The sequence below is a fragment of the Puma concolor genome, chromosome B1 (genome assembly GCF_028749965.1).
Source record: "Puma concolor isolate L17-30 chromosome B1, mPumCon1.1.hap2, whole genome shotgun sequence".
NCBI lineage: Eukaryota > Metazoa > Chordata > Mammalia > Carnivora > Felidae > Puma > Puma concolor.
The window spans coordinates 105,180,989-105,757,704 of NC_141670.1; the positions used below are offsets into that span (position 1 = coordinate 105,180,989).

The 576,716-nt window shown below is 37.4% G+C and overlaps 6 protein-coding genes and 5 long non-coding RNA genes across 38 annotated transcripts in view; 6 read left to right on the top strand and 5 right to left on the bottom strand.

Moving 5' to 3' along the window:
• Window positions 1-11,128: 11,128 nt before the first annotated feature.
• On the bottom strand, window positions 11,129-49,417 carry LOC112859082 (uncharacterized). Its single transcript, XR_003223420.2, has 4 exons — window positions 48,130-49,417; window positions 46,979-47,038; window positions 27,190-27,273; window positions 11,129-11,394 (listed from the first exon to the last, which is right to left on the bottom strand). It is a non-coding gene; the product is annotated as an uncharacterized LOC112859082 (long non-coding RNA).
• Window positions 49,418-49,513: 96 nt separating this feature from the next.
• Window positions 49,514-57,194, top strand: MAD2L1 (mitotic arrest deficient 2 like 1). Its single transcript, XM_025922050.2, has 5 exons — window positions 49,514-49,714; window positions 50,629-50,775; window positions 54,181-54,301; window positions 55,584-55,687; window positions 56,349-57,194. The coding sequence occupies exons 1-5, from the start codon at window positions 49,642-49,644 to the stop codon at window positions 56,519-56,521; spliced, it is 618 nt and encodes a 205-aa protein (XP_025777835.1). The 5' UTR covers window positions 49,514-49,641; the 3' UTR covers window positions 56,522-57,194.
• An 8,784-nt stretch (window positions 57,195-65,978) lies between these two features.
• On the top strand, window positions 65,979-93,104 carry LOC112858810 (rho GTPase-activating protein 20-like). The gene is made up of 14 exons (XM_086704307.1): window positions 65,979-66,269; window positions 67,181-67,348; window positions 68,954-69,103; window positions 71,539-71,580; window positions 72,432-72,516; window positions 76,680-76,757; window positions 79,228-79,294; window positions 81,865-82,053; window positions 85,219-85,394; window positions 86,965-87,126; window positions 89,040-89,149; window positions 89,675-89,864; window positions 91,312-91,423; window positions 92,675-93,104. Exons 1-14 carry the CDS (start codon window positions 66,205-66,207, stop codon window positions 92,818-92,820), a joined length of 1,740 nt encoding a protein of 579 aa, XP_086560433.1. The 5' UTR covers window positions 65,979-66,204; the 3' UTR covers window positions 92,821-93,104.
• On the bottom strand, window positions 69,934-304,951 carry LOC112858613 (uncharacterized). 14 transcript variants are annotated; one of them, XR_015250260.1, is made up of 7 exons: window positions 304,742-304,951; window positions 302,401-302,492; window positions 282,186-282,313; window positions 275,517-275,692; window positions 235,731-235,876; window positions 73,282-73,499; window positions 69,934-70,183 (listed from the first exon to the last, which is right to left on the bottom strand). It is a non-coding gene; the product is annotated as an uncharacterized LOC112858613 (long non-coding RNA). The 14 variants fall into 14 exon arrangements; XR_015250261.1 differs by lacking the exons at window positions 69,934-70,183; window positions 73,282-73,499 and adding exons at window positions 106,487-106,900; window positions 107,116-107,266; XR_015250258.1 differs by lacking the exons at window positions 69,934-70,183; window positions 73,282-73,499 and adding exons at window positions 277,091-277,228; window positions 281,365-281,437 and having other exon boundaries at window positions 235,539-235,876.
• Window positions 304,952-351,458: 46,507 nt separating this feature from the next.
• On the top strand, window positions 351,459-493,038 carry PDE5A (phosphodiesterase 5A). Of its 5 annotated transcripts, none has more exons than XM_025922013.2 (21): window positions 351,461-351,936; window positions 372,091-372,679; window positions 383,428-383,517; window positions 408,791-408,862; window positions 410,502-410,591; window positions 412,934-413,071; window positions 415,300-415,367; window positions 422,706-422,814; window positions 423,775-423,862; window positions 433,981-434,156; window positions 437,504-437,563; window positions 456,575-456,721; window positions 461,751-461,876; window positions 463,443-463,537; window positions 471,354-471,441; window positions 475,906-476,006; window positions 477,671-477,748; window positions 479,822-479,885; window positions 485,196-485,270; window positions 486,685-486,768; window positions 488,380-493,038. In XM_025922013.2, the coding sequence occupies exons 1-21, from the start codon at window positions 351,815-351,817 to the stop codon at window positions 488,515-488,517; spliced, it is 2,598 nt and encodes an 865-aa protein (XP_025777798.2). In that variant the 5' UTR covers window positions 351,461-351,814; the 3' UTR covers window positions 488,518-493,038. The 5 variants fall into 5 exon arrangements, with proteins under 5 accessions (XP_086560441.1, XP_025777798.2, XP_086560440.1 ...); XM_086704314.1 differs by having other exon boundaries at window positions 351,464-351,624; XM_086704313.1 differs by lacking the exon at window positions 351,461-351,936 and adding an exon at window positions 352,381-352,515.
• LOC147581789 (uncharacterized) lies at window positions 429,933-442,346 on the bottom strand. The gene is made up of 6 exons (XR_015250276.1): window positions 441,564-442,346; window positions 439,861-440,095; window positions 438,642-438,719; window positions 437,301-437,350; window positions 434,396-434,486; window positions 429,933-434,301 (listed from the first exon to the last, which is right to left on the bottom strand). It is a non-coding gene; the product is annotated as an uncharacterized LOC147581789 (long non-coding RNA).
• Window positions 446,545-552,060, bottom strand: LOC147581790 (uncharacterized). Of its 9 annotated transcripts, XR_015250270.1 has the most exons (9): window positions 551,881-552,060; window positions 544,548-544,688; window positions 502,937-503,099; window positions 497,356-497,434; window positions 481,810-481,949; window positions 470,035-470,131; window positions 452,196-452,820; window positions 451,939-452,031; window positions 446,545-451,724 (listed from the first exon to the last, which is right to left on the bottom strand). It is a non-coding gene; the product is annotated as an uncharacterized LOC147581790 (long non-coding RNA). The 9 variants fall into 9 exon arrangements; XR_015250272.1 differs by lacking the exon at window positions 451,939-452,031 and having other exon boundaries at window positions 452,694-452,820; window positions 551,881-552,054; XR_015250269.1 differs by having other exon boundaries at window positions 446,545-452,031; window positions 452,694-452,820; window positions 551,881-552,054.
• FABP2 (fatty acid binding protein 2) lies at window positions 522,849-526,405 on the top strand. The gene is made up of 4 exons (XM_025922028.2): window positions 522,849-523,089; window positions 524,286-524,458; window positions 525,867-525,974; window positions 526,355-526,405. Exons 1-4 carry the CDS (start codon window positions 523,023-523,025, stop codon window positions 526,403-526,405), a joined length of 399 nt encoding a protein of 132 aa, XP_025777813.1. The 5' UTR covers window positions 522,849-523,022.
• Window positions 549,075-551,487, top strand: LOC147581791 (uncharacterized). The gene is made up of 3 exons (XR_015250266.1): window positions 549,075-549,189; window positions 549,598-549,727; window positions 550,970-551,487. It is a non-coding gene; the product is annotated as an uncharacterized LOC147581791 (long non-coding RNA).
• A 44-nt stretch (window positions 552,061-552,104) lies between the features above and the next one.
• Window positions 552,105-555,240, top strand: ARLN (allregulin). Of its 2 annotated transcripts, none has more exons than XM_025921347.2 (2): window positions 552,105-552,438; window positions 553,856-555,240. In XM_025921347.2, coding segments are annotated over exons 1-2 (207 nt in total). In that variant the 5' UTR covers window positions 552,105-552,232; the 3' UTR covers window positions 553,857-555,240. The 2 variants fall into 2 exon arrangements, with proteins under 2 accessions (XP_025777132.1, XP_025777133.1); XM_025921348.2 differs by having other exon boundaries at window positions 553,876-555,240.
• A 1,113-nt stretch (window positions 555,241-556,353) lies between these two features.
• USP53 (ubiquitin specific peptidase 53) overlaps window positions 556,354-576,716 on the bottom strand; it is a 66,528-nt gene continuing 46,165 nt past the window's right edge. For both annotated transcript variants that reach the window (XM_086704309.1, XM_025921972.2), the window contains 7 exons: window positions 576,636-576,716; window positions 575,404-575,556; window positions 573,776-573,922; window positions 571,439-572,177; window positions 570,059-570,135; window positions 561,835-561,931; window positions 556,354-559,871 (listed from right to left, as the gene is read on the bottom strand). The exon at window positions 576,636-576,716 is cut by the window's right edge and continues 82 nt beyond it. In XM_086704309.1, coding sequence (XP_086560435.1) covers window positions 558,884-559,871; window positions 561,835-561,931; window positions 570,059-570,135; window positions 571,439-572,177; window positions 573,776-573,922; window positions 575,404-575,556; window positions 576,636-576,716 — 2,282 coding nt within the window. In that variant the 3' untranslated portion in view covers window positions 556,354-558,883. The remainder of the gene's footprint in view (window positions 559,872-561,834; window positions 561,932-570,058; window positions 570,136-571,438; window positions 572,178-573,775; window positions 573,923-575,403; window positions 575,557-576,635) is intronic.

The following is a 576,716-nucleotide window of genomic DNA, read 5'->3' on the forward strand; positions in this document are numbered from 1 at the left end:
TCAAATTATCCTTAAGCATTCACCTACTGGTAGATACTTAGGTCATTTGCATGTCTTGGCTATCACAGATAATGCTGCAATAAACATAGGCATGTATATATCTTTTTAAATAGTGTTTTCCTTTTCTTTGGGTAAATACCAAGTGGTAGAATTATTGAATTATAGGGTATTTCTATTTTTAGGGTTTTTTAAAATTTTTTTAGTGTTTATTTATTTTTGAGAGAGAGCGAGAGGGAGACACAGAATCTGCAGGAGGCTCCAGGCCCTGAGCTGTCAGCACAGAGCCCAACGTGGGGCTCGAACCACAAGCCACAAGATCATGACCTGAGCCGAAGTCAGATGCTTAACTGACTGAGCCACCCAGGAGCCCCTATTTTTAGTTTTTTGAGGACCCTCCATACTGTTTTCCACAGTGACTGCACCAATTTACACTCCCATCAACAATGCATGAGGGTTCCCTTTCCTCCACATCCTCACCAATATTTGTCATTTCTTATCTTTCTGCTTTTAGCCATTCTGATAAGTGTAGGGTGATATCTCACTGTAGTTTTGATTTGCATTTCCCGGATAAGTGATGCTGAGCTTCTTTTCATGTTTCTGTGGGCCATCTGTATGTCTTCAAATATCTTCCTCCATTCAGTAGTTTGCTTTTTTGTTTTGTTGATGGTTTTCTTAGCTGTGCAAAAGCTTTTTATTTTGGTGTAGACCCAGTAGTTTATTTTTGCTTGTATTTCCCTTGCCTCAGGAGACATAACCATAAATCTGTTTCTAAGGCTGATATTCAAGGGATTACTGCCTATGTTTTCTTTTAGGGGTTTTCTGGTTTCAAGTCTCACATTTAGATCTTTACTCCATTTTGAGTTTACTGTTGTGTGGCATGTAAGAAATTGGTCCAGTTTCTCTCTTCTGCCATGTCACTTTCCAGTTTTCCCAACACCATTTATTGAAAAGACTGTCTTTTCCCCCATTGTATATTTGTGCCTGCTTTATCATAGATTAATTGAACATATAAGCATGGGTTTATTTCTGGGCTTTTTCTGAAAAGCCCACAGGATGAAAGCCTTCGTTGATATTCTTCTCTTAAAAATAGTTTAGATTTATAAATCAAGATCAAATTCATGGAACTAAATAAATCCATATTGAAAAATCTCTTAATTTTTTAAGTGCTATATTACCCTAGCCAGTTTTGCCACATAACAAATATTCCAAAATCTCAGTAGCTTCCTAAATAAACATTTATTTCTTGCTCATTTTACATGTCAATGACTAGGGTTAACTGTTGGTTCTGTTTGTCTCTGCTCCATGTGTGTCCCTATTCCTGCAGCCAGTCTAAAGAAGCAGCACTTTATGAAACAATTTCATATATACTTGCAGAAGAGAGAAATAAAAGGCCTGCCTAACTTAAGCAACACAGTTGCACTTAAAGCTTCAGTTTCTATGTGGCAAACATCATATTACATTGGACAAAGTAAGCAACATGGCCAAGACCAAAGAACACGGGGAAAGGATGTACACTCCTCCCACAAGAGCAAGCAAGTCACACAGTAATGACAATGATATATAATCCTCTTTCTTGGAAGGAGGGAGTAATTGTGAATATGATCTATCTCAGTTCACCTTCTTGGTCAAGATACTCACTTTCTACACTTCGGCATACAAAATTCACTCACACCTATAAGGAAGGCATCCTAAAAGCTTCAGCAAATCAAAACATCTGTCCTGAAGTTCATGATTCTTGTTTTTTTTTTTTTTTTAAGTTTATTTATTTTGAGAGAGAGTGAGAGTGAATGGGGGAACGGCAGAGAGAGAGGGAGAGAGAGAATCCCAAGCAGGCTCCATGCTGTCAGCACAGAGCCAGATGGGGTGCTTGATCTCACGACGCTGAGATGACGACCTGAGCTGATATCAAGAGTGGGACACTTGACTGACTGAGCCACTCCGGCGCCCTGTTGAAATTCATGATTCTATTTACAGCAAGTCGAAATAGCTCCTCTTGATTTGGACACATATGAACTAAGTAGACAAATTATCTTCTCCACATGCACTCAGCATACAATGGTGGAAGAGAGGCAAGATAAACACATAAGCATTCCCATTTGAAGGATGGAAAAGTGGAGAACACACAGCCCTCGCTGGCCCATAAAAGCTCTGAAATCCCACTGGGCAAACAAAAGGGCATTGGGGATAGGGAAAACTATTTTAAGAAAGTCTTTGATTAGGAGTCAATAACCTGAGATTACCTCCTCAGAGAATTGTTTCCAGGGCAGTTGATGCCAACTTCTTCGTTCCTTTTCCTTTACCCTCCTGACCACATGTGAATAGAAATTTGGAAAATACGCCCTCCTTAGAGCTGAGCAGCAATTTTGGCCCACTTCCTGCCCAGAGAGAGCTGGGAGTCCACATGTCATTTTAAGCTATAAAAAAACCCATACATCTGCCATCTCAGGCTGGCAATAATTTTGGCATTAAAACTTTTTTAACATTTTATCTAGATCTATATATCTATATCTTTATTTTGTTTGTTCTATTGTATTCCATGTACTAATAGACACACTCATCTTTAAAAAAATAAAATCTGTTTCTCTCTCTAAACTTAAATATAGGTATTTGAGCTTATCACGCTTCATGAGATCACTCTTCTGTTTTCTTTTTTTTTTTTTTTTTTTTTTTTTTTTTTTGAGCCATTTTGTCCAATTGAAAGGATTTACTGAGGGACACCTTAATCCAATCAGGTTTTGTGCACAAGCCAGTAATTTGGTCTTTGTCCCTAAACTGAGTCCTAATCTGCATCTTAATTGGCCTTGGTGGCTCACAGAATTTATCTTTTAACCAGTCAGAGATGAGAAACAGTTTGATTTTCTAACCCTTAGGTCCTGGACTTTCTCAGCTCTTTAGTTTCCTTTCATCTTTTATGTGAAACAAGTCACTTATGCTTGAGCTCATTCTCCTCCTTGCATTACTTTATCAAATGCAGCTTCTAACAACCAATTCACATTAGTAACATTTCAAATCCTCTTTACAGAAAGCTTTAAGTACATTATTATGTAAGTGTATGCCTTCCAAGTTATCTCAGGTAACAGTCTGACCAAATGTTTTGCTACTGCATAAAATGTGTCACCAATTTTTCAGCCTCCAGCAAGTTTCCCAACTGCTAGCTGTCTGGGCCTAAAATCAATGCCACATATTTTAAGTTTGCATTATGGTAACACTCCACCTCTAAGTATCAAATTCTGTACTTTTCAACTTTGCTGTCTAACAGCTGTAAAAATCTCATAGGCCTTCAAAAATAAGCATTTCATTCTTATAAATGTTTCATATAGGCAGCTAGTAGACAGATGTACCTACATTGGCTCTGTTTGGCTCAGCTGTATGGATCTTATTCATAGACACAGGCTGAGATTGAAACCCTTATGTGGTGCAGCATACCATTTGGGGGGCTGAGAAGAAAAGCAAGAGGCTGAGCCAATTCTTAGAATTTCCTTTAGGGTCACCTGGGTGGCTCAGTTGGTTAAGCATCCAATTTCAGCTCAGGTCATGATCTCATGGTTCATGGGTTCAAGCCCCTCATTGGGCTCTGTGCTGACAGCTCAGAGCCTGGAGGCTGTGTTGGATTCTGTGTCTCCCTCTCTCTCTGCCCCTCCCCTACTCACATTCTGTCTGTCTCAATCAAAAATAAATAAACATTATTAAAAAAATAAAAAGAATTTCCTTTAAAGCTTCTAACTGGATGTAACGTAGTCACATTTGTTCATATCCCAGTGGCCAGAAAAAATTACACTGTTAAGTCCAAAATCATATGGCAAAGGAGCGAACATATATACTCCTCACAACAAAAAGCAGGCAAGTCCCGTGGCAATGAGCTGGGAGGTATAAACCACTTATAAGGAGCAGGCACCATGTACAATTGTAATACAGTAATACAACCTACGAAATGCATATTTAGCAACTTCTTCAGATGATTCCAATGATTTTTTTTTCTTTGATGCAAGCATCCTCGATAAAAACAGTTTAAAAAAAAAAAAAATACACGCATGCCACTTTCCCAGAAAAGCAAATTGTTTATGGAGCCTCTTAAATAGCCTATGTTTTCAAAAATGGTAGTGAGTCTTGTTTTAAGTTTCTATCATTAGTAGGCACTGTTGAGGAGTTTATTTCTCTGTGTAATAAAACCTCCTTTTTCGTTATCTCCATCAGGTCAGGTCAGCATAGCTGAGACTGTAATTACTCCTATTTGCAATGATCTCTGGCACACATCTGGAAGACTAGGGCCACCCAGCAGGAAATAAAAAGGAGTTCAGCGGTCATATCTTGTCATTGCTGTTCATTCATGTCTTTGCAACTATTGCTGACATTATCAACATGGGCACTGCAGTAAGACATGCCAAGACCTCTGAGGCCAGCCAGTGGCTGGGATAAAACAGACATTCTAGAACTATCTGTTGAATGCTATTAAATTATCTAACATTACCAGAGTATGGGATCAAATCTTTAACTGGTCCCCACCATAATGCCAATCTGGTGATTTGAGTATATAAGCAACATAGTTCTATCATGGCCCTCATCCCCTTCAGTCCCAAACCATTGTCTAAAACTCTAATTATATTTGATATTGTTTATTTTAAAAAGTAATTCACTTTAATATATAATTGATTTCACCTTTTTTTTTTTAAAGTTTATTTTGAGAGAGAAAGCACAAGTAGGGGATGAGCAGAGAGAGGGAGAAAGCAGGCTCCACACTGTCAGCATGGAGCCCAAGGTGGGGCTCAAACCCATGAACTGTGAGATCATGATCTGAATAGAAGTCAGATGCTTAGCTGACTGAGCCACCCAGGCACCCCTCATTTCATCCTTTTAAAAGATGTTTTATTTTATTTTACTATTTTTTCATGTTTATTTCTTTTTTAGAGAGAGAGAACACACGCGTGCACACGTGCACGCAGGCAGGACAGGGGCAGAGAGAAAGGGAGACACGGAATCTGAAGCAGCCTCTGGATCTGAGCTGTCAGCACAGAGCCCGATGTGGGGCTCGAACCCACGAACTGTTGAGATCATGACCTAAGCCAAAGTCGGATGCCTAACCGACTGAGCCACCCAAGTGCCCCAAAAGATGTTTGATTTTAAAGGAAGAAATCTTTTTATTCAAATATGTTTTCCTGGTAAAGGAAATATTTTGGAGAGAGAGAGAGCTGCTTTTCCCTCCCCAGCTTCAGAGTTCTGTCCCATCGACTTGTTCACGGTACAGGATGTTTGTTTCTGTCTCGACAATGTACATGAAGTTCTTCTGTGTAGAGCATTCTCCTCCACACACCACACTTCCTCAAGTAGTTAATTCCTAGTTATTTTAGAAAGCAAAGTCAAGAGAAGATTTTCATGACGGCTGGATCAGTTTATGACCATCTGATGTAAACTTTGACAGAAACATGTACTTCTTTTTCATAACCCTGAACATACTTGAAAATTTTAAATTATCTCTGTAATTGGTTAGTGATTGATTATCTCTCCAAGTAGAGTTTTAGCTCCATAAGAGTAGAGTCCATACCTAACTTCTTCACAACTGTATGCCCAATGGTTATTCTACCTGTTACACATTACATGTATCACAAATATTTGATGAATGTATGACTATATGAAGAAATAAATGGGGATTTGGGACTCTTGTTACATAATTCCTCTATTTAAAGAGAGCAGCAACTTTCTATATAGTGTCCTGAAGTGAAGCTCCAAAGAGCTTTCTTACTTCCCTTCTGAATGTGGTGGTCTCTTCCTGTCAGTCTACTTTCTTTAAATACCCTTTATTTTCTGAACTTTTAGCACTTCATGACCGCCCATGACCAAATACATCCTTAGAAATTCCTCCAGTTACATGACTTTAAGTTACATTGTGTGTTTGTGCATGTGGGTGAGTTTGCACGCACATGTGTGCGTGTGTGTATGTGTGTGTGTGATTTAGGAACTATGTCTTGCTTAATCAGGACATGATAATGTTAACAGAAACAAATAAATACAAGGGTAATTGTGTTTTTTTAAGGTTTGCAATCTGGGAGGTATTGAAAATGATGTCATTCCCTAATGACCTCATTCATGATGGAATTGTGAAGTGGGTTATGACAATGAAAGCATTACTGGGAGAGTTTCCAAATCCATCTGGCAAGCACAGAACATATATTTTTGAAAACGATTGCTCAGTTTCTAAATGTAATATGCTAGGATTCAATGTCAAATGAGTGGGAAAGTAAACATAAAAGACAGCAAACATAAATCATTAATATAGACCAAAAGCAAGAGAATATTTTATATTTTGTAACTTGGTTATCAAGGCTTTCATATATGAATATCATGAACACACATTTACACGGCACTTCTGAATTATGCTTCAGGAACTCAAATTATTCTACTCTGTCTAATAACTTTTTAACAGATTTTTCCCCCCAGGAAATGTATTTTTTAAATCAGGTTTTGTAAAGTATAAATTATATACAGTAAAATTCACCAATTTTAAATGTTTAACTTAATGACTTATAGTTTTGACATATTTTTTATTCCAACTAAAATTTCAAATTTCATGGAAAAGAAAAATGTATATTATACAACGTCATTCTATTTAAAATTATTTAAGATGTGTGTATACATTTTTATTTCACCTTACTCTGAACATAAATGTTACATTTTCAAATAAAACTAAGAGTGTTAAGTCTCTCATATCAAAAATTCCTTTTTAAAGTGAATTTTCAAAACCACATAGGTCTTTTCCCTATTAAGAGGTTTCCCTATTACCTCAGAGAAATAGTCAAAAGATAAGATACATGGAGGAGGTAGGAAAGCAAAAAGAAAAAAAAATTGTTTTTCATTAAAAAAATAAATAAAATGTAGCTTCTGTATTTAATTTCTAAATACTGAATGTGATATTATTCATTATTCATCATGAAATCATTAGTTTTCATATCATCTTGAAAATCAATTGTATATACTAACTCCAAGTCACCTAGGACATCTTCAACCGATTTATCAGACTTGACCCCTTACCCACTAGCTTGCTCAGGCACGGGTCAGACCCGACCTAGCCTGCCATGCCCAGCAGACAACCAACACTCAAAGGGTCTTTCCAAAGCCCTTCTCCACTGACTATGAAGGGGCAAACACCTCCATCCTGCCCACCGTAGGTTAGGAGAGTTACAGCACCCAAATACTCCCCTCTCAAAATCTTCCTCTTAATCTTTAATTCTCATAAACCTTTTATCTCAGTGCCTCAGACAAAATTTCAATCGAATTTTAGTTGTTTTTGCATACTGCTACAGCTGAGCATCTTACTAAAGACTTGACTAATACCTCCTAAGGACTCAACCAAAACCTTTTTTTCCCACTGCTGTAAAAGAAATCTTACCTGACTATTCTTGAGAAGTTCAGGGTAAATTATTAATGGTGGTTAACTCTAGGAGGTGGGAATGGAGAGGATCAGAGAATCTTCACTTCTTTACTATAAAGTAATATACATATTTTTGTATTTTTTAAATTTGCCTCCAGAAGCACATCTTACTTCTCTAGTATAAAACATGTTGGAGACTTGAAAGACAAGTAAAACATAATAAATGTTTTACATAATAAAATGTTCACAAATAAGGGGTACCTGGGTGGCTCAGTCAGTTAAGCATCTGACTCTTGATTCAGCTCAGGTCATGATCTCATGGTTTGTGTGTTCCAGCCCTGCATCAGGTTCTGTGCTGACAGCATGGAGCCTGCTTGGGATTCTCTCTCTCTTCCTCTCTCTCTCTCTGCCCCTACCCTGCTCATACTCTCTCTCTCTCTCAAAATAAATAAAGAAACTTAAAAAAAAGTTTGCAAATAAAACAATAAAGGAGAAAGTAAAATTTTTCTTGCAAGTAAAGCATGGAATAGGGATAGAAGAAATAAAAGGGATAACTTTTGCTAATAAAAAGGTGGAATTTTTGTATTTTGAGAGTCATTTTGATGTGGCTTCACCAAAACTACCTGATGAAATGTTCCTCAGTCAAAATAACTGCATCAATATGAATGTTAAAAGTGGTTACATCAGAGTGGTCTGCTTCCCTCACTGTGGAAGCATCTCCCATGAACAAAAGTCATTGGTAAGGCAGCAAACCCTCGGACAAGTTTCTCAGAGCCATCCTTGCCTACTTTTAGCCTGCTTCTTTTAATACACATGGATGCCCACTCAGTTTTCTGATGCAGATTTCACTTATCTCCCTGGGATTTGTTCTTGTCTGGTACCTGGCTCCTCTATCTGATAACAAATTTTGCCTGACCCTGGAACAAAAAATCCAGAATGTTGCTTCTATATGTAAGTGCCTCTTATTGCTCTTATTGGTCATTCCAAACAGTCTCTTGAATCTTGAAATGTGAGCCTCCCTACCTACTTCTTTTATTGTCCATACATGGCCCCAGACTCCTTTTCTAAAACTGTTATATCAGTCTTCATCCCAGCTTTTTTCTACCTAAGCAAGGGCACCTAGATGCTATGCATATTCCAGTGTCTTCTTCATAATGTTAACAGGGACATTGTATGATGTGGTCACCAGGCATTGAAATGATATTGCCCATCATTGTTGTCTCCTGAAGATTTACTGCCGTTACACAGATATTGTCATGGCCCTGGCCACCAGTGAAGACATTTCAGATTAGGTGTCAAATATAAAGTGAGTCCCACTGAAAAGGACTTTAAAATATCCCTCCCACCACCATGACTCAGATACATATTTAGCCTGACAGAGACCCACAACCTTCAGAGACAGTAAGCTACTGTGCTCAAGTGAAAGACCAAAACCTCTCCTACCTAAACCATTCCAGAATTACACATAAAAAGAACAACCAGATTTACAAAGGATATTAGAAGAAAACAGCACCTTGCTAGAAACCGTTGATGAGATTCAGGGCTTAAAGCGTGTGCTTTCTTAAGCAAAGCAGGTCAAATGTATACAAAAAGATAACTGGTGGTGCTCGATAACTTGAGACTTTATTGAGAATGTCTGAACCCATGCTCTGAGAACTCCCCTTAGGCAACTACATAAATGTATATACCAACTCTGCTATCTTAGCCAAAGTGCCGGAAACTAGAAATAACCCACCTCCTATTACATTTCATGAAGAATTAAGATTTTTTTAGGGGTGCCTAAGTGGCTCAGTTGGTTGAATGTCAGACTTTGGCCCAGGTCATGATTTCATGGTTCTGAGTTCCAGCCCCACATTGGCTTGTTGCCAATGTCAGCCTATCAGCACAGAGCCCCCTTTAGGACCTTGTTCCCTGCCCTCCCTCCCCCACCCACCCTCCCCTGCTTACACACTGTCAAAAATAAATAAAACATATAAAAAAAAGTATTAAGATTCTTTTAGAGAAAACAATCAAGTGGGCAGGAAAACAAGTTTCATTTGATATGGCAGTCACAAGTTGTGTTTTTACACTGTGATGTGAAAAGATAGATTTGGTGAGTCTTCAGTTAAATTAGATTAGAATTTTCATCTCATCTACACTTATTTCAATGTAATTGCTACCAAAGGCAGTTAGTACAGATACAAGTATGCACGCCACCCATCAGACTTCTCCTTGAGTGCCCAAAGTACCTTACTGCTCCAATAGAACTGAAGAATTAAAAAAAAATTCGTCTTCACCCCAGTGTAGGAGTGAGGGGAGACAAATAAAACTAAAGATCTTTATGGAGCTCAGTTAATAGAAACCATCCAGTAGAATCCTGAATATGCTCCTTATTTCACAGGCATTTAAGGTATATCCAAAATGTTTAACCTGGCATCTTAAGAAATCCTACTGCTTCCATGCTCTGGAAAATATCAGAGCCAGGACTCTTCACCTCCATCCCTGGCAATTCCTTCAGCCTGCCATGCCAGAGGAAGAGAGACACGGTTGACTAGCCTAGTAGCATGACAGTTTATCTCAAGGCTATCAGACATTTTCATGTAATAAAAATGCCAAACAATTTAGGAGCATCTGCTTTGGTATCAACTCTTAGATCTTTATTGAATCACACTAAATATATAAATATAAGTATAAATATTTAACACACATAATTACCATAATCTCCAGGGATATTTGGCTAGTCGATTTAATTTCCTACCTTTACAGCCTACTCTGTTTATTTGAAAATGTTCTGGATTCGTAGCGGGACACACACAAACCCCAAGAACATGTATTTGTTTGGTGTGAGTTGGGATGTTTGATTTCCCCTCTGAAAGATCCACAGCAGCATGAGGAAATAAACGTAGGCTTGCGGAGACCCACTGGGGACTTTTTTTCTGTTTGGTCAGTCATTTCTCTTGTTGGCATATGCCACTACATGTGTGAATTTATTGCTTTGTTGTTGTTGTTGTTTTCTTTTCTCTGGATATCCTCATTACATGAGAAAATGTAATAAAAACCTGTGTTTTCCTGAGAATAGTCCTATCCTTCACTTTCAACAGCACCTGAGGGCTCTTCAAACATTCTAAAGGAAAACTTATAGCCCGACAGATTTCTGAGCTCACACATCCCCACAACACATAGTGGCCACAGAAGACAAATATTTCTTGGTATGAATTACATCCAACAATTCATTTACAACAGCATGCCTAATGAGGCAAAACAGTCAACACGGACAAAGAAAACCCCATGCCACAAGGTGCCAGAAACATGGTTCTACATAAGTAATTCTCCTTTATAATCCACTGACAATATGTAAGTAACCTCCTCAATCACCACACAAACAAAACTGAAACATTAAATTCTAGAAATTGCATAAAAATGAAAAAATTATAATATTATAACTTAACAGGAATTGATAACCAAAAGGAGGAGCTAAAAAGAATGTTCCATATTCAATTATTTTTTCAGTTAGCAAGAACTGAAAATAGCCTATATAATGACTGGATATTTAAAAAGACTCTCTTTGAAATGATGATCAGTCAATTCTTTCTTGATTTGAACTACAGGTTAAATCCATACGAAAGACTGAAGATGAAATAGCGTGTACAGTTTACGTAGTTTAAACATCTGTAACACTACACAAAGGAAAAGGAGAATAAGAAAAAAGTAGCAAGACTAAAGAAGTACTAATAGAAATGAGGCAAAATATTTCACTGTAGTTGACTAAGCTTTTTGGTTTGGGGTTTCAGGCTTTTTAAGGCTAATTTTCAGTAGCAGTCTAAAACATCTGTGTATCACCATTTTCCCAACTCAAAGGGAATCATAAACAAATTGACTGCAACAGTACATTGGGTTGGGCTACCATAACAAAATACCATACACTGGGTGACTTAAACAACAGAAATTTATTTTCTCACGTTTCTGAAGGCTCTGAAGTCCAAAATCAAGATGTGGGCCGATTGGGTTCCTGGTGAGAGATCTCTTCCTGGCTTGCAGATGCTGACTTCTCACTGTCCTCACACAGTAGAGAGAGGGGAGGTAAGCTCTCAGGTGTTTCTTCTTATATGGGTACCAATCCCATCATGAAGTCTTCACCCTCATGAACTCATCTAAACCTAGTTACTTCCCAAATGCCCTATCTTCATATAGCATCATATCAGGGGTTATGACTTCAACATATGAACTGGGGTGAAAGGGGGACACAATTCAGTCTATATGAAGCAGCAACAGTTGCTCTCTTCCCACCACACACACACACACACACACACACACACACACACACACTCACACTACAGGCACAGCTCCAGGAAAAACGACTAGAGTTTATCTTTCCTACCATCATCATCACCCCGCAAGGTGTGTAGGCCCTTATCTTCCTTCTCCTGTCTTTACACGGGTCTTAGGCTGCTGCAACAGTATAAGTTAAGGGGGTTTGTGGAAGATCTTGAGGCACAGATGGGCAACACTCCATCTGGTCAGTCATCAAAAAAGTTCTAAAGATCACGGAGTGAAAAATATATTCACGGGACATAGATTGGAAAAACAGCCAGTCTACTTAGTCCCTGGGCACAAGAAATGGACAGTATTTGGAGGCAAGAGTACAACATAAGGAAATAATCAGAAACACAGGCAAAGAATTATGTACCAGGATGTTCATAGAAGCATTATTTAAAATTGCAGAACAGGAAAAAAAAATTGGACTCAAACCAAATAGCTCAAAATAGGGGATGGTTAAATAAGATGGACTATTAAACAGATATTAAATATTATGTTTTCAAGATAGATTTAATTAAATGGAAAAACACATATGATATACTGTAAAGTTAAAAAACATGCACAGCTATATACATAGTATGTTTTAAATCAGTGTCAAAAGTGCTATATTCAAAATAAACTGAGACTTGTGAAAAATACTTAGGACAATATAAGGTATCCATCATGTTTTAGGCAATGAGAAAAGAAAAGGCAGGAAAAGAAGAACCCTACTTCTTGAGGAAGAGAACAATTGGCTAAGAGACGATAGATTTTTTTTTCTCCAGCAAAGGAAACGAGCTACAAGTTCTAAAAATAGAATATACAGTGAAAACATAAATTTCAACCCAAAGTGGTAAGAAAGGCTAGTCAATAGGCTAGATAAGGGGAAAAATCATATCCGTTTTTGTGTACCATCACATCTATAACACCTGGTACATTGGCACATAGTAGCATCTCAGTTAAAATTGTGACAAAAAATTAAATATAGAAGTGAATACACACTAAGAAATACCCAAAATTGTGGTTATCAGTAGCTGGGGTTTGGGGGAAACACAAAGGTTTTAGTTAAAGGCTGTAAACTTTTCTTACAAGATTAACAAGTTCTGGGACTCTAATGTAGAACATGATGATTATAGCTAATAATACTTTGTATTATTTATATATATTTATATTTATATTATTATAGTTAATTATATACTTTAAAGTTGATGAAAGAGTAGATCTTAAGTGTTCCCACTACAAAAAAGAAATAGTAACTATGTCACAGGACAGAGGTGTTAGCCAATACTATGGTGATAATCATTTTGCAATATATAAGTGTATTAAATCAACACCCTGTATACCTTAAACTTACACAATGTTATAAGTGAACTACATCTCAACTATGTTTAATTTCTTAAATATTTTTTTTTAAAAAAGGATTAAGGAATTTATAAAAAAAATTTCAGGGATATCTCAAGTTGCTCAAAAAATGTACAAGTATGTCTTCAGTATTTGTAGATAAGTTTCAAAAGGTCAACGAATCTCTTGAGTGGTTTCAGAAGAGTGTGTAGAGAAAATTTTCCAATAATTTATCATGGAAATTAAAATTGATGTATTTGATACATTCAATCCTAATGCCTAAGGAGATTTTAGAGCAGGTTGCCACATAGATGATTGGTCAGAAAGGCTTTAGGTGTTTAATGTTAAAATAATTACAAATCCTTTTATCCATATGTGACCAAACAGAATTCAGCCTCCACTGGTAATTGTATTTCATTATTTAGTAAAAAAAGAAAAAAGTAAGAAAAAAATTTTAAAACAAAAAAACAAAAATAGGCAACCACTGAAGATTTTTTTTTTTTAATTTTTTTTTCAACGTTTTATTTATTTTTGGGACAGAGAGAGACAGAGCATGAACGGGGGAGGGGCAGAGAGAGAGGGAGACACAGAATCGGAAACAGGCTCCAGGCTCTGAGCCATCAGCCCAGAGCCTGACGCGGGGCTCGAACTCACGGACCGCGAGATCGTGACCTGGCTGAAGTCGGACGCTCAACCGACTGCGCCACCCAGGCGCCCCATCCACTGAAGATTTTTGAACAGGAACTTCACTTTGAGAAGATTAGTCAGTTCAGTACCTAATACACTGGAAATTGAAGAGACTGGAGGCCTAAAGATCAAGCATATGACAAACTGGAATATTCTAGGCAAAAGCAGTAATAGAACAAGAAATACAAATTAAAGTTAAAAAAGAGGGGATTAAGAGTAGAGATGTAAAGGGAAAAGCAGAGGAACAACTGACCTAGCTGAAGACAGGAAATGGAGAAAATCACAGACAATGCCAAGGTCTCAAAATTTGATGGCTAAGTGAATAGAAAGAAGAATGTAGGGTTTCCTAACATAGAGTGAGGTGATGCTTAAAATTCAGTTATTGATGAGAATACGTTGGAACTGTCAATCAAATAGGGCAGCAAGCTCAGGCACCCGGCCCTCTGGAGGAAAAAAAAAGGGCACATCTGAGAGAGTTCGGCACCTGAGCAGGTGATACCGCTGTCCCCCTCCCCACCCCCCACCCTGCTCCCAACCAAGAGGGAGCCAGGGGCCAGGCGGAGCAGGCCCTCTGCTGTGACTGATGGTGGCAATATGGGTTCATATGTTCTACCAAAGGCAAAAGTCCATTTAGTTTTGAGTGTAGTCCACCTCTCCCAACTGATTCCTCTTTTTCCATTTTTTACTTATGCTAAAAGACCTATCAACAACTAAAGCGGTTTCTCTCTAGAGATTGTTGCATAACACAAAATTTTAGAGATTTTTTTTCAGTATTCTGTATATAAGAATAACAGAAAGATGTGCTGTAGAAATATTTCTATCAGAAATAGTAAAAAAAAAAAATTGGTTTGCCATTTAAATGTATATGCTTCAGTTATTTGGGAAATTTACTGACATGAAACATATCTTGTTTGGGCAATGCTGGGAAAATGAGGTGTTGCTGTCTTGATTTAGCAATATTAAATCACAGATTATATCTAGACAGTGAAGTGATTGAGAAGTAATTTTGGTTTCCTCTTCAGAAAGGGGGATCAGAGAGATTTTTTTTAATAACAATCATCAAGTACAGTAATGGCAAACACTCTGAAAAATATTGAGTGTTGCAAGCAATTTATTATGCCTATGACATTTTTTAAAAGATAATCAGTCAATATTGCAATCTTAAATATAAACTTGCAGAGTGCTAAATCCTCTTCCAAACTAAACTTCAAAACCCTCAAAGATGATTGTCTATAATAAACAAGACAGAGTAGTTTACTTATGGCCCAACGTTAGACTTTGAAGTTCACTTTTAAAGAATGTATTTGGAAACAGTTCTCCAAAAAAATGTTAATTATGAGAATGAAAGGAAATTTAAATCCTTTAAAATTTTATTTTTCAATCTCTCTGAGAAATGCTTCAATGCCTCCTTTGATATGATTCATATCACCCCTTTAAAAGACACAGCAACAATAAAAACTTCTTTAAAATTAGCAACTCAAAAATTCTAACATCTCATAATGTATGTTCACTTCACAATCATAATACCATGATTGTAAGGATGTGCCACAAAGAAAGGAAAAAAATACTGCTATACAAGTTATAAAAGAATGTTTTCTGTAACTCAGAACTTGAACTACATACTTATTGAAAGGGCTTTTTTAAAAATTTTTTTAAATGTTTATTTATTTTTGAGAGAGACAGAGTGTGAGCGGGGGAGAGGCACAGAGAGAGGGAGACATAGAATCCAAAGCAGGTTCCAGGTTCTGAACTGTCAGCACAGAGCCCGATGCGGGGCTCGAACCCATGAACCGCCAGATCATGAACCAGGCCAAAGCTGGATGCTCAACCAACTGAGCCACCCAGGCACCCCTTGAAAGGGCTTTTCAATACTTACTAACCTTAGTAAGTTTAGTTAAGTTTTTTTTTTTTCCTTTCTTGTGTCATTCTTGAGTCTATATAAACAAATATAAACAAAACAAGTTGGTTAGGGTATTCCTAAAGCTTACTCATGTCCTAAGTCCAACATTTCCAAATATTTTCAACTAGACTCATGGGTGACCATGTTTTCCCACATAGTATTATCATCTATGCCATCAAGAGTATTGATGATACAGTACTGTCTCTGCAATTTTATTCCAAGTTGCTGACTTTCATTCCGTAGGTCTTCTTTTTTTTTTTTTTAATGTTTATTATTTTGAGAGAAAGAGAGAGAGAGAGTGCACACACGTATGAGCAGAGGTGGGGCAGATCAAGAGAAAGAGAGCAAAAGAGAATCCCAAGCAGGCTCCACACTGCCAGTGCGGAAACCCATGCGGGGCTTGATCTGACAAACCATAAGATCATGACCCGAGCCAAAATCAAGAGTCTGATGCTCAACTGACTGAACCACCCAAGTCCCCCTATTCTTCCGGTTTTTATGCGTGTGAACAAACAATGACAACTATATCAGAACCACAAGACACAACCTATTTCCAGAAATGTTAAAATGTAAAATGAGATGTAAATGGTAGAATCTTTGAAATATGATGTATCTTAAGAACTAACATATACTAAAGAAATTTGGTTTTCAGATCTAAGCACCCCCCGCCCCCCCACTCCACGGAAGCAGAGTTGACACACTGTTACATTAGTTTCAGGTGACAACATAGTGACTGGACAACTCTATATATTATGCTGTGCTTACCACTCAGCTCTAATTACTTGTAGACTCTTGGAATTTCTGCACTGTTCATCTTAAATTGTAAATCTGACATTTGAAAAGTGTTAACTTCACTTCAAAGGGTTAATTTAGAACTTTAAAAAAGTAAACAGTGGCCTTCCTGCTGCTTCTTTTACTGTAGTAGTGATGTCAGCACCCACAAAGGAGCCAGCACTGACTGGCATCCTTACCAGCTACAGCAAAACCATCTACTTACTGACACCTTAGGAGCTATTAAATTTACATAGAACTGAACTCATCCTATTCCCATAGCCCCAAGATTAAAAGAAAAAAAAAAATCCTTGCTTCTCAGAGGTTATAAATAAATCTAGGAGAGATGGTGTTTTTGTTGGGGTTGTTTGTTTGCTTGTTTTGAGAAAATATTGTCTTCTTATTTCAAGTTATGGACTGATTCCTGGAAATGAGATTCAAAATTTTTGAGACTACAAACACTGAGTCAAGCAATACTCTTGAAGTAATCACCCTAGCAGTCAGACTAGTATGATACATATGATTAAGGCATTGTGGTGCTGACTTTTGCAAGTTTATACCTAAATCAGAGAAAATCAGCTACAAGATGAATCTAAACAAATAGTATGCCTAAATATGTACACTGAAATTTTAGTTTTTCAGATTTCAAAATTACTCAGGTCAGCTTTGAGTTTTTTTTAACTTACCAAATATCTCATAAAGTAGGAAACACAGAAATGGCAAAAGGTTTTGAGAATTTCAATGTAAAATGTTTTTAAATGCTAGACTCTGATCCATTTGCCACTGGGAAAAATCACATCATTTGCAACTAGATTTTGAATAAGGAAGATTAGGAAAAAAGGAAAGAGCAAACAATACATTTTACTAGGCATTTTTCTTTATGCATATGTTTATTATTTCTTTAAGAAACGTAAGTCTTATCAAACTTTAGTTAAAAGCATGAAAGAAAAGCAACCTAAAATGGGTCAACTGAAAAACACATATAATAACTACAAAACACTAAAAATAAAATTACATTAATGTGTACCTTTAGTTCAAATAAGAAAATAATTTAGCCTGAGATGATATTCAAAGTATATAATAACTGCCGGGCACGGACCCAAATCAATTAGAAAGACACTGTTGTCAACAAGGACAACCATACATCCATCCAATCAACTGGATACCAAGCCAGCAAGTCAGTATGTGGTGTGCTCCACAAATTGTTCAACATCTCAATCTATGAAAAAAATAATGAAACATTTCTATTACTTGTTTTACTTACTAGAAGAGTTCTGTATTTTCTTGTACTAAACAGTTAATGTGGGGGGAAAAAAATCTTGATTTTATTTAGAAAAAAATTGTGCACTTTTTCCATTGATAGGAAAGAGATGATAGAGATATGGAGGCCAGTTACTTGAATTACTAGAGATGACAGAAGGATCTGACGAGGGAGAAAAAAGGAATTCAGAAAACTGACAACAAAGAAGAAAGATGGCCAAGGAGAAATTTCTAGTAGTCAACATGGCCAGAGGACTTTTAAGAACTACTGTCCTGGGGGTGCCTGGTGGCTCAGTTGGTTGAGCTTCTGACGCTTGGTTTCAGCTCAGGTCATGATCTCCTGGTTTGTGAGTTCGAGCCCCATGTAGAGCTCCGCACTGACAGTGCAGAGTCTACTTGGATTCTCTCTCTTTTCCTCTCTTTCTGCCCCTCCCCCCAATACTCTCTCTGTCTTTCTCTCTATCTCTATCTCTCTGTCTCCCCTCTTTGTGTGTGCACACTCACTCTTTCAAAATAAATAAACAAACTTAAAAAAAAAACTACTGGCCTGATTTAATTTGCTTTTTTAATTCTTTCTGTCTTTAATCCTCCTATATTAACCATCAAACCTAAGCCACTTACATATATACTCTTGTTGTACTATAGCTTGAGGAAACTAAAATCCAAGGTTGAGTCCTACACTTAAGAGAGAAGCAGAGTAGAAAAAGGACAGAATCTAAAGAAAATGATAGGAATTGAGAAATATACAAGAGCAGTAATTTAGAGCAGACTAGAAATTATCCCACCCAAACCAAGAATCAGAAGAGATACTGAGCAAGGCAGTATGCCTCTCACAATACTTAAAATGGGAATTCATCTATTACATTTGGATATAGAAAATAAACGTAGGTGATATCAGAAAGCTGGAGTACTTGGGACACCTTTGCTTCACTACATAACATTTTACTATATAATAATGGTTGTCATTAGTTTCTTCTCAGTGTCGAAGAATGTGAAAAACTATTTTAGAATAGGTATATTGGGGCTCCTGGGTGGCTCAGTCAGTTGAGCCTCTGACTCTTGATTTCAGCTCATGATCCCAGGATCAAGCCCCACATTGGGCTCTACACTGACTGTGTAGAGCCTACTTGAGATTATCTCTCTCTCTCCCTCTGCCCCTCTCTTCTGCTCACATTCTCTCTCTCTCTGAAATAAATAAATTAAAAAGTTCAGAATAGGTAGATTTATGAATTACTTGGTATAAATGTTGCTTTTCTTATTTCTATTCTTTCAGAAAAATACACTTCTAAACTATTCATATCTTTGACTCATTGTTTTCCACCATGTTTTATCATTTCACAATATGAAATGTTTCCATCAAAAAAACCTCAAAAAACCCTCCTCTCTCATCCTAAAAAACACAGACAAATAAATCAGTGCTATTCTCACTCAAATGCATGGATAGGGTGTCACATATTTATGGACCATTTGGATGGAAATACAGAAAAAGAACATTCTTAATGTCAGTTAAGCATAATCACTCGTATGGACCATAAATGACACTGAAACCAGTTGCTTTGTCAATGTTTGTGTAGGAGATGTCTTGGAAATCAGCCAACTTTTTAAGGCCCACCTGTGTCAAATCAGACCCTGGGAATTGGTCTAGAGGTAACAATTATGCAATGCAGATAAAATTTTTATTTACTTCTTAGAATTCTATTCTACATCTAAATATCTGACATAAAAAATCCTGGAATACTGCTAGTTAGAATGTTTGAGTGAAGTAAGCAAGTTAAGACGAAAGATTGAAGGAAATTATGAAACTCCACATCAGACGAGGTCTTTGATTTTTGTGAGGTAATATATTTGCCAATAAAATAGCCTGGAATGCAAGAATTAAGTATCATAAAAGAAGAATAGAATAAATGGATCAAAGTTAAAGAACTGAAGAGTCCTTCCTAGGTATAACTTCAATCACTGCTGTTTTAGAGGACAAGCAATAAACTCAAGACAGAAAACAAAGTAGATTTTAGTCTCTATATGGATGTTAACAGCTTGGTATCCATGAAAAAGTGATATATACAAATAGGGAGGTACCTGACTTTCAACTAATCCTAAAACAATTCAATTTAGCAAAACTGTACTGGTAGAGACCATTTTACAATTGATTTTTTGTGTATTGATTTTGTGTCGTATAAGCTTGCAAAATCCACTTACTAGTTTGAATAAGTTTTTGTAGATTCAATTGGATTTTCTATGGAGACAATCTTGCCATTTGTCAATAAAGACAATTTTACCTCTTTCTTCTCATTCTGTAGGCCTCTGGATTTGAGGAGGGTTTTTTTCTCCCTTTATTTGCTGTCTAGAACCTACAATATTGAATATAAGTGGTGAAAGCAGACAACCTTCACTTTTTCCTGATCTTAGAGAAGAAAATACCCAGTCTTTCATCATGGAATATAATTTTAATTATAAGTTTTTTAATAATTCTTTATCAGGTTAAGGAAGTTCTCTTTTATTCCTAGCTTTCTAAAAGATTGGACATTGGATTTTGTCAAATGTTTTTTCTGCATATATTGAGCTTATCTTTGGTTATTACTTTGAGAGATTTTCAAATGTTAAACTAACCTTGCATTCCTGGGTTTATCTTGGTCATGACATAGTATCACTTCTTTATATTGCTGTAATTGATTTTTTTTAAATTTTCTTTGATAGTTTATGTCTTTCAAGAAATTTTTCTACATCAATTAAGTTATCTTAATTATTAACATGAAATTACACATAATATTCCTCTATTATCTTTCTTTATTGAGATAAAAATGACATATAACACTGTATTAGTTTTAGGTTTACAACATGACTTGATATATGCATATATTGTGAAATGACCACCACAATAAGCTTAATTAACATTTATCACCATACCTAGGTACAATTTTTCTCTTGTGATGAGAACTTTTAAGATTTACTCTCAGCAACTTTCAAATAAACAGTATAGTATTATTAACTACAGTCACCATGCTATACATTACATCCCCAGGGCTTATATATCTTATAACTAGTTTATACCTTTTAACCACTTCCAACTATTCCACCCCCCCCCCCCAACATCTGGCAACCACCAATCTTTTCTCTATATTTATGGATTTAGTTTAGGGGTTTTTTTGTTTTGCTTTTTAGATTCCTCATATAAATTAAATCATACAGTGTATGTCTTTCTCTGCCAGTCTTATTTCACTTAGCATAATGCCTTCATGGTCCATCTATGTTGTTGCAAATTACAAGATTTCATTATTTTTTTATGGTTGAGTAATATTCCATTACTACATAATGTATAGTACTACATAATGCTATATATATATATATATATATATATATATATATATATATATATATGCACATACATATAGATACATATACACTACATCTTATTTATTCATCCTTCCATAGACACTTAGGAAGTTTCCATATATTCCATAATGCTACAATGAACACAGGAGTGCATATATCTTTTCAAGTTGGTGTTTTCATCTCTTTTGGATATATACCCAGAGATTAGAACTGCTGGATCATATGGTAGTTCTATTTTCAATATTTTGAGGAACTTCCACACTATTCTCCAAAATGGCTTCACCAATTTACATTCCCACCAACAATGCATGAGGGTTCCCTTTTCTCCACATCCTTGCTAGCATTTGTTATTTCCTGTCTTTTTGATAACAACCATTGTAACAAGTGTGAGGTCACTGTGGTTTTGGTTCACATTTCCCTCATTATTAATGATGTTGAGCACCTTTTCATTACCTGTTGGCCATTTATATGTCTTCTTCCCTATTATCCTTTTAAATATCTGTGAAATCTATAGTGATGTCACTTCTCTTATTCCTGACATTTACAATATGTGTCTCCTCTCTTTTTTTTTTTTTTTCTAACCAGTCTGACTAGACTGCTCCATAGCAGTTTGAAACCTCAATACCACTATCAGATTGGCCTCTCCAGATCTAATGATCTAGCACTGACAGCTGGATTTCCTTGACCTATAACCTCCTTCACCAACCAAACCTAGGGTCCAATGAACGAATGAGTAATAAGCCTGTGGTGATCAGGTAGCCAGATCCTGTTGGCCTAATCCATTAGACTGAGTGTCTGGCTCTATCTCCCTCTCTACTTTCTGTCAGATTAACTGGCCTAGAATTCCAGCCCCACGTTTACCCTATTTCATACCACCCCCCACACAAACTGTAGAATTGGGATGCTATTTTGAACTTCAGCAAGTCACAAGGGTTCTTAGTCCTTTGCCTCAATTATGATAAGCCCTCTTCTTTACCTGATTACTACACTCTGAACTTGTCCGCCTCTGGCAGAGGATATGCCAAATGGGAAGATGTGGAGGCATGCACTCTGATTTTCCTGACTTCCAAAATTGCTATTTAATATTCTTTATTGCTACTCTGATGTAGGACACAAAGGCAGAAGAAAAAAAGTTAAATTTCCTTACAACTGGCAGCCCCTTGACAAGTCCTTGAGGCAGGCAGACTGATTTTCCTTTGAGAGCTCAGCTGCCTCCATGTTGGCACTTTGCTAAGGGCAAAGGGCAATTTTTTTTAATGTTTAATTTATTTTTGAAAAGAGAGCATGAGTGAGGAAGAGACAGAGAGAGAGGGGGGGACAGAAGATCCCAAGCGGGCTATGCTCTGAGAGCAGCAAGCCTGAGGTGGGGCTCGAACTCACAGACTGTGAGATCATGACCTGAGCCTGAGCTGAAGTCAGATGCTCAACCCACTGAGCCACCCAGATGCCCCAAAAGGCAATCCTAACCAGACCCCCCAGGATCCTGTGAGTCTTCTTTAGCATATGAAAATCCCTTTGGAAACTTCCTTTATCTCTACCTCCTCAAGGTACATGTTAGCAATCATCCTACAAACATATTGCCCACTAATAAACATCTGAAGGGACTCATGACTAAGGTTTTACTACAGTACTAAATGACCTTATCTTAACAACAGCTAGCCCCTCAAGTTTCCCCTTGTTTCCAAATTCCTTAGAGACTTACACTATCCCTAACCCACTCCCAACCTGAAAGTACATAATCAGTCACCAGTCACAACCCCAGTACACGCTCTTTCTGCCCACAGGTCATGTCCCCTATGCTTTAATGAAACCTCCTTTTTGCACTGGAGACATCTCAAGAATTCTTTCTTGGCCATGGGCTTTGAACCTCACCTCTCCAAACTGCACTAATTCTCCATATATAATACATAAAATCCATACAATTGTCCATTTACTGATGGAACTTGTATGCTTCCATGGACCAGACAATACATGGGGGTCAGCTTGCCAAAGCTGTTTCTACTGCATTTTCCTCCTTGCCTCACTGCTGTCCCAGGATATGTCATACCTATGCCCATCCAAATTTAATATGGCTATTACCCTGCCATTTAAAAGAACTCTTTATTAGCCTCAATACATACTGAATAAAGTCCAAACAACTTGCTCCAAATTGAAGTTTCTCAACAATCTGGTCTCAAGCTTCTTTTTTCAATTATCTATCACTATCTAACAAAGCTGATCATTGAGCTGCTCCTGAAATATTACTGACTTCTCCGTACCTTTGAGGTTTCAGCTGGCAATTCTTTCTTAAGCAAGCATAACCAACCACCTCCCCTTCTTATATTCAGAGGCAGTGGGAGGTTCAGTTGGTTATAAGCATCTGACTCCAGCTCAGGTCATGGTCTCACAGTTCCTGAGCTTGAGCCCCGATGGGGTGAGCTCAAGCCCCACTTTGGGTGAGCCCTGCTTCTCTCTCTCTCTCACCCTCACTTAACTTGTACCTTCTCTCTCAAAAATAAATAAATAAGTAAATAAATATATAAATAATAACATTATAATCCTATTTCAAGACCCAATTTAAATCCTACCTTCCCTCCAAAGTGATTGACTTAAGGGTATCCTCCTGGTCTGAGGCAACCACAGAATAACAGGTAATAGAAGCTACACTTAAAAGAAAGTTTCCCAAGGGTGTGATCTCAAACATCATAGACTACAAGGCCTCTTGAGAACCAAGTCATAAAGTAAATATCCTTATCCTTTATCCAAGAGGCCTTATAGACTTTTCTCCTTTATCAGACAAGAAATAGCTGTTAGTATGGCCAAAAAGCATTGTTTACATTACCCTAAATTCCCTTTTTTAATTAGTGATGGCAAGATCAGAAGCAGTGCAAATGAAAATGGCATAAAGACACAGCCTGTCACTTTTAGAAGTGTTAATGAATGCCCTGTGGATTTTTTTTTTTTTTTAATTTCATGAGAACAGACAAGGAAATGTCTCCATAAAACTGTCGATTCTCAGGGAAAAGTGTTAATGTTATGTAAATTAAAATTTGAAAGTCTACTTAACTGAAATCAGCAACACCAAGGGCTGGGCATATGGAAAACACAATTCCTCTGTCCAATCTGCTGAGAGCTCTACATTATCTGTAGCTTTGCCATTTTAGGAATTGTTCCCATTTTATGTTACTATGTAAGCAAGGAGATCTAATTGGCTTCAAAGAGATTTTTCCCTGGTTGGGAACTGGTGGGGTGAGGGTGTGTCAGGGAGCAGAAGACAAACCTGATTTCTCTCTGAGAAAATTTCATAAAGGCTAAAGAATTATTGAGAAATGGAAGTAATTACACTGCCCTGCATGCCCAGAAGACACTTTTCATCCACTGTGATTTCTAAATTTTTCCATAAGGTAAATAGAATTTTTGTTAAAGTTTGAAATGAACTTTTGGGGGGCATTTGGTTATCAATATTGAAAGATAAATAGCATTCCTACTCTTTCTTTATTTTATTTAAATGTTAAAAAGGCAGTTATATTCCCATTCTTTTTCTCATTCCTTACCAGCTTCAGGCAAAATGTTACCCTCTGGTAGCACAGTTAAAAGAAATCATGAAATTATTAGTCATAGTGCATATAATATTTATGAATTTTTAGCTTGACATTAGCTAAGAAAAAGTCTGAGGCTTTCCAACCTGGAAAAGATAGATTGCTCTGTTAAGAATTAATAGATACAAATTGTGGGTATATAATTACTTTGGATGACCAGCTACAACAGGGAAGAAAATCTAAGAAGGGTAGGATTATTTTACATAAAGAAATGCAAGATCAGTAGTTTGAGCTAAAACAACAACAACTTTTTTATTTACTTGGAATAATATTTGCTATACAGAGCGATTCACCACTTTTCAGAAGTACACATCACAGTTTAATTTATTCCAGAAATAGCTAGTGAGCAGGTGCCCTTTGTTCAAGGAGCTGTGCAACTTATTGAGAAACAGAGTCACAGCGCTTGACCTCAAAGAGCTCTGTCCAACAACGAAGACGACAATCTAATATCAGCTGCAGTGCAAAATAATACGTGCTGTGATAAAAGCTATTTACAAAATACTATGGAGAAGGGGGAAAGCAAACAGTTGGGAAGCTGTAGTGGTGAATGTAATGGGTGTTTGAAGAAAATTTCATAGAGGAAGTGACCTTTGAGCTACATCGTCCTTGAAAGATGAGAATGATTTCATGAAGCTGAGAAATAAGGAAAGGTCACTCTGGAGACAGTAAGACCAGACTGATGAGAAAAGCCAAAATTACAGAAACCCAAAATAAGCTTGCAGGAACGTTATGTACTCTACTGCTATGATTCTCAAAGTGTGGTCCAGAGACCAGCAGAAAAGCATCCCTGGGAGCTTATTAGAAATGCTGAACCTCAAGCCTCACCCAGATCTCCAGAATCAGGGTCTGCATTTTAACAAGATGCCCTGGAAAGCTGTAGCCACATGAAAATTTGAGAAGCACTGCTCTGGAGCCAAGAGTAACTGGGGGAAGAATGGTGTGAGAAATGAGGATGCAAAGACAAACAATGTCGTTGGTGTGTGCCACGAAGTTTATAGTAATCAGAAGGACTGCAGGAGCATCTTAAGCAAAGGATTGCTATCTTCTGTAACTTATAAAAATATAGTTCCAGTGGCCCCATGGAGATATGTTTGTGTGAAAAGCACGGGACACAGGAAAATCAGTTATGGACTACGACGACATGATACGAATGACAGCTACTACATACTGAGTACTTACTACATGCCAGACATCGTGGTATAAATCTTACATTTTATGCGTTGTTTTAAACTTCCTATAATCCCCATTCTGCAGGTGAGAATAAATATAAGAAAACTTTTTTTAAAAAATTTCCAAAGTCATATGACAAGATGCAGAATTCTAATTTCAGTCTAATATCAAAATTTGAGTTCTGTCTCCAAAATATACCCCAAGTTCATCTACTTCACTTCATCTCCACCCTAGTGTAATAACACCATCTTATGAACTACCTCAATAGTCCATGAGCTTCTGCTTTTGCTTTCTATAATCTCTTTTATGCAGCAGCCTAAATGATCTCTTCTTATTATTTTTTTATTTTTTTAGAGAGGTGCACACGTGTGCAAGTGGGGGGCAGGGGGAACAGAGGGAGAGAGGGAGAGAGGTGGAGAGAGAGAGAGAGAGAGAGAGAGAGAGAGAGAATGAATCAGCTCCTCACTGAGCATGGAGACTGAGGCTCGATCCCACAACCCTGGGATCATGACCAGAGTCGAAGTCAAGAATCAGACCCTTAACTGACTGAGCCACATCCAGGTACCCCAAATGATCTTTTAAAAACAGAAATCCTTTATTTATCATCAGAAACAGAATAAAAGGTCAAATTTTTTAACCAAAACCCACAGGTCCATAACAATTTGGTTCCTGCCTATATCTGAGATCTCATTTTGTGACACAATCCCACATCACTGTACTAATCACACTGTACATTAAATAATATCAAGCTTTATTCCCCTTTCATGATTTTTCCCAGGTCACTCTCATTTCAAGTTTTTTAAATTATTACTTAATACTTTAAAAATACAATCAACTACTCAAAGTAAAAAATGACAACAATGTATTAGGGGCTTAATAACATATGTACAAGTAAAATGTATGACAGCAATAGCACAAAGACAGGGAAGTAATGGAAGGACACAATATCCAAAGTTCTTATTCTATATGTGAGGTATTAGAATATCACTTAGAGGTAGACTGTGAGAGGTTACAGATGTATAATATATACTCTGAAATAACCCCAAAAATAAATAGCAGAGAGTTATAATAAACTGACAAAAGGAAGTAAAATGAAATTCCAATAAATTAAACTATTAGAGTAACAATCTATTAGATTTTTAAAAATGGGGAAAAGGAATTGTATATATCTGATATAACCAATTAATTTTGGAATTTATGATATTAATTTTTTGCTCCTAATAGACTGAATTATATTTACAATAATATAATTTTCTCTTTACCTATTATATTACAATCACTTCAAATGCCACAATCAGTTATTTTAAAATGCAAATTAATACATCTTGTTATGGACCACATTATATTTTAAATTGTAATATTTCTTTCCAAGTATAACCAATGGTTCTTCTTTTTGTCATGATTTTCAAACATTCTTAAACAATTCTTAAATTATCTCTAAAGAAAATGAAAAATATAAGATAGATACGTCAATGCCTCATAAAATAAGAACATTTTCTCCAAGTTATACCTACCTTCCACATAATTTGGAAGGAAGATTCCTTAGTGGCATGAAGAATGCTAACTGGTTGTTCCCATTTCTTTTTCTGGAATTCAAACTGGAGAAAACAAATGAGAGTCAAGTGGCAGGAAATTTGCTTTGACCTTTCTAACTAAACCTTCTGTTACATAAATTTGAACTTTTCCACTGACTGGTAGGTTATATATATATAGAATATCATCAACTGTCATTTCTTTTCAGGGATGAGACTAGATGTGTTCCTGGTACCTTCCTCTGAGGTCTGCTCAATCTACTGAATTAGTTACCTTTATGCTGATTATCCCAGAGTTAAGATTGGGGGAAGGTTGCTGAAATTACCTCTCACATATTGATAGAGAATATATCTATCGGGAGGAGAGCTCCATTTATCTGGGTTTAGGTTGCATGCGGAAATTTATCCATTGTAGGAACCTGACTGTTGTTCCAACCAGATGAAGAGTGACTTACCTGATTGAAAATTTTAGGAGAATGAATTTATTGGTTCAATATAGACCACTCCTCTCTCAGAGGCAACCTGACCTTGGAAAGTATACGTTGGGGTCAACTTTCTGTGATAGACAGTTTTCTGCCATAAGAAGGAGTTTGTGCCTGTCTAAATTAGAGGTGCATATACCTGTTTGGCATAGATTATAAGAAATCCAAATTGTTATTTTACCCAGGTAGAAGTAGTTTAATGAATAAATAACAATTTATGAATGAATAAATAACAATTAGGGAAAGCTTATACTATGAGAAGAATAAATTACATTTTGGGGTTAAGAAAGGTAGAAATACTTCTCAATGAACATATGGAATCCAGAGCCTAAGAGTCAATTTAAAATGCCTATGCTGGAATACTCTGATTCTAAAATTCAGCTTTCTCTTTAATAAAAGTGATATATTAAGTGATTATTTTCTTCTTTCAAAATCCTGCATCTGTCTCTGGATTGGTTCCAGACTTAGGGTAACGACAAAAGAGTAGTACTTATTGATCCAGTAAACCCCAACACCTTGGTAAATGGGCAGGAAACCTTGAGAATTAAGTAAGAGATGGATGAGGGAGGGGGCAAAATTACACCGGAAATCAGTGTTTTGATCAGGGCTGGGATTTAGTGTATTGAGCTAAGTGAGCTTTGGATCCTGGGTGAGACATGGAGTCAGGCAGGTAACTTGAGATTCTTTTGACAGTGCTGGCTGAACTTGCAGGTGTGGCTGAGGCAGGGATTAGATATTTTTAGGCATTGTTGGATGTAATAATATTTGCAGCTTTTATTGTGTCTTTGAGTCAAGACACAATTCAAACTTGCATTTTAAGATCCAAAGGCAGATGTGTGGCATGGTCTTAACATGTGGCTGCTTGCTGGGCCTTCTCTGCTTCTGAGATGTGTGTCACCAGCTCTGGGACCCTCAAGTATATAGTCACTGTTCTTGGGATGAGCACCATATAGTTGCAGAATGTGGGGAGTGGAGGAAGCCCTTTCTAGAGAGAAAAACTGCATCTTTTCACATGGTCCACTCCAGTCAAAGGGTCTCTAGCAGCAGATGCAAATGAATCCCAGAGGGTTCTGTTGCCTACACAGCAAGTAAATGATGAAGGTAAGCAAAACAGAAGAAGTTATGGAGAGTTCTTTGATGATAATTATGACTACTTACAGTGTCAGACTAAAAGGCTGTGTGTGTGTGTGTGTGTGTGTGTGTGTGTAAGTTTACTTATTTTGAGAGAGAAAGAATTAGGAATGGCAGAGAGAGGGGGACAGAAGATCTGACGTGGGCTCTATGCTGACAGCAGGGAGCCCGATGTGGGGCTCAAACTCACAAACCGTGAGATCATGACCTGAGTCGAAGTCAGACACTTAACCCACTGAGCCACTCAGGTGCCCCATTAGACTGAAAGTTTTTAAGAATTGTGTGATTTAGAAAGACTACTTCTGTACTAGTGTGCATGATGTATTGAGGACAAGAAAACTAGATTGTGGAAGGAGTGGAAAGGCCATCACAACAGAGCAGACATAAAACAGCCAAGGTGTGAGCTAGAGTGATGGAAATTGGGATGAAAACCTGCATCCTGAGTGAGAGACCTGATAAGACTCAGTGACAGCAAGGAGGGAGGCAGAACAAAAGTTGGAAGAGCAGTGCTTCCATGATATAAAGAGCAAGCACAAGGGGTCAGTTTGGAAGATGCCATAGACCTATGGGCTTCATAAAGATGGCCATCTGATTGGAAATGTACAGAGAATACCTGGAAACTGCGGAACCATAGTCTAAGGGAGAGACTGGGATTGGAAATTTAGCTATGGAAATCACAGAGGTTATGGCTAATTGAGAGAAAGTATGTAAAAAGAGAAAAACAGTAAAAGACAAGACAGAACTTCCTGCTGGCCTTAAGGAACTAGAAATTAGAACAAAAGGCCATGGAAACCAAGAAACAGACTCTTAACTCTAGAGAACAAACTGATGGTTACCAGAGGGGAGGTGGGTGGGGGGATGGGTGAAATAGGTGTTGGGGATTAAGGAATGCACTTGCTGTGAGGAGCACTGGGTGATGTACGGAAGTGTGGAATCACTATATTGTGCACCTGAAACTAACAATTCACTGTATGTTAACTGACTGGAATTTAAATAAAAACTTTAAAAATTAATAAAATAATAAAATATATGCATAAGGGGGAAAAAGCCATGAAAGAAGACAAGAAAGGAAGAGTCAAAGAGATGAGAAAGAAACAACTAAGATTTGTCACAAAATCCAATTAAGAAGGATGGAGAATCTCAAAATATAAAAGGTTCAGGAAAATATTCTGGAGAATCTAAAGTGCATCAAATGTTCAATGGCATTCATTTAGTCATGTAATCAGCAACTGTTACAGAATTCTTAACGGGTGCCCAACACTGTGCAAGGTCCTGGGCATAAAATAGAAAAGCCTCAAACTCTTCCTTCTTAGATCTTACAGTGTAGTAAAAGAAATGGCTATTAATCAACTTGACTGTATAAATAAATAATTACCAACTGCAATGAGTGCAATGTATGGAAATCCAAGGCTGTAGAAATGAGTGTGCACAACAGGGGAACCTTATCTACTTGGGGAGAGTAAGAAAGATAAAGGATGGTTTCCTAGGATCTTGAATATATTTGATACCCACATGTGCAGGAGTCCTCTGGTACTGCTATTGGGCTTGCAACCAAAGAGTGACATCATTGTTCTCATCATTAAAAAAAAAAAAAAAAAAAGAACATGAAAACATATATACATTTCCTAGTGGAAACAACTAGACCTCCATTTTGAAAGAAAAGCAATAGTAAAGAATTTTTATAATTCATTCATTGTTAAGACATTTTGCACCAATGTTTACAAGGAAAAGACACATCATGAAAAGCAATGTGTGGGAACATTCAAAATTATTTCTTAATAATATGTGACATTGGGGCGCCTGGGTGGCGCAGTCGGTTAAGCGTCCGACTTCAGCCAGGTCACGATCTCGCGGTCCGTGGGTTCGAGCCCCGCGTCAGGCTCTGGGCTGATGGCTCGGAGCCTGGAGCCTGTTTCCGATTCTGTGTCTCCCTCTCTCTCTGCCCCTCCCCCGTTCATGCTCTGTCTCTCTCTGTCCCAAAAAATAAATAAACGTTGAAAAAAAAAAAAAATTTAAATAATATGTGACATATTATATGAGTGCCATAAAAGGAAACGTGTATTTTGGCTTTGATTTCTGCATAAAAATTTACCACTGAAACAGATATTTTCATTTGGAAATCAATATTTTGGTTCTTAGGGCTAAAGCAAAGGCTTTGCTTGGAAATTACTTTTTTTTTTTTTTTATGTTTGTTCATTTTTGAGAGAGAGAGTAGGGGAGGGGCAGACAGAGAGGGATACAGAATCTGAAGCAGGATCTGGGCTCTGAGTTGTAAGCACAGAGCCCAATGCAGGGCTGGAACCCACGAGCCGTGAGATCATGACCTGAGCCGAAGTCAGACGCTTGACTGACTCAGCTGTCTAGGTGCCCTGGAAATTACTTTCTTTTATACTTACTGTGAGGACAGAAATCTAGGAACATAGAGTGCCATGACAACAACCATTGATCAAACACTGATATTCCCATGCAGTTCCTATCTGTTTAATTCATAAAGTTATCTCACAAAATTTGAAAAGCAAAGGCTGTAACACCTCATCCATGCAGTAAAAGTACTGAAAGTTGATTCACCTAAAAATTAAGAAATCAGGTTCAGAAATTTGAGCAGTACTTGTCAGAAAACAACTTTGATGCAAATTATACCATTACCCTCAGAATGTGCTGAAGATTGTGTTCTTAGTATTGCAATATTATAATTTATTTTTTAAAAGCAAAGTTAGACTCCTTTTAGAAACTTTCTTGTGAAACAGATATTAAAAGTTTGTTGATGGAGTTTCAGATTTCACATTGCATGTGATGTTCAACAGACTACTACTTGTTGAGATTTGGTGTAATATTAAAGAAGAATATCAACAATTACCTGCAAAGGTTATTAAAATGTTCCTCTCTTTCCTAACTATACATTTGTAGGAAGCTGAGTTTTCTTCATATACTTCAACCAAAATAGTACATTGTAACAAATTGAATGCAGAAGCAAATAAAAGAATCCAGCAGCCTTCTGCTATGCCATACACAAAAGGCGTTTACAAAAATGGAAAACTGTGGGGCACCTGGGTAGTTCAGTCAGTTAAGCATCTGACTTCAGCTCAGGTCATGATCTGGCAGTTTGTGGGTCTGAGTCCTGCATTGGGCCCCATGCTGACAGCTCACAGTATGGAGTCTGCTTCTGATTCTGTGTCTCCTGCTCTCTGCCTCTCTCTCTCTCTCTCTCTCAAAAATAAACATTAAAAAATATTTTTTTAATAAAAAATTGTGCTGTCCTCAACAGATCTTGTTTTGTATTGGAAAAACTATATTACTTATGTTAATATATAATGGTGATTCATCGTTATTTTTAAATGAATTAATTTCTCAGATTTAACATCTAATGTAATAACCATAGATGTAATATAAAGAAAAGGCCTTTGAGAGTCTTCAATAATTTTTGAGACTACAAAGTTGTGCTGAGATCCTGGATAAATACATGGTTACTATTCGTTATTTGGGATCATTCTTGGGATGCTTTAAACACAACATACTTCTCACAGTTTAGGATGAAACTGTAACTTTCAGTGAGTGGTTTACTTCAACAGCATGGCCAAATTAGTAGTGCCAAGGAAAGGACAGAGGATTTGTCCTTGCAGGTATTTGCCTTTACAGAGATTTCAGAGGACAGGGAAAAATCATTGTCAAACTACACATTACCTATGCTGGGATTGTGAAGTATATGTTGTTTGAAACTGAAAATAGCTATATTTCTTCCTAATTATAAAAAAAATCATTAAAAATGTAAGCCAATTCCATAAAAAAAAAAAAAGAATTTATCCATTCAAATGGATAAAGACAGTGTTAACCCAAAAGACAGTGTTAACATTTTAGTATATTTTCTTTCAGACACGTTTTTCATATTATAGTGTTTGTGTGTGCATGTGAATGTGTGTGTATGTCTAAGGAAGAAATAATCCATGTGCAAACTTAGCTATAAGAGTTCTATGATAAAAAATTTCAGCTTGGAAATCTCTGGATTCTGAAAATCACGGGGGGTTGAGTAAGAAAGCTATCATATAAAGTTAAGTGTTAATTCCACTAAATCAAATGGAAACTGCCTTAAATGCTACAATAATAAAATTAAGTTTTAAAACTAAAATGTAGCTGAGTAACATATCTGGACATTAAACTACTTTCCAATTAGGGGCGCCTGGGTGGCTCAGTCAGCTGAGCATCCAACTTCGGCTCAGGTCATGATCTTACAGTTCGTGGGTTCGAGCCCTGCATCAAGTTCTGTGCTGACAGCTCAGAGCCTGGAGCCTGTTTCAGATTCTGTGTCTCCCTCTTCCTCTGGCCCACCCCCACTCATGCTCTGTCTCAAAAATACATAAACATTAAAAAAAAAAAAAACTTTAGGGATGTTAATATACAGAAGCCATTCTAATCATATTTAAATGCTATTACAAGTTAGAATAAGCACAAGTGAATTGTCACAGTATTATTCTGGTATTTGGTATTATTAAGAATGCATATATTAAAAAAATCTTATCTCACTGGATCTCTACCTTATCTACCAAATTTAGCTTTAAAATCTTACTTAAAAAAGTAATGTAACCCTATACATTCACCGACATTTAAGTCATGTGAAAGGTAGGAAGTAATTAGTATCAAATGTTTCTTAAATTAAAGACCATCTGCTTTTAATTTTTCCTCAGATGTCTTATCCACCTTCACTATGGAAAATATTAACTTTCCACAGATTAAGCATGATTGAAACAATTTCTAAGATGGAGAAAAACTGGTAGAACTGACCATTATACACTAAAGTCGAAATGATAACATCCAAAAATGTGCAGGTGAATGCTTTTTTCTTAACTACCTGGCAAATGTTTCAACCCAAGGACTGCACTCCTAAAAAAGGAAATATTCAAGTGGCCTTCTGAATTATTTTATGTATCACGTTCAGGCGTTACTGATGAGTTCCAGCAATCAGATTTTGAAGAACAATTATCTGAAATAATTTACTGAAGAGATTTTTTGGTTATACCATAGTAAAAAGTATCATTGTATTTCAATATATCTTAGATTAAATGAGTTGTTTTGAGCAAAATAAACTCAATTCATAGTTTTAACTGAATACAAAGTTTATAAATTTTAATTTTAAATGATTTCTTCTTGGGGCGCCTGGGTGGCTTGGTCGGTTAAGCGTCTGACTTCGGCTCAGGTCATGATCTCACGGTCCGTGAGTTCGAGCCCCGCATCGGGCTCTGTGCTGACAGCTCAGAGCCTGGAGCCTGTTTCAGATTCTGTGTCTCCCTCTCTCTCTGCCCCTCCCCTGTTCATGCTCTGTCTCTCTCTGTCTCAAAAATAAATAAACATTAAAAAAAAATTTAAATGATTTCTTCTTGATTTCAAAGTTGTCTTGCACATTGCTCATTTACACATGATATGTATATGAACCGAAAAGGCATCAGACACGAAGAAAGGCATTTACAGACTAATGTAAACAATAAAATCAGAATCATGTTAACTTGCCATTGTATTTTCAGCTTAAAAAATGCTAACTTAATAATTAAATTACTGTCATTAAGGAGCATATTTAATTAATATGAAGAGCACTTACTAAAAACATTCACTTGTTTTAGATGTTATCAAAATCACAGTTTAATCCAAATGGACATAAAAATGTTGGACTTCAAATAATGCCATTTATATGCATGTAGATGTTCTCACAGGCTGTATAAAGTCCCCACCATGTTCATTTTAAGATGGATATATACAGCATTTACTTCAGTTCACAAAGTGTGGGCATAAAACAATCTACAGAAGCTTTTTATAGGGTTTAAAAGAGTTCTAATCACCCATGCCAACTGCACTCCTCTCTCAACACAAAACTGCTTTTGAAACCAAGCATTCATTTGCTAAAACAAGGCAACTGCTGTTAAAGAGATTGATTATCCTGGGGCCTGACCTAATTGGGAGATTAGATATGCTTCTCTACTATGGATGGCATGGTTTATAAAGAAAAAAAATTAGACCCAAAAAAGAGCAAACTTCTTTTGGACTCCAGTGTACTTTTATTTATTTCTAATTTTCTTTAAACAGAAACAAACAATATTGTGAGAATCAGGTTGGTGAAATTAGTGTGTTATGAGTTAAAAATTCATTGAGTCTACCGTGTTGTTTCTTTAGTAACAGGTACACATTCACTTTCACCACAGAAACCAAACATTACCAAAAAATGTCATTTTGGTCATATCCTACTGAGTTAAGATCATTATACAATATAGCACACACACACACGCACACTCACACAAAATCTGGCCTTTTACTGATGCTATCATTTCAGTGTTTTCTATTGCCAGTTAGGTGTCGGTTTTTCCCCCAAACACAGACATCACCTCATTGCTGTGGCTAATTGCATTTTTCTTTCTAGTCTTTGACAACCAGACCTTTGTTAATGCTATTCACCAATATATCAGACTCAGGTCATCCATCCAAAACATTACAAAAGACCCAGATGCTCATGTAAATTGCACTCCCCAAAAGTACTGCCCTCTTCCTCCATGCGGATACAGATCTGTGACCCCCTCCCATTTTTGTACACTCCCTTTGTTTTCACTCAATCTTTCCTGGTTGGAAAAAGTGGTTTTTATAGGCTTTAAGAAACACTATACTTTGTTTACAAAATAAGTCAAATAATCAAGTTAATCCTGAAATTAGATAAATTTTCCATACAAAATTTAAAAAAACGCTTATTTCAGTTGAATTTCAAAATGGGGATTCATTTTCCACAACGAAGACATTTTCTATCCACTTTTTAACCTTTCCTGAGCTCTCAAGATAAAACTAAGTTTGACTGTCCTCTTTCACTGAATAAAAAAGTTTTCACGTAGAAGTGTCCAAGCAGAAGTGCAGGGCTAAATCATTTCCAAAATATCTCTTAATTGAAAAGTCAATCTTATGTACTTGATGCTTTCTTATTGCCTTCAGCATAATTTGCATCAAGCATTAATCACTCAAAATTTCTACTTTCCTAAAGCCTTAAGTAACTCAAAAATAATTTTAAGATACTTAAAAATTACTATAATTCTGCCTTTAAAGGAAGATTATTAGGGATTCAAACGGCATAGGCAACACACTGTGTGTGTGTAGATACATCCATATTTCAGACTCAAGACTTCTTTCCATTCATTTTCCACCTTTTATATATTTTCACCTCATATACTTAAATGCTCACCATGTTTTAGATACGAAGTCACTGGAAGAGAAAGCAGAAACTGGTAATTTATTAAGTAGAAAAACAATGTATCCAGATAGGAACCAACAGCAATATTCAGTATTTTAAGGACAGCATCAAGATGAAGTTAATATATATGATATTCTGACTTTAAAGAGTTTCAATTTGAGTAAAATTGAGTGAAACTTACTAAAATGATAAGAAATCTGCAGGGTTACTAGAGCTACTACTATCCTTACCTTCTACTCACAAATACAACCACACTAAATTTAACATGCTCATCTGTCAGTTATAATACCAAGGGGAAAAAAGGCAGAAATACTTTACAGAATTTATATAATAAAATGACATAAAACATTAGTAACCATTAAACCTTAGCAAATACAATGAAATATGGCAGTAAAATTAGGAACTGAATGACTCAGGAATGACTCAGGAACTGAATAACATCAGTTTATTGGAATCTTCCATGGTAAAGCTGAAATGTGCAGGCCTACTCTTTGAATCAAGTCAGAACTTAGCAGGGCTCACACAAAAAGAGCAGTGGGAGACAAACTAAACAAGGCCAAAAGGAAAGAGTAGGAACTAAGAAGAAGACTGAAAGTTTGGGGGAATTAAAGAACCAGAAATCAAAGTCACCAAAAATAGGGGAAAAGACAGGGGAAACTGATGAATCTAAGAAAATGAGGCAAACCCAGGGATTCTCCTGATAGAGTACTCACTGCAATTTAAACAGTGAAGAAAACAGTCTTGAGTTCTTCTTGCCTAGACTGTTACTATAGCTTTCCAATGTGTATTTCACATCAGCTACCATCATGTTACTAAAACATGACTTTAATTATATTTTCCTCAAAATATAAAACTTCAAAAACTTCCAGTGGCTTTCTCATGTCTCCTGGGGAAAGCCTCAACTTGTCAGCCTGCCACACAAGACTCCCTAGAACCCAGATGTGATTTAAGTACATGAAGACTGCGTCCTGGGTAAAGTGGGCTAGTTTGGGGCTTACACAATTTTGGTCTATTAAGTACTGTGTCTGTAATGTCTACATCCAATGTCTACCTAGATGTCTATATCCAAAAACGTTATTGTCCTACGTTTTCTTTATGACCCACATCAGACTTAATGTTCTGCATTTAACCTTGCCTTACCATCACCTGTCTTTGTCTGATGAAGTTCCAAGTACTCTTCAAGTTCTATGTCCTTCAAGAAATATTCCCATAGTTATCTTTGACTTCATTTTCTATTTACTGCATACATTCACTTGATTTATCTTATACCTCCTTATTTGTAGCTATTTTAGTGTACTGGCTCTGCAACTAGATTTGCCTGGAAAAGACTGTTTTTCCCCGTTGTCTCCGTACAACTCTACATCATGAGGTAAGTAGTACTCAGTAAAGCATCCTTCAAGGAACAAGGCTCTGTACTGTTATTTCTCCTTGGTTGATTTCTCTTTCAATTCCCCATAATGGCTGCTCCAAAAATCTTTCCAACCCTTTTTTCTTGTCTGCTTCTCTTTGCTCTTCCCCACTTCCCTAAATTGCCTCCTCATCTGTTGAGAAACTGAAGGCTATTTCTCACTTCACTTAGTGTTCCATGAAAAATAAGAATTTACTTATACTCTGCCTCTCTTTTCTTGAATATTTTGATTTTGAAAGAGGGAAATGTCTCTTTTAAGGCTTATTCTCCATTTGGGCCCTTGATGCTACCGCTTTCTGTGGTCTCCAATGTCTGGCTCTATTAGTTACACCTTTCCAACTTTCAACTTCAATTTTTATATTTCTCTGGCTCTTCCTTCCTCTTTATTTTATTCCTAAAAATAAAATTCCCCACACCCAGCAATCACTCATATTATTTCCCCACTCTCCAATTTTCTTACCAACAGACCTTTTGCTGCTGTCTCCTTATCCCTTCCAAACTCCTGGTCAAAGACTTCTGTCCCCTACCATGTGACCCAAATTACTTCCTCTTAGTTCAACAAAGATCTTCTAAGTATAAAATCTGATGTTTTCCCAGTCATTATTTGTGGTTTGTGTACTAGACTACTAAAATAGTATTTTTTTCCCCCTAACTCAAATAGGTATCCCAGGTTTTTACAGCATTCATTCCTCTCATGATTTGCCTCCTACTTCTCCACTTCTGAGTTTCTTTCATTGTCTCTTCTTTCTCCACATATCATTTTATTAGTCATTACTCCCAGATCCTTCCCGGAGTCTTTTCTCTTCCTGACGTAAACTCACTTGAAGGAAAACTAATCCAACTGCACAAACCTGGTTATCATCTCCATGTATACACTTCCTCTATGACCTCTAAGATTATTCTTCAGAGATCAACCAAACACATCTGATCACATTTTCAAAATGCCTCTCAGATTTGTCATCTCTTTGCATTCTTACAGTACTGGATATTCTTTCTTGTTTCCTTTTGTCAGGATTATCCAGAGTTGGTAAGCTGAGCAGTGGGCTGGATTTCAATTACCATTCTGTCCCTTGGCCAGAGCATTTATAAAGTGCACAAAATATGAAACTACTTCTATTGTTGTAATCCTAGTCAGGGTACCCATTTTGGCTGCCTACTCTTAATCAGAAGAGCCAGTGCTCTACCCTGGGCCCTACCTCTTGTCTCTCTTCCTCCATTTTTGGCCTCTTTCCTTGCTTCAACCTTTATCTTAAACTGACAGTCTTCCCTCCTACGTTGAGTATCCATTAGGTTTCCAGCCATTCAGTTACATTGTATTCCACTGTTAGATGAATCCTAGGAGTTTCACATCAGGAATGGAGGGAGGGTCAGGACATAAGGACCCACTATGGATTATCTCAAGGTAGATTATCTAAAATATAGCCCGGTCTTTTACACTTTCAGAACTCACATCCTGCTACAGTCCCTGGCAGAAAATAAGTGCTCAATGAATGTTAGCTATTATAATTATCTCTTGCTTGCGCTAATGTCAACAGAGTGTCTGTCTGTCCTCACCTTTTCCTTAAGCTGCATTAACTAAGGGCTTCTTTAGTTATCCTAAACCAAACATGTACCAGACTCAAGAAAGGTGCTTGGGAAAGTGGGGGAAAGCTATCTAAATAATTATAATAATAATCATTAACACTAATTTAACAATAACAATATATTAACCATAAACCAAATTTTTGGTTATATTATCTCATGTAATCTTCCAAAAACTTTATGGAACAAGTATTATTGCTACTTCCAGTTTACAGATGAGGAAAAAAGTCCTTATATAATCCTTCTTAAATTGTCCAGATATTCTGCCTCTAAAATGTTTCTCTAGAACATGAGAGGATGATGACGTCCTTTTCTTGCACACCTGTCTGTGAACTCTGCTTATGGTAGATTGGTTGGAGACTGCTGCTTCCTCAGACAATTCCATGACTCTCCACCTCTATGCTACCAGTAGTAAAGTTTTTTCATGTGATCCAAGGGGACTTTTACCATATAAGAATTTGTTGAAACTCCTTAGAGCGCTTTTATTCTGTGCCTTCAGCAGGTTTAAGTGGAAAATGAATGGTGTTCAAAAGTTTGGGGCACCCCTTCCCAATGAAAATAATGTATTTTCCTCACAGATTTGGTGTGGCAGAAACCAGCATGGAAAATGATAGTTCAAATTTCCACACAAGCAAGTCAGCCATCCAAGCTACATTTATTCCATATCTACCTGGGAGAGAGGGCAAGTCAGGAACACCATCATCCCCAATTCAGGGTGCCTTATCCTTCAACCAATAGGGTTTATGCACACATACTTTTTTTTTCTTTTTTTTTTAATGTTTACTTATTTTGAAAGAGAGAGAGAAAGGAGCACAAGCGCAGGAGAGAAAGAGAGAGAGGGAGACAGAGAATCCCAAGGAGGCTCTGCCCACCAGCTCAATTCATGAACCGTGAGATCATGACCTGAGCCAAAACTAAGAGTTGGACACCTAACTCACAGAGCCACCCAGGCATCCCCCTGCATACATACTTTTAACTGATGATTTCCAGTGGAAAATGTGCACAAAACAATCCGTTGGGGGGCAGGAAGAACTGTTAGAACTTCTATTTACATTGACTTTTTTAATCTAAGAAAATGAGCTGTGGCAAAATGTAGCAAATGGATTGGCACCACTACCTTCACACGGTCTACATATCAGAAAGTCACAGATCACTCACTACGGGTATATCTTGAGGAAATGAAGGCCAACCAGTTCAAATTTAATTGCCCTCCCTATGCGGGTAGCACTCAGTACTGTGCTAACAACAATTTCAGAAAAATTAACACTCAGGATGTTCTTTCGAAGAAAGAGTGACTTTTTTACATGAATAAGCAAATGTTTTTCAAAAGACAGTCACACTGCTGAGAGAGCATGTTTGTATCAATTTTTTTAAAAAATATCTATACAATTGAAAAACTTGGAAACCAATTTTTCTAATCTATTTATAATTTTTCTAAACTACAAATTAGTTCCGAAGGCTATTAAAAGATAGAAACAATTACTTCAATTAGTTCCAAACTAATAGGAAAATGAGTTTTCGTATTTTTAAGAAATGGGTCAAAACTGCTTTAAACCTTTGTTTAGACCCATTTATTAAAATTATAAAAATACAGACAAATTAAAATAAATAGTAAGTCAACAATGAACTTCTTCCATTTGCATCTTCATGTTTTTGTGATATATTCTTTTTTAGCTCTGATGGTCAAAAAGCCAAAAACAACAAGCTCAAAAACAAACAAACAAACAAACAAAACCCCAAGTATTAAAATAAGCCGAACTAAGTATCAGACTATTATTTATTTTTTAATTGTTTTTAATGTTTGTTTATTTTTGAGAGAGAGACAGAGAGCAAGCAAGGGAGGGACAGAGAGAGAGGGAGATAGAATCCAAAGCAGGCTCCAGGCTCTGTGCTGTCAGCACAGAGAGCCTGATGTAGGGCTCGAATTCATGAGCCATGAGATAATGAGCTGAGCTGAAGTCAGATGCTCAACCAACTGAGCCACCCAGGTGCCCCTAAGTATCAGACTTTTAAATCATTCTTTACAAAAAATTAAACTAAATTTTAAAAAAATAATGAGGCGTATTAACCACATAAATTTTAAGTCATTAATACATTTAGTGAAAGTAAAATAATTTATGTTCTAGTGATATAACAAGAATAATTTTATTTTTTTAAGAGAGAGAGAGTGCACGTGTTTAAGTGGGGGAGAGAGATTGAATCTTCAGCAGTCTCCATGCTCAACAAAAAGCCCAACATGGGGCTCAATCTCATGACTGTGAGATCATGACCTGAGCTAAAATCAAGATTCAGACACTTAACCAACTCAGCCGCCCAGAAACCCTACAAAAATCATGTTTAAAAGAAACATTTCTTTATCTCATCTTTCTTAATTTCTAACATCTGTGTATGTTTTAAATATATATATAAATATTTATTATGCTTATATACATAAAATATAAATATAGCTTAGAAAATGTTTATAATTTAGAGATAAATAAACTTATATTGATGAGTATTCATCACTTTTTCGGTTACTGATGCCATACACCATAAACAACAAGATCTTGGAGAAAGAGGAGAGTACATGCACATTTCCAGAGTCCTTCAAATAACCTTGCTTCAAGTTCAGATATACTTGAGGCATTAGGTAACTTCCTACCCTTCCCACACTCCTGATCTTTTTCCTAAAGTGGCAACCATCCTAGGTATAGAAACACATAACTTCGTAAGTCCTTAAGATGTTCAACCATATTACAACGGTATATTTGGCTGCTTTTATGAGTTAAATATTATAATTTCTTATTAACCTAATGGAAACTAAAGATAACTCAAATTTAATAAAACTCTTAATGTAAAATTCCAGAAATAAAAAGGAACATATCTCATTAATAATTCTTTAATTATACAAACTCATAACCACACCTCACTTAAGAATAACAAAATTCTGTGAATACATTTTAAAATATCTACATGCTAGTCTGTTGTTCCTCATACTAGGACTGCAAGAATACTCTTGGAGATACACAAATGAAACTTCAAGTTTCCTTTTATTTTGATATCAATGTAACACAAGCTTAAAAAGGTACATTCTGGGGTGTCTGGGTGGCTCAGTCGGTTGAGCTTCTGACTTCGGCTCAGGTCATGATCTCACAGTTCGTGAGTTCGAACCCCACGTCGGGCTCTGTGCTGACAGCTAGGAGCCTGGAGCCTGCTTTGGATTCTGTGTCTCCCTCTCTCTCTCTGACCCTCTCCCATTCATGCTCTGTCTCTGTCTCAAAAATAAATAAACATTAAAAAAAAAAATTAAAAAAAAAAAAGGTACATTCTGGATCATCCAAAAGACTACACTAAAAAAGATAATTGCCATCTATTTCAGTGTGAAAAGTTAGCACCTTTATTTACAACTATACTGAGACTAAGCAATAATAAAAAGACACCATTTGATTTTTAATCCACTTGGTCTCTAACACTAAACCTGCAACTCTAGAGTTCAGGAAGCTTTTTTGTTGTCAGTTGATGTTAAATAGATTATGTACCTTACTCAAGAATAAAAAACACTGTCATATTCAATTTATAAGTGGGAAATCCCAGCAGAAATAATAGAATTAATGTGCATGACTGATCTGTAACCTGATAAATATGGCTTGACTACTATATTCTTTGAATGAGCTATAAACACAAGATACAAGTCAGGTTATAAGAGAACTGTTCCAATTTAAAAAGCCAGTTTATCTAAATAGAAAAATATAACCAAATTTAAAGTAAGGTGATTTTCATGCTTTCACAAAGCTTTTTCTTCCCATAAATACTTCATAAATTGATATTCATAAATATTTAAGAAAGATCCAAACTTATTGTTTATTTATTTTATTTTGTTTATAGCACTCTTCAAAAAAATATCTTCCATTTAGTTAAGTAACATCGTGGTCTAATTATCAGTTGATAGATTTAGCACAACTAATTCATCTTTATTTACATATTAGACAACAATACAAATAACCCTACATACAGAATATTCAGAAACAACAAACTAAAAATATACAATAGGCATAAAATGTTAAATCAAATTTAATATATAATTATAAAATCATTTAAGAAATTAAATCTATTTTTATTAATTTAATAGCAACCATGGCTTTTTAATTCTTCACAGAGGCTTTGTGTTGGTAGTTTTATATCTGAAATTGTTCTAAGTTGTTTTGAATTTCAATTATTTTTTTTTTAACTTTTTTTTTTTTTTTTTGGGACAGAGAGACAGAGCATGAACGGGGGAGGGGCAGAGAGAGAGGGAGACACAGAATCGGAAACAGGCTCCAGGCTCTGAGCCATCAGCCCAGAGCCTGACGCGGGGCTCGAACTCACGGACCGCGAGATCGTGACCTGGCTGAAGTCGGACGCTTAACCGACTGCGCCAACCAGGCGCCCCTCAATTATATTTTAAAATACACTGTGCTATCAAATCTAACCGATTGCAGAACTCATTCTTCATATATATATTACACACACATATTCTATCAAACAGTCTCTGGGGATTAAATATGAGTAAGATTATCACCTACCTTTCAAATTACACCTTTTGTTACCTAATCATGATTGAGCCATGAAAAGACTTCCAAGTGACTATATGCCATTATCATTAGAGAATTATAATAAAATACCAAACAAAATCATAACAAAACATGGTAATACTTTCTGGTAAAAACTGCTCATAATTTTCATTACAAGAGCTTATGGAATTATTAATATGTTTCAGTAATATTTTTTCCTAACTTTTACTAAAGATAAGATTATAATATTCTATATGTACAACTGGATCATTAAAAATTATAAATTACACCAGTATAGAGATACATATGTTCACTTTATTAAGCCATTGCTTATTAATAAAATGTCATAATTCAAATTGTTGTGCTATCTTTTTGAATATATGAGCCAACAATCAAAGAAAGTCCTTAGGAGGAAAGTATGTGACGAAAATGGGTCTTTATGACAATATCCTTTTTAAAAAAAAAAAAAAAAAAGCCAGTTCTCCAAACTGACATAATTAATAATTATTACCTATGTACACAATAATTTTTTCTCAAAATTTAAAGATTTTTTTTAATGTTTATTTATTTTTGAGCGAGAGAGAGACAGAGCGCAAGTAGGGGAGGGGCAGAGACAGAGAGACACAGAATCCCAAGAAGGCTCCAGGCTCTGAGCTGTCAGCACAGAGTCTGATGCAGAGCTCAAACTCACCCACCTGGGCCAAAGTCCTCTGCTTAACCAACTGAGACACCCAGGTGCCCCAGTTTTCCCCAAAATTTATTAAATGAATTTCTTACTAAAATTATCATAAAGATAAGTATCCCTCACTGTTTTATCAGATTTAGAATAAACTGTTCTATGTCAAGATATTGGCCTCGAGAATAAAATAACACCTAGTGATTTGAAGGAAAACGCTCATAAGTCTGTAAGAATAATGATTCAACTATTTAAAATGTTTTCTTTTCCATGTATAAAAATACACAAGTTAAATGTAAATATGAATAGTGATTTATTACTATTACTGGTTACTATTTATTACTGATACATTAAATGTTTAAAAGAAAGATATGAATTCTATAATATATTATGATTTAACACTTCATTCTGATGTATTCCACATATACAAATACCTTAGAAGCCACTGAATACATTTTTCTTTTATTTTACTTTGAACAGAAGCACAAATTGAAGCATATTTACACTGAATTTTTAAAAGGTATTATTTCATATGCAAACAGTGCCATCTTCTGGTAGCTGAAACTATGTGTATTGACATAAAATTCATTATGGATTGTAATTGCCATTTTCTTGACAAGTTATGTGTATAGCTTATTGAATAAAAACCTTTAATCTAAAATCAGTTGGTTTTTGTAAAAATAACCTTTAAAAACAAGAGTATTAATTAGCATGTCTTCAAACTGATAAAATTTTTAAAAAAGACTAAGAACTCTAGATTCTACCACTAAATCTTCTAACTAGATATTGAATCTTAGACTAACCATGTAGCCACTCAGGACCTCAGTTTCCTCAACTAGTAGATTGTTTAAATCATCAAATTACTTTCAGTTTAAGGTTCCATTTGATTCTAGCTTTAGAAATGTTTATTTCTGGTTTTAGCAGTCTAATACGGACTATAGGCCTGTTTATGACACACTTTTTCATAGGTATCTCTTTTATTAACATGTGTTTGGTTATGCTCTCTGCTTGAATTTTCTTCAGAAATAAATCTTAAGTTATGTTTATACTTCTCACTGTCCAAATAGCTTTCCTCTAAACATCAGAAAGACTTCATTGAATTGTAAATAAAACTAAACTCAGGTAACTGAAAATAAGGGTTTTTTTTTTTAAGTTTATTTATTTTGAGAGAAAGAGAGGGAGCATGTGTGTGCCAGAGAAAGAGAGGGGGCACTAGACAGAGAGTGGGGGAAAGGCAGAGTGAGAGGGTGAGAGAGAATCACAAGTAGTCTCCTTGCTGTCAGCACTGAGCCCTACATAGGGCTGGATCTCATGAACTGTGACATCATGACCTGAGCTGAAATCAAGAGTCAGACACTTAACCAACTGAGCCACCCAGGCACCTCCCAAAAGCAAGTTTTTAAAAAACATTCTGTAAAGATAAGATGGTTTAAATAAAATAGGTCAATATCAAACAAAACACTCAAAAATTAATAGGGGGACTCTTGGGTGGCTCAGTGGGGTAAGTGTCTGACTCTTAGTTTCTGCTCAGGTCATGATCTCACGGTTTTTGGAGTTCCAGCCCCACAGCTGGCTCACACTGAGTGTGGAGCCAGCTTTGGATTCTCTGTCTCCCTCTCTCTCTCCCCCTCCCCCACTTATGCTGTCTGTCTCTCTCAAAATAAACAAACTTTTTTATAAAACTATTTTTATCATTTATTCATTTTTGAGAGACAGAGACAGAATGTGAGCAGGGGAGGAGCAAAGAGAGAGAGGGAGACAGAGAATCCAAAGCCATGGGATCATACCTGTGCCAAAGTTGGACGCCTAACCGACAGAACCACCCAGGCATCCCCAAAATAAATAATTTTTTAAAAAAGTTAAAAAAAATTAATAGGAAATAAATCTCTCCAAAGCTTCTAGAATCTTAAGTGTTATTGTGTTAAATAAATAGAATAGGCTCAGAGTTTGGGCAGCTCTTCCTAATATCTCCATAGATTTGACCAACACTATCCTGTTGGATTTATCTATACTCCCAATTCTTGCCTCCAAATACCTTGCTCTGATATAGATCTTCTTATTCAAACTTTTACACATCCATCTAGTCCAGGGTCTCAACTTCCTAGGCCTGCATTACTAAAATATCCATTGTGGTCTACTGTTTTTCAAAAAGTAACATAAGGATCATTTGGGATGCTGATTAACATATGTCATATCCTACAGCCCATAGAGTAGACTGTCCAAAAGAAATCTAACATGAGTCACACATGTAATTTTAAATGTTCTTGTAGTCAGATTAAAAAGCTAAAATGAAACAAGTGAAATTAATCCAATGCATGTAAAAATATCATTTCAATATGTAATCAATTGAAAAACATAATATTTTACATTCTTTTTCTTTTATACTAAGTCTTTGAAATCAGGTATTTTTATACTTATAGCATATCTCAATTTGGATAAGCACACTTCAAGTGCCTAAGAGCCATCTGTGGCTAGTGGTTATGGTATTGGACTGCATTAGATTTGGAGAAGGTGGAATAAAAGGCAGGAACGTACATATAGCAAAATACCAAAGTGATTCTTTCACACTCTCAAGTATGAGGGCCACCACTCTAGACTGTCCTGTACATAATCCATTCTACAACCACTACTGAAATTTACACCTGAGAAATGCCCCTTCAATTATGTCAGTTCTAAGAAACTACATATCCCTGGTACCTCCAATTTAATCAACTCATGTGGATATTCAAATCTCCCAAAATGTGGCCTCACCTCATTCATCTAATCGGTTCTCCAATTTGAAAATGTCTTGGGCTCTTCCATGAAATTTTCCTAGGGAAATATTAAAATGATCATTCAATCAACAAATATTGATGAAGTACCCATAAAATGTCAACATGGATCCTCCATGGTAAAAGGGAAGATGTTAACACAAATCGTTACATAATTATTACAATTCCACTGTTTTCATTGTAACACTGAAAGCAATGCTCTGAAATAGTGCTAATGAGATGCTAATATAGAGCAGGACCTTATAGAGAGGTCAAAGAAAATTTCTAGAATACAGTTACATTTAAATAAAAAAATAATATAAATATAATTAGAAGTCTGAACAGATAGAAATTTCTAGGCAGAGAAAAGCACATTATCAAAAGCCCTGAGGTGGAAAAGTGACTAACAGAAGAGGCAGATTGGGAAAATAATCTGAAAAGGGGCTGCTGAGTTAGGCAGAAGGCTGATAAGGCCAAATTTATGAGACTTCAATCTGTCCCGTCCCTTCCCTTCCCTTCCCTCCCCTTCCCTTCTTTCTTTCATTTATTTAGAGACAGGGGAGAGAGAGAGAGGTGGTGGGGAGGAGCAGAAGTTAAGGGAGAAGAGAGAATCTTGTGACTGTGAGATCATGACCTGAGCTGAAATCAAGAGTCGGACCAACTACCACAACTGCCACGCGGGTGCCGCCTTTATTTTTTCAACTATGCATTTTTAAACAAAACTAGATTACAAAGTCCTCAAAAAGTACAGACCTGGCCTTTTTTTTTTTTTTGGAAAGAGAGACACAGCGTGAGCCAGGGAAGGGAGAAAAAGCAAGGGAGACAGAGAATCTGAAACAGGCTCCAGGCTGTCAGTGCAGAGCCTGTCTTAGGGCTTGAACCCATGAGCCGCGAGATCATGACTTGAGGCGAAGTAGGACGTTCAAAGAACTGAGCCACCCAGTGCCCCACAGACTTTACCTTCAAAGGTTAATTATTTCTTACATCTCTTCATAGAACACAAAAAACGTATTTAATAAATACTTCTATACATGGAAAACATACATTTTTCTAGCCATTTGAATTCTGGAATCTCCAAAATTATACCAACAATTATTTGCATCTTCAGATAATTTAAAAACTATATCACTATGAAACTGAAGGAAGTCTTACCTGAAGTGCTGAGTATTAATATAAAATTCCTTAGAAAGACAGACAATTTTTATTCGTAGTAAGGTGGGCATCATGCTCTACCAGTCTTATGCCAGAATTCTGACTCTAAGTTCCTGGTGGAAAGAGTGAAAAGTTGGTGATTTAAACACACAGATGAATCCTTAAAAGGGATCTCCATGAAGTCAGAGACTGTAAGTATGAGAAAGCTTATAGAAGAGCTATTTGGCAAAAGCCTCTGGCCAACAACTAGCAAAACAAAGAGAACCTCAGACTAAGAAACACAAGGACATTAATTCTGCTAACAGCCAGGGGCTTGGAAGAGAAACCCAGATCTTCAATGAGATTCCACTTGCAGACGCCTTTACTTCAACAGTGTGAGACCCTTAAGCAGAGCACTCTGCTATACCATACCAACTCCGGACCTACACGACTACGATAACAAATGGGTGATATTTTAAACCATTAATTTGTAGTAATTTGTTACAGAACAATAGAAAAGCAACACACTCAGGCACTTCTCATATAATTAAATAGCAAAGTATGTCTGGAACAAAGTTTTTGAGACTTCATTTTACAAATAATTTTGCTAGCTGCTTCAAGGCGGATAAAATTTTTGCGAAAATTGTTTCACAATTGACACGAACATTAATTATGCACTCTCTGAAATATTTCTCATCCTAATGTAAAGTCATTGAATTTGTGAGTCAAAATTCCCCTGAAGGTTCTTCAGTGTAGATGGGCCTTTTTGGTGCAATGAACTTACTCCTCACCACCTTGCCTGTGGGTGCAAAGTGCGCGGGATGGACGGAGCACAAGCTAGACTGCCAGATGCAGCCTCCAGCCGCTCCTGACCGCCTTACAGTGAGGCCGGGTGGAAGTAGGCTGAGCCCAGGACAGACATAGACACAGGACAAAAAAGGTTGCGGCTCATCCCTTTAACCCTAACCTAATTTCTCGGGAAAAGCCGCTCTCTCATACAGTAATCGTGCTCTCCAAGGCTGTGGCTTGGCTACCGCGCACACGGTTTCTTTACGAACTGCCAAAGCGTCTAGCAAAAGTTTCAAGCGCCCACTAGGGATCACTGGTGCCACTTAAGGTGCAGCTGGCGAACGGTTCATATCGCTTTGAAAATATCTATGAAACTCAGAAAAATTGTGCTCCCTGGCAGGCCTAAGGAGTGGCAACTAAAACCATATCGCCCTCCTCCTTCCTCGACGCAGTCTAGATTCCCACAACTAGAGGAGCCAGACCGGGACGCTCCAGACCCGGACTACCCGGAAATGCGTGACCACGCCTACCTACTGCGCCTGCGCGAGGAAACAGCTCAGGCGAGCGCAGACAGGCCCGACCCCGCCCCGTGGGGCGGGACCTAGAGGTTTGTCACGCCTGCGCAAAGGACCCGACGGCACGCTGCGTCGTTACTTTTGAAACGAGTGGCGGGGAAGTGTTGTGAAAGTCCCTGCTGTAGCTGTCTGCCGGGTGGAAGCGCGGCCCTTCGCTGTAGGCCTGGCAATGGCGCTGCAGCTCTCCCGGGAGCAAGGCATCACCCTGCGCGGCAGCGCCGAAATCGTGGCTGAGTTCTTCTGTAAGTCTTCCTCGCGCAGGCCGGAGGGCGGGAGAACTGAGGCCAGGCCGCCCGGTAGGCCCACGGCTCGGCCACGGAGGCTGGGTAAGCGCGGGGGCGAGGTTGCGGGGGTGCCGAGAGGCCCGGAATTCAAGCCCTCTCTGCCCCAGCCTCCTGCCCGGCTGGAGAATATAGGAGGAGGCGCATGCAGGCGCCGTTTCCGGATGCGTTGCTAATGGAGCTGGAGGCCTAGGTACTGCTGAACCGAGGCCTGTCTCTTGTCGTAGCCCCATCACCTGCCGAATTGCTTTAAACTGCTGATCATATGCACTTCCTCACCTGCCCCTCCCACCCCACCACCACCCAGGTCTCAGCGACTTGAGACGGAACACGACCGGGGTGGAGACCGTGTATGTTTTTAAGAACCCGATCTTCACGCTTTGATTTTGGTGTTGGGGTGATGAACTAGACTTTAGGAGGCTCGCTGTTCTGGACCAGGCCACTTGTACCTTCTGATAGAAACCGGCAGGATTTGTGAGGGGAAAAGGAAAAAGAAAAGAGAGGGTTGCCTGGAGCATTGGACCAGTAAAATCAGTTGCTAACTCAGACGCAAAAGCCGATCTTGACATCCTCTAGCCCGAATTTGGACTTGGATTACAGTGAGCTGAAATTTGACGGTAGTAGATTAATATAGTTTGGCGTTTTTTATTGCCACATAAGTGCAGGTATCGCGTTCTTTTACTTAGAAGCAAGATTTTAAGGATTTTTAATTCCACTTTTTACCTATTCTAATTTCAGCGACACACCCATAAACACGTGTCTAGGCATTTACAGTTTTATACCATTAATGAAATCATAGCCACAGCTAAATATGTTTTATTTTACGGAGTTACAAAGTGATAATAACTTTTCTTTAACATTCCTTTTGTTTTCAGCATTTGGTATCAACAGCATTTTATATCAGCGTGGCATATATCCATCTGAAACCTTTACTAGAGTGCAGAAATATGGACTCACCTTGCTTGTAACAACTGATCCTGAGCTCATAAAATACCTAAATAATGTGGTGGAACAACTAAAAGGTATTTAACTGTTGGAAACAATTTTGAGTTTTGCAGGCCTTCTATGACCCTTCCTTCCGGGCATCTTGGTGGTCGTTTTTTAGCTCTGTATATAAAAGTGTAAAACACTACAATCTCAAATATAATGACTCTCAATTGGAAGAAAGCAAAAATATATAAATTGAAAGAAATTCCACTTTTACCCTACATTTTGAGTGAGTTGAATATTTTGATGTTAGGTATCTGATACAGCTTCACAAAACAATCTCCATCAAGTCCCTTAGAAATGATTTTTGCAGTTCATGTGGCCAGATGGAACAAATTAGAATTTAATGTACTTATGATGGTGTTCATTGTCTGAGAAAAATCCACTGTATTTTTAACACGATATATTTTCTGTAGCTGCCTGGAGTTTAAAGCCATCGTTATGTTAGAATAAAGGAAAATAAAATTAGATCCAACCTGGGAATTAAACTTAAAAAAGTACAACTACTAAGTAATAGGACACCCAGTAGAAGTTTCTTATTTTTACCTATTTCCATTTGTTTTTGTTTTTGTTTTTGTTTTTAAATCCTGGGACGCCTGGGGGGCTCAGTTGGTTGAGCATCCGACTTGGGCTCAGTTCATGATCTCAGGGCTCCTGAGTTTGAGCCCTGCAATGGGCTCTGCTGTCAGCACAGAACCCACTACAGATCCTCTGACTCTTGTCTTTCTCTCTTTCAAAAATAAATAAACATTAAAAAAAAAAAAATCCTGCCTGTAAGTCAGTAAGCCTTTTCTATCTGAACACTCATTGTTTTTCCTTAGCTCAAGAAGTTACTGTATTGGATCACAATACTTATTCTCCATCTATTCCTTTTTTTTTTTTTTTTTTTTTAAATTTTTTTTTTTTTTCAACGTTTATTTATTTTTGGGACAGAGAGAGACAGAGCATGAACGGGGGAGGGGCAGAGAGAGAGGGAGACACAGAATCGGAAACAGGCTCCAGGCTCTGAGCCATCAGCCCAGAGCCTAACGCGGGGCTCGAACTCACGGACCGCGAGATCGTGACCTGGCTGAAGTCGGACGCTTAACCGACTGCGCCACCCAGGCGCCCCTCCTTTTTTTTTTTTATCTTGTTTTTCTCCACTTAGGATTCTCATTTCTATTTTTTCTGTGTTGTAAGATGTTTCTCCCTACCTCCCCATTTGACCTCCCAAAATAATAGTTCCAAAAAACACTGCAGTTAGTCACCTATTTTTTTCTTTTTAATTCATAAGCCATCTATGTTTTTTCAAGTAGCTTTATTTTTAAAATTACATTAATTGTGGGGAGCCTGGGTGGCTCAGTAGGTTAAGTGTCCGACTTCTGCTAAGGTCATGATATCATGGCTTGTAAGTTCAAGCCTGCATCAGGCTCTGTGATGACAGCTCAGAGCCTGGAGCCTGCTTCAGATTCTGTCTTCATCTCTCTGCCCCTCCCCTGCTTGCGCAGTGTTTCTGTTTCTCAAATATAAACAAACATTAAAAATTTTTTAAAAATAGCATTAATTATATTTCTATTGCCTTTAGAACTAAATCATCTGTAATCCTGTATTAGGGCTGCCCTCAGATTATTTAGCCTGAAACCTCTAAGTAAGTATGAATCTATGTCATCTTAATTTGATAGAGAAGCAAGCCTGGCCTAAGCTAATGGTTTTGGGTTTTCTCCTTTAAGATTACACTCATGACATTTCACCTCAGATGTAGGTAGACCTTTCTATTTAACTTTTCCCATTTATTTTAGTTAACATGGAGGAATTGTTCTTAGAGGCAAATTGGTCTATTTGAATCCCATCCCTCTTGCCTTCTTAAGGACTTTACCCTTTTTCTTCTCTGATATTTTTGACTCCTTTGTTTTGAGTTACTTTCATTGGTTTAGTCAGTCTTTAGTTTTAAAAGAAAATAATTCCACCTACTCCACATCTTTAACTTACTAACCAGTCTCCTTTTCAGAACTAAATTGATAAAAAGTTGTTGATATATGCCAAGGGGTCAGCAATGGTCCCAGGCCATATCTAGCAAGTGGCCTATTTTTGTACAGCCTACAAAGAATATTTTCAAATTTGTAAAGGGTTGTTTTTTAAAAGAGTATGCAACAGAGACCTAGGTGGCCCACATGCCCTCGATACTACTAAATTGTTTTGTCTCTTAAAAAACAACAACAAACTGCTGATTCCTGAGTATACTGCCCCAATATCTAAGATTAATTCAGGGCTCATTCTGAGGCCTTCTCATTATAACCTCTCTAGATCTCTGACATACATAGATAGCTTCACTAATCTTTGTGTAGTTGACTCACAAACATACATCTAGCCCAACTCTCCTAACTCTGTGCTCATATATTAAATGAGTCCCTTGATATCTTCATGTGACTATCCCAGTGATATTTCAAACTCAGCATATGAAAAATGGGGCTCCTGGCTGGCTCAGTCAGTGGAGCATGGGACTCTTGATCTTGGGGTTATCTCAGTGAATGTATCAGTAATCCAACTAGTGATAAAAACCAGAAACTTAGGAGGTATCCCTGAGTCTTTCCTCTTCCTTACTCTCAAGTATTCAATAAATCTTAACAACTTTAACCATGAAATCTCTTGAATGTATCTACTGATCCATCTCTACCATTTTATCCTTCTATAAGCCTTCATTACTTCTTACTTGAATTACTAATTAATTTTAGTGACCCTAGATCCCCTCTTTACCTCCAGTCTACTTTCCACCTCACCCCCAGAAGGATAGTTTTGAAATATAAATTTAATTACATCACACCCTCCTTCAAACACAATAATGACTTCCCTCATTCTTGAGATATAACTTCTTTAATTTGGCCCACGTGGCCTTGAATGGTTTGACCCCTATGTGTCCTGCTAAACTTGCCTTCGTTCTCCCCGTAACTGCAGTTGTATTGGCTTTTTTTTAAGTCCTCTAGTCAGATGCTCTTCCCTTTTTAATATTTAAGACCTATACCGTTTTCTGTATATTTTTGCATATTTAATAGTATTTATTCTTAGAACTAAACTCAAATGACAACTCCCTGAATGAACGAAATTTTCCTGTATTCACTCTCTGCATCAAATACCGCACCTTCATAGCATTCATCACAATTATAATCTTACATTTATTGGCGCAGTGGTTAGATTAATCCTCCACTCCTACATTTTACCTTAGATTAGGATGGAAGTACTGCATGTTCACTACTCTGTTCTCAGCACTCAGTACTGTATCTGGTACAAATACGGAGAATTCAAAAACAGGAGCTAGGTTATTGTGGGGCAAGTTTCCTGTACAGGTTGGAGGAGTTCCAAAATACTAGGGGTAGGAATTTGCAGACAATAGGAAGTGAGACCTGAGAAGAGAACTGCTTTGTGATGCAGTGGATCAAAAAAAGATGCCTTGTTATGTATTCCAGATTGGTTATACAAGTGTTCAGTTCAGAAACTGGTGGTAGTCATCTCAAATATTGAGAGTGGTGAGGTCCTTGAAAGGTGGCAATTTGATATTGAGTGTGACAAGACTGCAAAAGATGACAGGTAAGTATGAATTAAATTACTTCCACTTTTATATATTTTTTTGCAAAATTTCTTTTCCTTACTAAAGGAGTTCTAATTATATTGAACTTAGTTTTATATAAGGTAATTTGCTTCTAAGTATGCTTGATTTGACCTAATCCCCTGTGGAAAAGAATAGGGCTCATAAACTGTGCTCACAAAAAAATTGTGCATATCATGGACATAATTGCCTTTAGTCTAAATCCATGAATTACAGACTTTAGTGTTTATGATGCTATATGAGAAGCTACACATGATGGACTAGGTGGGCCATTTAATGAATTGTTTAAAGGTACTTTTAAGACCAGGAAGTATTATCCTAGACTTTTCTCCCAGCTTAACATGCAGCTCTACTGGGGCCCCTGGGTGGCTCAGTCAGTTAAGCATCTGACTCTTGATTTCAGCTCAGGTCATGATCTCATGGTTTGTGAAATCAAACCCCATGTCTGGCTTTGTGCTGACAGTGTGGAGCCTGCTTGCGATTCTCTCTCTCTCTCTCTCTCTCTCTCTCTCTCTCTCTCTCTCTCTCTCTCTCTCTCTCTGTCCCTGCCCCGTTCACGCTGTCTCTCAAAATAAATGAATAAACAAAAAATAAATAAAAGATGCAGCTCTACTGTATTTCATTTAATGCCACAAACTTCCTGCAACACTTCATAAACTGAAGTTTGCGGATCCCCCAAATGGGAAATGCCCATCATTATAGGCTAATTTCTAGCATTGTCTTAAGCATGCTTATCTATAAACTGAGAACTGTTTCTCAGAATGAAATATAGATTGTTTCTGAAACCTTTGGTCTATTTTAGAAAAGTTTTAACTTATACAAATAATTTGATGCCCAATTAACGTCTTTTTGAGGCAGTAGGGAATTAGACATTTAGGCAATACTAAAAATGCCAAAATGATTATACTGATTAAATATTTTAGATACTACTTGTTATCTTTATTTTAGGAAGTACTGAAGTTTTTCTAATTTGAAGCACTTGACAGGTTTTCTAATCATATGCTACTGAATAACTTGATACTAAGATCAGCCCTAAAAACGATTGGGAGGATAAATGAAATAACAGAGATAATACTGTGCCTACTAGGTTAGAGATTCTAAGGATACATATTATACTCCTGTATATTTAAACATTTAAAAAAAAAAAACCTTTTGAATGCATTACTTATTTGATTTGGGAAATATTTAATCAGTTAAATAATCTTACCAATGTTTTAAATAACTTGTTAAAACTTAAATTAATTGATTTGGTTTCTTTGGTAGTGCACCCAGAGAAAAGTCTCAGAAAGCTATCCAAGATGAAATCCGTTCAGTGATCAGACAGATCACAGCTACAGTGACATTTCTGCCACTGTTGGAAGTTTCTTGTAAGTATTATACAAATTTCACATGCTTTTATTAAATTTTTTCTTAATTATCAGTGTCCTGTAATACAAATGAGAAAAATGTTACAAAGCAAAAGTAATGCTATATGCATCTTATTTAGAAGTGCGGTAAAGGAATGAAAGTAGTCTACACTACTCACTCTAAAATATTTTGATGTAATTCCGTTCATTTTTATTTTCTACACATGTCTATGTATATAATGAAGACTTTTAGCTATAATTGTGTCTTTTTTTTTCTAACTTAGTTACTCTTTCATTCATCAAATCTATCCTGCATACCTGCTATCTGCCAGACACTGTTCTGGGCACTGGGATACATCAGTCACAAAACCAAGATGTTACTATCGTTTCTATGGCTTACATTCATGCTACCTCGTGATTAATTCTTTCTGCAAATATTTTTAATGGTTCTCTCATTAAAGGAAAAAAATTCAGTTTTTTTCATAAGATAAAGTAAAAGGAGTACAATATTTTCTGTAAAATTTCCATTGAGGAAAAACAGTTAGCTAACAATTAACTGATTAGAGATCCGACTAAAGTAGCTTTTCTGACACTATAGGTGGTTCAAATGTGAGAGGAACACGGAGAGTAGTTTTACTTTTGAAAAAATAATGGTACTTTAATGATCTTGTCCCCAATTTAGGTTCATTTGATCTACTGATTTATACAGACAAAGACTTGGTTGTACCTGAAAAATGGGAAGAATCGGGACCACAGTTTATTACCAATTCTGAGGAAGTCCGTCTTCGTTCGTTTACTACTACGATCCACAAAGTAAATAGCACAGTGGCCTACAAAATTCCTGTCAATGACTGAGGATAAGGACTGTGATGTACTTGTAATTCTCAGATGTGGTTTTCCTGGAACCGAGTCAACTATAGTTGATCCGTTTTGTTTCATTGGTTAACTTTTAGATGGGGAAAACTTAACATTACGCTTTCACTGAACTGTGCATAATTGTTCCATTTTTTGGTACCTGTATGACTTTATACAGGGTTGACCTACATTATTGCACACTATTCAAAAGGGGACTAGGAGATTACATCAGCATTGTTATGTCAATTCCTTTGAGAGTGGTAACCATAGATGGCAAACTTTTGTTATAAAGCTAAATGCCTTCTTAAATCAGATCTTTTTTGGTCAAGTACCTTGACTCAGAATATAGGTAGGGAGATGTTTAAATATAAAATATAGCAAAATAAGTCTGAATATTCAAAGTCTTTGTTTAGATTCTGAAATTACCCAATAAGAATCTGTAAGTAATTAAATATTGCTCCTATTAGGTCCTTTTGCCATTTATTTCATTTGTATAGTTTCCATATTGAAAACATTTCCAATTATTTGATTTTAATTTATATAACCTGAGCCTACAAAGGTATGAATATTTCTACTTCAAATTCCTATGATACAGAACTCTTAAAAAGTTTTTTTTTTATGGTTTATAAAATCAAGCTTTAAATGATGATGAAATAAATGTGTACGTTTTAAATTTGTCTTAAAATATTTTTATTTTTATATTGGTGTGAGTGCTTAGTCTAACTCTTTACATGTATTAACTTCCACTATTAAGTAAATACACATAGCATCCATTCATTCAAAAATTATGGTATGGACCTGTTAATGTGCCAAGTGGCCAGGATGAATGAAACAATCCTGGATGCTCATTTTCATAACAGTGCTATTCACAGTAACCAAGCAGTGGAAGGAACCCAAATGTCCATCAGATGAATGGGTAAACAAAATGTGATGTATACGTGCAATGAAATAAAATTCAGCTTTAAAAAGGAAGGAGGGGTGCCTGGGTGGGCCTGGCCTGGACTCTGATTCAGTTTTGTTTACCATAGAGGAATGAAAAACAGCATGCTCTAGTAGAGCCTATCAGGGTCTGAAATAGAGCCTCAGAAGGGACTGAACCACATCTGGTCTTCAGGATCCTTCTCCCAGTGTCCCCAGCTGGATAGGGAAATCAAGCTTCCGTGATTACAATGTTTACGATAGAGGTAACAGTCTCCAGTATTAGTTGACTTTTGCTGCTTGGCAAACAACCATAGAATAATGATAAGCACTTTTTCCCCTGTAAGTCTGGGTCATCTGGGGTGCTTATCTTATTCTCAGGCAAATCTGCAGGTCACATGTCTTACTCAACTAGTGAAGGAGCAATGGCTATCCAGGATTCTTCAAGCTTAGCTTCAGAACTTTAACGCTGACATTTTTTCCCACATTCCACTATATGGGCAAGTCTTATGGCTAAGCCAAACTTCAATAGGGCAGGGAAGTATGCTCCCATGGAGTTGGAGAGAAGGGTGTGTGAAAACCTGATGAAAGTGATACTATACAGCAAAGATCAGAATAGCTATAATAATCCTATATTGTAACTCCCGTTTTCCACCAGATGTCACTAATGCTGCAATACTTACTCAAGGTGAATTTCTTTTGACTCTAAAAAACTAGACTATTCAGCTTTTCTTATTGGAAATTAACATTGGGATTTCTGGCTACAAAAATATAAAGACATCAGAGGAAGAAAGCACAGCATCTGTTACTTGTTAGGCACTTTACATGAATTCTTTCATTTAATTTTGACGATTTAGTGCACAAGTAGAATTGTGGGTTTAATGAGCAAGCAAACCACTACCTTTAAGTGGTGGTCTCTTCTGACCATGACCAAGGAAGCTCAGCTGACCCCTCAGCAAGCACATCAAAAGGAGTTCCTTCACCCTTTTCCGAATGGCTCTTACCTTTCATTTATTTATTTTTTAAGTTTATTTATTTTTGAGAGTGCACGAGTGCAGGAAGGGCAGAGAGAAAGGAGACACAGAGAGAGGAGACAATCCCAAGCAGGCTCCGCGTTGTCAGCACAGAGCCTGATGTGGGGCTCGAACCTACTAACTGAGGTCATGTCCTGAGCTGAGGTAACCACCTGAACCACCCAGGTGCCCCAGCTCTTAACCTTTTACATCCCTTTAGCCATTGAGTGTCCAGAACAAATTGGTTTTCATTTGTAAAACTCCATGTTTCATTGGGTGTATTTGTATTTACACTTTCCTCAGATGAGTGACCAATGAATGGTAGGAACCAAAAGATAGAGGGCTTAATCCTCTAACTTAATCTATATAGTTCAAAGAATAAATCAAGTGTGAATTTGCAAGCAGTTGTGAAACAGTTTTCCAGTCAATCAAAAGAATTATTAAGTGACCTCATTTACTCTTTAGGGAATTAATTTTGGGCTAAAGTTGCAAATAATTTCTTATTCCTTTTTCATTAAATATGTGAAATTATAAGTTATTTTGTCCAATGTAACTGATAAAAATTTGTGTTGGCATAACTGTGGAATAGAAATGCTACTAAAGTTCAAACTTTATTAGTTATATGCTCTAAGAACAGATCTTTAAAGATCTTTCCATTCTTCATGAATATGGCTTTTAAAACTAGCAGTATTAACTGATGCTTATTAAAAAAAATCTAGTTGGGAAAGCTACTTAATCTTCATTAGAGTTGACAGTCCTATTCCAATCTGGCAAAAACATTGTAGCCTTAGCAACAAAACTATTAGAAAAGGCCTGGAGAGGAAAATGTCAGGAGTTGACCCTCTGATTACACAAGTCCGTTTATGTTACCATTTCACCTATTTTTTTGCTCTTACTATTTGATCTATTTTTATACTAGAGAAACATAATATAATTTCATTTATTTGTATAAAGTCCATTTTCATCTGCGTTTATCTGCACCATTTTGCTATGCAAGCTTGTTTGCACAAAGGAACTTACATCAGATCAAAATCTTTATTGTTTTGACATTTTATCTGTGCTAAAAAAGGCCTCTGAGTATAAGCACGACCACTTGTGCTCCACTTCCATGCAAGGGAAAGATCTCAAGCCTCTTTAAAAACTATCTAGATATGGACATACCCAGTGGATACCTACATACAGATGGGAATTTCTTTATGGATGGCAGTCTCACTGACCAAGTCTAGGAGTTAATGGTCTTAAAGAGTGAGTCTGTGCTGTCCAAAATATTTAATGTCAAAAATACAGTTCTTGGATAACTGTGTACTTAATCATAAAAATTCTTTTTTTTTTTTTTTAAGTTTATTTATTTATTTTGAGAGATGCAGAGACAGCACGAGTCGGGAAGGGGCAGAGAGAGAGAGAGAAATAGAATCCCAAGCAGGCTCCACGCTGCCAGCACAGAGTCCGACGTGGGGCTTGAGTCCGTGAAGCCATGAGATCATGACCTGAGCCAAAATCGAGTCAGATGCTTAACCAACTGAGGCACCCCGGCACCCCATGTGTACTTAATCATAATAGCCAATACAACTCTGCAAAAACAGAGTCACAGCTTCCAGGACTGGGAAAGGAAATTTGTGGGTAACGATCATCTACTGAGTGGCAAGCACCAATTGGGTGTGTTATACCTGTTCAACCTGGTTCCTTCTAAGTGAATGGGGGTTGGGGGTTGGTGGGGATGAGGGAAACTTGGGCCACAGCCTATCACCTTAGAAACTGGTGATGGGACGTGGGGAGAGCGAGGAAGCAAGGAAAATGATGAAGGCTGAGTCCCCAAATGAGACCTCTGGAGTAAGGAACAGACCCCCCATACCTTAGTTCGGGGCCATGAAGGGACAGAAGGTGGAGAGAGAAGGACTGGATTCAAAACACAAGTTTTACAACTCTGCTGATGCCTGCTGAGTCTCAGAGGATAACCACTAAGGAAACTTTTCATCCCTACCTAGGCAGGTTGAGTAGGACCCAGCTAGGCAGCAGTTGACCAGAATCAAGATTCTAAGAAAATAAAATACCACGATCACAGTAACAGCCAACGAGTCAGGATTACTCTTTGTCAAGAACAGAAGGATAACAAAGTTTAGCAAAACTTTAAGGAGAGTCTAGATATCACAGATTAGTCAAAAGTTAGTATTCCAAAGAGTTGGGCCATTGCAAAGATAGAACACAAGCGCAAACAAACAATATTCCAGAACACTTAAATTTCAGAGCAGAAACTTTTCTGCTTTTACTCCTTCCTGTCTCAGTAGGATCTGACCATCGGTTTAAAGAGAGAGACTGCAGCTGGGAAGGAAATGGTGCCAAGAGCTGCAGCTGCAGAAAGTTGTTGTTTTCTTTTAACTTTCAGAGTGTAAAATTAATGCATATGCGAATTTTAAAAACCAAGCAGTAGACAGTGGTACCATGAAAAGTAAATTCTCTACCTGAACTCGTTCCTCCACTCCCCATTTCCACCCCTCTATTTTTAAGTAGTTTTTGTTCAGCGGGTGGTTATCGCCATTCCTCTGAAACATATGTTGATACTTTCATTTCTTGTTTATCAACTTGAGATAGTATCTACTGAAAGATGAGAAACTTATTTCTTTTATCCATCCACTTCTCAGTTTTCCCAGTTGATACTGTTTTGGTTTTTCTGGTGATCATGTATAATCTTAGAGTATGCTTCAACTCTATATTTTGTTCCATCAATTTTAGGCAGTATATCTTGATCTTTTTGCTATATTGAAGTGAGAAAGATCTGTGACATTTTCTTCCACGTCTCTCTGCTGCCTCAATAGTCAGACTTCCATTTTTTTTTATATTATCAGTGGTAATATTAGTCAGATTCTCTTGTATTGTTGTCTTGTATTGTTGTCTTCCAAGTTTTGTTTATATGTTGATTCTACAAATTAAAACAGCATTTACATTATTCCAATTATTAAATTGCTTCTTACTGAAGAACTGAATAGCTCTACTTATTGACAAAGAAAGGGTAATCTTATGTTATTAAAACTGAAAGATGAATGTTCCAAGTGTCAAGGTCAAATGGCTTCCTTAAACTCCATCTTCAAGACTTCCTATTAAATTTAATTTGGTCAATGATACCTTTAATTTCCAAGAACTCTTTATTTGTTCTTGTTTCATAGCCACCTATTCTTTGGCTTCTTGACTCTGAAGATGTTAGTTTTTTTGTTGTGGGTTGTTGTTTATTGGTTTGTTTGTTTGTTTTCCCTCTGTTCTCTTACCTGTTTTCTTCAGGAGTTAATTGTTAAATCTGTTCCACTTGGACCTTCTCATTTTTGTTGTTGGTTTAATCTAAATTTTCTGGGATTTTTTTTCCCGTATGTGTGAATGATGAAAAAGGTTGGTCAATATTAGTAGCATGATTTTCCACTGTAGTATTTGACTTCTTTCTTGAATGAAATGATGAATGACAGGGTCTATGTACATATGAGCTATTCTAGGGTACTATTTTAGGTACATTTAGATATTTTCTTCATCATGTATTGTTTGAAATTTGGCTTTTAAAAATATTACTTTAAAATATCATATCTTATTTACTAAGTGTTTTGGTGCACCCTCAAATTTTGTGTGCTTGTTTTCACTGTAGTGTCTGCTTTGGGCCAGGGGCCTGAATGGTTACATGTAATTTCCAGATATGGTCAGTAGAGGGCAGCAAAGGGTAGTGGCGTGAGCGCTTTCTGCCAAGGTCTGGGCATCCTTCTTTTCCCTTTCTTTATAGAGGTAAAAGTCAATTCGTGGTAGAAAGTCCAGAGTGCCAGAGTCAGGAGAGAAATTACCTATAGGGATACTGACCCAGGATGGGGATCGAGCTGAGGAGGCACTGGAAAGATTTAGCCACAATTCACAGCTTTGGTATCATAGAGATTAGAACCACTAGACATCTGGAGAACCATTAGAGAGCACTTTCACAGTCCTGATCCTACTCCCAGTCTGTCTAAAGCCCAAGGTCTCTCTCCTTCAAGTAACAGGAATCTCCTATCCACCTTGAAACTGATGAACACTTCCTGTCTGAGAGTTAATACATGCTATGGGCAGTGGTTATGAGTTCACAACTAGCCATTTCAGGGAGGAGAGATTGAATGGGTTAGGGACACTATAAATATGCAAATGTAGGCAGTTGATGAAAACACATATGTGTCAATTAAGTAATTTGAGAGCCAACCTACATCAGATGTGGCTTAAAATATATTTTCTTTCCTCCTCCAGAAGGGAAACATTGTCTAGGCATGGAAAAACGATATGACTTTGAAATTAGACAAACTTGACTCTATGAATTATTAGGTATGTGGTTCTCAGTTACTGAACTTTATTGAGCTTCAGTTTCTTTATCCATAAAAAATGGAAATAATGATTTTTATCTCATAAATCTGCTGCAAGGAAATGAGATGATGTCCGTAAACTGCCTGGCAAAGAACTTGGCAGTGTGTAGTTATTCAATCGATATTAACACCTGGTGTCTCTCCCAGGCTTTGGTAATGGCAAAATACATGGATGGACTAGAGGGAATAATGCTTAGTGAAATAAGTCAGAGAGAGACAGAGAAAGACAAATACCATATGATTTCACTTATACATGGAGTTTAAGGAACAAAACAAATGAATAAAGAAAAAAAGACAAACCAAAACACAGACTCTTAACTATAGAAAACAAACTGATGGGTTACCAGAGGGGTAGGGGGATGGGTGAAATGGATGAAGGAGATTAAGGGTATACTTCTCATGATAAGCACTGAGTAACGTAGAGAATTGTTGAAGCACTATATTGTACGATTCAAACTAGTATAACACTGTATATTAATTTTACTGGAATTGAAATAAAAATAAAATAAAATTTTAAAAGAAAGAAAGTAAATTAAGAAAATAGTCCTGTCTTTGCAAAGTGCTTAGAAATGTAATTATTGGCACAGGGTCACCTTATACTATGTCTTCTATTTGATATTTAAGATGAACAGTTAAGTGTTCGAGGAAATAAATGAAAACAGACCCTATCAATGTTATTCTGTTTAGAGCTCATTCGTCACATTAAAATAAATAACAATGGTATTTTGGAAGAAATTAAGCTTTAGCTATTCCATGTACAGGTAACTATTACGTGACTAAGGAAAACTCCCTCGATCGTTGTAAGAAAAACTTTTCTCGCCTTTGCGCCACTACAAGGGGGAGATGGTATCAGAACACTACATCTGTTTCAATGAGTTCCTAAAATACTGTCACTCACAATCCTGGTTACATAAAAGAATCACTCAAAAAAAGTTTTTAAAAATACAGGTTTCCCAGAGCTGATGTGTCAGAACCTCTGGGGGGGGAAGTGCCTGAAAAGCTCCCTCAAGCGAGTCTAATGCATATCAGAATTGATAAACAGGGACTGGATTCTAGGAGGAGAGAAGTTTTCCTGGTCTTTAAATCTCTAAAATCTCTGAAGGGGAGAAGCAGGAAATGGGACGTAATCTGGGAGTTGGGGAAGGTGCAGAGATAAGTCTGCCTACGTTTCTTACCTTAAATAGATTTTGACAGATGCTCGAGGAAAGGCCAGAAAGTGTTGCCCAATGAGCCTCCATGGGTCTAAATACAGCCAAGCATGCCCAGACTAGCACTTGTTGCCTGTAAAAGTGGTGAGAAGTCTGGATGCCACTATCTACGTGCCAGTTCTCTGCTAGTTTGGTTTTAAGATAAGAGGCCTTACCACAGTCTAAAAGGACCACAAGGACCTGTGCTCTGGCCTTGAGCTACCTCTGCAGGCATGTCTCACTCTCCTGTACCTTCTGCCTATGTCTCCAATCTAGCAAACTCTTTCGTGTCTCTGAAACGCATAGATTTGCATTCTGTCCCTTCAGCTGAAAAACGAACCTTACCCTCCAACATACTTCTCTTGTCTCCTCTTCCCTTCCCCCTTCCTTCCCCTTCCCTGTCCTCTCACTGAGTAATTCCAAATTGTTCTTTAAAGCTCCATTCCAAAGAGCTCTTGCTTGCCCTCTCCACAATCGAAATCAGGTGGGTCGAGTCCCTCTTTTAATTTCTCATTTCACTCTTTTTCTCTGTGGTACTTTCCAGAGTCTGGTGTTACACAGTTATTGTTGGGACTCTGTTTAATTTCTGCTCCCCTGCCCCCTCATTTAAATCCAGGTTTTGTGAAAGTTGGGCCTGGGTCCCTATTGCCCAGACCTATCAAGTGCCTTTCTCCTAGTACAGGTTCAAACACTAGCTGTTGAATGAATGAAGTAAATGAGAGACAGACTATTTTAGGTCATGCTTTTTCCCGCTCCATCGGTGCCAGAAAACTATTTCATTCACTCATTCAATAAAATGTTTGCATTGCTCCAATGTACCAATGCTCGTGAGAAGTAAATGATAAATCAGATATAGACTTTTCCCTTGGGGTCCATAGAGTCTAGTGGGGAATAAAAGACATGTATTCAAATACCTGTTATAAGACCCTGTAAGGGAAACCATAAACTTTGTCAGTAGGATCAAATTGCAGTCTTCCACAGTTGTCAAAGGAAAGAGACTGTCCCTGTGAGAAGACATTGGGGGAGGAGGAGCTTACAGGAAACTGTGTGACCTCCTGAGTCAGCTGGATTTGAATGCCTCATGTTACATCATGGCTGCCTGGATTTAAAGTATCTAACCTGTCTGTGCAGCAGCCTCCTCACCTGTAAAATGGTCAGTTTTCTAGTGGAAAGGGAACACCATCTTTCATAAAATGTTTTTGAAATTTAGAACTACAGGTTCTTATGGCACTCAAGATGTCCAGATGGCAAATACACACATGAAAAGATGTTTAGCATAATTAGCATCATTAGAGAGGGCAGGGGGAGGGGATACAGGGTTCAAAGAACCCGGAGACCTGAGCAGCCCCCAGCAGCTGGGGAGGGGTCTCATGGCAGGTGGAGGTTTGCTATAGCTCTGACTCCAGCAACCAGTTGTAATACCAGTCGTGACGTGGGATGCTTACCCTGTGCCCTGCAGACCTTAGCTGTGCCCTTGAGTACCCCGTTGTCCTAGTGAAGCAGCTGAATTAGTGATAGCCAAAACCTGGAAACGATCCAGAACTCCTTCACCAATTGGCTAAGCAAACTGTGATACATCCATATCATGGCATACTACTAAGAGACACAAAGAAATGAACTATGCCTCCAGCCATCTGGATGAATCTCCAATTACGTTGAATGGAAGGAAGCAAATCTAAAAATGTTACACACTATATGATCCCCATTTTTATAACATTCTTGGACTGGCACAGTTACAGAAATGGAGAACGGATTTGTGATTGCCAGGGATTAAAGAGGTGGTGGGCATGGAAGGAAGTCTGTGTGGCCGTAAAAAGGTGACACGAAGGACCCTTATGGTGATGGAAGTGTTCTGTATCTTGATTGTATCAATGTTAATATCCTAGTTATGATACTGTACTATAGTTTAGAGAGATATTACCATTAGGGGGAAATGAGTAAAAAACTGATGCAATCTCTCTGTATTATTTCTTACAGCTGGATATGAATCCACAGTTAGCTCAAAATAAAAAATCAAAAGGTAGAGGCCAAATCAGGGAAACAAGTGTGTCAGTTTGTCAGTTATGACCAAAGCCTTAGAACCGTGACATCATAATGGCAGTGATCTTGACTACTGTGGAATCCTCAGGCTTCAAGCATTTTACAGTACTCCGCCACGTGCTGTAGACTCACTTCGATTTTCAGTGCCAAGAACTGAAGAAAAATGGATGTTCACGTCAATCAGAAAGCATGCTGAACTTTTAGGTGGCCATTCAAGGCTTCACCTTATAAGGTAGTCTTTTAATATACTATTTTTGATCATCAAAACAGACTGACAGTAACTGGAAGTGTTGTGCTCTTTTGTTTCTTCTAACGCATATGGACTAATTCGTAACTTCACTGATTTCATGAAAAGCTACTCATGTTCATAAGATTCAGTGCTGCTGAGCAGAAGGGAGGCAGCTTTACATTCTGGGGGGAAGACACTTTCTTGGCTCCATGAGAGAAAATTTTCTGGTCTGTGAAATAATCTATCCTATTTATGAAAGAATTTTTGCGTTCTGTACAATTTAGCTGTTTTACCCATGATGACCAGAAAGTCCTGTCAGAGTCATAGCTCAGCCAAGTAGTAGCTAAACTCTTATGTTTAGAAACTTTTTGATGTTTCCATGATTTTTGCTGGTGTTTGAGAATTTCCCCCAAAGTTTGAATGTTGATTAAGATAAGACTGGGGTCAATTTTCCAGGATCTTCAGTTATCTACATTTTATGTTAACATGAAGCCAAGTTGTACCTAATTCTTCACAAACATCATTTTGTTTTATATTAGGCCACAAATTGTCTTGTTTTTTGGTAGTGGTCTACCTTCTTATAATACTCTCTACCTTTGGCCTCTTGGTTCTCCCCTCCCAAATAACAGCTCGTGATTAGCTCTGTGGCTTTCTCCTCCCCACCTCTAAAAGTTGGCATGCCCCAAGGGCTTTGTCCTTGAAACTGTCTCCATCTGTATCAACTCCCCAAGTGATCTTATCTCTTTTGATAGCTTCCTATAACTTGGTGATTCCTGAGTTTGAGCTCTGGAGTCTTGCTTTGGAGGTTGAGACTAATTTTTAGTGTTGTGTGAACCCTGACATTTAGCATAAAACTATATTGTATGTATTTGACTCAGTAACCAGCTGCTCCATGGTGTTTGATGTATTTGCAGGGAAAGCTCTTCTGTTGACATGGACGCCCACAGCGAAAACACTACATCATCTGAGGGTGCCACCCATACCCTGCTTATCCATGGCCCTGTTGAACTCAAGCAAGGCTGGAGGAGGCAGAAACGGCACCTCTTCTTGTTCAATGATTTGTTGCTGATGTCTAATACGGAGTATGTATACTATGCTATACACCTTTCTGATTATCATAAAGTTACATTTCCATTAGCCTTTACTGTAAGAAAACATTGTGTTTTTCTTTTGTTTTTGCAAGTGTTTTGATCCTTCATTCATTCAATTATGGAAGTCTTGTTTTGTACTGTGCTCCTGTAGAGAAGACAGTTGAGAACGTGACAGGTGGTGTCTCTCTTGCCTGGGACCTACAGATAAATGATAAAAATAAGAGGGGGGGGATGTATAGATTGTGATTAGTGCTTCCGGCAGAAGGGTGCCACGTGGAGAAGATGGGAAGGTATTAGTGAGGGGTTGTCTAGGAGGGCCTCTCCAAGATGGCAGCATTTAAACTAGATTAGATGAGAAGCAGTCACATTCCTAGACAAGATGACTGAAACTTCTAGGATGAGGGACTAAGCGGGCCTAAGTGGGTGCCACCTGGTCCCTTGGGGGGAGCGGCTCAGGGAAGGTGGATTTGACTGGAGCCTAAAGTATGGAGCATGAGATCAGATGTATTCAGGGATCCAGTCACACAGGGTCTACACAGGCCATGGCAAAGGGTAGAAATATTATCCCAAAAGATTTTTTGTTTAATGTTTTTATTTACTTTTTGAGAGAGAGAGAGAGAGTACATGCATGTGTGTGGGTGCATGTGTGCGTGTGTGTGTGTGTGCGTGTGTGCATGTGTGAGAGAGAAAGAGCAAGCAGGGGAGGGGCAGAGTGAGAGAAGGGGACAGAGGATCCTATGCAGGCTCTGTGATGACAGTAGAGAGCCCAATGCAGGGCTCGAAGTCACGAACTGCAAGATCATGGCCTGAGCCAAAGTCTGGCACTTAACCATCTGAGCCACCCAGGCACCCTGACAGTATATATTTTTATTTAAGGTTGAAAATAACTTTTAAATATTTCTGATGCAAGCTTATGTTTTGTTTTTGGTTTGTCTCTTGTAGGAAAAAACTGTATAACTATTTTTATCTGGGACGCCTCAGTGGCTCCGTTGGTTAAGCATCCGACTCTTGATTTCAGCTCAGGTCATGATCTCACAGTCATGAGATCAAGCCCTGAGCCAGGCTCTGTGCTGGGCATGGAGCCTCCTTAAGATTCTCTCTTTCCCTCTCCTTCTGCCCCACTTGTGTTTGTGTACTCTCTCTCTCTTTCTCTCAAAAAAAAAAAATAATAATGTATTGTGTATTTTTGTTCAGCCCTCAAATACTTTTTGAAGTAAGCAAGACATAAATGAATAATTAACTGTAACAATAACCATAAAATTATATGTAATAATAAGTCACAAATCTAACAATAATAAATGAATTAAGGGTTTTCTTTAAGTGCTTTAAAATACATACTCTCTACTTAATACTCAACATTCAGAAAAATGGCTAGGGAAAGTGTTTTGAGGGTCTTCCTAGGCCAGACTTTGCTCAACACACGCTTCGTAAAAGCCCATGTAACCATTTGCTGGGCTGTGCACAGAGGGTAGTAGAGATGAGGGAGGCACACCGTGCCCTGGAGCAACGAGCCCTGGTGTCTCACGAGCACAGCTGCCCCCATCACATTTATGAAACAAACTAACAGACGTCTTGTGTGGGTATCTTTCTTTCTAGTTATAAAAACACCTTTAAGATAAAAAATCAAATACCACTGAGCACCATGTGGATAACCAACTGTACGGACAAAGTGGGAGATACCAGCATCAATGCTGAGAGGTCCTTCATCTTGGGCTGGCCCACGGTGAACTTTGTGGCCACCTTCAGGTAAGACTTACAGCTTGGTCTTGTATTTACATGGGTTAGAAAGGAAAACATTTTAACCTGATTGTATATCAAGCCAGTGACTCACTTTTGAACCTCCATCAATGACACTTGTTTGCCTTGTACTTTCTCCAAAAAGGTTTTTATGTGCAAATGTAAGGAATAAGATAACATAGAGTGGGGACTACTGGAGTCACTTCCTTTGGTTTTGATCAGTGGTCTTTCAAGTGTGCTCTAGGAGCCACTTGAGGAGTTGGGTGTTCTGGGTATGTGGAAAGAGAATCAAGAGAGTGTGGTTCTAGGGCCTCACTCCAATATCCTGCCCCCTAATTCCCAGGGAGTTCTCTGTGTTTGTAAATCATAGGAATGTTTCTCTTGAGCAAGTACTATTAAATAGTCCAGTTAAATTTGAAAAATTGCTTTTATATTCCCAAGTTAATCCATTTAAAAATAAGATGTAATTACTACAAATAAATTAATTATGCCATCGAATATGAGATTGCCTGAATTGCCGTGTACAGATTGTCTTAGTTGGTATCTATAGAGAGGTGACAGTCTAAAGCAAAAGTTTGATTTCATGGAGTAGGGATTAGTTGTGCAAGACACATTTTCAGGCTGACATGAGGATGGGGAATGTGGCATCCCGAGAGACATTCCTGGTTTTACAGGGGTCATGCAGCATTTACATCTGTTGTTTGAAACAACCACACCCCAAGTCTCATTCTTGCTTTACACAATGAGTGTTCATCACATGAACACATCACCCTTCTTTCTTCTCCTCGCCCCACTCCACCAAAATCTCACGTGTCATCATAAAGATGAGACAACGAAAATGTTTACAAGTTGTTAATTTATTAAATTCCGTAATGCAGCTGTTGACATAATGAAAAATTTTCAAAACTTACTGGGAAGAAATGTGGATGTATATCATCTCTGCATGTCTTCTTTTCCATGACATATTTCTGAAAAGATTATCAGTTCCTATTGCTTAATGGCCTCTCCATGTTGCAAATGGAAGGAAATAGTTTCAGTTGATAATATATAAAGTCTTTGATTAGGGAATTTCCAAGAAACTTTTTTTTCCTAATGAGAGAGAAAATGCGGAAGCCAGGTTTGCACGTTAGGTTAGTTAAAAAGCTGTATAAATATATATAAGGCATTTATAAGAATGCCTGGCACCTACTGCTTTTGTTACTTGTTATTATTACTGTTCTGCAGATTGGCATACATATTTAGAAGCTATGTCCATGCAGGTTGGGATGCTAAATGGGTGTTCCATTTTTCTGATGAAACAGATCTTGAAAATGGTGATGGAGGGAGTGGGGAGCAGTGTTGCTGGTAGGAGTATAAAATGTGGCAGCCACTGTGGATAGTTTGATGGTTCCTCAATAAGTTAAACAGAATTATCATATGACCCAGCAATGCCACTTCCAGATATATACCCAAGAGCAATTAAAAACATGTTCATACAAAAATTGATACACAAACGTTCATAGCAGCATTGTCGATAATAAGCAAAAAAAAAAAAAAAAAAAAAAGGAAACAACCCAAGTGTGTATCAGCAAATAAACAAAATGTGGCATAAGAGCTGGAGACAGTGGGAAATGGAGAGCGACTACTTAATGGACACTGGGTTTGCTTTTGGGTGATTAAAATGTTCCAGAACTAGATAGTCATGATGGTTGCACAATAGTGAGAAGGTACTAAAGGTCACTAATGTTCAATGTTATGTGTAATTTACCACAAAAAAAAAAAATATGCTAGTAAGTGATAAGTCCACATATGAATAGGGTTTAAAACATTCGCATTTTTTTGCTACTAAATCCTAGGGAAACTTTAGCACAGAAAATAACCTTTAGTAATTTAGCCGTAGATGGACTGATTTTGCTCAGAGGATCATAGTAATGAAGAATAAGTTTTCTAGGAACTAATTTAACATATTACAATATGCTAATATGTATAAAGAAATAAAATATTATGGGTGTTTTTTCCTAAAAAGATATTCTTATTTCTAGGCCAAGATAGTTCCATCCAAATGCCAAATTTCTTAAGTACGATTTAATTTGAATGATAATGTTTCTTTATATTTGAATAGCACTTGCAGGGGCAGGAACACTCTGAGGTAAAATTAACTTTTTCCAGTTCTGGAAACTGAAACTCAGAGTGGGTAAGCAACACGCCCGTGATCGCATAGCTTGCATCACATAGTTACAATTAAGCGTTTAGATTAGAAACCAACCTTTCTTCCCCTTTAGGATCTATTTCCCATTATTGTAATACTGCTCATAAATGAGCAGGGTCCATCAAAAGCTCGATTGTGAGGAGAGTACAACTTACACATGCAACCACATCAATAATAACTGGCTGCTGCTATTTTTGTCTGAATGGTGATCTTAATAGTTTGAGTTTGATTTTTATTCCCATTTCTTAAATTGCAGGTCTTCCGAACTAAAGGAAAAATGGTGCTCTTTCCTTCAAAGGTATTTTGTCAGTATACATATTTTAAATCTTTAACCCGTGATAAAAGAATGCAAATTTCTTCAAAATCATGCCCTCAAACTCTTCTCCTTCTCCTTAGTATTATTAGACTATTCCAAATAATTTCTTATTTAGATTTACCCTGGCTGCCACTGCAGATAATGTGCTCTCATTTCTATGCATATTTTGCTTATTTTTGATGAAGTTCTGGTTATCACTCTCATCTTCCCCTTCTTTCCAACCTAATGATTGGAGCTAGCATTATTCCCAAAATATACATTTCCTTAAGTGCAGATTACTCACTGATTGTCAAAGCAACTGCTAATTCCTGCCCTGGAGCCCAGGAAGGGGCTGGGCCCTCCAGTCTAGGTAGGAAAGCTTTGACCATTGGATCTGCTGCTCAGATCTCACATCATGACAGCGATCTGTTGTTTTCTGAGTCATGTCTCATTTTCCTGAAATATTTTTGCATGTTTTCTTCCAGCCCATAATTTGATTTGGCTATTTATTTATATGCTTTTTTTAAAATGTTTATTTATTTTGAGAGAGAGAGAGAGAGAGAGAGACAGTGAGTGGGGAGGGGCCGAGAGGGAGGGAGAGAGAGCATCCCCTGAGCAGGTTCCATGCTGTCAGCACAGAGCCCAATGCAGGGCTTGATCTTATAAACCATGAGATCATGACCTGAGCCAAAATCAAGAGTCGGATGCTTAACCAACTGAGCCACCCAGGTGCCCCTACATGCTTTTAAAAAATGACACAGTATGTTGAAAATATTAGCAACATAGATTGATTTGAAAGTAAGCTAATAGCTAATTCATCCTACTCAATTTGGGTTATTATTGAATTTGATTAGGTACATCAATCTAGCCAAAGAGAAGGACCAGCCAAAAAGCATTCCCCTCCAAATCTTCACTGGAGACATCGAGAACTGTGGCGGTGTAAGTGTTTTTAAGACTAAAAATTAAATTCCAAGTTCCTGATTCAGACTGAATGAAAGAGATGGAGATGGAGGGGTAGATAGGGAGGGAGGGAAGGAAAAAAAAATGAGGTAGAAAGGAGAAAAGAAAAGAGAGGAAGAGAGAGTATTTAAAAAAGTGCCATGTGGGAAAATGGATTTCCCTGTCTACACGTATGTCTTTGTATACATAAAAAGTGAATCTTAGGTAATATGAAGCAAGAGGAATCCATGCTAGCTACAGTGCATAAGCATGGAAAAATATTGCATGTTAAATGCCCATAATATTTCTCTGAATCCTTCTAATAGCAATTACAGTGGCTTCTAGTAAAGTGATTTTCACACGCAGGTATATCTTACTAGAATTAAAACATTTTGTTCCAATGGTCACTACTTATGTACAGAATGGTTTGGATTGTTTCCACAGTTCTTTTTTCCCCATGATGTTTTATTTGGTATAATTGTAAACTTACAGAAAAGTTGCAAAAATAAAAATAGTACAAAAAACACCCCCTGTACTCTTTACCTGGATTCACCTATCAGTAACACTTTACTCCATTTGCTTTACCATTTCTTTTCTTTCTCTGTCTCTATTATGTGTATGTATACACTTATTTTTGAGGCTCATACAAACACCATGGCCCTTTATCCTTAAACCTAAGTATTTCCTAAGAATAAGGGTATTCTCTTCTATTACCACCCTGTAGTTATCACCTTTAGTAAATGTAACATTGGTATAATGCCTTACCACGCCATTAGTGTTCCCATTTTGTCAGTTGACCTTGATAACGTCTCCTTTCTAGTACAGGATCCACTCAAGAGTCAGGTATTACATTCAGTCGTTATGTCAAATGCAGGGGAGCTTTGAAAGGTCTTTTGTTCCAAGGAATATCAGGATTGACTTGAGCTCAGAGGGATGACACTTTTAAGGGATCAGCAGACTTCTATCTCACTTTTTTTATGCTACTGGAGAAAAAAAAATCAAACCAATTGCCCCAGTTATTTGTATAAAGTTTGATTTCTGAAATTGTAGTGCAGTAGCCAAGACATTTACAATGATATTTTTGGGTATTTTTAAATGACACTTTTTTTTCTGTAACACTTTACAGTAGCTCGAGATCACACAAAATAGTATTTGAAGGTGGAAAAAGACGTAGTTGAAGACAGTTACTTCCTGGCCAAAGGAAAGGCCGTGCAAATATTTTGATCTGTTTCCAGGCACCAGACAGATGCACTGAATGGAGAGGAGAGCAGAGACACAGCAGAGCACATTCTCGTCTCTGCCCGCTTTGATTTCAACTGTGGGAGTGGGTTACACTCAGAATGCTTCATGGAAAATTAGTTTGAAATTTTTAAAAAATCAACTTATGTATAATTTACACAAAAGAAACATTTCTAATGGTCTTCATTCATTCCTAAGATCCAAGTTTCCCCCTAACACAGTTTCATTTCATCCTAGAGAAAGGATCCTCAGCATTTCTTGTTGTGCAGATGTGGTGTAGGCAGATTTCCTTCTTTTATCTGAAAATGGCTTTATTTCACCTTTACTCTTGAGAGATAGATTTGGGGATACAAATTGTTTGCAAATTGTTTCCTTTCAGCCCTTTCAAGGTTTTGCACTCTCTTTTCCTTTCTGTGCTGATGAGTAGTCTGGGGTCATTCAAACACCAATCCTCTGAAGGTGATTTGTCATTTTTCTTTATCCACTTTCAAGATTTTCTCTTTATTTTTGGTTTTTCGTAGTGTGGCTACGAAGTATCAAAGCATGGTTTTCTTGAATCTGTCCTATTTGGCATATTCTGAACTTCTTGAATTTATAAACTTGTCTTTCATCAAACTTGGGGACTTTTAGTCATTATTACCTCAAATATTTTCTTCCCCATTTTCTTTCTTCTCTCCTTCCGAGATTTCAATTATATGTGTATTAGACCCTTTCATACTGTTCACAGGTCCCTCAGACTCTGTTAATTTTTTTCAATCTTTCTTTCCCCTTTTCTTCCTCAGACTGGATAATTTCTATTATCTATTTTCCAAAATCACTGACTGCCATTTGTCGTCCCCATTATATGATGTTCCCTAGCCAGTAAATTTTTTCTTTAATATATTTTTCAGATAAAAAAATTTCTATTTTTAAATATATTCAATTTCTATGCTAAGATGCATCCCTTTTTGTGTATTATGAGCATATTTTCATTTGTATCATTGAGCATTATTGTAATTGCTGTTTTTGCCTAACAATCTGAATATCTAGATCACCTCAGAGTTGGCTTTAGCTCTTGAGAATTGATCACATTTTCCTGGTTTTTCATATGAGAAAAGAAGGCAATATTTCCCTTTCTTTTAAATAATTTCAAAAAACAGTTTATTTCTTTAAAAGTTATTTGTTTATAAAGAGCTCTATCTACTGAAATTTGTGTTTTGGAGAACATATGACATGCAGGAAAATTTACATACATCCTTGGAATTACTATTTTGAACACAGTGTGTTCCTTATGCCTTGAAAACCATTATCTGGCAGACCAAATAAATTAAGGAGTGATATTAGCATTTCAAAAGAGATCTTTTTTTTTTTTTTACATTAAAAAGATTTCATGGGAGACTTTTTAAGTTGTATTGAAAGGTTTTCAGACATCTTAAAAAATAGCAGAACCATTACTTCTAATTAAATCTCAAGCTAAGACCCAGTCAGACTTTTGAATCCTCCTAGATAATTTAGCATAGGAAGCCCCTTACATCCCTGACTTTGAGTGCTCTGATCTCTGCTGCTGGGTTCTAAACATTTTTTTATACTCCTTAAAGCTACAGGTAGTTTGAAATCAATGAATGCTTTTGTTTATAAAAGTCTGATTATCAACTTTCATGGCCATCTGACATATCAAATAATTGCATTCCATTCATAAGAAGAAAAATACAATGAAAGGCCAAGTAATGAATTATGAAAGGGTTTCTTTTAACTCTGTTCTTAGTATTTTTAAGGCCTATGAGTGTCCACTTGTGCTGTTTGCCTTCTTTAAGCACTCTTTATCAAAGGACATAGGCCTCATTGCCTAATAATATTATATATTGTCTTATTGGTTACATATTGTCTTATTTTAAAAAGAATTTTTTTAACATTTATTTATTTATTTATTTATTTATTTATTTATTTATTTGAGAGACAGAGCATGAGCTGGGGAAGGGGACAGAGAGAGAGGGGGAATCACAGATTCCGAAGCAGTCTCCAGGCTCCAAGCTGTCAGCACAGAGCCTGATGCAGGGCTCGAACCCATGAACCATGAGATCATGACCTGATCGGAAGTTGGCCGCCTAACCAACTGAGCCACCCAGGCGCCCCTCATATTGTCTTATTTTAAAATGTCTTTTGGAATTCAGATAGTCTTATAGATAATATCTCAGAATCCCATTAATCCCTTTCAGGTAATTTTCTGTAAACTGTTTTCCTAGTTTTGTAGAGCAGTTTCTCAATGTAAGGTATGGTAGAGAGCTATTATAAATAATAACCCACTCACTGGCAGAGTTGGGAATGGAATGTAAATTTCTAAACTTTTCAATCTCATCTCCTAGACTCCTTGGTTTTATTTGTCTCAACAGATTTCAACAATGAAAACCTTAGGAACTATGATGCCTGACACAAAGAAAGTACTGACCAAATAGTAATTTTTTAAAAATGTCTTTTATAGCTAGTTCTTATTCTGATTTTGCTGAAACTGAGTGTGTAATTGCAAATGAATAAAGCCATACTATATAAAAACACAACTCAGGAAGAGAGAAAAACATCCAGCTCCTCTTTTTTAAACTATCCACTCTGCTCCATTTTGGAACTAGCTTTATGGAGCTGAGGATCAGCCCATGCATCTTCTTGGGATTCTCAGTCTTTTGTTTGTTTGTTTTGTTGCTTAAGCTGCTGTATTTTGTGTGCCACAAATCCGTTAAGAGAAATATATGTTTTACTGCTTCCCACTAGCTTCATGTTATATAAAGAAATGAAAACATAATTAAGAGTGTATGCTCTTCATGTGCTTTATTTTGTCATTACCTGAAAGCAAGCTTTGCCTTTAGAATATGGGTAATAATTTGACAATAATTAGTCACATGGTTTCATTTTTTTTCGATTTATAGCAATTTTTCTTTATTTCTTTTCTATAGTCTGTAACTGTAACAGTGGCAAATTCAGACACAGCGAATGACATTATCAACATGTCACTACCAATGCTAGGAATAACTGTAAGTTGCCTGCAAACTATTTTTAGTTAAAAACCAACCTTGACCTTTGAGATTTGTGTGTGTGTATGTGAGTGTGTGTTGTGCATCTCCCATTATAAAGCAGCTGATTATTAAAGATATCATAGCCATATTTTGCCCCCCACCCCAAATTGAGAAATTGAAGGCAGTGAAGCTATATACATGGGCGCTCTTCTGGTATTTCCATTTTCAATTTTGTGCAAATTCAAAATCAGAGCAAAAAATTGGGCTATAATTTTAGAGTGCTAATAACAACATGCAGTTCACTGTAGACATTCTATACATAGACAGTAAAATATTTCAAAATTTCTAAATATTTCCTTCTCTAGTGGACTCTTCTTTCTGTGTCATCTTTCCTGATTCCTCCCCATCACTATTTACCCTGGTCATCACCCAAGGACTCAATCTCAGTTTAATGAGTCTTAAATTACATGTTTTGCTGTAAATGTTGACATGAAGACCACATGGCTAGAAGCTACATCCCCTTGATATAGGTCCTAAGGATGAGACTGCTAATGCCCCTTCGGAACTGGTAAAGAAGACAAGTTCTGACTGAGACCATGGATCTGGGGGCATCTGTGTACACATCACTTTCATCCAGTTTTGTTTCAGCTCCTTACGTTTTGATGGGGCTAGTATGAGTTGCTGATTTTTTTTTTTTTTTGATGAAAGAAATGGGTACATATATATTTTTTAATTTTTGTAACGTTTATTTTTGAGAGAGAGAGAGAGAGAGAGAGAGAGAACATGAGCAGGGGAGGGGCAGAGAGATGGAGACACAGACTCTGAAGCAGGCTCCAGGCTCTGAGCTGTCAGCACAGAGCTCGACATGGGCTGGAACTCATAAACCACAAGATCATGACCTAAGTTGAAGTGGGATGCTTAACCGACTGAGTCACCCAGGCACCCCAGGGTATATTTGAGGGGATGCTTTGTAAGGGAAAAGAGAGGGTGACAGTCAGGTTGACAAAACTGAGGGAGCACTTATAAAGCACAGCTTCTTATATAAAATCCTCTGTAAGTGTGAAAGTGTCTTGCTATTGTGACATGACATAATTACAAGATTTGTATTGAAATTCTATCTGAACCAATGGTATAATAAAGGCCCTTAAAAATTCAGGGCAACCAGAATTTGGCATAAGAACTCAATTATTTCTGTAAAAACAAAATTTAGTAATACATTTGAAATAAAATTGAATTGATATGTAGTGAGTAAAACACATCTCTACATTGATTTCTAACAATGCTTATGATTGTATATCATACACATCTCTGTATGATATATACACCCTGCATAAGAATTAAATCTTGGAAAGAGAGTGAGTGGTTTTAGAGATGAAGTTGGGAAGACTGATTAATGATATTGTTCATTTTATTTCATGTTTATGATTTTCCTTTGCTTGAAGTGACCCATCTCACTAGACAACAATTTCCATTTTAATGAAGAACTGGGGTTATTTGTCTTATGTATGTCTGATTTAAGGGATTCCAACATAGTGTTTCTGAACCCCACCTTAAGAGAAAAGATTCTTATTAGCTCTTACTTCCTATTTGCAATACAATTTTGAGCTGATTTAGCTGTGTGCGTGTGTGTGTGTGTGTGTGTGTGTGTGTGTGTGTGTGTGCTTGTGATTCTTTCCATACCTCTGACCCTCCTCAAGGCAAGGCCATGATTTTTAATCAGAAGTCAAAGACAAGCATAGTACCTATCATCAACAACTCCATTTCAAACATATTTTACTTTATCCTCCTAGAAGACTCTCTAAAATAGTTCAGCAATCTTTATAATTTAGACTTGTTAGTTTCAAGTGGGATTTCCAATATTATCAGGCAATAATTCTTCACAGAGTGATTGTTTTCTGCATCTGATTTGTTCTCCAGGTTAGAGTTCTTGTCCCTTCTCTCCCTGTAGTGGGGCTTGACTTCACTTCCTATCTCCTCAAAGCTTCTTGGGCATTTGTCTGCTCAGGGCTGTTGAGCTATTATGGCCTTTCAAGTTACTTTGCTCAGGAATCGTCATGGCAGGGTGTGTGGCTCTCTGGACAATATGCTTGTCTGTGCAGGGACATTTGGAGGCAAAAGCCAACACTATCCAAGGAGTCTAGAGACAGCAGAAGGCAGGACTTCTGAGATTAGACTTTTCCTCCTTGGTGAAGGGGCACAACTGTGGTTTCTTATGCCAAGGGCCACCCACGAAGTGAGGGCTGGATTGCACTGTGGTTCTCCAGCCTTTATCAAGAAATGACAAGAATCTGAGAAGGTCTACTGGAGGCTGTGAGGGGAACAAGTTAACAAGTGTTGTTAACTCAAAAATTGCAGCTACCTCCATAGACCAAATAGCATTTATACCGGCCCTAATTCTTTCTTTTTCAAAACATAGAAATGCTAAGAAAATGTGTTCTTCAAGTACTGTGAAAGATTTGTTGTGATGCATAATCTTTTTGTTTCCAAGGGCTCTGAGAAAGACTATCAGCTGTGGGTCAGTTCTGGCAAAGGAGAAGCCCCACAACCACTAATTGGTAAGTGTCAGGGACAATCTAAGATGGGATTGAGTAGGTTCAGAATTGTACCTCTAAGTCTCAAGGTAATGATTGTTCTGTCTTTAGCTTAAATACCCTTAAAAGTGAAAATCACATGCAGTATTCACTCATACATTTATCAAATAATTCCTGGGCACTTACTCTTTAGCAGGCACTGATAACATGTCTTCATTCAGCAGCTTATGGTCTAGTTGGGGAGAGAAATGTAAATTTTTCTTCTCTATCGTTTTTTTACCTGACAAATAGACATGTATTGAAAGTTTTTGTTTATTTTTTATTTACTCACTTATTTACCCACTTACTTAGGTATGAAATCAAAATGGATTGGAATTTCTTTTTCCCATACATTTATTTTTCATATTTCAGTCTTGAATTCCATTTCCTAACTACTAAGTAGCCTCTATTTTGAGAGTCCTCTAAAATCCAGTCATGTCTCTGAATCCAGTTATAAATATGTACCAAACACTTGTCCTGTGCCCATAAGTTTTTCAGCATAATAAAGAAAATGAGATAATCACATTTAAACTCGTCCAGTCTTCACTGACTAAACCACCTGTACTTTGCTGTTTCTCAAGCTTTTTCCAGCATGGTTCTTAAGGTTGTTGATAAACACATTGCACCTCTCCTAAAATAGTGATTAGCATGAGTGATCTAAAAAAGAAAAAAAGAAAAGGAAAAAAAAAAATCTTTGGATTAGCAAATTTACTCAGTGTTTACCAGAAATAGAAAAATTAAAACAAGAAGACAGGATCTGTAGCAGACCTTGAAGTACAGTAATGTATAGTAATAGTGACAATGATTTCTGCTCGAAATCTTAGAGCATTCCCTCTTATATGCATTTTTTATCCTTTTAATAATCCTGTGAGGCTATTACTCTTTTTCAAGTGATCTAAAGAATATCTTCAACTGACCTGGAAATCTAAACAAACAAATTTTTTCTATGAAACATATATTCTCAGAGAATCACCAACCACATAGCTGACTCCACCATTTAATGTTTTTGTGTTAACGTTGACATCTTGCAAAAGTCGTTCAGCAATAAAAGGGGAAAAAATTAAATACTTAAATACATTTATCTTAATAAAGTGCATTGATTTAGATAAAACAATGTAGATGATAACTTTTGAGACTTGGAACAGCTTTACGCATGAAGGCAGCTCTAAGGAATCCGAAGAGCCTGTCATTCATGATGATCCTTTAGCAGCATTTGAAATGTCTTTCTTAACATGCTCTCAATTCTCAGTTGCGGATTAACTGCTGGCTATCTTGGTGATTTGGTTGTACTGCTGTCATAGAAGCTTCTTTTGCCTTAAAGGAGGGAAGTCACTGTGGTTCTCGTGAACCGAGCATTGATGTTTCATCTGTGCCAGATGAAAAGGAGCAGCAAAAGCTCCCCAAGTTACATACAATAATAAACCAGAAATGACAGAAAGAGAACTTTCATTCTATTCTTAAAAACTGAAATCTGTATCACAGCACAGGGTCTTTTGAAAGTTCTATGGAGAGGAAACAATTTAAAACATGAAAGAGCAAAACAAATCACTTGGCAGGCAACTGTTCATGATTTGGGGTGTGGTTTTCCACTTTGTAAACACCATTTTGCACTTTGCTGCTGAGTTTCCAACACAGTACAGCCTTCCCTCTGATCCTTGCTTGCAGGACAGCCCTGGTAGGGAGGGTGGCAGTGGGAGGGAAGCACAAAGCATAAAGGCCACCCATCCCATCCCATCACCCTTGAGTAGCTCTGGCTCTAGAACTGACAAAAGGAAATGAAAAATCTGTTTGACTCATATCATGTGTGAGAGAATAGTGACCATAGCAAGTCTTAATACTGTGGCCAACTGGGGCACCTGGGTAGCTCAGTGGATTAAGTGTCAGACTTCAGCTCAGGTCATGATCTCGTGGTTTATGAGTTCGAGCCCCGCGTCGGGCTCTGTGCTGACAGCTCAGAGCCTGGAGCCTGCTTTGGATTCTGTGTCTCCCTCTCTCTCTACCCCTCCCCCACTCATTCTCTCTCTCTCTCTTTCTCAGGAAATGAATAAATGTTAAAAAAAAATTTTAAATACTATGTTCAATTGTTCAAAAAATATTAATCACCAATTTTTATTAATATATTTACTCATTTCCTTATAAGTTTGTGGGTAAGCATTTCAAAGGATGAATGTAAGACTCAGAGGGGTCAAGTAGTTTGCCTAAGGTGTACAGATCTAGTTAGTGTCAAGGCAGAAACTAGAAGGCCTTAAATATTGTCAGATGGAAACAGCAAAAGCCAACATTGTGCAGAGCAATGCACTGATGAATCTATGTATTCCAAGCAAAGGAACATGATTTAACTTTTCTTTTCTCTTTTTAAAATCTTCTCCTTGAGCACCTGATTTCTGCAGCGTGTCCCCCATAAGAGGGTATATGGTGTATATGGGTATATGGGAGAGGAATCCCCAGGAGAATAGCAGCATATACCAATGTGATGCATACACTCATGTTAAGGTAGGTTTGATGACAGCCATCAGCACCAGCCTGAATTTACATTTAGACTTTTCTCCATTTAGGACATGAACATCCCTATGGAATTAAAATGAGCCATCTTCCATCTACTCCACTGCTGCCACAGGGACCAGAGGCCTCCATCTCTCCTTCCACCCTCCAGGAGCCCCTCCTTCCAAAGGAGGGGTTCCCAGAGATGCAAGGCCAGTTCATCCTGAAGCCCAGGCACCCAGTGCAGAACCAGCAAGGGAGAGGTGAGCCCCTTCCCTTCCTTCAAGTGCCTTCTTTTAGCTCATATCTCCACTCTTGAACACAAATTCATGACACAGAGCTTATTCTCCGTGTGGGGGTGGGGAGGGACAGTATAGGCAAGAACCCAATACCCACCCAGAATCAGGCTTAGAGAAACTCCAAAAGGTCTGAAATCAAGACCTGACTCACTTCTCGGAAGGCCGTTTGTTTTAATTCTTCTAGGTAGACCCTTACTCTTTTCTCTGTATCCCCAGAGCACTTTCCACATACTATTGTGTGTGTACACATCTGTGTGTCTTCTTAGAGCACAAGATTTTTATGGTCTAGAAACATGTTTTCCCTATTCCAGGGTTTTGTCTACTATCTCAGGCCATCACAGGAGGTGTGATGTCTAGTCTATGTGGCTTAAACACACCTGGAACAGAAGAACTTCAGTGGAGTAAAGAGTTACAGAATTGAATTGCATTTATTCTGGGCTTAGGCTGAAGTGGCCTTGGGTTCTAGTTAGAACTGAACTCTTAATTCTACCCCCACTTGCCACATCTGTTTCAGACCCATGTCAAGACTGGAACTAGATGATCTTTATGGTTAGGGCTTTTTAATCTTCTGTCTTACTATTTTTCCCCACCATGCCAATATTCCCTCATTGATATTTCATTCTCTGATGAAAATGTGATATTAACCTGAGAAGCACTGGGGTCAAAAAAGGAAGTATTTTTATTGTTATTATCATTATTCTATAACCTCAAAGTTTCAAAAATTTTATTTTTTAATATTCATACTCTATCTCGATCATTAGGAAGTGCTAACCCAAATCTTGCCAGTACTGTTTGAGAAAGGATAGATTTCTATCGAGTTAGCTTGTTTAATCATTCCCATATTTTTCATGTCTATAGCATATATTTTTATTAGTCACAGAGGCAACATGAACTCTAACACCAAATAATGTACATTACAAAAGGTCCAGCTAAGCCCAAAAATGTCTTTGAGAAAGTATAGGACTTCAGATATACTTGCTTTTTTGTTTTTAAATGTTTGTTTATTTTGAGAGAGAGAGAAAGAGAGAGACAGAGAGTGACATGAATGGGGGAGGGGCAAGGGGAAAGGGGAAGAGAGAATCACAAGCAGGCTCCACGCTGTCAGTGCAGAACCCCACATGGAGCTCAGTCCCATGAACCATGAAATGACCTGAGCCAAAATCAAGAGTCAGATGCTTAGCCACTCAGACTCCCCATGTATTTGCTTTCTGTATATACTCATGGAGTAGCTAGATTTATGGCTTTGTCGTATATGGCTTTATACGACACTCTTCTTAAAAGCATTCTTAATTAAAGCTCAATAATGGAATATATTTGGATAGTTTTCCAAAAAATAAAACTAGGGTAAGAGTAGGGAAACCAGGTTGCATTACAACAACTCAATTTATATATTAACTTGTATCTTAAGCAAACATTTGTACATTTTGATGTACAGGAATCTCCTTCCAGATTTAAGAATGTATTTGCTTTCTTCCTTCACTCCTTTTAAAATGTCAGGGGTATGGACTTCAGGGTGGGAAGAGAGAGCCTTAGTTAGGCAAAGTGGTGGCATTCCTTCATGATTGCATACCTTCTAGAGGTTGCAAAATGAAACCGAGAATGGGAGTGAGGTCTCCTTTGGGGGGAAGAGACTGATATCTAGACTGCCCTAGGCCCTCTCAGCAAGGAAATTACTTTTATTAAGGCTGCCATGAGCCAAGCCTTGTGCTGAGTAGTACATTATATTTAGTTCAATGAGTTGTAGGTAGCATCATTTACGTTAAATTTCAGCAACCCGAAGCTTAAAGATTTTTGAGCAACTTGCCTAAGTGGCAGAACCAGGACACTTCTGGTTCTTAGATCTGGTCTCTTTGATCAAGCACCGTGAGTGTTGCCACCCATGTAAGTGGACATGGTGATGCCCTCACTACATCCCAGAGAAGCCAGTGGATGGGTGTTTAAGGGTATTTGGTGAAATGTTGCTCATCTGTTTATCCAAGTTGTAACTTGACTTTTCTCTGGACTTTTAAAGAGCTCAGTTATTTAAGCAGATTATTTAAACAAATGTTAAGGTACCTTATAAGGAAAACATTGATAGCTGAGCAGTAGAAACTTTGAACTCAGTTTTTCCACTGCTGATCACCTTTTCTTTGTAAAGCTCTTCTTCTGCATGCCTTTGATAGGGAGTGTTGGATAATTAAAAACCATCTCCAGGTAGCTTGGTGGGGTGTCACAAGAAACACAACCACCTGGGGGCGCCTGGGTGGCTCAGTCGACTAAGTGGCTGACTCTTGATTTCGGCTCAGGGTCATGATCTTACAGTTCGGAAGATCGAGCCCCAAGCTGGGCTCTGTGCAGGCAGCGTGGAGCCTGCTTGGAGTTCTTTCTCTTCTCTCTCCCTGCAGCTCCCCCTGCTCACATGCACTTGCATACACACACTCTTTCTCTCTCTCTTTCACAAAATAAATAAACTTGAAAGAAAGAAAGAAACAAACAAACAAACACAGCCACCTGGATAATCTTCCCACATAGCCAGTGTGTAAAGACTACTTCCCATGGACCCCCTCTCCTACCCCCCGCCCCCGCATAAAGCCATCCATGGAGATGGCTCAGCGTAGAGGAGCCTCAGGCTGGCTGAGAAGTGGGGTCAGGCAGATTGTGTCATGAAAGGCAGATCCTTTTGATCAGAGACAGTGGAACATTCAGAAAACCAAAGAGGAAATCTAAGTCTGGGAGAAGACTTACTGTGAAAGCAGATGATTACCAAACTCTGCTTGATTTGAATACTCAATCTTTTTAGCTTTTAAAACTGGATCTGACACTTGAATCCACTGATCATACTTAACAAGAGGACACTAACAACTACAGGCTAAGTGCCCCATGATGCAGTATAATAGGTAGTAAATGGCACCAGAAGTATTGACCCTGAGTCTGATCAAGTCTCCAGTTTTAACTATCAGTTTGCTGGATATGGGGAAGAACACAGTAGCACCATAAGGATGGTATTAGCCAATTTCAGAATGTGGAGAATACTACACAAATGACTCAATTTCCCTCTTCTAGCCATAGCAATGAACATGCAGTAAAACATAAATGGAAAAAATTAAGGTTAATTAACTTCTACTACTGCTACTCTCATTTCTTCCTTAGGTTCAGGCCAGAAGACAGTTAAAAGGAATCCTTTCATAAACTGGGCCCTTAGGTGGGGCCCCAGAGCTTGCCAGGACAGCCAGTGCACAGCTCCACCTTCTGCAAAGCCAGCACAGCTCTTTGGAGTTTCCCTCATGGATGTGTGTGATAATGACCACCTGCCCTCCCCCATTCTGGTAGGTCTCATTTTGGTCTCTTGTTAGCCCTCCTGAGGAGGGGGAGCCCTGAGAGGCCAAGTGTTCTCATCCAAATCTACAACCAAATGGAAAAATAATTAGCCAGTTCCTGGATTTGGCTGAGAAGCTTTGTTTCTATTACTTCAAAGAATAAAATCTGATTTAGGTACTGCAAAGTCATGAGGCAAATACAACAGGAAAAGATAACTCTTGTCCATTCTCCTTGTTTCCACAAAGACCCACATAGGCCTGTTCAGACCAGCGAAAATATGGACTGTGTGCATGAATCTCTGAGAGTCTATCTCATCTTCACATTCTCTTTTCATTGCCTTCCTGAGCTCATATTAGTCTCCTTCAGCTGAGTCTACTCAATCGTACAACTCAAAATATCTCACGAAGCATAGTGACTCATCTTCTGGCAAATATGAATCTGTTAATACTATTTATTTTTGGGACAGAGAGAAACAGAGCATGAACGGGGGAGGGGCAGAGAGAGAGGGAGACACAGCATTGGAAACAGGCTCCAGGCTCCGAGCCATCAGCCCAGAGCCTGACGCGGGGCTCGAACTCACAGACCGCGAGATCGTGACCTGGCTGAAGTCGGACGCTTAACCGACTGCCACCCAGGCGCCCCTGAATCTGTTAATACTAATAGAATATGTCAAATGAAAACCACAGACTTCGGCCTGTCCTATCTCAAATTGGTGTACTGAATTGTCAATGTTAACATTTATTGAGTATCCAGGGTTTCTCTGAGCACTATACTAGATGTAGGGAATGTTATGCTACATATGAAGAAATTTATGATGTTACTTACATGCTAGGTACTACCCCAGTCCCTGCATTACAGCAAATTTAGGGGGTAGCTATGAATATCATCATCCCAACTCACAAATGAATTAGAAAAGCCTCAGTAAAAATGTATGTGCCCTGGGTCACACACCAGATAAGTAGCATAATAGAGTTCAGATCCTTTGGACTACCTGGCTCCAGCCCCTATTATCTTTCTACACTGCAGACAGAGGACATGAAGGTACAACTAAAGGCAATGAAAGACTCATGGGAAGGGAATGTAATCAGAGAAGGAGGAGAGAGTTTTTGAGCCTGATTTTAAAAGAGGGAAAGAAGGAGAAGAAGTAGGAATGGAGTATACAGTCACTTAAAGAGGAATAAGCAAATGGAAAATGAGCGTGGCAAAGAGATTCCCACACTTGGGGAATAGCATGCATGTAAGGGAACAATGGAAGAAGAATGGCGGGGTAGGAGAGAGAAGGGTGATTCTACAAAGGCCTTGACACAGAGACTAACTTTTTAAAAGTATAAATTCACTGAAAAGGAAAAAATCTGATTAAAACAAGTGTTTAAAATGGTTTAGTGTATGACTGTAAAGTGTATTTTTGGGTAGACAATATATTTAAAGACGCTGAAAAAACAAATCCAAATTTACTTTAGTCCTTCCAGCTCTAAAACACGGTACGGTCACATTCCCTAGCTCTTTCAAAAAGGAGGCAAGCTTGTGTTCTGAACTTATGGATATGAAATGTCATGTACTTTTCATTTCTTTCTATAGGATATGCTTTGCTTTATCAATCAAAAAGGGCCATTCACAGAAGGCATCTTCAGGAAATCAGCCAATATGAAATCATGCAGAATCCTGAAGGAGAAACTAAATTCTGGGGACAAAGTGAACTTGGACAGTGAATCTGTTCTTGTGGTAGCATCTGTCTTAAAGGTAGGGAAAGTTCTAGCATTATCTACACATGAGTAACTGAAGCTATTATTGGTGTCCTTCATCATGATTGCCCAAGAACCATAATAGGCATAATAGATTAAGTATCTGACAAACTGAAATACACGTCACAAAGTCAAAATTTAAAGAAGCTACTTTAGGAGTTAAAAATCCCATATTTCATCACACCCCACCCTCCCCACCTTCACTCCTGAAGACACCATGCAAAGTACTAATACTAGTAATAATAAATTTCAAAAATATATGCTTACACACACAGAATATTTACCAAAGCAAATGTCCTGCTTTTGATGACTTTCTCACCACCCTCATAACAATGAAGGCAAAGTTTCCAAAAGAAAATTCATATTAAACATTTGAAAATAAGTTTATGATCAAAAAAGGCTCAATGAGGCCACCAAAATGTCTGTCCACTTAATCACTCTTTCCCATGTTTTTTAATGTGTTGTACTTTAAAAGCATAGGAACGACTTTACCAATTGTGCCTTTCACCTTTACCATCCTTGGCATCCTTTGTTAATATTTGTCATGTTTTATCCACCATCCCAAGGTTAAAACTACATGATAACCATTTCCTGCCACATGCCCCTTCTTATAAATCTAACTTTTAAACTGGGTGCAATAGACAAAATTAGTTTGGAATTCTGAAAATTCAATGGATTTACACAAAAAATAGATTAATTTTGAAATGCTACAGCTAAATCACAAGTATCCAGTTACATTTCTATAAGAGGAATAATAGAACAGAGAACGAACTTAATCCATCTTGACACTTGTTAACAGCTCTGAACAAAAATATGTTAATTTAGTAATGACTACAAACAAGTTACTAAAATTATCTTAGAATCTCAGTCACGTTTGGTCTTTCCTGATCCCCCATTAATGTTTGACCATATGATAAATAGAAATAGTCCAGAAATGACTTAGCTACCACAACTACACTGGGGCCATAGTAATATATACCAGTAATATACATAGAGGCATCAAGAAACAGGGGAAAAGAATGATGATACACCAGGTATGCAAATAGTAAGATGAGTGTTGCCTTGCTTTTCTACCAAGAGTTTGTAGATTCTTTCCTATTTCCATGTTATAAGCACAGACTAGGAAGGGGGTGGCCACTTATGGATATGGTTCATAGACATTTCTAAAGTTTTTTCTTCCTAAAGTTGACTGATCTTGGTGGAGAATCAGGCTTTGCAACCTCGACCTTCATAATATCATGTCAAACTAACTGGAGAATTGGCCTAAACTAGAAAGGACTATATCACAAGGATGACAATGAGTTTGCCATTAGACTGTCTACTTTTATACAGTTAAGAAAAGGAAAAATGATGCAAGTATGAGGGTAGCATTCTCCCAAGGAGCACATACACCTCAAGTCAGAAGACTTAGTTCTTTCTTGATATGTATGCAAGAGCACACGTGTGGTTTTTTGTTTGTTTCAGTACTTTTCTTGCTAGAATTAGGAGCTAGCACTGTGTCTAAAGAGCTAGCACTGTGCTATTTGCTATTTGCAAAAATGGGTATGTGTATTTCTGTACAAGAAGCAAATAGAATTTAAGATGGTCTATCTCTGGACCTGTCACTTTGTAGTAGTTTGTTAAAATGTACACAAAAGAGTAAATTACAGATGATAGAAGGGAGCTTTATCTTCATTTCTACCAAAGCCTAGGCTCTGCTTTTATGCTCTTAAGTTTTAGTTGGGAAAAAATCCAAGCACTGCTTGTGTGTGTGCAAGTCAATGGAGAGTGAGAACCGAGCTCTGTGTGGGTCACAGTTTGGGTATCTGTGAAGGAATGGGGACTGAACTCAATTTTTCAACTAAATGTTTTCCAGTATATATTTTCTATAAGAATTATATTTATTTACTTATTTATTTTTATGTACATAAGGATTTTCTTCGAAATATCCCAGGAAGCATATTTTCATCCGATCTCTATGACAAATGGCTTGCTGTTGCTGATCAAGGGAATGAGGAGGAGAAAGTAACTGCAGCCCAGAGGTAATGATGTAGTAATTACTCTACTCTGGGCATGTCTGAAAAATACAACCAACGTACTATTAGAAAAATATTGGCTTATAGTTTATAGCTTTGTCCACTAAAATAATGCCAAAGAGTTTCAATTCTTCACACCCATGGAGGCCAACTTAAAAACAGAGGCATGCCTTAATGCTATTATTGAATTCTTATGTTTCTCCTGATCTTATTAATGTGGAATCCCTGACCATGTTATACCTTCTGAATATATGAAACTGGTAGACAAAATCCACTGAGCTAAAAGGGCTGCTCCAGCATCAACTGCCAGTGATACGAACTTCAGTTTGTCAAACATTTAACCAGAGAAGTTTTATCTGGTTCAGGAACTGAATTCAGTGAAACATTATTGTATACGTTCATGCCTGGCACTCCGTTACAGTGGGTTGTGTTCTAGATACGCAATGAAGTACTCTGCTCCCTGTCTTTATATTTCCAACTTCCTAAGTGAAATGACTTGCCTTATTTAAAAGTGCATTTTTCTAACTTTAGGCTGTTAGACCAGCTGCCAAGAGTGAATGTTGTTCTCTTGCAATACCTTTTTGGAGTGTTATACAATATTGAGCAGCATTCCTCATCCAATCAGATGACAGCTTACAATTTATCAGTGTGTATAGCCCCAAGCATTCTTTGCTCATCTAATTCCTGCAGCTCGGGATTAGGAAGCAACTTCATAAAAAAGGTAATGAGAGCTCTCATTTTTATCCTCTGCTGAGTAGAATCCCTACTTTGAACCTGAAATTTGCAGTAGCAACTCTGATGGATCAGTTTTGTAAAGTGCACATTTTTGTCATGCTGCCCTGAAGTGGCAGGGTCCATTGTCTTGCTCTGGTGGGGTATGGCAAGGGGTGTTGTTAAGTGGGGAACTCAGAGCAGTTGAGTGGCTTTGTCCCCATCCAGGAGACTAAACACTAGATTGCCTGAACAAACCAGAGAGGAGTGCCATGATACAACAGAAAAGAGCCTGGGCTTTGGAGTTTGACAAGTCAAGGTTCAACTTTTAGCCTAATCCTTGAGGGACATGTAACCTTGGGCAAAGCCATGGTTTCCTCAGCACACAATGGTGACCACATCCAGCTCCTCTGGTCATTACTGGCACATCTTAGGTGGCTTGGGCAACATGAGCACCCATGGCTCCAAATACATCGGCCTTCCTCTGCCAGTTGTGGTTCATTTAGAAAAATACATGGCTACTATTTTGCATCTGCTATGTCATAAGGAAACTGGTAAAAGATTCCAGAATATCCTAATGGAACCACAACATGCTTAATAAGATCACAGCTCTTCCCCAAGCTCACCCAGAAAGTGAGCGTGAAGCAAGGTGATACATGAGGAAGTACTGCAGTTAGACAGACAGCCATGTTTTCTCTCCAGCTGCATGAGTTTTCCTTCACACACACACACAAAAAACGCAGAAGTCACTGCTTCCTAAGTTTAAGATACTTCTTCATTTAAGAAGTGGATTTCATAAGTTTTTGTCAATGCTTTATTGTTTTATTTTTTTAAGGCTTATTTATTTATTTTGAGAGAAAGAGAGAGAAAGAGAGCAAGGCAGGGGCAAAGAGAGAGAGGGAGAGAGAGAATCCCAAGCAGGCTCCTCACTAGCAGTGCAAAGCCTGACTGGGGCTCAAGCCCACAAACTGAACCATGAGATCATGACCTGAGTCAAAATCAAGAGTCAGATGTTTAACCGACTGAGCCACCCAGGCACCCCTGTCTATGTTTTATAAATTTTAATAAGATGTTATATATGTCAGTTACAGCTCAATAAAACTGGAAACAAATTTTTTTGAAAAGAAAAATTTAATAAGGTAGGTTATACTTTGAAAATTATCCTAGTTTTCAAGATGTAACCATTGATGTCAAAATGTTAGCTATTAAACAAGGTCACAAATTATAACTTTAGCCCACTTTTGAACAGCATTTTAAAATCTGTACCCAAATTATACTGGAAAGTATCACAGTTATTACTTAGAGAACTCTGCTTTCTATATATTTTTATCAACTCTGAATTTTTCCTCAGAATTCTTTCACATTTTTTGTTAGAATCCAAGATTCACATACAAAATGTGACTTGTAACTATGCCATATGAAAAAAAGTGCCTCATTTTTGTCTTTTTGTGTTACAGGTTTCTCTTGTACAATTTCTCATTGAAAACTGCCTCAAGATATTTGGGGAAGACATCACTTCCCTCTTGGGAGAGAGCTCAACGAGCTGTGATAACAGCGAGAATGCTGCAGGTACCATGAATAATTTAATTGGCTTTGGTAAGAAACAGACAGCAAGGTTGTCAGGGTTCATGGGAGATGCTTAGCCAGTGCTGTTCTAGAGCCCAGAGCACATCCCCAGGGCAATGATTTCCATCTGCGCCTTCTTCCGAAGTCTGGTTCACAGGTCAAGGGAGGTCTCACCTTGTTGTGAGACCAAAGAAAGGATAAGATGAGGTCTCTGGCTTCAAGAAGTTTCTACTGTGGATCATGATAGCATTTGGAGACATGATGGTATGATATAGTGTTTGGGAATTTTTTCAAACAAAATTTTAAATGGGTCCCGTATATATATATTATACTTTTATATATGTAGTTATGTATAATACATAATTATGTATTTATATTTATAATATATAAAATATAAAAATATTTATATATTTTACACATATATACATGTGTATATATATATGTGTAATATATATGTAGATATAAAATAGATGTGATTTGGTCAAAACCAGAGTGAGTGGCACGGAGCACTGCCTGTTTTATTCCCTCCTCTTTCCTTTTTCTGCCCAGTGATCCCTGGGGCACCACAGGATTCCAGTGCTCTTTGAAACAGGTTGGAAATAACTGGCATCATTGAGAAAAAAGGACTTGACTTGATGCTAAACAGCCTTTCCAAAGTATAAATTCCTGTGCCCCTGTTTACCAACTATGTTACCTTTGGCCAATTATACTAGCTCAGTATCAGTTTATTCATCTCTAAAATGTGGATGGGGGCACCTGGTGACTCGGTTGAGCATCTGACTTTGGCTCAGGTCATGATCTCATGGTTCGTGAGTTCGAGCCCCACTTTGGGCTCGCTATTGTCAGTCTGTCAGCACGGAGCCCAATTCGGATCCTCTGTCCCCCTCTCTCTGCCCCTGCCCCTTTGGCTCTCCCCAAAATAAAATAAATATTTAAAAAATAAATAAGTAAAGTGTGTATGAAAATAATGTCTAAATCCTAGAACTGTTCTAAAGATTAAGTAAGATAATGGATGCAAAATAAATTTGTAAATAAGGAATTAACAGGGCTAGGAGAAGTTCCCCTGAGACTAGAGCTAGTATTATTTTGAGCCTAGTGAGTCACAGCTACCTGGCGGCAGTCCATTTTATAAGACTGCTTAATTTTATATATATTTCTTTAGGAACATACATGTCTTCAGTAATTACGATGAGTCTAGTGTCAGGCCTCAGAATGTACTTATATAAGACAACTGTGTGTTTTTTATTTCATCAGTGACAGCACAACAACCTCTTGAATCCAAGCCAGCGGCGGTGATAGTGATTTACAAAAAGGCACAACTGCAGGATAATACCAAGACTTCATCTGGCATGGATCCACATAGCCACCTGTCTACAGTTCTCAAAGTCACTGAAGACTAGAATCTCCATAATGACACTTGATCCTTCCTTTTCCTCTATTTCATATAAAATAGGAAATATAAAGAACTCTTTTTCCAATGAATGAAAAATGAGCCCCTTCCAAGGCCCCAGTTTATCCCGTTTGAGTTTTTCTTTTCCTTGATCCCATTTATCCCTATTGAGGTAAGCTTCCCACAAAATATCTCTTCTATCTTCAATGCCTACCACATCATATTATATATTTATTGTATTGTTTTGCATTGTATAGTTTTATATTAATACAATAAAAATCACTCCCTAACTCAGTGGATCAAATGACCGTTTTATTTACTTATGATTCATATTATGAATTCCATGTATCTAATGGATTCATATTAACACTTCAGTGGAGGCCATCTGAGCAGTTCTGTCTCCTCTAAGGTCATTTGTACACTTGAACTAAGCTTGCAGTTCATCCTGAGTTAACTTATGTGTCTGTATATTGGTGTTGACTCTCATGTGGTCCCCATGTCTTCAACAAGCTAGCCTGGCCTGCATATGATAGAAAACGAGCTTCCAGAAGCAAGAAGCTAATGTGGGAGAGGACTGTGCAAAGGATCATGCAGAAGACAATGATTTTCAAGACAAAGAGGCATTATTTATTGAGATCACACATGAGCATCAAAACTCAAGGCAGCACCACTACCACTCACATCCTTTTATCCGTCAGCTTTTTTTTTTCAATCTTTATTTTTGAGAGAGAGAGAGAGAGAGAGCGTGAACAGGGGAGGGACAGACAGGCAGACACAGAATCTGAAGTAGGCTCCAGGCTCTGAGCTGTCAGCACAAAGCATGATGCAGGGCTCGAACTCCCGGACCGCGAGATCATGACCTGAGCCGAAGTTGGATGCTTAACCGACTGAGCCACTCAGGCACCCCTATCCATCAGCTTTTAATCAATTCTGTACACTGGAATTTCCTAAAGGGCATTCCAAGTGTAGTAGGAAGTATCTTTGAAATAATTGATTTTTACCTCAAGTATTCCTTGAGTATATCCTTCCCCCTGTCCCAAGCTGTCTTAAGAGACATTTCCTTAGGGAACAGAACCCTAGCAGAATATGAGGAAAAGGGAGCTCTTTGTTTCTTCTGAAATTTTAAAAATATAGCTTTTTAGGAAACAAAAACGACTCATGGCATAGAGTAAAAGATTTGTGTGGAAATCTCATGGGAAAAGCCCCAAACCATTAGATACATGGACATCAGCCCAATTTCCTAGAAACCTAAAGAAAGCAGGAAGCACTCATAGAATAGCTAAATTTCATGATAAGAAAGATGGGGCCCTGTATATTCACACAGTTTCTTGTATATAAACATGGAACAGATCAGTAAGTGGTATTCCCATCAATCTCAGAATACTATGAAAGAAATAGAACCACTGGATAGACATGTCTCAGCAACAATAGTACAAATCAACTCCCCAGGACCAGATAGCATTTAGGACATCACAGCAGATACTAGCATATATCAATGACACTGAGCACCAGATACACGCCACCCCACCATTTCACAGCCTCCTAAAACCTTGGCACTGGAAGACCCCAAAACACAGACACTCACAGAGGAAATTAAGAGATCCTGAATTTCTACCAATCTGGGAACAAAGGACCAAACTAGATACGAAGTGAGTTACTTAAAAATACAAAACTGTACACTTCTTAACATATTGGTCAATGTATAGACCGAGATTAGTCCCAACACATATAGAATAATTGGTCCATGCATTGTTTTCCCAGAAAGGGTTCTCTGGTCAAATAAGGTTGGGAAATGCTGGATTTTCCTTTTGGCAGTCAAATGTCCATTAACATATTAAAGTCTTAGAGAAGACCCACAGTAAAAGCAAAAACAAAAACAAAAAAACAGCATTTTCCACATTTATTTGATAGTACTTGACCCTTTTGGAGTAACTCCATTAATTAATGATGCTGGGAACATACATTAATAAACATTGCACTAGGGTCAGCTGGGTGGCTTGGTTGAGTGTCAACTCGTGATTTCAGCTCAGGTCATGATCGCAAGGTCGTGACATAGAGCCCTGCATCAGGCTCTGCACTAAGCGTGGAGCTTGCTTGGAATTCTCTTTCTCCCTCTCTGTCTGCTCCTTCCCCCGCCCCCCCCCACTCTGTCTCTCTCTCAAAATAAACATTCAAAAATAAATAAATAAAAATTGCTCTAAATTTGTTTCTCCTTAAGTCACAGATTTTATCATTTCACTCATCTACTAAGAAACCATCAATGGACTTCAAATAATCTTTAGATTTTTTCTTTTTTTCAGAAAAATGTCCTTTCAAAGAGCCTCCACAACGCAACCTCCTCTAGTGATCAGTTTTGTCTTTACTCTTTCCCTCTGTAAATCCTTTGCTTTAGCTAGGTCAGACACTTCACTGGTCCCTGAGCAAGTCACACTCATTTTTCTAACTATAATTCTCACCTCTCCCTCATCTCTACATTTCCACACACTAGCTAGGTAGCGATTTGGGTTCTCCACTCCCAGAAATTTCACAAAGCCTTCCTGATTTCAAATTAATTGTTCTTTTATAACACATGAGCACTTGACCCTACTACATTGGCTCATATGCTGCTTTGCACCATCAGGATTTATGCTGGTAGGTTCATCTATCATCCAGCCAATCCAAATTCCTGTGGTAAACAACTGTATTTTGTGTTAGTTTTATATTACTTTTAGGGACACCTGGGTGGCTCAGTCGGTTAAGTATCGACTCTTGATTTCTGCTCTCTTATGGTTCGTGAGATCGAGCCCCACGTCAGACTGTGCCGAGTGTGGAGCCTACTTGGGGTTCACTCTCTCCCTTTCTCTCTCTGTCCCTTTCCCACTCATGTTCTTTCTCTCAAAAATAAAAATAAATATTACTTTTTTAAGAAGTTTATTTATGTTGAGGGGGTGAGAGTACATGCAGGCTCACGTGAATGAGGTAAGGGCAGAGAGAAAGGGAGAGAGAGAATCCCAAGCAGGCTCTGCCCTGTCAGTGCAGAGTCCAGTGCAGGGCTTAAACTCATGAACCCTGAGATCATGACCCGAGCTGAAATCCCAAGTCAGATGCTTAGCGGACTGAGCCACCCAGGTGCCCCAATATTATATAACTTTTAATGCCTGGGTTTATGTCTACTCAAAAAATGAATGAATGAATATGTTCAATTCTCTAAGTGTAGAGATTTTACATAGATTGGGAACAACTGCAGATTTTTAAACTGAAGAGGTAGAACACAGCACATATGAAATTTCAGTGGGTGGCAATAAGACATCAGTTTGACTAATTTTTTTTTAGCTATGACTTCACAGCCTTATTCACAAGTTCTGAGATATACTATTTTTACTCATTATGCAAAAATGTGATATTGATATAATATGTTTAAGAATAATTGCATGTTTGTATGAAATCTCTTTTAAACATCAATAATCCAGAAAAAAGGGGGCAAAAAAACATGAGTAGGTAATGTATCTGTGAGTTTTTAAGCCCAGGAAGATATAAAAAACATTGAAAAGAAGAGATACAAACAACAGGAAATAAAGAAAAGCTAAAATTTAACTGATTTGTCAAATGCAACTCATAGAGGAGATTCTTGACATGGGGAAATAGTTCATAAATGTTAGTTTTTCCCTCAGGGTACTCAAACAATATCTCTCTGAGAACAGCAATTTCTTTCTTTTTTTTCTTTTTTTATTTTTTTTTAAACATTTATTTATCATTGAGAGACAGAGAGAGACAGAGCGTGAGCAGGGGAGGGGTAGAGAGAGGGGGAGACACAGAATCTGAAGCAGGCTCCAGGCTCCAAGCTGTCAGCACAGAGCCCTATGCGGGGCTCAAACTCACAAACTGTGAGATCATGACCTGAGTTGAAGTCGGTTGCCCAACCAACTGAGCCACCCAGGCACCCCACAGCAATTTATTTCTTAATTTTGAGGAAAGACCCTAGAAATGCCAATAAACTGTAAAAGGACTTACCTGCCTAATCTAGAATGAGTACAAGGCAATTAGACTTCTGATATTGGCCTTTACCATACCTGGAAGTAAGATCTGTGTCATCATCAGTCAGTCTGCACTTAGTGATGTAATTAAGGTCAAACATGTCCAAAAGTAAAATAAAGGGACTTAGGATGACTATCTTATTCCAGAAAGAAAGCTACTCACAGGCTATCAATATCAGAAAACGATTCTCATGGATGGTCAGGGTTAATTATCATGATAAAATAAATGGAATATATATAAAATCATTCAATTTTTATTCCAAAAAAGCAACATGTAAGAATTCAGTAAATGGAGTATAAGTACAAGAAGCCACCTTTTTTCAGTGAGCACCAAGCGATACCTTTTATATTTTTCTATAATTGTTTCCATGCTAGCTGAATCATCCAGTAAATACTTGAAAGATTTACAGTGGATGGTGACTCTATTTTCCAGTTTTGTTTTCTTTTGCTTATCCATAGCATAATTGGTGCTAAGAAAAAAAATTGGTTTCTTTATGGTCTTGGGCCTAAATATCAGTATTAATTTAATTGGCTTAGTTTTTTAAAGAATGAAATCATTCTTTTGTCAAGTAAAAGAAATGACTAGAAAACCAAATTGTAAATGGAAAGTTATAACTTCCTAAAATGGAAAAAGAGAAACTGCTTTCTAAGAATGGGAGTTTTTCCAAAATGTAAAGGTATAAAACTAGTTGGGAAAGAAAAAACAAAACAAAAACAACACTGTCTTCAGGATAATGGCTACCTCTGTGGAAGGAAGGGAAAGAATGGGATACAGGAAAGGTGACAAACTTCAAGCACACAGAATATTAATTTATTTTTTTAATATAATTTATTGTCAAACTGGCTAACATACAGTTTCTTGAGAGATTTGAAAATGCTAACATTTTGCCATGTGTTTCACATTTCTTAAGATCTTAAGAAAATGTTATAGGTAACTTTATTATGTAAATATCCACACATACCCATGCATACACACACACACACACACACACACACACACACACACAATTTGTATATATAAACATACAAAACATTTTGAAATGAAGTAAACTACAGAAATTTTTATCATTTGACAATTTTCTTTTTAACATGTTTTTGTGATTCCACTATACTGATACATGTTGACCTGGTTCACCCAATCTAGTCACTGGATAGTATTCCATTATGTGATAATGCACTTATGTATGTACACATCTATCTTTATCAAACTTTCTAGAGGCTTGCCTAGTTTATTAGCTTTCAAGTAAATAGATTTTAAAAATTATCTCCACTGATGTTTTTCCTAAGTCATTAATTTGTGTTTTGTTTTTATAGTTCTGTTGCTTCAACTTTCTTACTGTTTTGATTTCTTCATCTTGCTTCTTGGATTAAATGCTATATTTACTTGTAGTAAATGTATTTAAGACTTCATAACTTCTAAGTACTGACTGCTTTAGCTATATCTCACAAATTTATTTTTAGTATTTTAGTTTTTTGATAAAACTATTAGTTTATGACTTTCCTTGTGAAGTATTTTTGAACCCATTCATTGTTTAAGCTTTTGCTTTTTTTTCAGTTTTCTATCTGTAGGATATTACTATTTGTAATAATTAATTTCTAATTCAATTGCATAGTAATCAAATAATATGGCTTGAATAATTTTGACTCTTTGTGACTGAATTACACAGTTAATTTTATAAATATTTTAAATGTTGCATGGACACTCTAGGAGAATGTGTATTCTCTGTTGGGTTCTCTTTTGAGTGCAGGGATATGTAAATTCACAATTACGTTATATGTGTTATTCAAATTCTCTATATATTCTCCAAATATATAGTTTCTGAGAGAGGTGTTAAATTTGGCTATTATGTTTATATGAACTTCTTGATTTTATTTTGTAATTCTGAGATTTTGTAGTTGTTGGCTTTTGGTGTTTTATAGTTTAAGTCTATATTGTTAGGCACATATAAATTTATAATTTCTATAGCCTTTTCATAAATTGTAGCTTATTTGATTTATTTATACTAATGCTTTGACTTCATATTCTATTTTGACAGATATTGTTGTACCAGCTCTTTTAAGGTTCATATTCTTAGTATATTTCATTTTTTTCCTTTTTATATTTTCTGTTTTAGGGTGTGTGTGTGTGTGTGCGTGTGTGTGTGTGCATATGTGCGTGTGTAGCAGTGTTTCTTATAAGCAGTATATGACTGATTTTTTATATTCATGCTGATAATTTCTGATTTTTAATATTCATTTAACCTATTTACATTTATTGTCATTATAACGTGCTTAGAGTTACACTGACCACCTTATTTTGTTTTTAAGTTTATTTATTTTGAGAGAGAGTACAAGTGGGGAAGGGTCAGAGAAAGAGACGGAGAGAGAGAATCCCAAGCAGGCCCCACACTGTCAGTTCAGAGCCTGACCCAGGGCTCAATCTCACAAACCGTGAAATCATGACCTGAGCCAAAATCAAGAGTTGGATACTTACTTAACTGACTGAGCCACTCAGGCACCCCGGTAATCACCTTATTTCATATTTTTGTTTCATCAGAGATTTCTCTTGGTTTCTTTTTTCTTCCTTTCCTAATTTTTGTTGGATTGGTAAATTATAATTTAGTGTTTTCTCTATCAATTTTTATTTATATATGTTAAAATTTATCAGCCATTATCTCTTTGACTATGTTGCTCCAATATTCCTCTATTATCTTTTCCAGAATCCTATTAAAATTTTATGAAAAAATGATTCTCAAAGAATACTCCATATAAGCAACTCTTTCCATTTTTCTTCTTACGCTGCATTCTGGGTAAAATTCTCAGTTTTGTCTTCCATTTTATTGATTCTTTATCTTTGGTCATTCTAGAGTTTATACTTGCAGTTTCATGTCTTTTCCTTCTTTTTTTTTTTTATGCCTATATGTTTTCTGGGATTACTAATTAGATCTTTTTCCTATTTCATATAGTTTTATATTTCTTTTCAATACATATCATTCATTCATTTTCCTCTCAGATTTTGGTACCAAGAAGTGGGGTGCCACTGTGATAAATACCTAAAAAAGGTCAAAGCAACTTTAGAAGTGGGTAGTGGGTAGAGGCTGGTGGAGTTTGGATGGGCATGCTGAAAAAAGCCTGCATTGCTATGAAGGGACTATTGGTAGAAATATAGATGGTGAAGGTGATTCTGGTAAGTGTTCAGAAATAAAAGTGGAGAGCTTCAGTGATAGACTATATTTTCTTGGAGAATACATAACTAGTCAGAAACTGTTAGAAATATGGGTGTTGAAGGTCTTTCGGAGAGATCTCCGATGCAAATGAGGAACGTGTTACTGGAAACTGGAAGAAAGAAGATCCTTGTTATAAAGTGGCAAAGAACTTGGCTGACTAGTGTTCTGGTGTTTTCTGGAAGGTCAAACTTGTAAGCAATAAAATCAGGTATTTACCTGAGATTTCTCAGGAGAGTTTTAAAGAAGATCGGTTCTTCCTGACTGCTTATAATAAACTGCAAGAAGAGAGAAATGAGTTGAAGAAGGTATTAAACAAAAAGAAATCAGAACTTGAAGATGTGGAAAATTCTCATTTCCCCCAAACCAGGTTGTCATTTCCACTCCAGCATTGTGCTCATGCTGTTGCTGCTCTGAGATGGCTCCCTTCTTGTCCTCTTCCCTGTCCAAACCCAACCTATTGAGTGTCTGCTTCCCAACAAAGTCTGTCTTGATTTGTTCAGTCTTGTTGCCATTTTCTCTTGTGAATATCTATAGCCTTGTAATCATTTTCATATAACTTTTATAAAATGTAGTATTTAAGGCATGTCTTTTTATTAAATTTTACACTTTCTGAAATTGAAGTGCCCCTTTCTTTATGTATGTATGTATATGTTCTTCAGTGATTCTCTGTCCACTTCTAAATGCTTTTAAATGGATACCACATGTATAATCCATGGGTTATAGAAAATGAGGAAGTAGGAAATCTTGACTTCTCCATGCTTCTCAGATGGACCTCCATGGCACTTCTGGAGCTACCAAAAGATGGCTGATGTGGTGGGAGATGTAAGTAAACCAGAGGAGACCTGCTGTAGTCACTCCTACAACTTTGAACAAGCAGCTCAATTCTTTTTTTTTTTTTTTTTTTGGTAAATTTTGCTTTATTATTTTATTTATGGATCTCAACAAAAAGTTTTGCGAACCTGAAAATATTAGCATAAACGCGAAGTACATTTTAGCTTTGTCTCTCTCACTTAGACCACAGGATTCTGCACCCAAAGGGACAGGCACAGTTATGGCTAGATAAATGGGTCAGCTTGTTCTTGATTGGTTTGTGTGCAAACATGCAGACTACATCCACAGTGATCATTCCTCTTAATCTTTTCAAACAATCCTGTGCCAATCTCCTAAATGTTAGTTCCTGTCTGTGTCCTCATTTTCTTAAAAAATGTTGCCTTAAGTCTCCCAGAATAAACACGAATTATAGCTCTAGTATGTCTTTATAGACGGCAAGTTTTAAATTTCTTTCCAAAGCACATGCATAGATTTTAAATGGCTATAATTTAAGATCAGAAGGTATTCTCCTTAAGATAAGATTAGAATTTGGAAGGAGAAAAACACAACCTTTATTTAGAAACTTTTTATTTTGAACATAAAATTCTGTTCCTGCAGAATTTCAAGTTATACATCTAGTTTGGATGCAAGAAGTAAATGTTGGAAAACTGGAAGTAGGTGAGGTTTAAAAAGACTACATGGTGAGTGAGTTTACACTGTTATCTACTTCTTCCCTTTACTGGGGAGGCCAGGGAGAGAGAGAACAGCATACATTTTATTGTAAGAAATTGGCTCGTGCAATCATGGAGGCTGGCGGGGCAAGCTAGCAGACTAGAAATCAGGTACAGTCTTGAGCCTAAATTCCACAGGCTGGTCAGGAAGATGAGCAATCCAGGCAAGATTTCTGTGTTGCGGTCTTGAGGCTGAACTCCTTCTCTGGGAAACCAGTCTTTGCTCTTAAGGCCTTCAACTGATTAGATAAGGCTCACCCACACTAAGGAGGGTAATCTGCTTTACTCAAAGCCTACTAATTTAAGTCTTAATCACATTTAAAAATTATCTTCACAACAACATCTAGACTAGTGTTTGACGAAACTACTGGATACCATGGCCCAGGCAAGTTGACACATAAAATTAACCACTCTGCTCTCTCACTTCTTTTCCTCAGTCACCTCTATTCAGTTTCACCTTACTCCACCAAATAAAATGCAAATGACTTCAGCTTTGTAAGGGTCTACAGTTTGGTGCAGACTTGAAATCCCTGAACTAATCAAGACTTCGGAGAGCTCTCTAGATAACACAACCACAAAGACCAAATCGCCAGCATCTTTGTGTGTCAGAGGCTTTCCTGCATGGTAGGTTTGGTGGAAGACACAATGAGTGAGAGAAGTGGAATCTGTGAGGCAGGTTGATCTCAAAATGTTAATACAGATTTGTCAATGAGTTGACATTATGGATGGTGTACCATTTGTGTCATTATTGCCAGAAGTAAATTTTCGTGAAGTCTTTAAAGCAGTCCTTTGGCCAGATACGTTATGTCAAGTCTGATGGAGTGTGGGAAAATAAGGGTGGATCTGAACTGCTCTTTAATCCTACATTTGGAATTGCAGTGGTCATCTCCCAGATTTGTTTACAGCAGAACTGGGGTATACAGCACATTTCATGCTTTCAAAATGACATTTGAATGCATTCAAATGAGCGCAAATGGCTGTATAAAGTAAGCACTAAAAAATGAGATTAACCAGTGCTATGCCTTATGAGTGCTTGCATGTTTTTCTTCTAGCACCATGGTAATAATAAAACTTATTTATAGAGTTCTTGGTGGTTTAAAAGCAGCATGCATGCATTTCCACATTTGATTCTCCCTCCCAATAGCACTATGGCCAAAATATTGTTGTTCCACACACATAAAGGACATGAAGGACAAATAATAAATACTGGGGTCAGAACTAGATCACAGCTTTTTCCACTACATCATCTAGTCTGTTAAGCATTCTTAACTGCTATTCTGGGAAATAAAAATCATTATGTTTCTAGAGTAAATTATGAACCAACAGCACTGACTACTTGTTTTAGAGGTAGGGGTTCTTACAGGAAAAAAAAAAAAAAAAGCAACTATTTGAAACATTACTATGAAAGCCTCTCACTGTGAAATGTCAGAGAAAAAAGTTAAATTTACATGAATATCATTGATTTAAAATGTAACATTAAAAAAAGCTGGAAGTAAAAAGAAATGGTGTTTTCTAGTTATGATAATAAGCGAAGTAATTTTCTTTTGTGCCTCTTAATTACACTGGAAAACAACAACAACAAAAAAAAACCTGCAATTCGAATTTAACTGGATCTTTGAAGAAGTGGAGGAGGGAGGAGATTCATTTGTGGATTCTGAGGACCAGTTTGATCTTTCCTTCTTCCACAGAGATCAAAAGATTTATTGTTACTTGAGAAGGAAAAGCAGAATTCAATTACACATGAGAAGAAGGACTCTGGAAACAAAGTAGCTGCTTTTTCAATACTTCCTAATTGGGTATCCTGTCTCCAACTAGATATTATTTTAATTGATTCTTCAAAATCTTAATTCCAATAATTAAGCTATTCAGACATCGGAAGGATGTTAACAGAGTCCAATAAGAGCAACAGGATTCAAAGTCACTGCAAATGACTACAGTGGCAAAGAGGAATCAGAATTGACGAAGGAACTGTAAAAGAGGAAACTTTTTTCCTGACCCTCCAAGGTTAATCTGCAAAGCCTCACATGAGTTCATTTATCCTTCACAGGCCAGACAATAGGTCTCAGAAATTTCAGAACTTGTTCTCTCCATATAAATCCATCCTTCGTTTTAGGCACAAAACCTAATTATTCTCATTCTGTCATCAGCAGCACTGTGACTTCTGGGCCCTGCCCAGCTCAGGAAATTTGCTGATTGAAAATATATTTAAGAGCCTGAATTGTGTGGAAAATATTCTTAACTTTCCCAAAATCAAACTCATCATGCATAATACAGTAACTTCTAAAGTTGTTGGCTTTTTTTTCTTTTATAAAAAAGTACAACTGGGGTGTCTGGGTGGCTCAGTAGGTTGAATATCCGTCCGACTTTTGATTTTGGCTCAGGTTACAATGTCACAGTCATGAGATAGAGCCCTGGGTCAGGCTCTGCTCACTGAGCATGCAGCCTACTTGGGATTTTCTTCCTCCTTCTCTCTCTGCCCCTCCCTCACATGCACGCTCTATCTCTCCCAAAATTCATAAACTTTTTTAAAAGAAAGAAAAACCATGGTGCGCCTGCGTGGCTCAGCCAGTTAAGTGTCTGACTTCGGCCCAGGTTATGAGCTTGCAGTTCGTAGGTTTGAGCCCTGCATCGGGCTCTGTACTGACAGCTCGGAGTTTGGAGCCTGCTTCGGATTCTGTGTCTCCCTCTCTCTCTGCCCATCCCCTGTTCAGGCTCTGTCTCTGTCTCTGTCTCTCTCTCTCTCTTTCTCTCCCTCTTTCTCAAAAATAAATAAATATTTAAAGAGTTTTTTAAAAAAAGCATAACCATGACAAAAGTAAGTGATAAAGCCTCAACTGTATTTAATTTCCATGACATGAACCATGAAACAGTCTCTGTTTCTGAGAGGATCATAAGTTCTATGGAACGTAACAAGAAGGCAAATCTTAGAGGAGTCTCTACTACTTAGAGCAGTACAGACGTTTAAAATTTGGGCCATGTATTTAATTGTGTTTTAAATTGCAATTGTTACTCATTCTCGGTCTTTCACCCTTTGCTTATCTCAGCTGACAAGCATATTCTCAATAGTCTTCATCTTTTTCTACATATATGAAATACCAACCATATAGAGGTGAAAATCAGGAAGGAAATTAGCATTCCCTGAACACCAGTCACTTTCTTTTATAGTGCCACATTTTATTTATTTCAGAGCTTCTATCAATATTGCCTGGAATGACCTTGCTCTTTTGTTGAGTTGTTCATGGTTGATTTTCGCTGAACAGAATGTAAGTTCCATGAAAGCAGAGACCTTCTCTGTCATTTGCTCTTCTAGATCCTGAGCACCAAGAGGTGTGCTTGGCACACAGTAGGTGTTTATGTTTTTTAATAAACTCCAGGCCTAAACTAGACACACTGTGGACATTACCTCCTATAGTTCTCAAAGTCATCTTGAAAGGTAAATATCGTTATCCCTCTTGCACAATGAGGAATCAAGTAACACGTCAAAAATCAAACAGTTACGAATTTAGGTCTGATATGTGTTCATGGTTTGGGGACCATGTTCTAAGGAATGTTGCCAAAGTGGGCCTTGGCTGTAAGCAAAATGATCATGGGAAGTAAACAAAGTGGCATTAAGTAACAATAGCATTAGACCATAAAAATTAGTCCCTTTAAAACTTCTTTGCAATTAATTTTATTACATTAAGGGCAAAATCTCAGATTGGTGCCAGTGACGTATTCAATGGTTTCTCAGTAATTGTTACTCTCCCTCTTTATTTCACTGAAGGGCAGGTAAGAATATAAAGCAGAGTGTCATTTGCAGCGTATCAATGTTTCCACAACTTATTTAAGGCAAGTGGTTCTCCTTGCCCATTTGCAATAGTTATACAGTGCCTTCATCAATAAAATTTTAGATAAGAATCCTGAATTTATTTAAGGAAAATATTAAGTAATATTTTAACAGCACAGGCGATATATTTGGCAAAAATTGTGGAGGTGGCACACGATGTCTGGTTTAGAAAACCCTGCTCTAAAGCAAATTTACAAGGCCCTGAAACAGAAACTAGCAATAGAAAGTATTGCTGCAATAGGGAAACTCAAGACACATAACATAATTATCTCCAAAATGTTTTTAAAAGTGATGTGCTTAGGGGCGCCTGGGTGGCTAAGTCCGTTAAGCACCTGACTTTGGCTCAGGTTATGACCTCATGGTTCATGGGTTCGAGCCCCGTGTTGGACTCTGTGCTGACCGCTCAGAGCCTGGAGCCTGCTTTGGATTCTGTGTCTCCCTCTCTCTCTGCCCCTCCCCTGCTCATGCTCTTTCTCTCTCAAAAATAATAATAATAATAATAATAATAATAAACATTAAAAAAAGTGATGTGCTTAAAATACAAAAAACTAACTTGACATAACTGGGGAAAATACCACATATAATTGCTGGGTGTACAATTAAGTTATAGCCCCTGACTAGTGGTGCCAAAAATACCGTGGTAGACATATAAAAGTAATCAGAATACGAGTTAGGAAATAATGTCCAAAAGAAGAAAAAAAACACAGGTGATGTGAGAAATCATAGTTCTACAGTGTTGATTACCTCCCGTTATCATTAAATTTGTTCATTATAGTTAATAGTTATATTAATTATACAATTTGTTTAAAGTTATAATATATAATATATAAATATTATAAATTAATTTACTTAATAATGTGCGTGCTCAGAATAATAATGAATATCCTTGCCGATTCTAATATATAAAAAGAGAAATAAAAACCGATAGCTTGTAATCTCATTTTAGATGGGTATACAAATAAGAAATATTCCCACTTTCAAAATTGCTGGGCACTCTGTCTTATTATTTCAAGAAAAGCCTCAGTGGGTTTGGCAAACATGACCCGCTAAATTGCCAGCCATTTAAAAGTAATCAAACTCATAACCCTGGTAAATCTTCCACGTCTTTAATACGGCACCACGTTTGTGCTTCATTAAGATAGGGTGCTGCCCAAGAAACTGTCATCACTGAATATGCTCTCACAAAAACCTTTAACAATGAAGGGACTGGTTTTCCTCTTATATTCTTTATGCTGACATCTGTTTATAGGGAGTATTAGAGTAAATTCACGTGTTCCAAAAGCTTGGGCTTTCCGGGAGGCCACCTGTCAGTCGCTTGCTACTTTCTGCAAACAGCTTTCAAATGTATAAGCTTCACAGGACATCTGCTGCTCTCTTCTTCAGAAAAGGCTATCTGGTAACGTGGAGAACCGGGACCTGACAGCACAGACACAACATTCCAATTCTGATTTTTCCCATTTATTTAAGCAAGTGGCTTCATTTCTCTAGGCCTCAATTTCTCCATCTGCAAATTGGGTGAAAGAATCTCATTAGGTGATTTTGAAAATGAAGTGAAATAAAGCAAAAGAATATTCAGCGGGGTATCTGGCACATTAGACCTCAATTACCATCAACTGCTATCAGCCTGTGTTAGGAAGTATACAATGTTTCCTCTGGGCTTTCCAGAGCCCTCCAGGAAACATGAGCCTTTTAATCTTACTGTCTTGTGCTTGTACCTACTTCAGTGCTTCAGGCAAGCTTCACACACATCATTTTGGGCTGTTTCCTCAGCTCCTACAAGTTCTCTCTCTCTCTCTCCCCCTCTGCCTCCCTTGCCAGAAGAGTGAATCTTGAAGCACTACTTCCATCAGCGACTCAAATCTCTTTCCTTCTGCTCTACAACCAAAGAGAAAGCCTGTGTTAAAACTCAAAACAGGGACTTTTTGATTTCTCCAGAGAGGTGACCTTCACCATGTCTTCTGCAGTCAGTCCCGAACATCCTTCTCATTTGCCATTCTTTTCTTTAGCTGGCTAAGAGTAACATTTTAATAAGCTTGTCCTAATCTTTTTATAGCCACTAATTGCTGCTCCCTGGAAACTTTTACATTTTGTTTCTGACAAACATTTGCCCAAACAAAACATAAAGGAAATGTTTGAACTCAGCCTGTGCTATTTTTGCATACCATTTCTTCATAGTCAAGTGCTATGATAAAGCTGATGTATGAGTTCAGTGAGATAGAGTATATAAGGCCCTTGGACTCATTCACCTATGTATAGAACAAAATGTTTTAATTCTTTAGATTATCTATTCAGAGGAAGAATCATTCCCAAATGTTATGTTTTCACAGTTGTGTATGCTGAGTATGAATGTTCTTTTCTGTGGCCCTGCCAGTCTGGCTGAAGCTGACTGATTCAACAGCCAATTGGCTTCCTGAGAGCCAACTGGAACTGAGAGACCACAGAACTCTTACTCGTTACCTTGGCGTTTACTTATCCTGAGGCTCGATTGTTCAAATCTCCTTGGATTCTCAACACACCCCAGTACCCTTATTATAAATTACCTCTTTTGGCTTAAGCAAGCACAAGTGGAGATCTGCTACATATAACCCAAAAAATCCAAATTTAAAATTGAAATAAAAAAAAATTTAAGGATATTAAGCTTGTCAGCAATATATTAGACTTTTGTATGACTTAGTACATATTTTTTTTTACTATAAAACTCACTACTTGTTTCAACAGCCAACAGGTAAGGTTAACTACCTCTAAAAATATCAGTAAAGAAAAACTCTCTTATTCAGTAAATTTCTCAAAGTAATGAGACCTATAAAACACACACACACGACATTTCAGATTTTTTCATTATAGCCTCACCACAATTATCTTCTTATTAAAATGACCTTAACCTTTGAATTAAAATAATAGGAGTTTCTTTTTTTTTCTTTTTCAGGAATTCTTTTTTTTTCCAATATATGAAATTTATTGTCAAATTGGTTTCCCTACAACACCCAGTGCTCATCCCAAAAGGTGCCCTCCTCAATACCCATCACCCACCCTCCCCTCCCTCCCACCCCCCATCAACCCTCAGTTTGTTCTCAGTTTTTAAGAGGAGTTTCTTATGATACTCAATATTCAATATTCTTGTGATATTAGTACTATATGTTAGCACTAGAATTTTAAGTGGTGATACGATGCACTTTTGCAAATGTGTATCATTTATTTTGGCAGCAGATTTTAAGCAAAGTTTTACTAGGAAGTCACAGTAGCTGTTTTACTTCTTTTTGTAATATATATGTTAGGAAATTCATCCCCACTATACTTCCTCAGGTTCTTCTTCGACTTTAACACATACCCTTCTAACATACCACACACTTTCTTATCTCTGCACTTTTTCTATGATGTTGATGCTATTTAAAATTCTATCTCCACGTGTCCCCACAAAGCTAATTTGCAAGGAAAACTTGTATTTATCCCTCAGGGCCCTATTTAAACATCACCACCTGTGGCAAGCATTCTCTGTGAGCTTTCTGTCTATACCTCTTTGAGCAGAACCAATTTTTTACTTCCATTTATTTTTTATCATATCATTTTGTAAAAACATCCAGTATTTTTATGATCTGCTGCTTTATTAGTAATTTCAGGTCTGTCACCCCAAGTTACCTGTGAATCCCTTTATAGCAACAAACTTGATCTTGTTCATAATTGTGTTTTGCTAGCACATTGGACCATTTCTCATTGATAACTGACATTTAATACATGTTTGTTATTGTAAACAAGAAATTTCAGTTCAGAAAAATGTGAGGAAAATTTCAGGTGGTCCTAGAGTAATGGGGTTGAGAGTTATTAAAATGTTCTTAAATACAGTATTAGGGCCCTTTATGGTTTCAATGTATTTTTTTCAATTTATGATTTTATTAAGGTTTGCTAAGAGTTTTTCAAAGTAGTTTTATCGATTTCTATTTTAAGCAAGTGTATGAGAGTTCCAGTTGTTCCATACCTTACCAACATTTAGTGTTTTCATATTATATTTACATACACACACATACACACACACACACATATTGCTTAATTTGATTTGACATTTTATTTAGCATTGTGTTTCTAATATGTATAAGTGAAGTTGGATTATATTAATTCATTTCTGTTCTTAATTTGATCATCTTCTTCATTCTACTTTCTTTGTGTACACTCTTGCTTTTTTCTAATTTCTTATACTGAATGCTTAGGTTCATACAGATTTAATACTTTCTGTATTTGTATATCTACATGTGTGTATATGTATGTATGTATACATATATTTATATATTATATACCATTAGATGTATATCTTAGTATATTAATAGCATTCTTATTATATAGTATCAATCTTTTATATATTCTTATTAATATCTACTTTTTTCTGTATTGTGTATATTAATATATTATATAATTAGTATATTAATATTGGCTATATTAATATCAGGCAAAATATATCTTAAGGTAGAATTATTTTCTGATGAAGTTTAAGACCTAGTGATATATATTTAATATAGGAATATATAATATATATCTAATATATGATATATATCATATATAATCTAATATACAATATTATGTAACATATATAATGTTATATATTATATATTATATTATATGACATATAATATTATCTGCATTATATATTTACATATATTATATATAATTATTTATATAATTAGTATAATTATAATTTTATCTATGTCACATTATATTATATGATGTATGTCATACATAACATATATAACTTACATGTATATAATATATTATATATTGTATGTATATAATATATTATATATTGTATGTATATAATATATAAGGTATGCTATAATATATAATGTTATATATAATATATATTATATGACATATATGTCATGTAATATGTTATAGTATTAATATAATTATATTTATGTTATATAATATGTTTTACAAGATATATACTATATATTATATGACACAATATTATTATACACATTATGTGTTTATATCTATGATATATACTATATATCACCTATGATATATATCATATAATATAGTATATAAAGACATATAGTATACATATACTACACATGTATAGTATATAATAACAAAATATATCATAAATCTTATTGTGTATAATATGCATCTAATATATGTATATTGATTATATAAGTATATAATATATAAGAAGTTTAAGATCTAATGATATATATCTAATACACACATAAATACATATTAGGCTTATATATGTGAAAAATAGATTATAAGACTATACATTTTATATATATTTATATATAATTTATTATATAACATACATGTATAATTGATATATATTATAACCTTAGGACCTGGTACTAATATTATATTGGATTAATTAATGCATAATTTTTGACTATTTGGATAATTTCCACATAAAATAGAATACTGAAATATTGATCACTAAGTTTTGTTTATTATTTACATATATTATGAAATTCTTTTCTTTTGCATTATATTATTGAACATTTACATTTTTACCACTTTATTAAAGGGTAAATGGTGTGTATAGCTATCGGTTGTCATTTTATGTGTACTCATGAAATTTGCTGGTATGTAAACATGACTATGTGGGAAACAGTTCTCACTTACCTCTCGATTTTCTCTGAAAAGTAAGTTGATATTTTGATTAAAGGTGAGTGTTGATGCTACCCTGGAAACAATGGTTTCAAAAAAAAACTAAATGTGTATGCAAAGCAATGGACTGTGTTCTTATTTATCAGTAAGCAAAGAAGATAGTTTTGTCTTAAAGCAAAGATTCTGTACAGAAAGTTAAAGGAGATGGTGGAAGAAAAAAACATGTATAGACAGAGAAAGTTTAGAAGATTTGCAGAAAATAAATTTTGTCTTAGTTTATAATAACGGCATATAATGAGTCTGAAGAGAAGAAATGAAAGCCATGAAAATGTTGGCAAAGTAGGCTCAACTTTCTTAATTTATAAAATAAAAAAAAACTCATGAATTCTTTACTGCGAAAATATTACATTAATAGAGGACTAGACATAGTTTTTCTTTGTTAAGATAACAAACTGGCATAAGAGTATTCAGTCTGATCTTAAAAATAGGTAGTAAGGTAGTAAGCCTACCTAGGTGGCTCAGTCGGTTAAGCATCTGACTCTCCATCTCAGCCCAGGTCATGATCTCACGGTTGGTGGGTTTGAGCCCATCATTGGGCTCTGTGCTGAGAGCACAGAGCCTACTTCAGATTCTCTCTCTCACTCTCTCTCTGCCCCTCCTCTGTTCATGCTCTCCTCTCTCTCTCTCTCTCAAAATAAATTTTTAAAAAAATTTTAAATAAAATAAAATAAAATTAACATTAAAAAAGAAGTCTTTTTAAGAAAAAAAAAGAATTAGTAAAAGTTATTTGTTACCATCTGTGTAATCTGCCCAGATAGGTGAGATTTTTTTTCTCACCAGATTAATTTTGCTTATGCTACTGTGTTATGCCCTGATTGCTTAAAACAAACAAACAACAACAAAAAAAAAACCCAGAAGTTCCTTACTTCTGAGAGAGCTAAGATTGTTTACACTTATCCTAACTTCTGCTTATGTTCATTTATAAATATTGTGCTGTCATTTCAATTAGCAAGAAACCAAGCTATGACTGTTCATTGTTCTCAGGTACCTATGCATCCAAGTTAAAAATCAAATGACCGGGGTGCCTGCGTGGCTCAGTTAGTGAAGCACCTGACTTAGGCTCAGGTCATGATCTCACAGCTTGTAAGTTCCAGCCCCGCATCGGGCGCTGTGCTGACAGCTCAGAGCCTGGAGACTGGAGCCTGGAGCCTGCTTTGAATTCTGTGTCTCCCTCCCTCTCTCTGCCCCTTCCCCACTCACACTCTGTCTCTCTCTCTCTCAAAATATAAATAAACATTAAATTTTTTTTTTTTAAAAATCAAGTGACCAATCTCCTCTGCTAATGCTTTTGAATTTGTCATCTCAAAGTCAGCCACAAAATTCAGCAAAATCAAAGGTAAATTAATAAACAAACTCAAGATGTCTTTTTTTTTTTAATTTTTTTTAATGTTTACTTATTTTTTTTTTCAACGTTTATTTATTTTTTTTGGGACAGAGAGAGACAGAGCATGAATGGGGGAGGGGCAGAGAGAGAGGGAGACACAGAATCGGAAACGGGCTCCAGGCTCTGAGCCATCAGCCCAGAGCCTGATGCGGGGCTCGAACTCACGGACCGCTAGATCGTGACCTGGCTGAAGTCGGACGCTTAACCGACTGCGCCACCCAGGCGCCCCTCAAGATGTCTTTTTAAACCATTTTGTTTTCTTTTTTTTTCCTTGCCTTACAAAGGAAACACTACTGAAAGTAATTTTTTAAGTATATTCCATATTTTAATTAGCTCAATACCATCATAAAAGCTGCAAGGGAAGAATTGTGATATCAGAGTCGTTTCACCTGTATTGGTTGTCGCATTCTGGTAAAAATGTTATTATTCTAAATATATTTCAGAGATCATATACTTTTTAGGAAAGTACTCACATATCATACATAATATCTTAGTACCCAAAACAGAAACTGATTTAATCCTTATGTAACATGTGTATATTATAACCAAGAAGAGGATTTTACTTTCCTCCATTCTGATATTGTTGGTTACTGATATAATTAAACACAGTCATTCATCCTTATCCTTAACTTATAATTCTGACTTCCTTACCTGTTTGTCCAAAAGCTCTGACATGAGGCAGAGGCCAAACATTGAGTCCTCTACAAGGTAGAACAGTTTCAGAGCCTCATGAAAAGGATTGTACCACGAACTCTAATGATGCTTCACAAAATGGACTCACAATACAGCACAAAAGCAGCAGTTCAAAAAGACACCTGGAAAGAGATTGATTTCCTGATCTCCCAACTTGTGCTGGGGGTGTAGGATCTTTAGGAGACTTCTCCAAGAACAAAAGAGCTGGTGGGTGCAATTTCCATCCCCTCACCCCCCCGCCCCCAGCCTAGAAACTTGGACACCTTCAGGACGCAGCACGAATACTTTTTACTTAGCTTCCTAGCGTGGCATGATCACCCCACCCCCACATTCTCTTGCGGACCTGCCTGCTTCAACATATCCTCAGCAGAGGTCAATCCAAAGCTGTGTCACAAGTCTGGCAGCATGCAAGCAGCCCCAACAGGGGCCAGCACCACTCCAAAATGACTCCTGTTCCAGGGGAGAAGAGAAGAAAACCACACACACCAGTTTGACTATGGCCCCAACAGCAGACTGGGGGTGGACGTCTGGTCTGAGTGCAGGTCCCCTCCACCAATGAAAGCTTCTAGGGACAACACAAGGAAAGTCCCTTGAATTTCATGAGATTAAGTTCTGGCAAACTGTTGGTCTGAGTAAACTTAAGCCTATGGTGGCCCATTAACAACACAGGGACCAAAACCTGCCCAAAACAGGCAGAGAGAGCCATTGCAGATGACTGGACTAAAGGTAAACATGGCTCAGCCACAACAGTAGGGCACATACAACACACATAGGAGACACCTCTGAGGCATCAGGTTCTGATGAATAGGGGATAATGACTACAGGGCACTACAGAAACTTTTCTTCATAAGACCACTACTTTCAAGAGCAAGAGATGTAGCTGACATCCTAACACATAGAAGCAGACACAGAGAATTAGACAAAATGAAGAGATAGAGGAATATGCCCCAAATGATAGTACAAAATCACACCAAGAGAGCTAAATGAAATGGAGATAACTAATATGCCTGATAGAGAATTTAGAGTAATGTTCATACAGATACTCACTAAACTTGAGGAAAGCGTGGAAGAACTCCGTGAGACCCTCAACAGATAGAAAATAAAAAAGAACTAATCCAAGATAAAGAACTCAATAACTGAAATTAAAAATACACGAGATGAGGGGCACCTGGGTGGCTCAGTCGGTTAAGCATCCAACTCTTGGTTTCGGCTCAGGTCATGATCTCACAGTTCATGGGATCAAGCACTGCATTGGGCTCTGTGCTGCCAGTGTGGATGGAGTCGGCTTGGGATTCTCTCTCTCTTCCTCTCTCTCTCTGTCCCTTCCCCACTTTTTCCTCTCTCTCTCTCTCTTTCTCTCTCTCTCTCATAAATAAACTTTTAAGAAATACACTAGATGAAATAAATAGTAAACTAGAGGAGGCAGAGGAATGGATCAGTGACTGAAGGACAGAGTAAGAGAAGGCAATCAAGCTGAATAGGTGAGAGGAAAAATAATAACACAAAATTAAAATAGACTTAGGTAGCTCAATAACACACCATCAACTGTAATAACATTTGCAAAATAGGGATCCCAAAAGAAGAAAAGAGAGAAAAAGGGGAAGAAAGTGCATTTGAAGAAATAATAACTGAAAAGTTCCCAAATCTGAAATCCAGATTTAAGAGGCATAAGAGAATCCCCAACAAAATCAACCCAAGGAGGTCTACACCAAGACACACAGCAATTAAGATGGCAAAAAAATAGTGATAAAGAGAATTTTAAAAGCAGTAAGAGAAAAGAAAGACAGTTACATACAAGGGAAAACCCCTAAACTATAAGCTGATGGTCAGCAAAAACTTTGCAGGCCAGAAGGGAGTGGCATGATGTATATTCGAAGTACTGAAAGAAAGAAACCTGCGACCAAGAATACTCTATCCAGCAAGGCTATCATTCAGAATAAAAGGAAAGATAAAGACTTTGCCAGACAAACAAAAGTTAAAGAATTTATCACAACTAAACCTGTCTTATAAGAAATGTTAAAGGGGATTCGTTGAGTGAAAAGGAAAAACCATAAGCAAGAGCAAGAAAAGTAGAAAGCACAAAAGCAGTAAAATCAAGTATATCTACAAAAAGCACTCAAGGGATTCACAAAATAAAAAGATGCCAAGTATGTCACCATATACCTTAAATGTGGGGGGAGATAGGAGAAAAATTTAGCACTTTTAGAATGGGTTCAAACTTAAGGGGACCATCAATTTAATAGAGACTGCTATATGTATAAAATGTTATAGGTAAACGTAATAGTAACCATAAATCAAAAAACTGGTAATAGATATGCAAAAAATAAAGAGAAAGGAATCCAATTATATCACTAAAGAAAGCCAGCAAACTATGAGAGAGAGGAGATATGTTCCCTCTAGACCTACTTTGTTGACGATTTTTATCATGAATGGATATACTTTGTCAAATGCTTTTTCTGCATCTATTAAAATTATTATATGGATTTTATCCTTTCTTTTATTTTTGTCATGTATGACATTGATTGATTTGCAAATATTAAACCACCATTGCATCCCAGGAATAAATCCTACTTGATTGTGGTGAATGATTTTTTTAAATGTATTGTTGGATTCTGTTTGCTAATATTTTGTTGAGGATTTTTGCATCTATGTTCCTCAGAGATATTGGCCTGTAGTAGTTCTCTCTCTGTCTCTTTTTTTTTTCTTTTCTTTTCTTTCTTTTTCTCTTTTTTTTTTTTTTTTTTTGTAGTTTCTTTATCTGGTTTTGGTATCAGGGTAATACTGGTCTCATAGAATGAATTTGGAATTTTTCTTCCTCTTCTATTTTTTGGAATAGTTTGAGAAGAATAGGTATTAACTCTTTAAATGTTTGGTAGAATCCGCCTGTGAAAGCCATCTGGCCTTGGACTTTTGTTTGTTGCTAGTTTTTTAATTACTGATTCCATTTCATGATAATCAGTCTATTCAAAATTTCCATTTTTTTCTCATTCAGTCTCCTCAGGTTTTGATGGCTAAATGTTTATCAATTTTGTTGATCTCTAAAAACAAACAAACAAACAAACAAAAAAACCAGCTCCTGGTCTCATTAAGCAAAACCTTCTGAGGAGGCAACTTTTGAATACATATTTAAAGAATGAGAGATGATATTCTATGTGAAGACCTGGGCAAAGTATATTCTAAGCAGAAGGAATAGCAAATATCTCTGAAGCAGCAACACGTTGAGGGAAGAGCAAGAAATCTGTTATGGCTGAGGCAGAGTAACAAAAAGGAGTAAGTAGCAGGTTAAGTTCATTAAGGAGGTAAGGATGAGATCATATAGGGCCCTGTTTACCGTGGTAAGAAATTAGAATTGTATTCTAATTTTACTAAGCAAGATTTAAACAAAGGAGTAACATGATGCAATATAAATTTTAATAACATCATCTAGGCTGTTATGTGGAGAACATACTGCAGAAAAACCAAGAGTAGAAACAGGGAGACAAGTTAGGTAGTCTAAATAAAAAATGATTATGAACTGAGCCAGAGTGTCAGCTGAGTAGATGATGAAAAGTAATTATATTAAAAATGCATTTTGAATATAGACCTAGAATGGTCCATTCTAGCCATAAAGAGGCCAAGACATGAAGAGCCCCATCCCAAAGAAGAAGAATCTTGAACTCAGTTCTCTTCTCCTGGCTTACAGGACAGCTTTGTTTTCATAGTAGATTAAGGACCAGCTTAATAGGAGCGGAATTTCCAAAATATCTGGGTTGGCCAGTGTGTCCTCAAAGCTGGGATAAGTGTTCCCATAGCTGCATATTTGACTGAGTGACTAACATTGTTTCTAGGAGTACCAAGAAAGCAGTTCTTTTTCCTATCATTTGTCCAGGAGGATCCATTATTAATACCTTATCTTTTTCAAACACCTTGTTAATTGGCAGAGTAAATGATTTTGTAAAAAAAAATAATTTTCCTTTTCTTGGTAATGAGAAACTCTTTTCATGTTACCCAAGCATAATAATTATCATTTACTAGTGTTTACATATGTCAGACTATACTAGATTCCTTACATATATTATTTCATTTATTCATCTCAATATACCTATAAAGTAGGTATGGTCATGACCCTATTTTTTTTTTTGTTTTACACATGAGGTCACTGAAGCCCAGAAAATATAACTAATCTACCCACAGCCACTTGGCCCATTATGGTAAAGGCCAATATTCAAATCCAGAACTTTTTCCTAAGTCCTTGCCCTTAACCTTTATCATATGCATAGGCAAGAGTATGCTGTGGATAGAAAGAGGAGACCAGTATAAACTATGAGAGACAGAAGAATATTCTAGCTTCCACCTTTCACTCACATGTTCATCCAAGACCATTATACTTAAAAAATCTTCCATTTTAGATCTGTGGGGGTCTTCTGGGGATTCTTTTACCTACTAGAAACCTTTCCCTACAATGGTGATTTTTTTTAATAAAAGAGCATGATAGAGAATAGTTTCCCCCATCCCCCTTCCATGTCTAGGCAAACACATTTCTTTTTACAGCTCTCTTGAATCTTGGGTAAAAGAAAGAGACCTTGAGCCAGTAAAACTAGTGCTCTTTCCAACACCTGCTCCCACTGTATGAGAACTAAGGATGATCAGGGGAGGAGATCCAACTCAAGCTGCATCACATGCTTCACTAGACTGGCATTGTTCCAGAGCAAATAAATTACTTGATTATAGAAGGAACAGTTATAACGGGATTTCAACTAAATAATAACAATAATAATAGCAAAAATTAGTAATATTAACAACTATGGACTTATTTGCTTACTAACTTGTCCAGAAATGTGAGGTCCACAGCTCTGATGTGTCTGTTGTCCAATGCTTGGTCTATGGTATATATAGATCAAAAACTCTTCCCTGAAAATCCATCTGAAATTTACATACAATGAGATTCACAGAACCTTTTTTTATTGTCCATTTGGTCAGGGACTAATTGCTATATTAAAATCACCCTCTGTCAGCTACTTTAAAAAAATGTATGCTGGTTTCTTATTTAATCAAACTTACACATTTTATTTTCCTTGGATATGAAATTCTAACTCAATATTTAACTTTAACTCAAGCCTTACTTTTTTTAATATAAATTAGAGCACACCAGTCTTGTAAAAATATTATTTCTGATTATCTGCTAGTACATTCCTCTCCTTTCCTTCATCTGACAAGTGAATCATATAATAACTCAATCTTTACGAAAAGATATGTGATGATACACATATAGAATACTCTATATGTTGTTTCTATTGCATAATTCATCTTATTGTTTGCATCCATCAAAATACAACATTCATGTAAAGTTTCTCTAATAATTTTTTTTGCTCCCTATGAACAGACATATACAAAATGAAGTAACTGCCTTGCAACATGTAATTGGGCTGACTTATTTATTTGTATGTGGGGATTTATACACTGATTTATCTCCAAAGAGCAATTGAAGTAATTTTTTAAAATGGAAAACATAAACATTTTAATATGAAGACGAGAGGGAATGTTTTAATTAAGGAGAAGTCTGATATATTTTTCTGGCAATGACAACATAGACATTGTTAAATTTCTTTGTGAGAACAATGAGAGAAAAGATAGGAGGGTGCTTTTATAAAGTCATTGTTCTTATTACTCAAGTCAATGAGCTGTTAAGGACAAGCTTAATTATGACCTCTGTTCACCATCTTGATACTTAATAATGCACCAGATGCACTTTTCTTGTTTTGTCAATTGCCTGATCTGTCAGTTGACTGAGCATTCCCTGCCAAATGTGTGACTGTCTTCCATCTCTGGAGGAGATGGATGGTTTACCCACATCTAACCTCCAGGTCAGAGCCAACTCATTTTCTTCCCAAAATATCTTGTTCCCTGGGACAGGTTCCATCAGAAATTAGGCTGGAAATTTGCTTGCTTACTCACCACATCTGAGGTCAGAAGAAACATAGGAAAAATACCTCACCTTGATAAATGATTGAGATATATCAGATGACAGAATAATTTTAAAAGTTAAACAGTTATTTTTGACATGGAGGCTTTCCAGAAGGTTCACTAGCTCCAGGAACTAATGAAATGATTGTGTCCTGCACAGATACACCAAAGGAGCACAACGAATTCAAGTTCTGCTCTGCAGCCAACAATTCCTTCAAAGTCTTCCATTTATTTCTCAGAAATGATGATCTCAAGTTGAATAAATAATTGTATTTTTTAAGATATAATGAGAGATTATAAAAAGGAATATTTTAGATTCTTATAAATGAATGGAAAGATGTAAATAATTACTTTTTAATTTTAAACTATCCTTTTACTAATGATATATACAATTCTCCAATTTTCAAAGAGTAAACATTAATAGTAAATTCCAAATTTACTTATCAATTGAATTACCCTTCAGCTATTTTAGGTGCTCATCATTTTTTATGTTTGGTTTTCACAGGAAAATTTAGGCAACACTTTAGGTAAGCAATAGCTTACAATTTTTTGTTTTGTTTTGCTTTGGTTAGGTAAAGTATTCTTTCCTTAAAACTCAAGAATTAGTCTTCAGTACTGTACTGACAAATATGGCTTAGGTAACATATACAATTATTTTCGGCTTTCAGAGTAAAAGACCTTTGTTCTTCAGCAGAAACACACATACACACACACACACACACACACACACACACACACACACATCTACAACTTGAAAACTGAGCTTCTGTTAGGCCTCTTTGCCATCTGTCTGTAGAAGAAATCAGTAATTTGATAGGCTTTGTCACATAGACTAACCATCTGCAATCCTGGTAACAGTATTTAAGCTATGAGATCCCAGTAGGAAATCTGTCCAAATGTGCTTCCTCAGGTCACCCAGTGCTTTATGTTTTCAAATATTTTAAAAGTAAATAAAAAGGAAACTTTGGTTATACTGGGAGAAATTTCCTTTTCAAGCAGAATGATCCAAGAAAGCACTTGGAAAGATTATATCCAAACACATACAATTTGACAGTGTGATTTCTGGAAAAATATGAAGTTAGTTGAAGATATCAATCCATAAATATGGATTATGAAAAGTTATGTTCAATAAATATAGAAGTTGACTTTGGTACATTCCTAGAATTAATACAATTTTGGATATAATATTAGACAATTATAATTCTTTAGAATTAACATAAGTTAACATATTTACTTCAGTAAATTAAAAAAAAATTAAGGTTCATTTATTTTTGAGAGACAGAAAGAGAGAGCATAAGTGGGGGAAGGGCAGAGAGAGGGAGACACAGAATCTGAAGCAGGCTCCAGGCTCTGAGCTATCAGCACAGAGCCTGATGTGGCGTTCAAACCCACAAACCATGAGATCATGACCTGAGCTGAAGTCAGAAGCTTAACTGACTGAGCCACCCAGGTGTCCCATCAGAGTTACTTTTTTTTTTTTTTAATTTAAAAAAAAAAAAAATTTTTTTTTAACGTTTATTTATTTTTGGGACAGAGAGAGACAGAGCATGAACGGGGGAGGGGCAGAGAGAGAGGGAGACACAGAATCGGAAACAGGCTCCAGGCTCTGAGCCATCAGCCCAGAGCCTGACGCGGGGCTCGAACACAGGGACCGCGAGATCGTGACCTGGTTGAAGTCGGACGCTTAACCGACTGCGCCACCCAGGCGCCCCATCATCAGAGTTACTTTTAATAAATTTAGTCCCAGAGCTGAAATAAGGCTGTCTATGCTGCATTATTAAATATACATCTAACACAAGCAGGATGTGCTATAGAACAAAATTAGAAGATGACTTCATGAAGCGTTCCATGGCAAAAGTCATTTCTACAAATTATAGAAAGAACTATTAGTCTCCTCTCATAAATATACAGTAAGAATATTTAGTTGGTTTAAGCTGTGAAAGACATACTCACACAAAGGCTATCCATTAAATATTTAATTAATTATAAGGCGTAGTTTACAGAGGTACATTTTTTTTTTAAATTTTTTTTTGGTAACGTTTATTTATTTTTGAGACAGAGAGAGACAGAGCATGAACGGGGGAGGGTCAGAGAGAGGAAGACACAGAATCTGAAACAGGCTCCAGGCTCCGAGCTGTCAGCACAGAGCCCGACGCGGGGCTCGAACTCACAGACTGTGAGATCATGACCTGAGCCGAAGTCGGCCGCTCAACCGACTGAGCCACCCAGGCGCCCCCAGAGGTACATTTTTATGTCCAGTATCTAATTCAATATTATAAAGATGCCTTACTGTTCTTCAATCTTATAAAATTTAATATTCAAGAATGGGTTTGATCTCACTGTTTGTTATTCATAAAAACAGGAAACACAGATAGTTGCAAATAATCCAAACATGTTCTTTATATTATTAGGCATTACAGAGTCACTGAAGCATCCGTGGGTTCAACAATCCTGCTTTCTAACTGGAGGCAATCACCATGGACCAGTAGATACCTATATCCAGTAGACAATGTAAGGTGGAGTGGAAAGTAAACACCTGCTCTTCAGGATTAGCACTCACTAGCCCGGGAGCCCTTCCTAGCAATTCTCTGACCCCTTCCACTCTGCATCTGGACTTTACTCCTCCCTCACTTCAGCCAAGTTTCCTGAAGGTTACTCTTTGTCTCCTTAAACTTTTTACATAAAACTCTCTTCTCCCAACCAGATTCCCTATTAAATCTTCTTGGGCATCTTGTCCAAATGTCACTTACATCTCAGAATGATAGTCTGTATCTTGTCTCTCCTAGATTGAAAGTTCCTCGAGGGTATACACTGTCTTTTATGCCTCGTTGGGATCCCATGTAACCCTACAAAGTATTTTGATAATTAAACACTCAAGTTTACATTAAGTTGATCCTATGGTTATCCAATTTCAACAAATTCACTGGACTGTATCAGAAAAAGGCAGGAGATTTTAATTTACACAATGTGTTGGAGTTGGCTACCTGAAGAGTTGTGTGGATAAAGTCTGCACGGCAGTATCTGCCGTGTCTGTAGGACATGGGAATGATGGCACACGTGCAAATATTTGTGCCCCAAGACTAAATGAGCTTAGCATGAATCCAGTGCAAAAAGTTGCAGCTTCTCATCTAAAGTTTTCAAAAGATTTTGCAGAAGTTGTCTTTGCATGAACTTCTATCGGATCGTATGTGCTCCTGGTCTTGTTCTGCTCCTGTACGGGTCAAATGAATATTTATTTCCTTTAGACCAGTGATGCCATTTTCTGCTCAGGAGTCTGGGAAATGGGCTGAGTGTAGCCCAGAATAAATGCTTACTTTGGGGGTGCAGGTGTTTAGGATTTCATAATACTATCCTTTATCCTTTATAATTATCCCCACTCCTAATCTGTAATGATAGGCCATGTTTAGCCATGAAGAATGTTCAGCCTCCACAGAAGACTGACTCTCCATTGTTTCATATTTTAGTAGTAACAGTCACAACAATGAGAATTTCCTGATTCAGAAAAGGAGAATAAAATTCTCCAATTTTCAAAGAGTAAAAATTAATATTAAATCCCATGTCTTCTTACCAAGTGAATCACCCTTCAGCCACTTTGGGTGCTCACCATTGTTTTTATTAATTCCTTGCTTCAGGCTTAATTTTATAATATTTAATAGCAATTATTGACATTTTTTATGACTTCTCATAAAACTGGAGGCTGAAGCAAGTGGCCTCACTTGCAAAAATTCCAAAAGTAAAATAAACAGTACTTTGCTCATCCCAGTACTTCCTAATCCCACATACACTAAAGGAACCTGAGTGTCACTAAATGTGGAGCTTGGGCCCTCATCTCTCCATCTCACATCTTCCAACGGCACCAACAGTTAAAGCCAATCTTGATAAAAGTTCTTTAATAGTGTGTTCTCATCTCATCACAAAACACCATACATTACACTGAAAAGCTAAGAAGTCAGCCAAGTTACATTGGCCTTTCATCACTGTCTTAAATCTTGTAAGTTTAGATTTCAGAAGACCAAACAGTTCTCCATTTGGAATTATAAAGCATTATGAAACTAACACCATTACCTAAGAAAGCAAAAGCCAACATAATAATTGCCTACCTGTGCCAAATGACGCACAGGTGCTTTAATTTCACTCGATTTACTTTCAGGACCTCTCAGCTGCTATTTCTCAGTAGTTGCTGAGAAACACAGTTTTTACTGTATCTACAGAGCATTTAAAAAAGGGTGTAATTTTCCTCCTACAACATGGAGTGTAGAGAAACTAATCAAAATCAGGCTCTTTACTAATGTAAGAGTGATACAAACCAAATTAAACATAGTAAGTTTTATTCTTGGAGAAATAATCATTTATGAGCTATAGGGAACAAACACATAAAAAGTATAAAAAGTAACTGCAGAAATTTAAAATATTAACAGCACAAACAAATGGGTTAGCCCATATTGTGAAATGGTAAATGGACTGAACAAAATATTATGTTCCATTTTCTCTTATATACCCTCATCAAAGATAATATTGTGCAAATTTTATATGGGCTATTTTATTGTTCCCACTTGTAAAGAAGACTTCTGCACACTTTTCATGCCCTTTTTTTTTTCTTTTTGATAGGCATAAAGTTTCATATATACATTTTGTTTATTTCTCTGTCAATAGTTTCTGCAGGTCAGTGTAACAATAAAATGATTTATTTGATCTTTTTAAAAACGTGCTGCTTTTTGACAGAACTTTTAAAGAAAATTTTTATTTCATTTGTTTATGAGAGAGTTGGCACTAGAAATTTAGAAAGATTAAGCACACTTTATTCAATGTACTGACATGATTTTATTTATCTTCTGGTTCACTGGGGTATGAGCCATTTAATTACTCCATTGAGGTGATCCTGTGGATGGGACGACAAATACCTTTTTAAACAAACATCTCATTATTGCTTATTAGCTTTAAGAGGAGAGTACAAAACTGAAGGCAGAACTAAATTACTTTTTCAACATATACATTAAGAAGTAATTGTACATCATATCCTTTAGAGTCTTTCTAGTTTCATGGTCCTGTTGTTATACATATACAACATATGGTTTGTATTCTAAAAGAGCTTAACTCTAAGACACACAAATACTTACAAATTTCTGCCGGCACCATCCCAGTCACGCCATGTCTCTCCCACTTAAATGCTTACCTCAGGTTAACTTTTACCTGAATTTGAGAATGTTGGTACTTTGTATGCATGTGATGTTAATTTCATAGAAAATTACTTTACATTCTCTGTAGTAGAATGGGGAAGGGGATAGGAGAAGTGGCAAACATCTTTTCCGAAACTGGATTCAAGCTCACCTGCACCTTGAAACTTACCAGTCTTGGGAACTTACTTGTATGAAGTGACCTCAATTTTCTCTGTTGAGGACCTATCAGGTCAATTTGATTTGGAGTCGAATACATTTTGCAAGTGAATATTTGCAAATGTAAATGATTCCATAAAATGTAAAGTTATACCAGATATGGAGGGAATTTTTCAGCAGGAGATGAAATACACTTTGATATAACTACCATAACGTTTGTACATTGATTTCATCTTTTTCAACTTTAACAGAATTTATCTTAATAGCTATGGCTTTTACCTTTCCGAGAAGATTGAGTAATTATTGGGGCTCCTGGGTGGCTCAGTCAGTTGAGCATCCAACTTTGGCTCAGGTCATGATCTCGTGGTTTATGGGTTTGAGCCCCGCGTCGGGCTCTGTGCTGACAGATTCTGCTTCAGATTCTGTGTCTCCCTCTCTCCCTGCCCCTACCCCTCTTGCACTCTGTCTCTCTCTCTCTCTCTCAAAAAATAAATAAACATTTAAAAAGTTTTTTTAAAGATTGAGTGATTATTGATAATAACAATGTTAGAAACTATCACTATTCTATAAAAAATGTAACTTGCTTTAGGTATATTTTGCACATGCATGAGATGCTTTGCCTGTCCCCCTTTTTTTTTTACCATTGTTTTAATGCTAGGGATGCTTTGATAGTGTGTTTATGGATGTAAATATTTAAACAAGAATTATATCTGCATTGGAATTTTGTTAGAAAATATTCTTCAGGTATAAATTACTTTCTATAAACATTTTACATGAAGTTTTTCTTTGATTAATCGATTTGTTTTTCATACTCACTTTTACACTTTATAGCTTTTGACTTTTTGAATGTGTTTTTGCAGCCATAAATCTATCAAATTAGAATTTTTCCGTTCAAATTTTGTAGTTTTGCTGTGTGCTGTCTTTAATGTCAATTTAAATTTTTTTGGTTTATTTTTACTATTAATTTATTTTTTATTCTTAAAATAAAAAATTTTATTTTATTTTTTGTATTTTTACTATTTTACTATTAATTTGTTAATAGTAAATTAATTCTACTTAATTTTTATTGAGTAAAAATTATTATTACTATTTATTTATTTTTACTATTACTATTCACTGTGAATCCTTTCATACAACTGAAGATTTCCATATTTATCCAGGATAAACATACTATAATACTGTTTAATACAATCTACCCATTCTAATATAGGCTTTGGAAAAAACTGTTTTCATTGTGACATGAAATATTGGTATGTCTTAGATCGACTCTTTTTAGAGTCAATGAAAGTAACTTAATTTTCCATACACTTATGTTCACTTTGGATATAATGTACAAACTTATCATTTAGACCATTTAGACCAGAATAATTCAAAAGCAAGTTAGAGTTTGCAAATAATGGCAAAGGGCTCCTAATGATACAAATCCTTAGGGAGGGGTTAATGTCTTTGAGAGGGTGTGGACAGAAACAAATAGGACAAACCCTGAGAAAATAATTGAGAGGTAGAATGATAAGTTAAAAATTCTGGGAAAGAAATGAAGAGGGAGAGAGAAAGATAATGATAACTATTATTTGATGATAAGAAATGGTAAATTACGTATGCATTAGATTTCTTTAAATGTTTTGTTTTAAGTTTTTATTTATTTATTTTGAGAGAGAGAGAGAGACAGAGACAGAGCACGAGTAGGGAGGGGAAGAAAGAGGGAGAGACAGAATCCTAAGCCAGCTCTGCACTGTCAGCATAGAGCCCAATGTGAGGCTTGAACCCACGAAGCCATGAGATCATGACCTGAGCCAAAACCAAGAGTTGGATGCATAACCAACTGAGCCACCTGGAGCCCCTAAAGAGATTTTTGTTGTTACTTGTTGCTTGCTTTTTAAAGTAAAACATTTCACAGTTGATATGTATACAGGAAAGTTAATAGATGTACATTATTTTGATAAACCATCTCCAAAAAATTTTCTATGATAGTCCCTCCACATGTTTGATAAAAGACTTAAGACTTGCTCTGGGGAAAACATTTTAAAGTTTATCTGCATTTTAAGTTCTGGTCATGATAGAATAATGCCATAAACAACTGTGGAACTGGAAAAACTATGTAAAGCAATTGTTTTCAGGCATTAGACAACAGAAAAACACTGGAAATAATCCTTCAGAGAAGAGAAAGCATGAAGTAAGCTACACATTCACTCTGATTCTCTCCTGGGAAGTCCTATTCCCAAAATGAAGTGGAGGGAAGCAGAGTACAACAAGAAAGCAGCAATCATGAAGAAAGCAGAAATCAGTGTTTGGGGCTGCCAAGGTAACTGGAATTTTCTGGGAAGGTACCAGAGAGGAGAAACATGTTCAGAGAAGGAACATCAGAAAACTTCATAGAGAGCCACTAGAGACAGTTTGGGCCAAATACTATTTTATGGTATATATGGAGCAACATTTTACAAGGACTAGAGCATAACAGTCACTGGGTGACTGTGAGTTGAATGATTCTGGAGATAACATGGCACTGGGAAAAACTGGAGTTTTCAACTATTCACAGTGGAAAGAACTTGCTGAACATCTTGGGCATTCAGCTGAGAGCATAGAAGGATATACTTCAGGAAGGTTACACTAACACTGTTCCAATACAACTAAGTAGAGTCTTTTTTTTTTTTTCAATGTTTATTTATTTCTGAGGGGAGGCGGTGCAAAAAGAGAGAGGGAGACATAGAATCCAAAATAGGCTCCAGGCTCTGAGCTATCAGCACAGAGCCTGATGCAGGACTCCAGCCCACAAACTGTGAGATGATGACCTGAACAGAAATCAGACACTTAACTGACTGAGCCACCCAGGCACCCCCAACTAAATAGAGTCTTAAACCAAGCCTCAATAGAATCAAGCTGATCCTCTAGTAAACTAACTACCCAGTACTACAAAACTCAATGATCTTTACAGGAAGACAAGAAAACTAGATTCTCAATAGCATGGCATCCACAATTCCCTGCAGACAATAAAAAAATACTAGATGTGTGATGACCCAAGAAAACATAACAATCTAACTATGAAAACACCAGATGAAAGATACTATCTCACAGAGGGTCTCGATTTTGAAATTGGAAAAATAAGGTCTTTAAAAGAGTTATTATACATAAATTAAGAGATAAAGATGTACAAATCAAAAGAGTAAAGGGTCAATCATCAAGAAATCATAATGCTCTTTTACATATACCTAGTAACAGAGTTTCAAACTACATGAAGAAAAATTGACAGAATTAAAGGGAAACACTGACAAATCCACAATTATAGTTAGATATCATAACACTTCTGGCTCACTAACTGATAGACTAAGTAAACTGAAAAATCACAAAGAATATAGAAGAATTTAATGACATTATCAACTAATTTAATCTAAAAATTGTTTAATGTTTATTTATTTTTGAGAGAAAGAGAGAGAGAGAGAGAGACAGAGCAAGTGGGGGAGAGGCAGAGAGAGAGGGAGACACAGAATGTGAAGCAGGCTCCACGCTCTGAGCTGTCAGCACAGAGCCCGCCATGGGGCTCGAACCCATGGACCGAGAGATCATGACCTGAGCTGAGGTCAAATGCGCAACCGACAGAGCCACCAAGGTGCCCCTCAACCAATTTAATCTAATTGCCATGTATGGAATAGTACACCCAGCACCTTGAAAATACATACTCTGTCAAAGTTGACATGTAATAGTCACCAAGACAGATCATGTACTAAGTAGGGCAAAAAAAAAAAAGAAAAAAGAAAAAGAAGTCTTAATAAACGTACTAGAATTGAAATCATGTAGAATGTGCTCTCTAACCAGACTAAAACTAAATTTAAAATTAATTAACCCAAACCTATAATGATGATACCAAATTTTTTTTTAATTAAGCAATACATTTCTAAATAATCCATGGTTTTAAAAAGTAAACACAGAATAATTAGGAAATATTTTGACTTGAATGATAATGAAACCACAAGAGGTTCAAATTTGTGTGATACTGGCTAAAGTAGTAAAGGGAAATATACAGCTCTATATTAGAAGAGAAGAAGACCAAAGGCTATAAAAACAAGACTGAACTTTTATTTGCACTTAGCAAATAAATAAAAGAAAATAATAAATATAAGAGCAGAAATCAATGAAAGAGAATACAATCAAATGGTAAATGTGATCAACAAAGTCAAAGTTGATTTTTTGAAAAGATTAATAAAATTGATAAACCCATAACTAGAGTGATCAAAAATAAAAGGGGGGGGGGCGCCTGGGTGGCGCAGTCGGTTAAGCATCCGACTTCAGCCAGGTCACGATCTCGCGGCCGGTGAGTTCGAGCCCCGCGTCAGGCTCTGGGCTGATGGCTTGGAGCCTGGAGCCTGTTTCCGATTCTGTGTCTCCCTCTCTCTCTGCCCCTCGCCCGTTCATGCTCTGTCTCTCTCTGTCCCAAAAATAAATAAAAAACGTTGAAAAAAAAATTAAAAAAAAAATAATAAAAAATAAATAAATAAAAGAGGGAAAATCAAATATTAATTTTAGGAATGCAAGAGCATATAACTAGGAAAACTGCAGACAAATAATAGGGTAATATTATTTGAAAAAAATAAGGTAAAATTATTTGAAAACAAACAATAAGGTAATATTACTTGAAATTTACACTGAAAAACTAAACAACTCAGATTAAATGTAAAAATTCCTTTGGAGAAAACACAAATTGCTAAAAGATATGTTAGAGAATTTGAATATCCCAATATCTGTGTGAGTTTGTAAATAAAATCCTTTCCTTAAAGAAAAGTCCAGGCCAGTCTAGACTGATGAATTCTACCAGCACATAGGACGAAATACATTTTTTTTCTTTTTTTTTTCAAAAAATACAGGAAGAAGGGGAAGGAACACTTTCCAATTCATTTAATGAGGTTAGAATGAGCTTGATACCAAAACCAGGTAAGAACATTACAAATAAAATATTTTACAGACCAATATCTCTCATGAGCATAGACAGAAAAACCTCTAACAAAGTATTAATAATTTAAGTCTAGCATTGTATAAAATATATATATATCATAACCAGGGCGTGTGGGTGGCTCAGTCGGTTAATCGACCAACTTCAGCTCAAGTTGTGATCTCATGTTTTGTGACTTAAAGCCCTGCGTAGGGCTCTGTGCTGACAGCTCAGAGCCTGGAGCCTGCTTCACATTCTGCGTCTCCCTCTCTCTGTCTACCCTTCCCCTGCTCATGCTCTGTCTCTCTCTCTCAAAAATAAACAAACATTAAAAAAAATTTTTTTAAATATATCATACCAAGTAAAGTTTCTCAAAGGAAAGCAAGGCTGGTTCAACACTAGAAAACTAACTAATATAAACATTTTTACTAAAGAAAAATTATATAATCATCTCAATAGGTACAGAAAAAGGATTTGAAAAATATTCAACACTGATTCACGATAAAAAATATTTTTAGCACATTATATTCGATGGGAAAAGACTAAATGCTTTTGCCTTAGGATTGGAAACAAGAAAGGAAGTCCATTCTCACCACACCTATTCAACATTTTTGTTGAGGTCCCAACCAATATATCAATGAAAAAAAAAAAAAAAAGAAAGAAAGAAAAAGAAAACATAAATATTAGAAAGAAGAAGCTAAAATTCTCTCAATTTATATATGATACAATTGCTAATATAGAAAATACCAAGGAATCTATATAATGACTAGAACTATTAAGTGAATTTATCAAGGTTACAGGATACCAATACAGGTCAAATACAAAACTAAGTTATTTTTCTACGTTTTAGCAATGAATAATTAGAAAATAAAATTTATTTATTTTTTTAACGTTTATTTATTTTTGAGACAGAGAGAGACAGAGCATGAACGGGGGAGGGTCAGAGAGAGGGAGACACAGAATCTGAAACGGGCTTCAGGCTCTGAGCTGTCAGCACAGAGCCCCACGCGGGGCTCGAACTCACGGACTGCGAGATCATGACCTGAGCTAAGTTGACCGCTTAACAGACTGAGCCACCCAGGCGCCCCTAGAAACTAAAATTTAAAACCATCCTATACACAATAACAAAAAATTAAAATATAAAAATATACTTAGGAATAAATTTAAGCTAATGAATACCTGATGTAATAAAGAGATAAATACCATACCTATGAATTGGAAAACTCAGTATTATTAAGATGCTATTGTTCCCTAAATTCATTTGTAAATTTAGTGCAGCCTCAATCAACCCCAGCAGGCATTTTTTAAGTTTGTTTTGTGTTTAGAAACTGGTAAGTTCATTCTAAAATGTACTGGAAATGCAAAATATCTAGAAAAACCAATTTAAAAAAAAAGAAGAACAAGACTGGAGAATTTACACTACTTGATTTCAAGAAATACCATAAATTTATAGTAATCAAACTATTGTAGTATTGGTGTAAGGACAGACAAATTGACAAAGGAAAAGCAGACAAATTCTAGAAATAAACTAAGATTTATATAGTCAATTGATTTTTTTTTTTTTAACGTTTATTTATTTTTGAGACAGAGAGAGACAGAGCATGAACGGGGGAGGGTCAGAGAGAGGGAGACACAGAATCTGAAACAGGCTCCGGGCTCTGAGCTGTCAGCACAGGGGCCCGATGCGGGGCTCGAACTCATGGACCGCGAGATCTTGACCTGAGCCGAAGTCGGAGCTCAACCGACTGAGCCACCCAGGTGCCCCAAGTCAATTGATTTTTGACAAAGGCACTGAAAGTATTCAACGAGGGAAATAAAATCTTTCAATAAATGATGCTGGAACAAATAGGAATCTATATGAAAAAAATTAACAAGATTTTATCCCACACAAAAATTAAACTTTAAATCATAAACCTAAAAGCAAAGCTAAAACATTAATACATCTAGGAAAATGACAGGAGAACTGTGCCAATGTGAGTTAGGCAAATACTTTTTATGACACAGAAAGCACTAACTGTGAAAAAAATGATAAACTGATTTCATTCAAATTAAAAACATCTACTCATCAGAGACACTACTAAAAATATTCATAAACAAGTCACAGACCCGGAGAACATATTTGCAAAATATATATTAGACAAAAGACTTTCTTCCAGAATATATAAAGAAGTGCTACAAATGACACAATAAGACAACTTAATTTGAAAAAAAATAGCAAAAGATCAAAGAGATACTTCACAAAGGAAAAATCTACAAATGGCCAGTAAGATATGAAAGGTGCTTACTATCATTAATCACCAGGGTAATTAAGATTAAAACCAAATGCAATACCACTACGCACATACTAGGGTGGCTCAACTGAACACAATGACAATACCAAATGCTGGTGGGGATGGAAACAACCAGAACTCTCACACACTGCTAATGGGAGGGTAAAATGTTAAACTTTGGAGAACAATAGTGAGGTTTCTTATCAGTTAATTAAATACCCACCTATGTCCCAAAGATTCCCTAGATATTTACCCTAGATTAAGGCAAATGTATGCCCACAACAATATGTACAAGAGTGTTAACAGTTAATTTATTCTTAAATTGTTATGCAGTTAATATTTGTAATTCATATTATTTATTCACAATGAGTCCCAAATGGAAACAATCCAAATGTATGTCAAAAGGAAAATGAATAAACAAATTGTGGTTATCTTTAGGCAACAGAACACTGTTTAGCAACACAAAGGAACTGCTGATGTATGCAGCAACATGGATGAATCTCCAAAACATTATGTTGAACAAGAAAAACCAGACAAAATTACATACATTTACTGTATAATTTCATTTATATGAAAATATAGAATAGGCAAACTACTCTGGTTTAGATTTGGAAATGATAGTTTCCCGTGGGAAAGGGGATTGACTGGAAAGGGACATGAAGGAACTTTCTGGGATGAAGGAAAACTTCTGTACCTCGAAAATGGTGTGGATTAGAGTTATGTCAATTTGTCAAAACTCTTCAAACTATACACTTTAGGTCTGGGCATTTCACTATATGCAAATTTTATATCAATAATTTTTTTTTAAAGGAAAATACATATACCCGTGGTTTACTCTCAGAACACAATTCTTTCTGAAAAACTAACATTGTTGGAGCGCCTGGGGGGCTCAGTCATCTAAGCGTCCGACTTCAGCTCAGGTCATGATCTCGGGGTTTATGAGGTTGAGCCCCACATCAGGCTCTGTGCTAAGAGCTCAGAGCCTGGAGCCTACTTTGGACTCTGTGTCTTCCTTTCTGTCTGCCCCTCCTACTCTCTCAATCTCTCTCTCTCTCAAAAACAAACAAAACATTTTTTTAAAAAAATTTAAAAACTAACAATGTCACTGAACACTCAGACAAGGTGTTTTTTTCATTTCTGTCAAGGTTTTTGGTTTTGCATTAATACCTGGTCTTGACCATATTTTATACAATTATGAAATATATTTGTAACATTACTAATTTTTCTCTGTATTATTAGACTTTTGTCTCACTGTTTAAACCACTTGATAAACAATAAACCATTCTTGTTGAGCATCTGGTCAGTAATAATGGGGTTGTTTTTAGTGGGGATTAGTCCCTTTCCTGAGGCACTAACTCCTTCCTGTATATCATGCAGCTTAGTAATAAACTGTCATTTAAACACAACTTCTTGTATCCTTGAACTTGGACAACTCTTTTCATTGCTGCATTTTGGTCTGCTCTGTGCCCGCAATCTGAACTAGCATCTCTTTGTTGTATTTCTCATTTATTCAATACCTATTTATCACACAGTTACCATGTGTCAGGTGGTGGGTGACTGTATGCAAGGCAGTAAGCATTTAATGCTTTAAAAAATAAGCAAATAAATTCCCGTTCCTTTTTGAGTTTACAGTCTGGAGTATTGTTTTCAGACTGTAGTCAAGTAATCACACAGGTACATGTACAATTAGAACTATGAATCAGTCCAACTTAAGCACTGGGAAGAAAAGTGGTACATGACAATATTTAGGCAGATCTCACAGCACAAGTGGATTCTGCCTAAGAAGATCTATTTTGAACTGACGTTAAGAGGATCTGTAAGATCTAACGAGGGAACACAACTGACATGGTGGATGGAATGGGTTTCAGGCAGATGCAGTGGCATGTTCAAAGGCGTTAAAGCAGGAGAGAGCATGGCACTGTACGAGAGACGAAGAAGGCCAGGATAGCTGGAGTACAGAGAGTACAGGACAAGATAAAATTAGAGAGGCAGGCATGCTAAATATTTTAGCCATTGTTCCTAAAATGTTCCAGGCCACCAAAGGGTTTTAAGAATGAGTTGGAGAGAAGAAATAGTTTTGTTTTGTTTTGTTTAACAGTTTTGTGTTTTTAAAATATCACTGTAGGGGCACCTGCGTGGCTCAGTAAGTTAAGCGTCTGACTTTGGCTCAGGTCATGATCTCCAGGTTTATGAGTTCAAGCCCCACATTGGGCTTTGCGCTGACAGCTCAGAGCCTGGAGCCTGCTTCAGATTCTGTGTCTTCCTCTCTCTCTGCCCCTCCCTGACTTGTGCATGCTCTCTCTCTCTTTCTCTCTCTCTCAAAAAAAAAAAAAAAAAAAAAAAGAAAAGAAAAGGAAAGGAAATATCACTATAGAGGTCACAATTTATCAAGGTTGTTTCACAAACAACCCATTAAGCCCATTAAGCCTTTCCTCTCGAGTTGAGGTGTTTCTCTCCCTTTTGAACAGCATAGCCATTTATTGTATCCCTTGTAGAATCCTTGCAATAATCTTGTCTTGTACTATTGCTCAGTTGTTTAATCATCGCTAAAATGGAAATTTTATATGAGGGTCTGGAAATTTTTATTTCACCTTAGAATACTCTGCTGTACCTAAAACTATAGTAGGGGTCCAATGTATTTTTGTCAAATCTAAGAAAAACAGTAAGGGAAAAGGTACTGATTTATTCTCATCCAATGACCAAACAAGATGAGCCTGAGCATGCCCATACTTGGGGTAATCAGTATTGCAGGGCAAATGGAAAATACAACATTGCAGTCGATTGTCTCTTGGGAATCTGTTGGATTCTCAATAGGCCCACACAGTCAGTAGGACCTTGGGGCTGTCTTCTCATCTGGTTGGACTTCGGAGGTCTGGGAATTTAATTTCTGGTACATCCATAATATAACACTATATGTTAACTAACTGGAATTAAAGTAAAAACTTAAAAAGCCTCCCCCCCCAAAATTCCTGGTACATCCAAAAGGAATCACACTCTGGGGAGCTGGCTCACAATAACCAAATGGAAAAGCAAGTGGCATTAAAAAAAGAAACAAAACGGATGCTACTCATTTTTCAGAGGACAATACAATTATAACTTGTGTTCCTTGATTAGTAAATTGTTTCCCTATAGGTAGGGTATACTTAAGAAGCCAAATTATATGCAGAAAAAGCAAGGAATCAGAGCAAACTAAGTTAATGGTTTCCTCTTGGCCAGTTATCAAGCTATCCCACTGGTATGTAGCAAGGGCTATGTAATCACATTTGTTGACCAAGGCAAGCTTTACCTGCTCAATGCTAAGGGACTCTGAAAGGGGCATGATATTCTTTTGCATGATAGTCTTTTTCTTCAATGTGTTAAAACTTTCAATTAGGCTCTGGGTAAGTCTTAACTGGGAAGTATGTATACGTAACATTTAAAACCATGCCTAATAATTATCTGATTCATTTAGAGTAACTTCTTGAATATCTCTTCTCTGATCCAGTATGAACCGATTTAATAATTTAGCTGTGAGGGGCGCCTGGGTGGCTCCGACAGTTAAGCATCCGACTTTGGCTCAGGTCATGATCTCGTGCTTTGTGAGTTCGAGACCCACTTTGGGCTCTATGCTAACAGCTCAGCGCCTGGAGCCTGCCTCGGATTCTGTGTCTCCCCGTCTCTCAGCCCCTCCCCTGCTCATGCTCTGTCTTTCTCTGTCTCTCAATAAAAAATAAATGTCAAAAAAAATTAAAAAATAATTTGGCTGTGAGAGGCAATTTTATTTCTCTACTTCCATGTTGCTGGGAAAGGAGAAGGTCCCTGACCATTCCTCATTGGGAGCAAGCATGACATTTTGACTAAGTATAGCATCTTTACAGCAGTCACCCAAGCAATATTTCCTAAACAGTGCAAGCTCAAAAGAGGTAAGAACTCGAGAGTGCCTAAATTACTTCAAACTTTATTAGGAAGTGGGAACATAAGATTGCAAGAACCTATACTTTTAAGCTTCAGCTTTATGAAGGTTAAACTCTTATACTTTACAAAATATCTGGCATTGGTAATAAAAGCACAAGCACATCCCTAGGTCACAATTAAAACAAGTTTGTTTATTTTGTTGTCCACTTGTCTGGGAAACTAGCAATTACTCAGAGATATGTGTTAATATATTTCACTATGGTTATGTAGTTATCAAGTTTGTCATTATATATTTTGAGGCTATTTTATTAGGTACGATATAAGTTTAAGATTGCTGGATGTACCTGGAGAATATTATAATATTGTTATCTTCAGTAATGCATTTTGCCTTAAAGCCTACCTAGCCTGATCCTAACATATATATGCTTATTTGTCTTTCCTTGTACTTTCTTTTTTTTTTTTTAATTTTTTCCTTGTACTTTCAACTTGCCCTTATGTTTTAGAAATTTTTCTTTTCTTTTTTTTAATGTTCATTTATTTATTTTGAGAGAGAGAAAGAGAACAGGGAAGGGGCAGAGAGGGAGAGGAGAGACAGAATCCCAAGCAGGCTCCACACTCAGCATGGAGCCCAACATGGGACTCGAGACCATGACCATGAGGTCATGACCTGAGCCCAAATCAAGAGTCAGATGCTTAACCGATTGAGCCACCCAGGAGTCCCATAGACATTTTTCTTTTAAATGGCAAATAGCTATGCTTTTTTTAGTTTAATCATATAATCTCAGTCTCAAAGTATGATTTTCAAACTGTTATCTGAGCCTCTGAGGATCCCCCAAAATTTTGGTAGTAGTGGGTGTCTTAGTCTGGGCTACTATAATGAAAATGTAATTGACTGGGTAGCTTAAACAACAAACATTTATTTCTCACAGTTTTGACACTTTATTTTTTTTTTTCAACGTTTTTATTTATTTTTGGGACAGAGAGAGACAGAGCATGAACGGGGGAGGGGCAGAGAGAGAGGGAGACACAGAATCAGAAACAGGCTCCAGGCTCCGAGCCACCAGCCCAGAGCCCGACGCGGGGCTCGAACTCACGGACCGCGAGATCGTGACCTGGCTGAAGTCGGACGCTTAACCGACTGCGCCACCCAGGCGCCCCTATTTCTCACAGTTTTGGAGCTGTGAAGTCCAAGATCAAGGCACAAACAGATTTGGTGTCTGGTGAGAGACTACCACCTTCTGGTTCAGAGACAAATGTCTTCTTGCTGTGTCCCCACATGGAAGAGAGATGTCTGGAGTCTCTTTATAAGGGCACTAATCCCATTCATGTGGGTGCCATCCTCATGATCTAATCACTTCCCAAATGTTATCAAATTACTAAACTTCCTAATATTATCAAATTGGGGATTAGGATTTCAACATATAAATTTGGGGAGAACACATTCAGTCCGCAACTGAGGGGTATGTAAAATCAAAACTCTTTAGTATTTTTCCCAGCTTTATTAGATATAATTGACATATAGCATTGTAGAAGCTTAAGGTTTACAATGTGATGATTTGATACATGTATGTATTGCAAAATGTTTACCACAAAAATAAGGTTAGTTAACACATCTTTCACCTCACATAATTACCATTTTGTTATCATTGTTGTTGTTGTTATTGTTATGGTGAGAATACATAAAAACTAGTCTTTTAGCCATTTTCAAATATATGATACAATATTGTCAGCTATAGTCACCAGATGTACATTAGATCCCCAGAATTTATTCATCTTATAACTGGAAGTTTGTACCTTTGAGCAACATCTCTTCATTTCCCCCAATTGCCAGGTATTGGCAGCCACTGTTAATTCTCTGCTCGTGTGAGTTCATTTTTTTTTTTTTTTTGGATTCCACATATAAGTAATATATAGTATTTATCTTTCTCTCTATGACTTATTTCACCTAGCATAATGCCCTCAATTTCATCCATCCTGTCACAAAGGTCAGGATTTCTTTGGGGTTTTTTCATGGCTGAATAGTAATCCATTGTATATATGTAACATTGTCTGTATGTATATACACTCACTACATTTTCTTTATTCACTTGTCCATCAATAGACATTTAGGATGTTTCTTTCTATGTCTTGACTACTGTAAATAATGCTGTGATAAACATGGGAGCACAGATATTTCTACAATATAGTGCACTTCCATTTCCTTCAGATAAATGCCCAGAAGTGGAATTGCTGGATGATATGGTAGTTCTATTTTTGTTTTCAAAAGTTTATTTACTTATTTTGACAGAGAGAGAGAAAGAGACAGCACAAACGGGAGAGGGGCAGAAAGAAGGAGAGACAGAATCCCAAGCAGGCTCTGTGCCATCACCATCAGCACAGAACCTGACATGGGGCTGTGAGATCATTACCTGAGCTGAGATCAAGAGTTGGATGCTTAACCAACTGAGCCACCCAGTAGTTCTATTTGTAATTTTTCCAGAAATATCTATAGTGGAAATTTTCCATAGTGGCTATACCAATTTACATTTCCACCAACAGCACACAAGTGTTCCCTTTTCTCCACATCCTTGTCAGCATTTGATATCTCTTGTCTTTTTGATAATAGCAATTATAACAGGTGTGAGGTGATATGTCATTGTGGGTCTGATTTGCATTTATCTGAAGATTAGTGATGAACATTTTTTCAGGTGCTTGTTGGCTATTTGTATGCCTTGTTTGGATAAAAGGGAAAATTCAAATCCTTTGTCCACTTTTAAATCAGATTGTTTGTTTTAGTTTTTGTTTTGCTATTGTGTGAGTTCCTCATGTATTATGGATATTAAGTGTTTACCAGATATATGATTTCCAAATGTTTTTTTATGAAATCTTTATTGGTTAATATTTCAGGCTACCAAATCCATCAATTGTCAAATTATCCTCAAAAAAATTATGTTCAATCTTCTGGCTTTATTTTTGGAAACCATTCATACTATGTAATTGGCAGATAAGAAATAGAGATATAATTCTATTTGTTCACCTCTTAAAGATATGTTCAACTGTTTGATTAATTTTTTTATAGATACTTATAGAAGTAGATTGGAAATTATGTCATGACAAAATTTTGGTGTGACAAAAGTTTAGTGACATGTTGCAGTATTTCTCATAGTGTGTTTGGTAGAACAATTTACAAAATAAACTCATATTTTAATTCTGAAAATAAGTATTTTAAGATGAAGTTAGTGAAGTATTATATTAAATTAGATTAAGTAGCTTTCCTTTTTTAAAGTTTATTTATTTTGAGAGAGAGAGAGAGAGCGTGTGTGTGCACACGCGCAAAGGTGGGGGAAGGACAAAGAGAAGGAGAGAGAGAATCTCAAGCAGACTCCAGGCCATCAGCGCAAAGGCCAATGTGGGGCTTGACTCAAACTGAGATCATGACCTGAGCCGAGATCAAGAGTCAGATGCTTAACTGACTGAGCCAACCTGGAGCCCCTAAATAGATTTCTTAATTGCAAGACATATGTAATGTACATGATGAATCTCTGAGAAAGTATTTCTCAAACTAATTTTCTTGGAGCATCACATGGTTCTAAACATTTAGAGACATGCACCACACTGGAAACCCTGACTTCCATGTTTAAAGTTCAAATTTCCAATTTTTTTCATCAAATTATATATATCAGGCCATTATCATATTTTAGATCATGATATATAAATGATTTGTTAGTTTATAGAATTAATAAAAGTATTGCTAGCTACAATATTAAGATATCTTAAACAAAGCTAAAGTTTGATTTCTTTCTCATTTTTAATATCATAATCTGATACATATTTTTATATAAAAATAATCATAATAAAATTAAAATTGGAATACTTATATATTTTGGTATGTAAGATTAAAATAGTTTGCAAAAGGAATTAGAGATCTCAACACAAAAAGGAAAACACATTTAAGAAATAAGTTTTCCATAGCAACAGAGTCATATTTACCCCATAGTGATTGTACCAAAATAACTTATCTGAAAGCCCTGGACACTTTGAATTAATGGAAAAATTGAAGAGAACATTAAAGTCTCATTACCCTAGATAGTGATTCATGAATTAGATTTAATAGCCTAAGTATTCTCCCATCTGCTGAGAAATATATCTATAGAGGTTTAACATTAATTTTAATAGTTCTAGTTTTAAATGTAGTTTTTCACAAACAGAACTTATTAAAAGAATTTGCAGCACTTCTGTGGAAAAATCCCTAAAGTTTCATGATTGAAATCTGCACAGAAATAAAAAAACAAAGAGACCATTAAAATAGATGTAAATGTCAAAGGAATGAAAATGACTTCATAAGAAACCACACAGTTCATTGTCTATTAAAGGACTGATTTTCTTGTTTGTAGATTATGGTAATTTCTAGATTTTTCTTCTGATTTTTTTCTATTAACTAGTCGTATCCCTGTTTATTAACAATTGTATCAAAATGTGGACAAAACTGAAAATTTTTAAAATCACAAAATATTTTAATAGAAATGGTCCTCAGAGGGGATCTAAAACTATTCAATTTACAAATGAAGACATTGATGGCAGGTAAGGTAAAATATTTACCCAAGGTTACAGTGACAGTGATTTTATCCCCTACTTAAGCATTTCAATTCCATGACATAGAGCAATTGTTTATTGTTATCATAATGTTGAGGTTTCCAGTGATAGGTAAATAGGTGGATAGATAGATAGATAGATAGATAGATAGATAGATAGATAGACGACTAATCCCTCCCCCAAAATATTTCAGTGTGTGTGTGCACATATGAGTGTGTATACCACTGACCCTCCAAAATTTTAAATCTAAATAAGACTGAGTATCAGGCATTGTACTATATGACCAACTAGTTATTCTCCCTAAAACAAATTAAGTTTTCTCTCTTTTTATCCACCTTCATCCATCTCTATTCTTTCAATCTCCTACTTTCTGAATTGTTTGAATTTAGTAAATTCCATTCTCATAAATGAATAAAACTCAAAATAAAATGAACTTGTGAGAAATCTCATTTTATGGTAATTGCAACCAGACAATATTAAGAATCACAACATTGTTCTAAAAAAAAATTCTGTATTTGCAAAATATATGACTGCCATTGGTCACATTCCTTTAAGAAGAAAGACAGCACTTACACTAAGAGTATCACAGATGTTTCAGGTTTTTGGATGGTTTTTGTTCTAAATCTTGTTCTAAATTTTTGTTCTAAAATCTTGCCTCTCTCTTAGGGCTATCACGAAAACTAAATGAGATAATGGAACCAGAGCACTTAGCTAAGAGCCTGGGGCATAGTAGGTAGTCAAAATAAATATTGCTTTACTTAACTCTCTGCTTTGTAATTGTATAATTATTTTAATTCCATAAAAATAGAAAAAATGTGTTTGGTTGAAATGTAATAAAAGTATAAAAATAGAAAAATATATAACCCACTTGAAATTACTTTCTCCAAGCTACTCAGGAATTCAAAATGAATTGAAACATAAACACAAAAGAAAAAGAAACAAAGAAATGTCCCATCTTATTTGTGCTTCCTTGGAAGAAATAAGACAGGTTATGCTAAGGCTCCAGTTGGTCATTGAAAGCTCAGGCCAACTGTATATCTTCTTTAGTACCAGAAAGTAATCTGAGGGAGCATTAGACATTCAGAGATTGCCCAGATTTGGTCAGTTTTCATAGCTCTATTTTAAATCAGGCACTTAATATACATACATTATTGAGCACCTGTTTGTACTACCCCTGGGATAATTGTTAGTGGATATAAGAAACTAATAAAAATTGCCTTTGCCCTCAGAAAACTGGCAAAACTATTGCTCCTATTTAGCTCAGTGTAGTAAATAAAGTATGAGGGAAATGAATGGTATTGAAGCATAACACATGGAGACCTCAGCCTGCTTGGAGATAGGAGAAATTAGGTCTGAGCTTAATCTTACCCTATTCTAAATAGGAATTAGCCAATTCAAAGGTTGACTGAAAGAAGAACATTCCATCCGTGGACAGGCAGAGACAAGATATCATGTGTTGTGAAATGGATGAGAAAATGTGACTAGTGCAAGTCTGTGGGACATACGAGAACTTCAGGCTATTATTGTGCAGACTTATTTATTATCCTTAACTTTCAATGACACTTCTTGGTTTTGTTTTAATGTTTATTTATTTATTTTGAGAGAGAGAGAGAGAGAGGGCACACATGCATGGGGCGAGGGGCAGAGGGGCAAGGAGGGGGGGGGACAGAGAGAGAGAGAGAATCCCAAGCAGGCTCCACACTCAGTTCAGAGCCCAATCATGACTTTAGCTGAAGTCAAGAGTTGGACGCTCAACTGACTTAGCCACCCAGACACCCCAGTGACACTTCTTTGTGATGAGAGTGAGAGATATTCAAAGAAGAAACTTGCCACATGCAAATTAAAACAAAAAAGCAACTGAATAACTACAAATACAGATAATTAAATAAACAAAGAAAGTGAGGTGACAGAAAAGGTGACAGAAAAAGCCTCAGGACAGGCTTCATAAGGCAAGAAGGATAAAAGAAGACACACGCATGAAGCCACGGAAATAAGAAAGATGTAAAGGTATTGGAACCAATGGAAAGAGGCTTTTAGGTAAATAAAACAAAATCAGAGGACTGACATTACTTGACTTCAAGACTCTGTAAAGTTACACTTTAGGATATTGGAAATAAATAAATAAATAAATAAATAAATAAATAAATGGAAGCAGAGAACAAAGAAAGGGATGGAAGGGAGACCCCAGAAATAGACTTACCTAAACACAGCCAAATTGACCTTTGAGAAAGGAGCAACAGCAATAAGGCAACATAATGGAGCACAAACATTGTTTAAACACATGGTACCGGAATACTGGACATCCATATGCAAAAACATGAATCTACATACACCCTTCACAAAACAGAACTCAAAATGGATCATAGACCTAAATGTAAACTGCAAAACTATAAAATTCCTAGAAGATATTATAGGAGAAGACATAGGTGACAGGTATAGTGATGCTATTTTACATGCAGTATAAGAGGCACAATCCATGAAATACATAATTGATAAGCTGGACTTTATTACAGTCAAAAACTTTGGCTCCGCAAGAGAATAAGAAAAGCCACAGATGGGAGAAAATATTTGCAAAAGACATATGATAAAGTACTGTTACCAAAAATTTACAAAAATATCTTAAATTTCAGCAATAAGAAAATGAATAATCTCATTTTAAAATGAGCAAAAAGCCTTAATAAACACCTCACCAAAAAAGACATAAAGATGGCAGGTAGGCGCATGAAATGGTGCTCAACATCATATGTCACTAGGGAATTGCAAAGTAAAACAACAAGATGCCAGTACACAACTATCAGAAGGGCCAAAATCTGGAACACTGACAACAGTAAATACTGGTGAGGATGTAGAACAACAGGAGCTCTGATTCACTACTGATGGGAATGCAAAAGGTTACAGCCACTTTGAAAGACAGTCTGGCAGTTTCTTACAAAACTAAACATACTCTTATCATATCATACAAGAATCACACTTTTTGGTATTCACCAAGTTAGTTGAAATCTTTGTCTACACAAAAACCTAAACATGAAAGTTCATAGCAGTCTTATTCATAACTGCCAAGACTTGGAAGCAACCAAGATGTCCTTTAGTAGGTGAATGACTAAATAACTGTGGTACATTCAGACAATAGACTATTAGTGCTAAAAAGAAATGCACTATCGGGGCGCCTGGGTGGCGCAGTCGGTTAAGCGTCCGACTTCAGCCAGGTCACGATCTCGCGGTCCGTGAGTTCGAGCCCCGCGTCGGGCTCTGGGCTGATGGTTCAGAGCCTGGAGCCTGTTTCCGATTCTGTGTCTCCCTCTCTCTCTGCCCCTCCCCCGTCCATGCTCTGTCTCTCTCTGTCCCAAAAATAAATAAACGTTTAAAAAAAAAAAATTAAAAAAAAAGAAAAAAAAGAAATGCACTATCAATCCACAAAAAGACATGGAGTAACCTTAAATGCATATTACTAAGTGAAAGAAGCCAGTCTGAAGAGGCTATATACTGTTTCATTCCAACTCTATGACCTTCTGGAAAAAGCAACACTGCAGAGACAGTAAAAGGATCAGTGGTTGAAAGGGATTAGGGAGGAGAAAGGGAGACAGGGAGAGCACAGAGGATTTTTAAGGCAGTGAAAATACTCTTGTATTATACTTTTGTATAACAGTCGATACATGTCATTATATATTTGTCCAAACCCATAAAATGTACAACATCAGGAGTGAACCTTAATATAAACTATGGACTCTGGATAATAATGATGTGTCAGTGTGAGTGTATCAAGTATAACAACATACATTGGTGGGGTATGTTGATAATGGGGGAGGCTATGTGTGTGTAAATGATATACGGAAAATTTCTGTATCTTTCTTTTAATTTTGCAGTGAACATAAAACTCTAAAAGATAAAGTTTATTAATTAAAAAAAATAAAGTATAGATACATACACATATACACACATCTACAGTCCTATTTCCAGATGTTGAGACACTGACTACTGAGCTTTCTTAAACTCCCCAGCTCATGTAATTCTTTTTTTTCCTCAAAGAATGTTATTTTGGATCACTGACCACTTTAAAATATCTGAGATATTTTACTGCTATTAATTTAACCCCAAAATGATAAGTACCTCAAATTACTTGAAGATAGACTAGACAGAAAGAGTTATTTTTATATTTCTATTTAACACAGACTGCTTATTCTTAGATTACAGTTAATGTCTCTAAATGAAAAAAAAAAATTAGGTTGCCATTGATGTAGGTAACAAAATTTCATTCATAACTGTGTGATCCTGAGAGGAATTTAACATATGTTTTAGTGTCACTCTGTATATCCAGCTTCTCTTCCCATATGTATCAATTAAATTCCCAGGAATGTAAGGGACATAATAATCAAAATTATTGTCCTACGTTTTAATCCTTAAAATGCAAATGTGAATACATTCTTCCCAAATTGAATCATATTTTAAATATTCTATCAGGGAACTAATACTGAAAAAACTTTGTTAAATTAACTTGTTAGAAGTTAATATGTAATATTACATAATATATAATATATAATATTGAGATAACTGAATGTGTGACTAGATAATTTTTTTCCCAGGGCTACCTAGAATAAATATGAAAGGAGAAAATTGTCTCAAAATTAGAACCTTAACTAAATCTACAGTTAAATACACGCCCTATTTTGTCCTCTTGGCCTGAAGAAAAGTTAATTCTATACAAAACACACCTCAAAAGCATGACTACCACATTCAAACCTATTCTCCTCCATATATTTCATGTGCATCTGAGTATATACATTCTGAGTATATGACAATATTTATATATTTAGCTCTAAGGATCCAAACTGAAGAACAAACAGTAGTAAACGGGAATAAATATAACTTGAAAACCCATAAATTAACATGTCTATTTGTATTCTGTTATAAAAAGTGGCCATTATTTTCAATATGACTTCTGTCTTGATTTAAAGTGTTATTATAAACTTCCAAGTGATAAGGACCAAGATTCAGGAGAAGAAACACAGAGAGGTGAGTCAAGCACTTCCCATTGTAGTATCTCCTGATTCCATTCAAGATGAGGAGAAGCTGAAGAGTGCTTTTGGCAGCCTTTTGGGGTCATAGTGTAAGAATTCAAAATAGTGGCTTTTTGGAAGTAAGGGGGGAGTAAGAATAGAGAAGGGGCAATGATCTTTTCATTGACCTTAGTGATGGTTACACTGGTGTTCACTTTGCCCTAACTCACTGAGCTGCACATTAGTATCTGGTGCACTTCTCTGCATATGTGCTATACTTCAAAGTAAACAAATAAAAACATTAACATGATAAGAAATTTCAGCTCATGTTTACACCCTTAAATTAACTTCAATAAACACACTGAGCATCTTTTCCATGCCAGCCACGGTGCTAAGTGCTAATGTTACAACTTTAAATAAGAGACAAATACCATATGATGTGGAATTTAAGAAACAAAACAAACAAACATGGAGGTGGGGTGGGGGAAAAAGAGGCAAACCATGAAACAGATTCTTTTTTTTTTTTGTTTTTTAATGTTTATTTATTTTTGAGAGAGAGAGAGTTAGAGAGAGACAGAGAGAGAGCTAGTGGGGGAGAGGTAGAGAGAGAGGGAGACATAATCTAAAGCAGGCTCCAGGCTCTGAACTAACCCCACAGAGCCCCACATGGGGCTCAAAGTCACGAACCATGAGATCATGACCTGAGCCAATGTTGGACGCTTAACCGACTGAACCACCCAGGCACTCCAAAACAGATTCCTGACTACAGAGAACAAACTGAGGGTTGCTGGAAGGGAGGTGGGTGGGGTGATGGGTATTAAGCAGGGCACTTGTGATGAGCACCAGGTGCAGTAAGTGTTGAATCACTAAATTCTACACTGGAAATGAGTATTACACTATATGTTAACTAGCTGGAATTTAAATAAAAACTTTTTAAAAAGCCATGAAATTTTTTTATAAAAATAAACTTATGCATGGAAACAAAAAAGAAAGAGAGAGAGATGTCTCTTGTTTTCATCAGGTTTACAATCTAGGAGCAACATGGCATTATGAAATGCCATAGTATGAAAATACAAGAGTTTAGCACTTACATTGAAAGCAACTGACTAACTTAATAAAGGGAATGATGTTAGTTCTGAATGATAGGTTCTGAAACGGAGTTATAAATTTATAAATTTAATGTTTAGTTTTCTATGGTCATGCTTTTACTTTGATTTTCAAACATATTAACTAGACTGTAAACTCCTTGAGGTCAGAAGCTGTTTTATTCATTTCTCAATCGCTTTAGCAAGATCTACCTAAGAGACATAAGTAAGTAGACTGGATGAAGAAATAAATCAAGATATATAGAATGTCTTCTTTAATGTACCTGGTTGCCTATGTGATTTTTCCATTTGAAATATAAGCTAATTCAAGGCAGAGACTTTATTCTTTAAATTCTCTGGAAAAAATTAAATGTCATGCATAAATTTAGTACTTAATAATTCATTCATGATTATTAAAAATCCATTGTTCAACTTTCAATTTTTAATCTTAGGCTGATTTGTGGCAATCAAACAATAACTAATTTTCAGCCCTTCAAGGGTTTGTAATTTAGTCCGAGGTTTCAATTTCATACATGAGGCAAATGAAGCCCTTTGAGAAGTTTAATGACTTGCCAAAACTAATAAACTAATGCATAATACTTAGATCTGACCTGCAAATTCTCTCTTACATTCAAAGAAGAAAATTTGCTCTGAGATCACTTTATATGTCTCCAAATCTGTACTGTACTGGTGGTTGTTTAATTCATAAAAGGAAAATACTTTGTATTCAGTGTAAGAAAAGTGGTCTGATTTGCTTTGAACAGGAGGCAAATATCGTGTAAATATTTATGTGAAAAAAACTTCATGTGAAAAAAATCTACAAAGTGTGTGTATTTAATACCAACAAATGGTTTTAATACGTCACTGCTATTTTCTGGGGATAGGCAACTGCAAGGTTGTTTTTAATTGTCTATTATAAAACTTGGAAAATAATCTACATTCACAATCATTTTCTACCTGAAATCAAGGAACTTTAAGTCTACCTAACCATAGATTTCATATTTGTTGTTATTATTTTAATGATTGCACCACTAGTCTGAAAAGATTCAGCCAAAGAATTGAGTCTCTATTTTGATCTATCTTATATTCAGAAGGAAAAGTCAAATAGACAACAAAATATATTAAAGTAGACTCTTGGTATATGTGGCCACTTTCTAAAAGAAAACCATATTACATTCACAAAGCAGAGACAGGCTTTCACTTAGAAGTCTTTTTCATAAGACAGGGCTGAAAACTGACTGTGAGGGCCTCCAGAGACCATCTCACTAATTAATCTGGTATCCAAGGGTTTATTATCTCCATTGGGGCCTATTCATAGGTGGAAAATAATCCTGAAGGTAAATTCATTTCCAAGTTGTTATGTTAAACAATTAAACTAGTTATGCACCAACATGTCAGTTATCCTTACTAAGAAACTACTTAAGAGATTTGAGATGATGAGTGAATGACATATAAGATTTAAAAATTCATGTCATTTACTGAACCATGGGCTTAATTATGAGTATACAAAAGGAAAGTGTTTGATCAGTAAAATATTGTCTAAAATTACAGATTATACAACTTCGTGGGCACTTGATCTTTTAAATCAAATTCAGTTAATAAGAACTAAATAATGAGTCATTTTATAGGAAAATTCTTGCACCAAAAAGATAAACTTCCTAGGTTCAAATGTTTCTTAGGGTTAAAGGTTGATTTAGAAAGATATGAATACTTCATGAAGACAAATTGGATAATAAATTCAGAGAAAACTTTGCTTTGTCAAAGCACTTTGTAATCTAGATATTAAAATTAGCATATAGAATATTTCCACAATCAAAAAGCTACAATAGAGTCTCTACTTTCTTATGCACTGTATTAGCCCCCAAATTTTCTCATCACATTATTTCACAATATTCTTCCATACAAGACTATTTTTGGTATTTTATATTTAGAAAAATATGTTAGCTTCTTATTTTTCAGAGAAAATATCCAGAGGGAGTTAAAGAAGCTGAAAACTTCATAATCAAAATCCTTAGCTCTCTGATATAACTGAAACAATATTTCTTTGAGTTATATTCTGGCCTCAAATAATAATTCTGGGGAAAAAGTAAATACAAGTACGAGTGCTGGACGTCATCAGCAACAGAAGACTATTTGTAAGATTCTCTCACAGCTTTGCTACTTGAAAGATAATCTAAAACCCCATCCAACTTTTTGCGAAAACTCTCAAAAGAGCAAGGGTATTGCATAGAAATAGCAATAGTGAGTAAGAATAATGGGTCCTAGGCTCCTAGGGCATGTGAGGGGAGACAAACAATGCCCCAGTCAAGGCAAAAATAAAACAAGGAGGTAGAGATAACATTTGAAAATATGGTTGAGGATATTAGGAGTCTTTTAACCAGGGAAAGTGAATTCCCTGAGATACAGTGAAGAAATTTTGAAAAGAAAGATGAAGTAAAGGGATAAATAAAAGGTAAACAAACAGAATAAGATAACAGCATCATGTGGTTGATGGTTCCACAGAGTTAAGGAGGGCAGTAATTAAAGTTGGGCTTTGTCTGATGAGACTAATTATAGGAAGTACAATGGAATTAGCCTATGAAGGCTCTCTCTACTCACGCTCACTTCCCCTTAATTTTTCCATCCACTTCAATCTAAATTCCTTTTCCACATTCCACTGAAACTGTTTTTGCTAAGTTCACCAACGACTTTCACATTGCCAAAGCCAGTGAAACTCTTCTTCCACGTGATCTAACCTTAAGCATGTTTGACCACTCTGACTCTCCCTGCTTTCTCAGCACCCACGTACTCGTGCATTTCCTCTTCTTCCATTGGCTGTTTTCTGTCTCCTCTGTCTCCTTTATTGCCTTCTCCTCTCACCCTGACATAATATTTCCTTCTCTTTCTCTATCCTCTTCTGAGGTAACACTAGCCAATTTCATGACTTTAAACACCATTATCTCCTGACAATCCCCCCTAAAAGCCAGTCTAGGCTTTTCCTCTGAGTTTGAGTTACATTTATCCAATAGTTTACTTGACACCTCTACTTGGATGTCTAATAAGCCTTTCAAAATTAATGTGACTCTCAAGTTCCTTTCACTTCTATCCTCCCTCTACCATCATAATAATATCCATAGAATAGTTGAAGGAAAAACTACTAACTTTAAATGGTATACTGTGTTTCTTCTTCTTTTAAATTCCTATTTCCAGCGTCCCTTTCCAGTTCTGCATGGTCTGCTAAGAAAACTGTAACTATTGCTGTTGCTTCATATCTTCTTGATCATGATTTTCCTCTTTCCCTTTCCCTCTTCTGTTTCACAATGAAGATCTGTGAAATCAGTGACTGTTATTTTTGCTGTATGGTGCCATAAGAAAAGAAATTATCAATAGGTTTTTGCTCCAATACTTTTATCATTTATGCAAGGAGGGAAGCTGCTGGCAATTTTTTTGAAACCATATTGAGTAAGCACTGGCCTAGAGTTTGGCATTGCTATGATTTGACCTTTATCAGTCTTTCTCCCTACTCTTTTGTTTGAAGGAAGGTCCTTTCCTACGTGGGAAGATAAGATAAGGCCTTTAATGTACTGGTGGTGGAGAAATGTGCCAAGATTTGGAGACAGCCTAGAAAAGGAGATAAATGGCCCTATATAAATAAGGACATAGGGTGTCTCTTCTGAAATAGACAAAAGGGACAGGAAGAAAATCATAGGAACAGTAGCTGCTATGTGATACGGGACTGTGGAAACATTGAGTGTGTTATGTGGGGGCTAAACTCTCTTAACTGCTTCTTGACAACAACTCTGAAGGTCTACATCTTACTTCAAGGCTCTTAGAGTTGAATATGTAAATATTTTGGATGTGTCACTGTGGGTCCTAAGGTCAGAGCAATGTTATATTTGTGTTATACAATCTTACACACAAAATTTATTTAATTAAGCTATATTTAACCACATGCACATTATTATATGGTCCTGTTTTAGATGCTTATAAAAGAAAAAAATTGTATTTCAATGATAATGAAAAAACATTGAGAACCGGCACACTAAAGCTGTATTTCTTCTTGATTTTAATGTGATAAATTTACATTAAGCATCTTTATTTTAGTTATACTTTTCTCGATATACGCAAAATAAGGTTAAAATCTCACAATAATACTGATTAGTGACTTATTTGGTAAATTAGAACTACAGTGAATTTGAGTCATTTGGCTTGACTATGTCCTTTTTTTTCCCCTCTTTTTCTTACTTTGGGAACAATGTCATGTGTTTTTCTGGAGAATTTTCTTTTAGTAGCAGGAATTTAGAGTGCTGGTTAAGCTTGTGGGCTTCCACATATTAGCCACATGATTTGCCTCTGTGTTTTCATCTATGCTATGTGAATAATAATTTTATATACCTTACAGTGCTATTGTAAAGATGAGTTAATGTACATAAAGCTCATAAAATTGTGTCTGACACACAGTGCTTATAACATTATTTATTACTCTTACCATCCCATACCTCTGACTCCTATATGCCAGTGAAAGCAGAAGTCTCACCTAGGCTATCACTCACATTAGTTGTTTTCAAATAAACATTATTTTCATTATTAACATTAATTTCACCTCACACATAGCTACAATTCTTGGGGACAAAAATCAACAACTCGATCTCTTAGAAGAGACAGACTTCTCTGAGGAAAAACAAGCTTACTAAATCAAATCTTTTAACCCACTATTTAAAATTGAACTGATCTCAGGGCGCCTGGGTGGCTCAGTCAGCTAAGTGTCTGACTTCTGCTCAGGTCATGATCTCATGGTTCATGAGTTTGAGCCCCATGTGGGACTCTGTGCTGACAGCTCAGAGCCTTGAGCCTGCTTCAGATTCTGTGTCTCCCTCTCTCCCTGCCCCTTCTTGCTCATGCTCTCTCTCTCTCTCAAAAATAAACACCAAAAAAATAATAAAATAATAAAAATAAAAACAATAAAATCAAACTGATCTTGTTTTAAAATAATGAGAAAAGTAGGTAACATGTAATACATTTTCAGACCCCACTTTGAGTAGGAGAATTCTTTTGGGAGTTATTTATTCAAACAAAAATTGAGTCTAATAAAGAAAAATACAAAAAGTTACAAAACTGAATTGCATCATACTTGCAGTTACAATATCCATCTATTCTAATTTGAAAAAAAGTTTTAAATGTTGTCTCTGTAAAAATTAAATGGCTCAAAATTTTCTCAAACATGGATTGATTGACCTCAAGCCTAACTGATAAAAATCAGGGAAAAAATTTTTAAATGTGACATCAGTCTCTTCAATTTGTTTTATTCCTCTTTATTGTTTTTGGTTTCATTTTTACAAATTCTAAAAGCCCTCAGGTTTTAACATTGTTTTCTTGTCAGAATCATGCAAATTTAAAACATTTGTATTGCACTGAACTAAAAACAGAAATCACAGGATAGCCTTGAAAACATAAACTTATCTTTTACCAAGTAAGGCTCAAGGAACATATTAAGCAATACTAGGCTCAGGTACCATTTTAAAATAGTTTTGGCACAACCACTGGAAAAATTGAGAGCTTAGAACCAACTGTGTCACACACAGCGCCTGTAAGCTTTTATTCCGCCCAAGTGCACAGATGATAATCAGATGGATAATTTTAATAATAATTCCATAAAATAAACAAAAAGTGATTCTTTTAAGGCTTTATGACATTTTACTAGCTTTAAAAATGTTATATAAGTGTATTCTCTAGATATCCATCTGTCAGTTATTAAATTATAAAACACAAGTAATTGGAGCACGATGCCCTTCAGTCTTGTTGGCTTTCCCTCTTTAAATGAAATAAAGCCAGTGCTCTCACCAGACATATGGGGAATGCCCACAGTAATAACAGTCTTATCGTGGGTTCTACTGAGTTCACAATAGTGAGAAAGACAATTTTTTTAATGAATGTGATAATTAGGAGAGAAGTTTGGAAAATGCTTTAAATGTTATATACAGCATAGATACCACCACTATTGTGACTAAATTCTAAATAATTGGTAGGAGCCAAACGCACTGGAATAATTAGGAGTCATCAATAAATTTAATCACTTTATTGTCAAAGGTAATTTGCTTGTCATGGAAATATTCTGCATCCATCAAAATAATGCTTAAAATAAATTAAGAAATACATAAAGTTCACTACATATTTTCTAATTTTATACATTTAATTGTCATAGTAAGTATTCTCACAAATGGTGGGACAAATTTTCATCCATCAGTCTCTGAAGTCAAGGAAAAAAACATCTTCTGAGTTAAAAAAGCACACCCAATTTCACCATCTCAAAAATTGTCACTATATTATAGGGGCGTCTGGGTGGTTCAGTTGGTCTTGATTTCGGCTCAGGTCACGATCTCATGATTCATGAGTTTGAGTCCTGCATCAGCCTCCACACTAGCAGTGCAAAGCCTGTGTGAGGTTCTCTGTCTCCCTCTCTCTCTGCCCCTCCCCTGCTTGCTCTAAATAAATAGATAGATAGATAGATAGATAGATAGATAGATAGATAGATAGATATTTTTGAAAAATTGTCACTATAGATACATATTTCAAGCACAAAAATTCATAAAACAAGGGAGATGACAACAGTAACAAACATTTGGGACCTGGAAAATAGAGACAAAATACCTAGTATAAAATCAACAGTAGTGAAATAAAAGAACTTGGGTTTGCACAGAAGAATCCTCAAAAGGTTCAGAAATTGTAACATCAGCTTTGTCTGGAATCTGTAGTGGCCAGGGAAAATTAAAAGAAGAAGGATTTGGTAAAAGATGTGTGATAACATAGGGCTTTAGGGTTTCCTAGATATGCTTTCCTCTTCATAATCTGATGATGTCCCTCCTGAATCCTGACTGAAGGCTGGAGAATTATTTTCTGGAGAATAGGAGGATTGACGGACTAATATTGACTGGATACATATTAAATGTTGAAGGCTGAGACACAAAACCTGGTTTCCTTGTCAACTGCCAGAGCCCTGGGATTTTATCAGAAAACTACCTTAGAAAAGATAATATAGTCTTATGAAAACCTAAAGAACTGGGGTTCTCCAGCAAAAATCCCATTCATATCATTCTAGAGTAGCTAACGTCAATAATGTCCACCTATATTTTCAGAGTTTTCAGTTAACATTTTAGTTTCCCACTCTTAATTACAAAGATGAAATCAAAGACACCAGAGATGTGAGTAAAGTCTTTAACATGGTTCCAAACAGACAAAATAACTTTGAAGAAACTGACAGTATAGAAGAAAAAAACTTAAAAAGTCGTCATGAATATCCTCAGAAAGGTAAAAAATAAGAAAATAATGGTAGTTTTAAAAACGGAATCTTCAAAAACTAATGGAGAAGTCTTCCAAATAAATATAGATATCCAGAAATGAAGAATTCAACAGAAAACCTGAAAAGGAAGTTGAGAAAATCTCCAAGAAAGGGAGAAAAATGATAAAGAACTGGAAAGCAAGGAAAAATAGTTAAATTGAGAATCAGACAAGATAGTTAACACCTGAAAATAGAGGCTAAAAGAGATGAGAGACAGAAGGAAAATGGAAGTATAGAAGCCATTAATATAATAATGTAAGAAAAAGTTTTAAAACTGAAAGACATAAATTTCTAGAATGAAGTTTCACAAAGTACCTGGGTGAAAGAAGGAAAGTAAACCCTCTTGAAGGCCTATCATTGTGATATTTCACAGCACTGGGATGAGGTGGGGGAGGTTACTTTACACTTAATAAGAAATCAGATAGTCTGAGAGTACCCAGGAGTAGCACAGGAATTAATACAATCAAGACAATCCCATCAAATTCAATACTTCCAACTGCACCCAAGCCATAAATGTCTATTCAGGTTCTTGGCCCGTTTTTTAATCAGATTATTGGGGGTTTTTGGTGTTGAACTCTAGTTCTTTATATATTTTTATTTTGAGTGAATTGCAATAGTTTATTTTTGTTTTTATTTCCCTTGCCTGATGAGACATATCAAGAGAAATGTTTCTACAGCCGATGTCAAAGAAATTACCACCTATGTTTTGTTCTAGGAATTTTATGGTTCCAGGTCTCACATTTAGGTCTTTAATCCATTTTTTAGTTTGTTTTTGTGTATGGTGTAAGAGAATGGTTTAGTTTCATTCTTTTCAATGTAGCTGTCTAGTTTCTCCAGCACCATTTGTTGAAGAGACTATCTTTTACCCATGGTATACTCTTGCTCCTTTGTCATTAGATTAATTGACTATATAAACATAAATTTATTTCTGGGCTTTCTATTCTGTTCCATTAATCTATGTATCTATTTTTGTTCCAGTACCATATTGTTTTGATTGCTACAGCTTTGTAATGTAACTTGAAATCTGAAATTGTGATACCTCTAGCTTTGTCCTTCTTTCTCAAGATTGTTTTGGATATTTGGAGTCTTTTGTGGTTCCATATAAATTTTACGAATATTTGTTCTAACTCTGTAGAAACTGCTGTTGGCATTTTGATAGGGAATGTATTAAATCTATAGATTACTTTGGGTAGTACAGACATTTTAACAATATTAGCTCTTCCAATTCATGAGCATAGAATATCTTTCCATTTGTTTGTTCCATCTGTTGTCCTCAATTTCTTTCATTGGTGTTTTATAGTTTTTGAGTACTGGTCTTTCACCTCCTTGGTTAAGTTTATTCCTAGGTATTTTATTCTTTTTGATGCAACTGCAAATGGGATTGTTTTCTTAATTTCTCTTTCTGCTACTTCATTATTAATGTATATAAATGAAACAGATACCTGTATATTAATTCTGTATCCTATGACTACTGAGTTCATTGATCAATTCTAGTAATTTTTGGGTGGAGTCTTTAAGGTTTCTATGTATAGTACCATGTCATCTGCAACTAGTGAAAGTTTTACTTCTTCCTTACCAATTTAGATACCCATTTATTCCTTTTTGTTGTCTTATTGCTGTGGCTAAGACTGCCAGGATCATGTTCAATAAAAGTAGTGAGACTGGACATCCTTGACTTATTTCTGATCTTAAAGGAAAAGCTCTCAGTTTTTCACCATTAAGTATGATGTCAACTGTGGGTTTTCCATGTCCTTTATTACGTTGAGGTGAATTCCCCTTAAACCTACTTTGTTGAGAGTTTGTATCATGAATTGATGTTGTACATTGTCAAATGCTTTTTCTGCACCTGTTGAAATTATCATATGGAGAAAAAGGAATCCTCATGCACTGTTGATGAGAATGCCAATTGGTACAACCATTGTGGAAAAGAGTATGGAGTTTCCGCAAAAAATTAAAAATAGAAATACCATATGATCCAGTAATTCCACAACTAGGTATTTATCCAAAGAAAACAAAACACTAATTCAAAAGGATATATGCATCTCTATGTTTATTGCAGCATTATTTACAAAAGCAAAGCTATGGAATAAACTATCTACAAATAGATGAATAGATAAAAAAAGATGTGGAATGAATATATAATTAAATATTACTTAACCATAGCAAAGAATGAGATCTTGCCATTTGTGACAGCATGGATGGACCTAGAGGGTATAATACTAAGTGAAATAAGCCAGAGAGAGAAAGACACATACCATATGATTTCACTCATTTGTGGGATTTAAGAAATAAAACCAATGATCATACAAAAGGGAAAAAAAGAGACAAACAAAAAACAGACTCTTAAATACAGAGAACAAACATATTTGCCAGAGGAGAGGTGGGGTGGCAAGGATGGGCAAAATAGATAAAGACGATAAAGAAGCACAAACTTACAGTTATAAAATAAACAAGTCACAGAGATGGAAAGTATAACATAAGGAAAATAATTGATAAGATTATAATAACATTTGGTGACAGATGGTGACTATACTTATTGTGATGAGCACTGAATAATGTATACAATTGTTGAATCCCTATGTTGTACATCTGAAACTAATATAATACTGTATGTTAATTATACTTCAATAAAAAAAATAAAATAAATGACCTAAGGCAAATCACACATAAGAAAAGAGATAATCAGAAAGAAAAACTCCAGGATGACTTCTGTGTAGAAGGCCTAGAAAGAAATCAGCCAAGAAGGAAGTAAAATGGAAGTCAACCAAAGAGAAGTTTCAAATATATATATATGTATATGTATTATATATATACATATATATAATACATATACACACACACACACATATATATGTGGGAGATATATATATATATATATATATATATATATATATATATAATCACATATTTATCTATGGAATTATCATCGTAGAAAATTATCCAGGAGGGCCTGGGTGGCTTAGTCAGTTAAGTGTCTGACTTCAGCTCAGGTCATGATCTCATGGTTTGTGAGTTTGAGCCCCACAACAGGTTTTCTGCTGTCATCATGGAGCCTCCTTCCAATCCTCTGTCTCCCTCTCTCTCTGCCCCTCTGCTGCTTGTGCTCTTGCTCTCTCTCTCAACAACAAACATTAAAATTTTAAAAATATATACAGAAAGATTATTTGTAATCAAGAGGGAAGGGCACATAGGTAACTCAGTTGGTTAAGCGTCTGACACTTGGTTTTGGCTTGGGTCATGATCTTAAGGTTCCTGAGTTCAAGCCCCACACGGGGCTCCATGCTGACAGTGCAGAGCCTGCTTGGGACTCTGTCTCTCCCTCTCTCTCTGCCCCAAACCCTACCTTGTTCATTCTCTCTGTCCCTCAAAATAAATAAATAAACTAAAAAAAAAATTTTAAAGAAGGAAAAAAGTAATAAATACAAAAAAATAAGTAAATGAAAAACTATCAGTTACTGGGTTTAGTTAAAACTAAAGATAAGAAAGGAAGCAAACTACATTTTAAATTGTGAATTATAGACATAACAATTAAATAGTAAATATTGATTTAAACAAAATTGTAAGTTAATTTTATTAAAAAGATAGGAGAGAAGAGGAAGAGGAAATGGTGTATGGAATCATTATAACATTATCTAAAATAATAGAAAGTAAATCAATAGTGGTTAAAATTAATAAATCAAAGGGTACAACACAGGTCTTGTATTTGGAAATACACAGATGTGTAAAGACTAGGAGAAATAATTGGGTTTTTTTTCACTGTAATCCCTTTTCGTTTGGTTCTTGCTGCTTTTTTGTTTGCTTTCTCCTTAAGTTTTTATTTTAATTCCAGTTAGTTAACATACAGTGTTATATTAGTTTCAGGTGTACAATACAGTAACTCAGCATCTCCACACATCATTCTGTGTTCTCATGACTAGTGCATGGGAGAAATAGTTTTAAGAAAAGTCAAAAATGGTTGCTACGTAAGAGGGGAATCAGAGTGTGAGAGTTGAGAAGATTGTACACAGAAACCAATGTGTTGTGTTAAACACAGCTGACTGGAGTTATTGCACTGGAAGATTAGAAGAAATTGTGCATTATCCAGAAGAAGGACACATGGAAACAAATATGAAACAAAGGTTGAGACAAAGAGGATTAATGTGAAGTTTTGTTTTGTTTTGTTTTTTTAAGATTTTAAGTATTCTCTACACCCAATGTGGGGCTCAAACTTACAACCCTGAAATCTGAAGCCAGCCAGGCACCCTTAAAATGTGAAGTTTTAAAAAAATATCTGATTGCAGTTCCAGAAAAAAAAGCAAAAGAAAATGATGAAAGCAGTAGGTAGAAACAATATGTCAGAATGTTGTATTTCTAGAGAAGTATAGCACACCATAGATTCAGGATGCATAATTTATCGCAAGAAGGATATTTATAAATACATTAACCCTTGGATATTAAAAAAAACTCCACAAATTATGTTAAGAGGCTAATGAAAATGGCAAATTACCATCAAAGGGAAATATAGTGGCTTCTGACTTCTTAATAAAGAATTCAGGAGACATTGAAAATAACTGTAATAACTATAAACATGAAATTATATTCCTATAAATAAATAAATAAATATATATATGTAAATATATATATATATATATAAGGGTGAACATATTTTTGAACAACAAAACTTAAAATGTGGTCGTTAAACACTCACAGAAAAATTATGCAAAATATACTTCAGGAAGAAGGAAATTGATTCCAAATGGAAACTCTGAGAAACAAGAAGTAATATTGATTTTTTTAATGTGATAATATATGGGTAAATTTAAATATTTTGTAAATATAGAAAAATATTATATCTTTTGATATAAAAAAGAAAACAGAAATATATGAAAATAGGAAATAAACTTTTAGTGAAAAATTGTTTTAAAAATTGTACGATTTATTGGTGAAAATTTAAAGCTTTCCATTATACATTGTATAAAAGGAGGGAAAAATATTAATTAACTTCAGATTTTGTTAAGTAAAGTATGGATGATAAAATTTATAAGTCAGCTACCAAAAGGATAGAAATTGTGTATTATTTCCAGACTAATAGCTAGAGAAAAACATTAGTAGAGGGAAATATTAAAATCAATCCAAATGAATATGAGAAAAAAAGAGAAAAGCAGAGAGAAGAAAGCAGTATGCATAGAAAACACAAAATAAAATAACATCAATAAATTAAAATACATTAGGAATGACAACAAATCTAAATTGCCTAAATTATCCAGTTAAAAGACAAAGACTTTCCAATTTGAAAAAACAATTTGAAAAAAACAATTAATTTATGCTATTTAAAAGAAAAACTGAAGATATAATTATACAGTTTGAAAGTAGAAAAATATATAAACTATATGTCAGGAAAATAATAGCTAAATTTTGCTTTATTAATAACGCCATGTTAATGTCAACAAATTAGACTTTAATGCTAAAACCCTTACTAGGGATGAAGTAGGTCACCATAGAATACAAAGCATATTTGCAAGTAATAACACAGGACCAAAATATATAAACAAACATGGATGTAACTAAAAGGAGCAATAATCAGAGTAATTTGAACACTTTTCTCTGTAATTAATATGCCAAGAAGATTTTTCAAAAGCATATGGATTCTAATTACAGTCAAGCTTAATTTATGTGTAAAATACTATATACAACAATTATAGAATATATATTCTTTTCAAGTCCACATGGAATATAAAATTGACCACTGCTGTGCTTTATGTTCACATAAAGCCTTTTATGTGAATGTTCATATCATCATTATTCATAGTAGCTTAAAAGTGGAAACAATAAGGGGCACCTGGGTGGCTCAGCTGGTTAGGCCTCTGACTTCGGCTCAGGTCATGATCTCATGGTTCATGAGTTTGAGCCCTGCATCGGACTCTGTGCTGACAGCTTTGAGCCTGGAGCCTGCTTTGGAATCTGTGACTCCCCCTCTCTCTCTGTCCCCTCCCCAGCTCATGTCTCCGTCTCTCAAAAAATAAATAAATGTTAAAAAAATTTTTTTAAAAAGTGAAACAATACATTTATAATATCCATTTACAGGTGAGAGGATAAACAAACTGTGCTATATCCATATAAGGGAATACAACAATTAAAAAAAAAAGGAACAAGCTACTGATATATGCCATGCAGATATTATGCTACTGAGCAAAGCCACTTACAAAGTCTGCATATTGTACGATTAAACTTCTATAAAATTTTTAGAAGAGGCAATACTATGCAGTCAGGGAACAGATACAAGGTTGCCTGAGGCAGGAAGTAGGAGAAAAGATTCGCTGCAAATATACAGCAAGGAACTTCTAGGGGGGGGGAAAACAGTCTGTAAAGGCTAGCTGGTATATCATTCCAACTACATGACATTTTGGAAAAAACAAAAGTATGATGAGAGTAAAAAGATCATTAGTTGCCAGGGATTCAGGGGATGGAGGAGGGATGAACAGGTGATGCATAGGGAGTTTTAGAATGGTGAAACTATTCTGTATGAAATTGTTATGATAAATATAGGACATTACACATTTTTCAAAAGCCATAGAACCCTAAACAACACAAAGACTGGACCAAAATGTAAACTATGGGTTTTAGCCAATAATAATGTATCAATATCGGGTTCCTGAATTGTAACAAATGTACCATACTAATGCAAGATGTTAACAATTAGGGAAATTGTGTACAAAGGAGAGTGGGGATAGGGGGTTAGGTATATGAGACTGTGTACTATCTTCTCAATTTTTCTGTAAATTTGAAACTGTTCTAAAAAAATGCCTTAGATATTCCCATATTTTTTTAGCTTTTAAATAATAACTATAAAATGAAAGAGAATTTCAGATCTATGAGCCATCTTTCTCCTCTTGGACCCCCAAAATAAACATACTTATTTCCTTCCTGCTAACACCAAATCTACCTTCCTTTTCTTAACAGCCAGTATTCTTCAAAGAACTAACCATACTCAGTGTCTCCATTTCTTCCTCTCTAGGTACTCTAAACTGATTCTACATTTAGAATCCTCAAAGAAGGAAGTAAATAGCCTCTCTCCAGTGGATACTTGTCAATGATGATCTTATTTTAACTTACACAGCATTTTGAGTTTTTCTCAGTGGAATAACTAAAATAGAGTAAAAATGCATAAATCGTAAGTTAAGTGTATCTCTACTAATAACTTTTTTGATTTTGTATTTGCCTATATGACAACCATCCCAATCAATATTTAGAACATTTCTACCGTACCAGAATGCTCTTTCCCATCAATGTCTCTTCCCTGAAGGCTGACTTCTATCACCATTGATTAGTTTTGTCTGTTTTAACACTACATATCAATGGAGTCATTCAGTATGTACTCTTCCATGTCTAGCTTCTTTGATTCAACTAATATTTTTAAAGATTCATTCATGTGTTTGAGTGGATTTGTAGTTTATTCCTTTTTATTACTTAGTAGTGTTCAATTGTACAAATAAACTACAAACTTGTTTACATATATTCCTATTGGTGAACATTTGGGTTGCTTCCTTTTTATCACTACTAGAACAAAACTGTAATAGACATTTTTATACAAATCTTTTTGTGAACATGTGCACTAATTTATTTGGGGTATGTATCTAGGAGTAGACTTGCCAAGTCACAGGTTGGTATATGTTTAATTTTTTAAGAAACTACCAAAAAAATTATCCAACATGGTTGCAATATTTCACACATCCCTAGGAATGTATGAGATGTCCTCACCAACACTTAGTTTTGTAAATCTTTTACTTTTAATTTTAGCCATTCTTGTAAATACATAGAGGTATCTCATTATGCTTTTAGTTTTTATTTTCCATATGATGAATGATCTAAGCACATTTTGTACTTTTAGTGGCCGTTCAAATATTCTCTGTTGTGAAATGCGGGTTTACCTACATCATGTATTTAATTAGGTTGTTTGTTTTTATTCATTACAAGTATTATTCAAGTATCCTACAAGTATTATTATAAATATTATTCATTACAAATAAGTTATTTAGTTACTCCATGTATAAATACTTTGTTAGATGTGTATGTTGCAAATATTTTCTCCAAGTCTGTGGTTTATTTACTTAATTAAGGGTGTCTGTTGATGAAAAAAATTAAATTTTGCTAAAATCCAATTCATGCCTTAAAAATCTTTTTGGTTAGTGCTGTTTGTGTCCTATCTAAAAAATTTCATGCCTTCCCTCAAGTCATAATTTTTTTCCCTTTATGTTTTCGTGTAGTGATTGAGCATTCATGTTTGGATGTATGAAGTGTCAAATTAATTTTTGTGTATGGTATAAAGCAGGCACGAAAGTTTTGGGGTTTCATGGATATTCCGTTGCTCCAGCACCAATTATTATGAGAATTTTTCTTTCCCCATTAAATTATATTAGCACCTTATTAGTTGATTGTATGGTACAGGTCTACATCATACTCTATCCTGTTCTGTTGCTCTGTTTGCTTATGCTTACTCCCAAGCTACACTGTCTTAATTACTGCAACTTTAGAATAAGTCTTTAAAACTCATAACATAAACTCTCTCATTTTTTTCTTTATTCTTGGTAGTACTCATTGACTTGAAGTCCACTTTATCTACTACTTACATAGCTACATTTATTTTTTATAAGTGGGTTTTCAATCTTCCTATTTCCAACCTCTTTGTATCCTTATTTTTAAAGGCTGAATGTCAGCATGGTGCATTAAACAAGACCCAACACTAAGCTATTTTCTTGGATCTTATTTTCAAATCTAATCTGATGTTTTCTGCATTTTCAGTGGAATTTTTATGCTACCAATATCTATGTAATTATTGATACGATTATGTCTTTCACCTTGCTGACTGATTTCTGTTTGTCCATCCTCTTTTCCTTTGCACTACAATTCATACCTTCTTGTGTCTTATTTGAATATTTTTTAGTATTTCATTAAAAATTTTTTTAATGTTTATTTGTTTTTGAGAGAGAGAGAGAGACAGACAGAGTGAGAGAGAGGGAGACAAAGAATCTGAAGCAGGCTCCACGCTCTGAGTTGTCAGCACAGAGACCAACACAGGGCTGGAACCCACAAACCATGAGATCAGGCAGGACCTTAGCCGAAGTCTGACACTCAACTGACTGAGCCACCCAGGCACCCCATTTTTTAGTATTTCATTTTACCTACTCTATGGCCTTTTAATTGTGTACCATGTTTTATTCATCCTTAATTGATCACAGTGTACCCTAAAATAATAGTATACAAATTCACAAACAGTGTAAGAAACTTACATATGCCCTTCTTCCCATTGTGGTATTGGTATATATTTTATGTCTACATATTTCAGTTTTCACAATGCATGGTTATTGTATTTCCTTTATTTGGGTGTGTGTGGGGGGGTCTTTTTTTTCCTTTTTCAAATTTTTATTTAAGTTCCAGTTTATTGTATTTTCTTTAAACAGCCAATAGTTTCTTTAAGAAAAAAAATTAAATATATTTTCTTTCATCCACATATTTGCCCTTTCCTGTGCCCTCCATTTTATTCCTGAAAATCCAACCTTCCATCTGGGATTACTTCTCTTCATCCTGAAAAAACTTCTTTAACCTATTGTTCATGCATGTCTGCTATTTCTGCTAGTGCAGAACAATCTTTATTTTATCTGAAAACATTTTGATTTCACCTTAATTATAGTGAATGCTTTCATCAAGTAAAAAGTGTGTGGTGTCTTCCTTTTAGCTTTTTTTTTTTTTTTTTTTTTTCAACGTTTATTTATTTTTTGGGACAGAGAGAGACAGAGCATGAACGGGGGAGGGGCAGAGAGAGAGGGAGACACAGAATCGGAAGCAGGCTCCAGGCTCCAAGCCATCAGCCCAGAGCCTGACGCGGGGCTCGAACTCACGGACCGCGAGATCGTGACCTGGCTGAAGTCGGACGCTTAACCGACTGCGCCACCCAGGCGCCCCATCCTTTTAGCATTTAGAAGATGTTATTCCATTGTCTCTGGCTTCCATATATTCAGTAAACCATCTATTATTCTTATCTAAGACTGTTTTTAAGGTTTTTCTTGTCTTTGGCTTTGAATAGTTTCACTATGACGTAGTAGATAAAATTTTCTTTGTATTTATCTTGCTTGGTGTTTCCTGAGGTTCTTAGTTCTATGGTTTGAAACTTTAATCAATTTTGAAAACTTTTTGACTACTCTCTTTTCATTTTTGTTCTTTTCCTGCCCCATTCTCCTTCTCCTTTCCTGGGGCATCAGTTACATGCATACCAGGCCATCTGATATTTCTTCTCTGATATTTGCTTTTCTGTTTAGTAATATTTTATTATTTTTTCCATGTGCTTCAGTTTTGATTATATCTATTGACAAGTCACTAATAATTCACTAATTCACTAATTCATTAATAATTCAGTCTGGTGTTAATCCAATTCAGTAAATTCTGCATGTTGAATGTATTTTTTTTTAATAAAGTTTATCTTCCAGGCAGGTTTTTAGGGTTTTCTTGGTTGGTTGGTTGTTTTGGGGTTTGTTTTGTCTTGTTTTGTTTTTTGTTTTGTTTGGTTTTTTTAGAGAGAGAGAAAGAGAGAATCCCAGGCAGGCTCCACACTCAATGCAAAGCTGAGGCATGGCTCGATCTCACACTCGGGGAGATCATGACCTGAGCAGAAATCAAGAGTTGGACGTTTAACTGCTTAACCATCCGAGCCACCCAGGTGCCCCTCCAGGCAGTTTTAAGTTCTTGGCAAGATTGAATTTACTCAGTATAACAAGGGGAAACCGGGGGTGTGGCGGGAGGGAAGGGAGAGCTCTTAAGGCTTTTTCAGATTCCAATCCAACATGTCAGCCCAACTTGGCTGTCTTCCCCTTTTCTTCACAATTTTTCTTTGCCTATGATAAGCTTACTATTGCACCTGCCTAGGATTCCCAGACTACCCCAGGATGCAAATGGCCACTGACCTGTGAAAAACTAGGAACGATTTATTTCTCTTTGGAATTTATTTAGACTTACCTGATCCCACAATTCTTTGATGACTTAAAGTAAAAATACTATTTCTTAATTCATTCACTTATTTCTCACAGCTACAGTGGAATTAATGATCTGTTTGATGGTCAGCCTAACCAGAAGGTGTAAAACAGTGTTTGATAAACTTGGTTATTCCTTCATCTTTTTCTTTAGCATCCAGGATATCATAATATTCAAACTTTCCCTTGCCCTAAATTCTTTCTTTTTCCTAATGTTGGTTTTCCTTAGGGCTCTCTCCTCTATCCTATTCTTTTTCTCTCAGAATGATCTCTCTCTTCCATATGTTAGTAATCCCCAAATCTATTCTTCATCTAAGCCTGAGGGACCACATGATAGCATTAAGCCTTTTTGAAATATAGAATAGCTTTGTAAATTACTTTTTAAGAACAAAGAATAAATAACTGTAGTTTCTAAAGAATGGAAAAGACTAAGATTTTAGGGAAGGAGTGTTTACTTAAGGAAAAAAAAAACCCTTATTGACAACCATATGTTTAAATGTTTCACTGTAATTTGCAGTCTAAGGAAGAAATTATAAATTTTATACAGATTCTTTCATCACCAGATGATTTACAAATATAATTTGTTTTCAAAGAATCATGGTTTTATAAACAAAAAAGTGAAGTCTCATAGTGGTTAGGTATCCTTTTATATAGCTTTCAAAAATCATATTAAAAAACTGTAATTAGTCCATGAAATTATATATATGATGACAACACATATTCATTATTGTGTTATACTCCAATTTTCCAATTTCTTAGGAGAAACAAATATGAATATAAAATAGCACTTTTATTAGACCATAAGTATGTTTCTTATTAGACCTGCCATTATGTTTGGCCCATGGAAGTACACACTAATGCTTAATGTTACAAAAAAAAGAACTTATACCATCTTACCATCATTTGTGGAGCTCAAATAAATAAAATTCTGCAATAAAGCTTCCCACTCACCAGATAACCTTGTTTCTTATACAGTTCAGAATAGTCAAATATGCAAAAATGTTTAAACTGAGCATCAATGCTTTATATGTATTGTACATGAATTATTAAAAAAAAAACCCATACCCACCTCAACTTTTTAAAGAGTTATATTTCTCAAGTTTTCCCAGTGAAAATATCAAAGTGCCTCATAATCTCACACTCAAAGCCATCCAAATAAACAACATCCAAGTAAAAATAATGGCCTTGTTATAAAAACACAGCTTCAATACAATTTTCCTAGCCTCTCCTTCCAAACAGATTCAGAAATTCTGGAACCACCACTCCAAGTCGTTTTGCTTCCTAACTATGATATAAAATTAGACTTAAATCTCAATATGGCTTAGATTAACTAATACTAGTCTTGAGTCCTAGAATCTCTGAGTCAGAACTTTATAAACCAGGAACATTTATCATCTCTGAAATTTTCAGAATAACAAATACACATCTGAAATTTCCTTTAACATACTTCAACATAGATAGGATGGTATTATGTATCTGCTCTTTAGCTTAAGTTATACTCTAGGTTCATTCAGTTATCTTAATCGAAAATTCACATTCCATGATGGTCACCTAACATTATATCAGAAAGTGCACACTTCAGATGCAGCTACTCCGAGCACTTCACTTACCTTTATTTCTGACCAATACTAGAGTTTTACTAATTAAAGTAATGAATATTAAAAATGGGGTTTCATCGGTGAAATTAATTCTTCTGTGTCAGTGTGAATATTAAAAATGAGTTTTCAAGGTAATATTATTGATAATAAAGACATGTGTTTTTTTTGTTTGTTTGTTTTTTTAAGTTTTTTTTTTATTTTTGAGACAGAGAGAGACAGAGCATGAACGGGGGAGGGTCTTAGAGAGAGGGAGACACAGAATCGGAAGCAGGCTCCAGGATCTGAGCCATCAGCCCAGAGCCCGACGCGGGGCTCGAACTCACGGACCGCGAGATCGTGACCTGAGCCGAAGTCGGACGCTCAACCGACTGAGCCACCCAGGCACCCCAAGACATGTTTTTAAGATACAAAGTTTTAGAGACAGCCTCACCCTTGCATGAAAAGTATAATAATCTAGGAAGCCCTATTACCTTCATCTTTCGGCACAGAGCTTGAGGGCTAGTTTTTAATTGTTCTGAAATCCTTACTCTGGAGTGGAGAATTCTGCTTTTCTGATGCCAGCTATAGAATGAACCAAATCCTGCCTTCAGAATACTGTTGCAATAGTTTCAAGTAACTGTTTCATTAAAATGGTCTTTAAGGCACCTAAAAAGACTGAGGCTGGAACTTTATCAAACTTTCAGAAGATGTACATATAGTTTTATTCACCCTTGGCAATCTGTGTTTATCTAATAATTTAGTTTGGGATTTGCATTTATTGTAATCGAGTAATGAGGTTGTAGGGAAATAGCTAAACTACATGTCACCAAAAACATTTTGGCAGCTACTAATATGTTCTAAAGGGACCTTAATAGTTGAACTCTCTCAAGTCTATTTGCATCAGTATTTGCCTGTAAGCTCTGAGCCCTGATACTGGAAGGTTTCCTAAAACTCATTTTGTAAGCTTCTTTGAGAAGCTAGGAATTAGTGTATGAAAATATACCAAGAATTGATGTATGAAGAGGCTCCAGCAACTAAACATCTCATAAGGTATAAAATTTTCAGCACCTGACAGTGGGAACATACTGAATACGAGTTCAGAGGAGTCCATAATTTGCACATCAACTACAATTAGAGGCGTTACAGATCCAGGAGAGACAACTGAAAGGAGGAAAGAAGAGTGGCAGACCTTTGCATTAGAGGCTGTTGGGAATCTATGAATGTTCTTTTTTTATTATTGTTTTATTTTTTATTTTGAGAGAAGGAGAGAGCACACAAGCAGGGGAGCGGCAGAAAGAGGAGAGAAAGAGAATCCCAAGCAGGCTCCACACTGCCAACACAGAGCCCAATGTAGGGCTCAAACACACGAAGTGTGACATCGTGACCTAAGCCAAAGTCAAAAGCTGGATGCTTAAGTGACTGAGCCACCCAGGCACCCCTTAGGAATCTATGAATGTTCTAAGGAGAGAATAGCTGTAGAGAAACACTTTTCCTTACAAAATAGATAATTAATGCTTATTAATAGAAACCACAAATTGATTCCTTCAGAAGCAAGCAGATTTTTCCTCCTTCAGTTTTCAGAAATCCACATTATGTGCTTAGTCACATGTTTTCAGAGCATTTACTCATAAGAAGGCCATGCTTCTATGGGTAGAAGCATGGGGCCGTGCCCCATAGGTACAGCTCAACAATAAAACTTCAAGAGGAAAAAAGAGACATAATAGAAGGTGTTGATAGTCTATAGAGTCACTCTGCCATAAATTACTCTGTTTTAATGGTTTCTGTCCTCATGTATATCCACTAGAGATTCATACTGTTAGGATAAAGAATCATTTTGGCATTGCTGAGATCATTTGCCCACTTGAATCATATGCGAATACAGCATGCTTTGTACTGGGTTGACAAAAAAAAAAAAAAAAAAAAAAAAGCTACCATACAGTGAAGCAGAGGAAAACAACATTTCTACACATGCATAAATTTAAGTATATCTGTGGAATAAAAAAAGTACGAATTCATAGTCATGCCACCTGGTCAATCATTAAAACTATTTGATTAAAGAAAAAGAGGTGCTCTGCTGACATTTTTAGTCCTTGATTATAAGCCTCCCACCATTGAAGTTAAGATGGAGACAGCTGCCATGAATTCAGGATAAAACTGATTTGTGTGTGCTTTCCGAATCTCAAAGGTTTAGGTCAAAACTTTACATTTATTTTCAAATACCAAAAAAGGATCAAAGGAACGAAAAAGTCAATGAAACTAAGAGTTTTTCATGCATTTTTAAGAACATATATTGAGTTTTACAATATCTTATGAGGAAGCTTCTATAACATTGATGAAATGGCAACTCAAGAAAACAAATTCAATTCCGCAAATACTCATAGAATAGAATATTTCTAGTGTATGCACTATGGAGACACACAAATAAGCAAAAGCTGCCCCCCAGGGGAGTTTAAACATAATGGGAAGTATAAGCTAAATTTGCAAATAACTATAGAGAGTATAGATTATAAAAAAGAAGGGATAGATTACAAGTAATTAAGAGAGTCTAGATATGATTTAGGAATCAGCAGAATATGAAATGAGGAGTTCAACAGGAAAAAAAACATTTTCTTATTTCTTACTCTCTTCTAGAGACTTTACATTCATCAACTCATTCAATTCTCAACACTGTCCTTTGGAGTAGATATTTTTTGTCCAAATACACAGACAAACTTAAGTACACAATGATTAAGCAGCTCACCCAATGTTACCAGTTAAAAACCTAATTATACAACTCCTCGCTTGTTCTTGGAGATGTGCTTTGAAACATATGATAGTAGAAAGACTATGCTTTTAAATACAGGTTCAACAAAAACAACCTTGTCTCTTAACGCTTAGTTTGCTTTAAAGAGATTTACAAAGAGAGAGGAAGAACTGTAAAACTAGATAAGTTTCAGTGCTTGATTAAAATTGGAAGACATTTTAGTTAGAGCTGGTGGCATAAAAAAGCACCTACTTACTATTACTTTGACTCAAAGCACAGTTAAAAGAAAGGAACACATTTTTTTTTTTAGAAATAAGGGAGGGATTTCTGATTCTAGTATGAACAGAATAAATACTATACCAGACAGTTCCCCCGCTCCACACACAGAAAATAACTGTAAAATCCAGACATAATACAAAAAGCAATTACCTGAAGGCACTGGTGAACTGTGGACAGTTCTGCACTGCGTAAACACCCGCAAGTGAACAGAGGAGCTATGCCAAGACAATTCCCATTTTCATGGTTGTTAACAAGAGGTTATGTGGTATTCGCATCTCACACACAGGATAGGTGCCAGTGGAAAGATTACAGTCTTTCTGACCAAGGGAACAATAAAACTAAAGTCATGTATACCATGGATGCTAAAGAATGTAGGAAAACTCCTGACGGGAAAGAGCCATTTGGAGATTGAATCCTAAGTGCTATCTACCCATATCTTTCACTGGCTCCTGAAACATGTATTTGTGGCACAGAATCAAAGCAGATTAACAAAAGCAAAAGAAAGAAAGAAAGAAAGAAAGAAAGAAAGAAAGAAAGAAAGAAAGAAAGAAAGAAAGAAAGAAAAAGGAAAAAAGAAAAGAAAAGAAAATGGAACTGGCACAAGAGTTTCCATCAAAGAAACAGAGTGCACATGTGAATTTTAGCCAAAATAATAGCCCAATAAAACAAAGAAACAACACTCATTGGAGAAAAATAACAGAATCTAAAATCTCCACAATTTCATAGTCATAAGTACCTGGAATCCAATTTTTGGTATGCTTAACACACCAAAAAATAACTTAGAAAACCACACGCACAAAGTGGAAGACATTTCAACAACAACCAAAAAAATCAAACAAGATCAATCCTGAGATGAAACAGATATTAAAACTCGGAGGAAAACTTCTGGAACTATTCTGAATGAAGTAAAACAAAATATGCTCATAATGAATAAAATGATAAGAAATCTCAGCAGAGACACAGAAGTTAAAACAAACAAAATGAGAACTTTGGAACTGAAATCTACAATAGCTGAACTAAAAATTTCACAGAATGAATTTAACAACCTAAGCCTAGAAGAAAAAGATAACAGGAACAAGTAAACAAACTTGAATATAGGTCAATAGTAATTATCAAATATGAAAAACAGAAATAAATGATATTGTAAAAACAGAACAGACAGGGACTTGTTAAATATCAAATCATCTAAAATATATGTAATGGGAATCCCAGAAGGAGAAGAGAGAATGGAATTGAAAAATTATTTGCATTAGTAAGGGCTGAAAACATCCCAAGTTTGATGAAACAAAGAACTTACAGATACTTAATGATGCTACATGAACATCAGAGTAAACACAAGGAAACCCTTGCGTATGCTTCTTATATCTAACATGTGTTAATTATTTAACCTTTATAAAATCTTCAAAAGATAGGTAATATTAGTATCTTCATGTTTAGATTAGAAAACTGATAAGCACAAAGAAAAAAAGGTTAAAATATATACATATACGAGGTCTTCAAGCTATTAAATGACCAATCTATGATTTGATGACCAATCTATATTTGGAAGCAAATGAGAAAGTGGGAATTAGTGTAGGTGTGTGAATCTATGATTTGAACCCACCAGTCTGATTCTGGAGGCTCTGCTTTGAGTTTATAGCTTTGCACATACATTGATTTGGTATCTCTGAACTCCTGAACAGCAAACTGAAAATATGGAACAAAGAAATATGTATGCATAGAATAAAAGAAACGGAGAAAAAACTGATAATGATTACCACTGTCTGTATCTGGTGAAGTTACTAAATTTCATGCACACAATAAAAGAAAGTAAGGATAGCCAAATGAAAAAGTAATTCATAAGCAAGTTAGAAAATATTAGACTGGCTTTCAACTAGTGTACAGCTGGGAGTAAAATACATGTAAACAATTTTAAAAAAAACTACTTGAAATCCAGCCAACTAAATACAGTTCAAAACTTAAGTACTCAGAAGGGAAAAACCCATATTAAAAAGGACTGTTCACAAGGTCTGAAATTTTTATACTTCTATAGAAATAAAGAGGTAAGGCTAAAAAATTGGATATTATGGTCACAAACTGAAGTGTAATATTATAGGGGCACCTGGGTTGCTCAGTTGGTTAAGTCCTCGACTTTGGCTCAGGTCATGATCTCAGGGTTTGTGAGTTTGAGCCCCACATCGGGCTCTGTGCTGACAGCTCAGAACCTGGAGCCTGCTTTGGATTCTGTGTCTTCCTCTGCTCCTCCCCTGCTCCCATTCTGGCCCTCTCTGTCTCCCAAAACTAGATAAAAACATTTTAAAAAATTTTTGACAAAAAAAGAAATATAATATTATAAATCCTGGTGATATCACAATTAATACCAAATATTAATATCAGATATTAAAATCAGAATGAGTAACAAATATTTTGGAGCAAATGAGAAAGTGGGAATTAGTGTAGGTGTGTGAATCAATTATTGCTATGTAACAAAACCTTAAAACTTAGCTGCACGCATTTATTATCTCACACAGTTTCAGTGGGTCACACAGGTCAGCCCTAATCAGTGAGGAAGGGACCTGCACAAGGGTGTGAATGTCACAAGGTGAGAATCATTGGAAGCCATCTTGGCAGCTGGCAACACCATGTGCTCATTTCTTCAACTTTTATGACAATTAATGTTGTCCAAAGTTGAAACATGAGATTACATTATAACAACTCCAAACTTTCAATAGTTTTAAAATAGCATGAAACTATTAAAGAGATTTATTTTCAAATGGCTTTAATTCATTTTGACAATTACATTAGAATTTTTTCTGTCGTTTGCCAATAATTTACACCAGAATTATTCAATATCATAACAAATTATCTTTTTAAAAAAAATTTTTTTTAATGTTTATTTATTTTTGAGACAGAGAGAGACAGAGCATGAATGGGGGAGGGGCAGAGAGAGAGGGAGACACAGAATCTGAAGCAGGCTCCAGGCTCTGAGCCATCAGCCCAGAGCCAGATGCGGGGCTCGAACTCACGGACTGCGAGATTGTGACCTGAGCTGAAGTCGGACGCTTAACCGACTGAGCCACCCAGGCGCCCCCAAATTATCTTAATAAAGTTTATAGCTTGTATGGAATGATGCTATATTTAATCATAGAATTTCTCTATGGAAATTAATTTTATTTTATTTTGGAAATATAATTTAATATCTAATCTCTCATTTTGTGAGATTTGTGCCACAATGTGAAAAATACTAAAGGGAAGTAGGCTTTTATACCTTTATAATAAAGTCTATTTTACAAACTTCAGGATTAAGAAACTCATAGAATTATGGAGAAACAGAAACATTACAAAAGCACTGACATGTTAAGGTAAAAATAGAGAAAAGTCACTCTCTTGCATATGGAAAAAAAATTCCTTTGGTCTGACCTTTGAGCTTCTCCATTCTCTATCTTGATCTTATTATCCCATCTCATTTTCATTTTTTTCCCAAAAGAGGACTTGTCAATGTCTTCCTGTCAGAAATGTGCTATTTAAAAACTATCAAGAATTTGGAGTTGTTGGGGCAGCTGGGTGGCTCAGCTGGTTAAGTGTCTGACTTCAGCCCAGGTCATGATCTCACAGTTCGTGAGTTTGAGCCCCACATCAGGCTCTGTGCTGACAGCTTGGAGGCTGGAGCCTGCTTCGGATTCTGTGTCTCCCTCTCTCTCTCTGCCCCTCCCCAGCTCACGCTTGCACTCTGTCTCTGTCAAAAATAAATAAACTTAAAAAAAATTTTTTTTAATAAAATAAAAAGAATTTGGAGTTGTTAAATACTGTAACTCCATATTTCAACTTTGGACAATAAATTCCCTAATATGAAATATGAGGAAATAAATACACAGAGTACAGCCAGCTGCCAACATGGCCTCCCAATGATTCTATTCCCTTTTATTTTCTACAGTGGTTTATATCTTGTCTTTAAAGGATCGGATTTAAAGCATGGACTTCCTCTGCTAACTTTTCCTAACTTTTATTTCTCTATAAAAGCCTTAGGTTATGGTTTTATAATTTATCCTATTCTCTCTTCTCTTTATGGGTTTTATAAACCAGAAGCAGTATTCCCAACCACCACTTACTTGGAGAGTATAACTTTTAACCAAAAGGACCCTGTCATAACAGGAACACCCTAAGTCTTAGGCAAATATAAGGACCCTCTTCTTGTCCTTGCTACAGTCATCTAAGATTCTGCCTGTGAAGTGCACGTAAGAAAGAGAATACTAAGGCTTGTCTCATGAGGATGAAGTGATATTCTCTAAGGTTTATTGGTTTTGATGAGTTTTCTAGTTTCTGCTGCCCTGGAAGGCTGCCATTTTATTTTAAACAGACACTGAAAGCAATTTCTCCTCTGGTTATTAGTAAGCAAAAAAGTGTGGTGAAGTCAGGTATTGGCAGGATTTTATGGAATGGGATGTTGTAAGACTTGCTGTTTATTTATTCAGTCATTTCATACATATTTATTAACATTAACTATGCACCAGCCACTACTCTAGGTCCTGAGACTCGGTAATGAATAACAAGAACAACAAGTCTCTTTTCTCACAGAATCTACATTCCTATGAATTGCTTGTTGCCCTTGCACCATTAGTTGGTATTCCAGTTATACATTCTTGCATAAAGAAAACACCTGGGGGGGAATTTATTCAAAGATGGCCCCAATACTATCTCCCATCCAACATGCTCTAAATACAGTCTGACTCTGACACACCTTCAGAACATGGGGTTTAGTAGAGTGACCAACTCGTCCTGGTTTGCCTAGAACGTTTCTGGTTTTAACACTGAAAGTCCTGTGTCCCAGGAAACCCTTCAGTCTCAGGGAAGATTTGGTCACCTGAAATTTATTTTCCCTTCCCTAAATCTAGGTGGTTTATGACTACATTGGAAAGAACATATGTGACTTCCAAGACTAGGTCATAAGAAGCAATAGAGCATTCACTTCTCTTAGAACCTAGAGCCAAGTTCTGAGGAAGCCCAAACTAGGCCATGCGAAGAGACCATATGGAGAGGCCACAAACCCATGTGATATTCCAGCCAACAGTCCAGCTGAGGTCCTAGCTAACAGCCAGAATCTACAACCATAAATCAAAGGAGAGATGTCTCCATGTGACTCAAGACCTCAGCCATCAAGTCACCCCCAGCTTTCAAGTACTCCCAGTTCAGACATTGTGACATGAAGATAACCCTGCCCTCCTGTCTTGTCTGACTTCCGTACCCACACAAACACTGAAAGATGATGGTTGTTACTGTTTTAAGTCACTAAGTATGGGTGTGATTTGCTATTCAGGAATAGATAACTAACACACTTTCCCAAAACTTGGTGATTCAAAAAAAAAAAGAAAAAGACCATCCTGACACAGCTGTCAGTTTTATGGACCAAGAATTCATGCTGACTTTGGCTGGTGATTCTTCTGTTTCTCACTGCACTGACTGAAGCTACTTAGTGGTGGTCAACTGGCCAACAGACTGCTATGAACAGTTCAAGATAGCTTCACTCTCCTGTCTGCATCCAGAAGGCTATGGCTGGAAACTGAGGCTCTCGAGGACTGCCATTTGAAGCATTTCTCCATCATGGCAGCCTCAGGTTAGGCAGATTTTTTATGCGGCAGCTCATAGCTTGCATACAGTGTTCTCATAGGCCCCAGTAAAACTTGCAAAACTTCTTAGGACCTAGCCTTAAAAGTCCTAGAAATTGTTTTCCACCATGTTTTACTTGCAGTTAAGCAAGTAACTAAAGCCAGTTTGGATTCTAGAATAGAGGCATTGGACTCTACCTCTCAGTTGGAAGAGTAGCAACCAATTTGTAGCCATAGTGAGTCTTCTATACTTGGCATCACAAGAATGATACATGAGCATGAGGATTTAGGATATTAAGATTGAGACTTTAAAGGTAACAGTACATCCCTTTCCTCTATCTTTAGGCCGAGATATACTCTTCAACAGCTATCTGTACACTCAACCAAATGTTACTGTTTTATAGGTTCAAAGGCCATTATATTAAGGTCAGAGTGTTATGCTAATTATTTAAAAATGACAAATGTCAAGCTTCCATGTGTACATGTTAGGAATTTAAAACAGGTCATGTGTATTGCTACTATCTGTTTCTTTTGTATTAAGAAAAATAATAAAGGCTATTTTTTTTTTCAAAGTTTATTTATTTTTGGACAGAGAGAGACAGAGCATGAACGGGGGAGGGGCAGAGAGAGAGGGAGACACAGAATCGGAAACAGGCTCCAGGCTCCGAGCCATCAGCCCAGAGCCTGACGCGGGGCTCGAACTCACGGACCGCGAGATCGTGACCTGGCTGAAGTCGGACGCTTAACCGACTGCGCCACCCAGGCGCCCCTAAAGGCTATTTTTAAAGGGAGGTCTCCAGAAGGATTCCCATATGTTTTTTTTTTTTTTTTTTTAACGTTTATTTATTTTTGAGACAGAGAGCATGAACAGGGGAGGGTCAGAGAGAGGGAGACACAGAATCTGAAATAGGCTCCAGGTTCTGAGCTGTCAGCACAGAGCCCGACGCGGGGCTGAACTCACATACCGCGAGATCATGACCTGAGCCGAAGTCGGCCGCTTAACCGACTGAGCCACCCAGGCGCCCCTAAAGGCTATTTTTAAAAGTAAGATTCTCTGACTCTACAGCTAATCTTTATTAATACTCTGAGGAAGTTATGTAAATGAATGTAGGAATCAGTGGAAATTCCAAATGTAAGGCAAAGGATGAATGTTCTAAATAAAATAAGTTTCAGACTTGATATTTTCACACATGTTGCAATGTACTTTGCTTTGTGTTATAATTGCGAGTAGGATTCTGCCAAGGAGTTATTAAAAGCAAATTTAACATTAAGCAGTGATTTTTCACATCAATAGCTGCCTTCCAGCAAGCTTTATGTCTTAGGCATATGGAGCTAGTACTTTTTTCAATGAATTACAATCTTCATTGACTTAATAATCAGTGAGTGGCTATTGGATTCCTACTTCTTTTTTTTTTTTAATTTTTTTTTTCAACGTTTTTTATTTATTTTTTTGGGACAGAGAGAGACAGAGCATGAACGGGGGAGGGGCAGAGAGAGAGGGAGACACAGAATCGGAAACAGGCTCCAGGCTCCGAGCCATCAGCCCAGAGCCTGACGCGGGGCTCGAACTCACGGACCGCGAGATCGTGACCTGGCTGAAGTCGGACGCTTAACCGACTGCGCCACCCAGGCGCCCCTGGATTCCTACTTCTTGACTTCAATGGTTTCAAAGTCCCAGTTTGCAATCTACTCTTCATTTGATTTGTACATTCCACACTAAGAATCTGAGAATGATTTTTTAAATAAATTTTATTTGAAGGTATTCCTTTTTAAATCCATATTGTATCTTCACAGATTAAGATAAATAATTAAGAGAAACAGAAACTAATTAGAGATATTCTTCACGTTATCTCTCTTCTTCCTTCAGCCTCTTGTTTTTCTTCATCATCATTATTAATACACACTGATTTACCCACTATATGCAGGGCTCAGTAAGAAACATCATGGTTTCAAAAAGATACAGAAAACAAAGTCTACACTCAAAGCATTTACAATCTTGTTGAGAATCTGTGACATATATATTTAAATAACATTACAAGGTAGTTTGGGACTGGATGTCAGAAGGACAGATGTATGTCCCTTGAATACAGTTGAACCTGAATGATATTCTCTAATCTAAGAAATCATGACCAAAGACATTACTTCTCCCTTTTGGGGAACTGTTCTGGTACCTTGACCATTCTCTCTGGTCATCCCAACTCCTAGGGACATCACTCGAGACATCTTCAGAATTAACCTTATGCTATGATTCACTTTTTATGGATGAGTCCTCTTCTCTAATTCCCCAGAGGACTACTGCACAAAGAGTTGCTTTTGATAAACAGGTCATTGAAAGAAGCTATTATTTAAAAACTAGGAAATTAACATCAATAGGAATAAGTGGGAGATATAGAAAACACAGAGAAAAAGAATGCTAAAATAGGCTAGAAATTGTGGGGCTAAGGCATGAGAAAGAGCTGTAAGAGTGGAAAGGCTGGCACTAATAAGGTAGCAAAAGTTCTCTTACTGTGAGTTATCTAATAACAGGTCAATGTGAGTAATCTAATAAGACAGAAGTAATTTGTAACAAATAATCACAAAACGTTGGTGACCTACAATGAGAGTTTACTGCTTGCACAAATGTGATCAGGCAGTTCAGTTGTAATTTTCCTTAGGTTTCCTCACAACTTAACTGAAGATGAGCTGGCTGTCAGCTGACCTAGAATAACTTTGGCTGCCTCATCTAGGACAACTTGGATTGCATCTCAGGTCGCTCATTTTCCAGCAGGCCAGGGCAAGCCAAACTCAGCTGCACATGTGCTTTACAGGACTCTCCAGTAGAAAAAGAAGCTGGGTGCCAGAGAAGTTCATGAGTGTATACATCATCATACATGACCCGAAGCTTTGCAGAAATGTTGGTGAGGACACTGGAAGGGGAGACTAAAGCCAATATTACCTTGATTTAAATTTTTTTCTTAACATTTATTCATTTTTGAGAGTGAGAGAGAGCATGAGCAGGGGTGGGGGAGAGAGAGAGGGAGACACAGAATCTGAAGCAAGCTCCAGGCTCTGAGCTGTCAGCACAGAGCCCGACGTGGGGCTCAAACTCACAAACTGTAAGATCATGACCTGAGCTGAAGTCAGACATTCAACCAACTGAGCCACCCAGGCGCCCTGTTGATTTTAAATTTTTTTTTTTTTTCAACATTTTTTTATTTATTTTTGGGATAGAGAGAGACAGAGCATGAACGGGGGAGGGGCAGAGAGAGAGGGAGACACAGAATCGGAAACAGGCTCCAGGCTCCGAGCCATCAGCCCAGAGCCTGACGCGGGGCTCGAACTCACGGACCGCGAGATCGTGACCTGGCTGAAGCCGGACGCTTAACCGACTGCGCCACCCAGGTGCCCCGGCGCCCTGTTGATTTTAAAAGAGAAACCAACTGACACCTACTGTATTCATTTTCTGTTACTGCTATAATGAGTTACCATGAATTCAGGAGTATAAAACAACACAAACTTATTAAATCACAGTTCTGTAGGTCAGAAGTCTGGGTTGGCTCCACTGGTTCTGGTTTCACAAGAGCAAAGTTAAAGTGTCAGCTAGCTGAGTTCTAGGAAGTTTTAGGAAAAATCCACTTCCAAGTTCATTTAGGTCATTGATAGTTTCTAGTTCCTTGTGGTTGTATGACTGAGTTCCTATGTCCTTGCTGTCTGTAAACCAGGGGTTATTCTCAGTGTCTACAGTCAGCTATAGCGGGTTGCTTCCTTCTCATATTCTGAATCTTTCTGATCTTATTCTCCGGTTCATCTCTACCACCTCCAGCCAGAGAAAGTTCTCTGCCTAATTGGGCCCACTTGAAAAATCCAAGATAATCGTGTTTAAGGTCTCTACTCCTAATTATATCTGGAGTAGATATAAATGTGTCATAAAATATGACATATTCACAAATCCCAGGAATTAAAGTGTGGATATTTGGGGGTGGCCACCTATCGTACCTGGAATCATATATTTTATATCCAATCCCTTCCCCTGAATATATTACCACAAACTTGTAGCCATAAATTCAAATTGGCCCCAATTTTATACATTTTATCAATTGCCAGCCTGTATGTTATACTGTGTGCTCTCATTTGGGTTTGAAAAAATATGATGGTTATAACTAGGGAATAGCATCTGTTCAATTCATGATCACTCTCTCTCCTCACCACTAGATAGGGCAAAGGAATAACCAGTAACTTAATTATCCAAGAGCATTTCTTCTTCAAAGAAAGCACTCTGTCACCCCCACCACCAGCCTCAGATTCTCAAACCAAGAATTCTGATTCATCTATATACGTTTTAAACATGTCCAACTACTTCGGATTGAAATTGTGTCTTCCCTAAAATTCTTATGTTCAAGTCCTAATTTGGAAACAGAGTTGTTGTATATACATTTGGTTAAGATGAGGTCATACTGGAGTAAAGTGTGAGTCCCTCTCCAATGACTGATATTCTTATAAAAAGGAGAAATCTGAACAAAGACACACAGGGAGAACATCATGTGAAAATAAGAGCAGAGATCTACAAACCAAAAAATATCAAAGATTTTCAGCAAACCACCAGAAGTTAGGGAGACGCATGGAATGGATTCTCCTTCATAGCCCTCAGAAAAAGCAATCCTACCCACACTTCATCTTGGCCTTGTAGCTTCCAGAACTATGAGATGATAAATGTGTGTTGTTTAATCCACCCAATGGTGGTGGCACCCAATTTGTATATTTGGCTACCTCTGAGCATAACCAGTGGCTGGAAAAAAAAAAAAGTATCACCTATGACAGTTGTAAGGGAAATCGCTGGAAGGGACTATGCCAGGCTATGAGCATATAGCCTAAAGAGATCATCAGTCTATCCATTCCACAAAACAGCCTTTTTCTATTTCCCATTCTGGGTTCAACTAGGATTTCCAGCTCCATAATAAAATCATATTAATATTTATGCCAAATTACTAGGATTCTGAATCTATATTTGCTCATGCAGAAATTAAGCCCCTTCCCACCTCCTTCTCAACCTCAGAATTCCCCCCTATATTTCTGAGACTCTTGTTTGAGGTCTTTCATTTTCTTATAACCAATTTCCTCTTTGTGTCCCTCTGCTCTGGCTTCTTCATCTAGGTACCCTTCCATTGCCTCTGCTCCGGGGCCTTCTGTGGGAGCACCGTATGGAATGCTCAAGAGTCCAACACCAGTGGCCTCCTGAGTCATAAGGTGACAACACACCGGCTATGTGGCTAGGGGAGGAGAAAGAGACAGGATTGTGATGATCGTCTTACCAAATCTATGGTATAAATGCTCTGATGGGCCCTAAAGAAACACTGCTTGTATCTGATGTCTCACTGAGTCTTTCATGATTATAATTCCTCCAGCCTTCACCTCTCTCTCCTTTGAGGCTCAAAACCCACCCTAAAGGCAAGGAGAGGAAAAATTCAATCTCATCCTCTCCATGTTGGCATCATGTCTTCACCACCCAACTTCCACAAAACACTTCCCTCTTTCCAAAACAAAAGACTGACAATTCTTGCATATAGATCCCTAAAGAGATCATCCATCTATCCATTCCACAAACAGCCTTTTTCTATTTCCCCTTCTGTGTTGAACTAGGATTTCCAGCTCCATAATAAAAGAGTAGCTAAGGAAAGTCAGAGAAAGGGTAGCTTACTGAGAAGGGGGTCAGTAAAAGAAATTTAAGAAAGAAGGTAAGACTTTTACTTATTTTTTTAATTTAATTCCACTATAGTTGATATACAGTGTAATATTGGTTTCAGGTGTACAATATAGTGACTCAACACTTCTGTACAACACCTGGTGCTTATCATGACAAGTGCCCTCCTTCATCCCCATCACCCATTTCACCCACCCCCCACCCACCTCCCCTCTAGCAGCCATCAGATTGTTCTCCATAGTTAAGAGTCTGTTTCTTGGTTTGCCTCCAGAGGAGGTAATATTTTTAACATTAATCTGTGGGATTTAAATAAATGGAGAGAGAAAAGGCATTCTAGGCCACTAGTAAAGAGAAAATAAGAGACATACATTCGGCTGAACAAAGTTAAAAGTACAGTTCGTTTCATTAGTCATTACAGTTTTTCACAGGTATCCAGTAGAAGAAATCATCTTTAATTCAAACCTACATAAATCTCCCTTCACTGTCTCTTATTCCCAGAAAGAATGTCTATATTCCTGGGAATTAGTTAGACAACAAATATTCCTTTCCCATTCTCTTAAAAAGGAAATTTTAGCGGGGTTTTCTTTGGTTTAGATTTTTAACTCAAATGACTCACCCTGGCTTTGTCTAAAATAAGTAATTTCAATTTGTTTCACTTCACCTGTGTCATAATTTGGTTTTCTATAAGATTTCCATTCACTCTCTTCAGGAAAACTTTTTTTTCCCTTTTCTCCTCATCAGCACCACCACAAACTCCAAATGGCTCTTTTCATCTCTCTGAAAATCTTTATGGAGTAGAAACATCTTCTCCCTCCATTAGCTTTTCCTAGCCACCTCAACCTTGCTAACTAGAGGTCTTGGTGGCAGTGGGAAAAAGTAAGTCACCTGCTATTCACATTTAAAGAAGAAAGGACCATAGCTGGGAAAAGCAGGTCTTTTTCTACATCTTAAGAGACCTGGGCTACTGTGAATCCAAACCTGGCCTTCCATACTCAGACCTCTCTGCAATCATGACAGCCACAATACAGGTTCTGGTTTATGCCATCTGAGGGTGTGTGTGTGTGTGTGTGTGTGTGTGTGTGTTCCAGACAGAGCTTATGTTCAGCCACTTATTCTTCAGCAGAACACACAGCGGTTATTAAATTACTAATACCAGGGATTATTTTATTGTGGCTCATTTTATGGCTGTGGCAAACCTCAGAGGAGTATGGTTTAGTGAACAGAACTTGCTCAGGACTTAAACTGCTCTAATTATTTAATGTATCAAATGTTCTTGCTCCAAGAAAGAGCAAGTTACTTGCTTGTTAAGAAAACAAGCATTACAACTGGTTGACAAAACCCAACTGGAATTAGTTATGAAAGGTCATATAAACAGGCACATGTTTTTGTAGGGCTTTTCAAAATGCAAAATGTCTATAGATAGTAAGATAATTCTGGTGGTGATAGAGCAGCATTGTGAAGTCTTGTTTAACAGTCTGTTTAATGTAAAAGAGATTAAACAAATTCATGCTGAAAAGGCGATTAAATACACACTAATCTATTACTGAAAACTCACCAAGTAAGAGTTTCAATCTGTTATATTTCAATCTTGGGATTTTGTTTGTTTGTTTTGTTTTTGCTGTCACTGAAATACACTTGCATTAAAAAATAGGTATGGTAATCTGTGACTGTCACAGTTGTTAGGGTGCAGCTGAATCCTGTTTAAAGCTTCCAAAAGATTTTTTTTTTTTACAGTAAGTGCTTCTTGGAACAGAATGACACTTGTCCGAAGGAAGTATAACATTTTTTTTGTTGCTGTTATCGCTCTGACTGTAAGGAATTCATGTAAAGCTACAAAATGTTGGCAGAAAAGAGAAACAACATTTTCTGAAGATCTACAGTGACTTGGGCACTTTGTCATAGAGAACTTTAACTTCTACACCAATTTTCAACATAATAATAATAGGCATTATTATTTTGATTTTACGAATCAAATGAATAGTTCTAGGTAATGAAAATAAGAGTCGAGTCCTAGGTAAAAGAACTTGCCCACTTAGGCTCATAAATGACCATGTTTACATTCAAATCTAGATCAAACATGCAAATTTTTCCCACCTCAAATTTCTGCCTTTGGTTTATTGGTCTAAAATACTCTCCAGTGTTTAGGCTCTGGCTCTCCTTCTTACCTCAGCCTCTTACCTTGCCAGTGCCCTCCCCAAAGTCCCTCTGTATTACCCTCCCCATTTCACCACCTGACCCCATCTCAACTCTCAGCACCTTGTTTCGTTCCTATGAAGCACCGAAATACCTGTTTACTTGGTTGTTTGTTTAATTTATTTGTTTAGCCAGTTGGCATTTTGCCTATTGCCTAAAATGTCCACTCAGTAAGGACATATCTGTCTTACTCACTTCAGGATAGCCAAAGGTTAGCAAAAGCTTGCCATATAGTAGAAAACTCAGTAAAAATTAGTTGATTCTAAATGACTTCTGGCTTTTTTCTCTCACGACATTGCCTGCCAGGAGCCATTAATTCTCTTGAAAAACAACTGTTTTGTTTATTAATTCCCAAAATGAAAAGATGTTAAAGATAAAATAATAACAAAATGTCCCTGCTAGATACTTTATAGTCTTATATTACAGTTTCTCATACAAATATTTCAAGTAATACTTGAAAACCAAGATGTTTCAATACCCCAGGGATAAAATGAGTACGGGTTTACCTACCCTCTACAAAAGGTCAGTGTGGAATAGAGAGGAGATCATCCCAACAGAGCCATATGTTTTATGGAAGGTCCAGAGTTCTGTGTTCACAGCACTACTTTTTTTATCTTTTCCATTATAGATAGGGAGTTGGCCGAACTGTATAGTGGGCACAAATATATGTGAAATGGCATAATGTTCTCTGTCTGGGGATTTAAAGTACCAATAGAATACAATTCTCTGTCCTTAAGGAATTCACAGTCAAGTAAGTCCATTCATGTCGATGATAGTTTTCATGTTTGTAGCTACTACAAGATTAATGTTGACAGTCACCTGTCTCCTAGGGATACAGAGCTGGAGGAATGGAGGGCAGGGTGAGGAGTAAACAGCAATAAGGTTACAAGTCTTTGTTTATTTCTTTTTTTATTATTATTAGCTACAGTGCAGTGTATGTGCCATAGCTGACGTTAAGGAAGGACTTGATTTGTGAGAATTTGCCATTTGTTTCTCACTGTTTCCCATTGCTGGTTGCCTAGTCATAGTCTAACTTTACTAAAGCCCAAGGGAAGTTAAGAAAGCATATTTCATTTCTCACTCCATTAACAGTAGGGGAAAGCTATGGGAAAGTAGATACAATAACACTTGTTGCCAAAAGTCCAAAAGACCGTAAAACATGATCAGACCCAGGTGGGAGCTCCACACACATGTGTGATCACACCATAGACCAAGCATCCTTTTGAACTAGAGATGCAATTGAATTAGATTTGCCTAGTTTACAACAAATTTCTCTGAAACTATTTGCCTAGTTTTATGGCAGTCAAGTCCAGGATGAGTGGCTTTTGTCTTGTCTTCTCTCACATGGTATTTTACGCATTTCTTAAGACAATGGAAGAAGCAGTGTCTCAGAGAAGCAGGCACAGAGAAGGGTTTACCGAATTCTGCAGTAACACCTGCTTACTATTGTAACCACATTCTTCAAGAATGTTGTCTCCAAATAGGAAGATAATGATGGAAAAATGGTCTTTGTTATCTATAGAGATGTCCACTGATTTGAACCACAGCCTTAAAGAGGTATTTACCAATGCTTTCTTTTGTCTCTTTTCTTTTTTTAATAAATGAACCATTTTTAGAGCGAGAAATATAAAGCATATTGTTCTAGTGCCTGCTTTAGAGACAACTCCAGCTAAAACGTGATTATACTCAATGGTGAGGTAACATCCTTTGTCTTTTATTACTCAACAGCCTATAAATTCTATGAGGACTTGTGATTTTCTCCAACTTCTTACATACTCCAATATTTCAATGTTTAGAGTTGATGTTAACAGCTGCATGGCCATACAAGAATACCATACCCAATTACCACCTGTTTGAAATAAAAAACACTACCCCTGAGATTTTAAGTATAGACACAAGACAGTGCCTGTAGGTTCTTGCTCTTAAAGTAAGGGACTGGAGTTTTAAGGGTGTGGTAGTAGAGTCAGTATCTTGGTTTTCTCTCCATGAAATGCTAATAGGAGAGGAACTTCAAGATTTTAAGACACAAGTTCCCTACCTATAGTCATCTGTCTGTCTGTCTTCTCCTTTCCTCTTTCTTTATCCTTTCCTTTTTGAAAATTTTCTACCCAGATTAAAAATCAGTGTTGTTTTATTTCCCTTAAGATTGTTTACTTGACATTATTTGATGTGACTTTTCCTTGGAAAATAATAATTGTTATCTTTCTATTTGTACTCTAGTAACATATTGTTAAACTGTGTAGTTTACTTGTTTAACCTTCATTTTCCTGTTCATTTCCTTTAAAAATAATTTATCCTTAGGATTTGAGATCTATTTATTTCTAACTTTAACTTTCTTTTTTCTAATATCCATTCATCTTTGATTTTATCAACTTTTACAACCTGATGTTGCTTCTAAAATTCATATTTAAAAAACTCTGGGTTTTTTTGTAAGTAATCTGTTGTCTTTACAGAAACTTTAGAACTTTTCCCTTCATCCTTCATGCTCTAAAATCTCTCTACCATGCTTCCAGGAGTGCATGTATGTGCTCCGAATACAGTGCACTCAGGATTTGGGGATTTTTGACCATATCTCTATTTCTGGAAATTCCCTATCTTTTCTTTCCTCTAAATATCACTTCCACTCTCATTGTTTTCTCCATCTGGCATCATTTTGGTAGATGTTGGGACTCCTAATGCTATCAGCCATGTCTCCACTTTTAAATCTTTGCTTATCCCTTTTTGTCCTGTGTCATTTTATGTCCCTTCTCACATTTCCAGCCCATTAATTTCTTCTTCAACTGTTTTTGTAGTTTTCTTCTGGAAACAGAGTCAGAGTTTAATGTTAATAATTACACTATATTCACATTCTCTAATTTTTGCCATTACTATCTATTCTTGTTTCATAAATTCTTTATCTTATTCCTTGTTTGTGATATCTTTGCTTCTAAGTCTTAGGACATACGCGATATCTATTTTAATTCCCTGTACTGGTGTTTCTATTAAGTCTGGTTCCTTTTGTTGAGTTTGTGACCTCTTTTTCATGACCAGGTAGAATGTCCAACGGTCTTTTAGATCTGGCTATCTCTGTGCCAGGATGACCTTCGCAGAAACAAGGGCAAGGGCCTTTCTTTCTACTTGAGTTGTCACTCACACATCTCTGGCCTAAAAGCAGATATGTGACATATGCTGTCTGGCTGAAGAAAGGGCGATGAGGGGCAGAGACCCAGAGCGTGACCCAGTTGACTGCTCTACCGCAGAATCTCTGAGTAAATGTCCTGGCAGATGTCTGTTAGGACTCATCTGCTCCTGGCTTCTACTCTTGGCAGCATGAAGAGCACTCTCCCCAAACAAAGTTATTCCATTAGTCCACATGGACTAGTGGCTGGATCCTTCATTATATTCATACGAACCAAAGTATATGATTTAAAAATGATAGCTCTGGAGCTATGAGTGGTGGATGCCAAAATGTAGCTCTACTGTGTGTGTGTGTGTGTGTGTGTGTGTGTGTGTGTGCGCGCGCGTGCACACATATGTACACACATGTACTTTATGCATTTGTTTATATAGAGAACAAATTTAGGGGCACCTGGGTGGCTCAGTCAGTTAAGCGGCCGACTTTGGCCCAGGTCATGATCTCGCAGTCCATGAGTTCGAGCCCTGCATCAGGCTCTGTGCTGACAGCCTGGAGCCTGGAGCCTGTTTCAGATTCTGTGTCTCCTTCTCTCTGACCCTCCCGCATTCATGCTCTGTCTCTCTCTGTCTCAAAAATAAATAAACGTTAAAAAATTTTTTTTTTTAAATTCAGGTTTTTAAAAATCTTGAAAAGTAGAAGTGCATTTTGCTTTTTTATTGTATTTATTCATATTACTTGAATTTTTTACACACAGGTATCTTATTTAAATTTAAAACAATTATTAGAACTGAAAGAATTAAGTTTTTGCAATGAATACATTTCTGAATACTCAAACCTACAAACCAGCAGGAGTCTGCACCTGAACTGTCCCACTCTAACCTCCACTGGAATATGTTTTAAATGAGTTACTTTTTGGTGTTATGCCACTGACTTCATTAAGAAAATGTTCAAAAAAAAGTCTCTGTAAAATTTGTTGTTTTATTTACCCTATGAATATTGTTAAGAAAACAAGTCACATTTTAACCCAGTATTTTAGTACCCAGAATATTGTGCAGGTCTCCTGAGCACTGGCCTTGTTTATATCTTAATGAGTTTGTGAATCTTGCAGCTAATTACACTTTCCTCTCCACAATGGTTTCTAGAAAGCTCTGAGAAAATCACCAACCCACTTTTAGCAAGCAGACAGAAGCTTGCAGCAAGCATTTGTTAAATTCTTTACTTCCTGCTTTATCTTGTTTTTTCATATTTTCCTTTTACCTCAGTCTCTTCACTTGTTTGTTTTTATTTTGTATATTTTTATATATTGTCTAAAATATTTTTTAAAACAAAGTAGGGTTTAAATTACTAAAATCGTAAATATGCAAAGCAAACAGTCACCAGACAAAGTGACATTTCCATTTATGACCTAAATATTACTAGTCTTACTCTGGCCCTAATACCTATCATTCTTCCATTTCCCCTCCATAGCCCTAGGGAAGCCATTTATTCTTAATATACTGTTGACTCTGTTAAGCATCCACGAGTGCTTTAAAAGGAAGATTGGTCTGGGAGGAGGCAAAATTGCATCATAATTTTCTGTAGATTCCCAAATGAAAAGTTTCCTCAAGAGGAACTCACTGGGGAAAGGCTGTATTTATCACATGTTTAATAACGAACAATGTGGAGGTTCAAGTTGTCACTTGCATGTCCCATTACTTAGATCCCAAACAAGATCATCATCCAACTAAATTTACTGAATTCATTCTCTTTTTGTTGTTGCTATTAAGCTTTACTGACGTGCAGAAAAGGGTTAAAAGCCACATGAGTAAAAAGGAACTTGACTTTTGTTTTATTATAAATATTCTGAAAGACAAAAATCTAAAATATTTCTTTCAATAGCTTTCCTATTTCCATATTTCTGACAAATATGTCACAATAAAGCTGTTTTTATTACACTCTACTAGCTCAGCCTACAAAATGACAAGGAACAAGAGGCAGAAAAAAGAAAATAAAGCTAAAAAGAGTCATAATCCTAAACTATAAACTGTAAAGAGTATCTGCCAAATCCAGAAAGGATGCCACAAACTGATAGACACTGTTCCAGAATCCCTGCAGGGAATGGAGTTCTCAAAAAGTAAATGGCACAGTCCAGGAAGACTCAGCAACTACTGTTCACTTGCATCCATGAGTTCTCTAAGTGCCCAGTGCCACCCGCAAAGAATGGAAAAATAGAAAGGACCAAGGGAAAAACTATTTATACTTGCCACCTTTACTCCCTGAGACATAGCTTCCTAACTCAGCAATTAGAGTGGGGATGAGGAAAAAGTATAATCATATTTGCAGTAGATACCAGAGTCTGTTAATAAGGGAACTACATAAACACACATTCACAATTTGGAAAATCACTGATATACGGCACTTCACTGCCTATTTGTCCAAATGAAGGACAATGTGCCCCAAGAGAAGACACAGCGAGTAAGTGAAGAACATTCAGAGATAATGCTCACAAACTGATGCTGGCAGCTGCCCTAGATCATGCTGTCTGTTTCTCTCCAAACATTTTATTTATTTTTTTTTTTTTTGAGTAAATAGCTTACACATTCAAAAGAGTAATAGGCAAAAAGAAACTAGAACAGAACTTAAACATAAATACAAGCAAAAAAAAAAAAAAAAAAAGAGGAAAAAGCAAAAAAGGGAAAAAGAAAAATATGTAGCAATTAAGAATCTGATGAGGGCTGCCTGGGTGGATCAGTTGGTTGGGTGCCCAACTTCTGCTCAGGTCATGATCTCAGGCTCCCTGAGTTCAAGCCGCCCTTCTACCACTGTCAGGCTCTGTGCTGACAACTGAAGCCTGGAGCCTGCTTCGGATTCTGTGTCTCCCTCTCTCTCTCTGCCCCTCCCTCACTCACACTCTGTCTCTCTCTGTCTCTCAAAAATGAATTACAAAAATGTTAAATGTAAAATGTTAAAAAAAATTATAAAAAAATAAAAGAATCTGTACTACAAGAGACTGAAAATAGAAACTACATTTTCCAGATGAATTTAAAGGCAGAGTTGCAGTGAGTTTAGATTCCACTAATTGATGTCTTTTTTTTTCTTTTTTTTTTTTGTGTGTATGTGTGTGTGTGTGTGAAACTTGAATTCGAGAACTTAGAAAGTGAGAAGATAATCATGGAATTAAACATCACTTTTCCTGGTGTGGGTCATACAAGCTGCAGTGGGGTTCTGGAAATAGCAACTACAGTGATAGCTTCCCAATTTTGAGGGCACTTTCCTAATTTTGACAGGAATGTCAACTACACACGCAACCAGTTCTGTTCTGTGGCTCTGTGATTCCAGATGACCATCCTGAACATGTTTCTTTAACACTTCCAATATTTTTGTAACCCATATAATATGTATATAGTAATTCTATTTCTTAAACAAGTTAGATTCTGCCCTCACAACTCAATATCAAAAAAAAAAAAAAAAGGCAATCTAGGATTTTCTATCTGATCTAAATTTTTTTCAATAGATAAAGGTCCTGCTAAAACTAAATGGTGGGATCCAGGAAAATACATGTATGCATTGGTAAAATAGTTATTTAAATAATCACCGGTGATCACCTGAAATGAAGTGCCTTTTGGAGTCAATGCTTTGACAGCCCAGGTAGCTGCTACAATAAAGTATTATGATAAAAATGAAGAATGTAAAGTTTGTGACTGTCAATAATGTCTTCTAAGTACTTACTGAGGCCAATAAAAAATGAAATAGCCAGTTCAAGATTTTTAATTCCCAGCTTAAGTTACAATGATTATAAGTCAATTCTCAACTTCATCAGGTCTTTCTGCAAAATTTAGGACATTAATTGGGAAAGACTGGGAGCCTAATGATTTGAATAGATACATTTGGGTTAGGGTTAGGATAACTTTGAGTACCCCCAAATTCCTAAGTCCATAAAGGGCCACCATGGTGAGCAGAAGTTCCTCCTTCCCTGTCTGATGAGTAGAGACTTTTCAGACCAGAAATCCTCTAATGGCTTCACCTGACCAGGATAACTTTCAAGAGAATGACAAGTTTTCTCATGTTGTGCTTCATCCATCTTCCATTGCCTCAAAATCAATAAGTAAAATCAAATCCAAATGTGTCATGGTGAGGATGGTAAAAAGTCTAATTTAGAAAATAAACAGCTTACAAACCAAAATAATTAAAATATTTAGTTGTTGGGGTGCCTGGGTGGCTCAGTCGGTTAAGTGTCTGCCTTCAGCTCAGGTCATGATCTCACAGTTCATGGGTTTGAGCCCTTGGACTCTCTGCTGTCCACTCAGAGCTGCTTTGAATACTCCATCCCCTTCCCTCACTGCTCCTCCACCACTCATGCTCTCTCTCTCTCTCTCTCTCTCTCTCAAATAAATAAATAAATAAATACAAAATAAAACATTTTGTGTTATTTTTACTTGGTGGTTAGCCAAGGAGAGTATCATGGAAATGGATTGGATTCTAAGACCATGGAGGAAGGAACAAAATTATAGACCACGATGAAAATATAGATGTGAAAATCCCAAGATTTAAGAAAATAGAAATATTGGAATAGATTAATCAAGTATAACAGTCTCCTAACTAAATCTCCTAAGAAGGCTCAGAGTATACTGTCTACCCCAAAGCACTAAGAAATACATTGTTTTAGTCAATATCCTGTCAAGGAAGACTGAAGCACCACCTTCCCTGTAAAGCTCTGAGGCTCCATAGTGGCTATCCTTCCAGACTGAAAAATGCTTTTTAACCAGTCTCCCTGATTTCAGTAAGCCACAATAGAGCATCACTTAACCAGGAGGAGCAAGATGGGCAAGAGGACCATGATGGACAGGAGGACCAGAGCAATTATCAAAATGATGTGACCTGCAAAGTATCTTTGGTATGAGCTAATTTATGAAGGGCTAAGACATATGAACAGAACTGAGGTTCTACTTGATTTGTATAACACTAATAAAAACCTTCTACATCTGATAAACAGAGGCCCAATTTGAGTCAACATAAAGGAGTTAAGGCTCCTCATCCAATTTCTAGGCCTGGGTCAACAAACATACTCACCTGAAGATGAGACTACAGAGATTTCAGGAGGACCTTACAATAATACCACAAGCATAAATTTTCCTAGAAGATTCCTAGAATCCTACTCAAAGGGACTAAGATCATTTGTCAGGATGTGATGGTTAATTTTATGTGTCAACTTGACTAAGCTAAGGGATGGCCAGATGCTGGTAAAAAATTATTTCTGGGTGTATTTCTGAGCATGTTTCCAGAAGAGTTTAACATTTGAATCAGTCAAATGAGCAAAGAACATCCACCCTCACCAATGTAGGCAGACATTTTCCAATCTGTTGAAGGCCCAAACAAAACCAAAAAAGGCAGAGGAAGGGTGAATTCTCCCACTTTTTTTTGAGTTGGAACATCTATCTTCTCCTGCCCTTAGACACTGAAGTTCTTGGTTCCCAGGAGCTTTCGAACTCTAGGACTTAGACCATTGTATCCCTAGTTCTCAGGTCTTCATCTTCATACTAGGAGTTGTACTATTAGCAATGCTGGTTTTTAGGCCTTTGGACTTGCAACTGAATTATACCACTGGCTTTCCTAGTTTTCCAGCTTGCAGACAGCAGATTGTAACATATCTCAGCCCCCATTAATTGTGTAAACCAATGTCCATAACAAATCTCCTTCTATCTATCTACCTGTCTATCTATCTATCTATTTATTTATCTATCCTATTGGTTCTGTTACTCTGGACAACCCTAACACACAAGGTAACTATGTGTTGAGAAAAGGAACTATCCATACTTCCCAATAAAAATTGGATACTGATTCTGAGATGACATAAACCCATGGAGGGCCCAGAATGCCATTGTTTTCTAAGAATTAGAAAATATGTACCTAGGGAGAGTTATAACTGGAGCTTTGGCTCAATTCCATTTCAGCAGAGGCCTAGTGCATCTAAAAACATGCTTGTGGTTATTTCCTTGGTTCTTGAGTGCTCAGTTGGAATAGACATACTCTTACAGACAAAATCACATTAGTCTCCTGTAAAGTAAAGGATATTATGATAGAAACAGCAAAATGAAAGTCTCAGGGATAACTCCTCTCTACCAAAATAGTAGGTCAAAATCAATTTCTTCACTTTTAAGGGGATTTCATACATTAGTACCTCCATCAAGTACTTGAAAAATACTAGAATTATAAATCCTCCTCCATCCTCATTTAACTGGCCTATCAGCCCCTGTGAAAAACAAATTGGTTTAAAAAAAAATCAAAAGATTATTGTTAACTTAACCACGTGGTGACTCAATCATAGTGATCCATATGCAGACTCTTTAATGGAAAAAGGCAACATGGCCCCTGATACCCTGAATGCTCCAATTTTCTCTCTCTCTCTCTCTCTCTCTGTCTCTCTCTCTCAGACATACACACACACACACACACACACACACACACACACACACACACACATTTACCTTCAGCCAGCAAGGATAGAAGGTTAGGTCATCATTACTCCTCTATAGCTCTTGGCTCTGTGCTCGAGTTTAGTCTGTTAATACTTGTGTCATCTCACCATTCCATAGGCCATCATGCTGATCCTCCACATGGTAAAATAATGCTAATAGAATCTAGTCAGCAAAAACTATCAGGTACCTTAGAGGGTATTCAGTAGCAATAGGAACTCTAGACACATAGAGAGATAATTTCCAGGAAAACCTAATGTCTTTCCAACTTTTTGACACTCCAGGGAGTTCAAGACATACCAGGATATCCCCTCCAAAATGAAAGACAAGGTACTATACTTCGCTTCCTCATCACAAAGATAGAGATAACAACTGTTGGTGAGCTTTTCGGATTTTATAAAAAAAAAAAAAAATGGATGTGTTTCTTCCTTCAACTCATTAAATAAATAATTTGTAAGGCTGCCAATATTAAGTGAGAGCCAGATCACAATAAGACAGTTCAAGCATCTTAGTAATCCAGCAACGTAAGTGGAAATCCAGAGGATCTATTATTGATCCAAAGGTCTTTGGCAAAACAGACTATTGCATGAACCCAACAGCAAACCCTGACTGAAGATTCATAGATAGACCTCTAGGATTCTGCAGATATGCCATACCATTTTTAAAAGATAAATATTCTCTTTTTATAAAACACTTGTTCTCTTGCTACCAGTCTTCTTGGTAGAGACGGAGACTTAACCTTGCGATACCATTAACATGAAATGTGACTATTCATCATGAATTGAGTATTATCTAACCCAGGAAGCCATAAAGTTTGCATGTGTAAATGACATATATAAGACTGGACTCTACACAAAAAAAAAAAAAAAAAAAAGAAAAAAAAAAAAGAATGGACTCTAGCAGGATCCAAAGGCACAAGGAAGTTGAACATATGGCCCCTGCCTGTTCCTGTTGTGCTATCACTTTTCTTTTCAGTAGTACCACTTACAATACCTAGGGATTTCCCCAGGGCCAGTTGATGGAGAACGAGAAAATCTGAGGCTGGTTTGCATGATACACACCACACATGCCAAAGTGGTCTACTGAAGCATTAAATATGTTTTACTCACACTCAAAGCAAAGAATATCATTGAAGATACACACAAAAAATCTCAATAGAAGTAAATGAAAAAATGGGAAACTCTATTGTTGTTCTCTAACCATAGGTGCTTTGTGCAGAGTCTTGTGCATTAAAATAACAATTACTGAAATCATTAAGTCATGTTAACTAAAAACTTAACTGCTAAATTTTTGTAAAGATAGTAAAAATGCTTCTAAATTTTTGTCACAATAAAACCTGTATAATTATCACTATCTTTGCGCTATATATATATATCTATATATCTATATATATATATATCTATATATCTGTAATCCGTCTGGGAATGTGGGTTCAGATGGTTACAAGATGCACTGAGGGGGCCTAGTTGAGGTGGAGCCTATCAGGAGAACAGAACCACATAAACATGTGGTACTTGGAAATGTCAGGTCCTGTATTGGGTAGGAGTGAGATGTGGCACTGAAAATAAATAGATTAGTTGAAAGTTGGTATGTGAAAGGGTGGGCCTACACCGGCCAACTCCATCTTGTTCTGTGTCCTTCACCTTGACCACGCCTCCTCCCCTTGAGTAACCTCCTGCTCACCTGCCTAACAGGACTCGGACCCTTCCCCAGCCAATCGGCTGAGGCCACAGCCATTACCTCACCAACTGCCCCTAGGCCCCAATAAAACCTTTTTCCTTTTGAAACTCGCTCTCTCTCCCCAGTATCTCACCGCTGCGTCGGTGTAGGTAGGGAATTGAGCTCGAGCTAGCTCGAATAAAGGCTCTTTTGCTTTTACATCGGACTCGGCTCCCTGGCGGTCTTTGGGGATCATGAATTCTGGGCATAACATATGTACAGAACAATCAATTCCCAACTCTGACCCTCTACTCCTCATATACACACATACATATCCCAGACACAGACATATCACACATATGTTTCTGCCCCCAGGCAAAGAATTAGACATAGGAATGTAAACTTTGAGAGCAAAATCACATTGGTAAAAATCAGTAACACTGGGTGCTAGAAGACATTTTCTGATACAGATTCAAAATTTATTTCCCATAAAAAAAGTTATTTCCCATATTCCCTCTCTTATGGAGCTATGAGAATAAACTGCAGCAAAATGAAGATGTAAACCAAAAAATATGTTGGAATAAATCCAGAAAAGCAAGAAAGGAAGCATCAAGCGCTGAGAGGACACTTATGTGTGGAAGATTAAAGAGCAATAAGTCTGGAGAGGAGCAGGGAGGTGGAGCTCCCGGACTGGGGTATTTCTAAGATATCCTGAAGAGTCTTAAAAGAAAGTGAGAATTCCCCTGCAGCTTCCAATATGTAAAGAGCCTGGAAGTTGTCACTGTCATCCTCACAAGAGAAAAGTTGTACAAACTGCAAATCAGTGACTTCTCAGATCAATCAGGGAACTAAGATTACAGGGCAAACCACCACCTCAGAAACTAGAGAGATAGACAAATACAGAGACTCACAGCTGAGATGGGCTTACTTGAAGCAGAAGCCATGGAGCCACTAACTGGTAGAAACACGTAAATGACAACATCAGTGGACTGGTGGACTGGTGGACAGCAGGAGGCTGAATGTGGACTAGCTTGAGTGAGGGGCCCAGTCTTAGAAGATCCACTACATTTTCATGGATTTTACCTCCAAGAACTCCAGCAGTTCTCACCTTGAAGATCAAAGAAAATCCCCTCCTGTTTTGGGCTAGGAGGGGAGCACAATACCATTCTGGTGAAATATGCCCAGAGCACTCTCCATAACAAAGATCCTCCCTCCAGAGGAGATTACCAGAGCCTCAGGGGATCTGTGGAAATGGCAATTAGTCAACTCCAGGCCTCACTAGCCAAAAAAGGCTAAGAAATGCTCCTAAAGGTCACATCCAAGGGACTCAAGTCCATTAATAAAAATGAGATTTAGTCAAATTAAGATTATAGAAGACTGCCTTTCCCTAATACCTTGCCACCACATCCATAGGGCTTCAGTATAATAACCGTGAATTATAAAGGAGACAGCTGCAAAACACAGAGTCTATTTAAGAAGTTCTTACTAAAATCCAAAGAAAACACAGAAGAAAAAAATAAACCAGAGAAAACTGAAACTTCTGGCACTTACAGCTACAGCAAACATTTAAACACAGCCAGCTCCTACCCAGATTAATATAAAATCTCACACTTAAAGGCCTAAATGCCTTAGTTCCTAGTCCCTGGTATATCATATGCACTTTCAATAAAAATTATAAGGTATGCTAAAGGCAAGAAGAAAACACAGCTATAAGAGACACAGCAAGCATCAGAACTAGGCTTAGATGGGACACAGGTTTTGGAAGTTATCAGATGGGAAATCATTTAACATACTATGATTAATATGCTAAGGTCTCTGAAAGAAAAAATAGACAAATGTAAGAACAGAGAAATAATGTAAGTAGAGAAACAGAATGTCTAAAATGCTAGAAATCAAACACATTGTAAGAGAAATAAGGAATGCCTTTGCAATACATGGATGGGCTTGTCGGAAACTGGTGAGAGAACTGATGAGCTTAAAGATGCATCAATGAAACTTCCCAAACAGAAATGCCAACAGAAAAATAAATGGAGAAAAAAGTATATACAGAATAGTATGTCCAAGAACTGTGGGACAATTCTAAAAGTTGTAATATATACATAACGATAGTACTAGAAGGAGAAGAAAGTGGAAAAGAAACAGAAGAAATATTTGAAGTAATAATGGCTAAAAATATTCCCAAACGAATAACATACACTATGCACCACACACCCAGAAAGCTCAGAGAATATCAAGCAGGATGAACACTAAGGAAAAGAAATCTACTTCAAGGCATATATATTCAAAGTACAGAAAATCAAAGACAAAGAGAAAATCTTGAAGAAGCCAGAGAACAAAAACACTTTACCTCTATAGGTAAGCCTAAGCACTCTTTACACCTATAAATTCCCCCTCTTCAATAAATTCTCTTAAATGTTTCTGATTTTCGGTATACATAGGTTGGATGGTAAGGATGAGGTCCACAGATCAGTATGGCCTCCTCTCTACAAGGCCTTCAAGTGCCCAACTGTCTTGAGAACGTGTAGGAGACTTCACGATTTGTTATCCTCATCTTTCAGGCTCAGTCAAAATACTAAGAAAACAGGAAAATCCCTATTGAATGTTCAGTTAACATATATATTAGATAAATATTTCATTTTTGTCTTATACTTGCTATTATTGTCTGACATGTATCCCCATTCAGGCAGGAATGTGCCCCAGTGTGTCCCACATCTCCAGAAGAGGATAATACAGAAGAATCTACAGGATTAAAAAAAAAAAAAAAAAAAAAGTTTTTAGCTTTTGGTGTTCAGTAGCAAAAGCACAAACACAAAGCCAAAATTTGGGGAGAAGAAATGACCAGGCAGGGCCACAGTGACAACCAAAGAAACAGAAAAGATGAAAAAGAGAGGTCTGGTACATAGAGATGACTGTGGTCCAGTCCAGATGCCCTTGACACTATTCAGTCTCCAAGTACTCAGAGATAATCAGGATAATGGAAGCTCCATAAAGAAATTAAGTTCAGGTACAAAAATCAGAGTTACAAAAAAAATTTAAAGTTACATATTTCCACAACCAGGTATTGACAGGATTTATATAACAAACGTCTAGGGGCACCTGGGTGGCTCAGTCAGTTAAGCGTCTAACTTAGGCTCAGGTCATGATCACACGGTTCGGGTGTCATGTCAGGCTCTGCGCTGGCAGCTCTGTCTCTGCCCCTCCCCCATTCACGTGTATGCACGCACTCTCTCTCTCTCAAAAATAAACATTAAAAAAAATTAAAAATGTCTAAAAGAACACACAAGAAACTGTTAAGAGAGTTTATCTCTAGGAAATAGCATAGGAAGTCAGTAGGGAGGAATAAGAACTACTTTTCTCTCAGAAACTTCTATAATATTCATGTATTTTTGGAATTTTATTTTTTAGTGAAGTATATATTATCTTTATAAAAATATAGTTAATTAACAGGGAGCACCATCACACACACAAAATATATGTTAATAAAATTATTTAATGCAAATTTTATTCAGTTCTATGATGATGACACAGAAGAAAATGAGGGTTCAATAGGAAAGGAAACCAATGAAAAAGGTAAGAAAGACACAAGGAACCACAAAAACAGAGTCAGCAATAAGGAAAAGGAAACGTCAATTTCTTGTACAAATAATATGAGGTCCAGGGCTTCAAATAATGTGTCTATGGCCAACGTTCTATTAGAAAACACTGGGGGTGCCTGAGTGGCTCAGTCGGTGAAGCCTCCAACTTCAGCTCAGGTCATGATCCCACAGTTGGTGGGTTCCAGCACTGCGTCTTGCTCTGTGCTGACAGCTCAGAGCCTGGAGCCTGCTTCAGATTCTGTCTCCCTCTCTCTCTGCCCCTATCCCACTCATGCTCTGTCTCTTTCTGTCTCTCAGAAATAAATAAACATAAAATAAAATAAAATAAAATAATAAAATAAAATAAAATAAAATACTGAAAAACTGGTGTTTAACCAAAAAGAGACAAGCAGGCAAGTTAAGGAACAGGGATCCATATTCGCTAAGGAAAAATGACAAGCTCATATTTCAACACGAGATCAGAAGCCTGGTGAAAGACTGCAGCAGCCTGCAAATAAGTGAAAAATTCATCAAATGGCAAAACAATCAAGCTTAATATTTGCATCTAGAGCAAAGAATTAAAACTCAAGAGTCAATTAGAAGGAAGCAGATTTTATATTCTCTGATGTTCCCTTAAAATTATATATATTAAGTAGGGGCGCCTGGGTGGCGCAGTCGGTTAAGCGTCCGACTTCAGCCAGGTCACGATCTCGCGGTCCGTGAGTTCGAGCCCCGCGTCGGGCTCTGGGCTGATGGCTCAGAGCCTGGAGCCTGTTTCCGATTCTGTGTCTCCCTCTCTCTCTGCCCCTCCCCCGTTCATGCTCTGTCTCTCTCTGTCCCAAAAATAAATAAACGTTGAAAAAAAAAATTAAAAAAAAAAATTATATATATTAAGTAAAAAACAAACCTAGATATCCCTACGAAGTAAAGAGTCGGAAATTTTGTGAATTGGGGTGCCTGCATGGCTTAGTCAAACATCTGACTTGGGCTCAAGTCATGATCACTCAGTTCATGGGTTAGAGCCCTGCATAGGGCTCTGTACTGACAGGTCAAAGCCAGGAGCCTGCTTCAGATTCTGTGCCTCCCTCTCTCTCTGCCCCTCCCCTACTCATGCTCTGTCTCTCTGTCTCTCAAAATAAATAAACATTACAAAATAATAAATTAATTTAAAAAAAAGAAGAAGAAATGGGGCGCCTGGGTGGCTCAGTCGGTTAAGCATCCGACTTCAGCTCAGGTCATGACCTCACAGTTTGTGGGTTCAAGCCCCGCGTTGAGCTCTGTGCTGAGAGCTCAGAGCCTGGAGCCTACTGTGGATTCTGTGTCTCCTTCTCTCTCTCTCTCTCTCTCTCTCTCTCTCTCGGCCCCTCCCCTGCTCACACTCTCTCCCTCAAAAAATAAACATTAAAAAAAAAAAAAGAAGAAATGCTGTGAATTGTTAATCCCTCTGCTTTGCTTTGGACTTACTAGCAAAAGTTGCTGCATGTATGCAGAAGGAAAACTTAAACTAAATACATTACCTCAAAAGTGAAGGTGAGCCCACTGTGGAGGGGCAGCCTTCCCCTGGCAAAACCTTTTATAGTAAAGAGGGAGGCTTAGCTGTAACCAGCTCTAGATAACCAGAGTAGCATGGCTTTAAGATCCAGTAGAAAAGGTTTCTCAGGGAGGGTGTTCAAGAAAAGAAAGCATGGACGGAAGAGTGATAGGACCTGGGAAAACAGTGATGATTACCCTGATCTGCTTTATAACTTTACCTCATGCCAGACTTTCCACTGGCTTCATACCTTCTTTTATTCTTCCCTTTAGTATGATGCTTACCAGTGAGCAAAACCAAGTCTTCATTCTGCATGTCAGCCCTAGAAATGTGTATGTTAGCACAAGCTCCCATGTATTGGAGTCCTAATGGCTAAGAAGTGTTCAGAACAGCTTATGATAATCAAATGTCAGCATTGTTTGACATTGTATGGTCAAATAACAGTCCAAAAATATTCTGTCCCAGTTCTCTTCTAGACATCACAAGAAAATAAGTATTTATAATTATCTTTAAGAAGGAATTCATAAATGACAGCTTGTTATTTGCAGGTCAAAATCAAGACAGTATGTGCTATTTAACAATCAGAAGGTTGGAAAATTAAATGGATGGAAAGGAGAGACCAGATACAAATCAACATGGTAGTAGTTTCCTTTATGAGGTGTTTGCAAGGGGCATTTAATAACTAAATAGCAAAAGTCCTCATTAAAGCAAGAAAAGTTTCACACCTACTTGTCATGGAATAAATAATAATTCAGAGATTTGGTTAAGTGTTTTCCCTTGGAGTCAGAAGTATCATCAAGACTTCACTAAACTTATTGTGGCTGTAATTTCTCAACATATGCATATATCAAATCATTATGTTGCACACCTTAAATTGATACAATGTTATATGTCACTTATATCTCAATAAAACTGAAAAAAAAAAGAAAACTCAGTTTTCTACATAAAATAAATGAATAAAAGAGCTCTTAAACAAGAATCATTAACACTAAGTAGCCATGGCTACAACTACACAAAATGTGCTCATATATTAACTTGTTTAATCATCAGACGAACCATCTTCTGTCCTCACCCTCTTTCCTGAACTCCCTCTTCAAATTAGAGGTGAAGGGAGGGAGGACTGGAGAAGTCAACATCTGAGCCAGTGCAATAGAGCCAAACAGCTAAACTAGAGTTCAACACAGAGTAACCTGAAACCCATAAACATTCACCTTGGAACAACGCTTCCCTCTCTGAAATACTGGTTCTGTCATTAATAAGTTTATGGAATCAGATAAAATGATTAATTTCCTCCTATGTGAAATTCTCTGAGGACATGGATTCCAAGTTCTCTTTTTTACATAATATAACAATCCATCATTCCTCTGTTAAAAGCATATAATAAAGCCAGAAATAAAGCATGTGATTGTACTGAAAAGTTTTGTTTTTTTTTTTTTTTTTTTTTTTAACACAGGTGGTTATTTCCCTCGGAAAAGTAAATAATACTTGGAAAATCAATAAAACAAGTAATCATTTAATTAATACTTATTGAGGGTGGGCTATGTGTCAGAACTGTGCCTGTGATTGATATGGAGGATGCAGTGATAAAAAAGAATATTACTGCCTTCAGAGCTCAGAGACAACTGGAGGAAATGGGCAAGTTGAGGAAGAATTTCAGCATCATGTGTTAGGGCAAGAAACTGCACATGAAAGAAAAAGTATGTAATAGAGACCAGGAAGTCAGGACAGGCCCCCTGCAAACCACAATGTGGAAATATACCTTCAAGGACTCGAGATTAACTAAACAAATAAACAAGGAAGAGACAGAGGTTTTATGCAGAGAGAGCTGCAATAAACAAATACAAACAAACTGATATCTTAAAAGCCAATTTGCATATTTAACTGTTCAACTTCCCAAATGTATCCTCAAAGTGCCATTTAAACCACAAGACCTGATGTAGCAGAAGTCATCCTAAACAAATCTAATTCTACATTCTCACAAAATGATCTTCATAGATGTTCAGTGGCATGACTAAGGCAACCCAGTTGTGTCTGACTCCAACATTAGAAGCCTATGCTTTTTGTCTCTAAGCATTGCCACCTCCCCACACATTGTTTTCCTTGAAGATCACTGAACACAAACATCATCCTGGTACAGAAACACGTCTAAGGGCACTGAACCACTGAAATAGTACTGAGTAATTCAATAGAAAAATACATAAATATAAACTCAGTTGAAGAACAAGATATGAACCTGTTCTAAAGCCATTTGGAAAGGCCTCCCTGAATCTATGCTATACCCACATTCTAGAGGCATCTCAAAGAAAAACACTTTTTCATGCACAGCGGTAGTCAGAGAATTTTTTCCCCTCTGAGGTTTAAGAGGGAAAGCCAACAAGCCATCATACCCACAGAACTGGGTATGATGGCATAATTTTACTTGTGGCTTTGCAATAAATGGTAATTTATGGATTTATATATTTTAATAAGGTATTACCATCCTATAATTTTTAAAGCAAAAAGGTAAAACAAATTTGGGTTTTCATTACTGACTTTTACATCCCAAGGAGGGATGATCAATGATTCTTTCAAAAGTCCATCACATAATATTCACTTTTTAATTGCGTGTCTGGTATAGTGAGAAAAAGTAAATGCCCTTAAGCATGTGGATTTTATATTTAGCAGGTGTTTCCCCCAACTTGGCTGACTTTGAAAAACGTGCAGACCTATGAGTAACGTTCTCAATGACAACCAAAATAAAAAACCAATACTCAAGAGATTAAAGCCCCAAGAGAACTCCCAAATCACCTGAGAACTCTCCTTCTTCAAGAGGAATCGTGGGTGGGTCCTGGGCTGCATGAAGGACCCCAGTGTCTCAGGGCCTAACTTCCCCCCATCCCACCCCACAGCCAGAGCAGGAAGCCAGTTCTTTCACAAGGTGCATAGCTTAGGATTCCCCAGCATTCTGTTCAGAAATTGATTGTGGTAACCAGAAATTTCTACAGGCAGTGGACAGAGAAGATATAGAATTCCTACCATTAAAAACAGAAATCACTAATAACTCACACTTTGGCTTTTTTTCACATGACACTAAAAATACCAAACACTTTGTTTTTAACCAATGACTATATTCTATTATAAATATGGTTCTGAAACTTTATGCATCATTCAATGCAGTCCGAGATTCCTGTAAGCCCATAACTCACCAACCAAAAATGTTTAAGTGGTACCACTTAAAGTACCACTTGAAAGAATGAGGCCACTTAGGGGCATCTGGACAGCACAGTAAGTTACTGTCTCTTAATTTCGGCTCAGGTCACGATCTCATGGTTTGTGGGTTAGAGCATCTTGTCAGGCTCCATGCTGATGGTGCAGAGCCTGCTTGGGATGCTCTCTCTCTCTACTCTCTCTCTGCCCCTCCCCCTGAACTCTCTCTCTCACTCTTTTACAATGAATAAATAAATGAAATTTTAAAAAAAATGAGGCCACTTATATTTAAGTTATAGCTACCTGTCATCTCTGCAGCCAATCCAAGTCTTAGTTCCACAGTGACAAACCCTGGGTACAGCTGCTTTCCACTGGTTTCCCCAAACCTCTCCCCAAGATGTGTGTATGTAGCAGTATTTTCCAAAGTTTGGTGTTATATAAAAGTGATTTATGTCAGAGGAAGTTAATAACTTAAAACCAGATATTAGACAATTGTGCTTTCTAAAGACTGTGGCTATCCTGCCATGAAAAACTGCTCACCTCTCAACTGTTAAGCACTTTTTTAAAAAGGCTCCAGAGTCTCATTGTGCTGCATGGCTCCCTGCTCCAACCTCTAATTACTAGCAACATCTTATGCCAAGCATTTTATCTAGCAACTTGTCTCATCTTAGTATGTAAACCATGCCTTGGTGTCTCACCTATCCCAACCAAAGTAGACTACACAGATATTTTTCTTGAGTTCTCTTTCTAAAAGGAACTCTATGCTAGCTGTTACCAAAACAAAACAAAACAAAAACAAAAAAAAACAGCTGAAAAAATAATTTTGCCCACTAAAGTAACAACAATTTTGCTAAATTTAGTTAATTTTTTGAAGTTATTATGAACAGTGACATTAGTAAGGCAGATAAAGAAAGACCCAAGATGGGATATGTCAGTTCTAAAAAACTCCTCATTTCACACTTGTTCGAAAAACTTTTACTGAGTGCTTGCTCTGTGCAGTGTTCTATTGTGTATGAATAGCAATAAGCCAGACAGATGTGGACTCTGGAGGTTATAATCCCAAAGGTGTGACAGATCAGTTTTTTCAAAGTATGAGTACACCAGCTTGTGGGAGGTGATAGGAAGAAAATAACTGAGTGCAGTGGTAAAAAGTAGTAAGGAGGACCTTCCTGGAGAGGATGGCCAGGAAAAAAGGTGACATCTGGGCCAATCCCCCTGGAATGGGAAGATGGTGGCCACCTAGAACTCAAGTTCAGAGTATCACTAGCAGGACCAGCCTCTGAGAAGAAAAAGGAACTGAAAGGAATTCAGTGTGGCAGCCCAGCATACAGGCACACATCTTTTTCTTCCTGTGAGTCCACCCTTTATAACAAAGAGCAGCGCCCCCAGACTGAAGAAAAATGTGATCAACCACTCATACTCCTATGACTCTGGGCTGTCTGCTAAGAAGAAGTAGCAAGAGCTCCTTCTAAGTGGAAGTTTTAAATGCTGTGTAGTGGAGACACTGTAGAAAACATCTGCCAAGCCCGCAAGACATGTCGAAGAACTGTAAGTAGTGACCCATCTGCAACTTATTTGCTGCCCCTTCAAAGAGTAGACAAGTGACAAACTTGACTGATGGCTAGTATTTGGTTTGCTTTGGTTTGGTTTTTAAATCTTGCTTATTAGAAACACAGTCACCAAAACTGCTATGGTTAAGAAGGGGGCCTGTGGCAGTTACTTGATAAATGTAGCAATTGACATGGAGATAAGAGTCAAAACCACTACATAAAAACTTTCAAGGGGTGCCTGGGTGGCTCAGTTGGTTAAGTATTGGACTTCAGCTAAGGTCACGATCTCACAGTTTGTATGTTCAAGCCCCACATTGGGCTCTGTGCTGACAGCTCAGAGCCTGGAGCCTGCTTTGGATTCTGTATCTCCCTCTCTCTCTGCCCCTCCCCCGTTCGTGCTCTGTCTCTCAAAAAAAAAAAAAAAATAAACATTAAAAAAAATTAAAGAATAAACATTGTTAAAATGTCAATACTACCCAAAGCTATCTACACATTCAGTGCAATCCCAATCAAAATTGCACCAGCATTCTTCTCGAAGCTAGAACAAGCAATCCTAAAATTTCTATGGAAGCACAAAAGACCCTGAATAGCCAAAGTAATATTGAAGAAGACCAAAGCAGGAGGCATCACAGTCCCAGACTTTAGCCTCTACTACAAAGCTGTAATCATCAAGACAGCATGGTATTGGCACAAAAACAGACACATAGACCAATGGAATAGAACAGAGACTCCAGAATTGGACCCACAAAAGTATGGCCAACTAATCTTTGACAAAGCAGGAAAGAATATCCAATGGAAAAAAGACAGTCTCTTTAACAAATGGTGCCGGGAGAACTGGGAAGCAACATGCAGAAAAATGGACTAGACCACTTTCTTACACCATTCACAAAAATAAACTCAAAATGGATAAAGGACCTGAATCTGAATGTGAGACAGGAAACCATCAAAACCCTAGAGGAGAAAGCAGGACAAAACCTCTGTGACCTCAGCCGCAGCAATTTCTTACTTGACACATGCTCAAAGGCAAGGGAATTAAAAGCAAAAATGAACTATTGGGACCTCATGAAGATAAAAAGCTTCTTCACTGCAAAGGAAACAATCAACAAAACTAAAAGGCAACCAACGGAATGGGAAAAGATATTTGCAAATGACATATTGGACAAAGGGCTAGTATCCAAAATCTATAAAGAACTCACCAAACTCCACACCCAAAAAAAACCCAATAATCCAGTGAAGAAATGGGCAGAAAACATGAATAGACACTTCTCTAAAGAAGACATCCAGATGGCCAACAGGCACATGAAAAGATGTTCAACGTCGCTCATCAGGGAAATACAAATCAAAACCACACTCAGATACCACCTCACGCCAGTCAGAGTAGCTAAAATGAACAAATCAGGAGAATATAGATGTTGGCGAGGATGTGGAGAAACGGGAAACCTCTTGCACTGTTGCTGGGAATGCAAACTAGTGCAGCCTCTCTGGAAAACAGTGTGGAGGTTCCTCAAAAAATTAAAAATAGATCTACCCTATGACCCAGCAGTAGCACAGCTAAGAATTTACCCAAGGGACACAGGAGTGCTGAAGCATCGGGGCACTTGTACCCCAATGTTTATAGCAGCACTCTCAACAATAGCCAAATTATGGAAAGAGCCTAAATGTCCATCAACTGATGAATGGATAAAGAAATTGTGGTTTATATACACAATGGAGTACTACTTGGCAATGAGAAAGGATGAAATATGGCCTTTTGTAGGTAGCAATGTGGATGGAACTGGAGAGTGTTATGCTAAGTGAAATAAGTCATACAGAGAAAGACAGATACCATATGTTTTCACTCTTATGTGGATCCTGAGAAACTTAACAGAAGTCCATGGGGGAGGGGAAGGGAAAACACAAAAAGGTTAGAGAGGGAGGGAGCCAAAACATAAGAGACTCTTAAAAACTAAGAACAAACTGAGGGTTGATGGGAGGTGGGAGGGAGGGGAGGGTGGGTGATGGGTATTGAGGAGGGCACCTGTTGAGAGGAGCACTGGTATTGTATGGAAACCAATATGACAATAAATTTCATATTAAAAACTAAATAAAAATAAATTAAAAATTTTAAAATTTAAAAAAACATTCAGGAAAACACATATGGACATGATAGCTAATGTTTTTACAAAACATATGATATTGTTTATTCATGAATTAGCATAGTTCTATTGGATTTTAAAAAGTTCAAAGCTACTTCCCTTTCTATTCCAATGGGCAGATAACTTCTATAACGAACACCACTGCAGCCACTGTGATTATGAACTACCTCTTTGGCACCACAAGTGAAGGCAGAACTAGATATACAGAACAATTCTTTTTAGGATTGATGTAAGTTTTCTTTCTCAATTAGAGACACTTATTGGTAGTCTCACCAGTGTATCTACATAAAAATGAGCAGGGAAAAGTAGATAAAACCAAAATGGCAATTATGACTATGCAAATCTTGACAGTGATTCGTCTTAAGAGTAGAGTCCCCCAAGACTAAAAAAAACTTCAGACTATAAGGCCAGTTATGTAATCATGGGGACATGAGAAAGAAGAGCTCCAAACGCATTTGAGAAGTTGAGATCAGGAAATTGTTAACTTCTATTTCATTGAAGCCCTCAACAGCCAACCAAAATCTTATCTTTGAATTTGAGTCGGGGGAGCATATATCTATCTGGAAAGCAAATCAAATTCCATGGTTTTATCTGCTTGTCCTTATCTGTAAAAGAGGATAGAGCTGACACATGAAAAACAGAGCCTTCCCATAAACAAGCGTGTTCATTCACAAATGAGATTCTTCCAGCCGTTACCTCTACTGAGCTCATTGGTATTGTTATTATCATTTATAACAAAGATACCTATCACTTATTTTGAAAAGGGCTTGTGCATAGTGTCTATCTGCAATAAAAAAACCCATGACCTTACTCATGTAGTAATTAAGTCTACAGCCTATCAGCTCACATAAAACAGAGAGGCTGAGGCTGTTCTAGGTGATGGAAGAGAGGAACCTAGGACTCTGAAAGGAGCATCAGTAAAATTCTTTCACTCCAGGAATATGCACCCCAGTTGGGCAGCTCCTGGTGCAAATGGGAGGTAGGGAATTGGCAGGGAGTATCATTCATGGGAAGAGGAGCCAAACTAGAGCTGAAACCCTCAGCAGACGGGGCCATCCAGAGCTCAGTACAGGGTGGAGTGGCATCCAGCTCTGCCATAAAACCACAGTGTGTGTTGTAGCTGTTGGTCGCCATTGTGCTTCAGCAGAGACTGTCCTACAGCTCTGGGGGAGAGGAAGGCTCAGGCTGGGTTGGTGTGAGGGGAGAAAGCCACCGGCACAGGTCCTGGTATGAGTATACATCAGACTCAGGAAATGCAACACTGAATATAATGAACTAGTCTAGCTGTAGTTCTACTGCTTCCTTGTTATGTGATTTTGAACAGCATAATCCCACCTCTCAGTCTACATACCCAAGTCTGCAAATGGGGCTTAACATTAATGCCCATCTTTGGATGTTGTTTGTTTTCTCTTTTTTCTTTTGTTTTAATTAAATGAGTTAGTGCCTATAAAGTCACTCTTCTGAACACTGCCCTCCAAAAAATATTGGTCACTATTTAGTAAGTCCTTGGCATGTACAGCTGAGCAGTTATATGTGCAATTTTCTCATTTAATCCTCACAAATACCTTAGGAGGTTCAGCCACTTAGAAATCAAGAAACTGAGGCATAGAGAGGTAAATGAACTTACTCAGAGACATACAATAAGCCATCTATCTGACCCCAGCTCTCCTGTGACCTTAACCACTATAAATGTAACAACTCCACACAGCTAATTCCCAAATGTGTTCATTATTAGCATTTCAGTAGCCAGTATTCTCACTGATTTTTTTTTTTTTTTTATTCAATAAAACAATAAACTGAAGGGCGCCTGGGTGGCTCTGTCAGTTAAGCATCTGACTCTTGGTTTCAGCTCAGGTAATGATATCACCGTTTGTGAGATTGAGCCCTGTGCCAGGCTCTGCACTGACAGCACAGAGCCTGCTTAGGATTCTCTCTCTCCTTCTCTCTCTCTCTCTTTCTTTCTCTCTGCCTCTGCCCAACCCCCACCCCCCACTAGGTAAATGAAGAAGCTTTTTTTAAAAAAGCTTAAAAAACCAATAAACTGCATTATTTATAATTATAGACTTTTTAAAAATGAGGTCCAAAGCTACTTTTCTTTCAAGTAGGGAAAATGTAGCACATGAAACATTTTATCTTCTGAAATGATTGCTTATCCAAAGATTATTCACCATCAACAAATACTTACCTTACTGTAATATCACAACAAACCTAAAATGCAGGAGTGGAGTCAGGGTTTTGATGTTAAGTGATGTCATGTGAATAGTAATACTAGCAACCATTTAAAGACACTCTACATTTAAGTATTATTTCAGGTGCTTTAGGTTATATCTAATCCCCATAATAACAAAAGGAAGTGTCACCCTCACTTTCAGAAATGCAGAAAGTCAGAAAATACAGTAACTTGCACAGCGCTCAAACCCTTAAGTGATGAAGCGAGGTTCAAGTTCAGGTCTTTCACTCTTCAAGCTGTTTTTTTCTGGTTCAACAAGCACTGTCATAAATACATAGATACTTCCTTACTCTTTCTTAATTGTGCTCTCCCTTTCTCTGACTCTATCACCATCCAAATTCAATCCCTTATCATGCTTCACTGAAGCATCACAAATGCCTCTGGATTGCTTCCTTCAATTGCACCCTGCACACTCCCACCAGAGTTATATAAGTAACGGCAGTGCATATTTGACTGGGATTGCTATTCTTAACAGACTTCAACAAGTCCCTTCAAGTACATACCAAAGCCTAAGACTCCATTTGGCCTATGAAGCCCTCAGAAGCTGGCCTCACATCTCATATTTTACTTTCAAGTAATACAAAACTACCCAGAATTCCCCCAGCATACCCTGCTCTTCATTTGGCATTGCTATTATACTCTCCGTGGCTGAACAATCTTCTGATTTTTCAGTCCCCAACTTCTCCCTAACCCCCAAACCTGCCACACATGTTTACCTCTTAAGAATCACCCCAGACATCTCCAGAAATAGCTGCCCACCCTTTATGCCTCAAGCTGAAAAAGGAGGATCTCTGTCAAATTCATAGTGCCCCGCACATACTTCTCACACATTATTTTGGAATGGTTTTCATATGTCTGCATCTCTCTTAAGACTGTATTTTATTTAGATTGGTTTCTCCGGTGCTTGGTAATACCAGAAATTCAGTAAAGGATTCACTGAAATAAACTGAACTGACTTCCCCGGTTATAACATTTAAGACAGAAGAAGCAGGACTTCAACTTCAGGTCTTCTGAGGCTGGGTCCAGTGTTCTGCTACATATGAAAGTAAACACATCTATGTGATAACGAATTATACTGCACAGACATAATCTTGAAATCTGCTGGGGCAGAAGAGCTAGATCAAGTGCTCACCATATGCCTGAAAATACTGTCATCTTGGAAGCAAATGACAGAGAAATATTTTTAGGCAACTTCTAAACTATTAGTGTCAATATGTTATAAATCTGTACCAATTTCAAGCATGGATCAGTGTATTTATGAAGTTTATAATATGGTAGGAAAAGTTTGCATCTGAATGAAATATATTTACATCAACGATGACCTTTAGTAATTGCATAATTACTGCATTGCCTGATACTATTTATAGACAGTAAGTTATTAAATACAGATCCAGAAGTAATGGAGGAAATCATAATTTTTCTGGTAGGCTCTCAATCTAGAAATAATTAAAGACTTACTTAAAAGACAAAGCATGAAAAACCCTCCCTAGACGAAACAGTTAAACATACATTAAATGAATATTACATTTTACTTAGAATTAGAAAAATGAAAAAATATTTCGTTTATCTACTACCTGCAAGGTATGAACACATATATTAAATATTGAAAGAAATAATTTTAAATCAGCTTCTTCAGTCTGATACTGTTTCCTTGCTGGATTTCAAATTAAAATAGTTTGCCTACTGGGGGAAATGCCTCAGTTTCCTACACTAGATTCCCTCCTTAGTCTCTCTTTGAAATGTGAGTGCCTCCTAGATACTGCCCTTGGCTCTTTTCTTCTCCCTTTTGCATTCCCTGGGGATTTCATACAGGAACTCCATTTTAACTACCATTGAGAATGAGATTGTTCCACTCCTACAACTCAATAGCAAAAATACAAATAAACTGAATTTAAAAATGGCAAAGGATTTAAACAGACATTTCTCAAAAGAAAACATGCAAATGGCCAACAGGTATACAAAAAGGTGCCCAACATCATTAATCATTAGGAAAATGCAAATCAAAACCATAATCACCTCATATGTATCAGGATGGCTATTATCAACAATAGGAAAAATAACAAGTAGTGGAGAGCTCGTGTAGAAATAGGCACCTTTGTACAGTGTTGATACGAACGTAAAATGGTGCAGCTGCTATGGAAAATAGTATGAAGGTTTCTCAAAAAATTAAAAATAGAACTACCATATGATCCAGCAATCCCACTTCTCCCTTCTGGGTATATATCCAAAGAACTAAAATCAGGAGATGTAGCTGATATATAAATACCTAAAGCAATAGTTATACTCCTATGTTCATGGTAGCATTATTCACAATAGGCAAGCTTTAGAGACAACTTAAATATCCACCGACAAGTGAATGGTTAAAAAAAAAAATGTGGTATATGGAGACAATGGAATATTATTCAGCCTTAAGAAAGAAAAGAAATCCTGCTATATGCAACAACATGGATGAACCTGAAGAATATTATGCTAAGTGAAATAAGCCTGTCACCGAAGGACGAATACTACAAGTCCATTTATATGAATTATCTAAAATAGTCAAACTTAGGGGCACCTGGGTGGCTCATATGGTTAAGTGTCGACTTTGGCTCAGGTAATGATCTAGAGGTTGGGGAGTTCAAGCCCCGTGTCAGGCTCTTTGCTGAAAGCTCAGAGCCTAGAGCCTGCTTTGGATTCTGTATCTCCCTCTCTCTCTGCACCCCCCCCCCCCCATCTTGCGCTCTCTCTGTCTCAAAAAAAAAAAAATAAATAAAAATAAATATTAAAAAAATTTAAAAGTCAAATAGAAACAGAAAATTGAATGGTAGTTTCCAGGGGCTGAATGCAGAGGGAAATAGGGAGTTGTTATTCAACAAGTATAAACTTTTGGTTATTCAAAATGAGTAAGTTCTAGAGACCTGCTGTACAACATAGTGCCTACAGTTAACTATATTGTATTATACACTTAAAAATTTGTTAAGCGGGTAGATCTCATGTTAAATGTTCTTACCACAATTTTAAAAAAAGAAAGAATCAGACTACTCCCTATGATTTCAATCCATTTATCACTCCTGGTTCTCCATACTCTTACAAATGCCTTCCAGGTCAGAGAGAGGGATAAGGCATAGTGGGAAGATCCTGAGCTCACCTCATCCCATGGACACACTGAAGCAACAGCTACATCTATACAGCTAACTCTGAAAACAACCATAAAACTGGCTGAATAGCTTTCCACAACCAGTCATAGAAGGCCACATCAAAAAGGGTAGGTGGGGTGGAGGCACCATCTAGAACCAACCCCTACCCCCAAATGTGACTAATCATGTATGGGAGGGATATCCCAAGTATGGAAGAATAAGACCCTGCCCTGGGGACCCACACTGGGAAGAGTCCTCATAACATCTGGCTTTGAAAATCAGTGGGGCTTAACTCTAGGAGCTTTAAAAATCAGTGGGGTTTAACTCTGGGGAAGCAGGAGGGTGACAGGAAACCAAGTCCTCACCATTAAAAAAGCCAGCATGCTAAATAACTTGCCTAAGACACGGCACAAAACAGCAGTTTGAAAATCACCTGGGGTATACATGAAGGAAATTTACTGACTAACCTTAGAATGTGTGCCAGTGGGGCAGGGATCTGCAGAAGATTTCTCTGGGAACAAAAGTGCTACCGGGCACCATTCTTCTTGTCCTCCCCCAGCCTAGATAGCTTAATGTTTGTGGGAGCCAGTTCTAACATTCTCCATTTACCTTGCCAGCACTGTGTGTCAAACCCCAGTGTCCCCCTGCAGACCCACCCCACCCAACCAACCCACGTTGGCAGGCATCCCTCCAAACCAGCTCCTGCCCCACCACACCCACCAGGCAGCCCCAGAAGACCTGTATCATTCCAAAGTGACTCCTGCCCTGGAGAGCAGGGGAGATAACACCCCACATCAGCATGTCCACAGTTCCTACCATCAGGCCTCTTAGCCGGCTGTTCAGGGAGCAAGCCCTGCCTTAGGGTGTGCCTGCAGGTGTATGACAGACCTAACTGCAGACAGCTAGGATGAGTGTCAGCCTTGCCCACCATAAGCCTACAGTGGTCATAGCTGAGCCTCTCAATAGCTTGAGGAGCAAACCCTGCCCAATGTACCTCGGCAGACAAAGTGGGTAATTGTAGCTCTTTGGTCTAAGGGTAATCACAGCTCAGCCACAACAGGAGGGTGCACACAGCCCACATAGAAGACACAGCCCACATAGAAGACACCCCCAGAGCACTTGGGTTCTGGTGACAAGGGAGGATTTAGCTATAAAGCACCACGGGATCTCTTCTGTACAAGGCCACTACTTTCAAGACCGAGAGATGTAGCTTACCTACCTAATACATAGAAACAAACACAGAGAATTAGACAAAATCAGGAGACAGAGGAATATGTCACAAATGAAAGAATAACACTAATCATAGAAAAAGAACTAAATGAAATGAAGATATGCAATCTACCTGATAAAGAGTTAAAAGTAATGGTCATAAAGATACTTACTGGACTTAAGAAAAAGAAATGGATGAGTTCAGTGAGAACTTCAACAAAGACATAGAAAATATAGGGGCGCCTGGGTGGCTCAGTCGGTTAAGCGTCTGACTTCGGCTCAGGTCATGATCTCGTGGTCCGTGAGTTCGAGCCCCGCGTCAGGCTCTGTGCTGACCGCTCAGAGCCTGGAGCCTGTTTCAGATTCTGTGTCTCCCTCTCTCTCTGACCCTCCCCCGTTCATGCTCTGTCTCTCTCTGTCTCAAAAATAAATAAACGTTAAAAAATGTTTTTAAAAAAGAAAATATAAAAAAGAACCAATAATAGCTGAAGAATACAATAAAAGAATAAAAAATATACCAGAGGGAAGCAACAGCAAATTAGAAGATGCAAAAAATGGCTGACTAATCTGGAAGACAGGTTACTAGAAAGCACCCAAGCTAAACATCAAAAAGAAAAAAGAACAATAAAAATGAAAATAAGTTAAGGGAATTCTGTGACATTATCAAACACAATAACATCTGCATTATAAGAATCCAAGAAAGAGAAGACAGAGAAGGGGACAGAAAATTTACTTGAGAAGCTCTTGGGTGGCTCAGTTGGTTAAGCAACCGACTCTTGATTTCAGTTCAGGTCATGATCTCTTGATTCATGAGATCGACTTCCACTTTGGGCTTTGTACTGACAACATGGAGCCTGCTTAGGATTTTTTCTCTCCCTCTCTCTCTGCCTATCCCTCGTGCGCTCTCTCTCTCTCTCTCTGTCTCTTAAAATAAATAAATAATTTTTTTTTAAGAAAATTTACTTGAGAAAGTAATAGCAGAAAACTTCCCCAACCTGAGGAAGAAAACAGACATCCAGGTCCAGGATGCACAGAGAGCCCCTAACAACATGAACCTAAGGATGCCCACCCCAAGACACAATAATTAAAATGGAAAAGACAAATGAGAAAGAGAGGATCTTAAAAGGGCAAGAAAAAGGGCTCCTGGGTGGCTCAGTCAGTTAAGCGTCCAACTTCAGCCCAGGTCGTGATCTCACAGTTCATGAGTTCAAGCCCCGTGTCAGGCTCTGTGCTGATGGCTTAGAGTCTGAAGCATGCTTCGGATTCTTTGTCTCCCTCTTTCTCTTCCCCTTCCTACCTTGCGCTCTGTCTCTCTCTCTCAAAAATAAACATTAAAAACAATTTTTTTTAGGGGCGCCTGGGTGGCTCAGTCAGTTAAGCGGCCGACTTCGGCTCAGGTCATGATCTCACGGTCTGTGAGTTCAAGCCCCGCGTTGGGCTCTGTGCTGACAGCTCGGAGCCTGGAGCCTGTTTCAGATTCTGTGTCTCCCTCTCTCTGACCCTCCCCCGTTCATGCTCTGTCTCTCTCTGTCTCAAAAATAAATGTTAAAAAAATTAAAAAAATTTTTTTTTTTAAAGCAACAAGAAAAAACAAGAAAGAAAGCAGCAAAAAAATCCCATAAGGCTATCAGCTGATTTTTCAGCAGAAACTTTCTAGGTCAGAAGAAAATGGCATGATATATTCAGAGTGCTGAAAGGAAAAATACAACCAAGAATATTCAGCAAGGTTATCATTCAGAATTGAAAGAGAGATAAAGAGTTCCCCAGACAAACAAAAGTTAAAGGAGTTCATCACCACCAAACAAGCCTGACAAGAAATGTTAAAGGGACTTACTTACGTGGAAATAAAAGTTCATAACCAGAAGAAAATTATGAAAGGAAAAAATTCACAGAGAAAAGCAAACATAGAGTTAAGGTAGTAGATTGATTATTCAAAGTCAGTATGGAGATCAAAACACCAAAGTAGTAAGTATCTACAAAAATTAGTCAAGACATACATGAAACAAAAAGCTGTAAAATGTAATATCACATACATAATTGTATGGAGAGGAGAGCAAAAATTTAGTGCTTTTTAGAATGTACTCAAATATAAATAATCATCAACTTAATATAGACATCTTCCTTACCAATTTGGATTCCTTTTCATTTGTTTTTCTTGTTTGATTGCTGCTTCTAGGACTTCTAGTACTATATTAAATAAAACTGGTGAGAGTGGACATTGGATCTCTCTGCTGAAAGGAACTGTGAAGTACAGTGGGGTGGTCTCTAATGGAGGCTGCTTTTTTTCATTTGGGAAACTCCTCCCACAGGGAGGGGGAGTTTTTGTACAAGGTTTGTACCAGAACCATCAGGGCAGCCTTCGGGGCCAGAGGGAAGGGTGCTTTACCATTAATGCAAAGGCATTACAATGAGTCTAGGGGCTACCCAGGGGCAGAGGTAGAAGAGGAGAACTCATGCTCTGCACCTGTGGCTTTGATCTGTTCACCCCAAGGTCTTGGAAGCCACAAGGTCAGGAGTTGTGCTCCCGGGCTTTTAATGTGTAGCTTATTTATCACCATCCTTGCCTCTAGTTAATGTCTCTATCTTTCTCCTCCCCAAGGACTTGGGACTCTGCCTCGAGAGGCATTCTTCCATTGCTTGTGTCTAGCTTCTCTACCTAACATAAATACAGAGAACTGATGGTCGCCAGAGGGGAGAAGGGTGGGGGTGGGTTGGGAAAAATGAGTGAAGGGGAGTGGGAGATACAGGCTTCCAGTTATGGAATAAATAAGTCATGGGAATAAAAGATAAGGAATAAGGAATATAGTCAATGATACTATAATAGCATTGTATAGTGACAGATGGTAGCTACACTTGTGGTGAACACAGCATAATGTATAAACTTGTCAAATCACCATAATGTACACCTGAAACTAATGTAACATTGTATATCAACTATACTCAAATTAAAAAGTAATAGTAATGTTTTAATAATGTGTGGTGACAGATGGTAACTACACTTACCATGGTGAGCATGGTAGAATTGTCAAATCACTATGTTGTGCACCTGAGATGAATGTAACATTGTATGTCAACTCTACTGCAACGTTTTTTAAAATGCCTTCCAGCCACATGCAAATGGATATATTACAAGTTCCTTAGCCTCAGCACACCTAATCAACCTCATGATATTTTGCACAAAACTTAGTCCTTATGCACATTCCTTATACTGGTAAGTGGCCCCACCCAGTTGCTGTCCTATTCTCTCTCCTCTACATCCAATTTTTTTTTTAATGTTTATTTATTTTTTGATAAAGAGAGAGAGAGAGAGAGAGAGAACCTGAGCAGGGTAGGGACAGAGAGAGAGAGAGAAAGAATCCCAAGCAGGTTTTGTGCTGTCAGTGTGGAGCCCAATGTGGGGCTCAATAAACCATGAGATCATGACCTGAGTGGAAATGAAGAGTCGGATGCTCAACCAACTGAGCCACACAGGTGCCCCATCTCTTACACCCAATTTTTACCATGACTCTGTTGAGTGTACATCTCTTAATATGGCTCCTCCTCTTCCATCTGATTGTAACTGCCTTAATTCAAGTACTCTTTATCTCTCACTGCACTTGCAATAACCAATTTTCCAGCCTCCACTCTCTTCTAAAATCACTGCTTTATTCTGCTGCCACAGGCATATTTCCACACTGACAATCTGATCACATTACTCTTCTGATTGAAATATTTCTATGCACATCCACTCACAGGAAAGAAAATCCAAAGATGTCTCTTGTAATATGATTCTGACTTACCTCTCCTGTCTCACCAACTATCCTCAACATCTTTAATTGCCTTTTTCCTTCAACCTTACAGGGCTCATCCTCTATATATTTGCTTATATTATTTCCTCTGCAAAATTATTCTTCTCTTTCCTCCCTTCTTCACCTTCTATTTTTCTCTACTCATTATTTCTGGAAAAAAATTTCCCATCCTTCAACATCAGCTGAAGTTTAATTCTTTCTTGTAATCTTTCTGTGATTTTCCTAAGTCCTTCCTGTTCAAACTGTGATCACAGAGGGGCACTTGGGTGGCTCAGTCGGTTGAGCATCCGACTTCAGCCCAAGTCATAATCTTGAGGTTTGTGAGTTCGGGCCCCGCGTCGGGCTCTGTGCTGACAGCTCAGAGCCTGGCACCTGATTTGGATTCTGTGTCTCCTTCTCTCTCTGCCCCTCCCCCAGTTGTGCTCTATCTCTCTCTGCCTATCAAAAATAAATAAATGTAAAAAAAATTTTTTTTTAAACTGTGATCACAGAAACATCAGACTCTTCTGGAAGCTGGTTAGAAATGCAGAATCTCAGTTCTACCTCAACCTACTGGGTCCCACTCCAGGTGATTTGTATGGATATTACAGTTTAAGAAGCAGTATGCTAGCTCAGACCTACTTCCAACAGCACAGCAGTATCAGCAGCACCTGGGAGCTTACTGGAAATGCAAGTAATAACCATAAAAGACTTGTATCCTAAATATATAAAGGATTCTGAAAGCTCAATGATAAACAACCAATATTTTCTTTTGCAAAAGATTTGAGCAGACATTTCACCAATGAAAATATACAAATGGCAAATAAGCATGTGAACAGATGTTCAACGTAACTAGTCACCCTGAGCTATCACTATATAAACTCTTAGAATAGAAAGAATAACAACAACAAATCCTGACAATACTTAGTGCTGCTGGCAAAAATGTGGAGCAACTGAAACTCCTATATATTGCCAGTGGGAATGCAAAATGGTGCAGACATTTTAGAAAGAAGTTTGCCAGCTTCTTATAAGGTTAAAAATGCACTTAGCATATGGCCCAGCAACGCCACTGCTCAGCATTTACCCAAGTGAAGTAAAAACAATATTCAGGCAAAAAACTATAGATAAATGATTACAGAAGCTTTACTCATGATCTCTAAAAACTCAAACCAACCTAAATGTTCTGTAACTGGTGAGTGAATAAGCCAACTATAGTCCATCCATACTGGAATACTATTCCATACTGGAATACTATTCAGCAATAAAAAGAAATGAACTGTGGACATACACAAGACCATAGATAAATCTCAAATTTATTCTGCTAAGTGAACGAAACTAGACTCAAAAGGCTACATACTACATTACTGCATTAAATGGCATTCTGGGAAGGACAAAACTATCTGATATAGAACATATCAGTAGTTTCTAGGGCCTGGTGGTATGGGTAGAGACTGACTACAAAGGAGCATGGGGGAATTTGACAGGATGATGGAACTATTCTACATCTTACTTTTGCTGGTGGAGTGGTTACATGACTCTTTACTTTCATCAAAACTCACAGAACTATACACAAACAGGATGAATTTTAATATATGTAAATTATGCTTTAATAAAAAATAATATAGTATAGTATTAATATATATATATTTCACATATATATTATATGTGATACCCACTTTTTAAAAATACATGAATTGTTGTTAAACTATGAAAATTGATGTATTTATTTTTTTATTTGACAATGCAATTCCATTCCATAGATTTTTACCCTAGTACTATTTTATACTTAGAAGCCTTTTATTGATCATTTTAAAATTTGGTTTTTTTTTCTTAAGACCAAAAGATAGGTTTCTTGTATTATTAGTTCATAATTAATCAAAAGAACATATATATATAATACATATATATGTATATATATACATATATGTTTAATATATATATATATATATATATATATATATACGTTACAAATTTTAGTAAAGAGTCATTAAATTTAAACATCTTATTGGAAGTATACATCTTAATAAGCTGATGGGGCTATTTTTTCCCAATTAGTTCAACTATTTATAAATAAATGAACAGGATTATGAATGGATCCATGCCTATTTTCTCTTTTTGTAAACACTAAGTAAATAAATTCACACAAATTAAGTAGATAGAAATGGAAGGGGTTTTGTTAGAATGTTGGCACCATTTCTTTTAACTCTTCCAGTTTCATGACAAATTAAAAAATCACATAATGATCTATTACTAAGTAATTTTTTTTTTTTTAGTAATCAGCTGAAAACTCAGCTTCCCATTCAACTTTATGTAAAGCAAAAAATTAGGAACTATTTGACATGCAAAAGTATTTTTGCTCATTACACTAAAATATAAATCTTCCATACTTTCTCAAACTCTCTTGCCCACCTTCTCCTTTTATGGTCTTTGTCAGGATTTCATGAACTTACACAAAACCAACCCTCCACTTTCATCTTTGGATGAAACACCATACTTCAAGACACGGGGTGGGGTGGGGGGCGCCTGGGTGGCTCAGTCCATTAGGCATCTGACTGCAGCTCAGGTCATGATCTCATGGTTTGTGAGTTCAAGCCCTGCATTGGGCTCTGTGCTGACAGTGAGGAGTCTGGATCCTGCTTTGGATTCTCTATCTCCTTCTCTCTCTGCCCCTCCCCCGCTTGTGCTCTCTCTCTGTCTCTCAAAAATAAATAAATGCAAAAAAAATTTTTTTTTTAAAAAGACACAGGGCCTGGTTTCCTGAGCAGCCACCAAGATGCAACCAAGAAGTATGGGGGAGCTAGATCTTTATGGAGGCAAACCTTGATGGAGGGGAAGAGCAGATAAGAGGGAGACAAGGAGAAAATGTCCCCCTCCTTTCTCGCTTTCTCATGGACTGCTCAGAGTTGAAGTTCCTCTTTTTGGTCCTTCTAGGAAAGTCCAAAATGCAGAGTGAATTGTGACTGCTAATGTCTCTTTGCAGTTCATTGTGGTAGCCAGTACAACAACACATATTTACTTGCCTCCCTTCTTTTCCCTTACCTTCATGGCCTGAGGCTTGTACCCCGCAAATAAAGTGTCCTATCAAGAACTGTGAAAGGCTTGAGACTTTATCCCTGCTTCTGAGCTAACAAATGAGCCTGCCACAGTCTCATAGATGCTGGGATGTACAAGTGAGATGAAGGATTTTGTTAATCATGGCATAGCAGGCAGTGTGTGCTTTGTGTTTATGTTGGCTCTCCTTGCACACTGAGTAACATGACGGTATAGTGCATACAGCAGATTTGTGTTACTGCCGAGAAACTCCAAACTTTGGAAACTCCCAATATTTTAAAGGGGCTTCTAGGAAACCTGTCCAACTTTTTCCCACAGGGGCATATTATCTTCATTATCTCGGTCAGAGAAAAAATCCTCACTTTGCTCCCAGGGTTGACACTATCCCTATGTTTTGAGGCTGTTTGCTACACAAACATCCTTCAGAAAAGAATCTTGGACAAAATCTATCACAGATGTGCAGAAACACCATGGAGACTTGCCCCCCAAGTCTTTAATCTTTGCCTTCAGATCCACTTTCTAAAAGACTGAAGTTAAGATAAACATTTATCAGAGTCATGCATTTTCTCAATTTTTGGATATTTCCCAGATCTTCTTCTGGATCCTCATTTCACTCTTTTTCACTCTATTCAATGTTCTGGCTTTACTTGTGCTTAGCCAATGAGAGGCACTATCATCAGATCTGAGGGTAGTGAGTGAGGTCAGAGTAGTTTTTTCCCCTGCACCCTCCCTGCTAGGTCACGGTGTTGGCTTCTTTCAAGTGGCAGCTGTTCTGACAGCTAGTGTCAAATTTTATATTTTCTTTTTTTTTTAATTTTTTATTTATTTTTGAGAGATAGAGAGACAGAGTGCAAGCTGGGAGGGGCAGAGAGAGAGGAAGACACAGAATCGGAAGCAGGTTCCAGGCTCTGAGCTGTCAGCACAGAGCCCAGTGGGGGGCTCAAACTCATGTACCACCAGATCACCACCTGAGCTGAAGTTAGGCTCTCAACCCACTGAGCCACCCAGGTGCCCCTAATTTTACATTTTCTTAATAACACACATAAAATGTTTAACTCTTTTATCAAATAAGATGAGAATTGATGGTAATGAGAATAAATCTTATGTGATGTAACTTTAAAAAGCAAATTTTAATTACTTTACTGAACAACGTACAGTACATTAAATCTGAAAGAAATCACATTGAAGTTTTATTCAGAGTTTTTTCTAATATATTTTGAAAATGTTGATATTTTCAGAATACATCAAATTATGTATTTTTTAAAAGTTTTCCTCCTCATGGGGTGCCTGGGTAGCTCAGTTGAGTGTCTGACTCTTGATTTTGGTTCAGGTCATGAGCTCACAGTTCATGAGTTTAAGTCCCACATTGGGCTCTGTGTTGTCAGCTTGGAGCCTATTTGGGATTCTCTCTCCCTCTCTCTCTCTGCTTCTCCCCTACCCGTGCGTGCACAGGCACATTTGCTTTCTCTCTGTCTCTCTCTCTCTCAAAATAAATAAATGAACTTAGCAAAAAGTTTTCCTACTCTATATTCTTTGGCCATTCTTGGGTGCTTTCAGGTACTAGAGAATAATACTGAGAAGAGTAGAAAAGGATTTCCATTATTCAAATGCATAGAAAAGACCACCTTTAAGCATTTAAAACTTGTTACTGATGGCCTATCTACTTTTTCCTCAATGGACTCTTCCTCAGAAGCCATCAGTTTTTTAAAAAATGGTCAGGAGATGAAAGAAACAAAGTTGTTTAAATAGAAATTGATATTATTCCCTTACCGTCTATATACCATATATCTGAATTCACCCCATTCTTAACTACCAAAAGTACTAGCTTCCACCCCAGGCTTTATCTTTAACAGAAATATATATAAATTCAGGAAAGACTCAAAGCCCTGTAGGTTCATGGTGCTGTGATTAATCATTGCAGGAGGCTTCCCTTTGAAAGGCACCCAGACAGGTTCAATCTTCAGGCAATGCTCCTTTGTATATCCTTTAATAAAGTGGAACTGGAGCTTTTGTAAATATAGGCTTGTTTCCTAGCAGATCCATTTTGGGGAGATACTACATATGGAAGTAAAGTATCGGGAAATTTATTGTCTTCAAACCATTCATGCTTAGGTATCTTGGAAAGTCATATACCTCCAAGCTGATGATCACTGCACTATGCCATATCATATTTCCAAATATTGGGAAGTATGTTAAAAGCTTATGGAAATAATGAGTTATTGATTCACAAAAACCCAAAACTAACCAGTAGAAGGATAAAATCTATTTTACTGTCCTATTGAAAAGTATAGATATGTGGACATAATGTATAAAAGAGGGGGTGGAGGGGAGTAGTCTTAGGTAAATCCATATAATCCTAACATACTTCTCAGGATCAAAGTTCTTTTGGCCTTCCATCAACTCCCATACTTCTCTATCCAGGTATCCATGTACCAGAGAGCTTCATTTGCTACAGCAACATACATTCCTAAATGGAGTGTGAATCAGTGAGCTCATTTTCCTGACTTTTTGTGAGGTATATTTTCAACGCCTCAGACTGAATCTACAAATATGATTGTGGTCAGAGTTGCAGACCCTTCTTTCTGTCTCCTTTTTTCTAGGCAGTGAGAAAATGCATTAGAGATAAACAAGGAAAGCTCCTTTCTTGCCACCCTGAAATACTGAGCTCCAACTATATTCAAAGCAGTGAGAAAATCTTGCAGAAGTACTGGTTCTTGAAAACACGGTTGGTTTTTAATCTTGTTGCTTTTATTGCATTAGGGAACTGTTTAGTGTAAATTGGCATGTTTCAGAGGTTCCAAGTTTGATTTTATACTGTTTGATGAACAGATTCTACATTCAATTCTAAATCTGCACTTAAAATGCATTGTTAATTGTGCACCATTAAAAAACGTATTCAATCCCTAATTAGGATACATTGCCACCAGGTGGCAGGGGAATGCTTTCATTTCATGAACTTTGGCAAAAACTAGTACTGCTATTTATTTTAACTACTTGCTTTTTATCATAATCTAGACTTCATTGGAGAGTAATAGTAACAATGTGGTATTGATCATTTTCAGTACTAACTGATATAAATTGCTCTCCCTCTCTGTAATTTTGGCATTTTGTTTACATAGCCACCAGAACTCCAAACATCTTGATCTCTAGTTCAGTGATTGCCGATGTATGGTCTGCCGGGGTCCTCATGATCCTTTCGGAGACTTCATAAAGTAAAGAATATTTTCTTAATAATGCTAAGACATTATTTGCCTTGTTCACTCTAATTTTTTCACAAGTGTACAAATAGTCAAGTTTTCCAGAGGCTACATGACATGGATAAAACTGTCATCCTGCTAAGAAATGTATTATTGTTGTATGTTTGCATTTTAAATTTTCTCAGTGTTAATTTCCAATGTGTAAATATTGGTAGATATGAGCTATACAAACTAAAGTTCTTTGAGATCTTCAATAATTTTTAAGAGTCTCAAGGAGTCCTGATATCAAAATAACTTGAGAAGTACTACTCTAGTTAATCAGTTCTACTTAAATGTTGATGTATTTTTCTATTTCTCCTGAGGACAGGGTTCTTCTCATATTTACCTCTAGATCCAGTCCCGTAGAGAACCTAGCACTAACCATGGATACTAGACACTCAGTACAGATGTGCTGATAACTAGAAGGTGTTACTAAAATGAAACAAGTATTAATGGAAACACATTGTTTTAAGTTTAGCCATTAAAATTAAATAATCAAATATTTGATTCACATAGAAGTCTTCATATAAAAGCTTAAACCAATTACAATTTGGTTCATTTCCTCCTAGTCTTTCACTGTATTATGAATACATTTGTCTTATCTCCAAGGTTCAAATTTTTAAAGATTTTTCACATTCACATGTTAGAATTTACCTTCCTGTACATAACCTTAAAATGTCAAGTTTTGTTCACAAAATATCTCTAAATTTCCTCCTAACATCCAGTTATAATAAAGTTCACGGATATCATATATCGTCTTTCTCAGACATCAGTTCTCAGCACTTTTTTTTCTAAAATTCTAGTTTGTCACTTTTTTTGAAATTAAAATTTAACAATAGAATTTTGATGGTAAATATGGCCTTGATGCCCTGTAAATTACCTTTGATACAAACTCTTTTTTTTTAAGTTAGCATATTTTACCAACACATTCTGAATACCTTTTTTTTTTTTACTACAAAAAGTTATAAATGTTTTTTTTTTCAACGTTTTTTTTTTATTTATTTTTGGGACAGAGAGAGACAGAGCATGAACGGGGGAGGGGCAAAGAGAGAGGGAGACACAGAATCGGAAACAGGCTCCAGGCTCTGAGCCATCAGCCCAGAGCCTGACGCGGGGCTCGAACTCACGGACCGTGAGATCGTGACCTGGCTGAAGTCGGACGCTTAACCGACTGCGCCACCCAGGCGCCCCACAAAAAGTTATAAATGTTTTTACACAAAAACTTTAAACAGAACTATTACAAACACCTTATCTCAGTTCTAATGAAAATATATCAGAAACCATCAAAACTGAACGGGAAGTCATGCTTAATTATGCACTGAGAACATGAGAAGTGTTTAACATATCTGAAACACAAACGTATTGTTATAACACAATATCATGTGAAATTGGAAACTGATCACTTAAAATGGCAATTAGATGAGATATGAAGAAAGAGCATGCTGAGAACAGCCTTTCAAACACAGGCAAATATGGCTAGCGTAAACAATACTTAGCCCTTTTTTATCCTTCCCCTTCACAGTATGGAATCCATATATCCAAAATGCACTTTTTTACACTTTTCAAAAATACTCATGTTCCCAATGGCAACTTAAAGGACGTTTAAATTCCTTTCCTAATGTTTATTTATATTTGAGAGAGAGAGAGAGAGAGAGAGACAGAGTGTGAGGGGGGTAGGGGCAGAGAGAGAGGAAGACAGAATCTGATGCAGACTCCAGGCTCCAAGCTGTCAGCACAGAACCTGATGTGGGGCTCTAACTCACAAACTGCAAGATCATGACCTGAGCCAAAGTTGGATGCTTAACTGACTGAGCCATCGAGGCACCCCTACTGAAAGCGACTTCTAAAGAAATCTGAACCTCTGTCTATTTCCATGTGTTATAACAACAAAAGAGCAAAGTATATTATCTGAAAATGGCCAAAGATTTTGTCGTCTTTAATTTAAATCTGTGAGATGTTCTTAGAAGTCACTGGGCATAATCTTTGTTTCCTGAGTAGAAGCAAACTTCTGCAGGAGGAAGCTGATGACAGGATACCTAGCTGGACTCCTCATAAGCCCATTCAATGCCTACTTCTTTTCTCTCTGATATGAAAACATAAAGGGGAGATCTGACATCTTTATTCAGGCTATTCATGGAAAGCAAAATTCTACTACTGACAATTAAGGGAGACTTAAGACTATGTTTATTAATCAAATTTTCTTTCATTGCTCTACTCCCATTTTTATTTTTAACAATAATCCTATAATTGTAGTGCCCCGCTAGGATAACCAAACTCACCTGAGGACAGAACTGAGAGGTGGAGAATAATCAAAGAGAGCCAGGCTAAAGCCAGGTCATCTTTAAGTCTTCCATCCTCTTCAAACCAATCTACCATTGTAGATTAATTGAATATTCCCATTTCCGAAAATCTCCCTTCCCTAGCTGCCCCCGAGCATCAGAAAGCCACTCCTAGATATGATTTAAGGGATGGACCTATCATGAGAGTAACGAAGCCCAGCAGGGTCTCCCTGAGTGGCAAGAGGGACAGAATTGATTTGTCTGGAAGCACCAATAAGCCCGAACAGCAGATGTGCTGCCCTGTAATTATAAATCTCCCCTCATTTTTTCTCAGGACATGTTATCAGCAAGTTACCGGAAGGATTAACTTTACATATTCCAAAGAGACAAGATGAGAAGACAATCCAAAAGGACAAGACAACAAGCAAGGCATGAATTAAGGTAGATAATCAATAAAGGCTATTGATTGACTTGATAACATACATTTGTCTTGCAGTATGGATGTTTTTTAAGGAAAATAAAATCAATCTAATGAAACAACACAATATATGAACTCAACATAAATGATGATGATGATTATAATTACAAAAAGAATGATGACAAAGAACAATTAATACAGTTCAGGTACTTTCATCAAAGAGGTAAGGTACATTACATTACCTATGTCCACAAACACAGAATTTTCTTTTTCCTCTATTCATCATATCTAAGTTCATGAGTGTTTTCATTCATTTGTTCAAAGAAATAAATAATGAATGCCTATTATATGCAAGATGCCAGGCTAGTTATGAAATATGGAATAAAAATAGATCAAATAAGATCTTTATGAAAGTAGAGTGATAGTTCTACCATGTTATAAATATGTATGATATTATTATTATTAATACAAAAAATTTATATGCTTTAAAACCATATATTTTTGTCCTCTTCTGGGGCCTAGACTGGTCTAGTTTGTAGCCAAAGGCAGACAATTACAGGCAGAAAGTCTCTGGAGTAAAACTGCCATTAGGAGAGCCCTATCCTGAGTAGACAACAGCAACAAGAGGGACAGTCCCAGATGTAGGCAAGAATGAAATATATGACTAGGCCAGGCATCTATGCCCCATTGTGGTCTAAAGATCAAGATGTAACAGAAGAGGCCAGAGTACTGGGAATAGGTTGGTACGGATTACTATAGATCTGAGATTTGATCTTACCCTACTCATAAGCTAGTAAGTTTGCCTGAAACTATTTCATAAGTATTGGAAGAAGATATGAGACTTGTGGGTCAGAAATACAAGACTATTTCTTATGGCACAGCAAGAAGGAAACATTACTTCATTCCTCAATGATGTTCCCTGAAAATAATGGCCCATGGAAAAAGTAGTCATGGCTTTGCATTCTTGGTATACCCAGCAAGATGTGAACGAGTGAGAGAGTCATAAGGCATATCTCCTAACAAGTACTAGAGCACACCAGGCAAATGTGTCAGATCTGACAGTAAAAAGTGAAAGGATGCTAGAATTCCATTTATCTGCAACACTGGCTAATAGATTTACTGACAATTTAAGGCAGACATCTTTCAACCCAACCTGGATATTACAATTGGAATATTTAAAAAATCACATCCCAATGGGTACCTGGGTGGTTCAGTTTGTTAAGCATCTGACTCTTGATTTGCACTCCGGTCGTGAGTTTGTTTCATGAGTTTGAGTCCTGTGTGGGGCTTTGTGCTGACAGCACAAAGCCTGACTGGGGATTCTCTGTCCCTCATTCTCTTTCTCTCTGACCCTCCCCTGCTCACACATGCACAGACACACATGCTCATGTACAGGTGTGCCCTTCCTCTCTTTCTCTCTCTCAAAAATAAATACATAAACATTAAAAAACATCCACATCCCAGAGAGTCTTTTTTTAAATTTTTTTTTTCAACGTTTATTTATTTTTGCGACAGAGAGAGACAGAGCATGAACAGGGGAGGGGCAGAGAGAGAGGGAGACACAGAATCGGAAACAGGCTCCAGGCTCTGAGCCATCAGCCCAGAGGCTGACACGGGGCTCGAACTCACGGACCGCGAGATCGTGACCTGGCTGAAGTCGGACGCTTAACCGACTGCGCCACCCAGGCGCCCCAACATCCCAGAGATTCTGATTCAACTGGTATATCATGTAGCTCGCCATGCATGGGTTTTTTTTTATTTTTTTTTAAGTGTATTATTTAGAGAGAGAGAGAGAGAGAGAGAAGGGGAGGGGCAGAGAGAGAAGGAGAGAGAGAATCTTAAGCAGGCTCTGCACTTTCAGCACAGAGCCCGATGTGGGGCTTGAACTCACAAACAATGAGAGCATGACCTGAGCCAAAATCAAAAGTTGGACACTTAACCAACTGAGCCTCAGGCGCCCCACCATGAGCATTTTTTAAAAAGTGATTCTAATGTATGAAGTTGCTACTCCTGATTTAAATAGTCTATGTGGGATTAGATTGTGTGTCTCCATCTTCCCCAATGATAAGGATCACGTACAAAAATGGTTCTCAAACTTTAGCAAGCATAAGAATTACGTGAAAGGCTCTAAAACACAGATTGCTAGGCTCCAATCCCATAGTTTCTGATTTAGTAGGTATAGGGTGGGGCCTGAGAATTTGTAATTCCAATAAATTCCCTGGTGATGCTGATGCTGTTGGTCTGGAGCCATTGTTTGAAAACCACTGATTTAAAGCAATGCTTTTCAAACTTGTATGAATACCTGAGATCATTATTAAATTCAAATTCTGATTTGAATTGAGATAGAGGTGGGTTCCCAGAGTCTGCATTTCAACTAAGTTCCCAGATAATAGCAATGCTGCTGGTACCTGGTCCACATTTTGAATACCAAGGATCTGGGGTTCCAGTTAAAAATATAAAATCCAAGGCCCCATTTGAGACCCACTGAATTAGAATCTCCAGGAAGAGACCTGGTTTAAGTTACCAAACACCCCAGATGATTCTTTTTAAGACAAGGAGTAGTTATAACTTGAAAAGTTGAAAGTAAAAATAATGTAATCAAACCTGAACTTCTCATTAACTTACATCTAATTCCAGATAAATTTAATGATTTATGTTCAACTAACAGTAACTTTTAAGCCCCAGCTGAAAGCTTGTGAAGGGTAGCAGAATATGCTGCCCCCTAGATATGTTGAAAACAATTGAGAAGCAGATACAAGAAAAGCTCCTTTCCCTCCCCCTATTTGTTTAAAAGCAGGGCATAAGTTCTCTACTAGCAAGGACAGAAAGCTAATTACTGAAGATAACTCTAGACCCTTTTCAGTCCAGAAATGGCACCAGAGGAATCTATACAACAAATCTAAAACTATCCCTTACACACACCATTAGTTTCTCCATGTATTTTCCTTCCCACAATTTGCCACAGTCCTTTTCCTTTGTCTTGTCACTTCTCTAAAAATGTATCCTCCTATTGTTAAGATGCTATAAAAGCCCAAGTTCTAACCACCCTTTGAGTTACTCATTGTTAAGTGCTCCCCTGTGTATGCACAATGCACATGTCAACACACTTCTGTGTTGTTTTTCTTCTGTTAATCTGTCTTTTATTAGTCTAATTCATATGGCTTCAGTCAGAGAACCCAAGATGGGTAAAGAAAAAGATTTTTCCCCTCCCCTACATTTGGAATGAGGGAAGTTAAATTCCTTGTGTGCGGTCATTCTGAATGGGGGCCAACACAGAAGTCAGAATTTGAGCAGCTAAGATCTAACCATAGAGAAAGCTGAATAATAACCTAGAAAGAAAAAAAATAACCTAGATTTCAACAACCAGAGCCAAATATAAAGGCTATTCAGAAAGACGTTCATTATAGAAACAGGAGGAGATGCTGAAAGGAATCTAGCTGACAAGCCAAACAATCCAAGGGTGGGAGAAGAAGCTGGAGAACAGATCAGGGAGAGAGACACAAGCTGTGGTGGTACAGTTAGCATGGGTTTTGGAAACATGAGGTCACACACTGGCAGGCCAGAATAGCTTCCACTGAAGCTGTTTTGTGTTAGTGTTGGTTTATTTTATTTTATTTTGTTTTAATTTTATTTTTAAATGTTTATTTACTTTTTAGAGAGAGTTAGAAAGCAAACAGGGGAAGGGCAGAGAGAAAGGGAGAGAGAGAGAATCCCAAGCAGGCTCTGCACTATCAGCACGGAGCCCAACACGGGGCTTGAACTCATGAACTGCGAGATTGCGACCTGAGCTGAAATCAACAGTCAGACGCTTAACTGACTGAGCCATCCAGACGCCCAGTGTTAGTGTTGTTTTAAGCCTCAGAACCCCATCTGTCTCTATAAAATAATTAAGGATCTGCCAATAAATACTTAAATGTTAAATAAATTTATAAAGCAAATGTTTTTCTTTAAATATAAATTAACACTTCTAAGTCATATGTTTAATATATATTTCCACCAAGTTGTGTTTCTTAAAACACACATCACTGAGTCCTAATATTTTAAAAGAATAGCATATTTAAGAGGAAAAAAGGAAAGTGGAGAAAAAGTTATCTAAACTATGTTTTTATTATTATCCTGTTTTTACTATGGTCCTCTAATGTTCCCTTTTATATCATTTCTACCACATACTTTGCTCATCACTGTTAGTAAGTAATGAATATATATATATATATACATATATATATATATATATATATATATATATATATATTCAAGCTTTTAATCTAACATGAAGCTGAAACAAGTTTAAGGTGTTTTGAAGTCGTACCTAAGGAGTCAAAACATATGTCAAAACATCTCTGATGAACTTCAGTATTAAATATATATTAAACATGCTCTACTCTCTCAAAAGGATTCATTTTTATCCTTGACATCACAAATCTTTATTAAAGCAATAGTAAAAGATGAAGCTCAGAAGAGGACTAAATCACAAAGGGGAATTATCAGTTGAAATATGTTCTTTGGAGCCTGTATTTTTAGCAAATGGCTGAAATCTGTAAGTATGGAAGAAAATTTTTGCCTTTGCAGGATCTACACGAATAATTCAGATACAGTGTTTTCTATTATGTTTGAGAGAGCTTAATAATCAACTGCCTCCTGTCTTTATTTTCCAGGTTCCTCTCTTCTCTGGATCTTTCCTCAAGGATCGTATTCACTTCCCAACCTCACTCATCATTTCCACACAGATGTCCCTAAATCTACATCCCTGCCCAGGCTTCTTTCTGGAGCTTCAGACTCGCATTCTCAGCTGTTTGTTGGCTGTTATTCCCCAGCTTTCCTATCTGAACCATAAATTCAGCTTATGCTAAACCAATTTAACAACTTTCTTCCCCAAAAGAGATTCTTCTTTGGTTTTCAGGTAATAGGAATTCGATTTTTTCTTACTTTCATGTTCATAACTACTGCGTCATTTTCAACTCTTCTTTCTTCTTCCCTTAAATTCTAGCGGTCATCAAGTAAAAAATTTCTGTGTTCTCTCTCTCTCCTCTGATCCTCATTTCCTCCATTTTGCTTATGCCCCTATTACTTTTTTTTTTTTTTGCCCTTATTACTTTTAACTGAAGTTCCATAACAGAAGAGGGAGAGGATCTTCTCTTTTCCTGTCCATCCTCAGCACAGCTGACAGATTATTTTTCCTTATCTGCAGCTCTCAACTCCGTGGCTCTAAAATCTTTAAAGTCTCATCTTTGCCCATCATATTAGCATTTTCACCCTGGTATTCAAGATCCTACTAATATAGGCTACTATATTATACAGGATCCTACTAATAACAGGCCTGGCACACATTCCCAATCTTACTTCCTACTACTTTCCCTAATGTTCCACATGTTCCAAACTTGGTTGCCTCTCTAAATAGGATCTGTGCCTTCTTCCTTCTAAGGCTTTCTTTCCTTCCTGCCACTTAAAAACAGCTCAGCATAGTGGAAAGACAAGCTTTGAGCTTTGGACTCACTGCATTCAAATTCCTACTCATCAAATGTGTAATTGTGGGCAAATTATTTAAGTTTTCAAGTCCTGTTTCATAATCTTTAAAATGTACATAATTCTTACCTCGAAGCTATAGCTTGAGCTTTAAATGAGATAATCCAGCAAAGGAACTCAGTACACATTACTGTTCTTTTTTCCTTCATGTAGACAAATCTCAAACATTGTGTTCTCACTCCATTAAGCTTTCTTCATCTTCTAACCCAGATGTGACCTCTGCCTTATTTTTCAGTAATTTGTATGAATCTTAGGGCATTAACTTTACTCTGTATTAAAATCATTTACCAAAAAAAATTATTTACCAAGTTATGGAATATTTGATGCCAATGATCTTGTTTTCCCATCTCAGGATTTCTGTGGCACTCCACACAGTGTCTTGAATCTAGCTTAGTAAATATTTGTGCAATGGAACTGATTTGATTATTTCCAGTAAAAAACAGGATGTAGGAAAAAAGCCCTTAGCTAATCCTAGGTCTATAGGGATAATCTATCAATAAGATAAGTAAGAGATAAGGCTGCAGAATGAAGAGACTACATATTTAACTACAGACATCAAGACTATATACCTTCTGGCAGAATTCATTTCCAGTTATGAGAACATCAAACTAAACCTCAGGGCTACATCTCCAGGAGACATAACTTCCCTGTCCCAAAATTTGAAGGATCCAATGCCACTATATGAAAGTAGACACCAAGAATTACAAACCCGGTGAGGGTCAATGGAGGTGGTTTCACCAGATGATGCCAAAAAATGACCTATGACACAAATACTGTTAACAAAATCAGCATAGATAGGAGTGGGTCTGACTACCAGGTTGGATACAGTTTCAAGCTATTTGTTACCACTCTATAAAATATCTCTCCTCATTTTTCTCATATTTTACTATGAATACAGATTTCACATGGATGCACATGCTGTGTGGTGTAAGGCCATTTACTGCCTTTATCTCAGGTTCTAAATTCTTGCAAACATGGCTTTAGTAAAGCCATTTTTATCTAATCAACTAGAATTTCTTCACATATGCTTTCAATATCTCAAAAAAGCATGGAAGTTCCTTCTTCTTTGGTATCAATTCAAGGAAAAATATTCCAATTCATTTGCCCTTCAATCTGGAGCATTCAACTTCAGCTGAGGTCATGATCTCACGGTTCTAGAGTTGGACCCCCGTGTCGGGCCCTGTGGTGACAGCTCAGAGCCTGGAGCCTGCTTCAGATTCTGTGTCCTCCTCTCTCTCTCTCTGCCCCTCCCCTGCTCATGCTCTGTCTCTCTCTTTCTCAAAAAATAAACATTTAAAAAATTTAAAAATCCTTCACAATATGCACATCATAAATGAGTTAATCCTGACTAGAGCATTATTAGTTTTTGGGTTTGCTCTAAACAGTTTTATTGAAAATAATTTTATTTTTTTTAATGTTTATTTATTTTTGAGACAGAGTGTGAGTGGGGAGCGGGGTGCAGAGAGAGGAGGACACAGGATCCAAAGCAGGCTCCACACTGAAAGCACAAAGCCCCTGTGAGGCTTGAACTCACGAACCGTGAAATCATGACCTGAGCCGAAGTCAGACGCTAAACCTACTGATCCACCCAGGCACCCTGAAAGTCATTTTAAGTAAGGGTAATAGAAAGTTTAAAGAATCATTAATGAAAGTATCAGTTTTGTCCAGATGGCAAGTATTTGCACCTGTGATGTCAGGATTAAAAGTTACCGCAGTGCCTGGGATGGTGTTTCACACGCAATGGTGTGGATCCAGTCTCCATAACTGAGAGATAATCCGTATTAAGACTGTCCTGAAGTTCAGTAAAATATGTAGCATATTCAGTTTTCCCCTAGATCAATGCTTCAAAAGAGAATAGAAGAATTCTGTGGCCTGAAGGAAAAGGGAAATTAGTTTTGCAGCCCACACAGGAGACAAAAGAATGATCTTCTGTTCTGTGGCTGTTATTTTTTGCTATGCATTTAAAGTATGTGATATTGTGAAATCATGATTGGAATGCTTTCTATTAAAAAAAAATTCTCCTAAGGAAAACCACGGAAAACTCCCAAGAAGTCAGAAAAGCTGAAAACCTCAAACAAGAACGTATTGAGTAGCGGCTGTTCTCAGGATTTGTCACTCTCCCTGTTTAACAAGTGCAAATGCACAAATATGATGATTTTCTTTACCTGCCTAACCTCCAGGGGCTCCCATTTACCCCAGGTGAAATTCCAAGTCCTGCATATGACTTTCAGATCCTCTCAAGGCTGGCCCCTGCCTCATCATCTTCCACCTTCCTCCTTGCCTGCCTGCTGTGTATCCCCCTGCTCCCACCCTATCCCTCTCTGCTCCGGCCACACTGAGCTCCTTTTCCTGGCCTTTGTGTTTTGTGCACACTCTTCCTTCTTTCCCTCTTTTCCACCTTTTTCACCTGGATATATTACCCTTAACTCCCATGTCTCAGTTTGAATGTCATCTTCTTGCAAAAGACTTTCTTGACCCCCAGCCCAGCTTGGGAGCACCTCATTGATGTTCTCATAGTGCCCATACTTTCCTCATCACACACTATTGTAATGGTGGGTTTGTTTTTCTGTGTCTGTTTTACTTGTCTGCATTTTCCACAACATCGTATATAATTCAGTAGGGTCAGGGACCACGTCTGTACTGTGTAATAGCATTCTTCAAACTAGGGCAGATGTATTCCTGGGTGTACACAAACAATTTCCAAAGAAGTACATGAGTAAAAGTAGTCTTTAGGGACTCAGATACCAGAACTTCCAATTCCACGTCTCCTTTCCCAAAACAGATCTGCCTGAAAACCTGCCTAAGATTAGGCATAAATGCCAGTCCTCATTTCTCACTCTCTTTTCAAAATTACCCTTTTCTCACTTCATGAAAGAAAAGCCTACCTCTCATTGATGCCAAATCTTAACATGGAGAGTTTCATAGGATATAAAAACCATCAAGAAGACAAACTCTTCAAAGCAAAAATGGAATATTAGTGTTAGTGCAGCCTCCTTTAATTGAATCACCATCAACCCACAGCATGAGTTTAGCGTCTTCCCTATCTTTTAGATATTTCTCTTAATGTAAAATGTGGGCAGGAACTTGTGCTATTTGGCCAAAATATCTGAATTCAAATTTATTCTGGACACAGTCACAGTGATGGTCATTTTTATTCTCCCCATCAACTGTTTTCTTTTTTCCCCCACATTTACTGAGATGTAATTGACAAACAAAAATTTTACATATTTGGGGCATACAACGTGATGATTTCACATATGTACATATTGTGAAAGAATTACCACAATCAAGTTAACACATCCATCAGCTCAGTTACCTTCTGTGTGTGTGTGGGGGGGGGGGGGGGGGGGAGGGGAGGTTGAGAATGCAAAATCCTCTCTCTTAGCAAATTTCAAGTAAACAATACAGTGTTATTAACTATAATCACCAGGCTGTAAATTTGATTCCCAGAACTTATTCATCTCATAACTGAAAATGGTACCCGTTGACCAATATCTCCTCAAAGCCCTGGAAACCATTGTTCTATTCTCAAGCTCTCTAAGTTGAACTTTCTTAGATTATACATATAAATGAAATCATATGGTATTTGTCTTTTTGTATCTGGCTTATTTCACTTAGCATAATGTCCTCCAAGTGCATTCATATTGTTGCTAATGGCAGGATTTCCTTCATTTTATGGATGAATAATATTCCACTGTGTATATATACTTTTCTTTATCCATTATCCACTCATCAGTGGACACTTAGGTTGTTTCCATATCTTGGCTATTGTGAATAATGCTGCAATGAACGATGAGGGTGCAGCTATCTCTTAGACTACTGATTTCATTTCCTTTGCATACATACCCAGAAGTGGAACTGCTGAACTAAATGGTAGTTCTAGGGGCGCCTGGGTGGCTCAGTCGGTTAAGTGTCCGACTTCAGCCAGGTCACGATCTCGCGGTCCGTGAGTTCGAGCCCCGCGTCAGGCTCTGGGCTGATGGCTCGGAGCCTGGAGCCTGTTTCCGATTCTGTGTCTCCCTCTCTCTCTGCCCCTCCCCCGTTCATGCTCTGTCTCTCTCTGTCCCAAAAATAAATAAAAACATTGAAAAAAAAATTTTAAATGGTAGTTCTATCTTTAATTTTTTGAGGAACTGCTACTCTATTTTCCATAATGGCTCTACCTATTTGCCAACTTTTTTCTAAGAATTCATACTTTCAAAAGAGAGCCCTGTGGAAGTGAAGCAAAAGGAGCTTTGGAGACAAATATTGAGGAAGGAAAGCTCATGTCCAAGTTATAAACTCATCCATATGTGACCCTACACAAGGATTCATCTCTGGTTCTCAAACTATTCATTTGCCTAGTTGAGAATTAGAATTCCTACATGAGATGCTTGTCAAGAGCATGAATATTAACACATTTATTTGAGCTTACTTTTTTTTTAAATGACTAAAAGACTAAATCTGATGTAAATGATTGACTTGACATTTTCTTTTTCTTCTTTTTTTAAAGTTTATTTATTTGGAGAGTGGGAGAGTGCACATGAATGGGGTAGAGGCAGAAAAAGAGGGGAGAGAGAGAATCCCAAGCAGTCTCCGTGCTGTCAGCACAGAGCCTGATATGGGTCTCAAACCCACAAACTGTGAGATCATGACCTGAACTGAAACCAAGAGTTGGACGCTTAACTGACTGAGCCACCCAGGAGCCCTGACTTGACATTTTCAATGAATTGAATAAACTAATTGGAACTCCCAACAATTAAGTAGTGGGAGTAGGGTGGGGTGGGATACACACACACACACACATATGCTATTGTCACTACATACAAACATTTTACATTAGCACACTCTATTATTAAAGCTGTATTGAAATTGACAACACTTCCATTTTTCCAATGCTTTCTATGTTAAAAACCCAAATAGGGTATGTCTAAGAGAAAGAGTAATATCCCTGATTAATTGCCATTTGTTAATTCTTCAAAAGATCCTTTTGGTGTATTTCCCAAATATTGAGAAAATAAATGACTCTAAGATCAAGTAACAAATTCGTTTGCAAATTCAAATCACTTTTCAACAAAATTGGAAGAGGACTTGATTGTTAGCAATTGAAAATAGCATTTGACAACAGGAACATGTATAATGGATATTTTTAAGTGTGTAGCTGTTATCACTATTCTTTCCATTTTCACCTACTTTTATGGGAACAAAGCTTTTTTAGCACTTACATCTATATCAGTCATTTTCAAAATGCAGTCCAAAAACACCTACGAGTCCTTGAGATTCTTTCAGGTGTCCGTCAAATCCTCCCTTTTCCAGCTACACATTTTCATGCAGCTAGATTTTCTTCACAGGTTTCAATCAGAACAACATACTGCAAAAGATGCATAAGTAGATATGAGAACCCAGTTGCCTTTCTGTTTTTTAATTATTTTATTTTTTTAATGTTTATTTATTTATTCTGAGAGAGACAGGGCGTGCCCATGCATGTAAGCACAAGCAGGGGAGGGGCAGAGGGAGAGAGACAGAAAGAGAGAGAGAGAGAGAGAGAGAGACAATCCCAAGCAGGCTCCACACTGTCAGCATAGAGCCCAACACAGGACTTGATCTCACACAACTGTGAGATCATGACCTGAGCCAAAATCAAGAGCTGGATGCTTAACTGAATAAGCCACCCAGGCACCACCCCTCTTCCCCAGTTGCCTTTGTAAAGTAAGGCATCAGATTTGCAAATATGAAAAATAATGCCAATATTTTCACTATTTTTTTAAAAATATGTCTTTAAAAATGTTAGTTATGGTTATATGTAATGGGTTTCTGACTTTTATTTTTTAATTAGTAAATAAATATTTTTAATTTCTCAATTTTAATTTCTAATGCAGAAAATATTGATAAAACCCACATAAACAAAAGCTCTTTGAGGGTATCAATAATTTTTTTTCAGCAAAGCAACATGCTTCTTTATTTCCCTGTCTTTCCATCTTAGTCTTCCTGCAGGATGGTGATGGGCTGGGAGGCTTCCCTCTGACTCAGGCCCTGGACACTCAGGAATTCCTGGGGTGGGAAAGTAAGGTAGGTAGAGGACTGCCACCCCAGCTTTATTCCTACTCTGCCTTCTGGGAAATCAGAAGCCCATCCTGCCCCCCAATCCTAACTAACACTGCTGCTTTTTTAAAATTCCAGGTGGCCTTAAAAAGAGAGTGTGGGGAGAGGGTATGAGGGGGAAATCAGAGGGCTGCCCTGTTTGGGGAAGGAGCCCTTGAGAAAATGGATCAGAAAATGGATCAAAGCTCAGTATTGGGTGTGAGGGGTCCACCCTGGTTCCTGGGGCAGGCAGGTGACTAGGGAAGTGATTCAAGAGAGTGAAGGTCACCAGCAGGTCCTCCTGCTGCCTCTGCCACCCCTGCCCATGAGGCTTCAATGATTTTTAAAGAGCATAGAGGCACCTGGGTGGCTCAGTGGGTTAAGTGTCTGACTTCGGCTCAGGTCATGATCTCGAGGTTCTTGAATTCAAGCCCCGCATCAGACTCTGAGCTGACAGCTGAGAGCCTGAAGCCTGCTTCAAGTTCTGTTTCTCCCTCTCTCTGTCCCTCCCTTGCTCATGCTCTGTCTCTCTCTCTCTTTCAAAAATGAATAAACATTTTTAAAAAATTTTAAATAATAATTTTTAAGAGTGTAAAAGCGTCCTAAGTTCAACAAGTTTGAAAAAAATGCTGATCTATATAAGAATAAACTGATGCTTAAACCAGCCTCAATAGAGCAATATATGATATTTCTCATTAATAATTTAATAATTGAAAAAATACACAAATCTATGTTAAGATATCTATTCTCAATAAAGCTTTTCTGTGTTTAGTAATTTATCAAAATTTGTAATGTAATTATTTTGCACTAATCAATTGTGTAAAAACAATAATTATAATGCAACATAATACAGAAACATTAACATTTGAAGCGTCTTTTTAATACACTTTTTTGGAGTAAAGTATAATAGGCTGATCAATAAAAGATTTTCAAGCAAAAATATATTACATTAGGATAAAATTATGTGGAGTAAATGGAACAGAATTATGTGTTTCAGGAGAAAAGAAACAATGTAAAAATTCTGACAGTTAAACAAGAGCTCCTCAAATCTGAAAACATTTCAGTACATCATTGTATTTCCAGAACCTAAAACATTATGTGTTTATTTCATGAATGAGAGATATCCTTTAACCCCTGACTCAAAATGAGAAACAAAACAGTGTAGGAAGCAGAACCGCACTAGTCACCATATGCTTCAGTCTAGCCAAACAGAACAAAATGTGTTAGAACCAACAATGTAACTGAACCAAAGAGGACTTCATACCATAGAGAATTCCAGGTGACATTGGAAAACTAGGTCTAAAATAAACTCAAGTCCAAATGAAGAATCTTAGAGATAAGTCACATAAAACGTTTATAATTGTGCCTAGTGTATGGCAAGTCTTCATAAATATTAGCCACCCTTATTTATGATTTTATCACGTCATTATCATTACCAATGGCCTTAGCCTATTTGGACTTCACGTAAGAATTCTCAGCTACTGGGGTACTTCCAAAGGATGTTTTTGGTCTTCAGTATTTTTTTTTTTAATTTTTATTTATTTATTTTAAGAGTGGGTAGGAAGAGAGAGGATACCAAGCGGGTTCCCCACTGTCAGCACAGAGCACAATGTGGGACTCGAGCTCACAACCCACAAGATCATGACCTGAGCTGAAATCAAGAGTCCACACTTAACTGACTGAACCACCCATGCCCATGGTCTTCAGTCTTAAGTGAACTTCCCCCATGCCACTTAATTGCCCCTACTTGACTCTTTCGACACTCACTCCTGTTTCTATTTTGAAAATTCTGGTCATTATGTAATTCTTACATAATTATATTTCCTTTTTCATAAGCTAACTACTCTATTGCCCCATGATTCCATCCTCAGATCATCACTCTTCTAATTTTCTATATTTTCTCTGAGTAATGTTTTCAACATCATTTCCTAATCTTCCTTTCCAGCTTTAACCTGCCCTCAAACTGTGAACCACATGTCCATTAAGAGATGATTTGGGTGCTCCTAATGGATGAAATGCATTGACCATTTTGCCCCCACCTCCAAATTTTCTTACTTTATCTTAGCTATTTTAACTAGTAGCACAGGCATTTCACCCAATGGCATTGGCAGTTTTGGCATACCCATTGTTTCTCCTCTTTCCTCGGCATTATTTCCTCTTACCATTAAGTTCTTCTCATTTTACTCCTAAAATATTTATTAATTCAGTACCCTCCCTCCCAAACCCTTCTGCATCTATTGCTCTTGTTGAGGCTCCAGGATCTCTCACAACTATACTATCGTAATGGCTCGTTAACTGGCCTCCCCAACCGTAATCTGCCCTCCTCAAATCTACATACACTCCCTGACCATGTCTGTCTGCCTTAAATATCATTCAGTGGCTTCTCATCTAGGAAAGGATCAAATAAAAGCCCTTTAACACCACACACTAGGACCCTCATTGTTTCACCTCTCTCTCTTCTAACACAATGCACCCTATTACGCTCCAAAAAGACAAAATTACATGCAGTTTTGTAAACCCAACAATCTTTCCTTTGCTTGATCCTTTGCCTGAAATTTTCTGTCCACACTTTTTATCTTAGATAATTTTTATTCATTTAAATGTCAAGAAATCTTCGCTGACCTCATCAGTCCAAAGGCTAAAAGTCTTGATGTACAGTTCTAAATTATCTGTGTAATATATATATTTATATATACATATCTGTAGATCTTCCACTAGACTATGATCCCATTAGGACATGAATGTTGTCTTATACATCTGTTTGTCTCCAGCACTTTATCACAGTGCTTCAACTATAGTCACTGAATAATCAATGTTGAACCAAAATTTTGGATAACTGCTCACAATTCAGGGCCATACTTGGTTAAACAAACAAAATGAAATGATAGCTCCTGGGGAAAGTTAAAATCTGTTTTAAATGAAGCTTCATTAAGAACCTAAAAGGGAAACATGAGAAGTAAATAAGTAAAGTACAAAGGCCTTATAAAGTAAGTTTGATAATCCTAAAATAATTCAAATCTAGTTATAGATTGTCTAGACATATTAATCTTTTCCATTACAACTCTATCAAGTTTCAATGCTAGTTTCAGATTCCCTAAACAGAAAAACTGAATTATCTGGAGGTTGAGGATATGCCATGCTCTTTCCCATCTCCATAACTTTACCTATGCTGCCATTCATTGCATAAAATAACCTCTCTCTTTCCTTCACCAGGATAACTCATACATCATCAGTCTCAGCTGATTTGTATGTCTAAGGAAAGACATAGAATAGTGAAGTGCAAAAAGCATTTCACAAAGCAAATGTATAGTTTGATTCTGTCTTTATGTACATTTTTCTCTGTACCTTCAATCCAAATGTATACAGTTTTACACAAAAATATTCAAGGAAGGGTACAATATCGACCTTTAGGGATAGAAGCATTGATTCAGGAAATCTTTACTTCACCTTCATAACATCTGGAAAGAGTTCATATTTCACTTCTGGGAAGTCTGATGGGCTTGTCCATATTGGATTAGGTGCTCCTCCTTCCTACTCCACAGCATCCTGGACAAACTCTAGTGCATAGCAGCATCCCAAGGAGTTATTTGAGTATCTGTCCCACTATATACAAGCTTTTTGAAAGTGAAATTTATTTTTATACTCCGAACTGAATGTACCTGATGTATTTTGCAGTTCTATTCCAGAAATTCAACAAATATGAACAATTGAATTGAATTTCCCATGACTGTCAGTCCAGATATACAACACCCTCCCTCCAACCAGGAACAGGGGTAGTCAGTTTTGAGAGATAAAAGCTCAAAGCTTTAGAATTTAGTTTTTAAATATATATCCTGGGATAAAATATTGTCTAGATTCAGTCAGATTTGCAAACAGCTTCCCAAATTTCAGGAGACTGGCTCTGACATCCTCATCAAAAATACAACAATCCATTGAAAATAGGTACTCAAACAATTTCTTGTACATGAATGTTCATAGCAGTACTATTCACAATATCCAAAAGATGAACATGACCCAAATGTGAATACATGGATATACAGATTGTGGTATGTACATACAATGGAATATTATTCAGCCATGAAAAGAAAATGAAGTACTGATACATGCTATAACATAGATGACCTTCAAAAACATTTAAGTGAAAGAATCCAGGCATGGAAGGCCACACATTGCATGTCTCCATTTATACAAAATAGCTAGACTAGGTAAATCCATAAAAAACAGAAAGCAGATTGGTGGTCACCAGCATATGGGGTAGGGGAGAATGAAAAGCAACTGCTTAATATATCCAGGATTTATTCTTGGCGTGATAAAAATGTTTTGAAACTATACAGAGGTGGTGGTTGCACACCACCATGAAGGTACTAGTTGCCACTTAACTTGTTCACTTTAACAAGGTCAATTTTATGTCATGTGAATTTCACCTCAATTTTTAAAAAAAGCATTTATGATTTACAAATAATACAGAAATAGTTACATAGGAATTAATTTTATAAATATTTCCCATCATAAACCAAGCTTTAAAAGAGGAAAAAAATTAACATGTGATAAGAATCTTATTCATTTATGGAAAGCTAAATTTCCATGGCCATATTCTATTTCTTTCCAGTTTTCAAGGTTCGACAGACATGACAAAACTGAAGAACAGAACTATTGGGAGACAAAGTCTGAATCAATTAATTTTTGGTATGCCCTAACTATAAAACAGATTACATGAATTTGCAAGTTTCATTGTTCCACAGCTCTTAAATTTGTTTTTAAAAGCTAAACTTAGCTGAGCTCTTTCTCATAACAATCAGAATAATTCTTTTGTCATTATTAAATAATCTATCTCAATACGTGCCATAAATCTGAAACTGAAAAAATAGATGACTCAAGAATATGAAATTTAGATTCCTTGAGAATGATGTAATCAAGTTTATTTGGATTCAGCTATTAATGTTATCCCTGATGGTACTGCCTTTGCTGTCACTTCCATGAGAAAATAGAAATGATTTTCCATGTGGAGAATTTTAAGGATATTAGCATCAAATAACATGTATTTTGTTAATAATGCTAAATGGCATCTCAATGCCATGGAATAATAAATGTGACTCCTTATACGCTTAACTTATGGTGACAATTACTTAGGCTTAATAGAAAGTTGCTCAGGAATGCACCATACACAGTAAGGTGATATTAAAGTGTACAATATCATTTCTACAATAACTATTAATATCCCAAAAGAAACCGTCTACCTGATGGTTTCAGTTAAGCCAGCTCAACAAATGCTGACCTTCTGTTATATGCTGAACATTGAAATAGGAGATAAAAAGATAATAAAAACAGAATTTCCATCTTTAGGAAATTTACAATTCAATGAGAGCCTCAGAATCCAAACAAGTTGTAACTAGATAGCTTTATGTATAATAAAATAGGGGCACACTACAAAAGTGGTACAAGGAAGGCAATAATGAATTCAGTTTGGAGAAACTGGAAGGAATAATATGTGAACTGGCCTTCATAGGATGAATAGGAGCTCAATGGATGGGGAAAGTGTTTCAAATGGTCTAGACCTAGAAAACAACCTTGTCATCTTCAGAGAACTACAAACAATGCAATACTGAAAGAAAAGGAAGAAGAGGAGGGTATAGACAGGAAAAGAAGATAAAGGCAGGAAGGGGAAGAAGCATGAAAAAAGGAGAAAGAAAAAAAGAAAAGGAAGAAGTTAAGAAGTGAGAAGTTGAAAGAAATGTGGGTGGAGAAGTAGGCTGGGACCAGATTAGGAAGGATTTTATTGAGCTGGAACCTCCTCTTTTAAGCATCAAGTAGTCACTGAGGGAACTCATCTGGAGAATGACATGGTCAGATTTGATATTTGGAAAGGTCACTTTGGTAACAACATGGGGAAAAAATTTGCAGGGGCAAGTCTGAAATCAGGAAGATCAAATAGCAACCTATTTTAGTAGTTCAGGCTGCAAGTGAACAGTGCTTAAACTAACAAGGCCACTGGTAATGCTGCAGAGAAGACAGACTTGATATATGACATGATTGACCACCTTGGTTTTGAAAGTGAGAGAACAGAGGAAGCACTGGATAACTTAGAATGTGCTGGACTTTGGATAGCAGTGGTGGCATATCAGTAAGGCAGCCAGGGAAAAGAAAAGTGGAACAGTTTCGGAGTGGAGAAAGGGGAGCCACATTGTTCAGCTCTGGGCATGTTGACTGAAGGACTTAGAAGACTCCCAGCTAAAGATACCTATTTAGGGTTATCTGTTTTTTTTTTTTTTTTTTTTTTTTTTTTAAATTTTTTTTTCAACGTTTATTTATTTTTGGGACAGAGAGAGACAGAGCATGAACGGGGGAGGGGCAGAGAGAGAGGGAGACACAGAATCGGAAACAGGCTCCAGGCTCTGAGCCATCAGCCCAGAGCCCGACGCGGGGCTCGAACTCACGGACCGCGAGATCGTGACCTGGCTGAAGTCGGACGCTTAACCGACTGCGCCACCCAGGCGCCCCTAGGGTTATCTGTTTTTAAATTATACTCAGAGACAGATGACATTATTGAGGGAGAGAATATAATGAGAAGAGAATCAACCCTGGAGGAAACCAAAGTTAATCATATTTCAAGTAAGGGGTGCTCTAAAGAAGATGTCACAGAAACAGGAAGAAATCCACTTTATGTTGTCACGGAAGTCAAGGGAGAAAGTAATTTAAAGGAGGAAATAATCAACACTGTTAAATGCCACAGAAAAACTGAGTGAAAACAGTGCCTGAAAAATGTTACTTGGATTTGGCGATTGAGGTGAAAAGTAATACAGTGCTAATTTCAGTGGAATTGGGAAGCTGGAATTCAGATTACCAATGGAGGGCAATAAAACAAGGTATTTTATTTTATACTGTTATGTTTTTATTATTTTATGTTTTATATTGTATTGATTTTTTATGTTTTATTTTATAAAGGTATTATTCCAGGAAGATGATGGAGAAAGACAGAAATAAAAAAGGCATTAGCCAGGGAAAGAAAAGCTTCAAAGAGTATTATAGGCTTCTTTTAATGTCAATTCACAGTCTTTCTTTAAGAAAATAGAATTACTAGAAGTTTGGCTTCCAAAATTTTCCTGGTAGCAGGAAAATTCACTACTAAAAATTTTGAAATAATTTGAGACAGCGGAAATTTTAAAATCGTAGGAAATCCTTACCAGCAGAGAAACAACCTTCAGAGAACACGGCACCATAGTAAATTCAGATAGTGGTATGAAAAGCAAAGGAATGTCTTTCAGAGGTGCTGCATATCAAGAAGCTATTGACACTGTGGAGGCAGTAATGCATGGTGGTTAAGAATGGTTCTGGAATCCACCTATCTCAGTTCAAGGTCTGGCTCTACCACTTTCTCTGTGACCACACCCTAGTTACTTACATTGTCATCAGTCTGTCTTCTCACCTGTGAAATGGAGACAATAACCCAATCTACATGATGAAGTTCTGTCAGAAGTAAATGAGATAACATTTCTCTGGCATTAAGTGATAAGAATGACAATGTTGATTTGGTATATTTTGTTACTGAAGATGATGATGTTGATTACACACAGTTCATAAAGATCATATATAAAGCTATGAAACTGGATGAGACCAGGTTGAAGGCAGTGAGTGTATACAGAAAAGAGGTTTAAAGACTTTTTCCAAGGCTATATGATGTGAAGAAAGAACCAGCGCAGGAGACTAAATTGGAGCAGCCAGTGAGGTAGAAGGAAAACTAGGAGAGCAGAGTCATAGAGGATATGGAAAGAAAGTGTTTCAGGGAATGATCAATTGATACTAATGAGTCAAATGATACTAATAAATCAAGTAAAATGAGGACTGAGAATTGATCACTAGATGTAGCAGGAAAAAAAAATGAAAATCTTTGATGACCTTAACAAGAGAGGATTGTCAAGGTGGACACTGTTTGTGTCCCTACGTTAATGTGTGTGTGAGACCTTGATCACTTACGTGCAAGTCACTGAAGAGGGCAGATGGTTGTCCGTTTCTGGGTATGATCCAAATAAGGAACATGATATGTGGTTGATGTTTGCTGGGGGTTTCTGAGAAAGAAGTTTACATACTTTTCTCAGAGAGCTAATGGAAAGACATACTTTCTGCCACTGGATGTGACCATGAAGATCTTTATCCCTGGGATTTGTTGGCAGAGATCTTACAATCTTGAGAAGAAACTGTTTTGCCATAGAAGTAATAGAAACTAAGTAGAAACTAGTCACTAATGACATAATTGCTCATCCAGTTATCCAAAGTTGGATATACCTCTACTTATTTTCCCCAAAGTCTCTTTGGCTCAAGACAGTTATACTAGCAAATACTATTTTTTATGTAAGCCTCATTATATTTTTCTGTTATTTGCAAAAGAAATATTCTTGAGTTCAATAATTCTTAAGTTCAATTTATCAAGGCTGAAACTGCATGACCTGGTTGAAGGGAAGAACAGTGGATACTGGAAGAATTTTGGACAGTCAATAAAAATAATTCTTATCACAATCTATATATGACCAAATCCTGACCTTCTTCATTTCTACTTCCCCATTTTAAGGACATTCTAGTGATTTATAAAATTAATGTTTAAAAACTAGAATTCTGTTTTAAGAGAATTCTGGGAGAATAAAAGTCAAATGTGAATGTCTTATTTCCTATCCATTTCTAGGTTAAACGTATGTGTCTATCCTGAGCCAAGCAGCAGTTGTTGGTGGTGAGCCATTGAGTGTAAGTAAGATTTTCAGTTGTGAAATGATCCTGGCAGAGGAGAAAATGTGGGGCTTCTTCCAACATGGGCAAGCCTGAGTTTGAAACCAACCTCAGAGACTCTCAAGATGAAGTTTGCACTTGATGAACACTGGGGATAGCTTCAAAGTTCTGTGAACCCAAGCATCTGAGGATGACGTGGTCCGATGTGGGGGTTCTCAGTCTGACCCCTATGGAGCCCAAGGACTGTATCTTGTAGGCTGAGACTTCCCTCTTTCTGAAGGTAGGATGGTGTGAGTAGAAAAAGGAGAGTAAGATTCTCTCTGCTGTCTAGATGGTCTGGCTGTGTACTTTCTACACAATTCCCCAGGGGGTTAGCAGGTAATGCTTTGGTTCCCATCATTCATGGAACCGCCAATACTCTACCCAGGTCTACATAAAGAAAAATAACAACCTGTGAGAATAACAAAATAACAACCTGAAAGAGAAAGATAAAAGAATATAGGAACCCAGTCAAATAGAGCTGCTGAGGAGATTTATGACAAGTTGGACAAAAACAGTTGAAAAGCACTTTAGTAGACTACACACACACACACACACACACACACACACACACACACAATCTAAATATATATTGAAGTCTAAATAGATATTGGTAGGCTGTCTGGGAATGTGTTTTTAAAAGTACTAAAGAAGAATTCTTGAAATGAAAGTTGAATCAGTTTAGAAGAAAGGTATTTAATTATCTCACCAAAACCTAGAAGTTGGGGATAGTGGCAGGGTAGGATTAGGGTGGAGAAACTGGGTAATAAAAACATTCCAAACATTTCATCTGGTGGGATGAAAGAGAAAAGGAGCAAGTGAAAGTATGCTAAAGTTAGGGTGATGATAATTAGGAGGGAAGCCTCCTTGGGGAAAAAAACCTGGTATTTCCTTTCACAATTATATGTACATCAAATCATCACATTGTACATTTTAAATATATCACAATTTTATTTGTCAGTTATGCTTCAATAAAACTGGAAAAAAAATGGAAAAAAGCAGGGAGGAACAAGAGGGAGAGAAAACAAAAGTCTGGTGAAGATTTCAGTTTCTTCATCCTTCTGTGCCTCTTGGACTTCCATCTTCTGTGAGTCAATATAGTTCCTCTAACTTTGGGTTAAAGAAATGTATCTTGTTTTTAAACAGTAGAAGAAAAATGTATATCTGGCTTTGAGCAGCAGAAGAGGGGTCCATAAGGTCAAGTGAAAGGGATTGGAATGAATACTAACTTGAATAAACCAGAGAAATGAGAATAATTTAAATATAATATTAAAATAAGAGCAAAATAAAGGAAAACAATCAAATAAGTCAATATGCTCAGTGTCAACGGATTGGACACATCCATTAGAAGAGTCAGTCATTTTGGATTAAAAAAGAAGAAAAAAAATTAGAGAAAATTATTTAAAATAAAATAATTAGAAAACTGGAAATAAAGGAATAGGTAAGAAAATACCAGGCAAATTCAAGCACAACAAAAAAGAGGAATAGCAATGTTAATATCAGACAACACAGAACTTAAGGTATTGTCTCAAACTGGATAAGCAGGGTAAAGCACTGAGCTAGATAAGAAGGGAAGTCACATTATCATAAAAGATACAAAAGAATGCATTGTATGAATGCATCAGTCGACATAGGTGCTACACCACATAAAGCAAAAACTGTTATAATGGAAGGGGAACCTGACTAAAAATACATTTATATCATGAAATTTAAATACATCTCTTGACAAATCAGAGACCTAGTAGGAAAAAAAATGGAGAAATTGAAAAGTATAACCAACAATTAAAAATACATAGCTTATATATCTTAAATAGAGAATCTAATAACCCTCCCCACACTACCTCAGCATAATCTTATAACTAGAAGAAATGAGCATGTAGGAATGGCCTAGCACCTCTCTCTGGCAGCCTAAGGCAGAAGGAGAACGGGAACAGAAAGAAAAAGAGGCAAGAAGGGGAAAAGAAGGAAGAGGAAGACAAGGAGGCGGGGACAAAAAGAGAGAAAAGAGGGTAGAGAACAAGAAGGAGATGGAGATAGAGGATCTGAGGAGAGGGAGAAGAAAAGGGGGAGGAAAAGGGGGAGACCATGCGTTGAAATTCTGTCCCTGCCTCTCTAAGGCCTCTGTGTAATGAACATTGAAATGAATGAATGTGTTTTTAGTGGTTTAGAATAGTATTTAGCATTGAGACCATTTTTTTCTGCCTATTTACCTCATGAAAAACAAAGAGCACACTAAAGTGATATACACAATGATACTTTATTTAGATTTTTTGGTTCTGCACAGTCATTAAATTCTTTTCCTGGAAGAGCTATTATTAACAGTGCTAATTGTAGTTCCGTGCAACAGCTCTCAATGGCTTGTCATGTTTAGAAGGGTGTTTTTCAGTAAGCTTCTGAAAGCCCTAATTAATGGAAAAGACCAGACTCTCACTGCTTCTTCTATACATGCTTGAAGTACAAAAGATGTTTGATGAAACCATACTACCAAATGATCAAAATGAACTTTTTCCAATCAAACAAATGTGGTTTACACAACCACAAATCTATGTAAGACAATAAATGGGCTAAAATATTTATTATCTCTAAGAACATTATTCAATGCTTTCATCAGAATACCTAAATCCCCTTTTTCTCTCTCATCAAAAAGAGATAAGTAGCCTTGAATATTATACTGTTTATATTCTATTTAATTTTTCAAAAATTCTATTATGAAATTTCTCAAATATTTGTGAAGTTGAAAAAATTTCACAGGGAAGACTTACATCCTCACTACCTCGATTCTAACATAATCTCTTACCACCTTGTTTCATTCCATATCTATCCATCCCTCCATTCATTAATCCATCTTGCTTTTTTTCATGCACTTCAAAGTAAATTGAAACATCAGCCTACTTTTCCCTAAGTACTACAGCAAACACTAGTGATTAGTTTTCTGACATGGACAAGATACGTTCATCTCCACTGCAGTAAACAGTAAGATGCAGGGCACATATATTTGGTGTAGGAGCTGAGATCCTGGATATACGACTTTCTGCCCATGTCTAAAAAATAAACAAGGAAATAGCTAAACAACATCTTGAAGTTCTGTGGAAAAAATGAAAGCTACAGAGATTATTAATAATCCTGCATTTCTAAGAGAAAAGGCAATAAATTCATTTTTCCTTAGACTTCTTCTAAACCTGTCACAGACACCTATAAACACAAGCCAAATCCCCTGATTTGTCAATGAGGAAAAATAATGTTTAAGAATCCTGTTACTTAAGCAATAGAGAAGATTATAAAGAAGAAACAAAAAGCACCTGAAACCTATAATTGTGACCATCCTTGCCCAAACATCACCATTGATTTATTCATTCATTCAGCAAATAACTTTGAGTGGTTACTGTGTGTCATGTGACACAAAGACTATGTCCTAAGATGCCGATATTCTAGTCATATGTCGGGCACTAACAGATGCTATAAAGAAAAATAAAGACGGGTATTAGTGTCAGAGAGTAAAGATGCTATTTTGAGTAGGGTCATCAGGAAAATCCTTTTTAAGGAAGCAACATTTAAGCAGAAGCATGGAGGTGAAGGCAGGAAGATGGAGACCTCTGGGCAAAGGGGGCCCACAAGTACTAAAGCTGTGAGGTGAGATGGCATTCAGGACGTCTGAGAAGCAGTGAGGACCAGTGTGGCTGGAATGTCCTGAGGGAAAGAGAATGACATGAGGTTAGAGAAGTTACAGGGGCCAGGTCCTACGCTGAGTGAGATGGAAAACCTCAGGAGAGTACTGGTAACAGGAGGATCCTGATCTCATTTAGCATTCCAAAGAACCACTCTGGCTGCTGTGCAGACAATGTGCCTTAAGAAGGCAAGCATGCCATGTAGTATTCCATTGTGTATATAAACCACAATTTCTTTATCCATTCATCAGTTGATGGAATACTATGTGGCAATGAGAAAGAATGACATATGGCCTTTTGTAGCAACGTGGATGGAACTGGAAAGTGTTATGCTAAGTGAAATAAGTCATACAGAGAAAGACAGATACCATGTTTTCACGCTTATGTGGATCCTGAGAAACTTACCAGAAGACCATGGGGGAGGGGAAGGAAAAAAAAAAAAAGGTTAGAGAGGGAGGGAGCCAAAACATAAGAGACTCTTAAAAACTGAGAACAAATGGAGGGTTGATGGGGGGTGGGTGATGGGTATTGAGGAGGGCACCTTTTGGGATGAGCACTGGGTGTTGTATGGAAACCAATTTGACAATAAATTTCTTAAAAAAAAAAAAAAAACAAAGAAGAAGAAGGCAAGCGTGGAAGACGAAATCAGAAAACAGATTCTGGCAGGAATTCAGGTGAGAGCTGATGGTGCCTGGACTTGGGTGGGAGCAGTGGAAGTAGTATATACACATACAAGTACAGCCATAGACTTCAATAATTTTACCAGAATGGGACCATGTATATGCTGAATTGTGTTGTTCAAATTTTTCTCACACACTCCTTTTTATTTTCCCATTACTTGGGCCTCCAACCCACACCCCAATATTCCTCCCTTCCAGTAACTAGTGTAAGAAGCCAGCCATTTATGCAATCTTTCACATTACTCTCCATCTTCATAAATCACACATGTAGGATTTTTATAATGTCTTGCTTTACAAAAATTGAATCATAGTCTCACAACTTTGTTGTGTGAATTGCTAATATTTTTGCTCACCTTTCTATTTAGTTATTCATCTTTTCTTACTTTGTAGGAAAACATTATACATGTACATTATAGGTATTGACTCTGTGTTCCATTTCTCAATTTATCATATATATTCTGACTTTATTCATGGTTTTATGGTATTTTGCCATTCTAAAAATATTTCTCATAATCAATAATGTCTATCTTACAGCTTTTGGGTTTCCTGGTTTTCTTTAAATCATCTGCCCTTAGCCATACATATATTCCAAATTTTCTTCAAAAATTTACTTTTTGATAATTACACTGTGAAATACAAGTCCAATCAATATTGGATTTAATTCCTTGTACAAACTCCATTTTTGAATACCAGAACTTGTGTTTTGTTTGTTTTTTGTTGTTTTAAAATTATCATGCTGTTCCAGAAAGTGTGGTTCCCTCCTTTATTACAGTTGTTTGTATGCGTGGCTCTTCAGCAAAATGCAAGCCCCTTGAGGACAGATTCGTGTCATTTATCATTATGTCCCTGTGTTGCTCCTGAGCTTTTTTGCCCTCAGTTCCATTTCTCATACCCACCCCTTCCCATCCCCAGAGACACTGGGGAAAGAAGGTTGATGCCTGCTGCCTGCATTTCCCCTGCTCCCTCATCTACTGTCTCCAGTTGGGTTCAATTAATAGGAGACACTAGGTTTGAAGGGTGGGAGGAAGGGAGAAGCCAGTGCATTTTTCCTCCTTCTCTGAGTCAGCCAGCATCTGACTTTCCTCTATAATCCCAGTTCCATAACCCTGGCCCCCAAGCTCCTATATGATCATCTCCTCCTTTGGAACCCTAGAGGGCAGTGGTTTTCTGGGTTGCTAATCTCTGGTTAGCCTCACTGTCCCTTCTCTGGCTTTTCAGCTTTCCCATCATCTAAGTAAACCAATTCCCTGCTTTAAATTTCCTATATTTTCTTGGTTCAGCTCTGATACACTCTTCAACAGTATTTACCCTTGTGCCTCAATCAGAGGAAAAGCTCAAATAAATATTTTTTTAAGCAATGATTATCATCATGGCCTTCCAAACATTAGCACAATTCGTGGGAACTGTTTATTCTTACTCATTCAACACCACGTGCAATATCATCAACCAAACATTGCTGAGTACCACTTAATCACCACCTCCAAAAATACAGCGTTCAGTTTCCCTATCACTTCAGTGATGGTACTATTCTCTGTAGGGGCCATAGGCAGGCCATCCTAAGATGGGCCATTTTGGCATGAACATTATTTTGAATTAAAAAGCAAAACGCAGCAAATTCAGGAAAAGCTATTTATCTCCCCCAAAACTGCCTAAAAATAATTTAATTAGAGGACCTGCTCCAGGAAGTGAGCTATCACTAGAGCTAACGACATTATTATAGATATGATAGACAAGGAGGAACTTAGCAGGGCCTGTTTGATCAAAATCCTCTATATCTCATCATTTCTTTTTAATATTTTAAAAGTTTATTTATTTTGAGAGAGAGAGAACAGGGGAGGGGCAGAGAGAGAGAGAGAGAGAGAGAGAATACCAAGCTTGTTCCCTGCTGTCAGCACAGAGCCGAATGAACAGGGGGTTCAGACTCATGAACCGTGAGATCACGAACTGAGCCAAAATCAAGAGCTGCCCCTATCCCATTGTTTCTGAGTGGCTCAGCAAACATTAGTTTACCAAACATTTACTCTTTTATGTCTTCCTGTGAATTACATTCCTTCCCTTTGAAGTCCCAGACCTCTACTCCTTTTCCTTAGTTCAGAATGACACATATACCTCATTTTGTCTATCTTTGGAATTTCCATGTCTGTGTGGATTCCCCATATATAGGAAATTGAATGGGATTTTCTATTAATCTGCCTCATGTCAATTTGCTTCTTACTCCACCTAGAAGGACCTAGTAGGGCACAGGAAATTCTTGCTCCCCAATACCTCATTAATAGATTCTGTAGATTCTGGATTTAGTTCAAAATTTCTCTGTCCTTTATTCCCATTCAGCAACATCTTTTCACCTATGAGTCTACTAACCATATTGGTTACAAAGATCTTTTCTCTTCAGGCTCCATGCTTTCTACCTTGCAAACTGAACTGTCAACATTTATTAAGTGACTGAGCAAGTATCTATTGAGAGTCCAATATCTGCCAAGCGCTATGCAAAGCAGAAGCTACAGGGTCACCGAGAGATAGTCTTTCTGGGATCTCAGCAATTTGGCAATTATAATTCAATGTGATAAAGGATATTTTGGTGGGCAGAATTTGAGATGGCTCCCTAAATCCCCTACCCCTGGTGTACACACCCGGTATAATCCCATCACCTTAAGCATGGGCAGAATTAGTGAATATGAAGGGACAGTCACTCCCTTGATTAGGCTACATGATAAGTTAAAGGTGATATGTAGTCACTCCTGTGATTATGTAATGTTACATAAGCTCCTATCTAAGCATATTTCCTGCTGGTCTTGAAGAACCAAACTGCCATGTTATAGAGAAGCCCACATGACGAAGACCTGACTTGAGAGTGGGTCTCAGCCTATAGCTATTAAAAAAAAAAAAACAAAAACATAAACAAAAAAACCCAGAGACCTTAGTTCTACAGCTGCAAGGAAATAAATTCTGCCAACAAACTAAGGGATCTTGGAAGCCTAATTTTCCCTAGTCCAGCCTCCAGATGAAGACACAGCTGGCAAACATCTTGATCTTAGCCTTAGATCCAGGGCAGAACATCCAGAATACCTGACCCACAGGCCATTACATTTGTGGTAATTTGTTACACAGCAATAAAGAAAACATATGACAGGGTTAAGCAGAGGATATCACTGATACACAGAGGAAAAGACTTAACCCAGCCCGTGGTGAGGGATGACTTTTTTAAGAAAGACATAAAGCTGAGATCTGAAGACTGCATAGGTGAGTCAAGCAAGGAGAAGGGGAGTGGGGAGAGGAGGGATAAAGAAATATTCCATATGATAAATAATCCAAGAAGTGTGTGTGTGGTGGGGGAAGGGAGAAAGGGAAGGTAGGAAGGAGAAAGAGAAACACAGGCTGACCCTAAACTCCTCCTGTTTAGGGGCACCTGGGTGGTTTAGTCAGTTAAGCGTCCGACTTCAGCTCAGGTCATGGTCTTAGCTCAGGTCATGGTCTCACGGTTTGTGGGTTCGAGCCCCGTGTCAGGCTCTGTGCTGATAACTCAGAGCCTGGAGCCTGCTTCAGATTCTGTGTCTCCCTCTCTCTCTGCCCCTCCCATGCTCATGCTCTGTCTCTCAATAATAAATAAAAGTTAAAAAACAAAATTAAAAAAAAAAAAAACTCCTCCTGGTTAGATCTCTAGTTTTCTAATTACTTGACCCTGAGCCATATACTTAAACCATATCCTTTAGAACTCTTCACCTTATGTTTCTACTCTGCCTAACCGCTGCCATTTCATCCAATACTTTAGCCAACAAATTTCATTTGTGCTAGGAAAGATCTGTGTTTTTGTTTTTTTTTTTGCTTTTTTTTTTTTTTTTTTGCAACTCCTATCCCAGAAATTTTGCCATAAATATCCTAGGCACAGAGAACAGCTTCTTTGACTCAACAATAGGTCTTCCCCATTTGTTTCACATAACAAGTGTTTCATCATCTCCAGGACACTATCCTACAGTACTTCCTTAGTCTCTACCCAGGATCCCACACCTCACCCCCAACAGTGCATTTATGTAATGATTGCGTGCACCTCTGTTCATGGGATCTCTGGCTACATAGTCTCTTCCTTGGCTTTTTGAAGGTTAGGACCATGTCCAGTTTATGTTCTGTGTTTTAGTTTGTTATTATATCATAATCACCTCCTGACTGGCTGCTTTATTTTCTTGGAAGCAAGGTTTGACATTTGAGCAAAGAAGGTTTCATTCTTCTCAAAGAAGAAAGAAACCTCTCTCAGCCCTAGTCCCCAGACCATCATTCAGTTCTTCTTTTCTCATAGAATATTTTTATGGCTTGGAGATATGGAAAATGGGCTAGGAATTTTTTTTTTTTTTTTTAAGTAGGCTTCACCCCCAGCGTGGAGTCCAACGTGGGGCTTGAACTCACAACCTTGAGATCAAGCCCCGAGCTGACATCAAGAATTGGATGCTTAACTGAGCCACCCAGGAGCCGCAAAAATTCATTTTTGTCTTTGTTACCAATCAAGTATATATATAGCTAAGCTTTTCTGAGTGCACATTACATGCCCAACACTGTGTAAAATACATGGATTACCTTATCCCATGCTCATAGCAAACTTATAGACATATGTAGTAATATATTGCTTATTATACAGATAGGGAGACTAAAGCCTAGTAAGTAGCAAAGCAGGGATACCAGCCTTAGCACTGTGTGTCTAAAGCCTCGGTTTTCAACCACTATCCCATGATGTTTCCACAGGTCTCAACCTGGTCATTATTCCATCCAGGAAGTCTTCCCTGACCACAGAGGCAACCAAATAATGTTGAGGCTAGGAAGCTGTCACCTCCTCAGAGAATTTTACATTCTGGCACAAAGCTAGGAACACAACTGAGACTGCCTGGATTTTATCACAGTTCTGCCATTTATCGACTTTGTGGTCTTAATCCCTCAGCCTTAATTACTTCATCTGTAAAATGAGGATAGTAATAACTATCTTATAAGGTAACCATGAGAATTAAATAAAATGAGGCACATAAAGTGTTTATTCCTGGGATTAGCAGCTTGTAAGCACTGAAGAAAAATATAATTACTGTGTTCTCATCCTCAAGGGAACCAAAGCAGGTATAAATACTTAAGGTAATGCACTTCCTACTAGTTGAAAAAGCAATATTCCTCAAGAGTCAAGTGTTCCTTTCTATGCATTGAAATGATAAATGTCACACATGTTGAAAATTGAAATGTTACTTTAGAACATTATCTTAACATTATTTAAATTATTTATAATAACCAGAGGAAAGAGGGGCTATAAGTGAGTATCTTTTTCTTTGTGGATTTTCTTTCGTAATTTTTTTTTTGTTTATTTTATTATTTTTGAAAGAGAGACAGAGCATTAGCAGGGGAGGGGCAGAGAGAGAGGGAGACACAGAATCTGAAGCAGGCTCCAGGCTCTGAGCTGTCAGCATAGAGCCCAATGTGGGGCTCAAACACACGAACCAACCTTGAGATCATGACCTGAGCCGAATTCAGACGCTTACCCAACTGAGCCAGCCAGGAGCCCCTCTTTGTGGAATTTTTAATGACGAACACTAAATAACATTGTTGTAACTATGAAATATTTCAGCTGATTTGCAAATTCCCAATAACTTTGCATTAAGGTAAAGAGGATGCTGTTTAAGAGAGAGGCTCAAAGCTGCTGTAAACCCAATACATCAGAGTGAGCAGTACATTCAGGACAGGAGGTCGGATTGGCTCTTTCATTATTTTCAATGTAGTTAATGAAAGGCAAACTTCAAAATGTTCAGAATTCCAGGACTTTTCAGATAAACACTGAAAATAGGGAGTATGATTCATGTCCGAGGTTGATTTACTGAAAAATACAGATGTGGAGAGAAAATTTCAGCATTTCAATCTTTTCTAAATATGGTGTCTTTGAAATACAGCAGTGAAGGTCTCAACTGCAGGCCAAGAGATGTGGGCCCCAGTGCTGGCTCCCTGCTAACTAGCTGTGTGGCCTTGGCAAGCCGCACCATCTCACTAGGCCTAGCATCCTTATCTTTAAAAAAGAAAGGATGAGGAGCCCCACAGCAGGACCCCACACACTCCCCCTAGCTTTAATACTCCATGGAATAAACGACGTGGTATCTTTACTTATTTTCGGTGTATTTTGTTTTTAAAGTGGATGATCACCTTTGAAAGCATACATTTTAAATAAAGCATGGGTTTAAGGCATCTTAGAAAGGCATCTTGATGGCCACTGGCTGGAAGAAAATAGACTGCAATTAGCAGCTGCAGCCAATGCAAAATTAAATCACACAGCAAGAGTATTCAAATATTTTCGTAGGCCTAGAAACAGACCATTCAGGATTATCATTTTAAAAATCATAACTATTCCAAAAGGTGCATGGTTAGCAACCATGTGAAAAAATAAGGCACAGTATGTTATAAATAAAATGGATTTTACATGTAAACTTCAATTATAGAAAGCAAAGCAAATATGAATTATTTTCAAACACTCCAGTTAGATTTTAATTCATAACAGCCCAAATTTCCAATGAACTCGTATTTCAAAATATTATACAATTTTTAAAGTAGACTTTAATATAATTATACTTCTCTTGCTTCAGGGCACTGTGCAAGCCCAGAGAAATAGACTGACCCATTATACCTCAGTTTCACGCATGAAATGGGAATACGAACAGCAATGCTGTACATAGTCTCCCAAACTTTCATAGAAGAGCAATATGTTCCACTAAGCTAGACTGGAAGCTGGGATTGGAAGTATTTGTTAATGGTGTAATGGAAAGTCATTTCAAAACTGATGAACTGGCATTTCCTTTGGCAGTTCTCATGTGAATTTTACTGACATCCTGCAAAATCTTGGACTCCTGGTTTATGAACCAAGTTTTTGTTTCTGTTGCTGTTGATAGTGTTATGTGTCTTGTTTTATTTTTGTTTTGGTCTTCCCTCTCCCAGGAACTATTATTATGAGCAGATATGTTCATTTGTAGTCATACTTGAAACTGCATCCTTCTTATCGCTTTCTTTCTGTCAGAAAACGGTCTAATCCCTGTAAGTCAAACTGTATTACAAATACCCAATCTTATTCCTGTCCTGGTGAAATCAAACACCTTGGAAATAGGTTCCAAATCCATTATGTGTCCTCTCTGCATTCCTCAGGAGACATAAACTAAATTGCCAAATCTCTACCAGCAGAGTTACCAAACAAAGAACAGAAGGAAGGTACCTCAACAAGGGAGAGAGTAGGCAAATAGAAAAAGATAGTCTACATATGGAGCGCATGCATGCACACACACACACACGCATGTACACATGGATACTTATGTATGTTTTGATCAAATGCCACATTTAGGAAATATTAGAAAATTTTAAAGAAGCTATATCTATGTTAAGCATGGGATTACTATAATTCTGCAGTTACCATTAGTAAATGATAATTGTGCATCTTCTAGGTGGTCTTGACAAAACTGATGATCTCTGAATGGAAGGAACTGCCTTCCAAACATGGGTGATCTGCTACTTCTGAGCTTTTTCTTTGGTTGCTCTGGGAAGTTTAATAGTCATTTAATCAACCTTCAAGTACTCACTGAACAAGCTCTAACTAAACATTGTGATTTGAGTGCTGAGATTAGTGAGATACTGCTCCAGGGAAATTGATGTTTTGAGTGTTTCTAGGGCAACAGTTAATCTCTCCCAGCAGCCAGTCAGTTAGAAAATAAGGGGATGGGACTATTGAAACCTTTTTAAATTAAAGGAAACACCATCTTTGAAGATTAAGGTCAATGGAGAGATGCAATCAAAGACACACTAATGATACAAAGGAGCATGCTGTTTAAGTAATGACATAGTTACTCAAAAGAGCAGAAATTGAGAAAATTTCATTTGATTAAATAGTTTTTTGTTTGGGTAATTTGGGTTTGGTTTGGTTTTGTATGTTACTTTCTGTGGTTTTTCAATACAGTTTAACTGTTGATCTGCCTAGAGGTTTGGCTTCAGGAGAATCTGAAGTAATTGTGTAGTCCTGATTGTAACAGTGATGAATCTAGATGCAGGACTGTACAATATTTAAGCAAAGGCAGAGAAGAACAAAGACAACTATTCATTTGCCTTTCTGTTTCTGTTTGCCTTTTTTCTGTTTCTCATGACCCCACCATTCTTCTTAGAGTTACCTTTCCTCTCTATTATTTAATCTCCTTATTGATAACCCTGGGAAACATTCTTCTTTAACAAAATGAATATTGTCAGTTATAGTTATGTTTTTCTCTTTTGAGGTCTGTAAAGGCTCAGATCAAGAACCAACAATTTCTTAGAAATGAGAGTGTCCTTTTTATACTTTTTCTTCTCACTCATGGTGAGCAGGGGGATGGGTAATAGAAGACTCATCTTGATGTTATCTACCTTTTTAAAAAAATTTTTTTAAGTTTTTGTTTGTTTGTTTGTTTGAGAGAGAGAGAGACAGAGCGCAAGCAGGGGAGGGGCAGAGAGAGAAGGAGACACAGAATCTGAAGCAGGCTCCAGGCTCTCAGCTGTCAGCACAGAGCCTCACACAGGGCTCAAACTGATGAGCTGTGACATCATGACCTGGGCCGAAGTTGGATGCCCAACTGGCTGAGCCACCCAAGCATCCCTTGATATTATATACCTTAAAGGGAGTAGGATGGAAATCTTTCCATCTTTAGGAATCCTGTTGAAGATATGGATAGAAAGGATCTAACTGTTACCAACTGACATAATATTTCAGTAACTGATGATACTTCAGAAAGAAGCAGAAACTCAAAATGTACAGAATACAGAGGGATGCTACAGAAGGAAATCTGGGAAGAAAATTAAAGGGAACAAAATCACATACATAATCACAGAACCCGTCACCCACTAGATTAGTAATCTTCCTGGATGGCTAGTTTGTTTATTTGTTTACTGTTTGTTTTGGTGGGAAGGTTTCAGACTGTGGAGAGATTATAATTTTAAGTACCCAAGGTATTCAACTCAAGGAAAAAAGATAAACTCATTTAACACTTAACACTTGTCCCTGTGCCTTCAAAGACAAGAAAGTCCTCAGGAAGTTTGTATCCAGGAGAAAATACAGATTCAAAGATTTCAGAATAGGAGAAGTACTCACTAGTTTAGTGTACCAGCTTACCTTACCTTCTTTTTTTTCAAAAAATTTATATTGTAGGTACATCATGATCTCCCTCCAACATCCATCAAGAGATACAAGCTTTGTTTTTCTTTCTTTTTTTTTTTTTCACCAAAGTAGCTATAGATTGGGAGGTGCTTTATTTTTTTTAGTAGGGTAATTTGAAAAACAGTTCCCTGAAGAATCAGAGTTTAATCTCAACATACATAGAAACTAAACATAAGTGAATGGAAATTTCCAAACAGTACATTGTGTGACTGGCTGACCTCTGTAAGATGTGTATCTGTTTGTTTTTCTTTTTAAAACAAATGCGCTATTTTAACACCTACTCACTAATGGGAGTTATCAGTGTTTCCAACTGACAAACAGCCAATGCAGAAGGATTAGGAAGAACATGGATTAATAATTTCCTTGTAGGTGGAAAGAAAACACCGTGTGTTTAAAGGCAGCCATTCTGCAGGCTTAAGTCCTTGGGGAAGGGAAAGTTCCCAGTGCTTTACAAAATAAATTTTAAAAAAATCAATGCACTCCACTTGTTTTACCTATCTGAGTACCTCTTGAAGCCCAGAAAAGAAGTGTCATTTTCTAAGCTTTCTTTGATCCAATCACTCTTTTTAGAACTACCTTTCCTCATCATTGTTCAGAAGCAACACTATTATGCCTCTTCTGTGTCTGAACAAAGAATAGATGAGGGAGGAGTAGGCAAGTTAAAAAAATATAAGCCCTTTTAAAAAAAGATGACTCAGTAAAGATTATTTGATTATGTTTTTTGGTAATCTATTTCTTGGTTTTACCTACAAAGGAAAAATCACACCCAAGGACCACCTTAGAATACATTAATTGTAAAAGCACTCCTTATCAGCTACAAATTTAAAAAAAATCTCAAGAGCAATGAATTTAGTCAACACAGACCTTCTCAGACCCCGGCTTAAGCTGCTGAAAGGAATGAATAAAGTTAAGAAGCTTTTACTTATAGCTTTTAATTCTGGCAGATTAAACAAATAACTAAATCTCTTTTCTCTAAATTATAAATATTTCCAGGTAGGGTGCGATTATTCAGAGAATATTTTTCAAAAAATTCCCCAAACTCTGGCACAGGATTAGCAACATCCCTATAATGTTCTTTTCATTTAAAGAGCAATCTTGAAGAAGGAAAAAAAAAAAAAAAAACACTGGTTTTATTTATACGTTGTAAACAGTCTAGCTGACAAAGAGCTTTCATAAGGATATTTGTTTTGGTGAATTAAATTGGCACTGATGCACAGAAACTGATTGGAGGGAAAAAGGATACCAAAGAGGAAACAACAAAAGAATACAAATTAAAAAGTAATACAAGAAAAGGTTTAGTAACTGTCAGCAAATTATTTATTCACAGCTATTTATTGATATTACACTTCCAACAACATGCTATTAGTACTAAAATCTTGATATTTTAGAGGCAGTCATTTATCTCAAAGTCTTAAGGAACTATTCATTAAATTCCATATACTTTTTCTTTTTTTTTTTTTTTTAAATTTTTTTTTTCAACGTTTATTTATTTTTGGGACAGAGAGAGACAGAGCATGAACGGGGGAGGGGCAGAGAGAGAGGGAGACACAGAATCGGAAACAGGCTCCAGGCTCTGAGCCATCAGCCCAGAGCCCGACGCGGACCGCGAGATCGTGACCTGAGCTGAAGCCGGACGCTTAACCGACTGCGCCACCCAGGCGCCCCTCCATATACTTTTTCAATATATTTGATGTACGGTCCTGGATATGGCAAAGATAGCAGAATTTTCCCATTCTTATTCTTATTATGTTTTCCTTTCTTCTATGGGTATTTGGAGGGTCATAAGGCAGAGTATCTGAGGTTCCCTGTCCACATTAGGTAACTAATTTGACAAAGTCTTAAGTTCTGAAGATCGTTTTATGGTTTGTACAAATTCAGTCTTAGCCAGTGTGCTGGAGCTGACTGATTCTGTATTGTAAGAGGTACTTATTAAACTTTCAGGAGGTTTTTTAAGCTAGTTGACATCCCAGTGGTAGTTTGAAACTGGCCATGTAGGAGTGTTTACATCATGTTAATCGTCAAATGCTATGAATCAAGACTTCCCTAACCTCATCTCCAGAGCTGATTAATAAACATTTACCAGTAAGTACACCACTGGTCGAGCTATTTTTTGACTTTTTCATAAAATGCCAAGGAAAATAAAACCTATTATATAATACAGCTTTGACCAAAAAGGCTTCTAAAATATGTTATGTTTATTTTTTTATAAATAATTTCAAAATCTCAGGAATTGATACTACTAAATTTAGAGAATATAGGCCAATTAAATCACATTATATTGGGCTTATCTGTATTTAAAGTTAGAAATGATGTCCTTCAAAGACATACGTTCACTTTTACAGTAAGTTAATGAGTTTCTCCATTCACTCTAGTCTCTGGATTTAGCTCTACTGATAACAGCAATCTGACATCCTGAAAACACATTTATCTTACGAGTAACTTTACATCTGAAAAAAAAACACATATATTTACATAATTAGTCATTTGGCATTACTCTGTTGAAGACAGAAAAAAAAAATCGATAGAAATTAGAGTTAACATAAAATGTAAAACCCCTGAGGAGGAAACAGCTTTTCAGGCCCAATATTATTTGGTGACAGTGGTGGCCAGGGAGGACTTACAGGACAAAGTAAGGACCAGATTGAGACCTAAAGAGACACCATACTTTATGTAGTAATTAATACTTAAACTCTTGACAATTCCTAATAGGCAATCAAAAGATACTAATGTTGTTTATACATCAACTTATTAAAATTTTCTCCTACTAAATTGTCATAGGAAAAATAAGGCTGTTTCATTCATTTTGGCCTCCGTTTCACATTTGGGCAAAGCAAAATGCTGGTAAAGACATGTCTTAATTTGTCTGGTGTGAAACTGGCCCTGGGTCTCTCCATAATAAATATTTAGTGCTTTTGTGGCAGCGTTCAGTTTAAGCCAGATTATAAGAGTGTCGTCTGTGTTTAAACATGGAAAGGGTTCACAGTAAGGAGAGAGATCTTAAACTTTTCTTTTTTTCCTGGATTTGGCTCTTGCTTAGTATCCCTCAGGAAATGGGCTGTTAAGGGATATGCTGTCACATCACAATTCTGAAAGAAGATACCTTAAAACCACCAAAGTAAACCTTCCTCTGTGGATAATTTAGCAGGCTGATCATAGCACATTTCATCACTGACCAACAGAACAGAAATAACAACTAAAGCTGAAGGCTCATTCCAGAAACATTTCTGAGTTTTCTTGAGCTTTGGCTTCATGGTTTCATATTTAATCACTTCAGCATTTTTCTGGTTAAACAACTCTGATATGAAATGGGAATCCCAGAAAGTACTGTTTTATTCCAAACAGCCGGAAAATTGGTAATTCTTTTTTCTCTCCCACTTGTTATAGATTCAAAAAATCATTCCAAATCCCCAGTATTTATTCTGTTCATTAAATTGTCTTGTTCCATGGTTTTTCAGAAACTTTAACTGGCAGCCCTAATATCTCTTTGTAAATGTTGTCTCATTTTAAATAACTGCTTTAAATAAATAATCTAAACTCAGAACCAGTGGCATCTGGGTGGCTCACTCGGTTAAGCGTCTGACTCTTGATTTTGGCTCAGGTCACGATCTCACAGGCTCACAAGTTGGAGGCCCGCGTCAGGCTGTGAGTGGACAGTGCAGAGCCTGTTTGGTATTCTCTCTCTCCCTCTGCCCCTCTCCTGCTCTCGCTCTCTCAAAATCATGAAACATTAAAAAATAAACTCAGAACCAAATTTATGGCAGCAGATTCAGGCTCCAGCCCTGCAGCACACCTGATCTACACTCCACATGTAAGAACAAAATTTTCTAGGTCAGGCAGGGCAAGCCCTCCAGATTAGCGAATTGTTACCTCTTCTCTGATTTGCATCATCACCATTATTTACAATTTCTCTCTAATTATTTAAAAATAAATCAAGCATCTTTGTAAAATTGTAGACTTATCACACTTAATTTTCTTTGTTAAAATCCTACTTCAATGACTTAAAGTCTGAAAAGTTAAATGGCAAAAGGCTTTTTCTTAGAATGCACAAGATACCAGAAACATCGCTGCTTTCTGTGCACCAGTGATAGTCATGAATTTGATTAATGTGTAATCATTTAAGAATCCATTAAGATGGGATATGAGCCAGTTGGTGTGGATCTGGTTGTGTCCGCTTTTGTTTTTTCTCATTTGAGAGAGAGAAAGCACGAGAGCACAAGTGGGGGAGAGGAGCAGAGGAAGGGAGGGGGAGGGAGTGAGAGAGAGAGAGAGAGAGAGAGAGAGAGAGAGAGAATCTTAAGCAGCCTCCACACTCAGTGGGGCTTGGTCCCATGACCCTGGGATCCTGACCTGAGCCCAAATCAAGAGTCAGAGGCTCAACTGACGGAGCCACCCAGGCACCCCTGTCCACCATTTTTTATTGTCTGTGAGGGCACTGAGCAAAATGTCAGGTACCACTGCTGAATTCTCTCTGCAGTGAACAGTAGGTGACTAGGAGGGACTGAAATTCCCAGGATTCCCTGGCCAGGTGCCATTGATTCTAAAACAATTTGAGACTGTGTATTATAAAGTTAGAACGTCAGATTGTATAAATATGAGGTGGTCCAGTCCAGACTGAATCCTAATCAAGTGAATCTCTGAGTGGGCCAAGCAGAACCAGCCCTTTCTGTCCCTTTCCCAGGGATCTGAGAAATGATGGTTTTGGAAAGCACTCCAGCTGCAGTTCCGGCTCTATTTCTAGGCTCTGGGTCTATCCCTTTACCTACAGACCCATTTTTAAACTGCTAGGAAACTGTGGGTAGACTATATAGCAATATGAACTGCATATTTATATGATCCTTTTCTGGATGTGTTTGGATTCTTCACTATGAAAAAGGCATCACAGATCCCACTTAGCATCTGATTCCAAGTCAGTTCCCTGTTAGGTTCTAGGAGCTTTGTTAAGCAGAGGAAGAAGCTCCTTACACTTGGTCTTACCTTTACATGCAGGTACACTAGTTCCAGATATCCCCAAAGAACTAATCTATGGTAAGTCCAGTAGAATATTGTAAGACACACAGCCTTTCTTCATGTTGGCAGCAACGCTTTGGATGCTGTAAAGTAAGTTGTGGGTTTTTCTTCCTATTGTATTACATATTTTATCAATAATCTGAAAATCACAACGTTAACATATTTATGCTGCTTAGTCAATGCTAGTAAATTTGCACTGTCAGCATTTTGCATCACTATTTACACTGAATATTCTTCCTGGATGTGCGTTTGAATTGAACAAAGGAAAATTCTTCCTGTTTTTCTATTTTCCTTCTCCATCCCCCTGTCCTTTGGGCTATTTTACAAAACACTCTCATTTATAAAAGAATAGTGTCTCATAAATGATGAAGTACAAGAATTTTAAACACCTTAATTGCTAGATGTGTTTCAAATCTGACAACACTGAATTCTAACTTAGTGTTCAACATTCTAAATTAACATTCAAAGAAAAAATTTTTTAACCTGGCAATGATGCAAAATATCAAGTTGAAAATCAATCACAAGAAGATATAACATTTTCAGACAATTTAGGGTTTATTGTGTGTTGTGTTCAGGTGCCTGAAACAACACCAGGGAAAGAATGTACGCCATTTTCAGGTAACTTCATTTTTCATTGTGCAATACATAATCAATTCAAAAGATTTTTTAAAAAGAAAGAATTTTTAGCATTCTTTTCATTTCTTGCTAGATTCTCATTTAATGAGACATAGCGTGTATTTAAATATGTCAGCTTATGTCTCATTTTCCCAAAATTTATGATATACTTTTAACCGGCAGCCTAAAAGTGGAGAAAAAGATTCACAAACATCGTTTATATTTGCTTTTGCCTGACTAATGGTAGTTGTATCACAGGGCCCTAGCCAACGCTTGGGGAAAGCTGCCAAATACACGCAGACAAGCCAAAAGTCACTAAAGATAAGCAAGTCACAATGCATGGTCTGTGGTGGCACCAGATACCTGCATAAAATAATCTCTCAAAATAAAAGATACTCACTGAACAGAAATGCAGTTTATTTCAACAAACTTTCCTGTAGTAATTTATATCTTTTTTAGGAAACTCCAAAAATATCCTGCCAGGTATTCATGATTGTTTGGGCAGCTTCCCATACGAGGGTCATAAGTCACAAGGAGATGCAGTCTTGGTTCCCTCTGTCCCACACAAAGGCAACCTGGACCATTGAATAATTCCTTGCTTTCAAATTAATGCTAAATGTTGTTACATTAATTAAGCTATTGGTAAGAAATATTAGATTTTTTTTTACAATAATCAGGCTTTAGTTGAATAAGCTGAGCTATAGAAGTGTAGCTATACCTCCAACAACAATTTGGACAAATTTAATCTAAAGGAGTTACAACTTAATAAAAACAGATGAGATTGCATCAGAGCATTTGGCAAAATATTTTCTGACAGTTTTATGCAGTTTGTTTTAAAATATGCTAAGTCAGCTTTTGGAATTTTAAAGATATTTTAGTATCTTCAATAACATAACCATTTAAATCGCATCAGCACATATTTACTAGACTCTTTCTAAGGTTAGGGTTATGGCTTGAAATGATTGCTTTAACTACTTCAGTTGACAAAGCTTTAATTTCAGCACTTGAGTCAACGGATCAGGAATGGCCATGCAACAGAGGTGCTGACTTAGGTTCAACACGTGACTGACGCCGATTGACAAGTATCTCTGACTCCATCCCCCCTCCCACTCCATTGTCTCTGCTTAGTTCCAACCTTTATTATTTATTTTTTTAATTATTTTTTTAATGTTTTTATTTATTTTTGAGAGAGAGAGAGACAGACTGAGCATGAGCAGGGGAGGGGCAGAGAAAGAGGGAGACACAGATCTGAAGCAGGTTCCAGGCTCTGAGTTGTCAGCACAGAGCCTGACGCAGGGCTCGAACTCATGAATTGTGAGATCATGACCTGAGCGGAAGTCAGAAGCTTAACCGACTGAGCCACCCAGGGGCCCCAACCTTTATTATTTCTAACATGGCCCATGACAATAGCCTTCTCTCTAGCCTCTGGGCCTACAATCCAACCTCAATCCACAGGAAGGTGGCCATTTGACACCTGTCCTTAAAGCTTTGTAAATTGTTCAATTGCCTATAGTCCTTAAAAGTTTACTCTGAGAAGTCAACCAATTTTCTGTCAAGCAAAACAAATGATAAACCAATTTCTTCACAATTTATCTCCAACCTATTTCTTCAGCCTTATGTCTAACCAATCCCATATGCACTCCCAAATACCCTAAACTGTAATTTTTATCACAATGGCTAAAATAAAGACTGTGTAATCAGACTGCAGGGTTCTAATCGCAGCAGTACCACCTTCTGGATGTGTTAGCTGGAGACAAAATACTTAATTTCTTGAAATTTCAGTTTTCCCATCTGCAGAATGGGGATCAAAAGGTTGTTGTCAACGTTAAATGACACATATTGATACTCAATAAAGAGTAACTAGTATCAATCACACAAATAAACAATTCATTCTTACATCCATGCCTTTACCTAAAGCTATGTGGCTGATAGGTTCCTCCCCCCTGGAATCCTTTTCTCTGTGAACTCTTATTTGTCCCTCAAAGCCTGGTTCAAATGGCAATTGCCTTTGAAAGCCTTCTTTTAACATTTCACTTGGAAAAAAAATAGCCTTCCCCACTGCAGGACTTACAGCATTTTGTGCATATTGCACTAGTACAGCCTGCATCTTCATAAGCCTTCTCCCTATACTGTAAGATCTGCATGGAAAACAATAATATCTTTGCATCCCTATATTGTTATGGATGAACTGTGTCCTCCAAAAAAAGGTACAGTAAATTCTTAATACCCAGTACCTCAAAATGTGACCTTATTTAAAAATAGGGTTGGGGGTGCCTGGGTGGCTCAGTTGGCTAAGCGTCCGACTTCGGCTCAGGTCACGATCTCACAGCCCGTGAGTTCGAGCCCCGCGTCAGGCTCTGGGCTGATGGCTCAGAGCCTGGAGCCTGCTTCCGATTCTGTGTCTCCCTCTCTCTCTGCCCCTCCCCCGTTCATGCTCTGTCTCTCTCTGTCTCAAAAATAAAAAAAATAAAAAAAAAAAATAGGGTTGTTGCAGATGTCATTAGTTACGACAGCATCAAACTGGAGTAGAATGGGGCCCCAATCCAATATGAACGATGTCCTTATAAGAAGGCAGCAGTATGAACACACAGAGTCACTGGGAAGACACCATATGAAGATGGAGGTGGATTTTGGAGTGATACATCTACAAGCCAAGAAATGCCAAGAATTGGTGGCCTTTATCAGAATCTACGAAGAGGATGGGGTGCCTGGGTGGCTCAGTTGGTTAAGCTCCTGAGTCTTGATTTCAGTTCAGGTCATGATCTCATGGTTCATGAGTTCAAGCCCCACATGGGGTTCTATACTGACAGTACAGAGCCTGCTTGGAATTCTCTCTCTCCCTCGCTCTCAAAATAAACAAATAAACTTAAAAAAAAAAAAAAAGAACCTATGAAGAGGCAAAGAAGGATTCCTCCCACAGCCTTCAGAAGGAGTATGACCCTGCCAATACATTGATTTCAGACTTCTAGCCTCCAGAACTAGAAGATAATACATTTCTATTGTTTTAAGCCACTGGGTTTGTGGTACTTTGTTACAACAGCTCTGGGAAACCAACACATATCCCCAAATTCAGGGAAAAAAAAAACCAATATATTTGTGTTGAAGAAGCAAATGACTTCAAGGATTTCACTTAATCAATTTGGGCTTACATAGAAAAATGGGAATATATACAGATGGCCATATTAGAACATCAAAAGCTCTCACTTTAAAAATCTGTAACTATGCAATTTCATATTTTAGTGTCATATTTCAACTTTCTTCCCCATCTAAAAATTTAAGATGATACAGTTCTAGGATTTCGAACATTCCCATATTCCTCCTTGCCTTGTCATCTACATTGTTTATAAAATGGAAACTATTATTAATCATCAGAGCAATTATATGAAAGTTTTTCAACAGACGATTCATTAAAAAAATGACACAATTATTTATCTCTATATGTTATCTATAATCTAAAGATATTGTGTCTGAGACTTTAGAAAATTTTTTCCAAAGCATTTTTACTTACAACATGGTTGCTCTTAGTGATCTATTAATTTATCAGAATGTAGTTATGCTGATATGTGTCTTACCTAGAAACATTCATTTACATGGAAATAACAGTGTAAAGGCAGATAAAAGTAATCTTACATTTCAGGCTAGAGTCAAGGCCTACTCTCTACTTTAGTAACTGTAGCTAAGAAAGAAGGGAAAAAAATCTAGAAGAATTTGGAAAGAGAAATGTAATTCTAGTTACTGTGGTTAGAAGGGACATTTATTGTACAACTGAAAATTCCAAAGTATACAAGGAAGGCAGAATGCCATACTATTTGGTGCCTAAAATAACACATTATAAAGTAAAGCAATTTCATTTTTGGATCATGGAAACTTCAAGACTATGAAAAATGTGCTTTCTGAGATCTCTATGAGCCTTAACTTCAAGAATATGCAGTAAAGGTGCGAAATCTATCATGAAAAAGAAAGCCCTACACTCCCTGAGCCCAACATCCAGTTTCTGACACCTACATTTAATGTTGCCTCTAAACAGATGTCACAGCTTTTATTGTTTATGACTTCAAGCACCAGGACTCACAATGAAGGAAACACAGTCTTTTCTCCAGCTTGTGGAACTCCTATGAGTGTACACATTTAATCCAGTCATCTAATAATCCAACAGTCATTCATTAATCATGAGTTATGTCTGATCCTAGGCCCATCACTGATTTGCTGTGGCAGCTTTGGGTAAGTTATTTTTCTCTGAAGCTCAGTATTCTCATTTGTAAGCAAAGATAATGACAGTATCTGCTTCCTAGGATTGTTGTGATGATTATATAAGAGAATATGCTTAACACAGAGCCTAGCATATAGTAATTACCCAATAAAAGTTAACTGCTATATGTCATCATTATTACTGGGATGTGTTATGGAACTAGTAAGCAAGTTGAGGGTAGGACTGTGCCTATTTCTTAATGGACACTCAATACTAATACCTGAAAGCAGCGAATGTCAAAGTAAGTCTGTGTGCCAAATCCAGTCCAATGCCTGCTTCTGCAAATAATGCCTATTTGAACACAGTCTCTCCTGTTCTTTTATATGTTGCCTATGTCTACTTTGCCCAGAAGATGTAAGCAGTTGTAAAAAAGACTGGATAGGCTGCAGATTCTGACTATTTATTATTTGGCTCTTTAAAAAATAAGTTTGCTAATCCTGTGCTAGAAACTTGCTACTTACTGTGTGGTCCTCAGCTCATTAATGCAGACATGTAGGCTCCTTTGACCTACTGAATCAGAAACTACACATTTTCACAAAATCCCCAAATGATTCACATGTATATTAAGAGTTGATGAGCACTGGTCTAGGCCAGGGGCTTGCAAGTTTTCTGTAAAAGGCCAGACAGTAAATACTTAAACCTTTGTTGCAGGGCTATTATACCTGTTCAACTCTGCCTTCTAACTCAAAAGTAGCCACAGAAAATATGTAAATAAACAGGCATGGTTCTATGCCTTAAAACTCTGTATGGAACCTGAAATTTCAATTTCATACAATTTTCATGTATCACAAAATATCCTTTTAATTTTTTTCAACCATTTAAAAATGTTGAAACCTTGGGGCACCTGGATGGCTCAGTCAGTTAAGTGTCCGACTCTTGATTTCGGCTCAGGTCATGATCTCATGGTTCACGAGTTTGAGCCCTTCATCTGTGGAGCCTGGTGGGGATTCTTTTGCTTTTGCTCTCTCTCTGCCCCTACCCTGCTTGAACTCTCTCCCTCTCAAAACAAACAAACAAACTTAAAAAACAAATTAAATATAAATGTTATAACCTTCCTTAGCTTGTGGGCCATACAAAAACAGGCAGCAGGTGGGATCTGGCCTGCAGATCAGAGTCAGCAGTCTTGGTCTAGGCTAATGCCATATCACTGCTTAGCCAACACTCTGTCCCTCCTCTCATGCTCCCCCCAAGACTCTAAACACTTACTTATATTTTCTAACATATGTGACTTTATGTTACTTATCTCCCTTACCCTAGAAAGAAGGGTATGTTACTTATCTAACTTATCCTAAAATACATTTCTGTTCCTCCTATATAATTTCTAACTTGTAGTATAAAGTTCCTGTCAAATGATGTGATGGTGTACTATATCCTTTTCACTGGCAGAATAGAATATAGCACCAAGAGGCTCAGCTAGGAAGCTATAGGTAGATAGACAGACAGGTGGGCAGATAGATACCTTCCTCCAAAGAATAGGAAACTGATCACAACGAAAAACTCTTTTGCTCCTAAATTCTAACCAACCATACGGAGCATTTCTAAATATGCAGTCAGGATTCATATCTGTTTGATACACAATATCCTCCTTCTTCGCCCTTCAAGTGGGCTGAAGTCTTTGGAAAGTGACATAGGAAGTCCTCACATCTTGTCCTTCCTTCTTTCAGAGGCTAGTGAGTCACAAGCAACTGGAAGGAACAGCCACAGAGGGTCCCTTCTGGGAGGAACAGCTTTGCCCCAGCCTCCCTGCTGGGCCCTGGGCCAAGCTGCTGTGGTAATGGGTGATAGGAAGAAAGATGGCTAGAGAGGGGAATCCCCCCCTTTCATTTAAGCCAGTGCCCTTTGTTCCTGCTTATACTAAGATGATAAACAAATCAGTTTCATAAAAGAAGCTTAGTTCATAAAAACCTTTAATTTGTGTTCAAAGTTTATTGAAGCTAAGCTCAATAAATGGGTAGATAAGAGGACTTTGTTGACTAAACTCAACATTAATGATTTAGGTTTAACAATTTGAGAAACAAAAAAGTACTCAAGATTCATCAGAAACACAAACTATATGAACTATCTGAACCATTTAGAGGAAATATTCATATACACAATTTCATTTATTACATATAGATATATATGTATGTGCGTGTATATATATATATACATATATATATATATATATGCACATATATAGTATATTACATTTTTAATCTGAATGAATGTGTTAGAATAGATTTTGACTTCTGGTCTAGGCTACTGCCACATCCTTTTTGACTTACTGACTCTATTTTACCTTTCTACCATCATCCAGTTTTCTATCTCCTTTCTAGGGTAATTTATTCTGTGGGACAGACTGAGATAAAAACCTTTTTACATAATCTAACACATCGTTTAATTGTAAATCATTCACCAATGAAGTATTTCCTCTAGTGTATTAGAGTATCTCAGCTATAGCAAACAGAAAATCCTGGCTTAACTAGCCGAAGACTTATGAAATTTATCATTTTATAGGAGAAATTTTGAAGTGAGGCAGCTTCACCGTTGCTTAGTTCAATGCCTCAACAATATCATCAAGGATCCTTTCCATTTTTCTATGTTGCATTATTCAATACGTAAGCTTGTCCTTAGGCTAACTACCTTATATCTTAATCAGACAAGGTAATATCCAGTAAAAATACTGTCTTTTTGTGTCTCTTTTTAATGTTGACCAAGTTTTTCTCTAAGCCCCCAGAAGATTCCACTTCATCGCTCATTGACCAGAAAGGTATCAAACTTATTACTAAAATATAAATAGCCAAGAATGAGATTACCATAATTGGATCAGAAAAGTATATGGCCATGTGGAAGAGATTAAATCACCTGAACAAAGATCAGCATTAGAAAGAAGAAAAGTGGGGAGGGGTGTGGGACTTATCACTGAGTAGTCAAACAGTCAACACTACAACCAATAAGAGGTATCCCACTCATCAGCTGTTGAAGAAAGATAACTAATTTGCAGGAAATAGATAGTAACTGGGAGATTCTGACTGTGACTATATAACATGAATACTGGATTAAAGTAATATAGATCTGAAGCAGCCTAAATGTAATTATAAAATTAAAGGCACATACCACAATCTAAGAATAGCTATAGAATTTGGCAAAACCTAGCCCTAACACCTTTCAGTAAACCAATGTCCATCAAGTAACTCAAGTGGTTGTAATTTGTAACCTTCACTCAAGCCCCAGCCAACTTTCCCCATGATATGATCAGTTCTAATTAATATAATTATGGGCCAATTAGAATCTGCATTCTTTTTTGTTCAGCTCAATCAAAATACTTGCCACTTTAAGAACATTCCATTGACTCTTATATTCCTCTGATATTTTTTTGTTTTGTTAGATTTTGATCACAACTTTACAGTCATTCTAATTTTCATTATTTGTATTTGTCAACAGCAACCAACACTTGCCTTCACAAGCAGGTACTAGGGAGTGGTAGGGACTGTAGAAGCATATGCTCTACTTAAAAGATTAGCTGCTTCTCAGTTTGGCTGACTAACGCTAGTGAAAATGTGAACCCAATAAGGTAAGATTTTCCAATTTTCCAAAATAAATCGGGAATCTAGATGTTTATGTAGTCATGTCCCAATTTGCTAATGTGGGCAATTAGTTACTGGATACTGATTACACAAAGGTATTCATTTTATGAAATTCCTTGAGCTGCACATGTTGATTTGTGTATCATTCTGTATTCAAGAATAACATGTACTTGAATACAAAGTTTACTTTAAAATAAGCAAACAAAACAAAACAAAACAAAACAAAAAGAAATTCAAGTTATAAAAAAAAAACCCTCTAAAATGATCTACAGGTTATCAGTTTGTGACTGCCAGGGGTTTGGGGGGGCGTGTCTCTTACAGCTTCATTTCAGGGTGCTGCAAGTGGGTACAAACAAGGCTTGGTCATTCAGTGGTTGATGGATGATAGAGGACTGAAATTAAAAGAGAAGTTGTGTATTCTGTTCTTTCTGTCCCTCCCTGCCCACCCTTAGTGTCTACCCAGCAGCAGAAGTATAGAAACTTGGTTTTGTAAGCCAAGAGGAAGAGCAGAACACTATTTCTGAAACCCAGATGGTGAGGAGTAGCCGTGGCACACAATTACTATTTACTTTTTTTTTAACTACAGTAAAACCCCGGGTTATAAGTAACTTTTGCTGTGAGTGTTCTGCAAGACGAGCAAACATTTCTAATAAATTTTAACTTGATAAAGGAGTGCTGTCTTGCAATATGAGTAGTATGTAATGCCAAGTGTCACATGATCACAACTGAGCCAATGATTTTTCTTCTCTCTCTCTCTCTCGCTCTCACTCTTGCTCTCTCGCTCTCCTTCTCTCACTGCAGGATTGTGGGTGATCATCAATGCAATGTCACATTTCCATGAAACCCTCAAAATGAGGCAGAAAGCAAATGTCTTTGTATAGGTTCCTTGTTAAAAGTTGCACAAAAAGAAAAAGATTCCGTTGAGCCAATAGATAGCAGTGATTCCATTAGTGGTAGTGAAAGTCGTCCTACACGATAACCCCCCTCTCTTGTCTCCCTCACAGCAGCCACAAAGGTTTTCAAAGGTAATATAGGTCAATTTGTTTATTTTTCTTTACATTTTGTATTTATTATTTTGTATTATATTACAGTATTGTAATCATTTTTATATGAATATTTTTGGGTTGTGGAACAAATCATCTGAGTTTCTAGTATTTCTTATGGGGCAATTTGCTTTGATATACAAGTGCTTTGGATTACAAGCATGAATTATGCTCGCAAACCCAAGATTTGACTGTGTTTCTTCAAACTAGGAAACAAAAACCTATTCTAAATCTAACCTATTCTAACATTAAGTTTTCCAAATATAAGACAGAAAGCATATCAAACAAATTTCCTTTTATAATTTAAAAGTGCAAGTTAGAAACTGACTGATACTTGTTAATATATATCAGGACTTAATGTGTTTCAGAGATAGTTCTTTATCTTACCTTCCTGCCATGTTTTGCTGTTTTTTATAAGAATGTATTATGCAGCAAGTAATTTAGGATGGGATTATCTCTAGTGGGCTTCATAACTAATTTTGTTGGAGAACTATTTCTTTTAAGTGTTTTGCTGCTAAAAACATGACAGAGCTACTCTGTTTGTCCCATAAGTGTTCTGAAGACACATTTAAACATTTCTACCTATGAGAATCTGCTTAATTCCCCTGCAGAATATTGAAGGGGGGAAAAAAGTTACTATTTGACCAGGAAAGACTAAGTCATTTAAATATGATCAGATATCTAGAAATAAAATAGCACATTCCATGAAGAAACTGAGAAATCACAACATAGATATATTGTACATGAGCAACTCAGAAACACAGTATAAAAGAAGAGGAACATAAGTGATGTTTTTAAATTAAGCTTACTAGAACATGAAAATAACACCAACACCACATAAATTCAATTGGTTTTTCTTACATAGGACAGAGTAAAAAAACAAGTAAAGATAAAAACTGGTGGTAATAAATTTCTCCATTCCTTATGCTTAAGGGTAAATTCTAGCTTGAGAATGTCTGAGGGTTCAATGAATAATATTTCCCTTAAATCCAAAGTTCTTCCTTAATAGATTTTTAGACAACTATCTGCTCCTCGATAGTACTCAGTCTTAGTTTATGAATAAGATGAAAAGAGTTTATAGGGATAATGTCTTTTACACATGGCCCTATGTGTGTTCGTATATACACGTGTGTGTATGTGTGTGTATACTTGCATAAACTGGTTAAAATGGAAATGTCTCCAGAATAAAATGTACCCAGGATAAAATTACTAACTGGATTCTTAAAAGATGTAACTACTGCCTCAGAGTCTTGGGAAAACTGTTGCTCAGAAGCTGCCAGGATTCCAAGATATCAACCAGGAAGTACAAGAAAATGTGGGGAAATTTTAATTAAAAGTCCACTATCTAATCTAAGGTGATTTGAATACTTCTATAGATGTTTATGAAATTTTATCACGTATCATTACGGTTCATAAAACACACCATTTATACAAACAATAACCATATAAGTCAAACTCTCTAAACTGTCAAGTTACCCTTAGCTAAAGCAATCAATTATTTACTTTGATTTAGTACATCGCCCTAGATTTTTCCCGTATAGGAAAGACTAAGTATTGGTAAAACAGCTAAAGACACAGCCAAGCTTCTGACTTTTATCCTTTCTCTCTAAAAGGTATTTAATAGTCATCACCTTTTGCAAACAGATAAAATGTTGGTTTATGTACATTTATATCAAGTATCAAGAACCTGGAATCCAAAAGATCATTTTGGTCTTTTTAAAAATGAGGGAAAAGTAGGGCAAAGGCATTCCCCATATGTGTGCTTTACTCAGTTACTTTTGCTACTTTGGCTTTTTGTACATGTGCTGCCAAAGTGAGTGCAGGGTGTCTTGCAGCCACTTTGGCTTTTTGGAATGGAAGGTGAGATCTCAATAAAGATCAGACCCTTATCTCACCCAGCTAACTTCTTTTTCTTTTAATTCCAGTATAATTCCAGTCTAATACCTAGCACATTTCTTAAAGGCCCTTCCAGTCCTGTGTAGTCCATGATCCCATGAAGACTTGCACAGACCCTGACCACAGCAAATTCAAATTGTTCAATAATAATACACCCTTCAGATAAATGTGACTTTTAGTCTATGTGACTTTTAATCAAAAACAAAATGCAGGGTACAAAATTTTCCAAGATCTCATTCTAAGATTTGTTGTCTATACTATTAGCCAATGTTTCACGTACCTTTATTTAAATCTTCTTAAATTAGAGAAAAGTTGAAATCTTCCCACCACCAATGTCAACCACCATCATAGAGTACAGGTGCGCAGCCTCATGTGTTCACAAAGTACCTTCCAGATCCCAATAATCTTGAGCATTCTTTGTTCATGTGCCTCAAACTCTTCTGTCCACAGAGATCACTGAAGAAGGAAATTTACTGATCAACATTATTTGGTTGGTTTTAAGAAGACATTTTGTGGTATCATAGAGAACATTTCACCAACATCGTAAACCATTCATGTGGAATTCTGGAATACAGAATACAAAATTGTATTATTTTTATGATTCCAAATATCAACATGTGACAGAAAAAATAATAATCACAAATATCTACACTGGGAACCATACGTCAAGACATATTCTATTATTTTGTGTTTATTTCTGAAACTATTTCTCTTCTATCTAGTTCTAGGACTTTAAGCCCAGTGGAAGGGAGAAAAGGATAAACATGAAGCTATATCTATCACTAAAGCAATAGGAAGAACATAGCCCTATTTATTTGTTGATAAGATTTCTAGAAGCTAAAAATGGAAAGCAAGACAGGAAATAATAGTTTATTTATAAATAGCTTATTTATTTATGGGCCAAGCAAGAGTTAATATAAATAAGCCCTATTTCACTCATATTCATTGTTTAAAATATCCCCCTCATCTTACCTAGTTTACAACTACTCCTAAATTTCACTCTTTGCCTTAGTGCTATTTCTCCTTCTCTGTTCTCTGTGTCAACATGGTGGCAGGTAATAAAGAGCTAAACCAAAACCATAGGCTTCTCATGACCCAGGTCTTTTTCTCACTGACTTTGCCAGGCACGACTTCTGCTCTTTCTATGACCCTCCTCGTTGCTGAGAGTGAGCCTGTCCCTTCAACCACTCCCCACTCCTCCACCTAACTCAAGTATATTTCAATTCCTGAAACTCCTCTGATTGCTGCTCTTTTGAATAAACTCTGGGACCAGGTTTTTTTTTTGTTGATGTTGCTGTTCCTGTCTCTACGAATTTTCTTTGTGTTTACCCACACCAATCTGACCTTCCCACCTTCCTCATCCCCCCATTTCCACTTCATGAGTGACTTCAAATGACAAAAGGGAAAATTCTGAAACAGATCAAATTCCTGAATGAATGAGGGAGCATTAGGGACAGTCTTACAGCTGCAGCCTACCCCCTGCAGTTGTGATTGTATTTGAGGGCACCAAAATGAAGTCTTAAGTAGAATGCACAGTTATTTGATGAAGGTTAGCAGTAATAACCAACTGGTGTTCTGCCAGAAATTCAGTTTTCCCTTCTATTTTCCTAAACACCGTTAACATTTTTTTTTTAACGTGATGGATTTGCTAAGGTAACATGTTTTATCTCATTACAGCCTGAACTTTTTAAAAATGCCTTCTGCAAAAAACAAATCTCCAGCATCGTACCCTTACCCACCTTCCCCCAAACATTCCATCACCATTTTTTATTAAAACTCTCTCACTGTGACACTCCAAAGACATGTCTGATTCCACCCACCCAGGGGGTGGCGAGGCTAGGATGCCAGACCTACCTTGGCCACCGGAGGCACTGGGCAGGTGAGGGCGGCAGGGACAGTGGTTTGTGTGAGCTCAGAAGCCCAGGGGCAGGTGGTGTTTGGAGGGAGCCAGGGGAGACTAACAACAGTGGCCTGAGTCAGGAGCCGGCAGCCCTAAAAGCAGACAGCGCCAGGTATTTTCAGCAGGCTCCGGTTCAGCGTGTTCCCCTGCAACAGCCCCTTAATTTCTGATACCAGCTAGAAACACTTGCCTGTCACTGAGATCTTGTTGCTTGGCACTCGCGCATGGGCACCTGCATCCCACCAGTCGCCCCTGGAGGCTGCCGGGAGCCTTTGGATTTGCGCATGCGCAGTCTGTTCCTCAAAACGGGCCTGCGCCAGTGGGGGGGGGGGAGTCAAGGCCCGTGGGACCAGGCCGACGCTAGGCCCCGTCCCTACAAGCCCTCACCTTTGCTCCCCTTTGATGGGCGGTAGAGAGAAAGCTTGGGCCAGACGCCTTCATGCCAGAAACTAGAACCCTCTATATGTGTGCACACACCTGTTTGGTGGAGGCCAGTGCCCTAGATGCGAAATTTACTGTACTGTTGCAAACCCAATCCCGGCTCCCAGTGGGCGACAGCAAAGGGAAGAACTCTTCTAGGATCCACTCGTCTCCCTGCCAGGCTTCCCCCTCTTAAGCCTTGTCCGTCTATCCGCGAGCCCCCTGAGATGCAGCTAGGGACAAGGGCCCGGGAGAAATGAAATCTCTCCTTAGGAGAACAGGAGGAAGAAGCTAGAGATCTATATACCGCCCCCCCCCCCCCCCCCGGCCATGCTCTAGGAAAGTGGGGGGGGGGGGGGGGGGTCAGCAAACAGTCCACACCATCCAGCCTCGGAGGCCATTAGAAAGAGGAAGATGATGGTAACTCCTGCCCAGCTTGGGCTTGCTGCCGAGGTGCAGAAGTGTATGAAGGAGTCTGAGGCCCCAGCATATGAAAAGCTTTCTCATCCAAGAAACGAAACTATTTTTGGAGCCAGAAAGGAAAAACTTTTGGATACTTTCCTCTTCCCTCAGGTCCTTAGGAGCAGTAATTTTTAAATTATCACCGGCTCCTTCAAATAGCATTATGCTAATTCACATACATGAATTTTCCATTTCCCTGTCTCATTCTTTGTGCTAAATTTTTCATACAATTTACGTCTGCATGTTAAAAAAAACAAAACAAAACAAAACACCACCAAGATACATTACTATTGTTCCTTCAGACAAAGTGGATCCTATGGTAAGTGTATGTTTAACTTTTTAAGAAACTGCCAGACTGTTACACAAAGTGATTGGGCGTTTTACATTCCTACCAGATATACATGAGGGTTCTATTTTCTTGACATCCTAGTCAACAATTGGGTTTGTCAGCCTTTTCAATATAAGCCATTTTAATGGATGTATAGTGATATTTTATGGTGATTTTAGTTTGCATTTTCCTAACGATTGATGATGTTGAGTATCTTTCCATGAACTTGTTAGCCACAAAGTGTCTTCTTTTTCTTTTGCTCATTTCTTAATTGAAATGTTGCTCTTTTCTTATCATTGTGTTATACACCTTCTCTGTATATTTTGTAGTTATGTGTGTGGGTACACAGATGTATGTTGTGGAAATATTTTCTCCCATTTTGTGGCTTGCTTTTCATTTTTAATAGTGTTTTTTGACAGGTAAAAGTTTTGATTTTGGTGAAGTAAAGTTAACAAAATTTTCATTTATGGTTTATGATTATGTCTTATCTAAGAAACCTCTGCCTAATTCAAGGTTATAAAGATTTTCTCCTATATTTCCTCTTAAAAGATTTATAGTTTTAGCTCCTATGTTTAGGTATAAGGGCTATTTTGAATTATTTTTTGTGTGTGATGTAACAAAAAGGTTGAGATCCCCTTTTTGTATGTACATATATCCAGTTATTCTAGCACAGTTTACTGAAAATACAATCCTTTCCACCGAATTTTTGACATCTTCGTTGAAAATGAATTGATTATATAATTGTTGGTCTATTTATGGATTGTCATTTCTGTTCCATTAATCTATGTATGTCTAGTCTCTGCTGTTACTATACTCCCTTGGTAGTATAACTTTTTTTTTTTTTTTTTTAGAGAGTGAGAGGGCACAAGAGGGGGAGTGCTCAGAGGGAGAGAGAGAGAGAGAGAAAGAGAGAGAGAGAGAATCTTAGGTAGGCTCCATGCTCAGCCCAGAGCCCAATGTAGAGCTCAATCCCGCCACCTTGGGATCATGACTTAAACCTAAATTAAAAGTCAGAAACCCGACTGACTGAGCCATCCAGGTGCCCTGGTACTATAACTTTATTATCTTGAAATCATATTGCATAAATCCTCCCAAATTTATTTTTTTAATCACTTGCTTTTTGAATTTCTCTATAAATTATAAAATAAATGTGTCAATTTCTCCTTATTCTTGTTTATGAAAGATTTGCTGAATATAGAATTTTGAGTTGACACCTTTTTCTGTTAGCATTTTAAAGAAATAAGTCCATTGTCTTTGGTTTGCATAAATTTCTGACAAAATGTCTGCTGTTATTTTTATCTTTGTTTCTCTGCATGCAATGTGTGTTTGTTTTCTTGATGCTTTTAAGATTCCCTCTTTAACACCTTTCCAGCAATTTGATTAAAATAAGTCTTGGAGAGGCTTGATTTATATTTGTTTTACTTGGGCTTCATTTTGTCATTTGGTTCTGAGAGTTTATAACTTTTCAAATCAAATTTTAAAAAGTTTGGCCATTATTTCATCAAGCATTTTTTATCTTCCTTCCTTTCTCTGGAATCCCAATTGCATTTGTTATTATCTCCTGGATCACTAAAGACTAATTTTTTTCAGCCTTTTTTAATCTGTGCTTCATTCTGGATACTTTCTATCACTATCCAATATGTATATTGTTGTCTGTTAATTACTTTGACTACCTTTTTAATTTGGGGTCTGTTTTATTGACTGACTTTTCTCTAAGTTATGGGTCACATTTTTCTGCTTCTTCCCATAAACAGTGATTTTAGTTGAATGCTGAACATCATGTATTTATGTTCTTGAGTGTTGCATTTTGTTATAGTTTGGGGGTGAATTTAGATTACCTTTAATGCTCATTGAGCCCCACTTTTAAGGTGAGGCTTTTCTGGGCTCTCCACTAAATGCATCATATATTCATGAAGGGCTCTTCACTTTGGCTGATGGGAGCTTGAATGATTCTCAGACCTTTATGAGCTCCAGGAATTGTTCAGCTTACAGCTCCCTGGTAATTGTCTTTCCCCTGAAATTGCTCATGTCCAGTGATCTTTGTAGATTGATATTCAGCCAAAGATTTGATGGGGCTACTTTGAAGATACTTGGAGCACTTCTGCATAGCTCCCTCTTCGTAGGCAGTCTGCCTCACAAATTTTAGTTGCCTTGCCTTCCCCAAGTAATGATTTCGGTCCCCTCAATTCATTGACATACCCAAGTTTTGTTTGGTTTCCCCTTCCTGTACTTCACTGGAAAGTACTTCTAAGCAGAAAGTCTAGATGAAGGTAGAGATCACCTCATGTGTTTCTCTTTCCTCCAAGATTATTGTCCCAGGATTATTATGAGGATGAATGAATTAAGATCAGTAGAGACTTGGACCCAAACGTGGCATATGCAAGCTCTCAATAAATGTTATCTTTTTTTTAAAAGTCTACCCTACCTTATCTAAAATCCTAGAGTCAGGTGAATTTTGAAATTTGGAGACTATTTTATAATGACAATATGGAACATTACACTAGTGGGGTCTGAGAAACACCCCATGACCAAACATTAAGGTTTCTATAGCAAACTGCATGAATATTTATTTTAAGTGAGATAAATAAAGACTAAAAATAATCTCATGTCAGTTCAGGTCAGATTTTGTTACTCAAGCAATTATTTCAATATTTTAATTTTCATAAATTTTTTATTTTAAAATTTCAAATGAGGCATAATGGACTGTATTATTTTATATTGGTGAGAAAATTAAATGAGGTGATATATGCAAGGTAAGCTAAGCACAATGCCTGGCACATAATAGGTTCTCCATATATGTGCATTTGCCCTTGATACTGAAATTAATAATATTAATTTTATTATATTAAATCCACAAAATATTTGCAGCTAAAGCAACATCTTTATAGGTTGTTTTTACAGAAGTCTTCCAGACATTCCCACAGATAACTTCCTGTGAAGTTCCCAGATTTTTTTACTGTTTCATATTTTATGCCTGGGCATGTAACTCATCTGTCCCCCTTTATGTCCTGCACCTACCTTGGTGAAGCGTCCCTTGTTTGATCCCCCAGCTTGGTTAGTGTCTCATCAGTGACAGTGAAGGAAAGCCAGTCTCACAGAAAAAAGAAAGAAAGGATAAAATAATGACTGCTTTTTATTGAACATTTGGTGTAGGATCTGTGCTAGATACTTTATATGATTATCTCATTTAATTCTCACAACTATTTTGTGGAATAGATATTGCATTACTGTTTTACAGATTGAGAAACTGAGACACACAGAGGTTGGATGATTGCCTAAGGACTTTAGAAAGAAGTCCCTGAAATTGTTTATGTGCTTCGCCTCCCCTCCACCATGAGGGACACACCATTCCAAAGTTTAAGTGTGTAGATGTCATAAAACTACTAGATACCATGGGCAAACTAATGAGTGTTATCAGATTCCACATTCGGGTGGAATGTATTAAAAAATTCTCCCTATCCACCTAGATGGGAATTAAAAGACATCCCAACAACAGCATTTCTGTTCTCAGACCCACAGGGCTTCAATATTCCTTTTGCAGCTCACCTTCAACATTTTCCCCACAACCACTATCTTGTTCGCTCCCTAAATCTGATTTGTGTACTCCCTTCAGTCTGTCACCCTTACCAGATTAAAATTTTTGAAAGTGGAGGCTGTGTCTAATTTTCCTTTCTATCCATCTCCAAAATAAATATTTAACACATAGTTACAGCTGGTGTGCTTTTGATGGAACAGAAACTAAAGCAATACCTCAAGGGAAATCACAGACTGGCATTTCAATGTCGATTGGGTTCTTACTTCACACATATGTCAGATTCAAAGTCAGCTGCAGCTCTTACCTTGCGTTGAGTTTCCAGAAACTGATGAATCTTGGGATTTTTGTCAAATAAGTACAAAAGAACATTTTAAACATTATAATAAGTATTTCTTCAGTCTTCATTAATTAATTGCTGCTGTCTTCCATCCTCTGAAATTATAAAATGCACTCTGCTTTTTTTCCTGTCCATATTGTGTGGGATGTAGGTAAGTAGAAGTAGGTGGTAGATGGAAACCCTCAAAAAGGAAGCTTGGGACACCTGGGTGACTCAGTTGATTGAGCATCTGATTTCAGCTCAGGTTATGATCTCCTGGCTCATGGGTTCAAGCCCCATGTCGGGCTCTGTGCTGACAGCTCAGAGCCTGGAGCCTGCTTTGGATTCTGTGTCTCCCTCTCTCTCTGCCCCTCCCCTGCTCACACTCTGTCTCTGACTCTCTCAAAAATAAACAAACATTAAAAAAATAACAAAAAAGTAAGTTCAAGCCAATTCAATAATTTTTAATCCACAGACAATCCCCATTATTTCCTTATTTTCCAGTATACATTTTCTGTAAAACATACTTACATAAAGATGGTAGAATAAGAGCTGCTTTAATGACTTCGTCCAAACCAGTCATAGAGCATATGCTATATTGCCATTTAATTTGAGTCTTTCTGCTCTCCAGAAAATCATCTTTGTCTCTTTTTCTTTAGTAAGAACTTTATTTGCATAACAGTTTGGGTCTTTATGGAATACTGGCACTACTCTTTTAGTTTTCTTGTATGGAAATGAACTGTAAAATAAACTTATGTGTCCATGTTCACTCATACACCTGCTGGGGTCTGCATATTCACATGGAGGAATTGAGGGGCAGCAGGAAATGGAGGTGAGGAAAGTTAAGGGACTTGTCTTAATTTGTTTTTACTTAAATTGTAAATCACAGATCAATGAAAATAGAAATGTTTTCAAGAGAGATGATTTTCACATGATTGAGAAAATGGCAATGGTCTAGATGGAGAAAAACATTATTAAATTTGTGGTGGTAGCTGGGGTGAGGGGAAGGGCCCTGCAAGATGGTCCCCTGAGCCTGTCTTTGGTGTTGCCACTATTTATATGCCACCTTATATATTAAACTACATGATCCATCCACTGAAAAATGTAAATAAATTTGAATTAATAAGCATTGGGAAATAGAAGGCATTTCTTCTTTTTCTTTTTTCTATTTTTTTTTTTCAAGGACCTATCCGTTGACTCCACTATATTTTCTGAATAATACAATACAGGGGTTTGGGGGTAGAAAGTATATGCCTAACCTTAACATTGGCCCATAAAACTCCTCAAATTGCACCTTGCAACTGTTGTCAAATGAGCTCATTGAATCAGCAGTATTAATTTAATCATATTTTGGTTTTTATGATGAAATAGTTCCAAGGAATACGTTTGAGTAAATTCTTAGTGTTCCATCTGAAAATCCGCTCTATAATAATGATAGGTAGTTGCTCACATTTTTTTTCCTACTGTGTAAAGTCTCCCAATAGACCACAGAGTTGTGGGGGAAAGTGTTTCTTTTCACCTTACAAATAGTAAATCCAAATTAACTGAATAAGCCAAGGAATAAAAAAACAAAAACAAAAACAAAAACAAAAAAACCCACATGCAATAAAGAGGTTAGTTTCCATTTCATCTTATGTGCAGTAAACACTAAGTTCTAATTCAGATATGTTTTCTTTAAACATTTTTTAAGGAAAGAGATAAATTTCATCTATAAATATTAAATAGATGATTTGAAGCACTTCTGATTTGTATCATCAATTTTCAAATGGAAATTTTATCACAAAGCTAATAAAAACAAAAAGAGGAGTCAGCATTAAAAAAAAAAAAAGGATGAGTGAGACATTCTACAGCTTCTCAGTTGAAAGGAACAGCACTTCCTTTTCTCATGATACCAAAAGCTCCCCGATAGTGGACCATACCGGCTTAGAATGTGTCTCCCTCCAGCAGAACAGCTGTATTACTTTTCCCAGCAGCTGATTGGGTCAGTCTGCCTCAGGGCACTCAGCCCCCCACCAAGTTGTTACATTCCCAAGACTGAAGACTCTCTCTCTCTCTCTCTCTTTTTTTTTTTTTTTCCCAGCACTTAATGCATCATCCCTCCCTTTAGAATCTTCAGGCTCCTTCCTCTGAGAAGTAATACAAAAACACTGCTTAATTGTGGCTCTTTCAAACTGGAGCATGATCAGTTTTCTTTAATTCCTGTAAAGACATTTAACGGCTGATGTAACTATGACCTCCATTTGCTCAGTTAATAGAATGGACATTTGGAATTTTTGCACTGAAAAAAATAATTACTACACAGTTATTATATTTTAGCTGTATTTCAAGAAGACAAGAATTCCATTGGATTGAAAATTAATGGGAACATTAGGGAATAAAGGACTCATTAACCAGGAATTAGGTCACTGATCTAGTTTATTTTCAATACTATAGATTCTACAAAAGAAAGACAATCTCCTCTAGCTCACCCAGATATAAATGAACAAAAGTAAGATGTGGGATGATTTCTGTAGCTTACAACTCTGGAGGGTGGTGGTTGTAGCCTGTGGAGCCAGAGTGGAGAAATGAAGCTGAAAGTGCTTTGATGTCTAAATTCCATTGATAACTTTTAAGCAAAACTAACAGTAGAGTGAGCTGTGGAGATAGGAGTGGAAGAGACAGGATGTTTCAAGAAAAATATTCACACAGTTGTTTAACATGGAGCTGATCAAACAAAATAAAATTATGAGCCATTTTCTTCTAAGGAATCAAATAGGATGTTTACATTCTCAATTTTTCCTTTCATCTGAGTCCAAGTATAAAGAATCTAAGAGTCTAAGGCTGGCTGAATCTTTTAGTAATTCTCCTTCAGAAAAGCCTTCGGTGAAGAATTAAGAAAACCGATATCAGAGAAAGGAAGCTTTTTTAGTGAGAATGGGGAAAGCTGAGCATAAAGAGATGAAGTTATGAAACAATGAATTCTAAAAGTGAAATACCCCCAAAAATTTGATTCCCCACCTGCCCTCCCCCCGGGTTCCTGACCAGGCATAAGCATCAAAATTACTTGAGCTTTTTCATTACACAGTTGCCAAGATGCCACCCTAGGCTTTCTAAATCAGAAACCCTGAAAATGGGACATGGCATGGATCCTCTTTAAAAGTTCCACCAGGGGGCGCCTGGGTGGCGCAGTCGGTTAAGCGTCCGACTTCAGCCAGGTCACGATCTCGCGGTCCGTGAGTTCGAGCCCCGCGTCAGGCTCTGGGCTGATGGCTCAGAGCCTGGAGCCTGTTTCCGATTCTGTGTCTCCCTCTCTCTCTGCCCCTCCCCCGTTCATGCTCTGTCTCTCTCTGTCCCAAAAATAAATAAACATTGAAAAAAAAATTAAAAAAAAAAAAAAAAATAAAAAAAATAAAAGTTCCACCAGTGATTCTGAAGCACATTTCATCTTAAGAACTACTATTCTGGTGCAAACCACATTTCCTCCAGGCTTCGCCACTCTGTGCTTACAAAGCCACAGTAACAGCAATGGCTGAAAACTCATGGTCCTCCATGTGTAATTGCATGGTTTCATCCATCTATTTCTGTAGTCCCCAAATGCAGAGCATGGGGTTTGAAAGAACTCCCAGATTTCTCTGCTTGTCCTCCCTTGTTAAGGTCTTGGTTAGCAGAACCATGTGAGAGTGGTACTCAACACTGGCTCTCTTCTCAGAGCGCGGACCCCTTTTCTGCTTCTCCCAAAGTGCAAACCCTCAAACCCAAGCAGCCTTTGTCATCTCAGAGCCAGGCTGTGTTATGTATGCCTAGACATGGTGAATTGATGTTCCTTCACAGCGCAAAAGCACAGGCTCATAAAAGACTAAGACCTAATCTCAGGACTAGAAAATGCTTCTCGTCCCCGCCCCCCCCCCCCCCCCCCCCCCGCCCACCTCATCACCACATTACTAAAGCCTATTTACAACAATTGCTTTTACTGGATATATCGTGTACAACTATCAAGAAAAACTGGCAAGGCATACCAAAAGATAAAAAACACAATTTGAAGAGACAGAGCAAGCATCAGAACCAGACAGGGTAGGAATATTGGAATTATCAGACAGGGAATTTAAAACAACTATTAATATGCTAAGGGACCTGATGGATAAAGCAGAAATCATACAAGAACAGATGGGCGATGTAAGCATAGAAATGGAAATCCTAAGAAAGAACCAAAACTGCTTGAGATAAAAAGCACTATAACAGAAATGAAGAATGCCTTTGATGGGTTTATTAATAGACTGCACAGAGCTAAGGAAAGGATCTCTGAGTTTGAGGATATGACAACTGAATCTTCAAAAACCAAAAATTGAAGAGAACAAAGACTGAAAAAAACAGAATATCTACGGACTGTGGGACAATCACAAAAGGTGCATGGTGGAAATATAATGGAAATACCAGAAGGAGAAGAAAGAAAGAGAGAAACAGATATATTTGAAACAATAAAGACTGAGAATTTCCCCCAAATTAATGCCAGATGCCAGATCACAGGTCCAGGAAGCTTAGGGAATGCCAGGCAGGATAAATGCAAGAAAAAAAATCTATACCTTACCAATATCATTTTGAAGTTACAGAAAACTAAAGATAAAGAAAAAAATTCTGAAAGAAAAAAAAAAAAACGGGGGAAAATACCTTACTTGCAGGAGAACAAAGATAAGAATGACATCTGACTTCTCAGAGGCCATGCAAAATAGAAAGATAGTGGAGCAAAATGTTTACAGTATTGAGAGAAAAATGATGCTCTTCCCTAACATGTTGCTGCTTCATCACCCTGGTTTCTAAGCCACATGATAGGTGCCTCTGTGCCAGTGAAAACAGATCCCTAACATTCTTCCTGCAGCCCCTGCCCGCATCTGGGTTCAGGATAATTCCATGGGACTCATTAATAAAAGAGACAGCCTCCTGCTCACTCATGTGCCTTTCCATATCTGTCTCCAGACATCTTCCTCTTTGGAGACATTTTCCTACTATGTAAACTACTTCACCGAAATAGCCTCTTTGAGCTTTTAGCTGAATATTTTCATCAAACACACATCAAAATTCCAAATCCCAGTTTAGGTTGAGATGAGATCCCTATTACATTAGTAATTCTTCTACAACAATATTCCTCTCTCTCAGGTTATGTAATATCTAGCTACATCCAAGGAGACCACAAGGTCTTTCATCAAGTGCATTGATTGATAAATGCCAGCCTCTGGAGTTGCCCAGAAAATGCTGTTAACATCTGTATTTTCAAACTCAAAGCCCAAATGCCATTTGGATTGCCACATGGATAAGGGGAAGGGAAAGGGTGAGAGGGCATTTGGTAGAAAACGTATCCTCAAACCTCCAACCCTAAAAACTGCTTGAAGAAGTTGCCTGTATCATGTCAGCACTGCATGATCTCTTTGCTCCCCGCACCCTTGCTCCGCCTTCTGCCTCACCCCCACTTTCTAAATCTTATTGTCAGGGCTTTGCATCTTTGCAAGAGGCCCCACCATTCAGCCAGTTCTGCAAGCCAATAACTGGTTGTTAAACTTGGCTCTTTCTTCTTTTTCCTCTCACCTCCTACAGCAAATTTATCACTAAATCCCATTGGTTCTATACTCTGAATTTCCCTTGATTCTATTCTCTCCTTCTCTGCATCCCGACAGTCTGCAGTCTGGGCTGACATCATGACTTACTGAGACTAATGCAATAAGTCACAACTGATTTCTTCACATCTACTTTTGTACCCTGAACATTGTTTTCTATGGTACAGAGTATTTTTTTTAGATGTCTGTTTCAGCTTCTCTTAGAAATCTTAAAATCTTCTTAAATCCTCTGAATGTCAGGGCCTTCAACTATAAACTGAAAATAATGATTTCTCCACTGATGATTATTATCAGAATTTGAAAGAGTATAAAATATATGTATAGAGAATATGTATATAAAAAGCTTATATAATATTTTACTTGGCATGTGACAAAAGATCATTCTTTTTTTTTCTAAGTTAACTGAGGACATTGGACTAAATGGAGAAACAAAAGTCCATTCTAGCTCTAAACTGTTATGATTGTATGTTACCAAAAGAAGTTGGATGAACCTAAATTTTAAACTGGATGCCGTATTCTTTAGATACTCTGTTAGTAATAAAATACTAATAAAATACTGAACCAGATGGACATGGATATGACTCATATTAGGCTATGTCAAAGGTGATAAAAACCACTATTGTGTATATACTGCAGGTTGCCAAACCCAGCTCTGTCACCTTTTTTCTGTTGGGTGATAGGCTGCTGACAGATTGCTTAGGCTAGGGAGTCAAAAGAAGAGAGTCAGTGCTTCAAGTAAGTCAAGACATTAAACAAACTGAAATAAGAAATTTAATCTAAGCACCATTCATCTCATCTTTGCCTCAAATGGGGGTGGGCATACCGAGAAAGATTCCAAAGGTGGAAGTGATCATGTTTCTTAAGTTAACCTGGAAGAAGGGAGAAAGGAACAGAGAGAGGCATAACAATGGTCTTTAGAGAAAGATAATACTTTTGAATTGATTTGAACTGAATTGAATTTAAGGAGCCTCCTAGGTTCTCTTCCACAAGAATCTGAGGGTCAAAACACTGGGGAATGAGAAGTTTGTAGTATTTCCTCTGGCTTCTAGAACTATTTCAAGTCTTCTGGACCTGTATGTATATGAAAGCTGAAGAATAGGCTGGTTCCTAAGTGTGGAGTTAGGACCAGGAAAGGGAGAAGGATCAAGAATAAAGAATATGGAAGGAAAATGGTCCCTCAGCACCTTGAGATTCAAAATGAAGATGTGAAACCTGTATCTATAAGTATGTATACAGTATCCCAAAGGCAAAAGTCTATGTTCTAGTCTTTCTTTAACCCTCGTTTCTAGATTCTAAACTCCTGCCCCATCATCCCATTCTTGAAAAAAACTTCTTGGATCAATGACCCATCACATACTGACTCATCCCTGGAGTTCCTGCAGGCATGGGAATTGTGCCATTTCCTTTTTAATCTGTAGTAGATAAATATATCTTTCTCAATGAATGGAGCATTAGTTTATTTGCTTAAGATAAATGAATGAATGAATGAATGAATGAGTGAGTGAGTTTGAGAACTGCCCACGAAGCTAGTTCTTACAGTGTGAATCGCAGAGTCTTCATCTACAAATTGTGGGTACAATGCCTACCTTATTGGTTGTTATAAGAAACTGAGAGTTATAAATGAAAAACCTTATGTTCTGCTTGGCACGGATTCCAGAGTTATCTTTTCCTATAATAAAGCTCAATGACATCCCAAGTTTGGAAATTAAAATTTCAGGCATATCCCCAGAACAATCATCATAAGGATTTTTTCAAATAGTCCATAGCTCATGGTCCGAATATACGTGTTTTAAAATGTCATATAATTGATGAGATCCATTAAACTTCCAAAGATATATCTGGCTTTCTATTATGAATTCCAATACTTGAAAACCTTGGGGGAAAGTCTTCTGTAATAGGGTATGTCAAATACAAGCTCTGTTTTTGCTTATTTATACTAAATAGCCTCTAACCCCCAGTCCACTATGCTGTACAAGATTTATTTACAAAGTCTTTAGCAAGAGCTGGAGTTCCATGGGTTCTGAGTATACATGAACTTTCCTCCAGCAAATTATTTTGGGTTCGTTTTTGTGATGTGACTTTGATTTCAGCATATTTGTCCACTTATGTTTAGAAAATACATGGTTATGAACATTTTTTTTTCCAGTGGGAAGTATTTTCATTTTAGAGTATACTATTTAAAACAAAGACTAAATGTAATGAATACATTCCTGCATGGGTTATAAATTAAATTTCTGGACAGGGACATGATCCTTATATCCTAAGAAGGCAGAAAGTTATATAATTTTCAAAATGTTTAGTGAGATCAGTTCACCCATATTTTGAAGAGCATTCACTTTTCTCCCCATGGAATAATATGAATCACACATTGACCAGCATTTACCTAACTTTCTTATCTTTTAAAATGTAGAAAAATTCAGGTTCCTCTGCTAAGTAAATTCCATGTTATTCTTCAAGATAATTGTCATGTGACTGCATTAGTTGGCTAACCTTTTGTTCTCACCAAGAAACAGTATTATTTGAAAAGAAACTGTTTTCATATGAAGTATGGGGAAAGTGATTCTAAAAGTACAAATATTCTCACCCAGATTTTCAGTATTTAATCAGGTATTTTCAACACACTGGTAAAACTGAAAATGGTAGGCATATTTGAAAGTGACATTTATTCTTATAATTCATTTTGATACAATTTTTTGTAGAGCATTCATAAAATAATTTCCTAAATGAGATAGTAACATACAAATTTCCATATACTGGAGAAGCTTCTTCCTATAGAAATCTGACTCAACTATAGATTTAGTAATAAGCCAAAACACTGGTTTATGTTGAGACTATTAGGTATGCATAATGATAATACACCCACATGCACCTTTGGAACACTTAATACTATTTTAAATGCTTTTACATACATTATCATTCATCATTTAATCACAAATAGTTACAAATGTCAAATTCTTTGGATAGGTCAAATACAGAAAAAAAACTAAATTCATACTTCAAGTAACTTTTATTGGCATTTCCTGATAAGGAAATGGAGCATTTTAGCAGAAGAAATTAATATAGGTTTGGAACAAATATGTCAGAAAAGTGGTTTCTCATTTATGTATAAAAATGTATAGGGGCGCCTGGGTGGCACAGTCGGTTAAGCGTCCGACTTCAGCCAGGTCACGATCTCGCGGTCCGTGAGTTCGAGCCCCACATCGGGCTCTGGGCTGATGGCTCAGAGCCTGGAGCCTGTTTCTGATTCTGTGTCTCCCTCTCTCTCTGCCCCTCCCCCGTTCATGCTCTGTCTCTCTCTGTCCCAAAAATAAATAAACGTTGAAAAAAAAAATTTTTTTTTTAAAAATAAAATAAATTAAAAAAATAAAAAAAAAATGTATATACCACAACTACTATCAATCTAAATAAGTTATAATGTAACTGTATTGTTACTTGAATGGGCTCAACTGGGGCACTGGCCAGACACCACAAAGCCTAGGAACTAGAGCCGGACATGTTAAAACTAGGTTAGGAATTCAACAAGAAGGAGCCAACATCCAGAAAGAAAATGGAGAGTGCAAACCATTCTTAAGAAGCGCAAGGAGTCATAGCTGAGAAAACCAAGTATGCCTAACAGAACCACAGCCTGGAGCAAGGCTAACCATGAAAGTCTGATCCAAGGGGTAACAAACAAATGCAACTGGAAGGGGATGGGAACACGTGCCAAGTCCTGGGATTACCAGCTGTGGAGCTGGAACGTGGGTTGCGTGACCAATGGGTCAGCTGGAATGAGGCACAAGAGGTGGTCCTTACTTAAAGGTGCTCACTGGGAAAGACAGATAAAACGCATCAAGTCTTCTTAGTATTAACTACACACCCAGTTATGATAATAGTTATTAAAATGCAATTCTCTGGGGCACCTGAGTGGCTCAATTGGTTAAGCATCCTACTCAGGTCATGATCTTGCGGTTCTTGAATTCAAGCCCAGCGTCCAGCTCTGTGCTGACAGCTCAGAGTCTGGAGCCTGCTTCGAATTCTGTCTCCCTCTCTCTCTGCCCCTCCTCCACTCATGCTCTGTCTCTGTCTCTGTCTCTCTCTCTCTCTGATAAAAATAAATAAACATTAAAAAAAAAATTTAATGCAATTCTACATGGCAAATTGTTTTCTTACCCAGAAAGCTTTAGTAGGAGTGGTCATGCAATTGCTGATTTGTATGTATTGATATGAAATAGTATTCAAACTAAATATTTAGGAATCATATTCTGTCATTAACATTTATAAGTAATTAGTATGATTATTAAGTATCTTTAATAAAATCAATGTAATTACAAAATTACCATTTTGAAGAAGATGAAGCTTAAATCCTTCATCCTAATAAATAAGAATAAAAGTATTTTATCACTTTAATTAACATAATAGATAATGAAACGTATTTGTTGATTGAGCAGGAACTATTTCTGATTTGTTGCATTTAAGGGTGTGGTTTAGTCTTATCATGGCACTATTGGGAGGCAAACAAAATTACTGCAATTCATAATTTTTTTGTTGTCCTTTTTACCTACGTATGATCATATAATTCCAGCCAAGCCATCCATTTACATGATTCTGGATTCTGAATTCAGGGTCTTTGGTCTAAAAACTGTACTTACGTGTCCCTCCTTTTGATTTTCACAAAGGATGTTTCAGCCTCATGTCAGTTTTTAATCTGTAATACATGCATTTTTCTGAAAAATGTTCTGAGACGCTTTTGTGTTGTGAAATTAAGGGAAATAATTCTCTATTAGAGGATGTTGGTTGATGCAGGAAAAATAACATGGTAAAATAGCAGCTCACAGGAAAGTTTTCAAAATGCATATCTCTATTGATTTAGTGTGAATCTGTCTGAATTACAAAATCAAACTCTAGAACTAGCGTTAAGAAACTAAAGAGCACACAAAAAGAACAGAAATATGCTAAGGCCTCAAGGGAAATTTCAGGAACAAAGGATAACAATTTCTAAGGACCCAAAAGAATTAAAAATTGTACTTGCCTGAAATTTGTCACTAACACGTGCCTTGAATTAACTATTTGAAAAAGCATAGATTTAAAAATGAAGTTAAAATTCCCACAACTATTATCAGTATAAAAGATTCATTTTCTTCTCTTCTCCTGACCCCTACTCCACAGTAGGGGGCTGACCTTCACCATTTATTGACACAGGAAGAGAAACCAGACATCACTCCAGTGGTTGACCTGGCTAGGTCAGGAAACAGTTTTTCTGGGAACCACACAGCATTTATAAGTCTCTTGATAACTGCACCTACAGTGTCTAGGTTTGTTCTTTCAACTCCTATTTTTCTACACACTGCCAAACAATGCAAACACAGGGGCTCTTTGCCTGGTTTCAATGCAACCAGCAATGTGGCTGCTACAAGCGATTGAGAGATACAGTTGATGTTGATTCACTTAAAGTCTGATTATCAAGACCTGGTTTGTGACGGGGCATAGGGGGTTAGATTTCTCTTCTGTGCCCAGAACAATATGGTTTTGCGCTCTGAGATGCTACACGGTAAATGTAACGGACATTTATGTGTATGTGCCTGGGTGTTTTCCAATATCCTGAGAAACTGCTGAAAACACACACACACGCACACACACACACGCGCACACACACACACACACTCATACACACTCACACACAGCAGCAAGGCAAAAAGACCAAGTGAGTTGTAGGGAAGCCTAGTTTAATCTTCAAACTAGACAAATGGCATCACCATCAATTAAAAAAAAATTCTTTGGAGTAAGACTGCCTGAAACATCACTTAGGCCAGAAGTTTTCATCACAGAGAGAATCAGGAAAAATCTCTTAGAGATTCTGGCTGCTTAGCCCCAAGTGTCAACGGGGACAGTGATGTTGAACACACCTGCCACCACACACACACACACACACACACACACACACACACGTATTTTTTACAACCCTTAACTCCTTCTGTATTGAGGTCAGTAGTTTGTATTCCGTATTTTTCTTTGTTCTGCTCTTTCCTCAGACCAGAGAGTGAAGATTTGAGCACATGTATACAGAAACACATAGGCAATCTCCTAAATATTCGTTTGGCTATCCGTCCAACAAATTCCAGTACTCTAAGGATTAACTAGTCACTTTATTTCTTTTGGAAGGCTCTGCTATAACTGAAGCCCGACATTTTGTTTATCTTCCAGTGTTTATCTTCCAAGGAACATACTCAAATGCACTCATCATGACAAAGTACCTGCTGTAGAGATACATTTTTAAATTGTGGAACTTGAAGGCTTTTTTGGAGGAGCAGAGACTATTATCTAATTTTTAAATTTTTTTCATTCTTTGTAGGAATGGACAAAATATAAGATTCTTAGAGATTTTAAACAACTTTAGGCAGTGTTTCTAGCCCCACTTTAGTATAAAGTTAAGTAGATCTACCCGTATGTTAAATGGATATTTGAAACCTATAAATATTAACAAACCTCATTTAAGTTAATTGTCCTGACCTGCTCCTCCTGCAACAACACTTTTTGGAGAACTGCTAAAAAATAGTAAAAGAAAGATTTGCATTTCAGAGCCCTTTATTTCCCCAGCCAGGCACTAGTGTGGTTTCTCATGAATAATGCAAAGATACAGTGGCAGGAAGCCAAAAAAAGAATAAAGAAAAGCAAAGATGGAGATAACAAATGACTCTACAAACTGTATCATTAATCCTTGAATGACTGAGAATTGATTATTAGTGAGTTCATTTTTTGTTTGTTTCTATTGACTAGAGAAGGATGGCTTTACAGAGTATCATAAAGCATGATTGAATAGAGGCTCTCTGAAAATGCTCAAGTCCCTATTTTTTCCCTTAATGTATGTCAACCTTAGAATTATTTAAAGTAATATATTATCACTGAGAAAAGAAATTAAGTAAGATTTTAGTTCCTTCTCTGAATACATTTTCTTGAAAGTAAATTGGAATTAAGAGAGCTCAGGAATTCTATTCCTTGTCTCAATGGCTAGATTTTTGGCATTTATATGTAAACAAATAACTCTAATATGATGTAAGTGCTATATTCAAAATATGTGCTATGGGAGAACAGATCATAAATTATATCAATAGCAATTAAGATATATATTCTTAGCCTTTTTTGGACCCACATTGTATTCAATTAACATTCAACATTCAACAAATATTTATTGAGTATGTATTATATGCCAGATAGTTACATTTTAACAATGTCAACTATTGTCTCAATTTTTTTTAAAAAAACAAAGATTATTAAGTAAATGGAGATAACCAAAGATTTGCCTTGGGGGGAACGTGAGAGGGAGAAGGAATTCAGAGACCTGGCTAAGACCAGAGGTGTGTTGCTAAATGTTTAACAATTGGCTCTCCAGGTTTAAAAAACAAACAAAAAAAGGAGGTCCAATTTGTAGCGTTCACTAATTAATGTGATATAAATATGACTGTCATGTTTGATTTCAAGCTACATCACCAAATGCGGAGCTGGGAAGAGATGCACACAATCCATTCTCCTGATTCACCTTGAACCCACTGTAGCCATAATTTAGTACCCACCAAACAATGGCTTTCCAGGTTCATTCTGAGAACCTATTTATGATTACAAAACAGGCAGAACTGGGAGATTGAATAGCTTTGCAGAATGACACAAAAATGCACATGGATATATTTACCTATGGTCTTATATTTATCTCTTATATGCTCCTATATTTATCTCTTGTCTTCTCTTTTAGAGTGTCTACTCTCATATGTTGTCTCTCTTTAGCCCTCTGCTACATTGAGCACCTGATCTCTGCTATTACAAAGAGAAATAACAACATTTACTATGGAAAGCTGGCAATAACTTTGAGCCTCTTCAGCAATATTGTTTACCATTTTATCACACAGTATTAAAAGGTCATGTTGAGGAATGCCTGGGTGGCTCAGTCGGTTAAGCGTCTAACTGCAGTTCATGTCATGATCTCATGGTTCCTGAGTTTGAGCCCCAGGTGGGGCTCTGTGCTGACAGTTCAGAGCCTGGAGCCTGTTTTGGATTCTGTGTCTCCCTCTCTTTCTGCCCTTTTCCTGCTCATGCTCTGTCTCTCTCAAAAATAAACAAACATTAAAAAAAATTATAAAAAGTTGTGTGGAGATTTAATAAAATTAGTAAATATTTCTACTTCATCAAAGATTGAGATTTAATAAAATTTGTAAACATTTCTACTTCTTCAAGGAAATTTTTAAATGAAACTTGCAGTTTTTCATTGAAACTATGTTGAGATGAAAAATTCGGTGACTCTAAGCCTTCACTGGAGCTAGATTTTCAGTTTACCCATTATTGCTTTGTACCATCAGTGCAAATGTCAAAACAATTTAAAAGGCAAATAAATAATACCTTAGTGTTATTATTAAAATAATTTTTAACCTTGTAGGCCCCGTGAAAGGATCTCTGGGTGCCCTAGGGGTCCGCAGACAACACTTTGAGAACTACCCTGCTAGTCTAAAGTTGCAAATGTCTCTTGGTTTTGGTTATTGCAATAAGCTCCCCACATCCATTCTGGCCACTTTGTAATCCATTCACCAACAATAAGGAAATTCTAATCATGTCACTCCCTCCTTAAAACCCTTTTATGACTTCCCATTACTCTCATGATGAAATTAAAACCCTTGTCACGGTTGACAAAGCCCTCTATGATTTGGTCCTTGCCTACTTCTATAGCTTCATCTTTCTTTGTTTTCTTCAACCTATTTGCAACAGCCACACTAGCTTTTCTGTTCCTCAAACACAGTAGATTCATCCTTGCCCCCACGGTCTTTGCACATGGTCTTTTTTGTGCTTGCAATGCTTTCTCTACCCTCCATTTACCTGATTAACTTGACCCATCCTGCAGATGTCAACTTAAATCTTACTGGAAGAGGCTTTCCCTGCCTGACTCCCAACAGATTAGATCCTCCTGTTGTAAGTTCTCACACTCTTGTAATTATATGATTAGTGTTGTGCTTATTTTTGAGATCTGCCTCCTTCATGAAACTGTTACTGTTCTCATGGAAGAGACTGTGTCCGTTGTGCTTCCCATTGTATCCCTAATCTTCAGGGTAAGGGCTTTGAATGCTGTCTGATTTTATTGAAGGGGAATCACTTAGCATTAAAAAAGCAAAGAATTGGATGATTATCTACATGTAAATGTCAATCTGTCTGCTCCTATGACCATGTGCAACACTGACCCTATGGGGCTCAATTGAAAGAGCAACAAAGTACCTTAATCTAGCACCAAATTACCTTATAAAACTTTCATTACTAAAAAAAAAAAAAAAAAAAAAAAAAGAGCAAACTGGAGGTGAAGAGAACAGATCTCTTATTTCCTACAGGAATCAAATTGGAGCCAGACCAGCATGACAGTACTCAAAATTGAAACTTAACTCCAATAATGAAGGTTTTGTTTCAGAGATAAATTTGTCATATCTAAATTCCTCTTTCCTTTAATTTGATGTCTCCAAGGAAGTTCCTTAATTCTTCATATAAATATACTGTAGACAATCAGCAGTCATTTTATTATCTCATCCATTCCTCCATTTCAGTAAAAATATTGAATATGTTCTAGCTCGGAGTCAAGTCTGTAACTTCTTGACTTTCTGGAAATGTTATTATACTCCCAAGCTTAATATCACAGTAAATATTACCTCCAGAAAATACTGTGGTTCTCCTCCGAGTAAAGAAAAATGTGCTAGAAATTGTAACTCCAGGAGGCTCAAAGCTCTTTAGAATATGCCCAGTATGGCACGTGCATGTCTTATGTCAAATGGACAACCAGCAGGTGATTACACACAGTAGCCTAAGAAGGTACCATTAGATGTTACAATTTTTAGTATTTATTTTCTTCTCAGTTCAAAAAAAAGCCACCAAAATGATTTAAGACTTCCTGAAATACTCCTATAAATATTGTTAATTCTACTCTAGATGAAATTGATGTATCTTACATAAATTGATGACTTACTATGAACAATCATAGTAAGTCATAAAACTCAGGATTGCTTGGTGATAAAAAAAATTTGGTTAAACAGCTAAATATTTTATTTATAATGCCTCAACTACTTTTGGAATCATGTGAGACATTGTTTCCTTTTCTATTTCCTGCAGTATTCCTCCCAAAGCTAGAGTTTGTTTTAAAAAGACAAAGATTAAATACCGCGGTGAATTATTTCTCCGCTTATGCGCAAACACCTTTTTCTTTTTGCTTGTTTTTGTGAATTTTTGAAATCTAATATTTATTACATTGTGTTTAAAAAAGAGACAAGTTAGCATGCAGTTTGAAAAAGAAAAGATGGTAACCGTAACAGATCTAATTACAGTGAGATACCATAATTGGGTCAGCAAGAGGCTACGAATGAATGTATTTGTAATGGAAATAGGAACTTTTCTGGAACACTTTTTTCTTTCTTTTTTTTTTTTTTTTTGATGTTCATTTATTTATTTTAAGAGAGAAAGTGTGAGCAGGGAGGGGCAGAGAGACGGAAAGAGAGAATCCCAAGCAGGCTCCATGATGTCAGCATGAACCCAACAGGGCTCAATCTCACCTGATCATTACCTGAGCCAAAATCAAGAGTTGGACATTTAACTGACTGAGCCACCCAGGCACCCCTAGGAACTTTTCTGGAACATTTAAATAGCTGATATTATGCCATTGCCTTGGAAACCCCACTTGAATTTTTTTTCCTTTTTTTTTTTTTTTTTTTTTTTTTTTTTTTGGTTAGGTCTGAGAAAGAAATCCCAGATGGAAAAGTTCAAAGTAGGAGATTAGTATCTAGACAAGCCGTAGTGGTTGTGTTTGGAAACCTAGACATCAAGAGCCCACTGAAGGGGGCTGACTGCTGAAAGGAAGGAAGGACTGGGAACCCCAACTTTGTATGTGTGGAAGCATCACAGAAAAATTCTACTCTCTGCAGCAGTTTGGATGACACTGTTATTGAGTAGCTTGGAATTTACCTATATCCTTTTAAATTAGCTGTTTCTAATTTCTTTTTTTTTTTTACTTGTACTACTTGATGTTAGGCTAATCACCCAACTGATGAGTCATATAGTACTCTACTATATAGACTACTATATATAATAGAGTTCTATTATATCTCATTTAAGGAAATTTTTATTCACCAAAAGTTATAAGACTAAATAATTCATCTATGGTATGTTATGGACAATCTTCTTGATCTCATAAAAGCTGATTGTTCAATTTGTGCATTTTCCTGCCTCTTGCTTTTTCCTTTCCTACTTGCTTCCTTTAGGCATGCTTTTCCCATGTTGAGTAACTTCTCCAGGGCTTGAGCAAGAGGAAGGTAAGACTTCAAACTTAGGTCAGCCATGTTATTAAAGGTATGCTTGGAAAAGTGTATGGAAAATAAGAAATTTGCCAGCAAAAGTGACATTTGTAAATTATCTATGAACATAATTGATTCATTTAAAAAAGTGCTCAATTTCTTTAGAACAAAACTGTCTGGTAGAATGTCTTGTGATGATTGAAATGTTCTGTACCTGTGCTGTTCAATTCAGTTGCCACTAGTGCAAATGAGTAACTGAATTTTTAATTGTATTTCATTGTAATCATTTTAAATTTAAATGGCCACATGGAGCTAATAGCTATTGTAATGGTCAATGCAGCTCTTGAACATGTCTTTCTAGTTATCTAGGCTAAGCACTCCAATATCATTTCATTAACTCCAAAACTACTAATTTATAAACCATGATTACTTGACATGGATTGAATTAGTCTATCATTGACTTCTTGAACTATGAAGAAATGGCTGATAATCAGATTAAAAATGTAAAAAATAAAACAAAGCAAAACATTATAGACCAAAAGTTGCATAGGAGCAAAAACTTATTATAAGAACTAATTCAGCGCCATTAAAACTATTTATAAATTGGGGCGCCTGGGTGGCGCAGTCGGTTAAGCGTCCGACTTCAACCAGGTCACGATCTCACGGTCTGTGAGTTCGAGCCCCGCATCGGGCTCTGGGCTGATGGCTCAGAGCCTGGAGCCTGTTTCCGATTCTGTGTCTCCCTCTCTCTCTGCCCCTCGCCCGTTCATGCTCTGTCTCTCTCTGTCCCAAAAATAAATAAACGTTGAAAAAAAAATTTAAAAAAAAAAATAAATAAATAAATAAACTATTTATAAATTAATACAGATAATAAATTTGTTAGATGATGAATCCCTTTTATTATTGATATGAACTAGGTCTAAATGGACCTTTTTACTTGGAAACACTCTGGAGATGGTTAATTCTATGTGTCAATATTTGGGGGTTTTGTTTGTTTGTTTGTCTGTTTTTGTGTCAACTTGACTAGACTAAGAGATGCCCACATGGCTGGTAGAACTATTTCTGGGTGAGTCCCTGAGAGTGTTTCTGAAAAAGGTTACCATTTGAATTAGATTAAGTAAAGAGACCTGCCCTCGCCAGTGCAGGTGGACATTTTCCAATCAGTAGAGGGCCTGAATAGAACAAAAAGATGAAGGATGGGCAAATTCTCACTCTCTCTTCTTAAGCTGCGATATCCGTCTTCTATTGCCCTCAGATATCAGAGCTCCAGGTTTTGGGACCTTACAACTTTGGGACTTACACCATCAGCTCTCCTACTTCTCAGACCTTCGGAACCGGACTGAATTATATCACCAGTTTTCCTGTCTCTTCATGTTGCAGACTGCAGATCATGGGACTTCTCGGCCTCCATAAACATGTGAACCAATTCCTATAATAAATCTTCTCTTATATGTATATATCCATGTATATCCTACTTGTTCTGTTTTTCTGGAGAAACCTGCCTAACACAACTCTTTAATATTTATGTATTTTAGCATTTATTCAAACTATGCCAGACACTGGACTAATGGTGTTTTTTTTTTTTTAACTTGCCCTGAAGAGGTCCATTTTTGCTCTAAAGATGAAATGTGTATCTTTCACTCAGCAGAATTTAATATTAACGTAAATATTAATATATTTGCCAACTTGAAGATATGCAAGGACATTAAACAATTTAATACCCCCAAATCTTACTTTTATTTTTAAAGATGTCACCAGCACTTTATTTAATGTATTTCATACTTTCCACATAAATAATACTGAATTTTCCTTAGATGAGCACAAAACAATGAGGTTTTTAATATTTTATTTAATTGTACTTTATAGTGATTATTATTTATATGATTGAAAGTTTCTTTAGTATAGTATATTAGCATATGGTATAGTATATATATGTGTATTGTATTAAATATTTAAGGTTTTTGCTACATTTTAGGTAATAATAAGTTAAAAAATTTCCCAGTATTTAAACTGTGATTTAGTTTATGTATAGTAGATAGCACTAATGTATTAATATATGTATAAATACAATAACTACTGTATTTCTCATAATAAGTACTACAAGTTTAACTATACTTATATAACCATAAGAATAACTTTAAGCATATGCACTAATATAAAGATAAGTACTAATAGTTTCTTTTTTAAATTTCTTGCATTAGGTATTATTTTAATGCCTGATATGTAATGTCATTAATAAAAATAATGAATTGATTTGCACATAATAAAAGGGACTTAATATGTTTGTCCAATATTAATATGTTAGCCCAATATTCCAAGAATATTGAGCATGGTCTATAGAGCCAAGCTGCAAAGACTGTTCAATTCCCAGCTCTCCACACACTAGAAATAACTTTGAACAAGTCATTAAACTCATCTGTGCTTCAATTTCCTCACTAGGAAGGCAGAAAATAATATTTGTCTCTTCATAAGGTCATTGTGAGAGTTACATAAAAATATTCATGATAATTACTTTATGTAGCTCCTAACACATAGTAAGTGCTCAATAAAACATTATTATTATTATTATTATCAATATTATTATTATCATCAGGAATATTGCAAGGTAAACTAAATATATTTAGGATCTTATGTCATCTACTTAAAGGAGATATTTGAACGAGGAGCTTGACAATGTTCACATATTATTATAGTATCCATTTTCACAGAAAACTAAACCAGAGTTTACATACTGGAAGATTTTTATTACAAGTATCTGAATTTGTACATAAAACGTTCAAATATTTTTATTTCCTTAAAGAATATTAATTTGTCTTTTTCCTCCCAGTATAAGATTAGAAAATCTATACCCTTTTGTAATTTGTGTGCTTTGTTTTGAAGAATATATTTTGGACATAGAGCTATTGCAGAAGATGTCCTTCATGTTGAAAACAAATTTATTTTTCTTTGAAAGACACATGTATTTCATTTTAAAATATGGCCTTTACTCTCTATGCCTATAAATCCTAAGAATGGATATATTAGAAATGGAAAAAAAAAACTTCTAAGAAAACATTTCTGTAATGAATACTGCCCTACAAAAGATGTAATATTTGAGAAAGGCTCTGATCCAAAAGTATGATCAGAAATTTTCAAGTAGAGCATTGAATCAGATCTCTAAATGCCACCATGCACTGAGTAAACAGATTTAGCTGGCAGTGCAAATCAAATTGGGAAAACTGAATATCTCAGTAATGCTGCCAATTTCTCAAGCCTCAAAGATTTACATCTTTGAATTTATGCTGAAGTTAGTAGTATAGTACATGAAATACTCCATGAGTTTGATTTAAACCTTACCTTTAAAGGTATGCACTTGTGATCCCACTTGCCCAGTTGATTCCTCAACTGCTTTTAGATTTGAAGGGAATAATTGGCTTCAAACTGGAGAGCTAAATAGATAAATGTGGGCAGTAAACAAGTGTGCTTGGGAACCCCAATTTCTCTCTTTGTATTAGCTTCGAGACCGTTAGCTACTATAACAAATAAGCTTACAGATGTATGATAGCTCACATACAGTAGACATCTATTCCCTACTCGTGTTAAGTCCAAAATGAGAGTTCTTTTTTGACAGATGGTCTCCTTTGAGCAGAGATTCAGAGACCCAGGCTCCTTCTAGTTTTGGCTCCATTATTTTCAACATGTTTCTAATATGACCATGCTGGTCTACGACCAATGACAAGGGGAAGGAATAAATAGCATGAGGTGGAAAGGTTTTTTGCGCCAGGCCTGGGAAAGAGACACACACCACTTCTACTCACGGTCCGCTGGCTGGAACTCAGTCATGTGAAAAGGAAGCTGGGAAACATAGCCCAAGATACGCCAGGGATGACAGGCAGCAGTGCCACACCCTTCCTGATAATCTACAGCCTGCAGGCTATATAGTTTCCTCTCCACAGTCACTAGCACTTTCCCTGTTGCCTCCATCACCTCTTCATTTGCTGGAGGGAAGTAGTCTCATTAATTAATTCACAGTTACGTGTCAGCCCCAGGTGTGCATTTTAAAAACAGAAGCCTGGAGAATGATTATTCACTCTGTAGAAGACCAACGGGAGGAGTTTTGTTGTTTTTCATGTTTTGTTGTTTGTTGTTTTGTGGGTGGTTTGGTAAAACAGGATCAAAAAATAAGCAAGAGCTCTTTAGTCCACAAATAAGGCAAATTCTAAAAAGGAGTCAACTTCCTGGAAAATGGAGGGGAGGACACAAATTAAAGAATAGATGGTATAAATAGCATCTATTCAATTCTGGATTTTTCCCCTCATCTCTTTAGTTATTCATAATGTAAACTAGTGGCAGGTTGGTGTCTCTACCGGTATTAGGTAAAAGATGTATGTGTCTTTATTCCTATACTGAGTTAGCACGCATAAAAGATCTAATAGAAATTGCAGATGCAACATGTTCCAAAATGTTAAAATGTTGACTTTCCTCCACAAACTTGTTCCACCCACATACTTTCCCTTCTCTGCTAATGCAACTCTATCCTAACACTTGCACAGAATTAAAACTTTAGAGTCATTTTTGACTTTTCTCCTCTCACAACTCTTATCCAAGCTTCCAGGAAATACTGTTGACTGGATATTCAAAATGCTCAGAATATGAACACTTCTTCTCGTCTTCATTGCTCAGTATTGAAGCTTCCACCCTCTGGACCCTGAATTACTGAAAAAGACCCCTCACTGGGGCACGTGGGTGGCTCAGTCAGTTAAGGGTCTGACTCTTGATTTCACCTCAGGTCATGATCTCATGGTTTGTGGGTTGAAGCCCAGCATCACTGACAGCATGGAGCCTGCTTGGGATTCTGTCTCTCCCTCTCTCTCTGTCCCTCCTCCACTTGCTAGAGGTTTTTTTTGTTGTTGTTGTTATTGTTGTTTTTAACTTGCCCTGGAAAAGCCCATTTTTGCCCTAAGGATGAAATGTGTATCTCTCTCTGTCTCTCTCTCTCTCTCAAAATAAATAAACTTGAAAAAAAGGAAAAAGAAAAAGAGCCTAACTAATTTCATTGCTTCTATTTTTACCTAACAGCACCACCACAACCACCCCCATACCCCTCTACTTATACACACACAGAATCTACTCTCACCCCATGGGGTAGGGGGAAGAGCTAAAGGTAGAAGCAGTGAAATTAGGATACTATTGCAATAATCCAAGTTAGAGATAATAATGCTGCTCCTACTCTCCCTTTCACTCAGTCTGCTTCAACCATAATGACCTCATTGCTGTTTTTGAACAAGGTAGATATTCTCTTACATTTCTCTTCTAAACAAGACTTATCCCGAGCATCCTCTTAAATATTGCAATGTGTTACCTATCTTCCCACCCGGAATTTCTAAGTCTCCTTAAACCAATTTCCCTTTTTCTTTGTCTTTAAATTGATGTATAATCAACATATAACATTATATGAGTTTCAGGTGTACAATGTAATGATTTGATATTTGCATACATTGTGATATGAAACAAAATATATAAAATATATAAATATAAATAATATAATAAAATATAAACATTAAACATATATATAAAATATCATATATATTTAAAAATTTTAAATATGATATAGCAAATAAAATACATAAATATAAATAAGATATAAAATAAAAATATAAAAAATAAAACTACAGTAAGTCTAGTTAACATACATCACCTAAGGACTTTCAAGATCTACTTTCTTGGGGCACCTCAGTGGCTCTGTCGGTTGAGCATCCATGGTTGTAAGTTCAAGCCCCGTGTTGAGCTCTGTGCTGAGCATGAAGCTTCCTTAAAATTCTCTCTCCCTTTCCTCCCCCATCCCCTGCTTGCACATGTGCTCTCTCCCTCTTTCACTCTCTCTCTCTCTCTCTCTCTGCTATTGAGTTGTGGAGGGCTTTTTAAAATACTTTTAACATATTAACCCCTTATCAGATACATGATTTGCAAATATTTTCTCCTACTCAGTACATTGCCTTTTCACTTTGTTAGTGGTTTCCTTTGCTGTGTAGAAGCTTTCATAGTGATGTGGTCCCACTTGTTTATTTTTGCTTTTGTTTCCTTTGCTTTTGGTGTCAAATCTAAGAAATCATTGCTAATAATGTCAAAGAGCTTACCTGATTTTTCTTTTTTATGTAATATGTAATGCTTTCTAACATACTTTAAAAGTTGCATGAGTTTTACATTCATTGTTTGCCTCTCTTCCAGAATGTAAGCTCCACAAAAGCAGAGATTTCTCTTGTCATGTTTTCCCATTGCTGTCTTTCCAGTGCCTAGAAGAATACCTGGCACGTAATAGACACTTTATAAATATTTATTGTACATTGATTGAATTTTTCTAGACATTAGCATATAATTTACAGTTGATGATCCTGTAAGTTTTAAGCTTTTCTCGGTCACTACTACATGATAGAGAAGTTTAATCAAAATTCTTAGGACAAACATTGCTTACAGTGTGTCTGATGGAAAATTAATCTCACAAAATACTTTTGCAGATAAGTTTATAAAATATGGCATACCATACCTACTTGTTGGAGATTTGCAAAGTGTGTTACTATATTATAGTCTCTGAGATACTTTGCTGTACAAAAACCTGTTTGATCTAATCCAGCATTTCCTAAATTTACCTAATGTACCTCTTTTTTCCATAGGGCAGCTATTAGCATCCTATGGAGTTTTTGTTCCATGCTTACACTGGGGAAACATTGTTCTAGACCAGTGGTTTAAAAATAATAATATCCAAATGTGTTTTAACCCAGAAATACAGTTTGACTCAACACGTGAAAATCAATCATTGTAATATAGTATATTAAGTAGACAAAAGATAAAAACCACATGATTATCTCAATAGATGCAGACAAACATTTGACAGAATTCAAATTTTTTTCATGATAAAAACACTTAACCAAATGAGGAGTAGAAGGGAATTTCTTTAACATGAAAAAAATAATAACAGCTTACATCATCAACGGTGAAAAATTGAAAGTTTCCCCCCCTATGGTCAGGAGTCAGAAAATAATGTTCATTCTCACTATTTTTACAGAACATTAAACTGGAGATACTAGCCCAGGCAGTTAGACAAGAAAAAAGAAGTAGAAGCATCCAGATTGGAAAGGAAGAAGTAAAAACATCTTTATTTATAGGCTACGTGATTTTTATGTTAAACACACACAAACTATTAGAGCTAATGAAATGAATTCAGCACTGCTGGATATAAAAACCAATGTGCAAAAATCAGTTATATTACTGTACTTTAAAAATGAGCAAACCAGAAAACAATTTCATTGATAATAGCATCAAAAAAGAATACAATACTAAGGAATAAATCTAACAAAAGAAGTGCAGTGTACGTACACTGAAAACTACAAAGCATCATTAAAATAAATCAATGAAGACTTACATAAACGGCAAGATATATTCATGGATGGAAAGAATCAATGTTGTTATGATGGAATTACTCTCTAGATTGATCTACAGACTTAACACAATCCCTATCAAAATATCCGTTGACATTTTTTTTTTCAGAAATTGACAAGCTGATCTTAAAATCTTATGGAGATTCAAGGGACCCCCAAATAGAAAAACATTCTTGAAAAGGAACAAAGCTAGAAAACACACTTCCCTATTTCAATAGTACATGGCTATAGTCAAGAGGTATGGAACTAGCTAGCCTAAGGATAGACACATAGATTAAGGAAAATAGTTGAGAATTTTCACAACAAATTAACGATGGAGCTAGGATTCAAAAACAAATCAAACGTGAAAAGCTATGTTTTTCTTACTACCACGTAAGTTTTCTTGGTTGATTTTCCTGTCTGTGTTCTCCACAATCCCTACCCCAGGACCATGTACCTAATAAACACTCCATAGTAACCAATGAGTGAATAAATATGCTTCTGGTGATAATAGCTATCCTATGAGGGAGGCAGTGAGTGGCATATAAAGAAGGATAATTATATTTTTAAGCACAGCCCACCAGTAATTTTGCAGCCAAAGAAGGAAATTAAAAGCTGTAATTGTTTATGTTCTGAGCAAAAAGCACAGATGGAGTGTCTACAGTCTAATATTCTTCACCTTTTAGAATGGATTGGTTAAGAATATGAGTTAAATATGAGTAAAATGAGAATATGAGTAAAAATGACCAGTCTGAAATATGACAGGCGCTACCAAACTTAAGCCCAAAACTAAAATTAGAGTAATTAGGAGACATTCACCTCATAGTTCCCCTTTTCCTGCCAACTTATCATTTTCAGTGAGATTAAGGTAAGTGTTAGCTCTATGGGAGAAAAACTTTCACATAGATACTAATACACGTGACTTTTCCCTGGAAAAGGCCCTGAAACTTTTAAGATCCTTGGAGAATTTTAGTCTTGGAATAGATTCACAAAACAAATCAATCCTAAAGAGTTTAATGTCATCAGTGACTAAGGGGCACTGTCTCAAACTTGCCTCCTCCGACACGGAGAATACAATGCTGCCACAGTCAAGGTCACAGGCAATAATGGTGGAGCACTAAGTGTCTTTCTAACAAATTTAGACTTGACAGTTATTGTGCCTTTCTCCTGTCCTCGTGGATCAGTCCACAGGAACATGGCACATTTACTGCAAGCTGAGGGAATACATACGAACCTATCTGCCTGCATTCTGGGATGGATGCCCTACACACCAGGTCGTACGGTATCCTTGTGACAGCTGTTTGGCAACACAGGGGAAGGATGTCCAGAGGAGATTGGGTGAATGCTAGGCCAGACCGCTCAACTTTCTATTAGTCTCCTTTTATAGCCTTGAGAGCTAACCACAAGCGGTTGCATGCTTTGATAAAAGTGGATCATAGAAATGGAAATAAATGCCATATCTGGCACGCCCTGTAGACTCGTTTCTTTGAACAGTTGAATGTAAACGGTTGTCTTTTATGGGGTAGTAATGTCTAGCAGGTATTTTTAAAGGATTTATGTTTTATCTTATAATATAAAATTAAGCCATCTTAGGTAAAACAAGTAACATCTGAATATTGGTATTTCATTGTCACTAACCCATAAAATCATGTAGAATAACTTGCTTCATTTTTAGAACCTAAATTTTCCTGCTTATGAAGACAACAATAATAAAAGTCATCCTTTTGTTCCTGTGTTAACAGGAAAACTATTGCACAGATAATGTAAAATATCACTTTGTTATGAATTTAGCCCTGAATGAGTGATGTGGGCCTGGGCTGGAAGAGTACAGGACCTTATAGGGTGCCTTCTTGAGAGCTAAAATTAAAAGGCTAATTTATCTTCCTACCCTTGTTTATCTTTTGCTCTGATTTTAGTATTTAGCTCTCTTAACTTGTTATATTATATTATATTATATTATATTATATTATATTATATTATATATAATTACATATATGTTTTTTCAATAATATATATATAATAATAATAATTTTGTAAGATACCTGCCCAAAACCCTTTTAGAGAAAAAGTGAGGGTATAATTAATCCAATTTTACTGAAATTGTATAATCAGTTGGATTTTCTTGAGCACGCACAAGTTAGTCATGGGGATGATGAAACAAAGGAACGGTACAAAATCCTAATGCATTGCTTAGGAACACCAACTTGTTAGCCACTTAAAATGCATAAATCATATACAGATAAACAAGGCTCACCTTAACGTTTGGGAGAGATTTTGAAATAAAAAAGTGCTGAAAGTAGAATTAAATATTTATTAATACATTTTTATGCTACATTCTAGGTGCCAGACACTAGCCTGGTTGTTTCACATGTATGATGTGTGTTCTGTTGTTACCACAGTCCTCATTTGAAAAAATGAGGATCAGAGTGGCTAAGTGCCTTGCCTAAATTCACATTGGTAAAAAGTGGTAGCCAGGATTTGAAGCCAGGCAGTCTAGCTGTAAGGTCTATTATGCCATTATGTGGCATTAGTTCTCAAGATAGCAGAAAACAATTGTGTGAATAGCTCTGTGATTACCAACCCTGGAAACTCAGTAGCATCGCCTCGGGGAGGGAATATGGGAGGCTAAAAACATATTTGGATGTCTGGGACCCACTCGAACTTCATCACGTATATTTTCTAAAAGACCCATAGGTGATTCTCTTCTTGCAAACTGGGTTAAGAACTACTGAAATGGATGAACCATCAACTTCACTTTATAAACGAAAGAGCAAGAAAGACCTTTTTATTTAATGGATTTAGCTTTGATAGAGAAAACATGAGTTGAAAAAGGGCAGATATAGACGGAGAATCCCAAGCAGGCTCCATGCTGTTAGCACAGAGCCCAATGCAGTGCTCAAACCAGGAACCCTGAGATCACGACCAGAGCTGAAATCAGAAGTTGGATGCTTAACTGACTGAGCCACCCAGGTGCCCTGCAGCAAAAATTTTGAAGAGATAGTCTGTATTCTGAGCAGTCTCTTCAAAAACTTTGGAATAAAGGAAGGATTAAAACTTAGAGCACAGTGTCATAGTGATAAAACAGTCATGAGAATAATCATGATTTCAAAAAACCAAGTCACATACAGACCCTAAGCTTGTCACTCGTCTTTCAACAAAAGACAACATTTGTAGCCGTGGGGAGTTATTTACCTATATTCAAGAGAATGCAGAAATATAAGTCCAGAATGAATGAAGGCAGATACCGGTTACACTTTCCATTAACAGAGATGGGAAGAAATGCCATTGTAAAAATGCCACCCTTGCAGTTAAAAGTATAGCTGCCACCTACTCCATTTTCACTGCATAAAAAAGAATGTCCTTTGTAACCTATGCTTTGTGGCCAAAACAATGCAAAATATCTTTAACAACTTTAGGTTTTGATAGAAGATCACAGAGATTAAAAGTTAATTTACTGTGTCCTCAAAAACGAGACTTTATTTGGAGGAGAGAGAACATGAAAAAAGGAGCAAGAAAAAGATTAAATGAAAGAAGCTTAGTAAAGTATTACCAAATAATGAATTAAACGAACGTGTATTTTTCTTGAGAGGTATTGATTTCACATGCAGACACATACATGATGCAGTGCTTTCAACCCTCCCTTTCAACCTTTTCAATTATTTTAGTTCCTGGAGTTTCCCAGATGGACAAAGGATTTAGCAAATTATAAAAACCACATATGTGAATTGCTCACTGGATGCCTCATTGTATATCTCATTCACATCAACACTGCCGGGTACAGTCGTGTTAGGTTCCTGAAAAAAAAAGCCAAGTTCCTGAAAAAAAAAAAAAAAAAAAAAGGTTGTCCTTTTCCCAATAATGGTTCAGATGCCTCAGATCCTTTGTGGCAAGTGGATCTAACGAATTAAATTAATATTATACACCCTCAAAACCTTCCCATGCTTATTCTTGCACTGTCAAACTGATTTGCTAATGAAGTGACTTCATAAAGTAGTAGTTATAGTTCCTACTTATATTTCACTACCAAGTTCTTAACTTTAGGGAATAAACTGCTGTTTGTGTACAGAAACTCACTCTTTCACCTAATTTTTATCTTGACTGCCATATGGCATATAGTCCTTAGCCCCTGTGTGGCTTATTTTTTTCTATCTCTTTGAGCTTTGTAATTTTATGGAGCTTTTTTACAGTTTGAAACCGTAAAATTGCTCCTCAAGAATTTGGACAACTAACCCCACATGAATTTGAATAAGCAAAAAGGACATCATTCTGTATAGTCTTCTAAGGATTTTCATTTGTGAGATGTTATACTAAGTTGCTTGATGCTAAGGGGAAATCTACCAAACATTATGGAAAGTGATAACAAAAAAAGGAATAATAATAATCTGGAATTACAATAATTTGGACAGGTTGTAAGCTGACATCTTCCCCAACATGACACAAGTAGTTCAAAAAAGCAGGCTAAACAAATTAATACTCCACATAAGGTTACAGAGCAAATTTCTTTAAAATAAATATTTTCCGGCATTTTAAAAGCAGCTGCTGATCTACAGGGGATGCTGCTTTGAGGGAACTGAAGGGTGTGTCTGAGAAAAGTCATGCACAGAAGTCACCAGGGCTCAGCTTTCTCCCTTAAACTGCACTCGGTGGTGTCTGAGCTTGCCAGGCAGACCTGGGGCTGGCAGGTGTACATGGAGTCAGCTTTGCAGAGGGCTCCAAGGTCTCAATTTTGAGGCACAGTTTCAGAACACTTCCATTTTAACCTCATTTCCAGTTGGCTTTTCTGTTTTTTTAAGTTTTTTTTTTTTTTAATGTTTATTCATTTTTGAGAGAGAGAGAGAGAGCACAAGCGGGGCAGGGGCAGAAAGACAGGGAGACACAGAACCCAAAGGAGGCTCCCTGCTCCAAGCCGACAGCAAGAGATCCCAATGAGGGACTGGAACCCACAAACCATGAGATCATGACCTGAGCCTAAGTCAGACACTTAACTGACTAAGCCACCCAGGGGCCCCTCCCAGTTGGATTTTCAAATCCAGCTTTACCAGCTATTAATACACTGACTCTCCTCGTTTTGTTTTTTGTTTTTTTTTTTTTCAGTATGTGTGTCCACTTTCTACCACTTAGAACTCAGAGAAGATTCATTGACTCCTAACTTTAAATGGTCACCTTAGGCAAACTGTTTTGCCTCCCTACATTTTCATATGTAAAATGAGAGATTGTTCAATACTAGAGTTGCTTCCAGCTACTGCATTTACAACTTTCCTAGGTAACACATTTTTTTAAATCCAAATTCAACCGGTTATAATCAAAACTGGTCAAATGTGCATTGCTTTAAAAACAAACACTAAAAATGGGGCACCTGAGTGGCTCAGTCGGTTAAGCGTCCGACTTGGCTCAGGTCATGATCTCATGGTTGGTGAGTTCAAGCCCCATGTCAGGCTCTGTGCTGACAGCTCAGAGCCTAGAGCCTGCTTCAGATTCTATGTCTCCCTCTCTCTCTGCCCCCACTCCCTCTCTATCTCTCTCTGTCTCTCAAAAATAAATAAACATTAAAAAATTTAAAAACAAAACCAAACACTAAAATTATATCCAGGTCTTCAACAGAGATTGTGCAAATTTGTGAGAATTTAAAATTGAGATTAAAAATAAACTTCTCATTTATACTATTTCTCTCTTCTCCTTTAAGATAGATAGTAGGTTGGGGCTCCTGGGTGACTCAATTGGTTTAACATCAGTTAAGCATCTGACTCTTGATATCAGCTCAGTTCATGATTTCACAGTCATGAGATTGAGCCCCGCATCAGGTTCTACACTGACAAGCACAGAGCCTGCTTGGGATTCTCTCTCTCTCTCCTTCTTTCTGTGCCCCTCCCCAACTCATGTGTGTGTGCATGTTCTCTCTCTCTCTCTCTCTCTCTCTCTCTCTCTCTCTCTCTTAAAATAAATAAATAAACTTAAAAAGAAAAAAATATTTTAAAAAGATAGTAGATCAAATATTTTCTTTCCATTAAAGGAATTTTACCAACATCATTATTACTTTATTATCCCATCTAGGTACAGATTCATCTGGAAAATTCAAAAGGGAAAATTCAAAAAAAAGGCTGTATGAAAAGATATGTGGATCCAGTACGTATTCATGAAATAAAAATCCCACAGCCTGTCATGTCCAAAGCTGGATTGGTGTGAATAAAAAACTCAAATATAATTGTACACCCCACCCAAAAACAAAACAATCTAGTTAAAAAATAGGCAGAATACGTGAACACAAATTTCTCCAAAGAAGACATCCACATGGCCAACAGACACATGAAAAGATGCTCAACATCACTCATTATCAGGGAAATGAAATGCAAACCAAAACCACAATGAAATATCACCTCATACCTGTCAGAATGGCTAAAATCAACAACACAAGAAACAAGTGTTGGTAAGGATGTAGAAAAAAAGGAGCCCTCATACACTGTTGGAGGGAATGCAAACTGGTGCAGCCACTCTGGAAAACAGCAGTGGAGATTCCTCAAAAACTTAAAAATAGAACTACCCTATGTTGTAGTAATTTCACTACTAGGTATTTATCCAAAGGATACAAAAATACTAATTCAAAGGGATACATGCAACCCAATGTTTATAGCAGCATTATCAATAATAGCTAAATTATGGAAGCAGCCCAAGCCCAAGTGTCTATCAACTGATGAATGGATAAAGATGTGGCATGCATATATATATATATATACATATATATATATATATATATATAATGTATATAATGGAATATTACTCAGCCATAAAAAAGAATGAAATCTTGCCATTTGCAACAACATGTAGCTAGAGAGTATTATGCTAAGAGAAGTAAATCAGAAAAAGACAAATACCATATGATTTCACTCATGTGGAATTTAAGAAAAAAATGAACAAAAGAAAAAAGAGAGAAAGACAAATAAAGAAACAGACTCTTAACTATAGAGAACAGATCCCCAAGGAGAGGTGGGGGGAGGAGTGAGTGAGATAGATGATAAGGATTAAAGACCACACTTACTTATCATGATGAGGACTGAGTAATGTATAGAATTGCTGAGTCACTATATTGTACACCTGAAACTAATATAACACTGTATGTAACTATACTGGAATTAAAACTTAAAAACTTAATAAACAACAGCAATTGCAACAATCGCAAACTATTCCAACAATATATTTTTGCATAAGAAAGGAAAAGGATATAAAAGAGAAAGTAATTCATCTTTTGAACACCTAGAGGTGTTAAATATTATGGCAGAGACATTTATACATCCATGCAATTGAAATCCTTTCAACAGTTTTGTGATGTAGACTTTTTATACTCCCATTTTTATAGAGAAGTCAAGTCGGAGAGGCTGAATACGTGCTCAAGAATACACTGTTAGTAAGATCTAGAGTTTGAATCCCGACCTGATGACCTCGGAACCCAAGTCTTTTCCAAACCATTCCTGCCATGTGCTGCCTTGGGCGGCAGTGGTGGTGGTGGTGCACAGTGCATGATGCAGTCCCCTGCACAGTACGGTGACAGGGCGATTTTCCACTTCTAGCAGGATAAAGTGCCTTTATACTCTCATCTTCTGTACTCTTTTTTAAAAAAACATCTATTTAGTCATAAGCCTCACATCCTCAGGAAGAAAGTATCCCATCATTCTCGGACTGTTGTTTCCTTAAATGTTAGGTGGAATGAGGTCACACGTCAGGCCCATGGCAGCTGCTCTTTGTTTAATGTTTGATAATGCATTTGTCTTAAGGTCAAATGGAATTATTACCAGAACCATGCTGAAATGTAAAAGACAAATGGAAAAGTGACAAAAATCAGAGGTTTGGGTCAGAACTAAATAATAATAATAATAATAATAATAATACGGAATGGATTTGATGTAGAAAATGCAAAACCTGTAGACAAAAAGAAAGCAGTATTAAATGTACAAGAGTCATAAAAACTTGTTTAAAATGGAGATTTCAGTCATGCAAGGCAAAGGAATCAAATTAAGAAAAACTTGTCTTCTTTGCTATAGAGGGAGAAAAACGAGTAAGAGATGACATTAAAAACACAGGGACTAAATAATTTTACTCCTTCATACACTTTACTTCTTATCAAAAAAATAACATACATGTAGGAAAGTATTGTTGAATCACATAATGCATACAACATGTATGCATTGGCCTACATATACATAAATACACATCTCAGTGCTTTTTCATGAATGGAACACACATAGGTAACCACCACCCAGGTCAAGAAATAGTACATCCAGAACTCTGGAAGTTCATCTTCCTGTCCTGGCCACTTGCTTCTCCCTCCCCTCAAAAGTCCCCCTTCTAATACCATGTATCAGTTTTGACTGTTTTTGATCTTCATGTAAACAGAATCATACAATGTGTCCTTGTGTCTTTGTTGGACATTATGTTTATAAGATTTCACCCATATTGTTGCAAGCGTCAATTGTTTATTCATGTTCATTGCTAAATAGTATGTCATTGAATGAATAAAACACAATTTGTCTATCCATTTTATGTTTATAAATATTTGGATTGTTCCCAGTTTTGACCACTGGGAAAATGCATATTCATAAACATGACTTTCTGTTGCTCATATATCTGTTACATATATACCTAGAAGTAGAATTGCTTAATCATTGCCTGTGCATTGGCTCAGTTTTAATATTTGTTGCCAAAAGGTTGTCTAAAGTTGCCGTGTTAATTTACATTCCCATTAATAGTGTATAAGAGTTCCAGTTGCTCTACGCTTTTTTTGAGTTTGGTATTGACTTTTTTTTTTTTAATTTTAGATCTTCTAGAGGGTGTGGAGGTATCTTATTGTGGTTTTAATTTATTTAAATTGCAATTTAATTGTATTTCAAATGAGGTTGAGAACATTTTCATATGTGACTGGCACTTTGGATACGCTTTTTTCAGAAGTGCTCTTGTAAGTCTTCTGCAACATTTTCTTATATGCTTTCCATCTGTTTCTTATGATTTATTGGAATGTTTTTGTGTATATTTTTATTCTGAGCCCTCTTTTGTGGCTTGCCTTTCTACTTCCTTAATATACTTTTAACAATGAAAGTGTTAATACAATATTATTTATCAGTAAGTTCCCTTATGATTAATGTTTTCTGTATCCTGCTTTAAAAGACTTTCCCAGGGAGTGCTTGGATGGCTCAGTTGGTTAAGTGCCTGACTTCAGCTCACGGTTCCTGAGTTCAAGCCCTGTGTTGTGCTCCGTGCTGACAGCTCAGAGCCTGGAGGCTGCTTCAGATTCTGTGTCTCCCTCTCTCTTTGCCCCTTTTCCCACTCATGCTCTGTCTCTCTCTTTCTCTCTCCCAAAAACAAATAATCATTAAAATATTTAAAAAAAAAAGACTTTCCCTACTCCAAGTTCATGGGGACATTCTCCTGGGTTATATATAAATTTTATTGTTACATCTTTCATTCACACTTAGATCTCAATATCACTTCAAATTGATTTCTGTGTATGGTAGGAATTTCCTTTGTCTTTTTTAAAAAAATATCAATTATTGTCAATTATCTAGCACAAGAGATAGAAAGATAGGAAATGGCACTAAAATGAGAAAATCTATTTAGTTGTAAAGCAGTCTCAGAATACGATATACATTTGGAATAGTTGGATTTGAAGGTGGGATCCTTATTTATAAAACAGATTGGCAGCTGTCACTATGAAGTCAAAAGCTTTCTTCTGAAAGGATAAGAAAAAGAAGTAGAGTGACTTTTTTTGGACACTCGAGAGTACACAACCCCTGGTCATTTATAGTGCTGAGGGAGTAGGCACCTTCCTATTCAGAATAGCTCAGTAGCTTTAGCCAGGGCTTTGGAGTCAAAAAGGACTGGGCTTCCATTTCGGTTCTGCCATTACCTGCTGTCACTGTTCCAGGTATTTAACTCACTGTATGTTCGCAGCTGCACAATTAGAATCACTTCCATGTCACGGGCTTAAAGGGTGGAGGCAATTAGATACCATACGTATTTTGTTCATCATTGTGTCTCAACACATCCAACAGCTTGTATCATGTAGTAGAAACTTAATACTGCCTTCCCATCAGTCTTATGCTATCATTATTAGTTATTTACACTCTGATTAGAATAGATTTAGAAGCTTTGCTGAGGAGGAAACGGCAAGAGATCATGAGGTAACTCGGAAAACCAGAGACTATCTACTTTACAATTTTGTCAAGACAAAATTAGATGAGACAGCTTAATGTTGACACCCAAGAAGAAGTAGAACATCATCATTTTGAAATGTCCTTGAAAGGCCAGAAATAGAGTAAATAGCATGCCTTTGCAAACTCAAATAGTGTTAGAAAGACCACTTTAATTTCCTGATATATGGCAAAGCAAGATTGATAAAGAGAAAACTCCACATTTAATCTCTTTAATCATCAGTGAGGGCTTTCATTTCATCTCACCAAACATTCCTGGGAATACACTAGATTCTTCTTCCTCAAAGTGCGGTTCTTGGCCCTGGACTGGCAGCAGTATCACCCAGGAGCTATTAGAAACAGACTTGGGCCCTTCCCCAGACCTACAGAGTCACAACCTGCATTTTAGCAAAGTCTCCAGGAGATCCTTATGCATTTTAATTTTAAGAAGCACTGATACGGACAGTTAAAGTGCTTACTGATCTCATAACCCACATTTAAAACATAAATTTAGGAATGGAAGCGAGGAGAGAAAGGTTGGGGTTTGGGGAGTCAGACTGAAGAAATGGCAATCATCCTACATAAGGTTAAAGTTATTTGCTAAGGTCATTCTGACTGCGTATCTTGGGAACTAGGCACTGCGTGCTCTTAGCCAAGGTTATTTATCATTCCATTTATCCCAGTTTTTGTTTATTTTCTCCACTGTCTCAAATAAAAATCACAGTGATTGGATCCCACTTCTGCTTTTGATTTCAATCTTAGCGAAAAGAGAACTGCAGACCAAAGGAAGAAGGAAAGGGAGGAAAGGAAGGAGGCAAAGTGTTTAAAGGAAATTGCACCTGACATACAGTCTTGATTTCTCACTCTGCCACAAATTCAGCCAAAAGTCTTTCTCCTTTTCAGCTTCTAACTTAGAAACCTAAACTCTCTATCTATACTTTCTGTGTCCTCCCTTTGAAGAGAAAAACCAGCATGAATGGATTGGGCTGCTGAGTCTCTAAAAAACTGTGTTTTTTGTTTATTTGTCAGTTGTTTTGTGGAGGTAAACTCTGGTGAGTTAAATAAATGGAGTGGGTGGTTCTGATCACAGAAGTGATCTGTTAACCTAACAGTTTGGTAATTTCTAGATGGCTAAGTTTATTCTGTTAAGTGGGTATCCCAAAGACTTACCATTTATGATCAACTATCTTCAGTAGAAGATGATTGTAAAATAATCATATTAGTAACAATCACTAATATGTATGGTTTGATTAATATATGCCAGGCACTGTGCTAAGTGTCTTAGATATATTCCTACATTTTTTTTAAGTTTATTTATTTTTTTGAGAGAGATGGCAAGGGGAGGAGGGACAGAGAGAGGGGGAAAGAGAGACCAAATCCCAAGCAGGCCCCATGCTGTCAGTGCAGGGACCAATGTGGTGCTCAAACCCATGAACCATGAGATTATGACTTGAACTGAAACTAAGAGTGGAATGCTTAACCAACTGAGCCACTCAGGCACCCCCTACATTTAGATTTCTTAATGATATAATTAGATGAGTTAGGGGGCCCTTATATCAGTGTTCATTTATTGAGTCCAAATATTAAGAGAAAGTAAAAGTCACTATAGTACAAAATATTCACTAATTAGTTGACTACTTATAGAATGAATTGCACACAAATAAAATCATTTCTATTTAATGCCAGCATCCCTATACAAGAGCCAAAGTTTCTGTTCCTCAGTTTCTTGTTAATTATGTCAAACATCCAGAAACATAGTGAAAGCCAACAACAAAGCATAATTGTAAATTTTGGAAAAGATGCAGATTTCATGAAGTCAATAAAAAAATATGTTGGAACACTGAAAAGACATTAACAAATGAGGACTTGGCAGAATTTAGAGTAGCTAACAACTGAAAAAGAAAATTAACAAACTGTTGGCAGGTTATCTTTTTATTTTTTTTATTATGAAATTTATTGTCAAATTTGTTTCCATACAACACCCAGTGCTCATCCCAACAGGTGCCCTCCTCCATACCCATCACCCACCCACCCCTCCCTCCCACCCCCCATAAACCCTCAGTTTGTTCTCAGTTTTTAGGAGTCTCTTATGTTTTGGCTTCCTCCCTCTCTAACCATTTTTTTCCTTCCCCTCCCCCATGGTCTTCTGTTAAGTTTCTCAGGATCCACATAGGAGTGAAAACATATGGAATCTGTCCTTCTCTGTATGACTTATTTCACTTAGCATAACACTCTCCAGTTCCATCCATGTTGCTACAAAAGGCCAGATTTCATTCTTTCTCATTGCCAAGTGGTTTTCCATTGTATATATAAACCACAACTTCCTTATCCATTCGTCAGTTGATGGACATTTAGGCTCTTTCCATAATTTAGCTATTGTTGAAAGTGCTGCTATAAACATTGGGGTACAAGTGCCCCTATGCATCAGTACTCCTGTATCCCTTGGGTAAATTCCTAGCAGTGCTACCGCTGGGTCATAGGGTAAGTCTATTTCTAATTTTTTGAGGAACCTCCACACTGTTTTCCAGACTGGCTGCACCAGTTTGCATTCCCACCAACAGTGCAAGAGGGTTCCCGTTTCTCCACATCCTCTCCAGCATCTACAGTCTCTTGATTTGTTCATTTTAGCCACTCTGACTGGCATGAGGTGATATCTGAGTGTGGTTTTGATTTGTATTTCCCTGATGAGGAGTGATGTTGAACATCTTTTCATGTGCCTGTTGGCCATCTGGATGTCTTCTTTAGAGAAGTGTCTATTCATGTTTTCTACCCATTTCTTCACTGGATTATTTGTTTTTCGGGTGTGGAGTTTGGTGAGCTCTTTATAGATTTTGGATACTAGCCCTTTGTCCGATATGTCATTTGCAAATATCTTTTCCCATTCCATTGGTTGCCTTTTAGTTTTGTTGATTGTTTCCTTTGCTGTGCAGAAGCTTTTTATCTTCGTGAGGTCCCAATAGTTCATTTTTGCTTTTAATTCCCTTGCCTTTCGGGATGTGTCAAGTAAGAAATTGCTGCAGCTGAGGTCAGAGAAGTTTTTCCCTGCTTTCTCCTCTAGGGTTTTGATGGTTTCCTGTCTCACATTCAGGTCCTTTATCCATTTTGAGTTTGTTTTTGTGAATGGTGTAAGAAAGTGGTCTAGTTTCATTCTTCTGCATGTTGCTGTCCAGTTCTCCCAGCACCATTTGTTAAAGAGACTGTCTTTTTTCCATTGGATATTCTTTCCTGCTTTGTCAAAAATTAGTTGGCCATAGTTTTGTGGGTCTAGTTCTGGGGTTTCTATTCTATTCCATTGTTCTACATGTCTGTTTCTCTGCCAATACCATGCTGTCTTGATGATTACAGCTTTGTAGTAGAGGCTAAAGTCTGGGATTGTGATGCCTCCTGCTTTGGTCTTCTTCTTCAAAATTACTTTGGCTATTCGGGGCCTTTTGTGGTTCCATACGAATTTTAGGATTGCGTGTTCTAGCTTCGAGAAGAATGCTGGTGTAATTTTGATTGGGATTGCATTGAATGTGTAGATAGCTTTGGGTAGTGTTGACATTTTAACAATATTCTTCCAATCCATGAGCACGGAATGTTTTTCCATTTCTTTATATCTTCTTCAATTTCCTTCATAAGCTTTCTATAGTTTTCAGCATACAGATCTTTTACATCTTTGGTTTATTCCTAGGTATTTTATGCTTCTTGGTGCAATTGTGAATGGGATCAGTTTCTTTATTTGTCTTTCTGTTGCTTCATTATTAGTGTATAAGAATGCAACTGATTTCTGTACATTGATTTTGTACTCAGTGACTTTGCTGAATTCATGTGTCAGTTCTAGCAGACTTTTCGTGGAGTCTACAGTGTTTTCCATGTATAATATCATGTCATCTGCAAAAAGTGAAAGCTTGACTTCATCTTTGCCAATTTTGATGCCTTTGGTTTCCTTTTGTTGTCTGATTGCTGATGCTAGAACTTCCAACACTATGTTAAACAACAGTGGTGAGAGTGGACATCCCTGTCATGTTCCTGATCTCAGGGAAAAAGCTCTCAGTTTTTCCCCGTTGAGGATGATGTTAGCTGTGGGCTTTTCATAAATGGCTTTTATGATGTTTAAGTGTGTTCCTTCTATCCCGACTTTCTCAAGGGTTTTTATTAAGAAAGGATGCTGAATTTTGTCAAATGCTTTTTCTGCATTGATTGACAGGATCATATGGTTCTTATCTTTTCTTTTATCAATGTGATGCATCACATTGATTGATTTGTGAATGTTGAACCAGCCCTGCATCCCAGGAATGAATCCCACTTGATCATGGTGAATAATTCTTTTTATATGCTGTTGAATTCGATTTGCTAGTATCTTATTGAGAATTTTTGCATCCATATTCATCAGGGATATTGGCCTGTAGTTCTCTTTTTTTACTGGGTCTTTGCCTGGTTTAGGAATCAAAGTAATGCTGGCTTCATAGAATGAGTCTGAAAGTTTTCCTTCCCTTTCTATTTTTTGGAATAGCTTGAGAAGGATGGGTATTATCTCTGTTTTAAATGTCTGGTAGAATTCCCCTGGGAAGCCATCTGGTCCTGGACTCTAATTTGTTGGGAGATTTTTGATAACTGATTCAATTTCTTCACTTGTTATGGGTCTGTTCAAGCTTTCTATTTCTTCCTGTTTGAGTTTTGGGAGTGTGTGGGTGTTTAGGAATTTGTCCATTTCTTCCGGGTTGTCCAGTTTGTTGGCATCTAATTTTTTATAGTATTCCCTGATAATTGCTTGTATTTCTGAGGGATTGGTTGTAATAATTCCATTTTCATTCATGATTTTATCTATTTGGTCATCTCCCTTTTCTTTTTGAGAAGCCTGACTAGAGGTTTATCAATTTTGTTTATTTTTTCAAAAAACCAACACTTGGTTTCATTGATCTGCTCTACAGTTTTTTTAGATTCTGTATTGTTTATTTCTGCCGTGATCTTTATTATTTCTCTTCTTCTGCTGGGTTTGGGGTGTCTTTGCTGTTCTGCTTCTATTTCCTTTAGGTGTGCTATTAGATTTTGTGTTTGGGATTTTTCATGTTTCTTGAAATAGGCCTGGATTGCAATGTATTTTCCTCTCAGCACTGCCTTTGCTGCGTCCCAAAGTGTTTGGATTGTTGTATTTTCATTTTCATTTGTTTCCATATATTTTTTAATTTCTTCTCTAATTGCCTGGTTGGCCCATTCATTCTTTAGTAGGGTGTTCTTTAACCTCCATGCTTTTGGAGGTTTTCCAGACTTTTTCCTGTGGTTGATTTCAAGCTTCATAGCATTGTGGCCTGAAAATATGCATGGTATGATCTCAATTCTTGTATACTTATGAAGGGCTGTTTTGTGACCCAGTATGTGATCTATCTTGGAGAATGTTCCATGTGCAATCGAGAAGAAAGTATATTCTGTTGCTTTGGGATGCAGAATTCTAAATATATCTGTCAAGTCCATCTGATCCAGTGTATCATTCAGGGCCCTTGTTTCTTTATTGATCCTGTGTCTAGATAATCTATCCAATGTTGTAAGTGGATTATTAAAGTCCCCCTATATAAAGGCCTTCAATTACCACATGCTTATCAATAAGGTTGCTTATGTTTGTGATTAATTGTTTTATATATTTGGGGGCTCCCATATTCGGCGCATAGACATTTATAATTGTTAGCTCTTCCTGATGGATAGACCCTGTAATTATGATATAATTCCCTTCTTCATCTCTTGTTACAGCCTTTAATTTAAAGTCTAGTTTGTCTGATATAAGTATGGCTACTCCAGCTTTCTTTTGACTTCCCGTAGCATGATAGTTCTCCATCCCCTCACTTTCAATCTGAAGGTGTCCTCAGGTCTAAAATGAGTCTCTTGTAGACAGCAAATAGATGGGTCTTGTTTTTTTTTTATCCATTCTGATACCATATGTCTTTTGGTTGGAGCATTTAGTCCATTTCATTCAGTGTTATTATTGAAAGATATGGGTTTAGAGTCATTGTGATGTCTGTAGGTTTCATGCTTGCAGTGATGACTCTGGTACTTTATCTCACAGGATCCCCCTTAGGATCTCTTGTAGGGCTGGTTTAGTGGTGACAAAGTCCTTCAGTTTTTGTTTGTTTGGGAAGACCTTTATCTCTCCTTCTAATCAAAATGATAGATCTGGTGGATAAAGGATTCTCGGCTGCATTTTTTTTTTCTGTTCATCACACCGAAGATTTGCTGCCATTCCTTTCTGGCCTGCCAAGTTTCAGTAGACAGATCCGTGATCAGTCTCCCTTTACATGTTAGAGCATGTTTAACCCTAGCTGCTTTCAGAATTCTCTCTTTATCCTTGTATCTTGCCAGTTTCACTATGATACGTCGTGCAGAAGATCAATTCAAGTTACGTCTGAAGGGAGTTCTCTGTGCCTCTTGGATTTCAATGCCTTCTTCCTTCTCCAGTTCAGGGAAGTTCTCAGCTATGATTTCTTCAAGTACACCTTCAACACCTTTCCCTCTCTCTTCCTCCTCTGGAATCCCAATTATGCATATATTATTTCATTTAATTATGTCACTTAGTTCTCTAAGTCTCCCCTCATACTCCTGGATTTTTTTTTATCTCTCTTTTCCTCAGCTTCTTTTTTTTTTTCCATAATTTTATCTTCTAATTCACTATTCTTTCCTCTGCCTCTTCAATCCGAGCTGTGGTTGCCTCCATTTTATTTTGCAGCTGATTTATAGCATTTTTTAGCTCCTCCTGAATGTTTCTTTGTCCCTTGATCTTTGTAGTAATAGATTCTCTACTGTCCTCTATACTTTTTTCAAGCCCAGTGATTAGTTTTATGACTATTATTTTAAATTCATTTTCTGCTATATTGCTTAAATCGTTTTTGATCAGTTCATTAGCTGTTGCTACTTCCTGGAGTTTCTTTTGAGGAGAATTCTTCCATTTTGTTATTTTGGATAGTCCCTGGAGTGGTGGGGAACTGCAGGGCTCTTTCTCTGTGCTGTCTGGAGTAACTTGCATTGGTAGGCGGGGCCGCAGTCAGACCTGACGTCTGCCCCCAGCCCACCGCTAGGGCCACAGTCAGACTGGTGTGTACCTTATCTTCCCCTCTCCCAGGGGCAGGACTCACTGTGGAGTGGAGTGGCCTCTGTCTGGGCTACTTGCACACTGCCAGTCTTGTGGTACAGCTTGGATGGAATCTGGCGTATTAGCCGGGGTGGACCCGCAAGGTGCACAGGGGTGGGAGGGGCAGGCTCAGCTCACTTTGCCTTCGGTGGTCCATTTCGGAAGGGGCCCTGCAGCACTGGGAGGGAGGCAGACCCGTCAGAGGGATGGATTTGCAGAAGCACAGCATTGGGTGTTTGCTCTGTGCAAGCAATTTCGGTGATGGGAACTGGTTTCCTTTGGGATTTTGGCTGGGGGATGGGCGAGGGGGATGGGCAAGGGAGACAGCGCTTCCCAGTGCCTTTGTTCCCTGCCAAGCTGAGCTCTGTCCTCTGGGGCTCAACACCTCTCCCTCCTGTTGTCCTCTAGCCTTCCCGCTCTGGGAGCAGAGCTGTTGACTTATAACATGCCAGATGTTAAGTCCTGCTTGCTGTCAGAACTCACACAGTCCAGCCCCTCCGCTTTTGCAAGCCAGACTGGGGGGGCTCTGCTTGGCCGGCTCCCTCCCGCCAGTCCGTGCAGTGCGCACTGCCTCTCTGCCCTTCCTACCCTCTTCCGTGGGCCTCTTGTCTAATGCTTGGCTCCGGAGACTCCGTTCTGCTCATCTTCTGGTGGTTTTCTGGGTAAATTAGGCAGATGTGGGTGGAATCTAAGCGATCAGCAGGGCGCAGTGAGCCCAGTGTCCTCCTACACTGCCATCTTCCCAGGCACTCCCAGGTTATGTTTTTCAAAACAGAATGATTTAAATATCAAAACATGATTCTGTTTTAAAAGCCAAGTCTGAAGTGAAGATTGTCTATCATGCTATCAACATTTTATCCCTCCAAAATTGTGTCAAAAAATAATACCTGATTCATTTTTTATTTATGCTAAAAATATCATATCTTTGCAATGTTAACTATGAATTAAAATGAATTCATTATCAGATAGTTTAGTTTGAATTTTTAAAGATGAATTTGCAAACTTCTTATAATTTGCTATAAAATTTATGGTATTTGAAGTGTATTCATTTTAAGTACGTTTTTCTTCCAGTATGAATTCTGCTTGGGTAAGGAAGCTCTCCTATTTTTTTATAATCCATTTTATATATAGGAAAACTGAGGCTTTACATAACTCTGTAACTTGACCAGTAATGCACCCAAGCATCTAATGTGCAACATCCAGTGTCAGTCCTACAAAGTGTTGGTACTAAAATTAGCTTTCTAAAATCATTCCAGTAAGAAGAATATGACCAACGAAGTTAACAAAATGGAAGAGAGAAATTTTAAATCCTTGACTTTTAAGATTGTTGAAAGTAATGTGATGATAATATAGAATAGGACCCACTAGAATTCAATAAGAATTTATTATTTGGGGATCAAGATGTCTCTTCTTCCTTAGAGAAAATGGAGGCAACTGGCAACGAAAGAAAAAATTCTAAAAAAGATGGATGGATCGTTTAGTTCAAAGCAAATTTGAAAGATTTGAAAACATCTGGAACCATAAAATCATGTCATCTAAGCTCAATGCTACACGTTGCTCATATTTATGCACTGTGAATATGACTGATTGCACATTCAAATGGGAACAAATGATGTGGTACCTGTGGGAACTCCAGATACACCCTCCATTTACAGACATACCTGTAAGTCCTAGACTTTGCAGGTGCACAAGCTCATTATAGCAGTGATAATTCCCTCATGATACAAACTTCAAGATAAATGGGGTATGTTCTGAGCTTCAACTTCTTTTAATTACAGTTGCTAAAAACATGGCTTTGTCCATCCCTGCTCATGAATCTGCTTCCAATTTTTAGTTATATAAGCATTATATCCTTGGGGGAGGAGGAAGAGAGAACAATTTTTTATGGCCCATCTTCTGAGTTCCCAGTGGCACAGATTAAATGTAATTTTGTTATAGGCACAAACAATAAAAACAAGAAATTTTTCCAGTGAGAAAGATGTACTTGAATAGGGGAAGTGAGTCGCTTGCCAATATCAATCTTATCTTAAGAATCAATGAAAAATGATGGGGCACCTGAGTGACCCAGTCAGTTAAATGTTTGACTCTTGATTTCAGCTAAAGTCATGATTTCACAGTTTGTGGGATCGAGCCCCATGTCAAAGCCTGCGCTGACAGTGCAGACATTAAAAAAAAAAAAAGAATCGAAAAATGTTAACCCTCTTCTTAGGAAAAGTCAGCATAACAAAGAAATTGAAAGACACAAAATAAAGCATTTGATATTCAAAATGCATTAGTAGGTAGAAATGAGACATGACCACCCATTATTGATGAGACATATTTAAGGTAATGTAACTTTCAAGCATTTATCAGGTGAGAATTATTCTACATAATTTGCTTTACTTCCTTTTTAAAATCAATGATATTAACAGAAATATGAATGCTTGTTACTTTTGACTTCTAGTTTAAAATAAAATAAAGGATTTATACAATTGGTAAGATAAATTATATGGTGATTGATGTTTACTTGTGCCTATTTGTGAGTGTGAAGTGATACTATTTAAGTTAAATATTCTGCTATGCACTCACATGAGAGTGAAGTTAAAATATTTGATCTGGATATTTAAGGTAACGTTATAAGAAATGGGTAGATGAGGTTATTCACAACCATATAAACACATGGTAGATCAAGAAAAAGTCAGAGAAGTCTTTGCGGAGGTAATGTTTTAGTGATAATAATAATGAAAATCACACACTAAGGATCCAGGGTGAATGAATTGTGAATGAATGAAGAAAGCGTTTACTCAATGACTAAGCTAAAGGCCTCCAAACAAAATTGAGAAATGCTTAAAGTCCATGAACCAAGATCATTGGATGAATATTTTTATAAGCATTGAAAAAAACAAAGCAACAACCCCATGAGAATATGTTTGGGACATGTCAACAGAAGTCTCTCAAAAGCCCTAACACTGCAGAAAATGGCCTGAAGCATCTGGCCACATCTTATGAGCTTGGGAATCTATCTGAGCAAATCATTGTCACTATTTTTTGTATAGTCTCTCTTCAACTAGAGACTGGAGTGCTGGCCATAATCACAGTCACCTCATTTGTAAGCCTCAACCAAAAGAATGTGTGTGTAAAGGTACAAACAGCCACTCTAACAAATGTCATTCCACCACACCACATGTTCAAACAAATTACCTGACTTCTGAAACCCACTATCTATGCTGAATATCATGTTGTGTGGCAGAAAGGAAATTTATAGTACATTTATGAAAAATTTCAAACAATACTAATTTGAATGGGTTAAATGCAGACAAAAACAAAGTAATAGTTATCAGAAAATGATCGTTAAGAGAAAAATAAGGGAAAAAAAAGTCTAAAGAGTCACAAGGGAGACAAATTAACTGGGCTAAATTTTCAATATCCCTAATTGTCATATAATGCTTACACATAGGATAGATTGGAGCTAGAAAGTGTTTCCCCTCAAAATTAACATGGGTGAAATCTTAATTAACAACATTTGGGGGTATTATATTGCCAAAAAATGGCATATCTACACAATGGAATATTATTCAGTCATGGAAGTATCTTAGGAATAATAAGAAAGAATTTAAAATATGCTGAGTCCTATGAAACATTTTAGGACATTTAAGAAAAATGAATAGTTCCATCTTTTGAGAGGATCACCTCCCATTTATTTCAGAGTAATATAAAATAAAATATTTGTTTATTGGTTTTAAATAGAATGGAAATCTAGATAACCCTTTTACAGGAGGCTGATATCAAACCCTGTATAACTACAATGAGATACCACTTCATACCTACCAAGAGGACTATAATCAAAAAAGATGAACAATGACAAGTGTTGGCAAGGCTGTAGAGAAATTAGAGCTCTTATACATAGCTAATGGGAATGTGAAATAGTACAGTCACTTTGGAAGACATTTTGGGAGTTCCTCAAAGAACATAGAATTATATGACCCAGTTATTCCATCTCTAACATGTACCCAAGAGAATTGAAAACATATGTCCACCCACACAAAAATTTGTACATTAATGTTCATAGAAGCATTATTCGTAATAGCCAAAAAGTAGAAAATCCAAATATCCATCGATCAAAGAATAGATAAAATATGGCATATCTATACGATGGAATATTATTCAGTCATGAAAAGGAAAAAAACATGCTATAATGTAGATGAACCTTAAAAACATTATGTTGCATGAAAGAAGCCAGGCATACAAAACCACATATTAAATCATTCCATTTATATTAAATGCACAGAATAGGCAAACCTATAGAGGTGGAAAGCAGATTAGTTGGCCTAGAGAGGGAGTAGGGATGGGGAATAACTGCTAATGAGGGACAGAGTTTCTTTTGGGGAGAATGAAAATGTTCTAGAATTGGGAATTTTCTGGAATCAGATAGTGATGATAATTTTACAACTTTGTGAATATATTAAAAGCCACTGAATTGTAAACTCTAAAAGGGTGAATTTTATGGTGTGTGGGTTATATTTCAATATTTTTAAAAAACCCTATATGAGTAACTCATATTAGGAAAACAGTTATTATGTTTTAGAAAAAAAAGTCTGTCTTATAATGTAAACTTCTGCAGTTTAAAAATATGAGAATGAATATCAGCTCTTTCCTGTTTTTTGCAAACGATGAAACAAAAATTTAAAAATTGAAATTATAGGATTAATGATACATGGTCTCTGCCTGCATAGATTTCCCTGTCCATTGAAGTATACAGACATATAAACAAATAATTACACTATATGAAATACATGGAAAAAATAAAGATATCTACATAAAGTATCATAACACGGAGGAAGAAGGCCTAATTATGTGGTGTCGGGGCTTAAGGAGCTTCAAAGACAGTATAAGTTGATCTGAGTCTTGATGGAAGATGTGTATTCACCAGACACACAGGGTGTGAAAATGTATGCAGAGACCAAAGGTCTAAAAGAGCATGTTCAGTTCATAGATCTGCAAGTCATTTTTTGGGGCCAGAACTTTTGAATTTTTGCAGAAGAGCTGAGGAGGTTCATATGTTTTGTTCTTACAAGGAATAATACTTTGAGCTCTGTTCTGTGGGAGATGGAAAGCCATCAAAGATATTATTCAGAGCAGTGAAATATTCATATTTAAATTTAGGTAGACCATGCTGGCAGCAATGTGGGGCAAGAATTGGAGAAATATAAGAACGGAGGCATAGGGATCCTTAAAGAAAAATGCTAATGGCACAAAGCACTATTAGTAGGAATAGAGATAAGGGGACCAGTTACAGAGATACTTAGAAAGTTACTGTGAGCTAAAGGAAGAAGAAAAATTGAGAATGAGTCATGTCTGACTTAGGTAGGAAGAAAGAACATCAACATGTGTGTTGTTTGCATTTTCTTTAAAGATTTTTTAAAAATGGGTTTTACTTATTTTGAGGCGGGGGGCGGGGCAGAGAGAAAGGGAGAGAGAATCCCAAGCAGGGTCCACACTGTCAGTGCAGAGACCGATGAAGTGTTCGATCCCACCAACTGTGAGATGATGACCTGAGCCCAATTAAGCAACTGAGCCACCGAGGCCCCCCTGTTGTTTGTTTGCATTTCTAACACAATTGCATTTAAACTGTATTGTTGAATTTGAAGTGTTTGTTCCAGATATAGAAATCTAGATTCTAGAATTTTGAGTTTGCAGCTTTAGGGAGAAAGTATTTGGGGGCCTGGGGACATGAGTATGGAGGGGACTTAGAACATATCTGAAGGATGGGAAATGGATAAAATAGAGTAAGAAGGGAAAAAGAAGGCAAGGACCAGAAACCATTAGAAGCCTAGGTTATGGATAAGTCAGCACAGAGTCTGGCACATGTTGCTCAATAGTATTTATCACATGAATGGACAAATGAACATCATATTTGATCCCAAAGGGTAGAAGGAGGAATGAGGGGACAAATACAGAATGAAGAAAGAGGAATGCCACAGAATCTTCTTTTCCAGTTGTATATCACAACTAGAAATAAAGGCAGTCTTTTTCTGCAGTGATGGGCATATAATTTTGGAAGTTTTCAGCTCAGAAATGAGATGGCTGAAGACAAGAGTGTGAATAAAATGGGGGCTGAAGACTGATTCTAGTTAGGAAGAGGAGGCAGATCCTGCAGCTAAGACAGACAAGCAAGCAGCCAGTAAGAAGGGGTAAGGGGAGATCAGACAGCTGTGTTGAAAACTCAATGAAGAAAATGGAGAAGGGAAGGTCACCTGAGCCAAATGCTGCTGGTAAGTCAGGTCGGATGAAGATTGAGAATTTTATACTGGATATAGCATAGAGGTCATTGGTGACCCCAACAAGCACTCTTTTCTTGAATCGAAATGGAAGAAAGCATAACTGAAATGAGTTCAAGAGACAGTGCCTTGGAAGAGTAAAAGAAGCGGATTTGGGTGAAAGATCCAAGTAGAGAGTGAGGAAATGAAGAAAACAAAAGCAGGGATGGAGCTCCACAAAAGGGAGTAGAGAAATGGACAGAACTACAGTGGGATGTGGAGTCAAGAGAGGGCTTTTTAAATAAAAGTAAGATGGAAGATATTACAGCATGCTTTTATGCTGATGGGAATAATTTCTTGCAGACGGAAAGATGATGCAGAAGAGAGAAAGGATCCACAGGGCCTCGTAGAAGTTAAAGAGGAATAAGATCTGCCACATAAGTGAAGGGGTTGGAGCCATCTTCCTGCAGGAAGAGCAGACGATGTGGGTCCAGATGTAGGAACATTGATAGATTAGGTGGAATTTAATTTAATTTAATTTTGCAGATAAGAGAAAAAGAGTAATAAATAACTTCCCAAGAACCAGGAAGCCAGCATAGTTAATTTAATTTCTGTCTAAAAGTTAATGTGACATGTTAAAGGTTGGCCTAAGTGGGATATAGCATCATTACTTAAAAATAATGCTATTTTTAAGTAGCTATTGTCTCTTAGGATGCTATTTGTCTCTTAGGAAGTGTAAGAATCAAATGGTATAAATGTTTGAATATAGGAGGTAGTTTGTTTTTATATCCTAAATAATATGAAAGCAATTGCATTGGAATCTATGTAAAGGAAACTCTAACACAACCGGAAGGTTTCTAGGGTCACTTGACTAGCTTAACATTAAACAGGAAGCCATCAATAGCAATATTTACTTTAGGAATACATGTCCAAATCAAACAAGCTCAAAGGGGTACATTTCCTTGCAAAATAAACAGAAAATGAATGGCTTAGTAGCTGTCCTCCTGGTAATGGTATACTTTTGACAAAACACTTTTGAATAATTACAATTTATTTTACATAGGAGGCATTCAAAAATCTTTTGTCGTTGAACACACAAATGGATGCACAAACCTTGAAGAAACAGTGAAGAGCTTTCTGGATCCCATGAATAGTTGAATTATTCTTCTGTACACGACTTAACATCCCCTTGCTAGAATATTGCCAGTGTGGGTCCTAAAGCAACAACAAAACAAAACAAAAAAAGTTTTATAAGCTATAAATCAATTAGCTTTTGCACACACACACAAAAACAATATAAGGGATACATTTATCTGAATAGAGTCAGGTTTAATTAGATATTGTAGAAAGGCTTGAGCAGGCAAGGTTAGAGAGATTTCAAAAGGCATTAGGAAATAGTCTTTTCTAAATTTAACACTGAATGAATGTTTGAGATGATAATCATTATCACTATCCCTGTTTTTTAACTTGTTTTGCAACCAGATTTTTTTATAGTTAGTGATTAGATTTTCTTTACTGTAAATATAAGCAGTTGGGATACTTGTGTCCACCTCATGAGGTGATGATGCGACTGGATTTTTATGTGCAACAGGGAAAATAATAACATTTAAATATAGCACTTTGTACACAATGGTCATCCATAGTCAATAAATACTAATTTGGCTTAAAGATTGTAACTATTTTATATGAAATAATAAAAATTCAACATAATAAGCTATCGATCCAAGAACCAGTCAGAAAATTGTAACCATAAGATTAATTGGGGACAATACTGTGTTTATATACAGACAAATTCTGAACAACAAAGCAGATATCCTGCTACTTATTCAATTTTTAAAAAACAATAGAATCACTGTTTTTTTGAAAAATACATAAAGATAAAGCAAATGCAAAATACAAAGAAGAAATCTATCTGAGACTCCAAAAGTCAATCCTCTAGCTTACATAAGAGCTGGATTTGTTTTTACCACTTTACTCCAAATAAATGTGCCATATATACTACTTGGGAAGGTGTAAAACAAGCAAATTTAAAAAATAATTCTTTCATTACATAAAGAGTAAATTTTTTAAAGTTTATAATTTGATCTTAGGCCATAAACAATCACTTAACAAATAAAACCATTTAAATTTGTTTTATTTATTTATTTTAATTTTTTTTATTTGAGAGAGAGAGAGAGAGAGAGAGAGAGCATGAGCGGGGTACAAGGAAGAGGGAGAGAGAGAGAGAGAGAGAGAGAGAGAGAGAGAATCTTAAGTAGTCTCAGGATGGAGCCTGACTCAGGGCTGGGTCCCATTACCCTGGGATCATGATTGAGCTGAAATCAAGAGCCAGGCACTCAACCAAATGAGACACCCAGGCACCCCAATCATTTAAAATTTCAAACTAGGGGCACCTGACTGCTAGGAATATGGAACCTGTCTCTCTCTCTCTCTCTCTCTGCTCCTCCACACTTATGCTGTGTCTCTCAAAACTGAATAAAAGTTAAAAAAATTAAAATAAATAAAATAAAATAAAATTTCAAAGTAAATTTGGACTTTATTTTATACTCAAGAGCTTACTTATTCAAGTCACAAACATACTTTTGAAATCCGAGTGTGACTAAAATGATCATTTTTACGTTGCTAATTACTCTTTCCTTCTACTTTTCCTTCTAGGTCTTTAAGCCAAATGGACACATTATTTTAGGTTAATTTTTTGAGATAGTATCAATTTGAAACCCTACATTGATAGTTGTGTGATAATTTAAATTCACAATGGTTCTTAAAACTTATTGGGACGCCGGGGTGGCTCAGTTGGTTAAGTGTCTGGCTTCAGCTCAGCTCATGATCTCCCAGTTGGTGAGTTTGAGCCCCATGTTGGGCTGTGTGCTGACAGCTCAGAGCCTGGAGCCTGCTTTGGATTCTGTGTGTGTGTGTGTGTGTGTGTGTGTGTGTGTGTGTGTGTGTGTCTCTCTCCTTCTCTCTCTCAAAAATAAATAAACATTAAAGAAAATTGAACTTAAGTATACTGCTATCATCTACTCAAGTGTCAAATATTCTTTTTAAGGTGTAAAGTACCATTACAAACTTGAAACAAATTGTAGTGGCTCTTGATTTTAGTGCTTCTCTTTAAATGTGCCTAAAAATTATTTATGGCCTTTTCTTAATTTTTTGGAGTTTTAAAAGCTGTTAAGTTTCTTTTTTTTATTCTAATCAGTTCATGTGGTGTTAAAAATATGCTAAGTTTAGGGGCACCTGGGTGGCTCAGTCAGTTAAGCATCCAACTTCAGCTCAGGTCATGATCTCATGGTTTGTGGGTTCGAGCCCTGCATCAGGCCCTGTGCTGACAGCTGAGAGCCTGGAGCCTGCTTCAGATTCTGTGTCTCCTTCTCTCTCTGCCCCTCCCCCATTCTCACTCTGTCTCTCTCTCTCTCTCAACAGTAAATAAACATTAAAAAATTAAAAATAAATAATAAAAATAAAAATATGCCAAGTTTCTACAGCAATCCACAACCACATTATGTACCCATCTTTACTCTTCATTTTTCTTGGCCAGGTAAATTATTATTTGGGTTTCTTGCTATCACAGGAAACATGTAATTTCACAAAACATGCAATGTACAATGTCAGAGAACTGAAACTTGATGACTTTAGATGAACGGGAATACTTGAACTGCAAGTTTTTTAACTAATGTAGTGTTTAGAGAGTGTGTGTATGGCATGGCAGACCCCTAAGTATAGACCTCTGGGTTTGCGAGAGTCTCGTCAGTTTGATCCCCTGAGCAAAGACTGTCTTTTGTACTTCTTCTATTGACTCAAAACCAGAATTTTATTTATAGCACAACTGTGGATTAGAATACAATGGTGATGGTTTATAGGTTCTAATACTTTCAACTATAAATGACAGAAAACTCAGACTAGCTTAAACAATTAGATACTTATTGGCTCAACCAACTAGAAGACAAAGAGGTGAGGCCTTCGAGGTGACAGTCCTGTAGCACTAGAGTTCTTTTCCTGGCTCTAAATAGAAGTTTCATCTTCAGAATACTAGCACAGCAGCAAAATCGCCACAGAAGAATAATGATAATTTCTGGAGGAGAGCCACTCTGAGCATCTCTCTCTTTGTGATGGTGGGTCTTTCTCAGATGCCCCTGGAGAGACTTTCCTCATGTTAATTGGACCACATGTCGTCTCCTGCACCCATCCCTTGCTCTAGGGACGGAATTAGCCTTAGATGTAAAAGAGCCACCTCTGGAGTGAGTAGTGAGATCAGATTTTCCTGAGGCCCATGTGAGATGTGAGGAAGGGGAAGACATTTGAGTAAGATCTGAGTACTACTGGAAAAAAGAGAAATGAATGCTTGTCAGCAGCAGAAATGTCCATTTCCAAGGGTGATTGGTGAAACACAGCCTTCCAAAAATCAAAACCAAATAAAAACATTCAGAGGGCAATACTCTTTCATATGGAGAGGACTTTTGTTTTGTAGCTTTAGGATTATTCAGTTGGGAGATTTTTTTATAATCCTGTCTTTCAAATTTACGGTATATTTTCAACCATTTTGCCAAAAGGAGTTATATACCAGGTTGGTCATTCTGTAGCCATTATTTTAAAAATCAGTCTGTAACTTTGGAAATTTTCTTTGCCTCTCTTATTTTTACTGTGCATTTCAGATGATGCTTTTGTTAACCTTCTACTCAACTAAACTTTGATGAGCACTTCCTGATTTAAAGTACAGTGCTAGGTTCTCTTTATCCATCTTTTATAGGTTATTAGCATATGTATATTTCAGGTAATTGGTGAAAGAGATGAAGTTTAAGGGGGATATACTGGGCTAGTTGCTGATGGGATTTGTTTGGAGTGATTAATTGAAACAAAATGCAAGATATGTAAACTTTGTTATATCACAGTTTATAATTTATATCTTGATTTTGTTGCTACACTAAATGTATTTAAGCAGCTTAGTAATATTCATGCCTCACTTGCCACTTGGTTTAGGTATGATCTTAATTAATGCTTATAGAACCATAATAATATGGTTAGACATCCATCTTTTATAACCAGCTAGAAGAAATTCCTAAACCCTATGAACACATTTCTTCATTTATAAAATAGAAAGAAAATCTACCTCACTGAACTGTGGGAAGATTTAAATGAGATGAGCTATATAAAATCATAATGTGTGATATAAAGTAGACCTTCCCCTAAAGGTTAAGCAACTTCTGGAAAATACTTGTGAGGAAGGCACCCAATTATAGAAGCTGATTATAAGATGAGGCATATAAATGCAACTCCTATAATTTTATAGAATCGTAAGGTTATTCCATTTTTTTAAATGAAGAGCAAGAGTACAGAATATAGAAACTGGGGGAAGAAAGAATATAAAAACTCATGTAGTTTAGTTTCAGATTCCCAAAAATACATAAGGAGGAAGCTAGAAATGCTTTTAGTTTTCTAACAGAACACAAACATGTATATCCAGTGTGACCTGCTCCACAAACCTAGAGAATAAAAATGTATGCATATCTCTTATTTTGTCCCAATTAATCCAATCAGTCAAAATAAAACTTATTAGCAGAGAGCCCAGTATATTCCTTTAAATTCCATCCCCTTCTCCCCCACCATATTTACCAAGAACATAATAGTGATTACTCAGTCCCTATCTGGTCAACCCTTGTATTCTTTCTTCTCTCGTTCTTTCTTTTCTTTCTTTTTTTTTGTAATGTTTGTTTACTTTTGAGAGAGAGAGAGAGAGAATGAGAGAGAGAGTGAGCAGGGGAGGGGCAGAGAGAGAGGGAGACACAGAATCTGAACCAGGCTCCAGGCTATGATCTGTCAGCACAGAGCCTGATGTGGGGCTTGAACCCACAAACTATGAGATCAGGACCTTAGCTGAAGTCAGACAGTTAACTGACTGAGCCAGGTGCCCTTGGACAATCCTTGTAGAGAGGCCAGATAGAGACAGAACAGAAGTCCAGTCAGCCTACCAATGTTTCTCACTGCCACACAATGTCACTGTTGAAACTTGGTCCCAAGAGTTCCTCAGATACTTTTTAAGCCTATGAGCTGGTCCAAGCCCATGTCCTGGCTTTAGGGATGCCTCTTACTTGGGTTCCTAGAGTAGAGTTCTCATTGTTTGTCCACAATGACGTTGTTTGTCCTCACTGTTTGTCCTTACTCAGCCATTATTCCCTAAAAATGTGGCATCATGTCAGGGGAGCTGGGTCCTACGGGTCTTGTAGACTAAACCATGCCAAACCCATCCTCTCTGCAATACTTAGGATTTTATGTTAAGTCTGGGTCAGCCAAGACCTTCCCACTTTCCTAAAGAAACTTTGTTTCCAGGCATCCCATTGCTCTTTTATGTGATTATGTCTTGCCCAATACCACCCTACTCTACCTTGACACATCACTCAAACTCCAAATTTCTGGGTGTACGTCTTGGTCCCAATCTCCCTGAGGCTTCTAGACTCTTCATGCAAATTTCATATCTGGGTTTTTAAGGAGTAACAATATGGAGTGCTGGATGCCTCCTCACCCTGTATTCACATAACTAAGGAAACCACTTTTATTAGTTTCCTATGGCTGCTGCTGCAAAAAAAATATGACAAATTTAGTGGCTTAAAGCAACACAATTTTATTCTTTTACAATTTTGGGGTTCAGAGGTCTAAATCAAGTCTTATGGGACTAAAATAAATGTGTCTGCAGGGCTGGTTCCTTTTGGAAGAGAATCTATTCCTTGCCTCTTCCAACTTCCAGAGGCTGCCAGCATTTCTTGGTTCATGGCCATATCCCTCCAATCTCTACTTCCATTGTTACATTGCCTTCTCTTAACTGTAAGTCTCTAGCCTTTCTCTTATAAGGGTTCTTGTGTTTACATTGGGTCCACCTGGATAATACAGGATAATCTCCTTATCCTAAATGCTTAAGTTAATCACATCTGGTAAGTCCCCTTTATCATGTAAGGCAACATTTTCACAGGTCTTAGGGATGGGCACCTTTGGGGACTCATTACTCTGTCTGCCATACCACGCAGTAATTGCTTAGACAACAGAGATCTCCTTTAGGGGCTTTTTCTGTTTCCTCTATGTTTAACAGAAGTAGCAAGATTTTTAAATATATATGTTTCAGTAGACATTCCTGGTTTTTTTTTTGTTTTGTTTTTTGTTTTGTTTTTTTTTTTTTTTAGAAAGAGAGCACAAGCCAGGGAGGAACAGAGAGAGAAAGGGAGACAGAGAATCTAAAGCAGGCTTGGAGCTGTCAGTGCAGAGCTGACACAGGGCTCAAACTCACAAACTGTGAGATCATGACCTAAGCTGAAGTTAGATGCTCAACTGACTGAGCCACCCAGGAGGCCTCAATAGATATTCCTTTCAAGATCCACATTAACCAGCATCTGACCCACATCTTTTTAGTTACATGGCAGTGAGAAAACATATCAAAACACCAGAGTTCCTTTATCCAATAAATTACTAAATAATATGTGATTAGAGATCAGTATGGTCAAAAGCATGATTTGAAAATGAAACTCAAAACTTGCCATTCCCATGGTCTATCATGAGTTTCTTCTATTTACTGCTGGGCCTCCCTGAAATTCAGGCATCAGAATACCCTTCATAGTTCTCTGCTTGGGTTCAAGGCTGTCTGCTACTGAAGGACAAACCGCAAGGTAGGTTAAACTACTTCAGTTGGGCACTGAGGTTGAGACTGCCATGACCTATAGTAAGCAACATGCCTACCTCAAAAGTTTTGCTGACTTTATATTTTTATCTTGTCTTACCCATGAACAACTAAAAAATGTTTGATGCCATCCAATTAGAACACCTATTCCACTTAAGTTTTTAGGTAGTCCTAACTCAGAAAATAGCCAACAATAAAACAATGAGAAGCAACATTTTCAGTTATCTAATACAAGCATTTTTCCATTAGCAACTTTAACTGGAAAGTACCCAGAATATTGGGTTGAACTATATGAAATTGTCAAATTTTCCAGTTTTTTTAACCTACAAAATGGTCATTTCAAACAATACAACATATTATAAAGTCTGTTAATGGTGACATTACAAATTCCAGCAGAATTCACCTCAGGCTCTATAAGGGACAACTGTTGACCTTCCAAAACACATGCATCACTCCCCACATACCAGGAGAAATATTTTGGTGTGTTGGGTATCTCCTGTTTGCCCTTCCAGGCCCATTCTCTACCTTTCTTACTGTCACTCTACTCTGTGGTCCTGAGGGGCTGACCTATATGAACTGGTCTGGCCATATGTCATCCAGTGGGTTAGATAAGCAGGAGATCAGAGGGCAGAAGGACAATGATACAAAAGTATTTATTCACCCTCTTCCTACTCTACCAACTCATCCTTGGTTATCTGCATTCCTCCTTGAAGGCCACAGCTCTTGTCAGACACTCTACAAATAGCTACCCTCAGAGTTCTGGTAACTTCTCCCCTTCCTTCAGTCCTGGGAGAGATAATAGCTCTCTGCTGTTTCTAGTCCTGGGTTTCTACATAATCCCTTATTTTTTATTTCTTTAAACACTCCTCACACTTTTATAATAATCCTTTTACCCAGATCCAGCTTGCCCTCTGCTTTCTTCAGAAAGCCTGACTGAAACAAAAAATCATTTAAGCTAAGTTTTCCAAAATAGTAACTCCCACACATGAAACCATATTTCATTTGTGGGTGGCTTTTCCTCTAAGCACCCCTGGGACCAGATGGAAGATGAATAGTATTCCAGACTGAATACTCAGCTAGGCCCATACAGGACTGAATAAGTCTTCAGATGAGACTCCATGTCTTCTACCTGAGACTCCAGATACAGTGGATTATACATGCTGTTGGACCCTCTCTGAATCCCTGACTTACACTAGCCATGAGACATAAAAACTTATCGTTGCTCTAAGCTACTACATTTTGAGGTAATTTGTTACACAGCAATGCATAACCATTACACTTGTCCTCTCTGGTGTTTATGCTCTCAGGAGCTTCCAACCTGTTTCTCTTTCTCATGCTCCGTCATCTCAGATGCCTTCAAGAAGAGAAGGCCCCCGCAATCACTGACTGAATCACACGGTAGACCACCCAGTCAACTCATTTCTCCTGTTTCCTAAATCATTCCTGGCAAGACTTAACAGCGAAACACACTGGTAAAGACAGCACTCTGTAGCTGAACATTGTGGCTTCTAGTGCTAGTACTTCCGCTTCCTAGCTGTGAGCCCTTAGGCCAGTTATGTAACTTCTACATACCCTGATTTCTTTGTCTGTAAAACGACGATAATAACACAGGGCTGATAGGGTTATTAGGAGGATTAAATGAGTCATTCTGTGTAAAGGTCTTAGACGAGTGCTGGAATATAGAAAGTATAATATATAATGACTGTTAAATAAAGTAATGCAGTATGCTAGAGAATGGCCATTTCTCTCACAAACAAATTAAAAGGATGAGTAAGACTTACTGAGTCCAGAAAACTTCAAGGATGGCCTTAAAAGTCTACTGTTTCCTGGGGCGCCTGGGTGGCGCAGTCGGTTAAGCGTCCGACTTCAGCCAGGTCACGATCTCGCGGTCCGTGAGTTCGAGCCCCGCGTCGGGCTCTGGGCTGATGGCTCAGAGCCTGGAGCCTGTTTCCGATTCTGTGTCTCCCTCTCTCTCTGCCCCTCCCCCGTTCATGCTCTGTCTCTCTCTGTCCCAAAAATAAATAAAAAACGTTTGAAAAAAAAAAAAAGTCTACTGTTTCCTAAAGTATTTCATTAACGGCAACACACTAATTACTTGATATAAGTACTTGATATAAGTATATAAACATACCATTTTGCTAGGCAAATTTTTCTGCATCTATCTGAAGCATAATTCTGAACCTCTTTACACACTGTAGCTTCCTCCTCTGTTCTTCAATATGTCTTGAGACATGTATATCAAGTCTGGCATATGAGCCAAGACCCCAAGGAATCCCAGATGACACTCTTAAACTGGGTAATTCAGGAGAGGTTAATCAAGGGACTGTTTTTAAAAGGTGGACAGGATTCAAGAAAGCCCATAACAATGACTAGTACAGCTAGCGAGGGCTGGGTGCCATTACCTCCTATAGGCTAGAAGGCATGAGTAGCTATATGGAGAGGGCTGTGATGAAGAGACTCCGGCAGCAGAACCCAGCCAACCAGAGATGACACAGCTGGGAGATTACCAGGTGTTTGATTATTTACTGCTGTGTAACGTACACAACAGTGTACACAAACGTACACAAACGTACACCCAAACGTACACAAACAATTATTCTGTAAAACAATAAGTGTGTATTATGCTCACAATTTTGTGGGTCAGGAATCATGGCAGGGCATAGCAGAGATAGATTATTTTTAATGTTTATTTTTGAGAGAATAAACATTATGTTTAATGTTTATTTTTGAGAGAAAATATTTTTAATGTATTTTTGAGAGAAAGAGAGGCAGAGCATGCATGGGAGAGGGGCAGAGAGAGAGAGGGAGACACAGAATTTGAAGCAGGCTCCAGACTCAGATGTCAGCACAGAGCCCAATGTGGGGCTCGAACCCACGAACCATGAGATCATGAGCTGAGCCAAAGTCAGAGGCTTAACCAACTGAGATACCCAGGCACCCCAGAAACAGATTATTTTTACTTCACAAAGCCTGGAGTCTCAGCTGGGGTAGTTTGAACAGCTGGAAATGTCTCAGTTCTGCTATTGGCTGGGTTTCCTGATTCTTCACAATGTATCTGCTGGGGTTCCAATGTACTCCAACTCTTCACTCACATATCTGCCTGGAAAAGCTGGAACAGCTGAGCAATGGTGGGCATTGCTCTCTTTCCATGGGATCTCTCCTGACAGCCACTCCAGCAGGGCAACCTCAGGGTAATCAGATTTCTTATACATCTCAGAGCTCCAAGAGTGAGTGCTCCAAGAGACCTGGGCAGATGGGAGCTGCAAGATTTCTTGTAATGACCCAGCCTCAGAAGTCCCAAAATGTCAATTCTACTGCATTCAGTTCTTTAAGCAAATCGCTTAGGCCAGTCCTGATGAAAAGGGAGAGGGGAATTAGACTCTACCTTTCAATGGGAGAAGTCACAAAGATTTTGCCACCATGTTTAGCCCACTGTTTCAGGTTAGTAAAAAATTCTGAGCTCATTCTCCTCCTGCCCCATCATTTCTTACTGATGCAACCACTAGCCAGAGGGCAAAGATGCTTGTTGATGTAGTCTTTATAGGTCAGCCTGCTGGAGAACAGAGTCCCTGGAGGGACAAAGAGAAGATAGTCAGCACGTTCAATGACTCTCCTAATCTTCACTGTTCATGTTAGGGCTCTTAAGCACTGTGCCAGAGTTATGCAGGGGTATGTTTTTGAGAACATAGGAATGACTATAAGGAGACAGAACTGTATAATTATCTATTACCTACATTTGTACCTCCAACTCTGGTACCTTTTACAATTGTAGTTTTAATGAGTGTTCACAGAAAGTTTTTGCTTGGACCAAAATTTCATTTCCAGAATACACCCTCCATTTCTGGTACATCAATTTTTCAAAGCCTGTGGATAAAATAGCCTTACCTCTGGTTGGAATCTCCCCATTGAAATATTCTTGCAAGTGATTCTTACACTAAGGCAGCTAGCAACGAGCCAGTCTGTATGTGCTAGTATACTGAGGTTTGGGGTGCTGTATGCTTGTACTCCAAAAATCTAGCAACACTACATGCTGTGTTTGTCCTCTTCCAGGACAAAGCTTTGAGGTTTGCTTTTCAAAAAAATTTGAAGGTGGGGGGTGTAGAGGGCAGAGAATGGTGGAGTCTCAGGTGAAGGCTTTAAAAATCTTACCCCAACGTCCTCTTTAGTTTATCTTAGAAATTAAATAGTTAATACCTTCCTCACCAAATACTAGTAAAGTAGGATTTGTCTTATATTTCTTCCAGAATCTTCTGCTAACCAGTGAATATCTGTCCAATGATTTTCAAACATTTTGTAGTCTCATTTTAAACTAAGTCTTATCACACTTTTCTGGTGATCAGAAATCAGAAAAAAGCTTGTTTCTCCTGAACTAGCTACATACTTCTGATGACAGGTAATTTAGGGCACATTCATATCATAAGACTTCTGACCCTTCCTGTCCTGAGACCAGGTGATTCTGAAGAGTGAGTGTAAGTCACTTCTATAACAAGGCAGCTAGCAAAAACTTAATGATACACAGAATTGACTTTGACCTATCCCCCTTAAACCAAACTAAATGTTTCCCTAACTCAACTTCTCTTAGTTGGATCCCAAAAATGTCTTCAGCCACTCCAGTGATTTTACTGAAGAAGGCCAAGGAGGAGGTGTTGAGGTGGAAAGAGTCAGTTGTCACAATCATCAGTTAATATGTATGACCATGAGGACACATTGATAGGAACCCACTCAGAGACTCAGAAAGGGCCCTTTAAATGAAGGATGCTGGAGCTATGTAACTTTGGGGTAAATTCACTTGCCTTTTGGCAGATGATTTTACCTTGAGGTGAGGGAGCTGTTGCTCTTGTCTGTCTCTGTGACTAGATCAGGGACAAGCAATTCACCCTGACAGACTCGTGCCTCCACCCCCCACCACATGCTAAATCACAGGGAATAATGACACACACTTAAATTGTTCTCTTCCAGAAGTTCCAGACTCCCTCTGCAAATTCACTTAATTTCATCCTGGAGACCTTTGTTTGCTCACAGGGGATCCAGGGGAATGGCAGTCTTTTGTTTCAACTATCATCTCCTGCTTCAAACGGGAAAAACCTTCTTATCCTACATTTACATAAATAAGGGCAGAACTTCCCCTGATTCTTAGCAGAACAAAGATCTGCTTCAAAGAAACTTTCTGCCTCCTTTCCCAGAGGTTGGAGAGGCTCACTTAATTTTTAACCCCACCCCCTTTAGTGGGTACCTGTAAGTATCCTCTGCTTCAAGAAGTACCCTGTTACTCAAGCATAAAGTTAACCCCTTTGAAAAGATCCAAAAAGTAGGTATAAGCTTTTTTAAGTGAGTACAAGCTTGATTTTTTGATTGATTGATTGATTGATTGATTGATTGTAATGTTTTAGGTTAGATGATAGGGAGCATACACAACTTACTGTTCTCAAGGACCTTATAAGTTGGAATTCAATACTTTACCTAACATTAAGTACCCACTATGTGCCAGATGGGATGGTGGAAGCTGAGACTCAGTAATAAAAAACACAAATTCAACCTGATAGAGCTTATGGAGATCAAGTAAATAAATAAGTAAATAATAAACATAGCATATAATGTCCAGAATTGACAAGTGCTATGAAGAAAAACAAAGATGTGTTTGCCAGTGAGATGAGTGTGTCCCATTTACTCAGGCGGTCTGAGAAAATCTCTCTGGAATATGTAATTGGAGACACATTAGGTGAAAGGATGAGCTATGTAACTATATGGGGAAAGATACAGGTTTTTCCAAGCAGAGAGGGTAGGCATGAACACCTAAATTTGGGAATTACAACACTAACTCTTAATAACAATAAAAGTTGTTAATGAGTCACAAGAACTCTAAATAAGGCATCAGAAATATCATTCATTCATTTATTCAATGAATAATTACTGAGCCCTGTTACGGTCTGAGGAATCTATGAACATGAGGTCCTAGGAGGGCACAACTAAGATTAGCAGGAATGACACAGTGTATGCCCTCCAAGGAGACATATTCTGATGTGGAAATAAATTTCAAACAAAGGGGATTACAATACAGTGCAATGAGGGTCAGACACTGTAAATTTACTTAAGAGGGATACATAAATAAGCTGTGGGTGGCAGGTGGGGTCCACACGGGTGCCTGAGAATGTGAGCACTCGGGAGCACCTGATCTCTAAATTAAATCCAGAGGAAACAGTGGGAGTTACCCAAAAGCCAGAGTAACATAGCAAATTTCAGCCACATGCAAAGTCCTGGAAAAGCAAGAGCATGCTAAGTTAAAGAAATGTGGAATTGATGCCTTTGCAATAAACCAGTTTCAGATTGCAAATGGCCTTACAGGTTTTACCAAGATCACCCATACCCAGACAACAATGGAAGAAGTGGTTCCCCTCAGCCTTATACTTTAGAGAGATCACTCTGCCTGCAACATGAAGGATTCACGGGTTCATGGACTGAAGACAAGAAGTAGGGTGAAGGAAAGGAGATGGATTTAAGAGTCATGATGTAAGGTCAATCTTCAGGACTCCATGACTGTTTGAAAAGAGAGAATTACAAATTAGTAACACTAAAGAGGGAGAGCTGACTTCAAAGGATAGATTTGCAGTAAGTTTTGGATAATGTATTAGATTTGAAGAAAGGAGTTTGATGCAGAGTTGAGGCTAAGAGTCCCTTCATATAGCTATTCCTTCAGTAAGAATTATTGAACTCTCTGTACCGGGCACTCTAATTACTACTGTACATTTATTATATCACTTAATAGTCACAACAAATCTATGTGGGCTATTGTCATTCCTGTTACAGATAAGGAAACGGAGGTATCGAGTAATTAAGTAAATTGTCTTTGGTCACATAGCTAGCAAATGTAAAGATAATACAAACTTCCAATCTAAAGAACAAATATCAGTCCCATTACTTTATAATCATTTCTCATTTTACCAAAAAAGAAAAAAATGTATTTCTCACAAGACCATAGGAGGAGTGACTTTTGGCCATTTGATTTTTTTATTTAACATTTGTTCATTTTTGAGAGACAGAGAGGGACACAATGTGAGTGGGGGAGGGGCAGAGAAAGAGGGAGACATGGAATCCGAAGCAGGCTGCAGGCTCCAGGCTCTGAGCTGTCAGCACAGAGCCCAACACGTGGGGCTCGAACCCATACACTGTGAGATCATGACCTGAGTTGAAGTCAGAGGTTTAACCAAATGAGCCACCCAGGCGCCCAGACGTTTGGCTGTTTAAAATATACAAAGAAACAAACTTCCTCTCATCATAAAATAAACAAACCAAAATATTGTCACTAGTGAAGAGACACAAAATGACTAATGCTGGCTCTGAAAGCATTCCAAAGAGAAATTCACCAAAATGTTTTCAGCAATGGCAACACAGTTTATAAAAATATATAGCCTTCCAAGGAAACTATTGCAAAGAGAAAATCACTGGCATTGATAAATTCTTGAATTTTAAAACATTATCGAAATGTTTTTTCAGATTCATAGCCCTAACATAAGAAAGATTATGCAGGCCTTACTCTCAGGCTGGAATAGCTTGTGCAGTGCACAATTATAGATTTAGTAATTCTAATTGATGCACTCAGTGATTTAATCGGCAGAGAAGAATGAAAACAAATGAACTTGAAGACATTGGGGCCTGTGCTATGGATGTAGTTCCTTCTTTCTATTGATTTATTGATTACACGTCTTAGGACTGCTATCATTTAAAGACAGCATTTTCTATGAGCATAGCTGGAAAATTTTATTCTGGAGCTTCTAAATTTGAATGGCTGCAAGTTAATTCCCTTTCAATATGTTGTTAATTTCCCTATAAGAAAGGAATGGGAAAATGGAATCACTGTGACTGTATCTGTACAGAATGAACTCCTAGTTTAGTCTAGATCTCTATACAACCTTTGTTCATTAAAAAAAATGTAGCATTTTCAAGGCATGGATCGAAGTTGAGTGAAAAATTTTGCACAACTTATACTATACCTAGTTTTGGAGTCGTGCATGAGTTTTGTTAAATTGATTTTATTAAATTGAAAATGTTGATTAAAAAAAAAAAAAGAATTAGCTCAAAGACGTTTACCCAAAGGCTACTCCTAAAAGATGAAAATTATCACCAGTAATGAGGCTCCTTCTTTTTCTCTGGCTTGATAATTAAATCACACTTTTCCTTAATACTTGGGAGGAGATGGGCTCCACAATGGTGTCTACAAAGATGTCTGAGATTCTTAAAATGAGACTCTCAGCATCGACAGAAAAATTTTTTACCTATAATTTATTTTAGAAAATGACAAGTGATTCTCTAGAAATTCAAGATCAATAAACCTGTTTCTCTAGATTTTCTTTTAAAAATACACATTTTTGTTCCCTCAACCTTTAAAAAGTCTATTTTAAATGACCTACTTTTAAACTGGTTTTTTAGTTAAGTGTGTCATACCTGGATGTAGTTGACTTAAAAGTGTTTCACTCCTTGCTATTTCTTTCTAAACTAATTATTTTATTTTTAGTCATTCTGACTAGTGTGGGATATTTTCTCTAGAGAATGGAGTCTCTTTCAATAGGAAAGTGGATGGGAAGAGCATAGATTTGTTCTGGGCACGAGTGTTTTATGTTATATGTTCTGCATCTGTGAGCAGTTAATATTATTTACCAATGAGCACCACATAATTGCTCTGTTTAACGCACTGTCCATATGCAGGTGAAAGGGTGGTGAGGAACCGAAAGACCTCCTGAGGTCGATCTGTCTCTGATATAGGACTTCAAAGCATTATCAACAGGTGGTTGTCCACTCCTTTTGTAAAAGTCTCCAGGGAAAAATTCCACAGTTGTTTTTCATCATAAATCCATCTGTATTGCATCCCTCTGTCAGGAAAGTGTGTCTAGTATCTGTCCAAAATCCCTCCGGTTTTGATGTAAGTCCATTTGCTCTATGTGTGACCTTCACTGATACAAAAACAAAAACAAAAAAAAAAACAAAAAACAAAAAACAAAAAACAGCTGCTCACCATCTTGTATGTAATAATCTTTCCACATGGATCAGCCTTCGTATATCAAGCTAACTTCTTGGCTGCTACAAGAGCCTTGGGTAGAAACTGTATGTTTGATTTGGGAAAGAAAATGCTATGTACTGATTGGAGTGATTGCACTATTACACAGCTTTATTCTTCATAGGTTGGCTCTGTCTTTGAATTGGAGAATAATGATCTAATTTAAATTCACCCATTTAAGGGAATAGGCTGATCCCTGTTGGAGGCTGTGCAACAACTTGAAACATGTACTCCAAAACTGTCCTCAGAAAACTGCTATTTCACATGAGCCTAGCACTAAGAGTAAATGGTGATTTTACTCAGTATGAAAAGACTTCCAAAGACCACTAAAAGAAATAATCCTTATTCAAAGATCAGTTGCTAACATATTTACATACAATGCACAAAAAAGTGCAGCCAAAGCATTCTAACAAAACTTTTTTTTTTTCAAATTGCCCCCACAAATATCTACTGAATACATGCTATGTCACAGTCACTATGCTTTATTACACAGTATTATTCTAGAAGGATTCCTGCAGTAGCCTCCATGGATCTCCCTCCTGGTGTTCATACCCTGTTGTGATTCCCCTCCCCTTGTACAAAGGCAGAACCTTGACTTGGTCCCAACAAACAGAAGATGGCAAAAGTAATGGGGTGTATGTGATTATGTGTATGTGATTGTGTGATCACGTACATAAGATTATAGTGCTCATCTTGCTAGAGTCTCTCTCCCTTGCTGGCTCTAGGAAGCAGGCAGGCATGTTGGATAATGAAAGCAAGGAAATGAAGGTGGCTTCTAGAGGCAGAGAGGGGCCTCCAGCCAAGAGCCTAAAGGGTCTCCAGCCAGAACTCAGCAAGAAAAAGAATCTCTCAGTTCTACAATCACAATGAACTGAATTCTGCCAAAGGCCTGAATGTACTTGGAAGCAGATCCTTCTCCTGTGGACCCTCAGATGAGAACGCAGCTCTGGCTGACACCTGATTGCCTGTGAGACATCCCCTGAGCAGAAGACGTGGTTTGGCGGAGCCTACACTCCTTATTCACAAAAACTGGGAGATAACAAATGTGTGTTGCTTCAAGCCACTAATGTTGTGGTAATATTGTTACAAAGTAACAAGTAACCAGGTCCTCTGTCTTTCTCTGTCTTTCTTGACCTTGAAAACTTGGGAGCATGCAGGCCAGTTATTTTGTAAAGTCCCTCAATCTGGGTAAGTTTGTTTGGAAATCCCTCAATCTGATCCTCATGATTAGATTCAGATTCAGGAGTAACAGAAGTGATCTTGTATCCTTCTCAGCATATCCTATCAAAAGGTGTATATGCTTTATACATATAAGTGTATTATTGTATACATAAGTGATATTAAATTGATCATGTAGTTAGATCCACAAGTTTTTTCATTGTAAAGATACGATTTTCCCATAACTGATAAAAAAAAAAAAAAAAAAAAAAACTTGTGAGGAGATACTTTAAGACTATGTAAACATCCCATTCATCATCAAACTCTCACTTATTAGTTTTAGCAACCACTGATGATTTTCTAACTACATAGTTCCTTTTGTATTTATTAGCTGGCATTCTCTTCTTTCTATTGACTTACTTCTCTAGCGATTTATTTATATCAGAGTGAAATCACAGTTTCTTATTTTAGTCAGTGGTTACAATTTGCTATTACTTTATATTTTGATATTCAAATTGATCCAGATTTGTTCATTGGAAGCTCCCTTCAGCTACATCCTCTGTCCTTCTGATATGTTGCCATCATTTTAAGCCTTTCTAATTTTCTAGCACAAGATTTTCCAGGCATATCTTATACGTTTCCTATCCTAGACCTGGAACTTTTTCTCCAAAGACTCTTGGTTCCTTTTAAAGTGGAGAATGGCATTTAGAAGCCAAAGTCTGGGTGCTTAGTGTACTCATTGCTATTGAAATGTTATTGCTGCTAGTACCTCCCAGTGAGAAAGCTGAAGTAGATACAGAGATATATTTAACAAAATATGTGTAAGACCAATGCACTAAAAACTAGAAGATATTACCAGGAAAACTTTTAAAAGACCAGAATAAATGGATAAATATACTATATTCATGGATTGTAGGACTCATTATTAAGATATCAATTATGAAGATGTCTTCTTAGCATATTATAAGGTTGCAAGTCTATATATTGGCTGGGATTGTGGTCACATCTGAGGCTTGACTGGGGAAATATCTGCTTTTGTGCTCAAAAAGTTTGGTAGCAGAATTTTCTTTGTTGTATTGTGAAGACTGAGGGATTCATTTTTTTTTTTTTTTTGCTGACTAGAGCTCCTTCTAGGCTGTCAGCTAGAGGATACCCACAGTTCTCAGAAACTGCCTGTACTTCTTCATCATGTGGGATTTCCCTGCATGATACACAACTACACCCCCCCCATATTTAATTTTTAACCTCCAATTCTATTTCAACACTACAATGTATGTTCTAGTCTTCCCCCTTCAATAGTTAGAAACTTGGATATCATTATAAGTGCAAATATATTAATTTTCTCAAGCCTGGAATATACAGGATTGCTGCAAGGGGACAGAATATACTGTGTGGCATTTGGGGGGAAAAAAGCAAAGCAGGAAAGTTTTTCATGACTTTTATAATTCATATTCTTTTTTTTTTGTTGAAAGGAACTTGATCATAGATTTATTTTTTTCTGGTTGTATGATCAAAACCTTCAACAGTAGAGGTAGGTAAAAGCCAAATCATGTTGAACTTTGTAAGCCACATTAGAGAGTTTGGGCTTTATTCCAGTATATTGGGAACTGGAGGGCTTTCCGTTAAATCATTGCACATTTATCTGTTGTGAATAGCAGTAACAGCATTTTTGAAGTTATTTCCTGGTAATGTTTGTTATTTACTCAATCTTCAACTCATTCTACAACAAGATTGGAGATGCTTAGTGCAATCTGTACCAGTAAGTTAACACATTAAATAATCTAGCAAATAGGGATAAAGAATAAAATGGAGCTGGGGAACAAGAGGTCAGGGTGAGGTCAATGCAAAATATGCTCCCCTTTAAGAACTTTACAATTACAGAGGTTTTGTTACAAATTTTATCTGAGATCTCTGGAGAGTAGAACAGTCTGAAATACCTCATCTCCCAATCCCTTGTGATATGCTCACTTCATATAACAGGCCTTCCAAGTAACCTCCAATCTACCATGTACATCACAGAGAATTCAGACCCACTGATGGGAGAATCCATAAACTGTTTTATTTTGTTTTGTTTTCAAGTAACTTTTCAGAAAACTTCCTGGTTTCTAATAATTTGACCCTTTCAGGTTAAAAGAAAAAAATGGACATTTAGATAGTTTATTTAATCAAGACAACCAACAGAAGCAAATAATTCAAGCCAAAAATTCACTACATCTTTTGTAGGTAAGCAGAATTTTAAATCATAATTGACCTCCTGTTAGGAGAAATGCGTGGATTTCCACAGGGAAAAACTGAGCACCGAGGGCAGTCTCCAGCTCATGAGCACTGTAATCACACATCAGGATCATAGTAACAAATTAGAGCTCACATTTTAAAACCTGATATAATTTATCATGCATTATGTCACATTCTACTGCTTTGCTTACTTTTTATTGTCTTGTGGTTACTTATATACAACAGTGAAGTGTCAGAAACTGAAGTTACAGAAAGACAACTATTTAATGCAGGAAGGATAAACCATTGCATTGGGGGGATTGGAAGGCATTTTCTAAAGTTCTTACATTATCAATTTAATCATGCGTTTCTATGTAGTGAGTAATGTCTTACATTCTTGCCAAGAGTATTTTGAAAGGACTTTGTTAAAAGTATGTCAGCTCGATTACTTAGGGTATATCACTGATAATAGTGTCCTTCACACGTAGTGAAACATACAACTCCTGATTTAATTCTACCCCCAAATTAGGTCACTGCAAAATACCATATTAAAACTGCAAATTGCGGGACAAGAAGATGGAGATGAGAACAAAGCAAAAGGAAGACACCAACTTCATTCTTGTAAAGCATGATTGGGACAGGGCAAAACAGAGTAGGAAGGCTGAGCCCTTTTAAACGGATACTTTTTTGTAGTGTGTGTGTGTGTGTGTGTGTGTGTGTGTGTGTGCACGCGCGCCCGTGTTAATTCCATTTAAATATGACGAATGAACTTAAACTTGGGCTAATGGGCTGCTGTGCACTGTACCCGCGTAGTGCCTGTGCTCTCAAGTTAACCTCATTGTACAGAGGTGCCCTTGTTCTCTGACTTCATACACAAACCATCATAATTATTTCAGTTTACCTTTTCCTTTTCCTAGGAAATCTTGTTCCAGCCATGAAAAGGGAATGTTTGATGCAGACACCTAATTTGTAACTATTATTGTCGTTAATATTAACATTTTAAACACGGGAATGGCTTTGTTGGAAGTTACCCACCAGGACCCGCAAATCTGTGGCGCACGCCCCAGCTCTCCTTAACCCGCACGGTTGCTGGGGTGCTTCGAACCCCCGGGGCTGACTGGGCTCCGAGGAAGGTCGATGATCCCGGTTTCTCCCAGACCCAAGCCCTGGGTTGGAGGAAAGCGAGGCCAGACAGTCATTGTTCAGTCAGCCCAGAGGAAAAAGTGCCCAGGGTAGCAGCACCTCTTACTTTGCGTGGAAACTTCCCCTAGCTCCAGCTTTCGGGATTTAGGATGGGCGCACACATCGCGACTCTCCCTTTCTGACAGCGGGGCATCTGCGAACACACCCACAGTCACCTTTGCGCGCTCCCCCGGATCCCGCTCAGCACACAGCGCACCCCAGCGGTGGCGTGGCCTCCTTCCAGCCGTGGCCACTTAGCTTCCGGAGAGCTCGCCAGTTGCCTCCGCCGCCGCCTTGGAATCTGGGGACCTGAGACACTGCGAGACCCGGTTTCCACCAGACCCCAGGGAGGACGCGCGGCTGCAGCGCCTGCCCCACCCGCCACACCTGGGAGCGGTGAGGACCGGGAGAGGAGGGGCGCGGCAAGAGGCTGGCCAGGAGCCCGAGCAGCTTCGCCGAAAGCCAGCCGGACTGGAGCAAGGCGGAGGGGGAGGGTCTCGGGGCAGAGTCCTGCTCCTCCGAGGGAGGGACCCCAGCTGGGGTGGAAAACAGCACAAACCAGCTGCAGAGACTCGGGGCGCGGATCATGGAGCGGGCCAGCCCGGGCCCCGGGGGGTCGCAGTTGCAGCGGGACCAGGATTCGGTGGAAGCGTGGCTGGATGATCACTGGGACTTTACCTTCTCTTACTTTGTTAGGAAAGCCACCAGGTAAGAAGAGGACCCCCTGGAAGACTCAGCCGGGTCGCTGAGAGTGACCTGGGGGCTCATCTCTCTCCCCTGTTGAATTTTCCCCTGCCTTCACCGTTAAACAACCTCCGTTCCCAGGCCCTTGGCTTTTTAAGTAGGTCCTTGGTCCTGTTAGGGTATAGAGACCTCGACTTTATGGCAAGTACAGTCGAAAAGCCCAAACATGGGATTCGATCCAACTTGCTCACAAAGTTCAAATACAAAAATGTACATGCGGACCCCCCCCCCCCCCCCCCACAGACATACACCTCGGCTGCCCTGGTATTCCCTGAGAGCAAGATTATTTACATACACCCGCGCTCATGGGCCTTCCTCCAGCCCTTCTCTAGCCTCCTGGTCCCCCTAAATCTCCTTAGCGAAACCAAAACAGTTTTTGAGCCCCTTCCCTGCAGCTCCGGAAGCACCATTTCCAACTCGGTCCTAGCGGCTCCGCTCCTCCCCCGTCCCCCCTTGCCCCGGCCCTTGGCGGGGCGGGGAAGCCGGGGTAGGGGCGAGACCACGAGGAGCCCAAAGGCTGCAACATGCCGGAATCTTCCCAGAGTAAGTGCTGTCGCCTTTTGCCCCCTTCCAGTCCTTAGTTTGGCCCGCGCGTTTCCTTTCACTCTCTCCTGCTCCCAAGGCGGCGCCGCTGAAACCGCTCCGCAGAGGGGTTCGCGGCGCGCACACAAAGGGCGCGGGGGAGGCGCTGCGCGAGCGGACAGCTGGGGGCTGGCGGGTCCCGCGCGGCCCCAGCCGACCCCAGAGGCCAGCTCTTTCTGGTCCAGAGCCAAGCGCCGGGCGGCCGCTGCGGAGGGCTGGGAGGAGGGCGCCTGTCCTTTGGGAGGCGGCCGCCCGGGGGGCAGTTGGGCGCGCGTGGGAAACGCTCGCCTTGAGTTGGGAAGGCATTGGGGCTGAAGCCGAGGAAGGAGGAGGTGGAGAGGGGAGTGTGTGGCGGGCGGATCCCTCAAAGCCTGAGGAGTTGGTGGGAAGCCGACTCGGGCTGATTCCAGGACGCACCTCTTCGGAGAAGGGTCCCGTGTCCTCCGCCGCCACATCCAGGCAGCGGCCGTCGGGTAGCCGGCGCTGGCCGCCTCGGCCGCTAGGGAGACGCACTCGAGGCGGTGATGGTGGAGCGGCCAGCCGGGGCACGGCGCTGGGGTCCCACCCGCCCGCGCTCCGTCTCCGCTGTGCCGGGCGCTCCCCGCCAGGGGGCGGCGCAGCGCGGGACGAGCGGGCGGCGGCTGGCAGCGGCGCGGTGGCGGGGTCGGTAGGGGAGCGGGCTTGGAGTCACCGCCTCACCTGGGCACGTCGTCGCCCCCCGGCGCCTCTGGAACCCAGGGTCTGCGGAGCCCGCATGGTCTGCACTTTGAACTTCCCATGTTTGATATGTTGCCCTTTGGAGACAAAACCAGGTAGTTCCTTCAGCATCCCCTCCCTTCCCACTTTCCCTGGGGGCGCGGGGCCGGGTGCTGGGGTGGTGGCGCCTGGGTCACAGCAGCGGAGGAATCTTCATTGAAAATGGACTGTCTGACATTTTTGTTTTCCTTTATTCTCTTGCGGTGTATTACTTTGGTATCTTAGAAGGGACTCTTTTTTTAAGGCTGTTTTTCCTAACGAATTTGTATCGATTTCATTACTTTCGGGGTTTTTTTGATAGAGGCTACTGCTTAGGGCAAATCTTACCTCTTCTGTTTAATTACTCCGCCCTCCTTTTAAAGTTGGCTTTCCCATTTTGGCCTTTTTCCTTCAGAATCTTAAATCTGAAGCAAGCGGAGGATAAACCCTGGAAAGAAAGTGGTTTCTTTTCAAAACACACTTTTCTGCGAGTGTAGGGTAAGGCACTAAGGCCATCTAGATCTGGAATTGCTGATTGCTGTGGCCGACAGTTTTCAGCGGTCACCTGCTACTCCGAGGCCATCTGCCCCTCGTTTCCTTTCCCCCTTGCACTCATCCACCTTTCTGCCCTAGTTGAACGGGGAGTGAGCAGGAGAACTGGGCTGATTTTTTTTTAAGTGTGTCAAGGTGTTTTTGGGAGGTGGCATATTATTAATAGTTGAAAGAAAAAAGTGATTTGTCTTATAAATCAACATAAATTGTCCTTTTCTTTTTTTCCCATCTCTCCCTTTAAAGTCAGAAATTTGGGATTGTTTAGTGGTTCTTTTTAAGTAGTCATAGGTAAGAACACCTCACTCCGAGCCTGCCAAAACTTTGAAAAACATTTCACTGGAAAATAAATGGAAAGAATTAAATTTACTTTTCTTTTCACATTACTTCTTCTCCCAAGTAGCAAAAGATTAAAATCCCAATTTCTCAAAATTACACTGCTCTGTGTAAAATTTAGATCATCTGAGACTCTATATGAAGATTTTTTAAGTTAGTTTTTGTATTATAGTTTATATTGACATAGGCTGACCACTTTCTCTGATATGTGTGTGTTGTGTGTATATATTCTTATGTATTTATAAGAGCTTATGTTGAATAGGAGTTGGAAAACGAAAGTATAAAATGTTTAAGAGTAGTACAGGCCCTCAGTTTTAAGAGTTATGAAGTGCTGAAAGTTGTCAGTTTAAAGAATATAATCTAAGAGCTTGTGTGTAGTCAGAGGTTCCCGTTTGGTCTTATATTTGGTGGCATTAACTGGAGATTTAAGATTGTGAGATTAGACAGTAGTTGATTATAAAAATGCCAAACTTCTAAACCCAGTGTGAGTCTTATGGTTGTAGTAAAAATTTATTTGCAGACATTTTAACTTTACAGCTAAGATTTTTTTTTTTAACTAGAAGCTCACATTACTTCGCTTTTTTCCTTTTGTTACATTTTGTAAGTGTAATGTGAATACTGTCAGTGATTCAGAAAACCCATGAAACAGTTCTGTAGAAACATTTAACATGTTTTAAAATTTAAAAGAAATTTGGATACACTTAGATTGGCCATCTGTGAGTGTAGACAGGCATGTGAATGGAACTGTTTCTACATTATTTGATTTGATTGTTGTCATTTGACATTCATGCATGCCTCTTTATCCTATCTCCAGACTGAATGATCTGTACTCAATAGTAGTCATCGAACAGAATGAAGGTTCTGGCATTCCTAAATTCTCATTTAAATACCCATGGGTTTGGTTGACCTCGAAAGCAATTCTGCCGCTGTATTAGATTGTTTCCTGTATCTTCAAATACAAAGCTAAGCACCCAGTTAAAAGCTAAAAGCTTGGAGCACAGATGCTTTTTAGTAATCACAGACTGTTGATGTGAATTTGAGAGTGTTGGTTGAACAATCCATAACATAATCTTTTGGCATAAAAAAATAATTTGAGACTAGTAAAAGTACAACATATGGAAAATTTCCACCCTCACTATTCTAGACAACTTCCTCAGTCCTACCCGCCTGAGATACTGTGTTAATCAAGGGCTCTAATCTTCATGTATTTGCAAATGAAGTCTTCTGGGTGCTAATGCCACTTAAACAGCTGTTGTTATTCTTGACAGCATATTAAAATAATGTTACCTTTCATTAGTTACTAATCATCTCTGCCATTGTGGGTGATGTTATAGTTTATTTATCATGGTAGGGGTAACATGATTGACTTTACTGCTTTGTTTTGTACTAGGCTAAAGCTTGAGAATATTTGGCATATAATGAAAATAGGAGTTACTAAGTGAGGACAAGTTTTTATGATCGCCTGGATCAAAGTCCAGAAACAGAAGTTTTACACTCCCAAGTAGCTTTCTGCGATAGACCTTTTATTTGACACTGCAAAGCTGTGCTGAATTACTTGACATTTTTTTCTTCATAATTTTTTCTCATCTCTAAAAGCTTACCATTTTTATTTGCAAGATATTTATTTTAAAATCAGATGATGGATATAAAATAAATATTGCTACCTACTTTTAAAAATTATTGTGTCTGTAATTATATAGGAATATAATTTTCAATTTTCAGACAACTGATTTGTTAAGCGTATTTGATTAAGCTGTCGCTAGTGTTGAATATAATAAAACCCTGTGATTGTTGACTCAGTCTGACTTTAATATTATTTATAATATTTTTATGATGGTAAATCTGATGCAATAATGGCCTTTTCTTTTTGTATTGTTTATAACCAGGGTTCATATAGCCAGCTCTAAACTGCTTTTTAGTGCCCTAAGAGTACTCATATGTATGGAATTCCTTTCTCCTAGAAGAAGCTGTAGGAGCCCCTGAAATGATGTTTCTCATGGCCCCTTCTATCTCTAGTGTTCTCAAGGTTTCAAAATCAGACCCATTTTAGAGCCTGCAGTACAAGGTCATGGTTCCTAAGAATGTGGTAGAATTAATGCAGTCGCAACTAGTCACAGATGGTATCTCAAAATAAATCTATCTGCTTAGCTAACAAAATCTGAAATAGGCATATAGTACAATTCAGTAGCTTTTTTTCAGATCTGTATTTTCCTAGGATCATGTTTTCAACATCTCAAGACGTGCAATATTTAACATTTTGAATATGTTGTGCAACAAAATTTTCTTTTTAAGTAATTCCACCTAAGTATTTAAACATTTAAAATATCTGAAACTGGCTTTCAAGTTGTACAGGTAAAGTTTCATCCTTATCTGATTACAGGGAATGTGTCTTAGTAATATGCTTCCTTTCCTTTAAATTTGAAAACGGGCGCCTGGGTGGCGCAGTCGGTTAAGCGTCCGACTTCAGCCAGGTCACGATCTCGCGGTCCGTGAGTTCGAGCCCCGCATCAGGCTCTGGGCTGATGGCTCAGAGCCTGGAGCCTGTTTCCGATTCTGTGTCTCCCTCTCTCTCTGCTCCTCCTCCGTTCATGCTCTGTCTCTCTCTGTCCCAAAAATAAATAAACGTTGAAAAAAAAAATTAAAAAAAAAAAAAAAAAGGGGCGCCTGGGTGGCGCAGTCGGTTAAGCCTCCGACTTCAGCCAGGTCAGATCTCGCGGTCCGTGAGTTCGAGCCCCGCGTCGGGCTCTGGGCTGATGGCTCAGAGCCTGGAGCCTGTTTCCGATTCTGTGTCTCCCTCTCTCTCTGCCCCTCCCCCATTCATGCTCTGTCTCTCTCTGTCCCAAAAAAATAAATAAACGTTGAAAAAAAAAAATTTAAAAAAAATAATAAATTTGAAAACACAAATTAACTTAGAACTTTGAACTTCCCAGTGCATTTTAATAATGCTCAGGAAAGATTTATTCCGTCGTTGAAAAGGTTACGCAGAACTGGTTGATGTTTATTAGTTTATTCCCAAAACATTTTTCACATTAATAATTTATTAAACCTATAACCGTTAGGTTCAGTTAGATTTGCTCTTTGTTCTCAGAGTTGATTGTAGGATAAAAACCTCTTCCTAGGATGAAAGCCTTTGGTAAAGACTTAAGGGCAATTGAATAAATCACTGAGTTGATTGATAGTGGAGGGTTGAAAAATGACTAATTTCTGAATTTAGGATGCAGACTAGCTACTGACTTTGCAGGACTTCCTATGAAATTCGTTTAGCTGGACAGATGTAGATTCCATTGACCAGTGTTTACGGCTGATTGATGTGGTCTTGGAAATATCTGTTATATCAGGTTCTCAGCAAAAAGTGCCTGGGAGCTATATACCTAGGCATAAAAATTGAAGAAAGTCTTTCCACATGAGTCATTCATCTGATATTTAGCTCTGTAATCTTATTTACTGACTTGGTATTCTCATTTTGTTTGGAATTATATATGTTTTTTCATGATGTAAATGTTGTATTCATTTTCTCTAACTGGTGGGAATTTATACTTATGGCCAACCAAATGTTTCAGGCAGGTAAAGTTAACTGAGTGTTAGGTTTTTAAGAATCATTTTGATAAGTATTCTAAAAAGCTTTTTGAGACACTTGGGACACTCAGCTGGTTAAGCATCCAATTCTTGATTTTGACTCAGGTCATGATCTCACAATTTGTGAGATCTAGCCCCATATCAGGCTCTGCACTGACAGTGTGGAGCCTGCCTGGGATTCTCTGTCTCTCCCTCTCTGTCTGCCCCCGTTCCCCTCTCTCTCAAAAATAAATAAATAAAAACATTAAAAAGATAAAATAATTAAAAAGCTTTTAAAGATATTTATTTATTTCTCTGGTTTATAGTTTGTACTAAGCATGCTTTTTAAAGTGTTATGTGCCATTGTTAGCTTCTGTATCCTTCAAGACTTTCCCCTTGATTCTGAATTCTAAAATCAGCAAATTATCTTCTGTGAATAATTTTATTAAATCTAAACTTGGGAGAAAAAAAGATCTCCATCGAATATATCCTTAGTGATAATTATAAAAAAAATAGCAATCATTATTTCTACTCTCTGTTGAATACCTATGCTGAGGTTGAAAGAAGAGAAAAAAATCCTGACCCTTTAAGCTGATGAAATAATTAAAACACACACACATACACACATGCAGGATTTTTGAACTTTAGATTTAGAAAAGATCTTTAATCCAGTGTTTCTCAAACTTAAGTAATGTTCTCCTGATAAGAAAGACATTCTTATTGATCTGTGGTATGTTAGTTAGAAAACTTTTGGTCATAAGTAACCCTACTTGAATTTATACAAAATTGTCTTACATAATTAAGTGCCTGGAAATAGATTTGTCTGTGAAATTCATCTGATCAAATATTGTCGGGATTTTGTTTGTATGTAAATCTATTTAATCTGTTTGTCCTTCCTTCAGCCCATCCATCCAACCATCTATCCATCCCATCCTTCCATCCATTTTTTGGCCCTGTGCTGTGTTGGCTTTATTCTGTATGCTTTCTTCATGTGCTGGAAGCGTTTTCATGGCAACTTTCTGTGGGTCTTAAAATCCTGATGTTAGAGAACTACCGAGTCATCTGTGTCAGTCCTCTCAAACTTTCTCTGGCCTTGCTTGAGTCATGTGCCTGCTCTGGTCCAGTCAGGTATCCAGAAGAATAGGGTCGTCCGACTACTTTCTTGGGGCAGGTTACCCATAATGTGATATGCCATTGAAGGAGAGGGAATTCCTAAAAGAAAGTGATATAGGCATAGCCAGAAATTCTAGGTATCTACCATACCTAGTGTTGGACTTCCTTGTATTTAATGTTGGTTAAATATGGGATTCCTAAGAGTAGGTATAATTTAATCATAATTTCAGCATTTTTCCAATTGTAATACCAAAATAAATTTATAAGCTAACTATGAATAAGAATGGTAAAACTCCAGCCAGATGCAGATTGACAGTATTTATTACATCACCCTTGCAGACTGCATATGGCCCTGACTGCTCAATAAAGAGTTTGGTGAGGTCAGTTCACCTTTGCTACAGTTGCCCTAATGATGATTCACTTCTCCCACTGGGTCCGAACAGTCATGAAGCTTTTATTGCTATAGCATAGCTTTTGTGTTTTTTTTTTTTTTTTTTTTGGCTTGGTTTGAAAGCACACTTGCGGATTAAATTTGTCTGTTTTTTATTTTTTTCTTTATCCTAGAACCATTGAGCTGTTTGTATGGTTGTAAACACAGATATAAATCTGAGTGTTAAAATTGTACGCTAGTACTTGGTTTGAAGGTGGTCATCCCAGTATTTTAAAGTGTACTTCTTTCACCTTTTTTAGGGGTTTTAATTGTCATCAGTGTGAAAACACAAAATTAGAACACTTTCATAGAAAAATTACAGATCTTTAAAACGTACTTGTTTTGGATTCTCAGGCCTTCTCATACCTCAGATTGAAAAATGGCAATCTAGTGCAGTCTTTCCCATATGCAAAACAAATCAATTTACATATTTACAGCATAGATGTCAGTTATGATGTGTTCTTTCAGATGTAAGTAGGTTTTCCTTTAAGGAACGTTTTTCATACACGTGATTGCAAATGCATGGAAAATTACAAAACCTGTTTCTTTTAACTCTCCATCAAAAGTGAATGTGAAACCATATGAAGCGATTCTGCATTTTATTTATATTTGGTCCCAGTCAACTTCTCAGATGTTTTCATAGCTGGAGAAAACTTGGAAATACTAAGTAACTTCAGGCAGAGCGTTCATTTCCTTTTCATACCAGATCCAAGAGAACTGATCACGGTAACATCACAGTAGACATTATGTGAGGATGTCACTTGGAGGTGCTCCAAATCTCCCCAGTTTCATTTAACAGCCTATTATTATGGTATATTCATCTTTTCTTCATCCGAGCCAGTGCTTCTCAAAAGGGATGCTATTGTTATTCAGTGGTGACCTTTTTTTGTTGTTGCGAGAGACTGTTCAACAAATTGCAGGTTATTTAACATCCCTGGACCCCAGAAACTAAATGCCAGGAGCACTCCCATCATTGTGACCCACAGTTCCAAATGCCCCCAAGGATTGGTGCTGTTACTTGGTTAGGAGCCACTGTTCTGAATTGTTTACTATTGATTTTTACTGATGTTGGTTAAGGGCCCTAGGTAGGAGCAGTCTAAGCTTCAACCCTAGAACTTTTTCTTTCAAACAGTATGAACTTAGGTGCTTTATTTGCCTTTTCTGTAAAATGGAAGCAGCATTTACTTCATAGAAATTTAAAGGAAATAATGCATATTTCCTTCCCTTTTGGAGAGTGAATTTCAGTAGTTTACCTTGAGAATCATATAATCACAAACTTTGATAGTCATTTCTTTATTCTGGTAAGTGGGAATTAGAACAATAAAACAGCGATTTTTATAGACTTTAAGAGTCCTTGGGGTGCCTGGGTGCCTCAGATGGTTGAGTGTCCGAGTCCGACTTCAGCTCAGGTCATGATCTCACAGCTTGAGTTTGAGCCCTATATCGGGCTCTGTGCTGACAGCTCAGAGCCTGGAGCCTGCTTTGGATTCTGTGTCCCTCTCTCGCTCTGCTCTTCCCCTGCCCATGCTCTGTCTCTCTCGCTGAAGAATAAATAAAATCTTAAAAAAAGTCCTTATATTTTACATGAATATTAATGATTTGAACAGAGCCATTTGTGGATTGTTGTGCTACTGGAAAGGTAATTGGACCGGGAGTCCAGACCTCCCGGGGTGGGTTGTCCCCAGCTTTGGGACTGGCTCAGGTTAATAACCCTGGGTTTTAAAGTGGGAGTGGAGGTGGGGTGGGGAGGAATCAAGGCAGAAAAATTCATTAATGAGCTGAAAAAGCTCTTTCAACCCTAAGCATTCTTTATTTTCACAAGGAGAGCAGATTATCAGATTCTCAGATTGAATAGTTTCCTTCTTTAAGTACTTTCCAGAAATGAGTAGTGGATCCAGGTCAAATTATGCAAACAGTGTAACTAAAACTGTATAAAATCAGGATCAAAGAGCAGGAAAAATATCTAACATTATACTTTATGTGAGTTACTTTTGTGTTTTTCCTACGGATAATTTTAGCAGATTTCCATATAAGTTATCAACCATCGCTTTCCAGACAGGAAATTAGTACACTCTTTGTAATTCTGGTTTTAAAGTGATTAATTCACATGACCTACGAAATAAAAAAAGCACTGGAGAGAAAGAAAAAGGGATGATGTTTTAATAGTAAACTTAAAAGCATGGGAATGCATTGTTTTTTCTGGATCATTCGGGGCCTGCAGTTTTTTACCCTGTTTTGTTTTGAGGCACCCTGCAAATCTCCCCAAATGCTACACTGCTCAAGGACTTGCTGCGTAGCTGTGCTTGAGGCCCAGGCTTCAGCCTTCCAGACTTTCCTCAAGCGAGCCCCTTGGGTAGGAGCTAAAACAGACCAACTTTAGTCCCCAAATCTCTAGCAGAGTGTTAAAGCATTTTTTTGGTCTAGTATTAAAACCCTTCTCCAGTTTAGAATTATGGTTACTATGAAATATTGCTATAATTTTCATTATAGGTAATTAGTTATGTTTTCTCACATGTGTTGTCAGTTTTATTTTATCTTTCAATTTTTTCAAAAAGAATCGTCCCCAAATCTCTAACTTATTTTTGCAAAAAAAAATTTTTTTAAGTAGTAATGGAGAAACAAACTATGTTCTTGCAATTATTTTTCTCAACTGTTAAGTTCTTTATTTTTATATGTTATTAAAAAAATTACATCATATGTAAGTGTAGTTATTTGTCTAGGAAGTCTTATGTTTTTTCAGTTATAATTTGAGAAAATACTAACATTAAAGCAACTTAATTTTTTTTCATGTGTTTCTGTAGAGATATTAGTGTTTTAAAACTAGGAGCTTCAGAAGAAGCAATGGCTAACATCTAGTTACTCTGTACAAGCCCACTGAATAAATTGTTTTTCCAAAAAAAAAAAAAAAAAAACTTTTGAAGATGTACTCCATTATTTAATAATGTTTGATTAACTTAAAAATAATAATTATTGTGTATTAAACACTGTATTAAACATAACATTTGTATGTCCCAGACTCTATGCTGTCACTTTATATGCATTATTTCCTTTAATTTTCTTAACAACCTGAGAAAGGTTATGTCATTATCTTCATTCATTTTATTGAGGGAGTGAATAATATACCTAAGGTTTCACCCTTAGAAAGAAATAGCTGTGGGTTTGAAGCTCAAGTCTGTCCCACTTAGGGCCCTTCCCCACCAGGCTTTACTGAAGTTTAGTGTCAGTGTTAAAGGAAGCAAGGCAAAGGCTCATAGATTTAATATCATGTGGAATCTAACTCAGGAAGAGGTTAAAGTTTCTCCTAGGGCCCCTTAATGTGCATACGCATTACTAAATGATTTGCTTAGAGACTTTGCCCAAGTGGGTTTAGTTTCCATCTATAATTTTAGAGTATTAAAAAGTGGGAACTCTCCAATGACATTTTAAAATAGAGTGGCTGAATATTTAGGTACTAGGCCATCACAATTATATTTTTAGTATTAGAACACAAATACCCTAAATACAATATATTTTCAAATAATTTTCATCCTTTGGTACATTTTTTTAGGCAAGAGTACAAAATGCATTGAACTAGTTGCTCTACAATTAGGTTTCATCTAATTGTATTTTTAACTCATGAGAATTACTGTGTTTATATCACAATTTTACTTTGCCTCGTAAATTTTCCTTTTTTTTCCCCTTAGGTTTCTAGATGCCAAGAAATATTCTATAAAACCCAGACAGAATATTTTAATCATTTTTTATTTTAATCATTTTCCCTTTCAAGACATCTGGAATATTAAATGTGCACTTTAAAGCATTTCTGTCTTTTTCAAGATTCATTTTGTAAGATGAGTGAGCACTTCAACTTTGGTGGAAAGTAAATATATTGCTGCATGGAGCCCTTATGGACATAGGCATCTGTGTGTGTGTGTGTGTGTGTGTGTGTGTGTGTGTGTGTGTGTGTCTTTTGCTAACCATATTTGAAATCTCTACAAGAGTTTACATCTGTCTGTCCTGTGAGTAGGTTTTGCATTTCCTATTTAATACTTTTAGATAGAAGGTATTTGGAAGAAGCTGTGGCATGTCTAGATGAGTGGAAAATTTCTAGAACATAAGCTATAAATTGTAGTTTTCTTTTCTGTCATAGGTCTATAATAATCTTGTGTGAAAATGAGAAATTGAAAAAGGAGGAAAGTTTTGATTCCTAACAGAGTATATGCCTTAAGTTACCTTTCATTTTTTCAATGAGGATTGCTAATCAACTTGTAATATTTTTATAAAGAAGATGAGGTGTGCCTAATATATAAACTTAAACCTATTTAAATATCTATAAAAAAGGTATTACTAGATTTGAAACATTAAGTTAAATCATTAACTTAGTTGAGTCTATCATTTTAAGAAGTATACTTTTATCTACTTAAAAAAATAGAAGTACACAGGGTTCTGCCATGTGTATAATTTTGAGGAAATAAACTCTGTTACAACTATCATAAAAAAATGACCATTCATCTTCTATGCTTCCCCCCCCACCCTGAATTTTTTTATCTTTTTTTTTTATCATTCACAAATTAATTTGGTCATCCCTCTGTGTATTACTAAAAATGCAAAATGTTCAACACTGGAAATATGCAGCTCAGCCTTTTCCTGCTGCAGCTGCTGGAACCTGGCTTCCTGGCCTTTTGAGTGCATGAACTTATTTAATTTTGTAGGGTGCTCCACCTACTTTGTAACACCATTTTGAAGGGTGTGGTGCTGGCAGTATTGTAAAGAACCCCAGTGAAATCAGAATGCATTAAACAATATTCTTCATGACACTGATTTTTTATATCAAATTGCCATTGCATGAGCAGTTTGGGCTGTAAGAGTCTTCCCTAAAGTAGGATATGGAGACCGTAAACTTCTGATTGAATTCATTATTTAAAAAGGTTTGAAATTTAAAATTCAGGGCACATGTATGACAACTCTTGGCAAGTTTTTGGCAGCTGCCATTTGGCTTTATTTCCTATTATCTAATTAATATCAGTCATTTGGGCTCTTTACGTGCACAGTGGGGGAAAGGGTCCCTCTGTGCGCCTCAGCAGCATCTATGATGTATACAAGTTTGAAACCACAGATGGTGTTCACATTGTGTTACCTGAGAGGAATAGCTCCCAGTGTTGATTTTGGTACCCTCCAGGATCTACTTATTTTAAGACATATTGTAAAAATTAAAAACAAACACAAAACTAAATTTAATCTACCCATTTAAAAATGGTATATAATACAATTCATTTATGAAGTAAGAAATTTTTTGTGTCAAAATAAGGAAGGATATAAGTGACTGGAGGATAACAGATTTTGGTAAGGAGAGAGGGGATGATTTGGATGGGATGTTAAACATCAGGATCTTATCATCAACTATAAATTCTTGGCACCAATTTTCACTGCACTTCCCTGGGCTATGGCTTTACTTCAAGTTTCTGGGCCCTGTTAGCTTTCATTAACAGCCTTGTAAAGTGAAATCAACCAAAAGACTCTAAGAGGGCTGTCCTGCTTTTAAGTGCTCCCAGGTTTGCCAGGCAGTTGGCAAGGACATGCTTATCCATGACAGCAAAGTCTCTAAGTTATTAGTGCTTGTAGCACGGGGTAAAAATACCTGTGGAACTTGTGTCTCTTTCCTTTTTGCTCAGATGGTTAGGATGCAACTTGCATAGAATTATGATGTAACTCTTATTCTTGGGGAAGAGGAGGAACTTCATGGGATTCTATAAAGAATGGAATTCTGCAGTATCTGCTTTGGCCAAGGACTTGAGGACTTCAAGCAGTCGTCAGGATGCCAGTAGCCAGCCTGTTTCCAGACCCCATTTAGCCCACTTACTTAGCCTGTGGTGTTGTACACCAGAAACACCTTTCTCTCCCCATCCTTTTTCTGATTCTCTTGGGGGAACTTTATGAAGAAATGAACAGCTACTGCTCCTTAGCCCAAACCCTGTGTCTCCATTGGAATGAGTATGAAGGGTTCAGGAGATAGCAAAATCTTAAATATATGGAAGAGATTTTGGAATGCTCCTACAAGCATTTTCTAATTTGACTTATGTATCAGCCTTGTGTGGTGAGTGAAGGAGTCATGAGGTCGTTCTCCTGTTTAAAAGAAGAGGAAGCTGAGGGGCAAAAAGACATTAAGTGAGTTGACTGACCTAATGATAACCTGTTGACCTGTTGATAAAGTCAGACTTTGTAGGGGGTCTTAGTGGCTTGTTAATACAGCTGCCCATGTTTACACCTGAAAAACTTGAACTCCAGAGAAGTTTTGACTGGTTTGGCATCATATCTGTGTAGTCTTATAGCTGGAACTAGCATTACCTTCTGATTGCTTGTTTGCTATTCTTGACTTCATACCTTGCTGAAGACAGCACCTTGCACTTCACATAAAGTAATCAGAACAGGTGGTGTTTCCCCTGGTTTATAGAAGATAAAATTGAAACTCAGAGGAAGAAAATTGTTTGTCACTGGTCATAAAACTCATTAGTAACAAGTGCTTAGGTTAGAACTCAAGTCTCCTAAAAACATAGCCCCTTTATGCTTCATAGTCCCAAGAATTTTTAGCAACTAGTCAGTCTCTGTTTTATGAGTCAATTATAATTTGTTTTTTCTCTATGAAAAATACATGGTGTGGTTTTGAAAGTAAACTGAAGGAACTTAGTTTAAAGAGGAATTTTATACTACTAATTATTTATCTCTAAGCTTTCAAAAGGTTCAGTTATTATACGCAAGATCACAGTGCGGTCGTCCTCTGTGTTCTTTTGATGATAAAATTAGTGTTAGTAATTTGATAGTCTGGAGCTCATCAGTATGCTGTATAGAACCCACCTTTTCTTTGTTGTCTATCTGCCAACAATTTCAGTTGGGGAAAAAGAATATAGAGGACTGGCGTGACCACATAAACTACAGGATACTCAATTAAATTTGAATTTCAGATACTACTTACACTAAAAAATTATTCATTGTTTATCTGAAACTCAATTTTAACTGGGTGTTCTGTATTTTTACTTGCTAAATCTAGCAACCGTAAGAATGACTCTTCCCTTGAACACATTCATTATACGGTTTTTCAGTGCACTGTTTTAGATTTATAAAACATGACCTGGTTTCAGAGAAACAGACATGGGATTCAGGCAGATATTTTTCAGGACACTATCCTTAAGAATCTTTATTCTCTGAGTCATTTGAGACAGTTTTTGCCTCAGTGGCTTAATATGCCATCCTTTTATGATCTGAGTATAAAAAATTAAGTTAAAGAATGTGTTATCGTAAGTGATTTTTTTTAAGTTTATTTGTTTTGAGAGAGAGAGTGTGCATGTGTGCACAAGCCAGGGAAGGACAGAGAAAGAGGGAGAGAGAGAATTCTAAACAGGTTCCACACTGTAAGCACAGAGCCTGATTAGGGATGCAAACTCACGAACCATGAGATCATGACCTGAGTCAAAATCGAGAGTTGGAAACCTAACCGACTGAGCCACCCAGGCACTCCAGTCTTATTCCCTCTGTGCCTGTATGTGTGAATTTGAGTTTGACTTTCAAATGCAGCTAGAAGTTAGGGAGTGTTTCCTTCATGATAAGCATTGATGTTCTGGGAACTTTTTTCTTCTTACTGGCCATAAGACTTGGAAAAGGAGACCTGGATTTGACTCTAGATTTTGCCACCAAATAGAATGTCTTTGGTTCAGCCATTTAATTTAGCTTCATAATTTAGAAAGTAGGATTGTTAATGCCTGTCTCACCAGGTTTAAATTGTTGCCCTTTTCTTTTCATTATGTTTCATATAAATACTTTCAAAATCTTACAAAATCAAAGAAGAGACATGAACACAGAGATCCTATCATAGGGCACAGAAGTGATTTGCCCAGTCAGAAGTACCATCTAGGTTTCTTGAATTCCATCTTGTACTTTTTACCCTTATATCTGACATATTTACAGGCATCTTTTCCATCTTTATTCATTTTATGCATTTGCATTTAACTTTATAGAACAGCAAAATCCAGTATGTACAGAAATAAACTCCTGAACACCATATAAACTTCAATTTTGGAGGAGTGGTCACTGAATGATATGTCTAGGGTTGTTCATTACTATATCTCTGGTGCCCGGCCTAGCTGGAATAGTGCCTGACACACTCAGATCTTTACCTTATGAGAATAATTCATTCTATAAAAAAAAAGGACATGTAAACATGGATCCAATTAAAATGGGGAGATAAATCAGTGAAAAGGTTTTGATTGGAACTTTATCTTGAATATGGAACCACAGATTATAAAAGTAAATTAATCTTAGATTTAATAAAATGTAGATTATAATGAAAATTCCATGCTAAATTTTAGAATGGACAATTTTTGACAAAACTATTTTATAGCCAATTAACTTCACTTTTTCATGTTTGACTTTTACAACAGGAATACAGACTTTTTTTTCAAAAAAACACTTTTTGAAACTGTGAAGGTTTCATCATTTTTTCCAAGGACATTTCTTTTTTTTTAATGTTTATTTTTTGGGCGGGGAGAGAGAAGGAGAGTGAGAGAGAGAGAGGTGGGGAGAAGGGCAGAGAGAGAGAGAGAGAGAGAGGGAGAAACAGAATCAGAATCAGAAGCAAGTTCCAGGCTCTGAGCTGTCAGCACAGAGCCTGACATGGGGCTTGAACTAACAGACTGTGAGATGATGACCTGAGCCAAAGTTGGACGCTTAACTGACTGAGCCACTCAGGCACCCTCCAAGGACCTTTCTTAATCTTGAATATAATTATTTAAATAAATTTCTCTTTTCAAGTATCTGTTATATCATTCCCCTTGTTGATTCTTTATTTGTTAGTTGGTCTTTAATTGGGCATAGCCCTTAACTGTCAGTGGCTTTGTATAATATTGTAATGGTTCTCCAACATTACTTTGATTTACTTGTAGAAATTCTGTATCTTATGTAAGAATTTTAATTTGGGGGGCACTTGGTGGCTCTGTCGGTTAAGCATCCGACTCCGGCTCAGGTCATCATCTCATGGTTCGGTTTGTGAGTATGCGCCCTGCGTTGGGCTGTGTGCTGACAGCTCAGAGCCTGGAGCCTGCTTCGGATTCTATGTCTCCCTCTCTCTCTGCCCCCGCCCCTCGTGCTCTGTCTCTCTCTCTCAAAAATAAACATTTAAAAAAAATTTAAAGAATTATCATTTTGATTTGCAGGTGATTTGTATTTGTATAAACTGAAATATTAAAAAATCATTGGGAGAGGATAGATGATTTTAAGAGGAAAGGCCCACTTCATATAGCCACATTGGTCATGCACTGCAGAACTTTAAGGGATGTCTGAAGAGAGAGAGGTGTGAGGAATGATTTAATTTTCTTTGTGGTTGGTTCTTAAGTGAGTGTTTTGATGTTATGATATGATATGATATGTTTTCCTACCTAAGCATATAACTACAGGGACTCAGATAATCAATAATGTGGTCATGAGAAACCCCTTCCCCATCACTCGTGGTTAATAAAAATTGTTGATTGAATGAGTGAATATACTGGATCTGCTTTTCCTGTATAATTTAATATTGCGTTCATCTCTCCAAGAAAATAACTAGAAATAAAACACGTGTGACAAATGTAGTATTAAAAAGCATATGAATAAAGAATTTTTAAGCGCTGACTCTATATGAGACATATCATAAGCCCTGCAGGGTATATGAGGATAACTTAACCATGATCAGTTATGAGGCTTATATCCAAGAGATAATAAATATTGATAGTTAAACCACAATGTTGATTTTCTGTAACGAATATACAAGCATTCAGATATTCAAAAGACTGTTGTCTCTCTTGATGTAGTTAATTTAGGAGCCTTATTTATTGATTCATTCACTGCACTCAAGAATTATTTATTGTAGACACGCTATGAGACGGGCATTTTCCAAGTATAGGGGATTTATTGAGGACAGAGTATGTAACAGGCATTTTCCGAGTACAGGAACAAGTTGGACAAGTAGTTCTCATGAAATTTACATCTGGTCAGAGGAGACAGACAACAAAACAACAGATTAATAAACAAGAAAAATAGCCGATAATAAGAATTCAGGTGCTGTGAGGTGAGAACATCATGTATCAGATGCCACTTTAGGTGGCAGATCAGTGAAGACCTGTCTGAGTGATCAGCCAGATGTAGGTGCCGGGAGAGCATTCCAGACTGGGGGCAGTTAGAGCTTGGTTGCTTGAGGAGCCCCAGAGAGGCCAGGTAGGGGATTAAAGGAGCTTGGCTTTTATTCTCTATTCACTGAGAAGCCAAGTAGGATAATTAAGATGTTAAGATATACTTTGTTCAAAGATTGCTCAGGCTGCTATGGGGAGAATGGATTTGAAAGGGGGCAAGTATAATATAGAAAGACCAGTTAGGTGCAGGTGATCATAGTCCATAGTGAGAGGTGGTGGAACTTGGACCAGGGTGTAATGCAGGAGATAGAAATGAACAGATTGGGATACAAGATTTGGGAGTCACATTGACAGGACGTGGCCTGGATGTGGGATTTGAAGGAAACAGAAATTTCGAGAAATTCCTAGATGTTGGTTTGAGTAACTAGGGAGGTGATGGTGTTCTTTATTAATATGAGGAAAACTGGCAGGGAGTGAGATTGGAGCAACACAACAGGTAAGGCATTAGGAATTCTGTTTTCACCCATTGTAAGTTGTCTGTTTAGATATCCACCTCGAGTTGTCAAGTCGGTATTTTGAATTAAAAAAAAAGTTGATCACCATTTTCCAATGAGAACATAAGAAATAAATTGTACTAAATTTTAAGTTGGTAGCTGAAATAATTCAAATGCCTATTTTTATATTGATTTAACAATTTAAGTTACCTGTGCATATTTTTAAATCACATGAAATATGTTAAATTAGACATAGTGCTTTTTTTTATCTACATTTTACAAAACAATTTTATTCAAAAGCTTCCTGTACATTTATGACAGCTTCACATGCATTTTTGACATCAGTTTCTTTGGCACAACTACTGCAATTCTGGGGGGTTATGTAAGTGTTTCTTCTTAAAGGGATCTTTGAAAGGCTTTTATAATAGTATCCAACACTTGAAATTCTGAGGTCATCCTAGTAATATCTGTGTTATTATTTCTCTTACCCATTGCATTCTAGACTGGCATATTTTACAATAATGTATATTTACCAAATAATACATTGTTGTTCAAAATAAAGTAATTAAGGCAATATCTGATAAATGGAAAACAACACAGATTCAGAAATAAGGCAACTTTTTCTTTTTCCCTCCGTATCCTTCTTTTTTCACTTAATAAATTGTGGAGATTATTCACAGCAGTACATATGACCATTTTTCAATGTCTGCCTAGTAATCCATTATATAAATGTACCATTATGTATTTAAACAGCCTTCCAGTGGTGATATAGGTAGCTTATTATCTTTGCTGTAACAAACAGTGCCATAGTGAATATGCTGGTACTTCTTTTGTGTAAAATCTCTGGAACAAAGGATAAATGCATTTTAAAATTTGTTAGATAGTGCCTATCTACCTTCCAAGGAGGTGGTGGTAACAATCTTTCGACTGCCAAGAAGAATGAAGGGTATATATCAACACTCTCCAAAATCGTGCATTGTCAAACTTTTTTTTTGTCCTGGCCTTTTAGTGAAAATAATACGTCATTGTAGAGTAGTGATTGCATTGTTTTTATTATGGAAAATTCTTTTAAATATCCTCAGAGGTAGTAAGTTTTTGTCTTTTGACAGGGAATTTGAGTTTGGGAAAAGAAAGTCTTATGCATAAGAGATATTAAGTTAGTTGTTACTTTAAGGTTTTGTTTGGTTTGGTTTTATTTTGTTGGTTTTTCTTCTATTTGTTAGTTTTGAGAAGAGGGCTTAGTGGAAAGCAAGATCTAACTTTTAGAGAAAATTAATATTTTTATTTATCTTATAAATTTTCTTAGAAGCTAAGTTTCAAAAGAAAAGCTCCAAAAATGTCTAAAGTAATGGCACTATCAATTGGTATAAGATTACGTTTTGCCAAGGGGAATCATTTGAATTGAACAATCATTTGGATGTATAGTGTGATCTGAAGTTTGTTTAAAAACAAATCACACACTGTGAAGCCTTTAGCTCAAATAGGTTTCTTTCACAGAAAGGTACATTAAAAACAAATAATTTAAATTTTCATGGGCAGGATTTTTAAAATTAGGTATTGCATACTTTTTAATTTTCTTCCTTTATACCAAAAGTAGATAGATAATCTAGAAGAGATCATTTTTACCATTGATGAACAAGCATTATTTGGATAATATTTACAGAAGTCTATAATTTTTCTACAAAGCAGGTCAAATTATTTATATTTTTCCCTTCTAAATCTAATCTGTATATAGCAATATGGATAAAATTATCTAAAATTAGACATATTAGCTAGCCAAATTTAGTTAAATATTTGTTTTAAATTTTAAAATGTTTCACTTCAGAACAAGTTATGTTTTAAACAGCGAACTGATTTTTGTACTTATGTTTTCCTCAGACTTTGTCAAATTTAGTGTCTTTTACTCTAACACAAACTGCTTTTGAGAGAAGCAGACTTGAAGCTTGATGCGTTATAAATCAGATATCTGAAAATCTATGTATATAGGCATCAGACTTTATTAAAATGTTCATTGTGCCAATTGTTCTCTACAGTTTTTCAAAATGAAACTGTCTTAAACCACCTTATTTTTATTTTCTGTGAAAAATTGAATTACTATCTGATCAGTTTGCTGTGAGAGAATTTTTAGCAGTTTTCAGGGATAGCACCTTTCTTTCTTAAATATTTAATATGTCTGCATTCTGTTCTGCAGAGAAATGGTCAATGCCTGGTTTGCTGAGAGAGTCCACACCATCCCTGTGTGCAAAGAAGGTATCAGAAGCCACACAGAATCTTGCTCTTGCCCCTCGCAGCAGAGTCCCCGTGCAGATAGCAGTGCACCTGGAACACCAACCAGGAAAATCTCTGCCTCCGAATTTGACCGGCCTCTTAGACCCATTGTTGTCAAGGATTCTGAGGGAACCGTGAGCTTCCTCTCTGACTCAGAAAAGAAGGAACAGATGCCTCTAACCCCCCCAAGGTTTGATAATGATGAAGGGGACCAGTGCTCAAGACTCTTGGAATTAGTGAAAGATATCTCTAGTCATTTGGATGTCACAGCCTTATGTCACAAAATTTTCTTGCATATTCATGGACTTATCTCTGCCGATCGCTATTCCCTGTTCCTTGTCTGTGAGGACAGCTCCAACGACAAGTTTCTTATCAGCCGCCTGTTTGATGTTGCAGAAGGTTCAACACTGGAAGAAGCTTCAAATAACTGTATCCGCTTAGAATGGAACAAAGGCATTGTGGGACATGTGGCAGCATTGGGTGAGCCCTTAAACATCAAAGATGCTTACGAGGTAAGTGGGGAATCATTGAGATGGGGTAGCAGGATGAGGAGAGGAACATGGATGGAACATTGGACAACTGCTGGGAATGGTAGGGATATTTCAAGCTGAGATGTAACAGGATTACTGAATGTAGTAATTTGCACACTTACTTAAAATTGGTACGTATGGTAAGAACTTTCCCATCTTTTTAAATTCCAGGGTTTCTTTACTTGTGGTTGAGTCAAGGATATGGGCCCTAGAGAAAGCTTGTCTTGTTTTCTTCTTGGTGATAATTTAACATAGCTCATCTCATAGTTGTATTCTCTTTTTGACTATAATTATCCTTATCTATTTTATCTCCCAAGGATTTTACTGACAATCTAAAATGCTAGGTCCAAAACCTGTCAAAAAATGAAACCAGTAGTCTTTTTTCATTCATTTGTTCATTCATTTATCTATTTATTCAAATTAATTATATTCATTCATTTGAAGTCCCGTTGACACCAAAATCTGATTTTCTTTCTTTCCATATTTTCTTTCATTTATTTTATTAAACAAATAAATTTATGTCTTCAAAAAAATAGAAATTGTTGCTCTAAAATAGTTCAGCAGAAAGATTTGGTATTTCTTCTACTTTGCTTCAATTATATACAGGTCTTTAATTATGGTCTTAAAGATTACACTATATGATTCTTCAAATTTTTCATTTAAAATTATCTTTTTTATTAATAGAAATATTTTTTTTAAAGATTTATTTATTTTTGAGAGAGAGAGCACAAGCAGGAAAGGGGCAGAGAGAGAAGGCAACAGACGATCTGAAGCAGGCTCCGCGCTGACAGCAGTGAGCCCGATGTGGGGCTTGAACTTACCAACCATGAGATTGTGACCTGAGCCAAAGTTGGACTCTCAATCAACTGAGCTACCCAGGTGCCCCAGAATTATGGTTTTTAAATAAAGCATCTTAGGGACACCCGGGTGGCTCAGTCGGTTAAGTGTCTGACTCTTGATCTTGGCTTAGGTCATAATCTCACAGTTTGTGAGATCCAGCCCCATGTGGGACTCTGTGCTGACAGTGCAGAGCCTGCTTAGGATTCTCTCTCCTTCTCTGCCCCTCCTCCAATTATGTGTGCGCACGCTCTCTCTCTCTCTCTCTCTCTTTCTCTCAAAATAAAGAAACGTAAATAAAAAATATAAATAAATAAAACATCTTAATTGAATGGCACTTTGTTTATCAGGTATTTTCAAGCACCGTAATAGAACAATTGTTCTAGCTACCTACCATGTGGTACAGTAAATATTCCGTGGCAATCCCGGTTTGCAATTCCTCTCTGTAATTTGAAGGGTCATTGCTTTTTTTATTCATCCCTGTATTCATGATAGCTAATGCAATGCCTGGCACATAGTCAAGTCTTTTTTTTTTTTTTTTAACATTTATTTATTTTTGACAGACAGAGACAGAGTATGAGTAGGGGAGGGGCAGAGAGAAAGGGAGACCCAGAATCAGAAGTAAGCTGTAATCTCTGAGCTGTCAGCACAGAGCTGGGTGGGGGGCTTGAATCCACCACCCGCGAGATCATGACCTGAGCTGAAGTCAGACGCTTAACTGACTGAGCCACTCAGGTGCCCCAGTAAAGTCTTTTTTTTTTTCCAAAAATTTTTAATGTTTATTTATTTTAGAGACAGAGAGACAGAGCACAAGTGGGGGAGGGGCAGAGAGAGAGCCAGAGACAGAATCTGAAGCAGGCTGCAGGCTCTGAGCTGTCAGCACAGAGCCCGATGCGGGGCTCAAACCCACAAACCGTGAGATCATGACCTGAGCCAAAGTCGGACACTTAACCTACTGAGCCACCCAGGCATCCTCCCAGTCAAGTCTTAATAAATATTTACTAAATTAAAATTATATAGTAGATAGGATAGGTAAGTAGAATAGAAAGGAGGTCATAATAGATGCCCAGGAAAATGTGGTAAGTTCAGGGAAGCAGGAGATATCATTAGTTGGGGAGATGAAGAAATGTTTCTTTGAGGAAGCACCGCTTGATATGGACCCTAGAAAACAGGTAAGATTTGAATAGATTGGTTTGTATACATGGTGAAATCCAGATGTAAAGAGAAGTTGAAAGAAGCAACAGGGCAGGTGCACCACATGTCATCGTATAGACATGTGTAGGTAATAGTGTAGACATTGAGGAGCTATGGGAGCAGAGCCTGGAGATTACTGGGGTCTTGAATGCCAGGCTGAGGGGTGTGTATATGGACTAGAACCACGAGGGATAATTAAAGGTGGTTTGAAAGGGGGATTGCTATGATTCATACTGTGCTTTAGCAGGATGAATTTTACAGTGGTCATAAAATGAATTAGAAAAATTCTAGAAACTGGGAGGACAGATTATTGAATAGTGTGAGGCAGTGAGTACCTGAACCAGGACACTAGCCTTATGAGCAAAGAAAGGAGTGGATTTCCGATAAAGAAGTGGAATCTGTTGGAGTTGGTCGCTAATAGGAGTTGAAAGTGAGGGGAAAGGAAGAGGTAGGATGACTGAGGGTTTGAAGATGGGTGAGTAAATATGGTAGCCAGTGAGGAATATTGAGAGCAGGGATTTAGGGAAAGATGTGAAATCCTGAGGTATTTTCCAGAATCCATTCTATACAAGGAGTTTATTCAATTTTGATTCTTCTTGGAGCTCTCTCTGCAACTTCTATGAGCTCTGGAGCAACGTCACACCGTCGCAGACTACAAGCGGGGTATTAAGGACACAGCTGAAGGATTGCTGCCAAATTTGCAGAATTCCCTTCCTGTCTTAGGTGACAGCTGGGTTTCCACTTTTCAATGGCACTATAGTCCCAAGTACAGTAGGACCATAAATATGCTTCAGCTTCGCTGAGAAAGCCTTCATTTGTCTGCGTGGTTCTGAGTTTCTGCAGCCCTGAGAATTTCTTCACTTATATGCATTTTGTTTAATACGCTTACCATTTTTGACAGTGTCAGTTTTATTTTGCAGTTAGTAATGATTTAATTCTTGTACTGCTGTCTCAAAGGGGTCCATGTCCTTGATTTGCAGTGCTTCCAGGGTGAAGCGTCTTAGCCTGTGGATTCTTCATGTTGCTGCATCACCCTTGGCACCCTTGATCCGTGTTTATAGTGGCCCTGCAGAAGTTATTTGTGTCCCAAGGATTTCATTTAGAAGTTGTGGGGTTGATCTTTGCCATACAGTTTACATTGTTGTTGACAGTAGAAGTCAATTGGCTAATGGATAATTCATAATTCAGCCCCACCCATGATTCATATCAAAATAGTGTCTCATAGCCTTTTGTGAAAGTAGTCAGAATGCATTCTGCTTTCTGAATCCTACCTCTTTAAACATGCATCTGTGAAAATTACACCCTAAAAGCAGTATTTCTTAAAGCTTATTTGACCATAGAACCCTTGAAAAGTTGTGCAAAACCCTGAGGTGGCCATGAAACATAATCATACTCAGATTGAAGCTAAAAATAAAAAAAATAGTCTCATAGATAAGTCAGTTGTAAGAAGTAGTCAACATTTGATTCGTTTTTTAAAACTTTGTGACAGAATGATATAAATGTGAGAAGTCATCTATTTTATTACTAATAAAATAACACATTCATTTATTTAAAATATAAAACAAGATCCATAACTTAAACCAGTGATTCTCAATCAGACCGCAAATACTAATGAGAGGGTATTTGCTGTCTGTAGATAGATGTTCAATCACACATCATCTCCTTCTGCATCAGCCCATCATTTGTGTAACTTTCCTGAATGTGGCACAGCATTTATTGATAATAAGATATTAAAACGTAATCATCAGAACAACTCAGGACAACTGTATAAATGTGTTTGGTATTCTTCTTCTATATGAAAACTAGGTATCCTCTAGTATCTATATTGGATTGTGTATAGTGAAGGTTTTTCAGAGAAATTGACTCAATAGGATACACATATATATGAGAAGAAGTTTATTACAGAAATTAGCTTACTGGATTATGGAGGCATAGAATTTCCACAGTCTGCCCACTGCCTGAAAGCTGGACAAGTAGGAAAGCCGGTGGTGTAATTCAGAGTCTGAAGGCCTGAGAATTGGGCAACCCGTAGTCTAAGTCTGTTGTGGGTTCGAATCCAAAAGCCTGGGAACCAAGAACTTCAATGGAGAGCAGGTGGGCAGAAGAAGGTAGATGTTTCAACTTAAGTAGAAAGGATGAATTTGTCCTTCCTCTGCCTCTTTGTTCTATTCAGGCCCTCAATAATTTAAATGATGCCAACCTGCATTGGTGAAGATCTTCTTTGTTCAGTTTATTGATTCAAATGCTAATCTCTTCTAGAGACATCCTTACAGACATATCCAAGAATAATGTTTTACCAGCTATTCGAGCATTCCTTAGCTTAGTCAAGCTGACACTTAAAATTGACCATCACAGATTGCATTGAACACCTAGTGTCATGCCCTACAGAACACTCAAGATTCCCCAAGATTTCCTGTCAAAGGATTTGTATTGTCAAAACACTCCTTTTTCTCTTAAGTCAACCAGAATGCAAAACTTAGACTCTTCTCCTGTTTCCATAGGACAGCCACTCCAGGTATGCTATGATTTCTAGGAAGAAGACTTGGAGGGTTTTAGGGGAGGGTCTCTGCCATTCATATGGCCTTTACCATGTAGCTGCTGTTCTTCCCCACCCTGATGACTTCATTCCTCCTTTTGCATTCCTTATCAAGATAAGTAAGTCTTTACCGTCTCTCACTTTGCACGTCTCACTTTATCAAGAAGTTTTCCTGAAAAACTGTGAGCCCTCTGGGGAGCCTGGGTGGCGTAGTCGGTTGGGCATCCGACTTCGGCTCAGGTCATGATCTCACAGTCTGTGAGTTTGAGCCCCGCATCGAGCCCTGTGCTGTCAGTTCAGAGCCTGGAGCCTGCTTAGGATTCTGTGTCTCCCTCTCTGCCCCTCCCCCACTCACGCTCTGTCTCTCTCTATCAAAAAATGAATAAATGTTAAAAAAAATTAAAAAAAAGAACTATGAGCTCTCTCAAAGAATTTCTAATGAGTAAAATGATTTCCAAAATGAATTTTAGAAGAAAGAAGTAACAATATCAACTGTTTTAATCTTGATAAATCTACCAATCTGTCATGATCTAATTGCACCCCAAGGAACATAGTGTGGGAACCACTATATCTGTCTTTGTTTAATGTTCTAATAAGTTTTAGACATTGTCTTAAAAATGCCACTCTGTAAGAGAAAAATAGCTTATAAATTGGCAAGTCTACTATGTTGTTTTCTGTTATTTTTACTTTTATGTAATTTCAAACTTAAGGGAAAGTTGTAAGTCTAGTAGAAAAAACTTCCATATACATTCTACCCAAATTCTCCAGCTGCTTATGTTTTGCCACATTTACTTTATCATTTTTTTCTTCCATATATAATACATGTAAGTAATATGTGTATACTATTTTTCTGAACCACTTAATAAGTTGGAAATATTTTTACTAAATTTTTCAGTGAATGTTTTCTAACTGGGATATTCTTTTATATAATTTGAATACATTTGTCCAGGATTATGATACAATGCTATTACCTAATAGTCCATAGTTCAATTTAGTCTATTGTCTCATTAATGTTCTTCATAGCTATTTTTTCCTCTGATCAAGGGTGTGATCCAGAATTATATAATGAATATGCTTGTCATGTGTCTTTAGTCTTCTTTAAATCTGGAATAGTTTCTCTGTTTCTTTATCTATCTGTACATGTATTTTGAGAGTACAGGCTAATTATTTTGTCAAATTTTTGAGGAGACTCAAAGTAGGCATTTTGGACAGAACAACAGATATCAATGATGAGACCTTGTTTGGGCTTCCAAACAACAGTCAGTTCTTCACTTTTCCTACACCAGGTGGATATCCTACAACCCAATTCAATTCTGATGCTAACTGCTAATAGTTAGCACTAACTACCACTTGTAACTAACTGCTGACACTATACTACTACTAGTTAGCACAGACCCCACAGTCTAAAGACTCAATCCCACTAGATTGTCCACAGTTCCCAGTTCAGATACCAGCCACAAACAGGGCCCCCAAGCTACCCACATTTATGCCAACCTACAAATTAGGTGATTCCTCTTTCAGGTTCAATAATTTGCTGGAATGATTCACATAACTCAAGGAAGCACTATATTTACAATTATAGTTTTATTTTAATGTATACAATTCAGGAACAACTAAATGGAAGAGATGCATTAGGGCAAAGAATAGGAGGTGGGGGAACAGAAATTCCATTCCTTTACCAGGAGGTGCACCACAATCCTAGCACGTAGATATCTTCACCAACTTGGACACTCCTCCAAACCTCATTGTTTTGAGGTTTTTTTAAATCAAAGTTTCATTATGTAGGCATGACTGATTAAATCCATTGGCCATTAGATTGAATTAGATCTCCAGCTCCCTCTCCCTTCTCTGGAGGTCAGGGGTGGGGCTCAGAGTTCTAACCCTATAATAAGTTGATTGATTTTTCTGTAGCCAGTCCCCGTCTGGAAGCTCTCTGGGGCCCACTCACTTATGACTCATCTCATTAGCATGAACACAGGTACAGTTGAAAGGGGCTTGTGTTGACTATCAAAAGACTTTCCTGTTACTCAGGGAATTACAGGGATTTTAGGAGCTCTGTGCCGGAACCTGGGACAAAGACTAAATATATATTTTATTAAATACCCACAGTCTTCTCAACATATGTTACCAGGAAGCATGTGATTTTGATTTATCCCAGTGTTGATGTTAATTTTGAAAACTTGGTTAGTGGTGTCTACTAGGTTTCTCCACTATACAGGAACAGTTTTTCTATTGTAATTAATAAATCTTATGATGAGGTACCTTGAGATTGTGTAAATATTCTATTCTTCATGAACCTACATTTGGTAATTTTAGTATCCATTGATTCGCTAACTCCATCATAACTTCTATATTTTTTACTTCTCATGTAACGAAGAGTTTGCCTTCTTTATTCATACATTCCTTTATTTATCTCACTATGGACTCACAGATTTTTGTTTTGTTTAATGAGTTATGATCTGTTATTATCTTTATTTATTCAAATTCTCAAATTATATCCAATTCGCCAGGCTCTGTGTCTTTTTGTTATGTTGCCATCACTCTGGGTTTTCTTGCTTTCTTGTGGGCTGAAAGTTCTAATTGACTTAACAATATGTTCCAGGCTTATCTTACACTTTCCCTGTCCTAGCCCTAGAATCATTCATTTCCCAAGGAACTCTGGTTCCTTTCATTGGAGGAAATAACCAAGATAGAAACCAAGATGTGAGCACTAGATGTGTTCATTACTTCTGGTATGTGTTTGTTGCTACCAGTATGTCAGTAGACAGAGCTAGGAAAAAAATATGTAGATATACAACACATGCCTATATTTTATTTATTTTTATATCAAAGAATTCTTAGTGATACCTTCAACACCTCAAGGTGCATTTTGTTTCTCTTCCTCCTTTTTCTATTGGGTGTTTCCTTCTCAAAAAATGAAGACCCAGGCTTCCTTATCTTTACATATTTATGCATGTTCAAACCAAGTCCCAAGCTCTTTACTCCTTTCTGTAGAATCTGGTGTCTCTCCCTTTAGGCTGAACAATTTCCATTAGCACTTCTTATAGTAAAGGTCTGGTGGTGACAAATTGTCTCAGTTTTAGTTTATCTGAAAATGCCTTTATTTTGCCTGTATTCTTGAAAGATATTTTCACTGGATAGACAATACTCAGTTAATAATTATTTTTCTTTCAACATTTTAACAGAGTTTTCCCATATTTTTGGTCTTCACTTTTCTCATGAGAAGTCAGCTGTCCTTTGTATTTTCATCTTATGTTTCATATGTATCATTTTCATAATATGTGTGTAAGTTTAAGATTTTCACTAACTTTGGAGAAATTTTGGTCTATGTCTTTAAGTATTTTTCCACTCCATCCTCTTTCTTCTCTTTGGGACTCCAATGATATATATGCTGGACCACTTGATGATGTCCCAGAAAACACCAAGGCTCTGTTAACTTTCTATAGGTTTTTTCCCCTCTCAGTCCTTCTGATTGAGTACTTTCTGTTGATTTGTCTTCAGGTTCGCTGACCCTTTCTTATTTTGTTCTTCATCTGCTATTAAATGCATTGATGAACTTTTCATTTTAGACATTGTAGTTTTCAGCTCTAGAGTTTCCATTTGTTGTTTTTTTAAGTGTTTTTTTTATAGTTTCCCATCTGTTCATTATTACCTCATTTATAATAGAAGCTTTTAAGTCCTTGTCTGTTAATTCTAACATCTGAATCATTTTTGAGTCATTTTCTATTGACTACTTTTTCTCCTCCTCACTATGGGTTGCAATTGCAAGTTTTCTTCACATGTGTTGCAATTTTTTATTGTATGCTGGATATTGTGGATGTTTTCTTGCAGGGCATTTGGATCATATCATCCTTCTTTACCCTCCTTTTACCCCTTCCCCTGATTCCCCAACATAGCTCTCTTATTAGGTACTTTGCCTTGCAAATTTTAGCCACTTTAGAAGCCCTGAATTCCTTTCAGTTCCATTTGGAACTGTTACTGCACTGGTGTACCACCTACCTTCTTGCCAGCAGGAAAATGCCCCCAGAAGAAAGCCAGAGTATTGCCTGGTTGTCATGTGTATTCCCCATTTTCATGGTCTGTAGTTTAGCTGTCTCATATATTTGTCTAGTCTTATATTTTTCAGTAGGAGGGCATGTCTGGTACCAGTTGCTTTATTTTAGCAAGTGGATATCGAAGGCCTATTTTTTTTTTACACTGTTCTCATAAACAGTCAAAGGAATAATCATGATAATAGTACCGCTCCATTTTTTCTTTGGTGTTGGCCGGAGCTAGAGCAGGTAAAAGTTCTCTATGTGTATTGCCTTTGCCCTGAGTGCATTGTTAGGAAATTCTTTGAGATGACCAAATTCACCTAAGGTGAATTTGAAGCATACATTATTCCCACCTCCTTCACTGAAATGAAATTTAGGCTGCTGTTGATTTTAAGCTCTTAGTATGCCCCCAAAGCTGTGAAAGTCCTATTGTCAGTCTGTCAAACTCTATTGCTTTGATTAGATAGTTGAGTTTGGTTCTCTTCTTTATCAATTGGTCTTGTAATTTAAATATTCATTAACAAAAATTGCTGAGGATGCATTTTATTCATATTTTGATTATTAGCTTGTAGAATAACCCACTACTTAAGTTAATAATTTTTTACCTCTTTAATTCATCAATATCAGTATCCTGTCTGCCTTTTTAGATATATTCCAATATAGTATGTTATTTAAGAAAGATTTTTTAAAAATATTCAGCCAAAGTTTTCCCTGTGTCTCAGTATAACTTTGAGCATGTTTGCAAAAAAAAAAGGCAAAAATGCAGTACTGTTTATTTATAATCTAAAATATTTATGCTGATTTTCCACTATTTTATAACTTCTGTCTTGAAATTGTCTTTAATGCCAAGTTCAACTTTCTTGGGAAATTTGGCCTCATTTCTGACCCCAGTTGATGGAATCTAGTGTAATCATTTACTTCATTCACAGCTTTGGCTTTACATGACTTGACTAATTAAAAAAAATAAATAAATGACTTTCAAAGATGAGGATTTTCCATTGTGGCTATTCCATGTTCTCTGAAGGGAATTCCAAAAACAGAGCTTTTAGAGCAATGTTGCTATAATTAGGTTGAGCATGTAACTTCCCAAGACTATTGCTTTGAGGGGAACAACGCTCATTCTGGTATGTTTGTTTCCATTCTAATCTTATCTCATATAGTAGTATCTGTCCATTTCACCTAGTGTATTTTCCCCCTCACTTACAAGGTTTGTTTTAAACTATAATAACCTAAAAATGATCACATTTGATAACGGTGATATTATTTGTTAATTAATTCCTTCATTTATTTACCAAATGCTTTGGACTTCTTTTGCTAGTGTTGGAAATACAGTGACAAACCCAAAAAAAAAAAAAAAAATCCCCTCATAGAGTTTATAGCCTAACTTTAATCTTCCCAATCTAAAGTTCAACAAAAATAGCCTTACCCTTCTTTAATTGACCCACATTTAGAACTTTTACGCCTCTCAGAAGTCCTTTGTGGTTATTGGATGTGTATGATATAACTTGTAAGAAGAAAAAAAATACAAAGATTAAGGAGTTGTTTACAGTCTGATTGAGGCCATACAGCTTGTTTTACGTACACATACACATGAAAATATTTAAAATTCCTATGAACACCTGAGATAGAAGACAGAATACTAAGGTAATATATAAACAACCATTATATGGGAAGTAAAGTCAATATTAAGCTGGTCACTTTGGAGTTGGTAGGTTTTATAGGAAAAATTTCAGAGCAGAGATGCTTTTCTTTAGGATGGCACAGAAGAATCAGATAGCGAGATGGGAACAGGCAAATTGTATTACAGAGGTGGAGAGTTGCCGCTTTTTTGTGAGTCTAAGGAATGCTATCTAAATCAGTTAATATTTTGAATTTCCATTATTTCTGAACATTTGTTTGAGTCTGTATTTTTTTGGTTCTCATAAACACTAGCTACTAAAAAATATAAATTTATCTTTGTCAAAGATGATATGTACTTAGATGATTTGATGTCTTTCCCAATGATAAAATTGTCATTCAGAGCAACAAGGTAAGTTGAAGGTTAGATTTTTCTAATCTTATAAATCAGAAAAATCAAATCTGTCCTTGAACAGGTCAGTCATTAAATTGAATTTCTTTTTTTTTACTAGGATCCTCGGTTCAATGCAGAAGTTGACCAAATTACAGGCTACAGGACACAAAGTATTCTTTGTATGCCGATTAAGAATCATAGGGAAGAGGTAAGCCAATTTTCCATTTTGTAAAAGGTCATTTGGAAACACTTTTCTTTTTGAAAAAAACTTTTACTTTGCATGTTTATGAAATAATACTGTAGTGACAAGTTAATTACGAAGAGCTTAAATATTCTAGATTTTTTTTATTTAGACTTTAGATAGGGCTGAATCTTGACAGAGACTTTACCTTGACTTAGAAATAGATTTCAGACTTTTTATTTCCTTACCTCACTACCCCACCACCACCCTAGGACCTTATTCTCTTTTACGATACATAATTGTGATTGTGGTTAGAATCAATTTATTTCATATTATATTGGAAGCATCTGAATAATGTTCATTTCATAAATGGTTATCCAATTGTAATGGTCATCAGCTGATTTTGTGGGGAGGCATTCAAAATGAGGTTTTGAAAACATGAAAATTGTAGCTAATTCCAAGTACATTTCATTGTGAAATTATAACAAGCAAATGAAATGTTTTGGTTTATATTTCATCTGACTAGAAGGTTAGGATTCTGTTAGCACTAAATTCCCTCTTCACCCATACTTATTTGAAAAAAAAAAAGTTAATAAATTAACAGTCAAATTGTATGTTTCAGTTAAACGTTTTCAGTCCTGACTGCACATCACAATCAACTGAGGAACTCTAAAATACTACCAACTAAATCTGACTCTCTGAGGGCAGTGTGTAGACACTGATATGTTTTTAAAGCTCTCCAGATAATTCTAAAGTGTAGCCAGGGTTGAAAATCACTACTGGAAGTGAAAACAAATAGATTGGAAGCACCCACACTGGGGCATCTTAACCTTGGCTGCACATTAGAATCACTTGGGAAATATTGAGAAACTTTAATGCCCAGGCTTCACCAGAAATCAGTCTCTGGAGTTGGGGCCCAAGCATCAGTATTTTGACATTCCCAGGTGATTACAATATGCTGCTAGGTTTGAGAACCACTACCAAGGATACTAAAAACACTTCGATGCTGCTGCTTGATATATATTCAAATTATGACATCTTTCCTTTCTCTCCTCCATCCGGTCCTTTACCTAGTTCCATTGATTTTCACTGTTGGAATTTTTCTCACTTCAGTTCCTTTCCTTTCACACCTATTGCCATAATTCAGATATTGAAGCAGTGCTTGAACTTTGAAAATATTCTCATAAGAGGCTTCTGTACTTGCATTCAGTTTCCCTTCAGTCCTCCCTGCTATATGCCCTGGGAATTTTCCTAAAACACAGCATTCTAAACCAGTGCTTCTAAGACATGAATGTGCATATGAATCACATAGGGATTTTGTTAAAATGCAGTTTCTGAATTCTGTAGGCCTAGGTGGGACCTGAGGTTCTTTTCTAACAAGCACCAAGTTGATGCAGACACCCCAAGTCTGCAGATCACAATTTGACTAACAGGATCCTAAAGAAGTTATTTTCTAGTAGTCTAAAATAAGTTCTCAGTGTCTTAGAGTTGCTACCTGGTTTTTTAAAGGGGATAGTTAGAGCCAAAGTCACTAAAAGTACTTGCAGTTAAACCATGAATAAAATTAATTAATTAACTACTCAGTTGATTAATTAATTAGTTAGTTAATTAATTGGTTAATTATGTGGGTGAATAAATAAAATGGAAAATGCATGGGCTAATGATGGGTTGCCAGATATAGCAGCTAAGAAGTATGTCCCTTGCAATATTTGTGACGTAGTTAAACTAAAAATTACTTGTCGCTCATCTGAAATTAAATTTGACTAGCTTTCCTATATTTTATCTGATAGCCGTAGTTATAAACCAAGAGCTAGGATTCTGTGCACTTGAGAAGACTGTATTCAGCTTCCAGTTAGATAAATATATGGGAAAATTGTGATCCAGAAAACAACTTTGTACTGGCCAAAGACTCAGCCTGAATCATTCTCTGATTAACTTCTCTTTCTAAATAGTGTGAACAATCTCACCAACATTGGGGGTTGGGGGAACCCATGAGAATGTGCAACAAAACCACCAGGGCAGAGTGAGTGGGACCACAGGACACATGTGTTTCTCTCTTTATGACTACCTGTGAAGATGACTTAAATTAAAACAAGCAAAAGGCTGTATTGAGGTATAATTTAACACAATAAAATTCGTCCATTTTAAGTGTATGGCTTGATGAATTTTGGCAAATGTGTATACAGACATGTAATCATCACTGCGATCCAGATACAGAACATTTCTGTCACCTCAGATATTTCCCTGTACTCCTTGCAGTTGATCCCATCCCCTTCCCTCCCTCAACCGCTAACCCCTAACAATCACTAGTCTGTTTCTTGTCACTATTGTCTTTGCCTTTTCTTAGAATGTCATATAAATGGATTCCTACAGTATATAGTCTTGTGTGCCTGGCTTCTTTCACTTAGTATAATGTTCGTGAGATTCATCCACGATACTTGTTGTTGCAAGTATCAGTAATTTGTTCCATTTTATTTTATTTTATTTTATTTTTTTAATGTTTATTCATGTGTTTTGAGACAGAGTGTGAGTCGGGGAGGGGCTGGGAGAGAGGGAGAGGGAATCCCCAGCAGGCTTTGTGCTCTGTCAGCACAAAGGCTGACTGTGAGATCATGACCTGAGCCAAAGTCAAGAGTCCTGTGCTCAACTGACTGAGCCATCAAGGCATCCCAATTCCTTTTTATTGATGAGTGATTTATTCCATGGCGTGAATATACTAGTTTGATTATTCATTCATTGGTTGATAGACACTTGAATTGTTTCCAGTTTTATGAAAAAAGCCACTATTATGAAAGAAGCCACTGTGAGTGTTTGCATACAGGTCTTTGTGTGGACATAATGCTTTCATTTCTCTTTGGTAAATATATGGGAGGGGACTTGCTAGGTCATATGGTAGGTGTATGTTTAATTTTATAAGAAACTTCCAGACTCTTTCCCAAAGTGGCTGTACCACATGTGTTCTTACCAACAACATAAGAGTTCTAGCTGCTTCACCTCCTTGGCAACATGTGGTATTATCAGTTTTTAAAACTTAAGCTGTTTTAGTAAGGATGATTTGAATTTGATTACGTGAATATATATATATATTATATATATATATATATATATATAATATATATATATATATATGAATATACATATATATATGAATACATATATATAACCCCACTCTCAACTAGGGCTGTCTGCTTACTTCCAGATCTGATTAAAGTGGGTCCAGCTACAGGTCCCAGATTGTGATTGTCCAGAGCTCTCCCTCAGATTCCTGCTAGGTTCCTGAGCAACCTTAGTCGGCCTGCCTCCATGTCCCTTCATCCTCTCCTGCTGTCTCTGCTTTACCCTATAATGACTAGATAGGAAGCCAGGGCTCTTCACTGGTCTTCACAAAAGTTCACTCACACCAAGCATTTCATGGAACAAAGAAACCTTCAGTAACTTCACTAGAGACTTAGTAACATTATCGAAAGGAGGGTTTCCAAGCACAGATTTTAAAAGGTCTTGCTGACTGTCCCCACTCTCTACCTTCTCCCACCTGCTCCCTCTCTCCCATACTGGCACCATGCAATTCAAAATTATTTCCTGTGAGAATCATTTCTTCAGAGAAAAAGGAATGAAGAGAAACAGAATAGAATCCTCTGCTATGCAAAAAAAAAAAGAAAGAAAGAAAGAAAGAAAGAAAGAAAGAAAGAAAGAAAGAAAGAAAGAAAGAAAGAAAAAGAAATTTGGCTGACAGAACCAAGTACAGTAAGAAGATGCAGTATATGACTTTCAGAATTATCTTCAAATTTATAGCTATGTAGACAAACTCAGGGCAATGTTACTTTTGTGTACATAAAGAAGTACTCTTTTTTCACAAAGTTTTTGAAGTTAAGGTGGAAGGCACAAGTAAAGCTTTGGAGTAATTGCCTTTTTTTTTTTTTTTTTTAAGTTTATTTAGTTACTTTGAGAGAAAGAGTTCAAGAATGCACCCGTGTGAGTGGGGGAGGGGCAGAGAGAGAGGGAGAGAGAGAATCCCAAGCAGACTGCATGCTGCCAGCACAGAGCCTCATGCAGGGCTCAATCTCATGAACCGTGAAATCGTGACGAGCAAAATCAAGAGTCGGTCCCTTATCCAACTGAGCCACCAAGGTGCTCCTGGGAGTAGTTGTTAAGACTGCTGGCTCTGGGCTTGAATCCCATTACCATTCACTTGATAAGTACCCAGGTTGCAATTAGTTAATCCCTTTATTTTTCGGTTTTCTCATCTGCAAAATGGTGTTATAAAAGGACCTAACTCCTAGGGTTTCTGTGAAGAACAGATGGGTTCATGCATGCTAAGGGCTTACAGGCACACTGAAAGTGATCAATAAATGTTATGTTTTAAAAGGAGACCTAGAACTAACAACTTTTAAGAGAGATAAGGAATGATATAATTATATGAAGAGGTCATTAGCCACATGGTATAACCAACCAGCTAGGGCCAAGTGATAACCAGAGCAGTCCCTGCCTTAACTTGATCTGTTGCCCCCTAACTTTAAGCTTAAAAGAAAAATGCTTTTCACTGTTTGTGCTCATAAATAAGGTGAAATCAATTTGGTGTTTTCCCTTTTGTTAGTCCAACTGTATTGAGTAAGCCAATGCCAATTCCAACTAATTACCAGGGAACCTCAAATGAGGTGTGATTTTATTAACAGTCAGTAAATAGTTTATTTTACTGATTGTTCACAAAATGTCCTGGTACTTGTTAGTGACCAGTGTCTTAAGGCATAGACACTGACGCTGGAAAGCTGCTTGAATGGAGAAGCTGAATATTGAATACTAAAGTCTGAACTATAACATAATACAGAAAATTCAGGAAGAGTTTTATGATTCAGAAAAATATTTAATTTCCTTATTTGCCTCATCTTCCTTTGAAATATTTCAACTAATTAAAAATTTTCTGGAGTTCTTTTCATTAATGATGTAATCTTAATGTGTGATAGATAGAGCGATGCTTTTTTTAGAAATCAGGATCATAGATATTGCTAAACTTCTGTGACAGAAATTTTTGAAAAGAATTGTAGTGGGTAAGTTTTTGCAATCTTCCCCTGTCCTGCTCCCTTCTAAGAGAATGGGGTTAATGCACAAAGTGGCGGGGGCGGGGGGTGGTACTGAAGAAGCTTGAAGAGGCTAAAACAATTTATTTTGGAAAGGTCAAAGAGCTGTTGGCTAGAGAAAATAAATGAAGATGAGAAGAGGAAGGGTCAAGGGAGAAAAGATAGCCAGCCCAGGCTGTATATTAGAGTAGTTTGAGGACTGTGGGGTAGGAACTTGGAAATAACTGCCTATCCTGTGGAAACTGTTCTAAGGACCTGGCATATATTAATTCATTTAATCTTCCTAGCAGCCATAAAAGGTGGTCATTATTTGTTCCTACTTAACAGATGAGAAAACAGCCATGGAACATTTAGGGAACTTACCCAAGGTCACATAACTAAAAACTGGCAAAGCTGAGATTCAAATCTAGGCAATGTGTAAGTGAAGTAAGTCAGACAGAAAAAGGCAAATACCAGATGATTTCACTTACATGTGGAATCTAGAAAGCAAAATTAAACAAACAAATCAGAAATAGAATCATAAATACAGAGAACAAACTGGTTGTCACCAGAGGGGAGGAAGGTGAAACAGGGGATTAGGAGGTTACAAACCTCCAGTTTGAAAATAAAAAGACATGGAGGTGAAAAGTATGGCTTAGGGAATATAGTCAGCAATATTGTAATAACTTTGTATGGTGGCAGATGGACTACACTTCTATGGTCAGCATTTCATAATGTATGTAATTGTCGAATCACTATGCTGTGCACCTGAAACTAATATAATATTGTAAGTCAGCTATGTTGTTGACTGTTCAACAACAACACAAATAGACAATCTGGCTATAGAGTAATAACATGGGAAAGAGCGTTTCTTAAAATTCTGCTGTGAGAATGGGGCATACCTGGGTGGCTCAGTCAGTTAAGCATCCGTGTCTTAGTTTCCGCTCAGGTCAGGATCTCACGGTTCCATGGGTTTGAGCCCTGCGTCAGGCTCTGCACTGGCAGGGTGGAGCCTGCTTGGGATTTTCTCTCTCTCCCCCCTCTCTCTGTCCCTCCCCTACTCACTCTGTCTCTTTCAAAATGAATAAACTTAAAAAAAATAATTCTGCTGTAAGTGATGACTGCATCCACTTTCTTCCACTGCAGTGAAAGGGCTAAGAGAGGGGGATGGGAGGTACACTGGTGTATTTAGTGTCACTCATGCAGAGGCAGGACTTGAGGGTGAAAACAAGGAGATCTGGCTGTATTCTGATGACTTTTAATGTCAAGTGTTTAAACCACTCTGCAGACAGACTCCAGGAGGAAATTTTCTCCAGGGATAAAAGAGTTACGGGAGCATGTTTCATATTAATCTGGGCCAGTGTGCTCCAGCGGAGAACCATGATGTGCACATGAAGCATAATGACAAAAATTGCAGCAAACATATGAATTTTAAAGACTGCTGTCAGATTTCTTTCAGACGTACTGCAGGATTTTTTTGGACCTGGCACTTGGACCAGTTTTTATTTTTGTCGCTTGGCATTAGTCTTTTCTATGACCAGACAATTCTTTTATGTTTAGTAAAGAAGTGCAGGGGAAATTCAACTCTTTCTATCTCAGATGACCCATTTCTCAAATACTGCCCTCCCCTGAAGTATTGCTCGTTATGACATGGTAGAGATGAGTGTTCTTTTGTATTTATAGGCATTATGGAAGGCATTGTTGTGAAATAATGCAAGTTCTTTGAAAATTTCTTACTGATCTGAGCTGGAGATTATATCCAATATTGTCTTTCAGGCTGGTCTGAAATACCTGTTTTCTCTGTCGACTGTAGTTACTAAATAGAAATCTAATTTGGAATCACAGATTTTTTTTCCTCCTTTATTTTTATTTTAGCATACTGATTTTATTTTTAACACACTTGATGACGTACTTACTATTCTTCGACGCAAATATGAGAAGATACATGGTAACTTTTTTCCAGTGTGATCAAGGAACATTTTAGCTAACTATCTAAATTTATATCTTCTTTTAAAAAAAACCTGAAAATTAAAAAAAAAACCCTAATTTTATGAATGTTTTTATGAGATAAATACTTTGATGAATCAAAGAAATTTCATGCCTGCAGAAATCACAAAATAAAGCATTAATGGAATCAGATGTGTAATTCCTGCTGCAAACATAAAGTTTTCTAGAATTTAGGTTCTATGATCTTATCTGCTTATTTTATTTTTTTATTTAAAAAAATTTTTTTAATCTTTATTTATTTTTGAGAGAGAGACAGCGTGTGAGCAGGGGAGGAGCAGAGATAGAGGGAGACACAGAATCTGAAGCAGGCTCCAGGCTCCGAGCTGTTAGCACAGAGCCCGAAGTGGGGCTCGAACCCATGAACTGTGAGATCATGACCTGAGCCAAAGTCAAACGCTCAATCAACTGAGCCACCCAGGCGCCCCCTTATCTGTTTATTTTAAAGTAATCTCATTTTTTTCCTCTGAATTATCTTGTTTGGACAAATAACTGTTGAATCCCTAAAATATGCAGAGCACTGGTCTAGGCAGTGAGGATATTTAAACAATGAAGCAAGGAAGGTACTTGCTGGAAATTTTTTTCAATTTCAAGATGTAGATCTTGTACACTAGACGTTAACTATCAGTATGCGGTAACAAGACAGGTGTTAAATGAGTTCAGTATTCAAGTCACTAGGTCAAAGGAATGACTGAATTTTGAGACCTAGAGAAATTACAGAGGAAAGAAGTAAGCTGTGGTCTCCTGCAGCAGATTCCTGCTGTTTATATCACAGCCTTACGAGAGAAGCACATACAAGCTTTACATGAGAGGGTGGAGGCAGGGGAGACGCTTGCCAGCCATCTCGTGCTTAGAGTGCCGACTGCGTCTTAAATTTGACAAGTAAGCTCGGAACAGATAAACATTATGGCTTTACGCATAATCCTTCAATTCTAAGTCAGGCTAGATGAAAATACAGCCACAAAAAAAAGCAGAGTTTAATTGCAGACTGTCCGTTGATCTAGATCTATTTTAGTCTTAAAGAATTGGCTATTTTTGTGGCCTTTTTAAAAAACGTATAAATTGTTTATTGCACTTGTTCCCCAGTGATACTCTTTCTCGTGGCCTTGTTTTTAGAAACAAAACAAAAGTACTCCACAAAGTTTCCGTTTGTTCTGGACTTGATGTCATGATGGTGATGATCTTTTCTCATTGCTTTTCCATATTGCCTTTTAAATAATAAGCAAGTGTATTTTACAGAGAAGATGGCAAACACTTTCCTAAAGAAAAAAAACACTTGTTAAGAGCAGCAGATGAAAAACACAGTGCTAATAGGTTAAATTCCTGAGGCTACACTGCTTATCCAGGAGAAGAAGAAAGGGTGAATGAAAGCTTGAGACTGATAGGCTGTCTTTCCCCAAATCTCATTTTTAATGCTCAGAAAATCTGGTTCAGACTGAAGGCTATGTTTTATTCAATGTGAAGTTTATCTTCATTAGTACTTTCAGGATACCCATTCCAGCACTTGTTCAAATGCATTACATTTTAATCTAATAGATCATTTACAAATTTAATTTTGAGACGTTTTACATAGGCCCTGAAATAATGACTAGTAGAGGTCTGGAACATGTTGCAGATAAGCATAAACAATTCCTTTGTATAATATCTAACCCAGAACTACATAATTAGGATTTTTAATTATTAAATAATTTTCAGTTTTTCATGTACTCTTAACAGATTAAGGTGGTCGTCAATAATATTGCTACTCTCCATAGATATATGTGCAGACACTGCATTCACTTAGTAAAAGCTACAATTACGTAGGTAAAGTGCTTTTATAAATTGTTAAATACTCTATATTCTTTCTTATTATACCTCATCTAAAAATCTCTACTTATTTCACTTCTACCAGAGTGGAAGTGAATAATACAGGCTTAAGAAAAAAATTTTTTTTAATATTTTTTAATATTTAAGAAGATTTAAAAAACAAAGAGCGAGAGATAAAGATCTTTAAAAATTTTTGAACCATATTTTTCTATTTGTATCACTTCATGGTAGTGAAATAAAGTGAAAAGTAACCTGGATTTAGGATTCCAGACCTGTTTGATTATTACACATTATTTGATGGTCATAAGTACTGTATTCATGGTCTTTTTCAATGTAACAAATTGCCCTAAGCTGAGTGATTTTGAACAACACACATAGATTATGTCACAGTTTCTGTGGTTCAGGGATTGTGGAGCAGCTTAGCAGGCTGAGTGGTTCTGGCCCAGGTTCCCTGCAGGGGGCTGCACTCAGGATACAGGCAGAGGTGTTTGGCTCATGCTTGAGGATCCACTTCCCAGAGAGCTCACTCACATGCTTGCTTGTTGGCAGGAGGCCTCAGTTCCTCACCAAGTGGGGCTGTCCATAAGTTGCTCAGTTTCCTCACCATGTAGCAGCGGGTGGGCAAGAAGGAATCTCCAGAGCCCTGTCTGGCCGAGTCACCAGAGTTGTGCACCTTGGCTTCAAGGTATTCTCCTCTTTTTTTTTTTTTTTTTTTCAACGTTTATTTATTTTTGGGACAGAGAGAGACAGAGCTTGAACGGGGGAGGGGCAGAGAGAGAGGGAGACACAGAATCGGAAACAGGCTCCAGGCTCCGAGCCATCAGCCCAGAGCCCGTCGCGGGGCTCGAACTCCCGGACCGCGAGATCGTGACCTGGCTGAAGTCGGACGCTTAACCGACTGCGCCACCCAGGCGCCCCAAGGTATTCTCTTCTTTAGAAGCCCGGGCATCAAGTCCAGCCCAGACTCGAGGGGAGAGGAATTATACTCCACGTCTTGAAGAGAGGCGTATTAAAGAATTTGAGGAGATGGAAACCACCGGAAGTACTAGATCTGCTTTAAGGCTTTTTCTCTTTCCTTAAAAATGGCCAGCTGATAAAAGAGGAACTTTGTTTGTCAGTTAAAATTATTTCTCACCCTTTCACGTACTAAACAATGACACGAATCACCAGAAGCAACATAGGCTGGGTTTAAACAAAGGTGGAGAGTTGGTGTGTATGGCTCAGTTGGCATGGGGGAAAGAGAAAAGAGGAAGCAGAAAACTTAAAAAAAGGAAGACTGAGGAGAAACGAGGAAGATGTCTGCTTCTTCGGGCTGTGGCGAATGATTGAGGCATTAAGAGGCTTCTGAAATGTTATGTCACAAATGCTGGTCTATATGAGATCACTGTTTGCATGTAATGTAAATGTAATGTTCTGCTTCATAATATCCACAGGAAGTGCTCACTGGCATATCCTCGTTATCTCTCTGCACCATTGTTTTCTGTATCCGTTGATGAATCAAAAGCAGAGGGAATGTGTCTAGTACTTTGGCACATTGTTTGCTTGAGTACAAACTGGAAGGAGGGAAGGGCGCGGAGACAAGGCTGTGTAGGCAGGCAGAGGCAAGATCATGAAGAGCCATCCAATGCCCTGCAGAGGGGGTGCTGATTTTTTTTTTTTTTAAGGCGGGAAATATTTGCTATTACTTTAAGATCTGTATGGCCACAGCCTTAATGATGGACAGTTTCCTTGTTTAATATATAACCCAGAGCCACATAAGTTGACGCTTGATAGATCTTGATAAGTAAATAATTTCCGTATTTGTTCATGTACGGATAGAGTTTTGTATCCAGAAGCAGGGAAGTTGGTAAGGAGGCTTTTGCAGTAGTCCAAGCTAGAAGTGGACCCAGGCTGAGGCAGAGGAAGCAAGAAGTGGATTTGTTGCACTTCTGTTTGAGAGATAGAGGGATTGATAAAATGGAGGAATAAGCAGAAGAATCTATAATACATTTAGGTTTTTTAGATAGGATGTAACAGAGGAGAGTTGTGATATTCCCTAAAGAAAAACATGTAACAGAAAGTATTGGTTTGTGGGGATCAAAACGATGAGCTCTCTTTTTTGGGCTATGTTATTGTACTGTTGAATAGTTTCTTCTCTCTCCTTGAAACTCAAGGCTGCCTCCCCACCCCACTTTCGGCTGATGGCATTGCTAAATATTTCAGTGAAAAAAGCAATTAGAAGCATACTTCTATAAGAGAACTTATTCTGTCTCCCTTTCCCGCCCCTGCATCTGAGTCCACATACTCTGTTTTCCCTTTTTCTTCTAGGGACAAACTGTCTGTGAAATAGCAAGGGTCAGTCTCACACGTGTGCACCAGATCTCTCTCCATGTCACCCACTCAAGGACAAATCTTGGCAGTTTCCCCCTTCCCAGTGGCCCATGCCCGGAATCACCAGATTTTCCCTCTCTACAAAACTGGTTTGTCAGTATGCATATATGCTGTTATTTCCCCCATCTTAAAAGCAAAGCACCTACTGGACATCTCCTTTCAGAGACCACCTCATTCCTCTGATCAGTATCAGAGCAGGTCTTGGAAGGACCTGCCCACAACCAGTTGCCATTTCCGTTTTCTCCCATTCTCTCCTGAACATACTCCATCCATGCCTTTGCCCGTCCCACTCTGTGAAAACTGTGCTTGGCAATGTCCTGTGACTTCCAGAGGGAGCCAGGGATCATTCCTCAGTCCTCACCTGGCTGTGCCTATCTGCAACATGTGACATGTGACTGGGTGACCAGTCATTCCTCCAGGACAGATTGTTTTCACCTACTTTCTGGGACCTCAGAATCCCTAGTTTTCCTCCTGCCTCTGACTGCCTCTCTGCCCCCTTGGCTGGTGCCTGCTTATCACACTGGTGCTGCTCAGCTCAGCCCTGGACCCTAGTCTCTGCTCTAACTACATGCACTCCTACAGTGATTTTGTCTACTCTCATGGCTTTAAATACCATTTATATGCCAACCAAACAGATGCTGCAACTGTACTGTTTCTTCAGTTTAAATTCATATGTCCCGGTGCCTGGGTGGCTACGGCGGTTAAGCGTCCCACTCTTGGTTTTTCGTTTGGCTCAGGTCAAGATCTCACGGTTCGTGACTTCAAGTGCCCCATCAGGCTCTGCATTGACAGCGCAGAGCCTGCTTGAAATTCTGTCTCCCTTTCTCTCTGCCCCTTCCCCACTTGCTCTCTCTCTCAAAATAAGTAAGTAAACTTAAAAAACAATGAAATAAAGTCTTCTGTTCAACTGCTTACTTCTCTGCCTCTGCATGTCTAACAGGCATCTTGAACTTAACATATTGAACACCGAACTCGTGATCCCCCTTCCCACCAAACCTGCTCCATGATCATCCCCACCACACTTAACGACTTCTCTCATTCTGGCTAAATTCCTTGAAGCCATCTCTGCCCTCTTTCTTTCTCGCACAGTAGACATCTAACTCACCAGTAAACACTGTCGGTTTTCCTTCCATCACTGTTCTCCACCTGCACCTCCGTCACCCTGGTTCAAGGCACTTGATATGTAAGCCCCTGAGTTACTACGGTAACTCCTTAACTAGTGTCCCCGCCTCAAGCCTTTGAGTCCTTACACTCAATTCTGAACACAAACTTTATAAAACTTGTTAGAGCCCATTACTCCCCTCATCAGAACTGTCTCATACCACCTTATCCCAGAAGAAAAGTTCCACATGCCCTGTCTCCTGATGCTCCTCTTATCTCCTCTCCTGTTATTCGACTTCCCATCCTCTCCAACACACTGGCAGTCTTGCTGTGTCTCAGTAATCAGGTAAGCGGCAGCCCCAGAGCCTTTGCACATACTGTTCCCTCTGTCTGGAAGTGTCTCCCCTAGTTGTCCTCATGGTTCACTCTCTCATCTCCTTTGGGCTTTTACTCAAATGACATCTCAGTGAGACTTTCCTTGTCCATCCTTATTGAATTTAAACCATTACTTCCATCCCTGTTCTGTTTTCTTCATAATACTTAAGCACTTAATCACTATCTGACACACTACATATTAACTTACTGGTGTGTTTCTGTTTCTCCTCACTAAACTGTACGCTCCACCAGAGCAGGCTTCACAGAGGAGGTGATGTTTAAACTGTGTTTGTGGTATGCAGTAATCTGGTTTACCTAAGAACTTCTTTTGCAGAAGTTTTTCTCTGCGAGCTTGATGCATGGTATCCAAAACAGATTGACAAGTTAAGGGATGGCAAGTAGAAATTTAATCAAGGCTACGTGTTAAATGGCATTATGGCTGGGAGCTTCATGCTGCCTCTTAAGAGCTCAGTAATAATACTTTTTGTTGATATTACCATCTCTATTTTAATTTTATTTTTTTTTTATTTTTAAAAATTTACATCCAAGTTAGTTAGCATATAGTGCAACAATGATTTCGGGAGTAGATTCCTTAGTGCCCCTTACCCATTTAGCCCATCCCCCCTCCCACAACCCCTCCAGCAACCCTCAGTTTGTTCTCCATATTTATGAGTCTCTTCTGTTTTGTCCCCCTCCCTGTTTTTATATTCTTTTTGTTTCCCTTCCCTTATGTTCATCTGTTTTGTCTCTTAAAGTCCTCATATGTGCTGGGGCGCCTGGGTGGCGCAGTCGGTTAGGCGTCCGACTTCAGCCAGGTCACAATCTCGCGTTCCGTGAGTTCGAGCCCCGCGTCGGGCTCTGGGCTGATGGCTCAGAGCCTGGAGCCTGTTTCCGATTCTGTGTCTCCCTCTCTCTCTGCCCCTCGCCCGTTCATGCTCTGTCTCTCTCTGTCCCAAAAATAAATAAACGTTGAAAAAAAAATAAAAAAAAAAAATAAAGTCCTCATATGAGTGAAGTCATATGATTTTTGTCTTTCTCTGACTGACCAGTTTCACTTGCCTAATACCCTCCAGTTCCATCCACATAGTTGCAAATGGCAAGATTTCATTCTTTTTGATTGCCGAGTAATACTCCATTGTGTATATATACCACATCCTCTATCCATTCATCCATCGATCGACATTTGGGCTCTTTCCATACTTTGGCTATTGTTGATAGTGCTGCTATAAACATGGGGGTGCATGTGTCCCTTCGAAACAGCACACCTGTATACCTTGGATAAATGCCTAATAGTACAATTGCTGGGTTGTAGGGTAGTTCTATTTTTAGTTTTTTGAGGAACCTCCATACTGTTTTCCAGAGTGGCTGCACCAGCTTACATTCTCACCAACAATGCAAAAGAGATCCTCTTTCTCCGCATCCTCGCCAACATCTGTTGTTGCCTAAGTTGTTAATGTTAGCCATTCTGACAGGTGTAAGGTAGTATCTCATTGTGGTTTTGATTTGTATTTCCCTGATGTACCATCTCCATTTTAGATGAGGAAAGGTGGACTTGGTCAAATACAGGAAATTTCCCAATATTACGTGTCTTCTCTGTGGCAGAACTGGAATATAGACCGACATCATCTTTATTCTAAGGCTGCATTTTTCTTACCATGAAGTAATTACCTTCTTTCATCTTTATTAATGGTTGTACCTGAAAAGCTACCACCCAGCTCTTTTCCTATTTTAGTTTTTGAAAATGCAAATTACAGACTGGGATAATATAATAATAAAAGGCAGAGTTGCAAACAATGATTCCAAATACTGTTAACTTCTTTGTATATTATCTGGCACAGCTGTGTGGGGGAGGGCATGCCTTTTTTTGCCAGCAGCACCTACAATTAGGAGTTTTGCTAGTGAGACAGATGTCTGCATATGAACTTTCATGTATGATTACCTTCGCAGGCTCATCTTCCATGTGAAGGAAAAAAACACCTAGAGATAAAATTATGTTTTGGCTATGGTGACATAACAGGCTATATTCTCTATGTGAAGGATTTGTTGAATGTAAAAAAAAAAAATAAAGATCATAAATATGCACATACATTCTTTTTGCCCTGGATCTGGATCTCTTAAGCTAAATGATATGGGTATCTAGCTTCTCATGGCCGGGAGCTGGTTAGCTGGACCGGTACAGGTGAGAGCAGGGATGTGAATACTCAGTTCAGCTTTAACAAAGGAGATGGTCTCACAAAATCTTTGATGCCAGCTCTAGTTTGTAAATGAGATTCAGCCTATTTTGTGTTTTGATGCATGAAACTTGCTTTTTTTTTTTTTGCCACTTTTGCTGTGTTACTTCTCTTCTGTTTGTGTTTAGTGCACACTATGGGCATACCACTTTACTGTGTAATTATCAGGAAGGTTTATTAGTACAGCATCTTACCAGGCTGTAGAGACGTGGACCTCTTACAAGTGCAGGCAGTGGTGGAATAGACTTGACCCTGGTTTAACAGAGTCCAAATCCAACAACACCATCCAGAGGTAAGCCTGTGCTGTGCAGGCCAGCAGCTGGCAGATTGCAGGACACCACCCTGAAAATAAATCTTAGTTATCAAATAGATCCCAGGCTCTGAAGGCATTTTTGGCAATATCATGTATAAGGGTGGGCACAAAGAGTGGTAGATTTATTCTGACACAAAGTACAGTTATATAATATACATCAAATATATAGTATTTTTTGTTATTTTGGACTTAGTCCCAATTAGGCAGAGAGAGAGAGGGAGAGAGAGCTTGAAAGAGAGAGCTCTGAATTTGTAGCAAAAATGATTTAGTCTTGAGTGCTGGCTTCTGATCAGCGATTCCTTGAGCAAGTTTCTTCACCTCTCTGTGCCTTAGGTGACTCATCTGTAAAGTTTCAACATGAAGTACAAACACAGAGGGTGGTTTTAAAGGTCCTAGTGAGACAAGGAATGTGACAGTGCCCACCACTGAGCTCTTCACCTAGTGAAAGTTCAGAAAAATGTCCGTTTCCTCCCTTTATGAAGGGTGGCCAGGCCAGACAAATGGGGGAATGGAAAGTTAAATAACGGTAAACACTGAACATACCCTGCCATGGGAAAGACGGCAGGCTCTTCTCTGCCATGTAACTTTCGTGTCTCTGGCAATTTTTAAAGGCATGTAAGGAGACTTTGCACAGTGGCCATGTGCTGCTCTGTCTCAGGATTGAGTCTCTGTATCCCAAGGGACAGAAAGGTCTAATAAGAAGGCAAAAGGTTCCTGTGGTTCTAGATTTAAGACTTTTACCTCATTGCTTAAAGGCTAGTGAGGCAGAGAGTCTAGTATTTGGCAGGGGAGAGGGATTTTTGTGTAAAGGGATGAGAATAAACACTAGGATCAAGAATTATGCCCAGCATCCCCTTGTCTGGAAGGAACCCAGTCTCGGGTTGGCACCACTCCCACTGGATGTTCCTAGGGCAGGACAGCTACTGACCCCCAGAGGCCGGATTTGTTCTGGCCCTATCTGGGGAACATCCATCCTGCCTAATAACACAGAGCAAGTGGTCAGAACCTCTGTCTGCTTCACCATTACCAAGACAGCTGGGAACTCGGTTCAAGGACCATCACTTTCATATACCATCAGCAATTATAAATTTACTTTTAAGGGGCACCTGGGTGGCTCAGTCTGTTGGGCGTCCGACTCTTGATTTTGGCTCAGGTCATCCCAAGGTCATGGGATCAAACCTTGCTCAGGCTCCATGCTAGCATGAAGCCTGCTTAAGATTCTCTCTCTCTCTCTCTCTCTCTCTCTCTGCCCCTGTCCCCAGCTCATACTTTCTCTCTACAATTAAAAAAATTACTTTAAGACTTTTGAAAACTGAGTTAAGTTTTATATACAGTGAAGTACACAGATCTTAGTGTACAATTTGATGAGTTTGACAAATGTGTATACAGCTGTGAAGCTAACACCCCAATTAAGATATCTCACAAACTATGGACAACACTGTGCTGATTTCTGTTACCATAGATTAATTCTGTTTTTTCTTGAAGAATCTACTTATTTTTGAGAGTGTATTATATATCCCTGAAATACAGGACCTTTTTATGTTGCATAAGAGGTTCTTGGATATAAAGATATGACATAAGATTTATAATGGAAGTCAAAACAACTTTTGATTTGTATGCCATTTTGGATCTTTGTTTCTTAAAGTTGTAACTTTGAAATTGTTCCATTCCCTTTGGTGAAAATACACATTAACAAGATAAGCATATGTATGGGATTTGCAGACAGCAAATTTCCAAAATCCTTGGTCTTCACGATCCCTTTGAAGAATAGTACTTAAGAACCTGTATTTTATATTAGTGCAGGTTTTGCTTTCCCTTTGGGGGGAGTAGTAGAAAGAACTAGGTTTGGGATCACACCTGCAGAGCATCTGGGTCTGCACATTCTTGGACTCCTATTTAACTTTTCCGAACATCAGCTACCTCTGTGATAAAATGGGAATAATTGTGTCTACCTGAAAGAGTTGTGGCAAAGGTTAAATGAATTAACAGATACAAAGTGCCTGTCATATAGCAGGCCCTTCCTTCTCCCTTTTATAAATAGCAGACTTTTTAGGATTATGAATTTTTTTGGCTGGGGATAGATTTATTAACTGGTTTAGAGATATTGGCCATTAATCATGTATTTCTCATGTCAGTTATCCTAAGGGCATTGCTGTTTATATCTTGTAACTTTCTCAAAGTTTCTTTTCAACTTGGCTGCCTCTTCCTAGCCTCTCGGGCCATGAGAATAAAGTAAAAGCGTCCACTTCTCCTGTATTCATACTTGTGTTATCTGCGACCTTGGAAGATCCATAAACGTAATCTTGAGAGAAACAGTAGGTGTAGTGGTGCTTATACGTATAAATGGATAACATGGATCACAAACAAATAAAGTCAGTCTTGCTAGTCATTTAAAAAAAATCAAACCTTGATTCTCAAATGTATTAATAAAAGCCAAACAACAACAGAACGGTCACAATTCGCAAAATTACACATAGGCAACACAGGAGAGCCAATAGATAATAAAAATTTTAAAGCTGTTCATTCTCTCTAGTAATCAGGAAGATGCAAATTAAAGCAACAGTGAAACACATTTGTATAGCTGTCAGATGGCCAAAAATTTAAAAGCCTGATAATACTAGGGGCTGGTTAGAATGTAAGGTTAACAAAAATTCTTAAGCATTGCTCATAAAGGTATAACTTCTGTAATCCCTCTGAAGATTTCAACAAAGAAACTCTTATGTATGTGCACAAGCAGACCCATATAGAGATGTTCACCATAGATGTTTTTTAGAATTCTAATAGCAAAAAATTGGAAACAACCCAAACATCCATCATTTGGGGATTAGATGAATAAAATTTGGTATGGAATACAACCTTATATATAAAATGAATGAACTAGATCTATATATGAACTGATTGAAAAACAACATTGAATATAATAATAGGTTGCAAAATTATGCATTTCTTATTATTTTATTTGAGTAACCTTTTTGAAAGATGAAAGTACTAGGTCTTGTTATAGATTCATATATTTCTTAGGAATGCAATGTTAGGGGTTGACTCTGGGAAAGAAAGATGGGAGAAAGAAGAATGGCCCTGGAAGGAGAAAGTCCAATTTAATTTTCTTAGATTAATTCAAAAAAGGAAACATCCTCAAATAGTGACACCTTGTAGTTCTTTATTAGTGATTCTCAAAGTGTCTTTTATCTTTGGACCAGGAGCATGTGGCATCACCTGAGAGCTTTGAGAAATACAGATTCTCGAGCCCCAACCCAGATCTGCTAATCTGAACCTGTAGAGTAGGGTCCAGCAAGCTGTGTTTAACAAGCCCCACACTGCCACTGTTCTAGGTGACAAAGATATGGATGTTTATTATCTTATTCTCTGTGATTTTCTGTATTTTTAAAATTAAGTGTTAAAACGAACAATCTTAAGCTTTTCTTTGCCACTCTCCCGAAGTCCTTCTAGGACCTAAGTTCCAGCTCCATAACTAAAGGATTATTAACAGCATAAACTTCTTACTGCCACATCAGTTCTCAGATGTGGAGAGATCACTTAATATCAAGCAAAAGGCAGAGAAAGAAAATGGGCAGATATAATTAACTATTATTCGAATGTGAATTGTTGAGTAAGTACATCACCCTAACAAGTATTTGATCCCTCTGACACTTTCCCATTATCGTCAACAGCAAATCTCCATCAAACATTGAGTGCATTCGGGACAAAGCAAAGTACCGATGCTACAATAAGGCATAGATATAAATCATGTCCTTAGAAAACAATCTAGTTGGAGAGCCGGGATGAGAGGAGAGAAAACGAGGTTAAAAATGAGAATACCTCATTGTGAAATGTATGGCATACCCAGCTGCCACACAGAATTTCAGAAGGGTTTCAAGGGAAGCTTTCTGTAGACTCTGCCTCAGTAGAGAAAGGGGAAGGTAATATTTCAAGGAATGATGTGAACAAAGGTCATCACAGCGTTCTAATTCAAAGACCCATTTAAGTGATCTTGTTTGAAGCTGAGGGTGTGGAATCCATCATCAGTTTTCATGCTTTAGATGGATGGAACATTACAATGTTTTGAGTAAAAAGGTGATTTGTATGTGCAGAGCAGTGTCCCAAGAAGATAAATTTGGCATGAGTGTCAAAGGTCGACTAAAGGCAGAAAAACAATTAGCAATGATATGTCAGGGCTCTCAAAGAGAGTGAGGATTTAGATGGTGAAGCACAAGATACAGTATGGAGTGAGGGAAAGTGAAAAAGGAATGGAGAATGATTCTAATGGAATGTGTTAGTTTCTTATTGCCTCTGTAAAAAAAAAAAAACTACCAGAAATTTAGTGGCTGAAAACAACACACAAGTGTATTATCATACAGTTTTGGATGTCTGAGTCTACAACAGGTCTCACTGGGCTACCATCAAGGTGTCAGAGTATTGTGTTCCTGTGTGGAGTCTCTAGGGGAAGAATCTGTTCTCTTGCCTTTTCCAGCTTCTACAAGCTGCTTACATCCCTTGGCCTGTGGCCCTTTCTTCTGTCTTCAAAACCTGCAGCCAAGCATCTTCAAATCTCTGACTCCCAACTCTTCTGCCTCCTGCTTTCCCTCATAAGGATGCTTGTGATTACAGTTGGAGGACCCACCCAGATGAGTCAGGATAATCTCTCCATCTCTAGATCCTTAAGTTAATTGCATCTGCAAAGTTCCTGTTTGCCATTTAAGGTAACATAATCACAGGTTCTGGGGATTAGAAGGAGAACATCTTTGGGGGACATTATTTTGCCTACCACATGGACTATGGCCATAATTTGATGATTGTCTAGGATTTGGATTGTCTAGGATTTCCTCTGTGAGAAAGCCCAGATTGGTCATACCAACTCTGTCACTTTCAGTTTGCTTACTTGTAAAACAGAAGGAGAAGGTGGTATATGGGTGAGATTCTCTTCCAAGCCTAATGCTCGAAGTAGAATGTCACCTCCATGAGGACATGGGTTTCTATCTGTCTTGTGCTCTGCTGGGTCTTCGTTGCCCAGAACAATCACTGATATATGAGAGACTCAGAGATTATTTTTTGAATAAAAATATTTTTTGTTGGATGAATGACTGAGTCAAGTAAATTTTTGAAAAGAACACTGGGGAGACTTCTCCACTGGCTCCTGTATGTATTAAATTCTCATTTTCTTGGTGAAATAAGGTTTTGGTTCAGGTTATACCTGGTCTAGGGGCCCTGTCATTATGATAGTGGCATTCCATGGATGGGAGAGAAGGATAGCTAAAAATTGTAGAGTTTGTTCCTTTCTTCCCTTGCATTTTTAGCTTCCATCCTGAGTGTCCCCTGGAATTGAGAAAAAGGAAGTGTATTGAGATTGATGTATGGCCTCAGTAAGTGTCTGGGGCAGCTGCTAATTGAAGAAGAAATTGCTCACTGTGGCAATGATCAGTTGCCCCTGAATTGACCAGCTGTCACATTCCACACTGTTCACTCAGTGAGAGTCAAGTCTTGCCCTTTGCATTCCTAAAAGAACACTTGACCCTGTGAGGACATAATATCCATTTATGCTGTGCAAAGTGCCAGTAAAATAGAAAACAGAAGTTTCTTTGTGCTTCAAAAAAAAAATAGCATAGAGTACTGCCATTTGAGGATCCAGGTAGCCAGCAGGTAGGCAGAGTGATTGGGCTTTCTGATGTGGAAACTAATACTTTTAAGGGGCTTTGCTTCTCAGATATGAGGTCTGACACACACTTGCCATAAAGGCGATCGTTCGAAACTGACATTTAAAAAGCCTATGGTTAGCAGTTACTTGGCTTGAAGACAATGAACTAATTTGTTTAAAGGGGCAGTAGATGACCGAAGAAGGAAATCAACACAAGGAGGGCAGAAGGTGCTAGTTTTGCTTAGGATCCTTGAAATTCAGAGAATTAAACTCTTTTTGGTCTTTTACTGAATTATGTGATCTTGGACAAATGCTACGCTTTTTCTCCTATTTTTACCTGTTTTTTTTTTTTTTTTTAATCAGTGCTGTTTTTAAAATGTCATCCATCTGAGGATGGAGGCACATGTATGTATTAGATATATGTTCTTGGTCTAATAACTCTTTGAAGAACATGCCTGTGTTTTTAATACCAGTTATATTTAATTAATTGTCTCTTAAATTAACCTCAATATCTGAATCTATAAAATTATTAGTAAGAGAAGTAATTGGTTACCAGAAAGGTTGAAAAATTCATCATTGGAAATCCTTATTCCATGACATTGCCTAAAAGTAAATATCTTGTTTAATATTAGAGGGAAAAAAATTGTGGGTCAGGGGAATTCAATATAGTAAAGATCTGGTGTTGAGGGAATACAAAGTAGGCTTTAAAGCCTATAAACAAGATTTCTGGTCTGTTGGCTAGACTGTACAGATGCAGAAGAATACCCCTCCACAATTCTGCAAACAAGTAGAAGATAAAATTTTACCAAAAACAAGTTTACAAATTACAGATGCGCTCAAGAAAGGGAAAACCCACAGGTGTCAGACACAGAGGGGAACCCAAGATAAGAAACGTGAGCATGGAGTCCTGGCCAGATGGGCTCACGAGGATCTGAGATTCAGGATAGTGACGAATGTCCAGGGGTAGCATCCGCAGGCTATAGAATGCATACACTCTGCAGGAATAGCATGGAGGGACAGGGAGGGGAAGCCTAGATGAGTGATGGTTTCATTCATGAAAATGGGTCTGGCAAACTCCACCAGCAGACAAGAGAAGCCTCAAGGAAGCTTGTCTCCTGCCTGCTGCTGTGAGAGAAAGAAGAGGCACCTGTGAACCATGAGAACATGAACCTGTGCTCTACACAGGTATGGAGTTCACATTCACACTCCCAAGGCAGTGCCAAGACAAACAGGAAGTCACTGGGCACAGATGCTTCATGACTCAGGGAAGGTGGGACTCCTGTGGAAAACAGCCCTTGCTAAAGATGAACTCTCAGGCAAAGAGATAAAGGACTTAGTATTTATAAGAGAAGGAGGAGGAGGAGGAATAGACAGATTTGAAAAATGAATCTGATAGAAATTCCAGAATGGAAAATAGTTATTGAACCATGTGAACACTCTTGTGTTGGTTGAAAATTGTGAATAATGACTGATAGTATGGTTTCAAGGACACTGTTGTTTTAACTACCGAGAAAACTTTTCAGCCCATGGTTAGAAAAATGTTTATCATATAAACAGTTCTGAGTATCAAACGTGCGGATTGAAACTGAGGTTGAAATTGGCATATAAATTTTAATACAGGAAGAGCTGAAGGGATCATCTCCAAGTGCACCGAAGAAGCCTTGTTTGAAGTTCTCTTTTACTTAAATGAAGTTGCCGCAGGCACACTGGGAACAGGCCATGCTTTGATCCTGCTTCTCTGGTGGAGGTTGATGCTCACCGACCCACTTCGAAATATTTACCCCCTGCCCCTCCCAGCTCTCGCCTACCTCCCCAGATCAGTCTGCAGATCACTGACCAGGTTGAGGGTTATCTGTAGCCTGCAGCCTTGGACCATAATGAGCTCATTAGCCCACACCGGCTTTGTTCTCATTCTCAAGAGACTCTAGTGATCTAAACTGACCAATGTTATCATTTTTACTGGTCTTGATTTCAGAAAATACATTATGCCACTGATTTGCCTCTTTTAAGACTAGGAAATTAACTGTTCTCTCACTGTCAATTTATGGTGACATCATGATCGACTAAGACGTTAATACAGTTTGGTGACCATTTAATAAACAATTAGCTTTTTGTGTCTTTCTATTTTTGAATGAGTGGGAACTTTACTTTCTACCTTGAGTACATTGCCTCACACAGCTCTACATGCATGTAGTGCATTACCACATCCTTTTTTATACTGCGTAATCATCTGAGAAGGTTTGCCTAAGACTCTTCGTATCTGTTTGTAAACTTCCCTTCCTTAAAATGAAGATTTAAAATTTAAGTCTTTCTTTTATAAAGCCGTTTACTAAAGACAAATGAAAACTCAGATGTTATCATGTCTGAGAAACTGCCTCTTTACCCATATTATGTGCCCCCTTCTGTACTCATAGCAGTCTGTGGGCATCTGTATCATTGAACTGATCACACCGTCCTATGTGCCTGAAGTGTATGTTTGTGCATCACCCGATCTTGACCCAGAGCTCCTTCAGAGTAGTCTTTCTCCCCACTGTTGTCTCTCCTCAGTACAGAGTAGACACCTCAGTAGTTGAAATAACCAGGCTGTACTGATCGCACTGTGTATTAGACCCCAGTGACCCTCAAGTGGCTCCTGTCAGTTACACTCAGGTGAACATGCTAATCTGCAATCCAGACATTTTTGACCATAGACATAAGTTTTTGTGTGCATTTAGTCATTGAGATTGGAGCATCTGAACATCTGTTAGCCATTTTCAAGAGCTAAAGGGTACACACAAAAAAAGGGAGAGTTGAACTAAAGACAACAAAAAGGTACAGGACAATTGGAGAATTCTGCTTTTTTTTTTTTTTTTTTTAACATCCCTTTACTCTGTCATGGGTCATGGAGGAAGGGTGTTGAGAAGATCAGAAAACTACATCAAATAAAAATGCATTTCCCCTTCCTTGTTCTGCTCTCCTAGCCAAGAATTTTATATCGTTTTTTAGAGCTAAGGGACCAGAAGGAGCTGAGGAAAAAAGGGTGAGCCACACACACAAAAGGGCTTTATTTTTCTAAAGTGTAACCATTTAGGGGATAATAGCTGTTCCACTGATATTAAATCACACAAGGAAGGAGAAAGTAGAATTCATAAGAGGAAGGAGGAAAAAAACAAAAGGTAAGTTTTGAAGGTCTTTAAAAGACTAAAGCAATTATTCAGACTGAATTTGGAACTAAACAGGTAAGTAAAATACACTTTCAAGCAGAAGGAAGAGAAGGTTCTTAAAGTGTTGCTACACCTTTTGTGGAAACTTAAGACATATTCCCAGAGTTTGAGCTCAGTCTTAAGATACAGTTTACCTTTGATTCATTGGAAGTAAGACTCAGCCTGTTAATTCCTGTGTTGGGTTTTCAAGAAAACCTCTTTTCCCAAAAATAAGCCTATTGGGGGTAAAACAATTTTTAAGGTCAGAAGTTTCAAAGGAAGTTGGACTACACCCCTACATTAGAAATTATTTTTCACCCTAATTGGCCACTGGATCCTGTATCATTTTTAGTAAAAGACCGTGTTTAAACCATTTGAAATATTATATTTAAAGCTAATATAACATGTTCATTTTATCACACATTTAATTTGGATGTGACAGAAATTTACAGTTTATTTTTCATCCAAAAATCTTGAAAAATATTCACTTAAAATGTGATGGCCAACAATATTTCCCACAATGCAGAGTGAAGTCACAGAATCAAATATGGTGGGACCCAAAAAGCTGACAACATTCGAATTCTTATTAGACAAGACAGGGGCACCTGGGTAACTCTGTCAGTTAAGTCTCCGACTCTTGACTTCGGCTCAGGTTATGATCTCATTATCGTGGAATTGAGCCCCACATCGGCTCACTCACGCTGAGCATGGAACCTGCTTGGGATTCTCTCTCCCTTTCTTTGTGCCACTCTCCCAGCTTGCATTCTCTCTCTTTCCCTCTCTCTCTCTCAAAATGGATAAATAAACATTTGAAATATATAAATTTAAAAAAAAAAGGACGTAGCAAATGATACAGAACTAGTTCAAAGCTGAGGGGTTTTGTTTTGGTTTCAAAGTTTGTTGCTATTTTAAAGCACACGTAGGGGCGCCTAGGTGGCTTGGTCGGTTAAGCGTCCGACTTTGGCTCAGGTCATGATCTCACAGTCCATGAGTTCGAGCCCCGCGTGGGGCTCTGTGCTGACAGCTCAGAGCCTGGAGCCTGTTTCAGATTCTGTGTCTCCCTTTCTCTCTGCCCCTCCCCTGTTCATGCTCTGTCTCTCTCTGTCTCAAAAATAAATAAACGTTAAAAAAAAAAAAAAGCACATGTAGAAATCCCTCCATAAACACATTTCGGTGAATTTATACCAGTAATTTCAGTCAGTGAAATTGCCACTTTTTTGTCCTTATACCAGGTTGTTGGTGTAGCCCAGGCCATCAACAAGAGATCGGGAAATGGTGGGACATTCACTGAAAAAGATGAAAAGGTACCAAAACTTATGTCTGCTGTGATGTCAGTGTAGGAAGATGTTTTCTCTTTTTAGTGTATATAGACTTAGCTATTGCTGAAATTGTTGATCACAAAAAAATCACGGTTTAAAATGGTCTGAAATGTTCAAAAGTGTCTCTTTCCTATGGCTAACTACAGTGCTGACTTTGAGGTCCTAGGGGTAGTCAGTCCTCAGAAACCCCCAACTACCTCCTCACTGTGTCACCAAGTCCCCTGCCCCCCAAGGGCTGTGTGCATGTTGGGGCCATACAGAGGGTGACACGGTATTTTAACTATCTCATTTACCTTTCATCACTGCTATAAATAAATTCAATGCTGAGTAAAAACCCCTGAAGCTCCAAGTTCAGAACTCCAGGTCAGCTAAAAATTGGAATTGCCTCCTGGGGAAGCAAATTTCAGAATGTTTTATAAGCTTTGCACACAGACGGTGGGGCGCCAAGGTGTGAATTCAGGCTGGATGATGTGAATTTAGCTTCAGAAAGAGCGGCAGTCAGCATTATTTTATTACTCTTCCCATCCAACTCTGAAGGAATACATTCCATGCACCACATCGACATGCTTCCCATTTAAGGACGGAAGCCCCTAAACCTGTTTATAACTTCATTCTGTCAGTAGGTTTTATTATTTCTCTTCCTGAATATGTAATTATATGTATATCGTGGAGCCTACTGAATTCTTCTTATTCAAGACTGTCGCTATTTATGTCCCTCCCCTGAAAATTAGTAGGAACGTTTGGAAGACATTCAAACAAGACAGAGTTATTTTTGTCTCCATGGTGTAGGCCGTACTGGCACTTATGTTGGTCCCCATGTTTTAATTTCTTCAGAACATAGCAAGTACCTTTTAAAATCAGTGTAATAGACATCTAGTCTCCTATTCTGTTAATGACACCTGAGAATATTTGGTGGGGAACATGGTTCTAGAATGGCTTTATATTTATATTTCATCATTTTCCCATTAAGGTAATCCCTTCTTGAAAGAGTTGCATTCGTAGGCTGTATCATCTCTGGGCAAAATAAGTATAATTCTAAATAAAGTATGCCATGGACAGACTTGTTTTAGTCAATAATTAATATAATTGTGAGCATACCACTATAAAATAGTGTACTGTGGATGACGATCCGTGTTAAAAAACATACTGAAGCTAATATTTTATACAACATATGGGACCGTTACTGCCAGTATTCTCCCAATAAGTATGTTAGCTTTCATTAGCCCCAGTAATAAGTTACAGGCTATTTATATAGTCTCAGCACAGATCCAGCTCTTAATATCATTCAGAGACAACACCAAATTTTGCATAGGGTGAATTTCAGTTTCAAATGGCATAAAGAGATCTGTGTCCTACTCCCTCCCGTTTTCTCCTTGGTAATTTGTAACTAGTGTATGACTTTAGGAGATGGTGTTAATACTGGTCATCTACTTACTGTACCAGTTAGCTAACACTTGCTCTGCATCAGTTCCTAATTCTGTGCAGAATTAACATGGACCCTTTGGGCTTTCTAATATTTATTTCAGCTATAAATACTTTGGGATGCCTTCTGTGTTTCAGATAATATAACAAGACAATTTTGTAGACAGTTCTTAATTTGGCTGTTGTCTTCCCTGTTTTCTAGGACTTTGCTGCCTATTTGGCATTTTGTGGTATTGTTCTTCATAATGCTCAACTCTATGAGACTTCACTGCTGGAGAACAAGAGAAATCAGGCAAGTCTGATTACTAAAGAGAGCGTATAGGAATTCTTTTTTTAAAAAATTGTTTAATTTTTATCCAGGTAAAATATGTGTATGATTAAAAATCCACTTAATATTTTAGCTGTATCTTCTAATAATTTTTTTCCATTTCCTGTATTCCATGCTCTGTTGCTTTATCACTGTTAGAAAATATTCATTAACTTAAAAGAGGTGGATTTATTTGATTTACATCACTCTGTACTTGCCATTATCCTGTTCCACTAGTATCATTACATCTGTTTTAAGTTACTGGATGGGTTGCATTCATAATGTTAGATACGGCTGTTAGTTCTTGCCCTATCAACTAGAGACATCATCTGTTGATTCTATGCTTTGTAAAATGAGGATCTTAGCATCCCTCATCTTTCCTTCCCAACTGCCATGACTTGCCTCTGCTTTTCTCAACAGACCTTTTTCTGTTGCCCACATTGATAACATATATGTTGTTCTACAACCATGGTTAACTTTTAGTAAGCTTTAGTTTAATTCTCAAGTTGTGATTTAAAATAAAGTGTTTATAAGTACCGTGACTATGTAAATGTTCATATTACATTTGTTACACAACTTTCAGTTTTTCATGATGTTTCTGAATTCCATTCCTTTTTTTCCCCTTGAACTTTTCCCCTGAGTGTAGAGTAGCCTTCATGTTGTTAGTTTTTCCCCCATACTCCCCATTATTTAGGCATACTGTTGAGTTCTTTTCCTTGGAGATCTCAAAGTTGAGGTTTTCCACCATTTCTCTTCCAAGCTGAACTATATCTCCCCTGCCTGCTGTATAGGTGTCATCATAGAATTTTCCTTCACTGCTTTCTCAGAAGGGCTCCACTGGTTGTCCACTGGATCCCATAACTCCTTCTTTCTCAGTTTATGCCCTTGTTTTATTGCAACATATTCTCAATTAATTTCTTGAGAAAGAGTATTGATCGGGTAAGTTTTCTGAGTCCTTGCATGTTCGAAATTGCCTATTATATCATCCTACCAGTTTGGCTGGGTATAAAATTATAAACTGAAAAATCACTTTCTCAGAATTTAGGGGTGGTGTTTTTGTCTTCTAACTAGCGTCCCTGTTGTACTGATCCTTGGCTCTGTGTAGGTGTTTTGTTTTGTTCTGTTTTTTGTCTAAGCTTTTCATATCATGTCTCTATATCTTCTTTTTACAAGTTAATTTTATAATATGACTCTTTTTCATTTGTCATACTGGTACCTGGTCATCCCTTTCCATCTGGAGGCTTAAACCCTTCCTTTCTATGTAATTCTTTTTCATTACTTCTTTGATAATTCCTCTCTCCCACCCTATATTTTCTCTTTTTAGATCTTGTGTTAATAAAGTATTGGATCTTCCATTGCCTTTGCCTACAGTATCTTCCTACCTGGTCTCCCTGCTCTGTTCTTGCCACCCATTAATCTAGTCCCCATTTTTACAAACACAGATACAAGCCTGGTACTTTCTTCCTGCAGTCCATCATAGTCCAAACTGCTTCCAAAGACATACAGGGCTTTTGAGATTCCTTCTCCACTTGAGTCTGCAATCTCATCTCCCCAACTCTCCTCCTCACACTCTATAGCTTCTCTTAAAACTTGATTAAGACTTATAGTGTATGCCACCCTCTCTCAATTTAGTTGCTTTTGACTGAAATATTTCCCTTTCCCACTTCACCCAAATGATGCCTGCTTATCTCTCAGGGCTCAGCTAGCATAGCATCTCCTCAAATTTTCTTTGACACCCTTTCTTCCTCCTCTATACACAGATATTCCGTGAGATTAGAAGACATTCTATGGAATTCAAAGGAAAGAGAAATTACCAGGAAAAAACACAAAAGGACATCTTCAAATTTTGTCTGTTTTGGACAGTATTAACTGTGCTATGTGAAAATGCTGATAAATGTTGATCTCAGAAGTTTGGAACAACAGCAATGACAGTGTGTTTTATGTATCAGATAGTATTCAAAATGCTTTAGAAATGTTCACTTATTTAGTGCTTACAATAATCCTATGATTTGATATTATTATATTACTGTTATCCCCATTTTTAAGGAACTGGCCCTACATCACAAAGCTCACAGGGAGGGAAAGCAGGATGAAAAACTGATGACTCCGGTTTCAGAGTCTGTGATTATAATCACTATACTAACTGTACTAACAATCAGTATGGAAGCTCTGGTAGTAAATAGAAACTTACGTATTTAATACTTGAATGCAAACTTGGTTGCAACTTGTTAGACTGTAAATAAACAACTCATAAATTGTATAAATCATTGTATTGCTTTAATAATTACAAACAATTACTAAATAATAAACTAAATTTTCTTGTCTAGGTGCTGCTTGACCTTGCTAGCTTAATTTTTGAAGAACAGCAATCATTAGAAGTAATTCTAAAGAAAATAGCTGCCACTATTATCTCTTTCATGCAGGTGCAGAAATGCACCATTTTCATAGTGGATGAAGATTGCTCCGTGAGTACAGAGTATGACTTCTTTATTTTTAGAAAGACAGAAACCTATGTTCCTTAAAGCACAGCTTTTAAACCTCATGTTAGCCTCAAATCTCTCGATAAAACCTAACTGTTTATTGTTTATGCAAAGCCAATCAGAGTATGAGCTGTTCTGGTTGAACAGGGGTAGAGGTGAGGTGAGAGGATGCCTTCCATGCACCATTTCACCTTTGTGTCCCTCCACTAAGTGGTTACCATGGGAATATCTGTGTGCTGCTTTTGTCAATGACTACACTACCTTGATGGAGAAATACATTGTCATTATGGTGTGCAGACCTTTTGTGGTCAGGAATAGTGGTGCCCTGGTTGCGATGAACAAGTAGACCCCCATTCTGAGTAGGTTGGGAATAAAATTTTCTTTTTATCAGAAATCGGCTAGAAACCAAAGGGCATGGCCCAATAGAGGCAATATTATTAAAGGTACTTGTTAGTCCTAAATCCTTTACCAGCAATGGAAAACCACTAAACTGTTCTAATTGGCATATTTCAATCCATTGATGTGTAATGTAAAGAAACAGATGTGTGTGGAAAGATGGAGTATTCTCACCGAGTGCTGGTTGCTTCTAGACAGGCCAGTTGAATTCATGGTTAGAATCAGAGCTCCTAGCCTAAAGCAGTTTTCTTCTGTGCAGTTTCTTTCCCTTTTTACCTATGAACCACTACTTCTGGGATATATCTTTTTATGTCATTTATTTTCTTTTTCCTTTAGACCCTGAGAATAGGCTCTTCATTGGTGGGTTAGGAAAGATATCATATATGATATCTGAATTGATGGGGTTTTGGGGAAGTAGAATAATAAAAGATATATAATATTTATATTAAAATTTCAAAAATTGTTTTAGATAGTAAGACTGTACTATATGACTCAACATTTTCTGAATCATTTTGTGGTGTATGGGTGTCTAAGTCTCATTAACTGGATATCAAATGAGAATTTACTGTGGTAAGGTAGTCAGTATTCTCTTAGATACTATTTCATAGTTTCAGGCGGTTACAAAGTCCTTAATACGGAGATGATTGCAAGTAGCTATCCTTTTAAAGTTCAGGTCAGAACTCATTAATGCAGTAAGTCAATTTACAATTTTTGCTCCGTGACCTGTTCTTTAGCATTTAATTTTTGAAAGTTATACGTAAAACACTGCTTTTTTAGACAACTTAAATATCACTTTAATTAACATTCAGCTCATGCGCCTACCGGTTAACATCTGCCATGGCAGCAACTGACTTGGATCATTGGTGCTTTGCAGTATAGCTCAGCAATGTGAACATTAATGTATTTTGTTCACTTTTTAAACCAACTTAATTTGTTGAGTTTGGGAATCAAGTGGCTTGATGTCCATTTATACAATAACTTTTTGTTTAAAAAGATTTCAACATGAGCAAAAATCCAAATGTAAGGAAGAAAGGACTCAGTTCTTCTCTCCCCAAATTAAACTAATATCATTGTTTTATTTGTGTGTTTACCTCCAATTCTTTATTCAGTTGCAAATGTAGCATGGGTATGAATATGTATTCTGTTTTTTAATGTAACTTCCAAAGTATTTCTCTGTGTTGCTAATCTTCACAATTATTTTTTTTTGAAAAATTTTTTTTAATGTTTATTTATTTTTGAGACAGAGAGAGACAGAGCATGAACAGGGGAGGGGCAGAGAGAGAGGGAGACACAGAATCCGAAACAGGCTCCAGGCTCTGAGCGGTCAGCACAGAGCCCGATGCAGGGCTCGAACTCACGGACCGCGAGATCATGACCTGAGCTGAAGTCGGACGCTCAACCGACCAAGCCACCCAGGCGCCCCTCTTCACAATTATTTTAATGATCTCATAAAATATGTCTTTTAAAAAGATCTCTATCAACAGCAATCAATATATGCATAAAAGCTAAAAGGTGGATTTTGAATAACTATGGAGAAAATTTGAAGCTACCATATTCATTAACACCTGGTAGAAAAACAAAAAACAAGTAGTACGCAAATGAGCGTTTTGCAAGTGAATATCAGAAACTGGTAAGAACATGGGAAGGCAACTTGAGGCTGTCAGGAACGGAGTGCTTGTGTCAGTTTATTCTAACTTGAAAAATATCACAAGTATTGTCATCTTTCCTCGGTTGCACACACTTACATGTGTGTATTTAGATAGATTTCATTACATTGTCAAACTTATTTCTCAGTCCATGTTATCCTCTGTTTTCAGGATTCTTTTTCTAGTGTGTTTCACATGGAGTGTGAAGAATTAGAAAAATCATCAGATACTTTAACAAGGTAAGGTAGCTTCTCCTCTGTCTTTATCAAAAGTCCAGCTGGCCCTTGAACAACATGATTGGAACTGTGTGGGTCCACTTATACATGGATGTTTTTCAATAAATACAGTATACTACTATAAATGTATTTTCTCTTCCTTATGATTTCCTTAGTAACATTTTCTTTTCTCTAGCTTATTTTATTGTAAGAATACGGTATAAAGGGGTGCCTGGGTGGCTTAGTTGGTTGAGCATCCCACTCTTGATTTTGGCTCAGGTCACGATTCCAGGGTTGTGGGATTGAGCCCTGCGTCAGGCTCTACACTGAGTGTGGAGCCTGCTTGGGATCTCTCTCTCCCTCCCTCTCTCCCTGCCCTTCTCCCACTCATGCTCACATTCAAGAGAAATAAATAAACATAAAAAGGAATACAGTATATAATACATATAACATACAAAATGTGTGTTAATCAATTGTATATGTTAGAAGTGAGGCTTCTGGTCAAGAGTAGTCTATTAAGTTTTGGGGGAGTCCAAAGTTATATGTGAATTTTTTATTATGTGGGGTATTGGCACTCCTAACCCCCCATCGTTTAAGGGCTAACTGTATATATAATACTGGCTAAATAGCTATTTTGTGACCTGTTTAAGACACAGAAGCTATGGGATGCTTTCCCCCACCCCACCAACCAAAAATTTTATTCCTGAAAATACTTTATTCTTTGATGACAAAGTTCCAGTGTTTTTTCCCCCTATAGTTGACCTATAGGAGAATTCCCAATATAGTGAATGGTGTCAAAATTAGCATAGACCTATGTACAATATTTTTGTGGACTGACTCATTTAAGGCCCACAAGTTTATATTGCAGTTATATTTTTCATTGAATATTGGACGCTCACTGGAAATTTGATAGGCTTCTGAACAAACTTCTCTTCAAGTGTGCTGTGATTTGTAACCAGCCACAGGGATTTAACTACTAACAGAAGGAAGCCTATGATCTCTGTCACACCAATACATATACCCAAAGGCTAGAATCAAACCAGATATCTATTGCAGCTCATGTGTTTGTCATATTTTCTGTAATTTAAAAATTTGTATTAATTTTTGTTGTGGTTAATTATCACTTGGATAATAGAAAATATTTATAAGATTGAGGTTAGAGATATCATTGCCCCTATTTTATTTGCGCTTTTTGAAGAATTTTGATAAGGACTTAGAATAAACTACCAAATGTTCTTTCTCAGATTCCCTTTTCCATCCTTAGTAAAAAACTGGTGTTTTTTGCTTAAGTGATAGGCTATTCTGAGGAATACAAGTCTGCAGGGTAAAGTGACTGGAATTCTTAGGTATAGTGTTATTTATCACAGTTTTCATTGTTCATTTGTTTCAAATTATTTCACCCCCTTAAATAACTTACCTCAAATTTCTCAATATTATTTTATCCCTAATTGTTGATGTTATATATAAAAGCTTCATATGATCATGGAAATAGAACATTGTCCTAACTTTACTATTTGATACTAAAACTTACTATTTGATATTTGATATTTTTTACTGCAGTTAACCTATTAGAGAATTATTTCATGTAGTAAATGGTATTGCTATTAGTAAAAGTAAAATTGTTATTAGTAAAAGTGCTATTAGCTTCAGTGACCATGAGTCCTTTGAAGATAACCTCTGTGCAAATCTAAACTATAGAACATTATGTAAGATAACTGGCCTGGTCTCTTCAAAAAGTCAGTGTCATTAAACAAAATGGAGGGAAGTACTATCTTGGACGTGATAGCCAAATGCAATGCATGAATTTTGGTTATTTTGATTAAAACAACTATCAAAAGAAAGTTTTTGAGAAAAATTGGAAATCTGAATGTGGATTGGATTGTAGATGTTGATGGGGGGAATAATCGTTACTTTTCTTTGGAATTAGGAAGATATTGGGGTTAGCAGGAAACTTTTTATTTTTGTAAGATTCATCCTGGTGTACTTAAGGATGAGGTATTAGAATGTCTGTACCTTCCTTTAAAATAGTTCAACCAAAGATAAATAACTATCTAAATTTAATACATTTAAACAAGTAAATATATTCACACATACATACGTAGATAAAACACATGTGGCAAACATTATGAATTGTGGAATCCAGAGTAGGATATTCATTTTATTTTCAACTTTTTTGTATTTTTCAAAAAGTTCATTAAAATTGGAAGAAAATGTTTATAATAAAAATTTTTTGTGATAAATGCAATAAAAAAATTGGAAACGGAAAATCTCTGTAGATCATGTAAAGCAGAATTGCCTGAGTTTACAGCTGTCTTCAAGAACAGACTACTTCAGTGCACAGCCTGGTTCTGTTCAAACCCTGTTACGACTGACCCCTGGTAGGTCTGAAGACCTGTCTTTCATTCTCTTCTGCCCCTCATGCTCTCTCACGTTCCCTATCCTCTTATGTCTTCCCTCATCAAGATGGAGACACCTTTGACCATGGTGACTTAAAGTTTAGTTGGTTAAGTGATTATATGTATATCAAAACTGATTAGTTCTAGACTATTACTTTTAACAGTGTGATACAATGAAAGACCTTTTCTCTCATTAAAACAATTCGAGGAATTTGCAAAGGGTCAGATGTAACTTGGGGGCAGTTGGGGAATTCATCTGATTCAGAAGGTACAACTGACTTAAATGTTTATTGCTAACTTGGGCCTGGAGTGCGTAGTCAAAGTAGATAAACCATGGTATCTCTCTCTACCTGAGATTTTTCAGCTACCTGGAGTTTTTGGTTCACAAAGATAAAACTGACCTTCACTTCCCTCTGGGCATTGCTGGTCATGACAAGTTTATATCCTATTACCATGTGTATTCTTTTCCTAAGCCCCTCTGTGCACCATTATATTTTCTGGCATATTTGACATTGTTTTAGTAACTTTTGGGTCCTTTCTGAATGTGTGATAATAAGCCCATGTCTTGGTGAGTATTGTGTGTTTCCCTTTTAATAAGTGCTGGTATCTACTGCCTGGATCAGTTATGAAGTTTCTTATTCTTAGGAAGAGCATTAATATAATTTTGGTTTTATGATGCTATGACATTTTTGTTGCTTTTTAAAATTTTTTTTAATGTTTATTTTTGAGAGAGAAAGAGAGAGAGAGACAGAGCACAAGTAGGGGAGGGACAGAGAGAGAGACACACACAGAATCTGAAGCAGGCCCCGGGCTCCAAGCCTTCGGTACAGAGCCCGACATGGGGCTCAAACTCACGAACTGCGAGATCATGACCTAAGCTGAAGTTGGATACTTAACCAACTGACTGAGCCACCCAGGTGCCTCTTTGCTGTTTTTTATAAAGAATGCTTTAGAAAGCTTCTAGATAAAACACATGTAAATATTTGATTCTTTTACTTTTCAGATTGCATAATGAATTGCTATATATGCAAATATAGACATACATTTAATGTATTTACATATATCCATAGGTATGATACTTTATATTCAGTATAAAATGATGAAATGATACAAATGATATGAAAATGACATAAATGATATAATGACCATATGTGGAATTTAAAAAACAGAGACAAACCAGAAAATAGACTTTTTAATACAGAAAACAAACTGGTGGTTGCCAGAGGGGAGGTGGGTGAAATAGATAAAGGGGATTAAGAGTTCATTTATCTTGGGGCGTGTGGGTCGCTGAGTCAGTTAAGCGTCCAACCCTTGATTTTGGCTCAGGTCTTGATCTCACAGCTGGTGAGTGCAAGCCCACATTGGGCTCTGTGCTGACAGTGCAGGGCCTGCTTGGGATTCTCTCTATCCCTTTCTCTCTCAAAATAACTTTTATTTTTTTTTTTTAAAAAAAAAGAGTTCATGGGGCACCTGGGCGGCTCAGTCGGTTGAGCTGCCGACTTCGGCTCGGGTCATGATCTCACGGTCCGTGAGTTCGAGCCCCCCGTCAGGCTCTGTGCTGACAGCTCAGAGCCTAGCGCCTGTTTCAGATTCTGTGTCTCCCTCTCTCTGACCCTCCCCCGTTCATGCTCTGTCTCTCTCTGTCTCAAAAATAAATAAACGTTTAAAAAAAATTAAAAAGAGTTCACTTATCTTGATGAGCACTGAGAAGCATGTAGAATTTTTGAATCACTGTATTGTACACCTGAAACTAATATAACACTCTATGTGCATTATACTTGAATAAAAAAAAGAGTAAAATAAAAAAGAGCATAAAATGATGAGTTATATACATTTACCTTTGAATATATGTACAGCAGCATATGTCTGTATAATCACATTTTATGTATTGGCATTTTCATTTTTATTACAAATTCAGCCTGGTCCTCTAATTTCTAATGAAAGCTCAACAACCCCAGTGATTTGGTATGATAGTGACCTCTACTGGTAAATATGCATTTTAAAAAAGTGTGGTCTTATTTATTTGATTTATTTTGAATAGTGTGTTCCCTCTCTGTAGGCAAAATGGAAGGCATTTTTCCATTTATTTTTGTCATCATTCCAAGATAGTCTTAGTATAAAGATATTTCTATAAAGGATAAATAAATAGGTCAGTGTGATTACCTTAAGGGAGTAATTTCATGGATCATTTTAACTGATTCATTAACTAATTGTATAGCATTTGAAAGTATTCACTGATGCCTTATGTCAGCTAAACACTTAAAGTTAGCCTTTTAGCGGTGCCTGGGTGGCTCAGTTGGTTAGGCGTCAGACTCTTGATTTCAGCTCAGGTCAGGATTTTGCTGTTGTGAGATCGAGCCCCACCTTGGTCTCCATGCTGGGTGTGGAGCCTGACATTCTCTCTCTCCCTCTCCCTTTGCCCTTTCCCGCTTCCATGCAATCTCTCTCTCTCAAAAAAAATAAAGTTAGCCTTTAATTAATGATACAGTAAAAGGCCTTTTGGTGATATAACTCGTCTTTATTTTTATAAAAATTAGATATTAGGCCTAATTTTGCCAAACCTCTGAATTAAAAATGATGTGTAGTGACTTCAGCATTTTGAAAAAGGACTAAACCAATATTGACACTTCACCAGCAGACTCTTCATTATGTTTCTAAAGTTGTTTATTGATAGAATGCAGGACTCTCCAATTCTCAGTCTTAAACACTTTGCCAATCCAAACTCTCTCCCATGAGATGAAATGCTAGGCAATTTTATGATGTCAGCTGTAAGCAAATCGTTCTTTTAGGTGTTCATTTCAGTTGAAAAGCATGACTTAGTATTTGTCCAACCAACCTACTAATTATCTTTTATAAATTAAAATAACACATTGAAGACAGTTTTGAAATGTTAAGTGTAAAATGAAAATAAATATTCAGGGTGAATATTATACATAATTATTAGAATCACATCATCAGTGAGATAAAGCACAGTAAAGCTGTTGTGAGTTGGGTTGCCTAAGAATTTTGGAAGGGAAGCTCATCTCCAGGTGGTGGGAGGTTTTGGAGTTTCTGTGCTTCGTTTCATAAGAGCCATCCAATTAGAAGGGAAAAAATGGTATTTTAGTGCTATAGTTTCATTGTTAATTAACTTGATGTTAATTTTTAAATGCACATTTTTATCATAAAATGAAAAATGGATAGAATTAATTCTTTAAGCTCACTTTCTTGGAATATATATACTAGTTAATACTTGTTATTGATTTTTGTATTAGAAAACAGAATTATAGTAAATACAGTAACACTATAAAAAGTAGTAAAAAGGTTTTTACAATTTAAAAACCTGTGGATACTAAGTAGATGAAGAGCATACACTCTGAAGTCAGACTGATTGAAATTTAAGTTCCATCTTTTACTAGCTGTAGGGCTTTTTGTAAATGATTTAACCCCTCAAAGCCTCAGTTTCTTCATCTGTAAAATGGGGATACTGATAGTGGGATTATAGTCAGGACTAGATGAGATAATATACACAAATGCTTCAGAAAATTTTTGGCACGTGTTAAGTACCAAGTCAGTGTTAGCTGTTGTTTCCATGTCTCTGTGATGGAGTTTTCTGTCTTTGACTTATATAGCCTGTGATTCCCATTTAGTTCTAAAGCACGTACATTTCTCACTGTGTCCAAGCTCCATGTTCCTGTCTTCTCAATAATTTATTCATATACATCCATTGATACTCACTGTGCAAAAAGCAGTGGATGTCACAGGTAGCCCAAGTTCTCCAAGAAGCAAATGCCAAGACTAGATTAAATGTGCAGGAAATTTATTAGGGGAAACTCCCCGTGAGGCTAAAAGGGGACAGAGCTAGGAGAGCTGTGGACCTCCACACAAGTCTAACCTAGAGTGAAAGAGAGGGGAAAGAAGGGATGCGGGGAGATGGGCAAAAGAGGTGAAGGGGTAGGAGGTACAGGCTTCCAGTTATGGAATGAGTAAGTCATGGGGATGAAGGGCACAGCCTAGGGAATATGGCCCATGGTATTGTAAAACCACCTGTATGGTGACGGATGGGACCTACACTTGTGGTACACAGCATAACATACAGATTGCTGAATCCTGAGGCACCTGGGTGGCTCAGTCAGTTGAGCATCCAACTTCGGCTCAGGTCATGATCTTGCAGTTCATGAGCTCGAGCCCCACGTTGGGTTCTGTAATGACATCTCAGAGCCTGGGGCCTCCTTTGGATTCTGTGTGTGTGTGTGTGTGTGTGTGTGTGTGTCTCTCTCTCTCTCTCTCTGCCTCTCCCTTGCTTACACTCTGTCTCTCTCTCAAAAGTAAGTAAATATTTGAAAAAACTTAAAAAAAAAAAAAAAAGAATTGCTGAATCCCGTGTTGTACACCTGAAAGGAATGTTAACATTGTGTGTCAACTATACTTTCAGAAAACTTTTTGAAGAAGATAAATTTTTAATTTAAAAAAGTATCATAAAATATCTCAAAGCAGAAAAAAAGGAAGAGAGAAAAACTTAATAAAATTCTTTCAGGCATGTTTGATTTTCCCCTTGGTTTGAAATGTGTGAACGATTATGGGGGTGGATAAAGCAAATAACTGAGGAAGTAAAACAGACAGGGACTGGACCTCAGTCATTCTATAAGCTGATGAAAAAATAAGACGTGGAAGAAAATTTGTATGGATTTTACATAAATGGCACAAAAATCAACCTGCCCATTTAACGGTGGTAATAGCACTACTTATGACATTTTAAAACTTGTTTTAGAAATCTGAATAATTATGGGTCTTTGTCTTTTCAAAACATTTAAATTGTAATAACTACCAAAGTTGTGAATCATCACTTTTAAAGTGCATTTCCAATTAAGACATACACTTTACCCTATAATTTAAGACTAGTGTATATCTCTTATCATTTATTTAACTCTGTTTTACCCATGTTTTTTCACTTCATGGAAAGAACTCATATCTGTTATTTCCACAGGGAGCGTGATGCAAACAGAATCAATTACATGTATGCTCAGTATGTAAAAAATACTATGGAACCACTTAATATCCCAGATGTCAGTAAAGACAAAAGATTTCCCTGGACAGTAAGTAAACCAGTTTTAAACTTGGAGCTCGAACACTGTTTTCCCATCAGATCCACACTTACAAGGACTCTTCAGCTGAAGGTCTTAGAACTGGCTCTTTCAGAGTGATCTGCTGAAGGAAAATAAAATAGTTCATAACATCTCTTAAGGGATGGTTAGCTGTACTCACATATTTTTCCCTCTACTTGGATCAGTTTTTTAATGTGTAATAATGAGTTATCAACTAATTTTGAGGCAATTTATTACCTACTTAATGTCAGTGACATTCCTTAGATAGTGTTGCTATAGTTCTTGAGTTTATCCTAAAAAATTAAGTTCCATTTGGCTCAAACTTATATAGCTGGTAATCTACTGCAGTGAGCAGCTCTGTGGAGAAATGAGTATATTTTCTTTGACAGCAAAGCTACCAAGATCAGTAGTATCTCAGACACTGAAAACTTTGAATTGTCGTGTTTTCTGTCTCTGGAAATGCATTGCACTTTGAGGCAGCTGCCTTGATTTTGTTATTTGCGAATCTAGAAGACCCAATATGGGCAATAGAAACAGTGGCAGTCCTAAAGAAACACAAGTTTGTGGCATTGGTATCCCAGATAGTGTAGTGCTTTTCGGATTCTGCCCATCTTGTTAAGTTATTGAGACATCTGCTACACTAGTATAGTAAATAACTGCATAAATATTTGCTTAATATTACCAAAAGTTGCTTGGGAAGTTTACAATGAAAAAAAAGAAATATAGGATATTTATTACTTTTAATAATGTAAAGACTAATTGGTTTATATTGCATTTATGTGAACTTCATTGTTATTTGTACATTTTCTGCACTCTGATGTTATCTCAAGCTAATAAAAGATGAATATATTAGTGGTTTCAGATGTCCAGTATAGTTTACATAACACCTAATGGGCAAATCAGTCTCTTCATAATTTGTACCTGTTTTGTTTTATTTTTGTTTTTGTTTAGAATGAAAACACAGGAAGCGTAAGTCAACAGTTCATTAGAAGTTTGCTTTGTACGCCTATAAAAAATGGAAAGAAGAATAAAGTGATAGGTAAAGCCTTTTACTAACCCATACTCTGGACTTATTAAAGAAAAAAATGTATTTCCAGAAGCTTTTTTCCTTCAAGTGTAAACTGAAGAAATAAAATGTGTGAAAAAAGATAAAAATTGGAATAATGAAGGACTTTTGAAATAATTTTACATTGATAAATGTTGACAGACATTGTTAAATATCTTAACTGTAACATATTTTTGTAATTATTATAATGCTATTTCAACAGAATTTTTGTTGAAAGATGATGTGTTGAAAGTTTGTAGACTGAGAAACATTAGGTCAATAATGTGTGTTGTTTTAGCTATCACTTCATGGCTCTGATTTTCTGTTAAATATGTGGTTTAGAGTTTAGAAGGTATTCATTTGTTCAAAAATATTTATTGAGCACTCTGCTGTTCTAGTGATCTGGAATAAATCAGCAAGCAATGTGGAAATCCCTGGCCTCAGGGAGTTTACATTCTAAGGTTATAGAAAAATGTCTACTTCAGGAATGCTGGAAGAGTGCATCCTCAGAACAAAGTGGAATGATGTTTCCTATTATTGACACTTTTATTTCTTGGCATTACAAGTTATATTAAGAGTAGTACGGAAAATATGAGGTTTTCAATGTCAGCCGTGCATGACTGACACGTGAAAATAGTCTGAACTGTTAACATTGTCCCAAGAACTTGGAAATAAAGGAAATATGAAGGCTTTCTAAAGGCTAACCTTTTAAATCAAAAGCCTAATGAAGTAAGGCTTAGAAATGTTAATTACCTTAAAGTAAAAGTCTGAATAGTTTCTAGGTTGCAAGACTTAACTATAATTTTATTGAAAGAGGGTATCAGAAAGATGGGGGAGGAGAGGTATTATTAACGAAAATAGAAAAAAAAAAAAAAAAACACAAATACCTATCCAGATTCTGTCCAGCAGTCAGGGAATTTTTGTCCCTCAAGTGCAGATGGATGTAGTAAGTTGTGTCAGTCTGGGTAGAGTATTCTGACCAAGTGGCGAGGCTATCACTTAGGGGGCAGTGGATGTAGCAGGTTGTAGCCATCAGTGATTCCAGTGCCTTTGCTGGTGCACATCCTTCTTGTGAGACAGATACACCAGGGGATACTAGAAGCATCCCACCAATCAGACTTCCCTTGTTCTGATTATTTTTTTCCCAAGGTAGCTTAACTCATAGGAGGAGAATGCATTATTCATATACTCGAAAATATATGGATGGCTTTGACAGCTGTTTCTAGTTATAAATCAGTGAATTGGACTTGAGGCAATGGACTGGAGTTGCAGGTGCACGTACTCCTATTCCCTGGGACAGATCTGTTTTTTGCTGTATGTGAATATTCTGCTGTTAGATATCAGTCTTGTGAACTTAGTTACAGTGCCTCTACCCCCAGAGAAATGGCTCTGTCCTCAGTCATGGTAATCTAGTTTCTAAGGCTACAAGGCCAGGAGTCATATCCTGACTGTGGTGTGAATTGCCTAGTAAAGTCTCTAGAAACCAGCCTGGGGACTCCCAGCCGAGCTGTTTGGTCACCTGCACTCTTCACAGATCTCAGAGAGAAAAGTAGAGGCTGCTGAATACGTAGTATGGGAATTTTCTTTTCAAGATTTTCATCCATGAGTTTGCTAACATAAGCAATAAGGAAACTGACAAGGGTGCCTTACAATATGATACCAAGTAAATGTTATATTATAAAAATTTTATTTGGTCGGGAGCGCAAGGTGAAAACTACATTGTAAATATTACGCTTTTTTAAAAGAATGCTTTTTGATATAAGCTGCCTCTGACCTTTGCAAATGTGAAGTGAAATTCCAGAAGGGATGCATTATTTACTAGCAAGTTTTCATAATGAGGACTGAGTGGCAACTTGCTACATCAGGTCAGATCTTTGCTTTTCCTCAGCAGCATCTCTTTGGAATAATAATTGGGAATGGGGAGTAGCTGGAGGAAGTTCTCCATCAGGCTTTGTCATCACTTGACACAAATGTGAGCTGGTTCAGTGAAGTGCAAACAGCCCCAGGTGGGGAGGGGACTCAGCATCCATTTGGCTCCACTCTTCCTTTAACCATTTAAAACATGAGCACATTATTCACCTCTGCCGAGTTGAACCTTTCACATCTGTTCACATTCTGTGATCCTGTCACGTTTCCTTCAAGTGAGCAAAAAAAAAAAAAAAAATCAAAAATACCAGTTGAAGTGATCAGACTTGGCATACATTTTGTGTCACCCTACTTGATAACAGAGCCAAAAGCAAGCAAATGTTATCTTTGGAGAGGAAAGTTCCCTATTAATAAAAAGAAAGAAAAAAATGGGGGTTTTGGTGGGGGCTCAAGTTGATTCCAAGAAAGAGAAGGAACATTTCCAGTGCTCCCTGCTGCTTAAAAGTGTGACAAAACAGAAAATTTGAATTCTTGCCTGTGTTTTGTGCCCACAGATGTGGCATGGAAAATGTCATGGCTGTAGATAATTTTTCTTGCATATCACAGGCCAGATTCCTCTATTATGTAATTCTAATAGAGAATCCCCATAGAGTTTCATGAGGAAAGGCAGACAGGACCATGTGTTTTTTGTAATCTTCCTTCCCCCTCATATTTTTCCGTTACTGACATTTAGATGAAATTATAGACATTAGACCAGTGTGAGGCCTGTTGTATTCCCTGAGGCATTGTTTCATATCAAATGTTTTCTTAGTGCTCTGGCTAATAGAGAGTGTTTCTAGAGTTTTGCTTCCAGTGCTATTAAGGAAATATTTTTCTCATTCAATATTCATTTATTTTAACCAGTTATTTCCCCTATTTATTAGGCTAAATATGCCTTTTTCCCAAATCATATTTACCAGGAATTCTTACTGCTATTTTCCATGCCCATTTCAGGACAGATTTTGAAGAAATTAGTCCCATTCCCATTCCCTCCCCCCCCAAAAATGTTTAGAACATCTCCACTTTAAATAACTTACATTTTCATCTCTTTGTTAATGAAAAATATAACAAAAATTGTAGTGTTATATTACACATTCTTGATTGTGAAGTATGGGAAATATGTACAGTTGATTCTTCAAGGGAATTAGGGGGACTGACACCCCCTCCCATGCAGTCTAAAATCCATGTATGACTTTTAAATCCCACCAAAGTTAACTACTAATAGCCTACTGTTGACCAGAAGTCTCCCCAGTAACAAAAACAGCTGATTAACACATATTTTATTTATTATAGGTTTTATATACTGTATTCTTACAATAAAGTAAGCTAGGGAAAAGAAAATGTATTAAGAAAATCATAAGAAAGAGAAAATACATTTACAGTTCTGTACTGTATTTATCAAAAAAAAATGCACGTATAAGTGGACCTCACCATTCCAATCCATGCTGTTCAAGGGTCAACTGTATTTCTTAACTGAATGTGTGTTCTAAACTGATGGCTACCCTAACCCTCTGCTCATGTCTGTGTTGCAATTTGATTCTAAGGCATAGATAACTATTCTAAAATTATATGTTTAAATTTGACACTGCTTCCCTTTATTTTTCATATGAAGTGTTACCATTTGGCAATATCACTAACTTCTCATTTGCTTATAGAAATATTTGCTAGGATTTTCCCAATGCAAGTATAATGAAACTGTGCAGTGTCATCCATGGTACACATTGCCTATAATGCTTAAAGTTATCTGGTTTTCTTCTCAGAGAATTGTAAATTATGCTTAGTTATAATAAGTTCCAGGCAATGAGACTGTAGGGACAGTGATAATTGGAAGAAAATGAGAAAAAATTAAACTAAGAATGTATAATTTAGAATTGTAAAAGTGAAAATATATAAAATAAAAATAAATCAAAGGATTATAGTTTTAAGAAATTATTGCAAAAATAGCAAGAAAAACTTTATAGTAGCACTAGAAAACAGAAGATTACCTTTACTGGACTAGAAATAGTGAGGGAATTTCTGGAAGATATGAGGTATATATCATTTGTAAGAACGCATTTTACACAAAGTGGGAAAAATTTGAATAGAGGTGACAATAATAATATCAGACAAAGTCAAATTTAAGGTAAAAACATACTGTAAAGGGTCACTTCGAAATTTATTAAACTTAAAATCCACCAAGACAGTGTAATTGTCATAAATATTTCTAATAAACTAGCATCATTGATATATAAAAGCCAAAGCTATTAAAAATAGAGGGAGAAATGGACAAAATGGAAGTCTTTAGAACACCACATCTCATAGAAAGTTAAACTCCAGGAAAAAATAAGGAAACATTAGCATTAATATAAAAAAATGAAGTGGATTTAATAGGCAAATATAGATTTACTTTTATATTTCATAACCTAAAAATACAAATTCCTGTCAAATATCCATCAGAAACTTACAAATATTAATGATACACACATATATAACACAAACTTGGTCATTTCCAAAACAGAATTGATGACCACTCTCATGATTCACAATGCATTGGAATTGGAAATGCATAATAAAAGGACAAGTGGGAAGGGAAATTCTCACTTGGAAACTGAAAAGTATTCTCCTTTGTGATGATGGAGAAATCAAAAGCCAAAATGAGAGTACCTCATTTTAGAAAATTGATGGTTGAATCAACATAACATAAAAACTCAAGGTATATGGTCAAAGCTATGCTCAGAGGAGAGATACAGCTTTAACTATTTTGTTATTATTAAGAAATAATAAAGTCATTTGAACTAAGAATTCAGTTGAAGAAATTAGAAAAACAGCACCCTCTCTTTCTTACTTCTATGCTGCCCCCCAATAAAGAAATAAATAGAAAGCAGAGAAAAGTAATTGAAATGATAAATTCATGAAATGGGAAGGGATAATGAAAAAAAGAGATAATGGGGAAACAATAATAATAAGCAAACCTGCAGCACATATAATGAGGATAATAAGAGAAAAACACAAGTAACAATGAATAAAAAATAACAACTATTGCCCAGAGGAAATTCTAGCCAAAGCAGAGGGGAGGAGATGAAACAATGTGAGATACAGAAAAAGAAAAGGCAAAATAAAACAACTTCCAGATGATATGATTGTGAAGTGGAAAACCTAAGAGAATCAGCTGAAAGTATTTCTCTACAGAGAGTTCTAAAACTTCCTGGTTTTAAAATTATTTAAAAATTTTTTTAACTTTTTTTCTATTTTTGAGAGAAAGAGACAGAGCGTGAGTGGGAGAGGGGCAGAGAGAGAGGGAGACACAGAATTGGAAGCAAGATCCAGGCTCTGAAATGTCGGCACAGAGCCCAGTGTGGGGCTTGAAGTCACAAACTGTGAGATCATGACCTGAGTCCAAGTCAGACGCTTAACTGTGAGCCACCCAGGCGCCCCACCTGGTTTTCAGATTATTAAAGAGAAATAACTTTAATATATCCCAAGACAAATCTGTTCAAAAATAATAATGGAAAAAAAAAACATAGATAATAGTAGCAAAGAATAAATTTAGCCAGAAATATGTAGCGTCTTTATGAGGAAAACTGTAATAGTCTACTGAATAACTTAAAAATCTTTAGTAAGTGAACTAACATAACATTTCCTGATAAGAATCTATTTTGTAAGATGTCAACTTCCCCCAGATTAGATTTATATCAATTTTAATACATATCCTCATAGGGTTTTTTTTTTTTTTCAGAGGGAAGGGGAATTCCTGACCAACATTTATAAAACTCATCTGAAAGAATATCATATAAAAAGAATCAAAGAATAAAAAAAAAAGATTTGGTCTATCAGAAATTAAAATAGTGTTGCAAGGGGTGCTTGGGTGGCTCAGTCGGTTGAGCCTCCGACTTCGGCTCAGGTCATGATCTCACAGTTCATGAGTTTGAGCCCCACATCGGGCTCTGTGCTGACAGCTCAGAGCCTGGAGCCTGCTTCGGGTTCTGTGTCTCCGTCTCCCCTCCCCAACTCATGCTCTGTCTTGCTCTCTCTCAAAAATAAATATTAAAAAATAATAATGCTGTAAAAGTAACATAATTAGAAGTATCATATGTGTGCCAGAAAAGATGGCAAGATCAATGGAATGCAATAGAAAGTCTAAATGCATGCCCAATCTGTTACATATATATTAGTGTTATCGTATATAGTAGAGTATATTTCATTGTTTCTAAGGTACCATTGGTTGAAAGACTTCATTTTCTATAGTTCCAAGAAAGAAAAAAAAATAATTTCAATTAAACTATGACAAGCAATTGATTAGGGTGCAAACTGATTTCAAAAATATTAAAATGTGGGGCACCTGGATGGTTCAGTCAGTTAAGCATCTGACTCTTGATTTCAGCTCAGGTCACAAACTCTAGGTTCCTGAGATTGAGCCCCAAGTCAGGCTGAGCCTGCCTGGGATTCTCTCTCTCCCTCTCTCTGGCCCTCCTCTGTTTGCACGTGCTCTCGCTCTCTCTCTCTCTCTCAAAAGTAAATAAATACATATTTTTTAAATTATTAAAATGTGAAAAAAGTACCTAGTAGTTGAAATAAGTATGACTTTAGTGTTTAAGGTGGCAGTTCAAATCATTAGAAAAGGGGTAACTATTCAACTATTGTAAAAATATAGTAGCAATTTGGGAAAAAATTAAGTTGAATTAAAAAATTAAATGTGATACAGTGAATCTACAAAAATACTACAGGAAAATATAGGTTTATATATAATCTTAAAATGGGGAAGTTTCTTTTAAAAGCAAGACACTATTCAGCAGAAAATCTCTTTTGATTAAGATAATTGACAAATGACAAGTACAAAAAAATATATATTTGCAAGATTGGTAATAAGGGCAGGTCTTACATATTAAGCAAGACAGGATGCTAATTTTGGAGTCCACACTATGTGGTAGAGAGTACATGAGACTATAAGCAGGATGTAAGAGCTGACATCCTGCTGTGCCAAAAAACCAGGAGTAAACTGTGGTTAGTGACAACATCTGATTCCTAGAGTTACAGAAAAGGAAATATGATTGTGTGATTTTAGAAACCACCTAGTCCCTACTGACAATGTCAGTACAAGTACTTTGTGAACTCTAATATTATTAAGTAAACTGATACTTTACTAACTGTTCTCCTTTTTGGTTTTCTCCTAATGTTTTTGAATATTTTATGTTATGATTGTATATATTAATTGATTTTTGCTGAATGGTTTTCTTTTCTTTTTGGCTCTGCATTAAGTACTTTGTTTTTATATATAAGTGATTCTGATTTCATACAGATTACTGGTAGATGTGGCATCTCAGATGACCAGTTTTAAATTTTATTATTGTACTCTTCATCCAGTCCTCCAGTCATTAATGAACTTTTGAAAACCCTAGCTGTAAATGTGTCCAAGCTTTATATTTTCTCCTCAAGAAGGACCCTGTTTGTTATAAACTTTCTTCCTCATAGTTTTTTTTTTTTTAACTGGGGTATTTTTGTTTGATAGAATTAAATTCTCTGAAGTGTATAAAGGAATCAGCAGGATGATCAAGGATGCTATAAAAATATAACTGTCCATTGTGCTTTCAAAGGGGAATTAGATTATATGCCTAAACGGATAATTTGTCTTTACCCTTTCCTTGCACTGAGCTTAGCCCTGTCTACACATTGTTATCTATAGTGGTGGCTTGTAAAGCAAACACACTTTAGCTGTTCCGCTCTGAGCTGTGGTTGGTACAGCCAGCTTTTGATGTTTGTACATGTGACGTTCATTTCTATACCTTTGAATTCCAGATGAATTAATTAATACTTCTTAATGCACATTCATTGACTTCTGACTAAGGCATAGATTTGAACTGACGTCCCGGAGAGTTACTTAGCTAGGTCATAAGCCCAGCAGCTTGCCTGATAGCCACATCTCAACCCCTTCCTGTTGTCTTTTCCTTTCCATACATACAGTAATTCTTATAAACTGGTAAAAAGAGAAATCTTGTTTATGGAAAGTGGCCAGTCAAGCAGGAGACAACTTTAGTAGAAATTGAAAGGCAGTTACGTTGTGATGTGAGGATAAAGCAGGAGACATGTGACTCTCAAGAAAATGTGATTTGGGAGACAGCCAGAACCTAGATAAACAGTTCCACGTTTATAATTTGGGGATTCACAAAGGTTGGAGGACCAAACCCTTGCATTGTACCATATACGGGACATGTTCTTTTAAGATAATGCTATTTTTCTTGCAGTGTCCAAATTCATTATGTTTCACTTAAAGTATTCCTTGATAGTGGAATAAGTGTTAGAGAAGTATTCCCTGCAGTGCTAATACAGACAGATACGGATGTCTTTACTGTCTAAAGTAGAAAAACTCCCACAAACAAACCAGAACGAGCAAAAATGAGAGTACAGTGAATTTGCAGGGCTAAGAATAAATTGCACATCAATGGCGATAACAGGACTTAATGTGCAACCATGGATCATTGTGGACTCTATGAAATCCTTTTGTGCTCTGGGAAAAGTAACTGATAACACACTCTAGTCTTCATGGGAAAGTAGTTTGGGTGAGAGCTGCAGTCCTGCATTCTTTCATTAACTCAGTAAACATTTTTCGAGTTCCTGCTATATGCCAGGCATTTTGCTAACTGAGGAAGTGGATCTGAGAAAATAAAATCTCTAAGGCCAGGCTATGTACAGCCTAGAAAGAGGGACAGAAATGAAATCGGCTGTGATACACCAAGCAATGGATTAAGGGCATAGGAAAGAGTACTGCCTGCCTCACCTGGGAGGTGGGAGGCCTCCAGGAGCTACTGTGAAGGAGATGTGAGTGTCAGCTGGCTAATCGGAAGGAAAGCAGTGGGAAGCAGTGGAGGCGGGTGGAAAAGCACAGGCAACGTTGTGAGCAAGAAGATACAGTCAGGGAACCACCAGCAGTGATCTCAAGGAGGTCAAAGAGCACAGAGCAGAGGAGTGTGGTAAAAAGTGCCCTTTGGGACTAGGCAGAGCTGGGCTTTGAATTTTAGACGTGAGCATAGAAGCTAAGTGGCCTTGAGCAAAGGACTTAACTTTTCTGAGACTCAGTTTTCTCATCTGTAAAATGGGGATGGTCATATCTACTTTACAGTGTAAATTTTAAGGCCCAGAGATTGTGTGTGTACTGAAGCATTTAGCATAGTACGTATCCCATGGTAGGCACACACTGGAACTCTGGTATTAAATATTTAGAGACGGAAGAAATAAGGACTTAACACTTTGTTTTACCCAGAGGTGGGAGGTCACTGAACTCCTCAAAGAGAGGCCGCTGGCTCAGAATCCCATAGAAGTAGTTCAGTAAAGACTTACAATGTTGACATAATTTTCCATTTATATTGACTACATGTTTGACTTTATTTTTCTTTTTTAATTTTTTAAACATTTATTTATTTTTGAGGGACAGAGAGACAGAGCATGAGTGGGGGAAGGGCAGAGAGAGGAAGACACAGAATCCATAGCAGGCTCCAGGCCCAGAGCCGGATATGAGGCTCAAACACACGAACCTTGAGATCATAACCTGAGCAAAAGTCGAAGGCTCAGCTGACTGAGCCATCCAGGTGCCCCTATATGTTTGACTTTCTAAGAGAAGCCAGGACTTGGGAGATTATGATTTTCTTCAAAGATTAGTTCTGCCTTTATTTCTAAATGGTCATTTTTATTTGCATTTATTTGTAGTATCAAAAGTTGTCTGCAAGTATGATTCTCCTGGATACAGAGGTGCTTATTTGAAATTTGAGATGGTCTGTGTGAATTAACCTGTTTTCTACATTCTGTTTTGTATGTTACTGTAGTTTTTAACTTCTGGTTTCTCAGTAAGGAAAGGCAGTCTGTGTGACCCAAAATTCTGATGTGCATTAAAATTGTTCTCTTGGCAAATATACAAAAATCCAATTAGTTTCCAAAGGACAAATTGTCTTTGGGGACTCAGCTGATCTAAAATTCGTGACCGCGTCTGGAAGAAAATAGTACTCTAGGATTTTTTTGAACACAGGCAACATACTGTGTGAAACAAGTTCTCATGTAAATTAACTTGGTTTACTTTTCTAGCTTTTATATTTGTGAGGATCCGTTTGCTTCTTTGGAGATAGATTCCAAGCATTCACAAAAGCATAAGATAATCTTTTTTTGCGGGGGCTGGGTGTTCAAGTCAATAAAACGTATAATAATTAATAATAATGTTTACTCAATTTCTTGGATTGTTATAGGGGTTTGCCAACTTGTAAATAAGATGGAGGAGAATACTGGCAAGGTTAAGCCTTTCAACCGAAATGACGAACAGTTTCTGGAGGCTTTCGTCATCTTTTGTGGCTTGGGGATCCAGAACACACAGATGTATGAAGCAGTGGAGAGAGCCATGGCCAAGCAAATGGTCACACTGGAGGTGGGCTGACAACTGTGGGACTCTCGGTCTCTGCAGCCACACTCAGCTTCTGCCTTTCCCGCCAAAACAACTCGTGGGGTCTGTATGTGATAGCAGCGTCTCCTCACGAGAATCAGACTGAATCCTTAGTTCCTCACGGAAACAGCTAAGGAAACGGAGACCCAGAGTATTTTAGAGACTAATCAAAGGTCTCATGACCAAACCAAAACTCAGGCTGTTCGTCCCTTCACTCTTCTGACCTTAAGAATGCATTCACACAGATGTCTGCTGCCCGTGCGGCCTGTCTGTCCCTGCTCCAGTGCCTGAGCATCCCTGTCCCCTGGTGAACAGCTGTACTCATACATTTTGAAAGACAAAAATAGAAACCCTAAGCACTCAGAGAACCAGAAGTGAGGAAAAGGGAAACTCTTTCAGATTACAGATGTATGGATCCCACTTCTGAATACCCTGATTCATAAGTCTTGGGTAGAGCCTGGGAATCTACATTATTCCAGAGCTTCCCCCAGGTGATTCTGAATGTGCAGGCAGCTTGTGACCCACTGGCCTGGGACACTGACCTTCGGCAGGCTCCCTCCCGAGGAGGATTACCCTACCCAAGTGGGGCCAGCCCTTTCCAGGTGTATTTCACTAACTACCTGAAAATGTTCACTTTGCACAACCCAGAAATTTCTTACATCAGAGACCCAGTTTAGGGAAATAGACTTCAAAAGGGCAAACATCTCTATTTATTCATACAGTGGCGTGAAGTATGTTTGAATATTTGCCTACTCCTATGTAATTGAGATCAGTGGGAATCCATGTTTAGAAACTGTAACGTTTCCTCCAATCCTCTAATAAGTTCCTAACCTAAATAGCTAGAAAGATATATAAGTAAAAATTTACTAATAACCAAGATAGTATTAGTAATGATGAATATATAACATGAATAGCTTTGCCATGGTATTATATAAGAGACCTTGGATTATAAGCCAGTGAAAATTTTTTTTTGAAATACACACACGTAGGTATAGGTGCATATATATATATATATATATATATATACACACACACACACACCCAAATATATGTATGTGTGTATATATATGTGCACACATATACCTCAAATTACATCTATACACATACATATATGTACATATAGTGTCACACATATATACATATGTATGTATACATGGGTGCATGTGTGTATATACATATATTTTTAATCAAATTTTTTATACTTCCCTTGGTTTTGCACTGAATTGAATCTAAGCCAGCTATCAATTAGAAATTATCTCTTCTTGTAAAAACGTTTTATTACGAAAAATTGCAAGCATATACAGAAGTATACTAAAATAGCTTAGTGAGTGCCCATGTACTCATTAGCCATCTTAATAATTATTGACCCCTGGCCAATATCATTCCATTCATACACTTGCTCACTTCTCTGCACTCTTCCACTTTAATCCATTGATTATTTTGAAGCAAATCCCAGACATTATATAATTTTGTTCAAAATCTTCGAGTATTTTCCTGATTGAGATTTATTTCTATTTTAACACTATAGTTTTACTTCAGTTAAATATATGAGTAACTAGGCTTTTACTTAGTCTAAACATTTATTTTATTTCAATTCATTATGGGAAGTCCTATCGATGCTCACAAGTTTAACCTTGAAAAAGATTTTCCTTTCCTTACAAGGCATTGGATAAAAGCTAGGGACACCAATCCCTCAGGTTTTCTTAGGACAGTGAATTATTTTGACCTGGAAGCCATGGTCATTATAATGACCAACAAAACAACAATAATAATAGCTAACCTTTGCCAAATGTTTACTCTGTGTTCTGATGCTCACGTGTACAGACATACCTCATTTTATTGTGCTTTGTTTTATTGCTTGTCACAGATACTGCATTTTTTACAAATTAAAGGTTTGTGGCAACCCTATGTTGAGCACATCTATCAGCATCATTTTTCCAACAGCATTTGCCCACTTCATGTCTCTGTGTCACATTTTGGTAATTCTTACAATAGTTCAAGCTTTTTCATTATTATTATATTTGTTATGCTAATCTGTGATCAGTCATTAGGACCTGCTGAAAACTCAGGTGATGGGTTCCATTTTTTTTAGCAATAAAGTGTTTTTGAAATAAGGCATCATATATTTTTTTAGAAGCAATGCTATTGCACACTTAATAGACTATAGCATAGTGTCAGCATAACTTTTATGTACACTGGGAAACCAAAAAGTTCATTTGACTCCCTTTATTACAATATTAGCTTTATTGCAATAGTCTGGAAATAAACCCACTATATCTCAGAGGTAGGCCTGTATTAACAAAATTAATCGTTACAACCGTATGAGTAAGGTGTTATTATTATCTCCAGTGTGACAAAATTTATTTTTTAAAACTTAGAATGGTATGTTATTCCTGTATCAATTTAAGTCTGAAAATGGCTTACCTTTTTATCAATCCTGCTAATATCTTTGGGGTTTTTAGTAAATCTATGTTGTCTCTGTCAAAGATGAACTTCAAAAAATATTTTTTTAAAAATATGGTAGATGTTTTAAATATGACCACTTCCCTGATTCAAAAGAATGTCTAAAATATTATCCTATTACTTTGAAGTCATTACTTTTGAATATGGAAATTAATGATTCTTCTGTTGAGTGATGAGAAAATAGTAAGCCTGTCTGTTTAACTCTACTAGGGTAAGAGAAAGTGTACTAGTTAGGTGTTGAAAGCAGGGTCCCAGGCCCCTTTGTCCCCTCACTGAGTGCCTCACGGCCCCAGATGTTACTGGATGGATTTATGGGCAGCGCTGCCTATCTTGATCTGTGTGACATCATGTTCTAGCCATGCCATTTTTCTTTATGAAATTCTAGAGTAGTTACAGCCCTCCCCTGAGAGCTTCTTCTAGACTCCTTGCTTTCCAAATGTCAATGTTAAGTGTCAGTTTACGCAAAAGATTTTTTCGTAATTCTCACAAGTAAAAATAACTGAAGTCAGTATTATTTTCTAAAAAGCAGTGCAAAAAGGAAAAAGCACAAAATAAATTTTCTGCTAACTTTGAGCCAGTAGCATCGCTTATCAATAATGTGTTCATTACATCAACAGTGTCAGAATAAAAGTGACAAGACTTTCTCTAAACACAGAGAGAGTATACCTTTTGGTCTCCTGAAACAAGCAATTGAGTCAAATCTGGGATTTTTCTTTCTGTTGAAGAAAAGCAGCAAACAAGATTTGACATTCTGAGGTGTCTAGTTCTCTCTCCAGGAAGTTTTAGCAGAATCTCGAGCTTGAGATTGTAGTCTACATTTGGTAGTTTTCTCTTGGATAACCTGTTTTCTTTGGTTTCTTACCCTATAGGTTCTGTCGTATCACGCTTCAGCAGCAGAGGAAGAAACAAGAGAGCTCCAATCCTTAGCGGTAATTCTCTTTCTTTGTAAAAGTGACTGACTACAGACATTTAATTAATACATAAACATGCTTCTCTTAGGACAACTACTTCCAATGCAATGGTCCCATTTTTTTTATTGTATTATTATTATTTACTTTGAGAGACAGAGTGAGCAGGGAAGGGGCAAAGAGAGAGGGAGGGAGAGAGAGAATCCTAAGCAGGCTCCACACCATCAGCACAGAGCTTAATGCAGAGCTAGAACCCATGAAGATCCCATGAGATCATGACCTGAGCCGAAACCAAGAGTTGGGCATTTAACTGATTGAGCCACCCAGGCACCCCAGCAATGGTCCCATTTAATTAAATGTGGTAAATATTTAGACGGACATTCATAAAAATATTTAATCAGTTCTACTTTATTGTAGGGCTAAAGAGTCACTGATGATCCAAAGCAAAAGATAACATACTGACTTTGTAGTACATTATATGATTCTGAATTTTTTTTTCAATAATGTCACATCTTTCTTTTTTTTTTTAATTTTTTTTTTCAACGTTTTTATTTATTTATGGGACAGACAGAGACAGAGCATGAACGGGGGAGGGGCAGAGAGAGAGGGAGACACAGAATCGGAAACAGGCTCCAGGCTCCGAGCCATCAGCCCAGAGCCTGACGCGGGGCTCGAACTCACGGACCGTGAGATCGTGACCTGGCTGAAGTCGGACGCTTAACCGACTGCGCCACCCAGGCGCCCCAATAATGTCACATCTTTCTTAGGCCAAAACTAAATTTACTTTTCAGCTCCTGGGGACAATGTGAACAGGTGACTGACTGTGAGGTGGTTGTTTGGTTAGGGTAACGACAACAAAGATTTTATAATTTGTTATCAATAATCTGCTCTGCATTATTGAGAATTGAGAGTGATTTTAATGTCTGACCACATGGCCTATGGAATGTTACTTGAAATTGGGTTCAAATAAGGTCAGCTCCTGAATTCTTATTACATTGTTATTTAGTATGCTATGAGAGAAAAAGCACACTGATAATGTAAGTAGAATGTTAAATGTTCTAGGTCGCGGTTGAGATTAATGAAAATTTGAGGCACTTACACATTTACAGCAAAGGCTCGCCTTCTGAAATTTACTTGAGACAACACGGATGAGGTCTATGTGAGATGTGACAGGAGTCTGTAAAGAATGAGAAGGGTGTGAACAGATCACTGAGATTCTTTTTCATTGTCCTCATCATCATAGCTGGCCAAATGCCAACCCTCTGTGGCCTTACCTACATTTTCTCACGAAAACTGCACAGCTATATTATGAGGGCCACACTGAAGTTAGAGAAGCCAAGTGACTTGCTCAAGGTCACACTGGCAGACAGAGGGGAAGTCAGGATACAAACTCACACGGTCTAGTTCCAGAGCCCATGCATACAACCACTGTGCTGTCTGTTATGAGCTGTTAGGGACAGAGAAGATTAAAGATGATTGAAATGTTTTGACCTCCACCATTAAAAAAATGATGGTGCCATGAATTAACTAAAGTGGAAATATTAAGAAGGAAAACTTGGCAGATTTGACTTTAGAACGTGGTAAGTGTGAGGTGCTGGTGGAAGGACTCAATGGACGTCTTCAGTAATCATGAAAGGCAGGACTGGAGTGGGGAGGGGCTGAACCAAAGGTGGCGATTTGGAGGTCCAGCCTTGTGGTTTGGGGCAGTCCCATGGGGGTAGAGCGGTTGGGAGAAGGGCCTGAAAGACTGAAGGCAGAAATTTTGGGAATCTGGGTTTCTGTGGAAGGAGTGGGAAAAGAACCTGGCTGAGGTACAGATGTGGTCGTTAAACAGGGAGGAAGATTTAGGATGGGGCAGTGGCGCAGAAGGCAGAAGTTTCAAAAAGGAAGGAGGTCCTGTTGGTTGTAGAAGGTTGAGAAGTAGGACTGAGGAAGGCTGCTGCATTCTGTGATCATGTGATTGTTCAGACGGCAGCTTTAGGAGTAAAACTGCGAGAGTTAAGAGTAAATGGTGGCAAAACGGAGGAAATGAATATAGACTAGTTTTAAAAGATAAGTTTTGTATAAAGCAAGGAGTGGAGAAGTAGTTATTAAGGATGCTGGCTGATGTTTTTGTTTTGGTTTGCTTTGTGTTGTGCACAAGGCTCGCTCACAAGGAAGAGAACCAGCATGTTCGTGGATGAAGGGCAAAGGTACGGCAATGAGGGAGTGCAAGGCAGGGAAGAGATCTGGACCTTGGAGCAGCCTAGGCATTGAGCGAGACAAGAGGGAAGCGATGATAGTAATAATAAGAATAGCTACATTTATTGAGCACTTACCTCATACATGGCATGTTGGAAGTTCTTTGTGTGTGTTCACTAAGTGTATTTAGTCCACAGCAGCCCCATCAGGTCGGTATGGTTAGCAGGTGGAATGTGAGGAATTTGAGATTGAGAGGCTTTAGGTTGTCCTGCTCGGGATCTCCCCGGTCGTAAGTGATGGTGCCAGTACTAACTCCGGGCAGCCCAGATCCAAAGCCCAGACTCTCCTGTGTGGCACTGGAGAGGTAATGAGCTGGAAAAGGAAGGCTGAGGACTTACAGATGTTCTCAGTTAAATCAGTGAGTAGAAAGCGGAGTCATTTATTTGCCAAGAACAGTTTAAGGAACTTGGGATGTTTCACCTGAAAGGTTAAGCTTCTTTTGGGGTTAGCCTCATTCGGGATGGACTTTATTTATTTTGTTCATGGTGGTATTTGAAGAAACGAACAGTTCTTCAATTATTTACAGAGGTTTATAGGTTATAAATATCTTTCACATCAGGCTTAATTGGCCTGTTGGTCTCATCCTTCCAGAATGATGAAGTTTTTAACTAAATGCATACTGTGAGTTGGACATTATCACATGGAAAGATACATCTTGAAGTGCTTGCGAGCACTGCAAGAGTATTAAATTAGTTCTAAAATGAGGGCAAGGTTACACTCTGCCATGTGTTGTTTTAGATAAATAAAAACTAGCAAATAGAGCAATTTCTGAAGATAATGCTAAAAACATCACTAGGATATTAAACTTTGCTTTCACTTTGAAAATAGCAATCTTTCAGAAAAAATCTGAAAATTATTTTCTCAATTATTTTTATAATTTTAGCAAGAGAAAAACACTTTGGAATAACTGAAAATTGCTATATTGCAGTATTGTTCAAAACCATCTGTTGTTTCATTTGGAAAATAGATTTCTGGCAGCTGCATTGGGAAATTTAGGGTTACGTCACTTATAGGTCAGCTAATTTATTTAAATTGGTTGAAATTCAGCAACTGAATTCAATACTGGTTTTCCATCAGCCTAATAAAAATTCCTTTACAGCCCCGACTGCACAGGTGTCTGCATCATCCAGCGACTACCAAAGTTGCTTTGTCGTGTATCTGATTATTTATCTCAATTTAAGACCTAAAATAAATTGAAAAGCTGCCTAATGTTTTCTTCACTTTTATTTTTACAAGTTAGTTCTGGAGAGAATTAAATAATATATTTAAGTATACCAAATATTTATGCCTGTTTCCAGAAAAGTTCTCTAATTATAACAAAAGTATAACCAAGTTGATAGGAAACTCAAAATCCGTATTTTTTCCCCTTTGTTTTACTTGAGTTTTTAATCTAATTTCTCTTGACTTAAAATTGGGTGTAGCAGAAATAAGGCCTTAAACTAAGCATTTTACCATATATCTTTAATGATCCTTAGTCACAAGTTGTTGAGATAAAAATAAATGAACCCCAGCTACCTGGCAATGGTTATTAGAAAATTATTAGTTAAGATATCAGAATGAAATCAGTATTTATTACCAGTAACTGAGTATTTGATTGACTGGTTTCCTTTTCTGCTTTCCTCTTTTGTTAGAAGAGTAGAGAATAAATATGTATTAGAGTTTAGTTTTTTGAAATAAGCTCAGTTTTGTCGTGGGGTCACTGCTTATTCAGTTTATCTCTATAGCTTCTGCTTTATAGCAATTTCTGAATCATATGTAATGTATATAAAAGCAAACTCACCCTTTCGTGATCCTGAAAGGTTTCTGCATCAAAATAGTGAGATAGGGAGAAGCTGACCTCTCAGGCGGGATTTCCTAGAACAGAATTTACTTCATCTTGACCTTAATCTTTCAGAGCCAGAAACGTCATGTGAACTTTCTTGATCAGGAGTGTGTTCCTGCTGCAGGTGACAGCAGCAAAGGGCAGAGCCATGTTTCTGACTCAAATCCCTGATGCCCAAGTCAGTGGCAGAGTATAGAACTAATTCCTTGTATCAAGATGATCATCACATCCCCCACTTTTTGAGAAAATCTATATATGGATAGTCAAATTATAAATAGAAAATTTTGAGCCAATAATAACAAAGAGTTGATGTTATGATCTTGATAACCAGTGTCGCTGAACTGTAGTAACCTACGGCATCCAGGAAGGCACACTCTTCCTCAAACAGTGCTAGAATGACCCTGAAACCGTCTGGGTCCTTTGGACTTCCTCTATACCATCCGTTGATACATTCGTTTTTATAGATGCCTATAACATTAACTGGGCTGTGTCTTTTCCACATTGGCAAGACTTAGTAAATTCTGTTTGATTCTTCCTGCTTTCCTTCGGCAAGCTAACCTTATCTTTTCTGCTTTGAATTCACTAGTACATTACTTCCGATGGTAATCTTAGCTCCAGAATATAGTGTCACCATTCTTCAGCTTCTTATATACTAAATAGATGTTAACCAGACTAATTCCTCATTTAGTCATAAACTTACCCTGAGAGTTTTACTTATAAGCATATGTACATATTATCAGAATCTTGACATTAGCATGTGCCATCTTTGCATGGTTTTGAAAACTGTATGCTCATTAGTTTTTATATTCTGTGCCTCTTTGCCATTGAGATTTAAAAGATGACATTTAGGGACACCTGGGTGGCTCAGTTGGTTGAGCATCCAACTTTGGCTCAGGTCATGATCTCACAGTTCGTGAAGTTCGAGCCCTGTGTCAGACTCATTGCTCTCTGCAGAGCCCACTTCGGATCCTCTGTCCCCCAATCTCTCCACCCCTTCCCAGTTCATGCTTTCTCTCTCAAAAGTAAATAAAAACATTTGAAAACAAATAAATAAATAGTCACATTTATATAATGTTAGAAAGAAGGAAAAGTCATAAAACATGTTGGTATAGTTATTGAAGAAAATATGCTAATCCAGCCGTGCTGTGCCTTATTCACTTCTGTATTCTCTATAAGATTCGGTTCCACATACTAAGTTGGTTATTTACTTCCCTTTGAATAAGTAAGATTTCTTTTTCATATGTATTTGGATTCACTTCCCTCTTAGAGAAAGAAATTCTAACAGGCTTGTAAGTGGTATGGATTTTTTCTTTAAAAACATGTTTTCTGTGCATGTTAGAAGTAGGGAAGAGAGACATTAGCCTTCTGTAAAGTATAATGTGATGGCTGTCAAACTGGCTTTATTCAAAGACCTAGAAACAAACTGCTCCACATAAAATGGTGCCCCAATAGGTGGGGGTAGTGATCAGGGACTGACAGGGAGAGCTTAAAACACCTAACTGAGGGTCTCTGCTTGTAGCTACCAATGAACCCATGAGATATCTTACATTAATTTTATGCCTGAAAATAGTTTCCTTCAATAACTGATCATTGAGGAAAACCTCTTTTCATCCTAACATTTATAATGAATAAACGTCAGGAGTAATGTAACAAAATGCCTTTATACAATACTGAAGCTAATTGGAAGAATTTGACATTTTATGGATGGCCAAGTTCAGTATCAGCTCTTCTTTTCAAACTTATTTTAAGAAATGACTTTCTGAATAAGGGAGCCTTGCCGTAACAGTTGGCAGTTAGGAGTTATTTTGTAATTTTTATTTTAGCTCTTGAGATTTGATACTTCAGACCTAAGGCGGGTAGAATGCCTTTGATAGCAGTGTGACCTTTTTTGTATTAAGGTTATACAGTCGAGCAAGTTGTGTAGCCATGTGGCCACATGTCTTTATTTTCTTCTGAGGTGACCAGAGACTTTGCCACAGGCTAAATATAAACCTTTTTCATGAGGCATCCACCCAAAATAAGAAACTCAATAATTTTTAAATGATCCTTTTATTTACCTTACCCAAGTATATTATTTTCCATGGACACATGCTTTTTGGGTTTCAAGGAGACTATACACTTTACAAATAGATTATTTCCTATAAAGTTTTATTTCTCTATTAAGTAAACAAAGAGGCACCCACCCTCTACACTTGTGTAGAGGCCTTCATAATGAGAAACAGTTGAATTTAAAAAAAAAAAAAAAGGTTGTTTGTCTTATATAAAGTTCAGGATAGATTCTCTTTGACTTTATTTATTTATTTTAATATGAAATTTATTGTCAAATTGGTTTCCATACAACACCCAGTGCTCAGCCCAACAGGTGCCCTCCTCAATGCGCATATACCTACTTCCCCTCCCTCCCACCCCTCCATCAACCCTCAGTTTATTCTCAGTTTTTAAGAGTCTCTTATGGTTTGCCTCCCTCCCTCTCTTTTTTTTTCCCCTTTCCCTCCCCCATGGTCTTCTGTTAAGTTTCTCAGGATCCACATAAGAGTGAAAACACATGGTATCTGTCTTTCTCTGTCTGACTTATTTCGCTTAGCCTAACACTGTCCAGTTCCATCCACGTTGCTACAAAAGGCCAGATTTCATTCTTTCTCATTGCCAAGTGGCTTTCCATTGTATATATAAACCACAACTTCTTTTTTTTTTTTTTTTTTTTTAAATTTTTTTTTCAACGTTTATTTATTTTTGGGACAGAGAGAGACAGAGCATGAACGGGGGAGGGGCAGAGAGAGAGGGAGACACAGAATCGGAAACAGGCTCCAGGCTCTGAGCCATCAGCCCAGAGCCTGACGCGGGGCTGGAACTCCGGGACTGCGAGATCGTGACCTGGCTGAAGTCGGACGCTTAACCGACTGCGCCACCCAGGCGCCTCAAACCACAACTTCTTTATCCATTCATCCGTTGAGGGACATTTAGGCTCTTTCCATAATTTGGCTATTGTTGAGAGTGCTGCTATAAACATTGGGGTACAAGTGCCCCTGTGCATCAGTACTCCTGTATCCCTTGGGTAAATTCCTAGCAGTGCTACTGCTGGGTCATAGGGTAGGTCTATTTTTAATTTTCTGAGGAACCTCCATACTGTTTTCCAGAGCAGCTGCACCAGTTTGCATTCCCACCAACAGTGCAAGAGGGTTCCCGTTTCTCCACATCCTCACCAGCATCTATAGTCTCCTCATTTGTTCATTTTAGCCACTCGACTGGTGTGAGTGGTTTTGATTTGTATTTCCCTGATGGGGAGTGACGTTGAGCATCTTTTCACGTGCCTGTTGGCCATCCGGATGTCTTCTTTAGAGAAGTGTCTATTCATGTTTTCTGCCCAGTGCTTCACTGGATTATTTTTTTTTTTTTCGGGTGTGGAGTTTAGTGAGTTCTTTATAGATTTTGCATACTAGCCCTTTGTCCGATATGTCATTTACAAATATCTTTTCCCAGTCCGTCGGTTGTCTTTGACTTTAGAAAAATAGGTGACTATATTCAGGTTCTCCAGGGAAACAGAACTAGTAGGAGAGAGATTTACTCTGAAGAATTGGCTCACACAGTTATGGGGGCTGAGAATTCCAGCAGTGTTATGTCTGCAAGGTTGGAGACCCAGGAAAACCAGTGGTATAATTCAGTTTGAGTCTAAAGGCCTGAGAACAGAGGAGCTGATGCTTGAAATCCAAGTCCAAGGGCCTGAGAAGATGAGATGAGATATTCCAACTTCATAGGAAGCAAAAAAGGCATGTTCTTCCATCCTCTACCTTTTGTTCTATTCACGCCCTGGACAGATGCATCATGTCCACCCACATTGAAGAAGGAAGTCTACTGAGTCCACTGATTCAGTGCTCATCTCATCCAGAAATACTTTCACAGACATACATAGAAATAGTGTTTAGTGTGTCTAGTCAAGTGAGACGTAAAATTAACCATCACAAGTGACTAAAAAAAGTAGTTAAGTATGTACTTTCATTATCTATCGTTGTGTTATTAGGGAGCACGTGCAAACTACTAACATCCTTGTGTCATTAAACTTTAAAAACTATTATTTCAATTATTTATGTGCCTATCCTCTCCATCAGGCTATTAGTTCTTGAGTCATCATCATCATCATAGCTACCATCTAGTGATTGCTGAATAAGAACCTGGTTTACATATCTTGTTAAGTGAGTGAATGAATCAATCAGTAGATTCTGGAAAATCTAAAGTTTTAGAGAGCCTATAATCTAGCCTGAAATAACATAACCCAAACTCCTTCAGTATCCAATAAGATTTTGCTTTCTTTCTTCTTAAAATGATTATGAAACTAGAAATAACGTAATAGTTGATGAAATACATAAAGAAGCATAGGGCTAGAGAGAAACCAGGTTCAGCTTCCAGCTCCATGATCTCAGGCAAATCTGTGACTTCTCCGTGTCTCAGATTCTTTATGTATGAAAAGAGGATAATAGAAGAATTTACCCTGCAGAGTTGTGAGTGGAGTTCCTGGTACCTATGTGCCCAGGAAGTATTAGTTGTTAGTAGTGGTAACAGTGGGAGGAAAATCAGTTCTCAGTCTAGTAGTAGCAGCATCAAGATTTTGATGTACCTTGTCATGTTCCAAGTCTTTTTGCCTCAGCCCTTCTAATAATGTGCACTTCAATGAAGTATACACTCATTTTTTAAATTAGTCTAAGTGGAAGAGGTAGGTGGACTATCTGGAAGAAAAATGTACCATGTGTTGTAAGAGCAAGTGTAAACCTTTGTTTAAAGTCTAAACAGTTTTCTACACGAGGGCAGTAATCTAGAATTGACCATTTTGAGTAACTTCTTGCCAGAGTTGCTAGGATATTGGTCATCGCTTTCCCATCATGAGTTTCCAGTGTTCTTGGAAGTGAATGAATCAAACTTTAATGAGACTTAAGACAAGCTGAAGTTGATTGTTAAAAAACTATAGTAATGAAATATTTATTGTGCAGATGAAAAGAATTCAACTATATTTAAAAATTTTTAAAGCAAATAAAATTCATAATTGAACTATAGGGTAAGAAAGCATATTCTATAATATCTGTTGTTTCTGACACAGCATGGTTCATTATTGATGTTAACATTTGTATTATAACTCTTTGCCAAATTAAATTAAATTAAATTAAATTAAATTAAATATTATGGAGAACTGGTTAGGTGCTTGATGATATCAAAAAGATTTTCATTCACACATTTATACTTACCTCCTACTCGATGTGGGCTCCACATAACAATAAATAAGTCTCTACCCTCTTCGAACTTGAATAGTGGAGGACTGTATGTATAACATAATTATACAATATTATATGATTATAATCAGAAAAAAGGCTATAACTTTAAAGTGTAGGGCATTGTGAAATTATATAATATAGAGACATTCTAGAATATCTAGAATGGTCTGAGGTATATGTAGTAATTCACATAAGAGATGTGGCAAGTCTGTGATTTCATACTACACTGTAATTCAGCAACCTGCAAGGTAAGATTGAATCTAGGTTTTGGCTACATTAATGCTTCAAGAAATAGAATGTTTAGATTTGCAATCAAGATCCAGAGCTCACTGCCTCCCATGGACACACCAAAACTACAACTACATATAAAACAACTTATCAGGGTGCCTGGGTGGCTCAGTCGATTAAGCATCTGACTTCGGCTCAGGTCATGATCTCATGGTTTGTGAGCTCAATCCCCACGTCAGGCTCTGTGCTGACAGCTCAGAGCCAGAAGCCCACTTTGGAATCTGTGACTCCCTCTCTCTGCCCTTCTCCCGCTCACATTCTGTCTCTCAAAACAAAAAATTGTTTTTGTTTAAAAACAACTATCTCCAAGAACAACTTGAAGACTAGCAGACCTAAGATTTTACACAACTAAGGATATAAAGAAATAGTCACATCAAGATGACCAGGAGTGGCAAAGAGGCAGAGACAGTCTACTAAACTCAGGACTCACACCTCCCCAGCATGGCAGCAAATGGGAGGATATCATGACTGCAAAGGTCCTCTCTGAGGAACAGGGATCCAGTAATCACATTGGGTTCTCTGACCCAGGAAACCTGCACTGGGAAGATGAGCTCCCATAACATCTGGCTTTGAAAACCAGTGGGGCTTAAGTCCAGGAGAGCCAGAAGACAGCAGGAAATCAAGACTCCACTCATAAAGGGCATGTGCACAGTCTCACTTGCTCTGAGTCCCAGAGCAGAGGCAAGAGTTTGAAAAGTACCTGTGTTACATGTGAATGAGATTCATTGACTAATTTAATTGACTAAATTTAGGGCACAGAACTAATTTGGGATCTGTTGGAACTTTATCCAGGGATAGAAGTACTGTGAATGCCATTTTTTTTTTTTTCACTCCCCTTCTACCTACTTGTCCTGAGTAGCTGCCCTATCTAGCAGGTGCTGTTTCTGACACCATCCATCTACAGTGCTAGCACTGCTTGCCCTACCCTGGCATTTCCCTGCAAATTGCCTCACCCAACCCACCAGCTCTGGCCAGTGCTCCTCTCAAGTGGCTGTCTGCCTCACCACACCTGATGGGTGGCCTTGGTGACAGTGGCACTGCCCCAGGTAACCTCACCCCACCACAACCAGTGATTGGCCCTCCACCCTGCCACACCCAGAGGGTGGTGTTGGCTGGGATGGGTAACCAGGAGAGTTTCCACTACAGGGCCCCACAGGATAGTTTCTATATAGAGCTACTCCTTTGAGACAAGGAGACATAACTGATCTACTCAATATATAGAAGCAAACACAGAGAGTCAGGGGGCAAAATGAAGAGACAGAAAAACATGTTCCAAATGAAAGAACAAGACAAAACTGCAGAGAACAAATAAATGAAATAAACAATCCACCAGATAAGAAGTTCAAAGAAATGGTCATAATGATGCTTATTGATCTTGGGAGAAGAATGGTTGAATACAATGAGAACTTCAACAGAGAGACAGAAAATACAAAAGAGAGCCAATCAGCTGAAGAATACAAGAACTGAAATGAAAAGCTAGAATCAACAGCAGATGCAGAAGATGCAGAAGTACAGATTCTCTAAGATTAGGGTAGGGGTAGGGGAGAATCACCCAATGAGAACAAAAAGAAAAGAAAATTTTTAAAAGTGACAATAGTTTAAGGGACAACATTAAGCATACTAACACTCACATTATAGGGGTTCCAGAAGGTGAAGAGAGAGAGAGAGGGACAGAAAACCTGCTTGAAGAAATAATGCCACAAAACTTCCCTAACCTGGTGAAGGAAGAAAACACTCAACTCCAGGAAGCACAGAGAGCCCCAAAAAGATGAACCCAAAGGCACCCATACCAAGACACATTATAATCAAGATGTCTGAAGTTAAAGATAAAGAGATAATCTTAAAAGCAGCAAGAGAAAAACAACTAGTTACATACAAGGGAGCCCCTATAAAATTATCAGCTGATATTTCAGCAGAAACTTTATAGGCCAGAGGGAGTGGTATGATATATTCAAACTGCTGAAAGGAAAACAACAACAATAATATTCTACCTGGCAAGGTTATCATTCAGCATTGAAGGCGAGATAAGGAGATTCCTCAATAAGCAAAAGCTAAAGGAGTTTATCACCACTAAACTGACCTTACAAGAAACTAAAAGATACTTCATTAAATGGAAAAGGAAAAGCCATAATTAGCAATAAGAAAATTATTTTAAAAAATCTCACTGGTATAGGTAAAGATATAGTAAAGGTACTAGGTCAACCACTTATATAACTATTATGGAGTTTAAAAGACAAAAGTAATAAAAATTTTCTATATCTACAATAATTATTCAAAGAATACACAAAATATGTGTAAAATATGATGTCAAAAAATGTATTGGGTAGAATGAAAATCTAATGCTTTAGAATGTGCTTGAAATTTAGTGACCATCAACTTAATACAGACTGGTCTATACCTAGGAAGTTATATATGAACTTTATGGTAACCACAAATGAAATGCCTACAATAGATATACAAAAAATTGAGAGTAAGGAATAAAAACATGACCCTAAAGACAGTCACAAAATCATACGGGAAGAAAGCAAGAGAAAAAGGAACAGAGAACTACAAAAACAACCAGAAAACAATCAACAAAATGGCAAGAAGTACATATCTACATATCTGTCTGTAATTAAATGTAAATAGACTAAATGCTCCCATCAAAAGAAATAGGGTGGCTGAATAGATTTAAAAAAAAAGACCAACTTATACATTACCTACAGAGACTCACTTGAAATGTAAAAACACACACAGGGGTGCCTGGGTGGCTCAATCAGTTAAGCATTCAAGTCTTGATTTCAGCTCAGGTCACGATCCCAGGGTGGTGAGATTGAGCCCTGCATCAGGCTCTCTGCTGAGCATGGAGCCTGCTTAAGATTCTCTCTCTGTCCCTCTGCCCCTCCCCTGCTCTTTCTCTCTAAAAAAATAAAAGCACACATAGACTGAAAATGAAGGAATGGAAAAAGATATTTCATGCAGATAGAAGCAAAAAAAAAAAAAAAGCAAAATAGACTTTAAAACAAAGATTGTAACAGGAAAAAGAAAGACATGACATAATGATAAAGGGATCACTCCAACAAGAGGGTTATCAAGTGTCTTTTCCAACCACAACTGTATGAACTAAATGAATTACAAGAAGAAAAGTGGAAAAAAATACAGACACATGGAGGCTACTCAATATGCTACTAAACAACCAATGGGTCAGTGAACAAATCAAAGAGGAGAGAAAAAAATTCCTAGAGATGAGTGAAAGAGTCGGACGCTTAACCGACTGAGGCACCCAGTCACCCCCAATGGCATTTTTTACAGAACTCAAACAACTAATTCTAACACTTGCATGGTACCACAAAAGCCCCCCAATAACCAAAGCAACCTTGAGAAAGAAGAGCAAAGCTGGAGGAATCACGCTTGCTGTTTTCAGACTATACTACAAAGCTGAGTAATCAAAACAGTTTACTACTGGCACAAAAACAGACACATAGACCAATGCAACTGACTAAAGAGTGCAGAAATCTGTGGTCAGGAGGTTTGAGGTCAGGAGGTCAATCAATGTATTGACCTATGGTTAATTAGTCTTCAACAAAGAAGGTAAGAATATACAACGGTTAAAAGACAGTCTCTTCAGTAAATGGTGTTGAGAAAACTGGACAGCTACGTGCAAAAGAATGAAACTGGGCCACTTATACTATATACAAAAATAAACTCAAAATGGATTAAAGACTTAAAGGTCATAGTGGAAACCATAAGACTCTTAGAAGAAAACATAGGCAATAAACTCTGACATCATCTGTCTCCTCAGGCAACGGCAACAAAAGCAAAAATAAACAAGTGGGACTATATCAAACAAGAACGGTTTTACATAACAAAACCAAAACAAAAAGGCAGCCTACTGAATGGAAGAAGATATTTGCAAATAACTTGTCTCTAGCTGTGAAAGTCCTACATGGCATCTTCTTCCAATAGAAGGTGCTTCCTCTCTATTGGAAACCTGTTGTTTAGTGTAGCCACCTTCATTAATTATCTTCACTAGATCTTCTGGAGAACTTCCTGCAGCTTCCACATCAGCACTTGCTGCTTCACCTTGCACTTGATGTTATGAAGAATTTTCTTTCTTTAAACCTCATGAGCCAACCTCTGCCAGCTTCAGACTTTTCTTCTGCAGCTTCTTCACCTCTCTCAGCCTTCACAGATCTGAAGAGAGTTAAGGTCTTGCTCTGGGATTAGGCTTTGATTTAAGGTAATTTTGTGGCTGGTTTGATCTTCCATCCAGACCGCTAACGCTTTCTCCATATCAACAAGAAGGCTATTTCACTTTCTTATCATTTGTGCCTTCGCAGGAGTAGCACTTTTACTTTCCTTCAAGAACTTTTCCTTTTCATTCTCAACTTGGCTAACTAGAGCATGAAGCCTAGCTTTTGGCCTACCGTGGCTTTTGACATACCTTGCACACTAAGCTTAATCATTTCTACCTTTGATTCAAGTGAGAGATGTGCAGCTCATCCTTTCACTTGAACACTTAGAAGAGGGCACTGCAGGGTTATTAACTGACCTCATTTCAATATTGTTGTGTCTCGGGGAATAGGGAGGCCTGAGGAGAGGGAGAGAGAGAGAGATGGTGGAACAGCGGGCTGGTGAAGCAGTCAGAACACATACCACATTTACCGACTAAGTTTACCATCTTATGTGAGCACAGTTTGTGGTGCCCCAAAGCAATTACAGTAGTAATATCAAAGATCACTTATCACAGATCATTATAACACGTAGAATAATAATGGGAAAGTTTGAAATATTGTGAAAATTACCAAAATGTGACACAGAGACATGAAGAGAGCAGATGCTGTAGGAAAAAATGGTGCTGACAGATTTCTCGATGCAGGGTTGCCATTAATCTTCAACTGTTTAAAAAAACAGACAAACACAATGTCTGCAAAATGCAGTAAAACAAAGTATGCCTGTAGTTCACTGAAGAAACCAAAACTAAGCTAGAACCCTGGCCGCAAAGGGAGCAGAGAAGTATACTTTTGAGTTTTCTAAACTCTTCAAAAAAATGAAGGCTCACCAGTAGAAGGTTGAAATAGATGCTGATGGAGTCTGGCTATAGTATCTCCCAAAGGGATGTACCAGTGAATGTTTCCCTGGTGCAGGTGGGAAGGATAAGAAAAGAACTAGCTATATGAAAACTTGGGGGGATGCATTCTAAGCGGAGGAAAAACAGTTAAAGAGGCCTGGAAGTGAGAAAGAGTATTAATCAACCTTAAAAACAAATGGCAAAAGTATAGACCTCCTCCCCCCACCAAAAAAAAAAAAAAAAAAAAAATGGTGATTTCAGGAAACTCAAATTTTCATTTAGAGCATTACTACAGTAAGTAAAGAGGCTGCCACATCCCCAGTCTAATCCTCCTCTACACTCATGCAGAGAGTGGTCCTCTGTTTAGCCAGGAGTTGTGGAAGATTCCTTTCTCTCATGTGTCAAGAAGCCTGACAGTGACACGAATGTGGAATCGAGCATGAAAAACACAACATAGCCACAACAGCTACGGTGCATCCATCCATTTACCTTAAATGATGAGAGGGTCGGAGAGAGAGATTGAGCCTGGTACAGGAAGGTCAGTGGCAAGATTCAGGTGCCCCATACAGGGTGGCTTCTGGTTCCAAAAGAGAAGACAATAAGAGGTCCTGGAGTCCTGTGGCCAGAGAGATAAATATACCATAAATTCAGAATATTAAATCTTAGAGACACTCTAGTCCACCCCTGCCCCTTCATTTTACAGGTGAGAATTTGACAGAGTGGTTGAACATCTTGTTGAGGGTGATAAAGTCTGTGGAACATCGGGACTGGAACCCCTTAATAGCAAACATACTGTTTTACCATGTGCTTCACTTTAAAGCCCCTCTTTTCATGGTCATTATCTAATGCTGAAATGCAAATGTGGTAGCTAATCTAGGATTTTGTTAGCTGGTGGTCAGTTTAACATTTAGCTCCATATCCGTCAAGATGGTGTTCAGAACAACTGCTTTTGAGTAACGATGGCAGAGAAATTAAAGTATTTTAAAAATTCTGAATACTACTACTTCCTTTAACCCAATCCAGCCCTACTCCCAAGGATGTGTTTCGTTCCACCCTTAGTGAATTTCACTGCCAAAGTTGGTTGTGTTTTTTAAAAATTTTGCAAAAATGGTGAAAAAGAGCCACAGCTTTAGAAAAGAGGGTCATAAAAAACAGGAAGTCATAAAAACGTGACTTAAATGAAGAATCCCCTCTAAAGTGTCATGAAAGCTAGCCTAGTTTCTTCATTAGGTTGAGTGGCAGATCCAATTATAGAAGAAAAATGATATTATACTATTGACCTTTTTACCAGATTGAATCTTTAACCCACTGGGCTTCGTGTACTTTTTGCATTCCATATTTGGTTATTTTTGACACAGATTAAACTCCCAACTCTAGAAGAGCTCAACGATATTTGAATTAAGCAATAAAATATCTAAACACTGTTGCCTGGGGAGTCACAGGCATTATGCTTCCATGTAGAGGAATAACTGGTATTTGTTGGGATTAGATGGTATGATAGTTGAATTGGATTATGCAACCAGAAGACACATACCCATTTATAAAATGTGCTTTATAAAATCTTTTTAAAAATGTTATTTCTGCTAGTCTTCAATACCACGATGCAATAAGTTATATTATCCCCTAAAGTCACTTAACAAAATAAGGTGTCACTAAAAGAAGCGATTGTGAAAATCCACAATTATATATAACATAGCCTATCCCAGAAATACCACAAACCCTATTCTCTGCTATTAGTAAACTGTAGAATATTTTGTTTTATAAAATGGGAAGTAATATTTACAGGTAATATGTTTTATCTAAAGTCACCTTTATCCCAAGACCTTTCGAGAAAAACGGAAAGTTGAATTGTCTTATGATGGTCAAAGAAGCAGTTTACAAGGGCTATAAATGACATCCAACTTTCTTATGGCTTGTTAGCAATCAGTTCCGAGAATTCTGAACCCATGTATCACTGACCACCAGGTTCTGAAGGAAAATGTTTATACATCCCCACTGGATCATCTCTGAAAGGTTGAGTCGGTGGTGTGGTGTGATAGAACAAGCAAAAGATTCTTTTCTCTCACTAGAGGGTTTGGGAATTAGAGTGTCAAGGGGAGAGGCACAAGCTGTGTTGGCTGCCTTTGTCCCATAGCTTTTAGAATATCCTTTGTGGAAGGAGAGAAAGAAAACTTCTTCCGTAAGAATAATGGTGCCCTAAGGAAAAAACATCTGTTCTCTTGTTGAGTGCAGTCTGTTTAAGGGAAACAGCAGCAATCTGCCTCGAGTTAAAAGGTGGGCTTATTCCCACCTCCACACTTCTGAGCTGCGCTCCAGTTGACTGCTCCAATCTCTGATGTCGGAGGCCGGTGTAAACAATGAAGCCCTTTATCTAAACATTTAAATCCTCCTCTCTTCCCCTGTTTCAGCCCTCGCAGTAGCCTGTGGAATTGACTTAACAGAAGGCATATTTTCTCGTGAATTTTGGGCTTGGGAAGAAATTCTTAGTTTGGAATATGAAGAGGGGGCATTAACTTAAAGTTTAAACATGCCTGGTATACATGAGTACAATATAAAGGTCAAGCGAGCAGGAGAATGGGCTAGCACCCCAAGATTGGTTGGGGAAAGCTGTAGATTGCTTCATGAGATTTTATTATTTTGATCTTTTTACTTCCCAAAAGATGGAGGTAAAGTGGAGTAGTGATATCCTAGATACTCATAGGAAAAGTAAGGGGTTTGGAGGGAGATGAGGAAAAGACATTAAGGGGAAGAAATCGGGTTCAGATTTCCTAATTTGTCTTCTCTCTGCCTGGCACCAAGTTAAAGCCTCTTTTCATCAGGTAGATTGCAGTCCAATCTGGCTAAAGCAGTTGAAGTGCTGGGAGGGGATGGCCTAGGGGGTGAAGGAATGGGGTTCCTGCATGTTCTGATGCCCACAGGGGCCTGATAGGAAATCTAAGAGACGAGCCTGAAAGTTCTGCTCAGTCTGAGGGAGCCAGGTGCCCTGGCCTTGGCCAGTGTTGCTTCATGAGAATTGGGGCTCGGAATGGCCTGATTTTTCCAAAGCCAGAAATCCTTTTTTGCTGTCGTTGTTAAAATCTCTCAAATTTTTAAATAGTATAACAGATTGGAATGTATTTGCCAGGTCGGCTAGTTTTCCAACTCAAGTTAATGGGCTTCCCCCTCTTTGGAGGTTTTGGGACCTTAAAACTGGAACTTATGACTCATAGAAAGTGAAGGGAATAAAATTTTTCCCTCTCACTCATTTAATAAACGTTCATGTCAACAAATACCAAAGCTGTATCCATCAGCCATCAGTAGTCACAGTGGATACAAAGTTGGGTACAAAGATACAGTCCTGCCTATAGATCCCACTGTACTTAGGAGACAGATAAACGGGAAATTACATTATAGTGAACTTCCTGTAATTAAGCAGGTATTGCCAAGGTGGGGTCCGCTCTGAAGGGCATCCAGTCCTTTTTGGATGGGAGCTGTGTCTTAAAGGAGTCCATCAGTTAAAGAGAGTAGGTACTTTATCGGAGAAACAAGAGGTACAAAAAGCAGGTGAAAAAGAGCAAGGTATATGTGAAGAATTCAGGGGTGTTTACTACAATTAAATGATAATCGAATCAAAACCAATGATACTAATTAAAAAACAGATCCTCCTCCAAAAAACAAAACTGGCTTCTCAAGACCCATCCCAGATCTCCTGAGTCAGAATCACTGAGGTGTTTTTTAGTAGGCACTCTAGGTGACTCATGATCAGGCTTGGGTGACTTCGTCTCTAGTAGAGATGGTGTCAAATCTGAAAATAGGATAGTTCGCCTGGATTCGAAGCTGGGCTCCATTCCTTAACTAGCTGGCTATTATGGGTAAGGCAGTTAGCCTCTTTGTGCTTAAAGCTTCTGTACCTGAAAAATAGAGCTAGAGTGTCAACTTAATAAGATTGTCTTGAGAATTCAATACTTAGAACATTATCGTTATCCTGCTCACCACTTGATTCCCAGCCCATAGTACTGGGACAGGTCCAGAATAATTACTCAGTAAATATCTGCTGAATGACTAAGTGGGTATAAACGGGCCAGATCACTGGAGTCCTTAGTTTTGCTTATTATTGTAGGTACAACCTCAGGGTAGTCACCGTCTCTCCTCTACCTAATCTTCCTGGAACCATATTAGTTACCCACCCCTCCCCCAGTGATTCATTTGAAAAACAAAACCAAAAAACAGAAGTAGCTCCTATACCAAAAGATTTCTAGAGTACACATCAGAAAGAAAAAATAAACACAATGCACTATTTCCCTGTAGTAAAGTGAGAAAACTTTGTGAATCACTGCTGCTTTATAAAATTAACAGCTTTATTTCATTTTGTTCTTCTCTCTTCACCTAAGGCTGCTGTTGTACCATCTGCTCAGACACTTAAAATTACTGACTTCAGTTTCAGTGACTTTGAGCTGTCTGACCTAGAAACGGCACTGTGTACAATTCGGATGTTCACTGACCTCAACCTTGTGCAGAACTTCCAGATGAAACATGAGGTAGGAATAAGTCATGTCCTTTGGAAAAGTGAAAAGTGTGTGTGTTTGTGTGTGTGTGTGTGTGTTAAGAGAGAATTAGTATGAATAGGGATTTTTAAGTCTCAGCAATTAATATACTGTCACCTAATGCATCCCTGAGATTTTCAAAGAAAAATGATCAACCCTAACAAGACACGTATTGGATTTTTACTATGCATCAAACACCAGGTGGAAGAATAGGGGACATTATCCCCAATAGTGGGAGCAGGATGTACAAAGCCAGGGGGACAGAGTGGGGATGGGCTGGGAGCCTTAGTGGAGGGGGAGTGAGAGTGGCAAGGGAAGCAAGTGGAGAGGAAGGTTACGATGCAAATCATATGTAACCTTGTAAGCTGTTCAGAGGAATTTGGATTTTATTCTGAAAAACAGTGGTGAGTCACTGAAGAATTTTAAACGGAAGTAACTTGATCTCATTGCAGAGGTTATGATCACACAGGCCAGGGAAGGACCAAAACAGAGTGAACTCCTTTGGAAATAAGGGAGTACAGGCGCTTGATGTGAAGCCAAGCCTGTGGTTCGAACAAGAGTGGTTACCTCTGTGGGGTGTGGATGAAAACTGATTTTAACCCCTGTTGATTACTTATTCACCTCTCAGAAAACAGCAAGACTTCAGGCAGAATCTTCTAATACCAGCTGCAGAGTGCAGGGAAAATCTTCATAATGGCTATGTGTATTAGCATCAAAGAATAAGGGAGAATAGAAAGGATTGTTTGAAAACAAAATGTAGTAATTTACCTTTAAAGTTGTTTTTTTTTGGTTTCTTTGTTCTTTCCCTGGTCAGTTGAATTTCTAGTCTTCTTATACAGATTTCCTGTCTGGAAATTTAAATACCTTGAAGGCCTCTACTATTTAGCAATCCATTAATTCATAAAATGAAAATTTATTAACATAAACAGTGTACCCAGCACTGTGCTAAGTATTCATTTGAGCGAAGAGCTGTCCTGCTCTCAAAAGCCTCACACAGTTAGGAATGAAAACTCAGGACTAATAGAGCTAACGGTAATATAGTGTCATTTATGGTATTCTTGGGGTATTCTTTCTTAAATTTAGCCAAAGTTTCTATTACTCTTGGATGAAAACAAAGAACTACTATCTGTGAAGTCTAATTAATACTTCACTCTTACTAAAACATGTTGATTAAGGGATATCATGTCATTTGATTATTTCAAGAAGCCCTCAAGAAAGGTTCTCTGGTTGTTATTGTCTGTGTTTTCAAATGAAGAAATTCAGATAGCATGATAAGAGTAAAAAGGTCATGAATTTTGAGTTATAGCCCTACTAAATCTCTCAAGTTCTCAGTTTCACAGTCTGTTAGTTGGGGATAATGGTATGACTTCCTTATGAGGGTCTTGTGAGAATGACACATGCATCGATGTGATTGTCTGTTTGTATGCATGTGTATGTGTGTAGATGGTGTTTTGCTGCTTAACACAGTACCTAAGACAGTTATAGAGTACATGTCACTTCTTCCTTCCTTCAGCCAAATTTGACAATGGTTGTATCACCCCATCCAATTTCTCTACTATAGGTTATAGGGCTCATTTAAAAAAAATTAATGTTTATTTTTGAGAGAAAGAGAGAGAGCAGGGGAGGGGCAGAGAGAGAGGGAGACACAGAATCCAAAGCAGGCTCCAAGCCGTCAGCACAGAGCCTGACGCGGAGCTTGAACCCACCAACCATGAGATCATGACTTGAGCCCAAGTCGGACCCTCAACCCACTGAGCCTCCCAGGCGCCCTTTATAGGGCTCATTTTTAATAGCCTTTTCTATTAATGGAATAAAGACCTCATTTAAGGCCAGTTCTAAATGTGAATCTTGGTTCTGCTTCTTGCTAGTTACAGGACCTTAAAAAGCAAGATAACATTTCAAATCCCTTTCCGTTCTCAGATTTCCTTACTTTAAACTAGCAATGATGCTGTTTAAAGGGCCTGGCGAGAACAAAGGAATGTGATCCTTTTACCTGTTTATGAAATTCTTATAAGTTGACTTATTTCTTAAAAACCCATACGTTTTCAGATAGCATTTGAGTGTCGCATATGAAGACAGTCACTCAGAATTTCTTTAGCAATCTTTATTCTTACCTTTCCTTCAATTTTTGACTATAAGGCAGATACTTTTCCTCTGTGTCTCATTCATTTACTCTCCTTTTCTGTTTGATTAACTACTATTCTGATTCTGGCAAACATCAATTTGAATAGCAGTCATTCTGATTGACCTTCCTGCCTTAGTGACTCTTCTGTCATGTTTATTTCAGATATTCTTGTCAGTATAGTTTTAGGATGATAAAATTAAAATGTTATTGCTGGTGAGGATGTTAGCATCATGACAAAGAATATTTCCTACTGAAAGATATGTCAAGTCTTCATGTCTCTTCTTGGCTTCCAGATCTTGAGTCACTCTCCTATTAACATCACAACCATTGCTCTTGCTCATCTATGAAATGGACTCTTGACTCAACTTGAACAAATCTGCATTTGCTGTGCTTATTTTCACATTCTGTCTGTTACATGTCATTCCTCCTGAATGGACTGTCCCACTTGAAAGTCTGCCCCACTTCCTGCCACAACATGCTTTTCTCTTCCTCAGAGCCTGACTCAACCTTAGGTTTAACTTCACTCCACTTGGAGTACTGTTGAAAATTTGTTTTCTCGATTGGATTTATTTCCTTTATATGTGCACTTTTATTATTTTCACTGCTGATTGAGCTTCTTGAAGGCAGGAACTGAGCTATTTTCTGTTTCTTCTCTTTCTCCCAGAGCATTTTGAGTCTGCCACCCAGGACTTAGGAAGCCTCTGTAATTGTTGGAGACTGATTCAGGGTATTGAGCATGCTCCCTAGAGTCATCCAAATTGCACATAATTATTCAGTAGTCCTGTACAAAAGACTGTATTTCAGATTTGAACACGCCAAGCATGTCCATCAAGCACTGAGCCGATCTGACCATAATTTTCCTAAATGCTGTTAAGAACATCCTGATAGGCCTATAAATATAGAGAGCAAACTGCTGGTTGCCAAAGGGAAAGGGGTTGGGGGGATGGGCAAAATGGGTGAGGAAGAGTAGGAGCTACAGGCCTCCACTTATGTGTGGAATGAATAAGTCACAGGAATGAATGGCAAATCATAGGGAAACAGTCAGTAATGTTGTAATAGCATTGTGTGGTGACAGATGGTCGCTACACTTGTGGTGAATACAGCATGACATATAGAGAAGTACTATGTTGTGTACCTGAAACTATTGTAACATTCTATGTTAACTATACTCAAATAAAAAAATGTTTTTAAAAGATCTCCTGATAACAGAATCTAAAACTGTATTTAAATCTAGTTTCTAACTATTACATCCATTGGATGACCCAGTTCTCTTAGGCCCCTCTTGTTAGAAGCATAACTGAATAGTCCATCAGGAATTGTATTTCATAAAGTCATTTTGGTCATTAGTTAACATTATATGATATGTGTGCATATTTAATTGCATCTACAGATGTATGATTAGTAAAGAGATATGTTCATAGGTTAAATTTCTGTGTTTTCCTGAATATTTTCCTTGAGTATTTAATTAATCACCAGTAATTCTCTGTAACACTTTACAGTTTCTAAGCATATGAAAGAAAGTTTAGAGCTCTTACTTAAAGTTCTGCTAATAAGATGAAGCTATCATCTTTCTAGCTGATTTTGTTCAGAAATGGTCACGATGAAAGAAACTGCAATATACTTGGTATTAACACATGTCAGTCGTAGTCACACAGAAATCCTCTGCTAAGTATGGTGACTTGGAGGTTCAAGAGCTATGGGACATTAGGGTTGCTTGTTATCAGAATTCCCTGTGAACTGTGTTATAGAACAGGAACAAAAAGACCAAAAAAGAAAAGGAAGGTTATGAGAGCACAGATTTTCTACCAAATCCCATGTAAGCAATTTCTACCAACAATGAAGAAACCTTGTTTTTGGCCTGCTTCTGCAGCCAGTCATTCTGTGTTGAATATTGTTAAAGCAACATTCTTTTCCCTGGTACTTTTTCCATATCCCAGGGCAATGCTTTTTGTGTTTGAAGTATCTCCAGGGATATACGTAGGAAGAAGTACATATTTATTTTTACGGATCCCCCAAAGTATAGTAAATCATTCAGAATGGAAGAGAGGCAGACTCTGATGCTAACACAAACAAAAAATAACCATGCTTAGGGCCCGTGAGTCCCTGGGGATTTACTGAATACACTACTTAGAAGTTGAATTAAACCCAGCTTTTGAGATTTCCGAGGTCTGTCCCTTTTTTTCCATCTTTTAAAATATGTCTTTTTCATGTGGACCCCAGGGCTTTATTTTACGTATATATTTAAACATTACTTCTTGGTAACCAAGCAGTAACTCTGCCTGAATATTTAAGCGTAGTTTAAAAGGGACAAAAGACTTGCTGATTGCATCAGGACTTGGAGCTCCGTTTTGTCCTTGGACGTGTGCTGTATATGTTAGCCCCCAATCCACCCCTGACAGCCTTGTTCTGAATTGAAATTGCAGAGCAGAATTAAAAATTGTTGCAGAAATAAAAACTGGGAGCATGAAAAGAACTTGAGAGTAGCTGTTTCCATGGCTCTCTAGAAGTGAATTCATACATAATGGACCATTTGGACTCTCCTAATTGATGGCACCTGAACACAATGTCTTTTAAAAAGCTAGTCAGTGCCCTCCCTACCCATGCCAAAAATACCTTAGAGCTGTCTTGCATTTTACATCTCATTTAGTTAGCATGGTGGTTAACATGGTGGGCTCTGAAGTCAGATTGCTCAAAATTGAATTTTAGCCCCACCCTTTGCGAGCAATGTGACCTTGGGCAAGTTACCTTTCTGAAAGTCGAATTCCTCACCTGTAAAATGATCAAAGTAGTAGCGCCTCCCTCGGAGTTATGAGGGTTAGATGTAAATGCTTTGGAACATAGTAAATGTGTGATAGATGTTAACAAGTATTGTTACTGCTTATGCTTTATTCCCTAAAGGTTCTTTGCAGGTGGATTTTAAGTGTTAAGAAGAATTACCGGAAGAATGTTGCCTATCATAATTGGAGACACGCCTTTAATACAGCTCAGTGCATGTTTGCTGCTCTAAAAGCAGGCAAGATTCAGGTACTTTTGAGAGCCATTTTTATATTTAAGACCTTTTCTTGCTTTAGTGGTAAAGTTTACAACATATTCTTTCAAGTTTTTTTTTTTAATGTGCACTAATGATGATTGGAATATTTATTGCCAGATACAAAATAAATTACATCTTATTAATTGAAGAAGACTAGCATGGCAAAATACTTAGTTATTAATTTTCTTTCATATGTAACCTACATGGCATATTTTTTTAAATCTTTAAAATTACTTCACATTAAATTTAATAGTCTTTGGGCAAAGAAATACATTCTCCAGAGGAAATTTCTACCGTATAAGAAAAATAATCAGATTTCTCGTGTCCACATTCAACCTGTTCCATAGTAAAATTCCTCAAAATCCACCCACGTGACTTCATAGATAGGTCCAGGGCTCTCTATCGCATTTTCTCTGGAGCCCTCAGTTAAATCTTCTAAGTACTATGTCATGGAAAGCTTTTTCATATCATATACATTGACCATAGGATGTTACAAGGAAGATCAATGCAGGGAACATTCAAGTAATTCATTGCTTTCCAGGCCAAATTTTATCCATATCTCTGTCCTTAGATTCTAACTTCAGTGGGAATTGACTAGTTATTCTAGGTAAGTGATTCCAGGCATCCATCATATCACTGCTTTTAATTCAGAGCTTCCATGCTCTTTTTTTTTAAAGTAAATTCTAAAAATGGCATCCTCTGTCTCTACTTCCCTAGGGTGCACACTGGCTAGAGCTAAGAGAAGGAATTGTTGTCCAAGAAGCCATATGCAATACCATAGTAGTATTTTCCTGCCATAGCAACGTTTGTAAGAAATAGGGTAAACTTCTTTTGAGCTATGGAAAGGTCATCAGGATTATACCACTGAAAACTATCCTTGCTTTTTATGAAGAATAACAAAATCAGGATCTTTTTCTCTGTCATCAACATATAACATGGCGAGTTGAGAGTTTCCAGCAGAGTGGAGCTGATAATTTCAACTTATTTTCTTACTGATGAAGGAGAACAGTAGTGTAAATAATACAAATGGCAGATATTACAAAAATAACCTATGTTTGGCTTTAGAATATATTGTGCAACTTTTTAAAGCCAGATTTTCATTCCCAATCCTCTTACTTTCTATTGTTTTGCTTACTGTTCACATTGTCTGTGTTCCTTAGGGATACGACAACTGCTGGCAGAGAGTGAGAGCAGCAGAATCTTCAGGGAACCAGAAGGCAGAGAGACAACAATTATTTAAAGTTTATTTTGATTATTCCACATACATGTAGATAATTAAGAGTTAATGGTATTTACTAGAGGTGGACAGATTATTGATTGTTGGAGGCATTTCAGCTCCTTCTGGTGAGAATGACATTTGTAATAATCCCATTCGAAAGACAAAGTACCACTTGCTGCCTGCAGACTAGGATTCCAGCATGAGTCCTTTGCAACCATAAATAAGCATATATGAAAAGCTAGTCGGAAACACAAATACATGATTGGTGAGAAGAGGTATTCTAATGAACTTCACCAAATTGCCTTTCTCTTTCTTTCCTCTGACGTCTTTGGTCATGTAGAACAAGCTGACCGACCTAGAGACACTCGCCCTGCTGATTGCTGCTCTCAGCCACGACTTGGACCACCGTGGTGTGAATAACTCTTACATACAGCGGTAAGGCGCGTCTTCCCCAGTAAAAGAAGAAAATGTTTCTTTTAAATTGTAGGGATGTCTTTTTTAAAGTAAGAGCAACAGCAAAATTTGATGGTACCACATTTCAATCGATCGGGGTCCTACAACAAACTCTGGTTGTATTCGAGTGAAATGGAAAAAAAATAGTGTGAATCCAATGTTGTGTTGGTAACATTTCTGGCCTAAAGCTCAGAAAGTATGTTTGTTGAGAATCTTATTTCATTAGATAATTATCAAGAGTTTTGCTTTAGTGTATGCATACCCAGCTTAGGAGCTTCATTAGAAAACTAAGTCTGGGGGCGCCTGGGTGGCGCAGTCGGTTAAGCGTCCGACTTCAGCCAGGTCACGATCTCGCGGTCCGTGAGTTCGAGCCCCGCGTCGGGCTCTGGGCTGATGGCTCAGAGCCTGGAGCCTGTTTCCGATTCTGTGTCTCCCTCTCTCTCTGCCCCTCCCCCGTTCATGCTCTGCCTCTCTCTGTCCCAAAAATAAATAAACGTTGAAAAAAAAATTAAAAAAAAAAAAAAAGAAAACTAAGTCTGGTTCAAAAGAGGTGGAATTTTATCCTGGACTAGAAAAGATAATATCTGAAAAGTGCTTAGCTCAGTCCTAAGTACTTAGTAAGCACTCAGTAGAAGGAGGATTTTGGTGTTAGTGGAGACAGTGCAGCACAATGTTGGCAATTTGGGGCTCTGCCTTCAGGCTGGATTCGAATCCTGCCTTTGCCATGCAGTTCCCGTGTGACCTTGGGCAAGGGAACTTATTTCTCTACTTTTCTCTTGTTTTCTCTATTATTCTCTATTCTCTCTTATTTCTCTCTTTGATTTCCTGATTTGTAAAGTGGAGATGATAGCGAACCTACCTCGTAGGGTTGATGTAAGTTTTAAGAGATAACACATATCAATATGAGGCGGAATGTGCAGTGCATTTTTTTTATTTCTTTTAATGTTTATGTATTTTTGAGAGAGAGAGAGAGAGAGAGAGAGAGAGAGAGACAGAGTGCGAGCAAGGGAGGGCAGAGAGAGAGGGAGACACAGAATCCAAAGCAGGCTGCAAGCTCTGAGCTGTCAGCACAGAGCCCGATGCGAGGCTCGAACTCACGAACCACAAGATCATGACCTGAGCCGAAGTCAGATGCTTAAGCGACTGAGCCACCCAGAGGCCCCTGTGTGGTGTATATTTAAGTGTTAAGTCTTAGCAGCAGATGCTAGTGATAGTCCTATCACCATCAGAAGCCTGCTTTCTGGCTGGTTTTGAAAGTAGATACTAACCCTTGACACAAGTGTTTCAGGCTCCCTTATGGGCCATGCTTAAAGTGACATTTTCAATGACAAATGAGATGATAAAGGTGACATCACTTTTCATCAGAGTTTTGAGCCCCTGTGACATGTTTATTTTCTTGTAGCAACTTAGTTGAAAAGCCTACATCTTAATGGCAGGATCTCTTACTACTTAGCATTTTTCTAAGTATGCAAGTGATTCAACTAATGGATAGATCTCTTAAGGAAATTCCAGATGTCTGATATCTTGAGGGAATTTCAGAGAGCTCTCTAATCACATTCCCTTTATCTAAATAAATGGAAAACTTCATGTAGAAAGAATTGTAGTGATGCAGCAACTGTGTCCTCTGCTGACCTTTGATGGGAAAAGATATCAAGCTCTTGCCTGAGTGTCAGAGACTGGCTCTTTCCTCTCTTAAGATCTAACGTTTTGGAGAACAGATTGGATGACATGTCCTTTGTCCTCTGTGCTTTGTCATATGATTGTGTTCCTGAGCCTGACGTTGACATGGGAGTAATTATGAAAGGGAACAATGACATGAAAAGGTGTATAAACACAGACGTAGCAGCCTAAAGATCCAAGCCAGCAGTGCTATGTTCCCTCCATACCTCAAAGCTGAACATATTATTATGGTCGCTCTAAGATGCTATGTTGCATTGCTTTAGAGTGAAGAAAACACTCAGCTATATTTTACTTTGTTTATTTAAAAACAATTACCCGGAAAAACATCTGGAGAAACGTCATCTTCTCTTCAAAAAAAAAAAAAAAAAAAAAAAAGTCCTGGGAAAAATTCATAGACTGCAGAATCTTGCCTTTACACACACCACAAAGCAGACTTCCACCAAGTAATAATAACTTTAAGAAAAAAAGTTAAAGGAGTTTCAGAGATTTTTATTTCTTCCTACATCTCTGTGGTTTGAGTAGACGAAACCAAGAATTTTCCAGGGATGTTTCTTTTTTTTTCTTTCCTTAGTGGTAAATGAGTTATATCTCAAGGAGGAATTTCTTCACCAGGGGACTCGGGAGATTCAGAGTGCCATAAACATTCCCGTGTAGAGAACTAACTTGCAAAAAGGTGTACAGTGTCCAATTTCATCAGTATTCAAACACTACATAAAGAAAACCACCACAATAAAAGAAGGCACAGAAACAAAACTAATACATCAAAAAGAGAAAAAAAGCCCTCATGTGGTAGCAAAGTTAGATGCTAAACTTCTCCTGTCATTCATTCTTCTTGAATGTCTTTTCAGAAAGTTAATTTAGAGTAAGATGTAAAGCAGACTATGTTTTGATTCATTATTGGTTATTTTTTGATTCCTTCCTTGATTAGGAAGACTGCCATGATGAGGAGTACGGCTACTATGCCAGTGAAATATTTGGGGAAGGAGTTCACTGCTGTGCTTTCTTCTCCCATGTGGGTGGGTAAAAGAGGGCGTGGTTTCAGATAGATTTTAGATGATTACTTTAAAAACAGGCAAGAATAGGACAAAATGACTGAAGGACAGACATCTACTAAAGAAAGCACAATGTGGCACTCGGCTTAAGTAGAGAAACCTCTTGCAATTCAGCCTGCAGTCAGTATAAGAAGACTGTATGAGTGCATTTATTTGGTTAGATTCATTCAAGTTTGGTGTTTTATAAAATAGAGTGAAAGTGTCCTACATTTTGGACAGCTGGCTAATGGGCAATTACTAGGGCCTGGCATTTTGCTAGGCAGAAAGAGAGCTATAAAGTATAAAATGTGGTCCCTGCTATTAAGGAATTTTCATAGCCTCATGAAACAGTGGTGATCAATACAACAAGGTACTTAGTACGTCCTGAATTGTTTAGTAATGTGGACTGTAAATGTTCAGCAGAGAAGGAGATTGGTTAAGACCAATGCAATCCCATCTGCACTGTTAATGGAAGAACTGAGACAAAGCGGATCCCAAAGAGTGGTAGGATTTGGAGAGGAGAGAGGATGAAGATATACCAGAAACAAGATGAGGTAGGCGGGCATTCTCATGGAACAGTGCTGATGGCTGGCCTGTGCAGAGTCAGAAGGCTCACTGACCAGGGATGAAAAGTAAGAGAGTGAACAAGTGGTTGTAGGACTCTTTAGAGACAGCTATAAAACTAAGCATATTTGGTGTAGTGAAGAAACAAGGAGCCATTACAGTGAGTAATAAAGACATTGTGTAGGAAGGAAAGACCAAAAGGAAGATACAAGGTATAATGGGTAATAAATAGGACCCCAGAGTTCAGCTAGGAAGCTGTTACAGCAAGCTGAGTTTTGGTGAAAAACACATACTGACTACAGAGAGGAAGAGATGGAAGGAGAAATGTTTTTCAATTTAATATTGAACAGGGGGAAGGGATATTGTTCAATATTGTTCAATATTGTTAATATTTAACATGAAGGAAGGGGGAAATCATGACTCCTGGTCCAAGAAACTGGAAAACTGATGGAGCCATTGATGACAGTAGAACTGGGAAGTGTGTATACACTTGTGTGTGTACTTAGGGAAGGAGGGACAAAAAGGACAGGAGGTAGAAGAGAAAATAATAAATAGAATGGTAGTTAGAAAAGGTAAAATGATCAAAGGAATGTTTTTTTTTTCAAGATTAAGTTTCCATAAAATCAGAATAAAAGAAATTTCCTGGTAATCACACTCAGACCATGTGTCTTTGTCCTGGAAAAACTCATTCTGTACCTTGGTCTTCTCTGCTCTCTGTTAGAGGAACAGCTATAGTCATGGGCTGGCGTGGTGGCAACAGAATGTCAGCAGGCACTGAGGAACCCAACAGGGCAGTAAAGACAGCACAGGAATCACAATTTGTGAAGTTCAACTGAGTAGAGTCTGTATTAGCCAAGAATGACATCATCCCTGATAAGTTTGGAGGGCTTGAGAGACTGGAGATCCAAATATGAAAAAAGTACAAGTTCGAGGAGTCCTAAAGTCACTAGCTAGTAATAATAATAATAGAAGTTAACACTTTATATAGCCGTTACCATGTGGCATTGCAAACTCTTTTTAGTACTTCATATACATGAGTTCAACTAGTCCTTTGACCATGCCACAGTGGCTATGATAGTTATGGTGGTTAAGGGCCAACTTGAGTCAGATGCCTGGGTACAAAAGCAAATACTGGCTTCTCCTCTTACCATCTGACCTTGAATGAGTCATTTAACACCCCTCTTTCTATTTTCTTCTCTGTGTAATGGAATAATGACAGTTATCTATCTTGTAGTTTGTTTCTTTGTTTTGTTTTTTTTTTTAACAAGGATTAAAAAGTATAAATAAATGTGAAGTACTTGGAACAATACCCAAGATATATTAAATGCTCTCCAGGTTTTAGCTTTTTCAAAGGGGATCCTATTAAGGACATATTTAGGACATCCTATTAAGGACTCAAGATCTTGCTTTGTCCCAAGGTGAGATATGGATCAGGGAGTAGCAAAAATGCTGTGCCTGGTAGCACCTAGAAGCTGTGGAACAAAGAAGGGAATATCCATTGTTGACGTGAAAAGAGACCATCCGTAGAGTCAAGGAGGTTAAGGAAGTAGGGTCAAAAGGCCAAATGAATCATCACCTTGAATACCTGTGGCATCTAATGTGATTACAGAGAATGCAGGGTAAAATAACCCCTGACTGATAGAATACAACAGTGATGATTTGGAGAGAAGTGGTCAAGTGAAGAATCAAATGGGGTTTACATGCTTACAAAGAGTAGTTAAGAGATGTGAACCCAGAGCAATATACACGTATGAGAAGCAAAATCAAGGATGGTTGTTAAGAGTCTGTAAAAGGATTCCTGGGGTGGCAAGAATTGTTTTCCTCAGAGAACTTACATTTTCTATTGATTTCTAAGGCTTCTTGTTCCTAGAATGTTGTTCTGACCTTGGCACTGACTCCTAACACCACTCTAAGAGATGGACAGACTACTGCAGGACGATAGGAAAATGTAGGGAGGGTGTAAGGTCCATACAAATAGACATCATTGTGGGAATAAGATTCAGTGGAAGCGGTGGTTTAAGTGGGCCCTTCTGACAGGCTCTCATATAAAGAAGCAAGAAATAGCCTTGTGTTTGAAACAGTAAAAAGCAGTAGAATGGAGAACACATTGGTGTCCACTAATATTTCTGTAAACAGGAAACTTGGGGTATGTATGCCCTTTTATGGATTCATAAATCCATATTTTTAGAATGTAAGTAAAGGCAAACACATATAATTTGCATTCATCTCTCTCATAAGCCAAGAAGTTTTTCTAATGGGAAACAGTCCTGTTTGCATTGTCTAAAAATGTAATGTGCGCCTGAAATTTTAAACATGTTTGTGTTGTATGCACCTAATTTCATCTCGGTCCAGCCTCTAACTAGGTCAGTAAGTGGATGCTGTGTGCAAAGTATAGAGAGAATATAGAATAGAGAATAGAGAATGCAAGCCAGAATTCAGAAGGGAGGCCATCATTCTGTTTCCTTGGGCCCTCCATTATCCTGCATCGTCTCATCTGCTCCTGTGGCTTGGAGATAACCAGATATCTGCAGGTTATTGTGTTCTAAGTCTACATCTCCAGCCCAGACCTGATACAAACTTTTATATCCACTTGGTGGACCTCAGTCACTTTAAAATCGACAGATCCAACACTGAATTACACAACTTTGCCTCCTTTATCTCCCATCCTTAATCCTCTCCCTTTCTCCTATGTCAGTAAATGACAAGGCAGAAATGTGGCATTCATACTTTTCCCCTAGGAAAATCCCCACTAGGTCCCAACATCAAGATTCTTTGCCAACTCTTACCTCCTAAACAGCTGTGAGGCAACTCTACTTGTCTTTATGTGGGATTCTGTCACCCTGGTCCAGGCTGTCTTGTACCTACATTACTAGAACTAGGACTATGAGCTTCCCAGTAGTCTCCTAACTACTTTCCAGTATTCTCCATGCATCTCCAGTTTTGATTCCAGCAAATTTATCTTTTTTTTTTTTTTTTTTTTTTTTTGTAAATCTGCTCATTTTACTCCATCCATTGTTTTCCCATTGTCCAATGAGAAGGACAGTATCTGGTCCATTGTACAACTCACTAAACATGGAGGAGCAAAGAAGACAGGCAGGAGTTAACTTGAGAAAGTTTACAACACAAAGAATGGCTGTTTGGGGGTCAGCAGTTATCAGTGGAAGATTAGACAACTGGAATAGATGAGATTGCCCATTCTCTCACCTTTATTTCCCTTGTTTTATTTTTGTTTTCCCTTAAGCTTCTCTTACTGCACTCATTTTCTTCCCATGTTATGTTCCTCCAGTCTTGGGCAGCTTCTCTAAATTAAATGAAAACTCAATTAATGACTCATATAGTAATACAAAGAAATAAGTCAGCTGTGTTATCCACACTTGTATTGTGCTTTACAATTCATAAATCCCTGTCCTACAAATTTTAGGAACAGAGACTTTCAGGAACTCTCACGTTTTCTTTTTCTTTTAAAGAAAAACTGGTGAAAATTGTGCTTTATGTTCACATGCGAAGGGTTGTGAGAAATAAGAGGTGGAGGACTGTACTTGACATGCTTTGGACCTTGATCTGTGACTGCCTGTTACATACAGTGAACTGAGTATAACACCCCTTCCATTCCCTTTACTCAGCCAGACAGTCTCCTCTGTTTGTCCCTAAGTTCAAGTTAAAAGAGCTACCAGGACATCCTATGCTGAAATACTCTGGATCCCACATGCATGGGGAACTTTTTCTGACCCAGCTGTCTCCTTCTTCCCTTCAAAGGAGGGTGGGCACCAACTCTGCCCCTTTTCTTTGCCTTTTGTCCCTCCTACCCATTCGTTCCATCGCAGTCCATTCTCCTTGGATATACAGACACATGTGAATATGCTGGCCCTCAGCCTTATTGCAGAGGAATAGACTAGCATTGCAATTTGTTTCAGATTTTATTTATTTTTTTTTTAATTTTTTTTTTCAACGTTTATTTATTTTTGGGACAGAGAGAGACAGAGCATGAACGGGGGAGGGGCAGAGAGAGAGGGAGACACAGAATCGGAAACAGGCTCCAGGCTCTGAGCCATCAGCCCAGAGCCCGACGCGGGGCTCGAACTCACGGACCGCGAGATCATGACCTGGCTGAAGTCAGACGCTTAACCGACTGCGCCACCCAGGCACCCCATCAGATTTTAAACTAATTGCAGTTTTGAAATTGAAAAATATCATTGGTACAAGTATTTCAGAGAATTTTTTTCTCATGGTTAGAGAAATTAGTCCTTTGTGCTTACTCCTACTATTTAATCAATATTAAAACCAATGAAATTGCTCATATTTTGAACAGGCAGTGGTTACCCTGGTATTTGAAAATAATTTGACTGTTTTTTCCCAGAGATCATCTCACTCTTTTCCTCAGCAAAAGGAGAGAAAATTGTTAGTCTGATTAATTTTGTGAAGTAGCCTCTTTTTTCATTGACTAATATGAAGAACAAATTAATGTATTGGGGAAACTAGTAATTTTTAAGCCTTTTTTCTCTCTTCCACAAAATATTTTTCAGAAGTGAACACCCACTTGCTCAGCTCTACTGCCATTCGATCATGGAGCATCATCATTTTGACCAGTGCCTGATGATTCTTAATAGTCCAGTAAGTACCTACTTTATGGTTGTGGAATTTTAAAAGAGAGCTTTATAAATTCAATTTTATTTTTAAGTTTTGGACTTCTTCCCAGCATCATAAATTCTTGAGCATGCTTTATTCCTTTTTGGGTAAGGAAGGCAAAGCCAAAACATTTGGGATCTTCCCAGCCTCACTTCTCTGGACAGCCCAAACTGTCTAAATGTTGCCTGATAAAGGATATCTGGTTACACACCTCTATTTGGTTATGGCAAACTGGAAACAAACAAAACTAGTATTTTTTGGCTCTCAGTTAATTCTCCCCCCCCCCTTTTTTTTTCTTTTGCTCAAATGAAATGGTTTATACAGCGCTCAAAGGTTTGCTTTCACAAGACCATGCCTGTTCCTCTTTTCATGGAAACTTCTGACCATTAACAAACTGCTATGTTAAGAAATAAAGCTATTCAATAGTTTGGTTAAATGAATATTCATCAGTGTAAGAAAACATACGATATGCTATGCTAGACAAATAAATGCTAAGGAAAATAAAATTAAAATAATGTATGCCAAAAGATTAACAAAGGTTTTCTTTGTCCAGTTATGAATACTTTTACATTCTCATTTTGATTCGTTCATTATTCACAGTATCTGCTATATGCATGTATTACCTTTATAGTAAGAAAAAAGTCAAAGTTGTAACTACTATGTGGAACAAGCACAATGCGTGGTCTATAATCTTAAAGCAATTTTACCCCCATCTTTTTATGTTTGCCCCGTGTGGCTAGTCTTCTCTGAGCCCTAGAAGAAAACTTGGGAGGCCCATGACTTTTCTGGTTATTCTTTTATAAGTAAAAATTACGTCAAGTACTAATTACGTCAAGTCCCAAAATAGACTATGCAATTCTCAATTTAGAAACCAAAATGTCCAGTTCTGTGTAATACTCTGGATTTTGGATTTGGTTTAAAGTTTCAGGTTCTCCCCCTACTGCCTGGTTGGCTTCTCTCAACCCTGTCTTGTGCTTCTTCTAACTCCTTCCTCATCCCTAACCCCCCATGTAGTTTCCTTCCCCTCCAGACTTGGAGAGTAGGAAGAGAGAATAGCTAAGAAGAGGGGCAAGAAATTTCTCAACACACTGGTACTGTTAAGAGTGTCTCACTCTTTGTGCCTGGCAGGTGTTTAAACCAAGTTCTTTTCTTGTGGGTAAGTTCATGATGCCTGCCAAGTGCCCTCATTGTGGGGCTTTTCTACCAGATGTTCCTTTAATGATCATCTCTGCCTGCCTTACTTATGGCTGTTTCCTCTGCTCAGGAAAATCTAATCGTTCACTTTCAGCTCCTTTCTGCTAAGGTTCTTTGGCCTTCTTTGTCATCCCCTTTGAAAAGGACAGGACTGAAATCAATCCCATGCCTCCAAAACTTGGAGAGGGCAAGCCATCCCATATAGTAGGAACCTCCCCATTGCTGCCAAAGTCAGAGTGGCTAGTCAGCCTGTGTCTTGCCTTTTAGATTTTCCAGACAGGAATTAGACATGAGACCACTGTGGCCCTTCCCACTCTCACTACACTACAAGAGACATGTAGGGACTTCATGCCCCACTCTCTTATTTGAGATGGAGGGGAACACAATCTCACCTCTCCCTAAACATCTTAGTGTGGATGAAGGGTTGAGTTATACAGCCAATTTGGTAATCTCATTATAAATTCTGCACACAGTGGGTGCCTGGGTAGCTTAGTTGGTTAAGTGTATGACTTCAGCTCAGGTAATGATCTCGTGGTTCATGGGTTCGGACCCCATGTCGGGCTCTGTGCTGACAGCCCAGAGCCTGGAGCCTGCTTCGGATTCTGTGTCCCCTCTCTCTCTGCCCTTCCCCTGCTCACACTCTGTCTCTCCCACTCTCAAAAATAATAAACATTGAAAAAATTTAAGTTCTGCATACTTAAATTGACTTTAGATTGATAAAGTATGCAATTAGTATGAATTAGTTCATGTGTGACTAGTAATTGAATGACGTTAGTGTAAGTGTACAAGTTGTATTCTTTCATCTGCAAGTTCTCTTGGGTAAGGTACAAGAATTATGAGAGTTGAATTTTTGACCTTATACAAGAAAGAAAAAAATGCCTCTACTTGGCTTTGCTCAGGTACCCCTTCTGCCCTATTTCAAGAATATTGAAAATGGGCATTTGCTCCCTTGCTTTGGACTGCTTGCTTTAGGCTCCTAGGAGGTTGCTCCTCCTTCGGTGCCCACCTTAATAGCAGCCCCAGTGTCTCAGTGATCCAGTCCCATCCACGTTGTCTATGGGCCCCACAAACCATTGCTTCCATGCCATCGTTTTGTGTGTTGACTGTTCTCAAAGGACCTCCAGACTGGCTAGCCTGAGCTGACTGGGTTACCGGCAGATGCACCAATTTTCAGTTTGGTTTATATTCTGGTTATAAAGTTTCATGGGCTTTGTGCAATCTGCCCCAGCACTAATTTTTCCCATAAACCATGTCATTTTTAGTGTGTAGTTTTTCAGAACTGAGATTTCTCAGGAATTATATGCTGTTTTATAGTAGAGAAATCTGTACTTTCCTTGGGATTTGCTATCTATATGCCTCATTTAAAACTATAAAACCTTCATTTTAATATCTTGTTTAGTTTTAAGGAAAGAAAATATGCTAAGCTTTTTCTGAACCCCATATTTAACAGTATCCCTATCATAGCTATCTATGTTATTAAATAACATAACTTACTAAGTAATACGTTATTACTTATAAGAAATTTGGTCGTATAGATGGTTGGTCTCAAATTATAAGACCATATAATATTCTGTCTTTGTAACCACCAAAATATTACTTAGTATTAGCACCAAAACATTTACAGAGAATTTACAGTCTCTGTTTTTGAAAGCAAAAATAAAAATATAACACCAAAAGATATTTCCTTTTCTTTTTTTTTATTATTTTTTAATGTTTATTTATTTTTGAGAGAGAGAGAGACAGAGCATGAGTGGGGGAGGGGCAGAGAGAGAGGGAGACACAGAATCTGAAGCAGGCTCCAGGCTCCAAGCTGTCAGTACAGAGCCCGACACAGGGCTCGAACTCACGAGCCGTGAGATCATGACCTGAGCCAAAGTCAGACGTTCAACCGACTGAGCCACCCAGGCGCCCCAAGATATTTCCTTTTCCATTTGAAATTGTTTTATCTTAAAACACACAGAAGTATCAGTTATTTTCTAAATAGTTTCCTTTCTGGCCCAGAATCTAAAGTGATTACATATTTTAAAACAATGTTTATGGTTGTAATCACAGATTCATTAATTAGATACATGCCACAATTTTGGCGTCTAGTTATTCTCTAACCGGTGTTTTGGCACTGGCCTACCACACTTGGCAGTTTCTCTTTGTTCAGAACAAATCCTCTGCCTCCAGATCTCATTCCCACTCCTCTAGGTTTTTCTTGGCCCTGAGATTTAGGAAGCACATCTGATTCAACTTATAGATGTTGTCCTGAGTGTATGCTGAATACCCAAGGAATGTTTTATGTAACTCAACATCAGAGAGCCACTATGCCTTAAATTACAGACAAGAAATAAAAAACGGTTACATAGCACCTTTTCAATATTTCTATTTTTTAATGTTTATTTTTTATTTTTGAGAAAGAGAGAGAGCACAAGCAGGGGAGGTACAGAAAGAGAGGGGGACAGAGGATCTGAAGCAGGCTCTGTGCTGACAGCAGAGAGCATGAACCATGAGATCATGACCTGAGCTGAGATCAAGAGGGGAGGCTTAACCGACTGAGCCACCCAGGCGCCTTTCAATATTCCTTATAGATGTTTCAACTATACTTGCTTTTTTGTGACCAGTAAGTACACCTTTGGCTCATGCCCTACGGGGCCACCATCTACATTCACATGTTCCTAAAGAACACACACTGTGTGTCTAATAGATTTATGACAGAATCCATAGAGAAATGATTCTTTAAATAATCAATGTTTAAAAGTTTTGCTACTCCATTCTAGATTTCCATTAATATGGCTTTGATTTGGGAGCACATGGGTGGCTCAGTCGGTTAAGTGTCCAACTCCTGATCTCAGTTTAGGTCATGATCTCATGGTCGTGGGTTCAAGCCCCACATCAGGCTCTGCACTAACAGTGCAGAGCCTGCTTGGATCCTCTCTCTTAGTCCAAATATATATAAATATATATATATATATATAGTTACTAGATTTTAGGCCTGGACTAAGGCCTAGGGAGTATAAGATGTGGAAAAACATGCATGTGTAGGTAGGTGCACCATTATGAAGCTGTATTTTCTTATAGGACAGGGTGGTGGGAAGTGGAACATAGAGGGGAAACATCATTTCATGGCATTAAAGTAAGCAGCTGTCCTCTGTATTCACAAGTTTAGAATACTAGGCATGTGTTTAAGATATGTCACTCTACCTTCAGATTTTGCTCTTGTCAGCAGCCTCTCCAGGCAGAGTGCTAATGATGGTTTTCTTTTTTATAAAGGGCAATCAGATTCTCAGTGGCCTCTCCATCGAAGAATATAAGACCACGCTGAAAATAATCAAGCAAGCTATTTTAGCTACAGACCTAGCACTGTATATTAAGTAAGTTTTAAGAAATATTCTGAGATCAATAGGTCTTGGAAATGTTTGCATTGTTTCAAACTTTTCAAATGCACTTTGGGAGGTTTTAAGATTATAAAGACAAATGTCCTGGCAAATCAAATGTCTTGTTTTTCAAACTATGGGGCAGTTTCTTAAAGGAAGCCAGAAAAGTCTACTCCTTTGGCATATGACTTAGTGCTAGAAATTACAGAATACAGAGTCATTTCTGACGTGTGACTACTCCTGTGCCTCTGAAGTTGTGTACAAGGTAAATAACCATGCCAAGGTCATTCCAAGGCTGCGTTGTCCAGCCCGAAGGTTATAGAGCCCATCTGCTTTTCCTTCACCCCCCTCCCCAGCTTCTGACCATATTACAGTGCCTTTATACTGTCATCTAAGCCTAAGTGGGCAGGAAAAAGAGCTAAGTGCCAGACACATAAGTCTTGTTTCTTTTTATTTGATTTTGGCAGAAGGGTATTAATACAGAACTTTAATTAGTGAAGTCGCTGACTCAGAAATTAGAGTGTGCATTAGAGTAGTGTTTGTCATGCATGTATGCATTTCCCTGTAATTAAACTACCTTTCTAAAAGCGAGAAAAGACCTTGCTGCATTTGGGCAGGCATTAGTTTCCCACACTCAGACCAAGATCTTTTGCTGCACACGTAGGAGTGAGGGGAGTCTGGCGGTCACACTTGTGGGATTTCCCTGAAGCACAGGCCTCTCTCCTTCTGCACAGGGATTCATATGTGTGGCTTTCACCACTCTTATGAGAAGTAAAAACAAGTAGAACGGATATACAAAAACACATACCCCAGGTACCTACTGTTGTACATCTAAAAATAGCTGCACCTAAAAGTGTCTGCGTCTAAAAGTGTTGTGCCATTGGATTTGGCAGCACTTTAATTAGGATAAAAGAAAATACAGCAAACTTCAGTTTAACTTAAAATGATTACAGAATAAAGATGATCAGATTACCAAGAATTTAAAAATACCTGTAACCACAGAGACTTCCCAGCCTTTCCAGGCCACATGGGTCTCTCCTCTGAACCCTTTTGCAATGTATTTTTCATTTTTGGTACTCAAGTGACATACATTCAGTTTCGTTATATAAGTTTTTCTTATCTTTGGTTTGTGTCTCTGACTAGATTTTAAACATTGTGAAAAAGACTCCTGTCTTATAACTTCCCAAGATGCGTAACAGTGTTGGGCACATAGGAGGCATTCACTATGCACTGAGTGAATAATAGTACATACTTTTTACCTTATACCATAATGTATATGAACAAGATATATGAAATTGAACTGAAGCCATAGAGATCTCATTATGCCATACACTTAAATTTTCAAGTCATTCTTGGCATCAAATTTTAAATTTGTTTTATTTTCTTAAAATCATGCTTAAGAATTGAAATTACCATTATTTGTGATCTGTAGTTAAAAACTAGGTGAGGTGTTACTGTTTTACCCAAAGAAAATGGCACAAAGGAAAAAAGTGAGGTATTTTTAGCTTTTTAAATGATGGTTTCTATATCGGATTCTAAGATGGGAAAAACCATTAGAGATTTTTTTCCCCCAAAATTTACTCCATGGGTCTTTGTTAGCTGAAGAAATAAGAGCCTGGGGACTCATCATAACTACCATATGTTTTTCTTTTACTTTCAAGGAGACGAGGAGAATTTTTTGAACTTATAAGAAAAAATCAATTCAACTTGGAAGATCCTCATCAAAAAGAGTTGTTTTTGTAAGTAGGTTTTCTGTCCTTAACACCGACGTTTTGCTCTCCAGTTCATTTTATAACTATCAGATTTTATTGCAAGTATTTGTTACAATGTGATGATCTTAGAGGCTGTCAGAATTATCTGGAGTGTTGTATAAAGGGCTGAATATGAATATTTATTTGAAAAGAAATGCATTTGCAAATTCAAGTCAGTAAATTACTCCTTTGTCTTAGAAGGAACTTTAAAATGTGGTGGAATATGAATACAAGGCTCTAGGGTTCCCCCTGCTCATATTCCCAGTGCTTTGGAATAGCTGAAAATAGCATCCCAAAGATTGTGGGAGCAAGAAGGTGGTTGTGAAGTGTTTACTTCTCTTGAGTGATGGGAGAGTAACACCATCAGAACCTCAAGATTTCCCTTTTCCTCACCTGTAGGCCTGTCCCTCCCTTCTAGCGGTAGATGCCATCTCTTTGCTACCTATTTGCTACCTATTTACTATTCCTACCTTTACCATGGCTAGAACTGGATCCATAAAAAAGAACAAGCGGTCAATAATTTTAATAAAAGGATGACACAGAACACCAAGGACAGCGCTATTACACTTCTGAAATCAACATTTCTTTAAATGGATTGATACTACTTAGCATGCAAACAAAGATGCAGATTATAAGAAAACAGTACACAAATGCCTGGCTGTCTGTTCTATGTAATCATGCTTTATTTCATAGCCTCAAAATGTTTTTCTTAATGGTCCCTTAGAAATGTATAGACAGATGGGGGCACCTGGCTGCCTCAGTGGGTGGAGTATGCGACTCTTGACCTCAAGTTCAAGCCCCATGTTGAGTGTCGAGATTACTTAAAAATAAAAATATTGAAAGAAAGAAAGAAAGAAAGAAAGAGAAGAAAGAAAGAAGAAAGAAAGAATAGACATACTACTGTAGTTAGGGAACAGTTTTTCCCAGTAACAAAAAGGAAATCCAACCTTGGCTCCAAGTCTGCACCAGTTTTCGCTGCTCCATCCATCCGAAGCCATGAACCTCTTGCAGAGAAGTACTCATAGTTCTAGTGCTCAGTGTCGCCACTTGAACTCATGTGTCTGATTTTAATGAAGCTCATTTAGGAGCATTGTCTTCTTTGGGGGAGGCAGTTTATATTGGCCAGCACCGAAATCTTTTATGAAAATGGGCTTAAACAGTGATTAAAAATATCTCTGGTGCACTCACTTTTTCTGAGAGAGTTGGTCTAAGACGTAGAGTAGCGGCAGGAAACCGTTTTCTTTTTGCCTTACGTAGTTATGGAGAACATGCTTTTAGGTTGGGTTTCCCAGCAGGGACGAGGGTTACCATCCTTTGCTATAAGTGTTTCTATATGACAGTGACTGGACTTTGTTTCTCCAAATTATTACAAACAGGTATCCAGATCCAACATGGGAAAACACGGTGCTAAATACAGAACTATTTTCATACTGTAGTTGTGGTACCGAGCTATAGAGCACCTTGTCACCGACTCCAGATTTCTTCCGGCATGGTTTTTACTTCTCTGAACAACAGAAAGACTAAAGAGCTCTGTCCTCTCATATCCCTCCCTCCCTTTCTCTGGCACATACTGTGTATAAGTAAGAGCTTTTCACAAAGTCACCGCACATGTTGCGTGCATTAGGATAACCCACCTTAATTCTTGCTCTTAGAGGCCTTATATCAATAGAATATCTGATGTTATCCTTTAATGGTTAATTATTAGTAATCAATGCGTTTTCATCTTACTACCACTGAGAATGGAATACCAAGGTGAAAAAAAAGAGCAACAGCAGGCAAGTTTTTACCCAGAAGTTAATAATTTCTCTCGTGCCAATCTGGAGCTAAATGAGGCGTTTTTAGGGCAAATTCCAGTAGTTCAGTGGGCAACCAAAAGAGTGACATTCTGCTATCCCTGAATCAGCCACACTTCCATATAAGTTGTTTCTTTTGTCTTTATAAACTGCCATCTTCATAGTTTAGGGAGCTTTAATTTAACTTTTTTACCAGTAACTATTTACTGAGAGTTTATGTTCACATAAAAAGTAAACAGTAGTATTGGGCTTCTTTTTCCCTGAACAGAGCGATGCTGATGACAGCTTGTGATCTCTCTGCAATTACAAAACCCTGGCCTATTCAACAACGGGTATGTTGTTTGCTGACAGTAAAAGTAGTAATTAAAAAGTCAAAGTAAGAAAAGTCTGTATTCTTAAAGGTAGCTTCTAAAGTATTTGTGGAAATTTTTATCCAAATTTTAAGTGGCATTAAAAGCAGAATTGGACATAAATAGGTTTTCTTGCTTAGAAGATTCATTAGCATTTACTAATATTTATAACGTATTAAGAAAGACAGCATCTATACTAACACAGCAAAACCTAGCTGCTGATAGTCTTTAATTCCAGTACTACTTCTGGCTCACTTAGGAATGTTTTTTAACACATTTCCTTAATAACCTTGAAAAACAGAAAAAGCAAATTATTTTTCTTCTTATGATTTTTCTTTATGGTTAGCCTACCATGCTATAACTCAGCTCTAAGTAGGCATTAGCGAGGAGAACTTAAACATTTCCTAAGTCTTAAAAATATAGGAAGTGTTGATATAAGGTGTCAGGAAGGATGTAATCAGGACCTGTGGCTAGGAGGCTAGAAATATATCCTTCTCTCTAAATAAGTAACTGCCATAACATTTTGCAGAGGCAGTAAAGGCCCTAGGCTCAGAAAAGAGATGGCTATACATGCAATGATGTGTGTATTGTGCTTTTGTTTTTTGAGACTGCATTTTGAATCCTGCACTACCTGAGACTAATGACAGTCTGCTGTTGGTCAGGGCTCTGATCTGCAGAGTCATGGAGCCCAACGACAGGTTCATCTCATGAAACATACATGCTGAGAAAACAAGATCAGAAGTGTGCTATCCATGTGCCAAAGCTGACATGCCGTAAGCACTCAGGAAAGGTGGTCTTTACAGAGTGTGCTGCTCTGTAATAATAAATGGGACTGTACGCCCATTTCCAAATAGGGAAGGGAATGGAAGAGGGAAGAATTTGTCTTTTCATTTATCCTTTCTTCTTAATCAGATCCCCAAAAGGTTGAGCAATGAGGTTAGAGTCCAGACATAAAAAGCAATACTATAAAGCCTCTATAATTAAAACAGTTTGGTATTGGTGACAGACCAATGGAACACAATAGAACTTTGAGAATTACATAGAACGTTTAATATATATAATAAAGGTAGCATTTCAAATAACTGGGGGAAAAGAGAGACTTTTTACTGAATAATGTTAGGGTGACTTTCACATCTTCTATAACTGTATCTATTCCACATACTTAAATTCCAAATGGAACATAGTTCAGTCTAGAGAATTAAACCATAGAAGTACTAAATAAAAACATTTGTGGATTCTGCTATAACTTAGGGGTGAGAAAACTTTCCTATTACTCAACATGCAGAAACAATAGAAAAGACTGGTAAATTTGATTACATAAAAATTAAAAAAAAAAATAAAACTTTTGCATGGCAAAAGACACCATAAGCAAAGTAAAAGTCAGTGAGAAACTGGTAAAGATATTTGCAACTTATATTTGGTAGATACCCCAAATATTAAAGAAATTGTAAAAAATAGAGAAGGAAAAGGGCAACAGCCCTACAGAAAAATGGGCCAAAAATTTGAACAAAAAGTTGATGGAATGTGAATGGCTCTTGCTATTTGCAAAGGTTCTCAGAACCTCATTCATAAGAAAAAATGCAAATTAAAACTACACTGACACACGCAAAAAACTTGTATAGAATCTCATAACAGCTTTAATCCTAATATAGTAGTAATATCTGCAGCAGACACATTCCAAGACCCCCAGTGGTTGCCTGAAACCAGAAACAGTACTGAACCCTTATATGTACTATGATTTTTCCTCTACATGCATAACTATGGTTAAGTTTAATTTATAAATTAGGCACGGTAAGAGATTAACAACAATAACTAATAATAAAATAGAACAACTATAACAATACTGTAATAAAAGGTATGTGAATGTGGGGTCTTTTTTCAGAACATCTTATTATATTTTACTCACCCTCCTTGTGATGATGGGAGATGATAACGTGAGAGGTAGTGAGGTGAAGGATACAGGCATTGTGATGTAGTGTTAGGACCTTCTGACCATGTGTCAGACGGAGGATCACCTGCTTCTGGACCACAGTTAACTCCAGGTAACTGAAACCATGGAAAGCAAAAGTCTGCAAAAGGGGGACTACTGTAGTCAGAACTAGAAACAACCCAAACGTCTTGTCAACAGAACAGCTAAACATATTGTGGTCCATTCCTTATTCAGTGGAGCACTGCTCAACAATAAGAAGGAAGTAACCATTGATACCTGTAACCACATGGATGTGTCTCATAAACACTATACTGAGCAAAAGAAGCCACACAAAAGACTACGTCCTGTGATTTCATTTATAGGAAGTTCTGGACTAGGCAAAATTAAAGCACTACAGTGAAAGAAATAAAATAGTGATTGTGAGGAGAAGGAGGAAAGAAGGGGCAGGAATTGACTGAGAAGGGTCATAAGGGCAATAGAAATATTCTATATCTTGGATGGGGTATTTGTCACATGGTTCTATGCGTTTGTCAATACACTGAACTCATGATCTATGCAATTCACAGTATATAAATTCTACTTCATTTAAAAAAAAAAAACACAGATACCATTTCTCATTTGGCAAAACCCAAAGGTTTTATGATATACTCTATTGGGGGAGTTGAGGGAAAACAAGGAATGAAAAATACTGTAACTCTTTAGAAGTTTATAAATATACATATTCATTATTTACCATTACTTCTAGGAATCTTATCCCAAAGATATACGGGAAAGAATGTAAAAAGATATTTATACAAGGCTACTCATTTTAGTGCTATTTGTAATAGCAAAGACTGGAAGTAACCCAAATACTCATCAGTAGGTTACTGATTGAATAATTTGTAGTACATTTACACAGTGAGTTCTAGGCAGCTATATAAAGAAATGAGGATTATCTGTATACTACTATGGAGTGATTACAAGGATCTTTTTTTAAGTGGAAAAAAAGCAAGGTAGAGAAAATGTATATGGTACTCTACCATTTATCTAAGAAGAGGGTAAGGGCGTGCCTGGGGGGCTCAGTTGGTTAGGCATCTGGCTTCGGCTCAGGTCATGATCTCACAGTGAGTGAGTTTGAGCTGCACATCAAGCCTTGTGCTGTCAGCACAGAGCCTGCTTTGGATCCTCTGTCCCCATCTGTCTCTGCCCCTCTCCCATTCACATGTGCGTGCGCTCTCTCTCAAAAATAAATAAACTTAAAAAAAAAAAGTAAAATATGAATATATGTACATATTTGCTTAATATTTAAAAAACCTAGGATTGGGGCGCCTGGGTGGCGCAGTCGGTTAAGCGTCCGACTTCAGCCAGGTCACGATCTCGCGGTCCGTGAGTTCGAGCCCCGCGTCAGGCTCTGGGCTGATGGCTCAGAGCCTGGAGCCTGTTTCTGATTCTGTGTCTCCCTCTCTCTCTGCCCCTCCCCCGTTCATGCTCTGTCTCTCTCTGTCCCAAAAATAAATAAAAACGTTGAAAAAAAAAAAAAAATTTAAAAAACCTAGGATTAACCACAAAAAAGTTAATGATCCCCTATAAGAGAAGGAAGGAACAGAATTTAGTGAACAGAACCATGGAACCATGTAAATAGTTTAAAATCATAAGGTTGAATTCTCAGCATTAAACCTTAAAAATAAAATGAAACAAACCTGATTTCAGTTGCAAAACCATAGTGACAGAGACTATTTCATTCCAAGTGACATTAAAACAGTAATTTGACCATGTATCTCTTAGTGGGATGTACTCTAAAAACAAAAAGGAATTATAAATCCTTTAAAAAAGCCTTTAAAACTGTTTTCAATAATGTTATTATTAGTGGTAATTTTACACAGATATTCAATCACAATTGTAGATGATGTGGGATAAAAGCAAATAAAAAAATTGTATTGGTATCATTGAGGACTGTCAGTGTGAGTGGAAAGATAAAGATCTAAGGTGGATTAGGTTATGCAAAAACACTGTAGTCCTGAATTTGAATTGAAATGTTGTATGAACTTCTGTTGTGTCCTAGCTCCATCCTCTAAAAGGGCTTACAAATACTGGTAGTAATGAACAAACCTAGTGCCCATACTGAGGTTTCTAAGTATCTCATTAAAGGAACAAGGGCTCCAACAAAGAAATGGCTGATAGCAGTTTTAAAGCAGGAAATGTATACAATGAGCCTAGAGCATCTTATTCTATCAGAAAGCAGGGAAGCTTTCAAAGGCTGATAGGATTCTGTCAAAAGAACAGAGATGCCAACTTTATAGCCTCCCAGTGGCCAAAATGGAACAATCTGATATCAGTAAGGATTAAAATACATTAAACATGTTTAAATTTAAAAGTTCAAAATAATAATAAAAATAATAAAATCTTCCCTGGTCATCTTTGATAGTTACTTGGTAACCATGTTACTTTTTTAATGGTAATTAAAGTGGAGAAAATCAAACATTTCTCCTGCTTTGCTTTTTTTTTTTATCTCCTGCTTTTCTTATACAAATTGTACTTTAGGGAAACTAAATAATTGATGTGGGGAACTTCCTTTTTTATTGTATTTCAACTAATAAAACAAAAAGGAATGACTACTTTGAATATCACCTTTTTGCAGCCCTTAAGGTAGCAGATCTACTAGACAAAGATCATTAATGGTCGCTAATATCACAAAAAGAGAGGCAGCCGGGCATTGTATAGCTCTTAATGGAAGTACACAGCATTGCCTATGAAGTAGTCAAAAAATAAAAAAAAAAAAAAATTCGGTCAGTCTTATCAAGTCTCTAGATCTCATTACCATTGTATGTAAATAGGGCACAGAGAAACAGTAATTGTCATCATAGGAATGCAGTCAGCAAAATCCAGATAGTGGGAAACTACAGGATAAACAACCAGTTTATTTCACAGCAACAAAAAAAATTATAAGGAAATTTTTTTAAAAGAGAAGAGAATGTAATGTAGATTAAAATTAATTTAAAAGGCAATCAATCACAATATATGCAGCTATTTGATAACTGGTTTTCACAGCAGCTGGTATAACAGGTGCTTAATAAATATCATTGCTTATGCATACAGATGGGCATACACGGCCTTTTCCCCACTAACTGCTGAAGTTGAAATAACATGTTGCTTTTTTCTGCCTAATTTCAGATTACAAACTCTAGCCTTTGTGATTAGATACATATTTAAAAGCAAATAAAATATAATTTCCATTACTCATTATTGTTCTATTACCATTTTGCTAATGTGGTTGAAGCTAGATTTGATAGATTTTATTATCTTTACTCAAAGTCTCTATTCTATTCTCTGTTCTAGAGTTATATGCTTTTAACTGCCAAAACTTAATCGGTCATTTATTTCAGATAGCAGAACTTGTAGCAACTGAATTTTTTGACCAAGGAGACAGAGAGAGAAAAGAACTCAACATAGAGCCTGCTGTAAGTCTGAGACCTTGTTGGTAGGAATTATTTCAATACATCTGTGAGTGTGGACTTCTTAACACTTTTATGAGATCTTTCCTTGAGAATACAATTTCTTTTCATTTTATTTTTTAAAGCATTTTTCTTATTAAAAGAATTTTATGTGTTTATTACAGAAAATATAAGCAAATAAAAGAAGACTCTTTGGTTCATCATATTGTACCTACTTTTTTGTAATTTGTTTTTTCTATTTAAATTTAAATCATAAGCTACGTTTCATTCTGACAAATGGTCTTACGTTTATTATTTCTAGTGATTATCTGAAATAGATGCAGCCATAGTCTATCCACTACCTTTGGGGTAATGTTTGCAGTGTTCACTATTACCAGTAGCACTTTGATAAACATCTATGTTGCTAAGTGCTTCTGTGCCATTTTTCATTATCTTGTTAGGATAAATTCCCAGAATTGCTGTGTTGAAGGGCACAGATTTTAAAGGTTTTTGATACTGCCTTGTTCACATAGAGTTTGGATCTCACAGACAAGAAGAAGACCCTTCTCAAACCATCTCTAGGTTTTGGAATGAGTTTTTCCTGAAAATGAAGCACGGTCATTTTTTTTTTAATTCAAATGGACATTTATTGAGCCCATATTAAATGGGACATGGTTATGACCCCCTTTCTGTGTGTACAGTTTCATCCACTCTGCTCTTTAGTCTCAGCTGGGCACATCTTCTGTCTCACTAGTCTTTCACAATTAGCTCAGTGTCCTATAATGTAATGGTAGGCTCGTTCAGAAGCTCAGAATCTTCTTAGAAAGTCGTGGGTAGCAGAGTAATGCTAACAGCTAATGGAGAATTTGCTTCATTTTAAACAAGTACTGTGACAGACTCATTGCTTCCCATGGGAGTGCTGGGCTTGTCTGGTGCTCCAGCCATGACCTCCTGGGAATAAGCAGAATGACATCTGCATAATCGTCACTAAGAAGGCTCTCTGTGTGGATTGAATTGTAATCAGCTGTGGCCTGAGTGGCTTCCCCCACAAAGCTGAGGGTGTTTGATTCCACATCAATAGACAATTCAAAGCCTGTGTGTTCTCCAAATACACGTCAGTGGTCAACTCTAGGGCAGTGGTTGACTCTAGGTCGGTGGTCAGCTCTAGGTCAGTGGTTGACTCTAGAGTAGTGATGAATTCCAAGGGTAGTGTGGGAAAAGTCAGCCAGGATGAACAAGACAGAGAGAATCAGGGCCTTTCTGAGCACAGTGCTGGCAGGGAATGCAGGAGGCTGGCAAAGGAAGGAGACAAGCAGGTATCAGGCCTTCATCAGCTAACCTGGTGATTCATGTTTTCGGAGCCAACTTGCATTGTGTTCTTTAAGTAAATGCAGATATGTGTGTTGTGTGTGTGTGTGTGTTTCTGTGTTTGTGTTTTCAGGACCTGATGAACAGGGAGAAGAAAAACAAAATCCCAAGTATGCAAGTTGGGTTCATAGATGCCATCTGCTTGCAACTATATGAGGTATTTATACAAAAACACTAGACTTGCTAAACTTAGACTGTGTTATGAATTAAAACCTCAAGTAAATTGAAGCGATTAACACTAGGCCTTTTTCTTTTTTTTCTTTTTCTCTTTTTTTTTTTTTTTTTTTTTGGCTGATGAACATGCTGTTTGCATTGAACAAGGAACACATTTTATATTTGATTTTTTTCAAAAACGTTAATTCATCAATGTGTGACTATCTGTTGAGTGCCCACTGTGTGCTAGACTAGCAAATTGGTGTAGGAACACTTAAAAGAATTATATGCCAGTGCTACCTTAAGGAGGTATACTGTGCATACATTATGTCAGCATATTCTTCTAAGTTTAGGCCTCAATAAAGAAAAAAAAGTATCCAACTTTTTCTCATCTTATAGTGTAGTTTTCATATTGTCAAGGAAAATTTTATAATGATGAAAAGAAGGTAGCTGGAAAAATATTACAGGGTCCCATTTCCTTGCACCTACTGGCTTGGAGTTTTTATTTTTTAGGTAAAGATATTCTCCCTAAAACATCTGGTTTACTAGTTTAGATGTTCATGCCCAAAATACAGAAAGCAGACACTATCCTTGTTTTTAAAAGTTTGAATAGGAAACTGTCTTCAGTTTTAATTATTTGGGAAGACAGCATTTATCATAGAGTTATCATACAATGTCAAAACTCAAACCCTAGAATCTTCTAATCCAGACATTTTCACAATTCAGTGATGGTTTAATCTTACATTTCATATGTGTGCAAGGATTTATTTCATTTGAATCTGATGTTAAATTCTATGTAATATTGATTTGTACTTTTACTACATTTATTTATAAGTATTATATTATAGAAGTAATATTCTCACCGTAGAAAAGTCAGAGAATTATAATTCTACTAAGACACTACTTGTTAATATATCACTGTATATGCTTTATGACATTTTCATATTTTTCACTTAAATTTGCTTTTTGTAATTCATATTACATCATAATGTATTTTTTGTTTTATTTCTTTAACACTTATTTATTTTTGAGGGACAGAGCGTGAGTGGGGGAGAGGCAGAGAGAGAGGGAGACACAGAATCTGATGCAGGCTCCAGGCTCTGAGCTGTCAACAGAGAGCCCAATGCGGGGCTTGAACTCAGGAACCGTGAGATCACGACCTGAGCTGAAGTCGGACACTTAACTGACTGAGCCACCCAGGCGCCCCTTCATCATAATGTACTTTTAAAGCCTGCAAAATAGTAACATAATATACCTAACCCTGTTGTTGAGTATTTTTCAGAGTTTCTCTATTTCAAAGAAAACTGCAGTGAACATTCTTGTATCTAAATATGTATGGCATTATAGTTGGTAAAGAATAATACCATGCAGAATTATAAATCAATCTTTATTATAATCTTGAATACAAGTGTATTTAAATACATTGTATAAAACTATTTTATAGAAAACACAAAACAGGGTGCCCGAGTGGCTCAGGCTGTGTCCACACACTTGTGAAAACCCCAGCAGTGGGTCTGCTTCTGAAATGAGTGTGAGATGTGACTCTTTGAAATAGGCCTGGGGAGAGGGCTTATTTCCTCGCTGCTTTCTAATTTGCTTTCTTTTTCTTCTTTAGGCCTTGACCCACGTTTCTGAGGACTGTTTCCCTTTGCTGGATGGCTGCAGGAAGAACAGGCAAAAATGGCAGGCTCTTGCAGAACAGCAGGAGAAAATGCTGATTAATGGGGAAAGCAGCCAGGCCAAGCGGAACTGAGTGGCCTATTCAAGCAGAGTTGAAGTTTACAGATGGTGTATTCTGCATATGTCTAGTTTTGCCACACACTGTACAGATTTAGTGTATACTTTGCCACTGCTGTATTTTTATTTTTGCACAACTTTTAAGAACATAGCATGAAATGTTTTTAGGGGACTATTACATATTTTCTGTATATTTGTTTTATGCCACTGATCTGAGATTATCAATGATACCCACTCTTAGCACATGGATAAGAGCGCTGTTTGTGATACTTTGTGTACTGCAAAGTGCAAGTTGAATTCTTGCACTGAGATTGTTTTGTTATTCGTTGTTTTGGGGGTTTTGTTTTTTGTTTTTTGGGGTTTTTTGCTTGGGGATTTTAAATAATTGTTTTTGTGTTTTCTGAATTATCAATCTTGTAAAGAATGTTTGGAATCTTTTTTTTTTTTTCTCAAAAATAGGCTAGGAGAAAATTGAATGTATTCTGTGACATTTAAAACTTTCAAAAGATAAAGTGTTGTTGGCTGAGTGGATTTTAAGGTGAAAGGATACTATTTGTCAGAAATGTTTTGCATTAACAAAAAAAGCTAAAACTCTGAAACAGATGGAAAGTACTAGAAGGCAGTATTGTAAAGAAAAGGTATTGTTTAATAGATTTGCTGTTTTTGTTAGTGAGCAGGAAGCAGGAAGGGGAGAACTCTTTCATTTCACATACATTTTATCCAGAGACTACCCATAAAATCTGACCCATCTGATGGAAAGCAGGGGAAACCATAGGAGAAGACACTGATTTCACTGACTTCACGGTCACTGACTTTACTGAGGGATGAATGTGATCGAGAAACGGAATGGCCGTATCTGTCAGTGAAGGGAAACATTCTGTTGGAAGACTCTTATGAGTCAGTGAGTGTTTTGAACATTGAACTTCCTTTTTTAAATAACTTGTTTTTCTTACAAACCATAGTTTATAAGTGAACAGTTTAAGTCTCAAGAGAAAATTGAGAAAAAAAAAGCGATAACTGGAACACTGACCTGAGGTGAGATATGACTGCAGATAAAAGGTAAAATGAACCATTATTTTTCTTTGTCAAAGGAAGTATAAAGAATAGTTTTAATTATATAAACAGCAAAGGGCCATCCTTGATATCGGGGTCAAAATTAAATTGAGGGAGCACTGTAAGATAAGAAAGCTTAGGCCTGAATAAACTTAAGAGTATTCAGTTTGCAGTTGAGAAACTGCCCAATTTCAGTTTATAGGACTAGTCAGTTAGAATCACAGAAGTTTGGCTATGTATGCTAATTGTTGACCCTGAGCTTATAGTTGTTGGTATTCACTTCATTTAGCTTTTAGTACATTTAGAAAATGTTAACATTGTCTTAGATTTGAGTCCTTTTGAATGGATTCCCATTGAACACATGTGCCATAAATACACATTTATTCAGTACTGGAGAAGTAGATAATGAATTGAACAACTGGTTCAAGAAAGGAAAATCTGTTCCAAATACATGGAAATGTTTGGACTGGGGCAGAGTAGGAAGAGAAATATTTGTCTGAATTGTTAACCACCCCCTTCCCAAAAAACAGGTTCTGAGTTTTTAGCTATCACTAAATTGGATAGCAAATCTCTTGGGGCCATGGTTCAGCATTCTGAAACACCTTTTTTTTCCTCTAAACTGCCTAAAATTCAACTTATTCATTAAGTTTTTAAAATTCTGAGAGTGTATCTTACATAATGTGACTTACTTCTTAACCATTCAGGTAAAAAAAAAGGGCAAAACAAATTGTATTGCCATTACTTTGTAGTGGTAAAGGCTAGTATAGAATGTTATCAGCTGTTTGTTTCCATATGTATTATTGTTGTAATACTTGTATTTTCAGGATGTTATTCGAGTTTTATTTGATGTCATATAGGTGAGATCTATAAGATTGCCTCTTGGTGGCACTGGTGTGTAAATTACACAGGCTGTTACTAAAATAACATATCTATATACTGGTATCCCCCTATGCATGCATACATAATTCCTTAGTATAGAAAAATTGTTTAAAGAATAGCAGTCTTTAATGACCTTTACATCATACACATTGTGATTTAGCAGTTATGCTAAAATCTGTAATCATATACTTTAGTAGTTTGTTTAGCTCCATCTAATCTATGCCACTGAGATGTATGGAGGTTTTGTATGTGTGTCATTTTAACAAGCAAGAAGATATATTTAGATTAGAAATTGTTTGGTTTACCTTTAGACAGTGGTTTATTTTACTTTACTAGTTTAGCAATTAAAAGAAGTTGGGTAGTACCATGCCTATTTTGTTGTTGGAAGTTTTAGTTCTTCTAAGAAGAGTACTTCTTTAGGACCAGTTAGTTGGTGCAAATAATTTTTAATTTTTAGGAAAATCATTCCATACATAGATTAATATCTGGTACAGAGGCAAAATCAAAGCTTTAGTTCTTACGTGAATATTTTTCCCAGTATCTTCTCAAGTGGGAATATATATATATATATATATATATATATATATAGTGGGAATATATATATATATATACATACACATAGTGGGAATATATATATATATACACATATATATATATATATAGTCCTCCCTCATCCTGCTGTATATTTCTGTTACTCATAACTAGCAAGAAGTTATTCTTTTTCTGGATTAAAGTAGTTTTGTGATAGTTATAACTGAATGACATACCATTTCATTTCAATTTTTAGCTCCAAAAGTCCCCACTATTATACTAAGTTGTTAAAAAATCTCTATAAAATTGTCCGGCCTTCTATTTTTCACAAGACTGGCCCTTGCCAGTCGCAGTCCTGTGTGAACTTGTGTAAGTCACTTAACCTCTGTGTGCCTGAACACATTGGGCTGTTAAAGGAGTTATGTTTGGGTGAAGCCTTTGTCTTCAAGGAGAATGTCACAGAGGGCAGCTACTGTGTAAGCCCTAGTGGGTCTTGGAGACCAGTGTCAGAAGTGGGATATTGGGCTACAGAGCATGGTATCTCATTCCACATGTCATTTCCTGTTTTGAAGATTGAAAACAAGACAATACATTTATTTGGCTTCTCATGTGCATCACCAGTGACTGTGAGATTTTGAGCACCTTGCCTCAAGGTACAAACTCTGGACAGTGGTGTTGTCACCACTGATCTCTTAATCATAAGGAATAATTTCCTTCAATAAGAGTACTGAGATAAGAAAGTGTATGAAAATATACTGGAAATACTGGGTTCTGGGAGGAAACTGGTCACAGATGTATTCTTGCCTAGCAGTGGAAGTGCCTTTATCTTTAGCATAGAGCACAAATGTTAGACCTACTCCAGTTTGACTTTCAGTTTTCCTGTGTTTTCCACCAGATTTTACTCCTAACACTTTATAGGTCATCACAAGCAGTGCTCTTGTTTTGTTTTGCTTTGTTTTGTTTACAAGAGTGATTTTAAGAAGAGAGGAGGAAAAGGTGTAATTGCTGTGCTCTCCTGTGAACAACTGTACTTAAAATGAGGTGGTATAATTTAACGTCTCAGTATTAGACATGCAACAGTCCACCTTTTATCGAGTCCCTGCGACATGTCAGGCACTGTGTTCAGCCAAAGAGACAGAGCAATGACCTCAAGGAGCTGACAGTCTGCAGGAAGTGCTGGATAAGAGACTTACCAGCTTCTGATCCTGCCAATTGAACATGCAAATATAGGGTACGTTATATCACTTTCATTTTCATCTATAAAATACATATTATACAGTTTTCTGAGGACCTTCTCCCGCCCCGCCCCTGCACCCTCCCCCTCAAGGATCTTCTTTACCTGGAACTTACTAAGAATCTGTCCGTGAACATCCTGCCTTCTAACAAGTATGGATCATTTAGCCTGTTGATAGCTTAAAGAACACCTTAAGTAAGGAGTCATGTATTCTACTATATAGGTTTTTTTCCCATTTGCTAGCCAGGTAGAGCTTACTCAGAGTTCTCTTAGATTGTTAAATTGTGCACAGTTTTGGACCCCTTCTGCTCCACCACAGGGAGCAAGGAAGAAAGTATTAAAGCTCACTTGGCCCTTCCATATGCTTCTCAAAAGCCTGTGTAAACATGTCTTAATAAATGTCATTGAAAGCAGTGTAAATAGTTGAAAATATAAATTTCTATTACGGTTTAAGAAAAGAAAACCTTATGGATCATCACTAGCCACTGTTAATATCTATTTGTATTCTTATACCTTTTTCAATATATTTGAACAAATATATAGTTTCTGGCACTATTTTTGTACTAGGATAAAGGAGTTACTGTGTATATTATGTTTAGCTTTAAAGTCCTTTTAAATAATTGTGAGTGTTGATTTCTTGTCTTTCCTCTCCCCACCATGAGAACCATGTCAGATGACTCTTCCATGACAAAATCACTTTAAAGGAACACTTCCCTACCTGTGATCCCTATAAAATCAAGAGATGGTCAGAGTGATCTTCTGTTGTGCAAACTCTTCACCTGTCAGTTGTTTACTCATTTTGCTATGCTTTGTAAGAATAAAAAGAAGAATGAATAAGTAGGTATGACTACTGTGTGATTATTAGGGGAATTTTAGGCAGGGAGGATGGGTCCAATGCTTTGAGAGACTGTAGGCAAGCTAGCCTTTGGTCATATTAGCTGAGAAAATGTGGTTTAATCAAACCCTTTCCTTAGTCAAGACTCCTCTCAGTAATAGTCTTCTTTTTATTAACATCCTTTGCTACCAATATGAAGGCAACATTTTCCATACTTCCTGTGCTTCAAGTCGGTAACAGCTCTCTGGAGGGTGATGATTACCCGCTTACTGTTGCATAAGGAGCTAAGACTTAGGAGTTAAATATTTGACAAATGGCGTGAGCTGGATTCGAGCCTAGACCTGTCTGGTTTCAAAGCAGGTATTTATTCCATTTAGTTCTTTCTTTGAATTTTAATTGTAAAAGTTCCAAAATCCATTCTTAGTGGATCAAATGGGCTATCTACAAGCTTTAGAGAGAAGATTTACCTCACCCAGCAGGTTTGGTTTTGTTTGGGTTTTTACTGTTAATTTTCCTATAGTTCATCTGAATAGCTAATGTCCCACCTTCACAAAATCCCAGATACCACCCTGTTTCAGTACTGCTAATGTAGAGGTGTGAGGGTATAATTAAATTCAGAATATCTGATTCATTATTTAGTTTTGCTAATATGACAAGCCCTAGACAAGTCCTCTTCATGTGGGACATAATATCTAGGCTATACCTAATTCACAAAACTAAAGACAAAAATAAAATGAAAGCTGATGTAAAATAATAGTTTAGATTTTCTGACCAGTAGGGGGCATGAGAGTTTCTGTTTTATTTAAAGTACTCCTCCCCTACTGGGTACAATGAATAAAACTGCTTTTTTTTTTTTTTTTTTAATTTTTAAAAATGTTTATTTATTTTTGAGAGAGAGAGCATGAGCAGGGAGAGGGGCAGAGAGAGAATCCCAAGCAGGCTCTACACTGACAGTGCAGAGCCTGAAATGGAGTGTGAGATCATGACCTTAGCTGAAATCAAGTCAGACACTTAGCCGACTGAGCCACCCAGGAGCCCCTAAATTTTTTTTATTCTAATGTTTATTTGTGAGAGAGAGAGAAGAGACAGCATGAGCCAAGAAGGGGCAGAGAGATGACACAGAATCTGAAGCAGGCTCTAGGCTCTGAGCTGTTAGCACAGAGCCCAACGTGGGGCTTAAACTCACTAATGAACCGTGAGATCACAACCTGAGCTGAAGTCGAACACTTAACAGACTGAGCCACCCAAACTGCTTTTTAAAATATTTTTACTAGCTAAAGAAAAACAAAATGGAAATAATCAATAGAGAATTAATTCTTGGTTACTGCTCTTTGTTCAGTGATCATTTCATCAAGATGTCCTCCAAACAATAACTGATCATCTGAAGGCTCTGATTGATACTCAATATTCCATCCATGGAGACAGCATCCCATTTTGCAGAAAACGAAAGCTGTATGACAATTCTCTTCAACTCACATTCTTGCTATTAACTGTGCTGCCTTCTCAGCAAACCGGGATTCCTATGTTTGATATATGCAAGTGTCACAATATGATTTTTTATGTTTAAGGCACATGACATTAAATTCACAGAAACTCTTTGAACTTGCAGAGAATATTCTCTGATTTTAAGCTATGTTCAGCCTTGGCAAACAAACAAAAACTATGTTTCCTGTTCACAAACCACTTCCTCAAAATAAATATGCACAAAAGGTATGAATGGAATCTAAATAATTATTTGAAACCAAAAGAAATCTGACGAATTATATGCATGATTTCTCTCTGTCTTGCCTTATTTTAAGTGTGTGTGTGTGTGTGTGTGTGTGTGTGTAAAATATAGAGGAACTAAGTTGACTTTCTCAATCATTTAACAGCAATCTCAATGGCACTTTTTAGGATTCTTCTTTCTAAATCACCATGTAAGGGACAAGATTGCATGGCCAGACAGTGGGGGACAACAGGGGGGGAAGCAATAAACGTAGACTGCCACAAGAGCTTTCAACCTTAATATCCCCAACATTGATTACTTTTAAAGCCATATTTCACTTCATATCACTGTTTCCCCTTACCCAACAGGAGTGTTTTAGGCTTTATCTGACATATTCCTGTATGTCTGTCTAGCATATTACTGTAAGAAATAAGCTTCTCCTTTTACCAATCAGCTCTCTGAAATTCAGGAATTCTCTGGTCTCCCTGAAAGGAAGAAAGGCATAAAACATGGTTAATGACTGCTTCAGCTACAACTGCTTGCTCTGCTCACATGTGCTCATGCTCTCTCTCTCCCCCTCTCTCTCCCCTCATTCACACAAGCCAATAGGAGTAGTTTCTAAGAGTGCTCTACTGAGTCTGTGAGAATAAGTTACAGATTTCTTGGGAGATGAAGGGACGATTATGTCCTACATTATTTCCTCTTTCTTGAAACCTCTGTTTCTCTTTTTTCTATTCTAGCTCCATCCCCTTGGCCTTCAAACATATTTGATTCTCCTGTGCCCTAAGACACCTTGAATCACACAGTCCTCCTAACCTACCAGCATCTCTGCATCTTCCTTGTACTTTGAAGGTACTCAACAAATACTGAGTGAAAGAACAGATTTCCATAATTTTCTACCTGACATAAAATTGATATTTTTATAAAGAAACAGGAAGGTAATTCCACTGAAAGGAAACAAAAATCAATATAGTGTTTTTAGACATTCTCAGCTGGACAAGAGCTAAAATTTAACATGAAAAAACAAGCTGAATAAAACAGTATCTTAGGAAAAAATACTTGTTTCCTGCTGTGAAAAATAAGTTAGCTACCAGACTTTCATTAATAAATTGATAACCATTGGTGGCATTACTCCCGGTGGGAATTGTACCATATTGCTACAAAGCTAAAGTCATAAAGGCTAGAGGCCAACGGTCTTATGGAGGAGAAAGGATTTGCACTTAAAAATAAATAGGCAAACAAAAGTCAACCAAAGATGTTCCTTCATTCACTCACAAACATTTCATTCTCAACCCAAGCAGAGGTAAACTAAAAGGCCTGGCCTCACAGAGCTTCTAGTCCAACGGAAGCTACACACAAGGGACAATGATCTCCGGTCTGTGCATTGAGGGTGGGAAGTAGAGGTACTTAATTCAAACTTGAGAGTTCACAGTTGGCTTCCTTCAGAGTATGATACCTGGTTTAGCCAAGTGAAAAGGGAGAAGAACATTCCAGGCAGAAGAAACAGTATGTGTGCAGACCTAGAGGTAGCTGACTAGGGAACTTGAAAGTTTTCCCATCATTTATTTATTGATTTAAATACTTACTGGTTTTATAGTTATGAATGATGAAGATTAAAACTATTTATAAAGTATTGGTATGATGTATAGATCTTTATAAATGTATAAAATAAAGCAAATGTGCTTCAACAAATGTATGTTTGAACTCTTAAGAAAGAGAAATCGCCAGAGGCCAAAATAAAGCCAATTAAAAATCAAATGAGTAAGCATGTGAACTGATACTTTGTCAGACCAAGGAATATTTGCAGATATATATATAATGAAGGGTATTTAATGCCCAAGCAAGCAGGAAACAGGGTAAATGGGTAATGGTTCTCCAAGGAAAGCTGAAACTTTTGAAAGAACTGAATTAAAGCAATTCACAATGCCTGAAGTCAGAAGCCACAAGAGTAGCATCAGATCCCCATGAAATTCAGACAATAGAGTTCTTTGATTGAGGCTGTTGGGAGGAATCAATTTTTTACTCTTGTCTTTCCAAATGAAGGAACACCTCTAAAATGACACTTTTAGCCTCTTGTTCCACCTCTAACTCAACTCAAATACCCGACTGGAGGGTCATAGACATCAGTCCACACCCCTTAAGTGGGTGAAGTAAATCTAATAAAAAGCAGTGAATGCTGGAAATTTGTTTCTTTTCCTTACCTTTCGAACCCAATATAATCCAGTGTAAGTTGGAAATCCTAGGTAAAAGTGTCTGGTTATGTGGCCTGTTTCAAGATCTAGCTTGCTAAAGGGGTGGGGTTTCAGGCAGGGAATGTAACTTAGCAAACCCATTTAACCATAACATGTTCTCCAACCTATACGTGTTCTTCAAACACCTTATTTACCTAACTATCTCTGCAAAGCTCCACACCAGCCAGCATCACATGGTTTTCTCAGAGTGCTATGCCTATCTCCTGTAAGGTCTTTCTAGACTGTCATTCTACAATATCAGTGGGCCACTTCAGTCAATGGCCTCTCCTGCTTCTGACCAATGTGGTAAATCTGCGCTTTCCTGAGTCTGTCCATCTGCTGTTTAAGGGACATAATGTACAAGTCAGAGCATTCTTCTTACTTACGTGCTAGTGGCTGTATAGAAGGCAGGAGCGAGCCAACATTGAATGAGATCCCAGGAATGCAGTGCTTATGGCCTAAAGACTTGAAGAAAAGCATAGTTGTAAGGTATGTTGTTCTATTTTGTGTTATAAAATTCTGAAAGGTAAATTTAACATGACCAGAAATTATCGTTCATATTTTTCTTCTGCCTATTCTAAGACTTGCATTTATGATGATCATCACCTGATGACCATCAGCTCACTGGCAGCCAGTATTCATAAGCAGCACAATGGATGTGGCATCGTCAGAACTAATAATATAACCAATATAAATAAATGGTATTAGGGAACTGCAAAAACAAGAAGATACTATTTTCACACCAACAGGTTCTAAAGAGCCACAACATTGTGAGTATAACAGAGTTGCTCTTTTTTTCTCTCAGTGGAAATTATGAAATTAGGGAGGAGGAGCACATTTGACAATGAAATATACAAGAAAATTGTTCCTGAACCTGAATAAGAAGAGATGGTACCGGGGCGCCTGGGTGGCTCAGTTGGTTAAGTGTCCGACTTCGGCTCAGGTCATGATCTCACGGTCCGTGAGTTCGAGCCCCGCATCGGGCTCTGTGCTGACAGCTCAGAGCCTGGAGCCTGCTTCCGATTCTGTGTCTCCCTCTCTCTCTGACCCTCCCCTGTTCATGCTCTGTCTCTCTCTGTCTCAAAAATAAATAAACATTAAAAATTTGAAAAAAAAATATTATTTAAAAAAAAAAAAGAAGAGATGGTACCTAGACACTGCTAGTGTGAACTGATTTTCACATGCACTGCCTGGACAATGAAAAATGTAAACATCGCTTCTGTACCCAATCTTCTAAATTTTTCATTGAAAATTTTAATTGTGTTAGCCTCCTATTGCTGGTGTAAGAAATTACCAGAAATGCATGCACTTAAAACTTATTATCTTACAGTTCAGGAGATCCGAAGTCTAAAATGTGTTAGCACCGCTGCATTCCTTCTAAAGGCCGTTTCTCTGCCCTTTTGAGCTTTTAGAGACTGCATGCATTGCTTACATCGTAGCCTCTTCCTCCATCTTCAAAAAATAATGTAAATTCTGACTCTATTCCTTTCAGGAAAGCAAACATTTATATGATAAAATAGATTTTATGGGGCTTTTGAAAGATGTAAACAAAATGTGTTAAGTGCCTAGCACAAAAAGTACACAAGTGGGAGACTGGGAGACATGGTTATTGTTACTATTTTCATGATGATGATAATGATGAAAGATTTCTATCCCAAAAGTTAAAACCTTAAGAAGAAAAAACTGACTACTGAAAGCACATCCAGAACGAGTTAAACTTAGATTGTACTTTGCCATTTACCAAGCTCTTTCACACACATGATCTTATCTCATCCTACCCGCAATTCTGTGACACAGGCATTATTTTCATTCCTGATTTTATGATGAAACTGAGTCTTGAAAACTCAGTTGCTTCACCACTTGTAGTCTGCATTTTGCCACTTGAACCCAAGACTCCCCCCATCAAATCTGCTATACTTTTCATTACAAAATAGTTCTGCTCTCTAACAGTTACAAATGCTCAGGTGTTTATTATGTAAATCAGTAATTTTCAAAGCCGGGTTCTGGGCCAGCAACATCAGCATCAGCATCACCTGTTAAAGATGCTCAGGCACCATGTCTGAAGTGCTGAGGGTCAGGATGGGCAAGATGAGTTTTGTATTAGCCCTCCAGGTTATTCTGATGTACTCTAAAGCTTGAGAACCACTGATCTAAAATATTGCTCTCTTCTTCTAACTGCTTACAACCCCGAGATTAAAGCCACACAAAGCCATGTAAAAAATGATTCAGTGATTAAACTGACACTTTTATTAGAGAGAATTCTAGAAGCTTGAAGAGCAAACTCATTGAAAACTTTGTTCTAATTATTTGGATTTTTCACCTCAACAAAAGTACAACATATTCTGTCTGTGTATGAAAGAGAAAAGTAAAAACCTGGGGGCTTTAAGATTGAATTTCAATAGGGACAGAAGTAGGATAATAATGATGGCTTCCATTCATTTATTAATCTATTGATGGACAGTTGGGCTGCTTCCATAGTTTGGCTATTGTAAATGATGCAATAAACATCAGGGTGCATGTATCCCTTCAAATTAGTGTTTTTGTATTCTTTGGGTAAATACCCAGTAGTGCAAATTCCTGGATCCTAGGGTAGTTCTATTTTTAACCTTTTGAAGAACCTCCATACTGTCTTCCACAGTGGCTGTACTGGTTTGTGCTCCCAGCAGTGAACAAGGGTTCCTTTTTCTCCACATCCTCACCAACACTTGTATCTTGAGTTTTTTATTTTAGCCATTCTGACAGGTGTAAGGTGATAATTTGCATTTCCCTGATGATGAGTGATGTTGAGAGCATCTTCTCATGTATCTGTGGGCAATCTGTAGCTCTTCTTTGGAGATATGTTTGTTCATGTCTCTTGCTCATTTTTTAATTGGACTATTTGCTTTTTGGATGTTGAGTTTTATAAGGTTTTTAGATATTTTGATTACTTCTCCTTTATTGGATATGTCATTTGCAAATATTTTCTCCTATTCAGTAGGTTGTCTTTTAGTTTAGTTTTTTGTTTTCCTTTGCTGTGCAGAAGCTTTTTATTTTGATGTGATATATATATATATATATATATATATATATATATATATATATATATATATACACACATACAATGGAATCTTATTCAACCATAAAAAGAATGAAATCTTGCCATTTGCAAAAACATGGAGGATCTAGAGTATAATGCTAAGCAAAATAAGCCAGTCAGAGAAAGACAAATACCATATGAGTTCACTCATATGTAGAATTTAAGAAACAAAACAAATGAACAAAGGGGAAAAAGAGACAAACCAAAAAAACAGACTCTTAACTGTAGAAAGACAAGTAGATGGTTACGAAAGGAGTGTGGTATGAGGGATGAGTCAAATAGGTGAAGGGGATTAAGATACATTGATTTCGATGAGCACTGAGTAATATACAGAACTGCTGAATCACCATACTATACTAATACTGAACCTAATGTAACTTTGTATGTTAACTACACTGGAATTAAAAATTTTTTAAATATGTTGTGGGGTGCATACATACATACATAAAATGATGGTTTCCAGAATTTCCTCTCCTATATTATCTATGATTGCTTAAACAGGACCTTGAAAGATTAGTCTATTATCAGTCCTCCTCCTCTTCCTCATTGATCGTATGCTTTGAGAACACTTAATTGCAACAGGCCAGAATGACGAGATTACGTCCTCTCACAGTTGGAACAAAGACAAATTGTATGTGGCATGCCACAGGCCGAGAGGGGCAAAGGGAGAGCTGACATTTTATATGTTATAAATACTGCTTACTCGTAGTTCATCAAATTGTTTCTAGATCTGGGAGTAAGGGCAAAGGCTCTCATTCTGATTTACCATCTGTGTCCTGATGGGTTGAATCAATATCCAGGAGCAATTTGGGAGGGCAAAGATCCCTGCAGGTTGCCACAACAGAGGTTTATTAGCAGAAGCTAGGGATCAATCAAGCTTTGAAAGAGGCCCTGGGGAAGACTTGCAAAAAGCATCCCTCAGGTAAAGCAGTCTGCTCCAAGTCTACCATGGAGAGTAAGCATTTCAAAGGAGATTTAGAAGAGAAGGTGAGGCTAGCAGTGCTTTCATCAGAAGCCCAGATCTAGGGTAAAGTTGGTTCTCTGCTCAGGCTTAGGCTTTCCTTGTCCCTCTAGTTTGGAGCCTCTTCAAAACCTGGGGTATACTCCACATGAGAATGGGGTTATTCCAACTCTTCAGGGAAAGAACTCTGCCATGGCCAGGGAAGAGACCCTGGCATCCGTCCTGTCATAGGTACGGTGAAACATCTTTCTGCAGAGCCCTGCACCTTAGTTGGCCCCCAAGAGCCACGAAGCCTGTGTCCTGGGCACAATTGGCAGGTGATTTCATGCCTAAAGAGGACTTTTCTATAGAATCACCAGAGGACAATTCCCTGCAGCATAGCAAGGCCTTCTAGCGGGGTAGAGGGAAGGAGGCGAACATTTATTGAGCAGTAACTATGTGCTAGACCTTTTCCATACACTAACTCATTTTATTCTTACAACAATCTCATTTAGTAGATAATTTTATCCCCATTTTTCAGACCAGAAAACAAGGCAGAGGAAGTTAGGTTACTTACTCAAAGTCACACAGCTTGCAGGTGGCACAGCCAGAATATGAACTCGGGTCTGGCTTCAAAGTCCCTGCTCTCCTCACTACAGTGCTATCACAGCAGAAGGAGCCCAATGAGCTCACCACCTGTCTCTGAGCAAAGGGCACTTCAGGCCTTCCCGTGTGGCTGTTTCCAACAGATCAATGGAGGTCACAGTGTAGACATCACCTGTGCCATCTTTGTTGGCCCACAGACATACATCCTAATTATGTTGTCCTGAGGGAGGATCATTATGCACTTTTCCTACCACTGAACAAGGAGATGGGGATCAAAGGACAGCTGAGTCCTCACGGATGATCCCTGTTTATTGTACCTATTCCTCTTTCTCCATCCAAAAACCTCTTTCCTCCATGTTATCCCCATACATCCCAATTAAACAGAAAGCCATCATCAATTTTTTTGCTATCTCTTACAAGAGTAAAAAAAAAGGCTAAGGAAAACATTTTATTGCAAAGGCCAAACAGCATTTGCTGCAATCTGCTTATTTCAGCACAATCCTCTAAGTGCTGTTTTATTTGCCCTAAACAAGCTTGATATACAACACAGTCATAACCTTAATGATATTTCAGCCAGTTAATCATTCATTAGGCTAAGTCAGAACAGTCTCTGCGAAGTTTGTATTCCCATTTTCAGGTTGGCCAAACTGACCTCTTTTAGAACAGACTGCTTTCTTCTTGAAATATATAATGTATTATTCCCAAGTGGAGATTTTAACTATCATGGAATAGTGTGGTATTTACTGATACTTCACTCTGTATTCGCCAACTACAATTATATCCTTCATTTTACAAGCTGTTTGCCAGGACAATTCCATGACAGAATCCATTCTTCCATACTAGGGCAAGGTTCCTTGGAAGCACTAACTTAGGGGTGCTAATTGCCAGGCAGGGCAAACAATCTGGAATGGAATAGGAGAAGAGCATTTGTAGACAGCCCAGGGTATTTTTGCCATGGCCTAGATAGATGTAGGAAGGAACACTTACTCTCATCTTTGTAAGCTGATTTTACTGTGGCCATTTGGTCAGCAAATCTAAATTCGGAAATTCGCCTAAGGAATAAAAATGGGTATACACTGCAAGAGTGAGGCATCAGCCTCCAGGATACAATGTCTACTTACTAAGAACCATCATAGGGTGCTCTGTCTTCAATGGGCAGAATATATGGGTCTGAGAAATAAAGAGTAAAGGTAAAAGTTGCCCTATTGCCACCACTTCCCACTCCAACTCTGGCCTCTATGAGTTAGGAAATCCTATTTCCCAAGAGGCCAATAGGCAAGGAAAGAAGTTACCATCCCGGCAGGAAAAATTAACCCACGGTAACAAAAGATAGGGTTGCTCTTACACTGTGGGAGCAGAAAGAAATATGTTTGGTACCCAGATTCATCCACTGGAGCATCTTTTAGTATTTCTTTGCCAAATTTCAGAAGAAAGTGGGTAAGTACAGCCACCACAGTGTGAGCCAGAGTCCTGGGCTTCTCAGGGAAAGCCCCTAAGGCAAGGCAAATCTAGAATGAGAAACAGAAGAGAGAGATTGTAAATTCTCATTTGTGACCCCAAGGATAGCTGCCCTCCTGGGGCTAAAAGTTCATCCCACTAACCTATTTTTCCTCAGAAAAAGAGACCAATCAGAATCCTAGAGGAGCTGTTCCTAGCTGAAGTAAATTTATTATATTAAGCAAGTTGACCCAAGCAGTGCAAGAGGTGGATTTTAGTGGATACCGTGGTGTACTGACAAGATTCATCTCCTACCAGAGCCACCTCCACCCTAACCCTGGCACACCAAGGCACACCAAGGCACAAGGCACTCACTGTCCAGGCTGTCCCGACTGTTGATTGCTGACAATGTCAGCTCACAGCTGGGCCAATAAATTGTCCCAGGCTGAAGGTCAAGGTTACACTCTCTCTCCAGGGGCAGCCTGCATCCTATCACTGGACAATGAGGGTTCGAACAAAGACCCAACCCCCTTGTCTGAGTGAGGTACAACTCTGAAGGGCTATTCCAGTTTCAGACTTCCTCAGAGGATTGGCCAAGGACTTTGCTGCTTTTGCATAGCAGACTAAGTTCCTCCCCCACCCCCCACCCCACCCACCCACACATCCAGTCCTGCTGCCTTCACTCACTCACAGGTGGTTACCCAAGAGCACTCCCCAATAAACTGCACTGAATTATCTGTCTTCAAGTCTGTTTTTCAGGGAACCCAATCTAAAATGAATGTGAATAGTGGCAATTCTTAAATGAAGGGATTATTGAAGGTTACTGTCTCCTTTTTGCATATCTGCATGTTCAGATTTTCAACAGTAAACATAAATTGTATCTGTAGTAAGAGTTACATATGCATACATACACACTGCATATATATAAAGTTTCTTAGAGTCTCTAAGTGCAGAGGAAAACAGCCATTTTGGTGTGACCTACAACATACAAAATGAAGAGAAGACATTTGGAGGGAAGAATATTTCATCACATTGTCATTTGAATTTGCAATTTTCTAGTTATTGGTGTGTTTGAATAAATATTTCATGTTCAATGACCAAAATGAAAAAAAAAAAAAGAAGAGGAGACAAAACCAATACAAATAGATTAAATATATTAGTGAAAAAAAATCTTGGTAACAGACAAAAGAAAACACCCTAGAAACAAATAATTCATTGAAACGGATTCAAAATATAAATATGTATAGTATTATAATTAAAGAAATTATAGTATTGTATATAATACATACATTACATGATATTATTATATACATTATATTACATTATATTTATACCACTATATTGTATATATTATTATAATTAAAGGAATTAAATTGCTCTTTTAAAATTTTCCCATAAAGAAGAAAAAAAGATCTGTCAGGCTTAGATAGGTTTACAATAAGTCTCATCAAATTTTTAGAGAAAAATAATTATTGATGAAAATGAGGTCTACAGCAATCTTATATACACTGGCTTAGGGAGATATACGACTCCGAAAAAGGTATTCGGTATTATTTTCCCTCATTTTTTAAATCCATTTTAAGGTGTGTGTGTGTTTTTTTTAAACTAAGTTTTAGATGCACATTTGGTCCTCCAACAGCTTCTTCGGATGTTTATGAAATAATTTTTTTTTACCAATAACTTTTTATTTATTCATTGGATTTTCCCAGGGTAAAAAGAGAAGGGGAAAGGGTCAGCATGTGTGTTACGAAACAATAGCAAATGGGAAAGGAAGTACCCGGCTCAGCAAAATCAGCCACATAAACACCCCCCAGAGATGTAGTCACTAAAGACCAAGGGGGCTCAGTCTCCTGCAGTTCAGAAATGAGGGGGAAGGGATCAGGGAAAGAACAGATAGTTACAAGCTTTCCTACCCCACCCCACCCCCATAAGTTCAAGATTTCACACAAAGCTTTGGTTTCTAGCAGTAAACATGGAGTTCATTAGTTCATCTCCTATTTAACAATCTTGTGGCCACTTTGACATATGTTTCTTGCACCTGCATAAAAGTTCCTGAGTGACTTGGATTATACATTCATCTTCCCTTCCTTGGCCTCCAGACCCTATCTCTCCATGGAATGCTCCCCTCATTGCTTCTGCTTCTCTCTACCCTAAGATTAGAGATTAAAGTAGGGTTGATCCATCCAAATACAAGTGTATTAGTATGAATCACATCAAGGAATGGTCTTGACACAGGATACTAGGAACGAGAAATGGAGTGTTTACAGCTTTTTCATGGTTTAAAGGTGTATGGGGGGGGGGCTTTTGGGGGAAGGAGGATAGGGTAGGAGTCAAGTTTTTAGGATAGAAGATCTTGCCCAAAATAGGAAATAGGGGAAGGAAACGCAAAAGAAAGGATGGTTCAAGACCACCACATTTTAAGACAGGTCACCAAGCTGTGTTCCAGATTCTCTTCCTGTGAAATAAAATTTTTGAGATGTGTATAACAGGAAAACATCTGTAGTCTATCCCAATATTCAGTTGATAGTTTGGATAGGCTAGAATTCTAAATTAGAAAAATAAGCAATAATCTTGTTCATATTTGGAAGGCAATGCTCTTTGATCATCTAACTTCCAGGATGCTGTTGAGAAATGTAAACCCATTATGGCTGTGATATGGATGTCACCTGTCCTTGCCATCTCACCCTATCCCCCCAAATCACAGCAATCTAGAAAATTCTTTCTTTTTCCCCACATACATGAAATTTCACTTTGTGCCTGAGTGTTGTCCCATTTTCACCCACTCTACTAAGCACTTGGTGAGCCTGTTCAACGTAGAAAATAATCAGCTTTCAATTTGGGGGATTTTCTTGTGACTTACCTGCCTTATGATTGATTTCCTGTCTTCTGTTTTCCATTTTCACATTCTGAACTTCTGTTTCTCAAATGTCATAACTCCTGGACTACTCCTCTAATTTCCTTATCTTTTCTTTGTATTTTTAATGTTTTCTGGGGTGTTCTTTTATCATCCAACTCTTTTATTATTTCATTTCTTCCATCATATTTTTATTTATTTTTTTTTCAATTTTTTTTTTCAACGTTTATTTATTTTTGGGACAGAGAGAGACAGAGCATGAACGGGGGAGGGGCAGAGAGAGAGGGAGACACAGAATCGGAAACAGGCTCCAGGCTCTGAGCCATCAGCCCAGAGCCTGACGTGGGGCTCGAACTCACGGACCGCGAGATCGTGACCTGGCTGAAGTCGGACGCTTAACCAACTGCGCCACCCAGGCGCCCCTTCCATCATATTTTTAATTTCTAAGAGCTGTTTCTGGTTCTGTTTAATTTTCACGACATCGTTTTTGTTCCAGAAAAACATATATTCTCTTACATCTCTGAAAATATTAATGATAGGTACAGTTCTATTTTTATTTTTGAGGTTTTATCCCTCCCACATATATATAAAATAATTTCATCCATTTATTTTGCTCTTTCTTTCATATTAGAGATTTCTTTTCTCAAATGTCTCCTTGATTAAATGTTCATTTTTAAAGGTCTGTGACTAAAGTCCTGGTGAGCTTGTCAACTGTGAACTTCCCTGTAGCGTGACCTAGGTGGGCCATATATTGGGGAAGGTGCAATGTCATTTTCTTTACATCTTTCTACGGACTGGTCAGATCCCCCAGAGAAGACTCTTCCAAAATCTTGTATAGAAAGCAAAGGCCTGGCTTCCAGTGTTCTAAAAAGTGAATAAGGTGGATCTCTCAGTATTTAAAAGGCACACATTCAATTAATCTTCCTATTTCTTTACAGTATCTGTGTCCTCAACTGTATCTACTTTTCCTCAGTCAAGTTCTGTTTTAGCTTCTCTGGAGAATAATTCTGCTGGGTGTGAGGGATAATTACTCATGGGTTAGTATAGAGAAGGTGATTTGAGAATTTCACTGCTTTTTAAAACACTTTCAATCAATTCACCATCTTTCAGCTAGCTCTTTTTATCCCATCTTCCAGAGATACCTATTATGGAGTCTTTTGAAGATTCTGCAGTATACATTAAGTTGGTCTGACCCCTCACCCTATCTTAGGTTTGGCTTTCTCAGTTCTACCAAGTAATTTACCATTCATCCATCTACTTTACCGATTTAAAAATTTTATTGATACTGTCTTGTCTTCTCTTTTCCCCATCGCTGTGGATTTTTGCCTTCTTAAAAGCTTTAGTGAGATTTTAAAAGGAAATAAAAGTGGACACATGTATTAGGACTACTGTCTTTACTAAGAAATGTGACTTTAAAAAAATGAAGATGCACAGAGTCTATTACTCAGTAATTTCACTTCTGGGTAAACTCTTGACATGTGTACCAGGAGAGATGTACAGAAATATTCATAGCAGTATTAACATATCAATAAAAAGTAACTCATGGATGAATCTTAAAAACATAATGGCTTGTTGTTTAGAAGTTACAGAAACATATATACAGTATAAATTTGTTCAGTTGAAAAACATTAAAAAATCCTAAAAATGTATTGTCAGTTACTAGTATCTTTAATATAATAAAACCATTTAAAAAAGCAAAGCAATGATAAACATAAAAAAAATCAAAGCAGTAGTTACCCTTGGTTGGAGAGAAACAGAGTTAAAGTTGGGAATGAAAATGAGCTTCAACAGTATTGGCAATTGTTAGAGTCCCCACAAGCAAACCCTGATGTGAGAACTTAAGTGTAAGTAGCTTATTTTGGAAGGTTATCCCAGCAAATACTGGTAAGAGAGTAGAGAAGTAAGATGGGAAGGGAAGGAAAGGCAAAGAAAGGAAGTGAACATAGGGTAAGTTATAAGCAGATTCTTACTGTGGACAACTGAGGCTCAGTATCACTGGGGACCTCTTGAAGACTGTATAGAATACAAGTCAAAGTCATCCTACCTGCGGGACAAAGAAGTTTAGATATCTAACTCCCAGCTCCCACCCATTATTAGTTGAGGTATGCTCCTGATGGTCTTAACTCCCCCTATGTCCAGCATGCCCTGCTTCTGGGGCTGAGCATCTTTCTTGACCAGAGGAAAGCCTGCAGGCAAAGCATCTCAGGTGCTTAAAACAGAGAGCCATCAGTGTTTTTTGGGAATAGTGAGCACTGAGGGGGTAAGCCTGCCACAGTACTATTCTAGTTTTTCAACTAGGAGTGGCTAAAATGGGATTGATTTGGTTATTCTTAATACTATATATATGAAATGTATTCTTTCATATCAATGCTAATGTTAATTAAAAATATTAAGTAAACTTTTACATATGTCTTGAATTCCCATTTTCTTCTTTGGGCAATGTTTGTTAGAAATGTGAACTTCAAAATATGTTTCATTTTCACTGACCTTCTGCTCATTTGCAGTAATGGGGCCACAGATTCCCTGGTGTCATTGGGCCCTAATTCATTCTCTGAACAAGCTGGTCTTTCACTGAAGGAGGGCCATTGTAATTCAGTGTAAATATGGTCATTTATAAAGCAGCAGGAACTGATTTGCAAGAACTCTTCAGACAGTATATTTTAGGAGAGCAACATGGTGTGAAATTCAATTCAATTCATGTCTCTGTTTTTGTATTATATGGATAATTTTTACATAGTAAGATTTTGGCTTTAGGGGTTTTAGAACTCATATACCATTGGCTAAGACAAGTTTTTGGATTATAATTAACTCAAATCCCAATTATGCTATTCCAAGCAAGAATGGTTCTTTATAATCCTCTTTTCTGGGACCAGAATATTACAGTTTAGTTTCTTGAGCCAGATGCATTTTAGGCTGTGCTTATGGAGCAGGGCCATTTAACTGACCAAGACAATAATAGCTAACAACTGGATGTTTTATAGAATAATACATTGCTGTTGGACTCAAGGGGGAAACTTACTAATTTGTATTGGGTTACACAAATAGGCCAAAGGTGCTTAACTGATTTTAGAGAATTATCTCTGACAACTCAAAATCATTGGAGCCAACATGTCTCTATGAAATCAGTTACAGAGACAACAAAGTATTTATTGACTAAATTACCTTTCTAATACATCAGCTTAAAAAAAACTCTGAAAAGAGGTTTAAAAAAATCTCAGTGCCTAACATGACAGGCATAACTGTATTCTGTGGCACAAAGTTTGACTTAATCCACTAGGTGAAAACAATTTCCTCTAAGGCAGCTGAAGGGTAATAAAAACACTCTTTACAAAGGAAGTGACAATTATTAGCTTGAAGGTCCTTAGTTTTTCTCTGAACAAGACAGTCTCATCAGTCTACCTCTGAAAGCGAGTCTCTATTTACACTGAAAACAAACTGATCAGAAATTATGGAATGACCTGTTTCAGAACAGCTCATAAAAAATGGACTCTATAGAGGTGGGGATGTAAGCAGAAGAGAGCAGTTGGTAACATGACATGTTTTAGGGGACATTTCTAACAGGAAAGTAAAATACGCTGTGACTCCCTTTAATTTTACACATCAATCTAGCCTCAAGGCCTACTTGGTGAGGCAGACAAATTTAGTATTCCTTTTGTAACTGTAAATGCATCTCTTAAAATGAATTAGTCATTAGCTTTTGAAAAATTATTTAAAAAAATTTTTTTAACGTTTATTCATCTTTGAGAGACAGAGAGAGACAGAGCATGAGTGGGGAAGGGTCAGAGAGAGGGAGACACAGAATCTGAAGCAGGCTCCAGGCTCTGAGCTGTCAGCACAGAGGCCGACGTGGGGCTTGAACTCACGAACTGTGAGATCATGACCTGAGCCGAAGTCGGACGCTCAACCAACTGAGCCATCCAGGCGCCCGTCTTTTTTTTTTTTTTTAAGTTTTATTTATTGAAGTGATATCTACACCCAACATGGGATGCAAACTCATGACCCTGAGATCAAGAGTCATATGCTCTTCTGACTGAACCAGCCAACCTCCCTGAAGATTGTCTTTATTCTCCTTCATATCCAACCCCAGTAAATAAGTGGATGGATTGATGGGTGGATGGGTAGGTAGACGGACAGATGGATAACTAATTTAAGTTGGAAGGTTTGACCATACGACAGCACACAAAATACATTTCAAAGGGAGTTGTTAGACCCCAGAGCCTAAATTTAAACATAGGTATGAAAGATGATGGCAATGGAGAGAATTTTTTGAGGATTATTTCATTGGAAAGAGAGATGTACTGTGGGTGAACAATGATACAAGTTGTTTGCGGTGCACCTCATGATGATCACAGAATTCAGTAAGGATCTCCTGCACTAACCCTGTCTTCATCGAAAACTTTGAGATCTTGCCCACCATATTTTTTGCATTAGTATTTATTTTTTAAGTGTTTCACTAAAATATTGTTTATCTTGATTGCTGAGCTTTTTGGCATCCCCTTTACTTTTGCTCTTAAGGTGAGTGCCTTACTGGCTTCACCCTAGTCCCAGTCCTGATTGAGGGGGACCAGGTGATGATGTGTGACCATCACCTGTGCCTCTAAAGCAGCCTATTACAGCAGGATAGAGGTCGATCGCCAAGGAAAGTACTACACCATCCTCTCATAGTGGGTCAAAAGTGTGGGAATTCTAGGAACTAGATGAAAACTAACGGTAGGAATAGTAGCCTGGGGTCATTTAAAAAGGTATCCTGTCCAAGAGGATAGTCTGAGAGAATTGAGGGCGACCTAAGAGCTGGCAGGGCAGAAGCCGAGGGGCACTAAGAGTGACCCAACTGAAGGTAAGGCACTGCTACATCTGGAGAGTGAGATGAGGTCTGCCTCTCTACCCTCCACTCTACTCTCTATCCCTAGAGGTGACAAAGCAAGGTTTAAGGCATACTCTCCCCAGAAGACTGCCGGCCTGCCTGCAGCCAAGCCCTAGAACGAAGGTAGGGTGTAGAAGAGAAGCCTTAACTTTGAACGAAGAGTAAAGTATTCTTAATATGTTAGACAAAACATTCCTAAAAACTGAATTAAAACTATAATTTTGATATTAAAGTGGCCTTAGGACTCAAGGCCCTGTTGTAAAACTCCAGGAGCATTATTCCCATTAGAATCTATTGGAGCTAAACTCCAGGAGACTCATTTACAAAAATTACAGTGCAAATGGTGCCCCCTGGAGTTGTGTGACTTGGAGGCTGTGATAGAACATTTTATTACTTGAATAGGCAGGAAAAACAAGGGACTGACTGGGTTTTTAAGCAACCACAGGAAAAAACTTCTCCCAGTGAAAGATAAAGACAAAAATAAATTTGCATTTTAGTTAAACTCCGTAAATTGTGCTCATTCAACTTATGGTTACAGAAGGATGAATAGAGGAGTGAATGGATGAATAAACAAGCAGATTGTAAAAGACCAATTTAAGTTATTGAAGAGCGTGATTCTATTTAAATTAATCTGTTTCTTTAACAGGGAGATGATTTAAGAAGCAAATTCCTATTGAAAAGGGTATAAACATTCATTGGGGGCAAATTTCAATGTCTGACTGCCTGATGTTATTTAGGGACTTTATCTGTATTTCAAAGGTTGGCCTTCCAGATAGATTAGCTCACTGAAAAGAGAAGCCTGTACCCTGATGCCCTTGTGAGATACTATACACATCTGGTACAGCTGGCATCTGCTGTTTGCTCATCAGTCTCTGACAGCCACCTGGGGTGTTCCCACATCACTGTGGTTCTCTTTTTTCCAGGCTCACTTTCCTTATTTTCAGTTCTCATTTCTCAGCAAGGTTACAATATTTAATTAGCCTTTTCTCCCAGATGAGTCCCTCAAATCCCTCCCACATTTGGTGCCAGATGAAACCTTCTAAAGTACAAACCTTGATCAAATGAAGATACGTGCATGGGTATCTACACACACAGCAATTTATATGAGTATACACATATCCATGCTTATGTGTACATACACATACATATGTATACTAGAAATGTATAAAAATATATACATACACATATGTATGTGTACAAACGTACATATAAACTTAAAACTAGATGAATAATACATAAATATTACATTAACTATGTACAGTTGGTAGAATTATAAGTCCTTGATCAATATTCTTTCTTTATGCCTTTTTGTATTTTCTAAGTTATCAGCATTCACTGCTCATTAACCTATAATTTAAAATTTTTTTCTTAGGGATGTAGATAAATTTTTAAAAATTTTAAAAATATTTATTTATTTTTGAGAGAGAGAGCCTGAGCAGGGAAGGGGCAGAGAGGGAGAGAGGGGGGTGGGAGACAGACGATCTGAAGTGGGCTCTGTGCCAACAGCAGCGAGCCTGATGCAGGGCTTGAACTCATGAACCGTGAAATCATGACCTGAGCCGAAGTTGGACACTCAACCAACTGAGCCACCCAGCCACCCCTGATGTAAAGGAACATTTAATGAAATTGAAAAATGTTGACAGGGTTGTTAATTTTTAAAGATTTGTATAGGCCCACGTATTTGTGGAAAATGTATATTTCATATGCATGAATGGTGTGTATGTGCTAGTACTGACTACCATGGGATATGACACCTTGAGTAATTTTTATTTTTCTTTGTTCTTAGCTATATTTTCAAAAATTTCTATAGTGATATATACAGTCATGATAGTTTCCCCAGTAAGTGTGAGTCTCTGTGGCAAGGATGCAAAGCTATGCTAGAAGGTATAGCAAAGCCAACTGATGCTTTTCCTAAAATTGGTAACATTTTCTTGATTTCTAGAGGATTACTTCTGCCACGCCTAAAAAGTAGTGCTTTGGCAACACTATTCTTTCACTCTGAGATAAGTTTGCTTCATTTCATCAAGGAGCCAAAGTCCCTGTAGTATTCTGCCAACCAGAGAGCTTTGAAGCCTATTATCTATAATTAATTTTCCTCTGAAAAGCCTGCAAATGGAGGCTCCTTAATTAGGCTGAAAAACAGGGAGGGAGTCAAAATATTACACTGGGTAAACCCATGACCCTAGTACCAAAATAGAAGGCAGTAGGGTACGGTTCACTATTAAACAACCTGCTAGCTGCTGGTCAAACACTCACATGCTGAACCCAGGCTAGGAAACAAATGACACTTCTAAATAGGCAACAAAGTCTTTAATTAGGATACATATGCTTATTTTGTACATATTTTGTACCCATTTTGTATTGTCTCTGCCCTCAAATCTGAAAATCTCTTAGAAGAAACAAGTTAATATATACTACAATCAGTACAGTAAGTGTAAAGAAAAAGGGTTATTATGATGGCAATACCCAGCACAGGCAAAGAGCCCAGCAGGAAGGAGGAAGGCAAGGCAGCTCGTTAAACAGGTGACACTGAGCTGATTCTTCAATGCTAAGTGGGTGTTAGGCAGAAAGAATATGGGGTAAGATGTGGGATTTGCATGCAGAGTTAGGAAGATGTACAAAATACAGAGATGTGAGACATCATAGCACTTTGGATGGGGGAAGAGTAAAGCTGGGTGAACAGAAGTAAGGAATATAGAATTTTATGCTGATGGCAAAACAGAATCACTGAATGGTAATAGGCAAAGACAGGACATGGCCAAATGTGCATTCTATGAAGATAATTCTCTGGACAAAATAAATTCTGAGAGACTGAAGGAGGGGAACACCATTTAGATTATTGTAGTAATCTAGGTGAGAAATAGTGGCTATTGGAAAATACAAAGAGGGGATACATTTAAGTGATAATAGGGAGTAAAAGTTAATTTGTTGATAAAATGTAAAGCCAAGAATAGAGGAGAGGGAAGACTTTAGAATTATCCCTAGGATGGCAGGACCAAGCACTCACGTAGGAAATATAAGAGGAGAAAACAAGGGTGATTGGAAAGTTAAGCTCTTTTCTGGTTGTGTGGAGTTTGAGGTGCTGATAAAGCATGCAGGTAGAGAAACCTTGTCAGGAATAGGTACCAGTAGGAGAGAGATCTGGGTTGTAGCTCTAAATTTTGGAGTCACATAGATAGAAACTCAAGACATGGAAATGAAAAGAGATCTTAAGATGCAACATTTTTTTTTAATTTTTATTTTTTTATATTTATTTATTTTTGAGAGACAGAGATGAGCAGAAACTGGGGAGGGACAGAGAGAGAATGAGACACAGAATCGGAAGCAGGTTCCAGGCTCTGACCGGTCAGCACAGAGCCTGACGCAGGGCTAAAACTCACAGACCATGAGATCATGACCGGAGCTGAATTCAGACGCTTAACCGATTGAGCCACCCGGGTGCCCTAAGATGCAACTATTAATATAAGGTGACAAATGAGGGAGAATTGCCCATGGAAGAGCCTAAAAAGGAGCATTCAGATTAGTAAGATGAATATCAAGAGAGAATAAAGTCAGGAAAAGAAAAGGAGAAATTCCAAAGGCGGAAGAGTCAATGGTCTGGAATGCTGCAGTGACATAAAGGCCAAGATGTGTGCATAGTGTTTGGCAACAAAAAAGTCATCTATAACCTCAGTCAGTAGTTTCAGTGGAGTGGCGAATATGAAAGCTGGTATTGCAGTAGATTGAGGCAGTAACAGAAGAAAATAATGTAGAGACAAGTATAGGTCATTTTCTCAAGAAGCCTGGCTATAAAGGGAAGGAGAAAGACTGATTAGTTTCTAGAAACATCAAAAGAATCTAGAGAGAGTTTTTTTCACATCTTAAGATGAGAAAGACTTGACTGCCTTGATGTGGAGAAAAGATTCTACCTCAGCAAAATAAATAAAAGAGAAATAGAGAGGTGCTGGGGGGGGGCGCTGATCTTTGCATGTGCCTTACTATTATATTTTCAAGTCTTGCTTCCTCTTGACTGAAACTGTATGTATTCATTCTTCTACTTCTCTACCTTAGCATAGTGCTTAGGTCACAGTAGAAATTCTAGTATCTGTTAAGTGAATAAGTTGGTAAAAGAACTTAGAGGAGTAAAGAAAGTAATAACAGGTAATATTGAAAATAAAAAGGCATAAATTGAGGGAATTATAATTTGATGGTTAATTTCCTCTGTGGAGTAATATACAGGTCATCTGCTGAAGGCAATGGAAGAAAAACTATAGGAAAATGATTAAACTTAACACCAAAAAAAAAAAAAACCCAAAAAATAATCTGATTAAAATGGGCAGAGGACCTGAATAGACATTTTTCCAAAAGAAGACATACAGATGGTCACCAGACACATGAAAACATGTTCAACAACACTCATCATCAGGGAAATGCAAATCAAAACCACAGTGAGATACAACCTCACCCATGTCAGAATGGCTAGTATCAAAAAGACAAGGAATAATAAGTGTTGGTGAGGATATGGAGAAAAAAAAAAAAAAAGAACACTTGCACACTGTTGGGGGAATGTAAATTGGTGTGGTCCCTGTGGAAAACAGTATGGAGGATCCTCAAAAAATTAAAAATAGAAATACTGTATGATACAGTTAATTCCACTACTGGGTATTTACCCAAAGAAAACAAAAACACTACTTTGGAAAGATCTATGCACCCCTATGTTTACTGCATCATTACATACAGTAGCCAAGATATGGAAGCAGCCCAAGTGTCCACTGAGTGATGAATGGATAAAGAAGATGTGGTGGTGAGGATGGTGGTGATGGTGGTGGTGTGTGGGGGAGGGGTGGCGGTGTGTTTATATATACAATGGAATACTACTCGGCCATAAAAAAGAATGAGATCTTGCAATTAGAGGACATGGAAAAACCTAGGTGGTATTATGCTAAATGAAATAAGACCGAGAAAGACTAATACCATATGATTTCACCTCTATGTGGAATCTAAAAAAATAAAACAAAACCGAAATATAAATAAATAAATGAACAAAGCAGAAACAGACCCATAAACACAAAAACCAAATAGGTGGTTTCCAGAAGGAAGAGGTTAGAAGGATGGGAAAAATGGGTGAAAGGGAGGTATAAGCTTCCAGTTAGAGAATGAATAAATCACATGGCTAAAAGGTATAGCATAGGGAATACAGTCAGTGGTATTGTAATAGTGTTGTATGGTGACGGATGGTAGTTATGCTTGTGGTGAGCACAGCATAACATATAGAGTTGCTGAATCACTAGGTTGTACACCTAAAACTAATGTAACTTTGCATTTCAACTATACGCCAATAAAATAATTTTAAGAAAGGATAAAACTCCACTTTTAATAGAAAAAAAAAGAATGATTAAAGATACAGTTACCACCATGAAATGAGAAGGGAATTGATTGGGATACAGAGAAGTCTTGCCAGGCAGTGCGGAAGATTCAGCTCAGACTAGAAACCATGTGTGTAATAGCACCTGGCCTAGTGCAGGGAAAATGTGCAAGAGCGTTTTTCTTTTAACTGGTAACAGGATATTGATTAGATAGAGAATGTAAATAAACCAGATAGGGACTCCAATTTGGAGAAAATAAAGAAAACTGATGTTCTCTCCAAGCCATTTTCTCCCAAGAGATGGGAGAAAATGAAGGAACCGAGAGGATAGAGTTGTGGTCAGAGAGTCGCATGTTAAATTTTACAGAAGGAACAACTCTAGTGAGGACAAACCACAGGTCATAGCCTTGGATGTAAAGAGATAAAGTGCAATCAAAGTAAAGGTTACTAGAGATGACGAAGTTAAGGAACTGTGAGGCCAGAGTGACAAATGGCTTATCTGTGTGGACTTTGAGGTCACTCAGGATGATGGCAGGACACAGGAGATGATGATGAGCCAGGTGCCAAGATCTCCAGTGGTAGATGGTAGACAGCAATGTTACATGGGAACAGTTGGTAGATAACGATAGATGGGGTAAACCACAGATAACTATGGTGAAGTAGGCTGGAAGGTGATAGCCAAAAGGAAATGGTCTCAAAAGAAAAGACTTAAAAAAAAAAAAAAAGGCAGACACATGGTTTAGATGGGGAAGTAGAGAGCTGAGATTAATGCAAACCCATCTTCCAATGTCTGTGGTATGAGGGGCATAATAGATGAATGATCTTCCATTCAAAGTGCCTGAGGGAGACTCATTATTTGGGGGACAGAACTAGATTACAAGTAAGTCAGAAAATGTGGGGTGCCTGGGTGGCTGAGTCGGGTAAATGTCCAACTTTTGATTTCAGCTCAGGTCATGTCTCACAGTTTGTGAGTTCGAGTCCTGCATCAGGCTTCTTGCTGACAGTGCGGAGCCTGCTTGGGATTCTGGGATTCTCTTTCTCTCTCTCTGTCTGTGTCTCTCTGCCTGTCCCCTGCTCACTGTCTCTCTCAAAATAAATAAACGTAAAAAAAAAAAGAAGGCAGACAATGAAGGAGTTGTAAATCCTTCATGCAAGACCATTCAACTGACACATGTAGATCCCATAAAATGGCTGTCCTGGTATTAAGGACAATCAGCAAGCCACACTTACCATTATATGGTAAATGTCCTGCTATGCACTGCTATAATTCTAGAGTCTTTGGAAGAAAACCAACCAGCCGTGTCAAGTGCAAAATCTAAGACATAATTTAACAAGTCTTAATTATTTCTAAAATTTAGAAGATTATGGTTAAAACATAATGAAGTAGTCTCTGTAGGCAAACATTAGAATTCTTTCTCATTCCCCATTCACTGGTAGGGACTGGACATAAGTCTTTCCTTTTTTAATTAATTAATTTATTTTTCAGAGAGAGTGGACACATGCACAGGAAGGGTTGAGAGAGAGGGGGAGAGAGAATCCCAAGCAGGCTCCATGCTGTCAGTGCAGAGCCTAACATGGAGCTCAATTCCACGAATAGTGAGATCGTGACCTGAGCCAAAATCAGAAGTCAGATGCTTAACTGACTGAGCCACCCAGGTACCCCAGGATTGGACAGTAATCTTAAAACTTCTTGTTGCTCCTTCCACCGGTCCCTCAAATCCTTCTCTTATATGGGCCTGATAGAGATGACTATTTTTCTCTGACATGTGAAAGTTAAACAAGTTGGGATTGAAATCCTCAGGTGATTAGAAAAGTCCTGAAAATGCTGTTTTCCATAAATGATACATGTTTTAAGTACTCTAGAAAAACGTTCCCTCCTACTATACAATGGGGTAAAAGGATTTCTCTGATCTCTAGAAAGCTATTCCTTTGTGATGAGCTTGAAACACTGTACTGCCCTTCCTCATGATGTCTCTGGTCTTCATGATGATACTAATATTTCCTTGGCTATCATGAATTAGCTGTTTTTGTCTATTATGACTTTTACGGGACCTTTAGAAGATCATTACATTTGGGAGAAGTAGGCTTACCTGACCCACTCTTGGTAGTTCAGGACAGGCTTCTTAGACCTGTCCCAGTGGCCAAGCTGGGACCTGAAGCAACAGAAAGCATGCACATCCAGGAGACTGGAGACTGAAAGAGGTTTAGTATGCTTGGACCTTGGAGGAAACAGTAAGGAATGTCAAGAGACTGGAGATATGAGTAGAGGCTTCATAAGCCACAGTAGGAATGCAGTCTGCATAATCCCCTGAAGGAATGGGATAGGGATCAGCAGGAGCTTCTGCTGATTTCCACTTCTTCCATACCATTCAGTAGCTGTTGTGGACTATGAAACCCAGAGAGAGACAGAGCACAGCTTTACCTCCATAGCATCTGCACCCACATGCAATGCATACCCAATCCACCCACTCTCCCAAGCTGCAAGACCCTAAGTCTTCTGGCATTATCAGAGAAGAAAATGAAAGAACTGGGTCTGCCATCAGCTGGGGAGTCCAATTATATCATCAGTAGGAGAAGTCTGTAGGGAACTTGGTCTACAGGTTCTGTATAATCTTTCCTAGGTGGTGTCAGGTAAGTGATAAGAATTGAGAAGCTACAGAGTTGGGAAGCTGGAGAAGGAAAAGTACAACGTTAAAAATTTGATCTAGTCATTTAAAAAATCCAGTGATTCCAATCTATAGACAAGAGACTCCTAACTGACTTTAAATTAGGATACTAACACTGATAAATGGAAGACTGAAAAGTTTAACATGTTCGTTCTGTTAGTAGGTTGGCCTGAGTCCAAGTGCTATTTGCTTACCTGATGCTACTCTGCTCCTTCTGGAAAGCTCAAATGTGGCCAGGAGACAAGATCATGTTCCGAAGGCACTGTTAGGTGAACAACGGTAAGAAGCCACTTCTTGCTTTTTCCTGCCTACCTTCCTAACTGGGTCAGACACTTTTAGTTCAGCCATGAGATTACAGAGTAGACAAATGTATTCCTGGAGGGAGCTATTTGGCATCATGTTATCGTTAACAGGCAAATGCAAGTCATAACCAATCCCAAGTTAGTCACCAGTGAAGTCACTAAATACTTAAACAACTTTAAGGTGACTTTCTAATAAACAGCAGAAAGACAAGGATTTTATTTACAAAAAATTAAAGTGGCTTGAGACCTGGGAAAAATATAAAAGTTTATTAATACTGTTGGAATTTCTTTCTCAGAGAATGAGGAGAGAAAGATTTACTGAGTACTTGATGTCTACCAGTTGCTCAGGTGTATGTTTTATATAATTTGTTCACATAACCCCATGTATTAGGTATTATTATTATCTTCATTTTATAAATGAAGAAACTGAGGCTTAAACAGATTAAGTAATTTCACCAAGGTCCTATATAGTAATGGGTGTTCTAGGCAGTATTTTTTTTAAATATGAAATTTATTGTCAAATTGGTTTCCATGCAACACCCAGTGCTCATCCCAACAGATGCCCTCCTCAATACCCATCACCCACCCTCCCCTCCCTCCCACCCCCCATCAACTCTCAGATTGTTCTCAGTTTTTAAGAGTCTTTTATGGTTTGCCTCCCTCCCTTTTTTTTCCTTCCCCTCCCCCATGGTCTTCTGTTAACTTTCTCAGGATCCACACAAGAGTGAAAACATATGGTATCTATCTTTCTCTGTATGACTTATTTCACTTAGCATAACACTCTCCAGTTCCATCCACGTTGCTACAAAAGGCCAGATTTCATTCTTTCTCTATGCCATGTAGTATTCCCATTGTGTATATAAACCACAATTTCTTTATCCATTCGTCAGCTGATGGACATTTAGGCTCTTTCCATAATTTGGCTATTGTTGAAAGCGCTGCTATAAACATTGGGGTACAAGTGCCCCTATGCATCAGCACTCCTGTGCCCCTTGGGTAAATTCCTAGCAGTGCTACTGCTGGGTCATAGGGTAGATCTATTTTTGATTTTTTGAGGAACCTCCCCAGTTTTCCAGACTGGCTGCACCAGTTTGCATTCCCACCAACAGTGCAAGAGGGTTCCCATTTCTCCATATCCTCTCCAGCATCTATAGTCTCCTGATTTGTTCATTTTAGCCATTCTGACTGCTGTGAGATGGTATGTGAGTGTGGTTTTGATTTGTATTTCCCTGATGAGAAGTGACGTTGAGCATCTTTTCATGTGCCTGTTGGCCATCTGGATGTCTTCTTTAGAGAAGTGTCTATTCATGTTTTCTGCCCATTTCTTCACTGGATTATTTGTTTTTCGGGTGTGGAGTTTGGTGAATTCTTTATAGATTTTGGATACTAGTTGTCCAATATGTCATTTGCAAATATCTTTTCCCATTACATTGGTTGCCTTTTAGTTTTGTTGATTGTTTCCTTTGCAGTGCAGAAGCTTTTTATCTTCATGAGGTCCCAATAGTTCATTTTTGCTTTTAATTCCCTTGCCTTTGGAGATATGTCAAGTAAGAAATTGCTGAGGCTGGGTCAGAGAGGTGTTTTCCTGCTTTCTACTCTAGGGTTTTGATGGTTTCCTATCGCACATTCAGGTCCTTTATCCATTTTGAGTTTATTTTTGTGAATGGTGTAAGAAAGTGGCCTAGTTTCATTCTTCTGCATGTTGCTGCCCAGTTCTCTCAGCACCATTTGTTAAAGAGACTGTCTTTTTTCCATTGGATATTCTTTCCTGCTTTGTCAAAGATTAGTTAACCGTACTTTTGTGGGTCTAATTCTGGAGTCTCTATTCTATTTCATTGGTCTATATGTCTGTTTTTGTGTTAATACCATGCTGTCTTGATGATTACAGGTTTGTAATAGAGGCTAAAGTCTGGGATTTGTAGGCAGTATTGAAACCCAAGTCTTTTTGTTTCTAAAATACATCTTCATTTTACTGTACCACATTTCTATTCCAGTGACCAGATACATCTATTTTTCTAACCTAGAAAGATATATTGGATCCATCATTCATGGCCTTCTAAATTCTCAAATGACCATAAGCAGTGAATTACCTGAGAGACTAGTCCTTGGCTTTAGAACTTTTCTACTGTTCTCAACTTGAAAGTATCTCAAATGATGAGGTTTTCAGTATCTTTGACAAAAGGGAGAAAAACAAAGTTGAGGTAATCAACTTTTTTCCATAAAGCTAGTTACAAATGTAAAAGACTTCTATTATTCTAAAACTACAATCTCTCTCCCCCAGCACCCCTCTTCCTCTCCCTGTCTCTATGTTCTGATGTCTTTTTCTCTTTTAATGAAACAATGGAGCTAGTAGAAGGTAGTTTGCTTTTTAACATGCTTACAAGTAAGCATGTTTCAAGCATGTTTCAAATAATAAGTGGGCAAGTCCACTGAAAGAGTGTGTCCAATGAATATAATCAAAATTACAAACTTAATTCTGTTCCCCAATTTCCTGTTCAAATGTGTTAGTTATGTCCTTCCTCTAACTGCGAATGAAATTTTGGACATGCTCTGTAGCTTCTCTACTGACCTTTAGTTAATAAAATGTTCTCAGATCACATTCACTCACAGTAATAGTCTCTTTTTAGTAAGTGATAAGTTCAAGCTAGTTAATAATCAAAACTCTGATCTTCATAGTAAGTTAATGTGTTTCCTCTACCAGCCCAGTCCTGCTCTAGACTGAAAGCCTACAGTGGGGGAAGGGAGAGATATGGTGACCTCCTTGTCTTTTTTCCTTTTTAGCTGACCTCCATGGCCTCGCCCTACATACATACTGAGTTTTAGCTTCTGATTGCACCAGGATTGGGGATGAGGGGGAATAAAACAAAGATATGGTTTTAATTAATGGCATAGCTAACATCTGGCTTTTGTTTTCTCTGCCCATGGCAGATGCTTGAAACTGATTATTTCTCTTATAGAAGCTTTCATGTAATCTAGCTACATTTCTACCTCTTAAAATTTTTCTCAGTGGCCTATCACCGTTCAAGACCAAAACAAAAACTTGGCGAGTACTTACTCTGTGTCATGCACTGTACCAGGTGCCAGGATATTTACCAACCCAAAAGCACAATGTGAAAGAACATATTAGTAAAATAAATAAATCTTCAGTCTCAATATCATATTAAGTTTAACTTTTTATTTAAATTTGGTCATAAAGTCTTACTTTACAAGTTAATTGCTATTGTAAAAAAGGGATAGGTCATTAATAGTCTCATTTCTCAGATGTTATTTGATATATGTTCTGACTTGTGTTACCTCCAATGTAGTGTGCACTTTGAACTTATAAGCAGAAAATCTATTTTCAAAGGGTATGCATTCGAGTTCTTGAAATAAATGTGCTCCCAAGTTTGTAGTTTAAGACAGAGTAGGCATTGTTTATCATGTTTTACAGCTGACTCCTAAATAACATGGGGGTCAGGAGCACCAACCAGCCCCATGCAGTCAGAAATCCTTGTGTAACTTTTGATTCCTCAAAAACTTAACCATTAATAGTCTACTGTTGACTGGAAGTTTTACTGATAACATAAACAGTCGATCACATATTTTGTATGTCACATGTATTATATACTGTATTCTTACACAATTCTTATTTCTCTAGTAAGCTAGAGAAAATACTTTAAAATACATTTAAAATACTGTGCTGTATTTATCAAAAAAAAAATCCATATATAAGTGGCTCTGTATAGTTCAAACTCATGTTGTTCAAGGGTCAACTGTAATTCAGTTGAATTTCAGGAGAGGAACCAAGAAATTTATAGAAAGATAAACTATGATGGGTTGGCATTAGTGTAGTTAGGTGACCTTTTAAACTTTAAACTTCCACATCACAGTATGAAGTTGGTTCTGAGATAAGAAATAGAATAAATTGTCCCCTAAGGACAGACCTGAATCTCTGACTGCCTAGAGGCTCACTCAACCGGAGATCATGGCTTTTGATGGTACTTGGAAGATAGACCGGAATGAGAACTACGACAAGTTCATGGAAAAAATGGGTAAGGACTTAATTCTTCAGTGGCTTATTTTATTCCTCACAGATACTTTCCTTTCTAATTCTGTCTAAACCTCAGGGTTTAGGGAATGGCTCCTGTTCTGGTGGTAAGGATCCAGAATGTATGATGGTTCAGAGTAGGGAAAATAATATTTTCACTTCTTATATTAGGAAGACTACACTGTCTCACTAGTAGAAGCAAAGATTCTTTGAGTTCTCTGAAACAAAAAATATCCAGGTAGGTTTCATTCACTCTTTAACTAATGATTGTGCTTATACCATTGAAAACTGACTTTTTTTTTTTTTTGCTTAGAGAGTAAAAAAGGGCAGTGTGTAATGAAAAGCTCAAAACTTTGAAACACTGAATTCTAGAGGATGGAAAAACAAAGATAGTAAAGCAATGGGGAAAAAAAGTTCTATCAAAATTCACAATTCTAAATAACTTAGACTTAATTCTCATTCCTCTGACATGTTAAATTGGGGGAATAATCTCATGATTCCATGTGGTTTCTGTGTGAGTTTTAGCTATCTTTAATATCTATCCCAATACTCTGGAAGTCCATACATTGTACAAGATGTGCAAACAAACTTCTGTCATTCCTCAAAAAATAAAACCTGCATCAATTATGTCCTATAGTTCCAGAATTCCATGTTGAAATTTATGGAATTTGCACATCCTTACACTAATGAATTTGACTGCAATATTTGCCAATTTTCTCATTTTTGTGACAGTCAGAAATGCTACAAAAAGCAAGGAGAATTATGAAGTTCAAAATTTGAAAGCTATTATGGAAAGTGAAAAAACTATTTAAAAACACTGTTTTTGCAGAATTAAAGTTCCTTATAAATATATGAATATATTTAATCCTTCATTTGACATTTCTGGAATTTAGTTTACTTAACACTGAAACAAAAAGTTTGATAACTGTATTAAAATTATTCAGTTCTAAGATCCTACAATTCTAGTTTTCATTTAATTTTTCTTAAGTTTTGGAAAAATAGCTTGAATCACTACTCTTGATCTAAGCTTGAACTTTTTCGGCAAGAGGCATTTTGAATGTTCTTGTGCAAAGACAATGCTATCAGGCTTTCTTCCCCACCCTCAAAACGTACATAAACAAATAAGTAAAACAGGACTTGTTAAAATAAACACTTTCTATGGCATTTTGACTTTTTTCTCCAACATCTTTTGCTTTGCAGGTGTTAATATGGTGAAAAGGAAGCTTGCAGCTCATGACAATCTGAAACTGACAATCACACAAGAAGGAAATAAATTCACGGTCAAAGAATCCAGCAATTTTCGTAACATTGATATTGTTTTTGAGCTTGGTGTCACTTTTAATTACAGCCTAGCAGATGGAACTGAACTCAGTGTAAGAAACTTTTTATAAGCAATGCATTCTTGATTTTTTTACACAATACTAAAATAATCTGTTTTCTGTCATTGGATGTGGTCTAATTAAGTCTCCTTCATTTATTGAAGCAGCCAATAGTTTATCCACATTGTATCTTGCACAAATTGGCAGAATATTTAACTATAATGTTTTTATTTTCATACACATCTGTAAATAGTCTGGATTGAACAAGAATTAGAAAAACATCCTTCAGGTGATTAAATATAGACCTATTATTCATAAAGAAAATGATAGCTCAGTGTTTTCAACTTATTATATAACTGATAGCAATAAAAACTTTCATATTTCTCTAACTTAAACATAATAGTAATTTAATAAATATACCAAAATAGTAAAATAAGTGAATAAATTAGTTAATGGATAAGTGACAAAATGGGAAAGTCTAATGCTACATTGTAGGTCATTGGGAATATACCTTTTAATGTTTAAGATAAAAAATTTTAGAAAGTCATACTTCCAACTGATTTTTTAAAAACATTTTTGTCCTCAGGATTTTGTAATTAAATTATATGTTGGTAATGACAAACTGTGAAATATCTTATCACTTATGGTCATTTTTAGTTATTATTTATTTTTTAAAGCATTTATTATCAAACAATCTCTACACCCAGCTTGGGGCTGGAACCCACAACCCAAGATCAAGAGTTGGATGCTCCACTGACTGAGCCAGCCAGGCACCCCTATGACCATTTTAAAATTATTACAACAATTATAAAATTAAAACAAACACAGGGTTGTTAGGTTCTCCATGAAACTAACTTGAACTATGACTAAATTTAGGACACTCTTTGTAACATGAAACATTGAGAAAAATGCTGTTCATCTACCTTAAAGTTTAGCATTTGGAAACAACTGAGTGAGACAAGCATAATGGTTACCAACACATACTCTAGAGCCCCAAAACCTAGGCTGAATCCTGGCTCTGTGACTTTAGGTGAAGTACTATGCTTCAGTTTTCTCAACCATAAAATGGAGATAATAATATCTACTTCACAACGTTATTGTAAAGATTGAAAAAGTAGATCTATAAATTGAGAACAGAGGGCACCTGGGTGTCTCAGTAGGGTAAGCATCCAACTCTTAGGCTCAGGTCATGATCTCACTGTTTGAGTTTGAGCCCCATGCAGGGCTCTGTGTTGACAGCACACGGCCTGTTTGGGATTCTTTGCCTCTCTCTCTCTCTCTCTCTCTCCCAAAAATAAATAAACATTTAAAAATAAACAATAAACTCCCAAAAAACCCCACCTCAGAACAGTGTTTGACATACTTAAGACCCTAAAAAATATTATCATTATTATTTGTTATGGTTACTATTATTTTACATATTATTATTATTATTATTATTATTATTATTTTACATATGTAGGGTGCTTGGAGCCTAGAGGGAAATAAACTTGTTGGAAAATTCAAACGGGTAGACAATGGATGTGAACTGAATGCTATCCGAGAAATTGTAGGTGGTGAACTGGTCCAGGTGAGTTGTAAAAATATTACAGCTATTTCTTAAAGACAAAAATAATTACATAACAATAATTTTATTTTGTGATTCCTGAGTTATAGCTTCAACAAATAAACTAATACTTTTCTCATAAATCTTATTTTAAAGAGATACGTTATTTTCTGATGCCTATTTATTGAGGAGAGCTTATATATATGCCAAATATATCAGTGCCTATTGATAACCAAAAAATGTGTTTTGAAGTGGGCACATCCTGCCTCTGTATAAAATGTTGCTATCAAGACTAAGAAAAAAAATATTATAATCATTTCAAAGATATAATAATACTAATACTTTTCTTAATTTAGCCTTAAATCTTAATGGCAAATTCTTCTATGTTTGTTAACACCTTTCAGACTTACACATATGAAGGAGTAGAAGCCAAGAGGATCTTCAAAAAGGAATGAGCTTCATTTTTGGAGCACAGCCCAGAACACAAATTGAATAGAAAATCTATATTGTATTAAAACTGTTTTTCTCTCCCTGATTAGTCCGTTTGTAAACATAACCAGTGACTTATATTTCTAGTCTTGCCAAGGCAAAAGAAGTAAAAGCTAATTAGGATTTAATTTGTTTTACATTCTCTAAGATGTACATTTATTGCTGTATTCGTGTTGGAAAAGAATTTGTGACATGTTTTAAAATAGATGAATAAACTTTGTTCCCACATTGCTTTGTAGGTAGCTTTTCCTTTAAAAAAAAAAAAAAGAAAGAAAAAGAAAAAAGAACAAAAAGGAGGGGCACCTGGGTGGCTTAGTTAGTTAAGTATCCAACTCTAGGTTTTGGCCAGGGTCATGATTTTACGGCTCGTGAGTCCAAGCCCCACAGCAAGCCCCGCATCTGGCTCTATGCTGACAGTGTGGAGCCTGCTTGGGATTCTCTCACTCTCACTCTCCCTCTCTCTGTCCCTCCCCTGCTCTCTCTCTCTCTCTATCTCTCGGTCTCTCTCTCTCAAAATAAATAAAACTTAAAAAAATTTTTTAAATACAGATTAAAAAAAATTAAATAAATAAAGTTATGCAACATATGCATTGATAGACTATACTTCCCCCACCCCCACATTTGGTAAACTGAAAACACAGACTGGATTGGGGTCTTTAAAATCTTACACTGGTTGTGATTTTTCAGCAGAAACTTCGCAGGCCAAAAGGGAGTGGCAGGATATATTTAAAGTGCTGAAAGGGAAAAATGTATAGCCAAGAATACTCTACCCTGCAAGGTTATCATTCAGAATTAAAGGAGAGATAGAGTTTCCCAGAGAAGCAAAAACTAAAGGAGGTCATCATCACTAAACCAGCTGTACAAGAACTGTTAAAGGATCTTCTTTAAATGGAAAAGAAAAGTCCACAACTAGAAATAAAATATATGAAAGAAAAAATCTCCATTGTAAAGCAAATATATGATCAAGGAAGTGCATTTGCTACTTAAAAGTTAGTATGATGGTTAAAAAACAAAAATAGTAAAAACACCTATAACTACATAAATAGTTTTAAAATACATAAAATAAAAAGATATATAATATGACATAAAAACAAAACATGGGGAGGGGGTTAAAATGTAGTGCTTTCAGATGCATTCAAACTTAAGTGACTATCAGCTTAAAATAGACTGCTATATAAATAGATCAATATAGAAAAACCTCATGGTAACCACAAGCCTAAAATCTACAATAGATACACAAAAAAATAAAGAGAAAAGAACCCAAACATAACACTAAAGAAAATCATCAAACCACAGGGGAAAAGACAAAGAACAGAAGAAAAAAAAAACAGAAAAACTACAAAAACAACCAGAAAACAATTAACAAAATGGCAATAAGTACATACCTATCAATAATAACTTTAAATATAAATGGACTAAATGTTCCAATAAAAAGACACAGGTTTGCTGAATGGATAAAAATAGAAGACCATCTGTATGATGCCTATAAGAGACTCTATTTTTTTTAATGTTTATTTATTTTTGAGAGAGAGAGAGAGACAGAGAATGAGCGGAGGAGGAACAGAGAGAGTGGGGGACAGACGATCCAAAGCAGGCTCTGTGCTGATAGTAGATAGCCGAATGCGGGGCTTAAACTGACAAACCCTGAGATCATGACATGAACCGAAGTTGGATGCTTGACTGACTGAGCCACCCAGGTGCCTCAAGAAACGCTCTATCTAAAGACACACACAGGCTGAAAGTGAAGAGATGGAAAAATATTTTACATACGAATGGAAATGAAAAGTAAGTTAGAGTAGCAATACTCATATCAAATAGACTTTAAAACCAAGACTGCCACAAAAGACTAAAAAGGACATTACATAATGACAAAGGGGTCAATCCATGAATCAATTAATTTGTAAATATTAATTCATCCAACATTGGAACACCTAAATATATAAAGCAAATATTAACAGACATAGAGAAATTGACAGTAATACAATAATAGTAGGGGACTTTAACACCCCACTTACATCAAAAGATAGATGGTCCAGGCCAAAACAAAAAACAAAAAACAAAAAATCAGTAAGGAAACAGTGGCCTAAAACAACACACTAGACTAGATGGACTTTACAGATACATATATATAACATTTTATCTAAAAGCTACAGAATACACATTATTTTCAAGTATACATGGAATATTCTCCATGATCAACCACGTTAGACCACAAAACAAGTCTCAATAAAATCAAGAAGATAAAAATCATATCAAGCATCTTTTCTGGCCATAATATGAAACTAGAAATCAATTACAAGAAGAAAACTAGAAAAACCACAAACATGGGGGCGCCTGGGTGGCGCAGTCGGTTAAGCATCCGACTTCAGCCAGGTCACGATCTCGCGGTCCGTGAGTTCGAGCCCCGCATCGGGCTCTGGGCTGATGGCTCAGAGCCTGGAGCCTGTTTCTGATTCTGTGTCTCCCTCTCTCTCTGCCCCTCCCCCATTCATGCTCTGTCTCTCTCTGTCCCAAGAATAAATAAACGTTAAAAAAAAAAAAAAAAAAAAAAAAAAGAAAAACCACAAACATGTGTAGACTAAACAACATGCCACTAAACAATCAATGGGTCAATAAAGAAATTAAAAAGGAATCAAAAAAATACCTTGAAAATGGATGGGGCGCCTGGGTGGCGCAGTCGGTTAAGCGTCCGACTTCAGCCAGGTCACGATCTCGCGGTCCGTGAGTTCGAGCCCCGCGTCGGGCTCTGGGCCGATGGCTCAGAGCCTGGAGCCTGTTTCCGATTCTGTGTCTCCCTCTCTCTCTGCCCCTCCCCCGTTCATGCTCTGTCTCTCTCTGTCCCAAAAATAAATAAATAAATAAATAAATAAATAAATAAATAAATAAATAAAAAGAAAAAAAGAAAATGGAAACACAAGGCTTCAAAATTCATGGAACACAGCAAAAACAGTTCTAAGAAGGAAGTTCATAATGATACAGGCCTACCTCGAGAAACAAACAAAAAAATCCCATATAAACAATCTAACTTTACAACCTAAATAAACTAGAAAAAAAATAAAAATAATAAAGCCCAAAGTTAGTAGGAAGAAGGAAATAATAAAGATCAGAGTAGAAATAAATGAAATACAGACTAAAAAAAAAAAAAAAAAAAAAAGAAAAGCAATGAAACTAAAAGCTGATTCTTTGAAAAAATAAGTAAAATCAATAAACCTTTTGTTAGTTCCATCAAGAAAAACGACACAGGACCCAAATAAAATCAAATGAAAGAGAAGTTACAACTGACACCATGGAAATCTAAAGGATCCCAAGAGAATACTATGAACAATTATAAATCAACAAAATGGAAAACCTAGAAGAAATGGATAAATTCCTTGAAACACAGAACCTTCCAAGACCAAATCACAAAGAAATAGAAAACCTGAATGGACTGTTTACAAGTAATGAAATTGAATCAGTAATTTAAAAACTCCCAACAAACAAAAGTCCAGGAGCAAACACTGTTACAGATGAGTTCTATCAAATATTTAAAAAAGAGTTAATACCTCTTCTTCTCAAATTATTCCAAACACCTGAAGAGGAAGGAATGCTTCCAAACTAATTTAACAAGGGTAATATTATTCAATACTGGAATCAGACACCACAAAAGGAGAAAATTACAGGTCCATATTCCTGAATGACACATATGCAAAAATCCTCAACAAAACACTGACAAACTAAATTCAACAATACATTAAAAGGATCATATACCACAATCAACTGGGATTTATTTCAGGGATATAAGAATGGTTCAACTTCTATATATCAATCAACGTGATACATCACATTAACAAAACAAAGCATAAAAATCCTATGATCATCTCAATAGATGCAGAAAGAGCATTTGACAAAATTCAGTACCCATTTATGATAAAAAGTCTTGAAGTGGGTATAGAAGAAATGTATCTCAAAATGACAAAGGCCAAATATGACAAACCCACAGCTACCATTATACTCAAAAGAGAAAAGCTGAAAGCTTTTTCTCTAAGATCAGGAAAAAAACAAGGATGCCTACTCTTGCAACTTTTATACAACATAGTATTGAAAATCCTAGCCACTGCAATTAGGCCAGAAAAAGAAACAAAAGGCATCTAAATTTGAAAGAAAAAGGGGCACCTGAGTGGCTCAGTCAGTTAAGCATCTGACTTCGGCTCAGGTCATGATCTTGCAGTTTGTGGGTTTGAGCCCCTCATCAGGCTCTGTGCTGACAGCTCAGAGCCTTGAGCCTGCTTCAGATTCTGTGTCTCCATCTCTCTTTGCTCATCCCCAAGTCATGCTCTGTCTCTCTCTCTCTCTCTGAAAAATGATAATAAATAAACAAATACATAAATAAATACATAAATAAATGTAAAGAAAGAAGTAAAACTGTCACTCTTTACAGATGACATGATACTATATACAGAAAATCCTAAACACTACTGGAGCTAATAAACCAATTTAGTATACTTGTAGAATACAAAATTAACATACAGAAATCGTTTGCATGTCTATACACTAACAACAAGCTACCAGAAAAGAGAAATAAAGAAAATAATCCCATTTATAACTGCATCAAAAAGAATAAAATACCTAGGGATAAATTTAACCAAATAGGTGAAAGACCTGTACTCTGAAAAGTGTAAGACACTGATGAAAGAAATTGAAGCAGACACAAACAAATGAAAAGACACACAGTGCTCAAAGACTGGAAGAATTAATATTGTTTAAATGTTGGTATTAGCCAAAGAAATCTATAAATTCAAAGCAATCCCCATGAAAAATGCCTTTGCATTTTTCATACAACTAAAACAAAATATCCTAAAATTTGTTTGAAACCACAAAGACTCCAAATAGCCAAAGCAATCTTGAGAAAGGAGAACAAAGCTGGAGGTATCATACTCCCTGATTTCAAATTATACTACAAAGCTGTAGTAACCAAAACAATATGGTGCTGCCACAAAAACAGACACATAGATTAATGGAATAGAATAGACAGCTCAGAAAGAAACCGATGCTTACATCGTCAAGTAATCTGTGACAAAGAAGGCAAGAACACACAACAGGGAAAAGATAGTCTCATCATTAAATGCTGTTGGGAAAACCAGGTAGCTACGTGCAAAAGAATGAAACTGGACCACTATCTCACACCATGTTTTCAAGACTTGAATGCAAGACCTGAAGCCATAAAACTCCTAGAAGAAAATATAGGAATAAACCCTTTGACATCAGTCTTAGAAATATATATATATTGTTGACTAGTCTCCTCAGGCAAAAGTAACAAAAGCTAAAATAAATAAATGGGATTACATCACAGTAAAAAGCAGAGAGAAGAAAACCAACAAAATGAAAAGGCAACCTGTTGAATGGGAGGAGATAACCTGCAAATCAGACATCCGATAAGGTGTTAATATTCAAAATATATAGAATTTGAAAAACCTAATATCAAAAAAAAAAAAAAAAACAAATAACCTGATTTTAAAATGGGAAGAGAACTTAAATAGATATTTTTCCAGGGAAGACTTACAGATGGCCAATATTCATATGAAAAGATGCTCAACATCAGGGAAATGCAAACCAAAACCACAATTTTACTTCACAACTGTCAGATCGGTTATTATTAAAAAGACAAAAAATAAGTGTTAGCAAAGATGTAGAGAAAAGGGAACCCTCATACATTGTTGGTGGGAATGTAAATTGGTGCAGCTACTGTTGAAAACAGCCTGGAGGTTACCCTAAAAAATTAAAAACAGAACTACCATATGATCCAATAATTCTACTTCATGGTATTTATCCAAAGAAAACAAAAACACCAATTTGAAGGGATACATACACTTCCATGTTCACTGCAGCATTATTTACAATTACCAAGATATGGAAACAACCGAATAACCTGTCTATTAATAGATGAGTAGATAAAGAAAATGTGATGTACACACACACACACACACACACACACACACACACACTGAAATATTACTCAGCCATAAAAAAGAATGAAATCTTGTCATTTGTGACATGGATGGACCTGGAGGGCAGTGTGCTAAACAAAATAAGTCAGACAGAGGAAGACAAATACTATATGATTTTACACAAATGTACAATTTAAGAAATTAAACAAACATATAAAACAAACAGAAACAGTCATGGATACAGGAAATAAACTGTTGGTTACCAGAATGGGAAGGTATCGAGGAGGGGGCAAAGTAGGTAAAGAGAATTAAGAGGTATAAATTCAAGTTATAAAATAAATTTCATAAGAATATAATGTACAGAAAAGGGAATATAGTCAATACTACTGTAATACTTTGTATGGTGTCAGTAACTAGACTTATTATGGGGATCATTTCATAATGTATAAAAAATATGGCATCACTATGATGTATACCTTAAAATAATAGTATATTACATGCCAATTATGACTCAATGAAAACAAATCTTTCACTGGCTGTAAATATTTTCCTTAGAAACATCTATTATTATAAAAATAATATACATTCAATTAGAACTCAGAAATAAGAAAAGCAATTGCAAAATAAATATTTCCATAAACCTACAATCCAGAGATTATCACCATTCTGATTTTGATAGATATCCTCCTAGTTCCCTTCTCTTGGTGTAGATATGTATATTTCCCCATTAATATCACTCAGAACAATATGATAGGAAATAAATGAAATACTAAGTCAAAGAACTATATTTTTCTACACTAGTGATTCTCAGATCTGGCTAAGAATCAGAATCACCAGAGAAACTAAAAACTTTTGCATTCTTTTACAAAATTTTTAAATGTTGATTTATTTATTTTGAGAGAGAGAGAGTCTGAGCAGGGGAGGGGCAGAAAGAGAGAGGGAGAGAGAGAGAGAATCCCAAGCAGGCTTCATGCTGCCAGCGCAGAGCCCAAACTGGGGCTTGAACTCACAAACCATGAGACCATGACCTGAGCCGAAATCAAGAGTTGGATGCTGAACCAGTTGAGCCACCCAGGAACCCCCAAATTTTTTGCATTCTTATTTTTAAAAAAAATAAATGTTCAAAGTACTTTTATCTCTCTAATCTTATTTGTTCCTACTTTTGTATATATTTGAAATTTTCCATAAAAAAGTTAGAAATATAATACTTAAATACATATATAACTCCAGAAACCCACCCCTTCCCGTCACTTCCACTGAATCACCATTATCTTTCCCTTGGATTAATATAACTCCCTTAAAAAGCCTCCCAATATCTACCTTCCCTTCCCTACCCTGTGTTTTTCAACACAGCAGCCAGAAGGATCCTTTAAAATCTAAATCAGATCATGTCACTCTGACAAAACACTGAAAGGTCTCCCATTTCATTCAGAGAAAAAGCCTGTACCCTCAGTGGCCTACAATCAGATCCCCTATTTAGCTGACATGCATACCTGTTTTCATGGATTGTCTGGGAGAAATAATTCCAAGTGGAGAAAATACCCTTGAGCAAAGGCCCTAAAACAGGAGCAAGCTTGGTAAAGCTGAAGAACACAGAAAGCCTAGTATGAGTCCCCCAAATCTTCTATAGAGCTGACCAAAAATAGAAGCAATGTTCAGGAAATACAAGCTGACTCAGCATTCCTAGAACTCAGGAATGATGTGGTAAAAATAAAATGGGTTTTGGAATCATATAAACTTGCTTAAACTCTTGTCTTCCCACTTACTAAAAGTCAAATTCAGATCCTTAGTTTTTCTTACTTAAAAAATGGGGAAAACAGTAATGATTTTCTGCAATTGTTTTTAATTGAGGTGTGATAAATATGTAAACCATCTAACATGGTGCCTAGCATATAGCTGATATTTCAGTAAAGTAAGTAATAACATAAGAACATAGGTAAGAACATGTACCCTTCTCTTATAGAGAAAATAGAACAAAGTAGTCTTGATTGAATAGACAGGAAAACTCTTTTCTCAAAATATCCCTCACTAAGCCTATGTGGTAGAGTAAGCCTTGGCCTAGCAGGTGAGAACTCTTAGTTCTAGTCCGGTCTATGATAGAACTAGCTAGGGACTGTGGGTGAGCCACTTCATTTCTTCAGAATTGAGTTCAATCATCTTTTTTTTTTTTGTAGGCTCTGTGCCCAATCATGACCCCTAGATCAAGAGTCACATGCTCTACCCACTGCACCAGCCAGGTGCCCAATCATCTTCAAAATAAGGCAATTGGACTAGATGATCTCTAATAATTCTCTCACACTACTAAGATTCTATGATATCTGAATAACATTCAGTGATTCTTCCTTTAAATAGCCCTCTGGTATGTGTCATCAAAAGGCGCTGCAATAACAGAGAGTGAGCTGGGCAGAGGGAGATATCCCTTAAGCTCATAAAAGCATGGCTAGCTTCATGCAGGTGCACCTTGTGCGGGCTCAGAAGGGCCTTGTGTTTGGTTTAACGTGCTGCTGTTACTGTGTTAAAATTCTCAATAAATTTTGAACAAGAAGCTCATATTTTCATATTAAACTGGGTCCTGCAAATTATGTAGCTGGTCCTGTTCCTATGAGCTGACTATGAATAAGTATAAAAGATATTTCCTGTGAGCAAATAGAGACTGGCAGCAAGAGATCCCTGGGAGCCTGAAGAGAAGTGACTGGGTGAGTAAGATAGTTGTCTGGGGTAGAATGTGAATGGGAGGGGGTTTTGTGGGGATCAGAAAGGGAGGAAGTTCACTGTGGATGAATACTTCAAACTGAATGTTTCTTTACCTTCTGCAACTACTTGCTTTCTCTGAACTATAGTATAAGACTGCCATCTACTGGTCAATGACACAAAGTCTTTGAAAGACTTCCAATTCAGGGTCTTTACATTTCACTGTCCAAAGGGTAATCCAGAAAGATTTAACATATTCTGCAGTTTAAAACAATAATTATTAAGGGCTTCCTCAGTTACAGCTTCCAAACTAAAGTAATAACAAAGACCTGTCCACTTGAACAATCCCTTACACCTGCTTTTCTTTATTCAACAAAAAACAATTTTTAAAAAGCACTATGCAGCAGGCATCAAATGTTCAATGATGAACACCCATCAGTAGAGATATTTAGGTCATTAAGAGCTTCATCGAATGAATTCAAATGTTCAGGTTCATCTTCGGTCTGAATCAGAACACCTAGAATATCATCATCATCTTATAGGGGTAGAGTTATACTTTTATATTCAGTGTATGCTAATATGCAAGATGGTATATATCTATGACCTTCAGGCCCAATGACCTACGTTCAGCCTATTGGGTTAAGCAGACATTCCTGGAGGACTGACTGGGAAAAAAAGAGTAAGCAAGGCAGTGGCAGAAGATGAAGAAAGTTAGGGGACATGGAACAAATTAATAGTCACCAAAAAAAATTAGTGTTCCAGGGAGGTTCTCATCATAAAATATCTACCCCCACTATGAATTCTATCAAAATAAAGTATTACCAGAAGCACTCCCTTCTACAATATCTAGATTACCAGAAAGAAAAAAAGGGAATTTAGCATGATGTATAAATTTGTCAAGTCACCAAGGTGTATACCTGAAGCTAATATAGCACTGTGTGTCATCTATACTCAAATTAAAAAAAAGCGGAAGGTGGGGGGGGGAGCTTAAATACCTGTCCAATAATTGCTGGTGAGGGCTGCTGTTAAGGGAGAAGAATAACAGAAATTTGAAATCTGGAGGAGGAGGAGGAAGTTCTCCCCAGATCTCAGTCCAGTTTAAGGCCACATCACTCAGACTACAGGGGTATAACTGGTTATTTTCAAACAATTCTTATACACTCATTACATTCACTGGAGAAAATATCTGAGAGCCAAAGACTCTGTTTCTTCACTCAAAAACAAACAAAAATCCAGGGCCTGGCTGAGCCTGGCTGGCTCAGTCAGAAGAGCATGCAACTCTTGATCTTGGGGTATTGAGTTTGAGTCCCATGTGGGGTTTGGAGATTATAAAATAAAATTAAAACAACAAAAAACCCAAAAGTCCTTTTAGTGAAGGAGTTTATGCTTAATGCCATTTCTTGGTTTGCTTTAGATAATTTTTTATACAATATATCAAGATTAGCAAGGGTATCAAAGGACATAAATATGACACAGGACTTCTCTTCAACACATCCTTAGAACAGAAAAACCTGAGTGAAGACGGAGCTTATTTCACGTTCCCAATCCCCACTGGCTGTTGGTTCTGTGATTCCATAGCACAATGTGTTCACCAATATCATTATTCTGTATTAAATTTGTTTGACTGTCTCTTCTCATCTGTGAGGTTTGGGAGGGCTAGGATAGAGAGTTATATCTATACTCCAACACACCCCTTTAACACAAAGTAAACTTCAACAATTGTAGTTGAATAAATAAATGGGACCTGCTAAAAAGACTCAGCCTCAGCAAGCCAGCCTTCACATCCTGTGTTCTGAGAACTTATATATGGAAGCTCTACAGAGGGAACCATTTCTAGTTATTCCTTATATCCAGATAACCTTATTCTGAACCAGGTCATCAGTACCCTGGTCATTTATTAGGCTAGCTGATGCAAAGACAGTCAATCTATAATACTTGAGAGCAGCCTATAATATGAGAATTTTGTCCAAGATCAATAATACTAATTAATTAAACGAGTTAGAGTCTCTCTTGGAAACCTGATTTCAATATGTGGAAAAAGTCATCAGCTAGTAATGATGGGCAAAAGTTCAAAGGCATAGAAGAAAAGGCAGACAACAGAGACCATGAGGCAAAAAGGGTCATGATCGAGTTCCGATAAAAAACTGGATAGAAGAAAAGAGCGTGAAATAGTAGGTTTTTAGAGGTAGAAATGATAAATTCTTGCTTCTGGTGGATGAAAGTATAACTTGTTCACCACAGCATCGTTGGATCCTGGGTGGCCAAGAATACATACTTCTTTAACCAAATATGAACTACGCACCTACTATGTGACAAATATGACATGCGTTTCAGTGGTGAACAAGAGAAATCTATTTTGTTCCCATGGAGCTTTGAATCTAGCTTAGAAGCTTAGAACCTAGAAGTAGAATACTGACACTGAACAAGTAAAAACAACTGTGGTACATGTTATAAAGAAGTAGTGTAGATTCTCATAGAAACATGCAACATCTTAGATTATATTTTCCATTGGTCTATTTTTTGCCAAGATGACTGATTATATAGGCCTTCCTGAATTCAAAGAGGCCTAACACACACTTGAGATTCTTTTCATTCTTATTTTCATTTGTAACCATACATGAAAATGCTAGTTCCCAGGGCCTACAAAATCTTCACAATACAAATTTGCTCCAAAATACAAAGAAGAAACTGTAAAATCTAAACAATTGTTTTACTCACAGAATACATTCAGATGCAGTTCAATGCAATCTTACTACCACAAGTCAACACATATGGTGTTTACAATATGCTAGATGTTGTTCAAAGTGCTTTATAAAAATCAGTTCACATTAATCCTCACAATTCTATACAATAAGAACTAGTGTTACTATACTCATAAAAGAAGAAACTGAGGCAAAGAATGGTTATATAACTTGGCTAAGGTTAATAGCCAGTAAGTGGCTATACCAGGATTTGAACCTAAGCAGTCTGGTTTTAGAGTCTAGAGGTTCTGGAATCCAGATTCAATTTAATTTGATGTGATTATGTAGGCAAATTTTCTTCCAAAATATCATTCAGCAAATATTTATTGAGCATTTATTATATGTAGGTGCTTATCTAGCTGTTAGAGATACAACAGTGAACAACAACAACAAAACCCAAAAATCTCTGTCTTCATGAAGGGGATACAGATAATATACAAGAAGTAAAATATGTGGTATATTAGATGGTATAAATGCTATGGAGAAAAAAAAGTCAGGAAGAGGGATGAGGAGGAGTGCCAGGGGTGAGATGGTGGGTACAATTTTAAATAGGGTGTTCAAGGACCATAACCTGAGTAGGTGATATTTGAGCAATAACTGAAAGAAGTGGGGAATGTGCCATTCTAAGTGTGCCTTATATGATATTAGGTAGAGTAAGAGTCCTGGGTTTGGATCCTTGGATGCATGACAGTATTAAAATAGCCCTGGAGTTACATTTAGTGACTTTCTGGGATTTGCAATATAAAGGGCCTAACTAGCACATTCTATGAGGGCTCCAAGTTGCTAGCTTAGGAAGAGCAGAATAATGAAACTGAGCATTCTTAAAAGAGCCAACAGCCTCTGCATTTATTTTGAGCTGGAATTTGTGTAGGAATACTTTGTGAGTTGGCAGTGTTGAAAACTTCATGAACTTTATTCTTCCCAGTTTCTAAAGTTGATACAGTATTCTACTCTGCCTGGGTTAGAACTGATGTAGTATATTCTATAGCTGTTGAGTGGAGTATCCCATATATGTCTATTAGCTCTAATTGATTTATAGAGTTGCTCAAAACGTCTATTTTTTAACATTTTTATTAAAAGAGAGAGAGAGAGGGGAGAGGGGCAGAGAGAGAGAGGGAGGGGGGAGGGAGAGAGGGAGAGAGAGAGAGAGAGAGAGAGAGAGAGAGAGAATCTCAAGGAGGCCCCATGCCTAGCACGGAGCCCAACACAGGGCTGGATCCCATGACACTGGAATCTTGACCTGAGCCAAAATCAAGAGTCAGACACTCAACTGACTGAGCCACCCAGGTGACCCAAGATCCCTATTTTCATACTGATCATCTGTCTAGATCTTTTACCCATTATTGAAAGTGGGATATGGAAATTTCTTTTTTTTTTTAATTTTTTTTTAACGTTTATTTATTTTTGAGACAGAGAGAGACAGAGCATGAATGGGGGAGGGGCAGAGAGAGAGGGAGACAAAGAATCGGAAGCAGGCTCCAGGCTCTGAGCCATCAGCCCAGAGCCCGACGCGGGGCTCGAATTCAGGGAGTGTGAGATCGTGACCTGAGCTGAAGTCGGACACTTAACCGACTGAGCCACCCAGGCGCCCCGAGATATGGAAATTTCTAACTAGTATTGTAGAACCATCTATTTCTCCCTTTAATTCTGGCTTTGTATTCTTCATATATTTTGATTAAACATTTGCTTGGTTGTTGTAAACCTCTGACTATTTCCCAGAGTTCTGACAAACTCGTTTCAAATAGTTTCTGCCTATTTTTAAATGTTTCTGGAGGCTTGGCATTGCCTACTCCACCAATTTGAACACGGGTCTCCCAAGGTGACTTTTTGACACAGCTCTCACCAGAGCAGAAAAGAAAAAAAAAAAAAAAAGTAAATATGTCTTCTAACAGGACATATTTATATATGAACATAAAAACTGACCCTCTCTAGTAGGGGCTTCTCTAGCAGGGGTCATTCCTGCATCTATCTCTTCCATTTCATATCAGCCCCTGAGGAATCATAGAACTCCATGAAAAGTAGTTTGAAAAGCAGTATTATAAGCCATTATACCCCTTCATAGTTATGTGTCTGTTGCTTATGATCTGATGTTAGAAACAGTTAAATAATAATTAATTTGGGGCTAAGTTATCTCTTGCTTATTTTTAAACTTACTTGTTTTCGAAAAACCTTCTTCCCAACTTCTAGTGCATTTTCATTGAGAAAATTTGGAAAATACAAAACAGCACAGAGAACAAAATGATCTGTGATGCCATCTTCCAGAGATAACTGCTGATAATATGTCAACATTTTTCATGTTTACAAAATAAGTTTAATAATGGTTAACATTATATATATATGTACATATATATATATATATATATATATATATATATATAGCAGTTATCACCTTGGCATCCATTTACTTAACACTGTTATTCCATTCAGGCCTATGTTAATATCACTATGTCTACTCTTGGAAGCCTATTATATAATTTTATAAGAGAAGACTTGTCAAGTATTGACTAATCTTTCAATCTCCAACTCAATGCCTGTCCCTCCTACACCTTTCAATGAAACAAAAACAGGTTGATCACTCAGTTGATTAGTATAATGAGAATTCTAGGTTGTAGGTTTCAACATCTTTGTCATCTATGCCTACCAATTTAAGCCTTGCCCTACTGAAGTTGTTTGGAAACTTTAAAAAGAAGCAGAATGCCTTCTTTATATTGAAATGAAATCTTTCATGAAACCCTAAAATTTAAATAAACAAAACTGAGCTTTTGTGGTTGAAGTGTGCACATGTGTGAGAAGGTAGGTGGAAGAGGATAGGTAATTTGTTCATAGCCAATCCTGCTCAGACTTCCTAACACCAAAACCATGATGCAGGACCTCAGGACTCTGGGACAGAGTGAACATCACATTGCTCTGCTAAATGCCCTCAGTCAGTACTGCTAATGAATTAAATGACTACTGCACCTAAACCTTTGGCTGCTCAGACACAGCCTGACACACAGGAGGCATTTAAAGAGTATTTATTGAAATTAAAGACAAGAAATCCAAAAGGGGAGAATGGATTAGTGCATATCCATTACTACCACTGGAAAAAAACCTCAGAAAGCATCCCCACTGAGAGTGGTAGATCAGTAGTGACATATCTTAGTGGTATCATTATACTATTATGTTAAAACAGAGCTAATTCCACAAGTATTTTTTTTACCAGGATTGTATCAGTGGTTGCAGAACACAACAAAATATAATTGAATAAATATTTAATTTTTCTATGTTCAAGGTACTGTTGAAGGACTGTGGAAACTACAAAGCTAGTAAAAAATATAGTTTCCCTTCTAAAGGATACTTAATACTCTAATAGGGGAGAAAATTTATATAACGTTGTGTTATAAAGCAAGCCAGTGTGCCAGACAATATGTCAAGAAAATTTTGACCTTTCTTGAGTTGAAGGTAAAAAAAAATTTGGAAAAATGATCAGCCCAGGGGATAGCCTCATCAACAGGTGGTTGCTATACAATGTAGAGGATAATAACTAATGCAAAAGGAAGGTAAGAAAAGTATGGAAGTAAATACTTTACTGCCTTGATCTTGAGAAGTTAACCCTCTCCCCAAGAAGAAAGCATGGTATATGAAATAGGTGGAGACAAATTAAATGTGAAGTTTTCACAATTGGTATGTTAGAAATACTGAGAATGGAGAAATCAATGTGATTTCTAGAGGGAAACTTTATGAAGTTGGCATTTGAATTGAAAAAGGATGCGGAGGATTAGGATAGAAGGGGAAGTATTACAGGTTAATGAGTACACACATCAAAGGCCAAGAGGAGAACAGTTTCTCTGAGAAAGAAGGAAGATAGCAATCTGGCTACAGCAAAAGGTGTTTGCTGGACACGAGTTTAGCTGAGTAGGGTGGACACAGACTAATGGTGGGATACAGGGATGGGAGCTGCTGAAGGCCAAGATGAAGATAAAAGGGAAGCTGCAACAAATAGCAATTAATTGTGATGACTATACAATGCTCAAAGGAAACAATAATAGAAGTGAACAGCAATGATGGTGGAAAAGAAAAAACAGACAAAATTCCCCAGAAGACAGAGAAATAACTTGGTGTACCAATCCACAGAGTTATTGGAATACTCATTCAATTTGGAGAGGAGACAAAAATGCAATGAAGATAAGAAAGGGGTAACTTAAGAAAAATCCATGTTTTCAGATGACAATTAGCAAAGTATTTATTTATTTATTTATTTATTTATTTATTTATTTATTTATTTATTGTTGGAAAGGTTACTCTATCTATAAAATTAGTTTAACTCCTAGGATAATCATGAGGATGATTTATTATATGGACATACTAACTCAACAGCTGTCTGAAGAAATCTGTATTATCACCTTAGGTTAAAGCATAATTTATCACTCCCTCTTAGGAACTTACTACACTTGAACTTCAGAAGTTTGGAATGTCTTCCTAAAAAATACCTATCTTTGGCCTGATGGTAATGGCATGCTCATACACTATCTTCTCTACCCTAGCTCCAATCAGATTAATTGTGTTGACAGTATTGTGAACATGACGGATCACGGTTGCAGAATAATAACTCATTCTGTAGTTTCTGGTACATATTTTTCACGGACATATCAGGCAGAAAGGTTTAAGGGAAAATGCTAAGCTCCTACCTCACTAACAATGTATCTGAATTTCAGTAAAGTACTTTCTTTGAAATTAAATTGCTTATAATTTAAGGAACATAGTGAATTCTACCACCATACTCCATATTCATTTCTGTCTATCAGGTAGAATAATCAAGAATCACTGGAATTTTTACAGGGGTGAAGTCTGAACAGGTGACAGACTCTTTCCAATGAATTTAGTCTACATGACCCCTCTCTGTTTGTATTAATTGTTCTCCCAAATGTGACAGACCTTCCTACTCAAGAAATCAGACCCTAGTACCAACATTCTCTCACAGATGAACATGTGACTCTTTGCTAAGGACAAGTTTCAAACCATTTCAGAACTTGTTCAGTTTATGTCAGGCTATTTCTACATTTACAATTTCAATGACTTTTATCAATCCTATTTCAATAATTAGGAGTAGCTGATTCAATCTTGCCACTGAAAAGAATGCTTCCATCATTATATGGGTAATAGTTTGCTTGCCTCCATTAATTTTTGTAAAGTCTCAGTGTCACTATGATCAGGGTCTTTTCCAACCTATTACCAGCCTATAATCTGGGCTACATCACACAGTCTAGCTAATTTTCAGATAACAGTCTTCTCATTCCCCAAAGCTACAAAGCAAAAGGACAATGGTATTTTTCTTTAAGGTAGCAGACTATGTTTGTCTCTATTACTGGGTAATTGATTTGGAGGCAAATTAAAGCAAGTGTAGGTATCTGTAGAACAGCATTAAAAATGCTGGATTTGTGGGGCGCCTGGGTGGCTCAGTCAGTTGAGCGCCCGACTCAGGTCATGATCTTGCACTCCGTGAGTTCAAGCCCCGTGTCGGGCTCTGTGCTGACAGTTCAGAGCCTGGAGCCTGTTTCAGATTCTGTGTCTCCCTCTCTCTCTGACCCTCCCCCGTTCATGTTCTGTCTCTCTCTGTCTCAAAAACAAATAAACGTTAAAAAAAAAAAAATGCTGGATTTGGAATCAATTTTAGGCTTTATAATTTTTTTTTAGTAACTGTAGACTCTGTACCCCTTTTGTGTCTCACTTTCTAATTCTGTAAAATGGAGTAATCACAGCTTCAAAGAGGTTTTATCAAGATTTAGTGGCACACAGCCAGACCTTCATTCATACTGCACGAAGAGAACCACTAATACATACCTGCATTTTCTGAACAACCCAAGATTCATAACATGACAGGGGAGAAAATATTTAAAATGGGAGCCACCAGGGAAAATCCAGGCAGTATAGTGAAGGAGTTCAGAGCATGTCACCCCAAAATACGCTGTTTTAGCATATTGATTATTTTAAGTTAAAGGAGCTTGAGAAACAGCAGGTACAAGAGGGGCACTCTGACCTTCCTTATTCTTCCTGGCAGGAGATAAAACTCCCATGTCAAAGATCCCCTGCCTCTACCAGGAGGAAGAAAATCATTCCCCTCACCAGAGATGGGGAATCACGCTGAGAAATCTGTAAAAACAAGACTTGTTACACTAATGCTTATCCTCCTAGTCATTTCTCCACAGTTGACTACCCCTGGCCCAAACTCCTTGGCCTTACTTGGTTCTTTGTCTAAAAGATATAAAAGCGTTCTGTTCTGGTCACTTCTTCAAGTCTTCATTCTCTTGTGAAGGTTCTCATGTACATGTAAAAAAATAATAATAATAAAACTTGTATGCCTTTCTCCTGTTGATCTTGTTTTTCTTTCTTTCTTTCTTTCTTTCTTTCTTTCTTTCTTTCTTTCTTTCTTTCTTTCTTTCTTTCTTTTTTCTTTTCTTTCTTTCTTTCCTTTCTGAGAGAGAGAGAGACAGAGAGACAGAGAGACAGAGAGAGAGAGAGTGCATGCAAGAGGGGGAAAGGAGCAGAGGGAAAGAGAGAGAACCAAGCAGGCTCCACATTCAGGTCAGCCTGGAGCCCAGCTTGAAGCTTGATCCCATGACCATGAGATCATGATTGGAGCCAAAATCAAGTCCAATGCTCAACTGACTGAGCCACCCAGGTGCCCCCCTCCTGTTAAACTTTCTTATGTCAGTTTAACTTTTAGGCCCTGCTGGAGACACAAAGAGGGTAGGTAGAGGAGCATTTTTCCTTACCTACAGTTTTGCTGACAAGGATGGGATGTCACTGGTTGTACACTGCTCACTCCAGGGCCACTGCAGCTGAGAGATCCTGGGATCTCTGACACAGCCAGCACAAGGTAAGAATTCTTACCAGTTAGTCTCCTGGATCTCTGCCTGCAAGATCCAATCCAACAAAAGTATTAAGAGTCTCTCCTCATGTTTTACCTTTTCCAAATTTAGATTAGTAGAAGAAAACACTGGTGTGAACTAGTTCTTTAGGCATAGTGATTTGATATTTTCTGTTATGAGTATTCTTGTTTTTGATTTCCAACAGCCGTTAAAAAAAAAAAAAAAAGGAAACAATCTCTCTAGACCCAGCACCCTCAGAGGGTTCACTCCCTTCTCCCCTTCTGTGGGGCAATACCCTCCTGATAGGGTCAACTAACCCCAAGGTGCACCCTAGGGCTCACCATCCTCATAGTAGAGGATCAGGAACTGGTTCTTAATTGACACTGATGTGACTTTACCATCTGTTCAGAGGATTTTATCTCTACCTGTCACCTCTGATTCTATTCAAGCTTTCAGTCTCTGGGCAACCTATTTCACTGTCTATATCCTAGGCCTCCTGGATACCTTTAGGCCCTCTTAACACCCATCATGCCTTTCTGTTTTCTGACTCCTCCCCAGCAAATCTCTTAGGTAGACATTTGTTATGTAAATTTAATGCCACCATACAGTGTAATGAGAAATGTGTTTTTATTTTCCTGCATCTGACCAAACAGCAAACTTTTTTACCCTAATGGAAACCCATCTCAACTGAAAATCTTCTGAAGAAGATGCAATCTTAAAAGATATCCCAACTAGCACCCAGGCCTCACATGCAAATGAGGTTGAATTGTTACAGCAACAGAGTTGTGCATATTACTGGAAAAGGAGCAAGCTTCCCCCACGTGTAGCCCAGTGCTGCCCTCGTTGCTGCCCTCGTTAGTGCCCTCGTTAGTGCGCAGCGAGGCACTGAACCTATCTCTTTTACAGCAGGATATTCTCACTTCCTCGCTTTGTAACACTACAATCTTACCAGTAAAGAAAGAGGGAAACTGGATTCAGACTGGATTCAAATCTATTAATTTAAAGAACATCTGAGAGCCATTAATGCCTTTGTAATTCCTCATCACTCCATAGTCCCTAATTCAGCTACCATTCTTATCTCAATTCCTGCTGACCCAGCCTGATTTCCAGTAATTAACCTCTGCTCGGCTTTCTTTTCAACTCCATTGCACCCTAACTCACAATTCCTCTTTGTATTTACATTTAGAGAGAGACAATTAACATAGACTGGTATACCTCAGGGACGTTGCAAGTTTCCCTCAATATTTTCCCAAGTCCCTAACGCCAGGGTAGATTCCAAGGCTCTACTCTTGTTCAGTATGTTTATGATCTTTTACTTTGTAACCAAACTAAGCAGCATGCTCTTATAGTAGCTGAAAGAGGCCATAAATCCTCTTAAACTAAACTTATAGGGGTACAAACAACTGTTACCTACTAAGGACATGAGATACCTCAAGTCATTCAAAAGCCCACTCTCAAATGCCTTGAGTCAGTTTTGCCCATCCCTCTCCCACAAATGAAAAAACAGCTACATAAATTTCTAGAGGCAGCTGGCTACTGCCACAAATGAATTCCTAACTTTGCTGCCCTGGCTAACTCTTTAGAAGCCTCCTCCTGGATACTACTTCAGAGCTCATTTCCGGGCCCTCATTAACCTCCTTGGAAGGCTTAAAATTAGCACTGTGAACACCCACAATTCTCAGCTACCTAATTTTGACAACCTTTTTTTTTTTTTTTCCTATAGTGCCACAACAATATTGGGATTGCTATGGGAATTCCAGGAAAATCTTTGCCTCTCAGGTAAGTCCTTCCTGTCAGCTGGATCCTGTGACAGCAGGCATGCCCTCATGCCTGTGTGCAGTAGCCACAGCTGCCTCCCTAACTGACAAAGCCAGTTCCCTGAGATCAGGCTCCCCATTCACCTCTATGTTCCTTTATGTTCATAAGACACCACACCTCTCTACGTGGTGGCCTCTATTATCCAACCCTTCTTTCATCTTCCATCACTGTAACACTTTAAATCTGACTACTCTATTATCCTTTCCTTGATAATGGAGAACATCACTCCATTCCACAGAATTACTTTACAAATATAGAAATTGTCTGGGTACCTGGGTGGCTCAGTCGGTTGAGCAGCCAATTGGTTTTGGCTCAGGTCATGATCCCAGTGTTGGCAGATCAAGCCCAGCATTGGGCTCCGTGCTGAGTGTGGAGCCTGCTTCAGATTTTCTCTCTTTCCCTATGCCCCTCTCCCCTACTCACATGCTCACACACTCTCTCTCTAAAAAACAAAAACAAAAATTATCTGAAAGCCATGAGAGGATCTCTTAGATACCACCCCCTTTACACAACCGAGACTTAAGTTCTATTTTGTGATCGTTCCTACAGAGGAAATTTCTGGGGAAACATAATAACTGGCTGTGCCATAGTTTCCCCACATAAAACGTCTGAGGCACACTCTCTGTCCACTGTAAAGTTAGTTAGCCCAAGGTGCTAAACTCATCAGGCTGTTGACACAATCTGGAAATCCTGTGGATTCTTAACCTCTCTTGCTGGTACTCCTCTCGCCAATGGGCATATAATTGCTGCCCTATACATGCTATTCACTTCCCTGCTAAAATTGATATTGTTGGCTGTGTAGCCATACTAAGGAGACAGATATTGTATCTCTAGGGAATAGCAGGGCTGACAAGGCTGCTACCTTTGCAGCCCCAAATAGAACCCCTTTTCTTTTTCCACCCAATTTAAAACCCTGCTTTTATCCCTGACTGACAGTATTAACCATTCAGGCAAATACCCCACAATTTGAAAAAGACAAATGGATACAAAAGAGTGCCAAACAATTAGATTATACATTGGGTCAAACAGACTTCCTGTGGTCCCCTTTCTTTTGACCTTTTGGCTTACACTCATCTCCCATCAGATGGGACATATGGGTAGATGGGAGATACTTAAGGAGTTAAAAGAGAATTGGTTCTTCCCTGGCATCCACAAAATTTCTGGCCAAATTATTTCCCAGTGTACTACTTACAAATCTCACCAAATTTCTGGAGGAAACCAACGTACCTCAGGAAATCCTCCAAGACCCACATTGTCCCTTGTGAAACCCCACAATGGATTCCATAGATTTATCTCCAGTGTCAGGCTATTCCCACTATTTGGTTATGTCTGTATACTTAGTGGGTGGACTGAATACTATCCAGCTAGAAGTACCAATGCCACAGCAATGGTGAAGAATTAATAACTGAGAGTATTCCTTGTTTTGGCATTCTTTATGGATTGGGTCAGATAAAGGGTCTAATTTTACAGCAGAAATTAACCACTTTCTTGCAAAAACTTTGGGGTACTCATTAAAATTTCACACTTTGTGCCATCCTTAATCCTCAAGGCAAAGTGAATATAAAAATCCAGATGTCAAAAGGACTTTAGAAAAAGTCTGTTAAGAAACTGGACTTAATGGCCAGAAGCATTACCTCTGGCCCTTATAAAAATCTGCAATAGGGGCGCCTGGGTGGCGCAGTTGGTTAAGCGTCCGACTTCAGCCAGGTCACGATCTCGAGGTCCGTGAGTTCGAGCCCCGCATCAGGCTCTGGGCTGATGGCTCAGAGCCTGGAGCCTGTTTCCGATTCTGTGTCTCCCTCTCTCTGTGCCCCTCCCTCATTCATGCTCTGTCTCTCTCTGTCCCAAAAATAAATAAACGTTGAAAAAAAAATTAAAAAAAAAATAAAAATCTGGAATACTCCAAAGGGAAGACATTATTAACATCTTTAGAAATAATGTTTGGTCACTTTATTCCTACCAGCATCCCTAAACCTTCTATTTCTGGATTGAGTGAACATTATAGGGGCTTAAGTGAAAAATTCAATGCTATTGATGTGATATGGGCCAGGAGTGAAAGATCAAGAAAGATTTCTTGAGATGGTACAAAAAAAGTGTTTTTATTATACCATGGTACAGGACCTGGGGGCAGAAGAGCTGCAATGTGATTGTGAGAAGTGATTATACTTTAAATTGGCGGGGAGGGGGCAGAGATAAAGGAAGTTTCCAAAAGGATTTTCATATCTTAAAGAAGACTTATAGGATTGTACAGGTCGGGCCAATGTCAAGCTAAGGTTGCTTTTTGCCTGTAGCAAAGCATTAACTTAAGGCAGCTGTGAGTTCCTGAGGAATGTCATACTCTGCCTGCCTCAAGTATTTTCAATGGGCTGCAAGTTCTAAGGAGATTTCATTTTATCTGCATTTCTTTTGCCTTTGTTCTCCACATCACCATGACTAGCTATATACAAGAACTAACTAGTTTAATTGGAGGATATCATCAGCAAGTTACAATGGCATGGCCTCTGCTGACTGGCCATCCCTTTTGACCAGAAGATTAGATGTACATCAAGGCTTTTAGAAGAAAGCATTGTCACCTCACTGAGAAGACCATTATGATGTACTGCTAACCACTCACACTGCCAGCAAAATAAAAGAAAAACCCTCCTAGACTCACACAAACCATGCCAAGTTAGACCAGGATTAGCACTCCCAGGACAACTGGAAGACCACCCCTTAAGTTGACCTTAAAGTAAGGATTTCCCGGGCAAATTCCCAGGCACCAGAAACAGACAGAATCACCAAGTACACAGCTTTTCCCAAGGTCACAGATCAAGAAACATTCACTTCTACCTATATTCTCCCCCAACGGGTCTCCCTACTCCCAAAGGGAAATTTTAAAAGATCTTCCTTTTAACAAAGCTTCCCCCTTCTTTAGCCATTTATTAAAAAAAAAGGCTGGCTGGAGATTGCTTCTCTCAATCTATCCCATTTTCACCCTGATCCTCCATTATGGGCTCTCTTTCCAGCTGGTGTCTCACTTACTAACCCTTACTGTTTTCTCAGCAAGTTATGCACAGACCTGACACCCCCTAACCCACTTTTCAAACCCTGGCCACATTAACTAATCAATCTGATTGCTGATTATATCAACATCTAGATCATGCAAAAGAACTTGAAATTAATTTTTATTCCTGCCAATAAGACCAACTGGTGGACCAACTCTGGAAAATGGATGCATGACAGGGTATGGCATCCATGACCAGAAAAACACATCACTTCTCTTTTTGGTGAGTAAATTGTACACGGGAAAGCCTCTACAGAAGCTCAAGGACCGTCCTTTGTTCAAAGACATTAGAAGGGATCTCTCCCCCCTTAGCATTGAAAACTGTGATGGTACTGGGCTTTTCCCACCTGACATACCAAAACAATATTACAATCAAACCTTGCGGTGCACTTCCACAGGTAGCACCCTCAAGCCTCTCGTGAAGGTCAGAAATGGTCTCAATACTTACTGACTCTTACAGTACAGACCCTTGCCAAACCACCAGATACTACAGCTGGCTCACAAGCCACCCTTGCGTGACCTGGGAGCAGCTGAGCTGCCAAAGGCCAAAGATTACATATGGGGAGACCAAAACATTGCACTAACTTGGTCAGGTAACAAGACCAAGCCTTACAGCGGCCAAGGCCTAACTGCAGGTCTCCTACATCAGATATTTCACAACCTGTTCTGCGCCTATGGACTGACAAGGATACACGGAAGACAAAGATGTGCAGATAACAACATGACAGGTGAGAAGATACACCAAACCCCAATTTAGTAAGTCACAAGCTTCATTGTGACCTTAGCCATGAACAATACTGTTTTTTTTTTTTTTTTTTTTTTAATCTTATGTGATGATAAGGTATATATAGAGTTCCACCTAGACGGCCAAGATGATGGGGCCTCAGATTCCTGACGCCCTCTGTCATCAGGTACGCCACCTTAAATGCCAGCCAAATTACAAACTTGGGTTCCTTTGGTCATAAAGTAGTGCCACATAAATATACTAGACAAGATGTTATAGAATACTGGCTTGTGTATCACAATTCTAAGTTTTTTCTCAATACTGAGCTCCCTTTTCCCAGGCTTTGGAACTTGAGTTGGAAAAGATAGTTCTAAATCTTTCCATAGTAACAGAACAAGAGTTTAGTTATCACTACACAAACACTGGAAGCCATTCTACCAGAAGTTAGTAGTTTAGGCTCTATTGTCCTCCAAAGTTGCCTTCCCCTACACACAATGACAGCCCAAAAGGAGGAGCTTCGTCACTGGCAAAGGAGGCTGCTTCTATGTAAATTGCTTGAGACAAACAGTCTCCAGAGCTGCACACTCTCGGTCAGACAAATGAGGTTCGGCCATTCTATACGAGGGACCTATTCCCAGGCATGGGAGACTGATTTAACAGGATATGGGGAAGTGTGCTTAGATTTGTTATTTCTTGTTTATTCATTCTTATTCTCATTTGTGCTCTTCTTTCCCTTTGCAGATAGACTCTTGGCTGCTAATCCAATTCTTCCTTCCAGTGCCACAAATTCAGCTTTTTAAGAAACTTTCAGAGGAAATGAAGGAGTTCAGAGCATGTCACCCCAAAATACGCTGTTTTAGCATATTGATTATTTTAAGTTAAAGGAGCTTGAGAAACAGCAGGTACAAGAGGGGCACTCTGACCTTCCTTATTCTTCCTGGCAGGAGATAAAACTCCCATGTCAAAGATCCCCTGCCTCTACCAGGAGGAAGAAAATCATTCCCCTCACCAGAGATGGGGAATCACGCTGAGAAATCTGTACAAACAAGACTTGTTACACTAATGCTTATCCTCCTAGTCATTTCTCCACAGTTGACTACCCCTGGCCCAAACTCCTTGGCCTTACTTGGTTCTTTGTCTAAAAGATATAAAAGCGTTCTGTTCTGGTCACTTCTTCAAGTCTTCATTCTCTTGTGAAGGTTCTCATGTACATGTAAAAAAATAATAATAATAAAACTTGTATGCCTTTCTCCTGTTAATCTGTTTTATGTCAGTTTAATTTTTAGGCCCTGCTGGAGACCCAAAGAGGGTAAGTAGAGGAGAATCTTTCCTCACCGACAATGGTCAATAATTTTCTTTCTGCTAGCACCGTAATCTCGCAGGGGATCACATTCCCAAACCTTTGGGTTATTCTTATATTCACTCCCATGAGATACATGCAAAATTCTCATGATTTGCTCTCTGGCCCCCTTAGAAACTCACGCTCGTAATTACGACTTCCATCTCAGTATAGTGTTTCAGGATTAAATAAAGTAAGTGGAACGTGCTATATACACAAAACCCATCAGAGGGGGCCCCAAAACCTTGGCATATGGACCCATGCAGGGATAAGAAAAGGCGACCGTGGGGAGTTCCAGGACGGAATCCATCACCTGACAGGAATGGGACGTGAGGGTGACTTCCGGTCCGGCCAGAGAGTTTTTCTTTTAGCCAAACTTGTTTCACCAGCTTTCCCCGAGGGCGCAGCAGGGCGGGGCGGGCGGGCCCTCTTACTCCGCTTCCGGGTGGAGGCCCAGCTGCCTGCTGGCAGTCACGGAGACAGCGGACCGCCGGGCTGCGCCTGCGCGCTAGAAGAGGAGGGTGCGCGGGGGCCCTTTTCCGGGGGCGGGGAGCGCGCATGCGTAGGCAGCCAGACTGCGGCCAGTTTAAGGCCAGGTGAACGCGGAAGTGCGATACGTGAGGGTTTTCCAGCTGTTCTGACTGCGGCCGGGTGACGGGTGCGAGATGCAGGCGGGCGCGGCGCCTGAAGATGGTCGAGACGGTCCCCGGGAGCGGCTAGCCTTGGGTGAAGCTGGGAGGCAGCAGCAGAATGATGAAGTGCGGTCTCAATCGAGGGCAGAACGGTTTCCAAAACATTCCTACTGGTTGGACCTCTGGCTCTTCATCCTCTTTGACCTGGTGTTGTTTATCTTCGTGTATCTTTTACCCTGGTGAGTACTCTGAATACAACGTTGAACTGGTAGGGAGCTTACCACTACTCCTTTTGGGGGTAGGCAAGGTAACTGAATTCCAGAGAGTATGGTATGTCCAAGGTAATAACGTAGCTGGTGAGTGGCAGGGTCGGTGGGTGGGTGGGTGGGGAGATTGGGATAAGGCTGGAATGAAAATGGTCTTCCTTGGCACCTCAGTGAGGGTCTTCAAAGAGGTAGAAACTTGGCTCCATGATTTTTTTTTCTCATGTTATGGAGTGAAACCAGCTGGGTTTGAGTTCCTGCACCACCACAAAGAAATCAGAGAAGTTATTTAGCTTCTCTGAGCTTTATTTTTCCATTTACCATTTGGAACCATAGGTGTGGAATGAAGATTAAATGAGATAGTAATTTATCTAAAAGCGATTTGCATTTTCCCTGGCAGCAGTAAGCGCTGGACTGAAGCTACTGTTCCTATACTACAGTTGGGCCATGAGTAGGCCACGTAGGTATCTCAAACAGGTCCAAACCTGAACTCTTAATAACTTATTACAAAAAATGCACTTTTGTGCTGCCATTTCAGTAACTTTTTTCGCTCAGTACTCCTCCCAGAACCCTGAGGCTCTTTGACTCTCCTCTCTCTTTTATACACACCCACACAGCCCCAAACACCAAATTCTGTAGGTTCCACTTGCAAAATCCTTGCTCTGCATTTTCCTTGCCACTCAGTCTGAAAAGACAATTTTGGAAGGGGAGAAGGAAAGGAAATGTAGAGAAGGAGTAGGGGAGCAGAACAAGAAAAGGACACAGGATTGAGTTGATGAGGGAAAAGTTCAGGAGAGAAGCAGTGACCTGAAGATAGAACCTGTGGAAGAAAAGCAGGGCAGCTCATTTAGACATTGAGGAGCTTTCTTGGAGTTTGGGGTTGTTTTCTCACCAGGAGTTAACCTCTCTCAGTCATGCTTATGAATTTGCAAGCCTTGATAGGCAATTTTATCTTCTTTCCCCACCCCCAAATTGTGGCAAAGATTTGGGCATAAGGTCATTGTATTTAAGGCCCTATCGCTGCTGAGTTGCTGGATAGTGTGGTAAATTAGAAGGCAGAGGTTTGAGTGGGGTGAATGGAAGAGATGGGTATTTCTATAAAATCCTCTGCCAAGCCATTTATAGTTTCCACTCTCCTCTACTTCCCCTCCTGTTTTGGGTAGAGACTGATACCTCAAATATAGTGATTTTTTTTTTTTTAAGTTTTCATTCCTGGGTAGAAAATGGAAGCCTTAGGAGAAATAGTCCAGGCCTTTTTTTTTTTTTTTTTCTCTGTCTCATCAACACGTAAATCATTTAGGAATGTGCAAGTGACTGAAACAACCTAGATTTTCAAATATTAGGGTATTAAAATGGGAAGGAGATATTGTTGACAAGTATTTGGTTTTTACAGAATGGTTTGCCTATGTCTAGATTAAGAAGTTGGTTCCTGGAGTGAATTCTGAAAATGACTACAAACCTCTTGGAGAAGAAAGGATTGTGCAACAGAACTTCAAACTCTAAGCGACTTTTCTTTCATTTTACATACTCTTCATTTTGGGGACTACATAAAATGGGTGATGATCTCACCCATTCATATAGCTGAGTTCTTAAACTAGACTCTGATTGATGTTTAAAAACTTTTTAAACATCTGATGGCTTTACAGGGGCTGAATATTGAAATATTTATATGTAAGGGTTTATTGTATCCATTAAGAAATACAGTACTGTCTAGCCTATAACATCTTCAGGGTTAGCTAGGGTTTCATATGATGCAAAAATGATGAAATATTAAGGTGAAGTATTTAAAAATAAATTACTGAAAAGCAAGGGAAGAAGGGTTTTGAGAAAAAGGAGTTAAGAGCTGTACAGAAAATGCAGGCCCACGATATATTGGCTGTAAGTACCAGTTTAATTTTAGATTAAGTGGTCCTCTGTTATGGTTGCCAGTTTGATACAAGTGCAGGGAAAGTATGTAATATCCAACATTGGAAATCTAGAGTGCATGTCCTCTCAGCTGGATGCTTCCTGCCATTCATTCCCTTTTAGGCTTTTGAACTTCCCTAAAATAAGACTGTGTTTCCAACCTATTTTTTGTTGTTGTGGTTGCATTAAGAATGCTTGTGGCCTGAACATGTTTTTTAAAAATGTTTGTACATTAAATACATCAGCAAAGTCAGCATATTTACTCATTTCAACAAATATTTGAGCACTTAACTCTGGGCCAGGTAAAGCGGTGAGCAAAACAGACAAAAAAAATCCTTGCCTTCATGGAGCTTACATTCTCTTACTTATCTAAATGTTAACAAGAATGTACATTCTAGGAGGATCAGAATTTTATTTAATCAGAAAGTCACACTCCCAAAACAGCTACTAAGCCCTTCAGAAGCCATTCCTATTATCTAACAGATACTCCTTTATGTAACGTTAGAAATGGGCTCTTGTTGAAATTGGTGACATCTGATACATGTGTATTGCCTCAGTATTTTGAGGATATTCCCTTCCCTTAGAAACAAAGCATAGATCTGGTAAACTCTACATCCTCTCCCTTTTAGAATGGCAGTTAAGAGTGAAATCTGGGACTGGTTTTGGGGGATTTTAATTGCCTGTTGCTGACTATGAGGTTAATAATTACACCTTCAGGATATTGTTGCATCTGCATGGAGAGAACCTTTTATGCAAAGGTTGAAGCATCTAAAGAAACACAGAACTGGGATTTCATTGAGCATACCAAATGTGAACGATTTTTCTGCTGCTTGCTAATAATTTTGTCCAATAAACGTTTATTACATAATTAAATTTGGTCTGATTTGGATTTTGCATTTGTTTAAACAAATTACTTGATAGTATTATTTTGAGAGGATTAACAGTTACCATGTAGCTTAATGGGAGGTTACACACACAGATTTATAATCCTTACTACCTTTCTGAGCCTAAAATCTGAGCCCAGTACAACTATTAGATATTCTGAAAATTCTTTTTTAAATTTTTTTTTTTTTTTTTAATGTTTATTTATTTTTTTTGGGACAGAGAGAGACAGAGCATGAACGGGGGAGGGGCAGAGAGAGAGGGAGACACAGAATCAGAAACAGGCTCCAGGCTCTGAGCCATCAGCCCAGAGCCCGACGCGGGGCTCGAACTCACGGACCGCGAGATCGTGACCTGGCTGAGGTCGGCCGCTTAACCGACTGCGCCACCCAGGCGCCCCAGATATTCTGAAAATTCTGATAGAGGGGAGGCAGTAAAGTCCTAGTGTTGTGACATGACTGACTATAAATGGTATACAAAAATGGTGGCAGTGTGAGGGTTGAATCTTTTCTATAGCTGATGAATAAGAAATTATGCCTACCACTGAACTGTGCCATCTCTAGTACAGTGGCTGCTTACAGTTACCCACACCTGAAGGCTAAGTGGGTAAAAGGGGAAACGGGTAAGGCTAAAGGATGAATGGGGCACCAAGAAAAGTTGGCAAACTTGCTAAGACAAAAACAAAGACATTCAAAGAATAACATTAATGTGATTTTAATCTGATAGATTCCTTTATAAATTTCAAAAACTTAATTTCATATAAACCAAATGATTATTTTAATAATCATTTGAAATTAACTAGCTGACTAGCAATTGTGAGGAAGTCATTAGGAGTCCATTAACCTGAAAATTTGCAATAGAAACTTCTTCTCCACGCTATCTAGTCCCTAAATGGCATGGGAATACATTCAGAGACTACAGGATATTTAGAGTCATTGAGGTTACTTAATGTAAATTATGTTCCAGGACAAGGGTCATCAAACAATGGCCAATGGGCCAAATCTAGGCCACTACTCAGGCCTGTGAGCTAAGAATGATTTTTACATTTTAAAATGGTTGAAAAAAATTTAAAAATTTCATATGAGAATTATATGAAATCCAAGCTTCAATATCAATAAAGTTTTATTGGAACACAAACATGCCATTCATTCACATACCATTTAGGGCTGCTTTACTTCTTTAACCAGTGGCAGAGTTGAGTAGTTTGTTACAAAGACCCTATGGTCCACGAAGACCAAATTATTTACTATCTGGGTCTTTACAGAAAGTTTGCCAACTCCAATAGGAGCCCAGCTTTAGACTTCACTACAGTTACATTCTTAGGAGCCTCCAGTGATAACACTTTATGATTAGTGATATTCCAAGTACCCTGAACTTTAAGTTGACTTACATTTCTCATAAAATAATAATCAACATGGGGGAAATGCACAGAATGTTTATGAATGCACATGTTCATAAATGCACAGAAAAGTCCAACCATGTTAACTTAAAAATCAGTTTATCTTTAAAAAAAATGACGAACCAGAAAAAAACTGATTTCACAGAAAAATAGAACAGTCTGAAGATATGTGTTTTGAACATTATAACAATTATTGGTTGCATTATTTCAGAAGTTATAATTTTATAACCAGAAGAAAACATCTATAAAAATTAGATACCCTAGCAGTAAAAATTTTACATGTGAATGATTAGTTAGTAATTATGTATTCAAATCTATATTTGGAGTGTTGAATCAACAAAAACAGTTCTAGTTTGTTAGTACTATGACAATTCAGGTGGTTTCAACTGAATAGTACTTTAAAAAGAGCCAAAATTAGATGTTGCAACTCATCTGAGTTGAAAATACAAATCTATGAGACTGCTGTTAAATATCAGAAATATGTTTATGTTTCAAATAATACATTTAAAATAAAAGCTACACAAAATTTTTGAAAGATATTAAAAATACTTGAAGTCCATTTTCTAGTATTTTACAATGTTATAAAAGCAGTAATTAAATACAGACATTTCAAATACAATTTCAAAAACTTTACAGTATTTACAAACCCTCCATACTAAAAGTTATGTTAAAAATAAGCTTTCTTAAAAGATAAAGTTTAACATAGTTCATATTCAAGTATTTCTAAAGTAAGAGAATATAGAGTAATAATCACCTACATTTACAGTTACGCTATTTAAAAACTTCTCTAGGTTTGATAACTGGGTGCGGTTATGTTTTTACAAGCAATTATTTTATATTTATCTAGAAATACTCATTTTAAATCATTTATATTTGCAATATTTTAACAGTTTAAGGAATTGGTCAAAATGTTAAATTTATTCATCAGTTTACAGAATTAAGTTATATGTATAAAGTTTATTAATGAATGTAAGAAAAATTTTAATTATGTAATTCTTTATTTTAAGTGGACAATACAAAAACTCCTAAACCACAATAAGTTTACCAACTTAGTACAAAATAAAATGACAACTAATGAAATAAGGCAATTAAAGTAACTTATAAGGTCATCCTGATAATGGAAATCTTTATTTTTAAAATAAAGCCCTCTCCATGAAAGTAGTTAGGGTAAAATGACTATCCGTTTAGAGTAGAAAAATGGGAGAGATGCTCAAATTAATACATTTCATTAAAATTAAACCCTCTATGAAAGGCAGCAATTGAATCTGGAAACCCAAAAATATTTTCAGATTCAAGAATCTGAAGATCACTAAAATGGGTTGACAACCTATAAAGATGTAAGGTTACAGCAGGGGAAATTTAGGCAGTCACAGTGAGATTCCCAATAAGAGGGCCCTAACTTAATTCCTAACACTGGTTATTAGCAGCCCAATGTAAACCAAACCAAAATAAAACCTTTCACATTTCATATAAAGTTAGAAAAAGTGTTAACAAATAAATATACTAAAGTTAAGAATTTCACTTATTTTTAGCTTACATGGCTGAAATAAGTTTATGAATACATACAACAAAGGCCTAATTCATGTTAACTAGGCATTCTGTAGATAAAAGTTCTAGGAGCAAAATTAAGTTTCTTCTCTTCTGACCTTAAGAATTTAATTTAAAAATTGCTTTATCATTAAGGCTTTTTTTTTTCTTTTTCAAATGCTATCAATTTCATGGGTTGATATTTTTTAAGACACTTAAAGGGATTGCATGTAATAGACTATCACAGAAGTCAAAAACAAATGGGTGAAGCCCTCCTTTGGTTCCTTACCCATTAGAAAGTGCTTCTTAGTAAAGCAAATACTGCTTTGACTACACAAACTATGTATCACCTGGTATTTTTCCATTAGCATAGTTTATCAATCTGCATATGTGAATATTGGTTAGTTTAATACTTATGGGTCTGTTAGCCACACATAAAGGAACAAAGTACATTTTTATTCAATTGCAGCAGTGACTTTTTGCACACCCCCCAATTTGCTATTTTGCAGGCACGCCAAGGCTATTCAAAGGGAATTTCTAAAATATCCAGTAAGTTGATCACAAAATAAAAAATATATATAGAAAGTTAAAGCGATTAATGACTTTAAAAATGCCATGGTTTTAATTTCATGTATTACCAGGTTTGGTCAGTCAATTCCTATTATTTTTAATGGCCTCTGAGAAGTATAAGCTTACCAGTTTCATCATTTATCTACTACAATGTATACTAGGTTTATATCTTTGCTCAGAAGGGCAGTTTGAACCAAGACTATTGTGTAACACCGGTCCTAGCCCTCTTTCACTCTGGGATAGCGAATTATCATTACAAAAACCACTGCTCTCCGGAACATAGAGCTTGGGTCTCTGATGGTATTTCAGTCTGTATGTATCAGTCATGCAGCTATCAACTGAAAAATAGGTAGTTAATGAAATGGTCTCATTTGGACAAGTAGAACTAGAGTCTATTTCTGGTTGGTAAAACTCATCAACAACTGTACCCAAGTCTGCCTGAAAATCTTTAGTTGAAGAGCCGGACAGGTAGTTTGGTGTGTTGCCAACATGCTCTTTTACTTGAAATGTTTCCTTAAGTCTTTCATCATTCATGTATGTACCCACTTCTGAACCTGGTTCTGGATCCGGACTTAAACTGTGCTTTGGAAGACTAAAAGAATTAGCTTTAAATGTCTCTGTAAGTTTGACATTATGTGTGGAACCATTTTTCTCTGACTGTGGCACACTGGTTATAGCATATTTCTTTGGTGGCAAAGGAGGCGGATTATGGCTAACGAGGTTTGGCATCTGACCATCAGATCTGCAGGCTGACTGAATTATATGTTCCCTGGATAGAGACTTCTCAGAGGAACACTGTTCCATCATAGTTTGCTGCTCGATGAGGGGAGCAGTTTCTGGCTTTAACCCGACAGGTCTCATGTGTGAGGACCACAAAGAAGATGGTAAGACTATTTCATTACTGTTCATTATCTTTCCAGAAGCAGAATTATCATCAATGTGAAGAAGTAAACCTGTTCTCTCAGAATTTTCTGTATTAAGCCACTCAGAAAATCTGCATTCACTTGCTGTTTCAAGTTTCTGTTCATTTGACTGGTGGATATGCTCTCTTGCTGCAGTGTCCTTCAGTATCTGTGGACCTGACGAAAGGAACAACTTTCCATTCGTTTCATATATAATATGTGACCTGAAACATAAAAACAAAGCTAAAACACCATATATAAATAGGCAGAACTGGGGGAGAAACAAACATTGTCTGCAGTTTAATTTCTCAATATACACTTTATGTTATTTTTGTAACAGAAGTGGGAAGATATTTATAACCATTAACATTTTACACTTAGTCTGAAATTTATGCTAAAATATATGAATGCCAGAAACACCTATCAGATTTACCAAAATCAGATTTCTAATAATTAGAAACATAATTTAAAAAAACTCATTTCAACTTACAAGCATGGAAATTGCATTTATTTGTGATAAAATGTATCATAGACTTAAAAAAAAAATGTTATAAGCAAACACTTCAATTCCCTAAAACACTTCTCAACCAACATCACAAAGTTTATACAATAGAGACAACTTTAATTTTGACATGTAATGCTATAAAAGGCTGGCATACTAATTAAAAATAATTTGATCAGGAGTACCTTTAGGTAATGATTTTTTTTGGAAACCAGTTTTAGAATTCGTAATATATATGTATATCTGTTATTCTGTTATTATATATTATATAATGCCAAGAGCTTCAAAAACAAATAGAGGAACAAAAGAGAAAAAATGGTCTGAGCCCTCTCTCAATTTCCAAGAGACCCTGTCTACAAAGCCATGTTTTTTTGCCAATGACAAAATGCTATACATTCGACTCTAATTTGTTTCAATTATTAATCAGCCCTTAAGATCTTAAGTTGCACAGACTGTAAGTAAAAATAATAGTTACTATTTAGTAAGCACTAACTACATGCTGGCCACTATACTAGAGCTTTTCTGTTACTTTCTTTGATCTACAACAGTATTCAGGTAAAGATTATTCAAGTAAAGACTACTATCCCCCTTTACCTGCATGTGGCCAAAATCACCTGGATGATAAACAGAAGAACTAGGAATTGAACCCAGATCTGTTTGTCTCCAAAGGCCATGTTCTCAGCCACTACTCAAAGATCATTTAAATGGCAGTTACCAATTTTACAAGAAAACTATAAGACACAACTGACACAACATTCCAGAGAGCATCTCCCTGAGTCAGTACTAGACAAATACTGTCAAACTCTTGGCCTCCCTTTTCTAGACCTCATGTTGACCAGCCCCTATCTAGCAGCTCAGTCTTCCTTCAGACAGGTAACTATAATATGGCTAAATAGACTTCAGCTTTCAATTTTTGTGTTCTCCTGAGGTTAGGCCTTGACGGGGGTTTGAATAATTCAGAAACTCCTCAGCACTCCTCAGCAACCCTTCAAAGACCACTGTTAGAGTGATAACCTTATAGGTAACGATTTTTTTAAGTTTATTTATTTTGAGAACGTGTGAGCAGGAGAGGGGCAGAGAGAGGGAGGAAGAGAATCCTAAGCCGGATGTCTGTGCTACTGTCAGTGTCAGCATGGAACCTGACGTGGGACTTGAACCCACCAACAGTGAGACCATGACACTGAGCTGAAATCAAGAGTCAGATGCTTACCTCACTGAACCACCCAGCTGCCCCTAGGTAATTCACTTCTGTGGTGAAGATAAATGATATTATATTGTAAATTTTATTTTGCTATATGAAAATTATTTTTCTCATGTGAATTGCATGGAATTGATGAAAAGAGGCTCTGTAGGATAAGAGCTATATTCAAATTTCAGCTCCATTGCTTCAGGCAAATTACTTAATAAAAGCCCTTAATTTTCTCTTTGGTATAATACCATCTACCTCCTAAAAGTGCTGTGAGGATGACAACAATCATGTATTGTATCAGGTACTTTGTAGGCCAGGCTCTCTATTCTTAGGTCCTTTTAATGATCACTTTTAATGAACAGACAGGCATCAATAAAATTGTAGACCCATTGTTTTCAGAGCAGTAATATGAATTTACAGCCTATCTGATAAAGAGTTCCTATAATACATGCATTTAGTACAGAAAATTTTAGTTTTTCCAAATATTTTTGATTACCTCTTTATCAAAGGATTTTTTATTTGTAGATGTGACTCTGGGTGGAACTCAGGAGATTTACAGCCTACTTCCAAATTCTTGAGTTCTTTTCTGAAGCCTGAGGTGGGGAGAGAGAAAAATTAAATTATTTAAGTGATCTTTTATAATTTACTCCACTTATACTTCTCCATAATTTACCTAAGGTTTCCTATAAATAGGTAATTCTCTTACAACTAACAAATTAATTCTTCAAGGCCCAGCTCAAATAATACCTCTTTTCTGAATGCTTTATACAAAATAAATGGCTACTTCTACTACCACTTGGAAATGTTAGCAATGTTATTGGGGCTACACTGCGTGGAGCTATGTTGTTTCCCCAGTTACGTAAGACATATTCTTTGCCGACAAAGTGGTGGGGAAATCGTGCATCTGAAGACAGATGGCTTGGGTTGAAGTTCAGATTTGCTAGTTATGGGCTAGTAACTTTAAACAAACCTCTCAATCCCTTACAATCTGTTTCCTCATTTATATGAGATAATGACACCTCTTTTACCTTCCTCACATGAACATTAGGAACATCAACTGAATTAAATATGTGGGAAGGTATTATGATACATGTAAGATGTTATGTCATCATCACTAACTAGCTACCATTTACTGACTGCTAAGTTGTTAAGAGGTTGATAATAATTATTTCATTTAATCTTTACAAGTGAACCCCATTTTTACTTGAAAGACAACAAACGCTGGTTACTCAGAGTTGGGTACCTGGCAGAAATTTTCTTAAAAATTAAAGACATGAACGTATCATTTCCAAGAAAACAACTAGCATTATTTATTGCCAATGATAGAATTCAAGCTTTTGGATGAAAATTAGAATTTTGGAAAACGGGTATCCACCATCATGAGTTTTGTAGCTTCCCGATAATTATAAAGACTTCTGCTAACATCTGTTGCAATATTAACAAATGTGCTTTTTTAAATTATATAAAGAAATGTGTCAATATTTGGAAGACTTGCAAATTTAGCAAATCAGTATTTTCCAAATGAGGTTAGTAAAAAAAAATCATGCATGAGTAAAGTAAATCATTCTTTAAATACTTAAAATGTTCCATTTTAAAGCCCAATACAGTAATTATTAATATATATTGCCCATAAAAACCAAAGCTCTTTGAGGTCCTTAATATTTTTTAATAGTATAAAAATATCCTGAGATCAAAAAGTTTGAAAACTACTGCTACAATTGATTGAAAATAGTTGTCTTTTAAAATCTCAGTCACAACTGTTCTGTGAAATGATTCCCTCCCCTTTTTTTTTCTTTTCAAATTTTTATTTTTTAAAGTTTATTTGAGAGAGACAGACAGAGCATGAATGCGGGAGGGGCAGAGAAGGAGACACAGAATCTGAAGCAGGCTCCAGGCCCTGAGCTGTCAACATAGAGCCTGATGCAGGGCTCAAACCTACCAGCTGTGAGATCATGATCTGGGCTGAAGTCAGAGGCTCAACCAACTGAGCCACCCAGGTGCCCAAAATTTCCCTTTTTATACCCCAAGGAAGTTAGGTGACCTAACTGATGCTATGTAACTGGTGACAGCATTCAAACAAATCCAGGGTTAACTCCAAAGTCAGTGCCCTTTCCCCTACCTGCAAGCTCTCTTTCACATATGCTACTAAAATCTGAGATCATCATACAGAATCTCCTGTGATGAAACTAGGCCACTAGTTTGAACATCAAATAACATGATCCACTTTAATGTGCTGATGCCTACAGAAGATATCAGAATATATGGCATTAGCTTGAATTTTCAATTGATTGCCTATACTTCTATACAATTCTACTTAAGTTTTTCCTGTATCCTCCCTTATTTTTAGATGGCATTGTTATCACATTCATTTATGTTTTCTTTCATTCTCATGCTTTTAATTGTACTCCAAACCTATGAATTGAAGATTACAGAGAAGGGGCGCCTGGATGGCTCAGTCAGTTAAGCATCCACCTACAGGTCATGACCTCACGGTTTGTGAGTTCGAGCCCTGCATCAGGCTCTGTGCTGACAGCTAGGAGCCTGGGGCCTGCTTCAGATTCTGTGTCTCCCTATCTCTCTGCCCCTCCCCTGTTCCTGCTCTCTCTGTCTCAAAAATAAACAAACATTAAAAAAAAAAAAAAAGATTTCAGAGAAAACAAAAGTTATTAAAGCAACAACTTCATTTTTTAAACAATAACAAAGAACTTTATCTTAGATGGCTTTTTATCCCTAAGTTGATCTTCTGGGTGTCACTCAAAGTTCAGCTAGAATCTATAGTTGATCAAAACATCTAACTATTATCCTATGGAAAAAAATCTGTATTTGATTACCATCAGGCTTTGCAAATTAAATCTTCAATTTCTAAGAAAGAGTTGTGTAATATATATGAGAATTTAATACCCCATATGCAATATTGCTCACACAGTAAATGTTAGCTTCCAATAAAACCTAAGATAGCAGAATGAGAAGAACTACAAGTCTGGCATTCATTTGTTTAAGACTTAACACTCCTACGTCCTCTAGACTGCAGTAAGCTCTTCATTATTACACGATACATTCCCTTTTTGTTATTGTTTCCCTTAGTATAATATCTAACATACATAATACATTCAATGAAAGTCTAGAAAATGAATAAACAATTACATGCAAAACATACTGTTTTTCTTCTCTTAAATTACCACCACCCTGTCCACAACGTTCCCAACTCACAGAACCAGAACTAGATAAGTATAAACTGAGTCAAATTCTTCTTACCTTTCCTCTTGACCTATTTCAACTTTAACAAGTGCCACACTAATAAAATCTTAAAAATAAAAGGCAGTATCATTGATCCCAGGGAGTGTTAGTTGCTTGTAAGCCTGACAGATTGCTGAGGCTCAAAAACAGCCTCTCTCTTCAGCAGCTACTTTATGATTATTTAGAAAAGAAAAAAAAAAAAAAAAAAAAAGGTAATGTCAAAAAGAACTGATAATTTTTTGGACTTGAAAAATTAGAAAGTTGAAGTTACATTATAATTTTCTACTCACTTTGATTTTAACTTCAGAATGTTTACTTCTTACCCTAATTTCAAGTTTATTATTCACAAACACCAGAAAAAATACTTAATTCTTAAAGAACTCTTTACTATTAAAGTATGTACAACAGACAGCAGGAGGCAGCAGAGGTCTTATAAATATGTTTGAAATTTTCATGTCACTATGGCAGGCATTCAACCAAGTGGTTTGACTTCAGAATTCCAACTAACTTAAAAATAGATGTGTTATTTTTCTCTTCTGCTGACATAGACATCCATGTGTCTTTACTGGGAATTTTGGCTCCAGGTCCTTTGCAAACCAAAATAGTTCAATTTTTACACTTGGCACAGAAGACAACACCAAGGTTTGAACTAATAATGCTAATTTTGATACTGTATTTTTAAAAAGCCCAATAGTCAAGAAATCAAAATATATACTTCATCTGAAAAGATGACCCTGGTTTAAAACAGGCTTAGGTAGCAATAAAACCAAACTGCTGGTCTAGACAATGTAATCTTCACTCTTGTTGTATAGGGAGATTTCAAAATATAACATGAGCACTACTATTACAAAGCCTAAACACATTCAAGAGCAATAATCCAATCAATGATCTGATTTACAATAAAACAAAAATTTTGTAAATAAAATTTGAATACTTTGGAAAAATCACAAAACTTTAACTGGCCTGTTTCTTTATCTTCTTTGTTTCTTTTTCCACTCTGCCTCCAGAGATCTTATTCCACCAATTACTGTTCTGTTCTATTCTTATCTTCACACCTTTTTCTTCCTCTGTACATCATCAGTTCCTTACCCTCCATAACCTAAATGCAAAACTAAGCTCTTGGTTTCATCTTTCTCCTCTAGGTACTGCTTCTTCGCTATTCACAGCAAAGGTCTGGAGAGACATGTGCTAAATCCATTTCTTTACTTCTCTTTTATTAACTTATTATTCTACTGTAATTTCTTAAGACGTTTTATTTGAAAATGTCAAAAAGTCCAGAAAAATTGAAAGATTAAAACTAGTGCAAAGAATACCTGTATATCTTTACCCAGATTCACCTATTAACATTTTGCTCCATTTTTTTCTGAGCAATTTTTTTTTTAATTTATTTATTTTTGATAGAGAGAGACAGAGCACAAGTGGGGTAAGGGCAGAGAGAGAGGGAGACACAGAATCTGAAGCAGGCTCTAGGCTCTGAGCTGTCAGCACAGAGCCCAACGTGGGGCTTGAACTCACAAACTGCGAGATCATGACCTGAGCCGAAATCAGATGCTTAACCAACTGAGCCACCCAGGCACCCCTGAGCCATTTTAAGTTAGAAACATCATGGCCCTTTATTTCTCAATAATACTTCAGTCCTACCTCAGCTTGCTTCTATTTCGAATGTCCTTCTAACACTGCTTTTTACTCTTTCACTAATGACTTACCGCTAAATCAAACCTGTGCTTTTTAATCCTTATTTTGCTTAATTTGTGACCACTTGTCTTCTTGAAGCTCCCCATTTTCCTGGTTTCCCTGTGATAATCTTATGTCCTGTATTTTCTCATACCTTTAGCTCTTCCCCATACTTTCCCAAAGTTGCTCCTTCTCTCTATCCTTAGTTCATCTCTCTTAGCAAACCCCAACTTTTTTCCTCTACTTTTTGCTCTGAAATCTCCAGTTTTCCTGAGTGATGTCAACTCCCATATATGTGGCTGGTTACCCGGTACATAATCTCTCCTAATTGTAGACATATGTCCCTAACTGGCTAATACATCTATTTAACCCAGATGATAAACAAAACAATCCCAAAATACCTTGGGCATCTCCTTTCATCCCCTGAAAGTTGTTTCTTCTTTCTATATTCTTTGATTTGGTAAGTGGTGTAACTATTTATGTAAGTCCCAAATACAGCTTCCTCCTTTTCCTCCCTTTTGTACATCTGTCATAAAAGCTGACTCCATTGTCTACAAATTCTTACAAACTCAAATCTTCTCTTCTGACACTGGTACTGTCTTAGTTTATGCCCTCACCCTTTCACTCCAGGCTGTTAAAGTAGTCATCTAATTTTTCTCCCACTGCTCCGAACTCACCCTCTACATTGCCACCAGAGGCTTTCTAAAATGCAGACTGGAGTGTATTACTCTTCTTGTCCTCTGCTGCCTTTCCACTTACTGTAGAATTTAAAAATAGCATAAAAGTTTCATCATGATTTGGCTTCTATCTACCCTCTATCTGTCATCTGACAACTTCCACACATGCACTCAGCCTTGCATACACTAAACTACCTGTATTCTTCCAATGTGATACTTTCTCCTGACCATGTGAACATATAATTTCTTCTGTCTTGAATGTAATTTAAGGCATTTGAAATTCTCCTGATTAGTGACCCATTTTAAAAGAGGAGCTAAAATAATCTAAATGGCACTGTGAAATTCCAACAGTGTATCTGGACAATAGCTTTAGGCAGCAAAAACCATGACATAGGCAGAGAAATCCATGTATCTTTGTCAATGAAAAAACATCAATGAAATAATTACTATGGCATGGCACTACTGTAGATTCTTGGTTCTCTAACATCAAATAAACTTGTACAGGCTAATATTAAAAACTGACTTAAATATCATAAATAAGAAAGTAAAAAAAATTCTAAAGCTCCTTAACTTTCTAAGTCTTATAGCATATAACAGAAAGCGATTCTTTAGGTCAATACTGTAAGTGTGCCACCATTTTATAAAGAAATAGGACAAAGCCAAGGAAATCATACCAAATCACAAAGAATTAAATTAAACTGTGCCTTACTTAAAACAAAAATCCACATAGGGAATGTGTTTAGCTTGGGGAAAAAACACCTATACTATTTTAACATGTTCTCAAAGAGTAGGGAAGGGGAATCCATAGAGACACCATGGGCAGGGGCATTAACAAAGATCCTCAAGGCAAAGACCAGGTGAGAGAACTCTGGTAGACTCTGAAGTTTGTTAAATAAGAAATAATTTTAACATAATACAATTTATGTATTAAATAAGTGGGTTACATAAAACCACAATAAGAAACCTACTTCATACCCATTAGTGATGGTAATTATCAAAACAAAACAAAACAAAACCCCAGAGAACAACAAATGTTGGTGAAATATAGAGAAGTTGGGACCCTTGTGCATGGCTGGTGGGAATGTAAAATGGTGCAGCTGCTGTTGAAAACAGTGTGGTGGTTCCTCAAAAAAAGAAAACAAACCACAACAACAACACATAATTACCAAAGAATCCAGCAATTGCACTTCTTGGTACATACTCAAAAGAACTGAAAGCAGGAATTCTCAGATATTTGTACACCAATGTTCACAGGAGCATTACTCACTATACCCAAAAGATAGAAACAACCCAAATGTCCATCAATAGATGAATGGATAAACAAAATGTGTTGTGTTATACAATGTATAATTATTCAGCCTTTAAAAAGAAATAAAATTTTGACACGTGCCACAACATGGATGAACTTCAAAGACATTATGTTAAGTGAAATAAGCCAGTCACACACACACACACACACACACACACACACACACACACACACACAAAAACAAATACTGTATGATTCCACTTATCTGGGGTACCCAGAGTGGTCAAATTCATAGAGATAGAAAGTAGAATGGTGGTTGCTGGGGGTTGGGAGGGAGGGGGAAACGGAGAGCTTTTTACTGAGTACAAGAATTTAAGTTTGAGAAGTTGAAAGAGTTCTGGAGATGGATGGTAGTGATGGCTGCACAGCAATGTGAACGTTCTTACTACCACTCAACTGCCACTTCAAAATGGTTAGAATGGCAAACCTGTAATGTGTATTTTACCACAATAAAAAAATATTCTCATGTAGGTTATATACATACGCTTTGATATTAAATGGGGAAGCCCACTACAAAGCTCTTACAGCAATACATTCTTGCCCATCACAATCTCTATGACCTTGTGTTTTTATTACTATCAGGAAGCAAGCATAATTTTGTAAAAAGTACTGAACTTGCACTTATTGTTCAATTTCACCGACTTCTGCTGTTGATTTCTGGCCAACCCTTTACTGCTTCCTGTAATACTTGGTTACCAGACTTTTATCAGATTTTTAAACAGGCGAGACATTTTATATAGGAAAGGAAGGTTATTTCCTTAATATAAGTGTTTCCTTCTGATATTATACCATTTGATAAAAACAACATAATTTAACATTTCATCATATTCAATGTCTGTAACCTTAAAATAATCTCCACAAAAGCCTTAAGAATGATAAAGATTAAAAAACAAACTAAAAATTTGTTCTTCATGGCTATTTTTTATTGTGAAAAATTACCTTTTCTAATCCTCTGAATTCTAACATTTGAAAATATGGTCTTTGATTGCAACCTCAATAATCCCCTTGCTTATCATTTTCCTTGATCCTTCTCCCCCAGATCCTTCAGCTATATCCTTTCAATAGCAACCTGAATTCTACACACATTCATAACATCTAATTTTGTTTCTGGGCTATGTATGAGTAACAGATCACCTATAATAATGCCCCACACCATGAATATAATTACTGTTTCCAAACTGAACTCTTCTAACAGGGTGTTTATCCATTTTTCTATCCTGTCAACTCCTGTGGTAGACATCAGGACTGTTCATGCATATTTCAGTTCACCTTCCAGGCACTAGTAAGACTGCTCTTTTCCACCCTCTTTGAAATTAGGCTTGGCTATAAGACATGCCTTGGCCAAGATGTGAGTGAAAGTACATTCATCATTTCTGGGTTGAAGTTTTAAGAGCTCAGGCGTGATTCTTGTGTCCTCCTTCAATCTCCTCTCCCCATAATACTGCAAGGATCAGAGAAACGTCTGTGGAGATGTAGTCTCATTAGCCTGGGACCCTGAGTGACTTCTAGGAAGGACTCCATACTGACCTCCACTGGTCATGTATCATGAGCAAAACACAAATGTGTGCTGGCACACTGAGATCTTGAAGTTGTTACCACTGTGTAGCCTAGAGCTTAGCCTATCCTGACTGACACATTCCCCTCTTGGCCCAGTCCCTGAACTAGCTATCCCCATCCTTTAAAAGCCTTCAAGCATGAATTCTCCCAACTTGCTCATTACTCATAACCTTACCAGTAATAGCACTGTTCCTAGCTTCTTTACTCTTATTACCACAACTTATTCTTTACAGCTACTATTACAATATATTTAAATAAAATTTTACCTTCCAAGTAGTTTTTGCTCTGTTGGGAGGAACAGTTGATATATTCTACATTTAGGTTGCTTGTTTTAACCTGGTCACTAGAAAACAGAACAAAACACACACCAAGTATATCAGCTATCGTGGATTATTTTAGTTAGAATCTAAGAAAAAGGAAATAATACTTGTTAAAGAATTATTATATGCCATGTGCTGTTCTAGGGGATTAATGTACATTATTTAATTTACATCTCACAGCAACACTTAAAAGTAGCTATCATCCTCATTTTACAACAGAAGATTAAGGCTGTCAAAGTCAAATTAATTTGCCCAATACTTAAAATCCAAGACTATCTGGTTACAAAGTCCTGACCTTTCTACTACCCTAGGCTACCCCTTTCCAAGAAGTGTTATGAAATTGCCCTGCCATCCTAAGTCTTTATGGCAATGATTATTTAATATAATACAAGCAGTTGATTTTTGTGAATCTGGCTTTTTAATAATAAATGTGGTAAAACACCAGCTAATAACAAATTAAGATGTTTTACTTGGATTAAAAGCAGAAATTGTGGCCAGACTGATGTAAGAAATCCACCATTTAAGCTGTGGATGTGTTTTAGAGGTTACACAGGAAAGGGCAAATGTGCTTCTAACAGAAACAAAAAATGTATTCAGAATTAATTGAACACAAACTTAGTTATTTGGCTGTATTCTTTTATACTTGCTAAAGGAAAAATATCTCTTCCATGGAATTGGCTATGAAAGTAGAAAATATCCCTACTTCTGAGTTATAGATGTTAGAGATGGGATAATGAACATTAAATAGATTGAAGAATTAAATAATTAGCTTGATGACAGAGATGCAACCAATTTAAATCTACACTGGAAAACCTGTAGTATAGAGGCGCCTGGGTGGTTCAGTCGGTTAAGCATCCCACCTCAGCTCAGGTCATGATCTCACAGTCCGTGAGTTCGAGCCCCGCGTCAGGCTCTGTGCTGACAGCTCAGAGCTTGGAGTCTATTTTGGCTTCTGTGCCTCCCTCTCTCTCTGCCCCTCCCCTGTTCATGCTCTGTCTCTCTCTGTCTCAAAAATAAATAAAAACATTAAAAAATTAAAAAAAAAAGAAAACCTGTAGTATATATTAATTCTTATCAGTGGCAACAATGATAATGTATTTCTGCACTTCTAAAATTTCCTAAAAATAAAGTTATTTTCAGAATCAGGAGGTAACTATTAAAAACAGAAACCTGAAATATCAAATAACTTGTGATATCCCAGGTTTCTTCATTCTAAAGTCAAGCTCTTTCCATTACACTTTATTGACCTCAGACTTTGAAAATCACTTCATATAACTAACAAGAGAAAATGATGGGGGAAAAGCATTCATTTAATTTGTGCATTACCTGCAGGATGCTGTTTCTTTAACACCACTGATATCCATTACTGTACCATTTCCATCGATAACAGGTGAATCCAAATTAGCAGATCCATTACTGACATGATCACTACTTTCGTATCCAGACTCAGTCCTCTGCATCTGCCAATTGTCACCATAAACTTTAGTCTCTTTGAGGCCTTTATTTTTCTCTGCTCCTTTTCCATTTGATTCAAGGGAACTCCTGCCTCCTATTTCCTGCTTCATTTCATCTTCGTATATGGTCATTAAACATTTCTGCTTTGGGTTCTCCTTTGGCCAATTGTTAAAACTCTGATCTTTGCTACATTTAGGTTTGTTACTGATATTTGATTTATGTCTTGGACTATGTTGCCTTTTTTCACTTTCATTAAAAATACTATCAACATTTAATGTTTCCCTCATGGGTTTCCAACCACGGTTCCGGCTTTTACTGCTGCCACTGTAACTGCTTCCTTTATCCCTAGAATCTTGGCTGCTGTCTGTATCATATCCAGTGCCACTGTCACTCTTAACTTTGCCAGTAACTTTCTCTCCTGGGGCAAGAATCTGGGATTTACTTGAACTCAGTATTTGTGCAGAAGCTCGACTCTGATGGGCAACTCGGTCATGCTTGTATGGTCCTTTTCCTTGACTATGATATAGATGTGGATTTCCATATTGCCTAAAGCCATTTGGGGCAGGAGGTGATCCAGACTTGAAATGTGGAAGGTCTTCATCAACCAAATCTTTAAAAATAAATAATCAAATGAAGATACAAATGAGTACTCTTCAGAGACATTTCTCAGTCACAAGTCAAACACCTTGTTTGTAAAGAAATGTTAAGCAGTAATAAGTAAACAATAAGATTTATAGTATATCACATAGAGGTTTGAAGTTAAAAAGTGTTTTTTTTCATTCTCTATCCTTCATGACAGGCATTTATAAGATAAGTGGTTATATATTGATTTTAAAAAATGATCTCTAAGGTAGATCATAAGATCTAAAAAAAATTTTAAATACTTTAATGTAATTTAATTTAAATATTTTTTTTAAAAAAAACAGTATTTTAGGGGCGCCTGGGTGGCGCAGTCGGTTAAGCGTCCGACTTCAACCAGGTCACGATCTCGCGGTCCGTGAGTTCGAGCCCCGCGTCAGGCTCTGGGCTGATGGCTCAGAGCCTGGAGCCTGTTTCCGATTCTGTGTCTCCCTCTCTCTCTGCCCCTCCCCCGTTCATGCTCTGTCTCTCTCTGTCCCAAAAATAAATAAACGTTGAAAAAAAAAATTAAAAAAAAAAAAAAAAAACAGTATTTTAGGGGCGCCTGGGTGGCTCAGTCGGTTAAGCGTCCGACTTCAGTTCAGGTCACGATCTCACGGTCCGTGAGTTCGAGCCCTGCGTCGGGCTCTGGGTTGATGGCTCAGAGCCTGGAGCCTGCTTCCGATTCTGTGTCTCCCTCTCTCTCTGCCCCTCCCCGTTCATGCTCTGTCTCTCTCTGTCTCAAAAAGAAAATAAACGTTAAAAAAAAATTAAAAAAAAAAACAAACAGTATTTTGTCTCATTCATAATTAATGAAAATCATAACAACAAGAGTATTTTCTACTTCTTATATTGGTAAAGGCTTAAAAGTTTGTTAAACCAACTGCTGCTGAGGGTGTGAAAAAACAGACATCCAAACAATGTCAGTGAGAGTGCAGAATGGCTCAGGCTTTTAAGAGAGCAATTGAGCCACATCCAGCAAAATTAAGAATAAACATACATACCTTAACCGAGCCATTCCCCTGAAAGAATCTTATGCTATTGCTATACATAAAAAAAGTATACAAAAGTGTATGTAAAAGGATATCACTGCAGCAAAAATCTCAAATCAACTTTTAAAGTCTAGCAGTATAATTTAAGTTAATGGCATGTCCATAACGAAAAGAGGATAAAACCATAAAGTGTAAGGCACGCTCATAATGAACTGGACACTATTAACGATGAAACAGAAGAAAGGTGAGGAGCTGCAAGAAAAGAAGCTCTCCTCATTTAATTTTATAACCTTCCTTCTTGTTTGAATGTACCATATGGGTGAAGTGAATCTATAATTACAAGGGAAGTTAAAACATCTAAACAACCACAAGTATTCCAGGCTAAAATTAAATAAGAACACTCCAGAATTTATTTTTATAGATTTAATAGGTGTATTAAAGAAATCATACTAAGATATATAACATAACATGTACATAAGTATATATGATAAATAATAAAGAAATTATATTAATTTGTATTAAGGTTACAAAATTTAGTTTAAAAGTAAGATTTTAGCAACTCCTTTTCTCAAATGAACACTATAAGCTCTTAGCTTACCTCTATGTCGGCCCAAATCTTTTCTTGGTCCCCTCTCCAAATCCTTCCTTTGTGACGAAAGTAAGTTTCTCTGTTCAATGGCCTTTAAAGCACATTCTCTGGAAATGTCTTTTATTTTTTCCCTTTGATCATTGTGACTTAACTTAACTGTAAAATAAACCATTCTTATAAATGATACAGATCATTTTTCAAATTGCTCAATAAAAGTACAAATTGAACTATATAAAATTTTTAACATGTTATATATTAAAAAGAAAGTAAGTATACAATGAACTCATTTTTATCCTTAGCCAAAAAACTCAATGTGCTTTTATCCTGACACTGGAGATGCCTGTTGGCTTTAAGAACTTCTTATATAGCTCCTAAAAACTTGTGTAAAGAGATCTTATATTGAAATACTAAAAGCTAAAGGTAACTGAGTGGTCACTATGTGTCAGACACCATTCTAAGTCTTAACTCATTTAATTCTTTGAGGTGGGTACAATTACTATCTCCACTGTGGATCAGGAAACTGAGGTACAGAGAAGTTAAAAACTTTCCCAGGTTCACATAGCTTGTAAATGTAGAACCAGGATTATGAACCCAAGTTGTCTGGTCCAATGTTTGTGTTTGTAATCACATACAGTTTTGGGGCTTACAAGTAGTTATCTTTTAACAAATAGGTAACAGCTTAATCTAAGAGTATGACCAATACAGAGGGTAAAAGATGGTCTCATTCAGAACTTTTAAAAGCATTTACTGTAATTCCTTGTTTTTGTTTTTTTTAAATTTATTTATGAGAGAGAGAGAGAGAGAGAGAATATTCCAGGCAGGCTCCACACTGAACCCGACACAGGGCTCAATCCCATGGCCGTGACATCATGACTTAAGTAGAAATCAAGAGTTGTATGCTTAACCAACCAAGCCACTCAGGCATCCCTGTAATTCTTTGTTGATGACAACTGTTAATTCGGGATCCTACCACCCTTGATTAAATGGGTTACTTTTATAGTTAGACATTATTTCATTAATGTACTTTAAAGCTGCTTATAAATTCATCCTGAACATCCACCCAATTCAAGTTTTATGTATTTCTAAACCATAACTACACACACCATGCGGCAATGTCTCATTGTGGACCCAAGTCACAGAACCTGGTTTGTGAAAATTAAATCTGTGGTATGATGTAACAACAGAGAGTTGAATAAAAATGAAGTTAAATATAAAGTACAACTATAATAACTCTGAACTACTGCTATATTCACTAATGGTAAATTTAATTTTAGCCTATGAACCAAATTATTAACTCATGTTTTTCCTCTCCAAGTTAATATTTAACTCCTAGAAGGAAAAGCCATATTATGACTTTCTTTGGTAACAGTCCAGATTGCCTCCAGCCTATTACAGCTGTCAATATATGGAGAAACCCAAATAGTAGTCAATTGTTCAGATAAAACCACAAGTCTGAGAGAAATGCATTAAGTTAAAAGACAAAATGTTGTTATCTAGTTATTTTCTCTTCATGGCCAAGAATAGTTAAACACCCTCCTTCTGTATGGTACTTACCAGGAATTACAGATTCAGTAAACGAGAAAGGGGGAAGCATAATTACTCAGGGACAATATAAAAATGATAACTTAAACACATACCTGGCCCTCTACCACCACTTGTTTGAATGTGGTTCCGATTAAATGATGAAATATTATCTGTTGGAAATTTCTGAATTTCTTTCTGTTTTGCCTGATCACCAAATCCATTCTCTTTTGAATTATCTGACTTATAAATTATGGGCTTTTCACATCCTTAAAAGACAAACAAAAATGTATTATGCCCATCCTCCTCCCCACCAGAAGAAGTGAAGTTTGAAACTTTTGTTTATAGATTTTATTTTTAAGTAATCTCTATACCCAATGTGGGGCTCGAACTCACAACCCTGAGATCAAGAGGTGCATGCTCCCCTGACTGAACCACACACCCCTGAATCATTTTCTTTTTTTTCCCCCTGAATCATTTTTAATACTGTAGTCACTCACTTACAAACTCAAAGGATTGACACTGATATATATACATTTTTAAAGAGAACATTTGCCAGACTTTTTTTTTTTTTTTTAATTTTATTTATTTTTGAGAGGGGAGAGTGTAAGGGCAGCGAGAGAGAGGGAGAGAAAGAGAATCCCAAGGAGGCTCTGTGTTGATAACAAGGAGCCCAACTTGGGGCTTGAACCCACAAATGATGAGATCATGACCTGAGCCGAAATCAAGAGTCAGACACTGAATCAACTGAGCCACCCAGGCATCCTTATTATTATTATTATTATTTGAGAGAACATGTGTGCGCTGGGGAGGGGCAGAGAGAGGGACTGCAAGAATCCTAAGCAGGCTCCAAGCTCAGCATGCTCAGCATGAGCCCAACTCGGGGCTTGAACTCACTACCATGAGATCACAACCTGAGCTGAAATCAAGAGTCAGACATTTAACCGACTAGGCCACCCAGGCATCCCAGGAGACATTTTTAAATGATTTCTGTATGTTTTGTAATGTATCCAAAAATGGGCGTAAGCTCCTTTGGACTTTTCCTGTGTATGACTCACTTTAAATCTCAATATTCACTGTTAGAAAGAGCTTCCAGCCAAGTATCCCCTTTGGTGCTTGTGTGACCACACAAGTGGGTAACTCCTGAGGGTGCTTTAGCGGCCATCGGTGAGGAAAGCCTTCTTTATAAAGATTAACTCAAAATAATAAAATTTTCCTGAACTCTGTTTTACTGAAACTAAATTTTGAAATTATCCTCAAAATTCATTTTATCTTCAGTATATTAATATTCTTAGTGTGATTGTGATACTATTAAAAAAAAACATTGAAAAGAACTTTTGAAAATTACCCATATTTTCTGCAACAGATTTATAATGTGACCAGTTGATGACCTGCCTAAGTGCATCTTCAGTAGAAACTGCTGTGCCAT

Coding starts and splice junctions, on each gene's coding strand:
- MAD2L1 (XM_025922050.2), top strand. CDS start 49,642: ATGGCGCTGCAGCTCTCCCGGGAGCAAGGCATCACCCTGCGCGGCAGC. Junction 49,715..50,628: donor AATCGTGGCTGAGTTCTTCT/GTAAGTCTTCCT, acceptor TTTTGTTTTCAG/CATTTGGTATCAACAGCATT. Junction 50,776..54,180: donor TGTGGTGGAACAACTAAAAG/GTATTTAACTGT, acceptor TATGTATTCCAG/ATTGGTTATACAAGTGTTCA.
- LOC112858810 (XM_086704307.1), top strand. CDS start 66,205: ATGTTCACGTCAATCAGAAAGCATGCTGAACTTTTAGGTGGCCATTCA. Junction 79,295..81,864: donor AGCCCCACAACCACTAATTG/GTAAGTGTCAGG, acceptor TTCTCCATTTAG/GACATGAACATCCCTATGGA. Junction 87,127..89,039: donor TGGTAGCATCTGTCTTAAAG/GTAGGGAAAGTT, acceptor TATGTACATAAG/GATTTTCTTCGAAATATCCC.
- PDE5A (XM_025922013.2), top strand. CDS start 351,815: ATGGAGCGGGCCAGCCCGGGCCCCGGGGGGTCGCAGTTGCAGCGGGAC. Junction 437,564..456,574: donor GAGAGCTCCAATCCTTAGCG/GTAATTCTCTTT, acceptor TCTTCACCTAAG/GCTGCTGTTGTACCATCTGC. Junction 456,722..461,750: donor ACTTCCAGATGAAACATGAG/GTAGGAATAAGT, acceptor TATTCCCTAAAG/GTTCTTTGCAGGTGGATTTT.
- FABP2 (XM_025922028.2), top strand. CDS start 523,023: ATGGCTTTTGATGGTACTTGGAAGATAGACCGGAATGAGAACTACGAC. Junction 523,090..524,285: donor CAAGTTCATGGAAAAAATGG/GTAAGGACTTAA, acceptor TTTGCTTTGCAG/GTGTTAATATGGTGAAAAGG. Junction 524,459..525,866: donor CAGATGGAACTGAACTCAGT/GTAAGAAACTTT, acceptor TTACATATGTAG/GGTGCTTGGAGCCTAGAGGG.
- ARLN (XM_025921347.2), top strand. CDS start 552,233: ATGCAGGCGGGCGCGGCGCCTGAAGATGGTCGAGACGGTCCCCGGGAG.